The 421,675-nt window shown below is 39.3% G+C and overlaps 13 protein-coding genes and 2 long non-coding RNA genes across 54 annotated transcripts; 4 read left to right on the top strand and 11 right to left on the bottom strand.

The window, feature by feature from the left end:
- Nucleotides 1-2,831: 2,831 nt before the first annotated feature.
- On the bottom strand, nucleotides 2,832-32,151 carry sned1 (sushi, nidogen and EGF-like domains 1). Of its 2 annotated transcripts, none has more exons than XM_056246307.1 (32): nucleotides 31,534-32,151; nucleotides 25,808-26,095; nucleotides 25,419-25,559; nucleotides 25,127-25,289; nucleotides 24,889-25,014; nucleotides 24,452-24,565; nucleotides 23,877-23,990; nucleotides 23,189-23,302; nucleotides 22,759-22,809; nucleotides 21,588-21,695; nucleotides 20,123-20,215; nucleotides 19,781-19,912; nucleotides 19,330-19,449; nucleotides 19,052-19,168; nucleotides 17,446-17,589; nucleotides 15,481-15,657; nucleotides 14,246-14,359; nucleotides 14,028-14,141; nucleotides 11,268-11,381; nucleotides 10,794-10,910; nucleotides 9,267-9,554; nucleotides 8,706-8,889; nucleotides 7,738-7,850; nucleotides 6,719-6,997; nucleotides 6,494-6,626; nucleotides 6,314-6,396; nucleotides 4,909-5,007; nucleotides 4,343-4,459; nucleotides 3,593-3,680; nucleotides 3,414-3,493; nucleotides 3,220-3,250; nucleotides 2,832-3,126 (listed from the first exon to the last, which is right to left on the bottom strand). In XM_056246307.1, exons 1-31 carry the CDS (start codon nucleotides 31,741-31,743, stop codon nucleotides 3,225-3,227), a joined length of 4,161 nt encoding a protein of 1,386 aa, XP_056102282.1. In that variant the 5' UTR covers nucleotides 31,744-32,151; the 3' UTR covers nucleotides 2,832-3,126; nucleotides 3,220-3,224. The 2 variants fall into 2 exon arrangements, with proteins under 2 accessions (XP_056102282.1, XP_056102283.1); XM_056246308.1 differs by having other exon boundaries at nucleotides 15,481-15,654.
- A 1,765-nt stretch (nucleotides 32,152-33,916) lies between these two features.
- On the bottom strand, nucleotides 33,917-104,373 carry crocc2 (ciliary rootlet coiled-coil, rootletin family member 2). 2 transcript variants are annotated; one of them, XM_056246305.1, is made up of 38 exons: nucleotides 104,213-104,373; nucleotides 103,668-103,815; nucleotides 103,463-103,569; nucleotides 100,336-100,455; nucleotides 71,500-71,667; nucleotides 71,204-71,287; nucleotides 70,911-71,017; nucleotides 65,421-65,565; nucleotides 64,779-64,885; nucleotides 64,125-64,331; nucleotides 62,572-62,668; nucleotides 62,005-62,094; nucleotides 61,644-61,784; nucleotides 61,094-61,293; nucleotides 57,349-57,531; nucleotides 56,673-56,817; nucleotides 55,716-55,862; nucleotides 49,221-49,451; nucleotides 48,096-48,289; nucleotides 47,579-47,706; nucleotides 47,058-47,227; nucleotides 43,271-43,450; nucleotides 42,969-43,103; nucleotides 42,513-42,656; nucleotides 40,661-40,899; nucleotides 40,389-40,548; nucleotides 39,977-40,144; nucleotides 39,395-39,779; nucleotides 39,037-39,188; nucleotides 38,489-38,609; nucleotides 38,218-38,381; nucleotides 37,755-38,006; nucleotides 37,487-37,675; nucleotides 36,204-36,353; nucleotides 35,261-35,461; nucleotides 34,796-34,927; nucleotides 34,239-34,418; nucleotides 33,917-34,113 (listed from the first exon to the last, which is right to left on the bottom strand). In XM_056246305.1, the coding sequence occupies exons 1-38, from the start codon at nucleotides 104,252-104,254 to the stop codon at nucleotides 34,030-34,032; spliced, it is 5,997 nt and encodes a 1,998-aa protein (XP_056102280.1). In that variant the 5' UTR covers nucleotides 104,255-104,373; the 3' UTR covers nucleotides 33,917-34,029. The 2 variants fall into 2 exon arrangements, with proteins under 2 accessions (XP_056102280.1, XP_056102281.1); XM_056246306.1 differs by lacking the exon at nucleotides 100,336-100,455.
- Nucleotides 104,374-107,009: 2,636 nt separating this feature from the next.
- On the bottom strand, nucleotides 107,010-113,566 carry klhl30 (kelch-like family member 30). Its single transcript, XM_056246304.1, has 8 exons — nucleotides 113,350-113,566; nucleotides 111,766-112,604; nucleotides 111,496-111,682; nucleotides 108,975-109,061; nucleotides 108,283-108,438; nucleotides 107,974-108,162; nucleotides 107,602-107,747; nucleotides 107,010-107,495 (listed from the first exon to the last, which is right to left on the bottom strand). Exons 2-8 carry the CDS (start codon nucleotides 112,537-112,539, stop codon nucleotides 107,250-107,252), a joined length of 1,785 nt encoding a protein of 594 aa, XP_056102279.1. The 5' UTR covers nucleotides 112,540-112,604; nucleotides 113,350-113,566; the 3' UTR covers nucleotides 107,010-107,249.
- Nucleotides 113,567-113,885: 319 nt separating this feature from the next.
- espnla (espin like a) lies at nucleotides 113,886-148,619 on the bottom strand. The gene is made up of 10 exons (XM_056246303.1): nucleotides 147,535-148,619; nucleotides 144,403-144,593; nucleotides 134,285-134,471; nucleotides 133,998-134,180; nucleotides 133,729-133,860; nucleotides 118,028-118,168; nucleotides 117,323-117,476; nucleotides 116,934-117,079; nucleotides 115,494-115,658; nucleotides 113,886-115,407 (listed from the first exon to the last, which is right to left on the bottom strand). The coding sequence occupies exons 1-10, from the start codon at nucleotides 147,826-147,828 to the stop codon at nucleotides 113,923-113,925; spliced, it is 3,078 nt and encodes a 1,025-aa protein (XP_056102278.1). The 5' UTR covers nucleotides 147,829-148,619; the 3' UTR covers nucleotides 113,886-113,922.
- A 1,867-nt stretch (nucleotides 148,620-150,486) lies between these two features.
- Nucleotides 150,487-161,457, bottom strand: scly (selenocysteine lyase). The gene is made up of 13 exons (XM_056246302.1): nucleotides 161,350-161,457; nucleotides 160,787-160,902; nucleotides 160,571-160,680; nucleotides 160,167-160,267; nucleotides 156,502-156,685; nucleotides 156,158-156,285; nucleotides 155,729-155,890; nucleotides 155,535-155,641; nucleotides 155,377-155,413; nucleotides 155,023-155,106; nucleotides 152,055-152,157; nucleotides 151,646-151,721; nucleotides 150,487-150,750 (listed from the first exon to the last, which is right to left on the bottom strand). Exons 2-13 carry the CDS (start codon nucleotides 160,897-160,899, stop codon nucleotides 150,597-150,599), a joined length of 1,359 nt encoding a protein of 452 aa, XP_056102277.1. The 5' UTR covers nucleotides 160,900-160,902; nucleotides 161,350-161,457; the 3' UTR covers nucleotides 150,487-150,596.
- A 1,663-nt stretch (nucleotides 161,458-163,120) lies between these two features.
- On the bottom strand, nucleotides 163,121-249,401 carry kif1aa (kinesin family member 1Aa). 30 transcript variants are annotated; one of them, XM_056246271.1, is made up of 52 exons: nucleotides 249,109-249,401; nucleotides 246,821-246,984; nucleotides 233,692-233,765; nucleotides 233,397-233,576; nucleotides 232,996-233,064; nucleotides 232,651-232,829; nucleotides 230,438-230,549; nucleotides 230,143-230,220; nucleotides 222,971-223,036; nucleotides 222,831-222,848; nucleotides 221,747-221,825; nucleotides 221,582-221,660; nucleotides 221,039-221,181; nucleotides 210,047-210,085; nucleotides 205,849-206,051; nucleotides 204,644-204,723; nucleotides 204,460-204,535; nucleotides 203,221-203,300; nucleotides 203,002-203,108; nucleotides 202,831-202,911; nucleotides 201,635-201,815; nucleotides 201,468-201,540; nucleotides 201,269-201,359; nucleotides 201,003-201,151; nucleotides 200,721-200,899; nucleotides 199,317-199,454; nucleotides 197,417-197,728; nucleotides 193,545-193,663; nucleotides 192,800-192,906; nucleotides 192,395-192,530; nucleotides 191,649-191,811; nucleotides 191,461-191,551; nucleotides 191,256-191,374; nucleotides 191,090-191,145; nucleotides 190,623-190,841; nucleotides 188,151-188,259; nucleotides 182,134-182,200; nucleotides 181,938-182,022; nucleotides 181,734-181,839; nucleotides 177,935-177,961; nucleotides 170,761-170,784; nucleotides 170,209-170,323; nucleotides 169,193-169,326; nucleotides 169,004-169,065; nucleotides 168,757-168,902; nucleotides 168,459-168,656; nucleotides 168,284-168,355; nucleotides 167,912-168,036; nucleotides 166,883-167,011; nucleotides 166,549-166,741; nucleotides 166,352-166,470; nucleotides 163,121-166,263 (listed from the first exon to the last, which is right to left on the bottom strand). In XM_056246271.1, exons 2-52 carry the CDS (start codon nucleotides 246,924-246,926, stop codon nucleotides 166,221-166,223), a joined length of 5,736 nt encoding a protein of 1,911 aa, XP_056102246.1. In that variant the 5' UTR covers nucleotides 246,927-246,984; nucleotides 249,109-249,401; the 3' UTR covers nucleotides 163,121-166,220. The 30 variants fall into 30 exon arrangements, with proteins under 30 accessions (XP_056102246.1, XP_056102251.1, XP_056102254.1 ...); XM_056246276.1 differs by having other exon boundaries at nucleotides 197,417-197,701; XM_056246279.1 differs by having other exon boundaries at nucleotides 205,849-205,982.
- Nucleotides 249,402-258,805: 9,404 nt separating this feature from the next.
- zgc:103559 (Allantoinase, mitochondrial) lies at nucleotides 258,806-266,392 on the top strand. Its single transcript, XM_056246270.1, has 12 exons — nucleotides 258,806-259,014; nucleotides 260,102-260,253; nucleotides 260,472-260,586; nucleotides 261,402-261,548; nucleotides 261,782-261,827; nucleotides 261,926-262,019; nucleotides 262,144-262,330; nucleotides 263,851-263,989; nucleotides 265,202-265,374; nucleotides 265,537-265,569; nucleotides 265,649-265,812; nucleotides 266,256-266,392. Exons 1-11 carry the CDS (start codon nucleotides 258,877-258,879, stop codon nucleotides 265,793-265,795), a joined length of 1,371 nt encoding a protein of 456 aa, XP_056102245.1. The 5' UTR covers nucleotides 258,806-258,876; the 3' UTR covers nucleotides 265,796-265,812; nucleotides 266,256-266,392.
- A 949-nt stretch (nucleotides 266,393-267,341) lies between these two features.
- On the top strand, nucleotides 267,342-272,655 carry agxta (alanine--glyoxylate and serine--pyruvate aminotransferase a). The gene is made up of 11 exons (XM_056246269.1): nucleotides 267,342-267,534; nucleotides 268,719-268,911; nucleotides 269,006-269,070; nucleotides 269,143-269,243; nucleotides 270,242-270,312; nucleotides 270,392-270,476; nucleotides 270,552-270,650; nucleotides 270,804-270,873; nucleotides 271,858-271,953; nucleotides 272,052-272,180; nucleotides 272,323-272,655. The coding sequence occupies exons 1-11, from the start codon at nucleotides 267,376-267,378 to the stop codon at nucleotides 272,428-272,430; spliced, it is 1,176 nt and encodes a 391-aa protein (XP_056102244.1). The 5' UTR covers nucleotides 267,342-267,375; the 3' UTR covers nucleotides 272,431-272,655.
- Nucleotides 272,656-276,282: 3,627 nt separating this feature from the next.
- On the top strand, nucleotides 276,283-280,817 carry dtymk (deoxythymidylate kinase (thymidylate kinase)). The gene is made up of 5 exons (XM_056246104.1): nucleotides 276,283-276,497; nucleotides 276,765-276,873; nucleotides 276,989-277,079; nucleotides 280,368-280,565; nucleotides 280,662-280,817. The coding sequence occupies exons 1-5, from the start codon at nucleotides 276,368-276,370 to the stop codon at nucleotides 280,770-280,772; spliced, it is 639 nt and encodes a 212-aa protein (XP_056102079.1). The 5' UTR covers nucleotides 276,283-276,367; the 3' UTR covers nucleotides 280,773-280,817.
- A 47-nt stretch (nucleotides 280,818-280,864) lies between these two features.
- Nucleotides 280,865-288,898, bottom strand: atg4b (autophagy related 4B, cysteine peptidase). The gene is made up of 13 exons (XM_056246265.1): nucleotides 288,820-288,898; nucleotides 287,332-287,433; nucleotides 287,176-287,247; nucleotides 286,971-287,069; nucleotides 286,787-286,888; nucleotides 285,621-285,693; nucleotides 285,356-285,435; nucleotides 283,560-283,759; nucleotides 283,348-283,426; nucleotides 282,192-282,337; nucleotides 281,775-281,831; nucleotides 281,591-281,681; nucleotides 280,865-281,507 (listed from the first exon to the last, which is right to left on the bottom strand). The coding sequence occupies exons 1-13, from the start codon at nucleotides 288,827-288,829 to the stop codon at nucleotides 281,434-281,436; spliced, it is 1,185 nt and encodes a 394-aa protein (XP_056102240.1). The 5' UTR covers nucleotides 288,830-288,898; the 3' UTR covers nucleotides 280,865-281,433.
- A 1,629-nt stretch (nucleotides 288,899-290,527) lies between these two features.
- boka (BCL2 family apoptosis regulator BOK a) lies at nucleotides 290,528-303,479 on the bottom strand. 2 transcript variants are annotated; one of them, XM_056246266.1, is made up of 5 exons: nucleotides 303,235-303,475; nucleotides 302,841-303,174; nucleotides 301,158-301,286; nucleotides 295,493-295,656; nucleotides 290,528-291,381 (listed from the first exon to the last, which is right to left on the bottom strand). In XM_056246266.1, exons 2-5 carry the CDS (start codon nucleotides 303,058-303,060, stop codon nucleotides 291,256-291,258), a joined length of 639 nt encoding a protein of 212 aa, XP_056102241.1. In that variant the 5' UTR covers nucleotides 303,061-303,174; nucleotides 303,235-303,475; the 3' UTR covers nucleotides 290,528-291,255. The 2 variants fall into 2 exon arrangements, with proteins under 2 accessions (XP_056102241.1, XP_056102242.1); XM_056246267.1 differs by having other exon boundaries at nucleotides 301,154-301,286; nucleotides 302,841-303,479.
- Nucleotides 303,480-310,351: 6,872 nt separating this feature from the next.
- On the top strand, nucleotides 310,352-343,371 carry stk25a (serine/threonine kinase 25a). Of its 4 annotated transcripts, none has more exons than XM_056246263.1 (11): nucleotides 310,352-310,640; nucleotides 312,934-313,164; nucleotides 336,885-336,941; nucleotides 337,083-337,191; nucleotides 337,280-337,437; nucleotides 337,616-337,801; nucleotides 337,978-338,123; nucleotides 338,206-338,314; nucleotides 342,562-342,633; nucleotides 342,740-342,876; nucleotides 343,089-343,371. In XM_056246263.1, the coding sequence occupies exons 1-11, from the start codon at nucleotides 310,611-310,613 to the stop codon at nucleotides 343,126-343,128; spliced, it is 1,275 nt and encodes a 424-aa protein (XP_056102238.1). In that variant the 5' UTR covers nucleotides 310,352-310,610; the 3' UTR covers nucleotides 343,129-343,371. The 4 variants fall into 4 exon arrangements, with proteins under 4 accessions (XP_056102238.1, XP_056102239.1, XP_056102236.1 ...); XM_056246264.1 differs by having other exon boundaries at nucleotides 342,970-343,371; XM_056246261.1 differs by lacking the exon at nucleotides 310,352-310,640 and adding an exon at nucleotides 312,648-312,774.
- Nucleotides 312,615-337,675, bottom strand: LOC130081277 (uncharacterized). The gene is made up of 3 exons (XR_008806711.1): nucleotides 337,588-337,675; nucleotides 312,740-312,837; nucleotides 312,615-312,641 (listed from the first exon to the last, which is right to left on the bottom strand). It is a non-coding gene; the product is annotated as an uncharacterized LOC130081277 (long non-coding RNA).
- Nucleotides 343,372-345,482: 2,111 nt separating the features above from the next.
- Nucleotides 345,483-410,024, bottom strand: farp2 (FERM, RhoGEF and pleckstrin domain protein 2). Of its 5 annotated transcripts, none has more exons than XM_056246256.1 (28): nucleotides 409,923-410,024; nucleotides 406,833-407,087; nucleotides 381,272-381,376; nucleotides 379,426-379,468; nucleotides 379,259-379,337; nucleotides 379,073-379,170; nucleotides 377,882-377,996; nucleotides 374,168-374,315; nucleotides 373,867-373,962; nucleotides 373,087-373,250; nucleotides 370,753-370,821; nucleotides 370,559-370,616; nucleotides 370,225-370,435; nucleotides 361,784-361,971; nucleotides 360,562-360,651; nucleotides 360,234-360,367; nucleotides 360,025-360,106; nucleotides 358,522-358,759; nucleotides 358,301-358,431; nucleotides 357,614-357,682; nucleotides 357,444-357,533; nucleotides 354,757-354,777; nucleotides 354,406-354,488; nucleotides 351,294-351,412; nucleotides 350,965-351,128; nucleotides 347,701-347,808; nucleotides 347,427-347,578; nucleotides 345,483-346,737 (listed from the first exon to the last, which is right to left on the bottom strand). In XM_056246256.1, the coding sequence occupies exons 2-28, from the start codon at nucleotides 407,031-407,033 to the stop codon at nucleotides 346,644-346,646; spliced, it is 3,150 nt and encodes a 1,049-aa protein (XP_056102231.1). In that variant the 5' UTR covers nucleotides 407,034-407,087; nucleotides 409,923-410,024; the 3' UTR covers nucleotides 345,483-346,643. The 5 variants fall into 5 exon arrangements, with proteins under 5 accessions (XP_056102231.1, XP_056102233.1, XP_056102234.1 ...); XM_056246258.1 differs by lacking the exon at nucleotides 350,965-351,128 and adding an exon at nucleotides 349,245-349,384; XM_056246259.1 differs by having other exon boundaries at nucleotides 361,829-361,971.
- LOC130081278 (uncharacterized) lies at nucleotides 364,203-364,708 on the bottom strand. The gene is made up of 2 exons (XR_008806712.1): nucleotides 364,587-364,708; nucleotides 364,203-364,450 (listed from the first exon to the last, which is right to left on the bottom strand). It is a non-coding gene; the product is annotated as an uncharacterized LOC130081278 (long non-coding RNA).
- Nucleotides 410,025-421,675: the final 11,651 nt, after the last annotated feature.

Raw genomic sequence — 421,675 nt, 5'->3', positions numbered from 1 at the left:
TTATTTTACCTTCCTCTTTTAGTTGTTTTATTTCATTTTATTTATTTATATGTTTTATATTGATATTGACGGGAAACTGTAATGCCAATTCCTTTATTTTACATTGTGAACCTTATGCTTGTGAAAGCCCTTTGAGTTGCATTTCATGTATGAAAAGTGCTATACAAATAAATTTTTATTATTATTATGTAATATACATATTTATTTATATACATTATGTATATAGACGTATTGCGATTTGCACTTCTGGTTAGACGCTATATTCGAATTTCATTGGGACTGTACTTGTACTTTGCACAATGACAATAAAATGTAATCTAATCTAATCTAATGGCATAAATGCATTAACTGCAGTCCAAAGCTGTGGTTTAAGTGCTTTCCTAAAAGGCACAATGAGGATAGAGCGGGGAATTTGACATCCGTAACCATCTAATTCCTGTCAGTCACTACTTACTTGCTAGGGACTGTGGCCTTCAAGTTTAGAGGGCAAGATCCATAACCACTACATATTTCACAAATCCAGACAAACAGTCTCAGGGAACTTTCCATAATGAAAAAAGATCCTAAGCTTTTTTCTTTCCTTTTTAAAAAAAAAAAAAAATAGTGACATCTTGTGGTAATTCATAGTTTATCTAGCCTGGCTAAAACTCAAAATCTGGTGTCTGTCTGTGTCTGGATGCCCACAAATCAGTGAAAAACGATATATTTCTTTACATGTTTCATATCACCTCCTCCCACCACAAGAATTTGGAGAAAACATGAGGTTTTAACATTTTATTATTAAAATATTCAACTACAAAAACAGACTATAAACACTATTTACATGGTAGTTAGCAGACTGTTTAGCTTTACACAAACAGAAACAATGCTGAGACAGTTTTTCCAGTATTTTGTGCAATCTTACTGTAAGAGAGAACCAGGCTGAAGGTTGAATGAAAATTCTGGTAGGTTTTAGGTATTGAACCAGGGCCGGCGCTCCGCACACGCACATCACGCGCTGCGCGTAGGGCACCAAGTGCTTGGGGGGGCACCAAAAAATCTGAGTCGTGAAAAATCATCACAATAGCCTACTAGTATAAATAACAAATAAAATATGTCTAAAGCATGTTAATATACAAAAGCAATACAAAAGTAATATAGGCCTAGACCAAATTAGTCGAGAAAAAGGTGAATCTCATTTTTCGTCTCCCTCTGGTGCCCCCCCCCCCTTCCCCACCTCCCAGTGGTCTGTTCGATTATGCCTCAATCAATGTCAAATTTGGCAGACACCGACCTCAGACATGGCCTCGGAAAGGCACCAAGAGTCGGGGGCGAAAAAAGGAAAAAGAATAGACAGCGGGATGATACTCGCGCATCGCTTTGCAGGTAAGACAATGTTTTAAATAAAAATGTTAGTTTTGTAGCGCGGGCGCCCTTGCATGTCCAGGGGGGCGTCGCCAGTAGTGCAAATTAAATGATCCGTGGCTTTTTTAGCCCTGCATGTTGAATCTTTTATTTTAACGGGGGTCCGGGGCTTTCTCCCCCAGACATTTTTTAAACTTGGGCTGTTTAAGATGCAGTTAGTTTGTTTGAGAAGAAAAGGAAGACCGCTTAGATACGTTTTTTCGTTGTTGTTTTATGCGGATAATGCGTTCATTTTCAAGAGGTTCACAGGCCAAGGCCCAAGGGCGACATCTGTTGGTGAAACTGCAATTAGAAAAAAAGAAAACCCCACAATCTCAGTGTTTGTATATTTTCATATTCACAGAGTTGTCAAATTATTAGGGCTGGGAAAAGATTAATCGCATACAAAATAAAAGTTTGTGTCTACATGATATGTGTGTATACTGTGTATAATTATTTTGTATATATAAATACACACACATATGCACGTATATATTTAAGAAATATTTGCATGTATATACTGTATATATTTATATTTAATTTATATTATATATAAATTTAAATATTTTATATATAAATAACAAATATTTCTTAAATACATACATGCAAATGTGTATTTATATACACTACCGTTCAAAAGTTTGGGGTCAGTGAGAATTTTATTTTTATTTTTTGGAGGAAAGAAATCAATACTTTTATTTATCAAGGAATAGTTAATTTGATTGAAAGTGACAGTAAAGACATTTATAATGTTACAAAAGTCTTTTGAACTTCCTATTCATCAAAGAATCCTAAAAAAAAAAAAAAAAAACTGTACAACTGACAGACCAACAACTGTTTCAACATTGATAATAATAATAAATGTTTCTTGAGCATCAAATCCTCATATTATACTGATTTGTGAAGGATCATTTGACACTGAAGACACTGACACTGGTGATGCTGAAAATTCAGCTTTGATCACAGGAATAAATTACACTTTACTATATATTCACACAGAAAACAGCTGATTTACACTGGAGATAATATTTAATACTATAACTGATTTTTGTTGTATTTTTAATCAAATAAGCGCAGCCATGGTTAGCAGAAGATAATTCTTTTAAAAGTATTTAAAATCGTACCGACCCCAAACTTTTGAACGGTAGTGTATATACAAAATAATTATACACAGTACACACACATATATCATTCATGTAGACACAAACTTTTATTTTGGATGCGATTAATCGCGATTAATCTTTTCCCAGCCCTACAAATTATGTACAGAATTATTATATTGTGCTTCATCAGACTAAGAAATTCTGAATGGTTGTTATTCCTTGGGTGGGTGAGGGGGTGAGTGGGGTGGGGGGGCGAGTGGGGTGGGGGGGCGAGTGGGGTGGGGGGGCACCACCAAGCATTTGTGCTTAGGGCACCCAAATGGCTAGCGCCGGCCCTGTATTGAACAGACAATAATTAAAAAGAAAATTCCCTGAGGGACTTGACGGCCACTACATGTCAATATCTAATAATATTTACATTTGAGGTATGCTAATTGATGCAGGTAACTCCTAAAGCATATGGTCGAAGGTCATCTATAGATCTGGAACTGTAAATGACCAAATGCGTCCATAGGACAATGTAGCCAATGAAAGGTGACCAGTGATGCAAGAAAGGGTCAACAATGATGTTCATGCATCCTCATTTGAACTGAGACAGAGAGAAGCAATTACTCCCCAATGTTGTCATTGATTCAGCCTCCTAAAACAGGAAAAACACATTCTGTATGTGACACACACACATATACTGTATATATATTTGTCCATTTCTATCAGAGATAGAAAATATACTCACCACTTTTATTGTTGTTTTTGAGTTCTTCTGTCTAATGAGAGAGGGGAAAAAAAGTTTATTTTTATTTTTATCCGTAGCATTAAAACAGCAATCTATCAGCTCCATGCCATGATTTAAATTGTATAACAAAATAATTTCCCTCCATATATTTACATCTACATTGTCCAATCCAGGGAGGACAATGTTGTACGTACTTGGAGTTTTCTTAGGCAGCAAAGGCTCACAGATCTCTTTAAAACAAACATCCTGCTGAACTTTATATGTCCTTTTGTACCTGAGGGAGAAAGCAAGTACTCAGTAAAAATAGATACAACTAGTGGATTAGACTGGACCAAAACAGGACAACAGACATATTCTGACAGGAGTCACTTACAAATAATGGCAAACACCCTCCTCCCATACAGGTACACTCTTTGTTTCAGAGTAAAGGCGAGTACATGGGTGAGGCACACGCTGACAATCTGTATACAACAGGGCAGAGAAAGGAAATATAGTGAAGATCTTATTTCATTATTTCAGGCAAAGCTGCTAAATATTATATTATTTTAGATTATATTAAAGATTATATAGATTTTATTTTTGTCTGATTGATGATTTTTAATATTACTTTGGTGAAATAAAGGTTCTGGTGTCTAGCTGGTGGGATAATAATAAATAAACAATAAACTAAAATAATAAAAATTAAGGGGTTAATAATAAAAAATTAACCTCAAATTACAAAAGGAATAAACTCAATTTTAAGGCTGGCATGAAACAGAAGTTGCATTCACCATCGTGAATGAAACGGCTTTTCGAACAAGAAAAAAAATGTAGGGAGGGGCTTGATTTAGTCCAGACTGGAATTGATTGGATCATTGTGGTATGCTATTCCTGGGACTGACCGGTTCTCCCGCATGTCGCCAGTAAATACATCATCAGAGAAAAGATTGGGGAGGGGGATATTATGATTAAGATTAGGAGGGAACATTGTGCACAGATAAATCATTTCCGATAAAAACTGCAATATTCCATAAAAATAAGTGTGTTCAATTTATATTTCATGGTGACTTTAATTGGGCATTAATTAGTGATTCATCGGTGTGTGTTTGCATGCTTGTGAATGAACAGATGTGGTCATACTAACATAGCTCACACCGTCTGCCTTTGAAACCAGTGGCACAGTTGCAGCTGAACGACTCGTTGATCTGCGCACATGTTCCACCATTCTGGCAGGGCTGAGTTCTGCAGTCTTGAGATGACTCTAAAAAAAAAAAGAAGAAGAAAAGTTTTTAGATACAAACACATGTACACAATGCTTTGCTTGCTACATGACTACTTTAAACACCGGTAAGCTTGCAGCTTTTTCATGTTTGGGTTTATTTAGCTGCTCTTTTAAATACACATAATCACATGCACATAAATATGCACATTTAAACAACCATAAGTCAATTTTTTTGGCCTTAAACCATAATAGATTGCTGACAGATGTGGTTGTTTATGGTGACGGTCATGCTGCAGATTATTCAGAATACATGCCTCCTTTTTTTTTTTTTGCCTCCTTCAGCTGGGACCAATTAGAGAGTTTGAATAGCACCAACTGTTAAAACACTCTCCTGTTTTAAGAACCAAGAACTTCCTGCCTCAAGTGAATCAACAAATTTCACTTGTCTAATAATAATCTTTATAGAGCTTTATTGAAAGATTACTTACCAGATTTACTCTTTGGCGCTTCTTGAGGAATTTCCAGAGCTAGACTGATCTTATTGGTGGTTTCTTCCATCTTTTCTAATTTGATTGGAGCATCAGGCTCTGTTTAAGAAACAATAAGAAATAAGAAAATCAAGTTGAATAAAAACTGAGGTTTTAAAATAAGCAGCTCTATATTTGTATGTATTTGTAAGAGAAATGTTAAGCCTAATATTGTAAAAACATGCTGTTGCTTTATTTATTTATTTAAAGAAATGGATTTTATATTGTAGTACATTGGAGGCTACTTAATATTACTTAAAAATTGTATCTGGAAAATAATTTCTTTGTAATGTTAACAGTGTATTTTTTTTCTACTCTTTAGAAGAGTAGATAACTATAGGTTACAAACATGAAGAGAAATATTCAAATTAATTTTATTCATTTATTTAGTGCTTTCATAATAAATATCACTCCAAAGCAATTTTACAGAATACATTGACTCACGATCCAAAGCTAAATGCAACAATGGTCGTGAGAACTCAGTAGAAATATAAAGCAAAAACACTAGGAATGAGTAATAAACATTCATGATATATATATATTTTTTCATAAATCTATATGCACAATTGGTTTTTATTTCTTACCATTAAAAACTAATACAAATAACCATATTTAATCTCAGGATTTCTATCATTATAAAGAAGAATGAAAGTAATAATGGAGATAATAAAAAGTGATAAAAAATACTAGTAATAAAATGTAAAGTAGTAAATTTAGGTAATTGGGATAAAAATGACTGTATTTATTAATATCCTCAGTTAAAATGTTAACTTTGACAACCTATAAAAACATTTAGTAAAAACTTAAGAATGAATGAGAATGTTTTCTCTTAAGTTTCCTCGTTTGAAAACCTCTTGAATAAAACATAAATGTATTAATTTACAATTTGGGTCCCACTTTATATTAAGTGTCCTTAACTACTATGTATACTAACATTGAAATTAATCATTTGATACAATGCACTTATTGTGTATATACATGTTTTTATATTGTACTTATATTTTTAAAAATACCTGCATGTAATTACAGCTGTAGTTACTTTCTGTAATTGCATCTATAATTACACTGTCGACTATTCTATTACACACCTCAACCCACCCCTTAAACCTACCCATACCACCAAACCTGTGCCTAACCTTATCCATATCCCACCTCAATACCAGAAAAAGTGTTTTGCAATACAATATGAGCACAATAAGCACATTGTACTTTTTTGTATGCAAGTACATAGTAGTTAAGGACACTTAATATAAAGTGGGACCCATATTTATTAATACAAATCTATTTAAAACAACATAACTTAAAATTTTGTTTAAAAACACAATGCGTTACAAGTTAAACAATCTTATATGAAATAATTACTGACTTGTGCGATGTCTGATAGTTTTATGTGGAAGTTTGGTAAATTTAGCTGTAATTCTCCCTCTTCCATCAATAAGCTCTGTATATCTGAAAGAGAAAATGAAAACAGAGAACTGATAATTGTACGAATGGCTTCCCAAAATTGCATCCATAATTACTGCGTTGCATCTGTAAAGCACTTTACCTTAGTGGTTCTTCAAGGAGTTCTGTTTGCTCATCTGTGCCTCCATCTTGAACTTGTGTCAAGGTCTGTCCCATCTGCTGGTCCTGTCCTCCCTGAGGTCTGTCACCTCTGCTTTGGTCCTTTAGAATTGGTACTGGGCAATACAGGACACACAGACGGGTCACCATGATGACGACATTTTTACAATCTGCAGACAAGCAGTGATCTTAAATATCGGCCACTCACATGTGGCGAAGGCTATGTGTTGAGAGACGCTCTGAATGTTGTCCTGGCCCGTTTTGCGTACTGCAGTGAGGGCAAGTCGGTAATGCTGGCCTGGAATGAGGTCTCGTATGGTGTACGTCCCCAAACTTCCATCAGGTAGGTAGCGGCTACGGGTGCTCAGGCCTCGAGTAATATTAACTACAAAACCGTCTGGAAGACTCCGAGGATGATGGTCCCATGTGACCCGAGCAGAGGTAGTGGTGAAATGGGAGAGTGTAAGATTCTGAGGTGGAAGCGGCCCTGATGGAGTGGACAGTATGATGTGCTGTTACAGTATAACAGAGGTGCATGTGTTTGTAACCAGTGTTAGGGGTAACGCATTACAAATAACATGCATTATGTCATAGGTGCCGATTTATGCTTCTGCCAGTGGGTGCCCACCCTTCACCCCTCCAATAGTATCAGGCCCATCGGCTAATTAATGGGGAATATCTCATGTTTCTCCGTGGATGCTCGAGCACCCATGGGATCTGCACCTATGCATTACGTAATCAGATTACAATTGTGATGTAACGAGTAAAGTAATACATTACTTTATAAATGTACATATTTATATTTGAGTTACTTTTTTAAAAAGTAATGCATGGCATGCTACTTTTCAGTTTAATTAAAGGTGCAATTAGGTGAATCTCTACAGAATTTTTTTTTTTTGTTATGCTGTTTGAAAGTCTCCTCATATCCTGATAGCATTCACTATGTTAAGCCTGTTAAACTGTCTAAATGTATTTTTTTTTTATACATTTTTATCATCTGTGGAGGTCGTATGCCATAAAATGTTTGTTCAATCATTTCATCCAGTCAACGTGTTTGCATACCACTGCGCAGCCTGTTCATGCAGACATCATACGTTCACGTACGCTGTGCAGACAGAGTGTTTTTAAGTAATGCAACACATTACTTTCCATAAAAAGTAACTAGTATACATTGTAACGCATTACTTTCCCCAACACTGTTTGTAACACAAGTGGAAAGATACTCACTGGTCCAGAAGTGCAGTGGTCCAGCAGATTTGCTGGTTGATGGTAGATCTTCAGGGCGCAAACCACTCTGTGTGACTACGTCTACTGTGTACATCTGACCTGGGAGCAATGTGCTGTGGGTTACACACAACTAATCAGTAAAATATGTGTTTTTCAATTTCACATTTTAAACATTTGTGATCTCAGAACATTATATCAAATTTAGTGATGGCAACCGGAAACATCTGGCTGAGACAGACCAAAAAAATTCAGTTTCGGATAAAATTGTTTCAGAGGGCCGAAATAGTGAAATTTGACCAAAGCAGTGATGATGAATTAGTCCTACTCCGACAACACATTTGAACTGTTTAAGTGTCCATTTTGTGCACACAACGTGAAGGGCTACAACAGGTAAACATGTCACCAGTGTGAACGCTTCACTATGATCAAAAAGTTGCAATATGTACTCTAGAACAATAAGTAGCAGAAGAACTCTTAGTATAGTAGAATATATCACCTGAGAAAACAGCACCCTGAACAGGACAAAGTTTTACATTTTTCCAGTTAAACCCATAGACTGTAACAAAAAAAAAATAAACCTAAGAGAGGAATAGTGGCCATCTAGTGGCTCATACTTGTATTGCAGGCAAACGTTCTAACAGCTAGACAGATTTTTTTTTAAGTTTCTTCTTTTATTATGTGTTGTAGAGTAGGCTACTTTACACAATTAATTACGTGCTGCCTTCAAGTGCACCTAGGAAGCGCTAACTTATAGGTCCAGAGATTTATTATTAGGCTACATTATGGAAGTAGGGTTAGGGAAAACAAAACAACGGTCATTCATGTGCTCAGAACTCATACTTAAAACATGAGGGGGCGACAAGCTTCCGTCTTGCAGTGCACTTTTCTTGAGAAGTAATTTGTGGCTATACACCTGTGTTTTCTCTTTCTTTGTGTATGTGCTGCCCTTGTTCTGTGGCATGACTGACCTGAAGGTGTACTCTGTGACGCTGCTATTGAGCACGGCTGTGCGAGGTCCACTACCATCTGCAGGCACCAGGGACACTCGAACCTGACTGATCGCAGCATGGCGGCCAACATGCACCAGCCACCGCAGCCATACCTGAGAAGACGACACATTCACTATCTCCAGCTGTTCCACCCTACGTGGCCCTGAGACAGAACAGGAGAAGAAGAGCCTGTGAGTGAATACTCTACTTGTATATGTTAGTTTAGAACTATTAGTGTGTAAAAATTAATCACAAATTAATAGTGCTTCACATATTTTTTCTTGAGACACAAACAACATTACATTCATAATATTCATTTAAGGGCCATAACAAGCAAACACAGAGTCAGACTTTATGGTATGTTGAAGGGTGAATTGTTTCAAATGATTAATTTAAATGTTAGTACAAAGTAGTTTAAAGGAACTTAATATAAAGTCAGACCAAAAACAGATATTGCATTCCTGCTGTCACATTGTGCTTAGAAAACAGGATGTAACATAATCACCATATAGGTACAGAAGAAAAAGTGGGAGCTCTCACTAGTGCGGATGAGAGCGAAAGCTGGCTGGCTTATGTCATTGCTGTTGGTGTTGCGTTTGACAGAGAAGGTGGAGATGTTGTAAAGCTGTCCGGGGTTCAGACCCTGCAGCACATAGGTAGAATGCTGCTTCTCCAGGAAGTCTGTCTTCCTTGGTCCACGACCAATAGGAGCAAAGGCAACAGCAAAGCCGCTGATCAAATTCTGAGTGGCATCTGAATGATCCCAGCGCAACTCAACTTCATTTTCTTCTACCCGCAACACATGCAGGCCAGATGGAGGCAACAGGTCTGAGAACAGTGAAAGTATTTTAAATAACTCAAATACCCTCTAAGCCAGTGGTTCTTCACCAGGTGGCTGAGGCCCACTAGAGGGCCTCAGCAAACTTCCAATGGGGCCTCAAGATGATAAAGGAAGCTAAAACAACAATCAAATCAAGTTGTTTCTTATTTAAATTCACCCAATCGAAAACTGTATTTTTTTCTTTCAGTTATGAAGTAGCATAGTTTTAAAGGTGATTTTTAGTCATGGAAAAGTCATGTAAATTAAAGGTAAGGTAGGCAATTGCAGAGAGGCTAGCAATAGAAAGCTAGCTTTGAAAGCATGAGATTCCACCACCTCCACTCCCACTATCTCATATCTTAAATGCACATAACATTACAATAATAATGAATGTAAACAACTTACAGAGCTCTAGTTATACCACCTCACTGCTGCAGATTCATTTCGGCGGGTTGCCATCTCGTAATTACGGTAATGACATGCCGTGAACGCAGCTTATAAGCTCGCTGTTTTGGTTCAGGAGGAACTGCAAAAGGCGACTGCTGTTTGTTTTTGGCGCTCTGTGGTTGTCTACTACTCGGTATAGCCTTACGGAACGAGCAGGGTGCGTGGAGGTATGGAAAAGGCCTACATATGTTGATAGGCAGGGAGGACATCGTAATGTATGCACATACATATACGTTTTTATATTTAGACCACTTCTATTATTGATTGCTTTCAGGATGTGAAGAGAGTTTCAACCAGTATAACAAAAATTGTTTATAAAACAAATTGCCTACCATACCTTTAATAATAAAATCTTAAAACGGCATAGAATTTTTATGAAGAATGTACATTTTTGTAGCACTAAGGAGCTTTAAATTATTTTATCAAGTAGAAATTGTGAATAAAAATTACTTGCTTATCCAGTCATATAAATGCATTGGTTAATAAAGTGGGATCCAAGAGAACATTCAGCTCTTGAAACTTTTGCAATTCTGAAACTTATTTTAATTTTAATTAGAATTATTATAGTTACTTATTTTAATCTATGGACACTCTTAGTTTCCTTGAATAATAAAAAAAAAGGGTGAAAACCAAACATACAGCAGATAACAAATCACTTTAACAAATCACATTGCCAGCAAAAACACACAAACACTGAATTCCATTCTATCTTAATATCTAGTTCCTTTCTAAATAGCCTCCACTTAAATAAAATGAATGGATATGGGTTGATTTGAAATAATGGAAGATCAGGAGCTGACCTCTCTCACAGTCTCTCCCTGTGTGGCCCACCCTGCAGGCGCAGCTGTAGTTCCCCCTCCTATCACTCCAACAGACACCTCGGTTCCCACACGGCTGCAGTACACATGGGTTCTCCACTAGACGGCAACAGAGGATCGATCGAGACCTTACATTTAAAGCACCCGATCTGACAAAGGTACAGAACTAAGATAATGACCCATAGATTTCCGGGAAGTGGAAGGATACACAGATGTCACAGAGAGAATTCAATTCTATTCAAATCAAGAAAAGCAATCTTTTAGGTTTGTGAGGATTTTTGATGAATCCAGGTCAGTGTAAAATAGAAGGCATTTTTTTTTTTTTGCCAGAAGCAACTGAAAGTCAATTAAAATATTAAGATTTTACTATTAAGAGTTCTCACTTTCTCAATTTTCAATTTCAAATTTGTATTGTGCACTTTAGCTGGAGTAATATTTAATAAATAGTTAACATACATGTCTGGCAGCGGTCTCCAACATAACCCTCTTTACACACACACAGGTGGTTCCTCCTGTAGCCTCGGCATACACCTCCATTCAAGCAGGGATTTGGCTCACATCCATCCTGTTCTGCAGAACAAACACACATCTGTATCATAAGATGGGAAATCCTTCATTCTGAGAGGTGGGCTGTTTGTAGGAGATAAAGTAGGTGTGAAGTGTTTTGAGTCTCAAAACAGATTTACTGTAAGTCAGAATCAAGGGGAAAGCAAATTATGCAGAATGACAAAAACAGCTGCAGATGCAAGCTGGAAAATAAGTTGCGAATCAAGGCTCAACAAAAACAGGTCTCTTTTTTCTTTCTATAGCTACCATATTGCTGAGTTTATAAGATTATTGCTACAAGCTACAAGCATGATTTTGTTGTGTTCACAAAGCATGTCTGCTTTCTTGTAGATGCTTCATAAATCCTTGTAAAATAAGTCTATAAAAAGTATTCACCCCCTTGGAAGGTGTGATGTTTTACAACTTCACAGAGAATTTAACTAGGCAGGGTTTTTTTTTTCAACGTGTAAACAAATTTCTACAAATTGGTCATTACAGTTATTAGACACAAAGTAATGTTTTGCATAAGTAGTTAAGTTGGTATTTAGCAGATGCAGCTTTGGCAGCAATTATAGTCTTGAGTCTGTGTAAATAAAATCAGATTTGCACATTTGGCCACTGCAGTTTTCCCCCATTCAGGTCGTGTGGAGACTGACTGTACAGCCTTTTTCCAAGTCAACCTGGTTGGTGTCACGCAGACTCCATCAGCTTTTCCTTCTTGAATTTTCCCTATTTTTCTGCATTTATTTTATCTTCTACCCTCACAAATCATGCTGCAGAAAAGGATCTCCACACACCATGATTCGAGAGAGGTATAGCTAAGGTCGGAGTAATGGGCATGCCAAAAAGTGAATTGTTACAACATAAACTAACCCCTAACCCCTAACCCCACACCACACCGACAGACAGCATTCGCGACCAATGATAAAGACCTTTCTGTAACGGTCACCAGCTGGAGTGCCCTTGAGAGCCACCAGAGGGCACTCCACATCAGACTATTGTCATTCCCTCACAAACTACATCTCCCATAACTCACTGCCCGGACTCTTCATCCTCTTCACCTGTCTCATTATCTTGTTTAGCTCACCCCATATAAGCCTGGTTTTCTCATTCATTATCTGCGAAGTCTTGTTTGGTGTTACACTGCAATTCCGAGCATTCTCCCTGGTTTCATGTCTCTTGGTTTTGGATTTCTTGCCTGTTCCGTGGATTACTCTTTTGCCCGTGTTCTCTGCCTTGTTGTTTGTTTGTTTGTATGGACTGCCTGCTTGTGTTTGACCTTGCCTGTACTTTGGATTACGTCTTTGGATTACACTGTTCAATAAATACTGCATTTGGATCCTCAACGTTCTTTTCGTTACTCTTTCGTTACGCCCATTACTCCAACCTGCAGATACACACACTTGTATGATGCTGCCGATGCCACCACCACAACCACGTTTCACACCAATTCACATTAGGGAGGGTGTTTCTGATGATGCACAGTGTTAACTTGGCCTAAAAGCTAAATTTTGGTCTCATGGAACCTGGTCCATCATGCACAGCCTCACTAATTTTAGGCACTAAATCTTGTATCTCTTTCAGAGAGGCTGTCTCCTGAGCGCGTACGCACTTATGCAGGATTCCGAATTTCGTTCATAATGCCATTCCACGCTTGCGATAGATTGCGATATTCTTGGCGTCAAGGAGGTTGAGGTGCATATTCCTCAGATCTTCCTCAATGTGTTTGGCCCATTTCTTCTTTGGTGCAGAACTTTGCACTGACTAGCCAGCTGGTCGTTGCCGCCGATACGGCAGGCGGTCCCTGCGCATTCAACAGACATGGCCTAACCACCTCATCTGCCTTCGCTGGATCGCTATATTCCATACGGTTTAAAGCCTTTCCCTAAAGTTTCCCTTGTGTCACCCAGCTCTGGTCACCTCGGCTGAGTGACCACCCTCATCCTTTTTCAGGTGGGCTTGGGACCGTCCTTGGTCTCTTGAAGGCCATAGATCATCTGTGCCACACACTTTGCATTTTTTTATTTTAAAGGCTTGGATATCTTTAACAATTGACAAAGTCAGTGTTTTTTTCCCCATCAAAATGTAAGTTCTATCACAACATTGACTAACCAGAAATGGGACATTCTCGATAGAAGCACATTTACATTACACTCAATTGAAACCCCTTAGCTACACTACATACATATGGATTCCACTTAAGTGTAAAGGGCAACTTATGGGAGTAATGCGATGTACTGCTGATATTTGCGCTACGCCATGACGCACTACGCTACTTCTGACGTCATAAGTTTCGTAAGTTGCGCATTAGGGGCAAGTAGACTGCGTATGGCCGTTTGTCCGGAAGCTAGAATTTTACTTTATAACATGTTAAATATGAATATTTTTCTTACATAAACTCATTGCTTTGCTTCAGAAGGCCTTTATTAACCCCCCGGAGCCGCGTGAAGTTTCTTTACGATGGATGGATGGATGTTTTTGAGCTTCAATCTGTTGGTTGCAATCCACTGCCATTATAAAACTAGGAAGTATTTCTTAAGATATTTTTTAATTTTATTCGTCTGAAAGAAGAAAGTCATATACACCTGGATGGCTTCAGGGTGAGTAAATCATGGGGTAATTTTCATTTTAAAGTGAACTAATCCTTTAATACATTCCAGATGATGTTACCTATCTCACAGTCCTGTCCAGCATAGCCCTGCTGGCAGTGGCAGAAGTAAGAGCCAGGCTGATCCTCACAAGTACCTCCGTGCTTACATGGCTCAGAAAGGCATTCATCAATATCTGTCAAAACATTCACAGATATCTAAACTCAAACCATGTTTTCACACAGAGATGTCAAAATCTGTAATATCACAACGTTAGTATAAATAACAGCGGTGTGTTACCTGTTTGACAGCGCTGGCCAGTAAAACCGTCTTCACATTCACACAGGTACGAGGTTACCCTATCGCGGCAAGTTCCCCCATTCATACACGGCTGAGACAAACACTCGTTTATCTCTAAAGAAAAAGAGATGGTGAGAGTCATTCACATACAAATCTTAGCGCACAGACCAGGGAAGCATTTAACTCTTTTAGCATTAAAACTTTTGGTAACACTTTAGTTTAGAGTCCAGTTCTCACTATTAACTATTTGCTTATTAGCATGCATATTACTAGGATATTGGCTGTTTATTAGTACTTATAAAGCACATACTAATGCCTTATTCTGCATGACCATATTCTACATCCCTCCATTCTACCTAACTACTTTACTAGCTATTAATTAGCAGTAATTAGGAGTTTACTGAAGCAAAAGTCATAGTTAATAGTTAGATAATAGCAAGAATTGGACCCTAATCTAAAGTGTGACCAAACTTTTTGTGTGTGTGTGTGGCCCAGTTGGGTAAAATTCTGTAGGTCAGATTTGTTTATATCCCGGAAATATTTTCACTGATCTCACCACAAAAAAAACTTTTTGCATCTTTTCTATTCAGACACACATTTGGTGTACAAGGCATACAACTACATGTTATTGATTAAGAAAGGCTTATTGTAGAGCCCTTGTATGAATCACACCGATATCGTTGTAGAAACTTTGCGTGAAAGCCCATCACTCTTCAAGATGAAAGAACCTGATATTTAAGAAATTTTTCCTGTAAATACAAATGCTGTAAATCAGGTGTTAGGTGACAAGCTCTTTTGTCTTTTCCCCCCTCAATGCAGCAAGAAAGCCGAACAAAGCATTTGCATTTGGATTCCTGCTTGTCTCACTGTGTACATGTCCAATTTATTTGATATGATACAGATGATGTAGTAGCTCTTATTGCCAAAGCAGCATCATGCTTTATGTACCACAGAACGACCGCAGAGTTGTTTCATGTCTCAGAGCTCTGAACTGTAAAGCAAGGCCTGACTACATTCTGTTAGCACCCTAACATGCTAGACAAACTTTATGTTGGTTTCAAACTACAATTTGTTTTAGAGTGTTTCTACTTGTTTGACATTTAGTAGGCTCATTAGCTCTTCTTCCCAGCATTCCAAACCAACCAACCATTTTGGAATGTTGGTTTCAGGGTGGGAAGGACTTGGGTAAACTTTGAACAACAAGGGTTTTGAATAAACAGCAAGTCTCCACTAACCTTCACAGACTGGAGGCTGGCTCCAGGACCCCTGGCTGCTGCAGATGCTCTGGGTGGCCCTGGGAAGGGGAGTGTAGCCTGGGTGGCATGCATACAGGGCCATGGAGCCTGGGGTAGTGGAGGAATACTGCACCTCTGCATGCTTGACTTTCACAGGGGGGCCACAGTCCAGACCTGCTGTGTGCACACAGTATACAAAGTGTACATGAAAGTGATTATTGTATTAATAGTCTGTTTGCAATTAGTCAGGTTTGTTAAACAATTATAACATTTACAGTTATTATATTACAATTAATATAAAAAGGATGACAAATAAGATCATTATTCATGATCATATTTGTAAATGTTTCATTAATATTAGATATAGCCTATTGGTATAAGCTATTTACTATTTAGGCTAATTAGAACACCTTTAGATACTCTAACTTTTGTAAAGCGTCCTTGGGCTTTGGAAAGGTGTTATAAAAAATACAAATTATTATTATGATTATAGAGCAAATGCACACGTCCTGATTTTGCCGTGTTAAGCCCGGTGCACACTGGATTTATAATAGTCCTTTACGATTGTTGCTTGTCGGACTGTACAAACATGATCCTCGCTGTAAGCCGTGTCACTGTAAGATCTCAGTTGTCATTAATGTCAGACTGTACGACATTCAAGACGCGTTAAAAATGGATCATTACACAAGAAAGCTCGTCCGGACTTTTACATCATCAATCAATGACACGTTCGGTGACAGTGAGCTGCATTACACTCGGGATTGAAATGGTTGCTACAAATAAATCTCTAATGTTAATTTTGGTAATGGCTCGTCTTGAAAAACGATTAAACGAAAACAATTTGACGGTCGTTGTATAGAAGTCACACTGCAGAACTGTGAGTCAAATCTTCTGATACTGCCAGAATTTCGTCTGAGGTCAAATTTGATTGCAACAGTCATTAATCGGCTGACGATGAGCATGTCAAACTAGCGATTTTAGCTTAGGATCAGAGGAATCTTTTAGGATTTGCAAAATTTGTCCCACACGGACAAATCGAGGCCAAAATCGTACAGTGTGAACCTGTAGCTGTCACATTCCTGGGTCAACATATTTTGTTGATCCTGGAACAACATTCCTGTCCGAAAATTGAATCCTAACTATATCCCTACCCCTAAACCTAACCATACCTTATTCCTTAAATCAGAGGAAAATGATTACCACTGGTGTAGATGCACTAAACCCTGGTTGTAAGCCTAAACTTGACATAAACTGTAAACTTGTCCCTCAAATCTGATTGGTTGATTGGAATGTTGATCCAGGAATGTTGCACTTGGTGAAATCACGTTCTGCGACAAGACCTACATTGCAAAAGGGGGGGAGGAGAGACTGTTGGAAACACTATAAAACAAAACACTGTGAGCAGAGGCAGCAACCGATATTTGTTTCTTTCTACAAAATAAATTATTGCTTTTCCCAAAAACATAAAGAACCAACCTGTCTCACTTTACCCAAAAACACATGGCTACATTTACAGCCACGAGCAGATCCATAAATAGAGTGAAGCTGTAAAAACATCCTTTTTGTGAAATGTTTTAGGTGACAAGGGGATGGTATTTCATCCTATCATGGAACAGCAGGACACAAATTTAACTGCACTTTGTGAAAAACCCCGTAGAATCAACAGTAACAGAGCAGAGTTATAACTTCTGTTCAGAGAGAGTATCAAATGCACTGAGTACTTTATCTAGCTCCGTCCAGAGAGTCGTCACACAACCCAGCTTTACTGCAGGAACTGGCACCTGCTGCTTAGTCCTGGCATCATCTAAATGAAGATGGACTACTGCTGTTCTCCTCCTAAAATGCATATCACTTACACCTAAATGAATGAATAGTGACTACCGCAAAGAGCCGTGTGAGCTCCTGATTCCTGTCGTGTTGGCAAACAGCTCAGTGTACATCATAGGTAAAACAGAGTTTGATTACCCTCCAAAGCTGGATTGGATCCTTTGTTGATCTCGCAGTGTCTTCCTATGAAGGATGGGGAGCACTCACATTTGTATTTACCAATGTAGTGGAAACATGTCCCCCCGTTCAGACAGGGACTGGAAGCACAAGGATCCGGCTTTCCTAAACATAAAGGTTTAAACCGTCATGGGCAGTTGGTGTACACGTGTGTGCATAAACTTGGCATTTGCAAAGTTTTATTATGAAAGAAAGCACTGCAATGTGTGCGTCTAAACGAGGCCAACATGTGTGAGAAATCATTGATCATTACAGTAGCACTGAGAAAGAGAAACAGCTTTTCATGCATGTGCCAGGGCAAGTTGTTTTTCCAACATGTGAGGAATCCAAGTGTTGAACAAACTCCAACAAATTGGATCATTACACAAGGCCAAACAGTTGCACAACTCTAATTTGGGACAAAGTTGGGATAATGAAAATCTAGAGATGAAAAGCATCTTGGCTTTGATGGGCTTCTATCTTTGTACAGTTTTATGGCACTCTGTGTGTGCGGAAATGCCATTTTCCAAACATGAAGAAAAGCAGATTACACTATTATTCCATTTGACCAGAAAAGAGGAGAGGAAGGGTGAATGAGAAACTGTAACATCCCATGGGTGCTCACTGCTGGCTGGTAATTTACAGTAACATATGCACACACTTAGGTCTTTTTAAGGCAAACAAAATGCGAAAGAAACGCAGACGAATGGACCAGACTGAAGGAAATGGAAATTCATGCCCCTACAATTAGAGGGTGCAAAACGAATGTACATTTTACTATGAATATAATTCATTTTGCAATCATTACCCAGCTTTAAAAAAAAAATCCGTATGGGCTACTTAGGATCCGTGTGTAGTACCGTAACAAACAAATGTATATTTTTTTTAATCTTTTGACAAATCTAGTTTTTAATGTAGTAAAAATACATTCATGCAAAAAGAATAAGATTTAAATATAAAAACTGTGGCAAAATAAATAAATAAAATGCTGCAAACTGACTCAGGTGTGTGTATATGCTGGATGTATGAGAAACATTTTTTTGCAAAAAGAAAAACCCCACTTATCTCTCTAGCTATGCATGTAGTTCACAGGGTTGATAAAATGCAAATGTTTTATGTATGTTGCTCATACAAGGCTGCTCAGGCTGGAGTACAAACTTTCAACGCTGCTTCGAATGCGTTTGTTTGCACTACTAAATGCTCTAATAATGCTTCTGTAGGTTTTTCGGACACTTGATCCAAATCTCAAATTGTATTTGCTGGCATGTTTTATTGCTGGATGAAGAAAACTGCTTTGGTGGCAGGCAAATATTCATCTGGCATGAATAGCTTCATAGGAATCTATTATCCAAATTTTCGTGTGAAACATGTTTGGTGTGAAAGGGCTTTTATGCTTAGCAAACTAATAAGACTCTTTAATCAACATAATCAAAATGTCATTCACTGCATAATGCAGTGAATGACATTTTGATTCTGTTGTTTAAAGAGTCTTATAGCAGTCTGCATTTACATCCACAGCAGAAAACCACTTATTGCATGAAAATTGTCTTGAACACTGTGCCCCAATTGTCTTGAACTAAACACTTACCCACTTCACAGTGTTTCCCTGTGAAACGGTAGGGACAGACACACCGGTAGCTGTCAGCTTCTTCTTTACAAGAGCCTCCATTACGACAGGGACCAGAGGCACAGGTACTTAATCTGACTGAGGAAAGAAATTAAATGCCTTATGTATCTGCAAGTAGGCAAAATGACTTCTGTGAAATGAATATGATGCATTATAATATCATGCACAATGACCGAATTACTGAGAATGTGACTACCTTTTAATGTGTAAGCATGGAAATGACGGCAGATGTAACATACCTATTTCACAATGCTGGCCTCTGTAGCCATGCTTGCACTCACAGATGTAGCCTCCATCTCTCTCATAGCAATACCCCCCATTCTGACACGGTGAAGAATCGCAGGCCGATCGGGGCTGTACTGAAAAACACACACATCGGCTTCACCACGTTCCCTCACAGCAGGTGATCGCTTTTACCATTCACTAGTAACTTTTATTTGTGTGTGTTGGAGCGATTTCATTGAAATGCACACCACAGTATAGATCCTCTGTGTATTTTAATAGCCAAGTTGAAACTTTACCTTCACATTATGTCAACATACAAATAAATCTTTCTTTTTTCATTTACTCAACATAACGCCTTCATTGCTTTGGGGACCTTTGCCATCCTGACGACCTGGCACAGTTTTTGCTCATTTGTCATGGAGACCATGCTCAGCACGTGGCTTCAAGGCTCTCCACGGCTCTTACCATATGGGTAGAAGTCCTTGTGATCGAAGTCGACACCGGTTTGGCAGGTGCAGAGGTACGTGCCGCCATACTCCAAGCATGGGCCTCCATCCGGACATGGTCTGTTGTTACTACAGGGTGTTTGTGTTACCTCTAAGGAGTGAAAAAAATCCACAGAAGTTAATTGTTATACAAATATGTGTGCAGTACAACCACTGATCAATAAAGCATGTTGCTTATGATTGACAGACTCTTTTTAGATTTTTATGATTCTCAGACTTTTAGTGCCTTCCATCATCATCATCATGGAAGTTTTGAGTCTATGAAAAATCTATTCTGCATTTGTTTGCAGTTAATACATACCAAACTGACAGTAGAGTCCAGTGAAGCCTGTTGGACATTCACAGGTGCCATTCACATCAACACAAACTCCTCCGTTCTGACAGGGACACTCCTCTGTAGGGATTTAAATGTGAAGCAGAGAGAAAGAGGCAGATAAAAATACTTTTGTAAGGAGCTCAGCATAGTTTTCACTTTTCGGGTTAAGTAAATATTCTAAATATTCAACAATATGTTGCTCTCTCTCTCTTCACATCAGTCAAATTGGCACAAAGCGTAAATTCAGTGGGAGCATGTGTGGGAATGTCACATTGTGTGTGTTTGTGTGTGTGTGTGTGTGTGTGTGTGTGTGTGTGTGGGGGGGGGTTACGAATAGTGTTCTGTAGTGGGATTTGTTGTACAGTTTTTTGATATAAACTTGCTTCTTGGGTGCAGTTTTTCCCACAACATTTTCCTCACAGTTCATAGTGTGCTGCACGACTGTAAGTCAGTATTCTGTACAGCTTTTCCATACTGGAAGACTTTTTATTTTCTTCTTCCCGCAGTAATTGCAGCAGTAGATCAAAGTAAGTGCTGTATCAGTGGTAAATTGCTTCCTTTTGAAGTCCAGGGAGCTTGCGTGAGGGTGTTATTTTTCTGATAATATGTAACATGGTTTTGATAAAAATGTATGACCCTTGGGGCAATTAATAGGTTGTTAATTCGCTGGAGCCATTTTCATTTGTTGTCTTTAAGGTCGGTGTCTTTGATCTCTGTGCCCCATTAGACACTCCTGGGTTCTCCCTGTGAGCTTCTGCCTTCTCTTTCTGAGCGGACTGCACCACTTTTTCCACTACACATTCCAAGTGAGCCGGGCAGGAAGGTATTCTGGAGATTTAGGAGAGTCTATATAAGCATCAATAGTCATTTCAGCTCCAAGGGGAATAGGGTGAATTTGCTGCAGCTCACAAAGTGCTTTTAAATCTCGGGGGACAAAGTGTGCAGTGGACACAGTGACCCTGGGAGCAGGGACGCTGACTGACAAGGTACAACTAAATGAGATAAAGCAGAAGATGAGGATGCTGTACCTAATGTCATCTTCATAACCCAAGTCTTTGTGATTTTGTGGTTGGGTGTCAGAGCGTCCAAACACCTCACCTGCTTTGTTGCAAGGAAATGAATTCCAAACATTAGGACTGTCTCATAAAACAGAGGCCCTTTTAAGTCTAGACAAGAGCCCTTCCTCTTGTTGGTAAAGTAGTAAAAAGTGCCATAAAGTAATTATTTACAACATCAAGCAACTTGCTGCAAGGTCTGAGCAGTAAACTGGGTGAGGCTGTGTAGGTTTGGATAATTATGCTCATCCATCAAGGCTGCATAGTCTTCCTCAGGCAGTGCTTCAAATTCCTGTGGGATAGTGATCTCTGCCTTGTTCTTCCTCAGTGCCATATTCCTGCCCAATTGCTTGGGGAAAGTAGCTACTGTGCATTAAAGTCTGAAAGTACTGTACCTTCACAATCGTCACCATAGTAACCGGGGATGCACGTGCAGTTGTAGTTTCCAGAGCCAATGTACTCGCAGATTTGACGTTTTTCACAACTCTCTCCATCACAGGGAACTGTAAGTGAAATATTACATATGTGTGATCTTTAAAGAAAGAGATTAAAGGCCCATTCACACCAAGAACAATAACTATAATGATAACTATATTGGCGTCCACACAAATGCACAATATCTTTCTGTTTATTCTAAGCGTGCTGCAGTTTTGAGCTCTTTAAATCAGCATGGATTCTGATTGGCTGTCAATGTTTTTATCTTTCATCAGCTGGAAAAAAAATTTGTTCTGAAAGTAAGTTCCAACAATACCATTTCTTGGTGATGTTAATGTTACAGTTGTGGTGTGTACTCTGCCATTCTTTTAGAACGATATCTTTAATGTTATCTTTAGGGCTGGGAATCGATTACATTTTTTTTACTAATTAATCGCACAATTTTCTGTGATTAATCACAATTAATCGCATTTTCCCCCAAGCTTGTAATCATCAATATTTAAACGTAGAATCACCTAATTAAATTAAACAACACAAAAGTATATTTCAAATAATATTTTAATGACATCTTGTGAACTGTAAACAGACTCTCCTCAGAACCACAGAGTAGTTGTTCCTATCAAATAAAATGCGTGCAGCAACATTATAAATATATACTGTAGTAATGTGGATAGACGAGGCCCTCCTGTAGCCTCGCTAGTTACGCTGCTAGCACCTGGGTGCTTTGCTTTTAAATGGTATATTAAAGATTAATTGCTTCTATGGTATTTGAATTCAGCTTTGCAAATTGTACACACCATCTTTGTTTTGTCAAACGCGCCATCAGGCAACTTTTTAAATGCAAACATTCCTCCTAAAACTCCATCCTTGTCCTTCTCCATCATGACAGGGTGACTTGGTTCGGCACACTCATAGTAGCAGCCGCAACAGGAAGTCATTAAAACGAGGCAAAAAAATTAAAAAGTGCTGCGTCAATTGCGTTTAAAAAAAAAAAAAATGTGTTAAACATCTCAAATTAATCGCAAAGATTAACGCATTAATTCCCCCAGCCCTACTTTATAGTTATCATTCTTGGTGTGAACGGGCCTTAAGAGATTAACCTTAGTAGGAACTTGAAGAACATTTACTTACCTGTCTGATTTGCAGCATCGGTCGTAGAGGAATTTTCCATGACAACTAACTCTGTTTTAAGGGAAAATCATTTTTTTTCTATTATATTCTGGGGTCAGCCTATGATCTAGTACATGAACAATAAATTAGAAAAATGTCAGTTCAATTAGTCAGACACGTGGTCTGAAGCCATAGTTATTCTAGAGCATTCCCTTTTCTTTATTAATTTCTCTTTTTCAATTTCTTTGTGTCGATTCCAGTTGGAAAATCTTACAGCAGGCCAAATATAAAGGGGAAAGTAGGTGGCTGGCTGTGTAAACTTCTTCTATGATTAAACATTTTTCCCATTGCAAAGGGAAACAAAAACAAAGACTGGATATTGTGTTGTGGCTGGCATTTATAAAGTAAGATGGTGGCCTGGTGGGTTGAACTCAAGAGAGTAAAAGCACACCTGTCTCACAGTGGCTTCCAGTGAAGTTTGCCGTACAGGTGCAGGTGTAGTTATTCAGCAGGTCTTCACACGCACCTTCATTCAAACATGGCATGGATGCACATTCATTGATGTCTGGATTCAAAAACACAAGATTCATTTGTCAGTGCAGATACAGATACTGGAACAGCTTGGTTTGGACTGTATCAATATCTTAAGATGTGAGGATGTATGAAAGTTCATGCAGGTATATGGTTTCATTGACCAGGTGTCTAGCATTAACAATAATCTGGTCTCATGTAGAAACAAGGGTTCAAGATATGCAAAGGTCAGCGGTTTAGTTTCCAAAGTACTTCCCAACTGGGCTTGTCATCAATAACCTCCATTGTGAGAAGCCCAATTTGTTAAGCAGGGGGAATCATGTCCGTGCTTTTTCCTAAAAAAGTCAGATCGAAGTTTGCTTAGAGAACTTGGGATATTTGGAAATAAAACCTGACCCAATATGAAAACACAGGAAAAGAAATCAAAGTAACTGATAATATAATTCCATTTACTAGCTGCCCTTAAAATTATTGGACTATAGCAGTCTTCATGCAGTCAGATAAAACCATCTGTCAAATGAATAAGTGTGGGCCTAATGCGGAAAAAAGGAAATGTTCCCTGGGGAAAGCTGTGGCCTTTCAGTGACACTCCCAAGATCTGTACTCACCTGACTCACATAGGAACCCAGTATAACCTGCTTGGCATACGCAGGTGAAGTTGCCGACACCATCTATGCACTGTGCTCCATTGAGGCATAGGGTCTCTTGGCACTCATCTACGTCTGCAGGCAATAAACACAGACACACACACACACACACACTGAATATTTATTCAGCTGATTAATATATCCTCCACACCGTTCCCCTCACTCTGAAACTATGCACTTCTGGCTGTGAAAGGTATTAGAGGTTTGATACATCTCTGCAGGCTGGACTGTGGGAACGAGAAGGAGGTTCAAGCCAGCAGAGTGCTAAGGGAGGAGGGGAGGACAAAGTCAGTTAGGAGAGAGGCCACAGCACGAAAAGAAGAGCTTACTACGTTCAAAACTTGCATCCTTTTTCACTCGCTATTTTAGACCTCATTGGCCAATGTTTTGAGAAGAGCCTGCATTGGACATTGGAGAAATGCAAGTTTCTTATTGATCATTGGAGCAATACCATGACGTTTTCGTGTGATGAACGTGATTAGCGTGCAATGCATAATTGAAATTGGAGTCAGATAATTGAAGAATCAGGTATTTACCCATCTCACATGTTGTCCCTATGAATCCCTGTGGACACAGGCAGATGAAGTGGTTGATTTTGTCCATACATGTGCCTCCATTCTGACAGGGGTATGAGGAGCACTCATCAACCTCTATCAAAACACAGAAAAGAACGACAAATATGACATGTGACTTTTATTAGACGTGCACACAAGAATGAAAACATTAGGGAATCCTAAAGTCCAGGGGGTGGAGGAAAGGGTAATGAATTGACCACAGCAAAACGTTGGACTGACTCTACTGTATGTATATTACATACAGATGTGACCAGGGGAAATTCTCTCCCTCAGGTTGTCCCCCTGGCTTGCAGGGTGGAATTCTGCTTTTACAAGTTGAGTTTCTCTTTCCTGGCAAGAACGAACAAATAGGATGAGTACGGGTTGTTGGAGATGGAAGGATTTCATCATTCGTTTACCTATCTGGCACGTGCGTCCAGTGAAGCCAGCTAAACACGAGCAAGTGAAGGAGGGATTTCCTGTGATGCAGTCGTCAATGCAACGGCCACCATTTTGACAGGGCCTTAAGTTAGCACAGACCAAAGCTGAGGAGGACAATAGAAAAGAGTCTGAGCAGACTTATATGTTCCTGTTTGTACTGTCCATAATGTTTTCTAATTTGCTGGATTTTTCTTTTTCTTTCAGTTGATGGTGTACCTGAGTCATTGCAGCTACCCACTTGCACCTGAGAATCATCAATACGAAAGACCCAACGACCAGGATAGCCCACATTCGTGGTGGTTTCAACTTCTACAATATCATCTGTCCGAGAGCCTGGGATATTGAAATAGCGCCTCCCATCGCCAGCATTAAAACCTGCCTAGGAAGAGAGTGGAAGAGTGGGAGAGTTCTCTCAGAGTGGATTCTTTCATAATTTAATTTCACTACAGTAATTTCAGTTAAGATTAAAATCCATGACGGAGCTGAAAAGTAAAGGCAATGACCTTACCTGTGCAGCTATGCCCCCCAAGCCTGCTAGATCACCACCACTAGTAGCATGCATCCCTGTTGTCCAGGTAATATTGTGGTACTGGAAGATGGTGAAGGAGAGCTCACCATCTGTGATAAGAACTACTTGAAATGTATTGACCTTTAGAATAGAGCAGAGGGCAAGTCAGTTGCCACAACCAGTATGCAATTTTTTTTTTTTTTTTTTTTTTTTATGTTAGATCAGGGTTTCTTAACTCTGGCCCTTGAGATCCACTGTCCTGCAGAGTTTAATTTTGACCAGGGTTGGAGCTAAATTCTACTGGACAGTGGACCTTGAGGGCCATTGGTCTTCTAGAGAAAACAAATGCTGTGTTGATTTTGTTAGTTTAAAGAACATGAACTTGGTACCGGAGTAATTGAGGTGCCACCAAAAAACGTGACTTGATGCCAGGTAGCAATCAGAACCCATGTGGTGACAAACATAGGGAACTCAGGGAAGTAATGATTAGTGTCTGCAGTGGCTCTTCTCAGGATAGCAGGATCTTTGCTGTCTCGATAAAAGACTTTTCCTGCCCTCCGGTTGTCTACATCTGCCCAGAACGGAGCCACCACCCTGCGGTCTCCAGCAATAGGGAATGCCACAGGGGTGAACTGGGAGACCTCCCTCAGGAATGACACCAGGCCATTGTTGTTGACCTAGAAGACACGGGGAAAAAGAACAAGTACAAGCTCCGGGTTAGCAGAGTCGGCACACAAAGCTTCCTTCAGCTCACCTTCGTGGGACTCATTCCCAGATTCCACTGCTGAAGCTTTACCACACCATGAGCTGCATGTTTGGACATTTACATTCTGAGTTGCACAAATAACATATTTCATCTCAATTAAATTCTTTCCACACTCAAGTATACCTGACGACAGAGACTGGGTTAGTTCACTCAGGAGTACTGCAGAGTCAAGAAATCATAGACCAACAGAAATCAAATGATTTTACAAGGACTTTTTCCAAGCAGGAGAACTTCAAACCATCAAAAACTCAGTTTCTTGTAGTGACTCTTGGAGTAGATATTGCGAAAGGCCTGGAACAGTCATCTGATGGCTATGATGTATGGAACATGCTGACTGGGGATAAGCGGAGACAAGCTGAGGTGTCCAGCAGTGTGTTGACACTCGAGAGTGAGCAGTAGCATTGCAGGATAAAAGAGTGAGGCAGGCTCCTGTGGCAGATGTATCCTTTTCCCATCAGGGAACAGACAGCTGCCTTGTTCCACCAGACATCCACGTCTTGCAGCTGAGAAAACCGGAGTACTGTTCAGACACGCATACACACTCTGACACACCTGCCCTGGCTCCTGTCTACTAGAAGTGGTTTTAGAGGGTGAGGCCCTAATAACTGCCTCTAAAGTAACCACAGAGCCCAACACTTGCTTAGCCGACCACTGGCTTTGCTCTGTTGACTGTGTCTACTCCTGTGATGAATGTCCTGCCAAGCTGACATAGAAGAAACCTTAAAGCATTCACAGGGCCACAGTGTTACTAAACTGATATGAATATCAAAGCAAATTCACTAAACAGGCAAATTGGTGTCTGTGAAATAAATTTTGCCAGTGCTCCCTGCTTCACCATTTAATTGTAGTTTTTGCAACCAAACTTTCCTCCAGTGGAAAGATTGGCCATTTGAAATCCTTTCTGAACTGTGACTCACCTAAACTGTTCTCTGATTTTTATTAGAGAAATACTACCAGTCACCTCTCTGCGCCATCTCATATTATCACAGCACAGAGCTACAATGAGAGAGTGTGTCTAGTCAGTTTGCACCTGCTTAGACACACTCCTCTCCAGTTGTTCGCCCCCTAATGCCAACTACCCTGTCCCTTAATTTCCCTCATCTGCACCCAACTCTGGCAGCAGCAACAGCAACAAAGGCAATGTCAGACACATGGCCTTTTTTCTCCCCTCCCCATGCGTATGGAAACCATAATTCTGAGGCCTTTGCTGTAAAAACAGTAGAGGAAGTTTTGTTTGGCCTGACTCGGGTGCTTGGTTAATTGGCCGACCGCAGTCTTCCCCTTTCTGCATCAGCGTGCTATGGCAAGAGTGTGGTTAACGTGGAGAAGCAGAGTGAAGCCTGTAGGGCCACAACTCTGGGGTCATTGAGAGGAGCCCTGTGAGAGAAGGAGAATGAAAGAAAAGACAAAGAGTGAGATGCAGGAGAGATGGAAAAGATGGAGGAATGGAAAGTGCAGGCACAGTTCACTGACACAAACCCTTGACAGGAACCAAAGTGTGATTTAGTGTAAATGTTTCACAAATGACCAAAACACTTGAGAATGGGCTGCAGTACTAAACCATTGCATGCTAATGATATAAGCAGCAAACTGGGAAAAGAGAGTTGTATAGCCAATAGGGACAGCAGTGTTTTGACCGGTGCAAGCATTGGAGAGGTAGCAACAGTGTGTGGAGGTAATGAATGGAAATTGCTTACCTTGCTGCTAAATTAGCAGCGGAAATCTCACTAAGCACTACATTAGCGATTTTTCTCTAGTGCTGTAATATGTCCTGGCTTTTGTTCTGATCTTTTTGTAGCATCTGGAAGAGGTTAAATTAGCTGCTTTTCCTCCATGTCCTGGTATCTTATTAAAAGTACTGTAGGATAGAGTAGTTGGATCTAACCCCAGACTAAAGGTGAATAAAAGCAATCATATTTTGTGGGATGTAAAATTAATTTACATCAAAATTATTTAAAGTAAATAAACTGAATTTTTATTGCTTTTTAAAAAAAATATTTATTTCTAGGTCTACGTGGTGCAACTCCTGCAACCATGTTATTTATTTTTGTTATTCTTCACTGGATATACTGTATCAACGATTTTCATGGGCTGATTTTCATTTTAATACTAAAATAAACAATCACCTGGGAAAAAGGATGCTCCATAAAAAAAGGTGCCCAGAGATCAGCTTGGAAAAAACATGGAATCTTAACACGCTCACTTTTACTTGCATTTCCTAGAAATTTGAGGAAAAAGCTGAAGTGGGTATATGTTTGTATGATTGACCTTGGCTCCTCTTTCTCCAGGTCCTTGTGTGGCTATAGTGGGTTTCTTTATCATGACTGGCAGTCCACAGAATGCCAAACCATGACCCTTTGTATGGCACTGCACTCATTCATATCTTATAATAATATACAAAGATGTTCACTATTCTTGGAAAAATAACTGAAGCTCAGTATAGAAAAAAATTATTTCAGTGGCTGCCCCAATTGAATTGAGTCCAAATATTAGCTCAAAGCTTAGCATAACATATGACTTATCTTGACATAAAGCATTACACGCTAAGCTACCCAGTTCCTAACAAAATCACACATATGACCTCACATACTCAGCTAATATTTGAGCTACTTAAGTGAAAAGGAGGAGGAGCAAAAAGCATAGAGAGAAAAAGAGATAAAGATAAAATCCCTAAAGGTTGAAGATTGCCTCTCTATAGTTGCGCAAACATGAAGTGTTATAGTGCTGAGGATGAGCTTTAGCAGATGTGCTCTCAGTGTGCCGTGAAAGCTCAAATCTTTCTGTCCCCATCATTTTCCCTCTTCTGTTTTGACTCAACTGTTGGATGAACAATTCTATGCCTAATACAATTATAAACATCCATTTTATAGCTTCCCATACAAACAACTTGTTGGGAGGTATCGGTTTCTTAACTTGAGGTCCCCAAAAATCCACCATGGTGTTCTGTTCACCATCAAAACTTACACCAGTTTCATTCACAATAATTTTAAGCTTTCTGTTTTTTACATTTGTTGTGGAAGTCCATGTCATGCTTTCCTCTCTAGCCTTGGATCTCATCCTCTCTGCTCTTCATCCCAGTTGTTCATAAGGTTAGTTAATTGAGAGCCTGCGTTGTTTGGCATCCCTGAGACACTTTACAGATGCATCTGGGTTCTGTTAAAGGGATCTCTCCTTTCTTCACTAGAGCAGCTGGACAGGTCCAGTGGGAAGACCCCTGAACTTGTTATCTGAGGCTGAAGAAGAGTAGGAGTAAGAAGAAGAGTGAGGGTAAATGAGGGGAGAGAGGAGAGGTCACAGCTACATGTGAAATCTCTCAGACCCAAACAAATGGACAGCATTGTGGAACAAGAAACAGGACATTTTGGACAATTCTCAGTTGATTAAGGGTCATGCAGAGAGGACATATCATCCAAGCACTTGAAGACACTGGATGGCAAGGAACTTGCTTTCATAATTCTCGGCGATGAGGCTTGAATGTAGATGACTGAGTTGTGTATATTTATGTTATGTAATATATAGCAGAACAGTGTACTGTGAAAAAGCTGTCCACTTGTATTGAATTAGTCCAGCAATTTTAATAAATTTCCTCAGCCCTACAAAAGAGTTAAGAATGAGTTTTGTGAATAAAGCTTAGTTTCAAAGCCTAGAACAAAGTTCATTCATTCATTCATTCATAAACAGCTCTGCAAACTTATTCGAATGCCTAATAGAGTTGAATTGGACACAGGAATGTCAAGAAATGGACAAATCCCTGTTATCCCTGTCAGTAAAAAAAATATTCTAAATACACTGCCTTGAAGCTGAGGAAGAGATCAGTATTTTTGAGTCACAGTTATAGTATTATAAATAATATTTAAATTATCGTGAAGGGGGAGTGAATGAGAAAATGTGAGAAAGGTGGCTGGGGGTGGATAGAGAGAGTAGGTCAGGAGGTGAAACATGCAATAGCAGGCAGTACTGATCCTTCTTTTTGCTTTAGGAAAGCTCTTACAGTAATACCCTGAGACAACTCTCAAGAACCACCTCAAATTGTTTGGTTCAAGAGCTTTTCTGTTTTTCCAAGCCCAGAAGGCTTGGAATGCCCTTCCGGAAGAAATTATTCATGAGGATCTGCCCTCTGAAATCTCACCTGTTCAAATGTAGCTCTCTTTTGCAAGAGATCAACACGTGGCTATGGCGTGCAATAAAGCTGAAGTGTAATTGATTCTGTTCAAGCAGCTCGAGTGCATTACAGAAATCTTGACCGCAATTTTAATGCTGTCGCATGCCTCAATGCACCGGTGACTCTCAAAATCTTTTTCAGATCGACCTGCAGTTACCTCCCAGTTTGTACTCGGTGCACCCTTTCTGTAGTTACCACCCATTACTGTAGCTTCAGTCCTATTCTGCTCTATCACATTGAACTAATCTAATTTTAGATCTTCACTGCTATCCGCAGCAGGTCTTATCTTGTCTCCAATTCACAGTAATATTTACATTGCGCTCTGAGATATGAGATACTTCTCAGGGTAGCTATGTAGACAACCCTGCACTATTTCAGAAAGCTGCATTTGCCAGAACATGAATCTAAGTGACTTCATGACTTTAAAATAGGAAACACAATATTACCCTTCAAAGTTGTGAGGGCACTTGTTTGAATGACATGTAGTGGCTGGGTGGGAGAACGGTTCTCTGGCATGTCTGCTGTGTCAGTTTTCCGCTGCATTGGGATTGTGATCTCATTCATCCATTTGCTCGCAGACCAGTCTGGAAACGTAGCCTCTGTTGCTGTGGTACCTCGGCCAGGCTGGGCAGGTTGTTGGAATTGGAAATATGGTAGTAAAGATGGGTGCTCAGGGTGGGGCAACGTATTTTAGGAGGCAGGACGACTGGGATGCTGCATCAAAACAGATGGTGTTAATTTACGAGGATGGAGCTTCCCCTGCGGAGGCTGAGAAGCTTACATGACTCAGATCAAAGCCCATCTCGCACAACCAAAAGCAGGACGCAACTATGATCAAAGCACTGAGATCTGTCAGAGCACTCGCCACACTCGTTTTCTCTCGCTGGTCATACTTGCAGTCTCTTCTCTCTCCCTCACTCTCTCAAACCACAGTTTATGCAGATGTGCTGCAGCCGCAATATAGACTGTCATCTTTTCATTAAAAACCGTCCAGTAGTTCAGTCACTGTGTAGGACCAAATGTAACGTAAAAACTTTGTGGTCCAAAGGCTCATTATCCAATCCCAGGCTATAAGACCTGGCTCTGTTTCCCTCAAAGACACATACACAAACCAATTAAGCTACTGAATGAAAGACCTAGTTCTCCTGCACAACACTAACACACATACAAATACAATCTGTACTCACATAGAGTCCGGTGTGCCGTTCTCCGAAGAAAGGGAAAGCCACGGATATTGCTATCAGTCCTGATCCCCCATCATCTTGCTCGATGGTCTGGGAGTCCCCTTCATCCAGCCCAAAAGGGTAGAACTCCTCCAGAGGTACAGCAGCCTCCATGCCATGAAGCAAAATAAGAAGCAAACACATGGAGAGCACTGGTCTCCTCAGCCACCCCATGACCTTGTCTGCACAGGGATGGAGAGGAGAGGACTAGGATCCTGGACACTCAGAGAGGGCAACAGGACAACTCTAATCACAAGTGCCAAATGCTCAACCAATGATACTCTCCTTGTCTTTCTTCTACCTGTTTCTGTAAATTTTCCTCTTTTTGGTTTCTAATTCCACTCTTTGTTTCCTCTCAGATCTGCTCTGAGCCCTGGTACTTGGACTGTTGGTCTAAGACAAGGGGGTAGATTCCTTGCATTCTGTGTGCTGCTGGGTGCTCAAGAGCTGCCGTGCTCCGTGCCGCTCACTGAAATGAACAGAGTGAGAGAGAGAAAGAAGGAGAGGGAGCACAGTGATTCGGCTCTATTTTTTTTTTTTTTTTTTTTACAATCCAGTGACTTGGTCCCTGATGGTTAGTTTAGAAATATCCTCAATAAAACCTCTATTCTGCCTGCCAAAGGAGTTCTTTCAGACCCAGCCCCACCCCCCCAGGGATTCACTACCTTGCATGATTAAGAACTCTCATCCAATAGCTGAGAAGAGACCTGTAACTGGATAAGCACTGGGTGGAGCTATGGTAATCAAAGGGCTGCTTTAAAGAGACTCTGACAGGGCACTCTCCTCTACTCTTAACCTCTGCTGAAAAATACCCTTACTCACAAGCACGTCTCGTGTGGTACAAACTACCACATGGCAGTGTAAGAGTTCCAGAATGGCATGTGATAGGATGCATATATATTGCATTCCTTGCATAATTGTGCTCAAGAAGCCTGTTCAAGAGGAGGAAAATATACAAAAACCCTTTGGGTTTGGACTAGAGATGTACTGAAGGCTTGCTTAGTCCCTGAATATCAATTTTAAGAATATCCTAAAAATAAAATGAGATTCTTTTTACACAGGGGGTCATTAGTGGTAGGAATCAAATCACGGAGCAAGAACAAGGATCTTTTTTGTGTGTACACATCATATACAGCAATTATCCAAAATATGCCAAAACCAACTGACAGCAAATTATTCAGACCACAAAAATCAATCTGGGTATTATTTTTGTTTGTTTGTATGTTTTATTGACAAAATTAATTTGTGATTAAACAAAACAGTTTTCTAATAGTTGTTATATGGAACACCGTATAATTCGTGATTAAGAATCACTTTAACACCCATTAGAGAAACACCATATGGAAACAAATTATTATGAAAACAACATTCCACATCTTTTATATATCCTAACATTTCTATATATCCTAATCATTTAACAACATGTATTCATTACTTCAATGAGCTCATTGTTTCTGCTTTAAATTAATACATTATTAACTATGTGATTTGTATATGTACATTTCTGAAATACATAACTTGGATACAGTCACCTCTGATAACAGATCACTCTAAATTGTAATGTAGACATACATTTTCTGTAAAGCTGCTTTGAAACAATATGCATTGTGAAAAGCGCCATACAAATAAATGTGAATTGAAATTGTAGGTAAGATATGATTCGCTTTCTGTCCTGATTCACTCTAGCTGTAATTTAGCTAAGACAAGATGATCTTATTCTCTAAATGGTTGCGTAATTAAATAATGATCACAGTAATTATTTAGGTTACAGAGTAGCAAGTTATAAAGAAAGTAAAGAGAGAAAAATTATGTGGTTTGATACACAGTTTAGGAACCTAGGGTGTGATGTTTTAGGAAGGTACAGCGGTTTCAAACTGTGTGTGTGTGTGTCCTGGTAAAACCAACATTATGGGGACAAAATGTTCCCACAAAGTTGGCAATATCCGAAATCCTTGAGGGGACATTTTTGGATCCCATGAGGAAAACAGCTTATAAACCATACTGATGTTTTTTGAAAATGTAAACATGCAAGTGTGTGTGTGTATGGTGTTGAATTGAGACTTAATGCTCTAAGAAGAACAGGGATAGACTTAGGTAGATTTATCGTCTGTTTTTAACAGTTTCCTGAACAAATCCTTAAAACAATTTGGCAATTGAGAAGAATTTAGTGAAACAGTGATCTCTTTGTTTGTTGTTACTGGGTTCTTATGGTGTGGATCAGGATTACTTAAAGTATTTGTGCAAATTTAGTCCAACAATTCTCCCTGAGACCAGTGATTTTGTGTGTTTTTAAAACCAAAGTGTGTGAATCATGCGTGTGTAAGATTTCGTTATGCATAAGTTATGCATAAGTCCATCCATGTAAGCACTGGCCTTGTTTCATTGGCCTTTGAGAGATTACAAACAAAAAGCTGTCAGTTGGTCACCGTGGCTTGAATTCCAAAGCCATTTCGTTTTTTGTTAGAGCCCCAATCTATGCATTTGCTTCATATATGCTTGCCTCCTCTTCATCTCCTGCTCCAACTGTTCTTTCAGTGTGCAAACCTGAGAAACACACAACAGTTATTGCATAGCAGTCATGTATTCATCAGAGGCTTCTTGCTATGGAATGTAATGTAAATGTACACTCTTATAATGCATGTGGTCACATCTTTATAGCTTTCTCAAACCTGTTCCTCCAAACAGTGGACCCTCTGGCGGTGAGCTTTCTCCCGTGCCTCCAGTGCTCTCTCTACCTGCTGCTGGGAGTTCCTCATCCGCTCTGACTCCAGGTCCAGCTCCTGCCTGAGGTGAGCCGTCACTTCCATGAGCCTCTGGGAGTGAGTCTGCTCCAATATAGAGATCTGGGACTGCAGAGACAACACATTATATCTCGTCACAGGCGAATCCAATACACAAACAAAAAGAGCTGGAAAAAGAAATATGAAACATTTTTGTATTATTAGCGGTGCTTTGTAAGATACTATAACTATTGCTCACTTAAATAAACCCATAACCCTGAGCATTACACTTTTTTTTCGCACAGTTTTGGGCTACAGGAATGAATAAATACCTCAAATCGTGTGGTTTCTTGAGAAGAAATGTACATCTATGCTTTTTTTGAAGCAATCAGACTTTTCTTTTTTTCTTTTTTTACTTTGGGACCAAGTACCAATCAAAAGTTTAGTGGACTAGATTCTGATCCATGCATTAAAAATGTCATAATATTCGTAAATATCTATATCACCTGTAGTGTGTGAATTTCAGCCTGTGTCTCGCTTAACTCTAGCTCTAGATTTTGTATTTTTTGTTCTTGCTGTTCTCTCTCACGCTCAGCATGCAGTACCTCGACCTCCTTCCTTTGGCGATTCTGTTCCACCTGCACACAACACACGCATGCAAACACTAATTGTGTCAAGGATAGAAATCTGGTGTGAGATACTGTCACATGCTTTACATTCATGTATAGTATTTGCAGCTTAAGCTAAACCCATCAGGATGATTGTATGTTTCACTCATACAGACTCAAATGCACACAAAATCTGCAAACAAGCTCTCATGCAAACTTACCTCAACCAATAATACTTACAGTAGTTTAAGGTACAGACAAGACACTCTGATTAGTTTGCACAGAGTAAACATCACAGATGATGACATACACAACAAACTGTATTTGAAAGTCATAATGTGTTTATAATAGCATGACATGTACCTTCTCCAGGGTCCGTTTTAGAGAGGACCTGTCTTTTCCCAGACGCAGCAGTGTCCTCTCCAGCTCAGCTTTCTCTCCCTGCAGCCGATGTGCAGTGGTTTGCAGGATAGCCACCTGCTCTTGAAGCTGATCCTTTTCTCCCTTCAGGAGTGCACACCTCTCTTGCGCCTCCTGCTCAGCCTGTTGCCTCTGTCTCACAGCCTAGACAATCAGAAAAGATGTAGAATAGACACCATCTATATGGCTGTCACCAGAACTGGTTGAAGATCAACATAGATTTGTGGACTAGGAAGTTTCACATACAGGGCAAAAACTCAGTTAACATGGAAGAGATAACAGATTGTGTTGGTGTCTGGGTAAGATACAGTGTAATAGAGTTAACATTGAATTTCATTCAACTTTTTCAATACAACTCTGTTTGTCAGTATATCACGGTCATGATTGTGTACTTGGTTGTGTTTCATCAATTACTCACCTTCATGTCATTCTAAACCCTCAAGATTGATTCATCTTCAAAACACAAATGCAGATATTTCTAATGAAACCTCAAATATGGTAAACGGAAGCTCAACCATACTTTCTTGATGGTTGATGGTACAAACCTCATTGGTTGTCGCGCATCACGTCAGCACGTCCATTTTGACTTATTTGTATTTGCATTGATCAATGTTTACATATGGATGAAAGACTTGGTTTAACCCTCTCGATTTATATGGATTTCTTTTACGATCACTTTATGAACTTTTTAAAACTTTTTAAAAAGGAGCAGAAATCTCTCAGGTTTCATTAAAAATATCTTAATTTGTGTATTAAGATGAATGAAAGTCTTGGAAAGAAATAAGGCTGAGTAAATGATCACAGAATTTTCATTGTTGGGTGAACTAACCATTTAGAACAGTGTGTAAACTGTAAGAATATGTGTGTGTGTGTGTGTGTGCACAACCTCCTGCAGGCCACGTGTCTGTTTGTCGAGTTCGGAGACCCTGAGTTCAGACTCTTCCTGGCTTCTCTGCAGGCTCTGTAGTCTCTCACTCAAGCCATGATTTTGCTTCCTACCGTTTGTCAGAGCCTCCCGTGTCTTATCCAACCTCTCCTGCACACACATATACACACACAGACAAGTATGAACGGGCATCAATTCCACACACGCATAATCAGACACCCACATACAGTTTTAATGAGGAAGCTGTACTTTTCCTCACTACTACCAATTGCCTGTCTTTTTATCCTTTCCCCCCACTCTCTCTTTCTCCTCTGGACCTCTTTTTATTGGCAAGAAGTGGCAGGTCTCAAGCAAACTGAAAAAGATTTACACTGAGGGCGCAGTGTTTTTGTTTGTACAGCATCTCTAAAACACTGACTCATACTAAGCCTTAAAAGCTCTCCAGAGGAGCCAGAGAAAATTAATGAGTTCAGTCCAGATTTTTATTGCACCGTCATCCAGCACCTTCAGGGAACAGACAGGAGCAAAGGTAAATACTCAAAAAAAATAATAATTCCAAATCTGGAAAAGTTATGGAAACCACAGCATAAATCACTACATATTGTGGCTATGGTAGTAAGATGATCTGTGGTATTTCAATTAAAGCTGTACGTGAACTGAGGAGAAGTGAGATCAAAATGGGAGCGGTCCTGATTGTGCATGTGGCTGAACCACAACGAACTTAATAAGGTTGTTTGTGAGTTCATGATGAAGAAAAATGATTGACAGTGTTCCTAATAAAGCCATGATAGAGAATTTGCTTTAACTTGTTTTTATCTAAGTTCCATCAAGTTGAGATGTTTGAGCTTGTCTTCTATCTTGCAGTTGTATGACTTTTGGTGCTAGTATATTGCTGCTAGTATGGCCAGTTGAATGATTTATTTGTGCATATAATTATTTCTTTATTTTTGTAAACTTCTTGTAAACTTCAATCTAAGCAACTTCCCCTCCCTCTTGCAATGACATCTCGTCTCTTCTCTGATGATGCGTGTACTGGTGCAAGGGCAGGACAGCCTGTGACTCACTTGAAAAAGCAGCAATAGCAATGATCCAACGGTCCAATCAATTCCCGATGGACAAAATCAAGTCCCTCACTAAATTCTTTTTCTTTTTCAATTAGTCGTCTCACAATAGGGAAGAAAAGACCATCACAACTTCCGTTTCATCCCGACTTTGATTTCAGGACTTTATAAATGGCAGTTATCAAACTGCAAACTTGTGCAAGCTATAAAAGCCACACTGACCTGCAGCATCTTCCGGTCATGTTCGCTGGCTGTGAGAGCTCGCTGCAGTTGGGCGGCTTGATCTCGGGCTGATCCTGCAGCAGTGTTGCTGTCGGTCAAGGATGCAGCCATGGCCTGCAGTTGCTCCCTCAACTGGCTCTCCTGAAGTTCTGTATGTGCCAAGGCAGTTGCCAGCCTCTCACCTTCAACCTACATTGGGACAACAGTGCTCTATTATATTGCTCAAACATGAAACGTCCTTTTAGACACAGCGTAAACCTACACACACCTTCAGGAGAGCAGCACGCTCTTCACTGTCTCCCAGCTCTCTGCGGAGGTTGTTGAGGCGTTCTTGCAGTGAGCTGACCTCCGCCTCTGTCTCTGTGGCTCGGAGCTGGGCACGCTGCAGCTCTCCCTCCAACCCCCGTCGCTTGAGCTCCAGCCTGGCAGCTCGCGCTTCCGCGGCTTCACAGATCTGCTTCATACGACGACGCTCGGCCTCCAGACTTTCCCCAGAGGCCTGGGAGCGCTCCAGCTTCTCCTGAATACAGTGTATTTATACCGATAATGTGACTTCGAGAGGAGCACCTCATCAGAGATCTTTATTGTTAAAAGATTTTTGATGATAACAAATGCATCTTTCAAAATAGACCTACAGAACAATGATTTTGTTTTATTGTGTTCAACTTCCAGACCCTCACTTCCCTTCAATTTTTTTTAACCATTTTTGTGTTAGTGTAGACTGTGTTAACCTGCAGTGCTTTGGCCTCTGCCTCAGTTATCTGTTGGCTGTTGTTCATTTTGTTCAACTCTTCACTCAGAATCCTATTCTGTATTTCTCCACGCTGAACTGCCTCATCCTGTAAGGCGAGTGATGCTTGCATCCCCTCTAAATGCTTGGCCAGCTCACGCTTTCCTGGCAAACACACACCCACACATTCACATCCATGTTAATCAAAAACAGAGTTACAAACTGTTCATCACTGAGCAGTACCCAAGTGTTGGGCTAGAGTTCCTTCTTACCCTCCTCAAGCTCTCTGATGGATTGTTTCAGCATCTGTATACGTGTGTTGCTTCTCTCCTGACTGGCCTGCAAATTTTCTACCTGCTTGCTGAGACTATGCACCTGTGCCTGGGACTCATCCTACAATCACACAATCAGGGAGAGAAGGATGTTTTATTCATACTGTATGTTCATTGTTCTTGTTACACATAGTGTTGTTTGTGATCCTTTGTTTGTGTGTGCCTATATAGACTATCGTTTTGTCCATGGAGATAATGGTCATTTTCAAAACGAAAAACGTTTGAATGGTTATATCCAACAAATCTTGGAAGAAAAGGGTGTACCATAGATCCAAATTGAGCAAAAAATGCCAAACAAGCTATGTAAGTTAGTTGATACAGTTCACAGAAACAGTCTGCATGATTCATTCATGAATCAGACTTTTTTTTCTCAGTTCTTATTGTATGAATTCAGAAGACTAGCACAGTTATACTATATGGTACAGTTATGTTGACTTCTTTTTATGATGCCTCTTTGTCCTTTGTGGTGATGTAGTGGTGTCAGGTACCCGCTCTCTCTGTGTGTCCCTGAGCTCTTGCTGGAAGCTACGCAGCAACATCTGAAGTGAGTCCAGATCCAACTCTCTGTCCTCTCCGTGGGAGGGGGACAGAGAACACACAGGCGTCCCACCCACCCCAGGCTGTTCTGACATGATTTCACCTGAGGGCATATGCACAAGTTTCCATTTAATTCTTTTGACTTGTAATTTAGAACACCATGTACGTTAGAGCAGACCGTTGTTTAATAACCTGCAGCTTTGAAGAAAAGAATCCTTTGTAATATAAGAGTGGTGATCTTCTTCTTGACCCTAAACTAACCGTTGCTAAAAAAAGTCCAGATTTATTATTTAACTGAGAACGTATTACCTTTCACAGGTGAGCGAGTTCTCCATGGTGAGGGGCTCCGTCCACGTTCCCCAGGTGTGGGTGAACGTCTTCCACGCCCACTTCCAAGTGTACGTTTCAGCGCAGAACTGAGAACATTCAACCTGTGCTCGAGATCTCTCCGTATGGCATCATTCTGTCCCAGCTGCTCTTCCAGCCCCTGGGCCCGGGACTCTGCTAGACTGACCTTCAGCCCAAGCTCTCTGAGCTGGGCCTGGGCTTCCTGCAGTGCTCCCTCCAAGAGAGCGGCCTCCTCACGCTGCTTCAGTTGGCTCTCCTGAAGGTTGGAATCCCGTTGTTGCTGCATCTCTCTCTCCTGGCGATGCGCTTCTTCCAGTTCTGCTACATGCCGCTGCAAGCCTGCAGTCTTTTCACACACACACACACACACACACATACACACACACACACACACACACACACACACACACACACACACACACACACACACACACACACACACACACACACACACACACACACACACAGACCAGTTCTAACAATTTAAGCATGTTACTGTATTTGTGTGTGGATGCTGTAATTATGCCAGTTTGTGTGTTGTACCTCCTTCAGGGCTGCCTCTCTGCCAGCGTCACTCTCCAGTACTCTTTGTCTGAGAGTGAAGGTCTCCTTTCTCATTTCCTCCTCTCTCTGCTCATCCTGAGACAGTCTGGACTGCATGTCACTCAACTCTTGCCCTTGCCGAGTGCACTGACCCTCCAATGTCTTCACCTACTCACACATGCTTTTTTATGTTGTTATTTTACAAAAATGTTTGCAATGTATACAGAACTCTAGACAGCTGAATTTTATGTGGAAGACGATTCACTGCAGACCTGTAAAACAACATTTTGTTCCACTGTATATGCGTATATGGCTAACTAACAATAAATGTTGTTTAGATGTTTATAGAAGTTTAGGATAATGTAAAGGCACGAACTACAAAAGAAAAACCATTGATTTCTATGGCCCTGACCTGTCTGCGCAGTTCCTGCAGTTCTCTGCGCGCCTGCAAGCGTGATTTCTCAAGCTCACGCATGTTGGTTCTCAGCTTCAGCGCCTCCTGCTGGAGGGAGGATTTACACTCCTCTAAAACTGTCAGCCTCTGTTCCTTCTCCTCTCCCACTCGCTTCAAACTGATAAAAAAAGGAGAGAAAAACAAGGAAGATTAATAGATTTGTAATGATGTGAGAAATAAAGAAATTTCCCATTTATTTATTGAACAAACTTAAGACTAGTCTGCTAAACCTGTTGTTTTCAAACTCGACTCTCTTCACAGCTGTACGGAGTTCGTGATTGGAAGTCTGGATGGCCTCTTTCTCTCTCACAGCATCCCCTAAAGCTCTCTTCAGTTCCAAGCCCTCACGCCGCTGAGCGTCCCTGTCCTGCAAACACTCCCTCAGCTCTCGATGGGCCTCGATCAACTCCTTACGGCCAGAGTCCCTGCTCTCTTCCACCTCCCTCAGTTCCCTCCTCAAATGCTCCACCTGAAAGAGACCGAGATTAGACAGACAGATTAAATGAGTCCAAATGATTCTGTTAATACAAAAGGAGTGGTTGGTCATGGTTTGAGCATAATGGTGTAACTTTATCAATCTAAAATAAAGACCATTTAAATCACGCAAGTATGGTGAATTTGAACCAAAGACTTTTAACAGTCATACTCCTTACGTGGCACTGTTTTGCTGAGGACAATTCAACTTCATTTTCCATGAGATGAATGAAATGGAAACACAGCCTATTAGTAAAATTCCACTGCCTTGTTCCATTCAGCTTCTCAAAGCATGTGAGCATCAGACTCATCCAAAGAGTTCTGCCTCCTTTCAACGCCAGATTTCAGGGCACATTCTCATATGCATTTAAAAATGTGTTCTAAGTGCATGTGAAATGGTTTAAATTTTCGAACACTTTCATCAGATATGCTCAGGGTGAAACTCCTCGCCCATGTAAACACACAGGAATATGACCCACATTCTGGTAATTGCTTGGCTACAGCTAATCATTTTACGGTGCATTTTTTTCCCTAAAATGTAGCCAGAATGCAGAGAGAAAGAGGGAGAAGAAAAACAGAGAAAGACAGGACAGGCTCCAAAGACTGCCACACACAGCAGCAATGATGAGAAACATCAGCAGTGTGTACAAGCGTGTGTATATGCTGGTGTGTTGAAGAGAAATATGTGTGTGTGTGTGTGTGTGTTTATGTGTGCATGTAAGTTCACTGGGCCACACAAGATGTTTTCTTCTCATAAATCTTAATGTAAAAGAAATAAGCCTGTGGCAAACCCACATTGGTTTAATTCATTGATAGGGAGTTGGGTTAATAGGACAGTGAAAGAGAGTTGGGTTAGCGATGACCCCTCTTGAAGAATTGGGGGCAATGTTTCCATGGAGAATTTCATTACAGTACAAGAACAAATAAACTCCTGAGCACCTGCTTATTTGTGACTCCAACTTTTCCTTTTCATATCATAGAGAGATTCTTGTGTTTCACTCCCTTGCTAGCTTTTATCGTTCCCTCTCGCCACTGATGGTTTGTCATTGTCTGACCAGGGCAGGCTGGAGGAGGATTAGTGAAAATAATCAAACAGGAATGGAGAATCCATCTTGGTGAGTAGAAAGCCTCACCCAGAGATGAATTTCTCACCACAGCCACCGAGGCACATCTCACATTAGGTGCCTAAATGTGTGGCCTGAGGTTTGTGCAGAAGTCCATTCTCAGGGTTGACCTTGAGCCTAGTTAGAAGTGTACAAACACATGGATACAAGCACAAACATGTGTGCCTACCAACCAAACTGGTGGCACCTGGAACATGCTCAATACACATTAACTAATGCCAAGTTCAACAAGAGTGTGTGCTAAATGGCTCTCCCCATGTCTGCCACTGGTAGGTACGAGTTGGACTCCAACAGGCCTTATATTTCCTCACGGCCCAACATAAACTAACTCACCTCCTAACTCACATGACGTTGGTTATTTGGCACTGGCACAAACAGAATTGTACTGCTCTCCTGGGCTATAGGTTTCTTGTGTTCTAGATGATAAATGTGATTCTGTAACTGAACAACTGGAATGTGAATGTAAAGTCTCGGGTTGTGTGACCTCTTGCTGAGTCTCCTGCCTCTGCATAGACAGCTCTCTGATCTGGTCATTTAAGCTGCGCTCCGAAACTTCACGGGAACTCAGAGACTCCTCGAAACGAGACCGCAGGTCCTGAAGCTCTGCCTGCAACCCTAAAACCGTGTCCTACAGAGAGAGGAGGAGAGAGAAAAACGAATATATAATGTGATAAATCTAGATTAGGGCTGTCAGTGGATCAAAATAATTACTCTCTGTCATTTTTCTGTAGGTAACAAGTTAATTCAGTTCTCTTTAAAGCAAATACAACTTTGTAAACCTCACTCCCCTGGCCTCAAGAGGTGCACTAGCTTGCTTCTGTTACACCCACCAAAAATAACGCTATTTAACATTTAATCTCATTCATTGATGTGTTAACTTTATAGCACTAATCTAATAAGGACAAAACATGACCCACAGACATATTTGGATTTATTATACCTTGTCCTGCTCCTGTTTGCTCAGGAAGTCTCTACGCATACGGTCCTTTTCAAGGGCAGCTGTCTCTATGTCGCGCTCGAGGATGATTATGCGCTCAGTAAGAGTAGCCTTCTCTGCCTCCTTCTCAGACAGAACCTACCAATCAAGCACAGTCAACTCAGTTAATGCAGTGGAACAAAATTACAGTGATGCCATCTACCCCATGTTCTGGCTTTAAGGCTATTTGGGGCTACAGACACGCCTTTTGATCAGATTGAAAGGAAGTTGTCAAAAAGTTTCGACTGAGACAGATACACACACACCTGCTGTTTATGGCTCTCGGCCTGCAGCAGGGACTCTGTACAGTGTTGCTGCAGTTTGGCCAGTTCTTCCTGCAGCTGTTGCAGCACTCCCCGACTCTGCATGCGCAGCTCCTCGCACTTACCCCGCAGCTGCGACTCTGCCTGCTCCCTCTGTGCACACAAGTCCGCACGCATGCGCTCCTGAGATACACAAGACAGGTGCATGTGTTATAAGCCTCCACATACTCTCTTGATCCACAGGAGAATTTTACAGTTTAGGGTTATTGCATTTCAATCTCTTCCTCTTGCCAGAATTTCTCTAATTGACTGATACACTTTCTCAGTATTTGTGTAGTGTTTTCCATTACAAATATCTAAACATTCTTAAATCTAGATACATTTACTTGGGATGCAAAATGACTTAAATTTATGAATTAATCAAAATACAGTGGCCCTCATTTATCAAAAGTGCGTACACCAAATTTCCAGCGTACACCTGGCGTACACCCAAAACCACGGTGACTTTGAGATTTATCAATATGGACGTTGGCGTACGGCACGCTCAAATCCTACGCCAGCTCACGAGGTGGTGTACGCACATTTGAGTTAGTGCGGAAATGCGCAGAAAAATAATTCCTAACACCACAAAATGCACTGACAAACTAAAAGATATTATATATTATGACCCACTGTAAAACAAAAAAACAACAACATAGTAATTATAACCTTCAGTGTTTATTTTTGTGCAACATGGACTTCAATGTTTAATTTGTGTGACTTTACCAAAGCATTTGATTTGTATAAGCATATGTATTCCTTCAGTTGCGAGCCTGTGCGCTTTACCCTGACGTTTCATGGTTAGGCCGGCAGGTGCGCACGGACTGGGTTCGGTAACGAAAGGTTTTCAATGACCAAAAAATAATATAATAAAAAATACATTCTTCATCTTTTAAATAATAATAATAATACAAATAATAATAATGACATTATTCTTCTAAATAACAATAAGCGTCATTAATAATACAAATCATACTAAGAAGAATATTACAAATTGTCATGCAATTATTAATGTAAATGAATGGTACTCCACATCACATCATCATCATCACTATTGTACACCCCATACATGTAACGTGATTCGAAATTGAATGCTAATTCAAAAGACGTGCTGTAAAATATTGCATTGTGATAGGTCATTTCGGCTCCACGTCAGAGAAGTTTCTCTTCTTTGCCGTCTTCCGTGTGTCCATGGCGTAAAATGAGGGCGTGGGGGAAGCGGAGACTTGAATATATAGGGGCGTGTTATTCTAATGACGATCGTTTTCAGCCGCGGCATTTATCAAGGGCAGGTATTGCGTACACCTGGATTTCAAAGGTACGCACAGCTTCATAAATCAGGCGGTGAGAGGAGTGTAAGCATAATCTTACGCCAACATATACGCCCGTTTCTACGCAAGAATGATAAATGAGGGCCAGTGAGTTCAGTGTGGTCAGAAAAATTTACTTAATTTAAAGGGAAAACAAAATAGTTTTTCATTGGTAGATATTTTTTTCTTCTTTTAGGATTAAATCATTTTACTTCTGAAGTAAATGTATCTTGATTGAAGAATTTTTGATATTTGTAATGGAAAAAAGACAAAACTAAATCATTTTTGCATCGTCGTCCTGTATACACAGCAGTTCTCACTTTACATGTCTGAAATAAACACACTATGCATACTGAGGTGTATTGCTTGCTGGGTACAGAAGTTCACTCCATAACCCTGTCCCAAATGCCATCCTAAGCCCTTACGGTCCTACTCTGAGTCCTTACTTTTTAACATAAGTGCGGGTGAAGCAATTTTTAAAGGCACACTGCGGAACTTTTGGCCACTAGTGGCGCTCGACCTGTAACTTTCACGTCTAGCGTCCCTAGAGGCCACAAGCTCCGCAGCACTGTCGCAAAAGTCAACAAACAGTCAACCGGTCCGCCCGTAGACAGTGGGTCAGCTTCCCGTGTCTTTAGATTGTGTGTGCTTGCAGTGTTTGAGGCGGGCAGCCTGGCCGCGCTCGATTCCCTTATAGCAGTCTGCTGAGAGAGAGCGAGCGGCTTAGTGCTAACATGTCTGTGAGTGAATGTGGGCGCGGGACGGCGGGCACATTTACTGCACTAAAAACACCGTCGGCCTGAGCTGACTGTAACTTATGTGTGTTGGTTTCGTTTTACAGAAACCGTTGGACATGTTGTGTGTAGTGTTTGTGGGCACTGAGTCGTGGGAACGTTCACTACATTTAATGTACATTTGACATGAGTCGACTTTATTTGTGCGAGCCCTGCACTGTGGCGGGCAGTGTTTGTGTGTAGAAATGAACAATGGGCTGTGGGCATTTTATTACACTCATAACACCATCGGCTGTGGCCGGAATACCAGAAAATACTACACTGCTTATATGATTTATCTGTGTCACCTTGGAAACGGCATTTGTGTGCAGGCAAGCGTTAGCATCGGTCGGGCACCCATCCTCCTCCTGTAGCTCACGCCAGCGAGCGAACGCTGGACCAATGGTGATCCTCGTCCTGGCTTTTCATTTGTCACTATGCCTTTTTCTTTTTTTTAGTGTCCTCTGACAAAACCTTTGCCTTCTTCCTTGTAGCTGTTGGTTCGGCCATGACGAAAACAAACAGACGGCAATCAAACGCGAGTTGAGCACTCACGTCAGAATCTGAGGAAGTTGTGGGTGGTGGGGGAAGTGACGTATGCCGTAAAGCGGTCGAATTTTGTAGTTCTTTTTGTGCTCGGGTTCCTACCCGAACCCCGAAGTTACATAGTGCTAGGAAAAGCGATACAGACACCTTCAGGCTACGGCAGACGTGTCATTCAACCTATTGTAAGTCGATGTACCATCTCAATGGGTTTTGGTAATATATTATAAAGGTTGAAAAGTTCCACAGTGTGCCTTTAACTTGAATGTGCGAGGCTTCCGGTGGCAGCTGCTTCCAGTTATTTTAGCTTTACAAAAACAGTCCGTTAAGGTGCTTGATGTTACAAACCGTTATCATGGTAACATTTTTCAATAAGGTCCTATTAGTTAACATTAGTAAGTGTATTTACTAACATTAACAATGAGCAATATATTTGTTACAGTATTTTTGAATCTTTGTTAATGTTAGTTAATGAAAATACAACTGTTCATTGTTAGCTCGTTAGCTCATGGGTCCATTTAATAATGTTGACTTTTGATTTTAATAACGTCTTACTAAATGTTGAAATTAACATTTAACTAAGATTAATAAATTAATAACATGTATTTTTCATTGTTAGTTCATGTTAATTAATGTAGTTTACTAATGTCAACAAACCAAGAACAAATGTTACCGTTATCATATTATTTTAATTTATTATTGTAAACACACTGGTTTTTAGCGCAAATTGTTTTACCGTTTACAATACTTTATTATTCTTTTAGGTATTAACATACAGTATAGCGGCTAATGAATTGGAAGTCCCACACATTCACAGAAAATAGCTTACTTATGCATTGAAAAAGATAATGCCACATAGACTGTTGGGTAATATTCCGCTGTGACAGTTGCATAGATAGTTGTTTTTGTTTTGTTTTTGCTTAATGCATAGAAACTCTAGATTAATATGCATCAATCTACAAATATGACTTAAAGGATGAATCATTTGTACGAAAAAACGGAACTAAATCAAGTCAATTATAAATAGTACTGATATGCTGTCAAACCAAAGATTCACACCCCTCACAAATACACATCAATTGTGCCAATTGGGACGGTACCTAAATGTCAAAATTTCAGGGATACCTTGCGATTTCGCTCAGTATGCAGTTGTTCCTGATGGCTTTGCTGTGTTGTTATGAGGGTTTGTTGTGCGTTTCTTTCGGCCAGAGCAAGCTTTAACTCTAAAGCCTGTTTCTCCTGCAAAGCCCGGGACATTTGCTGCTCTAGTTCACCATGAATACTAGACAGCTCACCTGTGCAAAGAGAAGAACAAGTATACTCAGAGGAGAAACATGCTTTGTAATGAAAATATACATTAGGGACACACTGAGTTCACATGCTGGATACATGAAATTATAATGCTCTTTGGAATCATCATCACACAATATATGGTGACAGCACCAACACATAAATAGTACAGTGTGGATGCTATCTGTGAGGGGACTTTGTTAAGCTCTAGAGAGAACCTCGGCTGACCCCTCAGCTGTTCTCCAGTTCTGGGCTAAATATACGGGCCCCTTGTGAACTATAGCTGGGGCCCAATGGCCAGTAGGCTCAGCCAAGTCAATGAGAGAGGGATAGAGGCTCCCTGGAGAGACACTCACGCGTCAAAGTCTCGTTAGCCTGCTGTAGACTAGCGTTCTCTTCCTCTAGCCTAGTCCGGTCAGCCTCTAGCGATGAGGCCAGTTCCTGCCTGTCCAACAGGCCTGACTCTAGAGACTCTCTGTCAACCCTTAGTAATGGAAAAAGCAAAAGAGATGGTGAAAAAATACAAAATAATAATAATGAGTTGTGTTTATTGTAGTTAATGAACATCTTTAAAAGGTTGTTTCTTTAGCTAACATCCTTCAAAATGAGATGTTCTGCAGAAGATTTACACAGAAACACACAGGCTTAATCTCACGGTGATACTCTCACAGAAGAGACTTAGTGAAACTAGGAAGAGCTACATGATTGAAAAGGCCCAATTGATAATTACTCACAAAAAAAAAAACCTAGCTGAAAACACAGGTGTTTTACTTTCCCTGCCAACCTCCAACATTAATACAAACACTTAGCCCATATAAACACATTAATACACCAAATCCTACTTGCACTAAACAGTAACACACATTGACTCACCGCAGAGCAGCCAGGTCTTGGGCCAGGGCCTTGGATTTACGTTGCTCTGAGGCGAGTTGCACTGTGAGATTGCCTTTGTCTCTTGCCAGTTCATCTCTCTCTTTGCAAGTCTTCTGCAGCGAGGCAGCGCTCAGCTCCATTTCTCTACGACATGCGCTTAATTGTTCCTGCATGGCTTGCTTCTGCTTACTGACCTACACAAAACATACACATGTACATGGAAGCATTTATATATGAATGTTCACATATACCTTTTTTTTTTTTTTTGTGACAAGAAAGAACATTTCCATTCAGAAGAAATGGACAGGAAATCCACTGTTGGCTGATAGTAAATCAACGTCATGATTATGAATCACTCAGACAATAACTAATAGTTCGGTGGATTGTCAATCACGTCAGATCCTGGATTATGCCAGTAACTGACCACTTAGGAACAGCGTGCTGTCTAAATATTGTCCTGATATGTTAAAACTTCCCCCACTGAGCCTCCACTAAACCGTTTTGCTAGCAAACCAAAGGAAATTTTAGTTCAATTTACTGCCAAGCATGTCAACTGAAAAAGCAGCAAGTTAAACAGGGAAAGGTTGCAAATAATGTACTGTACTAATACTTTACTATATATTCAAGACTGTGTAAAAATGAAGATGGCATTAAGTTCCAGTGATTTATATCAACTTAAAAACACTACAGTTTTAACATAGTGACACCTCTGTAAAACATTACTGTAGGTGTAGACAAAAGAGAATTACACACTGTCTGTTACAAAGCTGCTAGCAGACAGATCAAGCTTATGATTTACGGCTTTTCTCACTTATTCTCTCTCACTGTGATGTTGCCCGTCTGTAATATCTATCTCTCTAGGCATCCTGTCCTTCATTTGTACTCAAGATCCCCTTCGCCTCCCCCATTCAATTCCTTCGCCACTCATAAAACACACACTTGGGCCAAGATTCATATTTGGATCTCTTAGAGGAAGGTGTTGAGTACCATGGCAGATGGGTCCAATATCTTCCCTTGGCTTTTTAATGTGACAACAAGACCCATCAGAGCACAGCTGAGAGCTGTGAATCATGCTGGGTAATGGGGCACACACCCACTCGTTTTGTGAGGATGAGAGCGGCTGACCTGGGCTTGTTGCTCGAGGGCTGAGTTTTTCTCCCTCTGCAGGATGTTGTACTCCGCATCTAGGGTCACTCGGGCCTCTTGGAGGTGAATGTGTGAGGCCTCTAGGCCACGCTTCTCTGCTGTCAGGTCTAATAGCTCCTGCTGAAGTCGAGCTAGCTCCTCTCTGACTGTTGCTCGCTCTTGCTCTGCCTCCCGCCTGCGTTCGCCAAGCTCTGACTTTTCGGCCTCGACCTGGAAGCAGATAGATCAAAAACAATATCTTTATGATAAATATGATGATAAATATGAAAAGACCAGCCTTGCTGTTGTGATGTGGATTCTGTTATGTTAGTGTCCATACCAGGCTCTTCCTTTGTCAACCAGCTTTACAGGAAAAGTTGTTTCAAAATGTACGCCATAAACAAATTAGGGCTATCAAAATAAACGAATTAACTGATACTGTCACGGTTCATGAATTCACTGTCTCTCTCTCGTCTCGCGTGCTGTTGTGTGTGTGTGTGTGTCTGTGGGCGTGGTCACTGATCATTGATGATCAGCAGCGCCAGCTGGCTTCAATTTGTTTGTCCCTTTGAATGTTCAGTAACTGGTGTCTCATGTTGTCAGATCGTTGTGGTTTTCCTGGTGTGTTTCCTGTTCCTGTGTTCGTGTTGGATTGTGGATTCCCTGTGTCGTCGTCGTTCTCGTTGGATTTTCCGCACCTTCACTGGATCACCGAGCACCGTCATGAGGGACATTCACGGGATCAGAGCACCAGCACCAGTCGTCCACCGAGGTCCCTGCGTCACCATCCATCCTGCGTTGGTGTCCGCCCGACTGTCTACTGTGTTGGCTGTCGTCTGTGTTTTGTGCCTTCTGACCTCCTTGTCTGTGCACTTTAATAAAGAGCGTTATTGCATTTACATCCTGTTACTGTCGTCCGTTACAGAACGATCTGACCACATTATGGATGTAGCAGGCACCACGAGTTGGGACGAATTTGCTTCTCGGAGCATCGCAAGAATGGACACCCAAGAGGAGAGCATCTCCAACACAGGTCGGGCGGTCCAAGCGCTTGTGACGCAGGTGTCCGAGCTCACCCAACAACTTCAACAACTAAGAGTTCCCACTGCGCCACCCACACCGCCCGTTCAGCCCATTCCACCAGAGCCGCACCATCAGCGTGAACCCCGACTACCCACGCCAGAGGGTTATGCAGGTGAACCAGAGTATTGTAGAGCATTTCTGACTCTGTGTTCAATGCATTTTTCATTACAGCCGCTGACGTTCAACCAGGAACAGACCAAAGTGGCATTTGTCCTCACGCTGCTATCGGGGAAGGCGGCTCTCTGGGGAACGGCAGTGTGGGAGAATCAAGACCCATGCTGCGCCTCGTTCCGGGCACTCTCCGAGGAGATGAGAAGGGTTTTCGATTGTGCGGTAGCAGGTAGGGAGGCGGCCAGACTACTCGCTGATCTCCGCCAAGGTAACGGCTCGGTGTCGGAATATTCCATCCAGTTCCGCACCCTGGCTGCAGAGTGCCGATGGAACGAGGAGGTGCAGTGGGACAGATTCCTGCATGGGTTGGCTGATCGTGTCCAGAGAGAGATTTATATGCTGGACCTTCCACCCAGCTTGAATGGACTCATTGAACTGGCGCTAAGAGTTGATGCTCGGCTGAGCAGAATGGGTCGCTTCCAGCAGAACCATCCATTTCGCGGCACGGAGACCCTGCGCGCCGACAACCTGGACACGGTCAGCCCCGTATCCGATCCCGAGCCCATGCAGATGGGTAGAGCTCGGCTTTCCCGGGAGGAGAGAGAACGGCGGGGATCCCAAGGACTGTGTTTGTACTGTGGGAAGGCGGGCCACTTCATCCACTCATGCCCGGTAAAAGATCAAGCCCGGTAGTAACAATGAGGCTACTTTTGAGTGGGATCTCCGCCGAGAAGACCTCATCATCACTATCATCATCTACTCTCCTCCCGGTAAGACTAAGGTGGGCGACCCACACGCATGACACTAAGGCTTTACTGGATTCGGGGGCAGAAGGTAATTTTATGGACTCTGGACTGGCTCAACGTCTTCACATTCCTGTCTCCCCTCTCACGCACAAGATTTCCGTCAATGCCCTCAATGGACAACAACTTCCCAACATTTCACACGCTACTGAAGCCATCACTCTCACCACATCTGGCAACCACACTGAGACAATAACATTTCTTCTCATGGACTCACCACTCGCACCTGTTGTACTTGGCCACCCCTGGCTTATACAACATAACCCCAGAGTCTATTGGGGTCACAATTCTGTTTCTATGTGGAGTAATACGTGTCACAAGTCATGTCTAGTGTCAGCGTGTTCGTCTGTACCCCGTCTGTATTTCAGGAGGAGATACTTCTCTTCCTCCACATCGTCCCTATGACTGTGCCATAGACTTAGTGCCAGGTGAGTCTCTGCCGAAAGGCAAGTTATATTCCCTTTCTGTTCCAGAGAGGGAATATATTTATAAATATATTTCTGATTCCCTAGCATCCAAATTCATTAGACCTTCCTCATCTCCAGCGGGGGCGGGGTTCTTTTTTGTGGGAAAGAAGGATGGATCTCTGCGACCGTGTATTGATTACCGAGGGTTGAACAACATCACGGTAAAGAATACTTATCCTTTGCCGTTGATGTCTTCAGCCTTCGAGCGATTACAGGGAGCATCCATTTTCACAAAATTGGATTTACGTAACGCTTATCATTTGGTTCGCATAAGGAAGGGTGATGAATGGAAGACCGCGTTCAATACCCCCAGGGGGCACTTTGAATATTTGGTCATGCCGTTCGGGCTGTCCGACTATGGCTGACCAATTCATATATGTCTACCTGGATGACATATTGATTTTTTCATCTTCTCTCCAGGGACACGTTCAGCACGTCAGACGAGTGCTTCAGAGGTTGCTAGAGAATGGGCTTTTTGTCAAGGCGGAGAAATGCGTTTTTCATGCACAGTCTGTTCCTTTCCTAGGGTACATCGTCTCGTCTGAGGGATTGCGTATGGATCCTGTAAGGTTAAGGCTGTGATAGATTGGCCAAGTCCAGATTCCCGTAAGGCCCTACAGAGGTTTCTGGGATTTGCCCATTTTTATCGGCGTTTCATTCGCAACTTCAGCCAACAAGCCGCACCTCTGACTGCCTTGACCTCACCCAGAATGACGTTCCGGTGGTCTGATACAGCCGAGGCTGTATTTGCCAAACTTAAGAGCCGCTTCGTTTCGCCTCCCATCCTCGTTGCCCCTGATCCATCACGTCAGTTCGTGGTGGAGGTCGACGCATCAGAGGTGGGGGTAGGAGCAGTACTCTCCCAACATTCTTCCACAGACGACAAGATGCATCCTTGCACGTTTTTTTCTCATCGTTTATCACCTGCCGAACGTAATTATGACATTGGTAACAGAGAGTTGTTGGCAGTCAAATTAGCGCTGGAAGAATGGCGTCACTGGTTAGAAGGGTCAGGGGCACCTTTTATTTTATGGATCGATCATAAGAACCTATAAAATATCAGAACCGCCAAAAGACTCAACTCTAGGCAGGCTCGGTGGGGACTTTTTTTCGGATGTTTTGACTTTTCTCTTTCGTACCGCCCGGGTTCCAAGAACATCAAACCCGATTCTTTATCTCTAATTTTTGACCAATCCGAACGCCTGTCTACTCCCGAGTGTATTTTACCCGAGACGTTAGACGTTAGTCTCCACTCTCAGATGGGAGGTCGAATCGAAGGTCATGAAGGCCTTGGAAGGGGTAACGCCTCCGCCCGATTGCCCACCGAATCGCTTGTTTGTGCCAGAAGAGTGTCGGTCCAACGTTATTCAGTGGGGGCATTGTTCCAGCGTGGCGTGGCCTGTCATCCAGGAGTTAATCGCACCAATTTTTTGGTAAGGCTTTTGGTAAGGTATTCTGGTGGCCACTTATGGCTCGTGACATCCACAGTTTTGTCTTGGCTTGCTCGGTTTGTGCCACTGGTAAATCCTCCAATCGACCCCCAGATGGGTTACTCCAACCGCTGTCTGTCCCTTCGAGACCCTGGTCCCACATTGCGCTAGATTTTATTACCGCCCTCCCAGGGCAAGACGGTCGTTTTGACCGTCGTGGACCGGTTCTTGAAGACGGCTCATTTTATTCCCTTGCCCAAATTACCCTCCGCCAAGGAGACAGCGGTAACTGTTGTAGATCACGTCTTTCGCTTACATGGCCTCCCGATAGAGTTTTGTAAGTTACTGGGGGCGACTGTCAGTCTTTTTTCGGGGTTCCATCCCCAAAGCAATGGTCAAACCGAGAGAGCCAACCAAGATTTGGAGAGAGTGTGCGATGTTTGGTTTCCAAGAATCCTTCCTCCTGGAGTCAACAACTTTCAATGGTGGAGTACGCCCACAATTCGTTACCAGTGTCATCCACGGGCCTTACTCCGTTTGAATGTAGTTTAGGTTACCAGCCACCAGTTTTTGCCAGTACGGAATCCGAGGTCGCGGTCCCCTCCGCTCACGCCTTCGTCCAGAGGTGTCACCACACTTGGAGTAGAGCCCGTGAGACTCTTCTCCAAGTGGGGGCGCGCACCAAGGCTAAAGCCGATCGCCAAGCCTCCCATATACGTCGTTGGTCAAAAAGTGTGGCTTTCTACTAAGAACATTCCTCTCCGGTCTGTATCTAATAAGCTTGCTCCTAAATTTATCGGCCCGTTTCCTGTCACCAAGATCATTAGTCCGGTGGCAGTCCGACTCAAACTTCCTCCTGCGTACAGGAGAATTCATCCCGCCTTCCATGTGTCAAAGATTAAACCTGTTTCATGCATGCATTAATCCACCAGTCCCGGTCCCCGGTCCTTCTAAATAAAAGAGCCAATCACCAAATGGTAGAGTCATTAACAGATTACTTGGTCTTGGATGCCTGAAATAGCTGTGTTGGCAGTGTTGGGGGTAGTAACTCATTACAAGTAATGCGAGTTACGTAATCAGATTCCTTTTTGAAGTGACTAGTAAAGTAACACATTACTTTTAAATTTACAAGAAAATATTTGAGTCACTTTTTCATTTATTCCCATTAATGAAATGAGTTCCCATTTATTTACGGACACATCTTTTGTCCCCAAGTTGAGAGAAATCGGAAGTAAGTGCAGAGGCGTTGTGTGCGCTGTCGCTGTGTAAACTAAACATGATGTTTATTGCCATTCTAGACTAAATGTGAGCAGGCATTTACTCATTTTACTGGCAGAAAAAACAGATTCAGCATTCCTCAAAATGAATAAAAACAGCGACATGCAGACTCAGAATATTATGCAAAACTGCAATAATTAAATATGTTAAATAACACAAATATACTTTATGTATATATCTCACTTTATTAACCAATGTCTTTGCTGCCGACCTTTCGATGATTCACTTCAACCACACTAATAAGTATAAATTACTTAAATTAAATATCACATTTTGTGATCTTTCATTCTTTTTTTGCTGAAGAGGCTGCATCCATCCTGCATCCATCTTTTTTCTGGGGTTGTTATGTTATTAAAAAAACAAACAAACAAACAAACAAACAAATAAGCAAGCCCAGCCCATGAGAAAAAGTAACGCAAAAGTAACATTACTTTCCATAAAAAGTAATGAAGTAACAAAACAAGTTACTTTTTTAGGGAGATTTTTCTTTTTTAAAAGTAACTTTCCCCAACACTGCCCAGAGGCATTACAAATATAGCTGCAGAGTGAACAGAAGCTGCTTTTCCACCATCGGGCCAAACCGTTCTCTTTGCTTAACAGTTCCATCCCATGCTGATCCGGCCCAGCCGGTACGGATATAGTTTAATTTTCTACTGTGGGGATGACAAGTGACCAATACTGAGTTTGCGATGTCACTACACGCATTCTATCATCACGGTTCAGCACGTGCCCGTTAGTTGAACATGCTGAAAATTGGGGGCTGAGAACAGTTTTTATTTGCGCTGTGCTGAACCAGCTCAAGTGGAAATATAACTGGAACCGTTCATTACTGTTCTCAGAACCGTTCGACCCGACGGTTGAAAAGTGGCTAGACTTTCCCTGTGTAGATTTTGGCCGCGTGCGATTTAATTCAGTTAGAAAATACAGAATCTGTTCATTATTTATTTTTTTATATTTGTATGTTGCATATAAATGTATTCATTTAGCAGATGATTTTACCAAAACAACTTACACATGAGAATAATAAAAGCATTTATTTAAAATTGCATGACATGCTGGAAGGAAAATGTGTCCACTGTGTTTTATATGCACACATATATTACAATATATGACGTCTTCACAAATTGCTGAACCAAGTAATTACCTCTCTTATTTTCTTTCCTTGAAAAGGAACTGAATGAGTTAACTATAAAAAAAATTAGATATAGATAGAATACAGATAGAATCAAGATAGAATACTTATCTATAGTTGGCCGTAAAACAAACAAACAAACAAACATAATGAGTAACACTATATACACTATACAGTTCCATCACACTGACCTGTAGGAGAAGACGGTTCAATTCGACTTTATCTTTAGCCAATCCCTCACTCAGTGCTCCCATCTTGGCCAGGGAGTCCTGTAGCGCTGCATCTTCACTTCGTAGTTTAGTGAGCGCCAGTTCCTGCTCAGAATTCTGGGCCTCGGCCTATAGGGAGGCAGTACAAACATCAGTGGGAAGTTTGGCTACATACAATCATTAGCTACCAAGTTCACGTAACCGGCATTTATTTTGTAATCAGCGGTCAGGGTAAAATATGTTTTCAGAGCTGTTTAATAGTACTGGAGATCAACCATTACATTTTGTCCCCAGAATGACCTGTGGCAAAACTGAGGAAGTGTAGAAAAACTGTAAGCTTGACAGAGCAAGTGATGAAAAATCTTACAAAGGCAGTTTTACATGGTAAATATAAACCACTACAAATAAGCAGAGCTACATTACTCACCCAAGGTCAAAGTAAACTGAGTTTCCAGTAATTCAACAACTGAGTTGGACATTTGACAGGGAAAAAACTCTGTATTTACTTAATGGATAAATAATGCAAAACTGGGTAAACAGTTTTATGACTGGATGTAATTCACTGTAGGAACCATGGAGGTGAGAACAGTTTTATACAGACTTAGATCAGGTGTTGTTAAGATGAATGAATGAGTGAATATGTGAATGAATGAATTATGTAAATACAGTATGTGAATAAATAAGTGACTGAGTGAGAGAGGTTGAAGATAATGTGTTATGGAGTGACATTGAAAAAATGGAGTGAATGAGCATTTTGAGAGAATATGACTAACGTGAAAAATGAAAATGTGTGAGTGTATGCAAAAGTGATGGAGTGAGTGAATTAATAAGTGAGCAGGTGAGTGAGTGTGATGGAACGAATGAGTGGGAGTAAATGGATGAGTGAAGAAGTGGGCAGGTTAGTGAATGTGCATTTTGTGTGAATGTGTAGAGCAGTACCCTAGAGAGAGCCTGTGCGAGACTGCTCTTTTCGTCCTCTAGAACCTCTTTCTGTAAAGTCAGCTGACTCAGAGCTTCCTTTAGTGTGACCAGCTCTTTACGCACATCTGAGTGTCTCAACTCCAACTGCTCCAGAGTGTGTCGTCTGTACAAAACAATGCACACAAATTGTCAAGACATAAATATCTATATCTGTATCTTTTCGATCTGTAGATACAGGCAAGACAGCGCAAAAACAAATGGAAACCTAAGCACACTATTGCGGAACAACCAAATCAGCCTCATGACAAACTATACACACAAACAAAACATAATATTAATGTAAACACATAGGTATATGCACATACTCGTGTACACAATACAAGCAGATATCCTTCTATAAATACACATTTCCTCATCTGAGCAGTAAAAAAAAAAGAAGAGGTTAAAAATCACATCCAAAACCATTCGCATCCATATACAGTACATAATAACAGGTTGTTACCTTTGACCTAACCAGTAAAATAAATGCATTATGCATCTTCATGTTCAATTTGAAAAAAATACTATTCTGTCTTGATTCAAGGCTACTTTAAGGACAACATGTGCTAGTGATACTGACTGTAAACAATAGGACAGGGAAATAAACAAGGGCCAAGAAGGAAGTCAAGGGGTTTAAGGTTTCGCAATGCCGTACCCCCTCTCAGATTCAGAGCGCTCTCGAGCCAGCTGCCTCTCCAGGTCCTCCCTCTGCTGCCTGAGGAGGTCTCTCTGCCTCTGAACATCCAGAGAGGAGCTTCGCAAACCTTCCTGTTCTGATTGTGCGCATTCCAGCTGCTGCTTCAGGGCTAAGAACTGCCTCTCAAACTCTCCTTTTTCACTAGGAAGGGAGAAAGAAAGCGACAGTTGTGGTGGGGTATGTAGCTGTTCAAGGATGTAGGTTTGATTTTGGACATAAAAGCAGTTTTCAGCCACGGAAAAAATCTGAAATTTATTCAGGTTTTTAGTCTACATTGACTTAACCGCCATAATGACGCTACATCACATCCATGTTGTTAAATGTTTAGATACTGTATTTCAGCAAACAGTTTGCTTTATACAGTACATTCAGTTTAACAGAGGGTAAACTTTATAATTCAACTGAACTGTGCAAGTGCATTTTAAATACTTAAGTGTTATGTTCTTCCTCCATCCATGCAATACATGTCATTTAATGAGCGGGGGTTTCTAATATATTACTTTAACTTCTCAGGTAATGTCAAAGGTATGACCCATTTAAGGTGGAGTTAAGCCTATTATCCTTATATACTCAAGACTTGTTTAGGAGAGTTGAGAGTAGAGAAATTTGAGCCAGGATGCTCAAGGGATTTCAAGGGAAAAAGCTATATTTTTTTTTATCTCAATGAGACTTTTCCCGGTTAAAAGTAAAAAAAAACAATAAAACCCATAAGACACTGATGGACACCGTGGCTATATATGAATATATTGTAATTGTTTGTTTGATCAAAATTATTGTTAGGGAAAATGCAGTAGTTGTTTGATATTGGTAGAGACATGTCCCTACCAAATTTAAAGCCTTCGGGCTATACGCATTAGTTTGAGCCTCTAAATTTGGACTAAATTTGGGTTCCACTAAATTTGTACTACAACTACTAAAAAGATGTGAGTTTGAATGCTTGATGAATGAGAATCATAAATCATGAACCTCTGTTGCAGAGGCGTTTCTTCCGAGGAGGCAAGGGAGGCAGTGCCTCCTTAAAAAATTGGATGAGAAAATAATCCATATTATAAAAATAAAACAACGCAAATATTATAAAATGTGACATTCAAATTTTTATAAGAACGCTCGTTTTTCCAAAGGAACACTGTCCAACAGCAACACCAGCAGGTAAAGTTACAACAGGAGTCCACGTCTCTTTTGCCTCCCCTGAGCCCATTGAGTTTTAACAGACCCTAAAGTGTGCGGTGGGTTTGATGGGAGGTAAATAAGAATGAAAGGGGGAAAGTCACGTGAGAGGAGGCAATGCCTCCATCAAGCTATGATTGGATATGATTGGTTATGGTTGGATATGATTGGACACGATTGGATATGATTGGTTTGCGCAATAAATCCCGCCTCTTGTTTTCGTGCGCATTCGCAAATCGGTCTGAATGAACAAAATGGGAAGTTAACAGGAAGACTAATTAAAAAGTAAACTCCTCAGCTACTTAGACATCACTGCTTTATGTCACATCAAAAACAGACTTGAAATGTCCAAAAACACATGATGACTGTTTTTTTTTTAGTGAGCAATCAGCTTGGTGAAATAAAAGGCACATTGTGTCTGTGACCAATGTTTACAGAGCTTGATGACTGATGAAAATAAGTTGACTATTAAAAAAAACCAGCTGAACATCAGTTCACAAATAAAACATATTGTTTAAATTGTTATTGCGTTTATTTATTATTTTGGAATAAATGTAAAACTTGATGAGATTTATGCTAGGTTTTAATAAAAAGAACATTAATTGCATAGTATAGTTAATGAATGCAAAATAGAATTGTATTTGGTTTCTCTTTATTAAAGTAATGTTTATTTAACCATGAAAAGGTAACTGGGACATGAATTTACATTTGATATATATCAATATAATATACGTATATACAGGTCCTTCTCAAAAAATTAGCATATTGTGATAAAGTTCATTATTTTCCATAATGTAATGATAAAAATGAAACTTTCATATATTTTAGATTCATTGCACACCAACTGAGATATTTCAGGTCTTTTATTGTTTTAATACTGATGATTTTGGCATACAGCTCATGAAAACCCAAAATTCCTGTCTCAAAAAATTAGCATATTTCATCCGACCAATAAAAGAAGTGTTTTTAATAAAAAAAAAAAAAAAGTCAACCTTCAAATAATTATGTTCAGTTATGCACTCAATAGTCAATACTTGGTCGGGAATCCTTTTGCAGAAATGACTGCTTCAATGCAGCGTGGCATGGAGGCATTCAGCCTGTGGCACTGCTGAGGTGTTATGGAGGCCCAGGATGCTTCGATAGCGGCCTTAAGCTCATCCAGACTATTGGGTCTTGCGTCTCTCAACTTTCTCTTCACAATATCCCACAGATTCTCTATGGGGTTCAGGTCAGGAGAGTTGGCAGGCCAATTGAGCACAGTAATACCATGGTCAGTAAACCATTTACCAGTGGTTTTGGCACTGTGAGCAGGTGCCAGGTCGTGCTGAAAAATTAAATCTTCATCTCCATAAAGCTTTTCAGCAGATGGAGGCATGAAGTGCTCCAAAATCTCCTGATAGCTAGCTGCATTGACCCTGCCCTTGATAAAACACAGTGCACCAACACCAGCAGCTGACATGGCACCCCAGACCATCACTGACTGTGGGTACTTGACACTGGACTTCAGGCATTTTGGCATTTCCTTCTCCCCAGTCTTCCTTCAGACTCTGGCACCTTGATTTCCGAATGACATGCAAAACTGAGCAACAGTCCAGTGCTGCTTCTCTGTAGCCCAGGTCAGGCGCTTCTGCCGCTGTTTCTGGTTCAAAAGTGGCTTGACCTGGGGAATGCGGCACCTGTAGCCCATTTCCTGCACACGCCTGTGCACGGTGGCTCTGGATGTTTCTACTCCAGACTCAGTCCACTGCTTCCGCAGGTCCCCCAAGGTCTGGAATCGGTCCTTCTCCACAATCTTCCTCAGGGTCCGGTCACCTCTTCTCGTTGTGCAGCGTTTTTTGCCACACTTTTTCCTTCCCACAGACTTCTCACTGAGGTGCCTTGATACAGCACTCTGGGAACAGCCTATTTGTTCAGAAATTTCTTTCTGTCTTACCCTCTTGCTTGAGGGTGTCAATGATGGCCTTCTGGACAGCAGTCAGGTCGGCAGTCTTACCCATGATTGCGGTTTTGAGTAATGAAACAGGCTGGGAGTTTTTAAAAGCCTCAGGAATCTTTTGCAGGTGTTTAGAGTTAATTAGTTGATTCAGATGATTAGGTTAATAGCTTGTTTAGAGACCCTTTTCATGATATGCTAATTTTTTGAGACAGGAATTTTGGGTTTTCATGAGCTGTATGCCAAAATCATCAGTATTAAAAAAAAACAATAAAAGACCTGAAATATTTCAGTTGGTGTGCAATGAATCTAAAATATATGAAAGTTTAATTTTTATCATTACATTATGGAAAATAATGAACTTTATCACAATATGCTAATTTTTTGAGAAGGACCTGTATATAATACACACAGACATCTATTAATTAGCTTTGTGAATTGGACTACAAAATGATGTCATGACTAAACAACTCTATAGAAAAATACTAATGTAAAAGTAGAGGGTACAATGTTCAGTAAGAAACTCTTTTGTGCAGGTTACCTTGGCATTGAACAATGGCATCCTTTATTAAAGTGCCTAATTCAATCAGCAGCAGACTCTACCTGGTTACTATGCCCAGTGAGGTGCGGTATCTCTGGGCATCTCTTGTGCTGTCCTCCTCAGCTCTCTCCAATAGTTGGTTCTCTTGCTGCATTTCCTGTATTCTTTGTTCCAGGCTTCTGATTTCATCTTCCCCCACATGCAGCTGATCTCGCAAGGTGGCAACCTGCTCTTGGGAAGCTTCTAGACGTGCTTGCTGCTCCTTTGGGTGGATAGACATTGTCATTTAGTTGTGTACATAAATTACATACTCTTTGTGATAGCAGAGTAAACTATTTGGGAGACACAATTAGCGACCTAATGATGTTATGAAACCGTATTTAGTTTTCGTATTTAAAGTGTGTCATTTCTGTACCACTAGCGGGACTAAACAGAATATATGTTTCCAGAAAACAAACAGTCTTGCCACAAACCAAAACCAATGGTTGAGCCAATGTTGCTATGTTGGGCTAGTCGGTTTGCTAAAAAAAAAAAAAAAAATTCCCTTCATCCATGAATTAGGGGTGTTGACACCTGTGTCATTTAAGGATGGTGTACAGGAGGTTTGCAAACCTGAATATGTGCCTGTCGCTGTAAGAGGGCTCTCTGCACTGCTATCAGAATGCTGTCTCGTTGAGAAGAGGAAATAGATCTTCCTAAAACAGAGTGGTGCTCCTCTCTTGATGACTCTGAGGAACCCTCTCCACAAACCACCTAACAGAGAAAACAAGAGATGAGTTAATATTTCTGAAATATCACATTACAATATTTTATCATTAATGAATGTAGTTACCACAAGATTTGATTTGAATTTAAAATCCATGACCCTTTTCAAGCAGCCCCTCTGCATTATGTCTTGATTTACGCTAATATCAATAACTCTCGTCATGTTAAGTACATCTGGCCCAAAATATCATGATCATGTTTAGAAAACCTGATTAATGTTGTGGAGTATCTGTTGCAGACTGCTGATCTCGCTGCGCAAGGCATCCCTCTCAGTTCTGTCTTCGGACCGATTTATTTCCTGTGCAGGAAAGCATTCAAGTCAAAGTGCAGTTTCTTAATAATAATAATAATAATAATAATACGTTTATTTTATATAGCGCCTTTCAGAAAACTCAAGGTTGCTTAACAATAAAGTACAAATAAACATGACAGAAACATGGCATAGAAACAATACAAACAAATTGAGATGGATAACATAATAGATAGTGGTATAAACATAGAAATCAGATCATAGAGTCCGGGGTCGGGAAACAAGTAGCAAAAAGATATGTTTTAAGGTGGGTTTTGAAATCGTGTAATGGTGAAAGGTCGCAGATGTGTTGGGGAATAAACTTCCAGGGAGTTGGGGCAGCGGTACAAAAAGCCCTTCCACCAAACGATGATAGTTTGTGCCTAGACAACCACATCCAGACAATTAAGGAAGTGATAGAGTTTATCACTACCCTTCCCAATTAATGATTCTAGCAACACATTATTCTACTGTATCACTGCTCACCATCCTGTCCAGGCTGCTCCGCAGTGCTGCCAGATTGCTCTCCTTGTCACTGTTCTGTGCCCGGAGCTGCTTCACCATTTCACCCAATTCCAGGATTCTGCACAGATATGCACATGTTAGGCTTTGCATATCATAATATTAAAGTATCATAAAAGTGGATCATATGACTTGTTTGCAGTGTTCCAAGTCTTCTGCAGTGTTCCAAGTCTTCTGAAGCCAAATGAAAGATTTGTGAGAAACAGACTGAAATTAGGCCATCATTCACTAAAAATCTTGGCATCCATAAAATCTCTCTTTGACACATTTATGTGAGAAGTAGCAATGTCCAATTCAATATTGAACTGTTTTAATTTATCCATTGATCTGATTCACAAAACTGGGCTGAGATATTAGTTCACAAATCAGACTGAAATGATTCTCAAAGATCCGGTTTCTATTGTTTAGCTCACTGGAAGGGAATATCATCAGTGAATAACAACTTAAATGTTTGTCTGTTTTGTCTATTTAGCTTCAGAAGACTTCAGAATCGTGTGGATCACTTTTATGTTATTTTTGATTAATTTTTTTTTTTTTTTTTGAAGGTTCAAAGCATCAGCTCACATTCATTGAAATTGTGTGGAAAATGAAGAAAGACCATCACAAGTCTTTAGAATTTCTCTTATTGTGTTCCACAATAGAGAGAAAGTCATATATACTAGGTTTGCAGTGACATGAGGGTGTGTAAATGATGATAGAATTAAAAAAAATAATGTGTGTACTACTATTCCTTTCTGAAAAATAGCACACCCTTATTCGATGTTGTACTCTACAAGTTGAAATAGGCATCGACTTTAAGTATGAGGTTCTGAACATGAACACACATACTATCACAATATAAAAAAAAATTGTGCATGTGCGTAACATGAACTCGGTTGAGGCAAAATGATCAAACATTCTATAGTGCACTTATTTGATCCTCATTTGTTTATGGCCCTTTCTTCTCTCTGTAATAAAGCTCAGCTAAAAGTTCATATATCAAAATGGAGAGTGATCTCTGCTCTCTCCATTATAAAACTGTCACTGATGAAAAGATGTAGAAGAGAGAAGCAGCAATGACTCCATTCATCAGAAGACCCCATCCCTGCTCTGTCAGATCCATGGATCCGCTCTCAAAAGAAAGTGTCATGGACCACTGACACATTATACAAGTAATTGAAGAAATGTATACTGAACGGCAAATAAAGAGAGACTTTTTCTCTCTGGTTTTGGCATGCCACATAGTTGGATAGATGAGGCAATCCATGCTGACCTTCCCTGTGTGTCAGCAGCACTCAGGACAATGCACAATGAGTCATCTAGGAGATGTGAGTTAAGGACATCAATACTTCAATTCAAAGCATTGGGATATGTGCTGAAATTTATGACACTGCGAAATCCTTTGAATACGATAATTTAGCCTCAGTTGCCAATACCGTACATGTTTATTACAGCATGCTCCTCAAGCACGATGACACTTGTATATCATTGGTGAAAAATGAATGGGACGTGTGCGTAAACAGACAGACATGTTGTACCTGGAGTTAAGTTCTACTTTCTCTGCATCAAAGCGGGCCTGCAGCTGCATAGCCTCTCTCAGCTTGTCTCTTAGTTGATTCTCTAGTGCTGATACTCCGCTGCTAACGGGGGAACAAGGCTGGCTGATGCTATCCTCCAAATTCACACAGGCCGTATGAAGACGACGGCCAGCCACCGTACACTCGGCTCGCATGTCCGATAGACTCCTGTAAAGCACAAAACAACTGTTACAACCAGCAGGAGCAATGAACTTTCCTCACACAACAATTTCCTTACGTTCCCAAGGAAATGTGTTTCGTTCAAAACTGACGAGAGCCAGATGGCTGAAACTATATTGTGATCTGGGAATAAACTCTTTGAACGGTAAGTAAGGGTCGTGAACATTTTCTCCGCTGTCCATGTGTTGAGTAATCCACATTACAGCAAATTACTCAACAATGATCACAGCATTTACACAGGCCGAGCCCTCATCAAGCTTGGCTCTGATGGATGGCTCAAGGCTAATCTGAAGGGCAATCTACCCATCACATTTCCCTTGACGATGCAGTCAGGATGGGTGAGGGGTGACCCAGGTGACCCACTCCGCTTTGATCCCAAGTGGGGATAAATGGTGGTAGAATTGGAAAGAGGTTCTGGCCACAAGCTACACTCACCTGTCAGTGAAGGCCCGCAGCTGAGTGAAAGAGCTCCTTAGGAAGGCAGCCTGGCGCCACAGAGATCGCACACGGGCTTGCTCACGGCTGTTTCGGGAGGTATTCATCTGCGGGAGAGCAACACGGCCATATGGTCGGCAGGGTTGGTAAAGGGGGGGGGGGGGGGGGGGGGGGCAAAGAGTGTGAGGTTAAAGATGTCTCCATTATTAATGCACACATATGAAAAATAATGAATGCACCCACACATACAAGCAGATTTGGACTTCTAGGCACAGACACTCATAGACTCATACACAAACGGTACAGTAAACTTTTCTTGACTGTATGTGGCTGTAAACTACATGAGCTTCTTCTTACGACCAGATGTTTTCACCGAGCAATGAATTCTCGCTCTTTTTTCCAATCGACTGGAATGTTTTCACAGGAAACAACAGCTGAGAAAATCACAACAATGATTTAAAACAAAGACAGTGTCCAGACTGACAAAACAGGCACCAGGGTGGAATTCCAGAAGTTCCAGAGTTGAGTTTCATTGGGTTGGATTAAGGAAAGATTTTCCTTAAACTGTGGATTTGGATAAAAAAACATACACTACAGATCTCTCTTTCCTTCCTTCTGTCTCTTTTTCCTCCTCCTTCTCACCTCAAGTTCCCTCCTGAGTCGTGTGTCCCTCTGCTCTGCCTCCTCTTGTGCCTTCTGCAGGCTCTCTGTCAGGGCCTGGTTGGCTTCATTGGCTTGTTCAAGTTGTTCCCGAAGCAGTGCGTTGACCTGGCTCAAACCAGAACACCTGTGAAATATATGGATCAACTTCAGAGCACTGTATACGAGCACCTCCACCTTTTAAGCCACGAGCCAAATGTTCTTTCTAAACTTCACACATGATCTCACCCCCCTCCATCGCACGGCCTCTATCAGCTTCTATGTTTACAGGCTCATAAAGACCCACGTCACATTGTGCGTTGCCAGCCACGCTTAGAGGGGAATGTGCGTGACAGTTTTATAAAGTCCATGTCAGCTCCAGCCTAATTGCCACCAGATTTGCTTGTCAAATAGTTTACAGGGTTATTTACATCATTCGTGGCAGAATCCACCCAGTTACATACAAAGATTGACGCCAGGGTGGTGTGAGGCGGCGAACAAAACGATTATCAAAGGGGTGAGGAACAGAGAAAGACACAATAAAAAAGCTATGAGAATGTGTTTAATCATTTTCAATAAGTAGATTTGTTTTATGATTCTCTGTTTTGGCCTAATTCTGCAGCTCATGCCCCTCTGAGAAAACTTAACGCCAAGGCAGACAGCTTAGCATTAATTCACAATGTAACATTTCTGCCCTGCTTAATCTCAGTTTATTGTGGCATGCAATGCAATTCTCATGAGCCATGGCATAGTTGACTTTTCTGACATAGAAAATTAAATAAATTGTGTTACAAGACTGCAGAGCCACAGATGATCGGATGAACTGCACTTTGCAGTGCGCTCTCTGACAGAGGCACTAAGTTTTAAAAAATGGATGAGAGCTTGGCAAGCATACGCCCAAGAGTTTGCCATAACTGTTTCAATTAGGGGTGAGTGGCACAGTAAATCATGTTCTTTTAAAGGCTGGCGTCTGGGACAGTAGGTTGGCCAGCTCTTTTTATGAAGTGCAGTAAAAACCGTTTGGCTGAGATGCTGAACAAGGTTGCGATAATTAAGTCTGACAAACTGGATACTTTTGTTTTTGACACCCCCTTCTATTCATTTCCAGCATGGGCTTGTGTGGACTGAAGTAGGCAACTAGGATATTTTATTTTAATTAACTCTATTGCCTTCCTGATAAATGTTGCTCATGTTTTGTTTCTCAGTAAAAGAATGGTAAAAGATCAGTACCCTGCTGGAGAATTCAGCTTAAAGAAGTATCACTTTCAAATGAAAATTACCCCATGATTTACTCACCCTCAAGCCATCCAAGTGTATATGACTTTCTTCTTTCAGACAAATGCAATCAGAGTTATATTAAAAAATATCCTGGCTCTTCCAAGTTTTATAATAGCAGTGGATTGCAACCAACAGATTGAAGCTCAAAAACGTCCATCCATCCATCATAAACCAACTTCACGCGGCTCCGGGGGGTTAATAAAGGCCTTCTGAAGCAAAGCGATGAGTTTGTTTAAGAAAAATATGATATTTACGCTACGCCATGACACACTACACCACTTCTGACGTCACAAGTTTCGTAAGTTGCACATTAGGGGCAAGTAGACTGCGTATGGCCGTTTGGACAGAAGCTAGAATTTTACTTTGTAACGAGTTAAATATGAATATTTTTCTTACAGAAACTCATCGTTTTGCTTCAGAAGGCCTTTATTAACCCCCCGGAGCCAGGTGAAGTTTGTTTATGATGAATGGATGCATGTTTTTGAGCTTCAATCTGTTGGTTGCAATCCACTGCCATTATAAAACTTGAAAGAGCCAGGATATTTTTTTATATAACTCCGATTGTATTGTAGAAGAGAGTCATATACACCTAAGATGGCTTGAGGGTGAGTAAATCATGGGCTAATTTTCATTTTAAAGTGAACTAATCCTTTAAAGGGTTAGTTCACCCAAAAATGAAAATTCTGTCAGTAATTACTCACCCTCATGTTGTTCCAACCCCGTAAGACTTTCGTTCATCTTCGGAACACAGATTAAGATATTTTTGATTAAATCTGAGAGCTGGATCACTCCTCCATAGGCTTCTTAAGGGATTGAAACTGGCCGGCCAAAAAAGTTATGAAAGACATTGTTGAAATAGACCGAGTGACTACAGTGGCTCAATCTTAAGTTTATCAAGCGACGAGAATACTTTTTGTGCACAAAAAACAAACAAAAATAACGACTTTATTCAACTACTCATTTCCTTCCCTGTGGGCCTTGAGATTTCACGTAGTGGAACTGCACAAAGCTTCTAGGTTGTACGTCACACGCATCACACACATGACCAGCGTCGGCCAATAGTGAGTCTACGTGTGATGTGCAACACAGAAGCTTTGCGTAGTTCCACTATGTGAAATCTCAAGGCCCACAGGGAAGGAAATGAGTAGTTGAATAAAGTTGTTATTTTTATTTGTTTGGTAACGCTTCCTTTTACAGTACAGTACTTACGTTTACTTACAGTGTACTTACCTAGAAAGTACTGGTTAATATAAGGTAAGTACATGGGTTAGGGATAGGTTTAGGGGTAGGTTCAGGGTTAGTACCTAGTTATTACCCAGTAATTGTAATTATTATAATAAGTACATAGTAAGTACATGGGTAACAGGACTGTAAAAGGAAGCGTTACCGTTTGTTTTTTGTGCACAAAAAGTATTCTCGTCGCTTGATAAACTTAAGATTGAGCCACTGTAGTCACTCTGACTATTTTAACGATGTCTTTCATAACTTTTAGGCCGGCCAGTTTCGATCCCTTAAAGGGTTAGTTCGCCCATTTAAGACATGAAGTTGTATGCAATCCTTACCAGCACTATAGTGCATACACACTGACCCACTCTGTTGTCACCTCCCTGGTCAGAGTTCTGGCCACTGGAAGTTTTTCAATAAAGTACTCCCGGTTATTTTCCGGGGCCTCAAAACTGTGCGTTTTTACGTGAAAAAATGATTTGCGTTTCAAAGCTTGATTAATTTACCACACAAAAACACGCCGGTCAAAATTCATACCTCAGTTTTAATCGGCACTATTTTCTATCCATTTCTATCAATCCGCGCTGCTGTCAACGTCAACAGTGCGCACGTTCCGATCAGCTGTTCCATAGTGTTTACACAAATGATTGACAACGACGTAAAAAGTATTAAATTAACAATGGTGCGAACTTGTAAATTCCCAAGCTGTGACCACAAGTATGTGCCGGGATCAAAGTTCAGATTCCATAGTTTTCCTGTTTCGAATATAACTATGAGACAGCTTTGGCTGGTTGCCATCGGCTACTCTGCGGGAGCTAAAATATCCAGAATAAAGGATTCCGTGTGTGTAGTTCCAAAGTCCTTTTAGGCAAGTCATGCCACTCGGCCGCCATCTTGGCAACGCCTCCGGGCAGCTATTTCGGACTAACAAGACCAGGCTCCTATCTAAATGAATGGGCAGAGACCCAGAACTGCACTTTCACTGGTCACCGGGACATAAAAACTGCATGTATACAAACACTAATAAAATATGATAAAAATCGCTGAAAAAGTGTGATGACTTTGCCCCAAAATAAGGTTTAAAACGCCTTTTTCCCCACAGGTTATACTTTTACTGCGCATGCGCAAGGGTTCTCTCGCTCTCTGTCGTGCGCGCGCTACTGCTCGCTCGCTCTAGATTCCGGGAGATTTGAACTAATTTGCGGTCATCAGGGAGCCGCTATCAATCTGCGGGAGACTCCTGGAACTTCCGGGAGACTTGGGATGTCTGATATTTACACAACTAACACATCAAATCTGCCGCCTTTTCAAACAGTAACATATTTTCCGCTGTCGCAAACCTCAACTGTGCGCATGCGTCGGTGGAACCAGACGATAGGCTTAAATGTTTTCCGGCTTGACTGTTAAAAGCAGACGATTGGCTTTCCAGCGGGAGGGGCGGGGCATGTGCATACAACCGCCATCTTTGGCGTTACGGGTTTTCCCTATATAGTTGTATTAAGGATTGGGGAAGTGGCATGTCTCTATATAAATAGTCTCTGGTAGTTCTCACTTCAGCGAAGACGATTACATCCCCAACCAAGGAGGAAAAGGAAAATTAAAGAGTTTTGCTGTACCAGTACCACGGGTAAGCTCTATTTACTAACTTTATGATCCCATGTCTAAACTGTACGGTAAACAAGCTGATGTTTAGACTCCATTATAAAACACGTGAAAAGATGTCTAATATAAAAACAGTATATAGGGATATTGGTACAATTTGCTGAGAAAACTATTTGATTGAACACACACACAATTGAGGTTTTGTGTTGCAATCAATAACATTGTCGTTGTGCTAAAATTACTTTCATCATCTGATCCGTCTGACATTGTGCTAAAATTGGTTTCATCATCAGAAGTTTCGCAGTCAGACATGTTGTCAGCGAGTCGCGCTATCAACAGCTGATCGGAACGTGCGCATCAAGCTTTGAAATGCAAATCATTTTTTCACGTAAAAACGCACAGTTTTGTGGCCCCGGAAAATAACCGGGAGTACTTTATTGAAAAACTTCCAGCGGCCAGAACTCTGACCAGGGAGGTGACAACAGAGTGGGTCAACATAGTGTGACAACATAGTGCTGGTAAGGATTGCATACAACTTCATGTCTTAAATGGGCGAACTAACCCTTTAAGAAGCCTAGGAGTGATCCAGCTCTCAGATTGAATCAAAAATATCTTAATTTGTGTTCCGAAGATGAACGAAAGTCTTTAAGTGGTTGTACTTCAGTTGTGGAACATGGTTTTTCATGGTTTAAGGTTTAAGTTGGTCCAGATTAGTCATTAGCTGGTCCAAGCTCATAACTAACAAACCTAAGCTGGACATTAGCTGGTCCAAGCTGGTTCCAATTGGTTACTACCTGGTCATTAGCTGGTCTAAGTTTTTCATTAGCTGTCCAAGCTGGTCATCAGCAAGTTCCTGAAGTTCAATAGCTGGTGAAAGCTGGACATTATCTGTTCCAATCTGGTCATTAGCTAGACCAAGCTGTTCATTAATTGTCCAAGCTGGTCATTGGCTATTTCCTGCTGTTCATTAGCTGGCCTAAGCTGGTCAACAGCTGATGTGACATCAAACATTCAGACCATCTTGGATCAGCTACAAGATGGTTATACTAGCTCGGTGGTCAGGCTGGTTTTTGGAATATAAGTGGCTTGCGCCAGCTAAAGATCAGCAGGAAACCAGGTACTATTCCCCACAACATAACTGCCATCTTAAGCTGGATTTTTTTAACAGAGTAAAAGGGAAAAAATAACAAAAAGAAAACAGAAAAACTCTTTACAAGGTTTCTCATTCTCATTTTCCAAAATATACAATTCTCCATTGGTTCCAAACATAAATTCTTACCACACTTTTTGGATGACCCACTCATTCTCCTTCCTTTTACCTTGATCTGCCTGCAGACTTGTTTCTCTGCACCTCTCACTGTCAGAAGCACATATCACTTTTGTTCTCACCGTTTCTGCTCATCCTCCAGCAGTGCAAGTTTACTTTGGACATCCAGACTGTGTTCCTGATCAAAGCGCTGGAGACGGTGTGCTGAGGAGTCTAGGTGTGACTGGAGCTAAATACATGGACAGAGGCAGGTTTATACCTAACACACCAAAATACAGTGCAACACCTGTCAATAACAAAGCTCACAAGAGCAGATAGATTTCTTGAAATAAAAAGGTCCAAATAAAATTTCTGTTTGAAAGAGTAAAGTGTTCTTCTATCAGTAAACCCGGTCAAGTTCTCCAGTGAAACGTACCGAGAGCCTCAGCTTCTCTGACTCTGAGGTTTTCTCCAGCACCTGCTGCTCTAGATTTCCACATCGCTTCTTATACTGGAGCAACTGCAGACATAGACACATATTTTCACTTTTCACTCTGCAACTTAAGATGGACCACATTCTCAATTGTATCAAATCATCATGGTTTCTCTATCGAATAAATATCCCACAAGTACATTCCCCAGAATTACAACAACAAAAAAACCTTTCCCTAAAAGAATCCTTCCCATCTTTGACAAAATTGAAGTTGAATGAGACCACATCTAACAGTGAACCTTGGCCTGTAGTTTCTGCACCAGCTGAGCCTGTCTGCGTTGGCTCTCCTGAAAGGCCTGGAGCTTCAGCCTATAAGATCGTCCTTCCTCTTTTAGCCAGCCCTGCTCTGCGCCATACACACTCTGCTGGTCTGAATCTCCTGACTGCTGCAACAGCATCTGCTCCAGCTGCAAAGACATATGCACACACACATTACACTATATGATCACCTTTTAGTCTCTTTATGGCTGTTCACCATTTGTATTGGTATGATTTAGTGACATTCACAGTGAACAATGGATTCAAGTGAAAAGACTAAGTATCTTTTTCTTCAAACATTCAAATATTACTTTCTCTTATTTTATGCGAAGGCAACTTTAGATGTATAATTTTAGATTTAAGCTAGAAACAAGAAAAATAATTATTGTATGAAAAAAAAAAATCTAATTCAAGACATACGTGAACCCGGGACTAGTTGTCACAGAGGTAAATCACAAAATTCATATATCCACACTGGCTTACATGGTTTTTGTTAGCCAAAACAGTTTTCATATTTTTGTATTTTACTGTACCCTTTGAATTTTTGCTCTTTCATAAATTGTTTTAAGTTTCATAGTTGTTTTACATTTTGCAGGAAAGTTTAATGGCAGGATTCAATGTGACAACATGCCCCGCGATAGCTCAGTGTGTGTTTCTTTTATCCTGAGAAAGAAAAAAAATCAAGATTTAAATTGTGTGCCTATACAGAAATTGACTTCTGAAAGATATTCAATGCAATAATAAGTGACAACATGCCTTTTGCTTTACTGGGGGGGAAAAGGGGAACAAAAAGATTTTTGCAGTGATGTGTGTGTTGTATGCTGATTTCTGGTTTACTTATAGGTAGGTTTGCGCAAATAAACACCGGGAAGCGTGATCCTCCTGTGTATAAAAAGGAGAAGGTTTTCTGTCACAATGGCAATGTGTTTCTCCCTTGATTCCCATCCTCCTACAGGGTATTCAATCTCAATGTCCCATTACCCCTCCAACCCCTCCCATCTTCATTTAACCCCCAAGTGCATATCATGGTGCCAGACACCCAGTCCCTACTAACAAAAAACACATGTTTCCTCTCAACACAACAACATGCTGCTTCAGCTGATTCAAACAAAGCAAGAAAAACAGAGTGAGGGGTAGAGAGAGTAAAAGGTAGATGGAGAGTCAACTTCATCCTTTCTGTAAAGAAGTAAGAAACAGAAATACACACAACTACAGGTCATACTGAAATCACAGGCAAACATTAATCTACTGCTAAGCTGAACAGCAGCCTCTACAAGATGCAGGGACAATGGTCCCCCTGTTCCCAACTGGAGCCAAGGGCTTCGCAAACCTTAATAAAACATTTTCAAAAAGTCATTCGGAGAGCTTTAATTCCATATACTACAAAGAAGGGCAAACCAGCACCCGGCTCTGGGCGGTTTTGGGGTTCAGGGCTCATAAGGGAACAGGGACTTATTATACGGCCTGTTGTTAAGGTGACAGCTTTTGAAAGCGAACAGAAAATGAAAAACATGGGTGGAGGACGAGTCAGAAGAGAGAGGGGGGACGTTGGGTGCAGCAGCAGCTGTGTTTAAAGGCTCCTTTGGAAACAGCTGCACTACTCTATTGATTATGTATCTTTGCAACTATTTTGGCACAATTAGAGGCAATTTGTTGCTACAACACAAAAAGCGTTTGATGCAAAGTCATGAAATAAATGGCACTTACACACAAGCATATTGTTCAGCCTTAAAAGCTTATGGGGGACAGTGGTGCAGCACAGCACACATCTAGTGTGCAGGTACCTCAGTCTGATCCATAAAATAAAGTTGCTTCCAAAAAAAAAAAAGAGTCGGTGGTGAGGTATAAAGCCACACTGTGAGATATAAAGTCAAGTGAAACAAAGTTTCAATTGCAATAGTGTCACACTGTGCAATTACGAGAAACAAAGTCACTTTGTAAAACAAAGTCACAATTGCAAGATAACACAATGTAGTCACAATGTCAAAAGTAAAAGTCAGATTGTGAGAAAAAGTTGCAAGAAACAAATATATATGATATATGTGATATATTTACATTGTGAAACAAAGTCCAATTATGAGGAACAAAGTTGCAATTGTGAGATGTACAGTAAATCCACATTGTGAGACACCATTACAGTTACAGACACAGTCACAACTGTGAGACATAAACTCACGTTTACGAGATCTAGTGATATTGTGTAATATAAAAGTCAAATCTAAGACAAAGCCACAAATGTCACAATTCCGAGATTTAAAGTTACCTGAGATGTAAAGTTGCAATTATGAGAATTAAAGACACAATTGTGAGATATAAAGTTGCAATTGCCGGTTTATTCAGGCAGAAAACAGGCTTCCATACGATTAAGATACTCAAGAATAATGCAAAATCATTATGGTTGTTTCAGCTCAGAAGTTTTGGAAAGTCAGGATCCTAGATAGATTTTTCAAATTAACACGGTTATAACATTGATTCATTTAGTGTATTTGGTATCCCGATGAACAGGCCAAATGGACTCTTCTACACGTTATACAGCATCTCAAACTTTAGGAGAATGGAAAGTAAACCTGCCTCTTATTACTGTCCAAAACCAACTTCTCCAATCCAAATCTTAACAGCACCCATCACATGTTAAAATATTATCACAGATATGCTACTGAAGGAAACTTTACCAGCAGCATCAAAGAGACAGGAGGTTTTTGAAGCAGGGCTGATGGATGATGCAATGACATGTGTCGATATTGGATCTTTTTGCTAGCGGCACTAAACAAGCCCAGCATTATGATGGTATTAAATTCTAGAGCTGGTCCCTCTCTCTGGTTGCAGCCAATCTGCCGCCGCAGGCTTGGCTTTGGTCCATGGGTAGAATGCTGTCACACGTGTCTAGAGGCCACTCAGCCTTTGTGGTGTATGTATAAGTGATGAATTTTCAAACATGGGTGTTAGCCACATGCTTTTGTTCAGATTAAAGCTTTATACAATGTACTTACAGCAAAGGTAATTTTAAAATTCTTCAACACTGCTTCAGTGTTATTTTAAAACTCTGTAGTGTGGACACATATGAACACTGAGCAAAATCCTCAGTGTTAAATTAACACTGCTCAATGTTCATATGTGTCCACACTACAGAGTGTTCCAATAACACTGAAGCAGTCTTGAAGTTAATTAGATAATTAGGTGATTAAATAGGTGATGATTGACCTTTATTAAAGACAGCTAATGATAACAAACAGAATCACTGAAGGAAAGAGAAACAAGAACAAAAAAAATGTAAGAGACCACAAACATGATGAAAAAAAAAACTTAAAAAAGTTTTGTTCCTATATAGTGTGTTGAGTGCCGCGATGTGACCAAGACAGCACACTAAGCACTTACAGATTCCATTCACAAACAATCAGAGTCCCGACTGTGAACATGGGAAATCTCGCAAAATCTCTCATGGTCAAATGTGACTTTAGAGTAAGCAAACATGGCGGACGACGGGCAAAAATAATTGGCGATAGTAGTGTTTGGGCTGCTTTTTACCGAAAATTTGCAGAAAAAAGCAGTAGCACCTCAATGCAGTACATGAGATCCACGGGGAGGAGTCGGATCAAGATCCAAGGGGTGGAGATGGGTAGGATTAGGGGTGGGTTTAGGGATTAGGGGGCGGAGATGGGTAGGTTTAGGTATATGTAAGGTGGGAGGAGTTGGATCTGGATCCGACTCCTCTCCGTGGATTTCATGTTCTGCAGTGAGGACCATCTCGAAAAAAGTAGTGGAGATTGTTCCGTCAGCTTGCTTTCTGATTGGGTATCATTTCGTTCCACGTGACAATCTACAGAGTGCACGCGCGTTTGTCCTCGGGTTCCCCCACACAACAGGACTTGAGATCGGTGCGGCCTGACGTTCTCTTAACACACCTCACATCACATTACAGGAAATTCAGATAAGATTTAAGTCACGATATAGTCAATGATAATAATGTAATTGTTGTTTTACCGCTGTGCGAGCTGACTTTATCAAGTATGTCCCTCACTTTGCAAAAACCAAAAAACAACAGTTGGAATGCCCCCAAAATTCAAGAGTTTTTGTCTTTCATATTTGCATCACAGGAAAAATTGAAGCAATAGGCCTATCAAATGAACAAGATCGTTTTTCATGAAGTTTGAGATTGTTTTTCATGAGTTCTTGTCTTTCATATTTGCATCACATGCAAATAGTTAAGCAATAACACACAAACAAGAATATTAATTCAATTCAATTCAATTCAAATTTATTTGTATAGCGCTTTTCACAATACATATTGTTTCAAAGCAGCTTTACAGAAAGTGCATTTCAGAAATGTACATAGAAAAATACAGTTAATCATCATGTATTAATTTAGGGCATAACATATCGCCGGCGTTAACACGATTGCAGATGTGATATCGATTTTCCACAACAGTTCGATAAACAAGAAGATAATATTTCATGTTACAACACACAGCAGTGTTTAGTGAATGAATCCACATTCTTGAAAGCGTTTTCGAGTCAGTGACCCATGCATAAAGACAAGTGTGTAATTTCTGCATCACTAATGGCGCCAAACAAATTAGCAAAAATAATGACTGTTTCCAAATAGTTTTGTAAAAGACTCCTACCGACCTCTTTTGCCCTCCTCACCATTGTTTTAAAACTCATGCCATTGGTTGACAATGTCAGATCACTCAAACAAAGATACATGTTTTTGAAAGTCAGTCTATCTATCCCCTGACCACACAGTGAACCTGTACTTCTGACAGTCCTCGGCAAAACATGCATTCATCCATCCATTCAACGGCCTCTAATAGAGAAGGGCCCCCATCCCAAATGCTAGTCTTTCACCTAATGACATTTTACAATAATGATCAACATATTGCAAAAGACCGGATCCATGGTTTGTATTGCCACATGGTTTCCACTGTTTTTTAATGTATCTATTCCCCAGATCTTTTTTTTACGAAGAGAGAGAGAGGCCCCGCGCTGCCCTCTCACTAAAATGTGTTTTGCATTAGCATTTTTTATATTACTTAATATTTATGATTTGTGCCACTCCTTGTATTGTCTCGTTTGATAAATATTTCACAATACATCAAGGAACGGCAGCACTTTGATTCATCTGCCAACGAGAGAACATTTTCAAGGCCACTGAAAGCTCTTTGCACAAGGGCCAAGAATATTCAGCTTCTCCCTCCATGTGGTCATAAGAGTGGATTGATCCTCTAATATGAGAGAAAACATATTTAGAATCATGTTCATTTTCCGTCAAGCTTCCTGGGGTTGCAACTTTGCACAGAACATTCACTTAAATGGACTCTGTCAGCCACTCTTAATGAATATGAAAACATTCAAATTTTCTAATTTGGGGTAGGAGGATTGTTGCCACAATTTTTATAAACCGGTGCATCAATTCGTAATTCACAAGCATGGTGCTAAGCAAATCTTTTTGTTAGTCCAGGTTGTCGGTTTACAAGATGTTGCTGAAGAATAATGAGTCTAATTAGCCTTAAATCAATTAGAGGTTAAAGCTTTTACAAGCTCTGAAAGTTATCTGACATTTTATTTGAAAATGAAAATTCTATTAACAGCTTCATGTCATTCCAAACCTGAATGACCTACTTTCTTCTGCAAAACATAAAATAAGAGACTTCGTTGTACAACAGCTTTCCAAGAGATTTGGAATGACATAACGGTATAAGTAAGGCTACAGGGTTTCCAGCTGTGTACCGTAATCTTACATTTTCAATACCGTAATCTAAATTACAACTTTTCTGTAATTTAACGGTAAAATACTGGCAGCAGGGTTTCCAGCTTTGTACCGCAATCCTGCAATTTCATTACTGTTTTCTAAGTTACGTATTCTTCATTCACTTTAGTAATGTATCTGTTCACATTTTTGTTTTAAATGTGGTCAATATCAGATTCCAATGTGAACAGATCATGGTTCTGGACTGACCCGCATGCGCAAAAGACCGATAAAAAAATATAGACTTCACGCAGCACGCTGTCATACGGAAGTGAACAGGGAGGATTAAGCGATTAGATCTGCCGAAGCCAGCGAATTTATGTGCAGGAAATATAAAAAACAATGACAAGGATACGAAAAAAGAGAGCAGAGTTTTAAAACATTTATGATATGAGCCCTCATGTTTTGCTTGTATATAGGGCTGTCACAATACTTGAGTTCTGACACATCCCTCTCCTTCCACTGACTACCTTTCGCAACTGTATAACTTCTTGATAACTTAGGGTATGTAAAATCTTTGAAGTGACTCCATGAGCGCAGAATTGTGACAAATGTAGATGTAGAGTGACGTAAAAGTTGCATTAATTCCAATATGACTGTTCAGACTGAGGTTGCATTGCAAAACATCTGACCTGTATCGAATTTAGTACCACATATGGAAGTGGCAAAAAGCGGAATTGAAAAGATCCGATTCCATGTGGTTTGTGCTGTTCACACTGTCATGAGAAAAACAGATCTGAATCACATGTGAGCAAAAAAATCGGATTTTGGCCACATTTACCTGCAGTCTGAACGTAGGCTAAATGATGACAGAAATGTTATTTTTGGGTAAACTATCCCTTTAAATGTAGCCTATCCCTTTAAATTTGGGTGAACTATCCCTATCATTTACTCACCCTCATGTCGTTCTGTATGACTTTCTTCTGTGGAACACACATTACTGTATGTGCTCCACCGAAGAAAGAAACTCCAAGAGATTTGGAACGACATGATGGTGAGTAAACGATGACAGAATTTTTTTTAAAATTTTAAGGGTGCACTCTTGCCAGATCTCTAGAAAATTAAGTGACCCCTGGTTTTTGTGTTTTGTGAAAGACCCTGCTTGCCTCTGACACTCATTTATCTATTACTCAAACAAATAAACAGCAGTTGCCAGATTCAAGTATGCTTTGATTATGTCACGTTGTCCTGTCATGACAATGGTCTTAGACTTTAGGACAGACACCTATTAGCATTGGTGCGAATAATTTATTTATTTATTATTATTCATGTAATTTAGAATGATTATGCAAAACAGAATCTATGTACAGAACAGCATATAGATGTGGGCGAATCACACCTGCACACACTGTATACGCACAAATACATGAGAAACAAAGAAATACAAATATATTTATGTACACACAAGCACATAACTATAAATGTGTGTACATATTCCCCAGCACAAAAGCAGTGAAAAAAATATCCCAAATATCACCCATAAAGTCAGTCATTTGCTGGTGGCATGGAGGGGGTTACAGCTGTGAGCGCTTCTCACTGGCTTGGCCTGGACCCAGAGGCTTAATAAAGGGAATTAATGTAGTGAATAATCTGTCAGATTCCTAAACACAGCTGGAGCGGACGTACAGTTCCTCTGCATATATATACACACACGCTCACACGCACACACCTAAACACACTCCCCCATAGTGCTAACTTCAGTTCTTTCTATCTCACACATGTGCAAATTCACTAATGCCTGCACAAACTCAAACATATAAACACAACACGCTATATGCCCTATATGCCCTTCTATATGCCCTTCTCTAACACACTATATGCCCTTCTCCCGGTCCCTGCTGGAGTGCTGGCCCGCTGAGAGACATCCAGCTGATTGTGAAAGCTGTTTTTGCAGCGCCACTGTGAGTGATTACACAATGCTGGCCAGGAATCAGAGAGCTGTGAAGCTCCCCAGCTCAGAGACCCCACTGCATCCCCCAGGCGCAAACCAACAACTATCACCATGGAGCACTGTTTGACCACAGTCACAGCTGCTGGGAGAAGACCTACTGGGAGGTAAAAAAGGGACCCAGGCAGTATCCACACGCGAAATACAAACACAAACACATGTTCCCATGCGCAATATTGCTTCAATTGGGCTTGGAATTTACAATCACCTTCCACAGCAAGGGATGTAAACAAACAAGTGAACAAGTATAAAACATAGGCACATTGTAATTAATGTAAAATTAAGCTATAAACTTAAAGAAGAACATTGAATAGGGTGCTAATAAAAAAGTGGTTAACACAGCATCCTAACCAGGAACGATGTCTGTTCCCAATGAAAAGCAAAACTGCTGTGACACAATCACAGCAAAAGATATAGATCTCTTAAAATTTTTAAATCTGCTCTTTTTATTTAATTCACCTTTATGTCGTTGCAAAACGATGCAACCATGTTTTTCTTCTTCTTCTGTTGAACACAAATTCTGAAGACTTGCCGGTCATTCTTTTCCATGAAATTGCAATGAATGATGACTGAAATATTTAAGCTTTAAAAAGCATGCAAAGGTACCATCAGATTATCATGAAAGTGCACTATATTACAAGTCTTCTGAAGCCATACGACAGCTTTGTGTAACCAACAGACTGAAAAGGAAATTCAAAGAGCTGTAAAATGCTGCAACTGGATCATTGAGTCATTGAGTTTGATTTCTAAACAAATTCTTCACACGGGTTTTATGAATTTAATCAACTGATTAGTTGGAAAGATCTAGCTCAGAAGAGACTACTTGTCTCATGAACATAAGAAGAGCTGGGTGCAAGTCAATATTGCATACATAACGAATTCATTTTTTGATTTATTTCATGAAAAAGCAATCAAAGGGCTGCTGAAGGTTCCCTGCTAAACAATATGCGGAAAACAGTCGGGTACAGCGGGGCTAAAGGCGCACTGGGGTAAAAGGCACCTTTGATTTTATTTTCCTCTAAACCTCTAAATGGCACAAAACTTGCCGCAGCACTTTCCAAATCATCCGCTTTTCAAGACGCAACTGTAAATTTGCTTGATCCTTGATGCGATCGCGGGCAGCAGTGCAAAGTTGATTCTCTGGAAATTTGATCTAATATTTTTATTCTGTTCTAAGTAGCAAATGAGAATCGCTAAAATTATTGAATACATTTTGACACAAAGGTCATCTTAATGATTTTCAGTTTTGTTCAAGCTAATTAAAGCAACAGTTCTCTTACGAGAGGTTCTCTCGTATTGCGTAAGCTAGCTTACGCTGCGGGAAAGATTCATCTTTGCTGAGATATTGAAGCCAAAAAATTATTTCATAATTTGTATCCATTGACAACGCAGTTCCTCTGCGGCAGAGCTAGAGCAGGCTAGCTAGCAGCTCATTGGTTCGCTCAGAGAGAACTGCTTAAGCCTATGGGAGAGCGGGGCTGAACCCGCTTCCAATGAGAGGCGCCCGCGCGCTCATTGCGTCATGGCCCGCCAGAATGGGCGTGGCTATGGTGTATATAACAGTCTCTCCCAGGCTTATATGTTGATTCATTTCATCTTCAGCAAGCTGCACGCTTCTGCTGTCCTGAGAAAAGCCGTCGCCGTCGAGAAGGCATCACTCTAGCGAGCTCCCGGACCCTGAAGAAGCCGGCCGTCTTCGCCACCTTCAGCCGCCCTGCAAGCTAGCGCCATCCGACGACTGTATCCTTCTCTTTTCTCTATTTATATCTAAAAGAGCCGAGCGTCTTTTTAAAGATGTCTCGTTTTTCCTGCGGCTCTTGCCGCGCTCGTCTCGAGGACGGAGACCGCCATGTCATCTGCGCTCTCTGCCTGGGACTCGAGCACGCAGAACTCGCCCTCGCGGATGGAGGATGCGACTTCTGTGAGAGCCTGCCGTTGTCGTCCCTGCGGGCACGACTTCTGGCAGCAAAATCCGCTCCCGCGCCGCCTCCCTCTTCGCCGCGTAAGAAGAAACGCCGCTCCCAGAGGCCGCCGGAGCCCCCAGCGGAACCATGCGGGCCGCCGCCGCCGCCTCCCGCTTCCCGCTCTCCCTCCCCGCCCCTGCCGGACATACAGTTGCCGCCGAGTGGCCGCTCTGTCGCTTCCGATGACGCCGCGGAGGAGAAGGACTCCTGTTCACTGCTCGCATCAGACAGTGAAGAATGGTCATCTCTCGGTTCCACGAGAGAGTCGGCAGGGATCCGCGCCGGGATAGAGGAGGAACTAATGCGCCTCCTCTCACAGGCCGTCGAACGCCTCGGTCTCGAGTGGTCTCCTCCACCCGAGCAGGCCCCGAACCGGATGGACGGCAGCTTTTTTCATCGGCGCTCGACCCCCGCGTGCAACCGGGCCGCCCCATTCCTGCCTGAACTTCACGCTGAGCTGACGAAGTCCTGGAATGCCCCGCTCTCGGCTAGAAACCGCTCTGACATATCCGCCTCGCTGCGCTCGGTGGACGGAGCCGCCGAAAAAGGTTACTCAGCCATGCCGCCCGTCGAGAACTTGGTCGCCGCACACCTCTGCCCGCCCTCTGCTAGATGGCGCTCTTCCCCCACGCTTCCTTCGAAAGCTTGCAGAGCGACCTCGAGCTTTCATGCTCGCGCCTACGCCGCCGCCGGTCAGGCCGCCGCAGCGCTACATTCTATGTCTGTCCTCCAAGTATTACAGAGCGATATTCTCCGTGAGTGGGCCGAAGGCGGTAGAAACCCCTCCCCCGCTGTCACGGATCTGAGAAGTGCTACGGACCTCGCCCTTCGCGCCACTAAAGCCGCCGCACAAGCTCTGGGGAGATGCATGGCCAGCCTTTGTGTTGCCGAGAGACACTTATGGCTCACGCTCGCCGACATGGGAGATTCTGAGCGCGCCGCGTTTCTTAACGCGCCCCTCTCCCCGACGGGCCTTTTTGGATCTGCTGTCACGGGAATCGTCGATCGCTTTTCTGAGGTCCAGAAAGCTACTCAGGCGATGAATTTGTTTCTGCCCCGCCGCGCTAGCTCTTCTGCGGGCCGCTCTCGCGAGCCTCCTGCCAGAGCTCCACCACAGCGCCTCCCTCCGCAGACTCAAACAGCCCAGCGCAGACAGGGCGGCCGCCCTCGCTCTCGCTCTGACAGCCGCCGCAGACCGCCGCCCCCATGAGGCCCGCGACCTAAGATCACGCTGAAGCCTGATCATCAGAAGTCTGCCTAGCAAAGTCAAGAAAACGACGGTGCTCTCCCGCTGCGGCCGGACCGCCGTCAAAGCTTCGCCCTCTGCCAGTCCCCGTTATTTCGCCGACTGCTGTAGTGTTGACCGCCACAAACAAGCCGGTGTCCCAGCCCGCTTGCGAGCGACAAAAAGCCGTTTTTACGGCTACCCAGAGAAATCTCAAAAAGAGAAAATTTGCCAGTTGTGTAGAAAATGTGCCCACAATCATGTGCTCACCCATACACACAAGCATAACATATCCCGTGTCTCTATCAGAGCCCCATCACATGAAACGGGCACAGCCCGCTCTAATATCAGAGAACATAAACACGCCCACGAGCTCGTGCGCGTGTCCCCTCTCTGCTCGCTCTGTTTCATGGCCCATAGACTCCTCTCTGAGTGCAAATCCCGTTGCCACACACATTCAAAGCCGCCCACACACCGTGTCCAGCCCGCTATGTGCAGCAATCAGGGCGATATAGCCATTCGGCCACTAGCCGCATGCTCCAAAGCGTGGGAAGCCATTCCAGGCATTTCCCCGTGGGTACTAAGCATTATAAAGAACGGCTATCTGCTACAGTTTCGCCGCCGCCCGCCTCGTGCGCGCGCGCGGCTCGAATCTACTGTCAGCCCGCTGGCCGCCGGCACGCTCCGCTCAGAAATTGCGACGCTGTTGCAAAAGGGCGCCATAGAGAGAGTCCCACCATCTATGACCGAGTCGGGGTTTTACGGCCGTTATTTTCTGGTTCCCAAGAAAGACGGCGGCCTCAGACCGATTTTAGATCTCAGGTCTTTGAACAAAGTGCTCATGAAGAGACCGTTCAAGATGCTCACTACCAGGAAACTCCTCGCGCAGGTGCGCCAGGGGGACTGGTTCATCTCTCTAGACCTGAAAGACGCCTATTTTCAGATCCAGATAAATCCCCGTCACAGGCCATTCTTACGTTTCGCCTTCGAGGGTCATGTTTATCAATACGCCGTTCTCCCGTTCGGCTTATCCCTGGCGCCCCGCACATTTACGAAGTGCATGGATACGGCGCTCGCCCCCCTGCGGAGCCAGGGGCTGCGCATATTGAATTATCTGGACGACTGGCTGATTTTGGCCCAATCACAGACGGAGCTTCTGTCGCACCGCGCAGTTCTCCTCGACCATCTGAAAACGCTGGGCCTCTCTGTCAACTGGACAAAGAGCTCCCTTCAACCCAGTCAATCGATTTCCTTTCTAGGAATAGATTTGAACTCGGTCACGATGACGGCTCGCCTGTCTACACAGCGCGCGCGCAGTGTACAGCGACTGGCCGCCTCGTTTCAGATGGGCACCCGCTCACCTCTGAAAACTTTTCAGAGGATGCTGGGTTACATGGCCTCAGCCTCCGCTGTGCTTCAGCTGGGCCTTCTGCACATGCGTCCGCTTCAGCTTTGGTTAAACAGCCGTGTACCCCACCGCGCGTGGAACACGGGCCGCCAGCTGATCAGAGTTACGCAGACATGTCTCACGGCGCTGCAGCCATGGACAGTAGCAGAATGGTTTCGACAGGGCGTCACGATGGGGACCTTTTCCCGCCGAAAATTCATCTCGACAGATGCATCCAACACGGGTTGGGGTGCAGTCTGCGAGGGCTCACCGGCCTTCGGCCATTGGTCGACACAGGAAAGCCCCTTACACATAAACTGTCTGGAAATGCTTGCGGTCGAGAACGCGCTTTCGCGCTTCCTCCCACTCATTCGGGGACACCACGTCCTGATCCGTCCGGACAACATGGCTGTGGTCTCCTATCTCAACCGTCAGGGCGGTGTCAGGTCCAGGAATCTCTTCCTACTGACACACCGCATTTTAGTTTGGTCTCAGAGCCGCCTGCTCTCGCTCAGAGCGACGCATGTGCCGGGCCATCTGAACGACGGTCCAGACATACTGTCCAGGAACCTCATCTCCTCAGGAGAATGGTCCCTGAACACACAAACGGTCCAAATACTGTGGCGGCTATTCGGCAAAGCAGAGGTGGACCTCTTCGCGTCAGAAGAGAACGCTCACTGCCCAATATTTTTCTCAAGGAGCGAGGACGCGCTAGCCCAGGAATGGCCTCGCCGCCCGCTCTATGCATTCCCTCCGATCGCTCTGCTACCACAGGTAATTCAGAGGATCAGGGACACACGCCACTCGGTGCTCCTCATAGCCCCGCGTTGGGAGAGTCAGAATTGGGTTCCGGAGCTCACTCAGCTGTCACAGACAGCCCCGTGGCCCATCCCAGTCAGAGCAGATCTCCTCTCTCAAGCTCGCGGCACGATCTGGCACCCCCATCCACGGCGCTGGGCGCTACATGCATGGGTGATCAACGACTATTCGTCGATTTGCCAGAAGGAGTAAGAAACACTATCATACAGGCTAGAGCACCTTCCACGAGAAGGCTCTATGCGTCTAAATGGTCTGTGTTCTCAAAATGGTGCACCGACAAACATCTGGACCCACGGTCATGCGAGGTGCCGTCTTTGCTTGTTTTCCTTCAAGAGATGCTGGACAAGGGCAGGTCCCCCTCCACTCTCAAGGTTTACGTGGCAGCCGTCGCGGCGTTCTCTGAACCCCGACGCGCTCAGTCCCTGGGCAAAGACGAGTTAGTCATCCGCTTCCTCAGGGGAGCTAAGAGGATGAACCCTCCGCGCCCCCCCTCGGTTCCTATCTGGGATCTTTCTATAGTTCTCGAAGCTATGAAAGCACCCCCGTTCGAACCGCTCGAGTCTGTGGACCTAAAATACCTCTCGCTCAAAACCGTTTTTCTGACGGCTCTGTCCTCAGTAAAACGCGTGGGGGATCTTCACGCGCTCTCATCCAGCGCCGCGTGTCTCGAGTTTGGACCGAATGACTCTGTTGTCATTCTCAAACCTAGACATGGCTATGTCCCGAAGGCGATTGGTACCCCGTTCAGGGCTCAGATTATTTCCCTATCGGCTCTGCCTTCATCCGATAGTGAGCGCGACGCCAATCTCCTCTGCCCGGTGCGGGCTCTGAGATTGTACACTACGCGCGCTGCCGCGTTCAGACGAGCTGAGCAGCTTTTCGTGTCGTTTGGGGGGCGCACCAAAGGTCTGGCCGCCTCTAAACAGACACTGTCTAGATGGATAGTAGACGCTATCGCCTCTGCTTACGCATCTAAATGCCTGCCCTGCCCTCTGGGCATCAGGGCGCACTCCACTAGAGGCATGGCCTCATCGTGGGCATGGTCCTGTGGAATTTCCATTCATGACATTTGTGTGGCCGCGGGATGGGCCTCCCCGTCCACTTTTGTCAGATTTTACAACTTGGAAGTTCCCGCCTTGCAGGCAAAATTACTAGCTGTCTAACGACCAGCTCCCTAAGAAGCTGCATTACTGGGAGTCCCTCACACAACCGGTTCGCCCCTTGTGCTCTCCTTAAATGCTTATACACTTCATCATACATGCTTATGTATACACTTCATGTGCCCGCTCTGCCGGCCACATAATACATTCACTCCACGTTAAAAATCCCCCGGTATCACCCTGGGATTCATGAGTGGATTCATAGCGCGCACGGCGTTGACCAGGTGTTCCCGCAGCGTAAGCTAGCTTACGCAATACGAGAGAACCTCTCGTAAGAGAACGAATCGGTTACCTAACGTAACCTCGGTTCTCTCTAGAAGAGGGAACGAGTATTGCGTTCCCGGCCGTGCTTGCGCTACTAGCGTTTCGCTTCACGCTGAAATAAATCAACATATAAGCCTGGGAGAGACTGTTATATACACCATAGCCACGCCCATTCTGGCGGGCCATGACGCAATGAGCGCGCGGGCGCCTCTCATTGGAAGCGGGTTCAGCCCCGCTCTCCCATAGGCTTAAGCAGTTCTCTCTGAGCGAACCAATGAGCTGCTAGCTAGCCTGCTCTAGGTCTGCCGCAGAGGAACTGCGTTGTCAATGGATACAAATTATGAAATAATTTTTTGGCTTCAATATCTCAGCAAAGATGAATCTTTCCCGCAGCGTAAGCTAGCTTACGCAATACTCGTTCCCTCTTCTAGAGAGAACCGAGGTTACGTTAGGTAACCGATTCGTTTTCAACAACGAAAGAATATGTAAAAGTATGGTATTTGGGGTCAAAGGCGCCCCTGCTGTTGGGGAAATAATTAACATGATAAGAAATAGCCGGCTGACATTTCCATTTGTTGACATGACATGTTTAGATTCAAATGGTAAAGATTTTTAAACAAAATAAACCACTTTTATGATTTATTTTGACACAAAATCTGTTGCTCCATCAATGTTCAATATAAACATATATATTTTTTCAGCAATCATACACTATGGGAGTAGTGAAAACTAGCACATTTTTCTTAAGGCGAGCCTTTAGCCCCATTGTACCCTATGCCTACAGAGTATGTCCAAATACATAGTATTAGAAAAACAGTAGGAAAAGTCCCCGGATAACGTACTCGGTTACTAACGTAACCTCGGTTCTCTCTAGAGAGGGAACGAGTACTGCGTAATATCTTATGCTATAGGGAAAACCTCTTTTCCACGAGATATTGAAGCCAAAAATTATCCTTAATTTTGAATTAATGTAAAACGCTGTGCAACAGCATGCAGACATAGGCAGGACGGCTCGCGCGCCTATTGGCTGCCCTGCTGCAACAGCAGCAGCCTATTGAGAGAGGCGCTGCGTGACACCATATCCAATGGGGGCATTTCGCGCCCATTTCGTCACGTCCCGCCAGAAAGGGCGTGGTCTCGCCCTATAAATATAGCTCGATAAGGCTGGTACACTGGTTTTCATCGCCAAAGCGAACCAGAGCTGTGTATGCACGGCAAGATACGCAGTACTCGTTCCCTCTCTAGAGAGAACCGAGGTTACGTTAGTAACCGAGTACGTTCTCTTACGAGAGTATCTCTCGTACTGCGTAATATCTTGACACTATGGGGAACACAATGCAAGAAGCCGTGCGTACTAGGATCCGACACCAAAGTCCCAAAGGCAGTAGCCCGGGTCTCATGTAGTGCATAATCACCATAGACTCACAGAGAGTCGGAGAAGAGAGGCTGCAAGCATCATTCCCCATGAAATAGCATCCTACAGGAGCTAGTTATGTTAACAGCGTTTCACACAGACAGGGTGAACGTGTTCAGCCTGAACTGGGTAACAGTACGGTTATTCAACACCCATGGAGCTGTTTTATCGCTCAGTGAGCGATGCACAAGCAAAACTCAGCATCTGGGCCGGTACAGCGGGGCAGATAACACTGAATTCTATACCGACAGAAGCTTGGCTTGTAAGGCGGGAACCTCTAGGTTATAAAACCTTATAAATGTAGACGGCGAGGCCCAGCCCGCGGCCGTACAGATATCTTGCAAGGTAACCCCACTATACCACGCCCACGACGAGGCCACGCCTCTCGTGGAGTGCGCTCTGACACCCAAAGGACACTGCAGGCCCTTAGAAGTGTAAGCCAGTGCTATGGCGTCGACTATCCATCTGGATAGGCTCTGTTTTGATGCGGCCAGTCCCTTGGAGCGTCCGCCAAACAAAACAAAGAGCTGCTCGGTCTGTCTGAAGACAGACGAGCGGGACACATAAGCTATCAGTGCTCTGACAGGGCAAAGGAGACTCGCATCCTCCTCCTCATCATGAACCGAGAGAGCGCACAGGGAAATAACCTGGGCCCTGAACGGTGTGTTGAGGGATTTGGGCACGTACCCGTGCCTTGGTTTGAGTATGACTTTTGAGTCATTAGGCCCAAACTCCATACATGACACGCTTACTGAAAGCGCTTGTAAGTCCCCTATGCGCTTTCACTGAAGCGAGAGCCAAAAGAAACACCGTTTTGAAAGACAGATGCTTCATGTCTGACAAATGGATTGGCTCGAACGGGGCACCTTTCATGGCTTCCAAAACCGTAGAAAGGTCCCACACCGGGACTGAAGGAGGTCTGGGAGGGTTCAGCCTCCGAGCTCCCTTAAGGAATTGCACGACTAGGTCGTTTTTCCCCAGTGACTGGCCAGACACAGGTTTTGTAAACGTTGCTATGGCCGCCACGTACACTTTGAGCGTGGATGGGGTCCTGCCCTTATCCAGCAGCTCTTGAAGGAAGGAGAGTACTTCCGTGACCCCGCAGTCTACGGGTGAAAAGCCCTGAGCTTGACACCAGGCAGAGAACACAGACCACTTCGAGGAGTAGAGCCGTCTAGTAGACGGGGCTCTCGCCTGCGTGATCTTGTTTAATACTCCCTCCAGGAGGTTAGCGGGTACCCGTTGATGGCCCATGCATGTAGGGACCATAGTTGCGGGCGAGGATGCCAAATCGAGCCCTTGGCCTGAGAGAGGAGGTCTTTCCTCAACGGTATTGGCCACGGGGCAGTGCTGGTCAGCCGCATCAGGACTGGGAACCAAGTCTGGTTTGTCCAGAGCGGAGCCACAAGCAGCACTGGGTATCCGTTTTCCCTGATTCGTTCCAGCACTTGAGGCAGGAGCGAGACGGTGGGAAAAGCATAGAGGGGACAGCGAGGCCAGACGTGGGCAGTGAGCGTTTTCGTGGGACGCGAACAGGTCCACCTGCGCTCTGCCGAACGTTTTCCACAGCAGTTGGATCGTCTTGCGGGTGCAGCGACCATTCCCCTGCTGGGACATTGTTTCTGGACAGTCTGTCTGGTCCCACATTCAGGTGACCAGGCACATGCCCTGCTCTCAGCGAGAGCAGGTTGTGCTGAGCCCAGACCAGAAGGCGTTCCGTCAACCTGTAAAGGTTTCGGGACCTGACGCCACCCTGGCGATTTATGTGTGCCACCACTGACATGTTGTCCGACCGGACCAGGACGTGGTGACCTTTTATCTGGGGACAGAAGCACCGTAGCGCTTTGTCAACTGCTATCATTTCCAAGCAGTTTATGTGAAGGAGCCTTTCCCGTTCTGACCACAGGCCAGCGAACGGTCTGCCCTTGAGCAGCGCTCCCCATCCCGAGGTGGAGGCGTCCGTAGACACCACCTGCACACTCGAGGCGGTCCCCAGACTCACACCTGACTGACACCAGTCGGTTACTTTCCAAGGTTTCAGAGCTGAAAACGCACTTTAGGTCGACCCTGAGGCGAAACAGACCAGCGGCCCGTGCCCGGGGCGGAACTCGCGCTTTCAGCCACATCTGCAGTGGGCGCATGTGAAGCAGGCCCAGCTGGAGCACAGAGGCTGCTGAGGCCATCAGGCCCAGCATTTTCTGAAACCTTTTGAGCGGGACTATAGAGCCGTGGCGGAAGGATTTCGCGACGCGCTGAATGTCTAGTCCGCGCTCCGATGACAGGCGTGCTGTCATGGATCGCGAGTCCAGCACTGTACCCAGAAAGAAATTTTCTGACTGGGGGACAGTGAGCTCTTCGCCCGATTGACTGTGAGGCCCAGATTCTCGAGGTGCTCGAGTAATGTGGCCCTGTGTTCTATGAGCTCTGAGTGAGATCGAGCTAGAATCAGCCAATCGTCCAAGTAGTTCAAAACTCGCATGCCCCGGAGTCTCAGGGGTGCGAGAACCGCGTCCATGCACTTTGTGAATGTACGGGGTGCTAGGGACAGGCCGAACGACAGGACTGTGTATTGATATGCCTGGCCCTCAAAGGCGAATCTCAAGAATCACCTGTGATGGGACGCTATTTGTATCTGGAAATAGGCGTCTTTCAGATCTATTGACATAAACCAGTCCTCTTGGCAAACTTGCGTGAGGATTTTCCTGGTTGTAGGCATTCTGAACTGGTGCTTCACAAGCGCTCTGTTCAGCTGTCGCAGATCTAAAATGGGTCTGAGACCTCCATCTTTTTTTGGTACCAGAAAATATCTGCTGTGTAGGCCCCCTTTGCTCTGAGCTTGAGACAAAGGTTCTATAGCACCTTTGCTCAGTAGTTTCGCTATCTCGGCTCGAAGTAGATGAGATACTTCGTTTTTCACCGTCGTCTCGACGCGCGCCGTATAACGGCGGGGACGTCGAGCGGACTGTAGCGAATAGCCTCTTTTTATAGTGTTCAGCACCCATTCTGATACCCCAGGAAGCTGTGCCCACACTTTCGCGTGAATAGCTAGGGGTAGAATGAGATCTGGGCTCTGGCCGTGACATAGTGACGACAAGGGAGCTCCGGCGTGCTGTAACGCAGACACTGTGTTTACAGTGTGTGAGGCGGGGGGCGCGCCGATCGCGGCGGGCAGCCTGGCCGCGCTCAAAACCCTTATAGCAGTTTGCTGAGGGAGAGAGAGCGGGGCGAGCCCCGTGGGGCTTAACATGTCTGTGAGTGAATGTGGGCGCAGGACAGCGGGCACATTTACTGCACTGAAAAACACCGTCGGCCTGAACTGACTGAATGCGTGTTGGTTTCGTTTTTACAGAACCCGTGGGACATGTGGTGTGTAGTGTTTGTGGGCACTGAGACGTAGGCACATTCACTACATTTAGTGCACAATCGACATGAGGCGATTTTGTTTGTGCGAGCCCTGCATTTTTGCGGGCTGTGTTTGTGTGTAGAAATGAGCCCTGGGTTGTGGGCATTTTTATTACACTCATAACACCATCGGCTGTGGCCGGAATACCAGAAAATACACCGTTTATGTGATTTATCTGGGTCGCCGTGGGAACAGCATTTGTGTGCAGGCAAGCGGGCATGGTACTGGCTTGCTTACTGCAAAATACACTGGAACAGTCACATTTTCTGGAACTGAACGAGCGAAAATTTCAGTGGAAGTCTGGCCGCGGCGAGACTGAAACAGCGTCGATTTCCTAGGAGGCTAGGAAGACTTGTGTTGGTTTCGTTTTTCAGAAACCGTGGTAGTGTTTGTGGGCACTGGGTTGTGGGCACATTCACTACATTTAATGCACAATTGACATGCGTCGATTTCATTTGTGCGAGCCCTGTACCGTGGCGGGCTGTGTTTGTGTGTAGAAATGAACACTGGGCTGTGAGCATTTTATTACACTTATAACACCATCGGCTGTGGCCGGAAAACCAGAAATACAATGATTACATGATTTTTCTGGGTCGCCGTGGAAACGGCCTTTATGTGCAGGCAAGCGGGCCGTGGTACCAGCTTGTTTACTGCAAAATACACTGGAACAGTCGCATTTTCTGGAACTGAACGAGCGAAAAGTTTCGGTGGAAGCCTGGCCGCGGCGAGACAAAATTTATATCTGCTGCGAGAGTCGGGATCGAACACGGGTCTCTCGCGCAAAGGCTTCGGGTTCCGCCACTGAGCCACAGGGTGAACTATATTAGCGCAAGCAGATAAGAGTGTCATCACAGTTTTGTGTGTGTCGGCGTTTGTATGCAGGTGTGCGTGTTATACAACAGGCTCATTGCTGCAATAATGACATTTTCAGCCGCTCAAACTAGGAGCTGAGAAATGTTTGAGAAATGGAGATTAGTCCAGCCTCGGCGGGACTAAAACACACTCTTTTCTCATTTTGCCGGTGACGCACGCCCATGGGGGGCGGGGTAGATTTCTTATAACGTAAAGAAAGCTAGCCGCGGTTTTAGGGCTCGCGGTCTTGATGCTGGCCCGTTTCCCTGACGACTCGCGGACAGAAGGGGGAGGTCCACAGAGCTCGCCCAGTCCTCACTGTCCGACGCCAGGATAGAGCAGCAGGTCTCCTCTACAGATGCAGCTATCTCGTCGTCAATAATGGCGGAAGCGGCGGCCGTTATCCGTCAGTGAGCGACTCGAGTGAAGCTGGTGAAGCTGGCAGGCGAACCGGCGAGCTTTCACGGGCTGGAGAAGGCTCGGGGACCCGCTGAGTACGGCGCTTTTTTACGGCGCGGCACTGCAGCGGGTGGAAGTGCAGTCTCGCTGAAGGATGCCAGGCGAGTCCTCAGAGTCACCGTAGGCAATAGCTCGCAGTGAGGGCAGCCGCCGTCGGCGAACGCGAGAGCTGCATGATCCTCTCACAGGCAGGAAACACATCACATGGCGGTCCCCGTCGCTGAGTGTGGCTCGGCACGAGCCACAGGAGGATGGCATCTTTACAAAGACGCGGCTCTTTTAGATGATAGAAGTGTGAGTCGCAGGGCGAGCACAGACACACACACATACACACAGAGCAGAGTAAAGGATATATAGTACGCCGGAAAGCGCAGCAGGTACGGCAGTTGAAGGCGGCGAGGCCAGCGACTCCAGAAGCTCGTCCCTCTGAAAGGCTTGCGTCGACGGCGCGGCTTCTCACTCCGGATCCAGCGATGCGAGAGGCTTCGCTGAAGAGATGAAAATCAGTGTACCAGCCTTATCGAGCTATATTTATAGGGCGAGACCACGCCCTTTCTGGCGGGACGTGACGAAATGGGCGCGAAATGCCCCCATTGGATATGGTGTCACGCAGCGCCTCTCTTGAGAGGCTGCTGCTGTTGCAGCAGGGCAGCCAATAGGCGCGCGAGCCGTCCTGCCTATGTCTGCATGCTGCTGCACAGCATTTTACATTTATTCAAAATTAAGGATAATTTTTGGCTTCAATATCTCGTGGAAAAGAGGTTTTCCCTATAGCGTAAGATATTACGCAGTACGAGAGATACTCTCGTAAGAGAACCTATTACTTCCACCAAGATTCTGAAGTGCGCATTCAATGGACACTTTACTATCCCGTGATAGTACATAGGGCACGGGAGGGGATTTATGAGTGGAGGTGAAGTGACACAACTGATGCCGATAGGTCATGTGACAGTAACAACATGGCGGATGTAGTACGTCCGTAATTTAATTCATACTACAATATGCATACTATATAGAGCACACTTATATTCATACTATATAGTTGCAAATTAAATTCAAATTCAAATACCAAGTTACATAGTACACTATTTCGGACGCAGCACTGGAATATACTGCAAGAGCCATTTGGAACACTTTGTGACACTTCTGTTGTACTTTTGTATTATTTGTAAAGCTTGAAAGTTCCAGTCCCCATTCATTTTAATGTCATGGAAAAGAACCACCAATACATTTTTCAAAATGTCTCTTTTTGTGTTATGTGAAAGAAACATATGCAGGTTGAGTACATGACAGAATTTTTCATTTTATTGAACTATTCCTTTTGGAACAATGGCTATTTAGGTACAACTATGCTGATTAGATGTCAAGCCTAAATTAAATGGCTAGCAAATGGTAAAATACTTTCTAGGAATACTTTTCGCTCTTCTGTTCCCACAGTCAAAAAAATAAAAAAGAAAGAAACAATCAAACAGGGAAAAGAGAGAAATATAGAAAAAGATAAATGACACTTAATTAAATGTAGTGAGGACTTTGGGATGATCCCTACTTTGAGGAATGATTCTCTGGAGCGTCAATCATTTTTACGACTCATAGACAGCTGACAGATCCAGACTCACTGGCTCAGCTCCACTAGCGACCACTGTTCGGCTTAGCAGCTTTAAGTAGACGAAAAAACAAACTCTAAACATTGAGCCAAAGACAGTGCACCATTTTCACTCAAACAAAACAACCATATCAGTGGCAATCATGTTTGACAAGACCTTTAAAGCAAAAAGGAGTGGGGATTAGGTCAAAAACGCAGAGGCTGGAAGCTGCCATGCTCTTTGTCAAAAAGTCTCCAACTAGTCTGCAAGTCTGGATTAATTGAGAAAGGTTTTCTGACAAATAGCATCACATTTTAGCTGCAAACCCTTTTTTCACTTGTTTGGTGATTTATCTCTCAGCTTAAAAGGCCCTGTGATTGTTGTTTTTCTACAGTGTTCCATTAGGTTAACATTTCTGTTTTATCATACATCTAACTCTACATTTGGGTAACTCCTACAAAAACACACAGGGAGACTGTCTCACACAATCCTGGTCCAAAAACTGCCTCGAAGCTGTAAAATATATACCCACGCAATTCCCTGACACACACCCACACATACAAACTTACACACTCCCACACAAATACACATGGCCCCAGTGCCTGAGAAACTGCAAGCTGGCAGTTTTCCAATATCAACGCAGAAAGGTCAAAGTTCACATCAACATTTTCTTCGTCCTCCTGAGACGATGCAGCTTTTCAAACTAGGTCAAGGTTTATCCCGGTTCAGGGGCAATTTTCAAGGGTCACAAGAGATTGCTGCGATTTTACCAGGAGACAGAGGTGTGCTTTCAAGAGCAAAACCTTGCTCCCATCCCAAATATTTCCATTCCCAGTCTTGTTTAGGAGGCCACACTCAAACTGTCCCGAGAGCCACTAGGGTTTGCCTCTCCTTTTCAATTAGTCCAGTGTCGTAAGATGTGCCACATTGCGCCACAATGGCGCTGGGACCCTCCCCAGTTACAGAGAGGGAACACTTACAGATCAGAGCCGCTAAAGCCACTTCATCTCAACTTCTTTAAGTTTGCCAGACTAAAGAACAAGAAACATCTCAAAGGACAACTAAAGTCAACCGACCAACACACCCACACACTCTGAAGAGATAAAAAGAGATAAATTCTCATTTCATCACCTACTTTAGCAGAGATTCTGAGTCAAATAAACCAAGTCAAAAAGGTAAACAGTAAAACGAGCACACATGAATCCATCTAAATTTAAGTCTGTGATTTAGAGCCTAACGTCTAAATCAAATCAACACAATGTAGGAAAACCATCTAGAGCAGGTAAGTAGCACTCTTTAAGCAGTTTCACAGGTAAGTTGGCCTCAGATCTACTCTGTAAGTGTCTGTTTGGCACATTTTGAGTTAGTTTCTGATCTGTTTTCCTGTTCTGTGAATGTCGGTGTTTCTTAGGGTACGTTTACACGACAATGATATGCTTAAAAGGGAGAAGTTTTTCCTTTGAGTTTTCCGCATGCAGACGACACCATTGTCAAATCGATCCCCATTTACACGGATCCGTGAAAACAACTAAAAACGCTGTATTCTGCTGCTAGGCGATTAGATGCCGATGAAACACTATAGACTGAACACGTAATATGCATGTGCATGGCGTCATCTTCTTCACAGATTCGTGTTTTTGTAGTTTACGTTTCCAGGCCCCCAAAACGCCGTTGTCGTGTAAATGAACGGCAAAAATGCATAAAAAGTTTTAAGTTTTTAGTTGAAAACGGTGTCGTGTAAACAGCCCCTTACTTAGCTTTCTAGCTTGCTACTTAGTTCTGTTCTTTGCCTGTTTGTTTCCATGGTAACTGATTTGATTCCAGCTTCAGTTCAGGTGTGTCTCGTGGGGCTATACATCTCCAGCCATCGTGGCCGAGTGTCAAGGCCACGGAGGCCAATCCTTCATGGCACCCTGAACTGCCCCCACCGCCCTAGAGGCTTCCTGTTCTACAAAGTCACATCCTCGTCAGCCTCCAGGACTCCCACCCCTGTGGATGCAATACGGTGCGAGGACACGCCTTCCAAGAGGGAGGGGTATGTCATGTTGAGTCTGTTTTTCACGTTTTGAGTTTGTTTCTGATCTGTTTTCCTGTTCTGAGAATGTTTGGGTTTCTTATGCCGAGTTCAGACTGCACGATTTTAGCCCCGATTTTGGCTCGCCGACAGGTTTTGAGAAATCGCCGACAAATGCCCGAAATCACAGGCAAATCGGTGCTCGTTCACGCGAGTGACAATCACGCAGTGTGAATGAGCAAAGACGCGATCTGAGAGAATCGCCGACAAGTCGCCGACGCTCGTGAGATATTTGGCATGCTAAATATCTGGACCTGTCGGTCGCGATTCACAATCCTGCTGTGTGAATGTGTTCTGACTGAAAACTACATCGGCGATGACCGACAGCCAATGAGAGAGCAAGATAAAGGGAGGAGGAGGAGGAGTTATAGACCAGAATATCAGTATTTTAATAGATAGGCCTATATTTACAATTATATCAAACAGAAACAAAGCACAAACATTTGCATGACCAGCAGCAACAGCAGGACATTTGCAAAATTATTCTGTATTCAACTCTCTTTGCAAAACACAGTCCTTGCTCCCCTCGTCTTCCCAACCATTTCCTGCATAAACTGTGTTTTTTTTTTTTTTTTTTTCGCTACAAATCAGTGCACAGTCAGACAATTTGTAGGCTATCATTTGACAGCCCTAATAAGATCTTTTAAACTTTTAAACGGTGGCCTAAACGGTGGCCGATAGGCCTATATTTACAATTATATCAAACAGAAACAAAGCACAAACATTTGCATGACCAGCAGCAACAGCAGGACATTTGCAAAATTATTCTGTATTCAACTCTCTTTGCAAAACACAGTCCTTGCTCCCCTCGTCTTCCCAACCATTTCCTGCATAAACTGTGTTTTTTTTTTTTTTTTTTTTTTTTCGCTACAAATCAGTGCACAGTCAGACAATTTGTAGGCTATCATTTTTAATAATAAATTCAGTGTCGCGCGAGAACTCCGGTCTCACGCACGCGTGATCTTCCGTTATTTCCTATCACTTCTCGCGTTTGTTTGGTTGTGAAACGTAGTTTGCGGACCAGGCAGAAGTTGTCGGCGATTCTTTCTTTTGTAAAGTCATGCAGTGTGAAACCTCCTGTCGCCGATCCATCGTGCAGTGTGAACACAGCGGCAACTGAATGTTACCCCAGATAGTCATGCAGTGTGAAAACAACAGTGACCCGATTATTTTGAAAATCGTGCAGTCTGAACTCGGCATTAGTTAGCTTTCTAGTTTGCCAATTAGTTGTCATTTGCCTGTCCATGGTAACTGATTTGAGTTTCAATTCAGGTGTGTCTCATTAGTTCCTTTGTTTGCTGTGTATTTAAACCCCGTGTGTCTTTCAGTTCTATGTCATTATTGGTTCTGTTCCAGAGATTCTTCTGTGTTTTAAAGTTGAAGTTTAACAAAAGAAGCTGCTGCATCTTGATCCTGACAACTTTTCATTGTGCTGCAACCAGTGATCTTAACAGTAAGATCATTTGGTGGTTAAAAAGAAAGAAATATCACTTACGTTGTTTTATATTAGGGCTGTCAAATGATTTAGATCATTTTCATCAAATTAATTACATGATTTACAAATTAATTTGACTAATTGAAACCAAATTAATTGCATATATATATATATATATATATATATATATATATATATATATATATATATATATATATATATATATATATATATAAATATATGCACCCTGGACCACAAAACCAGCCACAAGGGTAATTTCTTTTTAAATTGAGCTTATAAGCTTTCCATTGATGTATGATTCATTAGATAGGACAATATTTGGTCGATATACAACTATTTGAAAATCTGAATCTAAACATTGAGAAAATCGCCTTTAAAGTTGTCCATTTATGTTTGCAATTTTTCTGCATCCACTCACAAAAATATATTTTTATATATATATTTACGGTAGGAAATTCACAAAATATCTTCATGGAACATGATCTTTACTTAATACCCTAATGATTTTTGGCATTAAAAGAAAAATCAATAATTTTGACCCATACAATGTTTTGTTGGCTATTGCCACAAATATACCCTTGCAACTTGGGACTGTTTTTGTGGGCCAGGGTCACATGCACGCACATACATACACGCATATACCACCGTTTAAAAGTTAAAAAAAATTTTTTTTTGAAAAAAGTCTCTTATGCTCACCAAGGCAGCATTTTATTTATTTCAGTAATATTGTGAAATATGATTACAATTTAAATGACTGTTTTCTATTTTAATTTAAAAATGCAATTTAATCTCTGTAAACTCCAGTGTCACATCATCCTTCAGAATTAATTGTAATATGATGATTTGCTACTCAAGCAACATTTATTATTAATATTACAAACTGTTGTGCTTCTTAATACTTGTATGGAATCTGTTATGCAATTTTTTTAAATATTAAGTTCAAAAGAACAGCATTTATTTGAAATAGATGTTTTAGTAACAATTTTAAAGTCTTAACTGTCAATTTTGATCAATTTAATGGATGCTTGCAGCATGAAATCGTTCTAAATATAAAAGAATTGCAGAGACACAACTATAACAATATTGTTGGAATCACTTTCAGAATGAAAGAATCAAAATCCATCCTGATTTAAAGAGCTCAATCATTTAAAGCAGAAGACAACATATCTGCAGTGTGTGCTTATAATAAAGAACAAAATCGTGCGTTGGTGTAGACCTTTTACAGTCTATGGTGTAGACACTAAAATAGTTATTGTTATAGTTATGTTTATAGTCATCCTTCTTGGTGTGAACTGGCCTTTATCCATGTTCTAACGCTGCTCTTTGTGGTATGCACACAGAAAACATAATTACTGATACTTTAATTGGGAATGACAGATTAAATGGATCATACTCCACCAGAATGTCATTCCCACATCAAGACAGATTGAGGCTGAATACAGTCTTCGAATTAGTAAGCATATTATAGGACTTATTACCTCATGTTAATATACTGGCACCCAGGGTGTTACTGTGATATGTTACCATAACATCTTAAAGTTTACATTCATATGTATGGTGTCATTTGACTTCACAATGTCAGCACATTCGCACTGGAAAAAAAACATTTTCAATTGGCGAGAGAGAGAGAGAGAGAGAGAGAGAGAGAGAGAGAGAGAGAGAAGAGAGAGAGAGAGAGAGAGAGAGAGAGAGAGAGAGAGAGAGAGAGAGAGAGACGACTCTCTCAGAGTTCATGTGACATAGGCCTTTCTTCTCCAAAAATATAAATGTGTGGATTAAAAAAAGACTTATTTATACCAACCAGACTAATTAAGTTTTATATATAGCTCATATCTTAAAATAGGCTCAACTGGCAATGTGCACAGTTGGCATTCATTAAACTTCCCCAGCAAAAAGAGTGCACTGTTATCACAAATGGCAGCTTTGTGTTCTATGAAAAATGAGCTTTTTCTTTCACAGTCCCATGAGAGAAGGCCAATGACCTTTTTATTTTCCCCCAAACAGCAAGGTTGGGGGAGAAAGACAGTGGCCAAGGTGATGCTGTAAACTTAAGAAAGTGAAAGAGAACTTTTCTACAAACTTCTTTATGTTCTCCAAAATTGTTATTCATTTTTTTAAATTTCATCCATGCCATTTCAAGTCATGCCAATTAATTAAACTGAACTGAAATTAGGAATGAAGATCTTGATTGCCATACAAAATTGACTTCATGAAGTGCACCCAAATCTCTACAATAAAAAAGCTTGAGATAAAAAAAAACACTGTGAAACATAATTATGTGTTCATTTCTGATTCTAAAATGTTGATGTCAGAGAGCTGCCACTTTGATCACATGTAATGAAATGTAGATGCAGAATAAACTATGGCTCAGTTTACATCAGTCCTTCATAAACGCTAGGGTGCACATTCCATTATTCAGAGCCAAAGTCCAGCTTCAAGCAGAAATAAATATATTTCGTTCCATGTGACACAGTTGATTTTCACATGGCCCTTTACCACCGTTTGTTTATCGAAAACTCCAAACGGGTTTTCCCTCTCGGAAAGAGCACTGATGTTTGCTGTGCACATATTCCATTTCAAAGCCATGTGGCTCCCTCTTTCTCTGTCAAAGAGCCTCTGTAACTCCCTCTCTTGATCTCTTCCCTACACACACATCTGTCTATCCACCAACATGTGCAGAAAAAAATGAAGGAAACTAGGAACAGGGTCCAAAGGTGCTCCATCAACCTCTCACGTTATTAGTGATGGTCCCTCCTCTGTTTTCAATCCCTTAAAAACTGCTGCAGGGAAACACTCACTTAAAATCTTTTCCTGGACCAAGACTGCATTAGTTCAGAGTGTATGAAACCCCTGCCACCAGGTTACTGATCGACAATCCCTCAGTGTCCATTATGCAAAGCCTAGAGAGAGTTTTTAAGGCAATAATCTACACTATACCGACATGTTTTGACTTCCACACAAGGAGGCAAATATGCAGGTCTCAGAAACTTTGCATCAATCACATGCTTACACAAGATGGAGGCTTATGTTTTTTATTAGGCACTGTGTGTTAGAGATATTCACCATACTGCCAGAGGACAAGATCACATTCCCTTCGATATCAGGTTGTTTTCGGTTTGATTTCTGATGCACCTCTGGGAATGTACTTGGGCGGGGTTTACAAGATTGATAGACAAGGGAGGACTGGGAAAAGGAGAGAAACCATGAATAATGCAAGTTATGAGATCATAGAACAGTGTTATCCATCTTTTTTTTCAACGTGGAAGTAAGCTATTTCTTGTGAATAGGAGACTTATGATTCCTTAGTCGTCACCCACCTTTATCCTGCGCCCCATAACGCTTTGTGTGAATTACGGGAGTAAATTTATAAACAATTAATCTATTAACAATCAGTGACTCCAAATACACTTGTTTAAAGGTTCGCTCCTTTAAACAAGTGTATTTAAAAATGCAATAATAATAATTTGCAAAAACTGGGTACAATGAGGTGGTATTCACCAGAGATGGGACCAAGACTATTCACCCCTCAACCATTGAACATCAAAAGAAAACTTAAACGTGTAAAAGTATTAACAAATTACTATCAGCAGTCTTTTAGCAACAATATTATTTACAATATTACTGTATAGTAATACATGTAAGTCTATATATACAGGTCCTTCTCAAAAAATTAGCATATTGTGATAAAGTTCATAATTTTCCATAACGTAATGATACAAAATAAACTTTCATATATTTTAGATTCATTGCACACCAACTGAAATATTTCAGGTCTTTTATTGTTTTAATACTGATGATTTTGGCATACAGCTCATGAAAACCCAAAATTCCTGTCTCAAAAAATTAGCATATTTCATCCGACCAATAAAATAAGTGTTTTTAATACAAAAAAAAAGTCAACCTTCAAATAATTATGTTCAGTTATGCACTCAATAGTCAATAGTTGGTCAGGAATCCTTTTGCAGAAATGACTGCTTCAATGTGGCGTGGCATGGAGGCAATCAGCCTGTGGCACTGCTGAGGTGTTATGGAGGCCCAGGATGCTTCGATAGCGGCCTTAAGCTCATCCAGAGTGTTGGGTCTTGCGTCTCTCAACTTTCTCTTCACAATATCCCACATATTCTCTATGGGGTTCAGGTCAGGAGAGTTGGCAGGCCAATTGAGCACAGTAATACCATGGTCAGTAAACCATTTACCAGTGGTTTTGGCACTGTGAGCAGGTGCCAGGTCGTGCTGAAAAATGAAATCTTCATCTCCATAAAGCTTTTCAGCAGATGGAAGCATGAAGTGCTCCAAAATCTCCTGATAGCTAGCTGCATTGACCCTGCCCTTGATAAAACACAGTGCACCAACACCAGCAGCTGACATGGCACCCCAGACCATTACTGACTGTGGGTACTTGACACTGGACTTCAGGCATTTTGGCATTTCCTTCTCCCCAGTCTTCCTCCAGACTCTGGCACCTTGATTTCCGAATGACATGCAAAACTGAGCAACAGTCCAGTGCTGCTTCTCTGTAGCCCAGGTCAGGCGCTTCTGCCGCTGTTTCTGGTTCAAAAGTGGCTTGACCTGGGGAATGCGGCACCTGTAGCCCATTTCCTGCACACGCCTGTGCACGGTGGCTTTGGATGTTTCTATTCCAGACTCAGTCCACTGCTTCCGCAGGTCCCCCAAGGTCTGGAATCGGTCCTTCTCCACAATCTTCCTCAGGGTCCGGTCACCTCTTCTCGTTGTGCAGCGTTTTTTGCCACACTTTTTCCTTCCCACAGACTTCCCACTGAGGTGCCTTGATACAGCACTCTGGGAACAGCCTATTTGTTCAGAAATTTCTTTCTGTCTTACCCTCTTGCTTGAGGGTGTCAATGATGGCCTTCTGGACAGCAGTCAGGTCGGCAGTCTTACCCATGATTGCGGTTTTGAGTAATGAAACAGGCTGGGAGTTTTTAAAAGCCTCAGGAATCTTTTGCAGGTATTTAGAGTTAATTAGTTGATTCAGATGATTAGGTTAATAGCTCGTTTAGAGACCCTTTTCATGATATGCTAATTTTTTGAGACAGGAATTTTGGGTTTTCATGAGCTGTATGCCAAAATCATCAGTATTAAAACAATAAAAGACCTGAAATATTTCAGTTGGTGTGCAATGAATCTAAAATATATGAAAGTTTAATTTTTATCATTACATTGTGGAAAATAATGAACTTTATCACAATATGCTAATTTTTTGAGAAGGACCTGTATAACATAAGTTTATGTTGAGTTAATCAAAAATGTTCCTTCATTAACTGGAACATTGATGGATATTTCAAAGTGCTTTTCCTCATTTTGACAGATAAATGTTGTAATATCGGTAAACACTTTTGATAGGGATTATAAGTCGAAAAAGAGAAGAAACACACATTTTTAAGTGCCGTGTGAAAAAAGGGAAAGAGATGCGAGTGAGGATTTTTTGGGGAAAATATTACATTTTAATACTAAATACAAAGAGAAAAAAAGAAAAGGAAGAACAGAACACAGCTAAAGGACTAAAAATTACTATTGTCACAGATATTCTTGTGATACCAATGTCACAATAAAATACCAACAGATAGCCTACATTATTTTCCTGACTTATAAAAATGGAGCATTATTTGTACCGCAACCTTATTATTTGAAATTATTTCTTTCAGTTATTTTAAGTGGAAGTTCCTTAAACCAGAAGTGCCAAGCATAATTTAAAAAGCAGTAGGCTCATTTGGAAAAAGGTGGATAGGTAAATAACTAGAATAAAGTAATACACTAGAATAGAATAATGTGCAATAAATGGTAAAACTTTCACTACAAACCAGTGTGTTAATGATTCCAACAATAAATTAACATATGATAAAATAAACACAAGTCTGCAATATGAAGTAGCATATTTTTGTACAGCTAAAATAACTGGAAGCGGCCTGACACCAGAAGTTAAAATGGCTCTTACGATAAAAATTAGGTAGATACTTGTGACATTTCATTAGGGCATTAATTCGCTTATTATCTGAGATGAACATACCAAATATGCCTTATCCAGTCCATTATACACAGAGACACCATCAGGTGGGGAAGTGTGCTTATCTATGCATTAATGGTTTACTGTATCAGTCAGATTTCCAGAGTAACTGGAAGTCCAGAGACCCAAGGAAATAATGTGGGAGGTTTGTGGATGTGCTCCTACCCGGCTAGTGAGAGCAGCCTGCTTGCTGAGCAGCTGGTCTCTGTCTGTGCACATCTGAGGAGGCAGATCCTTCAGCAGCCGGTTCTCCTCCAGCTCGCTGCTCTCGCCTGATACATCACCACAGGAAAACATGGGAGGAAATGATACATGTGTTCTAATTATACCAGCAGACCCGTCACCAATGTGCTCAGAGTGTAGAGTATACCTGTGGGCGTATCAGCCAGGTTTCTGGTGATGATCTCACGGATGCGGGCAGGAACTGCCGTGGCGCTGGACGACTCCTCATCCCCATACACAGTGTAAGTCTTTTCCTCGGCACTGCTATCTGGGTTAAGCAGTGACTCCTCCAGCTTCTGCATTATCAATATTAGTGCATGGAGAGAGGCTTGCACACTACAATCAGGTGACCCAGTCTCACTGCAGATCTAAAAAGCTTTGATGTTTGTTAATTCAACTTTATGTAATTAATGTATAATTATTATTTTTTATTGCAACTAGTTTGTCGTGTCTGTATCTGTTTCAATCTGTTATCACAACAGCACAAGGAAATGAGTCACCTGTCTTCAAGTTTCACAGAAGAACCTGAAACTGACCCACTGATCGACCTTAATTTGTTGAAACATCGCAAGGCTCGTTAATATTAAATCAAGCTCTCTCCTCTTTCATTCACACATGCTGTTTTGAATAGGTGCAATAACCTATTTAAGTTACAGTTGGTGAAGATCAGCTTTCCTGCTGGAAAACACGCACCTGAATCACGGCTTCCAGTCCTTGATCCCCTTCACAACTCATCTGGAAACTGGTAGTGATCCAATGCACTTTAATAACCGAACAGCCACGTTTTTCCAATTGTCCTCAATTCTTGCTGAGACTTCAAGTGCTTTTGAACGCTTAAACTGGGTTTAGCAAGTTGCTATAGGCTAATAGTTTTAAATGCATGAAAAGTTTTCTCTATAGGAAAAAAAAAATGTTGCAGAGTGCTTTGCACTTCAATGTCAATGCTTTAATAACGCGGACAAGCATATTAAACGCAAACTATTTAGTGTTGGTATGAAGCCACAAGTGTAAAAGCTGCAATCACAGCTCAAGCTTGAGGTGGGTGCCTATGGTTGCCAGGGAAACCGGACGCTCTCGAGTGTTGTCATGAGAATTAAAACGCAAGCTTTTCGGCTTCCATAGTTACAAACGCACTGAACAAATACAACACTGGTTATTCCAGTGTTGCAACTTATTGAAAAAATCATTATGTTGATGATAACTAACAAGGGTTTTAAACGGCACGATTTTGTAATAAACATTATCAAACATTTTTCTGATTAAAAATGAACACATTTCGAAATAAATTCAGTCAAAAGAAATAATAAGAATAAGAATAATTTGAATTAGAATTTTACAGGAAAAATCATGTGATACAACTTATACAAACACAAAAATGCTTAAACAAACATTTATTGGCCACATGATGGCAAAGAACTAGCTGCTATAGAAGGCTGAAAAAACATACCCGAGCACCGAATGGGTGACATTTGCTTGTTGTAACTCTTCAAAATTAAACTTAAATTTTAATTTTTTTTTCAACACTGAATCTATTACTACACACATTTAACTATTCAAAATGTGCATTGGTCAATCTCAGGCAACTTTAATTTTTTACAAGGTTTCTAAGCAGAAGATGGACGCATGTTTTCTCAGTCCTGTTACCGAAACTCATGTGCCATTTAAAAAGCATGTTTAAAAGCATGTCTATTAATTCCTTTGTTTTGCCCACAAGAAAGTGTTTATTTTAAAGAAATTGTTGGTTGTATGTTCAAATAATTGATATTTGTTGTGACAAAAAAATCACTATATATTAAGGCAAGGTGTATTTTAATAAAAAAAATACAAAGCCATTTTTTTTTTTTTAAAAGAAGACCAAAGCCTCACGTTTATAATTTTTTTAATTTATTAAACAATTGTATAAATGATGGACCAAACAAAACCGATAAAAACAGTGGTTTAACATAATTTTTTTAGAAAAAAAAATAGTAACAGGAATGAACATTGGGTAACAGGAATGAGTGTCTATATGAGTGTGTATGAGAGAGAGTGTACATGACTATTTGTGCATAAGATTTCTGTGATTTACTATGTGCTAGTAGTACTTCACAGCGAAGGAGGTGGAAAGACAAAAAAGGAGAGAGAGAGAGAGAAGAAGAGAGGGAGGGGGAAAGAGGGAAGTTAAGAGAGGGTTGCAGGTGTGTCTTGCTCCTTCCCGTGCAGCATGCCATAGGTGGGAGTTTCTGGTACCTGCATAGTATGGGGTTTATCCATCTTCTTCAAAATATAAGAAAGACACAGACAAAACGTTTAAGTCACTTTGTGGTGGACTGGCTTCCTGGAAGTATGGTGTTCACATTGTAAAACTAATGCTAATGTCTCCAATATAAGTGATTGCAACCTTAAACCTCATAATTCAGGTGAATAGTATCGACTAATATTTACAGTATTAAATCAAGAAAACAGAGGACTCTACTCCCTCCTGTTACTTTAACTCACTCCTGTTATTTTTCATACAAGTAACAGGACTGAAAGTAACAGGATTGAGTTTTGAGGCAAAAAGTTATCAAATACATGACATATGGCCACATAGCATATGCTAATAGCATAAGGACACGTAGCAAATTCTAGTGACTTACCAAAAGTTAATATTTTTTAAATAAATTAATAAAATCTAAGAAATAATTTAGGTAACAGAACAGTATGTTGAGATTGACCTTCTCAGTCATAGTTACAATTTCATCAAATATACAGAAATTAAATTGTGAGGACTTAGGCTACTTATGGTCTTCCCATTGCCTTCAGAAGATCCAGATGATGCAACTTCCTGTTGAAAATGTGTCTTGTGGAATATTCCAAGTTTTGCAGAGGGGGGGATGTGTTAGGGTAACAGGACTGAGTGAAAACCCGGGGCCACGACTAAAATTTGTATTTTATCTAAAATATTAGATAAAAAAAAAATTCTCATGAAAAAAAAAAAAAAAAACATTTTAAAGCATAGATTGGATATAAAGTCACACAACAATGCAAAAAAATAGGATTTATGAAGGATTTTAATCATTATATTTCATAGTAAAGTTTAGAGATAGAGTATAGGGACATGCAGAAAATGCTATTTTTTAGTGTTCTATGCAGTTTTTATTAATGTTTTTAATTATACATTTTAAATTTGTAGTTAGCTTAATGTGCAGGACATTTTGATTGATAATAAAATGTATTTTAGAGTTAATTATCATGCATTTTTATGCATATAATGTCCTGGGGACAGAAATGTCACCCTTTCGGTGGAATGGCTCACTCCTTATCAAATACTTAAAGCCTAACAATACTCAACACTCATTATACACAATTTTACACAAATAAAAGCAATAATTGATATTATCTTTAGAGTAAAACAAATTAGTGACCTCACATTCCCTATTAGTACATGTTATTTTTTTGAGTGTTTGCAATACGTCTCTAAGACATTTCCTATCATATGTTAAATAGACATTCAGAAAACGTCTTTAAGATGTATGTAAACTGACTTTTTAAATATGTTTATCAGATGTTTGTACACAGCAAATGCTTTCCAGATGAACTGCTCTTTAACACATCTTGGATAAGTAGCCTGTGTGTGCTCTCTGGGATATGATTGTTATAAACTGATATTGTAATTCCTTTTTTCTAAATGATAGTTGCCAGTGTACGCTGAGAAAAGTGGACATTTTGCACCAAAGCTTAAGTCAGGATTTAGGGGATAGGACAGATATTAAGTCTCCTCAGGGAAGAATTCAGTCCACTGGGAAGTGTCCAGGAAGATGGAACAACAGCCACTGTAGGACCAGAGTCTGGGAAGAAAGCCGTCCACCTTCCAAGTGTTGGAGGCACGGTTGTATACTTCCACTTCCACACCGTAATCCCCCTCCATTCCCTTCCAGTGCCCTCCAGTCACATACAATTGCCTGCCTAGAACCACCAAATCCCCATTCTCATGAAGAGTGTGCAGAAACTGAATCTGGGAAGAAAAATGGCAAGCATATAAACAGTACATGAGGGTTCGGCTAACTTTGTATGTGCTTGATTCTCTGTGTAAAAAAAAAAAAAGATGACATAAAACTCACTTTTTCCCACATATTACCCTCTGGGTCATACAAATAGACCTTTTTGGTGTTATCTGCTACGAGGTAAATGACTCCATCCATAGAGACAGAGCGGGGAGAAGAGAGATATTTAGGAATAAAAGGAGAGCAGATGATACACCAGCTATCTGTTGAAGAAGAGAAACCTCATTTACAAAAGTATACTCTGACTACAGATTATTGAACTGTGCTTCAATCTTGGCAGGGCTCCATGAGTGAACACTCTTGTAAAGTGTCTCATAAAATTGTTCTGAATTACTAATTCCAAACCACTAGAGGCTCTGATATGACAGATGTGGTTTGTTTTTACTGATACTTGTGATATAATACACGTTGACATGTGTTGTTTCTTACCTATGACAGGGTTGTAGCACTGCATAGTCAGGGCATTATATTTAACAGCACAAGAACCAATGAGGTACAGCTTTCCTTCACACGATGTGGCTGTAAAGTTAGTCACATACTTCAGTGCTGGGCCTGTGGGAGTCCAGCAATTACTGAATGGGTCATAATGTTCAACCTCGACAAAATCCATTGTAGTTCCTGTCAGTGAAAAAAAAAAAGCAATGTCTTATGTTACACAAAAATGTCCAGTTCTGCAGGGAAATCTACACATATACCTTTGTCTGAAGCATGCAGTTGGAAACTGATTTGTTTTCTTACCACCAATTACATAAATCTCTCCATTGAGAGTTGCAGAAGAGTGGTTAGTCCTGGGCCGCAACATTGGGGCGACTGTGACCCACTTCCCCTCACGAGTGATGAACTTCCAGGTCTCTGTGGTGGACCACGTGTTGGACTGAGACCCTCTTGATCCTCCTGAGAGTTATAAAAAATCTTGTAAATTGGTATTTTTTCCATTCCATGTAAATTCAGATGAAGGCTTAGCTGATTTATTTGAATAAATCCTCAGCTCAACAGGAAGGTTCAACTGTCCCCATTGGTGACAAGGCAACATTAGGCAATAATGCCCCAAGTATCCCAGGTAATCCCAAAGTTAATGTTCTGCTTCTTTGCGTTCTAGTCCCCACATTTCTAAAGTGATTTCAGGTCTTATGTGAGTCTTAGCAGGATTGTCTAAAAGACATGGGACTGTTTTATCTCAGCATCTCCAAATCCTCATTGGAGATGACGTTCCATTCATGTGTGTAATAACTATAAATCTTACTGATCCTTTCCCAAAGGGCACAAGCTCTATAAATACCATGAAAATCTTTGGATTGTTTTCTCTTGGTAAAAATAGAAGTTGTGTCCTGCTGTTTTTTATTTGTATCATTTCAAAGTTGTCTAAGTTGATATGGGGGTTACAGCCCTTAGGTAATGGTTACATATCTTATGAAAAGAGTTCAGCTCACCTGTGACATACACATTGCTGTTTAAGGAGACAACAGAATAACCCCATTTATTGTAGTTGGGGAAATCGGGTAACTGAAACCACTGCCCTATGGAAAAAAAGAATAAAATATACCTTAAAAATCTTTTTAAAAATGCACATGTATACAGTATATAGCGTATGGTAGGGTAAATGAGATCTCATCTACCAATTAAAAGTGTGGATATACATGCTCATTTTTTATTACTGTTTTTAACATTTTGTAATAAGTAAAGTAAAGGTCATCAAAGGATATGGAATAATGAATATTGTTTTTAACCAGCATCAAGAGGTGAAGCATCGTATGTACCCTTTTAAAAATGACAATTTTACATGTTACTTGTTTATTTGTCAGCATAGGGCTTTTGTGAAAACTACAGACCCCATATATACAGGTGAAACTCAAAAAATTAGAATAGCGTGCAACAGTTCATGTATTTCAGTAATTCAAATTAAAAGATTAAACTAATAGTATATTTAACTATATACATATGCATTATTGTGCTTTTCAGAGGGCCGACATTTATGCATTTAAAATCCTTTTTTTAATTGATTTCATGTAATATTATAATTTTCTGAGATTTTTAATTTGGGGTTTTCATAAGCTGTGAGCCATAATCATCAAAATTATAACTTTTGCATGATATTCTAATTTTTCGAGTTTCACCTGTGTATATATATATATATATATATATATATATATATATATATATATATATAGAGAGAGAGAGAGAGAGAGAGAGAGAGAGAGAGAGAGAGAGAGAGAGAGAGAGAGAGAGAGAGAGAGAGAGAGAGAGAGAGAGAGAGAGAGAGCATAATTGTGCAAGATCATATTTTTTTCCCGCAGCAAATTTTACCAATTTCAAACCACATCAATCTTAATAACTACTATTTATTTTGTATTTAATCATTTATAAGTCATATATAATTGTTAAGGAAGGCTGGAAGTGGAAGTGGAAGCCTTGTATTCGGGTGTGCATAATTATTAAGCAGGTTTTCTTTTACAGGTAAAATGGGCCAAAAAAGGCCTGAAAAGTCAAAAATTATATTAAATGCTCATGAAAAGAATAAAATACTAATGCAATATTAGAAATGGCAAAATTAAGGTGTGGCCAATGGACAGCAAAACACTCATTGGTTCAGCAGAGTCATACAAAAACAGGCCAAGAAGAAAAGAAATGTTAACTGCCAAAAAGAAAAAAAGAATTACAGTAGGTGTGAAACCATCAGGAATTCCTTTAGTCTCCAGTGCCACCATTTCCCAGAGCTGCAACCTATCCTGGAGTCTCCAGAAGTACAAGGTGTCAGGATATCAGAGACTTTGCTATGGTAAAGAATCCTGAAATATGACCCACACTTAATAAGAATCACAAGCTGAAGTGTTGTGAAATACATGAAGACTTGTTTTTTTTATAGGCTTTATAGACAGATAGGTTGGGAGTGACTCTTGAAAGACCAGCACGATATCCTGTCGTACCACTGTTTTAAGAATATATCTTTCAGAATCTGGCAGTAAGTTTTGGGAGTTGATTTTAAGTCCATCTCCTACCCTGAAAGGTCCGTATTGCTCATTGTAGCAGCTCACAGCACGACTCCTTCGCCACCGCTGCTGTTGTCTGGCTTGAACTGGTGCTGGTCCCTGAAGAGTCACTCTCAACCTATCTGTCTATAAAGCCTTCAGACAGATAGGTTGTCTATAAACAGTCTTCATGTATTTCACAACACTTCAGCTTGTGATTCTTAAGTGTGGGTCATATTTCAGGATTTTTTACCATAGCAAAGTCTCTGAGATCCGGACACCTTGTACTTCTGGAGACTCCAGGTATGTTGCCGTTCTGGTGAATGGTGACACTGGAGACTAAAGAGTTCCTGATGGTTTCACATCTAATTCTTCACCTTAATTCTAAATTTTCTTTGCAGTTAACATGTGTCTTTTCTTCTTGGACTGTTTTTGAATGACACTGCTGAACTAATGAGCGTTTTGCTGTCCAAACCTTAATTTTTAGTGCGAGTTATATCTCTTTTTTGGCCCATTTTAACTGTAAAAGAAAACCTGCTTAATAATTACGCACACCTGAATATAAGGCGTTTTTCACTTCCAGCCTTCCTGAACAATTAAATATCACTTAAAAATGATTAAATACAAGATTAATAGTAGTTATTAAGATTGATGTAGTTTGGAATTGGTAAAATGTGCTTGGAAAAAAAATATGATCAGAATTTCAACATGCATAATAATTATGCATGCACTGTATACATTAAAATCCTGCTCACATTATGGGTGTTGTGTAGTTTTCCTACATTTTTGACAAAAGGCAACACCACAATTTTCTTTTTCTACTGCATACATCTAAAGTTTATTAAAGGAGCATCTTATTAGCAGTGAATTACCCCTTTAAGTGTATTCAGATTTGACTGGTAGTATGCACATCAGATCTTAAGCGTTCCACATTACGGTAACTCTCCCTATATGGAGTTGATGTGCCAGCTGAAGTTGTCCTTACCAAGCTTTGGGTTGTAGAAACAACAATTTCTGGGGTGCAATCTTCTATCTGTGTCTTCATCTTCATCCTCGTCTTCATCGTCCGAGTCATCCAGCGAGGGACCACCCATCACAAATAAAACCTCCTGCAGGTTGAGGGCATTCTGAGTGACTCTTTGCTCTGACACACCTCCTATCATTTCTCGTTTCTGAAGAATAAAACAACAACACAAAATGTATTTTGTAGAATGAAACATTATTAAGAAACCTCAATAAAATAGATTTGTCTGACCTCTCTACATATTCCCTCCACCAACTCTTTGGATTCTAGCGAGTTCTGCACCAAGGGCTCTTTGAGCAAGTTGTCAGTGAGGTAGGATTCTGGGAGGAGGGAAAGCTTAGCCAAGCTCAACAATTCTCGCAGGTGGCAGATCCGATTTTCTCTACAATGCCTGACCCAGGCCAAAACCGCTTCGGTACAGGACCGGTCATCTCTTAAGTGCAGATCTTCATCCTTCAGGCAGGCCACCAGCCTGTCTTTCTCCAGCAGCAAAAACTCCTCATGTTGTTGCACTGCCTCAAAGTTCTCAAGGAGGAAGCCCCATGCTTTAGCAACAACTTCAGGGCATCCATGGATCTCTCCAAACTCAAAGATTCCCAAGCAGTTTGTGGCATCTATCTGGTGCTGCAAATATCGGCTGCATACAGTACGGACAGTGTGGAACTGGAGCTGGCTGGACGTGCACATGAGTCCCTCCACATTGTTTTTGTTGATGGTGAGTTTCCCTGTATAAGCAAAGTCCAACAGTGTTGACAATACATTCGGATCTACATCATGAAGCTCGACACGAGCAGCAATGCTCTCCACGAAATCACCTGAGAACATGGAATGGAAGTAATGGCTGCAGAGTGCAAGGATTCCACGGTGACAGGGGAAATCCCGTCCACCAGCGCTCAGGGTGACATCCACAAGTTTGGGTTGAGAACAGAGGGAGCGCAGGCCCTCTAAGATGCTCTGCGGGTGGGAAGAGAGGCAGAAGTCTAGGTCGTCTACATTACGCACCATGACGACACTCTGACCTATGGTCTTAATGCATTCAGGGCCAACCAACAGATGTTTTCAGTGTTTACCTACATCGGACAAGACAAATGGGTATAATCAGTCACATGAAATCTGATTGCGACATTCATGATCACAGCAGTGTGGAGCCTCCAGTGACCTGAGGACAAATTTTCAGTCTTTCTGCTTGGTAACAGAACATTTCAGAAACAAATTGGAAGAGAATGAAGTCATGTTAGAACATCAATATAAGTCAAATTATCAGATGGAAGTTCTTGCCAAAGACAATATATTTGAAAGGCACACTGGGAGAGTATAATTGTGAGCATTAAACTTACTACCATTCAAGATGAATTCCGTTGCCTGTTAGAGAGTTTGCACACATAACACACTAAAAAGAAATATCACTGGCGAATCAACAGAGGCTGTTAAACAAGAAAAAATGGCCATTCTTGTGAATTTCCAATATGATTGTTGTTTATGATTCTGAAGAACTTCACAAATCTAATGACGTGATAGCTTACTCTGTGGCTTTTTGCACAAACCGTTTATGACGTTGCTTTAATCAGAACAACAAAATGACTCAAAGTAAATTTTCCCCTAATATTCAAAATAATTTTCTTTAATTGTTTTCTATAATGTGCAACACAAATATATCAAATATAACATTTTCTCAAACAACAGACACTTCAAATAATGTTTAGGTCCATTTACTTAAAATACAAAGTTTATTGTCCAAGGAGCAACTGACAGTACTTGCAATATTTAAGTTTAATTTCTTCTTTTTAAGACAAAATATACTCTGAATAAACTTACCTGCCTGCGAATGAAAGCAGAAACCATACATTATTCATAGTACTTTTTTAAAAGGGAGTCTATTTTGTTGCTGCTGTCTGAAATGGGGGACACGTCGTCTTCTGCAGAGTCACTGGGAGAGCATGCTTGTCTTTCACACTGCTATTTTTAGGCCAGGCAAAATAGTACAGTTAAGTTCACAGCTGCTCTTAAAGAGATACACACAACACTCTGCACAAGAGTAAACAGTCAGATGATCGTTTATTTAATCATTAGAGTAAGCAGCCTCCAATATTGGTGCAAAATAAAAGCACATCAGTCTGCTGTAAGTCTCTAAATGTCAGATTCTAAGGTGTAAAAAAACTCAACTGAAATAGTCATTTAAATCATTTTTTAAAATCACAAAATTCTGAGAAAGAATCAGAACAGAATAGCAAACACTTCCGTTTATGGCAGTCTTCCGGCAAATGGCCTTTACTGTCACAACTATATACATATTGGTACCAATTCTACATCAAATCAAAAAAAAAATAGACATACTTAAAGATTATAAGAAATCTATGTACATACCACCCTGCCCCAAACGGCTTATTGTCATTCCTCAAAATCAAATATCTCAGCCTCCTTTTCTTTCCAGAAAGCAAAACTACGGTCAATATATTTGCAAATTTCATCATTAGTCAGACAACTAATATCTGCATTATTTTTCAGGACATCACCCTCATCTGGGGTGGGCGTCTGTACAATGACTTTAGGCACAGGTCTCTTGTCTACCGTTGTAGTCTGCTCTAAGTGTTCAAGCTCTGGTTGGCCTGATCCATCTCCAAAGAACTTCACCTTAATGTCCTCAAATCCATCCTTCCATTCCCGGTTTCCAGCTTCAATGTCCTGAATTACAGCCTTATGAAAATCCCGGACAGTTTCCCAGGTAAAACGCCCCACATGGTCGAACACTTCAAAGCACAGCAGGTGTCTCATTTTCCTCTCATCTGATGGCAAATCCAACTCCAGTATGTGAAAGTAGCCGAGCATGAAGAGGTCGAGTGTCAGCGTGTCGTAGTCAACGGGAGATCCATCCACACGGGGGAGGAACTGCTCAGGTGAGTAAATTGCCTGCTGCCGGTTGAGTCTTCGTATCTGCCGCGACGGTACAAATGAGATCATGCTTCTCCAGTTCCCAATCATCTTATTGATGGCACTTCTCTGCTTGAAAAAGTGCCCCAGTTTGCCATTCTCCATGGTCCTCTTCTGAGAGATATCCAAGCTAGCTTTGCGTTCACACTTTGGTTTCATAGATATCTCCAGCGAATCAATGCTTTGCTTCCTCTGAGCGTTTCTCACTGTTACAGTATAAGCTGACTTCTTCCAGTGACCCAGGAACAATACCACAATACGTTCCTTTCGCAGGGTTGTACTTTCCATGGCATCGCTGATTACATAGTCGATCTCTGAATCATCACTCTGGTCAATCTCTGGTCTTTGTTCCTGTTTTTGAGAGACCTCATCCAAACCACTCTCTACTAGTTCTTTCTCTTGGTCACCCAATGATTCTGTTCTCCCTGAATCCTCCAATGAGGATTCATTCTGATTCTCAAAGTTGGACTTCAGGTTCCTCACAGAGACCCCAAACTGGTGAATCTCGTTTTCTATCTTCTCCCTCCTGCCTCTGGTGGAGGCTTGCCTCTCTGAAGCCTGAGAGAAGACACTCACAAGCTCTGTGTTTGGCATTTTGCAGTAGGGCTGGTCTGTTAGGTTGGTCATAAGCAGTGACATACTCTTCACAATCCCTGAAATACGGTTGCACCAAACGGGTAAAGGAGTCTGTGTAGAGTTTTTGTACTGGGTGTTGACTGTGATGTTGACTATCGGTGCAGGGAGAATGTTTCGAAGTTCTTCGGCCAGATGAGCAAGCTCCATTTCATAGCCCTCGCAGTTCTTATGCATCGAGACACTCTTAATTTGCTTCTCTAGATAAATGAGGTCCTCTTCTGTTAGAAGTTCTCCAAATGGACCCAGGATGGCATTGTGAGCCTGGGAGAACCTCCAACTATCCATCTTAGAATATCTACTACCATTCTCCTGTTTAATAAGATACAATACATCCAATTAAAATCCAACCTGGAGAAAGTTGCAGTCAGAAATGTAATGCACTATCTGTAGCTCACCTTCATCCTCTGGGTTTCCTGGTCAAATAATCTGGCCTGTAGCTGTCGTACCATCACCTGTCTCTTCCATTCTGCTATAGGTCTGCCCTTCTCATCGTGCATGGGCACCAGGTAATCAATATCAGACAAATTAGCCTCCTCTGTCGGTAACACAACCATTTTATTCTAAAAAAGAAAAGGCAAGACAATAATGTATTGGCAAGTACTGGTGCCCTTAAGCTGTCAAGTACATAAAAAACAAAAACAGCACTATCATGCTTGGCTAATATGAAACCATGAATTTAATAAACTTGGTTCTTTTTTGTACAATAATGCGGTTTTCTTCTACATATATGATAAAGTGATTCAGTACATTCATAAAAGTTCAAGTCAATAAATAAACTATGTTCACATGGTCAACACTGACAACGTCACTGACAACTGTATTTACCAAGACAACGCTCTAAGTGTTCAGTTCACACAACAGCTTTAGCATCAATATAAAAGTCAAATCAATTATTGATTTATTTTTATGGACTAATGGTGCTGTGTACAGTACGTTTATGCTTATTAGAGTATTGCGCAGTTAGCTTAGCAACATGCTGACTTTGGGACTTTCATGATGTCCTAATGAACGAGTCTAAACGAGTCTCAAGTTCGGCAAATCTTGCTTAGAGTGTAGAGTGCAGCATTTGAGCGGGATTCAAACCGGGTTTTCCGGCGTGGGAAGCAGGCACGCTATCAAGGACGCTAAATACCGCAGCCGCTAGCATCAGTCACTAGCGCGCCTCTTGAAGCCAGGGGAGTGAGGTTTACAGCTCCTGCTGGCCTACGTAAGCACTATTCAATTATATCACACCTTTAAGCTAAACTTTTAAAAACTCATTGTACAGTCTTCGGGCTCACGTAATCCCAAAAAACAAATATTTGAAAGATACAGAGATCACTGTCTGGCCATCTAAAATTTCCATATGGAGATAAGGGTTAGGATCATGATTTTTTTGGGAGTACTACAGCACACTGTCAATGTGTATTAGCACTGTTTGTCGTTTGCTTTTTTGGATCTGGAAACGTGACATTCAGTGTGACTTCATGTGACTTCAGACTTATGGATAGGATAGGTCATGTAACTGCATTTAGAATTCAAAGGACTGACAACAGTATTTTGCTAGTGTGAACACAGCTTTAAGGCCAATTTACACTGCACAGACAGACGGCAACAGACATTTCGTTGGGTTTTGTCAGATCAGTGTGTCACCCCTTTCGGAGTCTGTTAGCTTTTGTCGGAGCTTGTTTTTGCCGATTGAACATGCTGAATCAGCGTTTTCCAGTCTTGGAACATCTGAGAAGTGACATGCTCTAATCTGGTGACTGTCACCATTGGTCTGCGTCTATCTTTGCAGTGTAGTTGGCCTTTAGACTTAGTTATTATGATAAACTGTGTATGGTAAATTTACTAACTGAAAATGTCAAATCTGCAGTCAATACAGATTTTTTAAAGCTGGCGATAGATTTCACATCTCCCAGTTTCATTTCTCCCATTAGCAGTTTCCCTTTCTCTGGTACTGGCTTACTTGCAGGCGTAGTGGAGCTAAGGTTCTTCACCACTGCAATGACAATCAGAACAAGAACATTATTTGTTACTCTCATCTGTTTCCAGTTATGTTCTGATCATATTCACATAGGCTGATTACCATTACTCATTGAACTGGAATTAAGTCATCAAGAGAAATTAAGGAAGGATGAGTCAATGGTGACAGCAGTGCCCACAAAATTCTCTCAGGATTACAGAACATAAACTTGCAGAGCAGCACTACGGGTATTAAACAGCCCCCTTAGGGCTTTCTCACCAGTAGTGGCCATGTGGACATTGTGTAAAGCGTTCCCATGTGGGATAGAAGATGGAGGTGATCTGACTGAGGAGGTAGTGGTGGAAGGGGGTGGAGGAGGTGAAAGAGGTGGAGCGGGGTAACGGGCTTGAGGCGAATCTTCTGTCTCAGGGTGCTGGTGGGGTAAAAATTAAATGGAAAGGCATTCAATTGAATGTCGACACTTACTACAGTCAGATACTAATGCCTTAAAGCACACTTTTTTTGATCTAATGCAAAATAATTGCTTTTTGCTATTTAAATAATAAATAATTGCTCTGTTATAAAGTCTAGTGAGCTGCTCATAGAGGGAGTTTAAATTACATTCTAAATTACACTCTATTGGTTTTATTAAAGTTATGGATTTTACTCAATATTTCTGTGCACTGTGTATTTTAATACTTATTACAGTATTGCACAGTTAGCTTAGCAACATGCTATGTTAAACTGTATTGAAATCTATTGACAGATATGTTTTTCCTTTTTGTGTGGCGCATGGAGCTGTTTCAAAGTATAGCATTTGAAATCAGTCATTTAAGAGATGTTACACAGTTAAAACGCTCCCTTGGAAGGCAGCTACCTATGCAGGAATTAAGCAGAGAAACAGCTCACTGAATTTTAGAACAGAACTAATGGCATGCTTCGTCATTCATATCGTGTTATTTTTCAAAAACGTACAAGACTCACCTTAAGACTGTCCATGTTATTGTGTGGATTAGTAATCTGTCTGTAATAATCAGAGCAAAGTTGCCGGGACACAGCTGGTTTCTCTCTAAGCTCTTCCTCTATAGGACAGTTCTCTTCCAGAGGCTGTGCAGCTGGACAGAGCTGCAATACAATACAATACTTTTATTATCATATAATATTTACCGATTCAGGTAGTGTGCCATCAAAGCAAATTATTTCACGTAGACCTGTAAGGAAAATGGAATAAAAGCCCAATTATTGCCATTCGATACATCGCACAGCATAATATCCCAATCATACACATGAGAAACAGCTATTTGTGGTCTGTCTTTTGTGCAGTGTTGTGGTCCGCGTAGCGATATGTGAGCATTACAGTAAGAGGGGCCCTAGCTAGGGGGCAAAATAGTTGTACCTGAGCCCAACATCTAGATCCCACTTTACCAGAGGGAAAATGCAGAGTATATGGAAACATTTAGATCACCGCTGATGAAACTGTAATATCCTAATGGACTCCATGCAGAATGCATATCAAATGTGGCTCTCAAAGGGCTCTCTGTAAAACACACACACGCACAGAGCATCAAAGGGAACACTGATATGCCGCAGCATGCTATTTTGCTTTGTCTCTGCAAGGTGGTCCTCCCAATTTCCTCTTGCACGGCACTTTGATGTCCAAACAGCACGAAATGTGCTGTGACACGGCTTGGGCAAAGGCAGGAATACATTTCCCAGAAGTTGTGCAATTCATAAATAGATAAACTTTCGGAGGGGTAATGTGGGTATATGGGGCAAAACTACATTAGCGAAGTGGAATCTCTTTCCTTCGTGACCTTTGAGCAGCAGTTCAGTTCCTCGCTCACGATCAGGATGCATCTGTCTCTGCGTGAAGGTTTAATCAAAGCCAGTGGACACCATGGCACATTTGGTTTCCATCAGCTATCCTCTTCTGTGGCTTAGGCAGTGGATGCTGGAAAAACACGGTCCTCGCATCCTCTTCTCTGCCTTATAGGCCACACGAACGCTGATGAAGAGAGTGAGACTACAGCAAAAGCACCAAATCCATATATCCTATATGGTAGTAAGATGGTGGAAATCCGGTGTAAAACAATTTAAAGTCTTTCTTTTTCACTGGTTGCTTTGGACAGTTACTCAGGGGAAATACTCAAAGATAAGAGTTGAAACAAATAGAAACCATGAAGTATTGCTCAATGTTCTGTTCTAATACATGAAATTAAATTATTGGGGGAATGAAAGAAAAGAATCAGAAATGGTAGAACCATGTAGGCCTAAACAGTTTGTATAAAGGTTTGGTAAGGTTAAACCCTTCACACATACACTCACCAGCCACTTTATTAGGTACACCTGTCCAACTGCTCGTTAACACTTAATTTCTAAGCAGCCAATCACATGGCGGCAACTCAGTGCATTTAGGCATGTAGACATGGTCAAGACAATCTCCTGCAGTTCAAACCGAGCATCAGTATGGGGAAGAAAGGTGATTTGAGTGACTTTGAACGTGGCATGATTGTTGGTGCCAGAAGGGCTGGTCTGAGTATTTCAGAACCTGCTAATCTACTGGGATTTTCACGCACAACCATCTCTAGGGTTTACAGAGAATGGTCCGAAAAAGAAAAAAACATCCAGTGAGCGGCAGTTCTGTGGGCGGAAATGCCTTGTTGATGCCAGAGGTCAGAGGAGAATGGCCAGACTGGTTCGAGCTGATAGAAGGGCAACAGTGACTGAAATAACCACTCGTTACAACCGAGGTATGCAGCAAAGCATTTGTGAAGCCACAACACGCACAACCTTGAGGCGGATGGGCTACAACAGCAGAAGACTCCACCGGGTACCACTCATCTCCACTACAAATAGGAAAAAGAGGCTACAATTTGCAAGAGCTCACCAAAATTGAACAGTTGAAGACTGGAAAAATGTTGCCTGGTCTGATGAGTCTCGATTTCTGTTGAGACATTCAGATGTTAGAGTCAGAATTTGGCGTAAACAGAATGAGAACATGGAACCATCATGCCTTGTTACCACTGTGCAGGCTGGTGGTGGTGATGTAATGGTGTGGGGGATGTTTTCCTGGCACACTTTAGGCCCCTTAGTGCCAATTGGGCATCGTTTAAATGCCACGGCCTACCTGAGCATTGTTTCTGACCATGTCCATCCCTTTATGGCCACCATGTACCCATCCTCTGATGGCTACTTCCACCATGTCACAAAGCTCTAATCATTTCAAATTGGTTTCTTGAACATGACAATGAGTTCACTGTACTAAAATGGCCTCCACAGTCACCAGATCTCAACCCAATAGAGCATCTTTGGGATGTGGTGGAACGGGAGATTCGCATCATGGATGTGCAGCCGACAAATCTGCGGCAACTGTGTGATGCCATCATGTCAATATGGACCAAACTCCCTGAGGAATGCTTCCAGCACCTTGTTGAATCTATGCCACGAAGAATTGAGGCAGTTCTGAAGGCAAAAGGGGGTCCAACCCGTTACTAGCATGGGGTACCTAATAAAGTGGCCGGTGAGTGTATATCTCTGCTTGCTAAAGGAATTCAAGACCACACACTTGTGTTGACACGATACATTCTATGTTAAATCACATTTACACCTTCAGTTAAAACATCTGATGAACATGTTTGACAGTTCTTGAATTTAGAGGACTGAGAGAAAACCGTCCAATGTGTACGTCTACAGCAGCAAAATCCTGTGTGCTGTAAAGTTTATGTTAAAATGGAGAAAGGATGACGAATGAGCTGAAGATGGCATTCTTTCTATGTTAACTGTTTTACATAGAATTCTGTTACTACAAGTAAGCAAGCAATATCAGGTAAACTGCTAAACTCAGTTTATGAAGAAAAGCTAACATACCAGTTCAATCAAGCATACTGTAAATACAGCGTATACAAAGAATTGGTATATTGGTTACAGGCTGATATTAGAGAGGTTTATTGTTATTATTATTATTATTATTATATTATATTTATCGGTATTGGTTGATAATGGAATTTAAATTGTGGATGCACATTTCCCTTTTTTATATTTAGGTTATATTTGCTATCATTTAATGTTAACTTAGAGTTTATCTTTAAAATCACTAATAATTTAAATTATACTTTTAAATGTAATCTTGAATATGAAATGAAAATGAATATACATTTTACATCCTGTACATTAAATTGTTGTGATGCTTTAATTCTTAATGTTTCATTTTTCAATGTATTAAGACAAAGTAGTCGGTACATTTATTAGCCATGAAAAAAAGTATCAGCCAGAATTGTAATATACGTAGGTTCCCTAATAATTACCATAGTGAATAATAACCATCCACAGACTCTTCAACCAATTAAATAAAAAACTAAATTCAAATTGTTCAGTGATGAGTAATATAAATTAAAGACAGACTACAACATGTAAAAATCTTCAGTAGTCATGCTGTGAAAAATATCAGAATTATGAGCATATTTAGATCATATCAAATGAAAACAATTAGAAGGAACTTATATCCGTTTTGAAACAAAAAGCTATTTCAACATTACAAAAGTTTAGAGACAAACCAAGTGCTCAAATACAGCAATTCATGCGATGATACATCTGGAATTAACAAATAATTACGCATTGTTCAAAAAACAGATAGCAACGTTGCATTATCTCCATAAACACAACATGTACGAAAAGCACAAGAGTTACTTACAAAGTACGGTCCTCTTAATTGTGGTTAATATCCTAGCAGGCAGCACCTGATCACTCTGCGTCACTAGACAGTGACACACTGTGTGAACACCAAACCCAGAGATGTCTTGACTCAATCAACACCATCCTAACAACTGGCCATGGCCCAACAGACAATAAACAATAAACTCTGATAGGAGAATGCACTTAATAATTTACACAGTGGATTGGGTAGCCGGCAATGTCACTAATGAACAAACCAATAGGAACATGCGAACAAGCGAGCGGTGTGATAGGAAGCAGGAGACTGTCAAATCAGAAGAAACGGATAGAGACACTGTATCTCTTTCTTTCAGATGTTGTTGTTGTTGTTTTTTTTGGTCTCTGACAGCATTAAACTGGGGACGTGACCTAACACACATCAACACTAATCAATGAAAAAGGTGTTGCATGACAGGGCTTTGTATGAGGAGAACCTTTCCATTATTTGCTTAATAATACATGCCCTGGAAAAATAGGTGACAATGCACTCAGATCACTTGACTCCAGCATCATAACAATCAGCATGCAGATATACAGGTGTCCTACCTATTATTGTATTACAAAATAAATAAAGTTTGTGAATTAAAATGCATTATTCATTATTATAGAATTAAGAGTGTAAAATAACTAAAGACAGGGTGATACAATGGCCCTGATATCATAATGAAATAAAAAAAAAGGCTTAATTTTAAAAGAATGGATTTCTTGAGAAGCAAACCTTTAGTAGCTTGGTATAATAATTTGTTATCATTTCTTAAATATATATATATATATATATATTTAAATGAAAATAAATATTTCGACAAACCTGCTTCAATGTTTTTAATATAAAAAAGTGCACCAAAATCAAAGTCAAATAGTGTGACAACAAGGTCATGTGGTCCAACCAACATGAGAAACATGCACAAAAAAGGAAATTACATTGTCAAAAGGACCCCTGCAGACTGTATAATGACTGTGTCAAGGTCATTAGGTCAGATAGTGTGAGCGTTTGAGTTGTAATTGATGTTTATGAATTTATGATGTATAGGAATTAATAATTCATCATATTTATAAAAACTTTTTACTTTGAAAAACATAATAAAATGACACCAACATACAAATACAAAGAGTACATTTCGGCACATGTTTTTTTTAAACCAGATTTTTAAAAGATTTTTTTTCTTTCATTTATCATGGACACTCTTATAGGTCATTGACCCATGTGCTTTTTAGAAATGTCAATGATGAAAATAGAATAGAAGGAACCCTCTAGTAAAAATACAATAAGTATAACTATTCAGAGTAAAATACTAAATAAATCATGTCTCAGATTCAGATTTTGTTGTAGACATCAAAGGCCAATTACAATCTATGCTATTTTGCTGCAAATTAATTTGTCAGTTAGTAGAAGCTAGTCAAAATAGGACATGCCCTACATCCGAATATGCATACTTTGCGATTATACAGTATGCAAAAAAACAGCAAGTCAATTAAGGAGAATAACCAAATTCTCAGTATTCATGATTCAGTAGGTGAATAATAACCAGATGGCCTTCTACATCTGCTGAGTGTGGAACCAATGGACAATTTGCTATCCCATAAGGCCACAGGAGCTGAAAGGCCATCAGATTCAAAGTCCATGAACTTGAACTGTAAGTGCTATAAGTAACAAAGTTAGAAAGTTAGTATGTCGTAGGTCAAGGAACACATGTCACAAAGAACAATGTCAAGATGGCGGATGTAAAATTGCCCGAGAATGTGTTCATACCGTACACATTCATTAATGGCTAAGAAGTACATTCTCCATCCAATTCAGAGCATATGAAAGTACAAGAATTCAGATGCAGCAATGCCCTTATCTGTTAAAACCATGAACAACTCATGTAAAGTTCATGCCAATATTAATATACTTTAGTGCTTGTTTCTAAGGAGGATAAACATGGTACTGTATTGGGAGGCACTTGATGTACATCTCTGCAATGTACAAACTGGTTCCCAAAGCAAAACGACGTGAGAACAACTCCCTTTGAGGACAAAGACAGAAGAAATTATGAAATCAAGAATTCGTATAGCAAACCCTGAATCTGCAGGTGCACAAAAAGTATTTACCAAACTTTTTGTGTGTGCACATTCTCAGTTAAGTGGTAAACACTGTTCCATGTGGAGCGGACCACTAAAGGTCAAAGCAATCAGAGCATTCTTGAGATATGACTGAACGTTTGATGAGAACCACGTTGAAAGATTCTTCTCATGGGGGTAAGCTCATAAAGAAATAGCTCCCTTACCACCCCCTAGTGGCCGTTTAGCACTGGCTTTTCTATAAAGGCTTCCTGCTGATCCAAACCCAAAGTATTTTTTATAATGCTTGAAAGCACCTGCAATAAACAAACCACAGAGCTAAACTGAACATCGCACTAAGAACAAATCCAAATCTAGAACAATTTTTGTTGTTGTACTGAAATAAACCAGAAGAGACACATTTAATACAGCTGGCCTCTCAATTCCCTGCCTGAATAGGATGGGAGGAAAGCATATATGCGTGTTGTAAAATAAACCCTTGATCTGTTTATTTGATTGCAGCTGTCTCAGGGAGAAGGCACTCACACTTTGAGCGGAGGGCCGTGCTCAGGGAGGGTGACCTCTTTGGGATGAAACCAAAACATGAGGAAATACCTAGCACGCAACTCTCTGGCCAGAAGCCCAAACAATCCATTATAGGCACTGTTAGGAAATGAGATGACCTGTCCTGAGCACTCTGAGGTGGAATAAAACCTTGTGAAGTACACTACAACTTGGAATACTGTAAGCGGACCAGGAGAAATAATGCTGATATGGACCATTCAGAGTTATTTCCAGTGGGAGGTCTGCATGGGAACCTTTTTTGGGTCAATATACTGTATATAAGAGTGCCCATTAAAAAAGAAAAGAAAAATCTTTAGTCTGGTTTAAAACATGTGGCAAGTTCTTATAAATGTACTTTTTGCATTCTTGCATGGTTCATGTGGTTTAGAAAAAGAAATTATACAATTTTCAAGAAAAGGTTCAATTTAAAAACTCTAAAAAGTAAAAAGTTATAACACATTTTCCTTACACATTTAATTAATTTGAGTATACACACACAAGGTGTATACATATTTTAAATAATTTTTTTTTTTTTTTATCTTTTCATGCGTTTTTCTAGCCTTGCCTTGTCATAGAAAAGTCAAATTATCTCATATATTAAAGTCCCCCTGTGGTGAAAATCAAGTTTTAATGTTGTTTATATGTCTATGGGGTGTTTTAGGGCTCATATAATGCCATTTTTGTACAAGCTAATATGATTCTTTAGGGTCTAAATTAAAAGTTTGTAATATACTTTAATTAAAAATTCTCATTAGTATTGTAAGAAAACACTTATTTTACCTGGTCAAAAACAGCTCTGTTTTCAGCACGCTGTTTCAGTGCATATATGATAATGAGCTTTGCTCACCCCGCCTCTCTGTTCTGTGCATATACACCATTTGTAACTCAATAACACAATAACCATAACGCGTTGTTCAGTATAAACGTGAATTATGAATTATATTGAAAACGTCATACATAGAAAACATGCCGAAATGTACCCTGAGTGTAAACCTTAGACGCATTCATTGTGAAGCGTGCAGCTAGCGATTTGCAAAGATTAATATATTAATATAAAGTTTAATAAAACGTTACACTCACTTCCGTTCTTCTGGAGATTCAGCAGGAACACGAATATCTGGTACCGATCCTTTTTTCATGAGCAGCTTCTTAGCAAATCCAGCTTTATACTGATCCTCGTTTATAAAGCAGTCTGGTGAGAAATGATTTGCGCAAACATGAGAGCATTGACGTTGCTCGTGCGGAATATTCCCTTCGAAAACAAACTCAGCCACTGCGTCTTCAGCGGTTCGGATTTAGGAACATTAAAATGACTGCTGTGTTATTGCACCCAAGAACAGAACACCACAATCGCTTAGACGCCATTCTGCTCATAGACAGTGCTCCGGCACATCAACAATGACCGCGCCGGTCCGCGCAGACTATGATTGACAGCTCCCTCATGAGCGAGGGCGGGTCTGTGTTGAAACGATGCTGTCAATCAACAATCGTGGGAGGGGCGTGCGAGCTTGTGACGTCACAGGCTCGAACGGCTCGATTTGAGGCAGGGGAAAACATATAAGGAGATTAAAACAAAACCACTGGATGGATTTTTATCATTATATGATGGTTGTGTACAGACACTGCCAACACACATTTCAGTACAATCAACTTGTAAAAGTGCATGTACCATTATATGACCCCTTTAAGACAAACCATGTGCAAATCCACAAGTCACCACCATTGCTGAGTATTTTCTACTTAAAACTGCAGAGAACCAAAGACAGTCTCAAAAACGCAGTTTGAAATCGAAGGTGTTTCTGACGTCACAAACTACCTTGTAACCAATCACATCAACATATGATCCTCAACAAGTGGATCTCTGAGCTGGTGTGAGTGAGTGGAGGCGTGGCTAGAACCGCGTAGAGTTATATTCAAGCAATTATACGTTTTTTTTCCAAGGAAAAAACGTTTAATTATGTCATTTTGGTGATCAAAGATGAGTTTTAAGGGATACAATTATTGACTACAGGGGGACTTTAAGAGACATGTTCATGTACACAGTCATGAAGGTCTGCAGGGGTTCTCTCTATATCACCCGTGGTCCTTGGTGATTCATATAATGCAAGTTAATGGCTACCGTCACTTTGAGAGTCAAAAAACATAATAGGCAAAACAAAATTAATACCCGTGGCTCCTGACAATACATTGAGGTCTTATGAAGCAAAACGATGGGTCTGTGCAAGAAACTGAACACTATTTACAACATTATTACCTGTGATCCACAGCCTCGGCAAACGGTCCTGAGCAGTCACAACAGTCTGGAGCCACGGGTATTAACTTTGTTTTGCCTGTATATGTTTTTTTTACTCAAAGTGACAGTAGCCGTTGACTTGCATTTTATGGAATACCAAGGACCACAGTCCTAAAAATCTTCTTTGCATTTCTACTGAAGAAAAAAAGACACCTACATCTTAGATGGCCTTAGGGTAAGTAAATTAACAGGGAACTATCCCTTTAAGAAACATTTCGGTAACACTTTACAGTAAGGTCTCGTTTTTTAACAATAGTTAATGTATTTACAGTACTTATATCTTTGTTAATGTTATAAAAAAATAGAGTCATTCATTGTTTGTGTTAGTTCACAGTGCATTAACTAATGTTATCAAATACAACATTGTATTTGTAATGTATTAGTATGTGTTGAAATTAACATGAACTAATAAATGCTGTAGAAGTATTATTCATTAGTTAATGTTAAAGTATTTAACTAATAAAACCTTATTGTAAAGTGTTACCACCATTTCTTATTATTATCATTTTATTAAGTATTCTTTGATGGATAGTTATAAATGTCTTTACTGTCACTTTTGATTAATTTAATTAGTACTTGCTGAATAAAAGTATTAATTCCTTAAAAGGGTACCCATTATGCAAAATCCACTTTTAGACATAAATGTGTGTGGGCAGTGTGTGGACACAATCACCCTACAGTGATAAAAATACCTGCTCCTTTTTTTTAAATGCCCATTAAACCAAAGCAGTCTCATTAGACATACTGTTTTGATTCTCTGAGCAGTGTGACATCATACTGATCAGGCCCCGCCCACGGGCCGTTGACTGACAGTCCTACATTACCACAGTTTCCACGCTCAGCGAGTTGTACGCTATCCGCCATTTTCTCCGCGCTGGAGCAGCTGTAGCGACAACAATGTCTCATAAGCAATCCCGGTGTTCTGTTGTTGGATGTAAGAGTGAACATAAGAGTCTTCATTTTCTCCCAACATCATGCCACTGAGGACGCAGAGGATTAGTTTTATTTTTTAAGGTAATGCGGCCCAAAATATACCTAAATTTGTTTATGTCTGCGCATATCATTTTACTCCAGACTGCTTTGTGAACGAGGGGCAATACAAGGCAGGCTTTGCTAAAAAGTTGTAACTCGAGGATGGATCAGTACCAACTGTTCGTGATCCAGCTTACAGTCTCCGGAGCGATACTGATCACGGCAGTAATGGAACGGAGAGCGCGCACTTTATTACAGTTCATAGGAGTTGTTTTACGGATACAAAGATTACCAGTTTATTAAGCACCCACTGAAAAGGCATAACGTCTGTATATATTTGTTTACTGTTAGTTGTAACGAGTGGTTTTGTGTTATTCGTGGTGTGTTGATGATGATAATGAAATGGAGAGAGAGTTTATGGATAAGACTTTAATGCACACTTCTTGTACTGTGATTTATTCAGCTCTTGCAGTGTTTTTAAATAATAAATAAAACTTATTAGTAAAGTTTTGGCCATCATTCGGACGGAGGTGACAACTGCAAGGTGACAACATAAGTTATAACCGTAATTAAACTAAACTATACCTCTTCTGTCTCCATGCAGCATATATTCTCTTGGCATCATTGTCCGACTCCGGGTCGAACTGAACACCGCTAGTACAGTTTCTGACAATTTACTGTGTGAGATTGTCCTGTTTTGTTGCTGGTATTCCAGAGAATGAGCTCTTGAAGCTCTGCCAGTGTTGCCAGATTGAAAATGTCGAAGTACCGTACCAAAAGCTCAAAATTATCGTATTTGGAAGAACATTACCGTACACGAGTCAAACGTACAGAATACAGCTATTTATTGACCAACAACTTTTTGACACGACATGAAAATTACTTTATTGCTAAAATATCAACCTCAATGTAACACCACGTTCACGTTCTTCTCATGGTAAACGTAGAATCCACAGCTAGATCAATGAGTATAGAAGCCCTATGATTACAACAACCATCATTTGAAGTGTCACACAATTCTGAAATTATCGTAAATTATGGGATTTTTTTCATTATTGATAGTACATCGTAGAAGTCAAAACTATCGTACAAATACAACAATTATCTTGCGTCTGGCAACACTGAGCTCCGCCCCTTTCTTGAAAGGGGGCCGGGAGCAGCAGCTCATTTTCATTTAAAGGGACACACACAAAAACGGCACGTTTTGCTCACCCCCAAAAAGTGGCAATTTTATGATCTGTGGGGTATTTTGAGCTAAAACTTCATACACACTCTGGGGACATCATAACTTATTTTTCATCTAGTAAAAAGTAGCATAATAGGTGCCCTTTAAAAATTATTTTTTTTCTTAGCTTTTCAATGGTAGTGGTAATGGTAGTTTTCAATCAGATGCACGTTTGAAGCCAACAAACATCCTGTTCTCCAACTGATTTGATAGATCAAGTATCTGTTTCCAAGCATTAGAATGGTAAAAACCCTGAAACCAAACCCTGTGGATCCCATAACCAGCTCAGCCCCCGGCCCTCTACCTGAGCTAGGCTGCTGGTGAGAAGGTAACTGATACACCCCCAGTACATAGAGAGACTGCGAACGGCAGCATCTGATGCTTCAACAGCCTCCCTTCACTAATTAGATCTCTATTGTTGGGACAGGTCGACTTAATTTTTGAAGTCTAGTGGCACCCTGAGCCTCACATCGATATAGGAGCAATGAATTGCTGATTTATTCATGCCCATGTTGACAGGGAGCTTATATTTCTGCATTAGATCTATGGAAGAGTGTGAGTAAGGCTATTGGAGACCATGTCATTAATTCTGTGGAATCACAGATACGATACCTTAAAATTAATGAAACTTGATTGAATTCTTTATTGGCTTTAATTGGTTTTTAACCTGTTTACATTACACGGCTTCAAGTCCTAGATCTGGCTTTGTTTTTTCAAACTTGGAGTACAATTCATATGAAACATTCCCATTTATATCAAGAACTTGCTTTATGGTTCCAGTTCAACTTGGAAAACTGAAAAAAAGAAAAGTTTTATTTGTAGGTTCAACTAGCAAACCTTCCATAAAAAATCAGCTTGTATTGTCATAAATTTGTCAGTAATATTCTAACAATTCAACAGCTGAGTAACCAACATAATCCACAGAGGTTTAAATAAAATAAAAAATGTATGGCCTATACTCTATACAACATGTTTACCTAACGAAAATGAATATTCAGTTCCTCTAAAAATTTTCATATGGATTTTAGCTCAAACATTCAGTATTAGCTCGTTAAAACAGTTTTATCAGCTAAGCAAGGTATGTTGGAGAAAATCCAAGACAAAAACTTGAATGGGAACAGCAAAAACAGCTGCTATTTCTACCGCTTATTAACGCAGATGGACATCTTCAAACCAGAAAAGAAAGAACGCATAGTTGTGAGATACAGTACTGTAAATCACCAGAACAGCAGAATACCCCATAGACTGATCCATCAACTTTGTGCTCTAAATGTGGAATTAATTTCTTTTCCTATACGGTTCAGTCGTTGTGCCCGCCTCATGAGCACTACCATGTTCACCCTTGAAAAATGTATGACTTAAATTGAGCAGTATCTTATTTACCTCAAGAAACAAGAAGGCTGAAAGGCCATTAAGGTACACCGCACACAAAAGCCTCTTCTTAGAAAGTGGGTGCTACATGACACCTCAAAAGTTACTGGCCTGATTTTCACAGACGCTCCTGATGTGAATGGACATGTCCGTCAAAACAAATCGATCATGAAATCTGATTTCAGACCCTTCAAGGCAAGAAATTAATTTGAATAAATTTTGCTTGTGCTTTCTGAGTTTGTCTAGTGACACTTCATGAAAGATATTTAACCATCCGATGCATCTGCAATATGTACAGTACATATACCCTTTTGTTCCAACAAATGAAGTGAGGTAAAAACATTTCTGTAGAATAGGATCAAAGTTACAATTTCATTGTGCAATTATTCATGGATTTTTATATACATAACTGACAATACATCCACAGTAAATGACGTTGGAATATTAGATTTCCATTTTTTTAATAATAATGTAGGTTAATGGTTTAAATGGTCATATTATTTTTTCATATTATCTACAAATTGCCATTGACTTACATTACACCTTTAATGCAAGGTGACAGATCTGTAAAAGACTAAAAATGTAATTTGAAAATAAATATTTATTTGATAATTAATAAATCAGAGGGTTAAAGGATAATTGATAATTAATAAATCAGAGGGTTAAATAGTTCATTTAAGCGAAAGGTGAAACAAAGCTTAATATCCATATTTAAAACTTTATAAACTATAATCACTGGCTTCCGCCAAAGGCCGTACGCTCGTTCACGAGAGAGTTTCGTGGTTTTCGTGAGAGGCGTCTATTCTCACCTAAGCTTTTGTTACGCCTACGTCATATGTCGGGTCAGAGGTCACCCTTCCTCTGGAACTCCACTCTCTCGTGAATGCGTGTACGGCCGTTGCTGGAAGCCAGTGATTATAGTTTATAAAGTTTTAAATATGAATATTTTCTTACAAAAAAACATCGTTTTACTTCAGAAGGAATTTATTAACCCACTGGAGTCGTATCGATCACTGTTATGATGGATGGATGCATTTTTTGGAGCTTCAAAAACTCTGGCACTATTCAATGCCATTACAAAGCTGGGAAGACCCAGTATATTATTTAATATTATTTAATAACTCTGTGTTCCACTGACAGAAGAAAGTCAAATATGCTTAGGATGGCATGAGGGTGAGTAAATTATGGGATAATTAAAATTTTTGGGTGAACTATTCCTTTAACACTCTCGTGCATTTGACCACAAATTATCTTTTAGGTCAATTCTAATAGTTGTAGAAGACATTTTTCACATTTTGCCTTTGTTTTCGTTTTCATATTGGACTTTTAGTTACCGTACCTCTTTCCTGTGTTCCCGCCAGACTTTAGTTGCCATGGACACTCATTGAACGATCATGTTAGGACCTGTCGACACGGACACGGGTGTTTTTATAACCGTGACTTTTTTTACGCGGTTCGGCGGTTCGTCCACACGAAAACGCACTGAAACCGAACATTTTTGAAAACCAGGGTGAGGATTTTCAGAAACGCCGGTTACAGTGTTGTCGTGTAGACAGTGAAACCGGGGTTTTTGCCTTGCGACGTCAGAGTGTGCGCCGTTATCAGCTGTGTTTGACATCAGATTTGCGCTTCTGATTGGCCAACGTGGCTTTAGGGTTAAGGTTTATATCGCCGCCTGCTGGCGTGGCATGCTCTTGACCGCGCTTGATTGCCTGTTTTTACGTTTTCATGTAGACGGAGACCGAGCATGTGTGGACGGGATTTTTTTTTAAAACGCTGTAGGAAAAACTCCGGTTATAAAAATACCCGTGTCCGTGTGGACACGGCCTTAGTCTTTGAGTTAATCATTGTGTATTTAAGTTTCTTATTTCCTTTAGTTAGTTGCAGTCCTATGTTACACGCTGTTACATTGCCTTTAGTCATGTGGATTACCTGAGCTTGTTTTACTAAATAAATACTTTTGGTTTGAACCTTTTTGTTTATTGATCATCTTAGTAGGACCTCGAACGTTACAACATTATTCTGACTTTAACTTCAAAAAGCACTGTTGAAAATGACATTAAGTTCAACAGTGGCAAAACAAACTAATATATACACTCACCTAAAGGATTATTAGGAACACCTGTTCAATTTCTCATTAATGCAATTATCTAATCAACCAATCACATGGCAGTTGCTTCAATGCATTTAGGGGTGTGGTCCTGGTCAAGACAATCTACTGAACTCCAAACTGAATGTCAGAATGGGAAAGAAAGGTGATTTAAGCAATTTTGAGCGTGGCATGGTTGTTGGTGCCAGACGGGCCGGTCTGAGTATTTCACAATCTGCTCAGTTACTGGGATTTTCACACACAACCATTTCTAGGGTTTACAAAGAATGGTGTGAAAAGGGAAAAACATCCAGTATGCGGCAGTCCTGTGGGCGAAAATGCCTTGTTGATGCTAGAGGTCAGAGGAGAATGGGCCGACTGATTCAAGCTGATAGAAGAGCAACTTTGACTGAAATAACCACTCGTTACAACCGAGGTATGCAGCAAAGCATTTGTGAAGCCACAACACGCACAACCTTGAGGCGGATGGGCTACTACAGCAGAAGACCCCACCGGGTACCACTCATCTCCACTACAAATAGGGAAAAGAGGCTACAATTTGCAAGAGCTCACCAAAATTGGACAATTGAAGACTGGAAAAATGTTGCCTGGTCTGATGAGTCTCGATTTCTGTTGAGACATTCAGATGGTAGAGTCAGAATTTGGCATTTACAGAATGAGAACATGGATCCATCATGCCTTGTTACCACTGTGCAGGCTGGTGGTGGTGGTGTAATGGTGTGGGGGATGTTTTCTTGGCACACTTTAGGCCCCATTAGTGCCAATTGGGCATCATGCCACGGCCTACCTGAGCATTGTTTCTGACCATGTCCATCGCTTTATGGCCACCATGTACCCATCCTCTGATGGCTACTTCCAGCAGGATAATGCACCATGTCACAAAGCTCGAATCATTTCAAATTGGTTTCTTGAACATGACAATGAGTTCATTGTACTAAAATGGCCCCCACAGTCACCAGATCTCAACCCAATAGAGCATCTTTTGGATGTCGTGGAACGGGAGCTTCGTGCCCTGGATGTGCATCCCACAAATCTCCATCAACTGCAAGATGCTATCCTATCAATATGGGCCAACATTTCTAAAGAATGCTTTCAGCACCTTGTTGAATCAATGCCACGTAGAATTAAGGCAGTTCTGAAGGCGAAAGGGGGTCAAACCCAGTATTAGTATGGTGTTCCTAATAATCATTTAGGTGAGGGTATATATATATATATATATATATATATGATTTAATTTATGCTAAGTCACCTATTTCAGTATTTCCACAATCAAGACATGAGCAGCATGAAATTTCAAATAATACCAGTGTCTCATGCGTGCATCAGGCTGATTTAGAAAGACATTTGTAAGAACAATCCCTAAACCTTTTTGATTAAAAGCAGTAAGAAATAATCCTTACATTTCTCTCCACAGAGCGAAGGTATCTGGCACACTCAAAGTGGCCATTGTATTCAGCCAGATTAGCGGCCGTGAATCCATCTATGTCTCTTTCCTTTGGGCTGATCTGGTGACCCAGTAGGATTCGACAGCACTGGAAAAATATTATAATTAATCATTTAATTATTAAAAATTCATACAGATGTTATAACTGTAGTTAAGATTTAGAATTTTTTGGATAATTCTATTTTAGACACCACACAACAGACTCGCATCCTAATTTAAACCCACCTCTATTTCCCCATTCTCTGCTGCATCATGTAGAGGAGTGCCGCCCCAGTAATCCTTTTTGACCTTTGATCCCATTTGTAACAACGTCTCCAAGATGCAATGATGCCCCCCACTGGCAGCAAAGTGTAAAACGGTTGCCCCTTCATTATCTTGGGTAGACAGGTTGACGTCTGTGAAGGACGCCTGCAATAGACCAAACAAGTTTTATGCACTTGTAAACCTGTAGTAGATCTCTACTACAACATGTTACCAAAGCGTATATGTGTTTAGGTAAATTTATAACCCACCAGATATACCACCAGTGCATGGTGGCCCATGTGAGCTGCAGCATGCAATGGCGTCATGCCATCTTGGGCTCTTAGATGAAAGTCAGCTCCACAGTCTCTCACAAGATACTCCACAACATGCAGATGTCCCTCCTGGCAGGCCAGATACAGCGGCGTGGCACCCATATTAGTCTGTCGATTAACAGACCTGAAAAAAAAAAGATCCATTTAAATGTTTATTCAAAGCATAATTTAATATTTTGAGGGCTGATATGAATCACACACTAAAAGATGTGAAAATCTGAAGTGAAGTGAAATCTCTCTCTGCTATTGGTATTCCTGTGTCTTTATCTATGGATGACATGCATTCCTCCTTCAATCAACCTCTGTGTCACTGGTCATCTCGACGTGTGGCCAACGACTTGAGATTCACTCATTGGATTTAATCATGATTCAAACATGTGCTAAAGAAATCTCGATATATAAGGTCTGGTAAATCAACTATTTTATAAGGGTAAACAGAGCAAAGGAAGACCTTTTTCAGCCAGAATGTCTACAACTGTTAAACCAATAACAACCTGGATATTAATCACTTTAATGTAAAGTTAATGCAAAGTTCAATAGAGCAGTTCTGTCGTGACATCAATTTGTAGGCCAACGCAAAAGGCTAATTCGCCATAGGTTCCCTCTGGAGGTTTCTATGTTTTTTTGTTTTGTTTAGAATAGCAGTTTTTAGCAAATATTGTTTTTGAAAGAAGTCTCTAATACTCACTAAGGCTGCATTTATTTTATATATAAATCTTTTGTAACTTTATAAAGGTTTTACTGTCACTTTTGATCAATGTATTGTGGCCTTACAGAATACAACCTTACAGAATACAAAGATTTTAAAACAAAATCTTTTAAAATCTTACTTCAAAATTTTGAAGGTCCTTGGTAAATGGACTTTATATAGCGCTTTCACAGACCTAATGGCCACCAAAGCGCTTTTACATTTGCCTCACATTCACCCATTCACTCACTCACTCATACACCGACGGCGGTGTCTGCCATACAAGGCGCCATCCAGCTCGTCGGGAGCAGCTGGGGTTAGGTGTCTTGCTCATGGACACCTCGACACTTGGTCAGGTGGAACCGGGGATTGAACCACCAACCTTCCGGTTTGTAGACAACCTACATGAACCACTGAGCCACTGCCGCCCCTCTTCTGAAGCTTCACCAGCAGAAACCCCTACGGCCTTCAGAAAATACACATCTTTCAGGAGCAACTGACTGGCTATGGCAATTTGGAACTTGATTAAAACAATAAATAAATGTTATTTAAATGTTGTACTATTCACCAAGCATGTAAATTCACATCTATTTGGTAGTTGCTTTGCCTATTATACAAACCTTATTTTAATCAAAAATCAGTAAAACTGTTATTCCAAAAGCTCTAACATTTTCACCTAGTGCCGATCTTTCGAGGTGTGAAGGGCTCAGGACTTTGGGTTCAGTAACAGTGAGCAGCAGCTAAAAGATAAGGTGCATCCATTATCCATTATTACCAGCTCTCTGGCTCTCACGTGGGATTTTCTAACCCTTGAGGCTAATATATGCATTCCCCTGGCTGCATGTTAAGTTTGCCAAATCCTATACACAAACATGGTTCTATTTCATCCTGACCATGCCACTGTCACGATCACCAGCTGGAGTGCCCTGTTTGCCCACCAGAGTGCACACCCCTCTTGTTCATTGTCATTCACACATGGACTACATTTCCCAGAACTCACTGCTCGGACTCATCATCCCTGATTGCTGTCAGCTGTGTCTCATTACCGTCATTATCTCACCCATGCATTCAAGGCATGTCGTAAAGATCATATTTACGAGTTGAACGCACATGAACGCCACCACAATGTCATAAGTACAAGTGAGAAGCTCTGTATTTTCTTTAAGCCCTGATCTTTTTGAGTTGGGCGGAATACTACAATGCTTAAAGGTATTTAGCAGTGATATTGTCAGGCTTTTCTATTTACAGCGAAGTAAGCTAATTGCACAAAATATGATAGCATTTTAATATAACAATATAATATGTAATGTTAAAGTTTACAGTGGCTAATTATAACATTAAAAAAACACAGCTGATGCACATTTTTTTGTTCTTCATTTTCTAGAAGTAGAGATTAAGAACCTTGCTGTATTTTTGTGTAATTAATTAAGAGAAAATACACCGCCATCTTACTCCGACGAAAGTGACTTGAACGCACCTGCGGTCGTAAACATGACTTCCCACCTCGTAAATACGAATTTCGAATGCACCATAAGCCTGGTCAATTCAGTCATTCATTGCTAAGTCTTGTATGTGTCTGTACTGCATTTCTGAGCATTCTCCTAGTTTCCCGTGTCTTGGTTTGTGATTTCCTGCCTGTTCCCTTGGATTTCTCTGTTTTGTCTCTGCCCTGGACTCTGTTATTGCTTGGACTAATTGCCTGTTTTTTGGATTACGATTGTGGATTACCTTTTTAATAAATAATGCGTTTGGATCCTCAACCCATATGTTTCGGAGCAGTATATGACAGAAGACTAAGACACATCATGGATCCAGCAGTACGTCTCATCAGCCTTCGTCAGGGAACTTGCTTGCTCGAGAACCACAACCAGGACTTTCTAGGTATTGCTAATTTCACTGACCCCCCAGACTATGCTCTCATTGACTTCTTTGCCTGTCCACAACAAGGCCGCCACACCAGAGCCTGTTTACAACATGGATGTCACACCAGAGCCTCCAGCCATCATTGATGCCACCGAGAGTCTCCAGCCATCATTGATGCCACCGAGAGTCTCCAGCCATCATGGACGCCACATCAATGTTTCCGGTCGTCATGAACATCACATCTGAAGCTATCAAGGCATCGTTCTCCCACAGCCCTTGGCCTCGTCCTGCTCGCCACACCTAGGCATTTGAGACTGGTTTCCAGTTTGGAGGACACACAGCTTACGTCGGTGCGAGCAGCTGGAATCTCTGCGGTGGTACCAAGTCTAGGTGTGTCAGAGGTGGTCCCACTGGCAGTTACACTCCCAGTTACGGTGATGGCCATTTTGTGTGTTTGGGCCACACACTGCTCTCCAGCCCATGAGTCCACTCCAGAGCCCGCTCCAGCCCATGAGTACTCTCCAGAACCCGCTCTAGCCCATGAGTCTGCTCCAGCCCATGAGTACTCTCCAGAACCCACTCTAGCCCATGAGTCTGCTCCAGCCCATGAGTACTCTCCAGAACCCACTCTAGCCCATGAGTCTGCTCCAGCCCATGAGTACTCTCTTGAACCCACTCTAGCCCATGAGTCTGCTCCAGAGCCCGCTCTAGCCCATGAGTATTCTCCAGAACCCGCTCTAGCCCATGAGTCTGCTCCAGAGCTCGCTCCAGCCCATGAGTATTCTCCAGAACCCGCTCTAGCCCATGAGTCTGCTCCAGCCCATGAGTACTCTCCAGAACCCACTCTAGCCCATGAGTCTGCTCCAGAGCCCGCTCTAGCCCATGAGTCTGCTCCAGCCCATGAGTACTCTCCAGAACCCACTCTAGCCCATGAGTCTGCTCCAGAGCCCGCTCCAGCCCATGAGCCCACTCCAGCCTATGAGTACTCTCTAGAACCCACTCTAGCCCATGAGTCTGCTCCAGAGCCTGCTCCAGCCCATGAACCCACTCCAGCCTATGAGTACTCTCCAGAACCCGCTCTAGCCCATGAGTCCACTCCAGCCCATGAGTACTCTCCAGAGCCCGCTCCAGCCCATGAGTACTCTCCAGAGCCCGCTCTAGCCCATGAGTCTGCTCCAGAGCCCGCTCCAGCCCATGAGCCCACTCCAGCCTATGAGTACTCTTCAGAACCCGCTCCAGCCCATGAGTCCAGAGTCTCCTGTCTGCCCTGATGCGACCACGGAGGTCGGCCCCAAATCTCCTGTCTGCCCTGACACAACCACAGAGGTCGTTTCTGAACTACCTGTTTACCCCGACACGACCGCAGAGGTTGTTCTTGAACTGCCTGTCTGCCCCGACACGACCACAAAGGTCTTTTATGAACTTCCTGTCTGCCCAGAAATGACCTCAGGGGCCAAATTGGAACACCCTTCTGGTCCCTTTATGAACATCGAAGATGCCCTTGAGCTCCCTACTTGTTTTGATACGGCCCCTGAGGCCAATCCTAACCTCTCTTTGGTGTGTTTTAATTTTCGCCATGTTAGTCTCCAGTTCCGCCAGATCTGCCCTGGGGGTCTTCTTCCACCACACGGGCCATCCCACCCCCGGGTCCGCCTCCGCTCCACTTCCCTACTGGACATCTTGTTTTTAGGACCAGATATAACCCTTTATGAGCCTGGTCAATTCAGTCATTAATTTCTAAGTCTTGCATGTGTCTGAATTGCATTTCTGAGCATTCCCCTAGTTTCCTGTGTCTTGGTTTTCTATTCTCTGCCTGTTCCTATGGATTTATTGTTTTGACTCTGCCCTGGACTTTGATATTGTTTGGACTGTTTGCCTGCGTTTTGACGTTTGCCAGTTTTTTAGATTATGATTGTGGATTACCCTTTTAATAAATGCTGCGCTTGGATCCTCAACCCGGGTGTTTCGGAGCAGTATATGACAGCCACTGTGTATCAGTTACAAATGTGTCCATGCAAAAGACGCACCAAGTATCTGTGCATGAGAGAAAGGGAATAAGGATGCTAGATTGATAGGCTTACACAAGATAACTGATAATCAACTTTGAGTTCTGAACTGAATTAGTTTGTTGGGGGTCACTGGATCTCTATAGCTCAATTCATCTTCCTCCATCACTTTTCATTAAGCACACAAGCATACTGAACAAACTGAGGAAAATCTATTTTAGATTTAAAACCTTATAACCTAAATACACATTTCAATTCTTCAAGCAATTATCGCCTTCAAAACCATATCTAGCTAAATGAGAATGAGGAAGCACATTCAAGTATCTTTGGTGTAAGGGGTGCATTATGTGTGACTTTATTCTGACGAGAAGATCAGGGCATGCCACACTTTCATGTTTACTTCCCATTACACCACCCGGGCAAAGCATGTGTTACAAGACCCTGAGATATCCAAACACATGGATGAATAACATGATAGGCTTCTTTACTGTTGCAGTTTTTGATGTCCTGTAGTTTCATCAAAAGCCAAAGGTCATGACAAGACGGAATAATAAGAATTATAATTTTCACAAGAATTCATATGAATAATTTAGTCTCCACACTAAAGAAAATTGTGTAGAAACAATTTTCACTCAGAAATCGCTAGTAAATTTCACAATTAATTACAAAGAAATAGCAAGAAACACATTGAATTAAATGTGAAATTTTGAAGTACCAACTGAGGTAACACTATAATAATTATACAGGAACAAAGCATAAATAAATAATTTGTAAACTATAAGTTTATAGTTAATCAATAGTTTATAAACTGTAGTTAATACATTAATAGACAATGTACAAAATGGTGAGTTCTTCATTCATTGTTACTGTAATTAACAAAGTGGTATCGTTTAATTAGCTCATATTAGATAATGCTTTGTTAACAACTTGTTACCATAAATAGTTATCAGATTAGGTCACTGACAATCTGAAAATGTCATCAATTAAGTGCTTACTCCTTTAAACCAACCTTTATTGGAAATTAATTCATATTCAGTGTTCTTTAAAATGTTTACAAATACATTAAGCGCACACACACACACTTTGTTCTGTTTTGTCGTCAGAGCCCAGCCTTGTGTTTTCCAGTGCCTCTGAAAGAAATATAGAAGCCTTAATCAGGTCACTTAACACATCAAAAGCTAAAGATGTGTTTGGAATGGATACCACAATGCTGAAAGATTTAGGTTCATTATTAGTTATCCCCATCACAAAAATTATAAATCAGTCTATCTCCGATAGGGAATTTCCAAATGCATCGAAGTCAGCCATTGTTTCCCCAATATTTAAATCTGGAGACAGACAAATCATTTCCAATTACAGACCCATTAGTATTGTGCCAGTAATGTCAAAGGTTCTGGAAAAGTGGGTATCTTAACAGATTAGAGATCACATGAACAACACTGTCTTTTCCCTCCATCCACTACAATTTGGATTTAGGCCAAACCACTCTACCAAGGCAGCTAACTGCTTTTTCATTGAAAACATTAAATCATTGCTTGACAAGAACAGCGTTGTTGGAGCCATCTTCTTAGATCTCAGGAAAGCTTTTGGCACTGTTAATCATAAAATTTTACTCACCAAACTTTCTTATCTCAACTTTTCGGATAATGCTCAAGTGGGTAGCATCTTATCTTTACCAATGATCACAAACCGTCCATATTGGCAGCTATCAGGCTGAACCTCATCACTTGTCCACTGGAGTGCCCAAAGGGTCAATCCTGGGCCCTCTTCTGTTCTGCATATATATTAATGACCTACCACGTGTGTGCCTAGAAGTAAATATTCAAATGTATGCAGACGACACAGTTCTATACATACATGGGCCATCAAAAACAGCAGTGGCAACTAAACTTACAAACGCTATGGTAAAGATCAGTGAATGGCTAAACCAGTGTAGCCTTCAGTTAAATGTCTCCAAGACAGTTGGTATGTTTTTTACTAAAACTACCAACTCCACAACAAATCCGGACATTGTAATATCTGGTGAAAAACTTCAAATAGTTACAGAATTTAAGTATCTCGGTATTCTCATAGACTCCAAACTTAACTTTAATTATCATATCTCCAAAACTGCCAAGAAAGTAAAATTTAATCTATCTAATTTTAGATTTATCAGAAACTCAATGTCCACCCGAGCAGCCAAAATGTTTATGCATTCACTGATCTTTTCGCATATGACTTACCAGCTGGTCCCAGGCCAACCACAACACTTTGAAACCAATACACTCCCTATACAAACAAACACTTAAAGTTCTGGATAAGAAACCACGTCATTTTCATCACTGCGATATTCTGTCAAAATACAATTTATTAAGTTGGGAAAATCTTATTAAGTACACAAATATTTGTTTAGCATATAAAATCCTTCATGGCCTGGCCCCTCCACTTCTTAGTGAGTTTCTGAGTTTAAGGTCCAACACCAGTCACCTCACTAGAGGAACATCCAGAGGGGACTGTGTTATTCCATTCAGGAAAACTGCATTTAGTCAGTCAGCCTTCTCTATTAAAGCTTCAAAAGAATGGAACAACATCCCAACACCAATCAGAGAAATCAATAGTTATAATGTATTCCGCTCATCATTAAAACGTTGGCTCCTTAGCAATCAAACATGCCAGCACTGAACTTCCACCGCCACTTTCTTGAGTCATCTTGCATGTTCTTCTAATCTAATTTCGATACTGCTGCATTTTAATGTTTATCTGCCTTTTAAGCTTTGTATTATAACTGACTAATGTTATTGACTGTGTCCTTTAATATTGATTCTGTATTGTACTGTATTCAATCAGATACTGTACTGTATCTGATTGAAGCTCTGTAGCACATGAACTCCTTGTTGCATGTTTGTCTTGGTGTCTTGTTCCTGCTGCGGCAGCAAATGTAATGTTTATTGTATTTTGCCATGTGATAATCAACTTGTTTTACCTATTACCCATTTCCAGGGTGCCTACTGTACATCGGGCCTAGGGCTACAGATGAAAACTAGCCTTTTGGCTGGCATATTTTTGAGCTGTTATGTTAATATGCACTGTCCTTCTTGCAAAAAACAACAACAACAAAACACACACAAACACACAAACAAACATGGTTTCCATGTATTATAGGGACTTTCCATAGAAGTATTGATTTTTATATTGTACAAACTGTATTCTATCCCCTAATCCTAACCAATGTCCATTCCGTCCCGTATTCCACCATGAGAAATCTGGTCACCCTAATTAATTAACTATAAATTAATAGTTTGCAAATTATTTGTAAATACTTTATTACAGTATACTTTTTATAAATTGTTACCAAAATGGAAATAGTATATTCTTGGAAAACATACTCTAATAATCTTTGTTTTATTTGCTTATAAATATTATTTGTTTTATTTGCTTATAAATATATATTTTTAATGATTTATATTTCCAAATTAATTGAGTGGTTTAGTCCAAAGAGACTCGATCACTTTATATGATGAACATATTGAATTTAGGCTTTTATTCACATATAATTAATCAACTCACACATCAGTTGTGGTAAATGGAAGCTCATGCATGTTCGCTTGACGTGCGAGAACCAATGAGGTTCATTCTCGTGTTACGCAGAACGTTTGAACTTCGGCAATAACCAATGAGGTTCATTTTGTGTGTTACGAAGCACCTTTGAGCTTCAGCAAGAGCCAATGAGATTCATTCTTGAGTGTTACACAGCACATTTCAATATGGTGGAAAATCAATGCCAATAATAACCGAACGATCATTCCCCACGCTCTCGCGCTTGATCTGCTCTCGCCTGCTGCTTTTTGCTCGCTCAAACAGTTTAATTTTTGGCAGTCGACGGGCGGGACTTACTGTTTTAATAACCTCGAATGTCATTGGTTACTTCCCCTTTCCCGGAAGTCAGTTGTGATTGGACGCCTGTCCAATGACCCGTAATTCACTTGACTTGAGACATGAGACATCACTTAATTTGTTTTATTTATTGTGGTTTATTAATTTGTAATGTGATTTAATGCATTGCTAATATAGAATAGATTCTTCCCAGATACTTTATTAACAGGAAGTCTTACTAGTGATTGCATTGTGTTGTTAAGAGATATTTACAGACTGCAATGACGCATATCCATGGTTATTAGCATTGTAAATGAACCCACATTTTTATACATTTTTACGTAATATAAGTGGTTCATTATGTTTTCTATTAAATGTAAATGGGGTTCTGGGTTGGCGCGTAAGGGGAAGTAACCAATGACATTCGAGGTTATTAAAACAGTAAGTCCTGCCCCTCGACTGTCAAAAATAAAACTGTTCGAGCGAGCAGAAGCAGCAGGCGAGAACAGATCAAGCGCGAGAGCGTGGGGAATGATCATGCGCGTGTGATGGCTTGTATTGTGTGCAGAGGAGATGTCATGCGGGCACGCGGTTTTTGAATGAGCTCGCGAGTTCCCGTTTCCTCACGTGTAGATCTGTTATCCTCTCGCGGAAGTCATTTACCGCGCATGCCAGCAGTTGTGCGCTCGGTTATTATTGGCATTGATTTTCCGCCATAATTTCAGCTTTCCGCAAGAACCAATGAGGTTCATTCTTGAGTGTTACGCAGCACGTTTAAGCTTCCGCAAGAGGTTTGTTCTCGTAAGTCAAGCAGGTTCAGTTGAGCTTCTGTTTATGTTCGCTGATGTGAATAAAAGCCTAAATTCAATCTGTTCATAATATAAAGTGATAGTGTATCTTCAGAAAATTTGGACTAAACCGCTCAATTCCTATGGATTAGTTTTACGATCTCTTTATGAACTTTTTGAAGAGTCAAAGTGGTAGTTGCATAGCTGTCAATGGAGGGACAGAAATCGCTCAGATTTAAAAAATAAAAAAATAAAAAAATTGTGTTCCGAAGATGAACGAAAGTCTACTTGTATGGAAAAACACGAGGGTGAATAATTAATGACAGAATTTTCATTTTTGTGTGAACTATCCCTTTAAGCCTAGTCGCAGACTAAAATGCATATTTGAGCTGTTTTAACATGTTTATAAAAGCTACTTAAATGTCCTAATTGAACTAAGGCCTAATCCTGGCTTAATCTAAGCCCTGTCTGTGAAACCAGGCCATAATCATATAAAGAAATTATAAAAGGTAGCTGTTGAAAACATTACTGAGTAGCTTTTTTGGCACATGCTGTTCCAATTATACGTGGCTGAGCTTTGAAACGTGTAGATGGCTCTGTGCAGTCAATACATGAATAAACAACACATCACCATATTGAACCAAAATGTCTATCTACTTCAGATAAATGTTAAGCTGTGCTTACAAAAAGTAATTGGATCTGTTTTTAAAAATACACTCATTGTACTCAAATAACTCAAGACGTGTGACCCACAAGATTAGTGACCCAAAACAATTTGTCACATGCTTCTTTTCATCCACCTCTGCCACATGAGATTTATCTCTTTCATTAGTACGTGTCTGAGTTGTAACACTGTACCCTGGAGCTTGACCAATCATCAGCTTCAAACAGGTGAGGTCACCCTTTGCTGCAGCATAGTGAGCAGGAAGAGCACCGCAGTTTGTTTCTACTTCTGCTCCATCCCCATGAGATAACAGCCAGTGGACAGCTTCCACCTTCCCGAACCGAGCAGCGAGATGGAGCGGAGTGGCCCCACCAGAATCCTGATCCTGAATACAAACAAACAAATAAGAATAGTCATAAACAACAGTTCTTTATTAAATTACTTTCTTTGTTGCACACCAAAAGTTCCATTTCCTACAATGACTGTTCTGAACAGATGTTTATACTATATATGTATTTATAATATATGCATTGCCCTATTAATTTATATAAAATAAATAAAAATACATTAAACATACCATTTACAGTATACATACAATGAGTTCTATACGCCTCTTTTATGGTGTTAATTTGTGTTCATTTTGATCTTTTTTTAGCAGCATAATGTAAAACATGTCAGGGTGAGACACGTGTCCTGATAGCATATTGAAGAAAAAGCATTAAGACGAAAAATAATTACATTCTTGAAAAGAAATCCAGGATATGATATCATAGAAAGCACCCATGCAGAACCTCATGATTGCGTCAATAAGTCATAAAACCTTTTTATGAGGTCAAATGTAATATTTATGAATTAACAATTCACAATATTGTCAATTTTATTTCTTTTGAATTTTTTAAAAATATTTTGATATATTAATGATTAAGATGCGTATTCAAAATCTAAAGAATTTTTTTATCACTTTTTACTTGGTTACACCACATGACATTTTTAGAGACAAAAGAGTTCAAGAGTTCTCTGCAAAGAGTTCATTTCTAAAACCTTGCCATGCATGTTTTAAACCAGATTTTTATCCTCAGTTCATTTGACGATTACGTCAGTTTGTGATAACCTAAACTTACCACACTACAGATAGATTTAACAGTTTGCCTAAGCAGGAGGAAACTAAAGGAAAAATTATGAATATTACATGCTATTATTTTTGAATGTGAAAAGTGACAATACAAATAATATAAAACTATGCTACCATTGAGTTCATAATAACCTGAAAGAACATTCAGTTTGATAGAGGTCATCTCATGATGTCATCATAAAATCCATTTGACTAAATCTGCTGCTGCTGACACATGGGGACATCACTCCTCTATTCCACCAATGTGATCAAATTAGTGTAGCCATCTTTATTTAATCAGACCAAGGAAATGTTCATTAATAATTCAACCCTGTACAACTTTGACCTCACCGTGGCAAGTACAGGCTTAAAAAAAACTCTGATGAACTCCAAGCAAGACCACCAACCTGGAATATTGTTATCACTTTAGTTCGTGATAACAAGGCACTTAAAACATCTACTTTAATACAACACAGCTGGCCATAAATTAGATCAAGAGGTTGCCGATGTTAAAAGCGCTGGTTTGCATTAGCGTGAGAACAGGCGGTGTGTGTGTGTGTGTGTCTCGGAGGAACAGTATGGCCATGTTCTCCCCTGGTAAACAAATAGCATTAACGGTTAGATTGAGCCCCCTCTAACCCATCTGGTCATGATTACAGTGGTCATGCAATACTACTGAGCAAAGAGTAAACAGAGCAAGGGAAAGTGATGTAATCACACCATTCACACCGTTCTACAGTTCCTGAACCGGGAGAACTACTTATGTAAGGTGCTATATTTGGAGCAGACCATTGCTTACCAATAATATTCTTGCTTTCCATGTGAACACACAATGCGCTGTGAAAGTTATATTTCTCGGATTTTTTGGTTGGTGGTTTGCATCACACACAAAGTTGTTCATACAATACGGCAAGTCCGGGATGTATTTCATTAGCAGGAATGGGCGTTATTGACCTCATCTATGGATAAATATCATAACTGTGCTGTCAGGCATTTCATTAAAGGGATAGTTCACCCAAAAATGAAAACTATTTCACTCACCCTCAAGTTGTTTTAAATCTGTGTTGTGTTGGCTTCTGTGGAACAATAACATTCAAAAGTTTTGGGGAGGGTAACATTTTTTCAACTACCGGTAAGTCTCTTGCGATCACTAATGTTGCATTTAATTGATCAAAATACAGTACACTCTAATCCTGTGAAAAATTATTACAATTTGTTTAAACAAAACTGTTTTCTATTTACTATATTTTAAAATTGAATTTATTCATGTGATGGCAAAGCTGAATTTTAAGAAGCAATTACTTTAGTCTTCAGTGTCACATGATCCTTTAGAAATCCTAATATTGTGTGCAATATTCACATATTCTGAAAATATACCCATATGATGATGTGAGAATCAGGCCAAAATTAACAATCTTTTTATTTATGTGATATGGGCATATTGAAATTTAGTGCAATGCAATTAGTAACAGAAGAAACATGAGAACCGGTGCTTTTTGGCATCATTCATATTAAACCAGGATTGGTGAAACTTAATGCTTCATATTTGAATACGCATGAAAGTGAAAGATTTTAAAGTAGCAGAGAGGAAAAGACTATCAGGCTTTTTGCACTATATCCTATTATACTTTGTGCGAATACATTTGCATCTCAGAGTAATATACAGTAAGCAACAACATATTCAGAGCATATTAATAACAATAAAAATGGTTGCTGCCTTATTGGGACCTTATTATTCCCACTATTAAATACCCAGTAGGCATTTTATTTCCTAGTCTCTGATATGCAATGAGCAAAGGGAGAAGAATGGGACAGTAAGTCGTCAGACTCGAACTCGGGTTAGTTGTGTCAAGATCTAAATCCACTGCTCTAACTCTCCATGCCACTGTCCCAGCTACCAGTCTTGTTTCTTTTGGAATTTTGTCTGGTGGGTGGAGCTAGTGTAAAAATAACAATATAGTACAATACAGGCTATTTAAAAACTTGGAATTATCGCACACAAGTCATATTTGGACTACTTATATTGTGTTTTGTTGTCATTTTTGAAGCTTAAAAATCTCTGGACACAATCTAGTTTGATTGCATGGAAAAGAACAGCATGAACATTTTCCTAACATCACCTTTTGTGACCTACAGAAGAAATAAAAATCACCCATTTAAAAAGCAACCCTCGATCCAACTCTGTCCGCACTACAGGATTACACTCTCCACTCACCTTAACATTGCATCTTGCAACCTGTACAAGCCACTTTAGTTCCCGGGTGTGACCTGTAGCTGCGGCATCATGGACAGGTGTGGCTCCATTTAGGGCCTTTGCGTCAGCCGGCAGCCCAGCTTCTGTCACCAGAAAGCAAAGGCAGTCCAGCTGACCACAGCGTGCAGCATGGTGCACCAGTCCCGCCCCCTGAGCATCCGCAATGGCGTCGTTTAGACATCCAGTTTCGGCGAGCTCCCTGAGGGCCCGTAGGTCTCCCTCGCGGGCTGCGGCGATGGCCTTTTGGAGCACCATGTCAACCCTGCCTCTCTGCACCTGCGCTGACCGCCTATGACTGGATTCGGAGGGTGTCTAGGGCAACTCAACCTACCCCCCGCGGCACACATGCACACACACACACAGGGGAAGCCGACACCTAAACGTCTGCCAGCTGGTGGGGTTGGGTGAGCGGAGGCGAGCAGCAGGTCTGGCCCGGTGAGCTGTAAAGGTAATGAAAGACGTCACAATCCACCGGTGCTCTGCATGGCCCGGCCGTTGCCTTTGTGCTCGCTTACCAACCTGCTCAAGGTTGCCCTCTCTTCTGGCAGCAGACACAAGAGTAATGAGAGAACTGGCCTCTGAAGACCTACTAAAACGTGTGTGACTGGTGTGCATGCATGTGATTAGAGATTACAGTGAGCCTCACTTTCACGTGTTAAAAATTCATTTCTGTCTGAATGGCCAAGAGTGTGTCTGGAAAGACAACAAGGGATTAGAATGGGGCAGTTTGGTTAGAGCATATGAACTTTAATGATTCAGTGTCAGGTTAGATCAGATCAGCACTGAGACGTTTAAAGAGAGTCCATTTAGCTCATTTAATAATGCTGTTGCAGCTTTGTTGCACTGGTAACAGATATCTCGTCTCATTCTGAACGTGCACGCTCCGTCACATTCCAAAGTAACTAAGTGCAGCCGCCAAGTTACAATGAACAGGTCTTTGTCTCTCCCTGAAAAATAGGGTATGAACATCTACAACATAATTAGAACTATTTTGTACATCTATCTTTTTACACATCAGTCAAATTATGAAACCGTAAAAAAAAAAAAAAAAACATCACAGTGTAAACATCACAATATAATATTAGACTGACCCCTAAATACCTAAACCAAATACTTAAGATGGTTTGGAACTATTCGTTGGCAAAAAATACAATATAGTTTCTAACATGTAACATACTTAATACAAACTTCTTGTTTCGTTATTTATCTTGTATAAAAAATTAAATATCCCACTTGCAATTGTGCGGATATTCTAAAAAAAAAATAAAAAAAAACTTGTTTGTGTGATATTGCTTAACTATATCATAAATATAAAAGACAAAAAAAATTTTTTTTTACCCCATATTTTGAATATTGGGGACATTGTAACTGCATTCTAATAGGCTACAACAAGCAGTGAATAGTGTGGACTCAAGTTGTGCTTTTGTTTGGTTTATGCAAAGTGAGTGACATACTCAATGTCAGCTCCCACATTGCTAAAATAACAATTACAATATATTATCGTAGAAGATACATATAGCACACCCCAATATACAAGCTTTAAAAACTAAAAATAAAGTTTAAAAACTATTTCTCAGCTACAGTAAATTCCCTGCAGTTCCATATATCAAATGTTTTAAAGCTAGGGTATACGATTTCAAAGATTGTTCATTATTAATATCCTCGTTTAGATGCTGGTTATGGTTATATAGTACAATCCTAACAATAGGAATAGAAAAAAGAATGAAAAAAATCCATTCACTCTATTGGCTGTACAGCCGCAGAGAAGTTGACCAATGTAAGCTGTCCATGTAAGCTGTCCGGCCGGACAGCTTACATTGGTCAACTGCTCTCATCCAATCACCAGCTCCACTTGAAACTCCGCCTGGCGCTCGCGTCTCCACCGCACCCGCCCCCCTCCTGCGACATGAAATTGCGCTAAGCAGCTGACAGTCTATGGTAGCTAGCTAAGTAGCATATCAGCAATGAAAAAAAAAAAAAAAAAAAAAAAAAAGACAGCAGCAAGCGTCCCCTGCTTGCCCCTACAGTAAAGTTAGGACGAAAGAGAAAGTCATTAGAGGAACGAGCAGAGATAAAAAAAAAATGTGAAGAACGCCGAACTTTGAGTAGGATAAATATACGGTCCACCATTGACCGTTAGAGGAAGCTTCAGGAAGATCTGGGACTGAAGACCGACGCTGACACGGCTGACTTTTTGTTGAGCAGGTAAACATTTATTTATACTTTTATGGTGTGACGTGTTACATAAATAGCTTTTTATCAGTTTGACAACTTGCTCATGCTGTCGGTCGGCATTGGAATGTTAGCCGTTTAGCATCGCCTATCACGGGTCAAAGTAATTATATTTCTTGAAGTCCTTGAATATATTTCAGTAGGCCTAGCGGGTTTCTGTTCGAGCCGATCGAAATTTGAACAAGATGCGCTGTGTGCTGCAATAACAATTACTGAAAACCTTAGCAATACTAGTAGGATTATACTAATGGTGGTGGAGAGTTTAGAACATTTCATGTGTTGCTAATCTTGCGTTGACGTGAACTCAAACGTGACATTGAATTGTTGATGAAGCAACTAAGTTCAAGTGTCTAAAGGCAATTTTACATATGATGTGTCATTAGCGAGGTCATTAGATTGAACATTACATGAACTGACATTACATCTCAGTTCCGATGTTTACTACCGGTGATCACAGCTTGACTGAGTGACGTAGTTCAGTTCGTTTCCCGGTGGGAGGGATCAGGTAGCACAGAGGGGAGGGGTGTGTGTGGAGGGGCGGGATGCGTTTTTAAAAAATTCAGGCTTTCTCGACTGATTTTCAAAATCGTATACCATAGCTTTAACCAAATAAGATTTAGATCAAATATAATATTCCGTTAAATAAATAGTTTGTAGATCCATATAGTGCAACCTGAAGACCCTAAAACCTGAATCCTATACTTATGACACTATCGAATTAGTGCAAAGCCACATAGCTGTAGACTAAATAAACCATTGTGCAACATCCACACCTCAGGGAACAAATGGTGCTAGTTCATTCGCTCCAGTTGCTCTACAGTGTCTCTCAGATCCTCCACGACAATGTCCACATCTTCACGGGAGGTACTTCTACCCACACTAATCCTCAGAGCGTTGGTAGCCACATCATACGGAATCCCACAGCTTAGAAGAATATGGGAAGGTCTAAGGAATTGAGAACACAACAAAATTTCCATAAAAAGGATTAAGCGAAAGATTTTTTTTAAATCTTATGAAACGTATGAACACATCAAGGTTTATTCAGACTAAAGGCCCAGATATACTTCACTTTCCACGTTCTAGTGAACCATTGTCTTTGTGCGCTCTAATCACTTAAACATTTAAACATGAACCCTTTGAGCCATCAATATACTTTTTTAAAGAAAATATTTAACAATGAAAGCATGAAATTCGCTTTGAAGGTTTGCTTTATACTGTATATGTAGTAATGTGTAGGACATGCTAGCCTACCAGATTAAACACCGTCCACACCAAGAACGATAAATAAAACAATAATATAACCATAAAGTTTGAAAAATCACTCCAACTCTAAGGTGAAGTCCACACCATAATTACAATGATAACGGCAAAGAGAAAAGATGTCGAATTCACTTTCAGTACTACTTTCTTCCAGCTGATGAATGATAAATACATTAAAAGCCAATGAAAAACCATCTGACTTGCAGGATAGTTGTGTGCTGAAATTATGTTCACAGAACTTACATGAAGAGTGTTTGGAATAAACCACATTATCGCCGATGATGTGGACACTAATATAGTTATCATTATAGTTATTGTTCTTAGTGTAAACAGGCCTTAAGAGGTGAGCTTGTTAACCATAAGAAGCTGAAAACCATGTTTAAACATTTGTATCGTTGGTTATATCTTGTAATATACAATTTAAAATATATTATTTTAAATGGTTAAGCTTTATTTTAGGATTTAAGAGCACATCCATAAACATTTTTATGTTTGACAAAACTGGAGAAAACACTGTCCTTATACAAAAATCAACTGATATTGACCCCAAACATTTTCATTGTAAGTACAGATGACTTACTGGTCTCCTCTGTCTGAGTGGCAGGCAGCACCCACACTGGCCAACAACCTCCTACAGGTGGACAGCACTCTACGCCCTACAGCAGGGGGGAAGAATCTTATCAATTATTCACAAGAGCTCTTGTGTTTTACAAATCTGCAGGGTCAAGACCTGACCTACTTCTGACCAATACACATGTGAAAAAAAAAACATCACTGATGTTATGGAAAATGGAGCCACTGTAATTGCATGTCAGTTAATCAAACTTGAATATATCATGTCTGTGATGAATCTTTATGAATGTTTAATGTACATGTGCACTATAAATGTAGGTGACATTTTGAACCTATACATATCAGGAGGTATAATCATATATAATTATGTACTGTGAAAGACAAATTATGAGGCTAGAAAATGGCCATCTACACACCTTGAAGTCCTCTTCCCAGAATGGAAACATTGCATGTGTTGGGCAAAATGCCTGATCCAGACAAATGGCTGTTAAAGTGAATCTTATCTTTTCCAAAGACAGCCTGAAAAATTTGAATACAATAAAAATAAGAAAAAATAAATGAAATATAATATATATATATATATATATATATACCTGAATATATCTACATACTGTATATACAGTCAAACCAAAAATTATTCAGACACCAGATATCATTTTTGATTTTATTTACTAGTGGGTGCAGGACACTATAGTTCATTTATGTAAGTGAGGATAGAAAAAAAGTAAATGTGACATATTATACCGAAAAATTCTTCATACAGTGGACTACCAGTAAAATGTATAAGAATTTGGGACCACAAATTATTCAGACACTTTAACCTGGCCATGTTTTTGGTTTTTGGACTGGTTGCCCACTGAAGCTAAGCAGGGTTGAGCATGGTCAGTACCTGGATATGAGACCTCCTAGGGAAAACTAGGTTGCTACCAGAGGAGGTCTTAGTGAGGCCAGCAGGGGGTGCTCACCCTGTGGTCTGTGTGGGTCCTAACGCCCCAGTAAAGTGATGGGGACACTATATTGTCAAAGAACACCGTCCTTCGGATGAGACGTTAAACCGAGGTCCTGACTTTCTTTGGTCATTAAAAATCCCAGGATGTCCTTCGGAAAAAGAGTAGGGGTTTAACCCGGCATCCTTGCCAAATTTGCCCATTGGCCTCTTCCGATCATGGCCTCCTAATCATCCTCATATGGCTTCATCACTCTGTCTCCTCTCCACCAATAAGCTGGTGTGTGGTGGGCATTCTGGCGCAATATGGCTGCCGTCGCATCATCCAGGTGGATGCTGCACATTGGTGGTGGTGGTTGAGGAGATTCCCCCCTTCTAGTTTTTGCCCCCATTTTTAATGAGCTGAACTCGAAGATCTAAGACTTTTTCTATGTACACAAAAGGCCTATTTCTCTCAAATATTGTTCACAAATCTGTGTTAGTGAGCACTTATCCTTTGCCGAGATAATCCATCCACCTCACAGGTGTGGCATATCAAGATGCTGATTAGACAGCATGATTATTGCACAGGTGTGCCTTAGGCTGGCCACAATAAAAGGCTACTCTAAAATGTGCGGTTTTATCACACAGCACAATGCCACAGATGTCGCAAGTTTTGAGGGAGCGTGCAATTGGCATGCTGACTGCAGGAATGTCCACCAGAGCTGTTGCCCGTGAATTGAATGTTCATTTCTCTACCATAAGCCGTCTCCAAAGGCGTTTCAGAGAATTTGGCAGTACATCCAACCAGCCTCACAACCGCAGACCACGTGTAACCACACCAGCCCAGGACCTCCACATCCAGCATCTTCACCTCCAAGATCATCTGAGACCAGCCACCAGGACAGCTGCTGCAACAAGCACTTTGCACAACCAAAGAATTTCAGCACAAACGGTCAGAAACCATCTCAGGGAAGCTCATCTGCATGCTCGTCGTCCTCATCTGGGTCTCGACCTAACTGCAGTTCGTCGTCGTAACCGACTTGAGTGGGCAAATGCTCACATTCAATGGCGTCCGGCACTTTGGAGAGGTGTTCTCTTCACGGATGAATCACAGTTTTCACTGTACAGGGCAGATGGCAGACAGCGTGTATGGCGTTGTGTGGGTGAGTGGTTTGCTGATGTCAACGTTGTGGATCAAGTGGTCCATGGTGGCGGTGGGGTTAGGGTATGGGCAGGCATATGCTATGGACAACGAACACAGGTGCATTTTATTGATGGCATTTTGAATGCACAGAGATACCGTGACGAGATCCTGAGGCCCATTGTTGTGCCATTCATCCACGACCATCACCTCATGTTGCAGCATGATAATGCACGGACCCACGTTGCAAGGATCTGTACACAATTCCTGGAAGCTGAAAACATCACAGTTCTTGCATGGCCTGCATACTCACCGGACATGTCACCCATTGAGCATGTTTGGGATGCTCTGGATCGGCGTATACGACAGTGTGTTCCAGGTCCTGCCAATATCCAGCAACTTTGCACACTCATTGAAGAGGAGTGGACCAACAGTCCACAGGCCACAATCAACAACCTGATAAACTCTATGCGAAGGAGATGTGTTGCACTTCGGAACCCCACGGAAAATGGGGGCAAAAACAAAAGTGTTGCGCTTATAATTTTGTTCAGTGTATTTGAGTACCTAGAAAAGCGCTATATGAATGTAACAAATTATTATTATTATGTTTTGCTGAAGTGTTTTTTCTTTCATTGCTAATGCGACCTTTTTACACCACAGACTATTCAACCTAATTCATTTGTGAGACAGTCTAACAGAAGGATGGCCAAAACTAGTGAAATATCAACTGATTTGATAACTCTGAGCTCTTGTCATATTGTATAACCATTTTCGAAACTATAGCGAATAAACTGTGATAATGTGAGAAATGTTGAAAGTGTCTGAATAAATTTAGGTTTGACTGTATATACACTCACCAATAATATGTATATATAAACGTTTATGTTTGATGCGATTCATCAGTGCTGTCAAATCAATTAATTGCAATTAATCACATCTAACATAAAAGTTTGTAAATATATGCGTGCACGTATACATAGAGCTGTCAATAGATTACATTTTTAATCTCATCCTCATTTATCTTGTTTTAATAAATAATAGAAAACCATTATTTTAAATTGTAATACGATTTCACTATTACTGTTTTTTCTGTATTTTTGATCAAATAAATGCAGCCTTGATGAGCATAAGAGACTTCTTTCAAAAATGTTAAAAATAGTAATCTTTCCAAACTTTTGACCTGTACTGTATACACACACACACAAACTGTTATGTCAGATGCGATTAATTGATTTGAAAGCACTAATACTTATACTAAAGTAATATCCACTAAAATATTTGTACCAGTCATCTATAAAGCAGAAATAAGACTTACAAGCAGCTTCTGCTCTAGATAACATCGGATATCCAGGAAATGGGCTTCATACTCTACTAGATTTAAGCTTACCAATTCGGCAGCCTTTACCCAAAAAAAAAAAAAAAGATTTAATTTTTTTTTTTCACATGTACACACAGCAAACTTTATACTGAAAATAAACAAATAAAATAAATGAATACATAAATAAATACAATGAGTTAAATATGTTACATGTACAAACACAATCAACCAAGTACTGGAAATAAATAATAAATTGATGAATGAATGAATTAATAAATGAATGAATGAATAAGGATATGATATATATATATATATATATATATATATATATATATATATAGTGGGTTTTACCTTTCCCAGGCCTGCTATCATTGCTGTGTTCTCAGTTCTGAGAAATAAAGAGATAACCACAGTATTGATTTCAGAGTTGGTAACATACTTATTTTAATTCCGTTCAATAATTCATCACCCATACATGAAACCACATCCCACAATAAACCATGTCATACCCTGGCCTGAAGTTGCGCTCTTGTCCTCCTCCAAAAAGCAGAGGGTAAACAGGGGCTGTGGTTCCAGGATCATTCGCGAACAAAGCACCAATTCGAGGGCCATAAAACTGGAACACACCATCAACAGGATTGTGATCTCTAATTTTCTTCGCTTAGAGAGAGATGAGATATCAACAGCGTCTCTTGTTACTTACCTTGTGTCCTACAATGGTAATGTAGTCTACTCCTAGCTCATGTGCATCCACTCGTATCTTTCCGATAGCCTGGGCTGCATCAGTGTGCAGGAGGATTCTGGGAGCTGATGTAGCCCTCTGTTTGTTTACATCCTTCACCCTCTGACAAATATCCTTAATTGGCTGTTGAAGGGAGAATTTCATCAGTTACTCTGAGTGCTTATGCTAAATCATGGCAGAAAAGAAAAAAAACTACAGTATTATTTTCATTAGCACAGCAAAACTTAACTGGCCATACTACATCTACAATGTAAGTTACTCTTTAACATAATGTTTATAAAAAACTTCACACTCACAATAAAGCCTTGTCCCAATGGCCAAAACAAAGCCACGTTATATTGTTTAACTATGAAATAGTTTGACACACTGCTGTCAGGGCAACACGCTCACCATAATGATGCCTGTCTCATTATTGGCCAGCATGATCGACACTAAGCAAGTGGTGGGACGAATCGCTGCAATGACATCCTCAACCTCTACCCGTGCCGTCACCTTGGAAACGGGCACAAATGTGACATCTACAACGAGAATCCAATAAGGTCCAATCAGAGCACAAATATCTTGCGTTCATTCATATTCATATTTTAATACAGATAGCAATAGACGTATTTTGGATGCAATATTCTCAGTTATAGTAGTACATTGTGGTAATGTCCACTTCCTCAAGCTAAACCTTTAGAGAACGAAGTCTCCATTTGAAGTTTTAGACCAAAAGTCCAGTCCTGCTAACTAACCTGCTTTGCCCTCTTTTAGCAAGTGTTTAGCTGTGAGTTTGATGGAGTCATGCTCCACATTAGAGATGATAATATGAGGTAAGGAGCCTCTTCCATTCAGCTGCTGGCTGTTCATGCCTCCCTCTGCAGAAGTCTTGCTCTTCCTGAAGTGCTCCACAGCTGTGTGAAATACCAGATTATTGGCCTGAAAGTCCAGGAGAAAAAGAGAGCTAAATAAAGATAAAGTGGAATCATTTCTTCTGAATAACTGAATTTTTTTCAAGTATTCAACGCACCTCTCAACACAAGCGCCAAGCATCATTAGGACTACTACAAGAAGCGTTACGGATAGTGTTTCAATTGTAAAGGCTTGTTCACACCAACACGAATGTTCGGTCCGGATTTTCATGTGATTTGTCAGCAGAAAAAGAATCAACACCAAATACAGAGTACAGTTAAAAAAAAAAAAGGAGTACAGAGACTAGAGCCGATTCCAGATTCTTCCTCTGTTATTAAAAGGTTAAATGAGTAGTTCACTTTCAAATAAAAATTAGCCCATGATTTACTCACCCTCAAGCCATCCTAGGTGTATATGACTTTCTTCATTCACACGAATACAATCGGAGTTATATTAAAAAATATTTTTTATAATGCAGTGGATTGCAACCAACAGATTGAAGCTAAAAAAAATGTGCATTCATCCACCGTAAACGAACTCCAAACGGCTCCTGTGGGTTAATAAAGGCCTTCTGAAGCAAAATGGTGAGTTTGTGTAAGAAAAATATTAATATTTAAAACTTTATAAAGTAAAATAACTAGCTTCCGGCCAAACGAACATAAGGATTCCACTTAAGATATTTACGCTACGCCATGACGCACTAATCTACATCTGACGTCATAAGTTTTGTAAGTTGCGCATTAGGGGCTAGTGATGGGCGATACTGCAAATTTCTGTATCGATCCGATACCAAGTAAATACAGGGCCAGTATCGCCGATATCGATACCGATACCTTTTTATTTTAAAAGCATGCATTTGAACTTGTATGCACTTTCCTGTGTGTCATGATTTATGAGGTGAATGCATTATAATATCCTAAATCTGAACACTTTTTCATGACTACTAGGCCTAAATATTTTGTGATTTGTGCTTTCAACTCCCCTTTAATTAGTCAGTGACTTTTACAAAACTACCCTAATTATAGTACTAGCCTACTAGTACTAGCCTACTGTTCAAAAGTTTGGGGTCTGTAAGATTTTTATTTCTCTTAGTAAAAACTGGAATATTACAATTTAACAATTTAACATAGGCTATCTGTTTTCTATGCCATAGTAAACTGTAATTTATTCATGTGATCAAAGGTGAATTTTCGGCATCATTACTCCAGTCATGATGATAATTCATTTTAATATGCTGATTTGCTGCTCAGGAAACATTTCTTATTATTATCAATGTTGAAAACAGTTTCATATTTTGTTGGAAACCATGATACATTTTATGCAGAATTATTTGATGAACAAAGTTGAAAGAACAGCATTTATATGAAGTAGATTTTTTTTAACAGTGTAAAACCCTTGACTGTCGCTTTTGATCAATTTAATGCATCGATCCTTGTTGAATAAAAATATTAATTTCATAAAAAAGACCTTACTGACATCAACATTTTAAACCGTTATGTACAGTTTTGGTTTGTTTATTGCGAAATAACTCCCGATTATTTCTCTGTCATCTAAGCAAGGCTTCGTTTCCCAAACGCACTGGGCCTGTGAGCTCAGCGAAGCACCAGCATCGAACGCTCTCTGTGATTGATTGGTTTCGTCTTGTGTACAGATGACTAGGAGAAAAGGTTCTATCCTACACAATTACCCGCTAACATTCGCTTATTTTTCCACTTAGAAGCTTATTTTACGCACTGAGTGAATTGCGTGCTAAATTAATACAAAATTACTGGTAAAAAAAATACACATTTGGATCGATATTTTTATGTGAGGACTGAGGATCGATCCTTTTCGATACCACGTCAGTATCGAAGTATCGATACTTCAGGATCGATCCGCCCATCACTATAGGGGCAAGTAGACTGCGTATGGACGTTTGGTCAGAAGCTAGAATTTCACTTTGTTACGTGTTAAATATTAATATTTTTCTTACACAAACTCATCGTTTTGCTTCAGAAGGCCTTTATGAACCCCCCGGAGCTGCGTGAAGTTGTTTATGACAGATGGACGCAGATTTTTGAGCTTCAATCTGTTGGTTGCAATCACTGCCATTATAAAGCTTGGAAGAGCCAGGATATTTTTTTAATATAACTCTGATTGTATTCGTCTGAAAGAAGAAAGTCATATTCTTCTAAGATGGCTTGAAGATGAGTAAATCATGGGCTAATTTTCATTTTAAAGTGAACTAATCCTTTAAGGCAAAAGTATACTTTTTTTTTTTTTTTTTTGCCCAAAGTATACTTCTGCCGTCCACGCAGTGTCCGCGTGACGTCATTTTCATCATCAGGAGGGTTCGGGGACGTCCGTACACCCCGTCCGAGTGCAGCCCAATGGGCTCTATGCACTGCGATATTTCCGGTGAAGGTCTAAGGATGCTGGATTACTTCCGCCGATCGTAGAGTCCAATGCTATACCGAGAATTTATATTGGTTTTTATACTCTATTGCTATACTAAAGAAACGTTAGTCACAAAAACAGACAAAACAGACACCCCTCATTTTGTTTATGCTTCTTTGTTTATTATATTAAATAAACATAATTATATATAAAATTACATCTAAACGTATTAAAGTTTCGTTTCAAAGACGAGAGGACAGTAAATTTTGAAGACTCTGCCATAATCCCGTTTTCCTCGGTTTTCCTCCGCTTTAAATCTCCCCAACCGGAAACGCATGAGCATCCTTGCATCAAACGCGGAAGTTATGCGTGCATATAGCCCATTTTTGAGACCGCGCGAACTGTGCGCATACAACGGCGCATGCGCAAGAAAGACAGACGAGACAGAGGAGTCCACTAGGTGGGAATACGCAATTGTTCTGCGCATGTGTCGAACTCGACCATCCGCGGTTGAGTATACCTTGAAAGCTGTGCGGACACGACACATGAGTCCGGATGTGGACATTAAAGCCATTCCCGGGCGATGGAAGTAAATTAGAACACCTCTCCTTGTCACTTGTCCCACTGATGGCATGCAAATGTTTGTGTTGGTCTATAATAGATAATGTAGATAATATTCGTTTTGGTGTGAACAGGCAATTACTGTACTAAATTAATACATTACATGCATTAATCAAGTACAACTACAAATGAGTGACAACACAAGTTATTTATTATAAAGGAACCAACGATATCAAAGGTGCAGTCACATTAATAAAATTGATGCTCACGTGAGACTCCCGATCACGGAGATTCATATTGAAATGACTGGACTTTGCCTACGAAATTTCGCCATGCAACTGTAAATGTGACCGCACCTGTATCGGGTCTAGAACAGAGCTACAACAGAAGTGAAATTGCAGAAAAAAAGATTCATTAAAAAGAATTTTTACTCACTATAATTATTGATTTCATGAAATGTGAATTACCCATATGAAACAGCTTGAACAGGCCTTCAATATTGTGCTAGCAAAAAGAAGGAAAGAAGAACATTTGCTAAATTCTGTTTGAACTGTGCTCTTAAAACCCTCACCTCAGTTCCTCCTGAAGTAAAAATAATGTCTGCTGCTTTTCCACCAACCATCCTTGCAATGGTGTCTCTGGAATGGTAAATGATGTCTCTGGCATTCAGACCTATTGGTGGAAAACTATATGAGCATGTGTTTAAGGGATAGTTCTCCGCCAAAAATGACAATTCTGTCATCATTTACAAACCCTCATTTCATTCCAAACCCGTTGGACTTTCTTTCTTTCGAGAAATGTATCAGTGTTTTTGCCCATATAATGGAAGTAAATGGAAATCCACAGAGGTTTAGAAACATGTGAGTGTGAGTAAATGATGACATAATTTTAATTTGTGGGTGGAGGACTATCCCTTTAAATGTGATATGTCAGTGGTCGAGGTCTGCCATACATCTATCTTTGAGAGCCTCATACCTGGTAGGTAGTTACTGCTGGGATTTCCCCATGCATCAGTTAAAGCATCAGTAACAACCTTGATCACCTCTGGATCGACTGGTGTGGTGGCGTTGTAATCCATGTATATTCTGCAGCAGACAAATCTGTTTTACAAACTACATTCTGGAGCATGTGGCGTATCGAATGCGAATGACTTCATGTCCAGTCTAGGACTAATATTGGCATATTCATTACCTGTCTGGCCCATCAGCCACACCATGATGATCCAGGTCAGATGTACAATGATGTGTTAAGGTTCCCCATAAATTATGATCCAGGATGACAGGGGTATCAATCTTCTCAGCCATTATCTGGATTACATTGGTAGATAAAAGGACAAAATACTGTACATCAGTCTAAACATGCATGGCAATAAAAACCTGCTTTAAAAGTATGACCACTAACGACAAAAACAGTAATACGGGTCATGCCATAACAAGGCTTGTTGGATCACACATCACATCACATAAAGTTTTTTTTTTTCTTGGACAAGCCATGGTTGTAAATACAAGGTTGACATTTAATCTAAATTAAGTTTCATGCAACACAATGTCGCAATAAAATCGCGCAAGTCATTTATTGCACTTTGATTCATACTGTGTAGATGATTGACTGCTGGTCGAGTCACATTACTGTAACGTATGTTGTCTAGCATGACAGTGCTACTTAAACTGCCTTTATAGTCGCTTTACAAGAACCGTCGCTGAGATAAACTGATAAACCCGATGAACCTATTTAATTATATAGCATTTACTGACCTTTTATTCTTAAGCGTATGTCCTCCTGACTCCTGTCAATGATTCACGGTTAAACTGGTGATACGGCAGATCGAAGCACGTTGTACTTTGAACCGGAAACGCACTCCTCTCTAGACGGGTGCTGTTTCTCTACTACAGCGAAGGCTGGTTCATGAAATATTAATCAGATCGTGCTGACGTTAACGTTACATGGTAAACATTAAAGGGCGTCCCGTCGTGTAGGCTAACGTTAGTAGTAGTAGCTAGTAGTAATAATAATAAGCCAAGCCTTATTGTTCGTGGCACGTCACGTTATTAATATTCATGAACTATAAGCCTTCGTCGTAGTAACGTTAACATTTTGTTCATTAGATTTGAGGCAAGACAGAATGGCAAACCGTTTTAACATTTAAGTTTCTTTAAAAAACATAGTAGGCTACCGAATAAACACTAATACCTAAAGAATAACTGGTACTTATGGAATAGATAGCTAAAAAATTGTAGTAGCAGCATGAAAATAGATACTAGGCCTACTTTTTTTCTCTCTTTTTTTTTTGAAAATAGATACTACTAGCCTGAGCAATTAAGCCTGTAACTTGAACATTGGTGGAATTAAAGGATTAAGGGATTTAGGTGGACATTAGACGGGATTTCATGGGATAAAGGAAAATAAATAAGAGCTGTAAAAGAAGTTAGGTCTTGTAGCCTAGTTGAGTGATCCATTTGCAAATGAGATTTAAAAGAAAATGTCACAATGAGAACTGACCTTACAAAAGATAAATGACTGACAGGCTATTATAGCCAATCAAATCACTGTGCTGAGAAGCCTTGTTTCCAGTATCCAAACTTTTTGTATGGCAAATTCTGGTAAAAGGTGTTGTTATGGTATTTGTAATTCAGACCAGGCATCTACAGTAGAGTGGCTAGTTAATAGTAAATTGTTTTCTTCTCGAAATCAATCAGTAATGCCAGCGTTGAATCAGACTTGTCATTCTTTATGACATTGACCTTCATTAATTTCATCTTTCTGCCACAGAACATATATATATATATAAAGGGTAATTGCGACAAGTTAAAAAAAATTATCTTAATTTTGAGTTTATAGCTCGCAATTATGACTTCATTCTCACAATTACGAGTTTATATCTCAACAGGCTTCCATGTAGTATCCTTAAATTATATCAGAGTGGTGCAGGTATGACGTCAGAACCCAGAAGTCTAATTCGTGGCTGGTTCCTAGCTTCAAGATTTTAGTAAAAATAGAGCCTGTGGATTAACATAACTTGACGACACTTTGTTCTACAGCGTACACTGCATACACACTCACACCCCAAGCTGGTTTATCTAGCTACTTATCAAAAATTGTTCTGTCAGTAGAACAGAACTGCTATAAATTTCGAATTTTCTCTATGGGTGTGAGTCATTTTTGTTGTACAAAATGTCAAAGTATGATGTTTACCACAGGCTTCATAAATTGAAAAACCCTTAAAACCTCATAGGAAAATCTCAAAGGAACCAGCGACGAATTAGTCTTCTGGGTTCTGACGTCATAAGGCAAATTCACACCTCATAGACAAACGCTAACAAACATGTTTTGGTTGGATCAGTGTTTAAACTGTTTATTTTTCAGAAAATTCCAAATCCAACAGCCAACTTGCTTGTCGGCGGTGTTTGTCTGTGCAGTGTGAATTGGACCACTGCACCACTTATTCAACAAGGTTTCCTATTTTCTCATGCATAAAACAGTGGCTCAAAAATCAATAAACACACACAAAAGACAAAGTAATTCGTAGTGTTGCATAAGTTCCACATTTATTTCATATCTGACAATGTGTTAAGTGTACACAAACATTTGACTCATAATTCCAACACTCAGAAAGAGACACTGAACTACTGCCCACTGAAGATGGTACAAACCGGTTACAACTGCATATTACACCATTCACAGCAATCATGTTTATATACAAGGCAAGTAAAACTGCGAAAACGACAGAAAAAGAATGCTCATGAATGGAGTCTGTGCATAAGAGGCGAATGGAAGCACACATATATTTGGTGTCGATTATGAGAACGGATTCATTCTTATACTTTGGGAGGTGGTAAAATCGATGCAATGTTTTTAGCTTGGAAACATGATAATGCGACGTTTTATGGAAATTGCTAGTAGAAATGGTATAGGACAGGCTATAACATGTACAATCCAGCTCTCTGCATTACTTTCTACAAGGTGCACAGACAAAAACTAAGACAATTTACATTTGCTTGTACAGTATGTACTAAAACTGAAAGTGATTAGTTTAACTATATATTTTTTTAAATAATTTTATTGACACACCTGCTATTACTATTAACATATGCACTTGTTTATAAAGGTAGTGGCATTGTTTATATTTACTCTGAACTGGTCATGAAAGTAAAGTGAAGCTGATTGACATACAGTATTATGGAAAAAGGAAAAGGTGCATGAACAGAGAACCTTCAGGGTTTGAGAATCATATCAGGGATATGCTTTCTGCTTTTACTCACAGAAACAGAATACCATCCTAAACACCCATATTAGTAACTGATTTTTTGGAATTAGAAGTGTAGAATTCATAAACATATCAAGGCTTTCAGTAGAGGTTTGTTCAGGGTTTCAGATTCTTGCTGTACTGAGCATGTGCTGTAGGTTGGCTGGCCTCAGTCATACACATGTGCCTGAATCGTGCTGCCCTGGAGGAACCTCGGGTGATTTGCAAACAATTGATCTATGCACTGAACATGCAAGTATGGGTGAAAGGCTTGTGTTAGTTAGGCAATTTGCAGGATCATCCAATCATCTCACATTATAAGCCATCTGAAAAGCATGAGCTCTGCTCCAGTAACTGCCCAAGTCAAGGTATGGCCCACAGGACTCCACCTGCTAGCAAATGCTTTGTCACAAAAAGTGTCTAAATCACAGCTGCTGGTATTATATAACTCAAAAATGTTGTTTCATATTCCATAAAATGTAGTTCGGCTGAAGTTGAACAACTATCAGCGATCTCAGCTCAGATGGTTTCCTGTTTTTGAGGGGGTTTGCCTATTGGAAATAAGCACAACAATCCGTCCTGAGACAAATTTAAAACCAAAAAATGGTGTTTGAAACGTATCGTGTTGCCATATATCAGCTCCTCACATATTTTATATGATTTTAATCACAAAAAATAGGACCAAAATGATGTTTGGAACAATAGAAGGGCTTATTTTTGGAGTCCATGATGGAAACTTGTCCCTGAAATGAAAAATGTTTCTGGGTGTGAATAAGTAGATTTGTTTTGTTCATTTGCAAATAAAATCAGTTGAGGAAAAAATAATTTACACCATCTACAGTAAATATGCTTATAAATCTCAAAACCTAGTCATATGTTGGGCATGTGCAATATGAAAACTATCTAAAAACTAATTAAAACTGATTTTGCCTGTGCACAAGAATGAATACACACAAAGAGAAAGGGTGGTACTGAAAGTGGATGATGAAAATTGTAAAACAAAAGCGGAGTAGATGATGCAAGAGGCACAAATCATATCTCATCACTCTCTGGGGTGAGTATATAAAATTCCATCAGTACTGTACATTTCATTTGTTCTAACAAACTTCTAAACCTTCCATTTTCTAAAACTGACCACTGTACAAACACTCATGTAGGATTCTGGGCAATAATGATAATTTTTCTCAACCTGAAAAAAACTTTTTTCTTAACCAAAACTAGGTAACATCTAAAAAGTAAAATTCAAGTAATCTACATGTTATAGCAGCTATCCCAGCATTCACTTCTAACCTGTTCCCCAAATGCATTTCGTCATGTTGGGGGAATGAGAGCAGTGCGGTCACAAAATGGAGCTTAGTCAACTCATGATAAAAAAAAAGTGTCATATGCAGAAATTGCACTGTACTTCTTCAAAAAATATTACAGTCTTTGTCAATAAATACATGCTGAAATAAATAAAACATGTTAAATAAATACTTAACTAGATAAGACTTTAATAGAAATTTTAAAAATAAATTAGACATATATAAGATAATTTGGGGATACCGATCATTTTTTATATAAAATATTAGACTGGATTATGATACATTTTAGATAAATCTACTGACCAGTACTCCAACAAAAATAGGCCAAATCTTTATAATGGTTCTCATACAGAGGTATGAGAATGCAACCATTTGCCATTGCCAAATTTTTCCTCATGCGTCCTGATTATTTTGAAAACTGCATTTCAAGGCCTTACAAGGGAAACATTATAGAGGTATATGAGTATTTATGGTGGGCTGTACTGTGTCCAAGAACTGCACTTAAAGAGAGTAAGAGCGTAATATGATGTGATTCATCTGCTCCTTGCTAAGAACTGCTTATCATTGATCAATTATATCTTCCATAGCCAAGAGATAAATAAACATATGGCCTGCTGACTTAAATACCGACCAGCTTTAAACCCATAGACTTGCAAGTCGAGTAGCACAATAAGGCCATGTGATCCATTTTCCCACCAAACTCAAGATATGGACGTCACTCTTCACAGTACCAAATTTAGATGTGTTTGCATGAGCTGACAGCTTCAGAATTTTCAAACTTTCTAAAATGTTGCTGAAGACTACATAAGCATACTATCTCTAACCCGAAAAAGTAGTTAGCCTGTTCTGTTGGCGCTATAAGTTGAATATTTAGGCCACTGTAGATGCACAACAAAGGGGCCTTTAAGATACAGGTGCACAGTTGGTGCTAGTGTGGGCAGGTGCAGGTACACACATGAAGGAAACAGAGGGTCAGAGAGTTGATTGAGCACAGAAACTGGGGGATCTGTCAGTAGATCTATTTACAAGTATAGTCCTTAGTGTTTTTTGTCCTCGAAGAGTTGTACATGTGGTGGGCTCAAAACCTCATCTGCCCGGCTCTTCTTCTAGACAGTTTAGACCTGTCGGGAAGAAGACAATTGAACAAATAGTGCCATTTAAGGTCTTTTTTTGTGTGTGTGAAAGAGTTAGATATGTTATCCACTGTACCTGATAGATCCAGCAAGCAAAGGGTTAAAGGCATACAGCCAGTCATGCATCTCCTTGTCATTACTGGCTTGAAGGAGTATCCCACGATGCTCTGTGCATACCGCAAACGTGTAGGGGGTCTGCAGTTCAGACAGACATTGGGTTACACAGTTCAGTTGATTTACTCAAAGAAAAGAGAATATTCATCGATGTTTTACCTTCAGCATTGCCTGCTGGTCTTCGCTGTACTCCACTTGTGCCGAGGACAGGTTAAGAATGGCCCTTTCCACTGTGTCTCTCTCTGTGTTGTAGATGTAGACGTAAGGTCGGCGCACCACCACATATCTCTTAACCCAGCCATTGCTGTGGGGCTCCAGGAAGTGCAAATAACCTTTCTTTGACACAATTGGGCTGCGGCGACAAAATAGAGTACAGGTTAGAGTCATCTTCCAAACATGTAAATTCATGAAATCTCAGAAATTGAATTGAATTTACAGGCAAATGTAAAAGAAAAAGGAATTGCTTATCTTCTGTATATATATTTTTTTTTACCTGACACGGATTTCCTGAATATCTGGCACGAAAGTGTGGGTCCTTGATCTGGACAGTTGAGGAGACTTCATGCCCTCTGTTTCAGACTCAGGGATGGGGCTGACAGCACGAGATCGAGGTGTTGGGGGTCTACACATATGAGCAGTAAGAAAACAGTTACTAACTACTGTACTAGTTAGATGGTGTTAGACTAATATTCCTAAACATGACAATATAGCCTGTACCTGTCAGTGCCCTGGTAGTGGTCATAAGCACTCAAAATTGGACATTGCGTTCCCTTTTAGAGGGCAACATTTTTGTGATATCAACTTCATTTTGTAACACAACTTGGTTAGACATACTTTTTAGGCTTTCTACCATTTTTAGACTCCAAATTATTTAGTAAAATTGACATTTATATATATATATATATATATATCATATATATTCTGGTGACAATATTTGCGTCACGCAGTGGACCCTCGTGTGCACGTAAAAACCAAAGTATACTCTGGGCTTAATGGTACGCTTACACGACACCAATGTATTAAACACAGAAACGTTTTTCGTTTGCGTTTTTCGAGTACATGCGGATCCACGAAAACGACTGAAAACGCTGTATTGTGCATGCTTAGGCCAGTAGTTGGCGATGTTACTTTGTAAAGAAACAATACGCAACACAGACTGAACACGTAATACGCGTGCTCATGGCGTCACAGTTTTCACAATTTCACATTTTTGTAGTTTACACGGAGACGATAACGGTATCGTTTTCAAAAACTGAAAAACTGGACTTTGAAACCCATTTACAAAAGTTTGTGTTTTCAGGCCCCCAAAACATCGTTGTCGTGTAACAGAACGGCCAAAACGAATAAAAAGTTTTACGTGTAAACACCCCCTCAGTCTGATCAATAGTAGACGGGAGTGGCCAGAAAAAAAAAAACATTTTAAAAACTGTAATTTATGCATTTTTTTAGTCTGTATTGCATAAATCAGCTTGTTAAAATTATTTTAAATCTCTAAATGGGGCAGCAGTCACTATTTACTGACCTGAGATCGGTGCTGTGGCCGTAGCGTCCCTCCACAAGAGATGGACATGTGGAGGACGGTGTGAGAGTGCTTTCAGCACACACCGAGGCTGAGTCTTTCAAAAGAGTTACTGACATCTCACTCAACTACAACACATCACAACAGAGAAAAACAGTCATTAAACAGAACACAACATGCTCCTTCAAAAAAAGTTGAAGTCTATCACATGACTAAAATCTAATTTCTGTAGGTTTCTGCAGCAATAGTCAGAACTTTTTAAAGGCGGTATATTCTCAGCGGCCTGAGCTCCTAAAAGCTTCTTAATAATGTATTGTTGATAACTGACAGAAGGAAAAGGTGTAAAATAGTGTCAAATATTCTTAATATCTTCACCTTGCTCTCACTGGCGCTAACACACACATGGCTGTAGTCCCTGTTAAAGGTGTGGTTAAGCAAACGCAGACACTGTTGGGGATAAACAGAAAAGGGGAACGTTAAACTGATTGACAAGAGCCTTTTTTTCACGATTTCCTGAAGTGATCTTAAAATTCCTTCAATTTTAAAAAACCTTTGCAGCCAGCTCCTTCTGCCTCTCGTTGGGTGTTTCGGGGCCGGGGCCGGGGCTGTGGCCCAGGCCCAGGTGGGTGGATGGGGAAGAGGACTCGGTTAGATCTTCACTCCCGCAGGACAGCAGCGACTCCTGGCCCAGCAGCAGGGTGGACTCCAGCTTCTCCCTAAGGAGGAGGTAGTGTCTAGTTTTCTCCACCTAACATATCGCAGAAGGAAATGAAGTCTCAGATACTCAGCAGGGCCGCCAATGACACATTCTTGTCATTTCACATTAAAAACCATATAGATGTTCTCACCTCCTGCAGGAGGCTCAATTTCTCCAACTCCCACTGATGGTCCAGGATGAGGCTGTCACTGCGGGGCCTCCAGCCAGCCAGGTTCTCCTCCCCTCGCACATACGCCACCGACGTGTCCAGCACCCTCCTGCGCCGTCTTTGCATTCCTGCACATTGAGGTGTCATTTCAACAGCAGAACCTCCCCTAAAATGTCTCATAAATGCCCAGGATCTCATAAATCCTCAGTTAAACAGACTAGTGTCTTACCTGGGCTCCCTGCATCAGCCAGGTGGCACAGACTGAGCTCATACACACCAGTTACACGGTTTCTACGTGTAAAAACATACAACAGAAAACCTTATGGTAACTTCAATTATAAGAGGTACACTGCGAAGGACTTCTGCAGTGTACCCTTGACAGTGGGGTGTACCCTTGACAGTGACAAAGCAGCCGTACCCTTCAGATGGCCTCAAGGTGCCACTGCTGAAGAGGTTTCTGATGGAGCGAGATGCCGGGAGCTTGGCGTCTCGCGAGTAGAACACCATGCATAAGTCTTTGGTTATCACTGTGGGCTGTGTGCAGTTCTTCATCTGGGAAAAGAAAACAAATGTGAGCTTTTCGATCTAAAATGGTGCTTAAAAATGACCAAGAACAAGAAACACCCATAGAGCACAACAGTTGGGTTCCAATGAGCTCCAAGGTTGTTAATTGATAGTATATGATTCTGTTGAAATCATTAGTCCATGTTTTTTAAACCTATTTATAAAAAATAAAAAGAATCGAACAACAAATTACGCCAAAAGAGCTCTACAGCGACCAAATGTAAGAGTAAAGACTTTTACATTGTTGTAAAAAAATATTTCAAATAAATGCTGTTAGAAATAAATGCTTATGAGCTTTCTATTCAATTAAAATCCTGAAAAAAATGCACGGTTTCCACAAAAATATTAAGCAGTTGTTTTCAACATAGATAATGTTTCTTGATCACAAATCAGCATATTAGAATGATTTCTGAAGGATCATGTGCCACTGAAAATTCATAAATAAACACATTTATATTAAGATACAGACATATACCGTAATGTATGTATATAATTTATTAAAATAGAAAACAGTTATTTTAAATTTTTACTGTATTATGATCAAATAAATGCAGCCTTGGTGAGCGTAAGAGACTTCTTTCAAAAACATTTTAATATATTGTTTCTATACTTAAAAAAGTTTTTGATAACATCAAGTTGTTGTTTTTTTTGTCTGTGGAAAAATGAATGGGAACTATACTTCCAGAACCAAGACAACTACTAAAACTGGGCAGATACTGTTGTGCTCTATAGAGCCACAAGGTTTACTGCCATTTGCCTCTCTTCCACATATGTACTTGATTCAACCATTACAAATGCCATTGGCTGTTTGCTAGATTAAATTATCTGGAACTAAATCATGTAACTAAATAAGTAAATGGCCTTGGTTACCTCCAAGTAAGCAGACAGAGTCATGTAGATTTTCTCTCCATAAGGAGTGACACGGTTTAGCAGCAAAGAGTTGTGCATGGATGAATCCCAAGCAGCATCAAAACGGAAGAATGTCCTATGATAGAAAACAGCCTTAAAGACATCATTTCAACATAGACCAAGGTGAATTTACATATTCTCTTATTAATATTAGAAGTTTGTAAATATTATCAGGCTAAATGCATTAACTATGTTAATACATAAATAGTGTCTGCTTTTAGGCAAAACAATTACTAAAGGCAATACTAAAATGTTATTTTTTTAACTTTGATAAAAAGATCATATTTTAAAGTGACATTTTAAGAGTGTTTAAAAATTGTGAATACGAGACAATATAAATGCATGCAACAAAACACTTAAGCTTCATCACTAGATATGAATGCCACCACCAATGATTTGCAGAACGATGACAGTTATCAATAAAAAAAAGAGGACAAAAATAAAATTAAAATGATGACGGATGAAAGACGTAACCATTCAAAGAGGGAGGCAGGTACAAGCGGACACTTATACCTAGAATCAGTCCCCAAGGAAATGCTTTAGGTGAGAAGGAAAGAATCAATGATAGAATCATAAGTAAGACAGTTCAGAGAGGTAAGCTGCGGTATTGAAGCATATAGCACATTTATCTCAATAAGCGATGTAATTGCATCTCCAACTCACATCAGCTTTGTTATGATTTCACAGACTTTCATGAAGTACAACTGAACTAATATTGACCCTAAAGCAATCCCCTTTCATGAGAATAGAATACTATATGAAAACCGTATGGGCTGCCTCTTACACATAGGTTATATTCACCTTGTTGAACTTCAAGCCTACAGTACCCTCCCTCGCTCTGATAAATATAGGTCATAACCCACTGAAATGATCACAGATTGGATCCACTTGGCCCTACGCCAGGTAAGGGTCTTAAATCTCGAAATGCCTGAGTCTGAAGTACATGAGAGGGGCCGAGCTTCTCTGAGGTATGTGATAGATTGAGCTTGTGTGCTTTATATGTTGAGTGTTAAAGTGAATGGACCGGCATGACCCAGTAGGCAGCTTTGTGGCTGTCATTCAGACTTGGTATAGATCCTACTTAGTATTAAAGTCCTTAAAGGGATAGTTCATCCAATAATGACAATTCTAGAAAAGACATTTTCTAGACTTTTGCAGTCTGGACAAGTCAATGCTTGTTGCCAAAAGTCAAAGCCAGTTTGCAGATTTTGGGCAATTTCACAGAAAATTGAGTAGTGTATCATGGAACAGACTCTTTTACATTTGTCATGCGTCTCCTAACGAGGCACGTTTATGTATTCATTAGTTGCATTTGGAATGACTTTAAAGTGATCCTCAGTCGTTAATTGTATAACGCCATGGGGGAAAATGAAGAGGCATCTCCTAATAATTGGATAAGTATAAGGAAAGAAAGCCTTGCCTTAAAAGAATTTCTGTTTTTCTGAGAATAGACCCTCCCTTGACGATTGGGATAGTTTATTCATTATCCATTAATTACAAGATAAACTGATCTTTTGATTCAAGTAAACCACTGTATACTTTCTTTTAGGCAAGTATTACTTTTTTTATTTTTTTTAATATTAAATTGATTGTTTTGCAACAGGGTTTATGAAACTAATATATACACAACTTGACAAAGACTTGGCCATGACAGACTTTACTAACAGCTTGTGCCAGCGCAAACTCTCATTTGGCGTTAAAAAACTACTGTCAGGATTTACTAAAGATTAGTGCTGAAAAGGCATAGACAGGGTTATTTTTGCCACTGACCTTATAGCATATGCATTTGAAGGAGTTTCCTTTTCAGACTCAATTTACGGGAGAAGAGTATTTAAATGAATCGTGGTAATTTACTAAGGTTTGTACTAGTCAATTTACTGTTATTTGCACCCAAAAAAGCATGTCTTAAACCAGACGCTAATTTGCACTGCTCTTGATAGATTGCGTTGGACATTATGGAAATGATCCGGCTGCGTCTGTGTTCTTTAATGTGCATGTGGTCAGCAGATCATGTGCAGAACTTTCCACTCCAATAGGCACTTTTTTTTGGAATTACGCTCTTGTTTGGAATTGCCTTGTTTAGTAAATCTGCCACTTAGATTCTACATTAGTATCTTGTGGACATGTCTGCAAATGAAAGCTCCATATTGATCAACCACTATTGTGAATATTTGTGGGACGTGCATCCTCAATTATAGTTACAGCCCTGCAGCTGATGGGAACCTGCTGAGCTGCTGGATCATCTTGGACCAGGAACAAACCAGCAATATTTTTAGGAAAACAGTACAAAAGCTGTCACTGAAATTATACCCTTTCAGAGGGTACTAATCTGTACCAAATGTGCACCCTTTAGGGCTAAAAAAGGTACAAAGTTGAAAGGGTACCATCTCAGTAACAGCTACAATTTATTTCTGAGAGTGTACCACATGGCCTTAAGATGAGGTGATGTGTCTCAGTTGGGCTCAGGTCTACCAGCTCAGTCAGTTCCCCATCATTTTCCACATCAAGCATACAAACCAATTTGAACCAGCTTGAAGCCAACTGCCATGTTCCAAAACAGCTACTGGACTCTCGCTTGAGTTGGCTTTAGCAGGTTAGGATACAAACACAGTTAGAAGACACCCAGCCATTCATTTCTGACGCTATTGTTAACTCCCAAAACAACACATAAATCAAGCTCAGCATACAAATCGAGATGAGGGATTGTGAGGACAATTTCCACCTCCCATTTATACACGATAAAATAGATTTCCTGTTGTTTTACCTTCCCTTTCAATTTTTCTTTCCCTTTAATTTTCTTATATCAGCCAATCCAAACTATAACTCATGTTCTTGGCAAAATGTACAGAGGGACATTTCTTTCGTTTATTGGTTCTGCCTGCATTGAGGACCTAAATAATATTGAAGATAATGCTTACATGGATTGTTGAGCTGTTGCACACTGCCACCCAAACTGCTGGAAATTAAAATTGGTTTCTGTGACAACATATATGGGAGGAGGGACACTACAGGGCTATACTCAACTCCCTGGCTAGCTCTTGGGACAGTAAGAACTACATTGGAGGATGTTGGGGTGTGGATAATGGTACAGTTGCCAAGGTGACAAGTGTGTACTAAGAATGATATCAAATACTTTGAGGAATTATGTGAGGATATCTAACCTTCCAAAATCATTACTTATCTAACAAAAACATTTTCTAAAAACATTTAGATAACATTCACAATAAGGAAAAATTATTTCTGAAAGGTCTCGGAACACATTTTATTATTTTTTTCCTTCTAAAAACGTTCCACATTAGGGGAACATTCCATTTTTATCATTTTACAAACATTATGGGAACGTTAGTTTTTGAATATTTTGAACATTTTGAAACAAGTAGGCCTAGTAAGTATTGAAGTACAAAAAAACGTTTGATGAATGTCCAATTAAAATATTTCATAAAAAAAACATTCCATTAATAATGTACACTGTAAAAAATTATATGATCAATAAATTATGATAACATGTTTTTACATTGCTTTAACTCATTGTAATATGTTAAGCAATTTTTCAACCAGATAGGCTAACTAATGAACATTCTCTTTACCTTACTGGAAAAACGCTTGTTCGTAACTTTGAAAGAACTTTGCCAGAACATTAGCTAAAGTTTCTATTCTACATTTGAACTATGGACTGCAAGTTTAAAAAAGCACCTACACTGTAAAAAAAAGTTTCCCAGATAGCAAAGGTACGTCCCTAAGAAGTCTGCTAAAGAGCCCTTTATTTGGAAAACATCAGATGTGTACAAACATCTGATAAAAACAGTTTTACATACATTCTAAATCATAAACATCTTAAAGACATTTTCTAAATGTCTATTTAACATCTGACAAGAAACGTCTTATTGCAGATGCGCAAACACTCTAAAAAATACATCTTGCAGATGTAAATGCACTTAATTAACTGTACATTATCTTACCACCATATACAGTAAATTACAGGTTACAGGTTTAATACTATACCGCATTATATGTAATTTTACTGTAAAAGAGGGTGTTAAAATATGTGGATGATAAATAAAATTCTCAGTGTGATCTGTAATAGCCCTGGCAAATGGAACAGTTCTGGCATTGCAACAAGAAAAACAGATTTGGATAAAAACAATGCTCTCATACCGCTCTGTGACGACACCACCCTTATATTTACAAACAAGCCGCTATTTCCTGGGATTATAGTTGTCCTGATTTAATAATTAGAAATCTGCAAGCAGCTCTTAGAAATGTTAGCTTATAGTCATTCAGGCAGCATATGAAACCTTTAAAAAAATTTGATCAACACTACCTCCTAGTGGTAAAAAAGAATGGCTAATGTGAGCAGAGAATGCAAGGGAAGACTACCTGTCAATAAACTTAACTAAACGCATTTTTTTCGTATGAGATCATAAATCTCAGTGGACTAACATAACACTAATTTTGCTCAGAGATTCATGATTAATACTGAGGTTAGCAGATCAAGCCCTCCCGCCCATAAACAACACAGACCTCATGGTGTGTGGTCTGGCCAACAGTTATCGCCCCACACAGGCGAAATTGTGTTTTATGGTGTTGCTTTGACATTTGTGATGGAACTTGATCTAGTTGCAGAACTGTTTAAATGAAACCATACATTTTTAATTAAGAGATGTCAGCTAATTTGTTGAGAATTCGTTGAGCAAGAGCAATAACTTTTATGTGGGACTGACGGAGCGTGTGTGGTAAGAGTGACTCATTAAAAATATTATAAAAACGCTTTTAGTTTAAATTGGAGGAATGTGTGACTGATGAAGAAGTGGCTGACGCAGATTACAAAATTATTTATGAAGTTGACATAAAATGGATTCAGCTAACAAAAATGTTCTAAGAACGTTATGTAACTTTAGTTCTCTTACGAGAGGTTCTCTCGTATTGCGTAAGCTAGCTTACGCTACGGAAAGATTAATCTTTTCTGAAATATTGAAGCCAAAAAATTATCCTTAATTTTGTATCCATTGTCAACGCAGTGCAGCAGCTGCAGACCTTGAGCGGGCTAGCTAGCGAGCTCATTGGTTGCTCTGCGGCAACTGCTGCAGCCTATAGACGAACTGAATGAACTCGCGTCCAATGAGAGGCGCTCGCGCCTTCATCGCATCACAGCCCGCCAAACTGGGCGTGGCTAGAGTGTATAAGCGAGGTTCGTAGGCTGCTTCCCTAATTTTCATCTCTTCAGCGAAGCTCTTCACATCTGATCCACAGAAGCCGCGTCACCGTCTGAGGGGCATTTTAGCGAGCTTGGACAGCGCTTGAGGAAGCCGGCCGTCTTCGCCACCTTCAGCCATCCGGCAAGCTACGGCATCCGGTGACGTATCCTTTTTAGAGCTAAGCTAGTTCCTCAGCGAACTTCACAAAAGAGCACGAGCATCTTTGTAAAGATGCCTCGCACCACCTGCGGCTCATGCCGCGCCCCTCTCAGCGCCGGAGACCGCCACCTCATCTGTGCTCTCTGCCTGGGACTGGAGCATGCAGAGCTCGCTCTTGCTGACGGCGGATGCGACCTCTGCGAGGAGCTTCCGATGTCGACCCTGCGGGCTCGACTCGAAGCGTTCAAAGCCGAAGCCGCCGCGCCGCCTTTCGTCTCGCCACGCAAGAAGAAGCGCCGCTCCCAAAGGCCACCGGAACCGGTGCTGGAAGCGACTGTCTCGCCGGAGCCTCTCCCTCGAGCCTCGCTTTCACCCCCCGCCCTCCCCGCCCTCCCCGGACGCACAGCTGCCGCCGAGCGGCCGCACTGCTGCTATCTCGGATGACGAGGCGGAGGTAAAGGACTGCTGTTCCGTCATGGCTTCGGACAGCGAGGAGTGGTCAGGCTCCCTCGCCTCCTCGTCGGCCCACGAATCCAGCAGGACCCGTGCCGGAGTCGAAGAGGAATTAATGCGCCTCCTCACACAGGCCGTCGACCGCCTCGGGCTCGAGTGGTCACCGCCCCCTGAGCAGGCCCCCAACAGACTCGACGGCTGCTTTCTCCAGAGCCGTCGCCGCGCGGCGGCCGCGGCCCTGCCGGAACTCCACGCCGAGCTCACTAAGTCATGGAGCGCGCCTCTCTCGGCCAGGATCCGCTCCCATGCCTCCACCTCTCTCTCTTCGGTGGATGGCGCCGCCGAGAAGGGCTATTCTTCTATCCCCCCGGTCGAGGATTCGGTTGCAGCGCACCTTTGCCCGCCCTCCGCGAGATGGCGGTCTAAGCCCGCGCTCCCGTCTAAGGCCTGCAGAACTACTTCCGCCTGTGTTGGCCGCGCCTATGCCGCCGCCGGCCAAGCCGCATCCGCTCTGCATTCCATGGCCGTCTTGCAGATCCTCCAAGCGGACCTTCTTCGGGAGTGGGATGAGAAAAACAGGCACCCAGAGGCTGTGTCAGACCTAAGGAGCGCGACGGATCTCTCCCTTCGCGCCACAAAAGCTGCAGCTCAAGCCCTGGGAAAGTGCATGGCCGCGCTGACTGTGACCGAGAGACATCTGTGGCTAACGCTTGCCGACATGGGAGAAACTGAACGCGCCACGTTCCTCAACGCGCCGCTCTCTCCTTCCGGTCTCTTCGGTTCCGCGGTGAGTGGCATTATTGATCGCTTCTCGGAAGTCCAGAAAGCCACCCAAGCCATGAACCTTTTCCTGCCTCGTCGTGCTAGCTCCTCTGCAGGCCGCCCACGTGACCAGCCTCCTGCACGAGCCCCTTCACAGCGCCCAGCTCAGCACAGCCAGACTTCTCAGCGTCGACAGGGCGGCCGCCCTAGATCGCGCTCAGACAGCCGCCGCAGACCGCCGCAGACCACCGCCGCCCCCCCCCCCCCTACGCTTCAAAGCGTGGGAAGCTATCCCAGGAATAATTTTTTGGCTTCAATATTTCAGAAAAGATTAATCTTTCCGTAGCGTAAGCTAGCTTACGCAATACTCGTTCCCTCATCTAGAGAGAACCGAAGTTACGTTAGGTAACCGATTCGTTTTCTTTTAGTTATGAAAACGTTATAATGTTCTCTGAAACGTCCAAAATCAAACTTTCAAAATGTTCAATAGTTGTTCTTGGTTATGTGAACTTAATTTTATCGTTTTGCAAACACTATAGGGATGTTAGCTTTAAATGTCCTGTGTTACATTAAAAAAATATTGGGGGAAAAAATAGTTCCGTAAACAATGTATAAATAATGTTTTTGTGCTACCATTTTGAGAGCATTATTAAAGATCAGATTCTTTTCATAACTTTTAGAGCGTTAACGTAAAGTTCTGAGAATGTTCCCTATTAACTGGGAACGTGACTATGATCTCTACCACACCTCCTGTAAATGATTCAGCCAAAAATGAAGCCCATACAAAAGCCAAGCCATGCAATCCAGTCACCTGGTGCCAAAAATGTCAAAATCATACAATACACAACAGAAGCTTCACACACAAAAGCATTTCCATGGGAGCGAGAGTGAAATTCTCTCACATTTTCCGAAATAGTAGGAGGAAAGGAGAAAAAACTAGACAAACCAACATGATTGCAAAAAGAACAGTATTTGGGAGCCAAAAAAATTACGCAAAAGAACGATGGAGGTTGATTAGACAGATGGCTAGAGAAATAAAAAGATGAAAAATACACATTCTGTTGTGTGTGTGTGTGTGTCTGATAAAATGGGAGGAGAGGGATTTGAAGGTAATATACCTAGGCATGTCCGAATCAAGAAACTGTCTGGAAAAACACAAAACAACATTCTGTTAGTGGACTAGAGAAATGTCAGAATCAGAAGGTTGTGGAGAGGAGCTTGTGTGGAGGCCCAACAGTTTCTGATGAGACCTCTGCACAACTCTCCTGTCACATCTTTGTCCTTGGTGAATGAATCCAGCTCCGACACATGGTTGTATGGGTATGTCTAGTGTGGATTATCTAGTTAGGACGTGTGGTTACATCGCAGGAGAGGAGGTCACAGCTGCTTGAAACGAGAGGTTTGCAATAATGTCTCTTTCATGCAGTTTTGCATCGGTGGATAAATCTGATAATATAAGATATCTACATGATTATGACTTTACTTTAAGCATTTCATGTTTGCAAAGTCTGGATGCTGATATATGATGCCCATTTAAGGTGATGTCATAGTAATGCATTGCAGATGAAAAAATGCTTTGTTTGGCTAGCGTGTAACGTGACATGAGAAACGTAGCATTTTGTTTCCAATAACTATCATGATGAGAGAATGTTAATGATGGATTCTATTAGTAAAGTTTCATAAATAAGCTTCAAGTGTTTTTAACGTTAAGCTTTCTTAAAAAAAATTCTTCACATGCAGATCACAACGACGTGATGGTGACCAGCAGAGATGCCAAGATCTCGATCCACTGTGTGGTTCAGTGAGAGGGTACAGTAGCTGAATCTGAGCAATGGAGTGTGGACAGAGCGAATGGAATGAACAGATGAGAATGGACACAAATGCAGACCAGCATCAGATGGGAAGACTTGCACAACCAGCAAGGAGGTGAACTAGAGAACCATTTTCAATTTCCTGCATGTCGGAAAATATAGTGAATTCATATCTTCAGATTGAATTGTGACCTCCTTCATAGTGGCTAATAGAACCACATTTTGTCTCATGTGTGCAGTGGGAGGGGAATTATTAGTTATGAGTTTTATTAAACAGAAAAAGAGCAGTTGCAGGAATTAGTCTGTCAGTCAAGCGATGCGTATCCTGACTCGCTGTTGTTATGTCATGCAGAAAGGTCTCTGCAATAATTAAACACAATCCAACAAAAAAGAGGTGTGTTGAGAGGTTGTGTTAATATATTTTAAGCATTTATCCAAGTTTATTCCACCTGTGTACCATATAAATCAGTCTTAGAATTAAAAATGGTAAAACAAAAATTAACAATTAAAAAAAAAAATCTGTTCATTTTGCCAAACGCTAACCATTTAATTTTCAGTAAACAACAATCTTACTATCAACTTTTTACACAAAACATTTTTGTATGATATACTTGTTACGTAAATATAAAAAAATACATAATAAATAAATAAAATGACTAACTTCCAATGGGTCTCAGAATGGCTTGAATGAAAAACCCTCTAAAACCATTTTCCCTTAATAAAACTATTGTTTTCAGTTAAATCACAAAATGATTCATTGTTTGTTGATTAATTATATTGACGCTGTTAATGAAAAAAGAGTGAAAAGAAGCAGTTTTGTCAGGAAGAAATATCTTCAAATATATCTTCAGTTTTTGAAAATAGTTTTGGACACAATTTTAACCTTTAAAGTAAAAAAAAAAAAAATTACATTCTCTATGTAATATGTAAAATTAAAACAATTTACTTTCACTATTGTTCAAAAAGTTTGGGGTCAGTTGCCAGTAAAAAATTTTTTTTTTTAAAGAAATTAATACTTTCATTCTGCAAGGATGCATAAAATTGATCAAACGTAACAGTGAATACATTTATAATGTTACAAAAGGTTGCGATTTCAAACAAATGCTGTTCTTTTGAACTTTCTATTTATCAAAGAATCCTGAAAAATAAGGTATTTTTGATATTTCCATTTCATGATTTCTGAAAGATCATGTGACATAGAATACTAGAGTAACGACTTCTGAAAATTTTGCTTTGCCATCACTGAAATAAATTACATTTTAAAATGTATTCAAATAGAAAACAGTTAGTTTTAATTGTAATAATATTTGTTGTACAATTGTAATAAAATATTACTGTATTTTGAATAAATAAATGCAGCCTTGGTAAGCTTAAGAGACTTCTTTATAAAACATTTTAAAAAAATAGTACCGACCCCAAACTTTTGAACAGTAGTGTACTTTTTAAGGTTCAAACCTTAAGTGGAGGATCAGACTTCCCCAAGCCAAGCATACTTTGCACCCTGTCGATAATACTAAAAGCCTCAATATGGCAGTTCTAGGATGTGTCAGTTGTCAGTGCCCACAACCGTGCAGCAAGTTATGGTATGTTTGTGCAAAGGAACATAAAAGTGTAAATATACTTCTGGTCTTTATCTAAGGCTGGCACTGTTGCGTTGCCGTTTGATTCTGAATCACTCCCTTGTGTCAAGCCTTTAAGAGCTGTTTGGAAGGTTTGGTTCACTGACTCATTTCTCTTTGGCAAAAACTCATTGCTTTAAAGTTGTGCAGAGAACTGTTTGTCTCACAGGCTTGGCTTCAGCTCTCAGATCATATGCCAAGGCTGAGGAGAGAGTCGTATTAAGTGCAGCAATCACTAAAATGGAGACCTGGTATTAAAAAGAGTGGAGTGGGAAACAGCTAAAGTGGACAAACTCTGCTACTGAGTGTTCAAGGAGAAAAAAGGCTTCATGACAGAAGAATAAATCTCCCATGTACTGTAACCTCTTGTGGCAGTGTTCTTATACAGTCGTGCTCAGAATTAATGGCACCCCTGGTAAATATGATCAAAACTGGCTGTAAAAAATAAATCTGCATCGTTTATCCTTTTGATCTTTCATTAAATCACATTATGAAATAAATGTTTTTCTCCAAAACACGTTGGCCACGATTATTGGTACCCCTAGAGTTTTTTACGAGTAAAATATCTCTGAAGTATATTCTGAAGTATATGAAGTAAAGGTTCTGTGGTCAGATGAAACTAAAAAAGGAGCTTTTTGGCAGCAAACACGCTAGATGGGTTTGGTGCACACAAGGATAAAAAGTACCCCATGTGTACAATTTAATATACCGTTGGATCTTCAATATTGTGGGCATATTTTTCTGCTGGAGGTCCTGGACTTCTTGTTCAGATACATGGCATCGTGGATTCTATCAAATATCAACAGATAAAAAATCAAAACCTGACGCCTTCTGCTAGAAATCTTATAATGGGCCGTGGTTGGATCTTCCATCAGGACAGCAATCCAAAACAAACATCAAAATCAACACAAAAAGTTGTTACGGAGCACAAAATGAAGCTTCTGACCATCCCAGTTCCCTGACCTGATGAGTGGGCTGAACTGAAGAGAAGAAGCACCAACATGGATCTGGGAATCTGAAGAGATTCTGTATGAAGGAATGGTCTCTGATCTCTTGTCAGGTGTTCTCCAAACTCATCAGGCATTAAAGGAGAAAACTCAGAGCTGTTATCTTGTCAAAAGGAGATTGCAAAAAGTATTTAATAAAAGGGTGATTGTGGCCAAGGTGTTTTGGAGACACAACGTGTTCTGTCTGACAACAGAATGTGTCAATTCTTTTACTTCAATGAAAGGTTAGATTTTTGGCAAGTTTTTTTTAATGAAAGATCAAAAGGATAAACGATGCAAATGTATTTTTTACAGCCAGTTTTGATCATATTTACCAGGGGTGCCATTAATTCTGAGCACGACTGTATATAAAATGACAAGCATAATTTTCAAGATATCTTATGTTTAGTGTTAAAGACATGAAAAACATGAGAATGTCCATTTTATTTGTAAACTTCTAAACTGGTCTTCTTGACATAATTATTAGTGTTGGTAAGGTACCTGTCATCTTGTGTGGGTCGAATGTATCCTGCAGACAGTATGTTGAGAGAGAGAATATTGGGGTCGATGATCGCCTCATCTGCTTCAGGTGTGTTCCGGATGCGCCCTGTCAAACGTGAAAATACATCCCGTTTGCTGAATATCACAATATCGCTCTTTACTTATATGCATTGAACATGAGTTCGAATTTGAGGCCAAACTCACCTACAACCAGCTCTCGCACTTCCTTCCACTCGATATCTCTTCCTGACTCATGTACTATGGTGACTGTAACTCTCCTTTGGATGCCCTGTTATGTAAATGTTGTGATGTTGTATGTCATATTGTACTCTAATGTTAAAATAGTATGGACTATGGTTTCTGTGTTACACAATAAAAAAAATCAAATAATTTCCAGTACCTGATGTAACATGAATGTGCCATGGCAGGGCATGCCAACCCGGTGGTCCACTACGGCTGGGATATAGCTGCAAGGGACAGATACATGTCAAATACAATAACCAGCAGTCAAGCTTTCCGGGATGTAGAAACACAGTGTAGGATTTACTGTACAAAGCCGATAGATTTATTCATTAGGAATAATTATTTACTTAATAATATGTAATATATTTTAATCTATATAATATACACTATAGAAAATATGTCTTAAAATATGTATTATATAATAATTATTTGATATTAATTATATATTATGTTTTTATAAGCATATCCAGTCTGGTATGCTGATAAATAATTGATCTTAGACATCATTGTTTTCATATAAGTTACCATAAAACAAATTTTATTAGATCAAATTTCGATAAAGAAAAGTCAGCTTTTATTGTCATTTAGTCGTGTGTGTACAGCAAAAATGTTTCTCTAACAGATCCTGGTGCCAGTTTTATGTACAGTATAACTAATTTGAGTTAAAGACCACAGTGTGCACACATGACATTGTATAACATAATACAGCACATACGTTTGTTCAAGCGCGAAAAAGAACTCAATTCTGTCACAGTGTCTGGTTGTGTTCCCTTGTTTGTCACTAGAGGTCCTCGTTATCACGGTGTCCTTCACTATTGACTTCATTTCCCAGCATTCTGTCTGTCACTGTCACTCATCAGTTCATTGCACTCAGCTGTTCCCCGTCATCATTGTTCCCAGCTGGTCATTGTTAGTCTTGTTAGATCTGTGTATATATTCCCTGTTTGTGTTAGTATGTGTACGGAGTCGTTGTTAGATGTCACCACTTCCTTGGTCGGTTTTCTTGTTGGTTTGTGTTTTGTTTTCATGTTTGGTTTGATAATTTGGTTTTTGACCCTTGCCTGGAAGACTACGATTTGGATTACCCTTATATTAATAAACTGCTGCTATTGGATCTTCTGTCCCGTGTGTGTCGTGACAGAACGACTCCGTCAACTCTGATCCAGCGGTATGTTTTTTGATATCTCTTCCCCAGCCACCGAGCGGGAGAGAAGGGAATTTTTTAAGGGGACCCGGTTGGTCAAGTTTTGCGGGACCCGTGGAGGTCACAGAGGAGGATGTAGTCGGGAGACAATCCCTGTTCCGGTGGTCCCTGTTCCGGTGGTCCCGGTTCCGGTGGTCCCGAGTCCGGGGGTCCGGAGAAGAAGGAAGAGACACGTCCCGTCTGCCCACTCAGAGACTGTTCACGTCCCGTCTGCCCAGTCAGAGACTGTTCACGTCCCGTCTGCCCAGTCAGAGACTGTTCACGTCCCGTCTGCCCAGTCAGAGACTGTTCACGTCCCGTCTGCCCAGTCAGAGACTGTTCACGTCCCGTCTGCCCAGTCAGAGACTGTTCACGTTTCGTCTGCCCAGTCAGAGACTGTTCACGTTCCGTCTGCCTTCATGGACCTGGACTATCTGGAGCGTCTGGCACAGATCCTGGACATGCCCGTGACTGCTGTTCCAGAGCCGGAGCCAGTGTCTCCTGTTCCAGAGATGGAGCCAGTGTCTGCTGTTCCAGAGCCCGTTCATGAGCCGGAGGCAGAGCCATTGCCTGTTCCAGAGGCAGAGCCATTGCCTGTTCCAGAGGCAGAGCCATTGCCTGTTCCAGAGGCAGAGCCATTGCCTGTTCCAGAGGCAGAGCCATTGCCTGTTCCAGAGGCAGAGCCATTGCCTGTTCCAGAGGCAGAGCCATTGCCTGTTCCAGAGGCAGAGCCATTGCCTGTTCCAGAGGCAGAGCCATTGCCTGTTCCAGAGGCAGAGCCATTGCCTGTTCCAGAGGCAGAGCCATTGCCTGTTCCAGAGGCAGAGCCATTGCCTGTTCCAGAGGCAGAGCCATTGCCTGTTCCAGAGGCAGAGCCATTGCCTGTTCCAGAGGCAGAGCCATTGCCTGTTCCAGAGGCAGAGCCATTGCCTGTTCCAGAGGCAGAGCCATTGCCTGTTCCAGAGGCAGAGCCATTGCCTGTTCCAGAGGCAGAGCCATTGCCTGTTCCAGAGGCAGAGCCATTGCCTGTTCCAGAGGCAGAGCCATTGCCTGTTCCAGAGGCAGAGCCATTGCCTGTTCCAGAGGCAGAGCCATTGCCTGTTCCAGAGGCAGAGCCATTGCCTGTTCCAGAGGCAGAGCCATTGCCTGTTCCAGAGGCAGAGCCATTGCCTGTTCCAGAGGCAGAGCCATTGCCTGTTCCAGAGGCAGAGCCATTGCCTGTTCCAGAGGCAGAGCCATTGCCTGTTCCAGAGGCAGAGCCATTGCCTGTTCCAGAGGCAGAGCCATTGCCTGTTCCAGAGGCAGAGCCATTGCCTCTGCCTGTTCCAGAGGCAGAGCCATTGCCTCTGCCTGTTCCAGAGGCAGAGCCATTGCCTCTGCCTGTTCCAGAGGCAGAGCCATTGCCTCTGCCTGTTCCAGAGGCAGAGCCATTGCCTCTGCCTGTTCCAGAGGCAGAGCCATTGCCTCTGCCTGTTCCAGAGGCAGAGCCATTGCCTCTGCCTGTTCCAGAGGCAGAGCCATTGCCTCTGCCTGTTCCAGAGGCAGAGCCATTGCCTCTGCCTGTTCCAGAGGCAGAGCCATTGCCTCTGCCTGTTCCAGAGGCAGAGCCATTGCCTCTGCCTGTTCCAGAGGCAGAGCCATTGCCTCTGCCTGTTCCAGAGGCAGAGCCATTGCCTCTGCCTGTTCCAGAGGCAGAGCCATTGCCTCTGCCTGTTCCAGAGGCAGAGCCATTGCCTCTGCCTGTTCCAGAGGCAGAGCCATTGCCTCTGCCTGTTCCAGAGGCAGAGCCATTGCCTCTGCCTGTTCCAGAGGCAGAGCCATTGCCTCTGCCTGTTCCAGAGGCAGAGCCATTGCCTCTGCCTGTTCCAGAGGCAGAGCCATTGCCTCTGCCTGTTCCAGAGGCAGAGCCATTGCCTCTGCCTGTTCCAGAGGCAGAGCCATTGCCTCTGCCTGTTCCAGAGGCAGAGCCATTGCCTCTGCCTGTTCCAGAGGCAGAGCCATTGCCTCTGCCTGTTCCAGAGGCAGAGCCATTGCCTCTGCCTGTTCCAGAGGCAGAGCCATTGCCTCTGCCTGTTCCAGAGGCAGAGCCATTGCCTCTGCCTGTTCCAGAGGCAGAGCCATTGCCTCTGCCTGTTCCAGAGGCAGAGCCATTGCCTCTGCCTGTTCCAGAGGCAGAGCCATTGCCTCTGCCTGTTCCAGAGGCAGAGCCATTGCCTCTGCCTGTTCCAGAGGCAGAGCCATTGCCTCTGCCTGTTCCAGAGGCAGAGCCATTGCCTCTGCCTGTTCCAGAGGCAGAGCCATTGCCTCTGCCTGTTCCAGAGGCAGAGCCATTGCCTCTGCCTGTTCCAGAGGCAGAGCCATTGCCTCTGCCTGTTCCAGAGGCAGAGCCATTGCCTCTGCCTGTTCCAGAGGCAGAGCCATTGCCTGTCCCAGAGGCAGAGCCATTGCCTGTCCCAGAGGCAGAGCCATTGCCTGTCCCAGAGGCAGAGCCATTGCCTGTTCCAGAGCCGGAGGCAGAGCCAGTGCCCGTTCCAGAGCCGGAGGCAGAGCCAGTACCCGTTCCAGAGCCAGTGCCGTCTGCCTTCATGGACCTGGACTATCTGGAGCGTCTGGCTCGGATCCTGGACATGCCCGTGTCTGCTGTTCCAGAGCCGGAGCCAGTGTCTGCTGTTCCAGAGTCGGAGCCAGAGCCAGTGCCTGTTCCAGTGCCCGTTCCAGAGCCAGTGCCCGTTCCAGAGCCGGAGGCAGAGCCAGTGCCCGTTTCCGAGCCGGAGGCTGAGCCAGTGGAACAGTCAGTGCCCGTTCCTGAGCCGGAGGCGGAGCCGGTGCTCGTTCCAGAGCCGGAGGCAGAGCCAGTGCCTGTTCCTGAGCCTGACCCAGTTTTTGTGTCTGTGTTTGTGTCTGTCTTTGTGACTGTGTTTGTTCTAGTGTCTGTTCCCGAGCCGGTGTCTATTCCCGAGCCGGTGTCTGTTCCCGAGCCGGTGTCTGTTCCCGAGCCGGTGTCTGTTCCCGAGCGTCTGTTCCCGAGCCGGTGTCTGTTCCCGAGCCGGTGTCTGTTCCCGCTCCCGAGCCGGTGCCTGCTGCTGCTCCCGAGCCGGTGCCTGCTGCTGCTCCCGAGCCGGTGCCTGCTGCTGCTCCCGAGCCGGTGCCTGCTGCTGCTCCCGAGCCGGTGCCTGCTGCTGCTCCCGAGCCGGTGCCTGCTGCTGCTCCCGAGCCGGTGCCTGCTGCAGTTCCCGAGCCGGTGCCTGCTGCAGTTCCCGAGCCGGTGCCTGCTGCAGTTCCCGAGCCGGTGCCTGCTGCAGTTCCTGAGCCGGTGGTTGCTCCTGTTCCACCGCCCTGGCCGCTCGAGGGGTCGTCTCCGCCCTGGCCGCCCGAGGGGTCCTCACCGCCCTGGCCGCCCGAAGGGTCTTCACCGCCCTGGCCGCCCGAGGGGTCTTCGCCGCCCGAGGGGTCTTCACCGCCCTGGCCGCCCGAGGGGTCTTCACCGCCCTGGCCGCCCGAAGGGTCTTCACCGCCCTGGCCGCCCGAAGGGTCTTCACCGCCCTGGCCGCCCGAAGGGTCTTCACCGCCCTGGCCGCCCGAAGGGTCTTCACCGCCCTGGCCATCTGGTGGACTGTTTGCTTCGCCCTGGTCGCCCGATGGACTCTCTGTTTCGCCCTGGTCCCCGGTTAAACCCTCACCCCCTGTTCCTGTTTCCCTTCATGGACCTGGCCCACCATGATCCTCCACCGTTCCACCTCCCTCCGGAAGTTTTGTGTTATCTTGTACTATGTCTTGGAGCGTCTGGTAGCCGCTCCGTAGAGGGGGGGGTTATGTCACAGTGTCTGGTTGTGTTCCCTTGTTTGTCACTAGAGGTCCTCGTTATCACGGTGTCCTTCACTATTGACTTCATTTCCCAGCATTCTGTCTGTCACTGTCACTCATCAGTTCATTGCACTCAGCTGTTCCCCCTCATCATTGTTCCCAGCTGGTCATTGTTAGTCTTGTTAGATCTGTGTATATATTCCCTGTTTGTGTTAGTATGTGTACGGAGTCGTTGTTAGATGTCACCACTTCCTTGGTCGGTTTTCTTGTTGGTTTGTGTTTTGTTTTCATGTTTGGTTTGATAATTTGGCTTTTGACCCTTGCCTGGAAGACTACGATTTGGATTACCCTTATATTAATAAACTGCTGCTATTGGATCTTCTGTCCCGTGTGTGTCGTGACAAATTCTGGTCCGCTGTCTGTGCGCACGAAACTGGCATTCGTCTACCTGTGCACACGAGTTGTGTGTGTGTCACAGAGACAGGACATTCACAGACAGCACTTTCTCTTTTGTCTTGTCGCGCTTTAATGGTTTAAAAGCATTTGCATGAATAAGAGTGTGATCATATAATGTAAGATAGTCAAAGGATGACAGAAAAAACTAATGCTGCGTTAATTACGTTAAATATTTTTTAATGTGTTAAACTGAAAACATAATCGCACGTGTTAACGAGCTAATTTTGACAGCACTAATATATTTAAATGTATAAATATATGTGTGTGTGTATATACAGTATATACACACACAGATGTATCTATAATATAATATGTACACACATATATCATGTAAACAAAAAAATGTATGTTAGATGCGATTAATAGATTTGACAGCAATACATTTAATGCATCCTTGCTGAATTAAAGCATTTCTTTCAAAAAAAAAAAAATTACTAAACCCAAACTGTACATATGTAAAGTGTGTAAAATGTCCTTTGGGAAGAGTTGTAAAGTGTCTAAAATGATTCCTGATGGTACTGAGAGCAATTATATGAATGAGAACAGGTATGATTTCCTTTATATCATGATCTAAAAATCAATTAAAACATTTTATACGGATTCACTGGATATCATTAATTTTACAGACCACACTGAAGACAGTAATCGATTTTTACAATCTATTCTGCTCAGACTGAATCAGTTAAATTTCATTTAAAGGGAAAAGGTCAATGTTTAGACAAGACACTTACTCTCCATTGGCCTCTAGCTCACAGATTTCAAAGAGGACCATCAGGTCGTATTTACAGTGGCACGGTCCTGCTGTGGGTCGTGTGAGAGCTGTCAGTTTGGTGGCAGGTACTATGCAGAAAATAGAGAAAGAAAGAACAACAAAGAGAGTCAAACCAATATTGAGTTAATCATAGATCAAAGTATATAATAATTCAAAGGCAGATGAGAGGGATACTAGAGTTTCACAGGAGAGAGGAAGATATGGATCACAGTATAAAAGGAGGAATAGAGAATATAGTTAGAGAGGACCAGGAGTGTGAGATCAGGGATCCGATGTAAAGGCACACTGCTGTTAAGATGAATAAAGTCAAGTGAATAACAGTGATCCCTGAACATCTGCACATGCCAAGCAGAATTAAAGGGATAGTTCACCTCAAAATGAAAATTCTCTCATTATTTTCTCACCCTCACATCGTTCCAAACCTGTATGACTTTTTTTTCCCTTCTGTGGAACACAAAGGGAGATTTTTCTTTATTCTGTCCACTTTTTTTCAATGTAATGAAAGTTAATGAGTACTGGGACCAAGCACCAAAATGACAGCAACAAAAAAAGCATCATATAGGTCTCATAAAAGTGATTCATACAAGTCTTCTGAAATCATACGATGGCAGCATATTGAGTCAGTGAGTTGAACTAGAGAACTGGATCTGTTTGATTCATTCAGATTTTGTGAACTAGATCAACTGATTTTTTGAAAAGATATGAAAACACTGAAAGAAAGCAGACTTCTCTACTTCTCTCATGTGCTTGTATGGAGAATATATCGTGTGGCTTCAGAAGACAATTATGCTGCTTTTTTGTAGTTGTTTTGCTTTTACTCATTTTCTTACATTATATATAAAAAACAATTGCTCAAAAATTCACCTTTTGTGTTCAGCAGAAAAAAGCTAGGTTTAGAATGAAATACGACTAAATGACAGAATTTTAATTAAAGACAAACCATTGAATATGACACATAAATAGACAAGAAAACTAACAACGAAATGCCTAATAATAATAATAATAATAATAATGACCCAAAATGAATATCCTGCAAATGTTTAGAGACCACTGCATCATCAAGCTCAGTTTCAAGTGACAGAACAACCAGTTTTACTCATGCAGTTACACAGTCTTATTTCGGTACTATTCATCAATTTATTTCTGGTGAATGATGTCATAGAGAAAGACCAGAATTTGTCCATCTGCTTGATAAGGTTTGTATGGAGAGGCTGAGGGAGAGAAAAATACATACACCCACACACAGTATTAACAGGCCGAAACACAGTCCCTGGAACAAAGCGTCCTTCAGTCTGTCAATGCAGGGATTTTGTGTGACTCCCGATTGGAGGAAATGAGTGGACACTGCATAAATATCACACATGTTTAAGTATAACATGTTTAAGAAATAACAAGAAATATATTATGTCATATTTAGTGCTGAGCAACGATTAATTGCGATTAATCGCATCCAACGATAAATCGCATCCAAAATAAAAGTTTGTGTTTACATAATATGTGTGTGCACTGTGTTTAATTATTTTGTATATATGAATACACACATATGCATGTATATATTTAAGAAATATTTGCATGTATACATTTTTACATCATTTATATTATATATAAATATTTTATTTACAAATTACACATTTTTCTTAAATATATAAATGCATATGTGTGTATTTATATATACAAAATAATTATACACAGTGCACACACATATTTTTGGATGCGATTAATCATGATTAATCATTGCCCAGCACTATTATATTATATTATATTATATTATATTATATTATATTATATTATATTATATTATATTATATTATATTATATTATATTATATTATATTATATTATATTATATTAGTGTTGACAAAAGTACAGACTTCGGTACCAAGTCGGTAATGAAATTTAAAAAATGTGACGCTTTGAGCACTGTTGAGCGGAATCATAAACACATCTGATTGGCCATTGTGTTCACGAGCTCATCGGATATGTCTGTGATTGGCTACAATGATCAAAGCACAGGAGCGTTTGACAGCTGATAGACACCTGCTTTCAAATGCTCCCGTGTGTATCTGTGTAAGCGCTCGCTGAAGAGTGTCATTGATGTATATTTACAACATGTTTTTGAAGCACTGATCATTGTAGCCAATCATTGTAACATATTTGATGAGAGCTTGAGTACAATGGCCATTCCGAAGTGTTAACGATTCAGCTCAACAGCGCTCAAAGCGTCACATTTTTACATGTTCAGTATCGACTTGGTACCGAAGTCTGCACTTTTGACAACACTATATTATATTATATTATATTATATTATATTATATTATATTATATTATATTATATTATATTATATTATATTATATTATCAGTGCATTAGACTGACGAGAGGTTCAGTTTCAGGGACATTCTTTGGCCTTAAGCACTCAGAACCATTACAGACCCGGCTTCTGCGCTTTTATTACTGAACAGATAGACATGGGCGGGGCCGGCAGTCTGGCTTGCTCCTCCCCCTCAAGGAGGTAGGAAACAGCCACGCCTGCTGCATTGAGGGCGTGGCTTGACAGCGAGTCCACCAGAGCCCCATTGAAGACCTCTGGCAACAGGAAGCGAATCAGGTCCATGTTCTTCTCTCGATCAGGAGGGGTGTCGTTATCTGCGGCTACACCCACCACCAACAACATAAAGACTGTGACATGGGCACATGGACCCAAAACATGAAAAAGCAACATAAAACAGGCAACACAAAAGACGGAGAATATGTGCTAAACAGCTTCAGCCTCAACGTGATTTGGCAGGAAACATTAACCAATCGCAACTGCTTTATTTTTTACAAAACATGCAGTGGCCTATGGGGTGAAAGGGGGGGTTTCAATGTTAATGGTCATAAAAAATAGTCATTGCTCTCACCTGGTTTGGAAAGAGGCATGACTCTCGGGAACTGCCGTCTACATGGGCGCAATGGACTGAAAAAAGAGATCTGGCTGTCATTTCAGTATAACTTTGATGGATGAATTCGGACATTTGTAGCATGTATTAATCTGATTTGGAAATAATAAATATTGCCAGGATCTACCTAATGAGATCCTTGCAGAGCGCAGGGAAAGGCTGCTTCTGGTAATGTCCAAAGACTTCAAACACAATCGGCTGAGTCTTTATGTACTCTATAAAGGATTTAGTCACTTCCACGGCAATCTGGAAAATCGAAGAAACAAGTGTTTTACCCTCAGCTTAATAAAAACAGTGTGACGTGGTGCTCTGAGTTATAGTGCAAAGCTTACATTCTGCACATGATAGAAGCCAAGTGGTGGACCACGTCCAGTGTTCTTCAACGGCTCTGTGGAAAACGCTTCATCGTGCCTGTGAATAAAACTACAAACGAGGAGTTTAATGCAAGTATATTAGATTTAGAACAATGACAAATGTCCACTAGTGGAAACAGACTTCACAACAGGACTGAGGCACTCACTTGAACTGGCAGAATATGTCTGCGTACTCTGCGGATATGCTTGATGCCTGCAGCACAGTAACTCTGAATGTGAAGACTTCTCCAATCCTCAAGTGATCCAGAGCGCCGTCCAGTATGCCATCAAAACCTGTTTTTACAGGGCTGTCCAACTCTTCTGGGTTAACTGAAGAGCACATGAAAGAAAATATGTCAATTTAAAATAATATGAAAACTATATGGGAAGCTGACATATAGATTCAGACTTCAGACACACAAACTCGTAGGTCATGTTTCCACTTACAAACATTACCATTCAAACATTTGGGGTCAGCTTCTTTCTTTTTTTTTTAATTAATACTTAAATGTGGCAGTTAAGACATTTATAATGTTACGAAAGATCTGTTTAAAATAAATGCTGTTCTTTCAGACAAACAAAATAATGGTTTCCACAAAAATACTAAGCATTTTAACCTGTTTTAACCTGTGATAAGAAATGTTTCTTGAGCATATTAAATATATTAAAAAAGAAAACAGTTATTTTAATTGAATTTTAATACTATTTTAAAATTAATGTTTTAACTGTATTTTTAATCAAATAAATGCAGCCTTTGTGAGCATTAAAAACTCAAATACATTAAAAAAAAATCTAACCAATCCCAAACCTTTGAACCGTAGAGTACATGTTTTTCTATACATTTAATAGTATATTTTGAGTATGATGATCAACATTTTCTTTGAAGATGTCCTGTATGTTCCATATTTCTTACCTGCACAGGTATTATTGTTGACTTCATCTGCTGAGAGTCCCATCTCTGCATTCTGGCCCTCACCCTCCACAATTCGGAGCTCTTCCTGAGAAACACCAGCACAGGAAAGACCAGAAGTACAGGACTCTGACTGGAACTGCTCAACAGGAAAGAGAAACACTTCAAGTAAGTTGCCATATGAATATCCATGTTGACCAAGGAAAGCAGGTCACCAAGTGTCATGGTTCTCACGCTTTTGACCAATTCATTTATGTGATTTTCCAGGGCATTACAATAAATCTTCCAGCTTTTTGTAAAAATATAAGTTTGTACAAATGTAAATTTGTAAAAAAAAAAAAATTAAATTATTAAGCTCTCACTCACAAGGAGTATTTCCAGGCATTACAAATGTTTTAATGTCAATACCTTCTCAAACTGTTGGTCCTCAAAAGAAATCTTGGCAGTGCCTGACTGTCGGACACTAGAGCCATAGTCTGGTGCCTCTTCATCAGCTGGAGGAAAAACCAGAGCACCTTCACATCACTTCCTCAAGAAGTCACACACAGCTTGCCCTTTATATATACAATATACCCTCTAACCCCCAAAACTTTTCCCTGTTTCCTTAAACTAAGGATTCACAATATATATATCGGTACGTATCGGTCATCTACCATTAGAGAACGTTTTAATTTATTGTATATTAAATTGTGCATGCTCATTTTCTATATTTTAACATTTAGTTTACCTTTGCCATCATCTAACTCACTGTAAGTTAATATTTAAAAACACTATTAATTTAAATATAATCTTTAGCAAATCTCATAAAGTACAGCTATTTTCATTTTGTATGTTGTGATGCCTAATATATATATATATATATATATATATATAAAACAGTGTAGAATTTTAATATCGACTATTTATTTGTTATCAACTATAACCCGATAATATACATATAATATATGTCTTATTTGAAATACTATATGTCTTAAATACTTAAATACTATCTTACATCTTTATTATTATACGTCGTCTCGGTATGAGACAGAATTTAATATCGGTGAATCCATATTATTACCATCCATAAATATCTTTATCTAGACAAAGAAATGTTATATGGAAATATGTGCCCCTCTACTCACCAGCAAGACACTTACAGTCCTAATCTTACCTGATATTGCTTGTACAGCTACTCTGAGGAAACCTTTGACCTCTCCCTTCTCATTGACAATGGCAACCCGATGTACCAGGGGCACAGGATAGAGCAGATTACTCAAATACACAAAAGCCCTAAAGGAGAGAGGGAAGAAGAAAATAAGAAAAGGTACAAAGTATCAAATGTACAGCGAACAGGACAAACAAAACATTGATCAACATATACACAAAAGCAGGCACTGCTGTGGCCCTGGACAGGATTATTCCTTACAGGATACATGATATAAAACAGGGAGGTGTAGAGTATTTTCATCTGTTTATATATATATGTGTAAATGTTGGGCGAGTTTAAGGAGCATGGGACTGAAGTGAAGATAAATTTTATAATTTAAAACTATAAATAAAACTGAAAAATGTACTATACTCTACCGTTCAAAAAGTTTGGAGTCAGAGAGATTTAAATAATAATAATACTTTTATTAATAATAATACTTTTATTCAGCAGGAAAGCTTTAAAATTTCAAAGCGAATGTTACAACAGATGTCCATTTCAAATAAAGGCTGTTTCTTTAAACTTTCTATTTATCAAAGAATCCTGGGGGGGAAAAATTATCCACAAAAGCATTAAGCAGCAGAATGGTTTTCAACATTGATAATAAGAAATATTTCTTGAGCAGCAAATCAACATTTTAGAATAATTTCTGAAGGATCATGAAGACTTGAGTAATGCTGCTGAAAATTCTGATCAAATAAATGCAGCCTTGGTGAGCATAAGAGAATTCTTTCAAAAACATTCAAATATCGTACCAACCCCAAACATTTGAATGGTAGTGATGAGAGAAATAGAAATGAAAAAAATACATACTTAAGATTCCACACTATTTCTACTGTAGGTCACTAATCAAATAAGTACATATGAGAATCACACAAGACGTTTTGGAACAAAACATTCAGAAAATTCGTGTTAATTGCTGTTAAACTGATATTATTATCATTATTATAATAGTTGTAATTAAAAATGTAAAACATTTTTACTTAAACACAAACTGTCCTTTTATATAGTCTGTGCATGAGTAAATATGTTACATGGAGTGACTCAATATGTTTTTGTGCAAATGATTGTGGGGTATTTGGATAAGGAATACATCCATGATCAGAACAAGAAATACGACTGTTTGTATGTTCCAAAACCTTGAGATTGACATTTCATATACAGTAATTGATTGTCACAATTAACAGTTTTCCATCCATTTGATATCAAGGACTACATCGCCCATCTTCCATGGGTAGACACTGAAAGATAACAGTGCTGAAAAAAAAAAAAAAAAAAAAAAAGGGTTTTGGTGAGGTACAAAAAAAGCATGCTTATGACAAAAAAAGGTGGAAGCGGTGACATAAAATGTGACAGTACTGGACACTGCGAGCGTGAACAGACAATACCATTAGCAAACACCAAAAAATAAATAAAGATAAAGACACCAAAAAACAAAAGCGGCCATACTGTAACAGATGTGCAGTGCATTGCACAAGCGCAACTTAAAAGAGTGAGCCGTTTCATCAAAGGTTTCCATGTAAAAATCTCACAAAAAAGGTCGAAATACGGCATATGATCTCACATGCCCAGAAGAGAGACAGCTGTGCTAGAAACCAGCTCTTTCATCTTGAGATATGTGAACCCTCTGCGTAACCAAACTGCTGTATTACGGGAACCAATTAGTAAGTCATTACATTAATAGCTTTTTTCTCATTCATCAGACATTCATGCCATGTCACAAAAATCTGGTCTTGTTTGTTTCTGCGGTACACAAAACAAACAGCTAATATGACTGTTTGGAGATAGCACTTCAAAGCTGACGGAGCCCTTTGAAGAAGTGATGCGGTGCATGTAAAGCTGGGACACAGACCTTGACGGGACACGAGGGCCAAAGCTGTGCTGGATGGAGCTGCTGACAGCCAGCCAATTCTGAATTCAATTATCACAACTGTTTGGTCCAAATTGAAACCCAGAAGCTCAAGGTGTGTGTCTGCAGCGATCAGATGAAAGTCAAATGTATGATAATGGGAGAAGACAGGGTAAAGTCCAGACATGCTGACTAAAGTCCAGGAATCCTTCCCACAGGGGAAGACAAATCAGAAGAGATCTCTTTAATATCTTATAGCAGTGAGATGGATATCAAGCGGAGACTTGCTTAAGTCTCCTGCTTTTTCTCTTGATCAAGTGACCTTTGTAAATGTCTCCTCAAGTGTCATTAGCTATGTTTCCATCCTCCTATTTTTATGTGAGTTTTGGGATATTGCAAATGCTGGATGGAAAAGCCAAGATGCGCATAAATTCTAAAAATGCACATAAAATATGTATATGCACTCAACTGAGGTGGATACTTTTCTTTGTCCGATAAGAAGACAAAGCATTAACTATACTGGAAACGCATTTACCAAATAAATCCCTTGATGTGAGACAAAAAAACGTGCATGATTTTTCCTCAACAGAGGATGTGATTGGAAACCTGGACTAAAACTGCTGTCCAATTGCAGCAATTGTTGTGCCAATTTCCCAGAAAGTAACAAAAGAGAGGCTTCATTCGCTAAAGTTTTATGGCATATTCCAATTTTGTGCATAAGTTACATTTTTATCTTTGGATGGAAACATAGCTATACTGACAAATAAGAGTGGCCAAGATAAGGAAAGGGAAAAATCTTTAAACATTTTTTTAAATAAAAAAAATCTGGTTTAAAACATGCTCTCAGTTATTAGAAATGTAATTGTTGGTTTCATACGTTTTTGAAAAATGTCATGTGGTGTAACCATCAAATAAAAAGTAATAATACACCTTGAATATATTTACATAATATATTTTTGAGGTAAACATTATTTTTGGACAAATATCATGAATTATAAATTAATAAATGTTGTTGGGGAGATGCATCCCATGAGATTTTATAATCTGAACTAAATTTACCTCGCCAAAGGAAGACCAATTATCTTATATTTTAGGAGACTGTTTGACGTTTGTCATGAGGGTCTGCAGAAGCCTTTCTATTATATAATTTCCTGTTATATTTCTGTATCGCACCACATGACTTTAATTTGTTGGAAAAGGTTGAACAGAATCACTGTTTAAAATATATATATATATATATATATATATATAGTACTAAACTAATAATGTATATTGTACTAAACGTTGCATTTTATTATTATTAGATTTTCTTTTCAAATAGAGTTTTTTTTTTTTACTTAACTAGGATATCAGAACATTTGTCCACCCTGACATTTATCACGTCATTGACCCAAACACCAAAATCAGCAATCAACAGTCAGAGATCTCAATAGAAAATAGAAAATAAAACTCAACCATTCTCCCATGTCAATTTATTTCATAGCTAAATACTAAGCACTGTAGGTCAACAACAGTCTTATTTGTGCCTATGTTTATATTTCTCATTTCAAAGCCCACTAAGAAGAGTGTACACAGACTCCCAGCCATTATACATTAAATGTATTTTAAACTACAGTGTATGACACCAACAGAAACTGAAAAAAAAAAAAAACTCAAATTATCTCATTGTGTCTATACACTATTATCCTATTTGCATATGTCTGGCCTTTTTTCAGGTATTTGTTTGTCTATAAATGTGAGCGTAGTCATATGTAAACAAAAATCTCTCATATATATGTGTATGTTTGTGTGTATAGGCCTACATATGTGTGTGTGTGTGTGTGTGTGTGTGTGAGTGAGTGTGTGTGCGTGTGTGCGTGCGTGCGTGTGCGTGTGTGTGTGAGTGTTGTGCACATATAATGTTTAAAAGTCAGTGTTGTAAAACAACCCAGTCTCAGTGTGAAAGAGCTAGTTTCCTTTCCCAGCATTCTCCTGAAACCTCACCAACCTTCCCAATACACTGAACAATGGCGAGCGATCATAAAACGGGTCCTCAGTCTTGCTGGAGCTTCTGCAGAGCTCTCCCTCATCATCATCATCATCATCATCATCATCCTCCCCCTCCTCCTCCTCTAAATCCGAGTATGGGTCATCCAACAAGAAATCATCGTCCAAGTCATCCAAATCTGTCCCCACCTTCTTGTCCGGCCATGACTGGACCAGCTCAGTGAGTTCAGAGGTTGATGTGGGCTCAGAGGGGGTGGGGGAGGAGTTAGAGTCGCTCGCTTGCTCACTAAGGCATGTGGAGAAAAGGGGGTTTCTGGTGTAGCCAAAGACACGGGAGCCCAGTTAGTGTGAGGGGCCATCTGTCTATTTAATTGTTTCTGCTCGCAAGTGGGTAAGTAAAGACTTTTAATACGCCAACTTTACTTAGTTGCAGGGTAATGGACATAAAAGATATAAAAAAACCTAAAAAAAATCATGTGAACAGCAGCCTCTGTAACAGGATTCTGTTAAGATTGTCCAATATTACACTACTTTTCAAAAGTTTGGGGTCAGCAAATTGATCAGAAGTGATAGTGAAGACATGTAAAGATAAAGATAATGTTACAAAAGATTTATATTTCAAATACTGTTCTTATGAACTTTCTATTTATTAAAGAATCCTGCATTTTTTTTATACATTTCCACAAAAATATTAAGCAGCACAACTGTTTTTAACATTGCAAATAATTAGAAATGTTTCTTAAGCACCAAGTGAGCATATTAGAATGATTTCTGAAGTATCATGTGACACTGAAGGCTGGAGTAATGATGCTGAAAAAATTCAGCTTTGAAATCACAGGAATAAGTTACATTTTAGAATAGAAAACATCTTGTGAGAATATTTCACAATATTATTGTTTTTAATTATCGCCTTGGTAAGCATGAGACTTATTTCAAAAACATAAAAAAAAAAATCATACAGACCCCAAACATTTGAATGGTAATGTACATTTTATAGACATAGTTCACTCAAAACAAAAATTCTGTCATAACACAGTCATCATCATGTAGTTCTAAACCTGTTCTCTTTTTTCGAAACACCAAAAGTTGTACTTTTGAAAAATACCTTTTTGTAAATATCAGCCAACATTTTTGAAAAATATCATGCTCAATACAATGAAAGTGAAACGAGATGGGGGACTGGCAAGCCCTAAAATGACAAAAAGCACCATGAAAGTAAAAGCAGTCCATTCACTATTCCATGTCTTCTGAAGTCATACAGTCGGTAGCAAAAACCTCAACCAATACAGTTGTTACTTATTAAAGCTACCAGTACATTTTTTTAAATGTTCCGCAGAAGAAAGAAGGTAAGGTGGGTTTAGAACAACATGAGAGTGAGTAAATGTTGACGTAATTTTGATTGCAGTGTGATCTTTTAAGATATAGTAAAGGCAAGATTAAGAGTAAGTCATACAGCTCAGAAGTAGACAGGGCAAAAGGAAGCTTGTGACCTAATTTAGAAGTGCATGGAAAATCGATTTCATGCTCTTCTGAATAAAGCAGCATCAAAAATCTTGCACTCTTGAAAAGTGTGTGGGCAATAATTCCTCAGAGGAATAAGCAATATTACATATATCCTGTAGAGATCAGCTTTTAAACACAGTTTTTATTACATTTTCTCTTTCCAGCAGTTGTTTTGCCCTGCAATATACTCTACTATTACAAGAACAAAAACATAATGAGAATTGCTGATTCTGTTCTGCATAAAGGAAATGAATTCACTTTCAATGGGCCATTCAAACACTAGTGTAGTTTGATGAGAATAATGTTGATAATGTGGCCTTTATCTGAGGTGGCATTCTGTACTGAACACCAGCGGCCAGGTCTGTCTAGCCATGCTCTGAAGTAACCTTAAAACTCACCTTCCAACCAGACGGAACCAGGGAAACCGGTCGTAGAAGGGGTCGCCTCCAGTCAACACACTGTCACAGTCTTCAAGAGCATTGCTGGGCACCTCAGCAGCACGATCATACATCTCCCTCATCAGATCCAACCTCTGCCTGCAGGGGGCGGCATTATACATTATTTAGAATCTAAATCCTGGATACACTGTGAAACCCAAGGTGACTCAGCTGGGTTTCTCTTCACCTATGGACGTTTTTATGTTTTAAGAACTTGCCCTTTATTGCAAGTAACAGATTTGGTTTTTGTTGTCCTGAAACAACATGCCTTCATTTATTTTAGCTTCTTTTCAAACACTTTTTATGTATAAATTGTATTGTTTTACCCTTATCCTAGACTTTTAATCCTAAAATATGAGACTCCATGATTAAAATACTAAATTGTTATAATTGTAAAACTATTCAAATGTAAACAAAACATCAAATAACCCAACCATTTCAGTAATTATTGTTGAATATATTTCATAAAAATGTATAATTACTGTCCCTCAGTTGTTGCATCATTTACACCAAGACAAATAATAGTATCCCTAATAAAATTGTATTTAAATATAGTGGTTACTAATGAGTCAAAAGTGTCACACTGATATGAGATATGTGAAGAAACCCATTCCATGAAGCTCCCACCGCACAGTTTTTGTGCTAATATTAATGCCAGTGGAAGTTCTCTTTAGCTTTGGAATCAGCAGATTGTTGGCGACTCTTATGCACCGTGTTGCTCAGCATTCAGCGACCCCGCTCTGTGACTTTACATGGTCTTTCTCTTCGTGGCTGAGTTGCTGCTGTTCCTAAATGTTTCATGTTTCTGCTTTCCAATAATGCCACTTACAGTTGACTATGGAATATCTAGCAGGGATGAAATTTCACAAAAGGACCTATTGTAAAGGTGGCATCCTATCACAGTACCATGCCTAAATTCGCTGAGCTCTTCAGAACGACGCTTTTTTTTCTTTCTTTCAAATGTTTGTAAATGCAGACTGCATGGTTAGGTGCTCGATTTTGTACACCTGTGGCAAATGGGTCTGATTGAAACGCCTGCATTGAATAATTAAGTCCCAATTCTTTTGTCCATATAGTGTGTACACACACACACGCACACACATAAAATGCTAGCTATAAAATTAGCTGCATTAAAACAAACGAGTCTGCCTTTTTATTCCAAAAATGTTTAAAAGGTTTAAAATATAAAAAAAACATATAAAAAAAATAGACATTGAGATGTTGTGGAAATGACCACTGTACGTCCACTGTTGGATATTGACAGTACACAAATTAAACAAATTAGTGAGAGTGTGAAAAGTCTGCTTTGAAGGGGCATTTCTGTTGTTGAAGAAACGATATGAAAAAGCAATATGCAAAAATTACCTAAGCTTCTCCAGGGTCCAGTAATGTGTGGCTCCATTTTTCTGATCTTGGACTTCTACGGCCACAATGGTGCGAGGGAACGGGCTCTTCTCCCTGTCTTTAGCAGCCTCAGGTGGTAACAGGTCAGGCGGAAGTGGAGAGTAAAGTGTGTCCGTCAATAAAACAAACTGAAACTGAACCTGTAAGCGACATAAGGCTCAATCAGTTATGATGTTGTCATATCGAATAGGTTTAGCAGAGTGAATGCAGTTCTTTCTGGTATTATATTTCCAAAGCTTTCACCTTCTTCTTTAGCTCGACGCTAATGGCATTGGCCTCCTTGAGGAAGATGGCATTGCCCCAAAGCATGTCTCTTAGAGATGTGAACTGATAACATCTCCATTTACGGAAAGCCCACAACGCCAGTTCTGTCTCCCTCTCAGTCCATTGCACTATGGGTAAAAGAGATTGAATACAAGATGCTCGGGTGTTTAAATTTGGGTCATTTTGATTAGTTCAAGCTGTTCAAAAAAACGAAACAAAACTTGTTTCCATCACAATCTAGTCACCTTCCTCCTCAGGTTCTTCATCTTCCTCTGCTACATCAGGGTAACAACGATTTACCTGCTTCTGCAGTGCTTCTAGCCTGCTCTCATAGTCCTGTAAAAGACATACAGTGAAATATCAACACTAAAAAGGGTCATATTAAATACTACGGTAAGTTTGGAGTAAAGGAAACAAGTTGTATAAGCTCTTTATGTCACTTACTAATCTCTGTTGCTCCAATAGATTGTTGGCCTCTTCTCTCTCCTTGCGATACTGATCCTCAAGTTCCTGCAGTCTATACAAACGATATAAAAAAGGATATCAAGTCTAGAAACACAAATGTCACATTTGTTCACACTTGTTCTTGAATTTCCTCCATGTTACTTTACCTCTGATCCATTTCCTGTTTCATATCAATGCCCTGTTTGTCCAGGAGTTCTCTCTGAGCAAAGGCCCAGTCTACAGGCTCCATTGGGGTCTCAGAGCAGGGGGTGCGCTCACGTTCCTGACGAGCCTGCTCTGGATGGTTGAAGCGGAAAACATGGCTCTTGCCCAAAATGATTCGGTTCCCTACAAAAGAGTCAGTAAATACAAAGAAATAAAAAAATTGCATTAACACAGACTGGTTAATTCTGCACAGATGTGCATAAAATAAATATTTTAGAAATAATATAATAAAAATCACAAATAATCAAAAATAAATCAATGAATAAATCAAATCTTAAATCAATACAAGCATGCATGCATACATACTAGGGATGGGGAATCACAGGGTACCTCACAATACGATACGATACACGGCTCACGATACCGATAATATCACGATACAGCAATTCTGCGATAATCAATATATTGCTAGACAATCCTATAATGATACATCACGATATCTGTGAACTATGATAACTATGAAAACAAAATACTAGTGAAAAAGTTAAGTGCAGGTTTTCTCTCTTTATTCAAGTCCAAACTGTTAGAAAACAGCACAAAAGGTTTTTCAGACTGTAAATTAAATGGAACATTTTAAGTGAATTAAACATTTTCAATGAGATCAGGGTTCCAAGTGGCTTTGCATGTTCATGGTATTACCCATGCACTTTACTTTTACCAGACAGTATTGTATATTGTGTATTCTTTGTCGTTTTTGTTTGTCCCATTAATGGTATAAAAGCCAAAGTGGGTCCAGACTTTGGACTTAAACATCTTTGATTTTACTCACACTGCTGTCCGCCATCCCGTTAAAAAGCTCTTTTTCTTAAGCTTGTTAACTTATGTTCACGTTTCCCTCATTCATGTGTTGAGTGACACCTCTAGGAGCCATGAAGTAGCGACGCTGGAAGCCGGGAAATCTATTTAGCGCCTTATTTTATTAATTAAAATATCGATATTTGAGATCAGATATCAGAGTAACGATTCTCATATCGCACCGAGAAAGACAACGATATATTGCCCTATCGATATATTTTGTCCCACCCCTAATAAATATGCACACAAACACACACCAGCACAAACAAATAAATAATAGGAACCAAACCATATTGCTTAGAACAGTATTTCAGCAGGTGAGGGTAAAAAAGTAAAAACAAACCTGATCTGAGAACAGTGGGTTCTGTTACTCTCTTCCCATTTACATACGTTTCTGCTCCCTCACACGGCTCGAGAATGACAGCTGTAGACAACAGGAAGAACAACCATAAGGACTTTGGCATATACATGTACAAGTATGTGTGTTTTTACAGTAGCTGCATCATTGACAAACCTTCTCCCATTGGCCCAGTGGTGCTGGTGAAAGTGCAGTGTTCCTCTTTGATGAAGTGACCACTCAAAACAATGTCCTGTCTACTGCTGGCATCTTCTCTCCCCACCCTGAGCAAAGCAACACATCAAGATACCATAGTGCTAATTATACTGAACAGAAGCATATATGTGTGATTCACATGCACGATGGAGAAAACGAGAAGCTTGGATTGTAACTAACCTAGTAATTCCATCTTTGATGTAATATAGGAGACACTCAGACATCAAAGGATCTTCATTCAGGTTCACCAGGTGGGGTGTCTGTAATGAGGGGCCCAAACATACTTAAAATCAACTTTACAGACTCAACTATTTTTGCATTTCCAGAAAGAAATACCAGTGCTTGCAAGGCAGCAAATGACTAGTCTTAAAGTTTCAGGCAAGTTTAGGTTCTGGGCTTTGGTTCTGTGTTAAAAGTCAAAGTCTTGTTTTCTGTCAGATGTGTACAAGAATTAAAACAGATAAATCATTTATAATAAACATTGCAATATTACATAAAATATAAGAATTGTCCATTTTGATTTCATGGTTAGCCTACTTTAAATATATGAAAAAAGTCCAAACACAATTTGTATCCAAGCATAAGAAAGAAGACCAATCGCAATTCAGCAGACATGTTTAAATAAATAGTCTCATTGTAGATGGTTACATTTTCAAATGCTGAATATGCTGAAGTCAATGGGAGATTTTCAAAAATTCAAACAAAACTTAAAGTATGAATCACAGGGGCAAAAAGAGGCACAAAAGGCTGAAATTATCTACAAAATAAAGTTCAAATGGAGTCTACGCATTAAACCGTTCTGAGTTTAATAATTGGAATCAATGGTTTAAACCCCAGCCAAAGTGCTGTACAACGTAGCACTGCCTTGCGAGCACTTTCAAAATGTATTTATACGACCTTGGAAAGAGGAAAATAAGATTTCAATTTTGATATCCATCAAAATGCATGCGATTCGATTTAGATATCACAAAAGTGTAAGACTCCAGACAGGAAAGCCTTTAAAAGCATCATAGGGCATGATGCTTAAGATCTGTACAATCACCCAGCAGTTTGCTTTAAAGTTTACTATAAAGACTTGAAGGAATTGCAGCACATCGGCATTCATATCAGCAACAGATCCCTAAATAAAGATCACAGATGTGTTTAGAAGAGCTCTGGTGGGGAAAGAACACACAGAGGTACATTCTGAGAGAATCGAAATGCAACCACACAGTATCCATGGCAACCAACCTCATTGGGAGAGAACAGCCCAACAGTGTCTATAAACACGGGCTGAGGTTTTCTCTGCGAGGGCTTCCAGAAAGGGAACGTAAAGACATTCACAGGCTTATTTAGTTATTTGAACACAACATATTAGCCTTATCACGTCCACCTCCACCTGCATACAGTTTCTCCCTACAGCCTTAATAATGACTTTACCTTCTTTGGTGAAAAGACTCCAACAGTTCCTCCATCCTCACGCATGGCCACACCCATCTCAGCCAGCAGTGCTTCTCTGTGAAAACCAATTTAGATGTTTTTAAAAATGATGGTTTAGGTTTATGACTATAGCATACACTAATGTAAAATTGCTTATCATCACATAAGGCTTCATATAACAAACCTGTCCATTCTGATGGCTTCTGTACGGCGAAGCTTCTCTTCCCACGTTTCATTGAGCTCAGCAATGATTTTCTCCGTTTCCTAGTTGGCATATTGCAAACAAATGCAAGTTAAAATATGCCACCAAGTTCATAGTAGTTCTATAGATTTATTAATGTGAGACGTACATCTTTAGACAGCAAAGCTTTTGGCTTTAATTAATGAGGTGTAGAAAAAGTTGTATTAAAGGTATCATATCAGGAATATTTACTAATATAGTACCGTATACCTTTAAGACCTCAACACTCCCTCCCTAGTACAAAAAGATTAGTTCTATTATTATTATATTATATTATATTATATTATTATATTTTGGGGTCAATTAGAATAGGTTTTCATGCTTGAATGTTAAAAAAAACATAATTTTTCACGTATTTTACATTTTCTTCCCCTGTCAGTAATGCCCTGTTTAGTTCCTGTTTCTATGAAACCCCTCCTTCTGAAAAGCGCAATGTGCTCTGATTGGACCAGTGTGTTATGATGGGTCAACCGCTTCGAATGCGTTTCGGAAATCGCATGCTCTTTACCATAACCTTACTAGATCAGGGTGGAAAAAACAGCGTCTCTTGGACATGGCAATTTTATTTTGTATGCTTTTGGCAGGAATTATTTACATGAGGAGAAAACTCAAGACTGCAAGTTCAGTTACTGATATAGAGTGGATTTTGTGACTTTTAACTTTGCAGACCTTTTTCATGCTCAAATAGTAAGATTACACACTAAAAAAACATAGTTCCTCTTTAAAAGGTACAGTAATAAGAAGTGTAGCTTTTTTATATATATTCATTTTGATTTTAGTTTGTTTTAGTAATTGAAGTGCTTTTGTCATTTTATTTTATTTTCAGCTTTTTTTTTGGTCATTTTTATTACAGTGTTATTGTATTTTACAGTCAGTTGTATAGTATTATAGTAGAGTAAGTTATTATATTTAAATATAATACTTATATTTGATTTAATTTAAGATTTATTTAAATTTACAAAAACTATTTTTAATAGTTGTAGTTTCGGTTAATAACAACAACACAGTTTGTATAGGTAAAAACAATTATGAAAGGGTTCCTTTAATCTGGAGTTGATCCCTTAATATCTGGAGGCAGATATTTGTCAGATTTATATTTGGAGGATTTAATTCAGTATTGTCAGGCTTTTATACTTTATGGCAGTCACCTTGAGTCTCTCAATGGCTTCCTCGCTCCCTGGGCTGAACATGATGCGATCGTGCAAGCTGCTGATGGAACCAGCCCGGCTGGACAGGGCGGAGAGAGATGGAGAGGGGCTCATCCCAGTCATAGCATTGGTCACTGTGGAGAGATCACCTCTTTGATTGACATCTTGGCCACTATTGTTATTGTTCTTGTAATCGGATATGTCTGTCGGGGAAGGGGGAGAGAGGTGCGGGGGGGTTGTGGAGGGGGGAGGGGGTCAGGGGGCGACAGACACAGAGTTCAGAGAGAAGCAGACAGAAAAGGATGAGCAGAAGGAAGGAAAGGTAGAGAAAAGAAGACAGAGAAAGACTTGTAGCTTGAAATAAATTTGAATTCAGAGAGCAAGAAATTTCACATGTGAGGAAAAACGATCAAGAAAGAACAGACAGTCACAGCCCAGTAAAGGAGACAAGCGGAAATAAAATAGGAGCATAGCGCAGGCACCCGGCAGCAAAGAGACAGCCATCTCAAGCGCAATGTAACACTGCGGGCTTCAGCTACAGCATTAGACTTCGACCATCCAATGACAGCAACCTGAGAGCCATGTCTGAAATATTTAACAGGCATACATGCATTGATCTGGGCTGTTATTTGACACCAGTTTCTTATATTTGTTAGTGTACATTGAGCAAAATAATGGTGTTAGTCCATTCAAGCAACTAAATGGCAATTCGTTTTTGGTCTTAAAGATGAAAATTCTGTCATAATTTACTCAAATTGTCTTTCTACATCAAGCCTTGGATTTAAACTACATCAAATGAAGACATGAACCTCAAACGTTAAGTTACATCAAAACTTATTGGCTCTCGCATGCCATGAGACAAACGTCATGATGTTTTTTTTTTTTTTATAATTCGATATGACAGTGAATAAAGACTTAAATCTCAGTTTAATCATGCAAGTGATTATGCCACTTCAGAAAAAGCAAAAGCAATCATTCAAAGTAAGCTATATGCTCATTTTAGACCTTGAAACCCAACTGACTCAGTATACTGACAAAAACAGCTAAAACCTTTTTCAAAATGTATTATTTTGTGTTGCACAGAAGAAAGCAAGCCATATGAGTTTGGGAAGGCATGAGGGTGACTAAATGATAACAGAATTTTCATTTCTGGTTTTTGAGTTTTGTGGCTTTTATATAGATTGTGACATCTACAAAAGCAAACATTTTTCTTCCAAGAAAACATACTTCAAATCTTGATGACTCATGTTGCACTACACTGATTTTTGTCCAATTAAATGGTGTCTAGAAGAATTGCCCCGCCCCCGCAAACAACTAGAAAGTAAATCATGGTTGATGAATGCAATGGTCCGTCTCTCATACTAATTAACATACACTTTATGTAAGCAAATATTGACTGTAGTACATCTGGACATTAGCAATGAGCTCATATTTCTGCTAAAAGCCAGGGACTGTCATTACTGTCATCAACTAACTAGAATGATCGTCATCGCTGACCACAGTAAAACCTCCATTACCAGTTCAATTATACTCTCGTAAAATCCATTTGACAGTAAAATTTACATTCTACATCTGTTACAAAACAGCATTCACAAATCTTGTGAGCTGCACACAGGAAATATCCTCCCACGCTGCTCTTACTTGACACTGTCAGCATTTCATGTGATATCCACCTATCCAACCACTAAATATCATATATCTCTAGCTGAACAGTTATGCTAATATAATTTGAAATGCAACACTGGATATAAGTGTCTAAATAAACATATACTCTATAGAGTATATAGTTTGTCTTTGTAATGTCTCTGTAACCTTCGGCACAATAACATCTCTCAGCTCTAACGATGCTGCTATGGCAACAGAGTGCTTACTCTGTGCTACTACACACCTAAGAGAGCTACGAGGCAAGTATCTTGGGTAAAACGTGAGAAGCCATGGCCCCTGGTGACAGGTGACTACCACCAAACTAAGATGAATGTGTGCTCTTCTAAGAATATAGCAGCTCATACAAGAGGATTGCATAATGCATATTGAAGAAATGCACTTCAGCTAATACTTTCTGCTCAAAGCAGTGCTGTGTGCCAATACGTGCAACCTACCTTCATGGCTAGAGATTAACAAAGGCTTTACCCCCTCTCTACATCCATCTCGGGTTTGAATAATGGCTGCATCACACACAGAGCAAATGCGATCAATTATGCACTAAAAATATTTTTTCATGACTGGCCAGTCCCAGGTCTGAAAGCACAAATAGCAACTTATTACTTATGGACAATTTATCCATAGTACAAATAGAATATTATTTCTGTTTACTCTTTGTCTGAATAAAATCTATAGCACTATTGGCTATTATAGATTAGATTAGGCAGAAATGCAGAAATAGATTCTCGATGTAACAATTGCAGGTTTTTTCAGCGACATGTTTGGAATAGTCAGAGAATTTCTAATTGAAGAGAATTGGCACTGTCTGGTTACTTCCGGTTTCTGGACTGGCTGCAGTAACACGTCTCGGTCCATGCGGGGGCGCTCGCAGGCGAGTGCAGAATGAATGGGAGTGTATGGGGTTTCACCCCCAGAAATCCACTTTTCTCAGGATGTAATTTTTTGTCAAGTAATTTGAAAGTCGCATTCAAAAGGGAGGGCTAAGATAATACACTCAGCTGAAAATTGCATTTTTAAGTACACTTATCTGTTCTAAAAATCCGTTCAAAAATGTGATGACGTCACATAATAGCAGAATGCTAGCGTGTTCCGGCCAACAACGGCCCAACCTGTAAGAAATCGAAAGGACATAAGTACTCGATCATTTGACTTTTGGCCTATAATCTATATTGAACTTGCGGAATCAACAATAAAATCAATGTTGATTCAACGACAAGCAGGAGAACGAGATACATTTAGTCGTTTAGCTCCATAGACTCCCATTCATTCTGCACTCGCCCGCGATCACCTCCAGTGGAATTCTAATGGAACTGCAACCAATATCATACACAATGGGGCTAATAGGAAGTGCCAAGGCTCTCCGTTAGACGGGCTCTGGAATGGTCTATATCTTCCCAAAAAAATCGATAAGATCAAGGTCATAAATTCTCCTAGCCTGCATTCATTGCTTTAAATGTGAGTTGTGTTACACCTGACGTTAAGAAGTATTGGGTTTGATGTTCAGCCATAAAGCAGCAGCTAGCAACAGGCAGCCATTGTATAAAGAGAACACAAGCTGTCACTCAAACACACATCTGCACTAAGTCCCTCCCACTGCAAAATACAGTCAGATATCAAGCTTTACTTCTATGTCTTGGAGAATTTTAGTGCATGTTGTATATTAAATTGAACGTTAATGTTTTTGTGCATCTCTGATTTTACAATTATGGTGTGATTTTTGCAAACTGTGTCCTATTCAGATGCAAGTCACATAAAAATGAATAAATTTCCTTGCATTAGATTACAAAATTCTGTAAAAACTGTTTGTTTCAACTTAAAGTAAGTGTTATTGCTGCCTTAAAATTTTAATTTTAGCCAACTTGAAATGTGAAGTTGTACTAAGTGACAACTTAGATATTTGAGTTGACTAAACTTAAAATTTGCAGGTAGCACGAACACTTAAAGTGTGCACACAAGTGTGTCCACTGATTTCAGCATTAAGACACAATTCTTACGCATTAATAAATCTTTATATTCTAATTAAATGAAAAGCATATGTAGATAGTCTGAGGGCAGCTAAAAAACATTCACTAAATGACAGATGAGTGGATGAGTGAGATCAATTAGCTCATAAGTGTGACATCACATTTATCCCGCTCTGCACTGCAAGCCAAAAGAGAACGATAACGAAAAAGAGGGAGTGAGAAAGAGAGAGAGGGAGGAGAGAGAGCACACAGCCCTGCAGCACCAGACTAGATAAAGCAGCGTTCAGCTCAGAAACCACACCAGCAACCAGGGTTAGAAAAAAAGCAACTGCCAAATAATCACATTATACATTCCAAAAATGGCATTTTGGTAATAATCATTCAGATTATTAGAAGACTATATTATGTTTGTCTATTACAAATGCAACTTTCCTAATTCTATCCAAACTTTCCTAATCTATATTATTTATAATTAATGATAATTAATGACCCTGATGCTGCAGAGATCTGCTTTATCCATAAAAACTGCAAAAGCGTAGAAAAGAGAGTGAGATAGAGCCCAAGAAACACACATTTCAAACCAGCAAAATCTTCAACTGGCCCCCGAAACGCTGAGAGAATGACAAAGAAGAAACAAGAGTAAGAGGAATAATATAGAATATATACACAGAATAATAAAGAAAAATTAAAGCTGCTAGCAGCATTTAGCGGTGTTCAAGCAGTTAAGGCCTTTAAGGCCGTTAAGCACAAAAGCATCAAAAGACATTAAGTTTTATGTAGCAAGCATTTAAACATTGACATCATAGATGGATTAGACCATGTTTTAGCATGATTTACCATGATATACCAAATTTAGTGTGATTTTTCATGATCTACCATGTTCCAGTATGATTTACCATGAATCTAGCATGATTTACCACAGTTTACCATCATTTACCATGTTATAGGATGATTTACCATGATATACCACATTCTAGAATGATTTACCAGGATTGTAGCATGATTTACCATGATTCATCACATTGCTAGCATGATTTGCCATGATCCACCATGTAATAGTATTTTTTACTATGATTTACCATGTTTCTATCGTGATTTACCATGATTTACCACATTGCTGCATTGATGTGAAGGGCCAATAAAAATGAAGTGATAAACTCTGACAAAAAATGATTGTGTTATAATAGTTAACATGGAAAAACTGGTTTGCTTTAGTGCTGTGATTTACTGGTGAAAATCAAGTGTGTCAAAATGAAAGTGAGCCAATAAGTGGTCTTCTACTGCCCTCTGCTGGCCACTGTACTTATTAATAAAGTGTTTTCACAAGTGCTTTTGCATTCATATGTAGACATATGCTTACACACACACACACACACACACATGGGATATGTTATTGTGAAAATCTCTTTTAATGGTGTATAAGCATGCATTTCACATATTTCTTTGTGATGTAATAATATAAAACTATATTAAAACTAATAAAAAAATTGCTTTAAGCGTTTGTTTGTTAGCCAATGCTGAAAGCTGATAAAAAAGATTAAAAATGTCGGTAACACTTTACAATAAGGTTCATTTATTAAACATTAGTTAATGTATTAATTAACATGAACTAACCATGAGCAATACATTTGTTACTGTTTTTGTTCATCTTTGTTAACACTAGAATGGCCACGACGGTCATTTTGACCGTTTTGAATTTTATATCTGCAATAACTTAGTTGAAAAAATAAATAAAATCCTGCTGGTACCTGACTTTTCCTAAAAGTGTCTGTATTTTCATTTAAAATGTTTTTAATATAAATTACACATAAGGCAAACAAACAAATGAACATATTTACCTATTTCGGCCATAGACGGTCATATTGACCGCACTGAATTTCGCGGTATTCTTTTGTTACATTTCTCGCGGTTGACCTTTGTCTATTAGGAAATAATTAGAAGATTCAATTGCAAAATGACAGATATGTTTATTAAGAGCTGGTCAGATGCTGGGAGAGTGAAGGTGTGCAAATGTCCGGTATGAAGCCCTTGGCAGCACAGGGACGCTGGAGTGAGTGCTGAACCAGGAGTGCTGAACACGGGATGACACACGGAAAACAGATACAGGCAGGGAACAAACACGCAGGAAAAATCCACAACGATCTGACAAAGGGCCTTTCTCAATCTGTGTTCTTGTCTGTACTTGTGTCCTTGTGTTCTTGTGAAACGTCATCTTTTGTGGCCCAAGTACTGTCCCAATACACAAGTTTGCATTTTGGCAAGAACAGTTAAAAATCCCGGATGTGTTCTTGACACGCCCATTTTACCGAGGATGCATCAGTTGGTAACTTGTGTGAACTTGACGGCAGAAATATCCCAGCATTCAATTCGGCATTCGAGGAAGGAGAGGCAGGTCAATACAGCATTTCGTTTTTCTACAATTACGTACACTATTTCATCACTAAATTCACTTCTGAGAACATTTGATGCGAGAAATCAACTGTGTAGATTTCAAATATTGGCATTTTTACGAATATTTATGGCTAATCGAAATGTACTCTAACGTTTTCGGAAGTGAGAATCTCCATAAGCGCCTGCGGGTGTAACGTCAGCTATCGAGCCAACCGGCCAGTTTGCTCACAGACTCGTTTTTCCCCACAGTCAAGAGACCATTGCAGCCTGGCTGTTATCGTCAATAATTCTCGTTATGTTTGGGGACTGCAGACGGTGTCTGTGCGGGGGTATTATTGCGCAATACCAGCAAGAACACATCGTCTCAAACTGTCAGCAGCGTTCTGTGTGCTCGTCACCTTGTGAGTTAATTCTTCCAAGAACAACTAGCAAGAGCGTTCTCCCCAAGAACACAAGTCCGTTCTTTGCATTCTTGGTTTTGAGAAACACCCAAAGACTAGGCGAGAACAGTAACACTGAAAAGGGTCGAATCGCTGATCAGTTGCAGCTGGCGCGTTGATCAGAGCGCACGTGCTGATCAGCTGCATTGATCAGCGACCACGCACACACACACAACAAGACGAGAAAGGAGACAGCGAATTCATAAATCGTGACATTGTCTCTCTCACTGTCAAAAGAATATCTAAATCAGATACTTTTAGTTGTTATTATCTTGTTCTGAGTTATGTTGAAGGGATATGGAAATATAGCTCTGTTGTGAATAGGCCCTATGCGATAATTACGGGCTACTGATATTATTATTTATAAATGTATAATTAAACTTTTTAAAATGTACAGTTTGATGTTGTTTTGTTTTTAAAAGATATCCTAATACAACAAATGCATTAATCTCTCAATTGGGTATTTATCATTAAAGCTATAGAGTTTGCAATCTAACGGTCAAAATGACCGCTTGTGGCAGTTCTAGTAGTTATGGAATTCTGGCACTTCTAGTGTTAACGTTAGTTAATACAAATCCAGCTGTTCATTGTTAGTTCAGGCAAAGAACGTATATTGACAAGAAGTGAAAGCCAATAGAACGTTCCATTGCAACACCAGCGCCCAGCAGCAGCCCTACGCGTCCGCCATTTTGGGGTGAAAGCGACTCGGCAGTCATATATTATACATATATTTAGTCCAGTGCAGAGGTCATTTTTAGGTTGAAATAATTAGGTGATTATTTTAATTCACAACAGTTAACGTTATATCCGTTAAAAAGAAGTTGCTACTAGGCTTTTCCCCCACATAACTTGAGACAGGGAAGTTTAAGGATTTAATTAATTATATTAATCTCTACATTAAGTGTGACAGGTAAGAAGAATAAAGTGATGTAAGTTCATAAAGTTATAACGTTAGACCGTTTCCCAGGAGGTACACATAACCTTACATACAAAAATAAGTTCAATGAAATAAACGAATTCAGCAAATAAATGTAATTGTACTAAAATGTAAATGTTGGACAATAAATATATAACAGCAATAGAATAGCTTTGCACTACAGTAAACTGTTTTTTTGCAGTACTATTTTATATTAATTTTCTTCTTCAGAACCGGTGCCCAGTTAACCAATTCCCTGGAACCGTTAGTATGCCTGCTTAACGATCCGCTTATCGGTTCCGCTCGTTGCAAATGTGTCATGACGTCACACACGCGCTGCGTTATTTTGATTCAGAACGCATCAAACATAACATCGAGGCAGAAGCGCTCGTTTGGTTATATTTCACGCGAAAAGACGACAATATATGAGGTGCCGTCTAGGGCTTAAATCAAACTTCATTCACGCACACATATATGAAACACTTGCATATACACGTATACTAAGTAGTCAAACATACATGTATACTGCTGAATGCTCAAACAAATACATATGAAATGCACAACGACACACCTAAAGTCGCTCACGCATACATGCAAACTCTACACACACGAGATGCGCGAAACTCTCCAGGCACATACTCATATGAGACGCGCGCGCGCACACACAAACTCATATGAGACGCGCGCGCACACACAAACTCTCCACGCACATACTCATATGAGACGCGAGCACACACACACTCAAACTCGCGCACATGCTCAATGAGAGTATGACGGCGCCACATAACAATATGGTCACTTGCTGCAACACCTGTAAAATTTCCATTTCGTCAAAGGGGGGGGGGGAGGGACCTCCAATATGCAGAAACATTTGGCCACACATCATGAACAGACTTTAGTCCCATGAAACATAAACTGGAATGTCACTGTTTCTGTCACTGCGACTTCACGAACGGGTGAACACGCGCACGCAAACACACACACACATCACTTTTGAAGTAAAATTGAGGATGCAGTGCATGTAATGCATCGAGATATCTAATTGAACTGAATCGATAACATGATAATCGTAATCGAACCGAACCGTGAGACCATTGTAGGTTCACACCCCTAATACTCTGTGCTGTGTCAGCGAGTTAATAATAATTAACAAACAAAATAAGTTATAAGTTCAATAAGTTAATACAAACAAACAAATTTGTACTTATTCCCTCACCTAATGAGAATCGATAAGGAATCGGAATCGTTAAATTCTTATCAATTCCCATCCCTAATCAAGTGTGTCAAAATGAAAGTGAGCCAATAAGTGGTCTTCTACTGCCCTCTGCTGGTCACACAAGCTTTTGCATTCATATGTAGACATATGCTTACACACACACACACGGGATATGTTCTTGTGAAAATCTCTTTTAATGGTGTATAAGCATGCATTTAACATATTTCTTTGTGATGTAATAATATAAAACTATATTAAAACTAATAAAAAAATAGCTTTAAGCGTTTGTTTGTTAGCCAATGCTGAAAGCTGATACAAAAGATTAAAAATGTCGGTAACACTTTACAATAAGGTTCATTTATTAAACAGTAGTTAATGTATTAATTAACATGAACCATGAGCAATACATTTGTTACTGTTTTTGTTCATCTTTGTTAACATTAGTTAATACAAATCCAGCTGTTCATTGTTAGTTTATGTTAGTTCACAGTGCATTAACTAATGTTAACAAGATTTTAATAAAGTATTTGTAAATGTTGAAATTAACATTAACAAAGATTAACAAATGCTGAAGGAGTATTGTTCATTCTTAGTTAATGTTAACTACATTAGTTAACATTAACTAAGAATTCGTCGCGGGGGGCGTTCCCGAGCCCCGCGACGATAGATTTGGATCAAGAACCCCGAGAGAACCTTACCTAGCGTGCAGAGACTTTCTGTTTTCGAGTTATGAGTGAATTTGTACTTGGGGGGCGTGGCCCAACGTTATACTTTCGTTTTCAGCCTTCCTGTGACACAATTGTAAATAGTAATAAATAAAATAAATAAATGCAGTCCATAATACTCCAATAGATGAATTTGGACAAAATGTGATTGTAAATGTTAAAATAATTTTTTAATAAAGTCTACATTTCAGTTATATATAACAATATTAGGGAGTAGTATGATGAAATGACAGCAGGGGGCAGTAAAATACCACTTATTGGCTGTTATAGCCATCCAAAATCTTATAGCCATCCAATTTACACTATTATAGCCATTCAAATGAAGAAATGATACCTTTTCTGATAATTATTGATCTAGAGAGTCCAGATAATTGTACTGCACTGGTTTTAAACATTAAGATATGACAATTTTACAATCATAGATGGAAAAGGCCATTTACAGCCAATACAGGCAATTTACCATAGGAAATGCATGGTTTTAAAGCTTTTCAACAGTTATAGCGCCACCTATTGTCCGATCTCCATGAAACTCTGCATGCTTCTTCACCATGTTAGGACACATGTGCTCATCAATTTTTGTCAAGTTCTGAGTTTTTATTTATGATTTATAGGCTTTTGAGTGTATTTTGACACGCCCCTTTTCTAAATGACCCTATTATAGCCATACGAAAAATGCAAAAGTTCAACTTTTTTTCGATAATTATTGATCTAGAGAGTCCAGAGAATTGACCTAGACTGGTTTGGTTCCGATCGGGCGAAAAACCAGGGACTAGTTCGCAAAAGTAGGTTTTTAACATATTTGTGAATATTTAATGAACGATTTGATTGACAGCAATGGTTCTAGAGGCAAAGTTGTTTAGCATGAGAAGATCTATCAAATGATATGCATATTGTGGGGATGTGTGCAACACCACGTGATTACAGAGCCGTAAAACTCGTTAGCTCCAACTAGTGGCCGATTTCTTTCAAAACTCTTACAGACCTCTTGGGCCATGAGTCGAACATGCCCATCGAGTTTCGTTCCGATCGGCCTTCGTTAACCTTGTCTAATAGGTGCTCAAATTCATTGGCCAATGGCGGCCATGTTTTTTGAGTTACGCCAATTTCCTCATATACATACATGGGGCCTTGGACCAAGACACTGCATACCAATTTTCAAGTCAATCGGACTAACGGTCAGGTGGTCATAGCCCTTTTTATGTTTTTTTAATGTTATAGCGCCAACTAGTGTTCGATCGTCGCGATCTTTTTACTGTGACCTCAGACTGTCCTCATACACATGTCTCTTGAGTTTGGTGAAGATATCTCATTTACTTTTCGAGTTATAGCCATTTTAGTAAAATAGGCTCCTCCCACAACAATCATTTTACTCCCCCTAGCGACCGTGAATCGAAAATTCAACTTTTTTTCAATAATTATTGATATTCAGACTCCAGAGAACATGTATGCATTTTTTTTATTTTGATCGGGCGAAAAACCAGGGACTAGTTCGCAAAATTAGGTTTTTGACAAAATTCAAAATGGCGGAAAAATTTGCATACCGGAAATGAAATCGGAGATATACGTTTTTTACTTCAGGCCTCCAGCTTTCCAATGATATAAGACACTTGAGTCTACGACATACGGTTTAGGAGTTATGAGCGGTTTTGCGCAATTGATCGCTGTAGCGCCACCTATAGGCCAATCGGGCTCATACTTTGATAACCTCTCCTCGATTTTTGTACTACCATCTGACAAAGTTTCAACTCTCCAGCACTTACGGTTTGGGCTGCACGATGCGTTTTACAGGAGAATAATAATAATAATAATAATAATTAAAGCTGCAAGCAGCATTTAGCGGTGTTCAAGCAGTTAAGGCCTTTAAGGCCGTTAAGCACAAAAGCATCAAAAGACATTAAGTTGTATTTAGCAAGCATTTAACCATTGACATCATAGATGGAATAGACCATGTTTTAGCATGATTTACCATGATATACCAAATTTAGTGTGATTTTTCATGATCTACCATGTTCCAGTATGATTTACCATGAATCTAGCATGATTTACCACAGTTTACCATGATTTACCATGTTATAGGATGATTTACCATGATATACCACATTCTAGAATGATTTACCAGGATTGTAGCATGATTTACCATGATTCATCACATTGCTAGCATGATTTGCCATGATACACCATGTAATAGTATTTTTTACTATGATTTACCATGTTTCTATCGTGATTTACCATGATTTACCACATTGCTGCATTGATGTGAAGTGCCAATAAAAATGAAGTGATAAACTCTGACAAAAAAGGATTGTGTTATAATAGTTAACATGGAAAAACTGGTTTGCTTTAGTGCTTTGATTTACTGTTGAAAATCAAGTGTCAAAATGAGAGTGAGCCAATAAGTGGTCTTCTACTGCCCTCTGCTGGCCATTCTACTTATTAATAAAGTGTTTTCACAGGTGCTTTTGCACTCATATGTAGACATTTGCTCACACACACACACACACACACACACACACACACACACACACACACACACACAAAGTCATTATGAAAATATATTTTAATGGTCTATAAGCATTTAATGTCTTTGCAAGCTATTAATCAGATTATTCAGAATTTATTCAGAAACATGGGACTACACACACACACACACACATTCTATTGTAGATTAAACTGTCTCATTCAGGGTTCACATTTGTCAATGTGACAATGAATTTGGACTAAATGTGATTGTAAATGTTAAAATAGTGATTATGTTAATTCTAAAAATGAATTATAGAACAATGATAGTCAGCATTATGACAAAATTACTATTTTAAACAGCAGGGGGCAGTAAAACACCACTTATTGGCTTAATATGCCACTATATTCATATCATTTTCACCTTTTTAACTGTTATAGAGGCAAATTTTGTCCGATCTGTCTAAAATTGGTCAAGCTTGTTTAGAGTGATATGTCCTGACCTTTTTTTAAGAAGATCTGAGCATTCATTGAAGAGATATAGGTTTTTGGGGACATTTGGTCAAGGCTACATATTGAAGTGACCCTATTATAGCCATCCAAATTAAGAAGTTATACCTTTTCTGATCATTATTGATCTAGAGAGTCCAGAGAATTGTACTGCACTGGTTTTAAACATTATGATATGAAAAGTATACGATCATAGATGGAAAAGACAATTTACAGCCAATACAGGCAATTTACCATAGGAAATATATGGTTTTAAAGCTTTTTAACAGTTATAGCGCCACCTATGGTCCGATCTCCATGAAACTTTGCATGCTTCCTCAACATGGTATGACACATATGCTCATCAATTTTTGTCAAGTTCTGAGTTTTCATTTATGATTTATAGGCTTTTGAGTGTATTTTGACACGCCCGTTTTCTAAATGACCCTGTTACAGTGAACCAAAGGGCAAAGTTCAACTTTTTTTTGATAATTATTGATCTAGAGAGTCCAGAGAATTGTCCTAGACTGGTCTGGTTTTGATCGGGCGAAAAACCAGGGACTAGTTCGCAAAAGTAGGTTTTTAACATATTCGTGAATATTTAATGAACGATTTGATTGACAGCAATGGTTCTAGAGGCAAAGTTGTTCACCATGAGGAGATCTATCAAATGATATACATTTTGGGGGGATGTGTGCAACACCACGTGATTACAGAGCCGTAAAACTCGTTAGCGCCAACTAGTGGCCGATTTCTTTCAAAACTCTTACAGACCTCTTAGGCCATGAGTCGAACATGCCCATCGAGTTTCGTTCCGATTGGCCTCCGTTAACCTCGTCTCATAGGGGCTCAAACTTCATTGGTCGATGGCGGCCATGTTTTTTGAGATACGCCAATGTCCTCATAGACATACATGGGGCCTTGGACCAAGACACTGCATACCAATTTTCAAGTCAATCGGACTAACGGTCAGTCCTTTATATGTTTTTTTCATGTTATAGCGCCACCTAGTGTTCGATCGTCGCGATTGTTTTAGTGTGACCTCAGATTGAAGTCATGCACACGTGTACCAAGTTTGGTGAACCTACCTAATTTACTTCTGGAGTTATAGCCATTTTAGTAAAATAGGCTCCTCCCACAACGTTCATTTTGCGCCCCCTAGCAACCGCAAATCAAAATTTCAACTTTTTTTTGATAATTATTGATATTCAGACTCCAGAGAACATTTCTGCACTGGTTTGGTTCCGATCGGGCGAAAAACCAGGGACTAGTTCGCAAAAGTAGGTTTTTGACAAAATTCAAAATGGCGGAAAAATTTGCATACCGGAAATGAAATCGGAGATATACGTTTTTTAAGTCAAGAGTCCAGCTTTCCAATGATATAAGACACTTGAGTCTACGCCTTACGGTTTAGGAGTTATGAGCAGTTACGCGCAATTGATTGCTGTAGCGCCACCTATGGGCCAATCGGGCTCATACTTTGATAACCTCTCCTCGATTTTTGTACTACCATCTGGCAAAGTTTCAAGGCTCCAGCCCTTACGGTTTGGGCTGCACGATGCGTTTTACGGCAGAAGAAAAATAATAATAAAAATCCTTACAATTACAATAGGTTTTCAGCACTTCGTGCTTGAACACCTAATAATAATAATAAAAATCAGTACAAATACAATAGGTTTTCAGCACTTCGTGCTTGAACACCTAAAAAAGAGAGGAAAGTGAGACTCATTGTTTCACACAAAAAGACTTTAAGTGCTCATAGGACATTCAGAGTCTAAACTAGACTTTTGAAAGTCACTTGACACTGAATTGTACCAAACCCAGAGGGCTGGACTCCAGACCGTCTGTTTTAAGGCATTTCCCCGCTGGGATCACCATCAAGAGACGATAGGATGAGAAAAGAAACGAGTGATTAGAAGAAACAGAAATAGAGTTAGGAGTGCACAGGGAAGAGTAGAGGACCCAGTGGAACCTAGTGAGTTGTTTAAACAGTGAACATAGAGTGTTTGTGTGTGTGTGTGTGTGTGTGTGTGTGTGTGTGTGTGTGTGTGTGTGTGTGTGTGTGTGTGTGTGTGTGTGTGTGTGTGTGTGTGTGTGTGTGTGTGTGTGTGTGTGTGTGTGTTAATTTTAATCATCCATGATTATCTTTGCAACTCTCTTCGAGACATAAGCTCTGTTCCAAAACCTAACAAGCTTCATTGCTGTCTACAACCTACATAGGCTGCTTCTAAGAGAACATCATGGAATCTCAAAATCGACAAATTTTGAACACTATCCCTGCATTTGAATATGCCTACTTCCATACTATATGGGTGAAAAACAGTATGTGAGATGAGTAGTAGTTATGTCAAATTTTATAGTATAACATTAGGCGAAAAGTACCCAAATTACTTACTACTTCCAGCAAGATTCTGAAGTGCGCAACCGAAAGACACTTTACTTTGAAGCCACAGGAGAGAATTTGTGAATGACAGTGAAGCGACATAAATGACCCTGTAGGTCACATGACGTAGTACTTCCAAATTTAATTCAAACTACACACATTCATTCTATATAGAACTTAAGCGAAGTAAGTTTAAAACCAAAAGTAGAACCTAGTGTATTATATAGTAAGTGATTTTGGAAGCAGCTTATGTTGACATCAACTTCATGGGGTGCAAAAGTAGTGCTCTGCACTGACACTCAAATTGAAAATCTTAGAAAGCAGTCTACTTAAGTTGTCCATTTTTTTTTTTTTGAACAGCCTTTGCCATCTGTGGTGCCTTAAAATGCTGTTTTATAGGCAGCTTACTAGGATTTGGAACAGAACAATAAAACATGTTTCAGTACCAGAAAGAAATAGCAGTCAATGAGTCACATTAACTGTCTGATGAAATACTTATAATAAAAAGAAGGTGGTGTCAGAGCAGATAAAAAGCAAATGGTCTTACTCTCAATGATGTCACCCAGGCCCTGGGCATAGAGGAGGTCCTTCAGACGTCCCACCTCTTCTTTCAGTTCACGCACCAGACGGTTATTAGGATCTTCATTGATCACAGCATTACAACGGATCTGTTTAGCCCTGTCCGCATACCTGCATAACACACACAAATGTAAGTGAGTGACTGCGCTTTGGTCAAGAATTAATAAGTGGTAATATATATACAAAATTGTGCTTTAACAATGTTGCTTTTCTTTTGGCTATTACATTATATATATACATATATTCATACAGTATTATGAAGGAAAATTTTAAAGAGACATTCTACTCTATTGCGCACACATACACTTCTGATAGGTGCCCAATTACTCCTTTCAGCAGTGTTACTGCACACCAGCATCTTTGAAGGGCGTTCCAAGAGGGAGGCAGGTGTGTGGAGAGGGAACGGGAACATTCTCATTATGTAACATACTGCTATATCTGTCAGCTCATTAACTAACCTCAGACAGAGTGGAAAAAATGATCAAACTGGTGTTTTACTGAGGCAGAATACCTGAGAGTGCTGAGGGTTTCATCATAGTTGATGTCGGCTGGACTCAGAGCGGCCACCATTGCAGTGCGAGAGTTGCCACCTGTACGAGGTCAAAAGGTCAATTGTTTCAAGAGAGAGAATACATTATTATCCTGTTTCATGCGACAGAACATCTTTGATACATACCAAGGTTCTCTCTCAGTAGCCAGGTCAGTACCGAATCCCTATAAGGAATAAAATTTTCCACTTTCTTCTTCTTTTTGTTCTGTGAAGAAAATAATATATATTATAGTATATTATATATTATATTTAGGGCTGGGCAACGATTAATCGCATCCAAAAATAAAAGTTTGTGTTTACATAATATATGTGTGTGTAGTGTGTATAATTATTTTGTATATATGAATACACACACACACACATGCATTTAAGAAAAATGTGTTATTAATATATCAAATATTTATATTTATATATATAATATTAATTATGTATAAATATATATAAAGTATATACATGCAAATATTTCTTAAATATATACATGCATGTGTGTGTATTTATATAAACAAAACAATTATACACACTACACACACATATATTATGTAAACACAAACTTTTATTTTGGATGCGATTAATCGCTGCCCAGCCCTAATTATATTATATTATATTATATATTGTTAGAAAGTTTGGGGTTGGTAAAGATTTATTTGTTATATGTATTTGTTATTTTTGTAAAAATGAAGGATACGCTTATTTGATCAAAATAATATAATATACAAACAATAATATTGTGGAATATTATTACAAATATTATTATAAAATAACTGTTTTCTGTTTATTAAAATATAATTTATTTCTGTGATTTTCATTCAATTGAAATTTTATTTCAAGAATTTTCATTACTTAAGTCTTTAGTGTCACATGATCCTTCAGAAATTATTCTAATATGCTGATTTGATGCCGAGGAAACATGTCTTATCAATGTTGAAAACAGTTGTGCTGCTTAATATTTTTTGTCAAAATTTAAAATGTGATAAATTTTTTCTGAATTCCTTGAGAACAGAAAATTTAGAAAGAACATAACTTATTTGACACAGAAATAATTTGCATTATTGTAAATGTCTTTACTGTCACTTTTAATACATTTAATGTGCGTCCTGAATAAAATTATTAATAATAAAAAAAAAATCTTCCTGACCTCAAACTTTTGAATGGCAGTGTATAATAAATGACTGACAGATAGACAGACAATATTTGATTAACAGTGTTATACCTTGTTTAAGCCAGAATCCTGCAAAAAATAAGTGATAAAATACATTGCAGGTGATTAAACTGACACACATTGAACTTTTTATGTTGAAAATAACAAATCATCAAACATCCTCAAGGCTCAAAGCAAAACAAAACACTTACCACCTCAGCCAGAGCTGAAATGACTTTTCCCAGGGTAGTGAGTGATTTATTGATGTTTGCCCCTTCCTGGGATGCAAAGGGTAAGTAGAAAAAAAGAATTACAATTCCAAACTCAATGTATTGAAGATACTATTCTTCAATATACTAGATTCTGTTGAAGATAGAACGAAGAGAAGTCCTGTCAAAATGCTCTCAATGCACTGAGAGTAGGAAGTATGTGAAGAGAATTAGAGAATTAGACACACAAGGGCTTTTCACACTATAGCTAACCCTCGGGTATAGGAACATTTCTCGCTTGTAATTTAGTCTTTTTTTTTACCCAGAATTATGAAACCCTGCTCCAGAGAAGGGTTACTGTTGGGGTTTCTGGTTAAGTTTTTGCTGTGCTAACCCAGCATACAGTACAGAGCGAAGCGGTGTTAGAATGATAAGTGTCACGGTAGACACATTCTCTGTCCCTTCTAGTCTCGTGTTTATGTTGTTGTATGAGTGCACGTGTGTAGTGGGCGTGAGTGTATGTCATTACCTAATCCACTCCAGCTGATCATCATTACATCACCAGCTGCAGACACTCTCACCACGCTTTATATGCTCACCGTTGTGTTCTCATCTTTGTCAGATCGTTGTTTGATGTCGTCGGTGTTGGTGTTTCTAGTCTTCGTGTTCCTGCCCAGTGTTCCCGTTGTTCGTCATTCTGGATTTCGTCACCTTGTGGATTGTCTTCTCACCATCGTCTCATCACGGCACTTTCACTAGTCTGACCATTGAAGTCCCTGCGCCACCCACTACCATCGGCTTGTACTGTTCCAGTTTGTTTGTGACATTTACTTCCTTATTAAAAGAGTCAACTCGCGTTTGCTTCCTGTTGTCATTTGGATCATTATGACAGAACGATCTGACCAAGGAATGGAAGCAGCGAGCGCGCCTTCGCCTACTCTGGAGGAGTTCGTTCATCACAGCATTCAGAGAATGAATACACAGGAAAGGGAGATCGGCGACACGGGTCGCGCAGTACAAGCATTGGTGGCGCAGGTGTCCGAGCTCACCCAGCAGATCCAACGCCTACGTGCTCCCGCTGCGCCACCCGCACCAGCCGTTCCCCCCACACCACCAGAGAACCCCTCCCAGTCGGAGCCACGCCTACCCATCCCGGAAGCCTACTCTGGAGAACCGGCTCATTGCAGAGCGTTTTTGACCCGCTGCACCATGCACTTTGCATTGCAACCTCGCACTTTCAACACTGAAGCAGCAAAGGTAGCCTTTGTTTTGACTTTACTGACTGGGAAGGCGGCACTATGGGGAACGGCGGTGTGGGAGAACCAACATCCGTGCTGTGCCTCGTTCCTGACACTCTCCGCCGAGATGAAGCAAGTGTTCGACCGGGCCATGTCGGGAAGAGAGGCAGCCAGAGCCCTGGCTGAGTTACGGCAAGGTGAGAGATCTGTTTCCGATTTCTCTATTGAATTCCGGACCTTGGCGGCGGAGTGTGGATGGAACGAGGAGGCGCAGTGGGACATGTTCCTGCATGGGTTGGCTGACCGCGTCCAAAAGGAGATCTACGCCCTGGATCTTCCCACCACACTCAACGAACTGATCGACCTCGCGCTGCGGGTGGACGCTCGGTTGTCAAGGGTCGAGCGCCGGGCTCCGTCCACTCGCGCGCTCGTAGGATTCGAGGGTCCACGATCCAGCGGCAGGGACGTGGTCAGCCCAGTTTTCGATCATGAACCCATGCAGGTAGGTCGAGCTCGGCTTTCCCGGGAGGAGAAGGAGAGGCGGAGGTCCCAGGGCCTTTGCCTATATTGTGGAGGAGCGGGACATTTTGCTTATAACTGTCCAGTAAAAGGCCAAGCCCGATAGTAAATCTGAGGCTACTATCGGGTGGGATCTCCGCCAGGAAGCCCTCACCTACGTCTACATCTACCTCCACGCTCCTTCCGGTAAGACTAAGATGGTCAGGCCACCAGCACGACTGTAAAGCACTTCTGGACTCGGGGGCGGAAGGTAATTTTATGGATCACTCTTTTGCACAGAAATTCCTGATTCCACTCAAACCCCTCACACACAGAATCGCGGTCCATGCACTAAATGGCCAGGAACTCCCCACCATATCCTTTTCCACAGAAGATATTACCCTCATCACTTCCGGCAACCACTCCGAAACTATTTCTTTTTACATACTGGACTCACCCCTGGCACCCGTCGTCCTTGGTCACCCTTGGCTCATCCGACACAACCCCCGAGTGGACTGGCATCATAAGACTGTGCTGGAGTGGAGCAAGGAATGTCATAAGTCTTGTCTTGTGTCTGCCTGTTCGTCTGTGCCTGTTTCTCTGTTTCAGGAGGAGACTGGGGATTTGTCTTACGTGCCCGCAGAGTACCTGGACCTGAAGGAGGTGTTCAGTAAGTCTCGAGCTGCTTCTCTTCTTCCGCATCGTCCCTATGACTGTGCTATAGATTTACTGCCAGGTAAGTCTCCGCCTAAAGGCAAGTTGTATTCTCTTTCTATTCCTGAGAGAGAGGCTATGGAGAAATATATTTCTGATTCTCTAGCAACCAAGTTCATCCGCCCTTCCTCTTCTCCGGCGGGGGCGGGGTTCTTTTTTGTGGGGAAAAAGGATGGTTCTCTGCGACCTTGCATTGATTACCGAGGGCTGAACAACATCACGGTAAAGAATACTTATCCTTTGCCGTTGATGTCTTCAGCTTTCGAGAGGTTACAGGGAGCATCCATCTTCACAAAATTGGATTTGCGTAATGCTTATCATTTGGTCCGCATCAGGGAGGGGGATGAGTGGAAAACTGCGTTTAACACCCCCAGGGGGCATTTTGAATACTTGGTCATGCCGTTTGGGCTGTCCAACGCCCCAGCAGTTTTCCAGGCACTGGTCAATGACGTGTTGCGAGATATGATCGATCAGTTCATATATGTCTACCTGGACGACATATTGATTTTTTCTTCTTCTCTACAGGAACATGTGCAACACGTCCGACGAGTGCTTCAGAGGTTGCTAGAGAATGGGCTTTTTGTCAAGGCGGAGAAATGCGATTTTCATGCACAGTCTGTTCCTTTCTTAGGGTACATCGTCTCGTCTGAGGGAATGCGGATGGATCCTGAAAAGATTAAGGCTGTGGTGGATTGGCCAAGTCCAGATTCCCGTAAGGCCCTGCAGAGGTTTCTGGGGTTTGCCAATTTTTACCGGCGTTTTATTCGCAACTTCAGCCAACTAGTCGCGCCTCTGACTGCCTTGACCTCCCCCAGAACTACGTTCAGGTGGTCAGACACAGCTGAGGCGGTGTTTGCCAAACTTAAAGACCGCTTTGTTTCGGCCCCCATCCTCGTTACCCCTGATTCTTCACGTCAGTTCGTGGTGGAGGTCGAATCGAGGGTCGAGAAGGCCTTAGAAGGGGTAACGCCTCCGCCCGGTTGCCCACCGAATCGTTTATTCGTACCGGAGGGATTACGGCTCCAACGTGGCTTGCCATCCAGGAGTTAATCGTACTAGTTATTTAGTCAAGCAACGGTTCTGGTGGCCACTTATGGCTCGTGACATTCACGATTTTGTTTTGGCTTGCTCGGTCTGTGCCACTGGTAAGACTTCCAATCGACCCCCAGATGGGTTACTTCAGCCGCTGCCGGTTCCTTCGAGACCCTGGTCCCATATCGCTCTAGATTTTATTACCGCCCTCCCACCCTCCCAGGGTAACACAGTAGTTTTGACTGTGGTGGACCGATTCTCGAAGGCAGCCCATTTTATTCCCTTGCCCAAATTACCCTCAGCCAAGGAGACAGCGGTGACGGTCGTTGATCACGTCTTTCGGTTACATGGCCTCCCGAGAGACGTGGTTTCTGACAGGGGACCCCAGTTTGTGTCCAAATTTTGGCAAGAGTTTTGTAGGTTACTGGGGGCGACAGTTAGTCTGTCCTCTGGGTTTCATCCCCAGAGCAATGGCCAGACCGAGAGAGCCAACCAAGATTTGGAGAGGGTGTTGCGATGTTTGGTCTCCAAGAATCCTTCCTCTTGGAGTCAACAACTGTCTATGGTGGAGTACGCACACAACTAGGGGTGGGGGAAAAAATCGATTCTTAGATGCATCGCGATGCGGACGTGGACGATTCTGAATCGATTCACAATTGTCAAAAATCGATTTTCAAAAAAAAAAATTTTTTTTTTAGATATATATTTATAATAACGTAATATTGACGGAACGCGAAAGACGGAACTCTGAAGCGCGGAAGTGCAGTGGCCGGACCGTCTGTGGCGTGCACATAACAGACGCGGACGCGATGGCTGAGCGCCAAATCCAAACACCCTCCTCGTTAAAAGCTGACGTGTGGAAATATTTTGGCTTCTGAAGTTGAAGGGGGAAAGGAGCTGGACAAGAGCCACACTAGTTGTAAGCTTTGTAGAGTAAAACTAAAATATTTCGGAAACAAGACACATGAAGCCAAATGACACGTTTCCAGCCAGAGGAGGAAAAACACTCGGCTGTAACGTTACCGGTCGTTGTTATATTATTAATTTACAACAAATATGCTGCTGCTAGTTCAGACACACATGTATTTTCCTGTTGGTTCTTTGCAATGTTAATAAAATATATTGTACGTTAATTCTTTATGGGTCATTACTTTGTACTTTTAAAGCAAAGTATTTATAGTCACACACACACAAAAAAAAGATTCTGATAATCGATTTAGCATCGAATCGCAGCCCTCTGAATCGTAATCGAATCGAATCGTGAGGTGCCTAGAGATTCCCACCCCTACACACAACACGTTGCCAGTGTCAGCCATGGGCCTATCTCCGTTTGAGTGTAGCGTAGGTTACCAGCCACCTATTTTTCCCAGTCTGGAATCCGAGGTTGCGGTCCCCTCCGCTCACGCCTTCGTCCAGAGGTGTCACCGCACTTGGACTAGAGCCCGGGAGACTCTACTCCAAGTGGGGGCGCGCACCAAGGCCAAGGCCGATCGCCACAGGTCAAAGCCTCCCGTATACGTCGTTGGTCAAAAAGTGTGGCTTTCAACCAGGAATATTCCACTCCGCACCGTCTCTAATAAGCTTGCACCCAAATTTATTGGCCCATTTCCTGTCACCAAGATCATTAGTCCGGTGGCAGTCCGCCTCAAGTTACCTACTGCGTACAGGAGGGTCCATTCCGTCTTTCATGTTTCAAAGATTAAACCCGTGTTTCATTCTCACATTAATCCGCCTGCCCCGGTTCCTCCCCCACCGCGACTCGTAGATGGGGAGACCACATATTCGGTTAACCGAATTCTGGACTCTAGGCGGAGGGGACGCGGATTTCAGTACTTGGTGGACTGGGAAGGTTACGGTCCGGAGGAGAGAAGTTGGGTACCTGCCAGAGACATCCTGGATCACTCCCTTATTGATGATTACAATCGACAGGTAAAGGAGTCTGGGAGCGCCAGGAGGCGTTCTTAGGAGGAGGGGTACTGTCACGGTAGACACATTCTCTGTCCCTTCTAGTCTCGTGTTTATGTTGTTGTATGAGTGCACGTGTGTAGTGGGCGTGAGTGTATGTCATTACCTAATCCACTCCAGCTGATCATCATTACATCACCAGCTGCAGACACTCTCACCACGCTTTATATGCTCACCGTTGTGTTCTCATCTTTGTCAGATCGTTGTTTGATGTCGTCGGTGTTGGTGTTTCTAGTCTTCGTGTTCCTGCCCAGTGTTCCCGTTGTTCGTCGTTCTGGATTTCGTCACCTTGTGGATTGTCTTCTCACCATCGTCTCATCACGGCACTTTCACTAGTCTGACCATCGAAGTCCCTGCGCCACCCACTACCATCGGCTTGTACTGTTCCAGTTTGTTTGTGACATTTACTTCCTTATTAAAAGAGTCAACTCGCGTTTGCTTCCTGTTGTCATTTGGATCATTATGACAATAAGGGCCAGACAACCGTGTCCCTCAAATTCACATGCTTTGGACAGTCACAGAAACACTGAGTGTTGTATCTGAGTGTTCGCTGTCATTTCAGGGTTCGAGGGGAAAAAGTCAAATAGTAATGGAAACCGTGATGTGAAATACTGTAGAGACCTTTTAATTCTTACCTTTATAGTCTAAAATGTCAATTCAGGAAAAAATATATGACAGTCAGCATTTATGTAGTATATAATATATAATACGAGGATATGCAATCAATGCTAGAACTTTATGTAAACAGGTCGCATACAGACACCGCAAATATGCACAAAAGGACATTAATCCATAGTCTAGGAATCTACAGTTTGTAACTTCAGTGTATGAATACCAAGAAATATTTGTTAAATGAAATAAATTAAATTAATCTGGGTAAATTATGAGCAACGTGAAACCAAAACGTGAAGCAAGATAACCCAGATTCGTTTAACCGGGGGTTTACAAATGACCCAGGGGCCAAGGCTAACTATTTCAAGTGAGAAAAGCCATACAGAGTGGGTACAATAATGTGGAAGATCACAGGCCCTGTTTACACCTGGAATTAAGATGAGTTTTGTTTGATCGGACGGACGAGAGAGACAAAAGAAAAGAAAAGACACATTTCCTGGTGTTTTAATCCGTCTCTTTTGTCCACTTCTGTCCTGATTTCTTTGAGGGGAGGGTCTATGGGTGGGTAAATGTATGGGCTTTTTCAGATCTTTCGATTTAATGGATGAAGTAAGCTCGCGCAATTTACAAATGAGCACAAAAGTAGACAACGGAAAACATACGGAGAGCAGCCACTTTTGCTTCTGCTCTGACAGCCATTACAAATCAGAAATGGTGAGAGAACATTGAGCCTGGTACGTTTATCAAACAAAACTTGGGTCTTTAGTCGACAAAGTTTAAATCCCTATCTGGGTAGTGCCCTTTCTGTAATGTTTACGCATTAGGTCAGTAGGCGGAGAGCAGGCGGTCTTTTGTGGCTGTTCGAACGCATTCAACCACATGAGCGTCTTCACTACGAAAGCAATCCGGTCGAATGCGTTTTCGACTACCTCTGGAAGTGGTCGAAAGTGGACAAGCTCAAAACGTTTTAGAGCCCATTTACACCAATCGACCAAAATTCATCTTAATACCAGTAAACAGGGCCACAGAGATACTGAGGGAGTTAGAGAGCATGAAAGAACAATAGATAATGGGAAGTGAATTTGGACAGCTAAAAAAACAAAAAAAAACACTCACCTTGAGCCGTGTGCCTTTGGCTCCAGTGGAGTCTGCTCTCTCACTGCCCGCTAAATCCACCAGACTGATTTTGCTGACCTAACAGAGAGGTTCAGAAGAGGTCAATAATGAACATGCTGAGCTCATATCACCTTTCACTCACATCATCCATAGAGAAAAAAAAGTCACAATGTCAAAAGTCATCCAATACAGCCCTGATGTGCAAGGATGAGAAACAAGTGGCCGATCCTCACGCTCTAAATTGAGCAGTTTATTATGATTGACAGGGTCTGTAACATGCAAGAGCAGCACGTACCTTTTCTGAAGTGTTATCTGTTTCCGAGTCATGCCGCTTCTGGGTGAAGATGATGTTGAAGACAGCGTGAGAACGGCTACTGGTCTCATTCATGTTAGTGGCAGCTACTGTCCTGGATAACAGAATTTCCCCATTCAGAAATTTCATTCAGTGCTCAGATTATAATTCATTTGAAGTATTACTGTGGATTTAGATTTCTCACAAGTCTACATATCATAATCTCAAAGCATTTGCACTAACTTCTGCCTTTGGGAATCATCTGGTCCTGAACTAAAATGTAATGATCATCAAAATGTTTCCCTGAAGTATTCAGATCCATTCTCTAATGTACAATATCATTCAAAAGTTTGGGGTCAGTTAGATGTAAAAAAAACAAACAAACATTTTTTATACTTTTATTCTGTAAAGATGCATTTAATTGATCAAAACTGACAGTAAAAACTGTTATGAAACAGTATTCTTTCTATTCATCAAATAATTCTGAAGAAATATAAATCACAATTTCCAAAAATAATACTAAGTTGAACAAATATTTTCTACATTGATAATAACAATAAGAAATGTTCAGCATATTGCTTTCTGAAGTATGAGACACTGAAAACTGGAGTATGACTGCTGCAAATTCAGCTTTGCCTTTACAGGAATTAATTACTTTTTAAAACAATAGTACAATAGAAAAGAGTTATTTTAAATTGTAATAATATTTCACAATATTACAGTTTTTTACTGTATTTTGGATCAAATAAATGTGGTCTTGGTGAGCATAAGACATTTATCTCAACATTTAAAAATATTACAGACACCAAACTTTTGAAATGGTAGTGCTTATTCATCAGCTAAAATTCAATTCCGATAGATCTCAGATGACACAGTAACTTAAAATGTTGCGCTGGAGAAAAAAAAAGGTGCAAACTTTAGACCTCCTAATTATGTATTGCACTCAATTAGCTCCTGTCTGTTGTGCCAAACCATCAACTTACATAACAGGCTAAATGTATCATGTAGGAGGAAGGTGTAATGTATTGGCAGGGATGTATCTCAACACCTTGAGATTAAAGAACTGTTGAGTGACACTAAGCTGAGGAAACAGGAATGTACAAACATAATGCCTCCTGGAATTAAAAGATCCATTTGTTTCCATGGCATTATGATGATAAGCATGAATGATAAGTAAATATTTCTTTTCCTCTCAATGTGGACCATGAAGACCTTGAAAAACAAATGTGACCAGGACTGTACAATAAGTGAGACCACAGGTCTGTGCAGCAAAAACAATCACATGTTATTTCTGGAATAAAAAAGAAAAGAAAAGCGTATAGAATGTAAATGCTTTCACATTGTGTTAGAATTACTGTAATTACAAGAGTCTGAGATTCTACTTTGAACTGTTTACAGTATGTACTCAGACTCCGGAATGATTTGCTACTATGGCAACACTCAAAATCCAAAAGCCAAAATCCATGTGCGGCTTTGTTTTAAATGACAGCATAATAATAGAATGAATACATTAATTTGCTTCTATATACTCTTAGAAAACTTTAAAAACAAAGAAAAGGCACCAGGTAACACTGGCTATAATGAAATGGCTTCTTAAATGAAAAATATGGTATCAGGTTCCTGGTTATCTTTCGTTGCTAATTTTAGTTTCATGACAATCAAATGAGAGCATTTGGAACTTTCATAACATTCCAGAGTTTTTAATTATGTGCTCAATAAACACAATACTATTCAAGATTTTTATGTTTTTGAAAGAAGTCTCTTATGTTGTTTTCTTTGGCTGTTGTGTTACTGTTTTCTATTTTAATACATTTTTAATATTTTAAAATGTAATTTATTCCTGTAATGGCAAATATTAATTTTCAGCAGCCATTACTCAGTGTCACATGATCCTTCAGAAAATCTAATATGCTGATGCAGTGCTCAAGAAAAATTTCTTATAATGTAAAAGTTAAAAACAGTTGTACTGCTTAATTTTTTTTTTTGTGTGGAAACTGTGATAAAAAACTGAAATCTTTGAGTTAGAAACAATAGAATTTGTAACATAAATGTTTTTGCAGTCAGTTTTGATCAGTTTAAAGAATTACTACCCTTTTAAAGTTTTTACTAGTTTGAAAATTGTAATTACAGTAATACAGACATGACATGAACACTCCATTAGAATAGAATGGAATGGAATGGAATGGAATGGAATAGAATAGAATAGAACAGAATACCTAGCCTTATTCCCTGAGTCCATCAGGTCTTGAATGTCATTATATGATGTGACAGCGAGTTTGGACAGATCTTCTACATATGGGCCCAGTAATGGGTGCTCTCGCACACGCAGATTTCCTTTGTTTTTGGGGTTCAGAAGATCTCGTACCCTCTCGCAATAAATCTCCATATAACTAACCTGGAAAGACAAAAATAAAAGCCCGTTTAAAAGCACAAACACCATATAAATGAGAATTGAAACAAAAATCACAAACAGAATTTACAATAAAAAGAGTGTTAATGAGATGCTACAAAGATTTGGAACCAAACAGAAGAATAGAAAACAGGGTTTGACCCAATCTTACCTCCACAGAATAGGACATGTTGTTATCAGTATTGTTGTCATTAAACTTGGTGAAAAGGTCCTCGCACAGCTGACGGTTAGTATGAAGGAGAAAAGGGGAAAGAGACAGACATAATAAAGAGAGATTAGTTAGTGAATAATCCTTTTTTTTACTATGTGTACTGGTCAGCTTGGTGTTTGACTTGTCGTTTAATTCTGTTTGAACTGATCTTGTTCACACTGCCTCTGAATGCATTATCATTTTCCTGTTTATACAGTAGTGCCAGTACGGAGAGACAATATGTGCTTTAGATACACAAAAAGGCCACTCAAGTAGCTAATAATTGTATAAAAGTGCTGAAACTGATATTTGGAAACGATTATTCCTCTTCATATTTGCTTGTACATGCATCTTTTTTTTACCAGTGGAATGATCCCCTGCTGGTCCTTCTCCTGTTTGCCCATCATGGTATAGGATTTACCGGCACCGGTCTGACCGTATGCAAAAATACAGACATTGTAGCCCTCAAAGGCATGAAGTAACATCTCCTCTCCAATGTCTCTGTACACCTGCTGCTGGGAGGCAAAGTTGATATCTTCTGGCTGTGGATAGATGAAGAAAAATACAAGTCTTTGACATTTGGAAGACTGACTTTAAAAGCAAAATAGCTCTGTTTTGTGCATTTCACTGCAAAGTTTTTAACTAGTTCTGGCTCACCGAGGTATGTGACCAGTAGGAGTAATCGAAATTGAAGCTTTTGTTTTCTTTGGGTGCTTTGGGGTTGATGATGGCTGAAAGACAAGGAAAAGATGGCAGAGAATAAGTAAGGTTAATAAAACATGCTAGAGATCCTGAGTGGACACCCAATACTCTGCTGTCAGCCACTAAATGGCCGCCACACAGTGGCAGAAAGTGCTGAGTCACTGTAGTTTAGTTTAAACGAGTCCACACGGATGTGCTCTTAAACCCTGCTTCTCCCACCAGCAGTAACTGAAAGTCATCACAGAGAGGCAAGAATCACAAATTAGTAATTATGTTCGTCTAAATATGGTAATGGTTGTAAATGAAAATGACCTACTATGTAGGCGTCTTTATGGGAAGACTTGAGTCATTTGAAGTGACATTGTAAATGCTACGTAGTGCATAAACCATATACTCTAACATTCAAAAGTTGGAGATTGGTAAGTTTTTTTTTTATGTTTTTGAATTAATTCTCATACGTCACTTTGTAAAGAAACACTGCACACCTACAGACTGAACACGTACTACGCATGCGGCCATGGGCCACCGTTTTCCCAAATTCACGTTTTTGTACAGTAGTTTACACAATAACGGTATCGTTTTCAAAAATGTTTCAGAAACAGTTTGCATTTTCAGGCCCCCAAAACGCTGTTGTCGTGTAAATGAGTGGCCAAAACGCATAAAAAGTTTTACCTTTTTAGTTGAAACCTATGCTTAGTGTATGCCTAATATGCTGTATAAATTTAAATCTGTAATTCAAAACCTGGCAATTATTTTAAACAATTTAAAACGTTAAACCGGTTATGATGTAAAATTGATTATTTTACATTTACATATTTACATTTACTATTTCGCTCAAAAACTCACATGTTCTTTCTTCTACCAAAGCACAAAATGTTCATTGGAGCGTCTTAAATCATGCTGGACAACATGATCATCACAAACTTCCGAAGCACAAGTGCCGCTAACTTTAGGAAGATAGGAAATAATACTAATAATGTCAGAAAATGATATGCAATTTAAAGTCCACCATATATGGACTGACCTGTGAAGAGTTTTTGTGTATAAGAAAGAGCGAGAGACCAAGAGGAAAAGATAAAGAGCTAGAAAGAATTACACCAAGTCTCTACAATCTAAGGTCAGTATTCAGACCTTACTGTGTTACCCAGCCATAAAAAAACTTCCCGACTTCATATTTCATATAATCCTTGAGTGAGATACAAGAAAAAACTGGTTTAGTTTGCCGTCCTTGATGGAGGTCTCAAGCATGAGACTCAACTCAGGCTCTAAATATTCCGGACAACTCCATCGATAATAAATAATACATTCAAATGAATAAAATAAAGGTGAAGATGGCGTGGTGGACACATGCTGAAAGAACTGTCATAGGAATAAGGCAAGGGGCCTTTAAAAATTTTAAATACTGTGTTATGATTGACAGGATTAAATGAACTTGCTCCTCTTGAACTTTCCTTTAGAAGCCCAATTTGCCAACAGACAGGTTTCTTTGCACAGATAAATTAATACTTTTCACTTGAGAAAACTAGCACTATCCCACTAAAAATGTGTATGAAATGAATGCACAACCATATTACAAGAGAAGCGCATCGCCAGAAACACTGAGTGCATCATGGAGGAAACATCATTTAAATGGACTCTGCTTGTCTAGCAACATAAAGGATAACTGTGTAATTTCAAACACGTCACATCACTGAAATCATGTACCTGCATTTCAACTGTCCTGCACGCTTAGCATCTCAGAACATGATTAACGGAACGGTCTTGCGTCAGTCTTACTCACAGCCAACCCACACGTCATCACAGGCGCTACAGTCAGGAGTCTGACAGGCAGCATGAGGAGAACATACTGTTTCTGGTCTGAAATACATCTCAGCGGCCATATGGTGGGATGTGCAAGACCAAATAACAAAACCACATAAAAAAATTGCCTTTTTAGTAGACTGTATTAAATATACTTAATCATCCATGAATCAAAAAGGCACAATAACCATGAAAAGGACATTTCAAGTACACATATTTTCAGTACATGGTTGATCAACCTTTACTGGACTGAGAAATTGAATTTAGTCAGTGATGAGGAAAACTTTTCTCAACACACACATACACACACTGGTATTTCCCCATGTATAAAACTTCAAAATTCAATTAAAATGTATTTGTATAGCGCTTTTCACAATACATATGGTTTCAAAGCAGCTTTACAGAAACTAACACAGTCAACAAAAAGGCAACAAGATAAATGTGATCCACAAGAAGTGTTCTGACCTAAAAAAAAAAAAAAAAGGCGATCCAAGAATGACCTTCAGAGAGTCAATAGGTTGAAAAGGATTCTCTGCATTAAGCAAACTCTAATCTTGGTTCTCCAGGGATGCTGGAGACTCAACAGATAGAACGCATTTGATTAGTTCATCATTGAAGTATACATTTTATTTTCTATACAATCCAATATGACCTAGATAAGGACATGGTTTAAAGTGAACATAATGAAAGCTCACATGCCTCATTTATAAAATGTTGCGTAGAAACCATCCTAAATTACGATCATTTCTCCAATGCGTGTAGGCCTACGTGTGATTCAGAGCGTACACCTCTCTTCCAGATATGAAATTTAGAAATTTCCAATGATCTTGAAACTGTGCACAGCTGAATGGTTTCAGATCTCCACCTTGTAAAAGTGCCCCAATTAAAAGTCATTCATATATAAAAGAGCACCAGTCAACATCCAAATGCTTGAGAATTGTGAGCGACAAAAATTGCATTGATTTTCAAATACCTGCCGTTTCCAAAAAAAGAGTGCGTAGCCTACGTCTGCTTAGACCCCGACGTGGCGCTAAGCACTTAAGCACGTCAAAGACCGTTTTTATACATTTGAATGTTGGCGTAGATTTTAGTTTTAGATTTTTAAGTTTAAATCTATACATAAGCATGTTTTATAAATGAGGCCCCAAATTCCTACACTAGTTAAAAATACTACAATTCTCTTTTTTTTTGTGTGTGTGTGGGACATCGCTGCAGCATCAACTGCAAATGTGACCTTATTAATGATCCCTTTAATCAGCTTTAAAGTTGTTAAATGATTAGTTCACCCAAAAATGACAATTGTCAATCACTCACCCTCATGGCATTACAAATTAAACACATCCTCTGACATTATTCTATGTAGGCTATTTACACTGAATGGGAGAGTCAGTATTGTTATTGTAAACAAAATTCTAACTATTAAAATAATTTTTGTTAACTGAAACTGAGCTTCAAAAAGGACACAAAAACACCATTAATGTATAAATATATAATATTTTTTTTCTAGCTGTAATGTGCTTTATTCCAACTTTTGAAAAGTTCTTTTGAGAATGAACGGTTTCATCAAGCTCACAAAACTGAATGATTCCTTCGTGAATTGACCTGATCCTGTCACGGTTCTGAGTAAGAGGACCCAGACGCAGCATGAGAGAGGGGGGGGGGGGGGGGGATTTATTAATAACAGAAGACATAACACAAGATTGGTGAAGCGAGAACAGTCCAAACAATGGGGCAGGGCAAACAACAGGAGCTCAAGATGCTTATACGGCAACAATGGAGACAAGGCAGCGGCTCAAGGAACCAGAGGCTTGGTTAACCGCTGAAACCCCAGACTGTCTGCCAGGTCAGGAGAGTCAGCGACCAGGAAGGACACATGAAGCAGGGCAGGGCAGGGACCAACACGAGTCACACACACACACACACACACACACACACACACACACACACACACACACACACACACACACACACACACACACACACACACACACAGAACAAGACTTAACAAAACAAGACAACAAGAGATGGCAAAAAAATTCAAACAAGATCAAAATAAAAAGTGACAAGAACTATAACTAGAGAAAACAAAATAAAGAAACTAAAATATAACTGGAGCAATAGTAATAAACAATAGTAATAAACAAGAAATCTAGAAATAAATAACTGGAACGGCAAACAAAGGAAATCAAAACAAGACTGCAACCTTGCAGGGAACTAGGTTGTAAAAATAAATAAAAGGCAAGCAAAAAATAAAGACTTGAACTTGACTTGAACTTGAAGAAAAACTAGAATTATCAAAAGGAAATAAACACAAGACTGGCAGGAAAAGACTAAAGTAGCAGTGTCTAACAAGGCCCGTAGACTAACGTGCACACAAGAGAAGTACTGTACGCACACAATTCACACAACAAAACAGCAAAGACATGAGGGAAAATAACACAATAAATATGGAGCAGAGCACATGAGGATCAGATGAAGACAATCAGACCAATGAGGACTAAACAAGAGCTGTGTACCAAATCACCCCATAAACCCTCATTCACTATTCCCTACATTACTCCACTAATATTGTCCACTTGAAAGAGTAAATGAAAACGAGAGAGCGAACCACTGAGGCTGCGTTTGAGTCCAATTTGTTATGCCCTTCCTTCCGTCTCGTTCACTTGGATGTATGCTATTGCTTACGTTGCACGAGTGTTTACTACTGGCGGAACCCTTGCAATGTATTTAAATGGAACCCTTGATCACTTGGAATATGCTATTGAGCTGATTTTTTATAATATATATTTTCCCTTATAAAATTGCTTACACACCATTCTATAGGCCTGTATGTATGCTTGACCTGTTAAAAATTATATAAACAAATATTTAATATTGATATTTTAATATATTAATATTAAATATTAAAAAAATACACAAACGAAAAATGAGAACAATGCAAAAAACTGTAACTGTGTAAAAAAACAGTCAGCTTAAGGTAGCTACAAGAATTACAGTAAATGCGGTAAAATGTAAAAATTGCTAAATTAAGCACGATCTGTGAAGTCACAATCATGGTACATTGTGGTCTGTGGTTCTGCCTGACGTGTACATATTTAGTAGACTCGCTCCCAAAATCAAGGGGTCGATTGTCTGTCCAAATAAACTTCCCTCGTCGGATTCAGTTATGGGCACCATCTTCATTCGTTCAGCACGCACCTTACAGTGCATTATGGGTATTCTCCAGCAGTTGAGTGTGCATTAGTTGTACACGCATTATTGCGGTACATTATGGGATTTGAATGAGTGCGCTCAATTAAGTCCACTATGGTTTCAGACACCACTACTTAATAGTGCCCTATTTAAGGGTATAGGGTGTGATTTCGGACACAGCCAAGGATTAAACAAGTGAGCATGGTAACAGGAAACGAGGAGACGGGACGAGAGGAGCACATGGCCAACACAAACAAAGAAACAAAGCTATGTGCTCAAGCACACAGAAGAAAGAAAGTCATATGGATTTGGAAAGACACAAGGGGAGTACATGGTGACAGAAAACATGTATTGATTCATCATTAAAACAAATGGATTAATTGCTTCAAAAATAAATCAAGGTTTCAGAATACCATGTTAAGAAAAATGTGATTGAAGCAATTCATTTCAAAAGCCAATAGCCCAGCAATCTCACAAGAAAACACTTCTGGACCTCATAGACACAGCAACACAGTTTCAGAGACAACATAAAACATATTTCTGACTCTCTCTCTCTCACACACACACACACGCACACACACACACAGCTGCCAAGTAACAGAAGGACATGTCATTGTATAATCCCTCCTGTAAATCTCTGTTCTAGTTTTCTACGATATCACTCAAGCAAAGCTAATGCCTGAAAACAAATCAATTCCTCTGCTAACTAAAACACCCATTGGACAACTGAGCTCCAACAATTAGCAAATCTAATTCATATTAAAGAAATATTCTCTAAAAACAGGCATAAATATCTTAATTATATGGTTTTTAATTTAAACTTCCATATAGCTCCATATCAAAACACATCTGAGCACGTGAATCTGAACAGCACATACATCAAGCAACATCCTGCGGCCACGTTATTCAAAACAGGAAGCTCTATTCTAAAATGGCCGACCGCACTTAAGGAGTTGGAGTGAAATAATTCATTCACTTGTGTCGGTAAAAGGGACAGAGCCTTTTAACCAGTCTATACATCTGTGTCTATCTGTCTCCAGGGCAGTGCAGTACCAGCTGTACATAAGAGTATATGAGTTATAATAATAGCACCACATATAGCCAAGGGGACATCATGCATCACCTTTATAGAAGCACAGCCATGTTAAATCTACTCTTGTAGCTAGTTGCAAAAAATGTTTTTTTGCATGTATGTGCCAAATGGTGAGGCAGTTTAATGAGGAGGAATGTTTTAAAAAGGGAATAAAATATTTCTCTGCAGCCGTTTCATTCAAAAAACAAATGAATGAATAATTATATAATTTTACCTTAATAGATGCCAAATTAAAATAAAGGTTTGTTAACTTGTCAGAAGTACCTTTTTCATATTCGATATTTAATAGTAACTGATAATCCAATTTTGTACCTCAAGGTTTAATATCAGATGTGGACCTTCAAATGAACTGCTTTAAAACAATTTATTGTATTGTATTATATTGAATTTTTGGTTTTATGCTTGCAGTTTTTAGCAATCAAAAATAATAAATATATTTTGATAGATTCAATATCAGATGTGGACTATGAAATGAACCATGCACAACAATTTCTAAATAAGTATTTTATTGAATTTTTTGGTTTGAATGGTTGCAGTTTTTAGTAAAATAAATAACAGAAAACAGATAAGTAAACAGATAATGTGTAAACATGCCTTTTGTAATATATAGGCTATATGTTTTGTTTTGTTGTTTTTTATATTGCAAAAGAGTTTAACAGACATAAAGCTGAATAAATGGCTCTTGGTTAAGAGTAGTCACAGTGTTACCGCTGGTATTGTAAATGTAATAATAGGAGGCAAGCAGGTCACAATCAAACCTAGTTAGTCCTAATATTGCTAACCTTGAGATGCCACTGCTTGAATTATTTATAGCAGTCATGGTGTCTGATTTCATGCTCCTGATCTGTTGTATTCCAGCATGAAGTATGTTGTTAAAACACTGGCGAGCAGGACGAGACCGAGGGCCGTGAGAGAGCGGCGCGAGGCCGGTGGCGTGATTGATGATGATGAGCGACACCTGCGCGACGCACCGGACTCGTATCTCTCACGGAGGAGCGGAAGCATAAAGGAGGAGTGACGACAGTGAAGAGTGAGAGAGGCCAGGCCTGGATTTATGTGTTTTGTTATATGTGACAGCAGTCGTCCGTGAGGGGCTGCTGTCTTTACTTTCCTTTTGTATTTGCTTATTATAACAACTTCCTTCTCATAACAACGAACTGCGTTACAAACACTTTTAATATATTAAATAGGTAAATTGTCAATAATGGTCTTGTGGTGTCAATATCAGACCTCTTTCCTCTCCTCTCATCATCTCTCCTTTGTTCTGCTCTCAATAATGACAATGATTCATGTCCACCATTTTCAGTAGTTGTTACATGAGTCATGGCTGAAGCGGTAAATGCACAAACCTAATAAGGAGGAGTTTTTTTAAATCGCTTTTATTACCCAGAAGAGGACGTGGCGACTGCTGACGTTTGTGTGTGTGCAGTGAGATGGAGATTTTGGGTTCACGTTTCAATGAGTGTGAATGTGTGTAACCAGTGTATACACTTATTAAAGGTCAAACTGTAACAAAAGTTCACTGTGAATAGTGACCTTATAATAAAAAACCTTTTCCATTATAGCTAGTTGACTATATAATTTTCCACTACAGTGAGTTAGATATGTGATTTTTCATTATAGCCAGATGACTACACTCCATTTTACCATTATAGCCAGACGGTCATGCAGACTAAAACAATGTGATCAGACTAATCTTAATGAAAACCAGGAAGGTGAAAACTACTTCAACAAGATGAAACTTTTCACTTTGTGAAAGTATGGTCTGGTATCTACCACAATGTTGTTTAAGCCGAGTTAACGCCGTACAGTTATTTAAGGGATCTTTTTTGTAGAAAAAAAAGAACAAGAATTGATCAATTAGTGTGACATGCTCACTTGTGTTGTGTTGTTTTGTTTAGTTTCGTGTTGTTTTATGCAGTGTTGTGTTGTTTCGTGCTGAGTTGTGTTGTTTCATGCTGTTGTTTCATGCTGTTGTTTCGTGCTGAGTTGTTTCGTGTTGTTTCGTGTTGTGTTGTTTCGTGCTGTTGTTTCGTGCTGAGTTGTGATGTTTCGTGCTGAGTTGTTTTGTGTTGTTTCGTGCTGAGTTGTGTTGTTTCGTGCTGTTGTTTCGTGCTGTTGTTTCGTGCTGTTGTTTCGTGCTGTTGTTTCGTGCTGTTGTTTCATGCTGTTGTTTCGTGCTGTGTTGTTTTGTGTTGTTTCGTGCTGAGTTGTGTTGTTTCATGCTGTTGTTTCATGCTGTTGTTTCGTGCTGAGTTGTTTCGTGTTGTTTCGTGTTGTGTTGTTTCGTGCTGTTGTTTCGTGCTGAGTTGTGATGTTTCGTGCTGAGTTGTTTTGTGTTGTTTCGTGCTGAGTTGTGTTGTTTCGTGCTGTTGTTTCGTGCTGTTGTTTCGTGCTGTTGTTTCGTGCTGTTGTTTCATGCTGTTGTTTCGTGCTGTTGTTTCGTGCTGTTGTTTCGTGCTGTTGTTTCATGCTGTTGTTTCGTGCTGTGTTGTTTTGTGTTGTTTCGTGCTGAGTTGTGTTGTTTCATGCTGTTGTTTCGTGCTGTGTTGTTTTGTGTTGTTTCGTGCTGAGTTGTGATGTTTCGTGCTGAGTTGTTTTGTGTTGTTTCGTGCTGAGTTGTGTTGTTTCGTGCTGTTGTTTCGTGCTGTTGTTTCGTGCTGTTGTTTCATGCTGTTGTTTCGTGCTGTGTTGTTTTGTGTTGTTTCGTGCTGAGTTGTGTTGTTTCATGCTGTTGTTTCGTGCTGTTGTTTCGTGCTGTTGTTTCGTGCTGTGTTGTGATGTTTCGTGCTGTTGTTTCGTGCTGTGTTGTGATGTTTCGTGCTGTTGTTTCGTGCTGTGTTGTGATGTTTCGTGCTGTGTTGTGTTGATTTGTGCTGTGTTGTGTTGTTTTGTGTTGTTTCATGCTGTGTTGTTTCGTGCTGTGTTGTGTTGTTTCGTGCTGTGTTGTGTTGTTTCGTGCTGTGTTGTGTTGTTTCGTGCTGTGTTGTGTTGTTTCGTGCTGTGTTGTGTTATGTTGTTTCGTGCTGTGTTGTGTTGTTTCGTGCTGTGCCTTGCCTGCAATCTCTTGCCTGCAATGTGTATTGTAGGCCTACAGTCTGAAATAAAAGATCATTGATGTCACACAGTGTACCATGGCTTTTACCCCAAGATCTCACTGGGATTATATTGCAATAAAACATCCGTAAAGGACCATAAATATAACACAGATTAATCTATTAAAGACTGAAGACCCTATTGCCAAGCACACCATTCTCAATCAATATAAGGGAAGGGAATTCTGGGAGTGATGTGATCAGGGGAGCATCATTTAGTGCTTTGATCAACATGGCAATCAAATTCTCTCAGCTAAAGTCCATTTCAGGATTTCATCAAATAGATAATCCAGTATCTTTAATAAATGGACTTCAACCACATGTATAATTACCACAGTATCACTGAGAACATCACACAGAATTTACAGCTGAAACCAATGAAAGCCTGTGTCAGTGAAGACTTTTTGCTGTTAGAAACCATTAGGCTGAATCTTACATTAGTTGTCTCGCAGGGAACAACCCTAAAATCTTCAGTGGTTCAGTAATGAGACAATTTCCTACGAAAAGGAAACCCCTTTATAAGAACTTAAAGGCCTGTGTGAGCGGCCCAATGGTGCCTCAGTGATAGCAGGGTGGCTTAAACCAGTCAGAGCTGTCAATCATTCAGCTCTCCACCATTCTACAGCTTTGTGGGAACTCGGCTATTGACCCATCTCAAGCTGGCAGCGGTGACAAAGCAGCCGGCATGTAGCACAAAAGACACTCTCTGGGCTCAGACTCCCACTAACAACCAGTTATTTACACCCTCAGAATGAGACTGGGACTGGCCTCTCTCCAAATTACTGCTGACTAGAAAGGCTCTTTCATGACATCATCGACCCTCTTACCGTACACCCAGTCTCCCTTTCAAAGGAGAAAAGGGACGCAATCTACAAAACTATTCACACAATGGTTTGCATGTGTGTTAATGTATATTTTTTTTTAGAGTATGTGATTCGAGTAAAGTGCCTTTAACCCACAGAATCCACATACACAACAAAAACAGGGTCAAACATGTTAAGCAATTGATTTGTTTCTAACATTAGATTTTGAATAGATCTCTTCCATTACGCCACTCCGCTGGGCCTTTGTGTTTAAGGTGCCTGACGATTGTGTTGAAGGTTTTAAAAGGATGCTTTTGAGTGGACTCTGAATAGACAGGCAAACCACACAGGATGTCTGTGCAGGTAATCTAGCATTTCAAGTTAATGTTATGCTGTGTCAATGCTGTCCTGAGATCAGTCGTAAAGGTGGCCATGTTAGAGGCTGAGATTCGAAATGTCATTATTAGAAAAACACCATAGAAAAACAACAACTTTGAAGCAGACACTATAGAATAATCCTCACTTTTCTAAGGTTGGAAATGCACATAACATACTCTGGCAAACTGGAATGTACTCATTAAATAGTAAAACGTAATCAAGATCCTAAGATTTCTTATGTAATCACCAAAGTTGTCTTAATTAGGCACTACCAGCTGTGCATTTGAATTCACCTCCAATGTTCAAATTAGCAATGCATCAAGAAGATGTGCTAATGTATTCAGGAACGTCAGAATTAATTTGTAAATGGTGAGAGTGATGCAGAATATTTTTTTGACAGAGTGATAAGTGCACTTAATGTCCTCAATGTCTAATAGACTACCCTGGACTCATTATTATTCATAGATTTTCATGGATATTTATGAACATTTATATGTTCGGATATGCGCTAAAACTCACAATATGGACATACAGACAATATGGATACAAATATTTATATGGAGTGACTATAATTTTAGTTACAATATACTATTATATAGATATTTTTTCCATTACTGCTTGAATTGATGGCAGATGTGATTTTGAAAATATTGTCAGAGCAGCGCAGTTCATCTCTAAATATTAGAAATATGACAAGGTTGACAACCACAATCCATTTAAAAGGACAGTAAGTAACTGCTGTTTTTTGATGGCTCATTTCTTCATTGTTCAAGGTTCACAGTCTACTCTGTGCCCATTAAAACAAAATAACTGGACCCTGGTGTATTAGGCTTTTATCCTCAGTTATCAATGTCATATTTACATTATGCCCCACTAGCTCAGCTCGCCAAAAAACGTCCAACAGCAAAAATAAAATCTGCAACATGGCTTACAGATTTGCCAGACCCTTCGTAAAACCCTTGACCTGAGCTGTACAACAATACTGTGGTGTAATATTACATCCTCTATAACGAGGACCCTTTTGTACAGATATGTGCACAGTGTTTTTACAAATATTTACATGGTATAACAAATGTCCTATGGCTTTATACTGCAATTATTTTTGACTCAATATCTGATGTAAACGTCAACACTTCATCAAGAACTACCTCAGGTGAAGAGACGATAGTGGACACATTGTTTTTTTCTCGAGCAACACAAGGTGGAAGGGAGGAAGCTAAATTAGGCCAGACTCTAAATATTTCACAAGCCCTCATTCATTATTGACTAACGGCTTCGCCCAGCTGGAAGATTAGAAATCAAATCTCTCTCCAGTCAACGATTAGTTCCCTCAATTCTCCAAGCACATACACACTTACAACCAAGAAATTCTTCTGTATGATGACATTGCTGTAAAACTGTAGGCAATAGGCTACCCCAATCCTAATTTAAAATAATATTTTAACATAGTACATTTAACCCTTCTATAACATTCTACAGCACACTGTAGAATAAAAAGACAAAACAAGGTAACACTTTAGAATACTGTTCCATCCTTAATTAATAACTACAGAGGAACAAATGAGTAACGCATTCTAGTACTGTTAGCTAACAAGAAACTCTGATTAACTAATTAGTAAGTAATAGCGCTCAATTGAATGCGGTAGTTCAATATTAACTAATCAATAACTACTTTTTTTCATACCTCCCAGAGAACTACTATATGGTTCATGATTAATGTGAATAATGCACATTAATTAATTCCTTCTAAAGGATTTGGTAAAACTTGAGTCATCACTAGTAGGTTACCATGATCTTCACTTCAGAATTGTGCATTATTCACTGCATTAATTATGAACCTGTATATAGAGGTTATTAGTATTCCTCTAAAAAAAATAGCAGTTATTGATTAGCTAATAATGAACTACCACATTCGACTATAGCACTACTTACTAATTCGTTAATCAGAGTTTCTTGTTAGTTAATAGTAGTTAGAATGTTAATATTACTCTTTTGTTACTGTATAGTTATTCATTAATGATGGGACAGTATTCTACGGTTTTATCCAAAATAATAATAATAATATATATTACTTTCGGCCAGTAATAAATTATATAAAACTGCAAAATGTAAAATAAATGGGAAAATTAGCAGCAACCTGATAATTTACTAAATAAACTTTCTTCTACCTCATCTAAACCTTTTAAGGTGTTTTGAATCTTGATTATGTTCTTATACTATTCAATGATCCAAAGAATGATGCCTTCTCATAAGTTACTTTGAAAATGACCACTCTACCAGCTAAACAAGTAAAAACAGCAAACCAAAATCGATCACTAATAATTACAGCTGCAGTGGTCATTGGTATTGCTGCTTGTCAGATGATAGGTTCATCGCAACATCCCTTTATTTTTTTCCTCGGTTTTAATAACCACTGTAGCCACATTAGATTAATGGCCGACTATGAAATGAATGTTGGATCAGATTTACTAGAGAGTTTATTCGCCCACGGTTCAGTGATCAGTTAGCTACTGTAACACATCATCTCAAAATGGCTGCCCTTATGAAATCCTGCAGATGAGGTCAAACACTCAGATAAACACAACGCACGCAAGCGAAAAACAATATTTAGACACACAATAAAAGTGATGATCTATAAACTTGAGTCTTTTGAGAATTATTAGCGATTTAACTGCTGGATGTCCGTCATGGAAGCACTGGGGCTCAGATGCATGGGTACTTACTGGTTGTGTTTCCTGACATCTGGATGATGCACTTGGAATCTTTACCGATTTCACGAGAGTTGAAGGGCCGAACTCTCACCGCCACCTTCACCGAGGCCCCTGCCATGGTGCCTCTGTGTGTGTGCTGAGAGCACTCCTTTAAAAGCCCAGGTCAGTGCTCACACCTGCCAATAGAAGAATAGAGCATTGATGGAAAACTGATGTCAACAAACAGAAAAATGGAAGATCTATAGCTATTATATATATAGGCTATATATACAGTATGTCCGACCCTATCAGAGGATAAGGAGAATGGAATAGTATATACTATATTTCTATTTATATTATATAAATAAATAATTACACATGAAAAGATGCTTACTAATTGATTGAGACATTTTGATCAATGCACTAAAAATAATAAGACGCTCAACGTACAGTAAAATCCATATTTCTGCACGCATGTGCAGCATTTCTGAAAGTAAAGGAAGGATATTACTCATTGTGTAGTTCCATTACTAGCAGCAGATAAATATTGATTTAGACTCTTCTCCATTGGAAATTGAATTACACCTAGTTTCGGGAAAGCTGCCTATCACCATAGCAACTATGAGTATAATTTTTGCTGAATCTATTAAACAAAATGGCATGAAGGGATGAAAAGCAAACGCATGATGTCAGTTGTGACTTACAACAAGGTTAAACAATAAAATCCCAAAAATGTTTCAATATTTCAATGTTCAGACAAAACAGGGAAGGCTGTGTTTATATGACCTCACCGTAAAAGGATCATGCACGGTCAGCTACAGATCTAGAGAGATACTCGGCCGGCAGCAACAAAAGAAGTGCACGGCTGGCTAAATGTCAGTACGCTTCCTAGGATTACAATAGCCCAATAACAGAACTGGCTAACACATACTCCGAGTCCAGCTCAGCCTCTTAGTCGGACCAAAATGGAGGTTAATGTGTCTGGGGAGATTTATGGCATTTAAGCCTCAATCTTCTTTGAAGAGTTCTACTTCTGTTTATATATGTGTTGGCATCAGTAACTATGAGGTTTATTTGAATACATATAAATGAACTCATACAGAGATCTCATGTAAGCATAATTCTGAAATGGCCAATTATAAGGACATCATGCTGAGTCACATTCTGGTGTGGCAGAGTAAGTTCAGTCTCTCTCATTACTCTCCAGGTTACTTAGAGTCTTAGACCCATTGACATGAACCTCAAAGGTTGCATGTCACTTTACAAAGACATTAAAAAGCTGGGGGTTTTAGTGTTATTGAGTGAAATAAATGTTATAATACACGTATTGTGGCCGACACTTTGATTAATTAACCTATACACATCCATTCTAAACAATCTGTGATTAACATAATTGGTAAAAGAGAATTTAAGACCATGAAGGAAAAAGATCAAGCCATTTTTTTAGGTAAGAAATCTAAGAATAAAGCTCATGTATTTTGTACATACAGTGCATCACAATTAAAACTCCATTCAGATGCACATCTTCATTACAGATAAGCAGAAAGATCGATTGTACAGCATGTTGTCATGTAACCTAAAAAAAAAGTGATAATACCTAAATTAAATGCTTTTATTCAAGTCAAAATTATTATCTAACAAGCCTTACTACAATGTTACACCAATAAAAGTAATTTTAAGGGCCAGATCAAGAACGTGTGCCTTAAGGAAATATTTAGCAGTGTAGATCATAAAATCATACATATTCAAGATTCTTTTTAATTTGCTGTCTATCATTGTGTTCCTAAGTGTTAAGCAATCTACATAAATCATTAATTGTGCCTGACATCATTTGCATAGTGCTGTTAGAACACGATTCCATAAGCGTGTGATGCCAGAAGTCATAATATTTTATCCAACTCGCGATTATATTAACTCTTATATATTAGAAATTATATATAAGAAATAAAAAGAAAAGGTTGTACTGTAAAAAAGTATAAATGAAATACTTTGCCCTGTAAATTCTCAAATCGTGATTCATTATTGTGTGCCTGCCAGCTTGAGACAATGAATGACAGTGCATTTATTCTTCCCGCACTTATATGTACACAAGGACAGATGGCCATTTATGACGAACAACATCTGTTCCATTACTCAATAAAAAAAAAAAAAAACACTTCTCTGTCATAATAATAATGTCTGGATTTGTTGACAGCTCTGAATGGCCGCACCCCACAGCAGTCCCACCCTGGTGACCCAACACCAAATAAACACACAGAGCCTCATTAATACTGCATTATCCTCTAGAACACGCTAACAATGGAAAAAAAAAAAACTCTTACCTTTCCAATGGAGACCCTCTGATGCTCTCAGCTATTGACTCTACAGATCAGCTCCAACTACTGTCTCTTGCGCTGGCTTCTCAAAATCTTTTTCTTGAGCTCTTCCTCTGATATGTCAAACACAATCTGCTTTTCCCTCTTGTTTAACAAAGGATCCTTTATTTGTTCTGGATGCCCGTTGAGGCCTGCTTGTAAGGAGGGAGGCTACTTGGAGGAGAGATCTTTGAGTGCCCTGTAATGTAGAAGCCAAAATGGCTCTGCTGGTGATGCTGAGACTGAGTGAACCAGTGACATCATCAGTGAGGAAGGCAGAAGCATCAATGCAGTAGAGAGAGAGAGAGAGAGAGGGGGAGGAGAGAGGAGGGGGGTTGAGGGGATGGAGATTAGATTCCCCACGGAGTACGGTATGCGCGCGCGCACACACACACACACACACACACACAAACATAGCATGAGATTCAGTGGCTAGTGCTGGACTGCATATGCGTGATAGATTAAAAGAAACCAAGCAGGTAGGTTTGTATCCAGTATGATTTTTAAGACTAAATAATATTTTAGATTTACGTTAATTCACCTCTAATTCTTTTGACGTAACCTCTTTCTTTGTATTTGTGAATTTAGAGACTAAAAGTAAAATGACACCAGTAAAGAAATAATTCATGTTATTAATGTATCTTAATAAAATTTCCATTCATTTTATTTGCAATTAGTTTCATTTAACAGCTATAGATTCTTAAATACTGAAGGTAAAAATGGTCTAAAATTCTAGATTATTAAAAACAGCAGTCATTTAAATTGTTATGCAAGTAAGGGGTAATTGAAAGAAAATATTAATAATAATAATAATAAAATAATAAAATAAGTAATAACATAATAAATAAAATTAAACATTAAAATAAATATGAATTAATTAGAATTCATATTAGGTCATTATTATTATTATTAATATTTATTATTATTTGACTTTTATATTTGACTTCTAAACTTTAATGTCCAACTCTTATGCTAAATAAAAATAAATTACTGAATGTAACAATTGTCTAAAATTCTAGAATATTAAAAACGGCAGTCATTAAAAATGTTATGGAAGTTTTAAATAATATTAATATTAATAATTATCAATTAATTATCATTCATATTATGTAATTATTATTATTATTATTAATAATAATGTTTTTATTATTATAGTATGACTTCTACACTTTAATGTCGAGTGCTAAAGAAAAAAATAGTTAATTCTCAGTTTTTATACTTTTTTTAATTAAGAGCCAAAAATGTATATAAACAAACAAACAAATAGATTAAACAAACAAACAAATAAATAAATACAAATAAAATGTAAAAACTACTCGAATCAAAAATGCTATAAATTACATTTTTGGAGATTATGGTTCTGCAGTATTGCTTATAAGTTAAAACATTCCACTTTTTTTTTTCATGAAAAAATATGGAATTGCAAAGAAGTGTAAATAATATTTGGCCTCTTTTGGACCTTTCCTTTGAGCTATCTGTCGAGGAAAAATCAGCTTTCAGGTGGGATTACTCAGTTCACAAACTATTAGAGAAAATTGGACTGTGCTCTCCCCACAAATCCAGTAAATCCATGTAACACATTCATAAAGGAAGCTTTTCCCACTGACATTAATCCGCCTCTATTCTTCTGACTCAGCCCCTCTTTGCATTTTCTGAATTTAGAGACTAAAAGGAAATGACACCAGTAAAGAATTATATCTCATGATTAAGTCCCATATCTTAAAATTTGTATTACTAAACAAAAAACAAGACTATGTTGAGCTTCTAATAATTAAATAATTATTTTAAGAGTACATTTAAACAATTAAAGTAATATTATTGAAGTTATATGTGAAATAGCCATACTTATGAGGGGGGAAAAGGGATTATAAAAGACTTACCCATCAGCCATTAATAGCCATCTTTTAAAGAAGATAACAGAGGTTATTATATGCATGATTTAAAGTCAAAATAGTTTTTATTTAGTGTCTCTAGCCTCTATGTGAGGAAAGAAAAACAGCGCAGCACATCAGTGCCTCTGAATGCTGTAATGATGATTCAGTGTTTTGGCCGGTTCATGTACAATAGAGGGAAGGGCACAGACCATCTATGCCACATCCAGAACATGGAAGTATCCCTTGGGTTTCACCCAAATCAGATGCAAATCAATGCAGTTTTCTAATGTCCATCTAATGAGCCGAGCAGGTCATTTACTTCATCTGGGACTTCATTTCCTATTGTCTTTGTCTTCCTTTTCATTCTATTATCTTTTGCTTGTCTATACTCTTCCTAACAACTCTTTATCTCGCCCTGTTTTGTCAACATGCCCCTTCCTCAAAAGTCTGACCACTTACACCTGTCACAATCTCAGACTCTGCAACAACACCAAGTGGCCGTTCTTGATCACTCATAAATATCCATGAATGAAAGTCATTCAGTACTATATGTGTGTGACTCACAAATATTTAGAAACGTGCATCCACAACATCACCGATGCTGCACAGTAAAGACACACACACACACACACACACACACATATACATATATACACATAGTGGGCGTGGCTTTTTTTCCAACTAGCACCTGATTGGATCTAGAAAAGTAGGTGTTTTCATTCAGCTTGTCAGTTGGAGGGGCGTGGTTACGGATCTTTTTTTTATTTTTATTTTTTATTATGCAGTAATAACAAAAAACTAATTAGGACAATAATAAACAATAAACAATACAAAGGGTTACATTACATAAACATAAATAACATTAAACTAGCTTAAAAGATTGACACCATTTCAGAGTCTTACATGCAGTGGAGTTTTTAGAGTTATTCAAAGAACTTAGATACATATCAAAATCTTTCTTAAAAATGAAAAAAGAAGGAGTTTTCTTTGAAAATTTACACTTCTTGTGAATATAAAATTTGGCAAGAAAAAGTAGCAAGTTAAGGACAAAATTAAAATGAAAGGGGTCTAATTTCAGAGAGTCACCAAAAAACACAATTTTTTGGCTAGAAGTTTAAAGATAAATACCTTTTAACAAAATTTGAGAAGTCAACCCAAAAGATTTCGCAATACACACATTCCCAAAACAAATGAATAATTGTCTCATCAAACTGATGAAGGAGCACAAGGGGGAAATACTATCATTAAATTTAGCAAATTTATAATTAACTGGGTAGCAATTGTGAATAATTTTAATAGAGACTTCACCCACATTATTAGATAAAAATAATTTGATGAAGGAGCCAGAAGTTCTCCCATACTATATCATCAAATTTATTATTCCAAAAGCTTACACAAGCAGGTAAAGAAATCTGATCTCTGTTAATGGTTACGGATGTTAAGCAGACACCCAAACTGTCAAACGTCATCAGGGAAGGTCCTCCAATGGAGAGGGAAGGGGACATTTCAGATTTTGATTAAATATTACGAAGCCAAAACATTTTTTTGTGTGGATTGACTTGCATGGATGAATTGTTCACCACAAAACGATCAATTTAGGCAAACAAAGTAAGTATGGTCAATTTTGAATTCATGGGGACTTTAAAAAGAGCACTCAGACTGCATTTATTTTATTTTTATTCACTAATTTTCTTTATATCTTTTCTCTCTCTCCCTCTCTTTTTTATTTTTTTTTATTTAAATTTGAATCGAAATGGGACAAATTCTTTGATTTACCCTGGGATACGGCTCAGACAGGAAGGCACAGCAAGCATCGAGCAACCACAGCATTCAGTTAGACACAATGCCAGTCTGAGCAGTCCCTTGTGGCTGCTTTTCTCTTCTTGTGTCTCTTTCTCCTTCCCAACCCTTCCTGCTTCTCTGTCTCAGCTCAGTAGAGCAATACTCTGAATAATTTATCCAGCTAAAGAAGCTCTGGTGTGGGCCTGATGCCTGATACCGTCTTAAAGGGACACGCTTTTAACGAGAATACTGCTACTAAAAACATGATGATAAAGGATAATACAACCTGGAGTCCACAACCGTCACACATAAACAAACCTAATCCTACCAACACACAATTCTCAGCTGTATTCTCAGTTTGAGTAATTCATTCCAAAGCCATGCTTACTTAACCCTCTTCCAAAAACAAACTTGAATTATACTTTATAAACAATCTACTTAGTGCTGGGCTGTAAACCGGTTTAAACCGAAAACCGGTTTATATTTTCGTTACAATATTGATTTTTAATAAACCGCCATACCGGTGTATTTAATTACAACGGCGGAACGAACGTTACGCTGCGCCGCGCGACAGACGGACCCTTTTGAGACGGTATTTGAGACAGGCGTCTATATGAGACAGGCCTATATAATTTAGTGTTGAGATGTTGTTCTTTGAGTGTAGGCCTAGAGTCTCTAATCTCTAAAAAATCTCCAAATGCTCCACGTGAAACTGCGGGGAGAGAGAGCAAGACAGCGCTCGTGTTGTTTGAAGACGTTAGAGTGCGCACGCGCGGCCGGAGCGCTCTCTCTCTCTCTCTCTGCTCGTGATGCGCCCTGTCAAGCGCAGCAGTCATTCTATTCTCCAACACTCACCGATCAAAAAAAGGCTTTGGCGGGACAAAATATTGCTTTGGCGACGGCCAAAAAGCGGACGATTTGACGGGTTTTATTATATTAAATACAACCCGAAACTAAAAAGTTCTGTATACATAGTTCCCACCATAGACAGTATAAGAAGTGGACAGAGCGATCTCATTGGAACTCAGTTGAGACAGTTGAAGCCCATTTTTAGCGATTTTTGAGCACTTCCGTTCCTGACGCGCAGACTCAAACCGACTCAAACTAAGCTTGATGACGTGAGCAACCTGTCTGACAGATGTTAATCTTCTAGTAGTTGTGCGTGATTATTACCAACGTTAATCTTGCAGAGACGGGGAACTTGAGCAAAGAGTTCTTTGGCGTGAGTGAGCAGGAGTAAGAATTCCGTTGCTTTTATGGACTCATTATCTATGGGCTTCTCCCTTGACGGGACGTCCCCCCCCCCCCCGATTACTTGCGAGCTTCTCCTCCTGTCTGTACGGTAATTTCTGTACAGCGCGACAGAGAGTTGAGTGGTTATGACGCAATCGTTAGCCTATTTTTACAAAATCTGTTTCTACGGGGCCATAATGTAACATAGAAGGTAATGGAGCCCTTTATACATTGTCGTGTTTCTTTAGAAATAAATAATGGACAAATGGAGTCTTTAAACGCCTCAGATGTAAAGTTATTCGCTGTCAAAGTGACGCCAAAATGAATGGGAGTCAATGGAAATGCTAACGCAAGTGAAGTTCTGCTACAACATGGCCGGCTTCAACTTCCGGTAGATGGATTACCCCCTTGGTTCCCACAGGCCAATTAATGTCACGTGACCTCCCCGGAGACGCCATCTTTGAGGGCATAAGCTGCTCTGTTTACAAAGTTTTACAAGCAAATTTCGAATATTTCTTTCGGTTTATAATGTTACGAAAATCATGAAGAGACAAAGTGGCAGAGATTATAAAGAGACTATTAACACAAGACAGAGAGAGGTACAATGCGAAAATTTCAGTCATAAATGGTGTGGAGGAAGCACTGAGCACTGATTATGCAGCTTTGCCTCATCCAGTATTATCATGTGTAACGTTACCATTATCTGGTATTTTATACACATGTGAGCAATTCCGAGCCTGGAAATCACTGGAGGCGTACAATCAGTTTGTCGAGGGTTCGGTTGGTGACGTTTGCTCAAGTGCAATCAATGGAAAAGTTGTCATCATATTGAATGTATGTAGTGTGATGCTAGACTATCTGTCTATTAAAAATCCATAGCCTTCATAACAGCCCTTATAACAGTCATCAGTGCTTTATATAATATGCATGTACTTATTTGTACACTGAAGAATAGGGTTGGAACGGTAGGGGCACAGGCGTAACTATCGGTAAGCAGGGTACGCGGTTGCTTACGGGCCCGGACCAATCAGGGGCCCGCGCCTGACTGGAAGATATTGATTGACAGCCGGGCCCCCTAACGCATTTTACTACGTTTAGTCTGATCGCATTTTACTTTATCGTGAATTTATTTGAATAAATAATGACAACAACATAGTGTACTGATCATTAGATACAAGTATGAAAAGACCAATGATGGATTTTGGTGTAATTTGTTTCGAATTGGGACTGGGGAATCCCCGGGTTGGTAAGTGAACATGCGTATTGCGTGCAAAACAGTAAAAACAATGAACTTGAGACAGACAATATCGACAGGCTACTCCTGATTTTGTCAGTCATCTCATCTCTTATATGCTGTGTCTCTATGATCATATTAGCCGCTTTCCGTCCAAGTAGTTACAGGAACTTAGTTATAGGAACTGTCCACTTCTAAACAGTTCTAAGAACTACTCTCCCCCAAACTCGGTTTTGCTGTTTGCGTTCGCACTGGCCAAGTGGCCATAGGAACTTGTAGGAGGGGTAAGGGAGTGACGCAAGCACGGCGGCGGCGCCACATACAACAACAACAAACCAGCGTGGAGGAGGCTATCGGAATGTTACTGTTCTGCCTTGCCGGGAGCTTAATAACGAGTACGAACGGCGGCGTTTAAAGACTATGCTTGAGTTCTGTACAGAGAAACAAAGAAGACGAAGGCTCCAGCGTAATATGATCTTAAGTAATATAATGGAAGAAGATAGAAGAGCAGAGCGCAGGAGACAAACAAAACGACGGGTAAGTTTAGCAAGCATAGCAATTAGCTGGTTGAATGCGTTATGTTATGAGTTAGCATAGCATACATAGGCGAATTGCAACAGACAGTGAATAAAATGTGTTGACACTGGGCGTGACTTATAAGTTGAACCAATCAACGTAGAGGGAAAGGGAACTGAAAAATTCCTCGCTCTAGACTAGGTACTGAAAGAGTTATAGGAACTACGGTCTGAGGAACTAAAAAATCCCCAACTTAGTCCGGTCGGAACACGCGAAAAAAAAGGTTATAGGAACGTTAGGTTCTAGGAACTGCAAAAGTCCCTCCGGTCGGAAAGCGGCTATTGTCCTATTCATGGTAGCCTAGTCGTGGACATTGCGTCATCACGTGCTGTAGGGGGGCCCGCCTTGATAATCCTGCATAAGGGCCCGGTGTTGGCTCGTTACGCCACTGGGTAGGGGAGAGCCGGGACGATTGAAACGCGGGACGGATGAAACAGAGAGATTTCCTTGAAAACAACTCACGTCATTTACGTCAAATTTCGTCAGCACTTACAGCACGCAATGCCTATCAGACCCGCGAAAACATTTCTTTTTTTACGTCATGTCGTTTTAAAGGTAGAGCCGGAAAGCTGTTTTTGAGTGCGGTTAGTGAATCCTTTTGTGCAGTACTTTTTTTTGACTGTCAAGTTGTATTTATGTTTTCATGTGCCATTGTAATAATAATATGGGACGTGTATAAGTACTGCAACACATCCTTAAGTGTGTAATATCAGAGTTTTTTAGTTTAAGTGTAAAACGGGTCTAACTGGCAGGAGGCGCTGTCGGGACGGTTGAAACAAGTGTTTCAACCGTCCCGACAGCGTATCCTGCCAGATACATCTGGTCATAGGAAAACCGCGGTTGACCTTGTTTTCTTCATAATAACAGGCTATTCAAACTAGCAAACACTCAATATAATTTAAGGAAGAAATTTAAGAATATGAATTGTAAACGGATTCGTCAAAATAGCATATTAGAAAGAGCAGTCAAAATGCGCATGGCTTATCGCCTATTGTTTATTGGGCGACAGAACAAAATGGTTAATATGAACCTTTAAATTAAAATAAATTACAAAACATGTTTGTAACAATTATGTACATAATTACATTGTTAGGTATTGTTCATAAAAACAAGCATTAGATTAGATGAATAGTTGCCGTTTAAACCTAATGTTTCATCCGTCCCACCCGTGTTGCAACCGTCCCGCCTGAAACAAAGCACAACTCCCGTTCAAAGTCAATTTTTACTTAAATCATTCTATATTTGTACCGGATAACACATGGTACTAAGAGAACACATATGTGAGTTGTTGATTACAAAAACAAAAAAAATCTATCTGTAACCTTATCTTAGAAAACGACGTTTATCTGAAAAGTGTTTCAACCGTCCCGGCTCTCCCCTACATGTATTCGTATTGAACCGAAACTGTACGGGCGTCACGGTTCAGTGCATGAATATACACGGTATAAAAATAAATAAAACTCGCGTGCAAATTTATTTATTTATTTTAATTTATTTTGCTGGAGTGTGTGTGTGTGTGTGTGTGAGTCTCGTGCGCGATCGAACAGTGGAAACTGTTGTTTTTAATACCTCGTCATTATGTTAATACAGGACATCATTCAAACTGCAAAGTGTTAACTTGTTTATTATCCTCGCAGCCATAACCTCCGTCGTTGTTCTGACAAAAGCTTAGTCTTCTCACATTCATGAAGTCTAAAGACGGGTATACGGTAAAATCCAAATTTAACTGAACCTCCAGCACAGGCGTAGATTTGGTTTGAACATTGGGGGGGTTGAAGTTTGGGTATGCCTCCTGATATTGTGATCATGGTATAAATAATGGGGGGGGTCGTAATGCATAGATTTAAATATTGGGGGGGTTATATCCCCCCCCCCATCCCCCCCACAAATTACGCCCATGCTCCAGCACGATTTGAACATCCATTGACCCAGCAGGTGATGACCATTTTCACTTTTTATCACGAAATTAACTCGTTTCAGCTTCTTCTTCTAATATTCACATGCCCAAAGAAATGGCGCCGGGTCGGCAAATAACCGTATGTTGTGACGTCATGTTTTCATATGACGTCACGCCTCTGCGTTGCCATGGCGCGAAATGCAAATGAAGGGCAGGAATTGATTTGCTGTATTTAGAAAGCACTATAACAAACTCAAATGCCTATGTTTTGCGTCGTTTATGGTTACTTAAATCGATAAAACCACGAGGAGTTTTTATCGTGTACCAAAAGTTGTTGTTCATAAGGGGGGGAAATGCAAGAAATTGACCGAAAAACTCAGGAAAAACGGCTAGCAAACCTACGTCTGCGGTCGGGAGGAGCCGACTTGGAAAATGCCCGTTTGTGCAGAGATCACTTCGTCAAAGGTGAGTTAATACAACTTAAGTGGCTATGTTTGTGTAACGTGTAACGTTTACGAACTTTGTAAAGTCAAATTATGTCTGTAAAACGAGGTAGTTGCTGATATCTAACGTTAGCAGTACCTCCTCGATGGCAGGAAATTCTTTCAATTCAGTTGAAAATCGCTCCTCTTCATAACGTAAGGATCACGTCCAACATATGTTTGATTTTTTATTTATATCTTTCTCTTGTAATAGCGTGTAAAGTAGTACAGTACAGACTTTCCTCCATCTCGTCCATTGCGCTCTTCACTCCCTGCCCTCAAACTGAATTTCGCGCGTCATCATAATCACGTGACTGAAACCCAGCTATTGAACTGAAATGTCACTAAAATAGACTATCCTAAGTCAATTTACTGCAGTAATTCCTCTCTCAACCAGTAGAAAATGCTTTGAACACCTGATTATGCATAAAAAAACTGTCATAAACCGGAAAACCGGCATAATAAAAAAAAAACGCGATATAATTTTTTGGTCAAACCGCCCAGCACTAATCTACTGAAACACAGGTCAAAGAACTTTACCTTCCTGCTGACATCCACATAAAGATCAATGAGGGAGGTACATGACCCTAAAGTGAAAGCTGTTGCTGCCAGAACAGTGAACACACACTCATTTAGGCTACATGTGATATTGCAGACATGGAACCAGGATCAACTGTCAGTGCTGTGCGGAGCCAGAGGGTTTTGTGTGGAGAGGAAATTCGACCTGCAGTTATCTTAATAAAGGAAGGAAAAATTCATAGCATTCTGCCTGATTCAGCGCACACAGCTGGAAAGGTGAGCTAGACTGAGAGAGTGACATACACCACCTGCTGGAGATTACAGGCGGTGCACTCCTCATAAGATTTTAGAGGACAGAAGATTTTGGACAGAAGGGCCTGGTTTCAAAAACAAGGCTCAGATTAAGCCAAGATTAAGCCATGATTAAGCCTTAGTTCAATTAGGACATTTAAGCAGCTTTAAAACAATGGCACTGACATACTTTAAGATATCTCTATTAGTCGGGGACTAGGCTTAAGCCTTGTCTGTGAAACTGGGGGAAGATTTTGCATGTAAAGGATTTGAGATTTTGCATGTTGGTTTCAAACACCTTGTACAAAACCTTAATTTACAATATTTTTGTTGAGTTTTTAGGTCCTCGAACCTGAAAAACACTTAAATTATAGGTTAAAAAAGAGAGATAGAGAGAACACAATAAAACAGCAAGGTCAATTAATTTATATTATATCATAAAAGTAGATTTTAAACAAAAGGTTGCAAAAAAATTGCTGCATCCAAGTTGATTGTACTTAAAAAGTTAAGTCATTAGTTAAATCTTGTATAACTTAAAAAGTTGAAAATGGCTTACCGGTAACTTATTTTGATGAGTTGTAAAAATATATCGTCATAAGTTATTGATCAAATATTTTTTTTCAGTGTATTTTTCATAAATGTCACGTTTAAAACAGGCCATAAATGCATTATTTACAAAAAAAAAATGTTCGGTCAATACAATGGTTTGACATACAACTTTATACATATCAATATGTATATATGTAGGCTATATATATATATATACAACCTAATTTTTTGCTGGTTAATGATTTTGTTTCAGAATTACGTTAAAAGGCCGTTTCGTGCAGGTTCCATTATGACAGCCTACCACATATTTATTGTGTTTTTTTATTTATTATTTATACACACATATTGACAACATGCCTATTGTACAAAGTAAACAAATGTCTACAAATGTCAGTGCTCAGTGAACTAATTTTGCTCAGTATCTAAAAGAACATCTCTAATCTCTGACAAAACATCTAAATCTAATTTAAACCCCAAAATGTTTTTCCATTCCTGTACTAACTAGACAGCATCTTTATAACAGGTGTTGGATGTGGGGAACAGTCTGGTAATGCCAGGTATAGTGGATAGTCATGTTCACGTTAATGAACCAGGCCGTTCCACTTGGGAAGGGTACTGGACCGCCACACGGGCAGCTGCTGCAGGAGGGGTGACCACTATTGTAGACATGCCCCTGTGAGTATAGACTTTAAAATTAAAATTCAGTGACTGAACTGACATTACCATTATAATGGACAAAAAAAAAGTTTGAATTCCCCCAGTCTCCCTCACTTGCTCATAATGAGTAGAAATAATGCAGCTGATAGCTGAACTCTTATTTGTTTGATGGTTTGATCTAGGTTGATAAATAAAATAAAAAAAGTGACATAACTGATTAATTTCATGGTACATAGAAACAGCATCCCACCAACTACAACTCTTGGAAACTTTCATGAGAAGCTACGTGCTGCTACAGGACAGTGTTTTGTAGACACAGCATTTTGGGGAGGAGTCATCCCTGACAACCAGGTACTTGCCTACAAAATACCTGTACGAAATACATTTCGGTTTTAGACTGTTGTTATAATCTTTTAATATTTAAATATATAATTCGCACAAAAGTGGGAGCACAAAAATATTTGCTAAGCCATTCCTCTATAAAAGTTTACCGTTTTGTACTTCTACGTTCCAAACATAGAAGTGTGAAAAATACTGTTTATCCATCTAAGCAGAATCAGCCGCTGCACACAGTAGTGTTTCATTTCTGAATAAATCAGCGTTTTTGAATGAATTGGTTGAGTAAATGATTCAATGATTCACTCCAAAAGACTTTGGCTGCATAAAAATATGCATAATTCACACTTCATGCGTAATTTATACTACACACGTCCATACTACATAGCACATACTTTGAACAGCCGCAAAGTACGTTCTTATTCAAAAGAAATACCTGCAGAGATCATGCCATTTTTGACTTGTTGAATCAGTTTTTGAACGAATCGGTTCATTAAATGATGCTCTCTAAAAGACATTGGCCACGCTATCCATCCAAATATCCACGCTAATTCATACTACACACATTCATACTTTATTGAACATTCTTTTTTAACAGTCGCAAATATATTTAAAAGAAGTACCTATGCAATTTCATACACTTGTTGGCCATACACTTGTTTAGTACCTGAATGAATCAGCATTTTTGAACGAATCAGTTGTGTAAACGAGTCATTGATTCACTCATAAAGACAGTCACTTGTCTCCATCTATTGGCATAAGAGTGTGTAGCCAGTATAACAATAAAATGTTTGTCTGCCTGCCAATCCATCTCTGTTCATCAATCTCAGCTAGAGCTAAGGCCGATGGTCCAGGCTGGTGTGGCTGGATTTAAGTGCTTTCTGATCCACAGTGGAGTGGATGAGTTTCCTCATGTGAGTGACACTGATCTGCATGCAGCTATGAAACAGCTCCAGGGCACAGACAGCGTTCTGCTGGTGAGCCATCTCATATTCTGCCTGCCCCATTTCATTTCATCTGACTTCATCAAACATTTCTGCCACGATGAGCTTCTCATGGCAATGATAAAAGGATGCAACATATTTAGTCACAACTGTTCAGACATAATTGAATATGCAGCAATAAATATGAATTATGAAAATAATAATTATTTTGCTTATGGAATTTAAAACGAGTGAAGTTCTACAGTAATGATGCACCCATTTGGTAGTTTCATGCAGAGCGAGAAGTCCAGCATCCAGCATCTGAGAAAGGGGGTATGAGCTTGATCATTTAATGTTAATTAAAACTACTGAAAATCATGAACATTTATTATTTTTAAGATGGAAATTTCTGCTTTTCTCTCGTTCCTCAGATCCGCATGAATATTCCACCTTCCTGAGGTCTAGACCTGATATTATGGAGCTTGAGGCCATCCGTACCATCACTCAGCTCTGCTTACAGTATAAGTATGTTATGATGAGACCTATGAGGGTGATAAAGTCCTCAACTTTTGATTATCCAATGACTGTTCTGCAGACTAGAGTAGCCAATCAAGAAATGACAGGTCAGCTGTTCTGTTCGTATTATCAGAGTGCGATGCCACATTGTGCACCTGTCATCAGCCCAGCCTCTGGAGCTCATTAGGGCAGCGAGACGGGCTGGAGCTCCGCTGACTGTGGAGACCACCCATCACTACCTCAACCTGACGGCAGAGAACATCCCAGCACGGGCCACTCAGTTCAAATGCTGCCCACCGATACGAGACACAGCCAACCAGGTATCAGAAAAAATGAAACAGTTTGAAAGAAACTGGTTGAAAGAAATAGCTGATCAAAAAAAGTTGGTCAAGCAATTTTACAGATTCCATAAAATTTACACTACAACTTGTTTAAGTAATAGTTCACCTAAAAATAAATTACTTTCTTGTGTGGAACACTAAAACAGACATTTTGAAGAATACACACACTGTCATTTCCTCCATGCTATTACAAATAATAAGCACCAAAAAAGGATGTAAAAACATAATCATAAAAGAATCATGCACTATATTTCAAGTCTTCTGAAATCATGCAATGGCTTTGTGAGAGGAACAGACTGAAATTTACATTCCCCTTCAGTGGGCTGTCAGTCAGGGACTTGAACTCAAGAACCAGATCAGTCCCATTTGTAAATGAATTTCGACAGATTTTGTGAATTGAATCAACTGATTCATTAAAGGGTTAGGTCACCCAAAAATGAAAATTCTCTCATCAATTACTCACCCTCATGTCGTCCCAAACCCGGAACACAAATGAAGATCTTTTTGATGAAATCTGAGAGCTTTCTGTCCCTCCATAGACAGCCTATGCAACAGACACTTTGACGCTTCAAAAAGTTCATAAAAAGATCGTAAAACTAATCCATATGAATTGTGCGGTTTAGTCCAAACTTTTCTGAAGAGACACGATTGCTTTAAATGATGAACAGATTGAATTTAGGCTTTTATTCACATATAAACAAAAACTCACACATCCATTATGGTAAACGGAAGCTCAAGCATGTTCGCTTGACGTGTGAGAACCAATTAGATTCATTCTCGTGTGTTATGGATTCTTTATGAACTTTTTGAAGCGTCAAAGTGTCTGTTGCATAGGCTGTCTATGGAGGTACAGAAATCAATCAGATTTCATCAAAAAGATCTTCATTTGTGTTCCGGGTTTGGGACGACATGAGGGTGAGTAATTGATGAGAGAATTTTCATTTTTGGGTGACCTAACCCTTTAATGAATCAGTTGATTCAATTCACAAAATCCGTCGAAATTCATTTACAAATGGGACTGATCTGGTTCTTGAGTTCAAGTCCCTGACTGACAGCCCACTGAAGGGGAAGATAATCTTAATAAGTAATAAGTCTTACGGGTTTGGATTTGAAACGACATGAGGGTGAGTAATTAAGTGAGTAATTAATGATAGAATTTTCATTTTCAGTTGAACTATCCCTTTAAATAGAAAGCAAAAAAAAAGTTATGTTTTTAGAATACTTGTAATAAAGAGCACAAGGTGGACTTTATTTATTGATTTTAACACATTTATTATGGTGCTTTTGCACCAACTGCATTGAAAATTGCACCCTTCTTCAAAATGTTCCACAAAAGAAAGTGATACAGGTTCGCAACAACATGAGATTGACTAAATAATGACAGAATTTTAATTTTGGGTGAACTATTTCTGAACTATTTTCTGATTGTCCCATGAACTTCCACGAACCGTGATTTTAGTGCATTCTAACTATTAGTAATGAATCTGTTTCTTTGTCAGGAGCTCTTGTGGTCTGCACTCAAAGCTGGGGAGATTGATATGGTTGTGTCAGATCATTCACCGTGCACACCTGACCTGAAGTGTTTGGACAGAGGCGATTTCACACAGGCGTGGGGAGGGATCTCTTCTCTGCAGTTTGGTAGGCTGTCATTGTGGCCAATACGTTCATACATTCACACGCTGTATGTCTTATGATGGCCAAAGTCCGGTGTGCCACAGTGGTCCACCAACAGTTTATCAGACTAATGATTAACTCTTAAGAAACTGACGTTCAGGAGTCAAGTCCCAGATTTGATCTAACTTACAAAAGATCTATAGTCACAGGAATAAAGTATGGGATTAGTGTGGATTTCCGCATGAATTGGTCATACATCTTCATCAAATCACATAAATTGACAAATTGACAAAAGTCTGCTGAAACAAAACACAAACATGGGTGTTCAACAGCAACACTGACAAAATTTATCGGACACATGAAACCGAAGCTGTTTGCAAAAGACTCACAATGCTAAGGAAAACGACACAGCACACTAACATCAAAACCTCATCCTAAACATCATTGTTTGGAGCTACTTTGCAGTTTCATGTCCTGGACTGCTCGGAAAGCTCAAGCCCAAGTTTATCAGGACATTTTGCAGAGACTTTTGTCTTCCAATTGAAGTGTAACAGAAGTTGGGTGATGCAACAGGACAACGACCCAAAGACCAGGAGTAAAATCAATAACAGAATGAGATCAGCAGAAGAAAATAAGCCTTCTGGAGTGACCCGGTCAGAGTCCTGACCTCTTTAACATCCAAAGCATATTACTGAATTTAAAATTCAAGGTCTGATCAGCAATTACAGTTTGCTGTATAGGTTCCTGCCAAAACAGGGTCAACCAGTTACCCAGCAAACAAAAATACAACAGAAAGTTTTACAAATAACATTTTAGTAATGTTCAAATTAAGATATGAATATGTTATTTCTGAATGTTCTCTGAACATTCAAAACGTCAAGTTGTAAAATGTTTTTTCTTGGTTATGAAAAACATTAAGGAAACATTCCGTTTAATTCTTCTCTAGTTCCATGAATAATTTATTAATAATGTTTTTGTGCTAACGTTTATTGTGCGAACATTATTAAAGACCAGGTTAATCAGGTTCACATACTTTTTCCACTCTGAACTGTGAAATGTATTAACTGTTATTGCAACTGGGATTAGATACAATTTTATGATCAATTTATTAAAAGAGAAATCTATGGTTCTGTAAGATTAAATGATCAAATTCAAAGAGTGTTTCATATATTGCGAGTTAGCAAAAATGTAATTGGCGTTACTAAAATTTCCATTCATCTTGCTGTTAACCAATAGGTCTCTCGTTGTTCTGGACATCAGCTTCTAAAAGAGGATTTTCATATTCTGATGCAGTAAGACTCTTGTGTAAAGAACCTGCTCGACTCTGTCGCCTTGACAACCAAAAAGGGAGTCTCATTCCAGGTCACGATGCAGACTTAGTCATTTGGGATCCAGAAAAAGAGTTTATGGTGAGAAAGAGAGGGATTCACTCAAGGGAGTTGAGCTGAGATGCTCGAAATGACTGACAGCAAGATAGAACATGCTTGTTTCTATAATTCTGTGTTTTTCTGAAAATACACTGAGATGCTTTTTGGAGCCTGCAAGTAAATGTGTGTCATTTCATTTCTTAGGTGAAAGAAGACAACATACATCACAAAAACAAGGTAGGTCAAATTGTACATAAACCGATATGACTTTTCAGATACTGATGAAGGGAATTTTTAACTTTTTCTCTCTTTTCAGTTGACTCCATACCTTGGCCTTGCTCTGCGAGGGAAGGTGATGGGCACTATAGTCCGAGGGAGGCTGGTTTACAGTCATGGCTCTTTCAGCACTCAGCCTCTAGGGAAGCATCTCTTTATTCAGCACAAGACACCGGCACCACTGTGAACAAAGCACATGAAACACGTTCATTACATATCTCGCCAAATAGACCTTATGTAGCCCCGCCCCTTCCGGTTTGTATTTCCACAGCATGAAGGTAAGATCTTACCGATTTATGAATGAAACGCTCGTTTTCAAATCTTACCGGTCTACTGACATTTGTTATGACATCCCCTTTAAACATTAGCCTACAATTCTCATGATAACTTTCGATAACTCTACAATAAGTAAATCCATTTTACCGGCTAATCACTCTTCGACAGCGATGCTATGGAAATATACAGAGCTACCGCAAAAACGGAAGTTCAAAGACAAAATTCTAAAGATGTCTTGTTTCTCTGGCGCATAAGGTCTATATACTCACCACTGTCAGGTCAGGAATTGCTATGCAACAATGCTACTATGTGGCATATAATTATAGAGTAATTTGTTTTTTTAATTAATTTATTTTAATTGATTATTGTGAATGGTTGTGGTATATTCCAAAAATGCTCTGGATAACACTTTAAACAAACATTGCAAACAATCATTATTAATAATAATACATTTCATAATTAACCTAACATATCATCATAAAGGGATAGTACACCCAAAAATTTTAATTGTCATTTACTCCCCTTCATGACGTTCCATTACGACTTATGTTTCTTCTGTGTAACAAAATATTTTGAAGAATGTTGGTAACTAAACAGTTTCTATTCTCATTGACATCTATTGTATTTTTTTGTCAATACAATTAAAGTCAATGGGAACCAAAACTGTTTTGTTATTCTTCAAAATATCTTTTTAAGTATTCAACCTTTTTCATGGAATTTTGGAGCAGGTTTTAAAGTTGAAATTTTGTTTATAATTGCTATGGAATTTGGGGGGGAAAAAGTACATAAATGTTAAATATATTTTTGAGCTATTAAAATACAGAATTAAATATGAATATGGTGCATTTTTTGTCATTTTCATTAGTTAATCAATGAATACCGGTATTGTTAACTTAGCTCTATTGCAATTGTATATTTCTTCAGGAAATGTAAATACAATTTGATTACATCACTGCAAAGATAAGTAACTAATGTTTAACCCAACTTCAGAGCAAAACAGTGAATTTTAAAGATTGCTTTACTAATTTACATGTAAAAAATAAATGAATAAAGAATTTTGAAAATGATTTATCTGTGAAATTAAACTGACATTTGTGGTTTGCTCTTGTTTTTATAAGCAGACATTGTCAAAGTATTATATACACGAAATGCTCAATATTTAAAAGATGCTGGAATAATAAATGAATGCTTTTGCCCTATATTTACATTTGCTTTTGTATTTAATTACTTTGTGGTTTAAAGTGAAAAATTATAACCGAAAAAACGATTTAAGGTTTTAGGCTTTCAGTGTTAGTGGTGTTTAGTTGAAATAGAATCTAAAGGCAAATGAAATGTCAGTTAATTGAACAGCTGCTGTCACTGCTCAGCTGCACTGTTATACTGTACGTATGTCACGACTCAAAGTGAGATGATTGGTCAACAGATGAAAGGTTTGCCCACAGTTTACATGAGTTAACCATTGCCTCAGTCTGTCAGTGTGCCGGCAGCAATATGTCCTCTCTGTCTGTTCTTCCACCGCAATGTCTGTTACAGCCTTTAATCGTTCCCAAACGACTTATGCTCGGACCAGGACCGTCCAATGTACCCGCACGGATCTCAGCAGCCGGAGCACAGCCCATGCTGGGCCACCTGCATGCAGAAACCATTGAGGTAATACAGTACATGTGCACTCATATCATATTGGCTTGAAGGGCCAAATGATTGTTTCACCAAAACAATCAAAATTCGATCATCATACTTAACCTCATGCTGTTCGAAAAATGTATGACTTTTATTCTTCTGTGGAACATACAGTAAAAGAAGATATTTTGAGGCATGTCTAATATGATCAAAAACAGATTACCAACATTCTTCAAATATATTCTTTTTTGTTCCACTGAAGAGAGAGAGTCATACAGGTTTGGTACATAAGGCTGAGTAAATGATGACAGAATGTTTTGATTCACATGTTTGAGTGAACTATAATTATTCAAAGTCCCCCTGTGGTAAAAATCAAGTTTTTAATGTTGTTTTTATGTCTATGTGATGTTTCTAATGTGCTTTAAGACACACCATGTGCAGATTCATAAGTCAACGCCATTGCTGAGTACAAACTACCTTGTAACCAATCGCGTCAATGTGCTGGCGGGCTTTAGCATATCATTAACACTGAACTAGCAGGGGAGATGACAGGTTATCTCGGTATATTTTTCTGTTGATATGAAAAATTGGGTAGATTTAGCAATATAGTTTAATATACGATGCTATGATGAACTATGCCTTTCTCCACTGATGTTCTGAGTTGTTCTAAGGATGCTGATTTTCAGGAGGCAACTGTCTGACTCTGAGATGGAAAACGGAAACATAGGTTTTTAACGCTAGCAACACATTCCTAGCTGTTTGATAACATCGTCAAGCAAAAGGCTAATCAAATTAATTATTTACCGTTATGTGTCCGATGTTGTAAAGAGTGATACCGCGTTGTGCAGCGTTTACATCAGTAAGTTGACCGACTGAATCCCTGAGCTGGCGTGAGTGGAGGCGGGGCTAATTAGCATATTCATTGCTCCGCCAATAGGCCTACTAAAATGAAGCAAGGGTGAATACAAGATATTTAAAGATTTTGCAGGAAAAAACTTTAAATATGTCATTTTGGTGATCAAAGACAAAATGATTGACTACAGGGGGACTTTAAACAACTGCAACATAAGTAAAATGACTGGGATGTGGTTAGTGACATTGTAAAACACATATTGTAAAGTAGCTTGTTTATAAGAGATTTTCGTAAATATAATCCTGTCATAATTAATATCTATCAATGACATTCATTCAGTGTTTGTTTAATTTTCTTTCAGATTATGAATCAGATCAAGAGTGGCATTCAGTATGCGTTTCAGACCCAGAACCGAGTGACTCTGGCTGTTAGTGGACCGGGTCATGCTGCTATGGAGTGTGCCATCTTTAACTCACTGGAGCCCGGAGAAAGTGTCCTCATAGCAGTCAATGGCATATGGGGGGAGAGGGCTGCGGAGATCGCCGAGAGGATAGGTACTGGCTCTGCTTTTACTACAAAGCCTGGATCTGAGAGTTATAAAGGTGATTCAGAACATCATCAATTCATATATCGAACACTCTTCAACAGGTGCCAAGGTGAACACAGTTGTAACCTCTGCTGGTGGGTACTTTACAAATGAGGAAATTGAGCAGGTAAAAATGATGATTCATTAACCACTTATGTATTAACTACATATGATTAACCATGTTTGTACTGTTTTGAAGGCATTAGACAAATACAGGCCAGTGGTGTTCTTCCTCACACATGGAGAATCCTCCACAGGAGTGGTCCACCCCATAGATGGCATAGGTGACCTTTGCCACAAGTGAGACATCTCCTCCTGAATAGAGCTTTGATTTCTCAACATGCTTCAGATTAAGACTCCTTGAAATCAAAAGTTTTCGGCTTTAAGTCTATTTTACTAACTTTGAGGTCATCTCAAAATTCCCCTTTAGCAAATGCAATGGTCTTTCTCATCTGAGAAAACAGAGAAAAATGTAGCGATGCCACGATATAACGGCCACCATATCGGTATTGGCCGATATTATGTTCATTTTTTTTCGGCCTGATAAGAAATTTGGCCGATATTTTAAAGCCGATAAATAATGGATTATTTCCTTCAGCTGAGACACTTCAGATGTGCACTGTTCGCCATGATGGTTTTGAATTGCTTGAAATATGATTGGAATCACTAAATACAGTTAAGTGCAACATGTGCAGTGCAAGTCTGTCGTATAGGCTACATAAAATTATAATGAGAATATTATAATTGTGTGCTTGGGACATGGAGTTTAATGGTGAGACTTTTGTTTTTGTAATCAGGCTCTCAAAAATGATATAAAAATGTGGATTTAGATTTATCGGCCAATATATCGGTTATCGGCTTTCATATATAAAGAATTATCGGTATTGACCAAAATTTTCATATCGGTATCGGGTTTCATAAATTATTGATGACTCATGTTGCACTACAGATTTTTGTCCAATCAAATGCCGTCTTGAATGAGAACGTTCCTCCCCCTATTCTGCCATGACTAACAAGTAGTTAATAACTTACATTTATCCACATAGCAGAAAGTTTTCTAAATCCAAATCAGGGTTGGTTGCTTCAAAAAATTTAAAATGGATGGATGCATGCATGCATGGATTAGTGTGTGTGTGTGTGGGTGTGTGTGTGTGTGTGTGTGTGTGTGTGTGTGTGTGTGTGTGTGTGTGTGTGTGTGTGTGTGTGTGTGTGTGTGTGTGTGTGTGTGTGTGTGTGTGTGTGTGTGAGAAATGTATTGTTTATTTAGTTTTTTGAGTAAATTCTGTTCTGTCACTTAGGTACAACTGTTTATTTCTGGTTGATTCAGTAGCGGCGTTGGGAGGTACTCCTATTTGCATGGATGAGCAAGGTATCACCACATTGCACGTTCTGGCACCACAAACATTGCCTGTGATCCATGATTTAAAATTTACATTTTGTATTTCTAGGTATAGATATTATGTATACTGGCTCTCAGAAGGTCTTGAACGCCCCTCCAGGAACTGCACCAATCTCCTTCAGTGAGAGAGCATGGTGAGACAAAACAGCTCCAAGTATTATGTGGGAAAAACAAATCTCTAAAATGTTTTTTGTTTTTTGTCAAAACAGCCAGAAAATATTTAACAGAAGGACAAAACCAATCTCTTACTTCTTGGACATGAGCTGGTTGGCAAATTATTGGGGTTGTGATGACAAGCCTGTACGCGCGTAAGGACCACTTTTACCAAGCACTGTTTGTTTTTTGTTTACCAATACAAAAATCAATATGCTCAGACCTTTGAAGTAAATTCTCTATCATTAAAAACAATGAAAGAATATTGCACATATATGATAAAGTTGCTGTACCTGTTGTTTGTACAGTTATCACCACACCGGACCTATAACTTCTTTCTACGGTCTGCGGGAGAGTCTGGCCATCCTCGCAGAGACTGTGAGATCATATTCTGCCTTATACTCACATTTTAATTTTTTCCTGGCATTATGATCATCTGAAGAGCAAACGGCCAAAAACATCAACATGAATTAGTAAATCTGAGAAATATAAGGGTCCGGGATGCATCTAATGAATGAAATCAATAACAGTTTTGACAACATATTTTATTATCAGGGGAAAACAAACAAGCTGTCAAAACCACAATATTATAGCATACCATTTTTGCACATAAATTTGCGGTAAATCTCTTTCTTATGTAAATTAACTTGGAGTAATATAATATATATATATAACATGCACCTTACTCTGACCAAATAGATTTAATATCTATGTATAAAATTTACATTTTTATGTTTATAATACCACCCAGATTTTGGGATCAGATTTTTTTTTATTTTTGCATTGTAGTATGAAAATCATGAATCATGAATAGATTGTACACAGATTCTTGTGTCATTTTAAGACCCAATGTTCCTCAGAAAGTCAAGTTTTATGCTTCAACTGCTATAGAGGGCCAAAGTTACATTGTGCATGAAACTAAAGTCAGTATGGAAATGATGTTGCGATAGTCTTTTCTTCCCGATCGTGACTATTCCCACTTTTCCCCATTGATCCAAGTTAAACGGCTCCTCGAACAAGAAAAAAAATGTAGGATGGGACTTGATTTTGTCCACTGAAAATTGATTGGATGGTTTGCTATTGCTGTGATCTCATGTGAGTGACAGGTTGTCCCGCCCTCAAACCAGTAAACACATCATCAGTGAAGAGAAGAGATGTTGCTGATGTGCACAGATAAATCATTTTAAATAAATACTGAAATATTCCTTATAAAAACAAGAATTGTCAATTATGATTTCATGGTGAGTTTAAGTGCTTCAGAAGATCATTAGGTAATCAAGCACTTGAAGCTCTTGGAGAAATGTAAATATTGTAAAAAAAAAAAAAAAAAAAGGCATTTGTTTGATGCATATTTTTTTATAGGGTCTTGAAAACTCATGGAAACGACACAAAGAGGTCGCAGAGTACTTCCATAAAGGCTTAGAAGAAATGGGCCTAAAACTGTTTGTGCAGGATAAGGTTGGTAGAAGAAAAGGAGCCTCAAAGATCACAAAAAAACATTTTATATGAGTGTAACTATAGTATTACCTGTTTTGAACACTTCTTGTGTCTTATAGAAAGCAAGACTGCCAACAGTGACCACAATAGTAGCTCCCCCGGGATATGACTGGCGAGAAATCACTGGCTACATAATGAAGACCTATAACATTGAAATCTCTGGGGGTCTGGGACCATCTGCCGGCATGGTGAGAAGCTATTGGATTACAATTAATCATAACTGACAGACAAAAGTCATTCCAAGTACATTGATATAGTGTGTTAAAGAGACACATGGATCATCGATTGTAAATGCACAGTAAATGTTTTGTTTCTCACGTTATTTTACAGGTTTTGCGTGTGGGACTGATGGGATGTAACAGCAGCAAGGCCAATGTGGACATGTTGTTGGAGGCCTTGGCTGATGCTCTTAAACACTGTCACAAGAGCAGAGTCTGACAGCTCGACTGCTCATCAATAACAAGTCCAGCTTTTAACCCTATATCAGTGGGTTTCAGTTGTTTTTAGTGACAACACCCTTTGAAAGTAGAGAAATTTGTTCTGCCCCTCCTTAAAAAAACCAAACATATTATAGCTGATACTTAAAAACGAGGGGAAATATACTATACTAGTTGTTATGTTACGTTTTTATTGAAGAACTGCTATAAAACAAAATTAACTTTTCATCTTTAAGGTTTTCTTTTTCTGATGATTAATGAAAAAAATCACCTTTTTGTATGCTAGCCATTGTTCAACTATTTTCTCTGTGTATTTTATGTTTTGCAAAAACAATATATAAATATATTCTTGCAATATATATATAAAAAAATAACAATAATGCATAAAAAGGATTAAAGGAATAATTCAGCCAAAATGAAAGTCTTTTCATTTACTCACCCTCATTTAGCTCCAACCCTGTCTTGATCTTCTTCAGGTGGTTTTGCAGGATTTTGCTGAACTCCTGAGGCTAATCAGAGTATGCAGAATTTATTGTTAACTATTCAACCAAAGGTGCAACAAAACATGTTTTCCCTGGTTATGCAAATAAAGCCATGCAGCTAAACAAAAGCTAGTTGAGGCCTGCATCATGCACAGCCTTCTTTGCATTTTACAGTTGCACCTCATTGGCTAAATCTGGCCAACAACTATTTAAATAACAATAACTTATACACACAAATATAAAATATAGGCTATACAAAAAATAATAATATTACAAATAAATATATAGGCCCAATATCAAAAATGGTCTTTGGCTGCACCATAGCTGTCCATAGCTGAAACGTTCCACTGTGTACGGATATGACGTGACGTGGAATCTGCTCTATGGAAATCTGTCCCGGAGTAACAAAACAAATATCAAAAAGCCCAAAGAACGACCTCTGTTAAATGTGATACCCTTAATTTCAATTTTATTTTACTTGTTACTTGATTTAGTTACTGCTGTGTTTCAGCATTAGAAAATGTGGTTTGCAATTTTGCAATTGTAATAAAAAAGGGAACAAAAGCGCTAAAATGTAAATAATTTTTATAGGTTTATTATAAACGTTTATTTAGGTAAAGTAAACATGATTTGGAAGAGATTTTTCGCACTCTCTTATTAACGTTTTTTAATATATAACATTTACATCAAAATAAGTTACATATTTGATGTGCATTCAGACATTAAAAAAATCAATAAAGACACAAATGCTTACAATGAATATTGATACTTCATTACACTTTAAATAAGTAAGTAAATAATATATAATATATTACATCTGCCACACCCTAATGTCTGAGGATGATAAGTGAAAACTCAGATAAAGATAGTAGATAAAAAAGATAAACTCTTCACTGACAAGGGAGTTCGGATTCGTGAAGAATAATGTGAACCTTCGCGGACACCGTAGAAGTGGGAGGACGATAAGGGTGGTTTGTTTTTGAGAAAAGAACCGAAAAATGGCAAATATAAGATAAAGTGAGAAGTAATAGTAAATAGTTTAGTCAATAAAATAAACAAACAGTATAGTAATGAAAGGTAAATAAAATAAAATAGTAAAATAAAATAGTAATGAATAGTATAATTATATAATATCATATAAGTACATTATATAATAATACAAATATTGATAATAGCATATAGTTTATGTATAATAGCCAACTATAATTATAGCAATGGAATAAGAAATATCAATTACAGTATATTAGACAATAAAAAAATAAGTTAGATGGTGACTATGAATAGTACAATAATTTAACAGCATAGCTGTAATAGATTGATAATTGCAAGTGGTATAATATTACAATAATAATAAGAACAGCAAATACAATGTAATATCAATTGCAGAATAATATAGACAATATAAAAAATATGAAACATTATAATATTGATCATTAAACTGACATTTAACAAAAAGATTTGTGTCATTTTATTTCATATAGGCCTACATACAGTGAAGAGAATGTATAAAATAATTGATATATTTTAAAATATTCCTAAATAGGCTATATAAAATAAAATGACACAACCCTGCCTCTTTTTGAGATATACACATGACGAATTATATCTCATGTTTAACCACTAGAGACATCCGAGCCAGCGCGAACGTCAGAAGCACTAGCCGAGGTAAGGCTGTTCCAGGCGGGGTACATGAGCGCTGAGCGGCCTGAATCAAACAACTCCGAAAACGTCAGATCAAATTTTTAAATAGGCGCTATCTTTATAAATAAACCACAGATTTGAGCTTTAAACAACTACATTTACATTTAGTCATTTAGCAGACGCTTTTATCCAAAGCGACTTACATCTGAGGACTAAAGCAAGCGAGTCATCGAGAAGAGGGAAGAACGACGCAAGAAGTGCTCAAAATACAAAGTTCAGGCATTGCTCAGAGAGCAAAAGCCAGACAAGGGAAGATTTAAAAGGGAAGAATTTTGATAATAGCATATAGTTTATGTATAATACTACATTGTCGACTGAACTACATTGTCAACTACATTGTCGACTGAAAAACTATTAAAACTACATTTCGTGACACAATAAAGCATTTCTAATTTCGCCGCTTTTCTCCTCTGAACTTTACTAGGCTACTAATTATATTATGACCAAATACAACCAGAAACAAATGTTCAGTCTTGCTTGTGAAAGGTAATTCCTAGAGACCTGTTTTCAATTGTGTGGCAATTCTCGTTATGAGAAGTAGGCCTATGAGAAAGTCTTTATCATATAGACACATTCTTTTGGGGTTTTATGTCAAAGACAAGAATCTAATTAATGCATGTTTTTGTATAAACCTTCTTTTATATATTGGAAAGTTTCATATCCATAAATGTAAATATATGAAAGTAAACCCCACTTTAGCTTTTTCAAAGAAGAATTGAAGATGTATTTAAATACAATTTCAACTTCTGTTAACAAGAAAGCAATGAAAACATCCAGAATTTGTGCCATGTTTAATATTCTCCCTTAATGTTTTTTTTTCTTTTTGTGCCCTCTTCTTTTTTCTTTTCTTTCTTCTCTTACTCTCTTTTTCTTTTTGAATAGATTTAAATTTCTTTCACATTTCCTCTATTAATGTATTCTGAACCATAATTTCTCTTTTGTTTTGAAAGATTGTTTATATTTCTTGTATGTATCGACTTGTTCTGTCTGTTATTGCAATATATATATTTTTTTTAAGTATGAGAAAGTTGCCCTCCGCAATATGGCGGCGTCGTTGACGTACGCTCCAGCCTTTCTTTTACTGTCTATGGCTCCAGCGTCTATGCATTTATTATGTCTATGATGTAACGCGCCAAAAAACGAAAGAAGAAGAATAATTCTTTTGAATCATTTGGGAGACATCTTTTTAATATACAGCCTAAACAAAGTAAAAAAGATTGCAGATTCAGTTACCACCCGTAACTTGACTGAGGAAGTAACGTTAGTGTTGTCCAGGCTGAGAATTGGGCATACCAGACTAAATAGTACCTTATTTCTAATGAAAAAACATGTAGATGGTAACTGTGAGGATTGTCTCAGACGTAGCCCAGAAACAGTAGAGCATGTTTTGATTCATTGTCAGAAATATCACCAAGAAAGGCAGAGGCTTATTGCTCAAGTAATGAAATGAAATTATCTTTGAATACAGAAATATTTTACAAAGAAATGCTAGGAAGATTTTTAATTTTTCGGTTTTGTTTTTAAAGAATACAGGGCTTTTAAAAAGATTTTAATTTTATAGAGAAATGTAAATCCTGTTATACACTCCAGTCCAGCGGTGGCGGTAATGCAACAAATAGTTGTCAACCACCATTTAAAAACCGAAGAAGAAGAAGAAAAGAACCGCGTAAAGAGACCACGGCTTTGAATTGATTTGCTAACCAGTGTCAGCATTTCCTCCTTACTGTTGCACATTTTCAGTTGTTTTCAAGAGCCATGTCTTGCAGAAGAGGAGCTTTGATTGTTCTGGAAGGAGTTGACAGAGCCGGGAAAACCACGCAATGCCAAACACTTGTGCAGGCGTTACAGCAGAGCGGACGAGCGGCAGAAATAATGCGATTTCCAGGTGAAAACCAGGCTGTTTGTGGAGCTTTACCTAGCTAGACAGACTATGAAATAATAACGTGATAGTGAAGCATCCCGCAGTATTTGCAGCTCTTGTTTATAAACAACATTGGTGCAACGCTTGTGAAATCAATATGCAAGTTATATAAAATAACAGAAAACATACATCTATAACTAACTTCACGCATGGCAGCTCACTGGGTTTTGTTTTGTCTTCATGTGCAGTGTTTGTATTTCATGTACTGAGGATGAATTGTTTTCTACACAGACAGAACCACTAAGATTGGTCAGCTCATCAGTTCATACCTAGAGAAGAAGAGTAATCTGGAGGATCACACTGTTCACCTGCTGTTTTCTGCAAACCGATGGGAGATGGTGTAGGTTATCACTCCAGTTTTATTAATACAGTAAAGTGCATGCACGTGAATGTTTCATTGATGTATCATTCGACCGATCTATCTGTCAACCAATCAGTCTGTTTTCTAACTTCAGGCCTCTGATGAAACAGAAGTTGGAACAAGGGATTAATCTAGTGGTGGACCGCTATGCGTTTTCAGGAGTGGCTTTTACTAGTGCCAAGCCTGTGAGTGTTAATGTTATACTTTAATGTAACTTTAACATACACAGGGAGAGTAAAACAAATGTGTTACTGTATAAAGGATGTTCATATACACTGCCATTCAAAAGTTTGGGGTCAGTAAGATTTTTTTAGTTTTGAATTAGGAATTTTACATTTTATATCAAATTGAATTAGTTATAATTTTCCACCAACATTAACATAACTGTTTTCAACATTGATAGGAAGAAGAAATGTTGGATATTAGAATGATTTCTGAAGGATATGATGCAGGGCTAATGGCTGTAGAAAATGCAGCTTTGAAATCACAGGAATAAATTACATTTTCTAATATTAAAATAGAAGTTATTTTAAAAGATTATTTCACAATGATTTACTGTATTTTCGATCAAATAAATGCAGCCTTGGAGAGCATAAGAGACCTCTCAAAAACATTGGTAACACTTTACTATAAGGTTTCATTTGTAATAACTTTAGTTTACATGAATTAAGAATGAACAATAACTACAGCAATTATTAATCTAAATTAATGTTCATTTTAAAATACATTAAAGCTCCAGTCCGTAACTTTTTTTGGGTTAAAAATTATCCAAAATAATTTTGAGCAAGTACATAACCAGCCAGTGTTCAAAACTGTCTGTTTGCCTTAGCTCGATTCAAAACGGTAAGCTTGTAATAATGTTTTTAATTCGAGCATGTCTTTGCGTCATTACATCACATCTGTACACATAAAGGAGGAGTCTCGGCTAGTATAAGCTATATTGCGTGTGAGGATGTTGGAGGTGGAGATTTATAGCCTTTTCTCACAGCACTTGATATAATTAAACTTATTAATTTGATGGCGGATCCAGAAAGGTTCAAACGACAATCACCAGTGACAACAGATTCACCCGCTGTAAAATGCAAAAGACTTTGGACTGAGAGTTTGGAAAAAGAGACTGCAACCGGAATGCAATGATGTTGTTATTAACAATTTGAGAACTAAGTATAATTTGCACGTTTTGACGTGATATGATAATCGATCGTTAGATTTAATCAGCGTGATTTACTGCAATGCTTTTTTTTCAGTTAGTTGGTCAGAAGAACAAAAGTGGATGTTACTTAATTGTTCAGATGACAATTTGGGGTAAAAAGGATTATGTTGGTCATTCTTCCAAAAAGTAGAATCTGTGATTCTGAATGACAGTATCCACACAGCGCGGTGATTGACAGCTGCACATTCTCCTCAAAACATTGGATTCATCCGCGCAGTAAAGTTGATAATTCCGCAAATGACTGCAATTGCAGATTTCGAACAGAGATGTCGACAAAGGAAACACTGTGGACTGCCGCTTTAAAATCAGAATTGTTTGTAAACGGTTAATGCACTGTAAAATAACATTAACAATGAACGACTATTTGTTTAACTAACATTAACAAAGATTAATAAATACTGTAACAAAGGTTTTGTTCATTGTTAGGTCATACATTAACTACAGGTGCTGGTCAACGAATTAGAATTATTTTAAATAGTGCAATCATGAAATTCTTTGAATGCATTTTTTGTGCAGAAAGCAAATCAGGTGTTCACCGCACCTGTCCTACTCGTTAGACTAATCACAGAACTCGTTATCTGGAAAAAAATTTGCTCAGCTGAGCTTTCCAAAAGGCCCATTTAGGCCATTTAACTGTGACACTGTTGTTTTATTGAATTAGAATAATGGTGAAAGCGTTTCATTGAATTAGAATAAATGCTCAAATTTTTGTTTTCTGTGAAGAGTGTTCACTGTGCAGTATAAAGTCAGGGTTGAGTAGAATTTCTAAGTTGTAAAATCAATCATGGGTAAGCAGCGCGACCTCTCAACCGGAATAGTGGCTCAAATTCAAGCCCTTCGCCAACAAGGCTTGACCCAAACTAAAATTGCTGAGCAGCTCGGCATCAGCCAGTCTTCCGTCTGCAAAGCTCTCAAGAAAAACTGCAGCAAGCGCACCAACTGTTCCGGCGTCCGAAAAACTTCTGCTCGCGACAACAAGCAGCTGAGAAAGATCGCAGTCAGCAACCGGTTCAAGTCCACTTCCGAGCTCACCGACTTGTGGAACAAGCAGACCTGCGCTGACGTCTCCAGATCAACCACTTACCGTCGTCTGCGCGAACTCGGCTTCAAATCTCGCGTTCCAGCAGTAAAACCGATGCTGAACAAGAAACAAATGGTGAAACGGCTGAAGTGGGCCAAAGAACACGGCGAGTGGACTGCTGAAGACTGGCAGAAAGTGGTCTTCAGTGACGAATCACGCTTCTGCATCTCCTTCGGTGACCAAGGTCCTCGTGTCTGGCGTCGTGGTGGCGAAACCTACAACCACGAGTGCGTGAAAAGATCCGTCAAGTTTCCCCAGAGCGTTATGGTCTGGGGATGCATGTCCGCTCGAGGTGTAGGGAAACTCTGCTTCCTCAAGAAGACTGTCAATGCTGCCGTATATCAAGATGTTCTGGAAACGTTCCTGATTCCGACTGTTGAGGAACAGTTCGGCGAAGAAGACTTCATATTTCAACAGGATCTTGCACCGGCTCATGCGGCAAAGTCGACCAAAGATTGGTTCACTAAAAAACAGCTTGAAGTTTTGGCATGGCCGGCCAACTCGCCTGACCTCAATGTCATTGAAAGCCTTTGGGCCATCGTCAAGCGGAAAATTCGCGACAGAAAGCCTACTACGCTGGACCAACTGAAGCAGAACATCGCCACTGCCTGGGAAGCTGTGAGTGCGGAAACTTGCGACAAGCTGGTCAAATCGATGCCGCGGAGACTTCAGGCAGTCATACAAGCCAAAGGGGCAGCCACAAAATACTGAGAAAGTGATGATTGTAATTATAATAAAAATTATTGCAATTCAATGAAACGCTTTCACCATTATTCTAATTCAATAAAACAACAGTGTCACAGTTAAATGGCCTAAATGGGCCTTTTGGAAAGCTCAGCTGAGCAAATTTTTTTCCAGATAACGAGTTCTGTCATTAGTCTAACGAGTAGGACAGGTGCGGTGAACACCTGATTTGCTTTCTGCACAAAAAATGCATTCAAAGAATTTCATGATTGCACTATTTAAAATAATTCTAATTCGTTGACCAGCACCTGTATTGTTAATGAAACCTTATTGTAAAGTGCAGTCATTTTTACAACCCCCAAATATATATTTTTTTAAATGTAGCGTATATTCTTAAAATGATCATTAAGTTATTTTTATTTTTTTTGGAACAGTTAACATGATCTGAATCTAAGCAGACGTAGAGACATTAATTTAGTTGTTTTACATGTTCAGGGCTTCTCTCTGGAGTGGTGCATGAATCCAGATGTGGGCCTTCCAAAACCAGACCTGGTGATGTTTCTGCAACTCAATCCTAATATGGCGGCAAACCGTGGAGAATATGGAATTGAACGTTATGAGACGAGCGCTTTCCAACGCACAGTTTCACAAAGGTTCGAAGAGCTCATGCAAGATTCCTCAATCAACTGGAAGGTGATTTATTTAGTGTAATCCTAATTATTGTACACTTACAGTAGGTAACTATCTTTGAATTAGTGTAATATTTATCTTTTGTTTTTCTTCGTCTAGGTGATTGATGCTGCAAGGACCATAGAAGAGGTGCACAAAGATATTAAGCTTCTGAGTGAAGACATCATCAGTTTAGCTGAGAATCAGCCAATTGGAGAGCTGTGGAAGTGAACAGATCTCCACCTGCTCTGAAACCTTAAACTTTTCTTTTGTTTTTCTGTCACTGTTGAATAGTTGAAAAACCTAAGATATTTTTATTTTTTAATGATTAAATAAATATTCATAAAATAAACTTGTGTATACAGAGATTTTAAACATTAAGACAAACTCATTCTTGTATAATTACACGAGCAATCCCACCCAGTCTGCAAATGCCCAACCTTCCTTGGCTGTCATTTACAATTTGATACAGGTCCAAAATTTCACTGACTTCCATTGGTTGAGAGTAAATGCTGAATCAAATTTGATTAGCAGGTCTCCTAACCGAAAAAACCATAAAATGTGTTATGGCAAACCTGTGTTTAAGTTAAGGGGGTAAAAAGGCACCATATCACTTAAAAATTAATCTATAGTGTTAAGACTCAATATGGATACACGTAAATGCGACAAAGTACATACATACTGATGGTCCTGAGTGCCTGTGACCATGAAACCTGACCTCGGCTCACTCAGGGTGACAGAGAGCAGTCAGTATAGCTGTTAAAGAAGAAAGCTGTGTGTTTTGACGCAGGTGACTATTCCACAGTGGCCTTGGACGTCAATGGTATTCTGCTCTTTCCTCTGAGGAGGCTTTACCACAGAACTCTGAAAGTCTGGCAAATGCAACTGTTCCTCACAAAGACAGGATTTCAAATTCTTCATCCTCAGAATCAAAGAAGCGCTCGAGCCGGTCCGAATCCGAAAATTCTGTTAAGGAAAAATAACATAGTGTGTATTTATAAATGTAAATCTTAGAATTCTGAATCTGAACAAGCAGTATTAGAGATTACCTGGAGTAAGATTAATTACATCGGCGCCAATTAGATGAGACGGCTGACTGTCTACTAATTCAAACATAGGAAGACCTCTACAGTTAGAAACCTGTACAAGGGAAAAACAAAAGTGAACAGTGAGCCAGAGGAACAAACATGAACTGAGACTACGAAAAAAAGAAGCCATTTTTGGCTGAAGTACCTTACGAATCTGTGCACACCAGTCATCAAAATCATCCTCTGTTTGACAGAAAAAGCCCTGATGGACAAAATTTGGCATAGATGATACTGTTATTCAAAGGAAATTACTTTTTACTGTTTTTGACACCTAACAACAACTGTATTTACCAATTTAATCCCAACGTTTTCCAGTCTAAGTGAGCACAGGCAACAGAGGAAAATGGAATGATAATCCAAGAATAAATACATATTTATCTTTAGGAAATAAAAATACTTCTATATACATCTGCAGCTGTATAATGTGAATACAGCCATTACTTCAGTGTCACATGATCCTTCAGAAATCATTCTAATGGGTTTATCACTTGAGTACTACTAGGTGGACATAAAGGATACTGAAATGAAGAATTAGTTTTTTTCTGCATCAAGCTATACTTACAGCAGCAATGGAGGGGTCAAGCTCACAGATGTGCATTCGGCAGGGAGGGTGCTGGCAGTGGTAGGAGTCGTCTGGGAAATGACCCCCTTCACTTGGGTCCACAGCTGGCTGAGTTGTATGGGGGTCTAGATAAATGAGCTCCTCACCTGCAGGGCGCCATCAATAAGAAAATATAATGAAGCCGTTTGAAACACAATATGCTGCCATTCAGCATTTAACATTTACATAATCTCTACTACACAGATAAACCTCCCAGTAAAACAGTAGTGCTCAACTCATATTTTACATTGGACATGAAGTGGCATCCTTTATTTTCTTAGTTAGGGTTAGAGGTTATTTATTTAAAAGTCAGACTTCTTTTGGTTTTGTTACTTTCTTTTCTTTGGCGCCGCCCACGCCCCCCCTTCCTCCTTGTGGTATTGACTATCTAATAGAAATACTGTGTAAATCCACTGTATATATTCTTTATATTCTTTACGTGTTTGTCTTGCTTAATTCTTGCCTTTAACCTTCTTGTACTGAATAAAGGTATTGGCTTTTTGCACAGTTACCTTGATTGGTGGTTCTTTGTACAGCACATATAAATTATATATGTTTCTCTTTAATGTAAATGTTAAATGTTAGACCCCTGAACCCCTAGACTATCTCGGGGGTCATAACACAACACAAAATGGTTTGTTATACACAAATAAACAAAAATGTCATTGTATTAAAAAAAAATATTTATAGCATTAAGCACACTGATTGACAAACCATATTTAACAATGTAATCTGGGTTGTACACTATTTCAGCAGACGGAGTTAATAATATTTAATGTTTTCAAAATTGAGGACGACACTACTTGTACATGTTAGCATCTGCCTAATTTGACTAGCTACCAAGTAAACCAGACGAATTTGCTGCAAATTACCGTAGATATTTATTCGCACGCGATAGTTGGTTCGGCCAATCACAAAAGGTATGGGAAATGTTTACTTATTTTGCCATCCAAACTACCATAAATGATAAGCTGCACCTATTTTTTGCATTTTGTATTGTTTGTTTTTCCCTGTCATCTTAGATTCTCATCAGAAGGACTGGTAAACCATTTTGGGTCAAGAGCCACCAGTTGAGAACAGACTTTTTAGAGGTTTAGCTTTAAGAAAACCTGCTCACCTACAAAGCCAATGAAGTAGTGAGCGCTGTTTGGCTTTCCACCTATTACTCCTAAAGACTGAGGCATCATGAAGCATTGCTGTGGATAAGATATAAAGATAAAGCCCAACATTTGGCAAACCTGAATTTGCTAAAGCAATAGTAGATGACATTTTACTCGCGCTTAACAGTGTTAACATCTATTCATACATCAGATGTTGTTATAGATTTACCTTGAGTGGTTCATTATAAGCTTCATTGATATCACTGAGGCCCAGTCTTAGAGGAATCAGCAGAACAAGGGGTTTCCACAAAGCCGTCTCCTCTTCTGCCAGAGCACAAGCCCCCTCCAGATCACCATTCATCTCCCGAGGCTCTTCTGAAGCCGCACATGCACCCCTGTCGAAGTCCAGCCACGGCATACACAGCCTCTCTACGGACAGCCAGTACAAACAACCATTATCAAATACCTTAGTCATTTATTGGCTAATTAGGACAATTGTGAAGTCAGAAAGTCCATATCTTCCTTACACTAAAAACATCTGATACACACATAATGGCACAGTCCTGTAAAAAAGGGTACAGTAGTACAACCTTGATAAAAAACACGGTTTGTGCAATTTCGCAATTCTCCAAATTTAAAATATCTAAGACACCTTGACCAAGTTTCAAAAGTCATTAGGTATGTTTACATTTGCAGTAATTGAGCTATGGTCTCTGTCCAAGTTACAAAAGATTTCTATGGGACAACCATCTTCAAGCTACTGCACAAAAAAAGAGCTTTTGAGGAAATTGATAAAGAAAAGCTGTCGTCTGTAAAAACAAAAGACATGAAATAAAGCCCGGTGGTTTGATTAAACTAAAGTTAAACTTTTGTCTCAAACACAAAGTTGTTTGTGTGCTGTACAATCTAACACTGCACATTAGCCAGGTAACACCATGCCCACAGTGAAATACGCTGATGGTAGTGGTGCTGTTATATTACTGAGGTGCTTTTCAGCAGCAGACATTGGCAGTCTTCTTAAGCTTGATGAATGCTGCTAAACACCTACTCCCTTTTCCCAGAAAGTATAAACTAAGGACGTTGCAGTAGGGCAACAACCCAAAGCACACTGCCAGAGTAACACTGAAGTGGCTTAAAATGAAGAAATTGATGCCCTTGAGTCCGTCTTGACTTCAATCTCTGAAAGAATGAACTGCTGTCCACTGCAACTCCTCAACTGACCTGGTACAGTGAGTGATTTTGCAAAGAGGAATGAGCTAATATGGCTCACATTGTGCAAAATTAAGAGAGACCCAAGGCTGATAGTTGTAATATCTCTGAAGCTGGTTCAACAAAATACTAAAGAAAGGGGACAAATACTTATCTACTGGCTAATTAACATTAACATTTTAAAATTAACATTCAGTTATAAACTCTTTTTTTTATTGAATATAATAATATTTATTTTTGAGTTGCAAAGTTACAGAGGCAAGTGATTTAAAAAATAACAACAACATCTTTGGTTGTGGAAATCATTTGTATTGAAAAAAAGGCATTGTATAGCAGATAAATCAATTAATCCACCTAGAAAAATACTTATTTATTTTATTTATAAACTAACTGTGATGAAAATGTGTTCTAATTGGTCTGTTGTGTACTAACCCTAATTTGCAAACAAACACACAAAAATAATCCACTAATCAGGTATCACAGCTGTCAGAAGAGGCATGTCAGATTGTGATATTATATAATATACATGTATATCTTGACTCATAAATAAAAATTCTGTCATCTCTATCTTTATATTCTTTCATGTTAGCCAGCACAAGTCATACAGGTTTGTAACAACATGAGGTGAGTAAGTAATGACAGAATTTTCATTTCTGGGTGAACTATTCCTTTAAATATACTGGCTAATTATATCATGCTTTCAGCTACTAATACGAGTAAAGTTTAGTCAGCTCAAATCCATTCCACAGAATCCCCTCTAAATTAGTGCAAAAGAAGGCTGCAGATTGCATGTGGGCACTATGAAAGAAAACTCACTGATTTCCTCTATGACCACAGTATTGTCCATAGCTACATGAACCGCCAGTCGGCTCCAGGAGTCAAATACTGCCAGTTTCCTAGATGGGGATAAAGGTTTAGATGGGTTTATTCCAATACAGGCAAAGCACAATAGTTTATTTAAAGATTACTTAGCTTCAATAGTCTTTTACAGTTCTATTTCATATGACTAAAAATTACTTCTTTTTTTATATTTGAATAATAATAATAATAATAAAAAATAGAATTGACTTGGCCAACTTACTTGAGTACCTGTGCCACTGTATTTGGGCCATACCATTGGCCTATAGACTTTCCCTCACCTACACCCATCTGAGCTGGAAAAAGAACAAGCCATGTCATCCACAGTAATTTACCTGTCAAGGTAAATTTTCCTTGGGGTAATTTTGAGTGGCTCAATATTGTGATAAGTGTTACAATATGTTCAGAACAGGACAGAACATGCTTTATTAATAATCCAAATACTCTGAATGAACATGCAGGAGAATAATAAAAACCACAAAAAGCATAAACAAGAACTGACAAAGAAAGAACAAAGAAAGGTAACTAGACATGTGAAACTAATACATAATAACTATAGAGACAAACGAGGACATAATCAGTAACCAATGAAACTAAACAGAGCAGGCAAACAGGAACTAAAGGAAACAGAACAGAAAGTCAAAATAAGGGTCCATATAACACAGGGATGGGCAACTTCGGTCCTGGAGGGCCAGTGTCCTACAGAGTTTAGCTCCAACCCTGAAAAAAAAAAAAATCACCTGCCTGTAACATTCTAGTAATCCTGAAGACTTCAATTAGCTTGTTCAGGTGTTTGATTAGGGTTGAAGCTTGCCCATCCCTGATATAACAGAACATAAACCTGACAATAAGCTAAGCTTGTTGGGGTATAACAGTTAGTTCTGATCTTCGAATCTGACTGGATGAGAGGCTTTCTCTGCTGATATTTCACCAGTATCAGCACTGCTTGTCTCTGTGTGACACCTTCTAGACAGGCTGTCAGTCAGTGCAGTTACATTGTTACGCCACTGGGTGTCGGGAAGAGTGAGTCATTAAACATCAATGAGTTCATTCAACTAATAGTTCAAAACAACAAAGATATCACTTTTCTCTTCGGACGTATGGCAAACTTTTTTTCACAAATATATGACGACCTGAAGAAAGACAGACAGGTAATCGCACATGCTCGGTCGATCTCTCGCTCTCACTCACTGTCAATTTAGGCTTGTTTAGTGCATAGCCTTATGAAATAAAGAGAAAATATGAACGCCGTAGTTGCTCCGGTTGCTTGAATTCCTCGGTGGTTGGCTTTTCGGTATCGCGGTACTACAATATACAATATTATCGCGACAGCCCTACATTAACACTATTCCTATAATATTCAAGCAGCAGGTAGATAAGGAGTAGTACCTATCTGATGGATGGAATAATAGCTGTCCTTCTTGTCAATGAAGGCATTGAGGATACTGATATATTCTGCTCTCTGCCGCTGACCTGGAATCCATCTCCAGTCTAATAAAACATACAACACACATTACATCTCGGATTTCACCTCATAATCACCAATCCAAGTTTTCAAATCTGGTAGCCTTACCTCTACCCAAGTGCCTGCAGACCAAGGCCTGCCCAAGAATCATCTGTCCACATCGAAGCATGCAGCCCCAACCAGTGTCTGAAGTGGGCCCAGTGCCACCTGTAACATTACTTCCATTAACAAACCAAACTAAACAGATTTATCTATCCGTATGAATAATTAAATGCAGTCCTTGGACGGTAAGAATAGGATTGATGACTCTCACCAATTGGCTGAAAGTTCTTTCTGTACGTGAACCACAAACGTGAGGTGACGTCTGCCAGAATATCATCCTTCTCTGGGGACACAAAGAACATCGTGTTACCAACAACAAGAACCAAACACAGCAGCACAAAAGCTTCAACGTCTACCACTTTATTACCTGTTAGAGCACTGAACTGCTTTCCCAAAATCCAGACAGGCTCAGAGGTCTCCGGGAAATCTTCGATCTCTCCAAAGCGCAATGAGTCGTATGTGAGAGTAGCTGTTGGGGGAAAAGCCAATGATCAACTGGAAGCTAAACCACTTACACAGACCAACAGAAATATAAAAAATTATTTGTAAAAACAAAAACATCACTTGGCACCTTTTTAGTTGGCCTAACCATCCGATGCAAAACAATTAATAATAATCACAAAGGAAAAAAAAAAAAACTTAACATTTACATATAATCACAGCCAATCTTTTTGTGTTTTCATATATGATGTATTTTCTTTGAGGGAGTTTCACATCTGTCAAATGTAATAAAAGATATTGTTTCATGAAAAAACATGCAACAAATAAAGCATTTATTAATCAAAGATAATTTGTCACGGTTAATTATTATTTTACATTTTAACAGTTTCAAGATTTGTAAATTAACCATTTTTTATAATAAAAAAATAAATTAACAATGAACTTTATTATTAGATGATTGAAGATTAATACTTAATTATAATTTATTGTTGATTGATGATACCTAATCCATTAACTAATGTTAACAAACTGAACATGATTGTAAAGTGGCACCTGATTTTTTCCCCCACCAATTTCTTTGTACCGCTGTGTACTGTGTAACTTTAATTTGTCTCTAAAGTTTAATTCTATGTAAAACGGCTGTTAAAAAGATAGCTCACCAAAAAATTTCAATTTTGTTATTACTTATACCCTTAAGTTGTTCCATCCCTGGCTGTATGAGTTTTTTTTTTTTTTTTTTTGAACACATAAGAAGGTTGGTAACATTATTTAAAAGTTCTTATTTTGTGTTCAACAGAAGAAAGAAACTCAGACAGGTTTGGAACAACTTGAGGGCAAGTAATGACAAAATGTTCACTTTTCGGTGAACTATTCCTTTAATTGTAACGGATGTCATGCATCAAAGGGTTAAAGACATGGCACAGAGCATAAAAGTCCCTGTGATAAATGTTACTGGCAAACAGATTATTAGAATAGGCAGAAATTTGATAACAGACGACGACACGGACAACCTCCCAAAAGCGTCCACTGCCCAACAGTATCATTCGTGCGCTGGAACGCTCCTATATAACGGTAATGCTAAAAAAAATGTAGCTGAATAGACTCTAAAACACAGCCAAACCAGGCAAACGGTTTTCACGGGTGGCCGTGGCATTTGGTGCAGTGACATCTAGAAGACAAAACAGTGTCCATCCCTTATCTGACAGCAGACTGGTCTGTTTTACTGTCCAGTTGGCAGCAGTTGGGACATCTATGTACCATATTTAACGACACAATCCCAAACTGTAGAGGCGGCCTCTCCAATAACAGGCGCGTAGGTGGTTGTCGAAAGAAGAATTTTGCTTTTTAACAATTTCATGACATCTGGGCAGATGAGCGAAATATAAAACAAATTGTTTTTCAGCGATTTTCTTACCTGCATCCATCCCGACAGTGATTCAGCCTATCTTGTTTGTTGAGTGTTCCTTACACTGTACTGACCAATACGAAGTCACTTCCGCTTTGGCCAGGTAGCGTAATTTCTGCGGTAACCAATCAAATACCCTTCTATGTAATTGGTGGTGTTTTTAACCAATAGAATTTATTTTAAGGCGGGACGTGTTGTCTTCTCTTGGAAGCAGATATAAACAAGCTAACTAGAGTAATAAAGAGTTGTGGAACGTAACGCTACATACATGTACATAATCAGTATTGGCATTACTTTTAGAAATGTTTTGTGGTTTGAATTGTATATTTATCATCAAACGCCGGGAAACAGCCGTGAAAGTGTATTCTGTGAAATGTGCTATTTCTGACATGTCATGTTGTTGGGCAAAAACTAACTAACGTTAGATAAATAACTAAATAAATACATGCATTTTTAAAATCTGAGCCCTGAGCCGTCCTATAGTCTTTAACTAAACTGCTTATAATAGTTTTTTTTTTTTCATCGTCCCAGACGTGTAATGAAACAATAGTGTAAGTAAATTGAACAGATTTGACAAACCCACATTTTCGTCATTTTGTCAATTTTACTAATCTGCACAAGTATGTGATAGGAGGAGGCTGACTTATCATCACGCGTGTTCAGTTTTGTAGATCAAAGTCTGTCACTGGATAGTTTCTAAAAATCAAGAACAATATCAGCTATATCGCTTTATTGTTTACACCTTTGTACTGTGTGATAACTTTAATTATTGAGCGCCTGTAGTTCCATTTACAGACACTAGGTGTCAGTGAGGCGTCGCAATTGGAAATTATTAGGCAGAAAGTTGAAGTAAAAAAAGTTTTCAGGTTGACAGTTACTCAGTGATTACTGACAAAATAATCTGGATCATATTAGGAATGATTTGCTTTAACATTTATCTTAATGAACACAGACCATCATAGTCTTCAATTTCTCCCAATATCTATGATAGAAGTTGTAAAATAAATGCAATCACTTGCATTAATATGCTTTGTGTGAACGCAGTAAATCAGTAAGACCCATTATTTAATTCATGTCAGTGTTCTCAAAGTCTGTGTAAAGGAAACCACATGTTGAGAGTGATCACCATAGTAACAATATCTCTAAACTATTCTATCTGATCTAAACTGCTTCCTCCCACTCGTTTTCCACCAATTACACTAATGTTGTGTAGTATTATCAGCATAAAGGCTTTATTATTATGTTGTTCTGTTCCTACCGCAAGAAAAGCACAGCAAATACATTTTTGGAAAAAGAAAAAAAGTATATTTTTATTTTGCATACATTCAGTGTAGCATACACAAACAATGTGTAGTTTTCACATAATACTTTGTTATAAACTGAACTATACAAGAGAACAAAACAATGAAACAATTTTAAGACACCAAGTTAAGTTATTAATATAGTGATGGCTCCATGATATCTTACAAATTGTTCAAGGCCGCACCAACACCACCACATGTAAGGTGAAAATATTACACAAAAATAAATTACAATAAAAGAGAGACAACACTATGACAGGTGACAGGTCCAGACTTGAAATATGGCATGAACTGAAATGTTATATCTTTTAGTCAACCCAAATCTCTATACAGCCATTTGCATTCAGTACTTTGGAAGGTTTTCCTTGGGAAACATTGATATTGATCTCAATTACATGCATTCTAACTCCTGGTAATTGTTTTTTACACTGCATTGTGGATTGCAGTTGGATTTTTGAAGCTTGATTGTTAATAATCTGCATTTAGAGCATCAAAACCACTCAAGACAGTGAAACATGTATTAACAATCTTTCTGATAAGACAATGTTGGGGTAGGCAGCATTAATCCAAGTACATGAACATTCTCTTTCACACACAAATTCAAACGTCACGATAGTTTCCTCTCCCGCTGGCCTAGATATTCTGCATATCATAATTAGGTAAAAAAAATGGTAACAGCAAGGAATGCCTAGAGTGCAAAAGGCCAGGTTAAACTTAACAAAACCTTAAAGATAACGGTTCATCTTGGAGCTCAATATCCTTTTAAACTAAATTGGGTGACACTTTACAACAAGGTTAACATGAACAATACTTCTACAGCATTGATTAATCATAATGTTAATTCCTACATTTACTAATACATGCGTGTTAACATTAGTTTATGCACTGTGAATTAACAGGAACAATTGGATTTCTATCAACTAACATTAACAAAGCTTAAATGCTGTAAAAATATATCGTTCATAGTTAGTTCATTTGAACTAGTTATTTAACTAATGTTAACAAACGAGACCTTATTGTAAAGGGTTACCAAAGTGCAAACTTTGTGCAAGTGTAAACACATTAAGAGCAGTGAAAGGCTTAAGCAGTGACTAGAAGCCCCTGCTGAAGAGTTCAGCTGTCCGTCACTTGTTTATCCTGCTCTTCATTTTTCTCTCAGCAGGTAGAAGACCACGGCCTTGAGATAGTGACCACAGGCGCACGCAGCTGCCACCAACCAATGAGAACGAAAACTGGGGTCTGTATTGACTACACACTTAGTGATGTCCGCCTGAAAGAGAGCAAAGAAAATATTTAGATACATAAATTAAATATATGAAATATAAAATATAACTATATATATATATATATATACTTAAATATAGAGTATGTTATGTAATTCTCTCTGAGTTCATCTGGTAATAACAAAAGGAAAAGGAACTTCAGTTTGCACTCAAGTATGCCCCTTTTAGGAAAGCCAACATTCAGTAGTCTAAACACGTTAGATTTCACACCAAATGTTATAAATTCCCAAATTAGCTTAATACATGTTCAGAGTATTAAAGTTCAGTTTGTTTTAATCTGGATGGTCAGTTCCCTTATGCTCTCTTCAGGTCATTTTGACCCAAAATTCATTTTCTTTTAATTAAAAAAAATTGAGTGGTCCAAGACCTTAAGATTTTTGTCACACTTGAACTTGGAATACACACAAAAAAAAAAAAAATTGACTGTATTCGAAGAGTGTATGTGGTTGTAAAAAAATAGTGAAACGGGAAATGGGGATTTTTTTTTATTTGTAAAAAAAAATAATAGATAAAAAAACTGGCACAATCCAGAACGAACACACAAATGAAGGCATAAGCCTATAGAACATCCCCAATGCAGAACACACTCACATGCCCATACACACACATCTATACTACGTGTGTAGATGTGTGTGTATGGGCATGTGTGTGTGTTCTGCATTGGACACACTCACATGTTCAATGCACACTAGGAACACCTAGGAATTCCCATTAAAATGAATGGGGGGTCATATAACGGGGGCAATGTTTTTTTTTTTTTCAAATAAAAATCAATCAGTCACAATGCAGTCTGCACACAGATATGAATGATTTAAAAAATAAATATTCCTGTATGGTGGCAAAGCTGAATTTTCAGCACCATTACTTCAGTCTTCAGTGTCACATGATCCTTCAGAAATCATTCTATTATGCTGATTTGCAGCTCAAGAAACATTCAGTCTTATTCTATTCAATGTTGAAAATGCTGTTGTGTAGCTTTAATGTTTTTGTGAAAACTGTGACTTATTTGAGGATTTTTTGATGAATTGAAAGTTCGAAATATAATTTTTTATATTATATTATATTTGAACATTTTTAAATTACTTTAAGCGCACTTTAATCAATGTAATGCATCCTTGCAAATGGATTTTCAAAAAAATCTTACTGATCTCAAACTTCGTTAATTAGGAATTTTAATTATAAAAGATGTGTGTGTGTGTGTGTGGCCCTTCATTTAGCTCCTAGGGCAATCCTGCAGAGCAAAACCCTCAACATGGCACGTAGACACTAGTGCCCACATACTCACATCAACAACAATGTAAAATACAGTCTAACCGGCTTCTGCTTTACACATACTTTCACTTAGTGCTCCTGATGATAAAGTCCTTGTTTTCAGGTTCAGTTCAGTCTGTAGGTGTGCCCATGTCTTACAAAAACAGCAGTTAAAAAATAAAATAAAAATCAGGACACTCCCAAGAAGAACTGCACATTGAAAAATGTTGAGAATGATTTCGCCTGAAGCAACCATTACACTCACCCAATTGAACCAGCAGTACATCCACCACAGAGCATAAAATAATTTTAAAGTTGATCCTTAGTCCTGAATGTTTTCTTTTTTGTTCTCACTTTCTAAATAAGTCATAAAACAGAACAAACAAACATTAAACTTATCCTAGAACTATGTTCTTATAAAATGATATCCCTAAAAAACATTTTTTAACACAACATTAAAATATTTTTCTACATGCTATTACTCCCATTAATAATCTATGTACACTGATGAGCCAAAACATTATGAGCAGTCACAAGTGAAGCGAATATAGTTGATCATCTCCACATACAGTATTAAGGTCTGGGTAGATTAGATGGTAAGCAAACAATCAGTTCTCGTAGTTAACGTGTCGGATGCAGGAGGAATGGACAGGAATAAAGATCTGAGCGATTTTGACCGAGGGACAAGCGACTAGGTCAGAGTATCTCTGAAACGTCAAGGCTTCTTGGTTGCTCCCGGTCAGCAGTGGTGAGAATTTACCAACAGTGGTCCAAGGAGGGACAAACCACAAACAGGCGAAAGGGTGTTGGGCGCCAAAAGCTCATTGATGCACGAGGGCAACAAAGGCTATCCCGTATGGTCCGAGCCAACAGAAGGTCTACTGTGACACAAGTGACACAAAATTTGAATGATGGTTATGGGCCTACAATGGCCACATGAGTGTCGGAACTGGACCTTGGAGCAGGGGAAGAAGGTCGCCTGGTTCAATGAGTCCTGTTTTCTTTTACAACACGTGGACGGCCGTGTACGTGTGCTCCGTTTACCTGGGGAAGTGATGGAACCAGGATGCACTGTGGGATGATGACAAAAACGGTGAAGGAAGTGTGGTGAACCGTGAAGGAAGGTCCGACCATTCATTTGGACGTAAATTTGACACGTGCCACATACCTAAACATTGTTGCAGATCAGATACACCCCTTCATGACAATAGTGTTGCCTGGTGGATGTGGTCTCTTTTAGCATGATAATGCGGCCTACCACACTGCACACATTGTTCAGGAATGGTTTGAGGAACAATGAAGAGTTCAAGGTGTTGCCATTGCCTCCAAATTCCCCAATCTCAATCCAAATGAGCATCTGTGACCAACAAGTTCAATTCACAGTGGCTCCACCAACAAACCTACAGGACTTGAAGGATCTGCTGCTAACGTCTTGATGCCAGATACCACAGAACACCTTCTTCAGGGGTCTAGTAGAGTCCATGCCTCGACGGATCGGTGTGTATTTATATATATATTTAGCATTTTGCCAAATAAATAAATATAGATAGTTATTTGCTGGGTTTTAGTAGGTTAATATCTATATCTAATATCTAATGTTTTTATCTAAAAGTCAAAAGCGGGTGTCAGAGCTGCATATGGACCTATGTAAGAGCAGGCAGTAATGACACAGTGCCATGTCGAATCTGCCTGAATAGAGACAGTCTAATAAGAACAGACGCCACAGACATGCCCTGCCAAAGCAGCCGCACATACCAGCACAGCTCCTCATTCAACAGGTTCGCTGAACTGTGCTGGTCTTCAGAGAGATTGATCAGATTTCCCCCAAAAAGCTGCATGAACACTGCACATTCTGTCTACACACACTGAACAAAGATGGAAAGACAGCAGTCTGTGCTCTTTCTGGGCCTTAGCTTGGTTATATAAACAGACAGCACAATGTTACTTACATCAACTCTGAAAAGAGTGGCCAAAAATGATAATTCTGTCATCATTTACTCACCTTCATGTTGTTCCAAACATGTATGACTTTTTGTCTTCTGCTGAACACAAAAGAAGATATTTTGAAGAATGTAGGTAACCAAACAGTTTTGGCGACCACTGACTTCCATTGTACGGAGAAAAACACACACACACACACACACATTTCTCAAAATATCTTAGTTTATGCTCCATAGAAGAAAGAAGGACATAAAGGTTTGGAATGACATGAGGTGAGTAAATGACGGAATTTATATTTTTGGGTGAACTATCCCTTTAAATGCAACTTTAGCTCCTGCGAACATTCAGTCAAGTAGCCTACCACAGAAAATAATAATAATAATTTTATAAAAACAAAAAAGGGAAATAAGTTTACAGTTAAACTCTTACAATGGAATTCATTTAAATCATCCTTTTGACTAGTACTAGTTATATGATATATAAAATAACTAGGTATGTATATAAAATAAGCTGTTGCTTCTGCTTTAAAAAATAGTCCAAAACAACATAAAAAAAAGTTTATTACAATGTACAAAACAGTCAGGCTAGAAATTGGTCCTTTACGGTCATTTTCACTACATTCGATAACCGAGATGCAAGGTAACACCAGTTGCGCTTGTATGAAATGAGAGAGCGAGTCCACGGCGTGATACGAGAAAACAGCGACAGTTTCAGTTACCCAAATGAGCGGTCTGATAAACATGAGCCACATATGATGGACGACAGCGAATATTAGGAAATTGCCTGCTGAATGCCACGAATGACCAATCAGAATCAAGTATTATGTATGTTTGGGCCGGGTGAAGGCATGATTAAATGCATAAATATTCTAATTAATTGTACTCAATGAATAGATTTATTTCTTACCCAGCCTCCTCTCCTCTTTAACCACGACACAAGGCTCTTGAGAACAAATTCGCCCATGCAGTCGACAATGGTGTGCACCATTGCTGGATACCCGTGCCGAACACAGTCCACAGCAAGAGCTCCGGCCACTGCATACAGAGACACAATCTTCCCCCATGTTACACCTGTACATAGAGAAACAGAGATTTACATAAATATAATCAAACGAAGGCTGTCCTTTTCCACATACTTTCATTCATACCAATGACAGCATTTGTGTGTGCTGGTGGAAGTGTGTATGAAAGTCAGGTCACACTTCATATTAGGTGTCTAATTACTTTGTGCTTACATAAAAAAAAAAAAAAAAAAAAAAAACTTTAACTGTTATGTACAAACCACTTTTGCTGCTATTGAGGTCGGATATGGGTAAGGTCAGCCCAGGGACAGGTTTGGTGGTATGGGTAGGTTTAAAGTTGGGTTAAGATGCAAGGGAAGGGTCAACAGTGCAATTATAGATGTAATTAGAGAAAAGAATTATGAAATATAAGTACAATGTAAGAACATGTAAGTACTAAACAAGTGCTTTGTATCAAATGATTCATTTAAAGCTGCAGTCCGCAGTTTTTCCACTTTGTTGCCATCTCTGTTCGAAATCTGCAATTGCAGTTATTCACGGAATTATTAACTCTACGTGAGTTGTACTTCAACACGGCACAGCGCGGATGAACACAATGTTTGAGGAGAGTGTGCAGCTGTCAGTCACCGCGCCGGTGTGGATACTGGCATTCAGAATCACAGATTATTCTTTTTGGAAGTATGACCAACATAAGAATTTTCACCGGAAAATGTCATCTGAACAAGTAAGAAACATCCACTTTTGTTCTGGTTCTGACATTGCAGTAAATCGCGATGATTAAATCTAAAAATCGCTTATCATATCATGCAAAACCGTGAGAATTATACTTTGTTCTCAAATTGTTAATGTTAACAACGTAAGCAAGCATTGCGTGACTACATGTAATGTCCTTCCGATATGTATCCTTGTTTTCGCATGGGTCCGGTTGCAGTCTCTTTTTTTCTGTAGCCACTCCGAAGTCCGAACGAAGTCTTTTGCATTTTACAGCGGGTGAATCTGTTGTCACTGGTGATTGTCGTTTGAACCTTTCTGGATCCGCCATCAAATTGATAAGTTTAATTATATCAAGTGCTGTGAGAAAAGGCTATAAATCTCCACCTCCAACATCCTCACACTCATAGCCTACTAGCCGAGACTCCTTCTTTATGTGTACAGATGTGACGTAATGACGCAAAGACATGCTCGAATCTCCCGCGGAAATCCACCAGTACCACTGGAATTAAAAACATTATTACAAGCTTATCCCTTTGAATCGAGCTAAGGCAAGCAGAGAGTTTTGAACACTGGCAGGTTATGTATTTTCTCAAATATGTAATTTGGATAATTTTTAACCCAAAAAAAGATACGGACTGCAGCTTTAAAGAAATGTAATTGTAATGATTAATGAAGACAATAAATATATAATGGGAATGAAAATCATAACCACGTGAGTCATTAAAACACATGATAATTCCTTACCCCCATTTCTAACAGAACATTATTATACTGTAAAAGGAGGTGGAGTATTGTTGTATAACTATTGGCAGCCAGGCAAGCTGTCAGCTGGTGTGTCAGCCAGAAAGACACAAGGACTTTTTTTTTCAGCAGAGCAAATTCATTTGTTTCACTTGTGACTGTAACCTATAAATATGATATCAACATGCCTTAAATGTAATAAGGTGTGGCTGTAAGGTGTTAGCCTCATTTGTAAGCTTGATAAATGATATATATTTAAATATATAAAGAGACACATTTTTAAATGTATAACAATAACCATGAAATACAACAGTAGTTTAAAGGGTAGGCCTATAGATTATTTGCTTTTCCCCATCACACAGTAAATATGTTATGGTCACGAGTCTGAATTTAAATAAAAGGATATCTGTACTATTACATTTCATCAAACAAGTAGGCATCCTGATAACTAAAATGATAAATGGACACTACTCTAACCTTCAAACATTTCAGCCTGGAATTAAACAAAACGTAGGCTAATAAAGCTGCAAAACCCCGCCTGGGAACATCAAATGGCCAGACATAAACATATCAACCCAGGCAGGAACCTAATCTGAGTCTAGCAAAGGCAGGAAACACAGAGGCAAAAGGAAACCATATTGAGGAATAAAAGAGATAAAAGCTGGTTTGAAGTTCAAGATAAACAGAAAACACCACAATTTCCTCCCTCTGACTCTTGTAAGAACGTTTACATGTTGAGTTCACAATTCCGACGGAATATTTTAGTTTACAACATGCTGTTTCAAATGAAGACATGTATTAATCAAATGAAGACATCATGTATTAATTAAATTTATACTTCAGGGCTGGTGAATGCTTGAATCTGATTGGTTGACGAACGTTCTAAGGTGTGCAATTATTTTCAGGGAAACGCAAGGCTAAAGTAGTTCCAGGCAGGTCTTGACCGCATTACATGTCCATATCACTTCGCCAAATGATTTCAGTTATTTCAAAGTTCCTTACATAGGCCTACTACAACAACAAAAGAACCAAAACCTACAACGACCCTGACAAAGCAAATTAAGCAAATTAATATAGTAAACAATAGGATAAAAACGACAAATTATGTCCATGTTTTTTTACCACAAAATTACGTTTTTATTATTTACGGAAAGCGCATATATCCCACTCTCTCTCCCACTCAAATGCACACACATACAGTACGGACACACACTCGTGTGTTGTCAGCGTTGCTCCGACGATTTTGTCAGTAGTTTAACAACTTAAAAGCTACAAGACACTGCGTCTGCTATCAATGGCTCGTTTCTAGCTCTAAAATTACGGAATTAATTAGCAACGGAGGCTAGGGATTAGATGCGTAAAAAATTTGCGTTTTAAGGACTTTAACCTGACAAATATCTTGAAATACATGATCTGAACAATGTTTTGAAGTGTGGTAACCATAGCATAAGCAGAATAATTGACTCTGAGCCTTTAAATTATTGAAAAAATAACAGAACCGAAGTCAATTATTCCTAACATATATGCACACCGACACTCGAAATACTGATAATACTGATAATTTACCTTCCTTTTGCACAATGATACAACCATCTGTCTGTGTAGAAGGACTATCACTGCCAAAAAAAGACTAAACTGGATTTTCCCGCATTTAATTAGAAACTTGCATCTATGTTGTGACTATGTAACTAAGGAATTCTGTAGGCGTTGCAGATTCTAACAATCACCACGCTGACCTCTGACCCCATTTAATAAAACAACTGAAATATCTTTGAATGAACAAATGAATCAACAATCCCACTCTTGACAAATTATCACGGTTGGTGGCTGAGATGAAAGCACAAGACGATGTAAATACTGAAATAGTCTTTAATCCACAAATTCAAAACAATAAACCACATAAAAACTCAACCACAAACTCATTAAAATAAAACAATGCAAGACAAGGGACTAACAGAAACTTTGAGGACTCAAATCAATCTGTAACCATAGAAACAAACAGAGAGAGAATGGAGATCTGAACTAATGCCGCGTTCCAGGCAACCTGTAACCCGTGTTTTTCCAACCTTATACCCGTGAAAGTACACTGGAACGGCAGTCAAACCCGTGACTTCCCACCCGTGAACTCGTACTAGATCGATGTACTCCCAGTTACGAGCTCTGACGTCACATAGCCCGCGAAACCATACAAAACAACAATGGCAGCCCCTATGGATGCAGTGTTTCTGCAGGCGGTACACGGTGAGAATACACTTTAGGACAATATAACGTTGCAGTCAAGTTAATAATAATATAATAATAATGATAATAATACACACACGATTATGCATTCCAATGTCTCTGAAACAATAAGTATGTATATTGGGCTCAAGACAGGTAGTTTGGCGTGACTGGCCTGGAACGCTACAAAGTCGTGAGTCGTGGTTTGAAGTCGTGATTTACGTGCTCAAAAACCTGCCTGGAACGCAGCATAATTTTATGCTGAAGATTAACAAAGAAACACAAATATCAACAGAACAGAGAGACAGATCAAAAAACAAACTCAAAACGTGACAAATCTGCTCACACACCTTATAGTTAGCACTTTCTATTCTGGAAAAAATGAAGGCCAACTTCAAGGAACCTAAACTTGTTAATGGCTTTAATGATTTTGATTAAGTTGAGGATAAAAGATCTGCTAAAATGGTTCCTCCTGACAAAATCAGTTATTGGTCTCCTGTTTTGTTTAGATTTTTTATTTATTAAAGTAGATTTTAATGCACAAATGCATCAGCGCAAAAAAAAAGAAAAAACACTTATCCAGCATGAATTATGAAAACCACAAAAGAAAAATTATTTTTAAAATGCTATGTATAACATTGTATTATGCATAATATTGTTTAATTAAAATATTATTTTGGAAATTGCACCATTGTTTATATTAAACAGTCTTAGAAAGTGTCACAGTAAAGCTGAATGATTGAAAAAGCAGAAATGATTGAAATGCCTCAAGAATAAAACAAAAGCAAAGGTTAATATATAAAACACTGAAAAGAAATTATATTAAAATATATCAAGCATCGTGTGAAAATATTACATTCATGTCTTAAAATATAAAAAAGCACAATAATTGTTTAAAGTGCACAGTCATATAGAACTCTAAAAGGATCAAAGGACACGCGCGGGTTAAAAAAAAAAAAAAAGTGAACACCAATGACCACACAAACTCAGCTACACTGCTTGAGGACAGGTATGTGTAAAAACAAGAGGTGCAAGGGTGTCACCGTGCTTTGTGTTCAGTGAGGAATCTTTGATGTACTTGGACTAACACAAGCAATTATGCTTTAATAATTAGAATGCAAAGAATGTTTCCCTGAAGAAATGAGGCGAACAAGTTACAACAAGTTTACTCTGCCAATGTTGAAAAAAAAGACCATGATTTACTACACTCTAAATCTGAGAGATCAAAAAAGGGTTGACCATTTGAACTAAATGGTTGAGTCAACTAAATGGGTTTGCACTAAATATGAGCAAAGTACAGTACGCAGCAAATGGAATGATAACTTCCATGATGCCCAGACACTGTTTACTTTAAAGAAAAATCCACATTTTATGGTGCTCTCAGGGTCGAGTCCCAGCACCGCTTCTCTGTGTATATATAAATGTCAGAATGGATCCAGTTTTACCCTCACTAAAAGGAGCGTAAAGTCACTTAAAAGGATAGTTCACCCAAAAATCTTTTTAAAAACATGTCATCATTTACTGACCCTCATGTTGAAAACCTGTACGATTTTCTTCTGTGGAACATAAAAGAAGAAATGTCTCAATGTTTTTTTGTTGTTGTTTGTTTGATTTTTGGGTGAACTATCGATTTAAGGGTCTGAAAAAATATAGACTTATGTAAAATTGATATAGATATAAAAAAACAAAACATAGGCATATCATATAAACCAGGTTTCATTGGTTTTCAGATTCAATTAATCTGTTTTTAGTGTGAGTATTTGCTAATGTTTAACTGATGGACAACATCTCTGGAACCAGATGCACCGATTAGTTTATCTACAGACAACTGTTTTCCAAACTAAAATGTATCAAGCAAGGAGGACACTGACCAACCTGTAGAGAAGATTTCTGCAGCGACGGCCAAAAAGGCATCAGAGACTATACTCTCAGAGGGGATTGTGATGTTGAGCTGACGTGCTACGTTGCGGTATACATTGGGTCTCAGGTACTCCAGCTCGTCTCCTAGGAGACAGAGAGACAAATGTGTTTTCTTTCCTTGGCTCAAACTATCGGGAAGAAAAGGTCTCGAGTCTTACAGAATAAAATCACTAATTTGGAGAGGCTTGACACAATGACAATGTAAAAGAACTGCAACCTAACCTTAAAACCTGCTACTATTCATACTATCGTCATATAAGCAGATGATGAAATTGTCTGTTAAATAAGTCTTTAGCTATGCTCAGCTGCACTCTTTATGGCATTGGTGGTTCCTTGAAGAACATCAACGGAACCTTTCAATTCCACAAAATGTCTTTATAGTGGGAAAATGTTCTTTAGATTTTTTTTTAAATGTTCTTCATGCTAAGAAAAAAATGGTTCTTCTACTACGGAATCGCTGTGAAAACCCAGCAGCAACTTTTATTTGGAAGAGTTTATGTCTCACCCACATGAATCATCCGTCTTAATGTAAGTGTGAAGGACTTTTTTCAGGACAATACAGGATTAACCTGGTTAAGTGTGGGTGGGGAACCCTCAATCTGCCTTGTGATAATGATCTGCATGTTTGCATGCCTTGTCCATAAAAAGCAGCTCCCCCAGTTACACAGTTGTCTCAAATTATAATTCTTGTGCTTTTCCCTTTTAGGAGAAAACGGCTTCTTGCAGAACAATGACAGTTAAGAGTAACTCAGATGAAAGTCATGTGATATGTTTAAGGTAGGCTACTTATAGTGTCTGATCAACAAAATTATGTGAGATTAAATGTTATTGATAGGCATAACATTCAATCTTGTGAAAGAGTTTAGAATGTCCAACGCCATAAAAGGATGAAACACACATTTAACATGGTACAAAAGGCAAAGTACTTTTTAATGGGTGAGACACAGACGAACCTTGTAAGAGTGTTGTAAAATATTACGCAATCAATGGTTTGGCTTTGAGGAAGCTGAGAAACACGTGTTTATTTTCATTTCTGAAAGTTCATAGAACAATTATGGATGGTCCATTTTCCATTTATTTTCTTATGAACCAGACAAGCACAGATTAAGAAAGAATGAAAATTAACAGGAAGTTCTCTGCACTTTTAACTCAGTCTTAAAATATAACATCTGTACATCAAACCACAACTCAAACAGATAGCCTACAGTAGGCTACTTATGGCTAAATACTAATACACACATGACCATTTAGCACCATAATATAATAAATATTCACACAGTATGTATCCCTTACGAATATGAAACATGGTTGTATTGTAGTAAAAGTGTAGTAGCCTAGGCTAACCATGTTTTTTTGGCAGATTGATTACCAACCACAGTTTTACTACAAATAGCCTAGGCCTACTATGATTCAAATATGCTTAGTGTAGCAAAACCATGGTTAATTTGTGGTTATCATGGTTTAACTAGCCTAACCATGTTTTTTATTTTGTTTTATTTGTAGTAAAACCATGGTTAATTTTCGTAAGGGGTGTATAGCATCCAAATATGTAGGCTATGCACTACACTACCAGTACATGTAACCCCATGGCAATCTCTAAACATTAATAGTCTATGAGTGAAACGTCAGATGTCCTACCCAACCACAGCAGGACTGATGACACCTCAGCCAGTGTTCCGGATCCGTGCTCTGGTTTCGACCATCCGATTCCAGCCCGGTGGAGTCTGGAGTGAATGTAATCCCTGCACAACACTTTAGACTGAGACACTAACTCCTTATCCGTGGGAGAACGATCAAACACCTCCATGACTTCAGCCGCGAACACTGAGGAGCGGCGCAACATCTCCATGCCCTTCATGAGTGGAGAATTACAATCAGCTGACAACAAACCTCCACCTTTCTCACACCGTGTATGGAAGTGTTTCTTCTCCACCCTCCTCTCTTTCCAAAGTCGGATGACGCCGTACACGATCTGGATAAAGATGAAAACTCGCGTGTTTTTTCTATATTAGCTAGAAAGACTCGGTCGCACCTTCTCTTGGAATGGACATGAACCTGAAAAAGCGGCCAAAAAGAGCAGAAACAGAGATCGATTACCCTTGCTGTTACTCGTAAGTCAACAAATCCTCAGAGTCTTAAATATCGGCATTTGTAATAAAAGCTCGGGTATTGTTCTCCACAGACTGATACGCAGCAGCCCGCGAGCGAGGGGATCTGTCAGCGGCGGCGTGTCGCCTGTCGGCGGTATGGATGGACTGCACACATCAGTCTGTCTCCTTCTATGGAAAAGCTCTCCGTTAAGGCGGAGATAAGATAACCAGCACTGTTATGGTTTTGATGATCCGCCCCTCTAAGAGCTAGTGTGTTTACAGAGCTAACATTTGATAATTCAAGGAACAAAGATAATAATTAAATGTTCTATTCACAAATTATTCAGACCCTTTCTTTTTTGCACATTTTATTTTAATGCAGCCTTATGCCAAAATGCTTCAACTTATCTATCTATCTATCTATCTATCTATCTATCTATCTATCTATCTATCTATCTATCTATCTATCTATCTATCTATCTATCTATCTATCTATCTATCTATCTAGGGTAGAGTGGGGGAAAATGCCCCCCTGGGGTAAAACGCCCCCCACCCGTTTTTCCCAAAATAACCACTAGAATGAATCAAGATACATTTTTACTATTGCTATGCACTACGTTGACAACGGGGATATACAAATCTCCATGGAGAAGCTGACACCAGCGACGTATTTGAAGAGAAGAGGATTACATGGAAAGTGCTATAACTTTCAGATATTAATAAACAAGTTTTTAATAGAATATTGTTCACAGTGATATCACATTGATGTATGATAGATGAATAGTGATGTCTGTAGTTTGAGAGCATATGTTATTTATAAGGAATATAATTATATATTTGTTAAATAAACAATTTTTTAAAAAGACATAGCTTGTGGGGTAAAACGCCCCCTATGCTGAGGGGTAAAACGCCCCCCCAAGGGGCATAGTTTCTCTTTATCATAATTACTACAGTAACATATTTCTGTTCATCAAAGTCTTTATTTTACACTTTAATGCAGTATAACTAGGTGTTAAAATCAAAATATTTGAACAAAACATGAAAAAATTACCTCAAGTGAGCATTAGCTAGCTTGGTGAATGCAATGATGGAAGGTGGTTAGGTGACCCAATGATAAAACACAGTGACCTTTATGCATTTATGGAATATATTTCACTATAAATATACTAATTTATGTTTAATATTTATTTAGGGTTTTCTGTTTTTCTTGATGATAGTGGTGAACAAATACTACATCAATTATCAACCCCATATAGGCCTAGTGTAGAAATCAAAATATTAAAATGTTAGAAATTTGGCTATTTTGTACATTGCTGAAATAAATATTAATAGGTATATATATATACATGTTGTTGCATTACTTGCCTTTTACTTTTAGAGATTAAAAACTATGTTCATTTTGCTGTTGATCTATGAAGCAAACTGGTTGGTAGTTTGGTAGAAAGGGGGCATTTTACCCCACCTTGGGGGGCGTTTTACCCCACCGCTGGGGCAAAACGCCCCCTTTGTACAAAATATTTTCAGTCAAAAAAAAAATTTATTATGAAGGTTGAGCAATTTTAATATTTGGTAAATAACTCCTGCCATAGACACTCAAAACTGGGATGGCAATTCTAGTCACATTTATGTTTTGTTTCACAATAATGTCACATTTTCCTTAAGGGGGGCGTTTTCCCCCACTCTACCCTATCTATCTATCTATCTATCTATCTATCTATCTATCTATCTATCTATCTATCTATCTATCTATCTATCTATCTATCTATCTATCTATCTATCTATCTATCTATCTATCTATCTATCTATCTATCTATCTATCTATCTATCTATCTATCTATCTATCTATCTATCTATCTATCTATGTCTGTAGTTGAAGCAAAATGTGTTCATGGACTTTTTAGCTAACTTTTTGGATAAAATGCCTAATGTAGGCTATAGGGGTAACAATGTCTTCATATTTTTTCTTCATGTTTAATCACCTTTTGTCTTTACTAATTCCTTTTAAATGGCCCTGCATTGTGACAAATGTTAGGCTATCTGTTTTAGTCTGATTACATCTAAAACCTGCAGCTGGTTGGTATTATCTTGCCTGGTCGGGCTCTGTTGGCTAATTTTTCGAGGGGTTTCGAACTTTTTTCAACTGGCCAGCCAGCTAGACCATCTGAATAACTTGGCCATATGTGAGCTACGACCAGCAAAATAGCTTAAATTTGGTTAAATTATTTTGTGTCTCTCTGTCTGGAATGTTGACTCACCATTCCAATCTCATCAACATCCTTAACAATTTCTTTCAAACTAACCCTTTATGTTGTTATCCCATATCTCATGTCATTTTAAGTATGGAAATTTAAAAATATGGCTAACCAAACTATAATTTAATACACAATAATAGACTACAATCAATGCTTATCAGTCACATGCTTTTTTTGTCAGCCATTAATTATGGTGAAATTACTTCAAATAAAGCATTGTAGTTAAACCATAGCCGCAAATAAACCTTTTTGCTACACTAAGTAGTTAAACCATGGTATTTGTAATAAAACTGTGGTTATACAATTGGTAATCAATTTTCCCAAAAAACATGGTAGCTAGCCCTTCACTTTTACTAATAAAACCATAATTTTGTCTCACTGTAGGCCTACTCTTTTAATTTAGAAGTTAGAACAAGATCAGTTTTGAGCATATTGTAAAAGTAATTTTAATGTGCATAGTTGTTGAACAAAAAAGTGTTCAAGTTACTTTGATAGAGTTGTTTTACAAGTCTTGACTGCTTTTGCCCTAAACTTGTCAGTTCCGAATCATTGGAGCCACCCATTCAGCTGAATCATCGGCTTTCCCGAAGAAACATGCACACATTAAACCCTAAGATCTGCTTTGACATGTCTAGTAATTCCCTGTAAGCAGGAATATGCAAAACACATCAAGTTTCCTTCAAATGTTCGTGTTGGGCAGTAGCGTCGCTACAAGTAGACGCTGTTTAACTACTTTTCTCAATACCGTGGTGGTAGCGTCGCTGTTTTCTGAATCAAATGGCTTTTCAGTAGCGAAGCTCTTTTTTTGTAGTGAGGTAGCGTCCACACAAGCTACATTTTCCCAAGCATTTCTAAAGCTCTAGCTTAATCTTCTTCTTTGTCTTCGTGTTTTACTGCGGTTGGCAACCCCATAGGGCCATATTTCAGTCCCGCGATGCGGAAAACAAGGACGGAATCCAGGCATTAAAAACGGAATTTACCGACTGTAACGCGGAATTTCACGGGATTTGTCAGATCGTGGATGAAAAGTATGGGTCTCTAAACTTAAATAAAATCGCAATATAGACTATAGTGTCTGAGAATATTAAACCGCATAAATCATTTCCCAGGGTGTATAGCTTCAGTGAAGTGAAGCTATATATATATAGGCCTACACTGTTAACGATTTTCTTGTATTTTCACAGTACATTACTGGCAGCAGGATTGCCAGCAAGTTACTGTATTTCGATTTACAGTACACAAGATCAGTGCTGTAAACTACAAAACAGTATTTTACTGTATTTTTACTTTGTAATGTGGTCTGCTTCTGCTGTAACTAATTATACGGTATTGTACTGTAATATCTACACTCACCGGCCACTTTATTAGGTACCCCATGCTAGTAACGGGTTGGACCCCCTTTTGCCTTCAGAACTGCCTCAATTCTTCGTGGCATAGATTCAACAAGGTGCTGGAAGCATTCCTCAGAGAGTTTGGTCCATATTGACATGATGGCATCACACAGTTGCCGCAGATTTGTCGGCTGCACATCCATGATGCGAATCTCCCGTTCCACCACATCCCAAAGATGCTCTATTGGGTTGAGATCTGGTGACTGTGGAGGCCATTTTAGTACAGTGAACTCATTGTCATGTTCAAGAAACCAATTTGAAATGATTAGAGCTTTGTGACATGGTGGAAGTAGCCATCAGAGGATGGGTACATGGTGGCCATAAAGGGATGGACATGGTCAGAAACAATGCTCAGGTAGGCCGTGGCATTTAAACGATGCCCAATTGGCACTAAGGGGCCTAAAGTGTGCCAGGAAAACATCCCCCACACCATTACACCACCACCACCAGCCTGCACAGTGGTAACAAGGCATGATGGTTCCATGTTCTCATTCTGTTTACGCCAAATTCTGACTCTAACATCTGAATGTCTCAACAGAAATCGAGACTCATCAGACCAGGCAACATTTTTCCAGTCGTCAACTGTTCAATTTTGGTGAGCTCTTGCAAATTGTAGCCTCTTTTTCCTATTTGTAGTGGAGATGAGTGGTACCCGGTGGAGTCTTCTGCTGTTGTAGCCCATCCGCCTCAAGGTTGTGCGTGTTGTGGCTTCACAAATGCTTTGCTGCATACCTCGGTTGTAACGAGTGGTTATTTCAGTCACTGTTGCCCTTCTATCAGCTCGAACCAGTCTGGCCATTCTCCTCTGACCTCTGGCATCAACAAGGCATTTCCGCCCACAGAACTGCCGCTCACTGGATGTTTTTTCTTTTTCGGACCATTCTCTGTAAACCCTAGAGATGGTTGTGCGTGAAAATCCCAGTAGATTAGCTGTTTCTGAAATACTCAGACCAGCCCTTCTGGCACCAACAATCATGCCACGTTCAAAGTCACTCAAATCACCTTTCTTCCCCATACTGATGCTCGGTTTGAACTGCAGGAGATTGTCTTGACCATGTCTACATGCCTAAATGCACTGAGTTGCCGCCATGTGATTGGCTGCTTAGAAATTAAGTGTTAACGAGCAGTTGGACAGGTGTACCTAATAAAGTGGCCGGTGAGTGTATATTGATACATTACTGCTAAATATTATATATTTTTAATAATTACTAATAATGATAATATTATATTATAATATGTAGTTACAGTACATAAATCTGTAGGTAATATTATAATGCAACTTCAGAATAACTGCAAAACTCTGAGTAACTGGCTTAGCTCACTACACTTTCCAAGTAGCTTGCCCAACACTGCAAATCCTGAATAACTGATTTAACAATAAAAAGCTTACTGAAGCACTATACAGTGAACTTCCTTAAAAACAGGGACAAAAAAGAACAAAAAGTTCTGTTCAACACGGGAACATAATGAGTAGAAAGTTGAAGTTTATCTTACTGACAGACAATGATACAGTTCCTTTTTTTCCTGACCACATTTGAGGTTTCCTCTGTATCCCGATTTAAAACTAAAATAACTTATCTTCACAACTAATTCTAAATAGCTTGTGACAGTTTATCAGATTAAAACAACCGCATACAGACAGATGGAGGCCGTACGTTGCTCACATTTATGTAACACTTAAAACATATCATGTAACAATAAGCAGTTTACATTTCATTTCCAGTGAATAATGAGACACTGTGGAGACTAGTACTCTTCGGTAAGTTTTAACTCACCACACCTCTAAGGAATAATGCTTATGTTTTCTGCGGAACCCATACATGCTCATGCATGCCTGTCACATGACCTCCCATCGTGTTTATTCTTTAATAATCAAAATACAGATAGGGTAACTGATCTTCACATATATATATATATATATATATATATATATATATATATATATATATATATATATATATATATATATATATATATATATAAATAGATTTAAATAGATATAAGTTTGCAAATCAACAATTACTCTGATCCCTAAATAAATATATTTATTTTGGCTTGGGGCAATATTTTTTAACAATACTGCCCCCTACAGGGACAAAGAGGAAGCTACACATTAACCACAATTTTTTTTTTTTTTTTTACAATAATGCAGGTGTCAATTTGACTGCTAACAGAATATTTGAAACAAGAACATACATAACTTGGCCGATACGCGTTGGTGTTTTTTAATGGTTTAGCCCTCGATCAAATAATAATAAAGGCTTTTTTACTTATGTACTTTTGTAACCTACTGAGTGCCTGGACTTGGATTTTTTTCCAATTTTTATATACATAACTTAAATGACAACTGAACAGACTAACAATAAATGAACAGGAAAACACAGACTCAGAGTCAGAGAAAGCAATTTCATCAATGTGAAATGCCTCCTGTTCGAAAGCAGCACTTTGACCTCCTTTACAGCTTATGTCAGCTTATGGTATAGAAACAGGCCAATTCAAACTGACGACCAAAGCAAGCAGGCAGGTCATGTTCTGATTGAACACAAAATGAATCGAAAACAGGAAAAAAAAGAAGAGAAAAAAAACACCCCTCAACCTCATGTCCTTTCCCAACTTGGCATGCGGTCATAGCAGAGATTTTCAGTTGAAAAAAAAAAAACACAAATCTTACTGCATGATATAGTCTTATCATAAGAAAAGGACGACCGTGCGACAAAAACCTCAGACCGACAGTAACCTGCATTTTGCACATAATGCTCAAGAAACTTTTGTGTAGCCTATACAATAATGTAGGCCCCTATATTTTATAATACAATATTTTATAGTCTACAATATTTTGATGCTCAAATGAACTGAAATGCCCACACAATGAAGGGAAATCTGAAATCTAGTTATTTTCCCAATTCAAAAGGCTTAATTAAAGGAATTAAGTAATGTTTCATTAAAATGATGTGAGCTGGGTGTAGTTTTGTTTAGGGGAAGTGTAAAGTTAGTATAGAAAATAGCAATGGTTTGCTCAAAAACGTCTTCAAGATAATGTTTGTCATATTAATAAAGCGACCTTGAATTAAAAAAAAGTGAGGAAAGAAGTGACTTAATGTGCAACTGTTATTAGAAATAAATTATTTCTGAAAAATAACTGTTATTTGCAATAAATTAGAAATGTTTAAGCTAAAAATATAGAAGATTTACAAATGATAGTCACATTCCTAAATTGTGAATCTCTAAGGCCTGGTTTCACAGACAGGGCTTAGATTAAGTAAAATAAACATGGTATTTATTTCATTGCATCTGTGTAGTGTAAACAGCCATGTAGCTCAGAGTGAGCGAAAAACTACGATTCCCAAAAGTCTTTGGGCTTTAAAGGAGATTGTCACGCATGCGCAGAACACAATTCCTCTCTCAGTCAAAGTGAGGTTGCACAGGGAGTCTCCTCTGCTCTGCAGAACATAAACCGTAAACATTCACACGAAAGACCGATTGTCTGCGTTTATGGATGGACGAGAATACAGATTATAAACCTTATAAACCCTACAGCGGGCCAGTCTGGTACACGGGGATGATTTAGAGAGGCGTGTACTGGGAACAAGCTGTTCCATTGGTGGGTGACTGTTCAAGAAGGAGAGAAAGAGGAAAAATCTGTGAACCCCGAACTGGAGGTATATCTAGTTGGACATGGCACACCTTCATAACATGCGGAACCAGGTAATCCAGAGAGATGAAGATGACACCTGAATACCTCCTTGCATTAGACATAACAGTTACTTACTGTTCTTTTCGGATGATGATTAACTTTACTATAATATAGCCTACTATAATATGTTAGTAGGAAGCTTTGTAATTAAATTGGTTAGTTTTACTCTCAGCATTTATGTGAATACATTACTTTAATGTAAAGTATGTCTAAAGTGCACTAAAGTGTATGTGATGCTTAGGATGTTCCTCTTGAAAAAAATATTTTTTTAGTAGGCTAGACGTTTTAATTGTTGGCCAATACAACATATATTCTAATATGCTGATTTATTATCAATGTTGGAAAGAGTTGTGCTGGTTTTTTTTTTGTATAACCTAATTTTTTGTATAACCTGTGATACATTTTTCCAGGATTCTTTGATGAATAAAAAGAAAAAAAGAACAGCATTTATTTAAAATAGCAGAAAATGTTTGGGGTAATTTCAGTATTTTTCTTTTCCTTTCTTTTTTTGAAATACAGTAATACTTTTATTCAGCAAGGATGTGTTGAATTGATAAAAAGTGATAGTAAAGATTTATATTGTTAGAAAATATTTCTATTTTGAATAAATGCTGTTTTTTTTTAACTCTTTATTCATCAATGAATCCTGAAAAAAATATCACAGGTTCCAAAGAAATTTTAACAACTGTTTCCAACTGATAATAAATCAGCATATTATAATGATTTCTGAAGAATCACGTGACACTTAAAAAAATTCAGCTTTGCATCACAGAAATAAATTATATTTTAAAGTATATTAAAATAGAAAACCAATAAATTGTAATAATATTTCACAATATGACTCTTTTTTTTCTGTATTTTTGATCAAATAAATGCAGGCTTGATGAGACATCTTTCAATAACAAAATGATTTAAGAAAAGTAAACCAAGTAGACTTGGCATATCTAATGAAAACTATTTTCATATTTTTAAATAATTAACTAATCATTAAAAGCTAATATCTAACTAATAATAGTAGTTACTAATAACAGCTAATATTTAGCTGTCCACATTTTCCACACAACCCTGTTACCACATGATATTCTGAAAAATTGTAACACCCAAGAAATGAGATCATCATTTTCTTAATTTTTACACAAATTGTAGTGTGAACTGCACTTATCAAGTTTTTTTTTTTTTTTTTAAAGTTACGTAACATATAGGTTCATCACTAACTACTAACCAACATTTTATCCTAAACTAGCTGGGACCTTCTGAGAAACATCATAATTTGGGCTAAAATTTGCAACCCTATTACCCATTCACAAATTAGTTTTAATGCCCATTTAATTTTGACTTTGATTTAACATTAATTGCAATTTTTTTTTTGTGCTAAATTAAAGCTGTATTTAGGTGTCTCATGTGTTGGTAACAGGGCTGCTAAAATGGCAAAGTCCATGGAAAATGAACATGAAATTCAGTCTGATGATCAACATTTATTTATGCTAAAAATCCTAAAAGTATAACAGTTTAAAAATGTTATATTACATATTAGACAATGTGGGTATTTTGTACAGATTCAGATGATAATGGATGCCATTTATTCATGATTTAGTTACCGGGTTTATGTTTTGTAGCCAGTGCGCATATTTTGTAGGTCAATATGATAATTGCAGTGTATCATTTGTTTTGATGAGCCTCAGAGTATCTTGACGAAAGAGTGGCACACCCACAGATCACGCAGGTGTAGTTGGCAGAATAATTAACTTTCTGTTTCTGAGAATGTTTAGAAAGCATATCATGCTGATCTCATATTATGGGGCCTCCAAAGGGTTGGTACTACCAAGAATAGTAAAAGTTTGTGTTTTGATTGCTCAGTGTTTTAAAAAGGGTCAATATGAGTGTGATGAATGCGGAAATCGGATGTTGAGCTGATACCAAGAGGAGTTTTTATCTCCTGAACTTTGAGTCTTGTCAAGTGATTGTTGTGTTTTGATAAAACGGATGTCAGTACAAGTCATCTTTATCCCATACTGAACAAGGAAGCAGAGGCTCGGAGTGTTTTCCTAGAAAATGAAAAAAGTGCTTAAAAAACATGTGATTTCTAGCAGTTCCCTCGATAGATTCTCACCATCTCCGGACCTTCAGCAGTGGAGCGATGACTGGGTAGATCTTCCTGCATTTGTTAATCTGTTGCTTGATAAAAGGACAACTTCTAGAGTCCGTCACCTGTGTAAAAAAAATACACTATGCTGGATCTTGCCATAGATAGCTGGTAAGAATTTTTAAATCATTCTTGTTTAAATATTTTTTTTCTCCCTTCAGAATCCGCGTTTGAATCCTGAGGAATACTTCACCAAATTGGAGCGAATTGGTAAAGGCTCTTTTGGAGAGGTCTACAAGGGAATAAACAACCGCACAAAAGAGGTGGTGGCCATTAAGATTATTGACTTGGAAGAGGCAGAGGATGAGATTGAAGACATCCAGCAGGAGATCACAGTACTCAGCCAGTGTGACAGCCCTTATGTCACCAAATACTACGGCTCCTATCTGACGGTTTGTGGAGATGTCCTTCTTTCACTCACGGCTTTTAAAATATCACAGTATATTTCTGTATTTTTAAAGGAATAGTTCACCCAAATGCCACCCTTCAAAAACATATGACTTCCTCGTAACACTTTACAATGACATTATTTTAGTTCATGCATTAGGTATCACAAACTAACAATAAACAATACATTTGTAAGACTGAAAAAACTGGTTGAAGAGATAGACCTCACCACTGGTCTATGAGACGAAGGACCTTGCTGCAAATTAACATTTGAACATCTCACACACACACTTCTTCCCCGCATCCCCCACTCTTGCAGAGATCACCCAAACTCACACAAGAATCTATATGGTTTTAATTTGAACAACCATCATACAGTTTTATACATGTGTTTAGTATTATTTGAAATGTCTCAGTGCGAATGGTACAAGTGTCCTATTTCCAAATAAGTAAAACAAAAGGTAATAAGGTTTTTAGATACACACAAAGGAGGGTGGATGGGTAAACCCTCCTGCTCCCAGAAGGTGTGAACTCAATGCCAATTTCCATTGTTAAAAATGATAACTTACCATGTAAGTCAACTTCTACCCCCAGTAAGTCTGGGGGGGTGAACACAGTACATTTCCACTGTAAACTCATGTTTACATATGAAATGAGGTCTGGCTATATAATGAAATGCAGCGGAAGGATCAGGGCCTTTTCTGTATCTCAGATCAGCCCGTGAATGCGGAGTCGCCGAGACTCAGCATTCATGTATTTCATAATGTCGGGTAAAAGATTTTCCTCTTTGTTCTGGAACATTTGATGGTTTGCATTGATTATCTTTCAATTGATTATGAAATTGTAATAATACATTTACCTGACATAATAAATTGTTATATTTTATTATTCTAACAGACTTTGACTTTATTTTCATTAGAGTTAGAGTAAGAGTAAGAGTAAGGAATAGTCAAACATTTATGTAGATTTAATGATGCACAGCTATCATTGAAAAACCTTTTCATTTATGGAGTCAGATGAAATAACGAGTTAATACACAAGATAAAATGTATTGCATTTAATTAAAAATCCCTTTGTCATGAGAAAAGAAGGAACACGCGTGAGACCTTTACCTCTAATCGAATACCGCCATTGGATCGAATTAGACGGCCTTACACATTAAGATAGATTAATAAGTGCTATACATGTTAATACTGATACATTTAAAAAAAAAATTAAGCCATATAAATTAACATTAGTTCCTGTATTATGAACAAACTTGAATAAGCAATGTTCATTATTGGTTCCTAATACCTTATTGTAGGTACAGTGGTGGCCAAATGTCATGTCTGGCCTTGGATAATCTCCTTCAAATATTATTAAGAATTTGTAAGCATATTGAGTAGTTGTGCTTGGAGTCAGGAGTCAATCATTTTATTTGTGATAATACAATGAAACATTCCAAATTGTGCGGACATAATTTTTGGCCAGACTGTCATACAAAGAAATTATGAACACATGCAAGTCAAGTCACCTTTATTTATATAGCGTGTTTTACAATACATATTATTTCAAAGCAGCTTTACAGAGATAACAGGATAATAATGCAACAAAGTTTGTTTCTGCTGTACAGCAGATCTAGAGGACAATACTGTCATAGTCCAGCTTAAGTAATTTCAGTGATCTGAAAAAGTTCATTTCTGTTGTAAAATTAAGTACATTTATCTATACAGCCACTCTGGAGAAAACAGTGATGTCATCGCCCTGCATAGCTCAGTTCTCATATAATGGTGTCAATGCAGGCAGATCAATAATATTGTTGAACATTAAGTGTCCCTAGCTAAACAAGCCAGATGCGACAGTGGCAAGGAACCAAATTTCCATCAGGTGACAGGTCAGAAGTCAAATTGGATCGGAACATTCAGAATTATGTATGCTTTTTTCCTGTGAGGTTTTTGTTTTTCTATGCATTTATTTTTCGCATAGTAAAATAAAACCTGTAAAGACTCTTCTTGGGTCTGATCAATGGGGAATTTGCATGTCATAATTAATAATTAATAACTAATAATTATTCATACAGATTTGGATCAGCCCAGTCTTACATGTTAATAAATCTCCCATTAAGGGAGGCTTTGTCATTTTACCTGCGTGCATACATGTGTATCCCCACAATTAATCACAAATGAATTGTAACTAATTATACAGACCACGTTTTACAAGACAGGTAAAATTAATTAGCTCAATTAATTTATAGAGTTGTGAAAACAAATTCTGTGGCCACAAGAATTAGTTTTCTTGCTCTATAAAGTTTACACATACCCGTCTGAGGTATTTCTGTAAAGAGCTCGTAACGTTATCGAAGCATATCAGTGACTTGGGTTATGAGCAACAGGCAATGAGTCAATCAAAAGGATATAATGTATTTAATGAAGCTGAACTACTTAAGCATTTACTACAATGATACATGTATTTACAAACATTAAACACAAACTAAGACGACGCGGGGCGTTTAGACAATTGGTACCCATGTAAACATGAGTTGGAGAGAGAGAGAGAAAGGGAGAAAGTTGGTGAGAGAGTTGGTGAGAGTGTTGGTGAGAGAGTTGGTGAGAGAGCGAGGGAGAGAGACAGAGCTGGTACAATTTCACCTCGACATCAACCTTTCTGAAACAACACGAAAACACCATTGTAAGGCTTCTTAGAAGCTGTAACGGGAATGATACTTGCAAAGCATATGAGGTCTGTGTGTGTCGCGGGCTCCTTGCGCGGTCCGGTCGGCCCGCATGTTGAACGAAGGTCCTGTCCTGCTTGCGCGCGTCGTGTGGAGCCGCAGCGTTTTGCGCGCGCGCGCCCTGCTTGCGCGCGTCGTGTCGCGCCGCAGCGTTTTTGCACGGCCCGTCCCGGCGCGTGCATGGTTGGCCGCTTGCGCGTGGCCCCTTTGTTCCATGGGGGATCACGTGGCGTTCGTTGGCATTCGGCGCGAGTGTTTGAAAGGCTTAAAGTCTTTGAGGTGACGTTACCCGAGGAAATAGTTCGGCAAAGTCCATTTCCTTTCCTGGGAGACGAACTCGGGAGTAAGTTAAAGAAGAGACGAACTTTAGACGAACAAAAGAAAAGATCCATGGTGGGATCAGATCTCCATGAGGAGATCGCTAGCATCACATGTTTCTCTGAGAAGGTCAGACTGCAAGAGAGAGTCTAGAGGGAGGTTCAGTCCTCTTTAGAGGAACTGGAGTCCACACCTCTGAGGTGCGAACTGGCCAATGACATTCAACGAAACTTTTGGCGGCCAAATTCTCTTTGTCTTGTCAAAGTTAAACTATGGCCGTGTCCGCCTCTTTTATGACCAGTCAGAATTTGTCAGAATCATTCCACAAGATGATAAAAACATAGAAAACATACATTTTACTGTAATCTTCTGTATCTGACCAAATCAGTTGGAACGAGATAATTAAAACGGTACCAAACACAACATTTACACATAATTGGAATATGAAGATACATCTTAATACATAACTTTTAAACTCTCAAGAGTTTCACTGATACGCTAGGAGATCATTTCTAAACTACCATGGACTGGGAAACACACAGACATACAGGAATATATCGTATACAATTGGTAATGGCTCGTTTTATGCGTGTAATGTAAAGGTCCATTATGTGTGTGTGTGTTAGAGTTCTGTTATCTCTCTTGCAGAGATGGGGGAGGGGGCATGGAATGTTTCAAGCATTTTATGACTCTGGCCATTCCTGAGAGAGAGAGTGTGTGTGTGTGTGTTGCATTCAGTCTTTTTGGGTCTTTAGCAGGATGTATTTAGTTATTCAGATTCACCCTTTTAGCCCAGTCCTTACAGTCCCCCTTTTTGTCTGATGAAGTCCCTGTGTGGACTTAATCGGACAACAATCATCACAATGGACGGATGGCAGGTGAATCATGACTCATGCAGCAGGTGGTTATTAGGGCTGAGGATTCAGCTCTATGAGGTTCGAAGCTGCCTCTGGCCTGGTCTCTGACTTGGCACCCCCTTTTTGCGGGTTTCGTCCGAAACCTTTCGTGAGCTTGGCTGAAGATGTTTGTATCTCGTTGAGTCTCCTGTATAGGATGAAGGTCAAGCCCAGTGTCAGGGCGTGTCTGACTACCATAGAGGTACACCGTGCAGTGTCGGCTGCGGTCCAGGCTTGGACAACAGGTGAGGTAGTCAGAATGGGTAGTCGAGACAAAGCTTGGAGAGCTGTGTCGATAGGAGCAATGTCAATTAGCTGGGATCACCCCCCCTTTCGCAAACCACAACTCCCGTTATGGAGTTAGGGTGAAAGTGTGGTACCTGGAGAAGGATGGGATTTCCAGTTTTAATTTGTACTCTTTGCATGGAAGATGGTACCATGCCAGGTCATCAAGGTGAAGGATGGCACTTTCCGGTGCTTGGATTCACAGGCTCTAGTGGAGCGAGGTGACACAGGTGTCGGTGTCATTCTGGTCGTAAGTGAGTGCAGCTGTGCGCACAGGAGTGTTAGCGAGCCGCCTGTCACTTACACTCTCTGCTTGGGTCTTGATGCCTTGAGTGCGTAGCTTGGCTTCGGCAGGGCAGCGGGTGTCGCTGATCTGCAGCCCGCAGATTCCGTCAGTGTTGTCTCTGAGGAGAGGCTTGTTAGGGCAGAGATAGTGAATTTCTTTGGTCAATGTGCACACGTACGGGTTCGGAGCTTAGGACGGCTTTGTGTTGCCGTCGTTGCAGTCAACCCCGTCCGGCGTGTGGATCTTGATGTGAATGTTACTTTTCAAAATCTGACCTTGACAATGTTCTTGAGCTGGTAGATTCGGCTTGACTCTATGATGGGCAAGTTCAAGAGAAAACCCCCCAACTTCTCTGCTTGTAGTCGGCGCAGAGAGGGATGGCACTACCCAGAGAGTAGGAAAGGTGTATTTGTACTCGTGGCGTGGTGATGGCGGACGCCAGCACGGTTTTCACGAGGCTTAAGGGTATCAGGTGCGGTGGAATTCTACCCCTGGCGAGGCTGTCGATGGAGGAGTTCACCCCCTGCAGCAGGTTTGTCATCAGGGCTGTTACCAGCTGAGTTTGAGCACAGTCATTCTGGAAGACAGTAAACAGCTGTTTCATGGAGTGAGTGTTGGAGTGCATGGGGTTCAACGCTGTGAGTGTTGAAAGTTACCACAGGTCCCTTCAGTGTCTTGTCGATGGTCTGCAGGGATGCACTCTGTTGTGAGTGCTCGTGACAGTCATTTTCTCAAGTTGCTTGAGCATGTGTTCAACCACGGTCTCAGCGTGAGTGCGGGAGTCCTTTGTCCATCGGCACCTACCCAGCTGTATTGTGTTGTTACGCTGGGGTAGTGTGTTCTGTAGGCGTTGTAAGGATCAGGTGGCACATTCACTTTCTGAGTGCGGGTCCGGCAGAAAAGGAGTCCTGGTGCCAGACCTGGTGAGATGTCCGAGTGCGGTTGCCCTCTGGTTGGCTGGAGGCACAGCAGCATCCTGGTAAAAGTGAAAGGGAGAGAGAAAGAGAGAAAGGGAGGAAAAATTTCGCCGGTATGCCACTTGCTTCGGTGTCTTGCAAGTGTCTCTGGTGCTGCAGCGTGCAGCGGCATACATTGGCATTACCCCCCTTTTGCACTGTGGCATCACAAGCTGTGGCGCGGTGATGGCATCAGGTGCAGAACGCTGAATGTTGTTTAGTGCACGCAGCATGTGCTTGTTGACGCAGGTTGGCTGAAGGCACCGGTTGTCGGTGGGTGCAGACGGCGGTCGTGGGTGGTTGGAGGGGTAGAGAGGTGGTTGTCTCAAAGTTCATTTGGTTAGTCACAGTCTTTGGTGAGCTGAAAGGTGCAGGGTAGCAAGTTCACATCTCCATTTGGTGCTGAGGCTGTGCCTTTATGGCTGGCTGAGGGAGTTCTTGTGACCTCTGTGACCTGCCAGTTAGGTTCTCTTGACCTGTGTGACTGGAGGGGGAGGGGTTTTTGAACTTGAGCTCAGACATTCAGTTGTTTAAGGTCTATTAAAGGCTCAAAGCGATTTAACAGAACTTGGCCAATCAGAAGTGGGTACGTGATCGGTACACTGGGTGAACGGGAGCTACCTGTTTTGAGCCAAATGTTGTTTTGGCTGTAGGATTGCACGTTCAGCTCACATGTTTGGGACTTGAGAGTTCGTTTTGATGCTCAGCTGTAGCACTGAGTCTTTCAGAGAGTTGGGCTGACATTAGCGTGATGTTCGAGCTAGTGTCTAGCAGGCCTTCAAGGCTCAAATCAATGTCTCTGGTGGTGGTTAGGTAGAGTTTTCGTGCCACCCCCTTTTTGATTAGGCTTCCCAGAAGTCTTGGCGTCTGGGCTGGTGTCGTGACTGATGAGCGGTTAGGCAGGGGCTCTGTGGCATTCTGGCACACTTGTTGTGAGTGATTAATGCGTGGCCCTAAAAGTTCAGAACTACTGCTTAATAGGTTCGTTAAGCATTTAGCATAAAGCTAAGTGTCTCTTGTGTCCTTATCTTAGCTGTGACTGTTAGGCTAAGTTTTGTGTGGTTCCGATGGTATTTCCTGGAAAGGACATAGCCGAGATGAAATAAATGACGTAAGGTGGTTCTTATGACTAAATTATTTCTCTGGACTTAGAGATGGTTCGACGAAGTGAACGATAATAGGGAAAAGGACAGCTTTCTTATTTAAATTCTGCTTATTGTCAATCCTCAGGACTCTAGTAGTGGTGTTGAAGGGTCACAAAACGAGTGCACTGGTTGAAATTAAGCCAAAATAACAAATAAGGGGGTCTGTTTCCTTTCTGGGCCCTATAGGAGATGGAACCACACTCGGAAAAGAGAGGCAAAAAAAAAAAAATTAAATCATATAGATGACCTAATAGACCAGGGAATAGCTGCTTGCTATTATTATCAAGGTCAAAGGAATGAAATAATTAATGAGGAAAATAAAATAAAAATTAAAGCAAAATGGAATAAAATGATCAAACACAGGAATGATCTGAAGTCGAGAATAATCAGTGGCATTAGTGACTAAACTTTGGATTTGCTTTGATCAACACTTTATAGTGGGTTGTAGCGGTTGCATGTTCAAAACCACATCGTGTGTGTCCCTCCAAAGGTTTAGTCAACATGCAGATGAAAATTCCTATGGTTATACAAATTCTTCTGTAGTTAGTTACGCAGTTTACATGTAGTTAAACTTAAGTTTAATTAACAGGGGATCTGTGAAGTTAGTCTTCAACGGTTAGCAAGGAGTATTCCTAAACCAGTGAAGGTGAACTTTAGCTAATAAGAATTGCAAACACGGAAAGTGGATAATTAGAAACCCTAACTGGTGTTGAGGAAAGTATTCTAGAATACTTTGCCCTGTGGAACACAGGTGGTGATTAAGGGTTCAAGTAAATGATGCTAGCTGCTAACTGTGGAAGTTATTTAGCTTAGCCTATGCTGTACGGGAGCTAGGTTAGGTTAGCTTAGCCTAAGTTAGCTTGATGCTAAGCTAGGTTAGCTTAGCCTAAGTTAGCTTGATGCTAGGCTAGGTTAGCTTAGCCTAAGTTAGCTGGATGCTAGGCTAGATTTAGCTTAGCCACCCAGGCTGGTTTGTTTACAAAAGTGACATTACGAGTTAACACTTCCTGTGGCAAGTTGTTGTCATGGGAACCAGAGCATGTCAGAACAATTCAACAGTACTTGAAGAATGTCTGTACATTTTACATGAATCACACACGTTTTAACGGGTTAACAGGAGGCGCCTATACTTTGTTTTTCAAGAACTTGATGTTCCATTTAGTAAACTGCAGATGTGTTTTGGCATTTGCTAATTGTACTAATGGAACTTTGCTCTTTACTTTACATGACTTATTCTATTTGTTTACAAAGTAAGGAAATAGATTTGCTGTAAGTCAACGCTTGTCTAAGCGTATGTAGTTACGTCCCTTCTCGTGCATAAATGCTGATTTTTCAGCACGTGACTTGGTTTGATCGCTTAGTAGCTTTCTGCTTGTAGATGCAGCCAAAATTTAGGTGAATTACATCAATCTAGCAACAATTTTTTTTTTTTTTTTTTTTTTTTTTGAGGGCCTTTACATCGTAGAAAGGGGAGCATCACCCGGGTCTACATAGATAACACTGTTCTGAGTTTTCTTTGTCAGAAACAGGTTTTAGTCATACCGCGATTTGGATTTCTTTTTAACCAAAGCGGAATGGATATCGGTACAGATTACAAGCTGCTGAGATGATACCTTTTTCACACAGACTTACGCTTTAATGCTGAAGTTACTGATACCAGTTGAGAATCTAAGGCTCTTTTACTTGAAGTAGAGATGTCAATTCCAGCTATTGTTTTATCGGCATTTAGACAAGCCAGCGATCGAAAGAGTCTTGCAACTCTTTGAGCACACTTTCATCTACTTTTAAAAGTTTTATGTCCGATGTTGATCAACGACCTTTTAGCTGAGTCTTGCACGGTGTTCGTGCAGTGTGTCTTCTGGTTTTGCAGTTCAGGAATTTGGGGTTTTAGGAATTCTTACTGAGGGGACCTTCACGCATCGTTGAGTGGGCATTGCGTGGGGGCAGAAGAACTATGGTGGCTGACGGGTTTTGGAGGGAAAGTTTCTTGAAACTTGTGTCCTCAGTCACAGGTTCGTTGTAAGTTCCACAGCAAACTCGTTCGGAGCCGGTGGTGGTAGCACAGGTTCTTCTAGGTCTGTGCTGCTGGGTGTCTGTGACGTGTGTTCACCGGTTGGAGACTGCAGGTGAAAAATCAATGTCCTGTAGATTGTCAGAGATGTGTGGAAGGCGGGCTTTTTCACCCCCCTTTTCAGCTCTTGTGCGTTGGCTGAAATGTGCGGACCGGTCAGGGGAAACTTGTGGTGTGTGTTTCCCCTTTTCAGGTCATGCTGCAGTCTATAAGAGTGTGGCAACTCTGTGTGATCGGTGCCAAGTTCGTGTTCGAGATCTTGTCTCTGTTGAACGGGCTTGTGGATGGTCGCACGGGCCTCTTTTGAGTTTTTCGCAGGCCGTGCGCTTTCGAGTCTCTTTCAGTCCGGTCTCTGCTCTTTGCAAGAGGCTTCACTTTGTCGGAGTTTCTCGTCGAGTTCCTCTCTGGTTCTTTTCTCTGACTATTCACTTCGGTCTGTGTCGATGAAGGTTAGCCAGGGCAGTTTGAAGTCTTTCCACTTCCTTTTGTAGCTCGGGGTCGTTGTCATCCTCGGCGTTGCAACCTTGTGCTCCAGGGCGATGCCGCTCCTTTGTGGAGGCGTGCTTGCGCGGTGAGCTGTAAAGCGAGGTTTTGACGTGTTTGGCCCAGTCTTTGTCGTGGGAGCTTTGGCTGGGTTGGTGCGACATTAGCGTGTCCACGTCTGCGTCCAGCTGCTCTTGGCTCGGGCTCTGTCACTGGCGACCTTGGGCAGGAATGGAGGTGTCATGAATCTCAGCCATGTCTCCATGTTGTCCCAGCGGGTTGTGGGACTGTAGGACCGGAACATACTGGCTTCACTGTGGGCGAGAGGAACACAACACACACAGAGAGACCAATGCAAGTTCGTCTATGTCTAACGAGCTATAATACCGGCTAGGCCGTGTATGAAAATTCTGGTTAACTGAGGCAGACAGTTAAACCGTTCGGTGGGACAATTTGGGTAGGTCATCATGTGTCTGAATGAAGTTTTTGACAGGGCGCTAGCTTAGGGGTCACCTGTTTATGCTAACGACTTGGTTGTCAAACTATTCTTCAGCTTTCCTTGGTGTCTCAGAGAGGTTCTGTCTCTAGGTGAACTGAAAGGAACAGAGCACAACAGAACAGAGCAATGGCAAGATAGCAAAGTTTGAAGTAACATGCAACCATCAAAAATGGAAAGGTCTGTAATGAAATGGCATTAATAGTACACGGGAAGTGTTAAAAGGGGAAAAGGAGGCCTAAGCCTGCAGTTTGTGGCTTTGAGAGGGAGCCAAACACTCCCATGACCGGGGAATCTCTAGATTCTGTGGCCAATATTAAGTGGATGGGTTTAATACCTTTTTCTAGTTTGCCTGGGGTGAAATGAGGTCATTCCGCTCGAAGTCAGCATCGTGGTTGGTCCTTCTGTCGCCCCAAACACTTGACAGCAGTGTCCCGGGCCTTTCGGTGCATCTGTACCTAGGTGCGCCCTCTCAAGCAACTTGGCCTGGAACACAACCGGCGGTGCCGAATTGGTAATGTCGTGTGGCGGGCCGCACGAAGGGAAAGATACAGGAAAGTCCGAGACCCGTGCTCAGTCAGTGCTGGTGACGCAGATCAGACGAACCAGCCCGCCGGACCTCGAGCAGAGCTGACTGTCAAATCGCCACAGCCCGAGAGAGATTTCTACCTACAAACACAAAACAGGATGAAGAACAATTGAACCTCAACGTGAATTAAAGCTCTTTTATCTAAATCAAATTGAGTGTCTCTTTTTTTTTTTTTAGAAAAATCAAAGGCAACGGCTTTACTAAAATTATGGTAAAAACAAAGGGAATTATGACAATGTTAATTATCAGAATAACCTAGTCTCCCTTCGGAAGAGAGTTTTAGAGCCGCAGGAAGAGCACAGGAGGAAGCAGGCTGTAGTGGCGCGTTTGGGCCACAAAGGGGTTTGGGCCACTTCCTCTTAGTGGTCAAGCTGGCTGACAGAGAACTTGATTTAAATTGCATTCAAACTGGTTTAAATACGATTCAAATCAAGCGTATTCATAGATGTTAAGTAACTTCTAGAACAGCAAGGAGACAGCTGTAATAAAATCAAATCAAAATTATTAAAAATAATTTGAAAAGGGAAATATAGAAAAAGCCATAAAACAATTCCCAACGGGCAATGAGACTTAATTCAAATTAACCTTGAAATCTGTTTGTTTCAAACCAAATTTGAATAAGTGTAGGAAATTAAGGGTTGGCCTTATATTTGATGATCACGACCACAGTGAGGTGTCAGTGGTAGTAACCAACATAAGATCAACTGGGAGAAAGCCATTTCAAAACAGAGCGGTCATCAGAAACTGCTAAGACATAATTTTGAATTTTTAAGTTCAAATGTGGTTTGAACCAAAATCCAAAACAAGTGCACACAGTCAAGGCAGGGAAAATCATGTTAGTAAACGAGGCTGTAAATTGCCATGCATTGAAAGTTAGAAACACGAGTTCAAAATCTCACTGGTAAACTTTGAAGTTGTGGGAAGAGAAAATTGAAGAAAAGACACTTTACCGCTAGTGTCCACACGATGGCGCTATTTCGCTCATGGAGGGCGTGGAGGCAATCTGATACTGGAAAACACTCAAGGGTGACCCTAGCGTTTGGCAGTAGTATTGCAACCAGCCCGCTTTCGCGTGTCTCGGGGGACATGCACTGTCTCATTTAAATCTCGACGGATTTCTTTCCGGTGCTATACTTATTTTAAACACATTGGCAGGTTTTCTTCGCTGCGTTGTGCAAGGAAACAGGAATTATTCATCTGTTTTCAACTCCAAATAACATTTATCAATTGGCATTGATTAAAAATGTTTTCAGTTTTGGATTTTCGCGGTGCTATATTTATTTAACACGTTAGCAGGTTTTCTTCGCTGCGTCGTGCAAAAGGAAACAGGAATTATTCATCTGTTTTCGACTCCAAGCATATATCAAATAGCACTTGTGATAATATGCTTTTCGGTTTTTTACAATTGAGTAGCTAAGTCAATGTTTTTTCAAACCAGGAGTTCATCGTTACTCTAACGATTATAATATCAGGCCTTTTAAGGACAGTAAAAGAACATCGTTTTACCGAAACCTTGTCTTCCGCAATGTCAGAAGAATCTCGTTCTGACAGAGGAGTAAAAATTATTAAAAGTGTTGTTTATGCGCAGAGGTTTCTCTTCCATCTGTGCCAGAACAAATTTAATACTAAGGAAACTGCAGTTTACTTTTAGCGATTAAAAGTGACTAAGATGTTTGAACATTTAGCAGCTTGTTAAATCAGATCGGGAGTTCGCAAGCGTTCACTCCGATGCGCACGTGTAATATTAAATATTACATAAACAATATTAAATAACAATATACACATTAGATTGAATCTGAATTGCTCATAAACAAGTTTGAAATGCCCCAGCATTCCTCCACCAAACTGTAAAGACTCTTCTTGGGTCTGATCAATGGGGAATTTGCATGTCATAATTAATAATTAATAACTAACAATTATTCATACAGATTTGGATCAGCCCAGTCTTACATGTTAATAAATATCCCATTAAGGGAGGCTTTGTCATTTTACCTGCGTGCATACATGTGTATCCCCACAATTAATCACAAATGAATTGTAACTAATTATACAGACCACGTTTTACAAGACAGGTAAAATTAATTAGCTCAATTAATTTATAGAGTTGTGAAAACAAATTCTGTGGCCACAAGAATTAGTTTTCTTGCTCTATAAAGTTTACACATACCCGTCTGAGGTATTTCTGTAAAGAGCTCGTAACGTTATCGAAGCATATCAGTGACTTGGGTTATGAGCAACAGGCAATGAGTCAATCAAAAGGATATAATGTATTTAATGAAGCTGAACTACTTAAGCATTTACTACAATGATACATGTATTTACAAACATTAAACACAAACTAAGACGACGCGGGGCGTTTAGACAATTGGTACCCATGTAAACATGAGTTGGAGAGAGAGAGAGAAAGGGAGAAAGTTGGTGAGAGAGTTGGTGAGAGTGTTGGTGAGAGAGTTGGTGAGAGAGCGAGGGAGAGAGACAGAGCTGGTACAATTTCACCTCGACATCAACCTTTCTGAAACAACACGAAAACACCATTGTAAGGCTTCTTAGAAGCTGTAACGGGAATGATACTTGCAAAGCATATGAGGTCTGTGTGTGTCGCGGGCTCCTTGCGCGGTCCGGTCGGCCCGCATGTTGAACGAAGGTCCTGTCCTGCTTGCGCGCGTCGTGTGGAGCGCGGCCGCAGCGTTTTTGCACGGCCCGTCCCGGCGCGTGCATGGTTGGCCGCTTGCGCGTGGCCCCTTTGTTCCATGGGGGATCACGTGGCGTTCGTTGGCATTCGGCGCGAGTGTTTGAAAGGCTTAAAGTCTTTGAGGTGACGTTACCCGAGGAAATAGTTCGGCAAAGTCCATTTCCTTTCCTGGGAGACGAACTCGGGAGTAAGTTAAAGAAGAGACGAACTTTAGACGAACAAAAGAAAAGATCCATGGTGGGATCAGATCTCCATGAGGAGATCGCTAGCATCACATGTTTCTCTGAGAAGGTCAGACTGCAAGAGAGAGTCTAGAGGGAGGTTCAGTCCTCTTTAGAGGAACTGGAGTCCACACCTCTGAGGTGCGAACTGGCCAATGACATTCAACGAAACTTTTGGCGGCCAAATTCTCTTTGTCTTGTCAAAGTTAAACTATGGCCGTGTCCGCCTCTTTTATGACCAGTCAGAATTTGTCAGAATCATTCCACAAGATGATAAAAACATAGAAAACATACATTTTACTGTAATCTTCTGTATCTGACCAAATCAGTTGGAACGAGATAATTAAAACGGTACCAAACACAACATTTACACATAATTGGAATATGAAGATACATCTTAATACATAACTTTTAAACTCTCAAGAGTTTCACTGATACGCTAGGAGATCATTTCTAAACTACCATGGACTGGGAAACACACAGACATACAGGAATATATCGTATACAATTGGTAATGGCTCGTTTTATGCGTGTAATGTAAAGGTCCATTATGTGTGTGTGTGTGTTGGTTCGTGTGTGTGTGTGTTAGAGTTCTGTTATCTCTCTTGCAGAGATGGGGGAGGGGGCATGGAATGTTTCAAGCATTTTATGACTCTGGCCATTCCTGAGAGAGAGAGTGTGTGTGTGTGTGTTGCATTCAGTCTTTTTGGGTCTTTAGCAGGATGTATTTAGTTATTCAGATTCACCCTTTTAGCCCAGTCCTTACAAACCTGTAGCGGTAGTTTGCTTTTTTGTTTGCCAAATAATTTTGTCAGATTATTATGGAGCTCCAAAAGGGATATGGTGATGGGAAAAAAATATGAGATGCGAGGAAAAATGATATATCAGTGCTTTTGCGTTCTCTCGCAAACGTCTTGCGTTCCCCCGAGAAACTTTGCGTTCGCTTGCAAAACGTTTGTGTTCTTCAAGAGCAAATGCAAACTCAGGGGGAACGCAAATGTTTTCCAGAGAATGCAAAAGGTTTGTGAGCAAATAGAAATTAACTAAATTAATGCAAATGTAGAAATTATCGAGCAAACGCAAAGTTTCTCAGGGCATCGCACATTTTTTGAGAGACCGCAAAAGTTTTGTGAGCTAAAGTTTCTCAGGGGAATGCAAAGGTGTGCGAGAGTACATAATGTTTTCCTCCCATCTCATGTTTTTTTTGCACCACCATGTCCCTTTAGGGGACTAAGGTTAGGGGTTAAATGCCTTAACCAAGTTTAGTTTTAAAACATTTAAAAAATGTTACATATCTCCCTCATATTTTGATGGTTTAATCAAACTTCATTAAAAACAAATATCCCCTCGGACATGACTTTTGGCCACTACTCAGTCTCAAAGTGTCACCAACATTCCTCCGTGGAACACAAAACAAGGTATTTTTGCAGAATGTCCAAGATGTTCTTTTCCATACAACAAAAGTAGACAGTGACCAGTGTGTCTCAAACCAGTGTTGTTATTGTTAATGAAAAACTAATAAAAATAGTTCCCTTTCAGTTGCTCACGTTCGACGTGACGACGTAATTGGGATCACTTCAGGGAGCCCAATCAACTTCGAGTGTCTACAGAACGAGCCAATGAACGTTGGCGTGCGTGAGAAGCGTCACGCGCCCCGCCCCGCAGCGCGGGTATAAACAGGAAGCGGGCGCACGCACTCATTGTCTTTCACTTCGGAGCCAAGCTTTCGTTTTGACTCTGAGTTTCTGCAGACTGCTGCATCGTTGGAGACTTCAAAAAGAGAATACTCTGTTTCAGTGCTGGTGTGAAGGTGCGATCAGCGGTGGCCGCGAGCATTACAGCTCACAACTGCTGTTTTCACAGCATTGCTTGTGTGTGTGTGTGTGTGTGTGTGTCTGTGGGCGTTCCTCTCGTGAGTGTGTACCCCGATTACACCGCGGCTATCCCTGGGTGCTTCAGCACTGAGAGAGTTATTTTTTCTTTTTTATATTTTTTGTTTTCAACTAAAAGAGCAACACAAGTGTGACCCTGCGTCCTTTTCAGGATGCCATTCCGCTTGTGCGTTTCTGGAAGCAGTCGTTCCCTGGCGCAAGCAGACGGCCACAATAGTTTCCTCTCGTGTTTGGGCATGTGTTTGTTAGCAGCAGCAGCAGCTACCATCCAGGCCTCAGCGTGGAGCAGGCCGCAGGAAGTCGACCATGCCCATCCAGGCCTCTGCCAAACCAGGAGGCAAGCGCAGGTGCAAACGACCCTGAGACGGGCGACCCAGAGGAGGACCAAGTTGCTCTTCGGGAGGTGGTGAAGGCACCGCTCCTTCCCCCGGTGGAGGGCCGGGCGGAGAATCTTTTGTTTCCTTTTCTTTCTGTTCCGCCACTGACCCACGGGCCAGTGGTACCCACATTTTCAACAAAAGAGCAATTTCCGAAACCTCTGGGTCTGAAGAGGGCGTGCTTGGCGGTCGACGACGCTATGCCTTGTCACCCTCAAGCCCATCTTTCATCGCCAGTGAGCAGCAGTGGCTGTGTTCCGGACGCACTGACGCCTCCGCACACTCACTCTGCCCTTCGACGGAAGCAGGTACGTGTTGCACCACACACTCAGACCCCACTCCGGGCCGCTATGCCGTCCGAGTCGGGTCCCTGCATTCCGCCGCGCTGCCCCACCCCGGGTACGTCTGTGGTACGTTGGTCCCGCTTGCGCGGTGTCTGGGAGCCTGGCTAGCGCTTCCCAGCCCGTCTCGCTGGCTCATCCGTACTGTCAGACTCGGCTATGCGATTCAGTTCACCCGGCGTCCCCCTGTGTTCAAGGGCATTCTGTTCACCCGTGTTCTGGCGGACAGTGCCCCTGTGCTCAGGGCAGAGATCGCAGTCCTACTGGCGAAGGACGTGATCGAGGCGGTCCCTCCAGCCGATATGAAGACTGGCTTCTACAGCCCGTACTTCATTGTACCCAAGAAAGGCAGTGGGTTAGGGCCAGTCTTGGACTTGCGTGTCCTGAACCGGTCCCTTCACAGGCTGCCGTTCAAGATGCTTACGCAGAAACGCATTTTCAAATGCATCCGTCCCCAAGATTGGTTTGCAGCGATCGACTTGAAGGACGCGTACTTTCATGTCTCGATTCTCCCTCGACACAGACCGTTTCTTCGTTTTGCGTTCGAGGGACGGGCATAGTCTTACCCTTCGGGCTGGCCCCGTCGCCCCGTGTCTTCACGAAAGTCGCGGAGGCGGCCATTGGTCCCATGTGCGAGCGTGGTGTTCGCATTCTCAACTACCTCGACGACTGGCTTATTCTCGCCGAGTCGAGAGAGCAGTTGTGCGAACACAGGGACATGGTGCTCAGTAGGGCTGGACGATTTTGGCTAAAATCATAATCGCGATTAATCGAACAGGTTACCTCGATTACGATTATTGAACGATTATTTAAATTTTTGTCACTGGCAAGGCTTATACTGTAAATATGTTCACGGTTATTTTTTCTAATGAAAGAGTGCATAATCCTATCTTTGTGATTCTAAAATAAGGAAACACAGATAGCTTTTAATGCTTATTTATTAAATATTTCAAACAATTGAATAAAACAAAGCATACAATGCTTGAAATAAAAACGTGTTATACAAAAGTCATTAAGTTTTAATGTGAAAAGAAAGTTTCCTAAAAATGTAGAAAATAGTTATTTTAAAAAAATAGTTATTAAATAGTTATAAATTATTGTAAATATTGCCATCTTAAAAGTAAAATATAACTTGTATAAAACTAAAAAACTAATCCTTTTCATATTGTGTAGAATTTGTAAATGCTTGTGTTATCGAAACCTGCTTTGTGGAGTGGAGGCACTTGTTGCTGGGCGTTTGTCAGTCTCTCTCCTTTTTCGCGTGTTTCTTTAGTACAAGCGGCTCCTGTTGCTGAGTTGACTTAGTGTTTGAGTTCCCTTTCACACAGAGATTCCGGAAAATACACGGATAAAGTGACCCGGGATTTGACCCGGGTTCGTTTGACTTTGGTTCATTCACACTGCCAGTGATTTTCCGGAATCAGAGAGTGCGTTCACACACAACCCGCAAAGACACGTGACATGTCTCAGCGGCGTCTATAGTTTGTTTATGAGCTGCGATTTCTCTCTCTTGTGCATTTTTTTTCTCTGATTCGATCATAAACTAGCGCATTACGTACCGTTTCACGCTGGCGAACGATCCCGGCTTAAGCGCCATCATTACGACACGGCATTGATTACGGCTTTTGTTCACACAGCGCGCGTTCCGGGACTGAACACGGCAATGTTACTATGTCCCCAACCTGGCATCAATCCCGGGTCGTGTTTGCGTTCACACAGAAGGTGTTTGTTCTGCCAATTTCCCGGGATCAACACGCGGGATCAACTGTCAAAGGGGCTCATGTTGCTTCAATGTCGCAGACTGGACGGGGCGGAGTTATGTGACTACACACGCGGTAATATGTTTTAAGGGGAAAGTACATTAACACACAGTGGGCGGAAATATTAATAGGATTAAAAAAACAAAATAACCGACATGGTAAAATTACGTCGGTTATAGGCTCTGAATTTCGGTTTCGATTATTTTTCGATTAATCATCCATCATCAGTCATCCCAATCATCTGTCACCTCAGCCACCTAGGGCTTCGGGTCAACTGGGAAAAGAGCAAACTCACCCCCGGGCAGAGGATCTTTTTTCTCGGTATGGAGTTGGACTCGATCAACATGACAGCGCGCCTCACCGAGGCCCGCGTCCAGTCAGTGTTGAACTGCGCGAGCACGCTCAGACGCAGAACAGCGGCACCACTGAAACTATTTCAGAGGCTCCTGGGGCATATGGCATCTGCAGCCGCGGTGCATTTATATTCCTGGCCTGCTCAACCGTGCAGCCGACGAGCTCTCATGGCAGCAGGTGCTACCGGGAGAATGGCGACTCCATCCCCAGGTGGTCCAGCTGATTTTCAGGCGCTTCGGGACTGCACAGATAGATCTGTTTGCCGCCCCGGACACGTCTCACTGCCAGTTGTTCTATTCCCTGACCGAGGGGACCCTCGGCACGGATGCCCTGGCACACAGCTGGCCCCCGGGCCTACGCAAATATGCGTTTCCCCCAGTGAGCCTTCTTGCACAGACTTTGTACAAGGTCAGGGAGGACGAGGAGCAGGTCTTGTTAGTTGCGCCGTATTGGCCCAACCGGACCTGGTTCCCCGAACTAGTGCTCCTTGCGACAGCCCCTCCTTGGCCCATTCCTCTGAGAGAGGACCTGCTCTCTCAGAGACAGGGCACCCTATGGCCCCCGCGTCCAGACCTCTGGAAACTCCATGTCTGGTCCCTGGACGGGACGCGGAGGTTCTAGGTGACCTACCCCCAGCGGTAGTTGACACCATCACTTCCGCTAGAGCCCCCTCTACGAGGCGCCTCTATGCATTGAAGTGGAACCTATTCGTTGATTGGTGTTCTTCTCACGAGGAGAACCCCCGAACTTGCTCGATCAGAGCCGTGCTTTCCTTCCTGCAAGATGGGTTGGAGCGAAGGCTGTCTCCCTCCACCCTTAAAGTGTATGTTGCCGCTATTGCCGGACATCATGATGCAGTTGAAGGTAAGTCGTTGGGAAAGCACGACCTGATCGTCAGATTCCTGAGGGGCTCTCTATACCCTCTTGGGATTTGTCTCTGATCCTTTTGGCTCTTCAGAGACCACCCTTTGAGCCTTTGCAGTCAGCTGAGTTAAAAATTCTGTCCTGTAAAACAGTACTCCTGGTTGCATTGGCCTCCATCAAGAGGGTAGGGGATCTGCATGCATTTTCGGTCGACGAATCGTGCCTAGAATTCGGCCCGGCTAACTCGGTCTTGATCCTGAGACCCCGGCCCGGATAGGAGCCAAAGGTTCCTACCACTCCCTTCCGGGACCAGGTGGTGAACCTGCAAGCGCTGCCTTCGGAGGAGGCAGACCCAGCCCTGGCTTTTCTCTGTCCCGTCCGCGCTCTGTGCCTGTACGTGGACAGAACGCAAAGCCTCAGGACCTCAGATCAGCTCTTTGTCTGTTACGGAGGCCAGCAGAAGGGAAAGGCTGTCTCCAAGCAGAGGATGGGCCACTGGATAGTGGATGCCATCGCCTTGGCTTACGAAGCCCAAGGCGTGCCTTGCCCGCCCGGGTTGAGAGCCCACTCCACTAGGAGTGTCGCTTCTTCTTGGGCGCTGGCACACGGCGCCTCGCTGACAGATATCTGTAGAGCTGCGGGCTGGGCGACACCTAACATGTTCGCTAGGTTTTATAGCCTACGTGTTGAGCCGGTTTCTTCCTGTGTGCTCCCTTCAACCAGCCGGTAACACCGAAGTTCCCGCTCTAGTGTCGGCTTGCTGCGCCACTCCACGGAGCGGATACGTGCGCTTTTTGCTTTCAGTCGATTTCCCCACTCAGACGAACCCTGTGAGTTCCCCCGCACCCCTTCGGCAGTCGGACGTTGCGGAGCGTCCGACGCCAGGCCTAGTGCTCGTATGCTTGTGTAACTTGTGCTAGGCTGGGTTCCATATGTGGTGATCCCTGCGGCGATCCCATATGAGTATTCTTCCACGACCAGCTCCCTGCGGTGAGCCCGTGTCTTTCCCTTGGCAGAGTCCGCTCTGCTGTCACTGTCTGGTGTAGCCTCCCCCTTCTTAGGCTGGAGCCACCCCAGTGACATTCCATATGTTGCACTGCCCCTACCGGCCAGTCCATATGTGTATTCTCCACATGTTACCTCCCTTCGGGCAGGATGTGGCTTCCGCAGCGTCCCCTTCCCCTGGAAAGGCACGCTTTCCCAGTGTTATCCAGTAGTTCCACTGTGTGGGTTATAACGGAGCAGCAGTCCGAATTCCCTCTACGCAGGCCTTCCGCCCCAGCCAGTTGGGGGTCTGAGAGTCTTGCGTAGGGCGCTGGATGTGGCAGCAACCAATGGCGTTTTCCATGGGATCCCAATTACGGCGTCACATCGAACGTGAGCGACTGAAAGGGAACGTCTCGGTTACTGTAACCCTCGTTCCCTGAAGGAGGGAACGAGAGACGTGACGTCCTGCCCTGACCATCGCTGTACGGCCGTCACAATCTCGGACATCAGCGAAAAACAATGAGTGCGTGCGCCCGCTTCCTGTTTATACCCGCGGGGCGGGGCGCGTGACGCTTCTCACGCACGCCAACGTTCATTGGCTCGTTCTGTAGACACTCGAAGTTGATAGGGCTCCCTGAAGTGATCCCAATTACGTTGTCACGTCGACGTCACGTCTCCCGTTCCCTCCTTCAGGGAACGAGGGTTACATCAGTAACCAAGACGTTTTCTGTAATTGAAATAAAGCTGAAATAAATTAAAATATAAATATTAGATTTATATTGAACTAATATAATATAAAAATAACTAATTAGAAATACTAACTGAAATAAGTTTCATTTTTATTTCATTTTAGTACTTCAATGTAATCAAAGCTATATATATATATATATATACACACACTCACCTAAAGGATTATTAGGAACATCTGTTCAATTTCTCAATAATGCAATTATCTAATCAACCAATCACATGGCAGTTGCTTCAATGCATTTAGGGGTGTGGTCCTGGTCAAGACAATCTCCTGAACTCCAAACTGAATGTCAGAATGGGAAAGAAAGGTGATTTAAGCAATTTTGAGCGTGGCATGGTTGTTGGTGCCAGACGGGCCGGTCTGAGTATTTCACAATCTGCTCAGTTACTGGGATTTTCACGCACAACCATTTCTAGGGTTTACAAAGAATGGTGTGAAAAGGGAAAAACATCCAGTATGCGGCAGTCCTGTGGGCGAAAATGCCTTGTTGATGCTAGAGGTCAGAGGAGAATGGGCCGACTGATTCAAGCTGATAGAAGAGCAACTTTGACTAAAATAACCACTCGCTACAACCGAGGTATGCAGCAAAGCATTTGTGAAGCCACAACACGCACAACCTTGAGGCAGATGGGCTACAACAGCAGAAGACCCCACCGGGTACCACTCATCTCCACTACAAAAAAGGAAGAAGAGGCTACAATTTGCAAGAGCTCACCAAAATTGGACAGTTGAAGACTGGAAAAATGTTGCCTGGTCTGATGAGTCTCGATTTCTGTTGAGACATTCAGATGGTAGAGTCAGAATTTGGCGTAAACAGAATGAGAACATGGATCCATCATGCCTTGTTACCACTGTGCAGGCTGGTGGTGGTGGTGTAATGGTGTGGAGGATGTTTTCTTGGCACACTTTAGGCCCCTTACTGCCAATTGGGCATCGTTTAAATGCCTACCTGAGCATTGTTTCTGACCATGTCCATCCCTTTATGGCCACCATGTACCCATCCTCTGATGGCTACTTCCAGCAGGATAATGCACCATGTCACAAAGCTCGAATCATTTCAAATTGGTTTCTTGAACATGACAATGAGTTCACTGTACTAAAATGGCCCCCACAGTCACCAGATCTCAACCCAATAGAGCATCTTTGGGATGTGGTGGAACGGGAGCTTCGTGCCCTGGATGTGCATCCCACAAATCTCCATCAACTGCAAGATGCTATCCTATCAATATGGGCCAACATTTCTAAAGAATGCTTTCAGCACCTTGTTGAATCAATGCCACGTAGAATTAAGGCAGTTCTGAAGGCGAAAGGGGGTCAGACACAGTATTAGTATGGTGTTCCTAATAATCCTTTAGGTGAGTGTATATATACACAGTGTATATATATATATATACAGTGAGGAAAATAAGTATTTGAACACCCTGCTATTTTGCAAGTTCTCCCACTTAGAAATCATGGAGGGGTCTGAAATTGTCATCGTAGGTGCATGTCCACTGTGAGAGACATAATCTAAAAATAAAAAAATCCAGAAATCACAATGTATGATTTTTTAACTATTTATTTGTATGATACAGCTGCAAATAAGTATTTGAACACCTGAGAAAATCAATGTTAATATTTGGTACAGTAGCCTTTGTTTGCAATTACAGAGGTCAAACGTTTCCTGTAGTTTTTCACCAGGTTTGCACACACTGCAGGAGGGATTTTGGCCCACTCCTCCACACAGATCTTCTCTAGATCAGTCAGTTTTCTGGGCTGTCGCTGAGAAACACGGAGTTTGAGCTCCCTCCAAAGATTCTCTATTGGGTTTAGGTCTGGAGACTGGCTAGGCCATGCCAGAACCTTGATATGCTTCTTACAGAGCCACTCCTTGGTTATCCTGGCTGTGTGCTTCGGGTCATTGTCATGTTGGAAGACCCAGCCTCGACCCATCTTCAATGCTCTAACTGAGGGAAGGAGGTTGTTCCCCAAAATCTCGCAATACATGGCCCCGGTCATCCTCTCCTTAATACAGTGCAGTCGCCCTGTCCCATGTGCAGAAAAACACCCCCAAGGGTTCACAGTAGGGATGGTGTTCTTGGGATGGTACTCATCATTCTTCTTCCTCCAAACACGGCGAGTGGAATTATGACCAAAAAGTTCTATTTTGGTCTCATCTGACCACATGACTTTCTCCCATGACTCCTCTGGATCATCCAAATGGTCATTGGCAAACTTAAGACGGGACTTGACATGTGCTGGTTTAAGCAGGGGAACCTTCCGTGCCATGCATGATTTCAAACCATGACGTCTTAGTGTATTACCAACAGTAACCTTGGAAACGGTGGTCCCAGCTCTTTTCAGGTCATTGACCAGCTCCTCCCGTGTAGTTCTGGGCTGATTTCTCACCTTTCTTAGGAACATTGAGACCCCACGAGGTGAGATCTTGCATGGAGCCCCAGTCCGAGGGAGATTGACAGTCATGTTTAGCTTCTTCCATTTTCTAATGATTGCTCCAACAGTGGACCTTTTTTCACCAAGCTGCTTGGCAATTTTCCCGTAGCCCTTTACAGCCTTGTGGAGGTGTACAATTTTGTCTCTAGTGTCTTTGGACAGCTCTTTGGTCTTGGCCATGTTAGTAGTTGGATTCTTACTGATTGTATGGGGTGGACAGGTGTCTTTATGCAGCTAACGACCTCAAACAGGTGCATCTAATTTAGGATAATAAATGGAGTGGAGGTGGACATTTTAAAGGCAGACTAACAGGTTTTCGAGGGTCAGAATTCTAGCTGATAGACAGGTGTTCAAATACTTATTTGCAGCTGTATCATACAAATAAATAGTTAAAAAATCATATATTGTGATTTCTGGATATTTTTTTTTAGATTGTCTCTCACAGTGGACATGCACCTACGATGACAATTTCAGACCCCTCCATGATTTCTAAGTGGGAGAACTTGCAAAATAGCAGGGTGTTCAAATACTTATTTTCCTCACTGTATATATAAATATGAAGAAAAAAAACATAACAAAACCCAAACTAAAATCAAAATGAAAAAAATCAAAATAAAAGCTAAATGAAAATATGAATAAATAATATAATAGTATTAAAATAATACTAAAATAAGTCTCCAACTCCAAAAAGGGCGAAAGTGCATCATAAATGTGGTCATGCTTTGATGAACTATTCCTTTTAGAGATGATCAAATATCTGTTGTCTTTATCAGACAAATTAATGGTAATTTAATTGACTGGTTTATTGTGTTTCTCAGGGCTCCAAACTATGGATCATCATGGAATATTTGGGAGGTGGATCGGCGCTGGACCTGGTGAGTTAGTATTTTTTTAACCATGTTTCTGAGTTCTTTACAGTGAGGCATAACATCAGAAAATTACTTCTGGACAAAAAAACCCCCAAAGGCACAGGAAATGTCACTATATTTAACATCCTCTAATGTGGGTTTGAACAGTTGAGGCCGGGACCTCTGGAAGAGGCATATATCGCCACCATCATCAGAGAAATACTGAAAGGACTTGACTACCTCCACTCAGAGAGGAAGATTCACAGAGATATCAAAGGTCAGTATTTAAAACTGGCCTCTGTTTGGTTGATTTTAGTCCTGTGAAGTGTCCCTATATGGATAACCCTTCTACTTTTTGGCTACAGCGGCCAATGTGTTACTGTCTGAACATGGAGAAGTCAAACTGGCAGACTTTGGAGTGGCCGGCCAGTTAACGGACACACAAATTAAGAGAAACACATTTGTAGGAACTCCATTTTGGATGGCACCAGAGGTTATCAAACAGTCTGCGTATGACTTCAAGGTACAAGTTCTTCCTTGTCTCGTTTGTCATTTAGCTAACAGGTATCATGTTCAAGTCCTTCACATGAACATCTGTTAACTAGTGAAGACTGCACAATGAAAATAAGCTCAATGAAATATTCAGAGACAGACAGATGGCACAAGTACTAACCCCCATTTTTTTGTCTTCCCTGTTTTAGGCCGACATCTGGTCATTGGGTATCACAGCCATTGAGCTGGCTAAAGGAGAGCCACCGAACTCAGAACTTCACCCCATGAGAGTCCTGTTCCTCATCCCTAAAAGTAACCCGCCCACACTGGACGGGTCCTACAGCAGAGCCTTTAAGGACTTTGTTGAATCTTGCCTCAATAAAGAGCCACGATTTGTTAGTACTTCTCTTTTAAAATACCTTTATAATAAAAACAATTCTATTAAGAGATGCATAATATATTGGTTCTATATCACTTATCAGCCAGTATTTTAATTATAACAAATAATTAAACTTTAAAACCTGAGGCAAACTGCTTTTAATTTTTGTAATATGATGTTTGCATATGACAGAGACCAACAGCCAAAGAGCTGCTGAAACACAAGTTCATCACCCGCTACACCAAGAAAACCTCATACCTGGCAGAGCTCATTGATCGATACCGCCGCTGGAAGTCAGAGGGACACGGGGACGAATCGAGCTCTGACGACTCTGACATGTACGTGTCCGGTCCACATCCCTGGATGAGCGATCTGCGATATCTGTGTACAGTATGTTTACTCTGTTTGTTTTTCACTCAGGGACGGGGAGGGGGATGACAGGGACCAGTGTCCCATGTGGACTTTCCCCACCGTGCGGCCCAGTTCCATTAACAAGTTACAGAGAGACCTCAATCATTTAGACAATAAGGTAAATATGTCTTTTAAAGTCTTTACACTGCAACGCCAATACAAAAGCTGCATCTATAGACGCCATAAAGGAGGTGTTTAAACAGACTATTTAGTCTCTCAGAGGCAGTATACATTTACACAGGAATCACAATTATGGGTAATGATATATCGAACAGAACTAAATTTGCATCAGACCTGCTTCTGATACTAGGGGTAAAATTGGACAGATCTAGCAATGTTAAATATGACTTGTATGCTACATTACATATTTGTATAGAATTCAGAAGCAGCACAGAGCCTCCTTTAAAAATGCAGTTTATATGTTTTTAGGTAAATTTTAGGCAAATAAATGAAGCGTAGTATACTTGATTTTAAACATGTTTAGTTTAAAATCATGTACAGTCATATAGTCACCTCATGGGGGCTGCCATATTGTGATCACATGACTAGCTGAATACTATAGAGTGCAACAGTGCTCCTTTTTTCAGCGGCGCTGATTCCGGAAGTATATTTTTCATTCATTTCTCCCATAGGGATTTTAAAATAGTCTTCCTTATAAGCCATGAACCAAGCCAATCAGCTACGAGGCGAATCACAACAGTACAAACTTGGATTTGAAGCAAAAAAGTTTTTGAAAATCGGACAAAAAGAAAAAGGTACAAGACTGTGTACTTAACGGTTTTAATGAGGGAAAGAACTACAATCCCATGAAGGACTGTGAACACAGCATAATCGAATTAAAAATGATGTAGAAATATAAAACGTATGTACACTCACCTAAAGAATTATTAGGAACACCATACTAATACTGTGTTTGACCCCCTTTCGCCTTCAGAACTGCCTTAATTCTACGTGGCATTGATTCAACAAGGTGCTGAAAGCATTCTTTAGAAATGTTGGCCCATATTGATAGGATAGCATCTTGCAGTTGATGGAGATTTGTGGGATGCACATCCAGGGCACGAAGCTCCCGTTCCACCACATCCCAAAGATGCTCTATTGGGTTGAGATCTGGTGACTGTGGGGGCCATTTTAGTACAGTGAACTCATTGTCATGTTCAAGAAACCAATTTGAAATGATTCGAGCTTTGTGACATGGTGCATTATCCTGCTGGAAGTAGCCATCAGAGGATGGGTACATGGCTGGCCATAAAGGGATGGACATGGTCAGAAACAATGCTCAGGTCGGCCGTGGCATTTAAACGATGCCCAATTGGCACTAAGGGGCCTAAAGTGTGCCAAGAAAACATCCCCCACACCATTACACCACCACCACCAGCCTGCACAGTGGTAACAAGACATGATGGATCCATGTTCTCATTCTGTTTACGCCAAATTCTGACTCTACCATCTGAATGTCTCATCAGAAATCGAGACTCATCAGACCAGGCAACATTTTTCCAGTCTTCAACTGTCCAATTTTGGTGAGCTCTTGCAAATTGTAGCCTCTTTTTCCTATTTGTAGTGGAGATGAGTGGTACCCGGTGGGGTCTTCTGCTGTTGTAGCCCATCCGCCTCAAGGTTGTGCGTGTTGTGGCTTCACAAATGCTTTGCTGCACACCTCGGTTGTAACGAGTGGAAGTTGCTCTTCTATCAGCTTGAATCAGTCGGCCCATTCTCCTCTGACCTCTAGCATCAACAAGGCATTTTCGGCCACAGGACTGCCGCATACTGGATGTTTTTCCCTTTTCACACCATTCTTTGTAAACCCTAGAAATGGTTGCGCGTGAAAATCCCAGTAACTGAGCAGATTGTGAAATACTCAGACCGGCCCGTCTGGCACCAACAACCATGCCACGCTCAAAATTGCTTAAATCACCTTTCTTTCCCATTCTGACATTCAGTTTGGAGTTCAGGAGATTGTCTTGACCAGGACCACACCCCTAAATGCATTGAAGCAACTGCCATGTGATTGGTTGATTAGATAATTGCATTAATGAGAAATTGAACAGGTGTTCCTAATAATGCTTTAGGTGAGTGTTTATGGATTATATGTATAACAACAATTTAAAGTTTATTAAAAAATATGCATACAACCAGTATTTTGAGAGCGTAGGGAAATCAACTTTATTAAATTAGCAGTGCTTCATGGGAGTGGGTGGAGCTAAAGAGCTTTTTGGAGCATGTTGCTTTTTTCGACTTTCTGATTGGTGTAATTTTCTGTACAGCATCATGGGTAATGTAGTTTTTCCACAGAATTCCACTGTTAAACATGATTATTTAAAAAAATAAACTGAAATAATGCCAGCTGACGGCTTCAGCAGAAGAAAACACCATGGATTAACAACCTCGTAGCTCACAGTAGGTCTGCCTTATGGAGAAAATAAGTTTGAGTTTGTACTTCTGGAACCCAACTATAGTAGTCTATAGAGTGCAACAGTGCCCCTTATTTCAGTGGCGCTGATTCCGGAAGTATTGTTTTCATGAATTTTTCCCATAGGGATTTTTAAAAAGTCTTTATTAACCCTCTGGGGTTGTTCGGCCCAAATGGACCCGAAGCATTTAAATATATATATTTTTTTAAATCATAGCTTTATCGGAATGGTCCGAAATTTGGTGACTTTGTTGGTACTTGGTATATGAACACCCCAAAAAATTGGGGACAGTATTTGAATAGTCTTAAGTGGTTGTAAAAAAAATAGTCACACTCAGGACCTTCGGGTCTAAATGGACCCGCATAGGAAATGAATGGGAAATTGGCAAAAATGTGAAAATACAGAGTTTTTTTTTGCGTACAATCTACAAATCAGCCACGATCCAGAAAAAAAGCACACAACAGTGAAGGGGTGAATCTATAAAACATCAAGAGTGCAAAACAGACACATCCACACACACACACACACACACACACACACACACACACACACACACACAAACACACTTTTATACACACACTAATAAATTCAGATTACATATGGGTTTTGAATTTTTAAAATGCTCAGTTTTTCCACCAGATGGCATCCATCTCATTTCAAAAATTGCTTTCATGAGGCCTAGGCTTGACTCTAAAATGAAATACAGCTTTAAAAAAAATTAAAAAAAATTCTATTATATTCAATGGGGAAAAAATGGGTCATAATTATTGCATTAATATTAATTATAAATCATTTTTAGTTTTGAAATTATCTCAAAACACCAAAAAAGAAAAGAAAAAATATTATAAAAATACAAGTAAAAAAAAAAAAAATTATGATTTTTTTTTTAAAATATGAATCCTGCCCTTTGGGTCCATTTGGACCCGAACAGCCCAAGTGTGACTGTTAAACGAACAACCCCAGAGGGTTAAAGAAGTCATGAATCAAACCAACCAGCTACAAGATGAATTACAACATTACAAATTTTGATTTGAAGCGAAAAAATATATTTGAAAATCGGAGAAAATACAAAAGGTACAAGACTGTACTAAACGGCCTTTATGAGGGAAAGAACTACAATCCCATGAAGCACTGCAAATGACAATTTAAAAACGATGGAGAAATATAAAACTATTGATGATGTTGATTATATTATATTAAGTTAAAGTAGTTTGAGACTGAGCATAGAAAAGTGTTTGCATCTTTTTCATCAACACTTGACCCATTAATACAAACACTAAATAGTCCATTCTATTTCTATGCTATCTTTTTTATTTTTTTATTTAAATATCATTGTTTATTGCTTGTACTGTGTTAGACTAACTGGGACTGGTCACAGCACTTACATATTGTTGCCCTATTTTTGGGTTTAATTGCTTCTATTGTTCTCCTCATTTGTAAGTCACTTTGGATAAAAGCATCTTAATGCTTAAATGTAAATGTTCTTTTAACATGATTTTCTTGTCACAATTGGAGATTTCTCTGCAGAATCATGGGTAATGCAGTTTTCACCAGGGATTCCACTGTAAAATTAATGATGCATTCAAAATGAAGTTGAAATAATGCAGGCTGATGACTTCTAATTATACCATCAATTAACAACCTCATAGCTCACAGTAGATATGCGTTTTAGATTTATAAGTTATTGTTCAAAATCAATTTCCCTATGGAGAAAATAAATAGGATTACTTCCGGAACCCGACTCTTGCACTCTAGTCTACTAAAGTAGGATTCAACTTTATCCTATTGACACACACATTTTATATATAAGTTAAATTGAACTAATTGCACATTAACTATAGTATATGGACCACATGAAAAAAATCTGAAAATTGGACTAAGTTCAGCTTACCCATGTCATTTATTCAAAGTGATCCATCAGGTATCACAGAACTCTTGTTTTTTATAACAGACATCAGACGCTATGAAGAGGCAGCCGAAGTCACCGTCTCTGACTACATTCATCTCACCCATCTTCAGAGAGGTAAAGAATGTATGTTTATGTCAGCGAGCCCCCATCACGGGTGCACCTGTGCTTTAACGTCGAGTCTCAACTCGTGGATTAGCAGACTGGTATGTTCTGAATGCAGCTGAAGGAGAAGCGGCGTGTTAGCGGGAACGGCGTATGCGCCTTGGAAGAGCTGGAAAACGCCTTCAGCCTCGCTGAGGAGTCCAGCCCTGGAATCTCTGACCGTTTACTCAATCACGTCATGGAGAGAGTGTGCAGGTAAACAGACCTTACATTTAACAGACAGTCTCATCCACGTTTCTGTACACACAGTATCTAATTGTATTTGATGGAATTTTCTGCTTATGCCAGTTTTTCAGGTCATGCAGACTCTTTGCTATAAGATTTTGTACTGCACTGTGGCACTTGCATGCAGCACTGAATCATCCGCAGGAGTGAACTTTGAGACTTCCTGTGTCTCAACCCTGCAGGTTCACACTCAACGGAAACCGCATGCCTTCGAAACGATGAGGTCCATCGGACTGCTGGCCAGCTCCACGGAAAGACTATCCTGATGGCTCACCTGCTCCTGCTGCTGAAGACCACCAGGCTTTCCATCACTGCTTGTATGAGGAGATGTTTTTACGGTTTCCTTTATAGAATTTTGAAATGTCTAAATTAAATGTAAAATATGAAATGACAAGTCAAGTTAATGTGCGTTCCATTCAATGACAAAGTACATTTAACTATAAATATACTAGTGTAAGAAGAAAACTGCTTGTTTCTTACTTTTGCATAAATCACTTGGGGAAATGCAGAAAAAAAGGGCTTCAAGTTCACCCAAAAATGTTATTTCTTTAAATTCATTACTTTTTTTTTTTCAATGAAACTCGAGAGATTACTGTCCCTCCACTGTGAAAGTCCATTCCACCAAAACTTTGACGCTCCAAAATAATCATAAATATATTGTAAGATTAATTTATATGAATCAAACGGTTTTATGGTTAACATTTACTGATGAACCGATTTAATTTAGCGTTTTATTCACAAACATTGATCAACGATCATAACTCGTTTGTTTACCATATTTGATGTGCTCTATGTTTGTGAGTCGATCAATTTTTAAATATGAAAATAAAAGCCTAAATTAAAACTTGAACTGACTTGGATTGAACCACTTGATACCAAATTAAATATATTCATCATATAAAGCAGTGTTATTTTAGTATTATTTGTATAATATAAATCATCGTATTTATTAATATTTTAAACTTTTATTTTTAAATATATTCATCATATAAAGCAGTGTTATTTTAGTATTATTTGTATAATATAAATCATCGTATTTATTAATATTTTAAACTTTTATTTTTATATTTTCAGTTTTCATTAAAGTCTTATTAATTTAGTTGTTTTTATTAGTTTCTTTTATTTCTCTTTAAATAATGTTTTAGCTTTAGTAAGTTCAGTACTTAAACTCATTTTATTTCAGTTTATTTGCCAAGGCAACATTTCTAATTTTAGTGGAAGTTTGTCATCTAATATTTTATTTGAATTCAGCTATATTTCAAATAATAAAAAATATATATAAAATAGTTTGACTAAATAATACATTTATGTAAGACTGATATAAAGTGATCATGTCTCATCAGAAGACTTGGAATAAACCGTTCAATTCTTATGTATTATTTTGCAATGTTTATTAACTTTTTGAAGTTTTGCTGTAATGTTCTTTCAATGGAGGGACAGAAATCTCTCAGGTTTCATTAAAACTATCTTCATTTACGTTTCAGAGATCAACAAAAGTCATCTCATACGGGGTACTTAATGACAGAATTTTTAGGTTATTTTAAGGTGAACAAATGTTTAAATGGGACAAAATGAGGAGAAGAAAATGTTAACACAGTTCAGTTTTATTTGATATCCCTCGATGTCATAACATGGAACGTACTACATGCGGTGTGTACAGGAGCAATGCCTCGGCAACATGCTACACAAAATAAATAGTAAAGTCAGAGAGTTAAATATTAAAGTCGGAGAGAAGTGAATTCGTAAAAACCCAGTTTAGTGCCTCTCTGAGTGAGACGGGAAACTGAGGACTTTGATTAAACTCCCTTTTCTTGTCCTTAGCAATCCGGGATGAAAAAAAACTCCCCCCAAAAAACCCTTTCATTCATCCCTCTTATTGCCAGACACAGAAAGCGGGGAAGAAAATGATTCCAGTCCTTGCATAAAATGTACAAATGGGTGAAGACCATGAGCCCACAGAGCATTACTGAATTAAGAGGGATTTGAAACACATCAGACAAGCTGAGCTCAAGTCGAGATGATAGCTGCTTACAGTATATTGTTGAGTACACACAGCAACACTGCTTATTGTGTGGCCGACTAACTTTGGCCAACCTTTTCAGGCTTACGCAAAAAAATGTCAGGTCTTTGGTTGGACCCTGTACAGCATGTTGAACGGACAAAGCCAAAAGCCTTATAAATACAATCAATAATCCAAAAAGAGCAAGAAAAAAGTCTCCCAAATCAGATTTCGTACAGATCTGTCTTCGTAAAGTGAAGCCGATAAGTAAACGTAACACTGTGGAACTCTTCTTCATCATGCTATTAAAATAACAAATAACTCAACTGGTCTTGACGATAACACATACATATATATATATATATATATAGTAAGATATGCCTCGCAAAAAAAAAAAAAAAAAAAAAACTTTGCTTGTTGAAAAGAACTTGTAAATTAATTATTAATATACTTAAAAGAAAGAAAGAAAATATCACATATACAGTATAATAAAAAAAGGGAACAGGCAGTTTTAGGCTGCTGATACTAACTTAAATTTTAGCATTTAGAGTCTGACCGAAAACATCTTGACTTGCGATTTTGTTTTTACCTTCAGCTTTAACTTCCCCAGAACAGTTTCCTCTTCCCTGTGTGTAAATGGCAGAAAGCGAAAGAAAAGTGCAATATTACACTGTGGATGACCCAATTTCCCCTTATGGGGGTCAGTTTAAAACTGTTATCCATCAAGTATCCAAAAATCAAAACTAGTGACATTTGTGAATACATAATTTAAAACATTACATTTAGTTTGGTTAGCAAATGTTTTTTTTTGGTCAGTCTTCACTTTAAAATAAATAGCCGATTAGTTTTCAGATTTAAACAAAATCAATGCTGTGAGATCAAAATCAACCGATCAGAACTTAAAATCCCCTAAATAGTAACAGTCACACAATAATGACCTTCAAGACATGCTTTGACCTATGCTGAAAGAGGACAAGCCAATACGCGATGCAATGATACAGCTGCCTCATCGTCAAAATAATATAGTCCTCTCTCTGATTCCTTCCTGTACCAACATCACACCCTCAGCCATTCAAAGGGATCATACAGCTATCTGTAAACATGCTCTCTGACCAACATTACATCAGTGAGACACATTTTATCCTTCATCTCACTTACTGCACCAGCTAGACTTAATACAAACCATCTGTTTGTCAACACTCCCCTCAGTAGTATTCAGTAATGTTGTCCCAGGACAAACAATTGAAATCATTTTTCTGTTCCTGTGGGACAAGATTTCTACTGAATAACTGGCATAAAAAAAGTCCATTCTGACAAGAATATTAAATATTCCGTCCTAAATGACAGATTCATAGCAAAGACCTTAAAAACCTGAATACAGCAATAATAATTGAAACCTTAGCAAAATCAATATCAAACATAACTTAATTCAGTCTAATGTGGTTCTAGAAGAGCAAGATGCCCACTTTATGTTTCATTAAGGAGAACGCCAGATAAAAAAAGAAAGAAACGTTGGAAGAGAATTACAGAGCGCAGAAACTTTCCTCCAAGGTTTCAATAGGCTGCTCGAACTCCCGGGATGCAGAGAGCGAACAGTCCAGAGTCAAGAAACAAGTTATTATGATGATGATGATGCACCTCTCAGAGCCACAAATCAGAAAAAATCAAATGATGGTGTGTTTGGTCCTGGCAGACAGTGGGCCCAGCCCTCAGCTCCAGGACATCAGTCTTGACACACTCAGCTCCCCCCGTTCATCTCTGCTGGGCCTTTGGGTACGAGAAGACTCATGCGTCCCGTGGAGCTCGCTGCACTTTTGATCACCTCCATCCATCTGCAACACATCACAGCATGTTTTAGCACATCAAACATTACTTCAAAATAGTGTTCATTTCGTTAACAAAATCTATGTTTGACGATGACCTTTTTTTCCACGACTAAGACGAGACGATAACGAGACAACACCAACGTCATTAAACGAAAACTGTGACTATATCAACATGCTATATCATTGACGAGACTAAAACCTCTCTTTGTTTTTTGTCGAAAAAAGAGACAAAATATTAGACTGTTTTTAACAAGCCGCTATGAGCTTTCATGCTTGTGGTTGACAGATGTCAAGATCAAAAATATTAAGCAGCACAAATGGTTTAGTAGGAAATGTTTCTTGAGCACCAAATCAGCTATAAATAGATTTGTGAAGATCATGTGAGACTGAAAACTGGAGTAATGATGGTGATTTTGTTGTTGTTGCAGAAATCATTTATCTTAAATTGTAATAATAATTTACAGTATTACTGTTTTTACTGCAGTTTTTACTGATTAAATAAATGCAGATTTGATGAGCATAAGAGACTTCTTTCAAAAACACAAAAAGAATCTGACCGACCCCAAAGAACGAATTATCAAATCATTCAAATGATACAGAGAAAACAATTGACAGCCCTAAAATTAATTAATATAATGTAATATATATTCAATTTCTTATAAATTATGTTTAAAAATGTATTTATATAACATTACCTTTCAAATGTATACTCGCTCTCTGCCCTGAAAAAGTAAACATGGGATTTGAACTGCAGCTTGAAGACGTACTCCTTATGGATGCTATCCGATTCCCCTGGGGTGCTGACTGTGTAACCTAGCAACGGAAGACTGGCTAGAGGGAAGTCATCCTGGGACAAAAACAAGAATTAATTATTAATTATTCAGACCTCTAGACCTCCTACAGGAAGTTTAAGCTTTCAGAATGAACATCAAATAGATGAAATCAAAGGGATGGAGCATATTTCAATACCTGATGTGTCTTGTAAAAGAACAGGCAGAAGTTGGTAAAAACGACCCAGAGTTTCTGCCAGCCGTTGCTGTTCTTGAACTTCCTTAGGAGGTAACCGGACAGCTGGTTCTGCAATGGAGCGCAACAGGAAGTTAAAACATCAATTGCTACAACAGCGCAAACCCCTCGTTCACAAAGGACCGTTAGTGCTGCATTGGTGTTTCATGAAATGTGCACTGAATGAGTAAGCTAAGGGACAGAATTTTCCAAATCAGTAGTAAAAAAAAAAGAAGAAGAATGCATAATAGAAAGTCTCAATTTCACAGTGGAGCTTGTACTCTATACCAGAGCCATAACCACTGTAGACCTTGAGGGAAACAAGTCAACCGCTGCTCTGCTGCACTCCATTACGCACCGCTCTGTTTGTTGTAAGGATGGCAAGAATAAGTTGCATTTTTAGTCTATAGTCTAACAGCGCTCAATGTCAAAATGATTGAGATGGCCAATTAAATCAAAGGAAGCAGGCCTTACTGTTCAAAGACGACAAGTGCGAATTCCAACGTGACATTTTTAGCAGTGAAAGAGTGTGTGGTAAGATACAAGTAGCTAAACATTTAATATTTGACAATGTTTACGTTAGAAATGTTCAGCGATCGACATTAATATATAGTGATGCAGACTACTATGAAATTTCACCATTTTGAATTGAACATAATTATTTACTTCATTCATGTAATTCTTAGTTGAATGTGAAGAGATAAAACATGTTTTGAATGTTTGATTGAATGTATGCATATTTTAATATAAATATTATTTGCAAATAGTTGAATTGATTACTTAATTACTACGTTATTATTTCTTTTTTCTTTATACCTTTAAATCTTTTAATTATATAATTCCTTTAAATAAAAAGAATAGCACTTAAAAAGAGTTCATGAAGCGTAAACATCTTAATCATATATATATATATACACACACACTTATATATGTATGTATATATATATATATATATATATATATATACACACACACACATACACATTTATAGTCTTTTAAAAAAATTATTAAGAAGTGAATGCTTCAACTGTCACTCATGATACTAATATATATATATATATATATATATATATAGTTGCACCACATATTTATATTTTTTCACGACAATATTTGCACATTTCATTTTTTAAACAGTTTTATTAAAATATTAGTTCTCCCCTTAAGAAATAATAATAACAGATAATACAATTTATCCTTTTCAATAAATTTGACTTATTTAATGAAGACCTTTCTTTATCATAAGGACAGTTGTATCCTCAATGAAGTATCTCCAAAACAAAACAAAAATATTACAAATTAAAACCATGTTCTTCATTAGAAGAGGCATTTTTTTATGTATTTTTGAATAAATTAATAAAACATGAAGCATGATGTAAAAAGAATAAAAAATGATACAAGATGGATTTTGATAATTGAGGATCACTCTTGAGGAAAACTGTATTTGAATTTGTGAAGTTTTCATATTCAGATGACGGTGACATCTGGAGGGGTTTTGACCGCACTGGTACCTGGTTCATGCGCAGGTAGTCATTGAGAGAAAGGTTCTGGTTTCTGTACCAGCACACGTGTGTGATGGTGTTGGGTCTTTGGCCCTGACCGAGCAGGTACCGAGGGGGGAGCTCTGGAGACACAGCTGGAGAACTGAATACTGAGAGCAGGCAGGCAGGCAAACAGGGAACAGGCACAGGACAAGATGTAAACAGGAAGAAGGACAGATAATGTGGTGGAGAGAAAGTGATGAAGACAAAAAGGGCAACAAGGAGCAAAAGAGAGGAAGAACAAAAGCGTGTTAGAATGTTAGCTTTTAATCCTTGAGTGGGAGAAAAATGACAAGACTGAAAATTCTTAGAAAGGAATCTGTAAAAAGGAAATGTTAGGAAAAAAAACCAGAAGCCTCCATGAAAATGTTCATTAATTCAGTCACTTTTCATTCCAAAAAGCAGTTACTGTTAACACAGAAGAGAGATGGACAAATAAAGAGGAATGTTACAGACAAACAAAGAAAAAACATGGAAGGGGGAGGTGGAGAAACTACTGGATGCAGAAAAACTGGAAAATGAGGGTGAAAAAAGGAGACAGACACAAAAAAAGATCCACGAGTCTTTACCCCTCATCCACAAGCTTGGTTGCAGCCCAGACCTCAACAGCCAGGTTAAGAGAAGTGTGTATGCGTGTGTGTTCTTGTATATATATAGTTTATGAGGATATGAATGTGTATAATGACATGGCTATTAAACATAAAAATTATTTATGAGGACACTTAAAATGGCTTAAAAAAACATAATAAACAGAGAAATTTTTTGCCATTTAAAAAAAATGAAAAATCAGTGATAGGTTGGTTTAGGGGTAGGTTTAGTGTTAAGGGGATAGAATATACAGTTTGTACAGTGTAACATTCATTATGTCTTTAGAGAGTCTCTGTAAACCACAATGTGTATGTGTGTGTGTTGGGGGGGGGGGGGGGGTCATGTCTGTAAAGCTCTAAACAGGTGAATCTCATAAAACATCTCAATTCAAAATTTAAAGAATCACATTATTTAAATTCATTCTTAAACATTTAAACTATTATTCAAGCTATTCATGATTACTTAAACTTTAAATATAATGATATTATTTGTTGTATTGAATTAGCAAAAAATTAACTAAATTAATTGACAATTCAGGATGGAAATGTGCATAGCTGACATAAATAATAATAATAATAATAATAATATGTACTGAATTTGTTTATGATAAAAAAAGGTCAAAATTGATGATAAACTAAAATAAAACCAAACAAATAAATAAATAAACCTATTTAATCATGGAGTACTATATATATATATATATATATTAAGTATATTTGTTGAACCTAATTATCAAAAAATTATGTTTGTAGAGGATGAAGTTGTTTTTTGCATTACTGACTATTCAGGGCGGAAATGTTCCTAGCATACATGAAAATAATACCAAAAATGTATGCATGTATGAATTATTTACGATAAAAAGAAATAGTATGACTGACGAATGCATTCATTCTAAACATTCCTAAGGTATGCTTCTTTTTCGATCGAAAATATTAGGTTCTTCTGATTTTGGTGTGAGATATGACCCACACATTTCTTTGTAAGATTGACCCAAACACATGCTAGACTCACTTTTCTTTCATTTCTACACTGCAGCTGTAGTCAAGACCTTCACAATTAGGCTTCATGAAGATTTACATGAGTGTGTGTGTGTAAATGCTACCTCTACGGCTAGGCTGTGGTCAGACATAGAGACGCTGGTGTTGCGGTGCCAGCACACATGCATGGTGGTGTTGGCCCTGTGGTGGCTCTGCTTGTCCAGAGAGCAGCGGGAGGAGTTCATGTCATCCTCTGACTCCTGCTCCAGAGACATCTCATCGGATGATCCTTATGATTGTGCGGAGGGAGAGGAGGAAAGGAGCAGAGAGGGTAGGGGCAGTTGGAAGGGGTGGGGTTTACATCTACTTCAGGATCAGTGATAAGAGGCTAAGGGATAAAAACACACGTGTGGACAGTGGAAGAGTATGTCGCAAGCAGGTTTGAGGTACTTACTGTTGGAGCGATCACACAGGCTTGGGTCCAACAGAAGATCGGATTTCTCCTGACATTTCTTTGACATTTCAATAGCCATGTTTAGATCTTCGATCCATTTGTTCATCTCTACTTTGGAGCTGTGGAGGAGAGAGAGAGAGAGAGACTCTTACTGAAATATGAACAAGAGACAAATATATTTTTTTTGTTAACAACTGTTTATTAAGTTTTCTTATTTAAAGTCAAGAAACACAAGAATACAAAGCAAAAAGCAACTATACAAGTTGAGAACCCACCCCACCCCACCCCTGGTAGACTTCAAGAAAATAACAATAAAATACAAACATAGAATGTAGACCCCAAAACATATACAGGTCCTTCTCAAAAAATTATCATATTGTGATAAAGTTCATTATTTTCCATAATGTAATGGTAAAAATTAAACTTTCATATATTTTAGATTCATTGCACACCAACTGCAATATTTCAGGTCTTTTATTGTTTTAATACTGATGATTTTGGCATACAGCTCATGAAAACCCAAAATTCCTGTCTCAAAATTAGCATATCATGAAAAGGGTCTCTAAACAAGCTATTAACCTAATCATCTGAATCAACTAATTAACTCTAAACACCTGCAAAAGATTCCTGAGGCTTTTAAAAACTCTCAGCCTTTTTCATTACTCAAAACCGCAATCATGGGTAAGACTGCCGACCTGACTGCTGTCCAGAAGGCCATCATTGACACCCTCAAGCAAGAGGGTAAGACAGAAAGAAATTTCTGAACAAATAGGCTGTTCCCAGAGTGCTGTATCAAGGCACCTCAGTGGGAAGTCTGTGGGAAGGAAAAAGTGTGGCAAAAACGCTGCACAACGAGAAGAGGTGACCGGACCCTGAGGAAGATTGTGGAGAAGGACCAATTCCAGACCTTGGGGGACCTGCGGAAGCAGTGGACTGAGTCTGGAGTAGAAACATCCAGAGCCACCGTGCACAGGCGTGTGCAGGAAATGGGCTACAGGTGCCGCATTCCCCAGGTCAAGCCACTTTTGAACCAGAAACAGCGGCAGAAGTGCCTGACCTGGGCTACAGAGAAGCAGCACTGGACTGTTGCTCAGTTTTGCATGTCATTCGGAAATCAAGGTGCCAGAGTCTGGAGGAAGACTGGGGAGAAGGAAATGCCAAAATGCCTGAAGTCCAGTGTCAAGTACACACAGTCAGTGATGGTCTGGGGTGCCATGCCAGCTGCTGGTGTTGGTGCACTGTGTTTTATCAAGGGCAGGGTCAATGCAGCTAGCTATCAGGAGATTTTGGAGCACTTCATGCTTCCATCTGCTGATAAGCTTTATGGAGATGAAGATTTTATTTTTCAGCACGACCTGGCACCTGCTCACAGTGCCAAAACCACTGGTAAATGGTTATTGACCATGGTATTACTGTGCTCAATTGGCCTGCCAGCTCTCCTGACCTGAACCCCATAGAGAATCTGTGGGATATTGTGAAGAGAAAGTTGAGAGACGCAAGACCCAACACTCTGGATGAGCTTAAGGCAGCTATCGAAGCATTCTGGGCCTCCATAACACCTCAGCAGTGCCACAGGCTGATTGCCTCCATGCCACGCCGCATTGAAGCAGTCATTTCTGCAAAAGGATTCCCGACCAAGTATTGACTATTGAGTGCATAACTGAACATAATTATTTGAAGGTTGACTTTTTTTTTGTATTAAAAACACTTCTTTTATTGGTCGGATGAAATATGCAAATTTTTTGAGACAGGAATTTTGGGTTTTCATGAGCTGTCTGCCAAAATCATCAGTATTAAAACAATAAAAGACCTGAAATATTTCAGTTGGTGTGCAATGAATCTAAAATATATGAAAGTTTAATTTTTATCATTACATTATGGAAAATAATGAACTTTATCACAATATGCTAATTTTTTGAGAAGGACCTGTATATAAATAAAAATAATAATAATAATAAAATAAATAAATAGATAAATTACATGGATGTTAAAAGGGTTGACACACTATCAAAAGCAGCTTGCCATAAATTCACAGTCTTAACACTGGATCCATGCATACGACAAGAGACAAATATTAAAGTATATGTTTGTTTGAATTTAATATACCTATAATTTAATATAATATACCAATAATATAATATACAGTTCAAAAGTTTGGCATCTGTACGATTTTTTTTTAAAATGTTTTTGAAATAAATAGCGTATGCTCACCAAGGCTGCATTTATTTTATAAATACAGTAAAAACAGTAATATTGTAAAATTACAATTATTACAATATACAAAATAACTCTTGTTTTTTTTTTTATATATACATTTTAAAATGCAATTTATTTATGTGATGGCAAAGCTGAATTTTCAGAAGCCATTACTCCAATCTTCAGTGTCACATGATCCTTCAGAAATCAAATATGCTGATTTTTTATTTTATTTTATTATCATCAACGTTGAAAACAGTTGTGCTGGTTAATATTTTTGAGAAAACCATGATACTTTTTTTCAGGACTCTTTTATGACTAGAAAGTTCAAAATAACAGATTTTTATATAATAATAATATAATGTAATAAAATGTTTCATAAAAAGATAAGATATTAAGATACTAGGGTTAAGTGTAGAGTTAATATTGTAGATTTGATAAGATTACAAAACTGGAACTGAATGATTTATGAGGTTTAGTTTTGATGACATTTGCATTCGGAACAGCATACATTATACACATATCCTTTCAGCTGTTCACGTAAATGAGCAATCAACCTCACAAAAAAACCCTAAAAAATTAGGAGATATAACAGGTTTCCCCCTAAGATTTTTATAAATACATAAATTAATAAATGTCAAAAGATAATATACATAAATATTTATGAAATAAATACAATTGCAGAAAAAATAATGCAAATGTATTTGTTATTACTGTACTGTTGAAATATGAAGTGATCTCATTAACCCAACAGGCTGCTAAGAGTAGTGCATTTCCAAAAATTGTTAATGGAACCATTTATAGAATAATTAAGGAATTAAAGCCCAAATCTTTAAATTGATCAGGATTCCCAAGGCCTAGTTAAACAGATTGTGAAAGCTGTACTGAACTGTCCTTCACACACTCTATGTCTCACCTGGCTGCCACCACAATGGTCCGCTGAGCAGAATATATGGTGAAACAGTGAGGGACAGACCACTCATTCTCACTCTCCTCCACCTGCCAAACATTTAAACACACAGTCAAGAGAGAGGTCTCCCAGCCAAACCAAAGGGATCTGTACGACTAGCATTCTATGGCATCATGTGACTAATCCCATCCCAATAATATCAATAATCTACATGGTAACATCCTGACTATTGGTAATCCTTATTTCTACTGATGCCGGGAAGGGATAGAAGGAGCCGAGAGGGAAGTGCAAATGTTGTGGGCAGACTTTCGAGGTGTTGTTTGGGAGTGGGGGATTGTGGGATTTCCTCATACTCACCGGAGCGTCCAGCACAATGAGCTGCGGGTAGGAGCGAAGCACAGACAAGCCCATTGTAACAGTATGCATTGTAAATGTGTTTCTCGTTAGGTAATATATACTACCGTTAAAAGTTTAGGGTTAGTAAAACTTTATTTTTAAAGTCTATTATTCTCACTAATGCTGCATTTATTTGATTAAAAATACAGTACAAACAGTAATATTGTGAAATATTACAATTTAAAATGAATTTTGAAATGTAATTTATTCCTGTGCTGATAAAGCTGAATTTCAGCAGCCATTACTCTTCAGTGTCACATGATCCTTCAGATATCATTCTAATATGCTGATTTTGTGCTCAAGAAACATTTCTTATTATTATTATTATCAATGTAGAAAGTAGTTGTGCTGCTTAATATTTATGTGGAAACAGTGATACATTGTTTCCAAGATTATTTTATGAATATAAAGTTCAAAAGAACAGCATTTGTTTGAAATAGTTAAATCATGAACAACTTGACATTTTGAAGTGGATCAAAGTGAATGATTCAAAAACTCACTATACTGTAGTAATACAAAAAAAAAAAATCACCTGGTGCAAAGTTCAAAAGAACAGAATTTATTTGAAATATAAATATTTTGTAACATTATAAATGTCTTTTACTGTCACTTTTGATCATTTTAATGTATCCTTGCTGAATAAAAATATATTTCTTTCAAATCAAAACCTTGACTTCCAAATTTTTGAATGGTAATATAGTCAATTATTGGCTATGTTAATAGACAGCATGACATAAGGTGGAAAATAACAGAATACCGGTACTTCTCTCCGAATTCCAGTCATTAACACTTGTAAACAGGCCTTTTAAGAGAAACTTTGAGCGTGAGTCTCGTATGAATTGTGGTCCACATTCAAATTCTAGTTAACGGTTGATACTGCAAATAAGGCCTGAAAGATCACTGCTCTACGAAAACAAAGCTAAGATGTGAGACAGAGCAGATGTTCAGAGAAAAAAGCCAGTGTAAACGCCATTTATCACCGCCTGCCTGTGTACTTTCATCTGAGAGAAACCCAGCTAGCCACATTAATTCTAACTTCGCTTAAAAACACCATGTTACTGTAATACTGAGAGAGCACTCTTCTCATGTTTAAAGATGGGCAAATCCTCTCAGCATAGCACTTGTGCAGACTGTTTGACAGAGTAATTTATCAAAAGGGCTTTTCAGGCAAGAGAGAGATGAGACTTATTGATGTGACAAAGATTCAACTGGTTAAAACGAAGTTGAAGTGTGTATACTTTTTGCAGGCTATGTGGGTAAAAATAGCCATTAACCCTTTAGGCGCCAGAGGTTTTTTCCTAAAACGTTCGATTTTGACATCTTAATTTCAAAAGGCTATATCTTAAAAGTGATAAAAGATAGAGACTTTCTGTAAATTAGAGAAATATTAAGGATGACCCAAAGTTTATGTAGGGATTACATTTTTCCCATCTAATTTGCATATTATGACGTCATATGGTGGCGGCAATCTTGGATTATAGAATTTTCATGAAAAGTCACATGTTTAAATGATAAAATGCAGCACTTCTTTCCCCCGAAAATGTCCATCACCTTCTGTATGCTATATTGCACAATACTGAATGCTCAGGTATATAGTAAGTAGTAAACAAACTGTAAATCATTACTAATAAATGGTAGAAACAAACCGAATGCATGTAGTGGTTGGCCTTTTGCTGTAGAGATTTTCCATTTACTAAATACAGTATGCACTCTGATTCCATGTATGGGCCACATATATATTATTCATATGACATACACACACAAGTAGACAAGACCTGTTTAGTTCAAACGCTCACTCGCCACGGCAAGGCACAGATCATGAGTGAGATGATACGATTCACTGAACAAATCAGTCTTTTTGCTGAACAGAATCAAAAGATTTGAGTAGCTGGGATGAATCAAATGGATAGACACTCATTGCCTCTCAATATGCTTACTTCCCGACTACATGTGAAAAACACTACAGCAAAAGAGTAGTATGACCAAATGTACAGAGTATTTGAAAAAAAGTATGCAAAAAGCACCCAGATGACCTACTACTTCTGCTGGAAGAGCACATTCGATGAACACTTTACTATCCCATGAGGCCACAGGAAAGCAGTCATTAATGGCAGGTAAGTGACAACTGAAGCAGCAGGTCAACATCACAAAGCCAACATGGAGGATGTGGTATGCCAACTGCATACATACTATACAAGACATACTTTTTTTTTTTTTACGGTCGCAACTTAACCTCAAATGTATTACCTACTCAGACAGTATCTGATTTCGGACACATTCGTTGTCATGTAATGCCCAGATATGTCAGGCCCTTTAGTGGGGTTGATTCAACTTTTGGAGTTGCCTTCCGATTCTCAAGGCCTTTGAATCAAATCTTTTTGGGATAGACTCCCAGCCCTAACTGAACATCACTTGCTGAATTGAACATAACATGAGATGCTGTTTGAAATGAGCATCACTGCATACTGCATACTTTTTCACATGGCAGGTTCACAAAGCTGCTTTGAAACAATCTCCATTGTTAAAAGCGCTATATAAATGAAGATGACTTGACTTGACTTGACATGCTATAGCAGTATATAGCCTATTTTATTCAGTATGCAGTTTGTGAGAATTCCATTCCAAATATAATTCCTGGGAATACTCACAATCATCCCATGCAGAGGAAGCTGTCCATGAACTTTGAACTGATTGGTTGCAGTCACCCCTTTGCTTGTGTACAGCAGCATATCTGAAAACTTAAGATACAAATGTTTTGGTCAGCACAGACAGAAGTTAAATTAAAAACCAGCAAAACAGACTAAAAGTTCAATCGTACAAGAAAAAACATCCTCTGCTGCAGACCCTTCTTGGTGAGCTTGTAAAGACAACCTTCCCTGACAAATTCCTGGAGAAGAAGCAGAAAAAAAAGAAAAAGAAACAACAACTGTCATTCACAGGGCTGCAGATTATCAACTGTACTTTGAGATTTTATTAAAACAGTACACAGACAATTAATTACTGTAATTAACTATAATGCAGCAAACTGCAACTCCAGTTTCCTTGATTCTCAAGAACTCTTCATTTTGTAAGATGGCCATATGTGAGACTGAATCTATGATGTTTGCAGTATTGGTTCAGAGCCCTAACCACTACATTACTAGCCTCGCGAGACCATCCTGATCTCGCAAGCTTTCAAGCGGAGTCAGGTTACTACATTACTATCATCCTGCAAATGGTGTACCACAAATCTTAGAGACGAGCAATGAGACAAAGCAGTGATTGTTTGTATTGAGGTCAATTAGCTTAGCCAGTGATGGACAACATACATGCAATCATTAAGGCAATTTAACCCTCTTAAATACTTTTCTCTATATCCTGAGTTGAAACAATATCTTCTAGCTTATCGATTTTTCTTTTATCTTATAGATTTCTGCCATTTAAAAAGTCTAGCACTGAAGCTAAGTAAACATCCACCCGCTTTGACTAACCAAAACAAAACTTTATGTACAAGGTAACAACTCACTCTTCCTGGAGCCGTGAGGTTCTCAATGCCAATCAGATCCCTCTGAAGTTCTGTCAGCTTCTGAAAGTTCTCCAGTCGAATCAGACTGCTCTGCAGCTGAGCAGCAATCTCTGCAACTTCTTTCAAGGCCTCTGCAGAAATTGAACCAGTATGAGTTTATTGTCATTGTCAGATAAAAAAAAAAAAAAAAACCTTTGAGATTTATCTGGGAGCAGGCCCACCTCTGCAGTCATCGAAGTCTTTGTGCTGAGGGGCGTAATGCTTACACAGACGCTCCAGGATGAGTTTGTAGTGCATGAGTCTCTGGATGGGTTTCAGCAGGAAGGTGTTGAGGGGTAGGTAGCACACCTTCTGTAGCTCAAACTCCTTATACACCGTCTCCAACTTCTTCACACGCTTCGTGGCTTTCTCAAGCTCGGTTAACACCTCATCATGCTTCTGCAGGTAGCCTGTGAACTCCTAAGGATATGAAGGCAACAACCCCATGACATAAGTTATGAATGATCTAAATATGATCTTAAATTATAGATCATCTTTGGGAGTTTATAAGGGCTGGACCCGAATATTTGAATATTCGTTCGGTGGGTTGGTATTCGATTTGAAAATGGGACATTCGAATATTCGATGTTTTTTTTGTTTTGTTTTTTGTACACCTGGCATCCCCCTCGAAACGGTTCTCATTCACGCTTGAATATGTTTCACACTATAAAATCTGGTGAAATATAATACTTAACATACAACATTATAGCTACTTGCTTCTTCTTGGACTACTAAAAGTGTTCCTGCAACGGGAGTATCATCTGGCTAGAGCGCAGAACAGCAGAGTTTAAATTACCTTGTTCTGTTTACAGTTTGTTTAATTCTATATAAGATAAATTTTTTTTTTTATTTAAACTGTTCCTTAATTGAAATGTGTGAAGTTGTTATTGAAATTGCTATTGCTACCGTGTTCTTTATTTAGGCTATTACAGTTCGTTCATTTATTTTTTGTTTTTATTTATTTAAATTTCGTTTTTTATTTATTTAAATTTCGTTTTTTTATTTTTTATTTATTTAAATTTCGTTTTTATTGATTTAAATCTACCCTACTTTGTCAGAGAGACAAATATTATAAGACTATACCTTATTAAAAATATTGCTTAAGTTAAAAAGACCTGTGTGTGTGTGTTTTATATCACCAGTGCAGTGTCCATTCTCAGAGCATATAAGCCCTGCTCGCGTGAGGCGCGCCGCTTCTTTATTTAAATCTACCCTACTTTGTCAGTAATTTGTTAGTGAGAAAAATATTAGACTACCTTATTAAAAATATTGCTTAAGTTAACAGACCTGTGTGTGTGTTTTATATCACTAGTGCAGTGTCCGTTCTCGGAGAATATAAGCTCTGCTCGCGTGAGGCGCGCCGCTTCCCGCTCGCGCTGTTCTGTAGTTTATTAAAAGTTTATTCATTCTGAACGTGTCGTGTCTCGCCTGTCTATCTTTATTGCACCAAATACGACACTGCACTCCCTTGTGAAGTCGTTTGGATGAACGGTTCTCGAAATAATCAAAATGCAAACGGACAGACAGACATATAGAGATTCCGAAGCTTCGAATATTCGATGTTCATTACTACAGAAGCTTCGACGCTCAAAAAAATGGTATTCGGACCAGCCCTAGAGTTTATACCAAAAATTGAAGTTGAACTCAAAGTTGTTCTTGTTTGTAGAACCAAACTATACCCTCACCTTCAGAGCACACATGTTGCGCAGCATTACATCTCCAATTCGTTGGTAATCTCCTTTTACATGAGCGTTAGAGCGCCCCTCCCTGCGAACGTAAAAAATAATCAACATCTAAGGCAAAAACATTTTTTCAATCATTAAGCAAATGAAAACTTGTATATCAGTGTCATATGTCAACAAGTTACATTGTGATAAATGAGAAGGACAAGTACCAGAGAGCCAGCCTTTGGTCAATCTCTTTGAGAAAGCCTCTGTGGAATTCATATATGGGGTCGATGTTGGAGAACAGGAGGGTCATGAGACCCTCAGGCATTGCGTTTTCTTTAATCACTGCACTGCGGAACCACTGAAGACACACACACACATCAATGATTAGACAGTTCAAAGCCAGAAATCATCAAAAGAAAGAGACACACATTAGCCCTCCTAATTGACACAACATACAGTATACATTGTACAGACACTACAGCACTCTTCTCCAGACAAGCCCCACACACTAAACTTGTTACACTCATGAGTCACGAGCGTAGCTCTGCTCACCACCGTGATGACCTCCAGATCCTTCAGGTAAGTCCGTTCTGTTGTCAGAATCTCTTTAGCAATGAAGTAGGCTTTGTCCGTGGGATATCTCTGAAAAAGAAAGCATACTTTGATTAAACCCTCAAAACACTTTTTACTTGGCAAGTTAAGTCAATTGAATGAATTACAGTTCTATGAAATAGTTGTAAAATGTAGAACTAGAGCATGCCTTTTAAATATAAAATGTAAAAGTTCATGTAGAACATAGAATCAAGAAGACTTGGTTCTTAGACTTAGATTAACTTAGAACCTAGAAGTTAATGTAGACCTCAAACTTAGAACTCAGAAGTTAACATAGAAACTAATGTAGAATGTAACCTCAAACACAGAAAGTTGAATTTAACTTAATAAATGAAATAAATGTGGCTTTGAACTTAAGTTTAATGTAAACCTAGAAACAAAAACCTATCTTTGAAATTAATGTAGTTCTTATAATATACAGTAGAACTTATAACATAAACCCAGAAGTCAATCTCTAAGAAGAGCCTAGAATTTAACTTAAATTAGCACAGTTTAGAACTTAGAAGTTAATGTAGAACTTATAACATATCATTGAAATTACCGGTAATGTAGAACTGAAAAATAGAGAATATAGAAATTAATAACCTCGAACACAGAACCTAGAATTGAATTTAGAAATGAACATAGCTTAGAACTTAGTAAGTTAATTTAGAACCTAAAATGTATCTTTGAAATAAATGAAGAACTTATATAACTTAGAACCTAGAAGTTAATGTAGAACTTAGAACCAACACGTTTACATAGAAACAAACATATAAGTTAACCTTAAACACATAAAATAGAATTTAACAAAGAAATTAGAAGTTAGAACCAAACCGTTAACACAGAACCTAGAAAAGTAAGGCAGAACCTAGAACTCATTTCAACTTAACTTGGCAATATTTAAAGTTGGTATTCAAGTAATATTTGAAGAGAAAAATTACTTGAAACTTTAACATTTTTAAAGTTTCAATGTCTGATAAATCTATAAAAGATGGCACACCAAAGGCACACCAAGGTTAAGCTAAAAAAACACCCTAATCATCCTCAAATCAAATCACCTACAATCTATCAATGCAAGCTAAATGGTTCTTTCCCATTTCCTCATCCGTGTTAATCAAACCCAAGCTCTTATTTTCAGCTCTTATTGAGGTCTGGGCAAGTCGGCTTGCGATCAGTGTACCTTCCTCCTGCCCTCTTCGTCTTCCTCTAGTCTGGCGGTGCCCACCTCATTCAAGATGGGGCTGTGCAGGGGCGAGGGTGACTGGCCGGGGAGACTGAGGGTGGACATCTGGAAGGAGGGTGACTGACACAGAGCACCCTTGACATTGAAGGAAGACAGCTGTGGGCTGTCAATGGCTGTCAGCGAGTCTATGGGATGGAAAAAGAGAGGAGATAATCCTGTTAAGATCAAAGCATAATGGAAATAATGATAATAATATTAAAGACAATAAAATAAGTTTGGAGTTTAGTAAACACCTATCAACCACTCCGAACATGCTAGCAACCACTAAGAACAAGCTATCAATTGCGCTAGCAATTGCAAATGCACTAAAAACTACAAGACATTCTTCATGCTTCTTGTCAATTCAGTAAGCCTGTCCTGAATCTGACAGATCATACAGACCATTCAAAGTGCTAATAACATAACATGGCAAATTTTAGAAAACATTTGGTCAACAAAAGAGGCATTTACTTCAGCTATTTGGACAAAGCAGAACAGCAAAAGATATGACACACCAGGACACTTTTTTTTAGCCACTTTTTGTAGTGCAATAAACACGCAGTTAGACAAAAATCACATCTATTTCCTTTACCACAGACAATTTTATATAAAAAAAAAAAATGAAGATAAGAAACCTGAAAACAAAAGCAAGATAGCACTACGCCTATATAAAGAGGGACAAATATGAGAAGGGGGAAATGGTTTCTTCCTCAAAGAGGAGCAGCTCACGGGGGAAAACAAGAATGTAGAGGCTGGGCATAAACAAGGAACTCCAGATAGAAAAAGGTGGCTTTACGACCCGGAAATAATTCCTGCAAAGGATTATCAGCAATACTGCTGGGCTGGTGAGCCGGCAGTGGTTTACAGTTTAACTGGAGTGTCCCAGCGGGAATGACATAGGAGAAGAGGGGAGGGAGAGAGAGGGGGTCTGGAGCCGGGGTTTGGCAGCTAGCCTAAGCAAACAGCGCTCTACACTAGATCGAGGCTGTGGAATGTAGCATAAGAAGTGTATCTGAAACTCTAAAACAACAGAAAGACTCATGCTAGATTGTGCATTTTGTATCAAATCCTAATGGTAGTTCATTATAGTTATACACTATAGATGAGAAACAGATGTATCAGAACTATTTGTTAACTAGCAACTTGTAATTATTAGCAACAAACAACATGAATCTTGAGCATGAAGTAATCATAAACAGGGTATTTTACATGCACTTTTGTGTACAGTATCATCTGTTGTTCAGAAATGAATAACATACATGTAAATATATAGACACAAAAGAATAGAATTTATTTTACTCATTGTAAAGGTCTGACTTCCTATGTATTATGTATTACTAAAAAGGATAAAAAGACAGACCTTTACAATGAATGAGAGTGAAATAAATTCTTATCTTAACTTATCTGTTAAGCATATATAATTAGACCAGTGTTGCTATTAAATAAAACGAATAAAAAAAATGTATTATATATAAAAAATAAAAATATTAAAAACTATATATATATATATATATATATATATATATATATAAAAAAAAAAAAAAAGACAAAAGCACTTAAACAAGTACTAAAACTTTCAAATAAGATGAAAATTGAAAATATAAAAATAAAAAGGTAATTTAAATTTAGATGGAGACTATATTTCAGTATATTTCTACTGAAATGCAACATGGATGAAAATTAAATCTCAGGGTCAACAAGGAAAACGCACAGGAAGGCAAATGGACATCTGATATGGTCTCAGCATTAGCACTGTTTACGGATTTTGATAATTTCTTTCCGGGTGGCTGGTACAATATTAGCAAACACGTTCACTTAAGATTTGTACAAGATTAAATTACTTGAATTAGTATTAAAAGACCAGGGCATCATCCAACACAGAGCTTAGCTTTCAAAGCCATACCCATGATCTTTCAACATCTTACATACAGATAGAAGGATCAGAATGATGCCAGACACAGAGTCTCTCGGCCTCTGCCATTATGGTGCTAGTTGTAACATTGTGTTCTAACTTTCCTGCCCATCGACTTGATTTTCTCTGAGACTTAAGCTGCGAGTTCCACCACAAACTCTCAAAGAAATGAGGATAAATAGGTGGCTCATGTTGTTGACAGTGGCACTGATCCAAGCCACTGAGAATAGCTCCTTAAATATAGAACTAATCAAAATAACACCGCAAACCACAAATCCTGAAAAAATGATTAAGGTCACATCCTCATAAAAAAAACATTCCAGCAGTTTAAGAAAACTGTATTAGATTTTAATGAACACCATAGTAAAAAAAAAAAAAAAGTTAGGTATAGACAGGTTATAAGAGGAGCTAATGTAGCTGATGTTTGTTAAGTCATTCGATTCACAAAAAAGTCTGAAATCCCAGTTACCCAAAAGTATTTTTTTTTATTTCAAAGGGGAAATATATGAAATGCACACACACATAAGTACACTATTTTCACATTAGTACATTAATGACCTTGTATTTGCATTAATAGCTCTTAATTTCAGATTTAAATTTACAAAAATATGTATACTGAGGAAGCAAAAAGCAAAGCACAAGGCAAGTAAAGAAAGGTAAGGTAAATCTGGTTAGGTTCTCTCTTATTAAATCCCCCAAAGCACTTAGAATACCTAATTTATATATATATATATATATATATATATATATATAAATAAATGTTTCTGATGCAGTATTGTGATTAATTGTGACTTAATTTTGTAATAATAATAGCATTTCTATTTGAAATGCTTTAAACTTTCATATGACGAGCCAGATAAACTATATGATTTAATTAAATAATCAAGCTTCTTTAACTCCTCAAAAAACAAAATTAATTGGACCAAATCTGTGCAGAGGTCACTTAACATCAGGTCTGACTCTGCACCCAAACATTAAAAAGATTTTTTTTTATAATAAATACCAAAAACTAAATAATACTATTTTAATTTGAGACCCCTTCGATAGCAATGACAGTTTTACAATACTACATTGTAAGAAATGTTCCCTACCAATAACATGTTGCATCTCTAATAAGAAACACTTTTTTTTTTAAGCGCCAAGATTTTAAGCATGCATGTAAACAAATCATAAATCTATCTGGGGGGGGGATGATGGACTTCATTACTTACTAAGGACTGAATCCATAAAAAGGTTGTATCATCTGTTTTAAAATGAAGTGCTATGGTATAAACGGTATAAATTATAACTAAACATTATAATAATCATAATATGGAAAACGCTCTTCATAGACAGTGTGAAGTTAAAACACTGATTGAGCACACTATGATTACACATTAGTCCAAACTCAAGAGTGGCAGATCGGTCATGTAACTAGAAAACATCCACAATCGGAGATACTGACGCATTTGATAGGAACAAGACCTGAGTTAAATTAAATAAAAAAGTGTTTTTATAAAGATAAAAGGTCTCCTCTTATAAAGTGGCTTTATGTGTTAAATGGACAGTGAAATCTAAACTATAACAGCCCTCATAAAGCAAGAGAGAAGATCACACATGCTAAGATTGGACCAGAAACATTATGGGAATCCATTAGTGCTGGCCTTGTGATGTTGTTAAAGTAAAAACAGCCAAAATTCCTGAATGATTTACTTTGTTAAATAAGAAAAGATGTTACTTTTTACTCCATAGCTCACTTTATAAAGTAGGTTTGGCAACACTTAATAATAAAAATAATAATAATAATAATAATAATAATAATAATAATGGTCAATACAAAGAGAAAGTCAAAGTCATTGTGTCCATGATGGGAGATCTGATGTGAAGGAAGCACCGTTAGGTGGATGGCCAAATGGTGCCTTGCCCAGAGTTTAAGAGCAGCCCAGGCCTGCCCTCGCTTGTGGGAGTAGAGAGAGGCTCCTGCGGTTGTAAAAATAGGATGCAAAGAAAAAAAAATAAACGAGCCATGTTTCGCATGCTCTCAAAATGACAATGAGAATGAGTTCTTATGGTTAATACTAAAATGGTTGTTCTTTACAACAAAATTGTTCAAAAAGAGTTTAGTTCAGTTTTGGGTGGTATTCAGGATATTCACCGTTTTGACAGGAGAGCAATCTACACTGGGTTTGAGTAAGCAAATGTAATCCATTTGAATCATTAAACGGGACTGCTAAAGAAATGCAAAGGACAGAAGTGAAGCAGAGTAATAAGGCAGGATATTAAATGGGATTTCAAGAAAAGAAGTGGAAATGACATCAATATAAAGACACTGTCTGCATTTCATCTTGGGCTCATAGAACTCAATGTACTCATGGCAATCAGACAGTGTTATTCACTCCAGACCCCAGAACAGAAACCCAAGGCATTTATGTGGTCTGGATGTCATACAAAAACACAACTGCACAGAGCTGATGTTACCTATTAAGGCACTGTGTAATACTTTGTATTATTAGGAGTGCCTTTAATTTGAATGTATTAGGTGAGGCATTAATAAGCAAATAAAGATCAAGTTAAAACCTTCAAAAGAGACACCCAAAGGTAATAAGCACAGACAAAAGATTCAGGAATACACCTAAGTGCATCGAAAGCAAACCTGCAGTATAAATCATTGAGAGAATATAGCCAGAAGAAGAGACACAAAAAAGACAGTTACAAAAAATATATACTTCACTGAATTATAATACCTGAATCATGTTTCTGAGGCTATTTTATAAAAAAAAAACAGAGAAGTTCACCAATTTTGTATAAATCAAATAAAAAGGCACAAACAAATCTTTCTTAAAACTCAAAAAAAGTAAGAAATGTTCACAACATTCACAGAAATGTGCCAGAACCGGTCGTACTGTTAACGATAGAGACGTTTTACGTTATCAGACCATAATTATAATAGGGACGATTAACTATGACTCTGGTTTTTATAGTTCCACATGCTACTACGCGCATACATACTGTGCATGAGGTTAGAAGTTCTATATTACATTCACTTTCTTAGCAGTGGTATTGACAGCACATTACAATACTTAACCACTTACATTCGTAGATGAAAGCAAAAATCTACACTACTGGGCAAAAGTTTGGGGTCAGTATAAATTCTTCTTTTTTTTTCTTTTTTAAAGAAGAAATTAGTTTTATTCAGCAAAGATCCATCAAATTGATCAACGTATGTTACAAAAGATCATTTCAAATAACTATTCACTTTATATTCATCAAAAAATCCTGAAAAAATCATTACGCTTTCTACAAAAAATTTTGTTTCAACATTGATAACATTAAGAAATGTTTCTAGAGCCCCGAATCAGTGATGGCTGCCGGAAATTCAGCTTTGGCTTCACAGGAATAAATTACATTTTAGATTAAAACATACATTTGAAATTGTAATCAAAATGTTACAGTTTTTACTGTATCTTTGATCAAATAAATGCAAGTCATGGTAAGCATAACACCGTATCCTAACCAGACGTGACATGCGATAAAAGGTATCTTTTTCATGTTAATCAGAGGTTTTGTCCTAACCAGCTGTAATATGCGGCAATTCTATTTTAGAAACGGTTTCTATTTTTCTGCGATGTCGCGGCTGGAACGACAACATATGAAGTCTGACAATGATAATCTCACGTACTGTTTATTGGTTGATTTAATGTTAAAAGCATCTAATATGAGTTTGAATGTCATCTTGAATGACCTTTATAGCCGCACTGAATCGAAAATGGATCATCCACCTCAGATCTTGAAAATGGAAACAAGAACTTTTAACTGTGAACTCAATATGGACAAACAAGTTTATTCTAAGAAAAATATTGTTTCAGTCACTCGGTATGTATTTTAATTGTTAAAATGGTGTAAGAGTCGAAAGTGCCGGCCCACACGCTCTTCTGATAGGCTGTGATTTTTTATTGTTTTTATCGTGTCTCTTAGTTGCGTCGCGTCTGGTTAGGAAACAGTATAGGAGACTTCTTTCAAAAACATTTAAAAAAAAAAATCTTACCCAAACTTTTGAACTTTAGTGCAAGCTTCTACATTTCTTTACATGCAGAACATGGGTTAATGGCTACAATAGTCTACAACTAAAATAATAAAAAATGAGGCATCAAAGGCTTACACTGCAAAGCAACATGCACAGATCTGAACTTAAGACTCAACTGTTAAAAATATAAAGTCAAAATGCAAAATTTGAAAATGAGATTTAAAATGGCTCAAATCGGATGCCAAAAGAGTGCTTTTGGCGTTTACACACATGCAACAGGGTCCAATCTGTGCCAGTGATCGTGTGTAAATGCAGCCATTTATATAGCCCAATAAAATAAGAGATGCACACATGTCTAAAAGTTAAACAGCAGGGGGCAGAGTGGAGCGAACAATTCTAAAGTAACAAACACAAAAGTAACTTCGGCTCAAATTTGCTTTTAAAAGCAATGGCTGTCAGCTCCACTGCGAATTAAATCACAGCCCTGAGTAGAGTGGCTCACTACTGGAATAGACTCATGCAGTTATCCTGATATGAAAGTACCTTTATACATGCATGTAAAGCTCATCTTAATGATGTGTATTTTTACTTATTCACATTCAAGTGAGTTTTCCTCTTCAGACAAATCAGTTCAGTGGTTGAATGAATATTTGAACTCGTTTTAGGACCCCTTTAAGGTCAAAACATTTAAAGGGACAAGAACTGCAAGAACCCCCCAAGAATATTGCAAATAAACATATGATGAGCTTATAATCAAGTCAAAACTTGACAAGTTAAAATTGTCAATTAAACTTAACCTTTGTTTAGATTTCCATTTGATTACCTATAAATTCTAGATAATATATATATTTTTTATGTTTACAGCATGATATTTTAGTAAAAGATTTGATGTTCACTTTGAGTAGTTGGGAAGTTCTTTACTCAGGAAGAAAAAGACCCAGGCATATTGGACGCGTCATCCCTTTCTGGCTTTAAATCTACTAGATAAAACTGATGTGTGCCATTATCTTATTTGTAATGCATACAGCTATTATTGCATTTCTCCATGTCTTGCAGCCCTCATATGGAAAAAAAAAATCATGGAACGTGATAAAATGTTCTTTTCTAAGCTTCAAATGCTCATAAATTTGAAAATGTATAGTTTTATGTGCATAAAGTGGTAAGAATATCACAATTCTAGGTGATATATCCATTTAATTTTCCCCTTCAAAAAGGTCACAGCGCAACTTGTAGCCATCCGGACTACCAAGATAAAATGTCAAACTAAACAGTTATAATAATTGAACTATATAATCTGAAAAATATAAAATGAATCATACGACCCTACAAGAACTTACAGCACATGATTTAAAAAAAAAAGAAAAAAGAATGAATTAACACCAAAGAGAGATAGATAGAGAGAGGAAGTACACTGGAAAGCCATGTGAGAAAAAAAAGGGGTAGATTGAAGCGCTAACAGGAAGTGCCAAAACTATAAGAACTGATTTATATCAGGATGAGGTGGAGAATTAAGTGCTTGGTCATGTTCTGCATTAAAAACCACCAATACTGTTGCCGTTTAATGGGGGTCATGCTACATTTTAAGATGGGTGGGGCCTGGCGGGGTCTCCCCAATGCTTAGAGCCCTGAGATTTTGGCATTCCAGCAAGAAGCTGTCTAAATCTGCCTCACTCACTAGTGGGTTGCTGAAGAAGAGGTTATGATCTGGAGGCAGACCTCCATCAGACCCCCAGTCGGAGTCGGAATCGGAGCTGCCGTCAGCCGAGCCCTCTGTGGCTGTGGGCGGATAGCTGAGCTGCTCCAGCTGCTCCACCAGATCATTAAACTGCATGGCCGAACTGTCTTCCGAACGCACCGAATACGCAGGGAAGTTAACCATCGAACTGGCCTCAGAAAGGTTCTCGGAACCAGGCAGACGCAAGGAGGATGAAGAGTCGGGTCCTCCGAAGCCGAGCGAGAGCGAGTCGCCGGCAGAACCTAGAGGAAGGTTATCCAGCGAGCTACACTCGGAGCGGTTGTTAACCAGGGAACTGGTCTCGGATCGGCCGAAGGCACTCTCAGAGTATGCGTTAGCGTTGCCGTTAAGGTCCTCGAGACCGAGACCGTACGTAGCGGGCGGCACGGAGATTCTATCGCCGTATTCGAATCTCTCAGGACCTTCTTCGTCAAACCCATAACAGTAGGCTTCCGCACCACCAGCGTAAAATGAGATTTCAGCTGGATCATCATCTATATACTCTTCGCTAACATGCAGCTGATTGCAGGCACTCGGGATCTGGTACGACATCTGTTGGACGCGCATTAACTCCGCCTCAAACGCTTCAGGTGTGAGGAAACCCTTTTTCGCCCCAACGCTTACGCCACCCACCCCTACTCCCTTGCTATCCTCATTGCCATTTTGGGAGGGCCGTGCACTAGAGGAACTACTCTCTACACACACAAACGAGGGGCCGCAGTCTCCTGCTGCCTGGATATGAGTGGCACCTGGGAAGGCGTAGGTGGATTGGGAGTTCTGGATGGAGTCCTGCTGAGTTGGGCTGGGGGCTCTTGGAGGCTGCTGCATCTGTTGGAGATTCAGAGGCTGGTTCGGGGTCTCTGTCTGCATGGGTAAGCTGGGGGCATGCAGGGAGTGGAAGGAGGCGGTGACAGAGGAAGGACACACTGGAGCCCTTAGACTGTCGTTAAAAGACAGATTCTGAAATGGATGGGTAAGGTAAAGAGAGTGGAAGAAAACAAAGTGAGTTGTTTTTGTTCTTCACAGTGGTATTGGTTGTCATGAGTTTGGTTGGATGTGTCCCTGATCTTAGGCTCTACTGACCTGTTTGAGCACATCGGAAGCCAAGGAACGTGTCGACATCCGAATCTTACTGTTCCTCCTGTAGAAACAGCATAATCAGTGCAAAGCAGATAACATGGAGAGAGAAGCACCACAACAAAATGGCTTACGAACGGTCCAATATACAGTATAAAACAGGTTTCAGGTGAGACTTTGAATTTTTTTTTTTTTTTTACCTCTGGTAAGGAGTTCTTCTCATCCCGCTGTCCCTCACATACTCAACAAGCTGTTTCTGCGTCCTCCCACTGTTATATATACACAATGCATTTTAACAAAGTCAAACATTCTATTACCTATAAGTAGGAGTAGGGAGTAAAAGCCACAATTTATATTCACAATATTCTTAAATTCTCTTATGCTCACCAAGGCTACATTTATTTGAAAAAATACAGTAAAATATAGTAAAAACAGTAATAATGTGATATATAAAAATTAAGACTTTTTTCTATTTTAAAGGCACACTGTGGAACTTTTCAACCTTTATAATATATTACCAAAACCCATTGAGATGGTACATCGACTTACAATAGGTTGAATGACACGTCTGCCGAAGCCTGAAGGTGTCTGTATCGCTTGTACTAGCACTATGTAACTTCGGGTTTCGGGTAGGAACCCGAGCACAAAAAGAACTACAAAATTCGACCGCTTTACGGCATACGTCACTCGTCACTTCCCCCACCACCCCAACTTCCTCTAACGTGAGAGCTCAACTCGCGGATTGCCGGCGTCTGTTGTTGTCGTCATGGCTGAATCAACAGCTACTCGGAAGAAAGCGAAGAAAGCAAAGATTTTGTCAGAGGAGACCAAAAAAAGAAAAAGGGAGAGTTTAAAATAAACATCGGCATAAAAGTGTAGCCTATATATAATGTAATATTTACTGCGAATTCGTGTAACAAAACTGATATAAGTCACAACATACTGCCGTATACAAATGTAAATGTTTTTTTTCCTTTCAGCTCATATATGTTTGTATTTGTGTAAAAGGAAAAACAAACTGAAGACTACAAATAACGGAAATATGTAGTGAGTTATATCAGTTTTGTTACACGATTTCCCGACTACTTGATTTCATCTCCAACCCATTGCAAAGAGATCCTGAAGACGTTAATTGTTTGCTTCAGGTGTGTTTGATTAGGGTTGGAGATGAACTGTGCAGGACAGACGATCGGCAGGAGCAGGATTGGGCAACCCTTGTCAATGCGACTTACCTGATCAGACATTGTTTTCTGCGAATGCTACTTTTATTCAATTTGTTTTTTTTTTATAGGATTTATATTATTAATCTTATATTTATTATTATTTTGGTCAGTAGTGAATCGATTAACTTTCTCCAACATACAAATCAAATGCCGTCTGCACACACATAAAGACACGGGAGGTTGACCGGTTGACTGTTTGTTGACTTTTGCGACAATGCTGCGGCGCTTGTGGCCTCTAGGGGCACTAGACGTGAAAATTACAGGTCGAGCGCACCCTAGTGGCCAAAAATTCCACAGTGTGCCCTTAACTATTTTCTATTTCTACTTAACTACTATTCCATCTCAAAATGTAATTTTGTCCTGTGATGGCAAAGCTGAATTTTCAGAAACATTTCTTCTTATTATTATCCATGTGGAAAACAAGTACGGATACATTTTTTTTTGTGGAAAACGTGATCATATTTTTTTAAGGATTCTTTAATGAAAAGAAAGTTCAAAAGAACAGAATTAAAACATTACATTTCTTTACTGTCACTTTAGATACATCTAATTAATTTTTGCAGAATAAAAGTATTCATTTATTTATTTTTAATCTAAATGAACCTACATTTTTTTTAAATGTACATCACTGTACATCACATGGAAAATGTACATCACATGGAAAAATTACAACCAAAAATAAAAAACCCTACCAAAAAAAAAAAAAAGTCCCGTGACAACTTCCAACCCCTTTTTTTTTTTGAACAGTCAACAAAATGCAAAGAAACAACTTTATCAATAAACAAATTAATTAACAAAACTTTTTTGGTGACTTATGCAAGTAACTTGCAGTACCTGTTCAGTAATTCAGATTTAGTGAGTTCACTCAGTGAAGGTTTCTTCTAACAGATTGAACTAGTATCTCCGCAAGTCTTTTTGAACAATTTGTTAAAACCAGCTCATATGAATTGGACTACATTGGTTGGGCTGTATGTTTTTGTTTTGTTAGAAACTCCCACAACCTGTTCACAGCAAGGACGATGACTACAGTATAATGATAACCCTATTAGCGTCCACATCAGCGCATAATATTGTTCTGTTCATTCGAAGTACCTGCTGCAGTTTTGTCGCCTGCCGCTTTAAATACTCGAGCTCTGAAAACAGGATGGACTCTGATTGGCTGTCAGTGTTTTTATCGTTCATCCTTGGTGTGAATGGGCCATAAGCAGCAGTGCCAGAAACACTGGCATAATCACAATCGAAGTGATACTCGATCATGATGTTTTATGTTAAAAAGTATATCGCGACGCACACCCAATAGCACATGTGTACCTGTATCTGAAGGAGGATCCTCTGCTGAAGAAGATGGCTTTGGATTTGGGCAGAGGCTGGTCTAACAGACGGAAAAACGAGTGATGTTCCACACAGTTCTTCCAGAAGATCTTACACTGATCTCGACTGACCATGAGAAATTCCAGCGTGTCCTGATGAGGACCCTGTGGAACAAAATGTTGATCAGTCACTGAGAAAAGATTGATCTTCAGAACTTCCATCTCAGATGAAAGGCAACACGAGGAAACATGTGGTCTTAATTCTTAGCAACCCATGAAAGTGATCCAGACAGAATAACAAACGTCACTTGGAATACATTTAAAATGTTTACATAAGATGTATAAGATGGCCCCATCACACTAAACTCCAGAGCTTGAAAACATTACTTCTACATCTTATTATGCGTCATGTCTCTGTTGATTCTGTATGTCCCAGGAGTTTTTAGACTGATTTCACTGCTTTGCATTTCTCCAAAATTGTATCTTTTAGTGAGTCAGAAAGAGCTTTATTGCCAAGTGTGCTTTCACTCACAAGGAATTTATCATGGCATTTAAGCTTCCACTACACGCATATAAATATAACAAAATGCATAAGAATTTTAAGATTAAAAAATATTGTCCTCCTGACTAAGTCTTTTCTCATATGAAATAGTTTCCTTTTCATGTTAGACTTATTCCATTCCTTTTTCTTTGAGGTAGTGTCTATTACATGTTTGTAAATGTTCATATAATAATACTATATAACAATATATATAAAATATATTATAAATGTGATACCTACATGAACTTCTGGGTGCAGTTTAATTAGAAATCGTTTTCTCTTGAAGCTCAGCTTCCGAATCTTGGACCAGTTGAAGGTGTTTATTTTGGTGTGGCCCTGAAAAATTAAAAGATACATATTTATAGTAAAATAGTTATACATCTAATACATGCATATATACACCGAATTGAATTCTATATTAATGTACTAAATAATAATGCACTAAAAATGCACCAATATTTGGACAAAAATTGAATAATTTTGGACTAATAATATTATTATTTTTAATTCACTAAGACAAAAAAAAAGTTTCTACATGTACCTGAAAGACCTGCAGGCCCATGTGTGCTACAGCCAGGTTGATCTTGGTGCCTTCTCTGTCAGCAGCGGGATGAAAGCGTACCCCATACATCTCCAGTTTACGAGCAATCTCCAGGACCTGGAAATCTGATTCTGCTGGGGTCTGCCCCCTACAGGCGAGGGAGCAAAGACAAGTTAAACATATTACCACAGCAAAAATAATTTGGGTAAAGCATAATTTGTTGATTAGAATAACACTTTATAGCAGAGGTTTTCAACTTTGAAGATTAATAAAAAAAAATATCCTTAATTTACATTAACTTTAAAATTTTTGTATTGCCAATGTGTGAACAGATTGTAACGACACTTAAAAATGAGACCTTCCCTGACTTCCTAGGTTGTCTATGAAAGCCTGTAGACTGATTTTTATCTGAAGGATTTGGACTGGTTTCGCCAGGATAACTCAAAGGATGTAATGGTTACGCGCGCTCCCGAGATCCCCTTTTACGTTCAATGACACATGAAATGAATGCTAATACAATGTTCAGGATCATGTTAAAAGAGTCATTCTGTACTGTAGTGTAATTGTGCGTTTATTTTGTTATTGATAAAAGCGCACAGCACATAATTAAATATTAATCTAAACGTCGCTCTCAGCTGCCTGGACGGCATCTGGATCAGGGATGGAAATTAGCACCAGCCACCAGCCAAATGCTGGTGATTTTGTGTTGTTGCTGGTAAACTCACTTCACCTACCAGCCACTGTGGCGGGTAAATAAAAGTAGCATGCTGTTTCACCCGGACACTTTTAGAGGAGGCACACCTTGAGACTTTACCCTATGGAATAAACGGCTTAAGTATTGTAGATCTTGTAGTATTAATTTTCACATGCAGTTACACATTGTCAGTTAAAAACAAGAAAGTGGCTGGTAAAAATGATTTTGAATCCACCAGCCACAGTGGCAGGTGGACAAAAAAGTTCATTTCCATCCCTGATCTGGATGCTCGTGAACAGTTTATTGCTGCCACAGTTTTTCCAAATTCTTTTTACTTCTAAGCAAAGAAGGAAAAATAACTCCACTGAGTATATCGGGGCATTAAATCACGTTCAGTCTCTTGTGCATTATGTGTACGAGCACAAGCAATAAGTTGCTGGCTGCAGTTTACTAAACGAGACCTGAATTGCTAATAACGAGGGTTTCTGAATTATTAATATATTGTTAACCATCCAAACTGCTTATCCTCTATAGGGTCTCTGCAATATTATATAACGCAATATTATATGCGTTGTAGAGTCGATTTAAAAATATTGCTGTTTGTTTTTAAATCCTTAAATGGCCTTGCACCTTCTTACTTATCTGAACTGTTAACTGTGAATGTGCCCCGGTAGGTGTCTAAGGTCCACTAGCAGTTATAATCTGTTCATTCACGATTAAATATATAATCATTCACGATTAAAGTCGAGAGGGGATCGTGCCTTTGAAGTTGTCGGTCCTAGGCTGTGGAATAGCCTCCCTGCATCCCTGAGATTGTTGTCCTCTTTATATGAGTTTAAATTTAAATTAAATCTTTTTGACCGGGCATTTCTCTAAAAACCTCCACATTTCAATTATGGTTATATTACATTGTCTCAATGGTAATGGTATTTTGCTTTTCATTTCATGTTTCCTGGATTTTTGTTTTGTAAAGCATAATGGTCAACTTCTGTTGTGTTTATTCGTGCTATATAAATAAAATAAATAAAATGAATGAAATATTGTATTGTATCGTATCGTACTATATTACCTTATATTTTGAAAAAAAGTCTCATGCTCATTAAGGGTTATAGTTCACCCCAAAATGAAAATTCTGTCAGTAATTACTCACCCTCATGTTGTTCCAACCCCGTAAGATCGTTCATCTTCGGAACACTCCGGACTGTACACTGTAGTCACTCGGACTATTTTAACGATGTCTTTCATAAATTTTGGGCCGGCCAGTTTCGATCCCTTAAGAAGCCTATGGAGGAGTGATCCAGCTCTCAGATTTAATAAAAAATATCTTAATTTGTGTTCCGAAGATGAACGAAAGTCTTACGGGGTTGGAACAACATGGGGGTGAGTAATTACTGACAGAATTTTCATTTTGGGGTGAACTAACCCTTTAAGGCTGCATTTATTTGACTGAAATTACAGCAAAATTGTGAAATATTACAATTTCAAATAAAGGTGTTCCATTTTAATACATTTTAAAAATGTAGTTTATTCTTGTATGATGGCAAAGCTGAATTTTCAGTAGTCATTACTCCAGTAATTAGTGTGACATGATCCTTCAGAAATCATTATAATAAGCTGAATTGGTGCTTAAGAAACATTTCTTATTATTATCAATGTTGAAAACAGTTGTGCTGCTTAATATTTTATGGAAAAACAAAAATAGATATTTTTTTGAAATTCAAAAGAACAGAAATAATATGAAATAGAATTTATGAAAGAAATGTTTAGTGCCACTTTTAATGCATCCTTGCTGAATAAAATAAATATTAATTTATAAAAAAAAGTATATTTCTTTTACTCAGCAAGGATGCATTAAAAGATTCTATCAATCAAAAAATATCTATATTTTTTTTCCATAAGATATTAAGCAGCACAATTGTAAAAAAAAGAAAAAAAAAAGAAATATATATATATATATATATAAAACCTTAACCTGACCCCAAATGGCAGTGTATATACCTCACTACCTTATATATACCTGTATATAAACACACCTTTTATCTAAATCTCACAAAACTTATATCTTCCCATTTCTAAGCAAAGTTTGGGGGATGGGCAGATATATTCCATTAATGTTGTATAGTGTTCTGGCTAATCCTGGGCAAATGTTAGAGCAGTGCCAGATCATTTTGCAATTTTGCTCATCCTTTAAGCCGTTCAATCTGCTTAAGCCCCTCCCCTTCCCTTGTGGCCGTATGGCTAATAAAAAGCCTTGAGCCACTGGATTACAACCACAGCCTCACATAGCCGCTGACACGGCCGACCTGCAATACTTCTCTCACACCCAAAGCCTCAGATTAAACCCACCGGAAATGCATCATTACAAAGAGCCAACAACACAGGGCTCATATGCCTGAGATCTTACAAAAAAACCTTCATATTTTGATTTCATATTACCTCAAATCTCTTGTTTTATGTACATTTATGAAAATTGTCAGCCCATTTTTTTGGCCCCAAAAAAAAAAATTCAATGTGTGATTGCTTATAAAAGTAATAGCACACATGCCACATAGTTTTAAGCAGATACCTGTCATTTATTATATTGCCTAGTGTCTGTAAGCTCTTAAAATAGTCTTTCTAAAGTTCAAGCAGAGAGAGAATCTGCAGTCCACCTTTAACTCCCTCTAAATCTCTTAAACTGCCACACACAACAATCACTTACACACTATCAGATGTCTTTTCACCAAATAAACTCGTCACCAAATGGAAACACACTGTCATTCAAGATATCCAGGGGAGTTTGTATTGAAAGTTCAGTTAGATGTTCCACTTGAAACAAATGGCTTCTCATTCCACACAAATGCTTCCAACTAAACTGGACATGTCAAAGATAAAATTACTTTTGTGCCATAAATTCTCTCAACTGATTCCCAGCGGTCAGCTCAGTAAACTTATAAACGCAAAGCTTGACAGTCTAAGATAAATTTAAGAGGAACAATGTGCAGACCTACACCTTCAGGCCAAAACAATAAATGTCTTACGTGTGTCTGCGGTGGAGCTCCATGATCTTTTCTTGCACACGTTCCTGATATGGCAGCACTTTATTCATCTTCAGAAACTCCCTGTCTGCTATGTCATCATAGTCACCGATCTCAGCTGTGTGGGGGGGGAGAGAAAAGTAAATGTTAAAAGACAAATAAGAGCGTCCAAGAAAAAAAAAGGATCTAGTTTTAAACTTCTAGTTGTGGCTTCATGTTGGTTTCATATGGTTTTGAAAAACTTTTACAACATTTACAGCTGTATAAATTTAATGATTCTAAAAATGTAATGTGGTGTAAAAAGTAATAAATTCAAAAGTTTTTAAATTACGTTCTCAAAGTGAATTTTCACAAATATCATTAAATTATAATACATACACTACCATTCAAAAGTTACTATGTAACTATGTATTTAAAGGAAATTAAAACCTTTATTCAACAAGGATGAATTAAATTAATTAAAAGGGACAGTAAAGACATTTCGATTTATGTTACAAAATATTTCTATTTAAAAAAATGCCATTCTTTTGAACTTTCTATTCAAAGAATTCTGAAAAAATATATCTACAAAAATATTAAGCAGCACAACTGTTTTAAACATGGATAATAATAATAAATGCTATCTGAGCACTAATGCACTGAAGACTGGAATAATTGCTGCTGAAAATTAAACGCTAATAATATTTCCAAGTATTACTGTATTTTTAATCAAATAAATGCAGCATTGGAGTGCAAAATAGACTTTTCAAAAACATCTTACCAACCCCAAACTTTGGAACGATAGTGTAAATATTACATTTTTGGGGGGTTGTACCACAAGACATTTTACTACCTAAAAATAACCTAGCAATGTATACAATTATTTGACATTTCAAAAGACTTATTGACCTTGACATACAGTCATGAGGCTCTGCTGATCCTCATCTCTATGACAGCATGTCTGTTTTATGTTTTCCCCCTGTATGTTTCTGAACGTTGTAATTTTCTACTTTATGCACCCCTATTCATAAATACACATTCAAGTCAATGAATTTATGCATTCCATTTGTAATGCATTTTTGAATAAATGGGGGAAAATAATCATGTCAACGACCGACATTACAAAGCAGAGACATAACAGAATTAGTGAAACAACAGATTTAAAACATTATGAAGGACTTGAGTCAGGAAACTAACTGATCTCAAATTACATACATTGCACCAAATGAGAGGCAAGCAAGGCGGCAGTGTTTTCTGTACAGTTCAGTCGACCATCTATTAGATCCCTCTTGATTTGCAGAGAAAACAAGTACCTGGAGAAAAAAAGGCAGATCATTACAAGCACTGTTCAGCTTGTTAGTATATAAAGTGTGAATGGATGGGGATTTCTAAACATCCCACCTAGAAAACTCCTCCTGAAGCTGACCAGGATCTGGAGGAAAGAACTTCACTGACAGCCGAAAGAGTGTGTTCATCGGCCCTGTGGATAGTAAGCACAAGCACACAGGTTCAAAGACCCCAAGATCCTCTGATCTCTAAACACAACACAAAGCAGAAGGTGTACTTACGTCTCACTTGTTTCATTATGAGCTTGGTGGGATCCAGCCAAACCTGTAGAAATAAAACAGTCCAGAGTAATAAGACTGGCATTTCAGCTTTTAACCACCTTATAAACTTTAAGCAATAAATACAAATAATCTCTCACTCTTTCAAACTACATCTGTTTTTGGTCTTTGAAGCAAGCACTAAAACTGAAGAACATCATGGTCACAGAGGCCACAGATGAGATCTTGAGATGGTGACCACACCAAAAACATATTTCAGGGATTTATGGAAAGTTATTATCTGCTCCTATTCAAATGCTCCGGGATATGCACTCTTTTAATTCAAAACTCTGTGCTTGCCAGTTTTGGGATCTTGCATAGATGTGGATGATCAGTTTTAATTGTATGTGTCTGTAGAGTTTGTAGACACTCTGCTCCTCACCGCACATCTGGAGTTGATTGTGGCAAGAATGTACCTTTTCTCACTCCACCTCCAGCTCCTTCCACTCTGATGACCTCTCAACTTTTGCGGAATCATCACAACAACCCTATACACACATTCCACACCTGATTTTATTCTCTCCAAATAAGCCATCTTGGCAAACTTTAAAACAGATGGCCAACAGACCGTCTACAGTGTTTATATCAGAATTACTTTAAAAAAAAAACGCTGTCAACAAACTTTTTTTATTTTTTATTGCGGCAATAATAATAAAGAAACCAAGACGAAAAAGATGAAATATGGCGATAATTACACTGCTAACTTTTCCCATTTATTTTCTCCATAGTGATTTTATAAATATTTTTTTTAATAAACAGTTCTAAGCAATGAACCAATCCAAAAGAAACCAGCAAAAAACAAACAAACACACACACACACTTACATAACACAAAGGATCAGTCTACCCAAAATGATATCCTTTACTCACGTCATTTCAAATATTTCTTTCTTCTGCCGAACACAAAATATATTTTGAAGAACGTTGGTAACCAAAACGTTTCAGTTCCTTTTGACTTCCATTGTATTTTTGGTTCATACAATGGAATACAATTGGAACCAAAACTTAGTCACCAACATTCTTCAAAATGTCTTATGTTGTGTTCCACAGAAAAAAGAAAGTTTGGAATGACATGAAGGTGAATACGGGATGACAGAATATTAATTTTTTTGGATGGACTATCCCTTTAAGCTTATTCATTATGGAAAAAATTTACTTGCTTCACTGGCTATTTCGTTTGAAAAGCACACAACCACAAACAATTTGCCAGAAAATGTATAATATAATTGACTATGTAATTTATTTGGAGGCTTGCAAAGCCAAACACAAGCAAAATTTAAAAAATAACTCATCCGTCACTGGTCAAAAAAAAGAAGAAAAAAAGAAAAAGGAGTACCATACCTAACTCACACCACTGGCTAAGCTGAATCAACCTACCAATGATTACTTATCATTTTATCTCCTTATTAAGCAAGGGTACGCATTTTAAAATTGAAAAATTACACACTTCAGCTTTAACGTTTTGTTTCTGGATCACATAATCCTTTAAATACATCAAATTTTGTCTGGCACAGCACACAGAACTGTTTGATCAACTAAAGTCTTCCAGTGTGAAGTAACTCTGTATAAATGTATTATTTTAATGACGCCCATTTATAGATATGTTATAAAATATAAAGCTTAAGTTTGAGTGTGTGTATCAGGCTTGTTTAAAGGGAACAGCAAACCTCTGGGGCCCAGAGAAAGGCAGCACAAATAACATAATACACCTCCTCGTCTTTTAAGAGCTTAGCCGGGTTTTCAGAGGAGCGGGCCGTTCACAATCCTGTCTTTGTGTGAGCAGGGGGACTGTTTGTCAAGTGGCCACTTACCCAGTTCATATGCAGGTTCTGGAACTCCAGACCAAAGTAATCGCTCTCAATGAGATTGATCCGTCTGAACACCTCAGAGAAAAGAGCTTGCCCATCTGCTTTTGACTACAAGAAAAAGAAGGGAAAACAAGACATTCAATTAATATACATACACACACATTTATATATATATATATATATATATATATATATATATATATATATATATATATATATATATGACAAACATGTAAATAAATACACAAACATGTAAATAAATACACATTTAATTGTCCATTTTGTTCACCACTTAAAACACATACATCATTAATTTGCTCAAAATTAGAATCATACAATAAATGTATGATTTCAGTTAAAGATATGTTAATACATTTTGCACAGAAGTCGGATTACAAGAATACTATTTTAAATACTAAATTATTTTAGAAAATATATTGCATATAACTGCAATGAGATCAAATGATCACATCAAGTATAACTTGTTCCAAGTACAATGTTATAGTTCATTTCAAATAATGGTCTTTTTTATGGGGTTGTGAGAGGTAAAATGTTTCTGTGGAAACAGCTGTGTCTGCTATGAATTCGCTGGATATTTGAGGCTAAAGGGTGTCAGTGGGAAATATCTGTGGGCTATCTAAGAAATTCTCCACAGCATGCAGCGCACCCAGGCCTAAACCAGACACAAGGCCAAAACACATTCAGTCTCTGAGATCAGCTGGACTGTCTGATGTAAACATATAGCTGTGAAAGGCTAGAAGAACATCTGAGGACATTTCAGAGCACACAGGCGGTCAAACCTGCTTAAAAGGAAAAGGGGTTTCCCCTGTAAACAGACTCAGGGGTTTGTCATTACAAAATGAAGGACTAATTACTATGTACCCAGAACACACTGCGCTTGGGTTTTGCCATTCAAGCCTGTGACTTTTTTGGGAAAATTATACAGCAGACAGCTGTTTGTAATGTGAAAAGTATTTTTAAAGACCATAAAAACAGCCTGAATTGGGCTGGCCAGATTGTTACCCTTGAGTTCTCTGTGGTACCTTCTAAACTTGACTGATTCTTTAATACAGCCTTTAATACAGTTTCTTAAGTAAAGAATATACTCTCTGTACCAAGCAGAGCAAGTAAGCACCTTCCAAATGGCTTCCTCTAAACTCTGCCAAAACCGGCATCAACATGCACAGCAGTGTAAAGAGGAGACGGACCACTAAAAGAGAAATGAATAAGAACTCATAATACTTGATACGGAAGCTGTGAATGTATTGGAAGAATCAACAAATAAAACAAATGCTTTTTTGTTGGAAACATTGCTTGTGTGTTAGAATGCACAAATTAGTTGGACCGGCCTGGAAAATAGTTTTTAATAGCGTTTATCTGATCTAAAAAAAAAAAAAAAAAAAGAATGATAAAATTGTTAGAATTTAATGAAATACATCAGAGCTGGGTATTAATATAGATTTCCAGATCGGATTCATAAGCTCTCAATTTAATACAGATTAAGGATCAAGATCATTTGGGTATATTTCAGTTATAAATGTCATTTATAATCTTACATGCATATGAAAAGAAACCTACTGTCTTATCTACCAATGCTATTAATTATACAGTGTAAAAATGGTTATTCTTCTTTTAAAACAAGTCTTTGAAAGAACTGACTTATTAGCGTCATTCATTTCGGGAATCAGGCTACACTGGTTGTGCTGTATTTTCTTTATTCCCTAAAAACAACTTTGGTAAAAATAGGTTTTCTTCTACCTTGGTGCGGAATTTATATCAGGGTCATTCATTGGAACATTTTAATTTGAAAATCAATATTTTTTCCCAGCCCTAAAATATATAATTGAAAAGGCAATCAGTTGTGCCTTTTCCCATTAAAGTAGATGCAATAAGCAAGGTCGCAATAAGTTGATCAAAAGTGACAGTAAAGACATTTACAATGACATAAAGATTTCTGATAAGAAATAAATGCTGTTCTTTGTACTTTCTATTCAAACAATCCTGAAAAAAGTATGACAGTTTCCACAAAATTCGTGAAAATAAAAAGAAATGTTTCTGAGAACCAAATCAGCATATCAGAAGGATTTCTGAATGATCATGTGACATTTACATTTTAAAATATATTAGAAGAATCCATTTTTTTTTATTTGAATAACATTTCGCTCTTTTGAATAATAAGAGTTACTATATTTGTTACGGTTACTGTTATTGTAAGAGTTACTTGCTTCATTTGACTAGAGTCCTTTGCTTTCAGTTATTTTACCAGTCCAAAAACATTGTTATGCTGCTTGATATTGCAAACTGGTATTTGTTATCAGATTATTTTAAATGATTATCATAATCCTGAACACATTGGTTTATCACAAATAGATTTGTTTACTGCACTTTGTTATCCTTCGAGTTATTTACCTATAGCGGCTCATGAATCAGAAGTCTTGCACATTCAAAAAAAAAAGTAGCTTCTGCACTGCAAAAGGTGGATAATCTACCAAGAAAATAGGTAAAAATGGTTGCCAATTGAGGCCAGGGACTTTGGTGGACAGAAGGAAAAAAAATTTGAAACAGTTCTGGTCTTCTACAGACTGTCAGTTCACATACTTCAGCAATAATTGGATTAAGTCTCTTTTCTGCAGCTTCCTCAAGCACCCTAAACTAAAAGCCCATTAGAAGTATAGCATAACAAAACTAAGCTATGGATCAACTCGGGGGTGTTGACTGCAACAAGGAAATACCACCCGTAGCATATTTTCCATGCGTCACAGTGCATGCTGAACCCTCTAAGCACATAGACGCTATCCAGCGAGCAGGAGTTTCCTTGTTACAGTTGTAGCGTCAGTCGGGCGGGTTTATGGGTCAACAGTGGCTGGGATTACTGAGCAGCAGATGTTCACAGTCTGGGGAATCTTTCTCGAATTCACCAAGCCAATTTGTCAGACTACATTGGCAACTGCTGAATCCAAACTAACAGTAATATGTACGCTTTTTCCCCATTTAGTCTGTCTGTACAGAATCTGTGATCATGCGTTTGAGTGCTGTGTTGGGACATGTTGAGATCTCAGCAGGAGGCATCTCTTTCTCACACTCCAAGCAGGTAGCAGCGTCTGCTATGTTGCAACAATTCCAGCCATACCTTGACACCAAATAATAAGAAACGCCGTAAATCATTAACTTTAAGTAAATGCATGGCAGTTACATGAATGAATTACAGGTGTTTATTGTTGCACGGCTGCTGAATCTTCAGGACCACAGGCTCACAGCAAAAGAAATCATATTGAATGAATGAATAGAATGTGACAAAATAAATGACAGATAATACACAAACATACAGGACAAGCGGTTCTGTCTGAATGACAAGCAAATAAATGTTCTCAATAGTTATTTTGATTAATTGTTCAATCAGTCAGAGTGGTGTGAAGCAAAATCTGATTCGCAATAGCGACAATTAAAAAAAAAAAAAAAAATTATATCGTGCCGTACATCCAAATGTAAAGGGTCATAAAAAAAATAAAAAAAACGTAGGGCTGGGACTAAGGCTTGCATGGACTAGTCGGGTAGTCTGGTAGTCGACTACTTCAACCACTAGTAAGCGCTGTCGGAAGCCAAAGTACTCGAGCACGCAATAACCATATACAGAGTAAAAATAATTGTTTCCTTGGCCGGTGTCAGGACACGCTTAGTTTCCTTAATGCAAACCATGACCGCGACCAAGGAGAATACATGGAAGGGGGAAAAGACAGCAAATAAACTACATGAATTTTGTCTTATTCTATTATAAACTTTAAACGGGTTGAGTGAAGATCTAAGTGATGCGAGTAATGATCCATTATTGTTTTAACTGTTGAAGACTTGTGAAATGTTATATGACGAGGCCATTGTTGTATAATACATGTTGTATAATGTATTGTTCGATGTCAAAGACATGGATATTAAGGTTATAATGTTGTGTGTCTATTTATGTGTCATTTTGCCGATGTTAAATACAAAATCAAACCCATTATTTTAATGTTTTTACAACACATGTAAGAGACGTAATTGTTACATTAAGCTGTCAATTAACAAACACTTGTTGACACTTATTTTTTTGTGTCTTTTTTAAAAACGGTAACATCAACCACGAGTAACTTGGCTATTGTTTTGACTAGTAACCGACTAGGAGAAATCAGTACCCCTAATTGGGACATGGTTCTATGCATCAGAAATGAATGCAAGCTTTAAGTAAATTATGGAAGGGCGGGTTTATGCGGACTATTGGGGTGTGGGGGGCATTTACAAAATAGAAAAGGTAACATTTATTTTTATGATGACTTTAAACTAAAATAACATTACTTTCAGTGATATCCATCTTAAAATCCACTTAAAATTTGTGGAATGTTGATCATATGAATCAACTCAAATCACACAACGCAAAAAGAAAAATGAAGCAGGCCCAGCCAAATGATATTATGAATGTAACAGCCAACACATGACTGTATTAGATTACCTATTTAGTTCAATATTTATCTGAATGAAGTAAAAGTTCTCAGGAAATATGCCACAGAGATTTTCCTGACTTCGTCACTGTGGTAAAAGCAATGCCAAGAACAAAAAGTAATTGTAGCAAACCCTACTCTCAAGTTCTTGACCATGGACTTATCAACTAAATGCTTCAGGAATCTGACCCTTAAAATAAACAGAGCAGGGAGATTTCATTCAAATAGTACACAAATTATAAATTTGATTTCTTATTGTATGCATCAAACCAACTGGCTCCTGCAAGAGACCTGTGACCACCACCTGTGGCTAGCCTTTCGGGCGGACAGCTGGACATAAAGAGTTTGTCAGCACTTAAAATGGGAGTTAATAAGGATCAGAGTAGGGTTTTAATGTACCTGGCATTACTGACCAACTGCTCCAGTGCTGCGTCACCCAGATGGTTAAATAGCTTGCTAAAGCCAGCCATATGAACCAAACTCCCAGAGTGCAGTTCAACAGGAATAGTACTCATTCAACATGCACAGCACAAAGCAACACATTATCTAGTTGTTGGTGTAATGGGATTTAGTCAAATATCTCATGTGTAGATGAGTTCCCAAGAGTTTTTTACGCTAAGAATTCTCTCTCTCTCTTTTTTTTTTAACCAGTTTTTGCTAGGGCAGCACTACTGGCCCATCGCTAAACCCTTACCTTGATTTTCAGTAAAATGTTCTTGCAAGGCCCGGTTCACATGGAATGCATTTTTCCATTAAACTATTACTTTTCCATTCTTTTTTAATGTAAATAATTGCTAGATGTACATGTTTGACTGTCTTTTGCAGCGTTCCGTGCATGACAAAGCATTCTAAAAATGCGACGCTCAATTTAAAAAACATGTCTCTAGACCTTGCTTTTTTTACCTCTTCACTGGCCTGCGTTTCACGTTTTTAACCGCAAAAACGTGTTTGTGAATGGCTACTAACATTGTAAAATTGATTGGACATTATTCTTGCATGTTGCTGGGATGAATTGTGACCTTTAAAAGCTTATTTCTGTCGTTTTTCTATAAAGAAGTTCTAAATTACGCAATAACATAAGCACTACTAGGTGGACCTTTGTTTTTATGTGCTCAGATCACTCGCACATGCACAGATGACCACACACAAGTTTACACCGAAACAAAAATGCACATGGAATTTATTCTGAACCATCTCGATTGCATAGTACCAGTTTAGTATAGGGGTGTGGCATATCATACCGTTCACGATAATACCGGTATAAATTTTAACATGATAAAAAAAGTGTCATATCGCGATATCAATGATATAGCGACGCGATGACGTATGGTGCATTTACGCACCCTAGCGCGCACAACAACATCACCTGTCTGAGAGTAAGATCAGCCTGTCAGCCTCCTGTCAGATGACAATTTAGTACATAAAAAGGGGAACGCAAAATTGTGTCAAAATTCTGGTCTTGGTAAGTAAGTATACTCGTAAACACAGTCGGTTATGTATAAAACGCATGTGACAGTGTGACAGACAGTATAATGAAAACAGCAATGGATCAGTGCACTAGCAGTAAAAGTGACAGCAGACACATGTGTCTGTCATTAATGTTGTCGTCAAAACAACAAAAGATAGCTTTAATTGTAAGGAATGAGAATTAATAGCCTATGTATTTCGTTTAATCAGGAATCAGAACTAAAAGACTGTGTTATTTTACATGTGATTACCGTATTCAGAAATACTACAGAAACTGAATATAATGTTAGAAAACTTTTTTCTTTATTTGTATCTTTTTTTTGTATAGATTCTTGCTACTTTTTTCTATTTAATTCAAAGATTGAAATCAAGCTTCCTTGTGTTGTGTAAACACAACAAAATGATCCTATTGTAAAAACACAATGAGTGAGCAAACATTTAGGCGAGATAAACATAATGAGAAAAAAAAAGAAGATTTTCTATATTGTCATAAATATCATTATCGCAAATATTCTTGAAATGTCGTGATATAATTCTGAGGCTATATCGCCCACCCCTAGTTTAGTACTGCCATTGTTTAAATAAAACCAATATATTAACATATTAAGTCTCTTTGGAAAGGCTCTGTAGTAAACTTGATCTGTGCTTGAGCAAATCCCGACTTAAGATCAAAGTCAGTGACGGCCGCCAACAGGGCCAAACCAATGAAAAGCCAAATCTGTCACGCTTCAACACCCATAAATTACATCAGAGTGAGAGATGGGAAAAGTTGTCATCTGAGTTGGGGGTGGGGGGGCCTTGAAGCAATCAAGAGATGGTGGCCTCCAGGATTTTCCTTATGGCCAGCTCTATCAAAGCAGTCACTAATTTGTTCCACTAATTGCATCGTATGGAGGACGTTAACCAGGCCAAATGAGTGAGTGTATACAAGGCTTCCAAGAGCCGACTGTACTGATGTGGTAGATTGTGCATCTTGTGACTTACTATTAGAAAGCCGTTTTGTCATTGTTGCTATGCTGCACAAGAAAAAACAACAATACATGTTTGATAATCAAAACAAACGGACTATTTTGAGATTATCGGCATAGACCCCATAGCTTAGAATTAGCATTTAATTTAGGTAAATGTTTGTCTAATTTCAGCATGTGTGTGTACATCTCAATCATTATAATTAAAATGTATCAGCTTTCAAATAGGATTTCCATAATACCAAAAAGTAGTCAATAGAAATACCAGTGTAACTTTTATAATGCAATACTGTAACAGAATGAGTGCACAAATACTAGGGATGCAAACGGTTAATCGATTATCAATTAATTATCGACAAGAATTTACTCGATTAAATTAAGGGTGCTTTCACACCTGGATCGATTGGAGACGTTGTTCCGAAACAAAGGGGCGTTTCGCTTTTGGCCCGGTTCGTTTGGTCATATGTGAACACAACAATCGCACTCTGAATCGGAACAAAACAACTGAGCCGAGACCGCCTAGAAGAGATGGTCTCGGCTCGATTCCATACGAAGTTACGAACCCTGGAGCGGTTCGTTTGTAGTGAGAACACAACCGACCCACGAACCGGAACAAATCAATAGGCAAGGTGGTCTCGTACCTTTATGTAACGTTACTGCTGTCGGAGTTTTTTCGCCTTTGCGCGGCACTGCTCGACGGACCGCTCATAACCCCTCTCTTTCATTTTATAGCTGATCTTTTTGTACACTTCGGTGTTCTTGTGTGTAGTGTCCAATATCCGGGAGATGTGTTCTTCCGACCAAATATCTATGAGGCATTTCACCTCTTCGTAGCACCAAGTCAACCCGCGATTCATTTGTGCTAGGCTACTGTTGTCATGACGATGTCCCACAATGGAATGCGCGACCTGAACGCATGAGGTAGTGACGAAAAGGCGTAAGGAAAGCCCTGGAAGGGTGCGCGATTTGGACCGCTTTACAACAGTGTGGTGTGAACAGAGTGACGTATTAAATTGATTCGGAACAAAGTATTCTGTTTCGGATCTGTTCCGGAACAAAACAAATCGATCCAGGTGTGAAAGCACCCTAAATATCGGCTAATTGAACATTGCGAACGTGACACGAGATTCTCACGCGAGAGACCCACCCGACATAAACTTGAGGCGGCAAAATAGAAACCAAACATGAGGCGGTCAAAACGGGGGACACTACTAGCTATATACAGCGTGCTAACCTCGAAAATCCAGCTGTATTCTAACAATAACTTGGCTCTCCTTATTAGCTAGGCTCCTTGCATGCTGGCTAATAACTTTTTTTAAAGCTGGGTCTCAAACATTAACAGCGCTGTGTTGGACAGGTTTGTGCAGCGGTGTTCCATGAGGGAGAGAGAGCGCGAGAGGTACGGGACGGGTGAGTGAGAGCGCGAGAGGTAATGCTGCGCGAATGCGCTACGGCGCTCTGCAATCAAATACGATTTTAAATAGGCTTAGTAAAAAAAAAAAAACGATAATCAATGTGTGGCGATCAGCGTAGATATTGTGGCGGGCCGCCACAAATAAATGAACGTATGGGAAACTCTGCCCTCTAATTTTACTGTCACCTTCCTCAGGGATGATTTAAGTTGTGTTCAGTTCTATATTTGAAGTTTCCAGGTCTAGTAATTTTACTTTTACCTTTCTCAGACTAAGGTGGATTATAAGTGCTGCTGCTAATGTTTCAAGTTTTTCATACAAGTAGTTTAGAAGATTATTAGGCTTAATATAGTGTAGGGCCAGGCTAAGCCTACCCATATAGATTTTTATTTAAAATGTATTTTATGTTGCTTAATGTTTCACATCCAACAGGTGAGCCAGTGCACAATTATTTTGTATGTATTTTAAGTTTCTGTGCATAATTTATTTTGTTAAACTACATAAATGCCATTATCTGTACCGTATCCCAACTGTTACAATAAAACATCAATTGATCAATATAACATGCATTTTTATTCAGTATATACGCAATATTTTGCTTTTTAGGATTTTTCTTCTGCCTCAGGAAAATAGCCGCATTATCAGTTAATCGTTAATCGATCGATAAGGTCGATCAACTAACGATTAATGAATTAATCGATAATTTGCATCCCTAACAAATACACATGAATGTGTTCGAAAGTACTGTTGTACAACAATACTCAAAAGTAATTGTTTGCTTTTGTTCAGTTTAATTAACTAAAATAAGCGCTAAAGTAACACAATTTTGAACATTTTGGCAACTTAATTTCATTGCGTTCAATCCACCTAATATATTTAAAACTGAAGCTTACTTAAAGCTGCCGTCGGCAACATTTTTTTGATCATATTCAATGAAATCGACACTATAATCTGACAGAACAACATAAATAAAGTGGTTTTAGAAAAAAACCCGAGCTTCTAACTCCACCTGGAGCTTGTTATTTGTTTTGCAAAAATCCACAGCTCCCGGTTCATCATGTCCAATCAGCGCAGGGGGGTGTGAGATCTGACTGTCAATCACAGATCGGGCACACGCCACCCCTCGCGCACGTTACAATCACATGCACACGCCTGAAGTTCGCGGAAGTTCGCGCAGTAACGAAGAGTGATGGCGGAAAATCAAGTAAGCTCATTTAGAGTATAAATGACGTTAGTAATGGCAATCTATCGGTACATTAGCCAGGACAGCATACCTCCAAATACTCCATGGTCTTGATGGATGCTGATGAGACGGGCGCGTTCCAGGGCTCTCAAGTTTTAAAGACAGGTAAGAGTGACACCCAGCCGACGGGGGGTTGGATACATTTTTGTCATTGGTTGTTGCGTTAAATCTTACCCAGATACAATAGTGCTATTTTCTGATTGGCTATTGTGTAGCTCGACGAACAACACCAGAGGCGCTTGATTCATGCCGGTTCCACAGTGAGAGCGGCGCGGCCAGAGTTTTGGGCGCTGCGGCATATTAAATATATTACAAATAGTTTTTCAGCGTGAGAAATACAATGTGTGGCGGGAGAGCGTGACAAAAGACCGAAATGAGTGACTGTCACGCTCAATGCGTGACACTTGAGAGCCCTGGCGTTCACTGAAAATCTGGTGCACACGCACTGACGAGCATGAACTGGGTGGGAGGGTATCCGTTGATAGTGGGGGAGGGGCATGAGAGTTGTAAACATTCAAAATTTTCCTAAATCCACTCAATCTGCCAGACTTGCCGACTGGAGCTTTAACTCGTTAAACTACTTTTTTTTTTTTTTACAACTAACTGGGCAGGATTAGAGATCCAGTTCCCAGCATGCTTTGCAAGTGACAGCATTAGGAGTGCTATTTTATGTTTTTAGTAAAAGTATTGACATGTTAGTGTTTAATGTTCAGTTATGTTGAACATTTAGGAGTTTAGGTAGGAGGACAAACATAAGAAAATGTTTTGTTGCCCCAACTAAACGGATTTAATTTGAATAATCTTTTTTTTTTTTTTTTTACTGTGTAAAAACTTTCTTCAATTACATCAAGTAAAGGTAATGAATTAATTTGTGTCGAAATACTGGTATTATTTAGAGATGCCTTTTTCGATAATCAAGAAAAGATCTGTTGCTACTTCTGTTTAAACACAACTTTAACTTATACTGAGTGTTAGATGACGGCAAAAGTAATCTAAAATGTAAACAGAGGAAATAAGCATGCACAATGAAATAGCCAATATCGACAATTTTTTTTTTTTTAACACTTTAGTTTAGGGTCCAATTCTCCCAAATAATTAGTTGCTTATTAGCATGCATATTACAAGGATATTGCCTGTTTATTAGTACTTATAAACAGGGGTGCACATAACTGGTACCCAGGTGTGCATGCGTGGTAAAAATAAACAATGAACGTGAAAGGAGGTGCTACGTAGTACCAACATTTTTGGGAACAGGGACACGTTTACTTACTGGAGTAGGATTTTTCCTCCATCTCTGGTAAGATAGCAATCATGACGATAAGTGTTTTCATTAATTATTAGGGGTACAACGGATCGCAGAAAATCCGTGACCCGTACGGACCAGGCCCCACAGTATGTGGCACGCATGTGATTTGCGAATTAACTGCCAAGTTTAACCATCATAGGATACGTAAAGTGGGAGTACCAAGCAGCATCTCCAGGTGCTCCCTTGAGAACCAGAGACCAAAAAAATGTATGTTTATCCCTGCTTATAAAGCACATATTCATACCTTTTTCTGCATGACCATATTCTACATCCCTCAATCCTACCCACACCTAAACTTAACAACTACATTTCTAACTATTAATAAGCAGTAAATCGGACCTTCTTGAGGCGTAGTTAAGTCATGTGACCAAAAAATGTGGCAAAAAAAACTTTTGGCATTCCTAATATCACATGCATCTCAAATTATCAACCATCTTGCCCTCTAGTTATTGGTATCACACACTGAAAATTCTGTTGATCACTACTAAATATAGCTAAAAGGCCAACTGACCTCAGTGTTGTTAAACAAAACTTTAGGCAACTATTTTTCAACTGAACTCTTGGTGTTAAAAAAAAAAAGCTACAAAACTGATTCTTAGTTCATTCCAAGCAACTACAAAATAAATAGTGACATTTGCCATTATTTTTGAGAATTCTCATTTTAAAGTTCTCTGACACAAAGAAACTCACAACCAGAGTCCCTAAAGAATAAAAATCATCTAATACGTCTTTAAAGTTTAAAGACTTGTCCAAAGGCTGGACTAAGGTTAACGGTTAAGGTTACTAGTTATGCCAAACCAACACAATCTGCCCAATACACACAACATGCCTACTTTCCACCCACCCCATTCCTCCCACTCACTCCTCTTTAGTCTGTCAACTGAACTATTTATGAGCTTGTTTGCTCATGCTGGACAAGTCCTGCTCCACTCCCTCCTCCGAAATCCCATCAGCCCCTGTCTCGACTCTTCCGCATTCCCAATGATCGAAGCAGCCCCCTCACTGCACTGACCCCTCCACAAAGACTCATCTGTGCCTCACACAAACAAGACACATTCATATATATTCATTAAAACACGCACACAAATTTGTATCGCTCTGCAGGTCTCTTAAACAAAGCAGGGAGTGAATGCCAGTGCTTCTTTCCTCTGTTGTTACGGTATTAATAAAAAGGCCCAGTGTTCCTGAGCTTCCTGGTGCTGAGGTGTGGGCGGAGCCCTGAGCCTATTGACCAATCCCATTTAACCCTCTCTTTGTAGAGCCGCCCATTTACCTGCTGTCACTGCTGCTCCCTCACTGTCAGTTACAGTTGTTTTGAGTCTGAAAGCACATTCAAAAATGGCTCCAACATTAACAAAGGAAAGAATCTGGGTACAACGTCTACATAAACACAGAGGGAATGTCTACTTTGGGTCTCTGCACAGTCTTACACAACACACATTGTTTTATTAAAAAGAAAAACACAGACATTATAAGGAAGGAATTTTGACAATAAGGATTAAAGTTGGCACATGGAGCCAACGTTTATGAAAGGCATGTTTTACTTTCTGTTATGCCATTAAAGCCATTGAAGAACAGGAAATGTCTTTTAATGTGACTGTTTCCAGGTCTGTGTAGGATCAAAAACCATTTCTGGCCACTGGACACTCTCAGCTTTTAAAAGACAGGCTGTTTTTTCAAGGCCTGAGCCAGTTCAAACATCCAATGCAGCAATTAGTGTCTATTTTTACTTGAACATCAATGGAGAGCAAGCCCACGATTGAATTACAAGTGTTTAAAGTCAGGACAGATCAGTTTTATGACCTACATGAATCATGCAGTAATGTTTATCACAAGTTCTTGCAAATATTCACAAAGAAAATAATAAAAGGTTAAAAGTGAGCACAATAAAGAAAAGGAAAATCCGTTAAAATCGAGTTTAAAAATGTTGGTTTCAAAAAACTTTACTGGATCAACACGTAAATACCATTTTCCCCCCATAAACTGTAAAATTAATGATTCTAAAAATAACACCTCAAATATCAAGTAGAGCTGCACGATACTGAAAAAATTGAGAATGAAATTGTTTAAAATAGAGATCACGATTTCCCCATGATTCTGAAAAGGCAAATACATAAAGACTTCACTTGTTTCTACTGGATGAATCAGCTTTTTGAACGGATCTCTTGAATGATTCAATGACAAATCGATTTGTAATAGTCACTTGTCGCCACTTAAAGTGTCAATTTACTTTCAAAAGGTGATTTACTCTATTGTGATCGCTTCTGTAGACATCAGTGTATATATCAAAAAATAAACTTTATTCCAGTACTTGTGTGTACTTATTTATACCAACTTATTCTAACCCTACCAGTCTTCTAATACTCTACTGGCACTCTAATGACAGTTAGCAGACATGTAGGTGCAATTTTACTTATAGTCAACAGAATGTGTTAAAGGGACTATCAAAATAAAGTGAAACCAACATTTTTTCTTGAACAATTCTCTCTGATATCAGGACAGTGATAGTTGACTTAATGCCGCCCAAAAAATATCAAAATTATTTTTAATTTAAAAACTGTTTAAAAAATGTTAATTCATTCAAGAGGTTTATTCAAAATAGTGTATGTACAAAATGTGTTTGTAATGTAGGTTTTAATAACAGATCTGGACAAAAAAATAATAATAATGTCTAGGGCTGACTTCTAATAGTCTAGGATTCGACGATTCGATTCGGAGAGGTCTGATTCGACTGTGAAGCTCATAGTCGAATAATAGGGAAGTGTTATGTTCAAGGCCGTAACCAGGGTTTGAAAATTAGTGAGGTCCGGGGTGTTGTGTAAAGAATTTTGCTATAATAATGGTTTGGCCATTGGACCCACATTTCCCAATGGACATTAAGCTGTGACCCTTTTTTTTAAATGGAATTTGGCATATATATATATATATATATATACAGGGGTTAAATTTGGATTTAATTATGTGTGGGGTAGTCTCTCACTAGGGGGGTCCGAGGGTTTGCCCCCCCGGGATTTTTTTTTTAAAAAATAAACCAAAATGGCACTTTCTGGAGAGTTTTGTGCAAAGAAAAAGTAGGTCTAGCAAGTGCAACGCAATCTCACGACCAATTCGTCCGAATTTGACGAGTGATTAAAAGATGGCTAATTCGTACGAATTCGTACGACCTCATTCGTACGAATTTGTACGATTTGTCTAAACCCACGTGATGGGTAGGTTTAGGGGCGGGGTCAGGGTCATTCGTACGAATTCATACGAATTGGGCAACTCGTCAAATATGTACGTTTTAGCAAAAATCGTACTAATTCGTACGAGTGAGGTCGTACGAACTGTTACGAATTAGCCATCTTTTAATCACTCGTCAAATTCGGACGAAATTCACACAGATCAAACACAAATATGCTGACTGAATAGATTGCTAGTTGAGAAACACTGCTTTAATTAATGTTTTTATGATGGCTTTGTGAAAGGTTAACTAAACAGCATGAGCCGTCTTCCAGCTGGCCAGTAAGTTATTTGGCAAATTTCATTCTGTAGGCTAACATACAGATCTGTTTTATGCTATTGTTTTTGATAGTGTTATACATTTCTTACAGATAATCGATTGTCATTGCGTTTGTCTTACCGAATGTGGTAGCTTTATGCAATTACAGTTTGTCTATAAGCTTCTTTTTTTTTAAATGTATTAATGCCGACAGTTAAATGTTGCCAGATATTGCTACGAAAAACAAGCAAAACAAAATAATAATAATAATCCGAAATAAGTTCAAAGCTTGTGTTTTGGAAATAAGGTTAATATATCACTAAACCTTTCCACATTAATAACTTCCTAAAGTGTCACATTAAATCAGAAAAACAGGTGACTACTGCCACCTTTCTATTAGGTGGATCTGGCAACACGGAGGCTGCACCCGCGTTCACAACGCGCTCTCAAGCCCCGTTCAGTTCACTGCGCCAGCTTCTCGCAGCAACATGAATTGCAAACACTCATATGAGGTGGTTTAAACACTGCTAATTAATCATTCAGAGAGCTTGACATTTTATTTTTGAATGTAAAAAAAATGACCGAGGTCCGGACCTCGGTGACCTCATAGCTGGCTACGGCCATGGTTATGTTACGTAACCAATAGGGGTGTATTATATTACCGTGAGACGACGGTTATAGGTGAACACCGTCATTAGAACTCTATAACCGCCAAAACCGTGCTATTCAAATATTTTTTACAAACATTTTTTATCATAGAGAATGTTTAAATACTAATATCATCTTATGAGGGAAGCGGAGGCGGAGTTAGTGGTGCATCGGAGGCTGAGTGCTGGAGATGATTCGGGAGAGGTCCGTGCACCTACCGATCAGAGCGCGCGACGCGTCCGCACGAGCGCGAAGGTGCGCACGGCAAAAAATGACGCGTTGGGTGCGCAAGACCGGCAAGACCCCATTTCGCTTGGCTGTGTGCACGGCTTTTTTTGTAACAGCGCGCGCGGTGCCGCGTCCGAGGATGAACGACTTCAAGCCGAATCTGCCCGAGCATGTAGGCTATGTCTCACCGCACCGGCTCGCAGTTTGCGCGTCTAAATTGCAAAGTTCATTGCAAAGTTTTTTTGTTAAGGTTTTGTTTACTGTGTGTGATTTATTTAAAACAAAGCACGTTCATTGCAACGTTTTTTTTTTTTTTTGTTAAGGATTCATTTAATGGAAACAGGGCCGGATTAACCATTAGGGCAACTGGGCACTTGCCCAGGGGCCCACGACATCTAAGGGGCCCTGGGCTGCAGGGGCGGAGTGGCAATCGGGAGAGTCGGGAGTTTCCCCGGTGGGCCGGTAGTGTTTCGAGGCCGCGAGGGCCGGTCTGATAAAATGTATTCATTGCAAGTTCGCCATGCGCACTTGTGGCCAAAGCGAGGGGAAGAAAAAATGTTTTAGATAACGGAGCGTATATTTGCACTAAGTGCCTGTCTTTTTAGCAAAAAGACGCCCGTCATGAAATAGCTACAGTGGCGTAGGTCGTAACGCGTGAAGTGCTTGAAAGCAGCTTTTGATGCGCTCGACCTGAGTTCGAATCCGCCTTTTGCCGAACTCTCTCTTCTCCCTTTTCCCAATCCCAACACATATGAGATGTAAAATGTATAACCTAACATAAGGTCTCTAGCGTTATATTTGGCCAACGAACTAAAATCGAAACCATGATATGGCTTTGTGCCTTTATAAAACAGCACAAGACTTTAAGAATAGGCATCCTGTGTGTGCTTATTGATTTAAAGAAAAGTGTGCTCTTTGCTCACGCGATCAGCATGGTTATCTGGTGTTTTCTCCTAAATAAAAGCTCATGGGTTTATTTCTTGCAAGTGAAGAAATTAGGACAAAAGTATTTACATTTTCCTGTATTATAGTGTAATGTAGACTAAAATATACTTTTGAAATATTCATTTTCATTTATAGTACATTTATAGGCTATATTATGAATTTTACGTCATAGAAATAATTATATAAATCATTATTACATTATTATAATAATTGTTTGGCATCCTAAAACACCATTGATAATGTAATGTAGACTGAGACTCTCATAACTAAAAAGATGTTTGAGCCCTGGTACAAGTCAATGCTTTTTCTTTGTTCAATGAGCAGTTCATGGGTTGAAGCTCTTAATTTTGACCTCTCAAAGAGCACCAGATTGATGCATTTAACCTTAAAATGTACAAAATTTTCTTGCGGGGGAGCATGACCCGAACCCCCCTAGAGGCACAGAGGTCCACACAACATAGTTTTACAAAATCCTATGAGAAAGAACGACCATTTATGAACTTTAATCCAGCATAGCAACAAAGTTCCTTTTAAGTCAGTAAAACTGTAAATGCCATATTAAAATGTCCTTGGACAAAATATACATTTGGCCCTAAGGGGGGGGCCTACAAGACATTGTGCCCAGGGGCCTCTGAACTCTTAATCCGGCCCTGAATGGAAAGCACATTCACTTCTAGTTGTCTTGCTGTTCATTTTAAATAAACGTAGAGCGAGTTGTCCTATAACAGACGAACAGTTATTCAACCGAACGTCTAGCTGCTATCTAAAAAAAAAAAAAAAAACCCGACTATCAGTCGACTACGGCAAAATCTAACGAATCAGATTCGACTATGAAAATCCTTAGTCGAAAACAGCCCTAATAATGTCATTGGCCCAAAAGTCAATGTAGCAAGAATAAATGTAACATTTTGATGCATCATCACCAAAACTCGCAGACCGGCGATAAATTTTTAGAGTTGCATAAAAAGGATTTGTCCAGACAAAGAGGACATTATTACATGCCTAAGGTGTATTTATATCTGTTGCATAGTGTCATTGAGCAGATAAAGGGGGCTCTCTACCCTCTCTCTCTGCAAGAAGCTATGAACAGACCCTCATTGGAGAGTATTTGGCAAGGTTCCTGGCCCTGGCACAGAGTCAGCTCAGTAAGAGAACTAGTGTGACATGCTACCACACACACAACCTCTTCTGCCTCTCTTCAGAACTGAAATCAGGGGATCTCCTAAAATGCAGCATGCTCTGGCCCTGGGTTGTGCGAGAGTTCTCTGCAGTCTCCGTTTAATGCTGTCTATTTCTGCCGTTCCCCCCCCAGAGCCCCAGCTCTCCAATAGATTCCTCAGAAGGTCACAGTAGGGCTTGAATGGCGTGCTGCGTGCGCTGGTCAAATTCCATGCAAATGTGCATGCGTGCATGTTCTCTCTGTTTCGAGAGCTGAGAAAACATATGGCGAACTAAATCATAAAAACCGATGTTCTAAGACGAGCCCACACCATCACAGCTGCCGGAGTCCTTGTTATGACACAAATTTAGGTCAACGTTGTAGTTTTGTATGCACTCGAATGGCAATGTATTGAATAGATTTGACTTGCACACGCACTATGACTATGCACGCACACGCACGCACACACACGCACATATTAAGGCAACAAGCCTGTCTGTGACTTTGACTGACAGCTTGGGTGATTATTTGGGAGAGCGAGCAGAGGCCTGTGCCGTCCCATGGGTGTGGATGGAACAGGAAGTTTGGGCTGTTGTAGCGGCTTCCTCATCACTTCCTATTGGCCTAGTGAACAAAAACCCACAGGGAGCCAGACGTCTGACAGTCAGAGTGTCTCAAGCCTGTTTATACTGGAAATAGCAAGGCAACAAATCAACTCAGGATATGCGCTGCCACCGACACACACCAATCAGCTGTAAGATTGAAAATAGACTGTCAAATCACCCGTTTTTGTCTAATCACCTGCGTCCAAATATGCGCATCTCCCTAGTATGTAATATGCAAAAAACAAATTGGTACTGGTAGTATTTCAGAATATACAGCATTCATGATACAGTAGGCAAACAATAACCAGAGATTCTGAAGTCTTGAGCCAGTGGACACTTTACTTTCCCATTATGCAAAATTCAAAATGTAAAAAACTGAAAGAGAACAATTACGGCTATTTTCAAGTGCAAGCGCTACAGGTACCAATAAAGTTGTTCCTTTGTGATTATTGTACTTTAACAACAGCCAAGTAAATTATTTTTGTGGCTGTTATAAGTATGTCATAGATCAAAGAACAGGCGGGTCAAAGGATAACAGCAGATGAAGTATGTCCCGGAATGTATTTACACTTCTATCTAAAGAACAGTTCATCTTCGCATACCCTACGACTAATGTAATTTCAGACACAGCTTATCTATCCTACTTTAATTTCAACAGAAATCCATCTTATAATAATTGACAATGATCATTTTAATATTACTATAACCACATACATTACCGTTCAAAAGTTTGGAGTCAGCAAGACTTGTAAAAACTAGCAATACTTTTATTTAGCAAGGATGCATTAAATTGTTTAAAAGTGAGAGTAAAGACATTATAAATGTTACAAAAGGGTTCTATTTCAAATAAACAGTTTTTGAAACTTTCTATTTATTAAAAGTATCACAGTTCCACAAAATTATTAAGCAGGAGAACTGATTTCAACATTAATAAGAAGATTTTAGCACCATGGTCTGAAGGATCATGTGACACTGAAGACTGGAGTAATGACTACTGAAAATTCAGCTTTGCCATAACCGGAATACACTACATTTTAATATATATTAAAATAGAAAACAGTTATTGTAAATTGTATTAATATTTCATAATATTACTGTTTATACTGTATTATTTTACTGGATCAAATTAATGCAGTCTTGTGGGCATAAGAAATTTAAAAAATCTTACCAACACCAAACTTTTGAACAGTAATAGGATTTAAATTAGTAGAACAAAAACAAGAAACATTACACAATCTGTATTTGATTGTTATAGTCACAGGTATGTTTAAACTAATGCAATTAATAGCTGTACTTTTCCAGTAAAAACACTGTAGTTCAGACAAATACTCTGGTGTAGTTCATTAACGTGTCAAGAATAGAAATAAGGTGTTGTGACAACTGTTGACGCATCACCATAAAGGACACTTCTACTGTAGCGTGCAAAGTGTCAGCACTGGTGAGACAATATAGCGTAATTTGCACCATTTTCCTTGATCAAATATTAGTCTCGAATGAGTTTCATTTACACCTGGCAAATAGGCCCAAATAGGTTACAAAGCCCAAAAAGAAAGCTAAAGATTACATCAAACTAAGGAAGTAAAAGTCCATAAATACATTTTCCCTGATTTCAAAGTTGGAGAAAATTATTACTCGGGCAGACGCTGTGGAGGAGAGAAAAAAACCCATATCCATAAATACATCATGCTGAGGCTGGGATTGCTACAAGCCTTCAGCATTTAGATGGCAACACAAATTACAAGTTGGCGATGCAGAGGAGAGGCTCACAGACGAGGAGAGCAGTTCAGTGGGTTTCCGGGTGAACTGGGAATGAGGTTAGAGTCAGAAAAAACAGACTAGTGCCCAATATGCACACGCCCTCATGACAAATCATTACAGACTGTATGGACCTGCCAGTTTCTAAAATCAAACAGCTGTAAGCTTCATGCCAATTTATGTTTAAAACCATTAGAAAAATGAAGTACGCTTAAATTAAGGATGGATCAGAAAGGACAAATACTACCAAACTACCAAACAAACAGTCTGTCAGTGAGACTGACTAGTTTTCGAATTTATGTTTCAGCTTTAATACTTTTTATTGGTCTTTAAACTTTTGAACAATTAGTACCTTCATGCATAGCCGTTTAACAATATGGCCTGGTTTCACAGACAGGGATTAGATTAAGACAGGATTAGGCCTTAGTTGAAATAGGACATTTAAAGGGGTGGTTGATTATGATTTCACTTTTCTAAGTTTAGTTAGTGTGAAATGTTGCTGTTTGAGCATATTCAACATCTGCAAAGTTACAATCCTCAAAGTTCAAAGGGAGATAGTTTCTTTTAAAGAATTTGCTTTTTAAGGACTGCACGACCTTCCTCCCTGGTTAGTGACATCCCCAACCCTAAAATTTACAAAATCTCCGCCCCCCGGTAACGTGATTTATAGATCATCATGACAGAATATGCTAATCAATGACAGGAAGATAACTACAGATAAGCTACATAAATTCATCAACTAACCATTCAGAAATGTCCTGTTGCATTCTACATGTTGTCACTTCTTGAGTCTCTCCATCATTGTCTGTTCAGTGTGTGTGTGTGTGTGTGTGTGTGTGTGTGTGTGTGTGTGTGCGGGGGCATTTAAAGGGACAGACACAAAAACGATGCGTTTTTGCTCACCCTAAAAAAGTGACAATTTTACCATGCTATATTAAAGTATCTGTGGGGTATTTTGAGCTAAAACTTCACATACACACTCTGGGGACATCAGAGACTTATTTTACATCTTGTGAAAAGGACAAGAGCTTTTTTTGAACATGGCTTAGAAAAAAAACATTACTGGTGTGCATCTTGAAACAAAACAATGGCACTGACATATTTTAAGATACGTCAGTGCAAGTTGCTTTAATAGCTCTATTTGGAAAGAATTAATCATTCTATAATGACTAGGGTGATTTTGTAGGGGAGTGCATCTGCATAGAAAATGTTTTATGCTTTTCAGGTAAGTCTTACAGTATTCAGGTACAGAAATGTCAAATGTAAAATATCACTGCATAGTCTGCACTGTATAAATTAAATGAATCTTTGGCTGCGTTCACACTGCAGGGGCTTAATGCTCAAATCCGATTTTTTGAAAAAAAATGCGATTTTTTTGCAAGTCGTTCACATTTCCAATAAAATGCGACCTTTTTTGATCTCCTGTGTGAACGTGAAATGACCCAGAAGTGACCCGCATGCGCAGAAGAGTACTCAACGGTCAACGACGTCACTTGTTTGCGGAAGTAGCTAAACATGAATGTCAACAGTGGAGCTCGTTTAGCAATATTAAAGTTATTTGTGTGGGTGCGGAGTCGCAGCCAGGAGTGGTGGGATACTGATGTGAGTGGCTTCACTAATACAGAATTCATCAGTAACTTCCGAATTACCAGATCCACCTTCGATTATGTTTGAGCACCTTCGATTAACTCTGTCACGAGAAGAGACACGTCTGCTGCGGACCATAACAGTGCAACGCGTTGGAGTGTAGTGGCTAGCTACAGGTGCGTGCTATCGTACGATAGCTAACTTCTTTATCTTCTCATTCCCGCCTACTTCAACGCAGAATTATGATGTTTGTCGCATATCAATGGCGTGCGGGTCGGATACATGTGACCTGGCCGTTCAGATTGAGGTCGCATTTCAAAAGATCGGATACATATCGGATTTGGACCACATACCCAAGTGGCCTGGGTCGCATTTGAAAAGATCGGATCTGTGTCGTTCAGACTGTCATGAAAAGATCAGATACAGGTCGCATAGGGGCAAAAAAATCGGAATTGGGTCGTTTCAGCCTGCAGTGTGAACGTAGCCTTTGTTAAAGGCACACTGTGGAATTTTTGGCCACTAGGGTGCGCTCGACCTGTAATTTTCACGTCTAGTGCCCCTAGAGGCCACAAGCGCCGCAGCATTGTCGCAAAAGTCAACAAACAGTCAACCGGTCAACCTCCAGTGTCTTTATGTGTGTGCAGACGGCATTTGATTTGTATGTTGGAGAAAGTTAATCGATTCACTACTGACCAAAATAATAATATAAATATAAGATTAATAATATAAATCCTATAAAGAAAACAAATTGAATAAAAGTAGCATACGCAGAAAACAATGTCTGATCAGGTAAGTCGCATTGACAAGGGTTGCCCAATCCTGATCCTGCTCCTGCCGATCGTCTGTCCTGCACAGTTCATCTCCAACCCTAATCAAACACACCTGAAGCAAACAATTAACGTCTTCAGGATCTCTTTGCAATGGGTTGGAGATGAAATCGAGTAGTCGGGAAATCGTGTAACAAAACTGATATAACTCACTACATATTTCCGTTATTTGTAGTCTTCAGTTTGTTTTTCCTTTTACACAAATACAAACATATATGAGCTGAAAGGAAAAAAAAAACATTTACATTTGTATACGGCAGTATGTTGTGACTTATATCAGTTTTGTTACAGGAATTCGCAGTAAATATTACATTATATATACACTTTTATGCCGATGTTTATTTTAAACTCTCCCTTTTTCTTTTTTTGGTCTCCTCTGACAAAATCTTTGCTTTCTTCGCTTTCTTCCGAGTAGCTGTTGATTCAGTCATGACGACAACATACAGACGCCGGCAATCAAACGCGAGTTGAGCTCTCACGCTAGAATTTGAGGAAGTTGGGGTGGTGGGGGAAGTGACGTATGCCGTAAAGCGGTCGAATTTTGTAGTTCTTTTTGTGCTCGGGTTCCTACCCGAAACCCGAAGTTACATAGTGCTGGTAAAAGCGATACAGACACCTTCAGGCTTCGGCAGACGTGTCATTCAACCTATTGTAAGTCGATGTACCATCTCAATGGGTTTTGGTAATATATTATAAAGGTTGAAAAGTTCCACAGTGTGCCTTTAAGGAGGATTTTCTCTTTGTATTCTGTTGTTCGACTAACTTTAATGGTATGGATGACAGAAGGTTTATTATTGGGCTGCTGTCACTTTAATACCTGATGGACGGATCCAATATAATGATACTTTCTCAATTGAATACGTTCACATACATGACTGTTTACGAAGATGCGAGAATTGAATTCGGTGTTCATGTGACGTCTGCGCGGCTCTGTGTGAAAACAGCGAGAGTTCTGAATTTAATTATTTTGCGTCTTTTCGCGCTTGAAAGAAACTGACAGGACTTAAAAACATGCTCAAATGATAAACTTTCACTCTATGATGGTTAAGCTTTACAATGAATCTGCTAATCACATGCGTTCAGAACCTTGGGGCCTGGTCCGATCGGACCACGGATCAACTGCGATCCCTACTAACTTGACATTGCACATCTTGTGATGTGACTATCGCGGATGCGCACATCGCGATGTCGATGCTGAAGCGGTGTATATCGTTTAGCCCTAGAACAAACCTTGGGATTCAAACTTGTACATTTGAAAAAAGTGAATCAAAAACAGTCTCATTACAACCATCACCAGACAATGGATACTTTGTTTGTTTATACTAACATGAACAGAAGTTCAGCACATCTGTCTTTATTTCTTTGGTCTGGTAGTTTAATCCTGAGGGTCAATTTGGGATATTTTCCCACAGCTCTCACACTCGAGTACCTGGGTGTGCTTACGAGAACACTGTCCCATCTTGGAAACAGATGTGGCAACATGACATCAGCCCCATAATGTAGTGAGCACACAAGTGCACGTGTGCACACACACTCCTGCTGAGAATAAACAAAACCCTTTCATGAGCAACACCAGACTGCATTATCGCCGGTTTGTGCATCATGGAACAGATCACGAAGCCATGTTGCCTTATGAATCATTAAACACAATCTGCCTAATAAAACATCCACATCATCTGACAACAGATCAATCAATACCGCAATTCATACACACTTGGCAGTGCTAAATAAAGACTAATGGAAAACAAGTCCCAATGCACTCCTGGGGAACACTAGAAAGAGTAATAAATCTTTGAACCAGAGCTGACCCCATTGTTCTTCCATTATCTAGACATAATATGAACAGTCATTTACCTCCAGCAGGGTCTCTCTGCTTCAGTACAGCATGTTTGGTGGCACCACCGCATTCCAGAGTCCTGTAGACTAATAAAGCTGGATAATGACCATTTTCCACTCTCCCGTGTTTGATCTTTGTAACAGGGGAATTCAAAGCATACTGTTATCTGATCTAATTATGGGAAGTTTCATCCTCAGTCCACTAAAACAGTTAGGCTGTCTTATAACACCACATTTAACATCATTTAGATAATCTTCCATGTCATTGTCAGCCCAGCAAAATATAAAAGAGAGGTTAAGATAAATTCAGGTGTTGCTGCAGTAAAGCCAGTGAAATGTTTCCAAGTCCTTGACTGAGCAGCTGGCAATATGTAAAAGTGTTTTAAAAGCCACACTGCTAATCTCAACAGTGCACAAACCCACAAACAAGACCTTAAATCTTGCCCCGCTCATGCAATTTTACAGTCAAATGCTGGTGTCATATTGTAGGAAATTTAGGCAACGCATTTTCACCAAAGACTTTTGCTTTTTCAGATCATTTCACCCATTGTGATTAATAAACAACATCAAAGGAGAAAATACATTTGTCAGATGTGTAACTACACCCAGGGTAGCACTTAGAAAGTGACTTTAGGCCTTGGGTGTAAAACAGACTTAAAGACGCAGGATTTAAGAGCTAAAGCCATGTGGCAGCTGTCACCCACCACAACCGGCACGCAAAAGCAAGACTGCCAGCGGTCTCCGGAGAGACGGTCGTTTACATTCTCCAGCACAGCCGCAAATGGACCAAAAACCAAACACAGTTGCTACAGTGCGCTTATTTTTAAATAAACTTTGGGTAGCTTTGCAAACACAATAGCAAACGTACAATATTTGTGCAGTGGAATCAAACAAACAAAACAACCAGGCAAACAATTAACCAGACAACTATAAAAAAGTATGATCAGGGTGTAAGTTAACAATACGTGGTATGCATCACTTCAGGAGTTCCAACAACAGCCATTGTAGTCAAGAAGATCCAAAGAGTAGGCTAGCCTAAGCTATAGAAATAAAGCATTATATTTATTTATACTTATTTTTGTCTAACAATTTATAAGCAATACAAAGCACTTTACTTACACGTATTATAACTAAAACCTTTCAGCGCATGAAAAATGTCACGTGATTCAAAAGTGTGGGGTTAGTAAGCCCCTTTTTTTTATTAGGCTAATACTTCTATTCAGCCAAGATGCATTAAATTGACCAAAAGTGACAGTAATGACATTTACACTATTACAAAAGATTTGTTTAAAATAAATGCTATTCTACTGAAATCTATTCATCAAAAAAAGAAATCCTGAAAATATCTATCATCGCAAAAAAAATTAAGCAGTACTGTTTTTAACATTAATAATATAATAATATAAGAAATGTTGAGCACAAATCAGCATGTTTTAATTATTTCAGAAGGATCATGTGACACTGAAATCTGTAGTAATGGCTTTTAAACGGTCAAATGAAAATTAAAATACATATTTTATATTGGCAAAAAATTTTTTTACAAATCAAAAGTTCAGGAAGTCTCACCCAGGCCGATAAGGAGATGAACAGACACGGAAAAATAAAGAAATTGATGTGAAGTGTCTCACCTCAAGCTCATAGAACTCCTGAGCATCGTCCAGGCTCTGGACACGGATCTGAAGGCCCTTGTGACCTTTCCCTCCTGCTCCCGTAGCCGAACTGAGGCTCTGCCCGGGCTCCAGGGTGCTGATGCCGGTGTTGTTCTGAGCTCCGAGCCGTGTCCCTGCAGGGGTCTGCAAGGAGCGGTAGGTGCCCTCGATCTCACCCATTGCTGCTCCCGATGCAGCCTACCCCCTCTCTCTCACACATATACACACCCCAGCCTGGAGACAACATAATCAAAGAAATGACACAATGAAATTAAATCTCACGCCAGTTATACAGGAATTGATATCATGGCAGATTATGAAAGGACTACTCCAGGATTCATAGAAGATACTATTATGAAAACAGATGAAACTGGATCTACAAAGATAGTAATTATTCCCACCACTGAACATAATGACCTAAATCATTCATCATTAAAGGGATAGTTCACCCAAAAATGAAAATTTTCTCATCAATTACTCACCCTCATGTCGTTCCAAACCTGTAAGACTTTCGTTCATCTTCGAAACAAATTAAAACATCTTTTGGATGAAATCTGAGAGCTTTTTGTCCCTCCATTGACTACGCAACTGAGACTTTGACGCTTCAAAAAGTTCATAAAGAGATCGTAAAACTAATCCATATAAATTGAGTGGTTTAGTCTAAATTTTATTAAGAGACCCGATCGCTTGTATTTGATAAAGAGATTCAATTTAGGCTTTTATTCACAATCACATAAACACTGATATAAACAGGAGCTCAACCGAACCAGCTTGACGCGAGAGAACAAATCTCTTGCTGAAGCTCAAACATGCTGCATAACACACAAGACTGAACCTCATTGCTTATCACACGTCAAGCGAACATGCTTGAGTTCCATTTATCATAACTGATGTTAGAGTTGATGAATGTTTATATGTGAATTAAATTAAATCTGTTCATCATATAAAGCGATCTTGTCTCTTCAGAAAATTTGGACTAAACAATTCAATTGATTAGTTTTACAATCTCTTTATGAACTTTTTGAAGTGTCAAAGTGGTAGTCGAGTAGGTGTCTATGGAGAGAACAGAAAGCTCTCAGATTTCATAAAAAAAATATGTTAATTTGTGTTCCAAAGATGAACAAATGTCTTACGGGTTTGGAACGACATGAAAGTGGGTAATTAATAACATAAATTTCTTTTTTGGGTGAACTAACCATTTAACCATCTGAAAGTGAACATCATCCTTTAAAAGACAAATATTGCACAGTCCAAGTCATTGAACTACAATTTAAAATCTTATTTAAATTAAAGTACTTTACACTTGTACACTTTCCACCTGGCAAGTTCATCTTTGTTTTGACTTGTTTCTAACTAGTAAACTATCTATTGAAGTGTTATTATGTAAAGTATCAATGTAGAGTCAGATATTTTCCGTATATCGTGTGAAATGGATTATTGAAGAAAAAAAATGTATAGCAGGGACTTTCCATCAGTTGTTGATTGGATGGAAGCAGATCTGAATGCAAGCTTGAGGATGATTTTAAGAAAGCAGCAGGACTTAAGGGATAGTTCACTTCAAAATGAAAATTATTTCATCATATACTCACCCTCAAACCTGTATGAATTTCTTTCGTCTGCTGAACACAAAGGAAGACATTTTGAAGAATGTCAGTAAACAAACAGTTAACTGGACCCATTGACTTGCATAGTATAGATTTTTTTCTTTCCTACTATGGAAGTCAATGGGTCCAGTTAACTGGTTACTGACATTTTTCAAAATATCTCCCTTTGTGTTCAGCAGAAGAAAGAAATTCATACAGGTTTGAAACAACTTGAGGGTGAGTAAATGACAGAATTTTAATTTTGAAGTGAACTATCCCTTTAATCAGACTAAATGTTTCGAGAAGTCCAACCGAAGTTACGATATTGATTAAAAATTTGCTAAAAAAAAAACATATTCATGGATGAATCATTCAAAATAAGATAAAAAAGATGTATTTAGAAAACAGAATCATTTCCATTTCATGCCAACTTTATATGATAGGCATGAGCCAATCTGAGCTGATGCATTTATTGTCAGCCTAACATTCATTGACAGCTCTACACATTCAAAATATCTTTAATGACACGATTCATACTTTAAGAAAAAATAATTATGACCCCGCTCCCTTTCTTTCACATGGCACTTCATTCAGTTCCTGTCACAAGTGGCCAGCACAACAGCAGTGACATGAACACAAGACAAGCTCACATGAGCCCTTACAAAATACTAATGTACTGTCATATTTAGCACAGTGACTCGCATGAGGTCTGATTAACAATGGAAACACTAAAGCATCAATGTAACACGACCAACTACAACATCCTAAATAAACAAGCTCCACTGTTTTGATGAGAATCACATTCACTCGCCATTAAATCCAAAATCATTCTTGATTCTGGCTCTTTAATGCAACAGGTTGGTTTAAACAATTTGATTGGAATGCCTTCAAAGCACAGGCTCACTTACAAGCTGTGATCCAAATTGACCCATTTCCCCTCATGGGAATGAAGTGAACATATTTGAGAATGAATACTTCATCCAAGATTTGGAGCAAGTCCTACCGCTGTATTAAACAATAATGGGCGACCATTTATTGTTTTGTTTTAGCAATGAAGCAATTATCGTGCACTTGATAATGCAACAATGTTTAAAAACTATTAAATGAAAAGACGAAATAAATTATAGAGCTGTGTAATGTAACTTAATGAGTTAAAGCTGCATGCACCCAATTCACCTACGATAAAAAAATCTCTGCAATCTTAACCTCTCACGACAAACTCATTTTACTTCTCGTATGAGAGTATTTCACAAACACCGACAACAATATCCTCAACTGCAACGAAAAATAAAAGCGCACATTTTACTGTTTGTTATTACAGAGATGAAACAAAGACTGAGAAAGTTTAGTCAAACCGCACAAACATGCGAAGAGATCATACAACTCTTACGTATGCTTCACTGAGACACGTATAAATAAACTATTTCCAATATTACCTGTTCACATTTGTTTTAAATCTCTATTTCGTGATAAATCAACATCATACCTTTTATTTTTCGCCTGGTATTTCTTCAACTCTAAATGAGTTACACGTCCGACCGTCGTTGTAGGCGAACTGCGGTCAAAGCTACGTTCTGATTGGACGACTTCGGAGAGATCTTGCCTTCTATTGGCTCAGTTTCGTACTGAAATCGTCGACAGCTATTGGCTGAGAGGTGTACCTGCGGATTGATTTGATTGGTTTCGAAATGCCATCTCGTTTGTTGATGATAGTTATGGAAACATTTACATTGAATAGTTTTCAATAGGCTAATAAATAAGAAACGCAATTTAAACTATTGATTTGTGTTCAGTTGTTGTCTAAAATACTGTCTAATTTAGTTGCAGCAGCAACAACAACAACAACAAAAACTAGTTGTGTGTCTGTACTATATTCTCTTTCCAAAAATTGCAGGAATGCCAAATAATGACATACATATGATCACATGCAAAATAAGCTAACTTTGTATAAAAGGTGACATTCAAAACAGTTGACATATAGCCTAAGCAAATCATTAAGGAGTCACTAACTAAGACTAAGGAAATAGAGGGATATAGATTATCATTACAAAATCTATTTCAACAGAATATAAGGGAACAGAACAGAATAAGCATGACCTACACAGTACAGGTTATTTGTCATAATAGAAAGTAGCTTCAGTCGCATAAGGAAATTTGGAGTTGTTCTGTAAAACCAGACATAAAACATAGTGAAACACACAGGCCTATACATAGCCTACATACAAATATAAACTAAGACCAAAAGACAAACTAAAACTGAATTATATATATATTCATTCAAGTCAGTAAGTAAAAAAATAAAAAAATAAAAAATGCAGTCAAAGTCTCTAAATATAGACTGTCAAGCAAAGCAGTCTCTCATTTAAAGCATGTTGTGGTTCGTTGTTCAAGGCCTCCACTGCGTTGTTTCAGCAGGCGTGCGGCTGTCTGTAGGACATGATATCGCTGACGAAGGTGACGTCTCTGCACATGTTCATTGGTGATCTCTACCACACATGCAGCAGAGAACCAGCCCCGCTGTCCATCCTGTACCCTACGGCCCTCCAGGAACCCTAAAAAAACAGCAGAGTAGAGAATGAGCATGCAAGTTTCGTTAATTTTAAACTAATTTCATTTGGAATAGCAGGGTTGTGTTGCAACAGTACCATCTGTACTCTTCTGTATGATGTTGATCATATCTCCTAGCTGTAGACTAAGCTCCCCTCGTTGTTGTCCATTGTACACCTCAATACACCGCACCTGAGTACAGTCTAAGACACAGTACCTTTTTGATTACAATTTGAACATTATTTATTTATTCATAAATGTTTTATAATTCTAAAGAACATATGCACTGAAGTTAATGGTTTGCTCTGATTAAGAACAGATGTTTTCCATTTTATGGAAACACAATCTTGAAGCCATTGACACTTTTGCCCCCTAGTGGCCAATATGTAGCTGCACACGTTTTAGTAATATGAATGGTTCACACAAAAATAAAAAAGTTTTTTTTTAAGTTTTTAAAAGCTATTATAATATAGGCTTCTGTATATTGTATTATTTACAGAGCTGCCAAGGTCAAAATGTTTTACTGTCATTGAATCTCTGAAATAACACCTTAATTTGAAAACACATAATGAGTGAAACAGCCCAGCAAACATTGGTCCGACGGCAACGTCGTGTCCCTGGCCAAAAATAGTTGCGGCCAGGACGTCATAAATCGGTAAAAAATGTAACACAGAACATTTCCTAAAAATGCATTCAGATACATTTGTACATGTCTACAGTTGCATGTATAATTGTTATTTTAACTTTTAGCTCGTGTAGTTATGTTTAGTGTATCGGGTGAGAGGACGTCACCTGGCGACGTCTTTTACACGTGCATTTATAGTCCATCATGACCCTCTATGAAATCCTTGTTAAATATGCAAAAGCTGCGCTTAATCCTCGCATGGTTAATACTGCAATAATTAATGTAGTTGCCCATGAAGTTTTTAAGAGGTTGTGAAGAAGACGTCCACTGGCGTCCTTTACACGTCTAGTCAGGCTGTGAATACTACACGTCCACTGGCGTCTTTTGCACGTCTAGTCTAGCAAGACAGAAAAAAATTATCAGGATTTATAATTCTTTATAAAATACACGATTTATATACAAATGAATATATATTTACTTTATCTTGTTTTTATAAATTATAATCACAAAATGCACAGTAAAGTCAAGTGATTGCAAAGCCACTGCATTTTAGTCATTATTTTAACCTGTTGTACCTGATGTATTCATTGTTATTTTTTTATGGAATGTATACATGTAAAACAGAAATATACCCGGTCACCATTTATGTCTGAGTTGGATGTAATTACCCAAACCCTCTGCCCAAACCATAAACTGTGCTGCCAAGATGTAGCAACAAAAGATCTCGCGATATTACAAAATCATGCGATGGGATTATCTCGCGAGATGTTAACGCGTTCTCCCCATAGATTCTGGAACTTTGAACAAACACGAGGAGAGGAGGGAGTTGTGTCGATATTATTAAAAATCTACTGTTGGGTAAGTACATTTTGTATTAGATTAACGTGCTTGAGTTTTACTTGTGTGACATGAATGAACCGAAAGAAATTATGCCCACATTGTCAACTGAAATTTACTGAGTTTGGCTAAAATTAGCCAGTAGGCTAAAAGTAACTTTGAACGTATACAACAACGGTAACGTTATACCAAGTATATTGTTTAATGATACAGTCATTACTGTAACTTATTAATGTAGCCTTTTGAGAGTTTCTTTCAGAAAGTAAATTATCTGAAATGGAATGAAATGTTTAGCTGGATTTTAACATGTATGTTTTCAGTAACTGCTTTGAAAATAAAAGCAGAAGATATTTTATACAATATAATAAAATGTAATGCATGTTGATTACCTTTTTCTAATGTGTCATTCATGATTCATTCATCTTGTTCCATGTTTTTTTTTTAATTTAGCTGTAGACCATAAAAATATTTTGAAAATAAGTGCATATCACTTACCTCAAATTTTAATTTTATAATAATTTTATTTATTTAAATATATATATATATATTCTCTTCCCTTAGATGCTGTGAAGAGGTGGAGCCCAAATGCTACAGACTCTGAAATTGATGCAGCAATGGCAGAACACCTGAAACACGCTCCAGGAACAGCTGGTGGATACAAAAACTGAGCCAAACAATGTGTTTTTAAACGGATAGTTTCCCCAAAAATGAAAATTGTCATCATTTACTCAACCTCATGTTTCAAACCTGTATACCTTTCTTCATTTAATTTTCATTTTTGGGTGAACTATCCCTTTATATAATAATTCAGTATTTTGTAATTGGTATTTTAGTTTGGTTAACAAATGTTAAACATTGAAAAAATATTAAGATACATTTTGGCTGTTCAAGATCAATAAAATGTGCTAAATCAGAACATGCTTCTTTTTTTCTTATGTCCACAAATAATGTGTTCTTGTTTGTGATGTACACACGTGATTAAAACGTTTTATTGACGGTCAGGTCTGACTAGACCAATTTTGGACCTTTTTAGAACCTTTGTCAAGATGTGTAATCTTCAAGACTTGATTGCCTTTCACGATGTTACACAATATGTGTGTGATTATTTTAAATGCAGGCTTATATACACTTAAATTATGCAGCAACACATTTAAACACACAAATGACGACGCATTTAGACGTCCAGGGACGCGCTGAAGAGACGTGGAATTAACGGCCAGAAGAGACGTGGAATTCACGGCCAGATGACGTCAAAGACGTCGGTTCAACTTTCATTTTGGAACTATTTTTCAACCATGACGGGACGTGTCGGACGGACGTCTTTTCAACGGTCATTACACGTCCAAATGTTTGCTGGGAGATCAAATGTAAAAAATCATAGAAATACAGAGAAGATAAGTATTATAACACCTTATATAATACATCATCGGGAATAGGTTGTAGACTTCTGTGGTTTAAATTATAAAACTGAAACATTTCCCATGAGCGATGATTCAAATTATTAAAAAAATAAAAATAAAGATAGTGTCAATATGTCATTTAGTAGTATTAGTAGTAATTATTAATTGTTTTGTTTTCTGTTGAACTGACTCAAACAAAAACACTTGGACTGATATTGCATTCAGTGATTCATTCTTACCCCACTCCTCATACACTGTGTCCTGTCCTTCTCTCCGCCCACCCAGAAGATCCACCCATAAGTCCTTCTCAGCTCTAAGAAAACAAACAAAGACATACCTTTGTTATTATATTAAGAGAAACATCATATTTTATACTATTAAATATTTTGATCTTGTTATGCCATCTTGTGTCCTATATAGAGAGAGTTTGACACTGTCAAGTTGACACAGGTCACTGTTTAGCTATTGTGGTGGTATATGGACCATATGGGTACTGACTCTGAATTTGTTTGCAGCAGAAGTTGAGAGGTGGTGCTCCGGTGATTATGCAAAAGGGCCAGCTGAAATATCCGGTTCAGTTCACATCCCTCCACCTCCTCCTCCAGGTCTTTACCCTCGGTCACCTCTATCAGAGAGCGGTGCACGTAGTCCTGAACTACAAACCGGTCCAACCTGCACAGGCAAAGAGTGTTAGTTGTTTTTTATATATATATATATATATATATATATATATATATATAGAGAGAGAGAGAGAGAGAGAGAGAGAGAGAGAGAGAGAGAGAGAGAGAGAGAGAGAGAGAGAGAGAGAGAGAGAGAGAGAGAGAGAGAGAGAGAGAGAGAGAGAGAGAGAGAGAGAGAGAGAGAAATTGAGACGTTTACATTAAATAAATGCTGTTCATTTGAACTTTCTATTCATCAAAGAATCAAGAAAAAAAAAATACCACGAATCATGTGACACTGAAGACTTGAGTAATGGCTGCTGAAAATTTAGCTTTGCCATAAAAGCAATAAAATACAAATATATTAAAATAAAGTTATTTTTTAGTTATAATAATATTTTTACAATATTACTGTTTTTACTGTATTTTTGATCAAATAAATCCAGCCTTGGTGAGCACAGTGGTTAATTTGTAAAGTGGGAGGTCCCGGGGCGTAGAGGGGGGGTGGATCCGGCGACTCAAAACGGGGGTTGGAGGAAACGAAAAAAAAAAAAAAAAAAAAAAAAAAAAAGCTACGTAGCTCTCTCTTCGTTCTCTGACTAAAAAAAAACCTTAACAACGATGTGTGTGTATCAGGGCAATGTTTATTTTAATTTCAGAACATGCACTACATGGGTGCAAAATGTAAAAAAAAAAAAAAGAAAAAAAAAAACTTTTCACAAGCAGCAAGGGGGTCGCACAACGGACGAGAAGCGCCGAGTCGCGTCCCAGCAAACATTAGGACGTGTAATGACCGTTGAAAAGACGTCCGTCCGAGACGTCCCGTCATGGTTGAAAAATAGTTCCAAAATGAAAGTTGAACCGACGTCTTTTCTGGCCGTGAATTCCACGTCTTTTCTGGCCGTGAATTCCACGTCTCTTCAGCGCGTCCCTGGACGTCTAAATGAGTCATCATTTGTGTGTTTAAATGTGTTGCTGCATAATTTAAGTGTATATAAGCCTGCATTTAAAATAATCACACACATATTGTGTAACATCGTGAAAGGCAATCAAGTCTTAAGGTTTACACATCTTGACAAAGGTTCTAAAAAGGTCCAAAATTGGTCCAGTCAGACCTGACCGTCAATAAAACACGTGTACATCACAAACAAGAACACATGATTTGTGGACATAAGAAAAAAAGAAGCATGTTCTGATTTAGCAAATTTTATTGATCTTGAACAGCCAAAATGTCTCTTAATATTTTTTCAATGTTTAACATTTGTTAACCAAACTAAAATACCAATTACAAAATACTGAATTATTATATAAAGGGATAGTTCACCCAAAAATGAAAATTCTTTCATTTACTCACCCTCATGTTGCAAACCTGTATGAGTTTCTTTCTTCTTCTGAACACAAAAGAAGATATTTTGAAGAATGTTTGTAACCAAGCAAATAGAGCAACCATTGACTACCATTATTTGAGAAAGATTAATGGGAAGCGACATCTTGGTTACAAACATCTTTGTGTTTAGCATAACATAGTAATTTATTAGTAAATTATGACAATTTTCATTTTTGGGTGAACTATCCCTTTAAACACATTGTTTGGCTCAGTTTTTGTATCCACCAGCTGTTCCTGGAGCCTGTTTCAGGTGTTCTGCCATTGCTGCATCAGTTTCAGAGTCTGTAGCATTTGGGCTCCACCTCTTCACAGCATCTAAGGGAAGAGAATATATATATATATATATATATATATATATATATATATAATATATATATATATATAAATATATATATATATATATATATATATATATATATATATATAATATATATATATATATAAATATATATATATATATATATATATATATATATATATATATATATATATAATATATATATATATATAAATATATATAAATAAAATGATAAATTTGAGGTAAATGATATGCACTTATTTTCAAAATATTTTTGGTCTACAGCTAAATAAAAAGAACAAAACATGGAACAAGATGAATGAATCATGAATAAAACATTAGAAAAAGGTAATCAACATGCATTACATTTTATTTTATTGTATAAAATATGTTATGCTTTTATTTTTAAAGCAGTTACTGAAAACATACATGTTAAAATCCAGCTAAACATTTCATTCCATTTCAGATAATTTACTTTCTGAAAGAAACTCTCAAAAGGCTACATTAATAAGTTACAGTAATAACTTTGACTGTATCATTAAACAATATACTTGGTATAACGTTACTGTTGTTGTATACGTTCAAAGTTACTTTTAGCCTACTGGCTAATTTTAGCCAAACTCAGTAAATTTCAGTTGACAATGTGGGCATCATTTCTTTCTGTTCATTCATGTCACACAAGTAAACCTCAAGCACGTTAATCTAATACAAAATGTACTTACCAAACAGTAGATTTTTAATAATACTATCGACACAACTCCATCCTCTCCTCGTGGTTGTTCAAAGTTCTAGAATAGTGATGGCCGGTTCGTGAACGAATCGTTCTTTTGAACCGGTTCTTTTTAGTGAACCGGTCGAACCAGTACACTAAATCGGACTGAATCGTTCGAAACAGTTCGCGCCTTGCGTCAGTGCTGATACACAAGTTACTAAAGTTACTCACTTTCAGACATGCCTGACAGTCCCTCTGACTCGAAATAAACCAATATCCCAGAGTATATTTCACTCCAGTAAATCCAACAGTTTGAAACGCGTTGTTTTTGAGAGAAGTGATGAGCACGAGCAGCTGATACTGCGCATGCGCGTGCTACCTAACGCACATGTACAGCGATTATCGGATCACCAGTACAGAACCGAGAACTGTTTCTTTCGGACACGTTCGACATAATGAGAACAACTGATCGATGAGCTGAGCATGCGTGCAATTTTTTTCTGAGGGACGAAATGTACCTTTCTTAAGTATTTATTTAGTTGAACATCAGTAATGTTGGAAACATGTTTATCACATAATTACTGTATTATCACTGTATTATTTTAAAGTTTGGAAACACAATGAATGGATTGTAAAACTGTCAAATTAAACATTTATTAAAATAATATTTTCAAGAACAGCTCATTTAATTTCTAAGTAAGTTGATATAAATAGTTGACGTAAACTCTTGCCAAAGTTTTAATGGTGCACACTGCACAGTACTGCTTAGTAAATGTTTATAATGTGTTAAAACATAACGTATTAAACATATTGGAGAAGAAAGACATGCATCGATTTTTTTAGTTTTGTCGACTGTATATTCAGGTTTCAGCAGTTCTCAGCTCAGCACACAGGCCTATGCTACGGTTCTCGAGTCAAGAACTAGTTGTTGCAGTTCTTGAATCACCAGTACAGAACTGAGAACTGTTTCTTTCGGACACGTTCGATACGGAGAACCGATTAGCTGGAGATACTGAGCATGCGTGATAGCACCGTCTCTAAACAGAACTTTCTTTTGGCCAACTGATGATGTGCTGATGAGCACGCAGCACGGGTGAACCGAGGACTTAAATGAGGGGCCGAATTCGGCGAAATGATGAAGACCACTTATGCACTTTTTTAAGACATGTTAAACATCCGCGTTTGCACATCGCCTGCATGTAGGCTACAGCCCAGCAAACATTGGTCCGACGGCAACGTCGTGTCCCTGGCCAAAAATAGTTGCGGCCAGACGTCATAAATCGGTAAAAATATGTAACACAGAACATTTCCTAAAAATGCATTCAGATACATTTGTACATGTCTACAGTGGCATGTATAATTGTTATTTTAACTTATAGCTACGTGTAGTTATGTTTAGTGTATCGGGTGAGAGGACGTCACCTGGCGACGTCTTTTCCACGTGCATTTATAGTCCATCATGACCCTCTATGAAATCCTTGTTAAATATGCAAAAGCTACGCTAATCCTCGCATGGTTAATACTGCAATAATTAATGTAATTGCCCATGAAGTTTTTAACAGGTTGTGAAGACGTCCACTGGCGTCCTTTACACGTCTAGTCAGGCTGTGAATATACTCCACTGACGTCTTTTGCACGTCTAGTCTAGCAAGACAGAAACAAATTATCAGGAATTATAATTCTTTATAAAATACACGATTTATATACAAATGAATATTTACTTTATCTTGTTTTTATAAATTATAATCACAAAATGCCCAGTATAGTCAAGTGATTGCAAAGCCACTGCATTTTAGTCATTATTTTAACCTGTTATATCTTTATGAAATACACAATTTATATACCAAAGAACATATATCTACTTTATCTTGTTTTTATAAATTATAATCACAAAATGCCCAGTATAGTCAAGTGATTGCAAAGCCACTGCATCCCGCGATAGGATAGATTATCTCGCGAGATGTTAACGCGTTCTCATAGATTCTAGAACTTTGAACAACCACGAGGAGAGGATGGAGTTGTGTCGATAGTATTATTAAAAATCTACTGTTTGGTAAGTACATTTTTTATTAGATTAACGTGCTTGAGGTTTACTTGTGTGACATGAATGAACAGAAAGAAATGATGCCCACATTGTCAACTGAAATTTACTGAGTTTGGCTAAAATTAGCCAGTAGGCTAAAAGTAACTTTGAACGTATACAGCAACAGTAACGTTATACCAAGTATATTGTTTAATGATACAGTCAAAGTTATTACTGTAACTTATTAATGTAGCCTTTTGAGAGTTTCTTTCAGAAAGTAAATTATCTGAAATGGAATGAAATGTTTAGCTGGATTTTAACATGTATGTTTTCAGTAACTGCTTTAAAAATAAAAGCATAACATATTTTATACAATAAAATAAAATGTAATGCATGTTGATTACCTTTTTCTAATGTTTTATTCATGATTCATTCATCTTGTTCCATGTTTTGTTCTTTTTATTTAGCTGTAGACCAAAAATATTTTGAAAATAAGTGCATATCATTTACCTCAAATTTATAATTTTATTTATATATATTTATATATATATATATATATATATATATATATATATATATATATATATATATATTCTCTTCCCTTAGATGCTGTGAAGAGGTGGAGCCCAAATGCTACAGACTCTGAAATTGATGCAGCAATGGCAGAACACCTGAAACAGGCTCCAGGAACAGCTGGTGGATACAAAAACTGAGCCAAACAATGTGTTTAAAGGGATAGTTCACCCAAAAATGAAAATTGTCATAATTTACTCCACCTCATGTTTCAAACCTGTATACCTTTCTATGTTATGCTAAACACAAAGATGTTTGTAACCAAGATGTCGCTTCCCATTAATCTTTCTCAAATAATGGTAGTCAATGGTTGCTCTATTTGCTTGGTTACAAACATTCTTCAAAATATCTTCTTTTGTGTTCAGAAGAAGAAAGAAACTCATACAGGTTTGCAACATGAGGGTGAGTAAATGAAAGAATTTTCATTTTTGGGTGAACTATCCCTTTATATAATAATTCAGTATTTTGTAATTGGTATTTTAGTTTGGTTAACAAATGTTAAACATTGAAAAAATATTAAGAGACATTTTGGCTGTTCAAGATCAATAAAATTTGCTAAATCAGAACATGCTTCTTTTTTTGTTATGTCCACAAATCATGTGTTCTTGTTTGTGATGTACACGTGTTTTATTGACGGTCAGGTCTGACTGGACCAATTTTGGACCTTTTTAGAACCTTTGTCAAGATGTGTAAACCTTAAGACTTGATTGCCTTTCACGATGTTACACAATATGTGTGTGATTATTTTAAATGCAGGCTTATATACACTTAAATTATGCAGCAAAACATTTAAACACACAAATGATGACGCATTTAGACGTCCAGGGACGCGCTGAAGAGACGTGGAATTCACGGCCAGAAAAGACGTGGAATTCACGGCCAGAAAAGACGTCGGTTCAACTTTCATTTTGGAACTATTTTTCAACCATGACGGGACGTCTCGGACGGACGTCTTTTCAACGGTCATTACACGTCCTAATGTTTGCTGGGAAGTAGTTAACTAATGAAACGTTAATGTAAAGTGTTACCAAAATATCTTACAGACCCCAAACTTTTATAGTCAATCTATAAAGGATATCTATAAAATAGGTTTTAATAATATAACCTACACACAATATGTAACCTATCAGTTTCTGGGCAATTTTAGAGGTTTCTTTATTCATGTCTGTCAATATTTATTGTGCACACACATCCCCTGTTTTAACATTTAGATGACCTTTTCCATCATCTAATGCTCATTAAAGTAACTTTTTGAAAACACTAATATTTGAATATTTGAAACAATGATGACTGGAGTGTGATAGTACAGATAGCACACACATCTTCACAGGATTATGGTGAGTTGACAGGTACATACACTCACCAGCCACTTTATTAGGTACACCTGTCCAACTGCTCGTTAACACTTAATTTCTAAGCAGCCAAACACATGGCGGCAACTCAGTGCATTTAGGCATGTAGACATGGTCAAGACAATCTCCTGCAGTTCAAACCGAGCTTCAGTATGGGGAAGAAAGTTGATTTGAGTGACTTTGAACGTGGCATGATTGTTGGTGCCAGAAGGGCTGGTCTGAGTATTTCAGAAACTGCTAATCTACTGGGATTTTCACGCACAACCATCTCTAGGGTTTACAGAGAATGGTCCGAAAAAGAAAAAACATCCAGTGAGCGGCAGTTCTGTGGGCGGAAATGCCTTGTTGATGCCAGAGGTCAGAGGAGAATGGCCAGACTGGTTCGAGCTGATAGAAGGGCAACAGTGACTGAAATAACCACTCGTTACAACCGAGGTATGCAGCAAAGCATTTGTGAAGCCACAACACGCACAACCTTGAGGCGGATGGGCTACAACAGCAGAAGACTCCACCGGGTACCACTCATCTCCACTACAAATAGGAAAAAGAGGCTACAATTTGCAAGAGCTCACCAAAATTGAACAGTTGAAGACTGGAAAAATGTTGCCTGGTCTGATGAGTCTCGATTTCTGTTGAGACATTCAGATGTTAGAGTCAGAATTTGGCGTAAACAGAATGAGAACATGGAACCATCATGCCTTGTTACCACTGTGCAGGCTGGTGGTGGTGGTGTAATGGTGTGGGGGATGTTTTCCTGGCACACTTTAGGCCCCTTAGTGCCAATTGGGCATCGTTTAAATGCCACGGCCTACCTGAGCATTGTTTC

This window comes from Rhinichthys klamathensis, unplaced genomic scaffold (genome assembly GCF_029890125.1).
Source record: "Rhinichthys klamathensis goyatoka isolate OS25496 unplaced genomic scaffold, OSU_Roscu_1.1 h1tg000036l_1, whole genome shotgun sequence".
Classification (NCBI taxonomy): Eukaryota; Metazoa; Chordata; class Actinopteri; order Cypriniformes; family Leuciscidae; genus Rhinichthys; species Rhinichthys klamathensis.
This window is presented reverse-complemented; position numbering and strand designations above follow the sequence as displayed.

Coding starts and splice junctions, on each gene's coding strand:
- sned1 (XM_056246307.1), bottom strand. CDS start 31,743: ATGGGGTGGCTGAGGAGACCAGTGCTCTCCATGTGTTTGCTTCTTATT. Junction 10,911..11,267: donor TGGAGACCGCTGCCAGACAT/GTATGTTAACTA, acceptor GTTGCCGTCTAG/TGGAGAACCCATGTGTACTG. Junction 7,851..8,705: donor GTCACAGAGTACACCTTCAG/GTCAGTCATGCC, acceptor TGTAACCCACAG/CACATTGCTCCCAGGTCAGA.
- crocc2 (XM_056246305.1), bottom strand. CDS start 104,254: ATGAGTTGTGAAGGGGATCAAGGACTGGAAGCCGTGATTCAG. Junction 56,818..57,348: donor CGCTCTGAATCTGAGAGGGG/GTACGGCATTGC, acceptor TGTTTTGTACAG/ACGACACACTCTGGAGCAGT. Junction 34,928..35,260: donor TAAAACGGACCCTGGAGAAG/GTACATGTCATG, acceptor TGTTGTGTGCAG/GTGGAACAGAATCGCCAAAG.
- klhl30 (XM_056246304.1), bottom strand. CDS start 112,539: ATGGTGCGTAATGTAGACGACCTAGACTTCTGCCTCTCTTCCCACCCG. Junction 108,439..108,974: donor CAGCAATGTGTATGTCACAG/GTGAGCTGAACT, acceptor TATAACTCTCAG/GAGGATCAAGAGGGTCTCAG. Junction 108,163..108,282: donor AGAGATTTATGTAATTGGTG/GTAAGAAAACAA, acceptor TTTCACTGACAG/GAACTACAATGGATTTTGTC.
- espnla (XM_056246303.1), bottom strand. CDS start 147,828: ATGGTGCTCCAAAAGGCCATCGCCGCAGCCCGCGAGGGAGACCTACGG. Junction 115,659..116,933: donor CTGCAGATTTGACATTTTCA/GTTAGTAAATTT, acceptor TTTCTTTTTTAG/AATAAAATGGTTGTGTTACC. Junction 115,408..115,493: donor AGGAAACCCAGAGGATGAAG/GTGAGCTACAGA, acceptor CTTATTAAACAG/GAGAATGGTAGTAGATATTC.
- scly (XM_056246302.1), bottom strand. CDS start 160,899: ATGGCTGAGAAGATTGATACCCCTGTCATCCTGGATCATAATTTATGG. Junction 160,268..160,570: donor CAGCAGTAACTACCTACCAG/GTATGAGGCTCT, acceptor TTCCACCAATAG/GTCTGAATGCCAGAGACATC. Junction 155,891..156,157: donor ATGAGACAGGCATCATTATG/GTGAGCGTGTTG, acceptor TCCCTTCAACAG/CCAATTAAGGATATTTGTCA.
- kif1aa (XM_056246271.1), bottom strand. CDS start 246,926: ATGGCAGGGGCCTCGGTGAAGGTGGCGGTGAGAGTTCGGCCCTTCAAC. Junction 210,086..221,038: donor CCTGGGTGACATCATTGAGA/GTAAGACCATTT, acceptor TCATTCTCTCAG/CGTTTCGGGGGCCAGTTGAA. Junction 192,907..193,544: donor AGCTGTACAAGCAATATCAG/GTAAGATTAGGA, acceptor AGTGATGTGAAG/GTGCTCTGGTTTTTCCTCCA.
- zgc:103559 (XM_056246270.1), top strand. CDS start 258,877: ATGGAACCAGGATCAACTGTCAGTGCTGTGCGGAGCCAGAGGGTTTTG. Junction 261,549..261,781: donor GCACAGACAGCGTTCTGCTG/GTGAGCCATCTC, acceptor CCCATTTGGTAG/TTTCATGCAGAGCGAGAAGT. Junction 265,375..265,536: donor ATCCAGAAAAAGAGTTTATG/GTGAGAAAGAGA, acceptor TTCATTTCTTAG/GTGAAAGAAGACAACATACA.
- agxta (XM_056246269.1), top strand. CDS start 267,376: ATGTCCTCTCTGTCTGTTCTTCCACCGCAATGTCTGTTACAGCCTTTA. Junction 270,651..270,803: donor GATGACAAGCCTGTACGCGC/GTAAGGACCACT, acceptor TTGTTTGTACAG/TTATCACCACACCGGACCTA. Junction 270,874..271,857: donor TGGCCATCCTCGCAGAGACT/GTGAGATCATAT, acceptor ATTTTTTTATAG/GGTCTTGAAAACTCATGGAA.
- dtymk (XM_056246104.1), top strand. CDS start 276,368: ATGTCTTGCAGAAGAGGAGCTTTGATTGTTCTGGAAGGAGTTGACAGA. Junction 276,874..276,988: donor GCAAACCGATGGGAGATGGT/GTAGGTTATCAC, acceptor TTCTAACTTCAG/GCCTCTGATGAAACAGAAGT. Junction 280,566..280,661: donor ATTCCTCAATCAACTGGAAG/GTGATTTATTTA, acceptor TTCTTCGTCTAG/GTGATTGATGCTGCAAGGAC.
- atg4b (XM_056246265.1), bottom strand. Junction 286,889..286,970: donor CTGCAGGCACTTGGGTAGAG/GTAAGGCTACCA, acceptor ATGTTTTATTAG/ACTGGAGATGGATTCCAGGT. Junction 285,436..285,620: donor ACAGTGGCACAGGTACTCAA/GTAAGTTGGCCA, acceptor ATCCCCATCTAG/GAAACTGGCAGTATTTGACT.
- boka (XM_056246266.1), bottom strand. CDS start 303,060: ATGAAGGGCATGGAGATGTTGCGCCGCTCCTCAGTGTTCGCGGCTGAA. Junction 301,287..302,840: donor ATCAGTCCTGCTGTGGTTGG/GTAGGACATCTG, acceptor TCTGTCTCCTAG/GAGACGAGCTGGAGTACCTG. Junction 295,657..301,157: donor TGCAGAAATCTTCTCTACAG/GTTGGTCAGTGT, acceptor CTCTATGTACAG/GTGTAACATGGGGGAAGATT.
- stk25a (XM_056246261.1), top strand. CDS start 312,682: ATGAAAAAAGTGCTTAAAAAACATGTGATTTCTAGCAGTTCCCTCGAT. Junction 337,438..337,615: donor AGTCTGCGTATGACTTCAAG/GTACAAGTTCTT, acceptor TCCCTGTTTTAG/GCCGACATCTGGTCATTGGG. Junction 338,124..338,205: donor AGCTCTGACGACTCTGACAT/GTACGTGTCCGG, acceptor TTTTTCACTCAG/GGACGGGGAGGGGGATGACA.
- farp2 (XM_056246256.1), bottom strand. CDS start 407,033: ATGGGTGAGATCGAGGGCACCTACCGCTCCTTGCAGACCCCTGCAGGG. Junction 357,534..357,613: donor AGCAGAGGATGTTTTTTCTT/GTACGATTGAAC, acceptor TTGTATCTTAAG/TTTTCAGATATGCTGCTGTA. Junction 351,413..354,405: donor ACCATTGTGGTGGCAGCCAG/GTGAGACATAGA, acceptor TCTCCTCCACAG/CTCCAAAGTAGAGATGAACA.